The 556,726-nt window shown below is 41.1% G+C and overlaps 10 protein-coding genes and 1 long non-coding RNA gene across 12 annotated transcripts; 8 read left to right on the forward strand and 3 right to left on the reverse strand.

Moving 5' to 3' along the window:
- The first annotated feature begins 424 nt into the window (after nucleotides 1-424).
- On the forward strand, nucleotides 425-30,498 carry myom2b (myomesin 2b). Of its 2 annotated transcripts, XM_047580309.1 has the most exons (39): nucleotides 425-588; nucleotides 2,746-2,849; nucleotides 5,156-5,213; nucleotides 5,433-5,587; nucleotides 5,760-5,846; nucleotides 9,471-9,559; nucleotides 9,956-10,006; nucleotides 10,195-10,359; nucleotides 10,734-10,895; nucleotides 10,993-11,134; nucleotides 11,457-11,656; nucleotides 11,771-11,824; nucleotides 11,915-12,042; nucleotides 12,197-12,380; nucleotides 12,526-12,700; nucleotides 12,808-12,929; nucleotides 13,040-13,227; nucleotides 13,482-13,608; nucleotides 13,742-13,920; nucleotides 14,648-14,762; nucleotides 15,008-15,170; nucleotides 15,308-15,414; nucleotides 16,363-16,407; nucleotides 16,723-16,859; nucleotides 17,083-17,227; nucleotides 17,519-17,581; nucleotides 17,909-17,976; nucleotides 19,826-19,939; nucleotides 20,158-20,245; nucleotides 20,694-20,732; nucleotides 21,674-21,779; nucleotides 22,450-22,516; nucleotides 22,933-23,029; nucleotides 23,636-23,672; nucleotides 25,228-25,250; nucleotides 25,348-25,403; nucleotides 25,482-25,571; nucleotides 28,486-28,611; nucleotides 28,878-30,498. In XM_047580309.1, exons 2-39 carry the CDS (start codon nucleotides 2,767-2,769, stop codon nucleotides 29,085-29,087), a joined length of 4,245 nt encoding a protein of 1,414 aa, XP_047436265.1. In that variant the 5' UTR covers nucleotides 425-588; nucleotides 2,746-2,766; the 3' UTR covers nucleotides 29,088-30,498. The 2 variants fall into 2 exon arrangements, with proteins under 2 accessions (XP_047436265.1, XP_047436266.1); XM_047580310.1 differs by lacking the exon at nucleotides 2,746-2,849 and having other exon boundaries at nucleotides 481-588.
- Nucleotides 30,499-53,638: 23,140 nt separating this feature from the next.
- LOC125005839 (CUB and sushi domain-containing protein 1-like) lies at nucleotides 53,639-426,119 on the reverse strand. Its single transcript, XM_047581471.1, has 75 exons — nucleotides 425,608-426,119; nucleotides 334,317-334,533; nucleotides 295,871-295,983; nucleotides 239,859-240,053; nucleotides 238,646-238,853; nucleotides 226,110-226,222; nucleotides 225,274-225,351; nucleotides 216,178-216,259; nucleotides 210,300-210,424; nucleotides 202,791-202,912; nucleotides 191,247-191,350; nucleotides 190,918-191,030; nucleotides 185,946-186,128; nucleotides 185,556-185,741; nucleotides 180,042-180,182; nucleotides 176,836-176,957; nucleotides 176,615-176,687; nucleotides 175,149-175,287; nucleotides 173,934-174,121; nucleotides 173,448-173,636; nucleotides 168,060-168,176; nucleotides 167,265-167,480; nucleotides 165,842-166,030; nucleotides 164,002-164,171; nucleotides 157,659-157,815; nucleotides 155,291-155,482; nucleotides 151,763-151,889; nucleotides 150,426-150,637; nucleotides 147,863-148,054; nucleotides 145,291-145,429; nucleotides 142,258-142,445; nucleotides 140,542-140,736; nucleotides 130,045-130,161; nucleotides 129,819-129,932; nucleotides 126,503-126,598; nucleotides 126,189-126,392; nucleotides 123,309-123,433; nucleotides 123,087-123,183; nucleotides 121,930-122,034; nucleotides 118,471-118,589; nucleotides 118,313-118,382; nucleotides 117,346-117,462; nucleotides 116,729-116,938; nucleotides 114,664-114,852; nucleotides 114,177-114,354; nucleotides 108,711-108,856; nucleotides 106,608-106,688; nucleotides 103,361-103,474; nucleotides 101,065-101,181; nucleotides 100,098-100,169; nucleotides 98,885-99,031; nucleotides 96,272-96,460; nucleotides 95,979-96,164; nucleotides 94,704-94,901; nucleotides 93,659-93,832; nucleotides 91,643-91,816; nucleotides 90,825-90,998; nucleotides 89,199-89,387; nucleotides 87,516-87,692; nucleotides 85,503-85,688; nucleotides 82,643-82,819; nucleotides 81,896-82,075; nucleotides 74,619-74,792; nucleotides 74,449-74,515; nucleotides 73,794-73,900; nucleotides 72,449-72,522; nucleotides 71,422-71,533; nucleotides 71,058-71,237; nucleotides 70,497-70,559; nucleotides 69,591-69,752; nucleotides 68,501-68,613; nucleotides 65,006-65,093; nucleotides 64,665-64,791; nucleotides 63,377-63,439; nucleotides 53,639-61,041 (listed from the first exon to the last, which is right to left on the reverse strand). Exons 1-75 carry the CDS (start codon nucleotides 425,741-425,743, stop codon nucleotides 60,882-60,884), a joined length of 10,833 nt encoding a protein of 3,610 aa, XP_047437427.1. The 5' UTR covers nucleotides 425,744-426,119; the 3' UTR covers nucleotides 53,639-60,881.
- Nucleotides 426,120-446,927: 20,808 nt separating this feature from the next.
- On the reverse strand, nucleotides 446,928-485,045 carry LOC125005842. The gene is made up of 3 exons (XR_007112494.1): nucleotides 484,542-485,045; nucleotides 447,676-447,747; nucleotides 446,928-447,190 (listed from the first exon to the last, which is right to left on the reverse strand). It is a non-coding gene; the product is annotated as an uncharacterized LOC125005842 (long non-coding RNA).
- Nucleotides 464,696-487,699, forward strand: chs1 (chitin synthase 1). The gene is made up of 35 exons (XM_047581473.1): nucleotides 464,696-464,931; nucleotides 465,047-465,118; nucleotides 467,100-467,235; nucleotides 468,213-468,398; nucleotides 469,116-469,317; nucleotides 470,773-470,933; nucleotides 471,077-471,152; nucleotides 471,539-471,657; nucleotides 471,935-472,112; nucleotides 472,485-472,581; nucleotides 472,679-472,775; nucleotides 473,210-473,331; nucleotides 473,681-473,776; nucleotides 473,993-474,157; nucleotides 474,250-474,397; nucleotides 474,552-474,617; nucleotides 474,718-474,893; nucleotides 475,072-475,130; nucleotides 476,053-476,253; nucleotides 476,337-476,505; nucleotides 476,667-476,782; nucleotides 477,410-477,589; nucleotides 477,712-477,816; nucleotides 477,902-478,019; nucleotides 478,613-478,694; nucleotides 478,775-478,932; nucleotides 479,015-479,121; nucleotides 479,239-479,320; nucleotides 479,556-479,709; nucleotides 479,971-480,075; nucleotides 480,483-480,593; nucleotides 481,808-481,945; nucleotides 482,068-482,147; nucleotides 482,491-482,557; nucleotides 485,806-487,699. The coding sequence occupies exons 2-35, from the start codon at nucleotides 465,072-465,074 to the stop codon at nucleotides 485,875-485,877; spliced, it is 4,176 nt and encodes a 1,391-aa protein (XP_047437429.1). The 5' UTR covers nucleotides 464,696-464,931; nucleotides 465,047-465,071; the 3' UTR covers nucleotides 485,878-487,699.
- Nucleotides 487,527-496,476, reverse strand: ddx21 (DEAD (Asp-Glu-Ala-Asp) box helicase 21). Its single transcript, XM_047581472.1, has 16 exons — nucleotides 496,261-496,476; nucleotides 494,980-495,207; nucleotides 494,579-494,719; nucleotides 494,174-494,249; nucleotides 493,735-493,913; nucleotides 493,523-493,640; nucleotides 492,741-492,926; nucleotides 492,432-492,577; nucleotides 491,062-491,211; nucleotides 490,787-490,948; nucleotides 490,497-490,616; nucleotides 490,114-490,187; nucleotides 489,741-489,900; nucleotides 489,379-489,513; nucleotides 488,797-488,841; nucleotides 487,527-488,648 (listed from the first exon to the last, which is right to left on the reverse strand). The coding sequence occupies exons 1-16, from the start codon at nucleotides 496,465-496,467 to the stop codon at nucleotides 488,397-488,399; spliced, it is 2,379 nt and encodes a 792-aa protein (XP_047437428.1). The 5' UTR covers nucleotides 496,468-496,476; the 3' UTR covers nucleotides 487,527-488,396.
- Nucleotides 496,477-498,185: 1,709 nt separating this feature from the next.
- On the forward strand, nucleotides 498,186-501,229 carry mpc1 (mitochondrial pyruvate carrier 1). The gene is made up of 5 exons (XM_047581402.1): nucleotides 498,186-498,377; nucleotides 499,286-499,289; nucleotides 499,456-499,552; nucleotides 499,768-499,900; nucleotides 500,303-501,229. The coding sequence occupies exons 1-5, from the start codon at nucleotides 498,307-498,309 to the stop codon at nucleotides 500,319-500,321; spliced, it is 324 nt and encodes a 107-aa protein (XP_047437358.1). The 5' UTR covers nucleotides 498,186-498,306; the 3' UTR covers nucleotides 500,322-501,229.
- Nucleotides 501,230-502,319: 1,090 nt separating this feature from the next.
- LOC125005848 (kinesin family binding protein) lies at nucleotides 502,320-507,718 on the forward strand. The gene is made up of 13 exons (XM_047581482.1): nucleotides 502,320-502,814; nucleotides 503,160-503,258; nucleotides 503,469-503,548; nucleotides 503,692-503,750; nucleotides 503,860-503,984; nucleotides 504,226-504,319; nucleotides 505,050-505,162; nucleotides 505,436-505,585; nucleotides 505,727-505,801; nucleotides 505,932-506,094; nucleotides 506,253-506,427; nucleotides 506,507-506,692; nucleotides 506,890-507,718. Exons 1-13 carry the CDS (start codon nucleotides 502,359-502,361, stop codon nucleotides 507,026-507,028), a joined length of 1,914 nt encoding a protein of 637 aa, XP_047437438.1. The 5' UTR covers nucleotides 502,320-502,358; the 3' UTR covers nucleotides 507,029-507,718.
- A 6,037-nt stretch (nucleotides 507,719-513,755) lies between these two features.
- srgn (serglycin) lies at nucleotides 513,756-519,554 on the forward strand. Its single transcript, XM_047580074.1, has 4 exons — nucleotides 513,756-513,922; nucleotides 515,559-515,700; nucleotides 518,519-518,676; nucleotides 518,789-519,554. The coding sequence occupies exons 1-4, from the start codon at nucleotides 513,868-513,870 to the stop codon at nucleotides 518,860-518,862; spliced, it is 429 nt and encodes a 142-aa protein (XP_047436030.1). The 5' UTR covers nucleotides 513,756-513,867; the 3' UTR covers nucleotides 518,863-519,554.
- An 826-nt stretch (nucleotides 519,555-520,380) lies between these two features.
- On the forward strand, nucleotides 520,381-529,131 carry vps26a (VPS26, retromer complex component A). The gene is made up of 9 exons (XM_047580073.1): nucleotides 520,381-520,533; nucleotides 522,062-522,211; nucleotides 522,862-522,937; nucleotides 523,358-523,514; nucleotides 524,392-524,556; nucleotides 524,655-524,761; nucleotides 524,942-525,043; nucleotides 525,216-525,325; nucleotides 526,601-529,131. Exons 1-9 carry the CDS (start codon nucleotides 520,531-520,533, stop codon nucleotides 526,715-526,717), a joined length of 987 nt encoding a protein of 328 aa, XP_047436029.1. The 5' UTR covers nucleotides 520,381-520,530; the 3' UTR covers nucleotides 526,718-529,131.
- Nucleotides 529,132-535,403: 6,272 nt separating this feature from the next.
- supv3l1 (SUV3-like helicase) lies at nucleotides 535,404-543,207 on the forward strand. Its single transcript, XM_047581589.1, has 16 exons — nucleotides 535,404-535,818; nucleotides 536,032-536,109; nucleotides 536,320-536,427; nucleotides 536,514-536,628; nucleotides 536,737-536,905; nucleotides 537,811-537,922; nucleotides 538,216-538,293; nucleotides 538,413-538,504; nucleotides 538,601-538,781; nucleotides 538,956-539,049; nucleotides 540,071-540,190; nucleotides 540,338-540,437; nucleotides 540,525-540,605; nucleotides 540,835-541,011; nucleotides 541,524-541,672; nucleotides 542,064-543,207. Exons 1-16 carry the CDS (start codon nucleotides 535,557-535,559, stop codon nucleotides 542,473-542,475), a joined length of 2,328 nt encoding a protein of 775 aa, XP_047437545.1. The 5' UTR covers nucleotides 535,404-535,556; the 3' UTR covers nucleotides 542,476-543,207.
- An 837-nt stretch (nucleotides 543,208-544,044) lies between these two features.
- On the forward strand, nucleotides 544,045-553,907 carry LOC125006001 (hexokinase HKDC1-like). The gene is made up of 21 exons (XM_047581735.1): nucleotides 544,045-544,300; nucleotides 545,214-545,376; nucleotides 545,479-545,636; nucleotides 545,753-545,875; nucleotides 546,013-546,108; nucleotides 546,267-546,366; nucleotides 547,061-547,244; nucleotides 547,351-547,506; nucleotides 547,600-547,833; nucleotides 548,259-548,400; nucleotides 548,508-548,664; nucleotides 548,747-548,895; nucleotides 549,032-549,151; nucleotides 549,350-549,445; nucleotides 549,583-549,682; nucleotides 549,874-549,962; nucleotides 550,063-550,211; nucleotides 550,380-550,535; nucleotides 550,698-550,785; nucleotides 552,401-552,546; nucleotides 552,651-553,907. Exons 1-21 carry the CDS (start codon nucleotides 544,238-544,240, stop codon nucleotides 552,784-552,786), a joined length of 2,805 nt encoding a protein of 934 aa, XP_047437691.1. The 5' UTR covers nucleotides 544,045-544,237; the 3' UTR covers nucleotides 552,787-553,907.
- The last annotated feature ends 2,819 nt before the right edge of the window (nucleotides 553,908-556,726 follow it).

Raw genomic sequence — 556,726 nt, forward strand, 5'->3', positions numbered from 1 at the left:
TATCTCAAGATGTGTCAGATAAAGAACGCTCTTCAGAGTGTGAAGGCGTATGCTGTTTAAGTTCTGGGATACTGCCACAGCTACTATGTATACATGTGATTTCTATTCAGTGACAATGCCATTGTGTGGGCTAAATTAAATTGACTGGCTCACCGTGCAACTCGAGAAAGCTCATCATGCGAGCTAAAAACGTTCCTTGTAAAGGTGCGGCACTGCCCCTCCATCACATGTCCACGGTCAGATTCTTAGCATTGTCTGGACCAGCTGTTACACTTGAATCACCAGTTGTTTAGCATATGTTAATAGGATAAGACACCAGAAACCAGCAGAAAGGCTGAGGGGGCCTTCAATAAAAACAAGACTAAGTACATTTTGTTCATCAAATAGTTCACTGGTTGTAATGGCCACAAGTCTTGAAGGATACTGGTTATATATAGGCAGCTCTCTCTCCTTATAAGGCCTCAGGGAGAGGCAGGTGGGGGACGGTTGGAGACGGGTGGTGGTTTTGTTGGCCTGGTACTTGGTTTAGGCTGACTCCCTGCGGATTCAGGCTGACAACCGAAGTCGTTGCAAAGGGAATCTCAAGGGGTAAGAAAAATAATTTAAAATCCTTTTTGTTTTGTTTTAATTCTGCTCACATCTCTTCTGTAGCATCACATTAAAATTCTACCTTTGCTTCAAATGTGGTAGATGGGAACAGTGGAGTGGAGTTATAGGCACAGCCAAGTGTTTTTCTGTCCTTAGCCACAGCTAGTGATACTTGAAGTGATGAACGACAGATTATACCAATAACGAGGGATTGTGATCAATCTTGAATAAAGAAGTAATCAACAGGGGGCTTATTTCAACCCTTTGTTGGTCACTCATGTATTCGTCACTTGTTTTGTCTTGGACTAAATACACAGTGTCTTCGTGTGTTTATCACAGTAAAGCTCAAAGTAGTCAAAACAGATTCTGTATTGATGGTCCAAATTGGCAAGAGAGTTGTTATTGATTGTGCTGTTCAAGGAATTTGTATATGTTGACTTAATGTAAACTTCCCCTCATTTAAATGTTGGATAACAAAGATTTTGGTATTATTTTGGTCATCAATTCTATTATCACTAGTTATTGCATAGGGAGTATTTGGGTAGAAAATGTTTTTGGTCAAGCTGCAGAATTTCAGAGGCTTGTACGGTTATGGCTCAGGATTTCTGAGGGTTACTGTTACAGATGCAGGGGCTCGGGTGTCATTTGGCTGACGTTAGTGTGGTTACAGTATGGGTCCGATTGGACAGAGGCACTGAGATGTAGGGCTGATGGCACTGGAATATGACCTGCCTGCAATAACCACTTTTCCTGAAGGGAGGTATGTTAGGATAAAGTGAGACCTCAGTGAGTTTATTAATGCAGCTCTACAACGTGTTTGAAAGGAGTGAGAAGCAAAGTGAAGCATGTGAACATTTCTCTTTGTTCCATTAATTAATTAAAACATAAAGTAATCGAGCCTAAACTTGAATGTATGTCAAGTTCAGTTATTCCACTACATACCCAGATGGGTCAAATGAGATCTAAACTGTTAGTATTGACCTCAGAGGTCAGAGGTTAGAGGCCGGGGGTTAAGGCATTATAGTTTCACTGCTCTGGTAGGTTGTCTCCTTGACTGACAGATTTGGGGCATTAGAAGTGAGTTAAACACTCCAATGATAATGGTTATGACACTGGAGCTACGGAGAGAGTTTCATATTTGTGGAAATAGGAATATCTTCGCCAGTGCAGCAGGTCTAAGTAGCTTCAGGTTGAGGCCGGCCAGGGGAAATTGCTTCATGTTTCATCTGACCTTATTTCTATGGGGTGATGTAAGGCATTTATATGCCACCATGTGTGCATGATGTAAGACAAAGTTATGCATTTCCTTTGGCTTCTGTGCTGTAAGACACTTTTTTTTTAAACACCCAGCTAACGACGAAGGGAATACCAGAAATAGAATGCTGTCATTGCCTAAAAGCAAAATACTTTAAACTGATTTCAGTGTCCCCAAAATGATCTATCACTTATGATGATGATTAAAATTGAGATTTTCATAAAACGTACAAAAGTATCAGAGTGTGCCTGGCAGTGTTTCCCTTTATTTTTTTTATCAATACATATAGAATAAAATAAGTAATGGATTGACAATTTTGATGGAAGAAGTTCACTCCTTCCTGTTATGCTGTTTTGTTTACTGGGAAGCAGCAACACTCAATATAGCGCACAAGGCGCTCGCATTGTCAAGACAATCTTTGGCATAACTGTACAGCCAGTTGCTATATTTATACAGTACTTATCCAGCAATAGTCTTTGTCTATGCCTTTTGTTTATATGTACATTCATGTGTGTGTTGCTGATGTCTGTAAATCAGTATGGTGTCACCCTGTCTGTGCTGGGTGGAAATAAGCTGTGTTTGTCTGTGTGTGCCCTTGGATGTGTGTTGGAGTGTTGCCTCTCCCATGTGTCCAAATTCCTGAAGGGCTTATCATTTTGTAGGGGGCGAGTAAACACAAACTATTGCTCATTATTTTTGTCGCACACTGGTTGTCACACACTACTCCTCAGCATTAACTACTTGATTCTTCAGACTGCGTCTACTTTCAGAAGCTCCTTCAAATATATTTCAGGGTTGGTGGTCCTAGTGTCTGCGTCTTTTCCTGTTGTGATTTGTAAGTGACTATATACTGTGTACGGTACCATGTCAGTCTGTGTGTTTGTCTGTTACTGGTCCAACAGGTCAGTATCTACAGTGTCACCATGTCAGTGTGGCTCAAACGTGGAAGTTACAACCATGAATACCACCACAAACAGAGCAAATATGTGGTTAAAGAATACAGCAGGTACAGGAGACGCTCTGATGCTCATGTTAACTAAAGCTAACGAATCCCTTAGATAGACCTAATATTAATAACCTCATCTCATCTCATCCCATCTCATCCCATATCATCTTTTACTAGCGCTTATCCTCACTATATTAATAACCTATTAATGTTATTACTAATGGTAGTGTTTAATAGCAGTAAGCTTGCTTCCAAAGTAGCCTACTACAACAGAGGTGAGGCTTATCTGCTTACCACAGAGCTAACTTCAACACTAAACTAACCTTAAGCTCAACCCCATGTAAGGTTTCTACAATATACATAGATGTAGTTTTTTTTTTTAAAGCTTTAGATGCTGTCTAAACATTCTTGCAGCAACAGTTCTGTACTGGACTGGCATTGGGCATTTTCAATTATTTGAGGCATAGAACCAATAATTTAAATTCACTAGCTTGAGGGCTCGAACAACTTCCCTGAAGGTTGGTCTAGGAGGGCTCCATTTGGAACTTATGATTATCCAGCACAGATCTATTTTCAAATTGTTAGGGTAGTCATTATGCGGTAATGGAGAGTAACAACGTTATAGCGCTTCTTTGTATCAGCTGAAACCTACCCCCTAATGCAATCTAAATGCTGTGCAGCCATACTCATATTTTGAAGAAATAAGTCTGGCTTCATCAGGCTTTTTTTTTTTGTTGTGTTATAATTTAGCGTTGTTGCTTTTCACTACTTACCACATTAAAAAGTCTTATTCTTGCTGTTGCGCACTCATTCTTGCTTGTTTCATATTTTTGCAAGTATGCATTTAAATGGCTTTCCATGAAAGCCTTTTTTCCATGATTCATCTTCAAGTCAAGTAAGTGTGTGTACAATGTGGCTATGAATAATAAATGACTGACTGATTTCCTGATCAGTTGTAAGGCACCGGTTGTCACATCATATGTCTGCATACAAGAAAAAAAAAAGGCACAGAGTCAAGTAGAGTATCCAAACACATGATGTCTGGTATTCTCAGTGGAGGGTGGTTTATACCTGCTCTCCTCTATAGGGCTGTGTTACTTGAGTAAACCCACAAAGCAGAGACAGTATTCTGCCTGTCATACCTCAACCTCGCAACCACTTGTAATTTAAATTCAAAGATGTTTGGACCTTTGGATGACCTCTTCTTCTTCTCTTAATAATTGCTTTGCATTGCTCGTCTTGCTTAAGTGTCATCTTGATGGCAGATCACAACAACAACTGCTTTGTCTGCTGCAGCAGTCTGCTTCAACATCCCTGTGACTTTCTGGACTACAGTGAAGCACTGAGGTTACTCCTGGCCTGAAGGCTTTGTGGACAACCCCAATGCACAGCACAGGCTACTTGTTATTGTTGACTGCAACCCTGATGAACATCTCTAGATCTCTGACAATGGCAGATTACAGCTTCTAGCCCTGGGGAGCCTCTTATGTGCTGTGCCTTCAGTGTGCTAAATATATATATAAAAAAATGCCTAAAAAGAAAATGAGGAGGGTGTTATTAATCAAGGTCCTCACATGTCTTATGTTTTTCTTTAAAACTGATATGTCATCCTTAAAGGTCCTTAAATGTTATAAAATTAACTGGTATGCACACAACAATTCACTCAATTGGACAAACCTTCCGGAAGGCTCAAGCTAAGACTATAATCTCAAACACAGCAAATAGACATCTTCTAATTTACTTTCTTAAAAGGCTTCTTGCATGTTATCAGTGAACACACTTGTAGTATTGTCTTGTTGGCATCATGGAAGAGGTCAAAAGCATGGGGCTTCAATATTTCACTTTTAAAGTCTGTTGGAGGGATAAACACCTTTATGGAAACTGAGTGAATACACACACATACAGCAAACCACTACACTTGTCACAATTCCACTACTTAAGTTTTCATTAATGCTCTGTTGGGGTATAATAGCTCATGAAAGTAGCAGGTGGGTTTGGTCAGTTAGAGCCGATTAATGAGGACTGACTTCACAGTGCTGCCTGACAGAGAACTGTGCGCAGGCCAACACAGCAAGACCTCAGAAAAGAACAAAGCAGACGCCAAGCCAACACTGGATTCAGCCTGCTGCACATATCTGAGAGACAAAACTCACACAGTGAATCCACAATTGCATGAGCCATCTTCTACAAACTTACTGCGAAGGGTGCTGGGGCAGGAATTCACCCATAGAACACATCTTTAGCATTTTAACAAATGCTTCATAGTCCATCGATATTAAATGAGAATTTAGTCAGTTCACAGCCTATTGGGGTAAACACGATTTTAATCATTTTACAAGCATAACTGACTCATTGTTTGTCTTTAGCTCTGAGGCGATGGAGGAAAGATATGAGCACAAAACAAAAGCTCGCATCCAGGAGGTGGTAAGTATCTACTAATACTCATTATCCAAACTTAAGACTGTACCTTACTTCATATGACGGTTATGGCATTTTGTGCGCAATGTTTTATTTTCACATGTGGATTTTATTAATGCCAGTGCAATGTAATTTGGTATAGGCTAGTGTGATGTAGAAACGTGTGTGAGAAAGAAGAAGGCATTATTAATATGTTTACTGCTATCCCTGTTTTTTCTTGTTTAGGTAAGCACCAAGATGGCTCAAAAATATGTACGTGAGGAGCCCATGATCAGGGGACCGCAGTTCCTGGTCAGACTCAGATCACACACTGTGTATGAAAACACTCCCATCAAGCTCTTCTGTACTGTCGAAGGATTCCCCATGCCTGTTGTCAAATGGTGGGTATGAACTAAAAAGTTTACGATGATAATGTTACCCAACCATACACTATGTTCTTAAAGCAGTGAGATGTTAGTAGATCTTAGTTGTTAAGTTGTGTTAAATAATATTGTTTATTATAGTTCCATATGTCTGGGTGCATGTGAGCTATGATTTTCCTTTTCCTTAAAGGTATAAAGAGGGTGTGATCCTGGACATGTCCTCTGGAAGGTACTTGGTTGAATCCAAAGGTGGAACTCATTCCCTGGAGATCATGAGGTACAGTCCAAGAAGAGTTTTCCATTAGTAGAAGCATTTGATAACGAGGATTTTCATATTAAAGGGACACTCCACCAGTTGTAGGCAAAAAGGTCAGTTTACTAGTCAGAATGAACCACTTGTGACATCACCAAAAGGATTGCTAATCACTATTTTGAAGCACAAAGTGGGTAGGTGCAGCCGCCATCGTAACTTGGCAGTGCCTATCTCCACCTAACTCCTGATGTCAGTGTGTTTGTTGATTAGAGAGAGTAAAACAACTTATTTCTCTCTTCTTGCACTATTTATTGTAATATAATTATGCATGCATGGACCTCGTCTGTTCAGCTAACCTTGGCTAACCTCCCAGAATGGGATGATTTTCTAAAGTTCCACAGCATTATTTGATTCATATGCCTCTCACTCTTCCTCTCCTTATCACCTGGTGTCCACGCCAGTCTTCTCCCTGTCTCCTTACAACTGTGTGACTCCCTCCTTTGCTACTATTTTATCTCTTCAGAACAGCTCCTCATTATTTTCTATTATGCCACACAACTCCATTGTATCTTTTCACTCTGCCCTGTCCTTGTCAGCTGATCAGCTATCAGCCCTTTCCAAGTAACACTTATACAAGGTCGGTGCTTCTCATCCTTGTCATTATCTAGGACTCCATTCTCTATTCTGATTGCATAAATGCTAGCAATGCTGATATAAGCACTTTGAAACACAATCTAAAATGTATCTTCACTCAAGAAAAGAATTCTAACACTAATTCAATAATGGCCATGAGTGGAGCTGAGGCATGTAGCAAAAACTGGCTACACACTAAATTATGCAGAGCTTTAAGGCTTAATATCATTTCAAGGAGAGAATTGTATACAAATGTGACCCTTGTGCAGCTATCATGAATTCGGGGAAAATTGCACACTTCACCATGGAGCCTCTAGTTGTCGTTTGAGGAACTGCAGTTCTTGGCCCTACCTTGCAAAGTTATCATATGTGGAGGTTACGGCTATGTCAAGACAGGTTAAGTAAAAGATGATATTGGGTTGCATTATGTCACTTGCAAGCTCTAATGCTTTGTTAGGAAATACTCGTGTTTCTGTACAGTATTTAAACAGCTACAATGCTAAATCACTGGATTGACCTTGAACTACAGAACAACCTGATGAACACAGCACAGGCACAGGAAAAGGGCTGATTGTTATTGTAACATAGTGACTGTTTGGTTATCACACACTGGTATAGAAAATGACCAAAATTGACTTTGCGAATTGACATGACATGACAATATTACTACTGCAGTGTTCTGTTTTCTTTATAATGCAGCACCAGGCCACTGTACTGACAGACCAGCTCTGGCTGAAGGAAACATCATGAAACATCACAGAATTTCTCAGATTTTTTTGTCAGCTGACCGTGTGGGTAAAGGCTGTGCGGTTACAGTCGCGGGACCAGAGTATATCCCACTCTCCTTCCAGTCTTTGGAAGCTCAGCTGTTCAAGTGCTGACCTCAGTGCTATGTGATACTCCAGGATTCTTTCAGTCATCACTCTTTCCCTGGATCCAATCCCTTCCTTCTGCCAGTTACTTACACACAGTTCAGCCAACAGATATTACTCCATGTAGAAGATCACTCCTCATCAGTCTCTCAAGTGTTCTTGAACTCAGATAGATACAGTAAACTACCCTCCACACTTCCAAAGCTGTGTGTGATGCTCTGTGTTCTTTCTAAATAGCAGAATGGTCAAAATGGCAGCCAACATGAAAGGGTTTAAAAATAGATCGGGAGAATTCAAAGGATGAGGACGAATCTATTTTGAATTACAAATTACCAGAAGCTTGACATAATTTTAAGCCACACTCGTGACAGACAGAGAAAATGTAGAATCCCCATTCCCCCAGCCTCTCTGCTTGAGATCCTTACACTGCAAAACCACACATTCCACAATTTATGACTACGATCCTCTAATAATAATACATTTGCTGCCCTCCCTCGGTTTTTTCCAGAAACTGACCCCAACTAATTATGTCAATGTCATCTTCTCATGACTTCATCAGTCAATGCATTCTGCACATGGTGAAAGTCCCATGTCAGCTGATACTGGGGTAACATGAGGTTGTGAAAAAGGTGGTACAAGGTGAGACAGAAAAAACTCCGAAGAAATTAGAGGACAGAGAGAAAATAAAACGGAGGCAATGATACTGTCCACTGGCAGGCAACAAATGTGTGGCATGTAGACGTTCTGTCTGCGTTTCTCAAACCATAAAAGCAGTTTTACATATTGTCACTCTCTGTGAACTGCAGTAGTCAGGAAGGGTTTAATGTCGTTATCTTGTTTTCTCCAACATAACCTGATAATGAGTGTCTGGTTGATTTGATCATACCTGATCTCAGCCAAGATCGCTGTGACTGTTTCGGAGGATCCATAACTGAAAGACTGAAGTACGCTTGCCTCTGATTTAATGATGAACACTGATCTAAATATTACAGTTTCCCTTCAGGACTTCCTGGCCTTGTAATACATGGTGAAATATATTTTAACTCAAAACGCATTCTTGTCTATGTAGTACAACATAGACCAAGCAAAACTAAGACTAAAAACTAAAAAAAAACAGGAAATGCATGCCCTTCATACTTCATTGCCTGATTGTGGAAACCAGCTTTAGTTGTTTCTTTACAAATATCTGGAGATAACACAGCCTATTGTCTAAATAATTCTCTTGAGATCTTGAGGTAATGACGCTAAAATCAGTTGCACTGTTTTTGACATCTGTACACAACAGGATTAATTGCTCTTCTGCAATTTGTGTGGAGTCTTTAGACTGCGTAAGTGGCCAAACATCTGAGACCATATGGCTGTAGGTGGAACAAGTATGACAGCTTCCTACATGAATATTATCTGGTGGAAGCTCGTCAGTCACTGTGTAGGTACAGTGACTGTGTACTGGATTACATTCTGCCACTTGATGATGGTAGAAGAGATCGTAATAGATGTATTTTTGTGAAACATACTCAGAAAAAAGACAACATCAACCTGTACCTTGTGTCTCTGAATAGTATAATATACTTTATGTATTAACAAGACTGCAAGCATAATCCAATCTATCCATAATATATCTGATGAAACTGGACTGAACACTAGATTTCTCCTCACACCAGAGATATGGGTCAAAACCAATACCCTCCCTGGATAGCTGATCCAAACATTATTGGTTTGATTGTATATGTGGATGGGGCTTTTGTTAATCTCTGCTCTGCTTTCTCTGCTGCTGATTATCCTTGGCAACATCATGCATTCATGAGGGGAACAGATACTCATTTGGCGCATTGGTACACCTTGTAAGAGCAAATCCATGCTGGCACCACTTCAGTGGTTTACTTTTAGTCCCGTCGGAGCAGATCCTTGTGGATAAGCAGTCCAACTGGTGTTTAGGCATCTTCCATGTTGTCACAGATGTCTGTAAACATTCCTTCAGACACCCAGAGCCTGGTGCAATATGAAGAAGAATTTAGTTCTACAATCCTTATCCGTGGCTCTGTTTACTCTTGAATATGCTGGCTGTTGAAAAATCATTTGATCAAAAATACTGTGAGTTTCCCGAAAGACATACTGACTTGTTTTTCTCGTGTGTATACTATAGATGCGCAACTGATGACACAGCCCAGTACACTGCAGTGGCCGGTAACAGCCATGGACAGGCCTCTACTCAAGCTTCCATTATTGTCAAGAGTAAGTCTGATTACCTAGTATCGGAGAGTGTGGTGCTGATTGCCAGGTCAAATACATTCAAACTGGATTTGTCAAGTTCAAGGTTGCACCACAAATTGCAAGAATATACCTGTAGGTTCTTGTAGTATGTATCTAAACTGGAAGTGAACAATTCACTTCCAGTTATTTAAAGTGAAATGGAAAACTAAAACCAACAACTTAATATTAGTAACTTGCATTTATTATGACTGGTGATTGTTTAACTGGAATGTGTGAACAATTGCCATCAAACTCTATTTACCATCTGCATTTTACCATCTGTCATCTTCCCGCATTGATTTTTATTATTGCAACCAGCTGCTGCTAATAATAGAAACCTCTTGCTGCTTCTTCTTCTCCTTTTTTTTTATCATGCAGGGTTCAAGCAGGAGGATGAGTCTTGTCCATATGGGTGGTTGCCTTACACAGGTAGGCATCATAATTACACCACCATACACCACCAGCTCCTGTCAGATATGTCTGAATATGTGGTTGACTGCAACGCTAAATACAAATGAAATCTCTCTGTTTCAAAGAGGTGCATTCCCTGTTTTTGTTTTATTTTGTTTTTTCACCATCCCCACATATCTCTCTCAAGTCTTGCTCTTCCTTTCCAGCTGCCATGCTGCCTAAGATCCAATACACTAAAATCAACATTACTTTTGTGGAGAAGTTTGGCCCTGTGTTTGCCACCGAGGGAGACTCTGCCACTCTGACTGCCACCATGACCCTGGAACCCAACCTGGCCAACCTGCAGCCTGAGGCTCAGTGGTATAGAGATGGTAATTGATATAAAGTAGCACATTTTGGCAAAGTAATTACCCTGTAATTGCTCGTAATATACACTGACTACCAGACCAAATCTAGTTGACATGCAGCCAGAGGCATAGCAGTGGAAAATGGGAAAATGTTACGGACACTATTTTTATTGCATGTTAATTACGCTATAAGTAGTTAAACAGACTCCAGTAATATACTTTACCTCCAGTTCATGGGCAGTTTAATTTGCCATGTGTGTCTGTAGTTTAATTGCAATAGGTAAATCATACAGAACTATATTTAGTGAAGCATCATCTATAATTCATTCATAAAGCATAGATTATTTTAGCGTTTTTAAGAAGTATGCAGTGACGCTGAATTCACGATCCATTTGTAGACACTCGTCTGTTTGACTCTAAATGGGTGAAGATTGAAACTGGCAGAGGCGTCTCCACTTTGAGTCTTCCAAACCTCTACAAAGACGACGAAGGCGTCTACACGCTACGCATGGTCACCAGAGGAGGCACCGCAGAACACAGTGCATTTGTCTCGGTTGCTGGTGAGATGGCTCATCACAAATCAATAAAGTTTCTGTTCCATACTCCATACTGTTAGTAATACAACAGCTATTAAAAGATTGTTTACTTCCTGTGTAGATGGGCCTCCCCCAGTCCCAAGTGCACCCGGAGCTCCCATGGACATCAAGATTCATGATGCCAATAGAGATTATGTCATTGTGTCATGGAAGCCTCCTAATACCACTACAGAGGGTCCAATCCTGGGATACTTTGTGGACAAGTAGGAGTTACTCATACAAACATCAATAACTGATAAACTGACCAACATACATACAAAAAACAACCTGGGCACGACTTATTATTGATGAAGCCCATACTCTTCTTGCTAGCTAGTAATTTCATATCATGTCGATGGGCAAAGATGATCTCATTGCAGCAAATTTTGATTACAAGTTGCTGCATTTGTTTGTACTCATTGATACCGATCTTTAGGGTTGATGTCCCCAAGAAATGAAACATCACTTTCTCAAGATCTTCACGTTATCCTTTTAAATCACAAATTACCTCTTACAATGTATTTTCTCAACACCTTTCCTGTTTAGATGCGAGGTTGGAACTGAAAACTGGACTCAATGCAATGACCACCCCATAAAGATCTGTAAATACCCAGTGTGTGGGCTGTTTGAAGGACACTCCTATTACTTCAGAGTCAGAGCCGTCAACTCCCGTGGAATCAGCAAACCATCTCGCATGTCTGATCCTATCGCTGCACTGGACCCCACTGAGTTTGAGAGGCTCCATGGTGGGTTTAACCGGATTAGGAGCCAACTGAGAAATGTCTCGTCCAGATTTAAAGTATATTAGAAGTCTCTTCAGAATCAGACTGATGAAGATTGTGTCTTTTATCCTTCTGTAGCCAAAAAGCTCGGAGGAAGACTGGATGTTGTGTCTTACCACGATGAAGTTGAAGGTGGGATTCAGATAAAAATTATTACACATATCGATATGTATTACTATGTATAATATTAATACAAATTTGTGTGTATGCTTTACTGTGTAGCTGAAGGAAAGCCTCCAGGTCCTCCATCAGGAATTTATGCCTCAGAAATAGACAGGACATATGTTGTTTTGATCTGGAAAGCCCCGCAATACTCCAGCAAGGCTCCCATGTGGTACTACATAGAAAAGGTAACAGTAATATCAGTACAGTACTTCCTCTCAGTGGTAGTTAATGGTTTTGAATAAGCTAATGTTCAAAGCATTTCTCAGAGATGAATAGAAAAAGTGAGAGATTGTTTACAAAATTAATATCTGTTTCTATCTTCTGTCTGTGTCCCCACAGTGCATGGTGGACAGCGGTGGGTGGCAGCGCGTTAACACGCAGGTCCCTATTCGTTCACCCCGTTACGCCGTCTTTGACCTGGCAGAGGGCAAACACTATAAGTTCAGAGTTTTGTCAGCCAATATTTATGGAACCAGTGAGCCATCAGAGGAGACTGGACCCATCGAGACCCTGCAACTCAAAGGTCTGTTTCAGCCACTTTCGCTTTAGTGCTACACGCTTCAGCAGATTTTCTACCACAGTGGACTAAACCCAAATCAGAGCTGCTGTTATGTTTATGATTATACACTGTCAACTTTATGATTGATGATGTTGTTTGTTGTCATCAGGTGTACCATCTGCTCCCGGTCAGGTGATTGCGACAAGGGAAACAGACACCTCAGTCCTCATTCAGTGGGCTTCCCCGAAAGAGCCCAACAATCTGATTGGTTACTACATTGATCAGTGTGTGAAGGGGTCCAATGCCTGGACCTCAGCCAATCACAAGCCTCACAAGGACACCAAGTATGTGTTCAAAACAACACAAACACACTGTATTTCTCAAGCTGATAGAAATATATCATGAAAGCATATATCATCTATTGTTGCATTTCTTTCTTTTTTTTTTTTAGGTTTGTTGTTAGTGGACTGACGAAAGGAGAAACCTATGTGTTCCGTGTCCAGGCTATCAATGAACTGGGTCTTAGTGATGAATCCCAGGAATCTGCACCTCTCACTGTCAAGGCTGCCCTCAGTCAGTATTGCTGCATTTATGTTCACTACTACAGATGATAAGATGAGAATTACAGTATTTTCCAAACACTAGAATGTAGTTTCAGTGCAGTTTTGTTTGTGTTTCTTTAGCTACCCCCTCTGCTCCTTATGACGTTGCACTGCTGAGCTGTGACGGCCACTCGATGGTGCTGAACTGGAAGAAGCCTCTTCACTCTGGAGGTGCAAAAATCAAGGATTATTATGTGGATAAAAGACGCAGCGGCACAACCATGTGGAGGGAGGTTCATATTCCACCACTTTCAGAAAGGCTTTACAAGGTACAGTAATGTCTGTTTGTTTGTTTTTTTAGCCTTAAATGTATGTATTTGGTTAGGGTATCCTTATGTTAAAGATGTGTATGTTATGTGTTGGTTAAAAAAAAAGGTCAGATTTCAATATGAATCTTTTTCTCAAATGCCACCATTTATTACAGCTAAGTATGCAAAAGCAGATTATATGAAATTAGGATGTGTTTTCTTCCCATTGTGTTGAAGATGATGATGATGATGAGTAACCATAATAACCCTGACAGGTGGAGGGCTTGACAGAGGGAGCGGTCTATCAGTTCCAGGTTTATGCAGCCAGCCTGGCTGGACTTGGACCAGCCTCCAAACATTCAGCTGACTTCACGTGTGAGGCTTGGAATATGCCAGAGCCTGGTTAGTAAATGGAACTAACATAAAGCCTCTACACATTAAATGACAATCATGCAAACAGGGTGTATTTCGTCTACGCAAATACAAATGTAAATGCGGGTCTGTCCCTCTTCTCCTCTCCTTCTGTGTTATGTAGGCCCTGCCTATGACCTGAGTTTCTGTGAAGTGAGAGATAATTCGTTGGTGGTTGAGTGGAAAAAGCCTGTCTATACTGGTTCTGGACCAATCACAGGCTATCATGTAGAGTATGCTAAGACGGGCACTTCTGATTGGACCACAGCCAATGAAAAAGCTGTCAGTCACCGCTTCCTAAAGGTGAGAGTATCCTTATTTAAGATGTGTGGATGATATATGTATAACATATAGTATCTGCTTCTTTTATTTTGGGCCGCCAAAATGGGTATTTATCTTCCATATGATAATAATATTATTATTTGCAATAAAGATTTCAGATTTCAAACTTTTATTCCATTATCCACCCCAGTGCGGTTACATGCAAACATACATACAACTGTGTGACACTGACATCTGGTGGATAGAATAAACAATTACTTCATTTATATTCATTCATTCATTCATTTTCCGTAACTGCTTGTCCTCTGGAGGGTGGCTGGAGTCTGTCCCAGCTGTGTTTATAATAGATAGATATTTTTAAGTTCACAGATTGTTAAAGATAATGAATGACATATGCCATATGGGACATCGGCTAGATGAAATTTATTATGGTTGCCTTTACTGAATAATACAGTATTTAGTATTTAGTTTCATAATATATTGTTAAACAAATCCTTGCAGAACAGTTAAGATTAGTGATGTGTGAACAAAAAGTACGTGAGGAACCTAAAGCAAAGAAATATTCCCTGCACAATAGAGTATTAGAAACATGAGAATCTGTTTACCTGCAATGGTTTCTGTTGTCAACAACTGCACTTGTAAAATGTTAATGTCACAGCCTGCCAAATTGGCCCAGAGGATTAGGAACACCTGCGTAGCAAAGTTCGCCACTCTCCTCCTCATTCTAGGTTGGTTCCTTGTTTCCCAGGTAACGGGTCTGGAGGCGGGCACTAGCTACGTGTTCAGGGTGCGTGCGGTCAATGAGGCAGGAGTGGGTATGGCCTCCATGGCCTCTGACTCTGTGATTGCCAAGTCTGTGGAAGGTAAAAATTTAATAAGAGACAGTGTGAAACAAAAAAAATGCATTTCCAAGTTTCTCTTTGTATTATTAAAATGTGGCTATGCCTATGCTTTGTTCGAATGGCTCCTTTATTGGTTACTAAAGCCGGAGCAAAGATGTCAGGAAGTGACATGTGTAATATATGATTAAGAAAAACTGTCATAGCTTTTTTGGGCCATTTTTGGAGAAATAAATGGCTACATTTTAAAAATCATCTGTCTGTGGAAGGTTCCCAGGAGGTGTCCTGTGTTGTGGATGAGAAATCAGGTGACATTGTTCTGTCATTTGAGTCCTGCCAAATGAACGAGGGCTCTCAGTTCATCTGGAAGAAAGATTATAAAGAAATCACAGAATTTTCCAAGGGAGTCGTGATTAAGACGGAAGGCAGCGTGTAAGAGCACAGACACACAAGTGCACACACTCAGTACTGTACATCCACGGGCACATTTGCATTCTGTTCAATCTTTTATGTGGAACATCTCTCTGTCTATCTGTGCGTATCTTTCTCTTTGCTGCCCTGCATCACAGCTCTAAGCTGATCTTCCAGAACCCAGATAAAGAGGACTTTGGGACATTCTCTGTTTCTGTCACCAACACAGATGGGGTGTCTTCCAGCTATGCAATCACTGCTGAAGGTACGATTTATTCATCACAGCTGGGTAATCCCAAAAATTAACAGAAAATAAAAAAAGAGAACTGCCCCATGCAAATACACAGACAGCTTATTTATCCCCGTTGACTTGCCATCATTTAAAAACCGCTGCCGTAATTGTCTTCATCGATTGCATTACTTTAAATTATATGAAATATTTGTTTCCTTCCTCTTTTAAAGTAGCGCAAACATCTCTCATGAACATATGAGCAGCTGTACAGCGACACGCAGACAAGTACATCAAATGTACAGATTTGAGCAAAAACCAGAAGGAAACAGAATTGAAGAACTAAGGCGTTGTGTAGGATGCAATAAAGATGAAAGCATTGAGACAGTGTTTAAAATGATCATGACAGCATGTAGGCAACGGACATTTTACATTACATATTCCTTGAATAACACATGGGGCATAATGTGTGTTTAAGCATTGCATCTTCACGGCAAAAGACTTGCTGTCAGAAAGCTTGACAGTGTTTTTTTATTTCTATTGCACCACTATGCTACCAGGCTCTAATATCTTATTCAGTGCGCCTTCCACTGATTGCTTCCCATTTGGCCTATAGTTGTTTCGGCGTAGCTCACGATAATTTCCAAACTCCTGGCATACAAGGTCTCATTTATTTCACTTATATCGCAGGTACTTGGCAATTCTCCAGTAATGTAACACCCTAACTCATAGTTAACTCAGAGTTTCAGAGTGAGCCTCCAGGTCCGGTACGAGGCAATAAGGAGCACTGAGCCACAGAGCGGTATCCGTGTTCAAGAACTTATCTGCCTCTTCTTATTAACGCTGTTGAAGTAGTGACTTCTCCAACTTCAAACTCAAATCAAAGTTCATGATTAAATTACGTCTATGCAGAAAGTATAACATGTATTTAATAAATCTGTGTCCTTGAATACATTGAATGAATAAGCTGTCTCCACATTTCAGAGCTGGCTAAGATGATGGCGCTAAGCTACGACATCAGACATCCAAGTAGGTGGCTGGCCGAGTCTTTCTATCTCTTCTAATCTCTCTCTGTCTGTTTTAATCTCTATTCTTTTAGACTTTTTCTCAGTTGCGTATTAATCAGTTGCACCTGCTGTCTCTGTTTCTCCTTTTCATGGTTTCTTTTTGCTTTCTTCTGACTGCTTTGAACATTTCTGATTACTTTATTCTTTTAGGTGCCCCTTTCTCTTTTTATTTGATCAAAAAAAAAATGTATTTCCTGCTTTTGCATCACCTGCCTAACCACCATGCACCCTTCTTTTGACTCCCATCCAATCCCTCCCCTTCTCTCCTATCCCATAGTCATCCCGCTGAAGTCTGAGTTGGCCTATAAGATTCTGGAGAGAGGCAGAATGAGGTTCTGGCTGCAGGCTGAAGAGATTTCCTCCAAAGTCACCTACAAATTCTTTGCAAACAACAAGGAACTGTCGGGAGCTGATGTAAGACACACTGTAGTTTTAACAATGGGAAACATAGACAGGAGAGGTGGAAATTATACTTTCTTGCTTCAAGGTGAACAAACTGATGGTCTACCTGAATGACAACGGCTCAGTCAGCTTTTTGTTGCAACAAAATGAAAGCTGTAATCACCGTGAATCCATATTCACAAAGTCTGTCATCAAGTGTGCATGTTTTTCACAATACAACTCTATTTTTCTGCAGCCCAACAAGATGGGTCATGACGTCTCTACGGGTATCATTGAGTTTATCATGGACCATTTCACTGAGGAGAATGAGGGGACATTTACCTGCCAGATCACAGACGGCGGAGGCAAAGCGCAGAGCTCGCTGGTTCTGATTGGAGACGGTAAGAGGGGCCCTCAATCAGAATAGTTAATGCGTGGACACACAGAGCACCCATAACCTGGTTGGAACCCGCTACAATGTAGAGGCTACATTATACAGTGGTAAAGTTGAAAAATGTAAATGTGGCTTGTATCTTTATGTATGAGTGGCACTGAGATTCAGATAAATTATGATTCCACCCTCATACCAGACCATTAGCAGGGTGATCCACAGAAAGAATCTATAGCAACTACTGACAAAACTTTGATCTTCTAATTATTCTCTGTTTATGTGTATCTGTATGTGCACACAGCTTTCAAGGCAGCGTTGGCTGAGGCTGACTACCAGAGAAGAGAGTACATCAGAGTCAAAGAGGGTAAGCAATACAAAACATCATCCGCTCTTAAGCTTGTATGAGCTTTATTCTTCTTAGCCTGAGACCAGAACACCACTATGTTGCCAGGGAGACATCTAATCAGCGAGTATACAGAATAAAAGTAGAGCCTCTCCTCTTCTACAGGCGGCTGGAACCTGAAAACTCCAAAATGACTGATTTTACATGACGGAATACGTCCCGAATGTAGAAATTCATAGGACAGAACTCCACAGTGGTGTTTTGCATTAACAATTGGCTTATGCATGATTCAGCAAACAGGGGTTGCAATCAAGTTCCACATGTACTTCCTGTCTCCATCCACCACAGGTCCCCACTTCAGTGAGTTCCTGTCACTTCAGGTTGGAGACGACTGCTCTGTCACTTTGGTCTGCAAGGTAAACACAGCCAAACTCCATAATTATGCAATATTTACACTCTAAACAAATGGAAGGCTGACTAGGCGGAGAGCCGATTAGTCATTCTATGGAGCGTAAGATGCCATAATGCCATGTAATGATACGGTCCAGAGTGAAATTAACCAGCATTTTGCTGTCAGGGTCTCGTCCTGGATTTGTTAAGGTGAAGCATATTATTAACATCATTTAAAGTAAGTGTTGTTCAAACGCCTCGGGTCAATCTCAAGCTGACATCTGTTTAAGGTGTTTGTGAGATTAGCCCAGATATGCACAGTCTGAATAATGCAGCAACAGAATAAACACATGCAGTAAACTGAGTGCGTGAATGATGCGAGTGCCAATGCACAGGAGGCACAAACATCAGTCATTCTGCAGAGCTACGCTCCATTTGGATTTGGTGTTAGCGACTATTTAGGCTATTTTATATTCTTAAAAATGGCCTCCTGTTCTCTTGGTAGAAAGATATTTTTTTTATTTTGTTTTTCTCTAAAAGATCTATGAAATGGATGAGAGCCACAGCCTAATGGGCACCCCTGGGCAAATTTCATATTTTCCTGATTTAAGAAGTCAAAAGAAGTAAATACAAACCTTGTATCAAACGAGCTTTAAAAAAAATAAATAAATAAACAAACCTCTCTTCAACTGTTACTTGTATGGTAGGCCTTAAATGATTTGTTTGGAGATGGGAGGCAGTTGAAGAACAGTAATAAGACAAAGTCAGCCGATTACATTTTCAGACACACAAATTCTCTGACTCTTCAAACCTTGTGAATCAATCAACTACCATGGGCTCCTCTAAGGAATTAACTGGATCTACAATGAAGCCAACTAATGCTTACAAAGCAGAGGAACGCCATAAAAATATATCAAAGTGCCTCCAATTTGCAGTTTCAACTGACTGGTGGCCAAGAACTGTGGAAGTCAAGATAATGGATGACCAAGAAAACTTGTGTGCAGAAAGGCAAAGCAAAATTCACTTATGTCTGCAGTGAAGCTGCAGGAAGGAGGTGGACAGAAGAGTGGTGGCGTAGTGTTCGCTGTGCATCACAATACACATTATATTTCAGCACTCTTAAGTTAAAATGCAGCTGTTTTATCACAATCACCAAATATATGTTTGGGGGCAAAAAGGAGCAGAATTTGATGAAAAGAACACTTTCCCACTTCTCAGCATGTTGGTGCAAATGTCTGTCAGTGGTATGGGAAACATGAATGAGTAGAGGGAAAATGCATACTTCTAAATACGTGCAGTCAGTCAAGAATCTAAAAAGCTAAAAGCTTCTAGATGTGCTCCCGGAGTAGTTCTACCTAAAGGTGACTGAAAAGCTATTGCTAGAAATTTGATGGGAAGATCTGCAGTGAAGAGTGAGGAACAGTACAAAGATTGAGAATGTAAAGTGTGGCTGGCTGAAAGGAGTGGACTATTTTTGTATGATTAAAGCTGGACTCTTTATCACTTCCCAGATCTTATTTCTTGGTCTACAAAATTGACTTGTTACGTGTGCATCTAAGTTCTATATAATCTGAGGTATGTGGCATTAAGGAAGTTGCAAACAGTAAAAGTAAAGTGTATTTATTGCTGTTTATACCTACAGAGCATCTCAAGTGGTAAACAGCCCTATAGGTATGGTCACGGAAAATAAAAGGCACCGCCTCTAAAGTCAGAGCTAAAGAATGACTTTTAGGGGCCATTTAATGGCAGAACAGGAAACATTTTTTTAGATCAGTTCCCCTTGCCACTATTAGGGTATGATGTTACAGCAGTTGAGTAAGCTAAGACCATGTTAGTATTTGAAATGATATTGAAGATTTTAATGTTGCATTGTAGGTTGCTAACTTGAAGAAGGAATCAGAGTTCCACTGGTATAAAGAAGACACCGAGATCATCCCTGATGTGAAGCCTGACCTTGGAGCAGGAGTCTGCAAACTGCCAATTAAACTGGTAATTACACTTTGCTACTGTTAGTCTTCTAAAGAAAAAGTATACAGTGCTGTCATATGAGCACACAATCCAGGATGTAGTACAGTGGAGTCAAGCCAAGGTAAGACTGTGTTTAGTGACCCAATGTTATCCTTCAGACTTAAAAATAAAGTCAACAAACACTAACCAATGTTACAATTAGCTCAAACTGTTCTCATGTCAACCCATGTCTTCTCCAGTTTTCACTGAAGACAACAGGAATCTATAAGGCTACCATTAGTGATGACAGAGGAAAAGATATGAGCCAAATTGACGTCTCCGGAAAAGGTTTGTTCCTCACTTAATGTATCTCACTGTTTTACTGGGGGGAGTAAAGATACTGTATGCTCAAGACTTCACAAAGTCCAGCCTTGATTTTCTACTGTATATCATCTTTTTCTAGAGAAGAAACATTTTAGTTTCCTCTAAAAGTTTGTTTAACGTTTTGTCTGTAAACTTCTTTCTGTAGACATTAATTATTGCCATTTTCAGATTATCCACTCTGTATTAAAGGTCAGTAAGTATTTAATCAGATCTCAGAGAAGAGATTATATGACAAATGCTGCAAAAACAGAGTATTAAGTTTGTTAATTTATTAATGGCAACAGGGATAAGCCACAACTGTGTTTAACCTTAAGGCTTAAAAGTGTTGAATGCAGCCACTAGAGGGAAGCATTGTGCCTTTCAATCCTCCTGACTCTTTCCCTGACCCCATGTTACTGTGTCTCTCTTCTAGTCTTTGAGGATGCCATAAATAAACTCAGTCAACTGGCTGGTAGGTATCTGCCTGCTACACAAACATAAACCTATACACACATGCACAGTGGTGAATACCAAAACATCAATTAATAAAATAACTGATGTTTTGGTATTCACCAGACATCCATATCAAAAACAGCACTAACCATCGCCGACATTATCCTATATCCTCAACCCAATGTGGGGATCCAGATCAAATGATTCAAATTTAACTTGACACAATCACAAAACAGTGATCAGACATTCAAAAGACCCCTCGCCCGGCTGATATGTTTCTGTTTTAAAATCCCACCGCTACATGCACACACACTTATCAGCGTGCGGCAGAAGTTGTCACGCTGGAAGCATTTGGCCATCATGCCATCATGTGGCGAAATCACTTTAAAATTCCACTGCGCTGTCACGGTGACAGTGTGGAGGAGCATCTTACTCCTATTTTAAGAGACAGTCACTTGACAGCTCTGCAGCAACTGTTACAGCAGTGGTTGCAGAGGAGAAGAGGGTTCATTACTGTGATAATGGGAAACCATGGTGATGTGACCAGGTGGATGACACACTTGTCCACTTGTAAAGTGCAGCGAGCAAAGTCCCACACAGAGATGATGTAGTATAAAATGCCCTTTTAGGTATAATGGCTTAAAAAAAAAAAAAAAAAGGTTAATAAAGGCCCCGCTGGTTGAAGTGCACTGAATACAGCACACAAACAGTCTGTATTCCAGAGTCAGTACTCTGCTTCATTAATGCAATTTTGCTCTCCAAAGTGGACAAAGGTAACATAAAAAGGGAAATCTTACTACAGATGGAAGCTCGAATCTGTTTGATTAATTCTGTTCTGCATGCTGTAGCTGTCACAGTGGAGCGAGGCCAAGTTGCCCAGCAGCAGGTGGGAAACATGTATTCAATTTTGATTTCAAATGTGCTCTCCACAACCTCTATCCCCTCCATCACCTCCTCTAGGAGCCAGTGCAGCAGAGCTGGTGATTAACTGCACAGCAACGGGCATTCAGCTCCAGTGTCACATGAAGTATTTCACATCAGAGATGAACATTGCCTGGTATCATGGGTAAGAAATTATATTTATATTTCTACTACCGCAACTGTAGACACGACAGAAGCAGCACAAAGGTGAAGAGGAAAGGGAGAGAATGAGAACAAGAGGAGAGTCCAGTATTTGTAGTCACGGAGGAACAGGAGGAATCTGAGCCTTCTTTTAAGTCTTCCTATAAACATGCTGACCACAAACCCATTATTTTCCCCTTTTCTCATCTTAAACTGCCAGGAGTGGCAAAAAACAATAAGCCACATAATAAAACTTGTGATGGCTGGTGGCAAGTGTTTTCATTATCCTGCTTAATGCAGCAAAATTGCCCTGTTTTGTGACAGAAATCACACCCCTATCATTTTCTATAAAGAAGCAAGGGTTTCCTGCACTTAACTGCACTCCGTCTTACCCTGGAGATTAAAAAATGTGGGGGGAGGGAGGGGGGTGTAGAGTGAAAGAGAGTGGACAAAACAAAAAGGAGGACGAAAAGAAAAAGAGGGAAGATGAATTGAGAGGACACAAATGATGGGAGATTAGGTTTTTAACATCTCCGTGTCCTTTCTGGGAGCGTGTGAGAGTGACAGATAGGCGTAACATTAGGGAGGCATGTAAACATGATTCCCATTACCTCACCCACTCGCACAACAACACTGCGCACATACTAACCTCTCCTCTCCTCTCTTCTCCTCAGTGAGACTAAACTCTCCCACGGTGACAAGATTGTGATTGGAGGAACCCCTGCTATGGCAACAATGGAGGTATTATTGTCTCCTGTACAAAGTCGAACAGTAACATTCTTCTTAGCTGGATCGCACACTGATAATTTTTCTGACAGTGAAATGCCTCAGCGACACGATTCCCTGTTATATGTCCCTTAGAACGTCCTCTAAGTGCCTTTAGAGTGATGACACTGGGAGAAACAGAATTAAATTGATAATCACACAGGGTGTCAATGAATAAAAACTATTTAAATTCATTAAACTTGATTAATTAAGCAGCTTCTCTTCCTCTCGCTTTTTGTCACAAAGCTTTATAATCATAATTACCTAGCAAATGAATAGAGCGTTTTTTAAACTATGACTCAGAAACTCAGGAGAAGAAATAAACAGCCAAGAGACTGATGGGCTGTGGGCTGCACCGCTGATCACCGGTTCACTGGTTGATTGATTCACAGGTGATCGAGCCAGTGGAGAAGGATAAAGGAACGTACTCCATCGTCATCACCGACCCTGAAAACTCACATAAACGCACACTGAACCTCAGCGGCGATGGTCAGTACCTTCCCCTCGTTATTTGCCGCCTCTGTGACGTTTACTCTTTTTTCTTTCGCTCACTTTATTTTTATGACTCTCCTGGCTTCAAATTGTCGTCCAAGGCTTTCAAGTGATGCTCCAACCTGAAATATGTTTCAGCACTAGATGAGTATCAAACACTCATCCCCTTAGGCCGAAAAACACTCGGTAAAAAGTTTGCTCCTTCAAAAAGCAATGGAGTCAGCTTGAATTCACGCTGGAGAAAACACATTCCAATTAAGTGCAGGTTTACATGCAGATAAAGTATTGATGGCCATTAAAACTAATAAGAATCAACTTCTCTGTCCTTTTAACCAATACTCAATATATGCACTGCTGCCTAACTTCAGTATTCCTCACACCATTCCAGAAATTTGTTTTTCATATAAAATGTGACATGTAGTCAGCACGGCTGTGGTTGATCATGACGGAGCAAACAACCGTCTCTGTTCTAAAGCTGGAATTGAGTGTTTGTTAAAATATTAAAATGAATTTCTAGTGGCACATCGCTGCAAAATAAAATAAGGAGACAGGCATTAGTGTTGAGAAGGGAAGCTCTGACTTTCTGTGTTTGTCTTTTTACAGTGTATGAGAAGGCATATGCCGAGTTCCAGAAGCTCAAGTAAGACGACACTCTCAAATCTGTCTTTACTTGTGCTTTTGTGTGGATATTTCCTGTCAGACTACCTCTGCTAAACATGATTTGTTCCATAACAAATAGGATTGTCATCCAATAGCACAAATAATAATTTCCCGGAATACGTTCTCTTTATATTCAGAAAATCTTTGTTTCGAGTATTTCCGTCGAAAAAAAACTGTTGACTATAAATACACTGACATGCACCGATTCATATTTTGATTCCAAGACATTTTGTTTATGTCATTTAAAAACAGACACATCGGTATAACAGAGCTTTATGACATATTCAAGTCAGCATGCAGGTCCATCCACACAGCCGTCCATCAAACCTGTCAGTTAAAATATCTGTGCACAGCTAACTCCTGATCTCTCAACTATCCCACCGCACTGTTTTGGAAACACTGCTACTGTTGCTTCTCTGAAATATTTAATAGCAATTCAGCGTGTCTGCCTTCACTCACCATCAACTTGTAGGTTCTAAAGTTCCCTGGGTTCACATTTCTGCTACGGATTTAGTCTGCCTCTGTGTCTTCATGCAATGGATGATGATATTTTTTTTATGAATCTGGCTGTATGCTCGGGTCATTGTCATGCTGCAGAATGAACTGGGGACCAACAGAGATGAGGGATAGGAATCAACCTGTTTGCACAGTGCAATAGACAGAGAGATGCTTCATATGAAACAGTGTCACTCCGATTACTTGTATGTACTTTTGTGGATAGGCCAGTCCTGCATGGTTGCATTTGAAATGAAGTAAATGCTATAAGCTTTGCACAAATACAGCTGTTACATAGTTACATCTACAAGTTGAACAAAGCTGTTATGCCAGGAAAAAAGTCCATTTTATTACAATTTTTGATAAAAATCAAGGATTAAAATAGAAGCAAAAACAATAGAAGCAATCTTATAAGGTCCTTTCACTAATTGGGCCAAAGCAAACTCCACGTTCTGCAAATCCATTAAGAAAAAAAAAACAACAACAACAACAAAAAAACATTTGATACTCCAAACACTAAGCACTACATGCAGAGTGAAACCCCTGCAAATCCCTTTTCTAATTAACATTCAAAGAGAAACATTTAAGCACAAGATTTTACAAACGCATTCAAATACACGACACCCTGTTGCCCTTTTGATTGAGCATCCGCGTGCCAAGAGGAGAGCAGAGTTCCCCCAGCCATCTGGTCCTGCGGCTGACCTCTGGCCGTGCCATGCTGCTCCAACAGCCCTCACCAAACAATATACTTTTTTTTTCTTCAGAAAAACAATTGGAGAACTCGTGGAGTAAACAACACTATAATGTGGGTTGACTCGAACACCGTTTGACCACTGTTACTTAAACAGGAATAAAATGGATTTTTTATGGTCGGTGCACAGCAATGGATTATGAAGCGGAACCAACCAAAGCAGCCACTGACAAATTCGTGGAATTTCTGCGTTAAAACATAAATAGATTTTTTTTTTGGCTGATCTTTATTCTGCATACGATAAGCTGCCCAGCTGTGATAAAAATGTCAAACCTTCTGTTTTTTTCAGGGCTGAGGCCTATGCTGAGAAGAGTGAGTTTACCCTCCCATTCTCATTGAATATCATCTCATCTCAGTGAATAGTTCAATGTTTTAAGCAGGAATTGATTATATTAATGGTCTGTTTCAGACCGTGGTAAGGTGGTGGGAGGACTGCCTGATGTGGTCACCATTATGGAAAAGAAGGTCGGTGTGTGGAATTGTAGAGTCTGTGTCTCTCTGCGTTCATGTTTGTCTAATAAGACATCTTTTTGCTTCTCGCAGACACTGAGTTTGACATGTACAGTGTGTGGAGACCCCAAACCTTTGGTGTCATGGTTGAAGAATGGAGTAGAGGTTGAACCTGATGATCAGGTAATTGCCTGCTGTTGTAGGTATGACCAAGACCTGAATGTGTTTCACAACTTGTCACTGATGCACATTATTTCATCGTGCATGCATGTATGCCATGTCCACCACATTCAACTGGAGTATGTTGCTTTTTTGATATTTTTTCATTAATGTTGATAATATTACAAAGAGCAGTTTACATGAATAAACAATCAAGTAAAGGTACCCAGGTTAACTATTCATCTGAAATCCCTTTACCGGATGATGTTAGGGGTTCAAAAATAAAAATAATAGGCGAAAGAAAAGTACAAAATAGTGAGTTAATTAGTTTTTCATTACCTCAAGAAAACAAGGAACAGATCTGATGTTAATTAAAGAAATTATCTCATTTAGTACATCTTTACTCAACAAATGGCAGCCACATGGCAGCAGAGGGATTTTCTTGAGAAAATTAGACGAGTGTTGGTCTTCTCCTAAAATGACAGAAAGGCTTAATTGCTTTGTAAAATGGTTATGGTCAACTTAGTTCTATTAAAGGTCTATTAACACTTGTAGTTTTGGTGCCGAAACCAAAGAGATAATAATTCAACACTGTTTTCTTGTGCGACCTGGCAAAGCACTGCACTGGTTAGCACTTTAGTGGACTAGTGACCTGTCCAGGGTGTACCTTACCTCTCACTGGATGCCAGCCGGAATGGTCTCCAGGCTCCCACGGCACTCTACTTACAGATTATGGATGGATGAAACCATCCGTGACTGCCTTCCTGTGGAGTCTTTGCTGGTCTTTATTACCTTCTTTATGTTGACTTTTGCATGTCACAAGAAAGAGGAAATAGTGTCTTGTTGACTCGTAATAACAAGAAAGACAACCATGTTATCTTAAGAGGATTCCCTAGAATCTCCCAAATTATTGTAGTTCTCTGTTGGAAACTGGCTCTTTGTCCCGCTGAAGGCCAAAACCCTCCAAACGTTACCACTGAGGCAACCAGGGTTAAAGGAAAGAAAAGACTCTAGCCCAACAGTGTGGTGTGTGGTTTCCATTAGCAGAACACTCCTGGACCAATACGTGAAGAAGTCTACCTATCATAACTCATTGACCTAGTTGCCAAACGAGCCAAGGTTCTTTCAACAGCATCAGGATCCTGCGGCTTCTAGCAGCTTTGAAGAATTAAGTTTGAAAACCCCAGTCCAGGAGGAATTTCTGTTCAAGTTTGCCCAGTTCTTTATTCATTCCCTCGCTTGCTAATAATCTGTCTGAAACAAGAACGGAGGTCCTTGGTGGTGTGTTTTCCAAACCTCAGGAGTGTCTCTTCCGTACCTAGCTACAGCAGAGGCTACTGAGAATTTGAAGATAACAGAAAGACAAACAGGAATATACACAGATGCAGAGAATATAGCTCTGAGCAAAGCAGGTATGACTGTAGAACTGCACAAGCCTGAACAGAAGCATACTGGAGCAGATTGCATAAAACAGAAGTTAACCCTTCTGTACATTTTGTCACTAAGCATGGGCTTTTTATGCTCTGCTTACCACTGATGTCAGCAAACAACTATAATTAGCAGATAATGTTTTTCATACAGCAGCTTTCTTTTATCAGTCCAACAAAAGAGAAACTTGCAGATTAACCTACGCCGGTCTAATAAATGAACGCAATTAACCACGACTGCATAACGTGTTAATTAGAAAATGGCAGTCATTTTTAGGATTTTATGCCACTTGATCTTTTAATTTCTCACAATTAAAAGCAAGTGTTTCTCCTAATGGAGATGTAATTAGCCTGCTACATGTGCCACTCCATGAAAATGTTTTAATGTCCAGGCCGTGCGAATGAGTGGGCAGGTACGAGAGAGAGGAATTAAACTACTATACTCTTGTTTGCACCACTTCACGTTAGAACACCCTATCTGATGTCAGTTGACTGAAACACAAAAAGGTGTATTACAAATGCTTCAAACATAGATAATTTTGGTTTGGTCATTTTAAAGAGTACAAATGCAACATATTTCTTACTCATATTTTGATTTGGCTGAGCTATGACTACAAAATGTAGGTAAAAATAAAAAATAATATGCAGGTTATTGGAAATGGACACAGTTTCTGATATTTTGTCAGTTTATCATAAGTTACACTCGTGTGTATATAGTGACAATAGTTTTAAAGTGCAGACTCGTAGTTAATTTGAAGGTATTCACGTCCAAATCGGACAGATACACTGCTTGTCCAGATGCAGCCAAATGTAGAAAAGTTGTTTTGATGAGGCTTCCCAGTGGACAATGACCTAAAACGCATTAAAAGCAACCCGGAAATCACCAGATCTCAACCCAATCAGGCATGAATTTTAATTGGTCTCAACAATGAAAAAACACCAACTGAAGACAGCTGCAGTAGAAATTAGGGAAAAAAAAAAAATCTTTTGTGCTGCCAATGGATTCCAGTTTTTAGCAGGTCATTGGGTGCACAAGATTCTTGGCAGTATATAAAATTATTATTTGTGAATACATTCATTCGTCCCATTATTTGAGCCCCTGCTCTAATAGGAAATGGTGAATAAAAATTACCACAGTTCGTCAATGTCTCAGATGTTGTTATTTGTTCTAATTCGCTTGAAGTAAAGCTGCGAGTTTGCACATTTGACATCTCAACTGACTGTTTCATTTTAATTCTTCTGTGGTGTTACAGAGAGTTGAAATTGTAAAAATTGGCACACTGTCCAAATATTTTCCTGGATTTAACTGTACATAATGATTCACTGCGCTTGTCACGTTTAAGAAGCAGCGCTCAGCTTTTGATAAGGAAAGGTAATAATCAAAGCTGATGCTGCTACTCTAAGCTACAGATAAATCCAAATTTGAGTTAAACTTTAAGTGACAGGCATTTTAAATGATAAATGACACTAAGTTCCCATTGCTGCCTTTAACCTTTGATTCCATTTTTCAGTATGTGGTCTCTCTGGACCAGGGCAGGTTTGCCAGTCTGACGATCAAAGGCGTTTCCATGGAGGATTCTGGCAGATATACCATGATTGTCCAGAACAAATATGGAGGGGAGTCTGTGGATATAGTGGTGAGTGTCACAGCTGTGAATCCCAAATGACCGGATTTACTTGTTTACTTAACGTTTGTCTGACCTTCTGTAGAAATCTTCTCTCTTCAGTGGCGACTAAAACTCCTGATCAAAGAGCTGACCTTTTGACTTTTGTCCAATCCAGATTTGAGAGTCTTAATGTCAACAAAAATAAATAAAATCCTGACTGAAAATATTACGTGTTTCAGTGTAGCATGACTGCAAAAGTGTTATATCTTTACCTCTCTCTGTTTCTCTCTCTCCAGGTCAGCGTGTATCGCCATGGGGAGAAAATCCCCGAGGCAAAACCAACTCTGACACCTAAAACAATCATCCCTCCAAAAATGCCCATCGAGATCCCTCAGCCTAAAACCCAGCCTGCTTCAAGCCCCGCCCCCTCTGCTCCAAGTCCCGCACCTCCAAAGGCAGCACCTGGAAGAGGAGTGAAGAGTCCCACTCCCACCAGGAGGAAGTAAACAGCACGGGGCCGAAGCATATTCAGGCACCGGTGGATATGTAGACCACACATAGCGTAGTAGCTTTAATTGATATAGAAAGGAGCAAAGGCATCTGCCATTAAATTAGAGTCAAGAAAACTAAAAATATTGCTTGTATTGTATGGAAACAACAAAAATTTGTGAAATCAATAAAACAGAAAACTAGCTCATATCTGAGAACAAAAAAAGTGCAAATTGGTTCTATCAATGTGAAAGTTCATCAAGTCTGAAATTTGAATAAAAATTGCAGAAAAAAGGAATGAGACGTGTTTTAAATTATTACAGGGAAAGTACGGCCCTGTTTTCAAATCAACATATATATTATAAAATATACATCACATAGAGTACATTGTTGGTCGCCAACATGGATGCATCTGCTCAGACTGCTCTGCACCCACAGCTTCGAAAGATGTTCCCCCATGTCACATAAAAGGTTGATATGTTAGGAACACTAGCTTTGATGTGCCCTCATCAGTATCCTGCTCAACAGACATGTCACATTTTTCATTATTTCCTGCGTTTTTCATGTTGTGCAACATATCGTGCTTTATGGGATCCTTGGCAGAATTTCCTAATTCTCTCATATGCTCTCACATCCACACCACCCTTTGAAGATCGGGCCAAGCCAAGTCATGGCTCAGTTGAGAGAGGTGGGCTCGCTCTGCCTATACATTTCAGCATATGATCAGTGGATTGGCACGGGCTCGCAGTCCTTCACACATTTAGACATGTTTTGGAAAATCCGTCTTGTGTAATGGGGACACGCACGTCAACAAAAGGGTTAGGATCACAGCTCTCAGCCACGGCTACATCTAATATAATCGAAGTTCGCTTAAAGAAACTTCCTTCACGTGTACGTTAACGCAGGGAAATAGGTCTGGCTGTACAAAGTAGTCATTATGCTGCCACCTTGTCAACACTAGCAAGTGATGGTTGCAGATATATAACATCACCATGGTGAGATGCTGAACACGCCGAAGATCAGCCGGCAGTGAATCACCACTAAGTAAGCTGGAGCTGTGAAGCAGGGCTGTCATACTAACACCGCTGCTCCTGAGAACTGTCAGATTCTACTTACCGGTAACTCCGACTGTTAGTGCGAAATATTTTTGGGACATCTATATGAATTCTACCCTACAGCCAAATATGATTCTTGTTAAGTCCTCGTGGTCATCAGCTGCCAACAGCAGAGACAGACGTGCGGGGAGCATTCAGGTCGGAGGACTCGTGCAGGAAGTAGTGGTGGCAGAGCTGATGAAAAGATGGCTGATGAGATTTGTGGTTCATTAAAGCTGATGAGAGGAGTAGAGAGAGAGAGATGGAGAGGCGAGGGGTAAAGTCATTGTTTCTGTGTTTGCTGTTGCTAATAAAAGAAAGAGATTACACTTTGCTCAGGCTGTTTATTCATTCTGTCAGAGGGTAAGAGACTGCGAATAAGAGATGGGTTATGAGAGCGAGAGAGCTGGAGTGATGGAGAGACTGGAAGAGAGTATTTTGTGCTACTTTCGCTGCTGATGATCCGGCGGCATGAGGCGAGCCTTGTCGTGTTTGTCAGCAATCTGGGAATGAGTTGATCGACTGAATGAAAAAAGAGGGATGTAGTGAGGGGTGCACTTTTTAGGACATGAAATCTCATCACAGATGGTGCATGTGTGCATAAGGAGCAGGGTGAGACGAAGATTGTGTGAGAGATGAATGTAGATAATCCAGTGCTGCGAGGTAATAAAGGAATTCTGAAGTGCAGCAGAGAAAGACAGGAAGAGGACGAGACTTGTGTGTAATGTGGGAGGGAAGCGGGGAGGGAAAGAGAGACAGAGATCTGAATCATTTTGATGTTTTGCTGATCATCTGCTGTGAGATCATTTTCCTGACTTTTTAATTAATTTGCACATTTTTAATCAACATAATTACCCAGAATCGGAACGTTGCCATGACAACCAACTTTTCATTTCAAATAACTTCAAAAATGACCGTACACTCACAGACCAACCAACAGATGCATACGTGCGGACGCGCAACCGCACACGAGAGCACAAACACGCGTACATGCGCACACATATAGACGGCTGCTATCTAAATGGAATAGCTAGCCAGTGCTGATAGCATGAAATTGTGTTTCCAAATATAACACCGTGTCATTGGAGTGTGTGAGTGTGAGTGCATGTTGAGAGACCAGACTATAGAACATGTTCCACTGAAGTCCACCACATGGGGGCAGTATGGGTATACGCACACGCACTTTTAGGCACACACACGCACACACAAAGATAGACAGGCCTGTCCTAATTAAAGCAGCACTGTTCAAACAATGAGATGAACTAGGAGCAGAGACATTTTGTGGGTGTGCACCGACACACAGGCGCATTTTAAAATACCACTAGTGCGCACACATGCACGCGCATGCACACATTTTTAATTTGCAATTTGCATTGGGTAAATGCTTATTATTCTGATGATGATATTGATTACGGCAGATTTTTGCCTAAAAGGGTGAGGAGGAGAGAGGTGAACCCAGGGATATGAGGGAAGGGGGACGCGAGGAACACGAGTGGAGGAGGGAGAACAAGAGAGGACCTAACACAGGACAGAAGTGAGAATAGAAACAAAGAGGCATGTTTTGCAAGTTGCTTGCAACTTTTTCTGCACACACAATCTGTGATTTGAATGGACAACGAGTAATGTTGAGATGAAGAAAAGTTGAGAAGAGGGAGGGAAAAAACTGAATGAAGACTTAAAACTTATCAATAATAGGTACATTAAAATGAGACCAGATTTTATGTTGCATCAAATAATTCATTGTCAAATATCTTTTTGTACTGAGCATCCTCATACCACAATCCACCATCCACGAACCACGCCCAGTCTCACAGGTCGGCTCACACAATGCTCAGCGCTGTATATAAAATTGTCAAGACAGCTGAAACGTGTCTGCTCACTGATCAGTGGTAACGAATGAATTTGCAACCCCCTCACACTACCACATAATCCTAGCTGACCATCACTTCTGTCTAACCTCTGGCTGGGATTTCCCCTCAGATTGGTACCAGATCCAGGGTATATCAGCCCAGTAATCCTCCCCTGTGCCCCAAGTCTTGCTGCTGCAACATTTTCCCTGTGCAATACAAATCAAGTAATATAGGTGATGTAGCCTACACCAGGGACAGGGGAGGGGATGGTGACACAGGACAGAGGAATGAGGGCAGAATGAAAGACAATGCGAACAGAAGTTTTCTTGCGCTCACTGCACCTGCACCGCCATACTACTCTGGGATATTGGGGAATCCAATGACGCGTGCGGACGCGGTTCATTCACGCTGTGCATATTGATCCAGTAAATAAAATTTGCATCTAAAAAGGCAACTGGACTTGTAGAGTTTTAAGAAGATGTTTCTCCACTCATCCGTGTAGCTTCTTCATTTCTAAGGGACTGGTGGGGAGTTTGAGTTTTAAATAGGAAACTCTTTAACCCATCAGAAACTTGCTTGACTTGTTTCCATAAACTACCAGAAACTGGTCTTCTCAGAACTCACTCACTCGCTCTTTTGGATCTCCCATGACCCGGATAACTGAGAACCTTCACAGACATCCAGTCAATAGTGTTTTGTTTAGGCAAGTTTATCCCCAGAAACTTGGGTTCTATTTCTGTAACATCTTCAAAACACACTACGCAAACTTAAAGGGGATTTGCATCAAGGGGGAAATGAGTCATCTTATGAGGGAGGAAAGTGTAATGTTCACATCTGTTATATTTCCTGTGATATTAAGCGATGCTTTGAAAGGCAAATGTGCTTCTTTCTCTACGGGGAAGTCAGGTAGCTCAGCTACACAGCAGCTCCCCTGGTGCCTGCAGTGGCTCGGTGTCTGGCTGTTGGAGGCTTCAGCAGGGCGGATGTCTGACAACACAGGGACTTAAACCCCCGATCTCTGGTCCAAGGACAGACTGCCTACTTGCCATTCCACGCTGCTGCCATAATACCACTCTGCTGCTACTGTGGGTCCTTACACACATTAAATCCAGAGGCATTGTTTCTGTCAACACTGTGCAATAAATCATCATGTAGCATGAAAGAACAACAAGGATGTGCTTTGCTCTCAAGGGCCATCTTGGAAGGGATAGTTCAGTAGAGTGTCTTATTGTTTTATGGAAACCCACTGCGAGCTCGAGGATTCACATTCACGTTTCCCACAAACGCTTTGGTAGTGACGCCTTTTTGTGACTAACGAGGTTGTTTATGCTGAAACTTCCATCTCGATGCTCAAGCATGTACGGTAAACATGTCATAAATAACAAGACAGAACTCTGCAGCTTGAAGGTTGCATTTCTTGTTTTTTTTTTTTTTATAAAAGTTTGATTATTTTCCCTATGAAGTGCACCTGACTGGTACCTGGAGTGTAGCTGCTCACAGATTAAAGTTAGTTTGACTGAGGTCTCTAAATTGCTCACAGGAGTCACGATCCGTTGGAATCTGTGTCATGATGCCCTCAGTGGAAATAGGATAGAACCAGCTGTTGTTTGTGAAACTTTCAGGGAAGTCTCAATGCAGAGACAATGGTATGATGCTCGGTTTTAAATTCAGCTTATTCCTGGAAAGCTTACTTAAAAAAAAAAAGGAAAAAAAAAAGATGTAAGAATCTCACCTGACAGCACTGTTCTTCTCCCCCCACAGCTGGATTACTAACAAAAATGAACTCAGTGTTACCGTATTCTCCTCAGTCTGCCTGTCTCCCTGCCTCTACCGTCCTCCAACTCCTTGTTTCTTCTTCTGTGTCTTCTTTCTTCCAGTCTCTCCTCCCTCACTCTTTTCACTCCTTCTCCAATCACTGTGAAATTGCAAGGCGGCTGGTTGGGGACTTCTCTGACACAGAAATTTGGCTCAGATCAGAATCACAAGTGAGCATTCCTTTCGCAATTTAAATAATTTTGCAGCTTCACAGGCACACCCACCCAGACAACCAGACAGACTCCCGCCGACACTTCTCAAGTCTCCCACTCTCTCTTCCTCTTTTGCTCGCGTAGACTCTTTCTTTCTTTCCCCGCCACAAACAGACACACACACACAAAGCACCTAAAAGTGGAATTAACGGAAAGGTGCCAACAAGCCCGCGCAGATGATTCGCTGAAATTGTTACTGAGAATAGAGATTGAAGAGGATAAAATGCAGCTGGTGAGACGGAGACGGAGATGAGAAGGCAGAAAATAGGGTGACAGTTTAGTAAAGTCTGTCATTAAAACATGACAAATGTACAGTATTCATAGTACATATCTGGGGTGCAGGATGCGGACAGTTGAACAATAATGTACCTCATTTCCGCGCTAAATGCAGGAAGATGAATTTTGAGCTCCCTGGAAACAGCACAGCCTGTGATGCATGTCAACATGTCGGAGTCACACAGACAAAGGAGGCTGTCGAGTGCGCTGGCAATTTTCATTTTTTCTTGATGTGTGGGGGCCAGCTGTCTCCCTGAGATTATTATGTGACGGCAGCACCACAGGTTTGCTCACCTGTCTTTCCATGCATCAGATGTTCTTCTTGACTTTTTGCACTGAGCTGCAGAGCACAGTGAACAGGTGTTGGCACCTCCTCAGGCTAAAGGGCAGATTCAAGCTACATCATAATAACCTACTTCAAATTTAACTTCTCACACTGGCTCGGAAACCATCAAGCCACCAGGTGCACTCGACACAGCTTAGAGCCACGAGCAGTTATTTGCTTCATGTTTCATGAAACAATCTATCACTTTTAGATACTTTTCTACAGCCTCATCCCAACCAGTTATGAACACATTTCCTTTTCTAACTGATTCTGACTCACCCTATCAGTCTTCCATCACATTCGTTCAGCTCTTTTTTTGAAAAGAAAGACAATTATTTCACTATGCTAATGTTTTACAGTGATTCTGGGCTTTTCCAATGGGCCTTAAAAATAAACAATCTGCCATTGATATTCCCACAGATTTTCAAGCCTGACAACATCTGAATATTTAAAGACATATCTATGAGTCTTAACAGTTCTAATGAGCAACAGTCCCGCAGACAAATATTTACTTGGTGTCTTTCTAAAAGATATACGCAATCATATGCCTCCTGGAAATCTTTATCACATTTAGTAATACTTGGTTAACCTTTAGGAAAATTGCATTTGTGGGTCCAGTCAAAGTGAGACGACATACACTCCACCACGTCCTCTCTGAAAGGTTTTGGCCTTCACTGCTGGACTTTGCAGACATACTAAGATGTCATGTTTGCAATGTTCTTGTTCTTTGTCTTTTCCTAGTATGTTTGAATACTCTGCAAATTTACAATCTGATTGCTGTTACTGGAGGTGCTGTGCAATAGTTTAGATTCTGATCCATCAACAATATCATCAGAGTATTTGCTTCAGCCATGAGATGAACAAGGAGCCCTGCAACAGATTGTGCGGCCCCTACAGAGCATTGATCTTAACACCATGGATTCAGTCTGGGATGAGGTGGCTTTATGAGAGCCATAAGACACTGAGCCTACGGAGGGCCCAAAGTGTCAACAGTCAACAACAAATAAAGAAAGAAATTACTTGGTAAATAATGTATTTGTCAATAAATGCACCAAAAGTAATATTACAATGTATACGTAGGGGTAATGGAACATAAATTGATATTTTTGTCTTAATTTGCTTTTGTGCCCTATTTTTTCACAATTGTATTTGTCTGTTTTTCTTTTTTTTTTGTTAATTACTTACTGTATTATTTTCCCTTCGTTAATCAACCCCAGTTCATTTGTTGTAATGTACTGTATTTATTTCTACTTTGTTTTTTTTTTCTTATTTACATCACTTCCTGTATTCTGCTTCATTACACTAATGAAGACATTGTCATTTGAAGTGTGAAGTTTGCTAACGAGCCTAAACACACAAAACAACATGGACAAGCAAACATGGAACAACCTACCTAGTGCTGTGTTAAAGGTAAAGGCTGATCACACACCAAATATTGCTTCTAACAGTTCATATATTTACTGTGTTTTTTAAGAAGCTGTTTGATGTAGAAAAACTATTTGTGACATTATTTTTAAAAGGGTTAGGATCTGAAGCTTGCTTTAAGAGTCTAAAACTTTTGATCTGTACTCCACTGTAAATGGTCAGACACACACATTTGCTAATAGAGGGTTTTCACAGTGTGTCATCAATCTGGAAGCTGCAATGTTGGAGGCACTCAGCAAGGTAAACAAAGCCGGGCAGACCTTGAAAAACATTTGGAATTTTTATTATCATTACACTACAAAATTAATTAGGAGTCGCTGCTATCAACATTTCAATTACCTGATAAGAAATGGGCAAAAATTCGGATGTTGTCCAGACTTTTGTCTTGGAGATCCCGGTTTAGCTTTGCTAACGACAAGCTCTGATTTGTTGTAACTTTTGGCAGTGTATAAAAGTCGAGTTTTTCGTGGTCTGCCCGGTGGGTACAGCTGAAAACACGGCAATAAATAACCATATCCCATACTTCAATCCATGCGCTGTTTACCTTGCTGAGTGCCTCCAACATGGTGACTTCCGGATTGACGTGCCGTGAAAACCCTCTATGTTTTACCGTCTTTCACTTAAAGGTGACCCATTGGGCACATTTTAAGAGTTTTTAATATGGTGTTGGATCCCAGTGGGGCACTATTGAAGGATTCGATCAATAAAAAACTGACTGTGTACTCCTCCATTCTGCCTCTCTCCTCTGAAACGCTCGGATTCAGCCCCTACCTCCGTTTTGCTCCGCCCCCTACCACACCCACTCTGCTGACATTAGTCAACGTATCGTGGAGCCTCCTCCCTCCGTTGCATAGTGGCCCATGATAGTGATACGCCTCCTCTCACATGCAAGGAAGTTGTCTCACCCGGTAACCGACTTGTTTACAATTTTGGCATATAAAAATGTTGACTTTATCGATACAACCATACGTCTTGGGCCCATAATTTGAACCAGAAAACGACAATACACAACCTGAACCTTCAAGACTTAATGACTCTGAATGATAAATACTAAATTCCACTACATCTCACATTATCATCATAGGGTTGGATATAACGTCAACCCCCTACTAAAAGTCTGAAAATTGGGGGTTGCTGGAGCCTATCTCAGCTGTCATCAGTACACCCTGGACAGGTCAAGTATCCAACATTTTCAACATATTAATAAATCTGAAAAGCAGGAAAAGCATATTACGTAATTTTAAAACAAGGTTACATTAACAATATTTATGAATGTGAGATTTATAAATGACACAATGGCAATCAACCCTATGATAAACGTATGAAACAGGCTTATGTTCATTTATATAACAGTCAACTTTTATCTATTTTGTTGCCGTTAAAACTCTACCTGGCAAACAAACATGAAATAAGCTAAATTAATTGTACAGGGGCCCCATTTGTAAAGATCATATGGATGCAAGGGCAAAAGTCACTCCGGCCTTTGACAATGTAAAGCGTGTGTGCTTTAATTTGCATGCACGGACATGAGTACGGTGGTTATGACCTTACAATCAGAGGAGATCACTTCTACCCATCAGGTCATGAGGATCAAGTTCACCAGCAGTAGATTAATGAGAAACATTCAAATCTGTGAGACAGTGGCTGTGGCTGTGACCGTGCTACAATTACACAGTGTTCCTACCAAAGTGTGTGACACTGTACACTGTTTTCATGGTGAAGGTTCTGGTTGAAGAACACTTCACGCATTAACAAAGCTATTGTTTTGTGGCTGGTTCATGGTCAATGTCAGTCTGCCTCTTTCTTATCTCCTCTCTTTAATCTTGCACCTCTGTGACTCATCCAATGAAAACAAGAAATTACTTAAAAGTTACAACATGCGAGATAAAAGCCTTGAGGTTTTCTCCACTTGCTCTGATCTGCCGTTTGAATAAAATTATTTACTTTGAACTCTTTCCACCTGTTGCAGCACAAATCTTTGTCATAATTTTTGTGTTTAAATCTTATTTCTAAGTTTGTGCTTTCGCTTTAATCAAGTTCTCCTTTGCAGAACCAAGCCAGAAGGTAGCAGTAAATGTTTTTACCTTTGCTCTGGCTTGCTGTGGATTTAAATTAGTTAAAACTTTAATAATCTCCTAGAAAACTTCAAAGAGCAAAAAAAAAGTACCACCTCTTTAACGGGTTGTGCAGCAAAAAATATGCCAGCCCTCACCCCGACGACCAGTCTGGACTGTCCTTGATATCTCAGACATTCAAAAAACAAACTGGTGGCAACTGTGGAATTGCAATTTCTTTTTTGAATGAGAGCATCGTAAAATCAGGGAAGATGTTTATGAAAAAATAAAGAATGTAATATCTACACTTGTCTCGTCCAATGACAAGCAAATTCTTAAGAAATCAAGGTCACCTCACTGTGACCGTTCTACGATTCAATATTGTCAAAAAACTTGATGTCAGTACTGTTTACAATAGCACAACACACACAGAAATATTAAGGGTTGATGTTACTGAATAAATAGTACGGCACTGCAAAATCTGTTAAGGACTGTTAATGACATCAAAGCAACATCATGCAAATATTTCACCTTAAAAAACAAGCTTCAGAATCACTTTTGATGCTACAATGATGAAAGCGCCTCTTTCATTCCCAACTCTAAGCCAGTTACATACAGTTGTTCTTGCAATGTAACTTTGGTTTATCAGAAAAATGATTTTCTGTTTTTATAGGCATGTTCCAAATAGCAGATTATATTTTAATGATGCAACCTTACAATGTGACTCATTCGCTCACATACCAGTCCAGTTGCACCAGGAGGAATGTTGGATCCAGTTTTTTCCCCAAGAATACTTTGGCATGGAGGGGCAAGGGATCAAACTGCCAAAGCTGAAAGTAGTGGGCAACACACTCTACCACCTGAGTCACAGTCACTCAGCTCCAGTACCCCTCACCACTCCTTAGAGCCCAGCAGAATTTAATGCGCCAGAATTTGGTTATAACCAAATGTGGCCCCAGAAACAGCCATGGCCACGGCTCAGGAGAATTGACAAAATGTTGATTTAATTACAAATCATTAAGTCCAACATGCAGCCCACACACACTTATATGCTACAGAGGAAACCAACCTGTCTGAGACAATGACCTTTGCTAACGTCATAAAAAATGTATACACTTTTTGAAATGCTTTCAGTGTCATGCACGCAATAAATGAATCATGGGCTCACTACCTTATCCTCGGGGAATCCCCAGAGATGCCTGACAAAGAGAAACCAGCGAAGGACCTTGGCCACCTTGATACTGAATCCTCATGTTTTGATGACACAGATCACCGTCCGACATGGTCAACCATGATCTCTACTGTTAAATTTTTGTTGAGGTCAGATGGGTGTTGAGTGTGCTGCATTTATATGGACAACATTTCTTCAACCCAACTGAAATCATTCTGACTGGAGATTCCAACGTAACTTAAACAACAATACTTAATGCTAAATAAAATGATACAATTACATTTATGTGTGATTGTATCATTTCTTGAACGTTTCAGAGGATCAATTTAACACAGAACTAATTAATGTCAACACAGAACTTACATAATATAACATGGCCAAGACAAACTCGTGTTTTCTGATCTTTTCTGCACATGGGCCAAACATGTACAGAAAGAATTTATTTATTCCACCCAGAGAGAAAAAATGGGATCAAACCCTTACAGTGCTGGTTTGTTGTTTTGATCCAACATGTTCTTCATACTACTGTGCTACTGAAGGCCATAGCCACTGATTCTCATCATCGTTTATAATCATCAAACCAAAGTGACCCCTTGTGCCCTTTATTGAATAATTTGCATATTTTATGTTTCTCCACTCATTTATTCAGCCTTCCTCCTGACATCCTGTCATTCGTCTCCATACTTGGCATGCTTTAGATTAAGGAATCTGGCAACTAATTATTTGATACATGAATGCATGTAGTAACATTTAAATTAATTGTGTGGGCAACAGGAACAGGGCACTAAACATACTGTAAGGAAAATTGTGGATGAAAGGCCACTATATATATTTCATTTGTTTAGTGAGCATGCATCGGAATTGTGTGTTTGTATGCGTGTGTGTGGTTGCAGGATGCCAATGCTTCTGGCAGCAGGTCCGTACACTTCCCCTGTCATGACCAATCATTGTCAAAAAGACCACAGCTCCCCCACACACCACCTTCTTTGCTCTCTCTCGTAATATGAGGGTCAGTGCTGCAGTCACCCATACCTGTTATTCTCTTTGCTTTCATACACACACTGAGTGGAAGACATCAACAAGCTGCAGAAAAATTGTACACAGCAAGTCCTTCACCGTGTTCGGACAGTTCAACCTCAGGAAAAAGCCACATACTCAGTGGTCTTGAACATAATCCAGACATGTGAGTGTTCATTGAATGTGTATTTGCTTCATGTGTGCCCTCCAAATATACTTGCTGAGCTACACTGGGGTGAGGGATCAAGATGTTGCACTGCACACATTAGAAAACCACAATTTAATTAAATGCTCTTTTGTCAAAACCATATATATTTTAATGTATGACGTTAGTCCTTTTTTCCCCCCAGTAGCTACAAAGTAAAAATATAAAAGTAAAATTAAACAATAGAAGAATGCACTCCATGGCTGTGCTTTTTTTTTTTAACTGTTAAACATGACCATATTTTTATTGGGTTTTACCAGGGTTTTGCCACATTTTGCCCTTCCACTAGACTTTCCATTGATATGCTTGGACACAGCACTCTGTGAACAGCCAGCCTCTTTAGCTATGTACTTTTGTGGCTTACCCATCCTATGGAGGGTATCAATGATGGTCTTCTGGCCAGTTGTCATGTCTACAGTCTTCCCCAAATTGAACCGAACTGAAGCAATTTAATGACACCTGGGGAAACCTGTGCAGGCGCTTTGAGTTTAGTAGACGATTAGTGGGTGACACTCAGTTTAAAACATTAATGCCTTGCAACATTTGGGCTATTCTAATATTTTGAATTCCTGTTTTCGTGGGTTTTATGAACTGGAAGCCCAGATTATGTAAAAATAAACAAATAACTACTTGAAATAGTTTAAATTGTCGGCCTTGAATCTATAATCTATGAAAGTTTAACTTTTTGAATGGAATTATGGAAATTAAACAACTTTTCCATGATATTCAAATTTTTTGGAAAGGGTCTGTACAGTCTCACATTTAGTTCAGTGACTTTCGAGGTGATGAACAAGGCGATGGTTATTTTTCTTTCAATGCTAAACTTCTCCACACACGCCACAATTTTCACCTAAATTTACCCCAAGCACGTCTCAACAAGCAGGTCCAATTGTAAGTTGATTTTACACAATTAACTCTGCTGTAGCTAATTCACGTTATGTACACATACTGCTTTGAATGTCATGATTGACTTTGAACAATACCAGTAATATAATAAAATCTTGGCACATTTGTGCTAGACTAGACAATACATAACTATTGAATCTACAAAGAAAAACATACAGGACTATTTTATGCATAGCAGCAGGATATATTTCACACATTAGGCATGACTGTCATAGCTCAGTCTCATCTGTCAGCATAGAGTGGATGGGAGGACTGGCCGAGGATTGCTCTTGATTTTATCCCTCATTCTGCCTCCCTCACCAGCCTGTTAGGTCTGCTCCCTAGCCCTGACGTCGCCACAAGTAGCACAAACATAAATAGTGTGGCAGCTACCATACGCTGGTAGGAGATCCACAGTCGTGTCTGCACATGGATACGCTCAGTGTTATCTGTCTAGGACCGGCTGACTCCCAGGACCCTGTTAATGTTCAGTGTTTGTGTTTAATCCTACTGGATTGTAATGAGAGTTACGGGTTAGGGGGTTAGGGCTAAGGTGTTGACAGGGTTGAGCTGTAGGGTTCTTCTAACTTAAATCAGGTGAAGCTCTCTATCGCCTCTCCGTATTCATCCCCACTGACGCAGCCCACGACAAACTCCTGGAGGAGGTGTGTTCTTGTGGTTAGTTTTGCTTCAAGGACATTTTAAGAATGTGAAATCCTATCAGTTGTAGCTAAATCTTAAATATATCCGACCATCCAATATTGTAAAGAAGAGTAAAAATATGTTAGTTATGTGAACATACACTGATGCTGCGTGTTTGTATTACATTTTGTCTGAGAGATGTCAGGGTGTGTGTGTGTTGATCATGTCAGCTACTATAGGTACCAGGGCACCAGAGCTAAACAGGCCTCATCCCACTACTGATCCATCGCTCTGTTCTAATCTCACCCTTTTTAATCTTTTATCCCCCCCACCTCCCGACTGTCAGCATATTTTCCTCACTGTATTGGCATAGTGTATGATAATATTTGTTGAGCTTAAGTGGAATTTTAGTAGCTGCTCAAGCCGACATGCAGCGTGCTCTACTACAATGCATATTGTGCTGGAGCAGGTAAGGATGTCACAGTCTGTTGCAGGTAAAAAAAATATATATTGTACACACGTTTTATTCGTCTACTGGAAAAGGTACCAGCTCTATTTGGGAATTCTTTTTATTTTAACAGAAACATGCTGTTATCAAACATTTGATTTCCGTTCATTCAGTTTCTGTGATGAAGATCAGTGATCAGTATGCGTAGAAGGTTAGCTGTATTGTAAGGTGGTCTGGAGAGCTCAATTCACTGCAAGTAGACAAAACACAAGCAAATTAAGAAAACACTTTGACTACTTTAACAATACAGATAGATTAGAAAATAGGAGATGTTCACAAATATGCTTAAAAGTGAGCTGTGACACTTTTTATAATTTTTTTTTTTCCAGACTATTAACAAGCTAAAGCTGCACATCCACCCAAGCACCTAGATCATTTTTAAGCACAGCTATCCAGCGACATGTCCTGACAGGTGTTATTATTTGTCCAACACTACAAAAAGAGTAAGTATCAAAGGGATTCCCCTGCTGATCGTGACCAACTGCTTTGCAGAAGTAGCAGTAGCTGTAGATTCAAAACGCACAAAATGCTTGACACAAAATATGCGAAACTAAATTTAAACTGTAAATCTGAAAAAGAGACTTTTTGAGTGGTAAAATACTTTCATGGGAACATAGCTTAGGCCCTGCTTTCTGCTGTACAGAATACCTTCAAAGGTGTCAGGAGAATATTTCAGTGGTGAAATTGGTACTAAAGCGATAACACAAGGTGAATACAAGATATTTACTGTGATGATAAATGAATTGTACAATTGCAGTGACGAAGAACCTTTTTTTCTTCCTAACACCACTGAAGAGTTGTCGGCTTGAGTAACAGCCTGTTTTCCGATGATGTTTTCTAATTTAGCAATGAGCTTTTAGGGCTAATTCTGTGTCACCCAACAGGAAAGACCTTTCTTCAGCTTCGTCAGTGTTCTCTTCACTACCAACAACCTCCACCTACATCACAAATGTATACCAGTCTCAATTCTTGTGATGCGTGGTATCTCTGTGTACTTACAAAGGAATTAAAATGCACACCATTTACACCATACATAGTTATGGTGGCATTTCGTAGACTCTGTAGCTGCATTTAATGTACAGCCAAAAACTGAGCTCAAGACGCAATATGAGAAACAAAACAAACAAAAAAACAAAAAACACAGTGCCACATAGATTGAGGTTGGCTACATTGAGAGTCATGTCCAAAGCAGCAGGTACTGTACACTACTTCTGCTGGCAGTTGAACTCAGTGTCATATTTTCCCATTAACAATGTAAATCAGGTTGTAAGAGAAACATCAACCACCATACCGTCACTAAATTTTCTGTCTGTTATTATGAAGTTTAGCAGTTACAGTCCCAATGAGAAGAAAAGCTGAAACTGAAAATCTCTTGAAGCTGTTAGGTCCCACCATCCCTGAGATAACATTTAAAAAAAAAAGGCATTGCCTGGTATCCCAGATATATTTGTTCTGCAATTGAGAAATCTGGTAGTGACAATGGTTGCTTCATGGTGCAGATATTCTGACTTAGCTGAATTTTTTGATAACAGCCGTCCAATCCTATATTTGCATGTTGTATTCCAGCAGCTGCTTTTATAAAGTCTTACTTAAGTAAAAGCATTATTAGGAAAAATGGTTTCTGGGTTGAAATGCCAAATCGATTTGGCATTTCTGCCACTTCTAGGGTCTAATCTGGCTGCCATCTTACCTATTTTCTCTCCCTTGATTAGACGTTGGGGCTTTCCATTACCATTTGAAATTCACCTCCAGCTTCTTGAACAATATTTAACTTTAATGGCAAGCGCTGATTGGAATTGGCAAATGTATCTGTCCCACTTAAGGTTAATGGAAATGTAAGTTTTTTGGTTATGTAGGTTGACTTACAGTATATGTCTACCTCTGTGGTGTAAATGAAAGGGATTTTGAAAATGTCAGTGGCACACTCTATAATATGGAAAACATAGTTTTTCTATTTCTATGATCCTTGAATGGGATTCTTATATGTTCTTATTCTTAACACATTATGACCACTGCAGCTTCATATGGTTAATTTTCTAATCATTGTTTTTACTTGCAAAGTCATAGCTCATTTATAGCATCATAGGGCACTAAGAGATCAGGACTGTGCCCCCCTAAAACCGGAATGAGTACCTCTAGCGTAGAAAATCATTTTTACTGTTCACTGTTTTCAGCGTTCCTCCAGAACGCCTCTCACAAAGCTGAATTCAACCCAGTGAACTATAGCAGATGATAATCCCTTCATTTCTAGTTACCTGCTGCTGTAAGGCTCAAAAGTCTCAAGTGTAAGTGGCAAAAACGTATTGACTGCTGTCAAATGGTGCAGAAAGGACTAAAATATGAATCACTTGAAAATATGCCCTCACATCTCGTCACTATCAGGCAGATAGAGGAAAGATTAAAGTGGCCGTGGCCTCTGTAAATCCATTTATTCCATTTTCACACAGCTGCACATCAGCGAGGTCAGAGATGTACTGCAGTCCACACTGGACAAAGTGCATGCAATGGCTACTAATTTATGACCCAATATTAATAGAAACGCAAGGGCTGCCTTTTGTATCCATCTTATTTGCTTATGAATACGTAACTGTGTGCAGCTCTAAGGCTAGGACATTAGGGAGACCAAATGTCGAAAAGTTATTTGACAACATTGTTGTGGTTTTGTCAGCTGTCAAACTGTGTTCTTGCGTGTTCCAAACAAACATTCGTCCAAAGGAGTTTTCTCAGCCAGCCTCTACTGAAATCTGAACAGAGAATGACTGAAACCGAGGAAAGACTCTCAATCCAGAGTAGAGATGATAGGTGAGGCGTTGAGGACGACGTCGACAGGAAAAGCAACAGAGTTGGTGTGGAGTGAACTTCACCAGGTGAGCTACTCTGCTCTAAAACTTGAAATGGATAATAGCTCATTTCTCATCTACAGTTCAGACGGCATCGTTCTGATTAAAAACAGAGCTGCCATTTCATGCGTGTATTTAAAAAAAAAAAAAAAAAAAAAAGTTTGTATCTGATGTCACCTTTTCTGTACCGATGCTGAGTGAAACTCAACTTGATACATGTTGGGTAAATCAGCCCCAAATCATTTGTAATGGCCTCAACAACAGTCACATGTCCCTACAATTCTGTGGACAGATCCTTTGTGAAGAATCAAGGCTCACACAGAAAGATTGTAAGTGTAGAACTGTAGAACTGGCACCAGTATTTTCTTGACACCAGCAACAAAATAAGCAAATAGGCCAGAGTATTGTACTAATGGGTGTTAGACACCGGACAGAAAGACTTTATCATTTGTGGAAAGGAGCTTAAATCAAAGAATGCGAAGAAAGAAGAACAGGCTGTAGAGGAGATAAAATTTTTTTTTTTTTTTTTACAAAGGCCAGCCTTTGGTTAAAATGTAATTCCAGGGATAAAGGTGTTTGATACTGTAAAGCACCAGAGAACGAAGCTGCTCAGGAAGCAGGAGGAAAGGACATACACGTAGAGATCTCTGTTTGTCTCTGTCTCTTCAGATTCTATTACGGTGGACTTCCACACTATCACAAAACCCATGATCTGACACCTGTGTGTGTGTGTGTGTGTGTGTGTGAGTGTGTGCGTGTAGGTCATAATAACCTCTATGGCTTCCTAGGTACAACACCTGACACCCACATAGCATTCACTCACACGCGCCCCCACACACACGTCTCTGAAAGGTGGTGAAATTGATTTTACACAGAAAGCTCCAATCCAAAGTTACTTATTAGAGCTGCCAACCACTAATGCCCTGCCCACCTGGCTGGAGACATTTGTGAATGTATTTGTTTCTGGACGAACCTAGACATCGCTTTTCCTCCTTCACGTTTTGTACAGATCCTTTTTCTCTTTCTCTTCTGCTTATTAGCCTTCTGCTTATTATGTCTTAGTTTCTCTTTAGTCATACTAACAGCACAGCTCGGTGGATAGCAACATCACACCATGGAGGTATTTCATTCATTCATTTCATTTCATTGTCCCCAGAAGATGAATCCCAATGATTTTGGTCATACTGCCATTTTCTGTCTACAACACCATGCATGGTTGTATGTGAAATATCTGGTTATCAACTGGTCTGACACAAGACGAGTAAATTCCAGACCCTCCAAGAGTTTGATTTGTACTGTACTAAACAAAACTGGATAGTTCTACAACCAATCAGAGCCACTTTGTCGACAACAAAGTCAACTCTACAAGACCCAGCAGATGTGTTTGACTTCTTCGGCATTACTCTCCTGTCCATCACCATCCAATACAAACATCAACGATCTGCCCGCCAGATCTTTTCCAGGCAAAATGAATTCCTAACAGACCCTGAGTGATTTTTACAAACATTACGCGCAAGCTTCTAAATTGAGAACATCAGCCAGCCTTCCAAACCAAGCCAGTGTAGCAATGTTGTTTTCCAGCGCATTTGTAAGCTTTAAGCAGTTCATAAAGACCTGTGTTTTTTACACTGAAAAGAATAAGCTCTCCAATCTTGTTGTACACTGTATGATGACAATAAAGGGCATTCTATTCTGTTCTGTTCTATTGTATAAAACTAAACGAGATTCCCATTAACATTACAGTGAAAGCAACCTTTTACAAATAAATAATATGGATGCATTTCAAGCTGAATAAAGCTTAGCTTTTGCGATGAATATTATCAACAGGTAAAAGCCAAAGTTCGAAATGGTTTCAGCATTCACAAATTTCATAATAAAATATTCCCTGAAAAAAAATATATAATAAAAAATATCAGCACGTTTTTCCTACATAGTTAAAGACTCTTTTGTGTTCCACTTTTTTTTCTGTCTATCCTCAAGCTCCTTCACTCAAAAAACGCAGACAGGATACACAATATTTTTGCTTTTGTATGTTCCATCTGGTTAGGCAGTTTGTTCCTCGAACAGGCCTGTGTGTGTCAACCTTACTATGGCTTACTGCTACGACACTCATATCACGTGTAGTGTCCACCGACCTCATTCAGACAAACCAGAGAGTGAAAACAAGAGATGCAAAGGCTGAAAAAGACACAGCAGCAAGACAGAGAGCAGGAGAGCAGAGGATGAGAGGAGACTCAGGAGACACTTGCCCAACAGGAAACCTGAATTTCCATTCCTTGTTGCAGATACACAAACACACATATAAACAAAAAAGAGAGGGGGAGCAAAGAGGGAAAATGATTCACTCATGCTGCCAATCCTGGATGACGCCAAAATGATAATCATGCCCGAATCCCTGCAATGATGCCAAAATCCATTGCCATCTCTCATTTTCGGCGATAGGCCAATACAATAAGTACATAATAGCATTTCAGTGTTTCCCCAAGATATGTTTTTTGGCAGAGTGAGAAGCCCCCTGAAATAGTGTTTAGATGTGATACTAAAACTCTCTATTGAAACAATAATAATGAAATTCTGTGACAGCAAACCACGTGGTGACAAAGTTCTCCTGTTAAATCAACAACTGTCTGCCAAAGATTAAACCCAGAGCAACAAGGGCTCTAATTTGTGATGTTATCAAGGGACAGATGCTGGAGCTCCTTCCCAGATAATGGGTTACAGACTGGCTCACTCTTGTTTACAGTTTTTCACAGTCGCTTAAAACCTCCCAAGACTATATGATATTAGCCTGATAGGGGCCCCAACTGAAGGACGTAAAGGAAAAATAAATTCATGGATGACAACTTCTCATTTTTTATCCCTGTTGTGAAACAGCCACAAAACAAAATAAACTGTCCATGTGAAGATTAGCTATGTATTGCTCTTTACTGGTTTTTGGAGAGAACTGTGGCTCAGCTGGCAGGAGCCGTCCTTCATGTCAAAAGGGGACTGTTGAGGTAGTTCAGGCATCTGGTGAGGACGCCTCCTGGGCACCTCCCTTTGGAGGCTTACCAGACATGGCCAGCTGGTGGGAGGACCAAGAATGCACTGGAGGGATTATATATTTTGATTAGCCTGGAAAGGCCTTGGGATCCTTCAAAAGGAGCTGGAATGCGTTGCTGGAGAGCAGACGTCTGGAATTCCTGGCTTGGCCTTTTGCCATCGCAACCGGACCTCGGATAACCAGATGAAACAGATGGATAGCTACAAGTGTGATAGTTGCACTTCATGAAATCAACAATATTGATTAGATTACAGTCAGCTTTAAAAAAAAATGAAAAAAAAAAGATCAACTAATCCTTTAATTCTTCTTCTTCCAACTCCTGCCATCGTTTCTTCTGACTTTAATCGTTTCAAGCACTTTGTTCAGATGCTGGGTTGGATATTTTCAAATGTGGCATGTTCAGCTTACTACAAACAGCCTTCAGTGTATTTTATAGATAGAAAATTAACTTATTTTCCCTCCTTTTTCCTACTGATGCATCCTCTAAAATATGAGCAAGGATGTTGTGTCGAAGCAGTAATGATGGGCATTATAATAATTGCCGACACACACTGGCCCCGCTCTGAGAAAAATGAACAGTGAAATTTCTCCCTGTTCATCTCTCTCTTTCCTGCCACATAAAGCCAAACACTTGCTGGTTACCAAGACTGTAAAACATGTATTATAACGATAACTGAGCAAAATCTAGCGCAATGAAAGGAGAGTTGCATTTTGAAAAACTAGCAGCACTCAAACAGCATTATACACAACCGAATTTTAAATGTCCATGGCTATATGACTCATCAAAGACATGGTTAGGCCAGAAATATGAATAGTATGACATTGTGAAGCTGGCTACATACACACTTGCTATATCACTGATAACAGTGTTTGTCTGGTTGAAGAGTGAAGCAGCACTGTGGAAAAAATAAATGCACACATGGGGCCCCGCTACAGCTCACCTGGTTGAGCGGGTGGACCATAAACTAAAGCTATAGCCCTCATTACAGCGGCTACAGCGATGCATGTCCTCCCTTCTCTCTAAGCCCGTTGCTTCCCATCTTTATTGCAAAAAAAACACATAACAAGCCAAAAAAAATAAATTAAAAACTCATTATAACACACAATCTTAAATTTCTATTGAATATTGCCTACATTAAACAATCAGTATCAGTAAGTTTCCTTAACACAAAAATTTATTTTTTGTTGTCCACAGGTCAAGTCTTCTCTCAACACTTCCCATGTGCAAATGTAGATACCAGATCCCTTTTTAGAGGCAATATACACATCTCATCCCCCTCTTTTTCAGAGTTTTACTGAGGTTATTTGTATAGAAAGAATTTACTACAGCAGATGAAAATTTGCATTGTAACACATGAGCAAGACATAAATGGACATAATGGAACATGGTAGTACTGATAGAAATGGGGACTGACGGAGAAATGTAATGATTACTAATGAAGAAATCAACTAGGAGAGGAAGTTACAAATAGCACTTATCTGAAGATTAAGAAGAGAGTGTAATCAATAAATGAGTGTAAACAAGAGGAGACATGGACAAAAGACAAAAAAGGTAAAGTAGCCTGCCATCTGCTTCTACCAGTTCATTGAGACAGTGTAAGAACTCATGTTGATCATGGTGAAATTCAAAACAATTTGTCTGAAGCATTTATATCTGAAAAATCATGCTGTTAGTGATGGTGAAAGGCAGACAGACAGATGATATTAGGAAGGTGGTCATAATGTTATGCCAGGTATGTGTGTGTATGAGGGATGTGTGCAGTCATGTATGTGTGAATGAGCATAAACCAGAGGATGTTATACACCGTAACTTTCCCCTGACAGACAGAAAACTGTCTTTTAGTTTAAACATCAGATCGGTTTAAGTGTCAATAAAAACCATCGGGCTCCCAAAGTCCTCACACATACTTTCATTGTCTCTGCAATGATATAGGAAAAACAGTCAAACTTTTTGTGATACTGAAAAGTACCATAAACACAGTGATGGTGCCAGCAAATGTGCCACATTTCAAAAGATACGGGTGGCAGCTTCTTGTTAATTAAATGCCTCAATTGGGAGAATAGTATCTCATATTTTCAATTTTATATCATCAACAATATTTCTTTCAAGTCTATAGGAGACAATCACGAGAGAAGGAATTTAAATGTCCCACAGTATTTCTTAGCTTGAGGTGGTGGCATCAGAAAGTAATTGTCGTAATGTCACAGATTTGCGTTTTGGCTGGTGGATAAAAGCTCGACTTCCTGGTAATAATTAGCTCCCCTGTGATAGGTTGATTAAAAATGACCTTGCAGGTAACTTTCTGAAAACAGTTGACTAATGTAAAACTGCTGAGGCTCTGTGCTCAGGTTGGTGGGTGTCAATAATCGCTTTTCTTTAAAGCTGAGACAGTGGCATGGATGGTATTTCAGAGTGTTTAGTGTTCTTACCAGTCCTCTGCACGCTGAGCTCACTGCTGCAAACGAGACAAGCATCTGAGGCAGTTAAAGGAAATGCTTTAAGGGAAATGACCTCATCTTCCACATCATTCATGAGTGCGAGTCCCAATCAAGTCTCAGGCCTCCATCAAGACTGAGACTTATTTGTATGAACCCCCCCCCCCCCCCCTCCCCAGTTGAATTATAAAGGCTAGCAAGTTCATAATAAGTATGGATGAGGATCGCAATTACGATAAATTCAAAGCACAACAGAGCTCATTAACATGAAGTGAAGCACAAACTCATTCCTTCAACCTTCGGCACAATAAGCTGATGAAGTCAAGTTCTTAAAAACTTATTGAGCCATCTCTCAAAATGTTATAATTCAATTGTGCACGTTCAGATGATTGCGAATACCTTTAAAAGTAATTGAAAAATTCTCATTCACATTATACCAGTTATGTATGGATAATAAGGACCAGAATATGTTGAATTCTGGGTTTAAAACTAAAGTAGACAGCATTGTTGGCATTTCTCAGCGTCAGAGCAAAGCTCAGATTTCAAAAAAATTAAAAATTGAACGTCAACATCAAGGTTCAAAGAGATATGTGGAAATATTACCAGAGGTTATAGAACAGTGATGAGCATGAATAGGCTACAGAAAGCAAACGATGAATACCCCAACTCAGAAATAACCCAAAGTGTGGCAGTTCAGCACCATGGACAGTGACATTGCATTTACAGAGCACATGGGAGCGCTAACTATTCGCCAAGTGGGTAAAAGGGACATACATGCATAAACAAACGAATGCTGTACTCACTTAACACCGAAAGGTTGCAGCTATTGATCAGTCTCAGGCTTCCACTCCTTTCTGGAACATGTTGAGCCGATATCCATGAAAAATACTGCAGGAAACCAGTTTCTAGTGCTGACATGGAGTCTTGGAAATGCCAAGCAGCGTATACTTTTACCATATTACAAACTGTTATCTGTCCGTTAGTCGATAAAGTGACATTTGAAAACGACCCAAACTAGAAGTTGTTCAAACTGACCAGTAGTTTGTTTAAATCCTGTCCCAAATAGGAGCAGGGATACATGCACTCTTAATTCCACATTTGTTTGTAATAGCTACACTTTCTCTGTCTTCTTATTCAAACGCATTGTTGAGCCTACAAGCATCTAAAATGTTCAAAATTAAGTTTTGTAGCATCTTAAATTTGGGATCAGCACAGTAATTTAAATCACACTCCAAAGACAATTTGTCCACACACAAACAAGTGAGATACACACACCCGACAGTGATCAGCTGGTCTAATCATTTAAAGCCTTTTATTTTATTGCAATGGCTGGTCCTCTCTGCTTTACTGCAACTTTAATACCTTGTAATTTTATTTATTTGCTTGTTTATTTTTTCACATCTTGCTCTGCGCGTCTTATATGTTTGAATCTTCTGTTAAAGTCTCGATTTTTTTTTTTTTTTAATCAATCCCAAGGTCTCCCGTAAAAACAGCCCGTAACTCTGTTTTGTAAGGTGGTGTTTCAGCTGTTTCAGCTCCTGCCTTGTGATTTCAGCCACGCACCCCAAACACCAAGGATGGCAAATATTTGAATGGTGAACTACTGCAAAATATTCTTAACCTTCTTAACCTTGTTCCTTTGAGATAAATCTGATAATCTACTCCAGTCCTTAAAGTTAATAAACTGTGATGAGCATCCCCAGTCTATACCTTAAACACACTTTACCACTGCAGAGACAAACAAAGGGTTCACTTAGCCAAAGGATTATCGCTTATTAAAGTCAGGATTAAGGTGCTCCTGACAGAAAGCGCCAACCTGCACGGGCTTTTGAGTGTGCAGTTTAATCGGCATCGTCCTTCTTTGCAAGTGGATGCATCAAGATCGTTCATCAGCCTACCCTCAACAACCCCTATCACTACGAAACACATTTTATTTTTTACTGCAAATGTATTAAAAATCAGTTTTCCAAAGGGGTAGAAAAAAAAAAAACAAGTACAAGCTTTGCACACCTGGATGCTCATCCCTTTGGAAGGTTCTTTCACCTCTGAAGAGGACTTTTGAAGCTCTGTTAGAGTCACTGTTGTGATCAAGGCCCTTCTTGCTGAGTGTGTCAGTTTCACCATTATTGAGGCCACTGGCCCTTACTCGAGGGAACACTCAAAGCTTTAGAAACTTTTTATACCCTTGCCCTGTTCTCGCTCATTTTTATTGGAGAGAGAGCCCCTTACACTCCATAGCTCGGCTTTTATCCTCACCAGAATATACACACACACACACACTGGAAAGAGCCTTTCGAAATGATGTGCGATCAATTTTCTGCAGTTGAACCGCAATCGAGATCTAGACAAAGCAAACAACATGTACATGACACAACTGGCATTTTTAGTTTTTACTTGGAATATGAAAACATCTGCATGATTCTGCTGTATATTCCAAATGATGCAATCATCAGTAGCATTTAACCCGCATTACTATCGTTTTGTCCGTCTGTCCGTTCATGTGTAGTTACCTACCCTGGACTTCTTCAGGACAGGAACCCCTGGAAGAAACCCAAGAAAACATGCAAACTCAGCTGGGAAAGTCAGATGGACGGTCTTGGCGCGTCCTTTAAATCTGACATGCCCAGTCCAAGCAGCACAGCATCAAGGCGGCATGCTGACCCTTAGCCTGTAATCGAACATATTGAACTTAGCTTCCGACTCAAGTAAAGTTCATAAACAGCACACGTTGCAACAGCAGTTTACAAAGACACTGGAGTACATCAGGGGCTATTGTATCAAAAACTTTATTCTCAAATAATATCTTCAAAATAGCTGATAGATAAACTGTGAGTCTCTTTAACAGCAGGTTGTGAGGCTGCATTCACATACTGTTATTAAATCCTTTATAACCATTACATTTCTCCCTCCTGATTTCCCAGGAGGACAGAAAAACACCATTTTTCCATCTCATAGTTCAAAACATAAAGTACCAGTGTCGTTTTTCCAGTCCAGACAGGAGCCTCCAGAACTCTTACCGATAAATGTCCAAGCAAGGAGAACCAGATGTCTCCTTGTTTAGACACACATGAGGTCAAATTTTGGGCCATGAAGGGGTCAAGTCATCCAAAATCTTTTGTGCCTGTGAAAGTCGTCCCTCTCCCAGATATAGACATAAGGATCAGCCACACAGGGCTGCTGTTACACAAGAATACAATCATTTTCAACCAATCAACAAATGCAGTTAAATGCAATTGACACCTGTTTTGCTTGTGTCTATTGTTTTTTTAATTTTTTTTTTTTTTTATATGAGTAAAGAATATTTTAACATGAAGAATTACCAGTTCTCCCGCCATATTAGTAGCCATCCAAAATCGTTTTACGCAACACCACATCATGTACCATATTTTCAAAAGAAGCAGCCGTTACACAAAAAATGAAACTGTTTTGGACTGTGAATAATAAATGTGCAGGTGTGACTCATTGAGAAAATGAACTTCCTGTGTAAAAGCAGCCATAAAGGACAAAAGAGATCATATGACGTACTGATTTTTGATACTCAGATTTTTACATGGTGTGTAACAGTAAAAACATTGACTTTAATGAACAAGATCTTTTTTTGTTGTACCTACATCATTAGTCATAAAAAGTACAGCATGTTTAATAATTGTTTCTTTGTATCTTTTTTTTTTACAAATTCTCCATAAAAAATAGATTTCTGTACAAAAATGTTTTTTTTTTTCTTTTGCAACTACTTCAAGTTCAGCAGCACATGATGATAGTGAAAGATGAGAGTCATGACAATGAATGGATGATGATGCCTAAAACAATAAGACGTATGACAACCTCTTGGTGAGAACCTGCCATTTCTTGATGCATCAATGCCGTTAGGGACAACAGAAAGGAAACTATGTGTAGATTTCAGTACGCATTTATGAGCAATAGCAATTTACTGCATGTCAGTTTATGCCGAGAATGGATCTCGTCACTGTGACACGTGAATGTAACTCTAATATGTATGAGTCCCAATTTACAAGCAGCCACGTGGGCCGATGAGAAGCCGCAGCGAACTCAAGTCTTTCTTCAAGTCTCTAACGCTGAATGTTACGGCATGAGAGAAGTTTGTCCAACCCAAACTGCTGAGAAGAAGATGGAACCGAGTCGTGTCAACAGACCTGCACTGCAGAATATTTGGAATTTGATTACTTCAAAAACTGACACCAAACCAACCCAGGTACAGTAAAGTGCATGAAAAGGAGACAAGTATTGCCTGAGCATACTACAGACATATTGTACACACAAACACACAGAGGAAGAATTTGCAGATTAATAGACTGGTAAATCACAGATAAACGCAGAGAGGACGCAGTTTCTAACTGAGCATGAATGCAAGTAGCTTCCTCTGCACTATCCTTAGAGGAAATGTCTCTGTGAACATCTCTCTGCTTATTTGTTTCAGTGTTAAAATAACATCAGTATCTCAGTATGCTCTCTTGACATAATTCGAGTCTTTTTTTGTGCATATCTGCATTGAATCCATTCCATATTTAATTTAATACTTGGCGGGGAAATGGTCTATTCCATATGCCACTGTGTGAAAAGGCAATGTGACATTTACAATTTTAGTCTTTATTTTCTTTAAAGCTCACAGCCAGCTGTGCCCCTTTCTTTCACTGAGGACTGCTGACAATACCACTTCAGAGAGACCGAGGGACGAACGTGGAAACTTCCCCAACAGTAAAAAGCCTTAGCTGAAGAAGCAGGAGCAACCTTGACATTTTTAAAATGTAACTTTAGTTGGTAGCCAGCTGTCGCTCTGTAAAACTGTCAGGAACAAACTGATGACAGAACCAAATGAAGGACAACGAAGGAAACACCGACATTAATTGCACCAGAAATATCCGCAGTTACGAGAACTTTATCCAAGTTTTCCAGTCGTCTTGGAGAATTGACGTGCAACGTTCAGCTGAATGTAACTTGCCCATTTTAGAACAGCTGAATGAGAGAGCATATACTAGTAATTTAAGGCACTGTAAGCCGCCCTATTAACTGTCTCAGTGCCTTCCCAAGTGGAAGAAGCAATTCCAAACGAGGTTTTCACATCACATCACATCACATCACATCACAATGGTTCCTTTCTTAGAATTAGATTTTGCTGATTTAAAATAGACCGCTGCACACTCACGGCTTCAGTAAAAGGGTTCATCATTGTTCACTCAGCATTTCCGTGTGTTCTTAATCAGGGCCACAAAATGGGATCTGCTTTTTTTCTGCTCTTCATAAAGGAGAGAAACCATAGATAGACAGAGACATATGATCAGCTTCATTCATCTGAGTTAATTAAAAAGGTTGGGTAATGGTATATCTCCACTTGTCTCATTTTGATTTTAAATTGGACATAATTGAGGCCTGCTTTGTGAAATTGCAACTTTAATATGTTAAATGAAATGGTGAAGTTCCAAGAAGGCGGCAACCTTGAAAGTACAGTAGTTACTTGAATGGCCTCTTGAGACTGGCTCCAAAAGCAGGTCATTGCCCCTGGATGTTAAAATGCCCAACAAGCTAATTTCCCTATTCATGACAATAGGGGCTGTGAATATTTCTGGCTCGGTCTATATATCTTACATCGAGGTCAGAGCAGCGCACACTGAGTCTTCACAACATCACGGGATGTGTTGATCTTTACATACAGTCGTGGCTGTAATCCAGGGCTGCATATCTTTAGTCTTAGGAGACCTTATTACAAGATGCAAGGTTAGTTTTAGGTTGCTACAACAGAGACCACACCCAGGAAAACCTCTGCATGAAAAGAGTTACTGAGAGAAGCATGCATCAAAATGACAGAATAAGTCTGTTCATACACAGCTGGGAAACGCCTAAAAGGTTAGTGGGACGGGAAAGTCTGAGCCGGCACTCATCTAGCATCCGTGTGAATTTTGTTACGACTTCCAGTTCTGCTGCAAGCCTGATATTTATTTGACTGAAAGTCGCTTGGCACTGTGCTCAGTTTCTGTGGGTACACAAGATGTGAAATCCACCCTCTGTTGTACTGTTCTGATTGTTACACGCCACAATAAGCAAAGACAACATGGAGTCTGAGAGTTCTCTTTCAGACACACTAGGAAGTCAGATCGCTGTCATTAATTGTTAAAAACGAGACCTTTTATTACAACTGTGGAAACCTTGCAGTCTCTCATTTCCAGGCCCTATTATGCACTCTTGACTCCATAGGAAATCTGAACTGAATTAATTAAATCAATTAAAATAGAGGCATGGGGTGCACTCCAGCAACAGAAAGAGAGGAGGCTCATCTCACGAACAGACGCTCCACTGTTGTTTACAGATGTCTCGTTTATTCCCTCGAAGACATCTCTGAATGCACGTCTCTGCACTTGGTGAACTACTGGAAGCTATTTTAGCTGCAGCACATGTCTGATTGTTTTTATTGTGCATCGCGCTTGTGCTACTTTTGTCTGCGTGACTATGACCGTGACACCGAGGTCGCAAATGTCGGGCTCACAATGGATATCATGAAGCCAACGGCTTCCATACATAATCACCGTTGTTTCAGGGCATTTCAATTGCAGAATTCAGGTTTGTACTCATTTTCAAATAAATGAGCCGAAAATATAAAGAGAAAAAAACATTTGTTTGTTCGTTCATTCTTACTCATCTCTTAGCAGGTGGACGTGACAAACCTACTCATGTCGAATGCTTCTCTGATTTCATTGAAATGATTCTTTGCCTGGAATATCACACTGCAACGTAACACAACCACCAGTTTGTCTGTGGTAAGTTTTCACCATCTGATGATGTATTTGACAATGAGCATGTTTGTGATTTATTGTTCATAGATATATGACAGTTTGTGTGTTGATATATGACAGGGTAGGGGTTATGGCTGAAAGGCTGAAATCATGAACAGAATGTCATTTTGGACATCATGCAGATTAAAGCAAATGACGTATGCATAAAACCTAATGCACATGAAGTGTGGAACAAGACACAGGGTTTAAAGACACCGAAAGACACATTAAAAGCAGTTACATCTGTGATCAAAACCAAGTGCAGCATCTTCTGAAAAATAAAAGTATTTTGAGAGGACACTGCGAGAAATAACAAGCTTGGTGAGTGACTTGATTTTCCTTGTAGCCTGCAGACTCAGAGTGCGTTAGGATGGCAATTTGACTTCAAATACCAGGAAATAAGCGGGCCGGGTCTCACTCGCTAAGCTTGTATATTTGTTGCAGTGAGGTTCCAGCATTGATAAGTAGGACGTAACTTGCTCTCTGCACACGAGGTATTTCTTAAACCATGGAGGGGCTCAGGGGATGATAACTGTCGACAACAATAATTGTGCATGTTGTCTTCATACTCTACATCGTTTTTATTTTTTTTCTTCCCCCCTCTGCCTAAAATGACCGATCCTCAAACAGACCACGCTGTGCTCTTTAAAAAGGTGTGTTCAAATAAAGTTTTGTGCAATGTGTTGAAAGGATGCACGATAATGTGAGTGGAAGGGAGCACTGACAACACATCTTTTTAAAGAGAAAAAGCCACGTGCTGTTTCTGAAAGCCTGCACCGTGCACCGCTACGAGTGATCAGCTGTCAGCCCATACTGACCCAACACTTTACCTTACTACTTTACTTTTATAGTATCCTAAACTGCTTAATATTTGTCTGTATATCAAACTAGCAGTGTGGCACCAATGTTTCCCTGGAGCCATACTGCGTATTATGAATGAGAGGCTTTCTGTGTGTTTCTTGCTCATGTCAGTAGCAGGATTCAGCATCAGCTTTCAGAAACAACAAAGAAAAGGCAAGAACTATGTGACACCATTACCTTCCCTGTTTGGAGGTCCGCGGGTGGACCGCTCCCAACTTCCTGGTTGGCTAGCATGTTGTCATGGCAACGAAATAAACAACAGTATAGCATGTGTGGTCACACCTTCTGCTAACAGGGAGTGTGAAATATAAATGTGTATATACAAACACTCTGTAACCCTGTATTTAGTCATTTTGCCTTCTTCGTAAAGATAGAAGTTTCTGAATAAAATTCTCTTTTTTTGAATGACTTGTTTTTCAAACCCATTTCAGACCCAAAAATTATTCTTTTTTTTTCTTTTTTTTTCATAACCCAGTCAGAAAAACACACTAGTGCAAAATTTGTGCGGTTTATATAAAGTTTATATTTTGGGGTCCCCAGCAGCAGTGGTTTGGGAAGTCCCATGGGGCCACTGGGCTTATGAACATATGCGCCTGTTCATCAATATCTTCACTGAAGAAAAATGCCAGAAGAGACAATCAGAGACAGCTATTTGCCTCTGTTTCCATAATAACATGTCCTTGTCTCTGCGCGACTGACAGAGTTGTCTATCTGTCCGTTTGTCTGTGTCCGTCTGTCTGATTTCTGTCAGTCAACCAGTCTGCCTGTTAATCAGTTCATCTACTTCTGATTTTTGTGGCTGGAGAGAATACTGTAGAAAAAAATATATCAGTCATCACTTAGTCCCAACCAGAATTAGGAGAAGACAAATCATTTCCTGGATTTGGCCACAGCGGATTGCAGCAGTCGGCGATCCTGACAGCTTATTGCCTCCAGGCTTCCACTTGTTCAGTCACCAAGGACAGAATCCTGGCCAGTCCAAGAGCAAGAATCACTTCTCAGACTCTTTGATTGTGTTAGACAGGCCTCCGGAAACCAGTCTTTTTGTGTAGACCAACCTGGCAACTCAAATGTCTGGTTTTCTGGTTCAGCAGAGTCTGTCGAGTGCTACAGTGGAATATTGTAGGCCGTCGGGCTGACTTTAAGTGTGTAGTAGCTCTTTGTAATATTGTCCAAAACAAGTTCTTGAACAGGTTCTAATATCACCCTTGGGGAGACACTGTTTGTAAGAACTTGGCTTGGTATGTTTTAGCCTAATTAGTTGCCATAAACTCTGGGTAGACATTGTCATAAAAGGCAATATAGTGACAGAAGGTAGAGACAATTACAGGAACCCATCTGAATATCCATTAACTGTTAACGCTGTGATTGTCCTGCTATATTAAACCTAACTCAGTCAGCTCTCCAAGTAGGCTAAAACATTTCAAACTTACATGAAACTGCTCTTTGACCATAACTTGTTTAGCACTAATCATCTACCAGTCTTACCACTAATTTGTTGCTAGTGTCCAGTATTTAATGAGAGTGTCATCTTCTTGGAAGGTCTGTTTTATCTTAACAATGCCCGGACTGCATTTTGTAGTCAGTCTCACAGCTAATGGTATTCCACCAAAGTGTCATTATGTCAGGGCCGTCAAGTCTGCATTATGGTAGGGCTTTGGTCCAGTACCAGTGATGTTTTACGTTCACATATAGGAACCACCCAGTGTTTGGAGTGGAAGAGTCTATGTGCTTCCCCTGAGGGTAGAACCTTTCATTGGTCAAACCCAAGTCTGGCCTGCAGCAGGGGAGTTTGTAGGTCTTTAATTCTGTGCAAATTTTGCATTGGAATATGGGGACAGATTAGGGTAAACCGCTGTAGGGAAGTTATCAGAGGGCCATATGACACTTGGTCATTCAAAGCCCTTCTATAGAAGTTAAAGAGAAGGGACAAGATACATTTTGTACGTCAGCTGGCACTGGACTAGGAAACTAATTATCTATCTTTGTTTATCCCTGTGTGAACTGCAACAGTGCTCAAGGAGAAGACCAGTCCACAGCACTGATCTCCTGAACAACCGACTTAATGCTATTTCATGACAGAGTTTTCTATGCCCTTGTTCATTGGGTTCAATTGGTTTTCCCTTTAGGATTAAAGGTGGCTAATACCCTTGTTCAGCTAGGAAAGTGGAATAGAGCTGTGTCACTGCGCAGATTCTGCTGAGAAGGGACCAGCATGCTACACAAAGACTGCTCATATTGACGAGTCCAAAAAATACGTCTGATTTCCTTTGTTTTTTTTTCATATTTGTTTGGTTAAACCACACCACGGGCTGCAACGTGGCGGCTGGACTGAACCACTTCATCTGTAGTGGCAGGTTCGCTGGACTATACCACAGTGCAGACTGTATTGAGCGTGGTATCAAATCGAACTGCCTTAGCCTCAGTGGGCTTCATGTTGGTGTCATACATTGGATTTTCAAATGATGCCTGACCATTGGAGCTCTCATGGCCGACATAGCCATTGAACTGGACCTTCGGACGTGTCCTGGAAAAACAACAACAACAAATAGAAAGTATTAAAGACACAATCTTTGTTTCACAGAATTGCCTTGTAAAACTAAATTGAATGTTCAGGAAAAGAAAGCACATTATAATCGAAGCTGCGAAGGCCGCGGAAACATAAAATGACAACTACACGATTACAAACATTCTCTGAAAGTGGTCCTGAAATATGTATCAACCATCACCAACTACACAATGAAAACACATCCAAGTCTTCAATATATAATCAGACATTTACAATAGCGAAGCTCCGTCCTGCTGGGTATACTCTTTGCCGACTGCTCTGTCACTGAGCCCCTGCGAATCAGTGACTGATGAACTATGATGATCTAGCAGCTAAAATCCAGATAGTTTGAGGAGTAAAGAGTTGGGGAATAAACCCAGAGCCAAAAGGCCAGGGAATACTGCATTACATCTGTCAGGCAGCTCTGCTTCTGCAGGATTTCCTATGAGTCTGTGAGCTTTTTTTGTCTCTTCTTTTTCAGGATCCTTTGTACCATGAAAAAAAAAAACAAAAAAGCTGTGGAACTTTAGGTAAAAAGTGTTTCACTTCACTGCAAGACAACAGTTCTTATCTAAAAGGAATGTGAACAGTTTAACTTTTTCATTTTCATTAGTGTGAAAAGCTGAAGCATTTCAAAATCAGATTTTTATGTCCTTTTCAGCATCTACAACTCAAAAAGCTCTGTGGTTCAGATACATGAAGAATGTGTTAAGGAATTACAGATTGTCCGTGTGCATAAAACGCAAAACTGGGCATAGGCAAAAGGATGCAAATACTGACCAACCTGTATAGCGTTGTCTAATTTGGCTCTACAACTAAATCCAGAGCTAATGTTTAACCAAACAGCTGTCTGACATATTGGTCTGCACCTTTAGCCTTTAGACCTTAAAGGAGTAATCTATATTAGAAAGAAATCTGAAAATTGAAGGGTAAATTATGCCAGGATGAGAACATGGACCGTGACTGCCTGCTTCAGTGGTTCAGCTGCACAGAGCCCATTTGCCCATATGCTTGTTTCTGTGTGTAACCAGCCGTCATCCAGTGGCTGCAATTCAGAACGTGTATTTGCTATTACTCAGTCAACCTGAATGAGGATCTTATTGCAAACGTACTGCAGGGGTTCCAGCGGGTACATGATGAAATACGACAACCCCCTCCTAATTTCTCTGTTTGTCGCAGATTACATTTTTGGATAATCAGGTCCTATAATCCGGTTAGATATAATCACTTATTCCCAAACCCTGTGGAACTATTAGCAGGGAGGAGTGCTGCAGCTGAAACGCTGCTTGACTCTGACCTCATTAAGAGTGTATGTACGTGTGTGTGTGCGTGAGTGCAAGCTGGTAGAAATCCAACCCTTGGGAGCCACTAAGCCTACCCTACATGCTCAACCCATTACTTTACAAAACTGCACACACCAACACACACAGCAGAGCTCCCTGTGTGGCAGTAGCTTAAATCGCAGTGCCGGTCGTGGCTGTAGGTGCAATAGTTTAATTTTATTGGTTGAATGAAAAACGGCCCACATAATTGTTTTGACAGTATTACAGATACTGTTCGGACATATGGGCCAAAGCAGGAAAACCTCCAGCGTATACACTGACACCTTGTTTTTATTGTCTCATTTACTACTGCAGAAGGTGAAGAAATACTATCTGTGTCTGTTGGCTTGCTATGGGCTTGCCATTATGTTGGGCTTCATGCTATGCTCTCTTAGCAAAACTAACATTGCCTTTCACCGTTTGTTAAGTCAGGGTGCCAATTACAGGTAACAGCAGAAAGAGGATTTTAAAAGTAACAGCTGGTAAATAAACGTATGACTTGCTTCAATCAGTGGGTTTATAATAGGTCAAGTACTGTATTTGCGCTTGATGGCATCATGCTGACAGAGAGATGACAATGAGATCAAAGACACAAAAATAAAGCCTTTTCTACAGATTTGAATGATCGCTGTTTCGGCACAGTAGGGCTGCACAGCTTTCCAAAACTTAAAATATTCATTCACGTTTTGAGTATAAATGTCACCCCAATTACCTTTAGCTGGCGTTCAGAGTCCCCTTGTTCCCATTTACCTGATGTGATGTTCCTTTTTGGTTTACACTTTGCCATTTTAATTTACAATCATGAAATATTCAGATGAGTTCGGAAAATTAGACTGACATTTTTCAGTTAATTGTGCAGCCTTACTAAACAGCTCAAAGAAAAGTCTACGAGAAAACTAAAAACAGGAGATGAGAAGTTTGACGGAGGATGTGGCGGCGGGCGGAGGTCTGGTTGCCGTTTGAACCAGATGGATGACAAGTGCTAGTCTTACCTGCCGCCAGGCCCCCAGGTGTCTTTTGGTCTCTCATTGTCATCTGTGTCAGCAGACAATGCCCTGCATACAACCATCAGCTTTAATAGACATCCACTAGCATTGCACACTGCCAACTGGCAATCAGGTTATAACACAATGTAATGTGATGAACGTAATGTCGTGGTTTACAATGTTAAATGTACTGTCTGCATGGCCCTGCACTAACAGTCTTACCATTCATAAGATTTTCCTGTGTTAACTAATTAGTACAAGCATTGTTAACTCTAAAAAAGAGGATATGTCTCCCTATAGAAAGCTGTTGCAAAGATCAAGCCAGCAGATTAATTCACACTGACGTCTATTGTCAGATGACTTTGAAAAACTTTGAGTGCAGGAGTCTGACTATCTCTCAGATGTAGAATCCCACATAAGCCTCAAACATTAAACATAATGATGGCATTTTCCTCTCAGTATGGATCGGAATGAACTCTCATCTTTAAGCCCTGTAAGTCATCTGTGAACCTTCTGGAAACAATTATTAATATTTGAATCAGGTCGATCAGACGTAACCTTCATGGTGCACTGGGAGATTTATATATAAAATTATATTTGAAAATATCTGTGAACTTGCTTGTCATTCTAAAAATGGATCAAAGCCTCACTTTGTTCCTGTCTACTCAAGAACGAAGAACTAATAAACTTAAGTGTTAAAAAAATACATTATTAATCTCTAATTACTACTACTCTTACTTTAGCAAAATATAGACTGAGGTTAAGTGTCATCCTGACAGCATGGAGCCTTCTTTCCAGTCCCTTCATCTCGCAAACATGCATTAATAGGACCTTTACGAACAGGAGATGAACTGGAGCCTTGATAGACCACAGCATATGTTTGCAGTGCAAAGCCCTGTAAATAAGTAATGTATAGCATCTGTAGAATAAATTACTGGGTAGGATGGAATCAAATTAAAGTGTAGAGGCTCAGTGAGAAAAAATAAACCCTTCGAATGCACTGAAAATCATTGAGTTATTGTATGGACAGATTGAGACCTTCCTATATGTATATATCAGGTGAAGATCATCCAGTCACTATGCTTCTCAAGTGTTATAATTACTAAAATAAAACAATTTTGCTTTCCAATAGTTAACAATCTGCTTTCACGCTGATTTTGATTCGAGCAGGCAACTTTTGTTTGTTTGTTCGTTTTACCGACATGCAAAGACAGAAGGCAGACAGCTGCTTTGTATTCTACTCTGGTGGTTGTCTGCTCCTCTCTGATGGATTGATGTTGAGGATATAGCTTACCTGTGCTTGTAGAGGTAGAAGGCAAATCCAGAGAGGATGAGGGCAAAGAAGGGGACTAAGATGGCTGCTGCCACGGAGCTGCTGTTCGTGTAAGGGTTTGACGGGTCCATTGCCATGGTTACAGGTCCTAAGGATGCAGACACAGATAAATCTGTGCATAAACTCACACACGTAGGTTCCCTTTTGTGTAGGTGTAATAGATGCGTCCTGCATTGTTAGTCTGCATTCTCTGTTTCTCAGGTTAACTCATCTTTATTTATTTTACACATTTCCCGGAATACTGAATATTTCTGTGTTTCTATAATGTCATTTGTCGATGCTGATGCTACAAACAGACCTACCTTGTCTCGTCAAAAGGAACTTGCCAAAATCTTTGCTGTGAATGTGACCCTGGTAGACAAAAGTCTTCTGGTCGGATTCTGCAGTAACCTGAAAATCAACAGAGAGTTAAGAGTGACCTTTCACCAACAAAAATTTGACATTCTGAAAGATGAACATAACTCACACTGGTTATACTATGTGTAACAAAAGTGGGTGATGATGATATATACGTTTTTACAGCATTCACAGATTATGTGGTCAAAGTGTCAGGGGACGTATGCGACGTGTGGCTGTAGCCTGAAAATATTTTTGCGGCACAGAGGTTTTGGACATGAGGAACCTCTAGTTCCTATAACTGATGGAGAAAATCCTTTTACTTTTTTGGTGTAGCCCATAGATCTTCAACAGGGGGACGATCTTTTTTTTTTTTTTTTTTTTAATTTTCCCCCACAAATTTAAATTTCTTTAGATAAACATTAACATGAATCCAACATGTTTTAGTGAAGGAATAAATGGAGGCAGAAGACGTTATCTTTCAGTCGGCCCTTCACGTATTCAGAGATACAGGAGCTGTCTCAAAAGTGCACTGTTTCACACAGAGCTAAACACTTGCCGAGACCAATCTAAGCCTCCTGTACGCAGTATGCTGCCCCGGTCGTTGCTGAGCCAATCGCAAGGCTGCATATTACATGCCGACTGTCAGGTTCCCCACAATTGGCTGAAGGTCTTTTCAGTTCCCAGGTGAAATCCCAGGCACACACTGCAATATTAGCGGAAGAGAAGCTAACAGTGCAGCTCACTCCTATCAGCCAACTACTGAGGCCAAAACGGATCGTTTTATCACTTGAACGAGTTTAATATAGAACACATATAGTTGGTAGGGGGTCTTTACTTAGCTCTCCACCAGTTTGGGGGTCCTTGGCCTGGAAAACGTTGAAGCACATATCAAAAATAACATTTACTGGCTAAAGCAGGGGTGCTTTAGCCAGTAAATGTTATTTTGGTTTGATACGTACCATCCTCTCATCATGAACTGCATTTTATCCTATGCTATGTCCTGTCCCCACATCCTCTCCTCTCCTGTTCAGAAATAGGAGTAGCAATGTTTCCTCGCAAATCGACAATCGAAATTTCATCTTCTAACAGTAAGATTGTTTTTTCCGCAATCAGGAAATACTTCAGTCCTCCCTCCCTTCTTACATCACTTTCCCTCCCTGGCTGCCTGCTACTATTCTTTACAATCATCTGAGTCAGTTCCTCCATCTTTCCCCCGCTCTCTTCTGCCAACAAGTCAAACAGGATCGTATTTTTGATCCATTCCCCAGCTGCAGACCTGATCTTCAAGAAGTCCCGGCTTCAAATATTACACTGAACTAAGTTAAAAGTGTATATGGTATATGGTATGAAAGAATACACAAAGCGGACGCTCCTTCTTTCTTTTGTTTACAGACCCACTTATTGACAGCCAACATAGTATAAACAAAAAAAAAACTGATTTAACATAAGCCTAAGGTAAGAGAATGCATTTGATGCATATGAAAGACAAAATGTAAACACACAAAGCAAATGTGTAATAATTACACAATAACCGTGATTTGTGGACCTGCAGAAAGTTACATCCTGGAACAATGTCTCATCGAGAACATTAACTTCCTGGAGTCTAGGCTGCATGTCTGGGCAATTCACGGTGATTATTTCCAAAATCACTCTCTTGTTCAAGTCATTCACGACAATACCATAGTGACTCTATGACAGACGCAGATTTGTTCACACTCAGTGGTAAAGTGAGATTTCTGAACTGTGAGAATCACTTTAATTTGGCGTCATCACTGGCAGGTGTTACTGTGCACAAGAGTAATTTTCACATCTATAAATGCACTGCATTTTATTATCGGGTCGCTAGTTAATACAGAGTGTCATGAATAATGCCTTGAGGCAACCTCCTGGGATGGAAAATGAAGCCAAAAACAGTTCCTTAAATTTAGGCTGGTGAGTCCCATCTCAGATGACCTCCATATTAAAACGGCCAACTTCACAGCAGAAATGTGGGCTGAATTCTCATACTCAACCATTTAAATTGTATTTATCTTATAGCTAAGTATGAATATAGATGTGGCTGCTTTGAGTGACAAGTGGCTGCTCTCAGAGGTCGCTAGCTGTCTAGGCATCACTTAGTGCTGTCTTAACTATTCAGCAAAGATAGCGCCAACAAGAGACACAACGCCGAGCTTCAGGGAACCTACGGGTGACATCACGGCGTGCCCATCTTTATATAGTGTCCACAGACAGCAGAACAAACAGAAAGGGATATACAGAGGGCATGCGATAGTAAAGAGGGTGTGATTTTTGTCTATTCCTCTGAGAAATCGCAGCACCTATACAAGTAATCCTTTTTATGGATTCTAAATGAACGTGGTGTTAGTTTATTTAACCAGTCTTTATATTGCTTTTGGATTGATAATCTCGTCATCAGCTCACGCTGGATGAGAAATAATAAATATTTGCCAAAAAAATTGCTAACGATTGATTAAATATGTCCCTTAAGGGAAGTCAAGGGTGCTACACTCCTGCTTACAAACTCAGTGTCTGAGTCATAAAGAACTATCTCAGAGTCCGAGGGGTCCTGCAGTGCCCTGATCTCAACACCCCGGAGTGCGACAGGGATGACATGAAAAGACATATGAAGTGTGGCAGCCCGAATCCACAGAAAAACTGCAGAAAGATCTTCAGAATGCCTGGAACAACGTACCTGCCAAATACCTTGAAACATTGTGCACAGGTATACCTAGGAGAACTGGGTCTGTTTTAAAGGCAAAGGGTGCTCACATCAAATATTGATTTGATGGTTGTTGTTTTTTTTTCTGTCTGTTTACTGCACATTTTATGAAGATGTCTTTCAGAAAGTGTCTTCACTTTATTTTTAGACTTTTTAACAGCACTGTTGCCGGCATATCTGTCCTACGGTGTCTATAGATCACTGAGAAGACAGGTGGTTATTAGATATGGCATGTGCTAGATAACACCTGCTTTCTTTATGGTGACAAACTCTACGTACTATTTGTCTTCATTACTAAATAAATAAAAGAGGAGAAAAATGTTGAAAGTACAGAAAAACACAAAAGCCTTCTTTTCTCACAAACCTGACAGCAATTTACATTGAGCGTGCGGTAATGCAAGTGTTTTGGCATTATGACGACTTCTGACGACTTCCCGTGATGGTGACGATTTTATTTTAGAAGTTCTTACACCACTGATAAAAAAACAAAATCTTCGTAAACACAATTATTTTAAATGGATTCACTTCACATGATGCCACTCAGGATATGCCTGCAGTTTCAGTTCATCTCTTTCACAAGTCCCTGCACAGGCCTGTGGGTGTGAGATGAGTAATGTGGTCTGGATGGTGCTACTTTCTACTGTAGGACAGGCTAGTAATTCAGTATCATTTAATCCCCTCAGTGACATCTGGTATTATTAAAACGATATTGACCCAGAAAATAGGAGATGTTACTTACATATCCATCCATTGCCCAGTTGTCATTTTTAAACTTGCTGTAGTAGTGCTCTGTGGGCCCCTTCACTTGGTAAACCTTCAACAGCAGCTGGTTCTCTTCTGACTTGTAGGTACCTTAAATAGAGACAGAGACATGATGCTGAACATACGTAGGTTTCCTGATACAGACTTACAGCAAATGGAATTCTAATTTGTGGTGAAACGGCCCAAGGCAAAGAGAAAGACAAAAAGACACAAAGGTGAATGGAGGTTGACAAAAGGTAAGACAGACAGACACTGTGGTGGGTGACAAACAGTGGAAAGGAGACGCCTTGACATTTTGAATTATCATACGCCATTTCCTTTACCAAGCGTGTGACACATTACTGAGGAGAAAGTGACATTTACCCTTCAGCTACACGTCCCTCCTTTTTTTAACTAGAGTGTCAGCACAAAATCTGCTGCAGTTCAATATATGGCATGCCCATGTGAGAGAAATATCAGAAATTTCGATTCAATTATGGCTGAAAGGTGAATTTGAATGCATTCCCTGTTTAGTTGACCTGCCAGTCATTTTCAGAAAAATATATTTTCCGAGCATCTACAGTACGTACAAATAAAGAATGTATACCTGCGATGGAAGGTTGTATCTCAATGTGGCTCGTTTGCACTGGTGGTGAGGGGCCCAGATATACTGTACAACACGTTCATACCTACTCCTGATTGTCTGTTGCAATATTTGAGGTATGAATCACTGCCTCCTCTCCCTTGTATTGCTACAGCTCTTTTTGTACCCTGCAGACTTTCAGTATTAATAGAACTTGTGTGCAATATAGGCAATTGCACCATTTTTAAACAGATGAGAAGAAATAAATGTGAATGAAAACTGGATCTTAAGATATCTGGAACTTTAAGATCTTCTTTAAGAATGTTGATGACTATTAACTTGCATCCAGTGGAATCACGGTCCTGTTTAGCTTTGAATTTACAGGAAATAAGTAGATATTTGGAAACAAGTGTCGCTCTGTTAACAGTTGAATGAGGACATAACAATAGATCTCTTTGAAACTACTCAGGGTTAACACATTGTTACAGGTCTCCTTGTTTTTCACCTGATAATCTTATCGACACTCCGCTGGTCTCCAGTAATGTGACGTTGACTCTTCCACTGGTAGCATTGAACCCGGTAACTGTAAATGTGGTGGCCTGTCTCTTCCCCAGATACTCGTAGAAACCGCTCCACTCAGAGTTTGGAGAGAAGACGTCCACCGGAACTGCAATGAAGACGCAAAAACAGCAACAAATACATAAAACTAATATACAACTTGTTTAACAGGGTTTTAATTCAAAATATTCAAATGCTGCTACTGTTGATATTACAAATACCTTTTTAGTTTGGAGCTCTGTTAAAAGCCAACACTGAGAATTTTACAAACTAAAGGTCTTGAGCAAACATGATGGATTAGGATTACCGTCAAGCGTTTGCCGAGACACAACATGTGGTTTTGACTTGGCAAGGTCTTGAGGGTAAATTGACTGTACTCATGGAGCAGTCAGACTGGAACCCACACTTAGAAGTATGACTTAACTAAAACTCAGCAGCTGCAGTTATCAAGACAACTTTGCTCTTTATACAAAAGGGGGTATTTGTCTCCCTTTGTCCTCTAACTGCATACAAGGATTACAAAATTTACTTCAAACTTACTATGGTAATGCTTATACTGATTTATTTTTTCATTGGAGCCTAGCTACACTGGGTTAGCAGCACAATTATACACTGACATCCTGCAATTTTGAACGTAGACTGCTTATCCATGCAGACAGCAACCCTTGCATTCAACACCTCCACGTCCATTCTCTCTCTAGAAAACAGTATGTAACATATCCTATTAATAAAAGGATAGCAACTACAACAACAAAACACAACTGCACACTGTGAAATCACAAGAAACGGGAGGAGAACAGGCTAATCAGCATGTACATGACTTGTGTATGTACTTCAGTGTAAATCTGCATACCACGTATCTTGTTCTTCTGGACATCTGACTCTCCTCTGCCTTTGGGATTGACTTTCACTCCGACTGCAACATGGAATAATGAATTCGGTTAGGCTTTCTTGACATGTAACGCTGCACAAAACAGTGGCTATCAAAGGACCGGTGACGTATGATATTTAACATATAAAAGGACAGAGTACACAAGAAAAAAGAATCTAATTGCCTTTTACACTGACATTTTCCATTTATGGTCTTCCACAGCCAAAGACAAACCAAGTAGAAGACAGAAAGACGCTGGCAGCCTGTTTCTTGCCTTATAACCTTATTGTTTTGTTGTCATACATCACAGCATTCCCAGCCACCAGTGTCTCCTCTTTGAGACTAGACAGAGTCATGGATATGTGATAAAACCCCAGCGTTTATAAACCCGAGGCTGATTTACAAGAGCACAGAAGTAATATCAGGGTGATAATCTGCATCCATCTTAAACCATATGGGATTATGACATCCAGTTCAGATTCCAGGCGTGCGATCAGTCTCACTTCACAGAAGCTGCGCATTTTCCAGGAAGGACCTAAATACCTTTACAGAGAGGTGGTTTCCCCGACCATCTCCCGTCACTCTTGCAGGTTCTGTGCTCTGATCCTCCAGCCAGATAGAAGCCTTCTTGACAGGTGTATATCAGGGTGTATCCCAAGGTAGGCAGGTCCATGGATCTAACATCTACATTACTGGGGGTCTCTGGCTGTCGGCATGAATGAGCTGAGCACATGGGATGAGAAGTATTAGGTTAACACTGACCTTCACGCCTTAGATTAAAATAACAGAATGCTTCTCTCCACAAAAGCTAAATCAAAGCGGAAATATTAACAATAGCTTAAATTCATCAGAATTAAAGATCGTTCTTGTTTTGCTGCAGCTACGAGGACAACGAGCTGTTACCTACCTATGCACTCTGGTTGAGTTCCACTCCAGGTTAGGTTTTCTAGGCACGTTCTTGTTGTTGAACCAAGTATGTGATAGTTTTTACGGCACTTGAAGGAAATCTTACTGCCAACCTAGGCATAATGAACAGCACAATAAAAGTCTCTTAATTCACTGTTAAACCCATGGCCTCTTAAACGCTGTCACACTCAGCAGCACAAGGTAATTGTCATTAAACCAGAGGAAAATCTAATTGTCAAAACTAATAACTTTGAATTAACCCCTTAATTTTTGACTAACCCTTTAAATCCCAGATGTGGTTTCATAAAATTTGGTAATTTTTATTAAGTTTATTAAACATTTAAACTAAAATCGTTACCCTGCATTACGTGCAGTGCCTGTTTTCTCTGGAGGTGCTAGTAATCTTTCCTCTCTTTGTGGAGATGTCAGGGGAAATATGATATGAGGATGATATCCAATTATGCCTTCACAAATTGAAGGATTTGCATGTTTGCTTATTTCCATTAAGGATTGGACAGCCAGTATATTCTATCAGCACACTCTTATCTCTTCCCCACACAGCTTGGGGCCTAAGATGAAAGAAAATATTACCTAAATCCAACTTTGGAAATAGGGGAGTCACTTTTGACAAGACATCTACCTTTTCCCTGGGACTCAACTGTTTTGGACCCAGTCTGACTTATATTCACTTATTGCATGTAGGCATCCTTTCACTCATTCTGTCACTTCTTTGTATCACCCCGAATAGATTTTTAACCAGGCCTCATATACGACTCATCATAACGTCCTTTAAACGTTTTAAATTTGATCAGTACAATCAGAACTTGCTCACAGAATTTCAAGCTAAATTTCACTCTAATTACCTACTAGTTAAATTAATTTAACTAATTTTCAGTTCAATTGCATACACACAGTTGTGGATGAGGGAACCTGTTAATAAATCTAATCTGAGAGCTCCCATATTTCTGACGATTTTATTATTATTATTATCCAGAGATTTCCGCGGATACATTTCTCACATTTCTCACCTGAAAGCCTTGGGCCACTACCGGGATACCATAGGCTGGTGTTCCTGGATCACGACAGCTGTTGAAGGCTGGGTCTACACACACACACACACACACACACACACACACACACAGTTATTGACGTACATACTGAGTGTTGTAGGTTTTCACATTTTTAAATACACCTGCATATCAAGAAAACTTGTCACTGTTTCCTGCAGATACTCCTACTACAGTTAACTATACAGTATATCACACCCATGCAAGTGCTGTGGTATGTAAAAACGTAGTAAGGGCGGTTCAGTACAAAATGAAACTATCCTAATGGTTTTTGTACGTTGGTGGTTGCATCACAAAACATTACATGCAGTACCAAAATATCAGTCAAGACCTGCAGGTAACATCACTCGTATGTTCTGTATGACAGATACAGTTATTTGCGGCATAGGAACATGACAGAGATTCTGCGATGGCTGTGGTGTTGCTACCAGGCTGCTTCACACTTTAGCTGTAATGCGCTATTTCAGCTTTTTTTCCCCCCTTGCGATTTCACATCTTTTTCCAAAATAAGCTCCATGCTTTCAGAACAATTGCCACAAAAACCTCAATTTCACTACAAGAAATGAAAGGCTGCTTTACAAGATACATTTTTTATGGGAACCAAATGCCGGCATCAAACCCACCTACTTCATCCACTGATTAGATCAAATCTTCAGCTCCAGCTATGCTGGAATACTAATACCACAAAGTGTATATGAGCAGTCTTGTTTATATCTGATGGCAGAATCTATAATCTGATTCCAGAAAATGTTATTCATAACTTGTTGATGATAGGATTTCTTTTGCAGTAAACAAAATGTCTGGTTCTTTAAAATTATGAAAGTCTGCAGTAGGTATGTTTGAAAGCTTTTATGCAATATATACATTCTGTTAAGGCTAGAAATGGTTTTTGAAATACATGGACATTTTTCTCTGTGTGATGTAAAGATGTATAAGATACACCGAGGGTTATTACATATCTCAGTTTCATTCGAAGTGAGCAAAAACGAACCTTGTTAAAGAAAAAAGAGGTTAAGAAGAAGAAGAACCTTGTCTCAGACACAAGTCATTGCTATAAAAGTGGCAGTGTGCAAAATCTGTAATAAATACTTTTGGTATGATCACTATATTATTTAAATAATAAAATCTTTATCAAGTAAATACATATCTCTGATGATAAAGTCAGTGTGCTGCGTTCCTGTTTACATTTTTGGGGCACACCATATAGTAGTACAATAATAATAGTAGTCAATTTTGAAAACTGCAGTGTTTTTTTTTATTTTTTTTTATCAGGTAAATGTTATGATGTGTTCTGTCTGTTAGTTACCTATACACGCTGGTTGTTGGCCACTCCAAATTCCGTCAGCTTGACAGACTCTGGATGCAGAGCCCACCAGCAGATAGGGAGAATGGCAGTAGAACCTGACCTCTGACCTGTGTAGGAAAAACAAGTATTTATTAAAAAATATGATAGACACAAAGTGATATGTAATTAAAGAAACATTCTGTTTCCACTTGATTATGAAGTGTGGTTTTCTTTATTATACCAGCTTAGAGAAAGAGCTCCAACATTTCAAGCATCTTTTTACACAGTATCTCAATCAGTTTTAATGAGGAGTAATGAACATGTGTACCTTTGCTACAAGTGCCACGAGTAAATCTGTTCAGTATGAGAAACACTGTAACTGTCACACAATAATACCCACTAGAAAATGTATTCCATTTTAAGAAAGCACAGTTTGAACATAATTTATTCTTGATAGATAAAGTGTATATCTTCTCACTTTATTATCAGTCTCCTCCAAACATATAACTGATGTGTATAAATAGGAATAAAAAGAGGAATGTGTTTGAACTCCAACTTTACGGGCAACACTGTACACAAATTGGTTGAAATATATGTAAATCTGTTTCTTAACCAACACACAATATATATGCTATACACGGCAGTCATCACTTATTTATTTAGTGTTATCACTTACCGATATGAAAAGATGTTCCCCTCTCTAAAACCTCCTCCAGGAGAGCCAGGATCCCCACATAGAACCGCTTGAGAGAAATCAGAATTACAGTCAGCTCACCTGCCGGTAGCGGGTAACAGTGTTGTGCATTAGTTACTTTGAACTTTTTAGCTGAAGCTAAGAGTACTCACGCAGACACTGTGGTACGTCTCCGGTCCAAGTCCCGTTCCCCTCACAGGTTAGCACAGCCGGCGTGGACAACTGATATCCATGGAAACAACTGTAGCTAACACTCGACCCCCAGGAGTGGTCGGTCCCTTCCACCTTCCCATTGGTCACTGGAGGTGGAGGTCCACACTGGATCACTGAAACACACATACGCATGGATATGTAAAAGATCATGATATAAAATAAATTAACATAGTTCAAGGGGTGATGTAGCGGTTAAATGATTTACACTGCCACCTCTCAACCTGTCTATGTGTGTTTGTGGAATTTACAAGCCCTCATTGCCAAGTATGTGTTATATATGACTATAGCATATAAAATATTCAATATGCTAATATAAGCTCCAGCGAGTGCATAAATGAACACTGCTTAGACATTTTTACGGTGGTTTTACACTTTAACTGGTCAAACAAAACTTGTAAACACACAGAAGGCAAGTAGCAGCCATTGTTGTAACAATCAGGTCTTAATATGTTATTTGATCTTTGCCAACAAAAACATTTTTCCCTTAGAAGTGAAGGAGCACAAAATAACATGATGAGCACTTAGAGTGTCATAGTCAAAAAGACTAGACTGTTGAGACATTTCTTTGGTGTAGTGCTAAGATGTGAAGACACTGAACAATGATTATACCAAAAGGCAAAATAAATAAACTGCAACATTTGCCAAAGTAAGACACTTTTAGCAGACAAAATGAAAGGAAACACCATACGGGGTGAAAATTAAAAGAGTTCAGCTAAATCTGTCCAGAGCGCAACAAATGTAACATGAATAAATACAAAAACCTGTCATATGACATTGGTCACAATATTTGAGCTATTTAACCAAACCACAAACCATAGTCAGCATCTGACCAACTTACAGGATTTTGCTTTGTCTTTAAAGTTATTCCTGATTCAACTCTGATGACTGGGATTACTGCGATGTTCCTAAAATCTGCTACATTAAATGCTGGTTAGTAATAAAACATTTTACAACCTCTAATCCCTACACTGGGATTTCACATTAAAATTATGTATTTACTGTGATAAAAAAAAGTATGTTTATCATTTGGAATTAAGTCCTTTTGTGCATTAATTGGTCATAAACTGTGATATGATTATTATTTCATAGGTAGCCTATACACCAAACACCAAAACACACTTCAATAAACACAATTTGTGGAGTTGAAGAGTTGGTGGGAATAATATTTGAAAACTTGAATTTAATTACTGGGTGATCTTCCATTGGCGACAATAATCTTAAACTGCAGAGGGGTAGCACCCTATAATGTAATAATTTCCTGAAAATATAATAAAATTTGCACTTAACTCAATCGAAAATGTAATAAAACACAATAATGTAATAACTTCACCAATTATGTAATAAAATATCCTGACTGATATTGTAATAACATGTTTACAGATAATGGAATACCTTACTATATTATTGGGAATTTCTTACATTTTCAGCATTTTTTTTATTTTATTTCAAGACTGATAATGTAATATTTGACAGATAATGTGATATATTTGTTCATTTTCAGTCCAGAGTTCTACATTTTGTGTTTTGAGAATCTAAGAATGTTATATACACTGGATCTGAAACAGCAGAATGACTATTGGGTTATATTACAGACCTTGAGCACCATGCAGTCATATGCATATGTACAAATACTCAGGGACATGCAACTACGTCCTGGGCCTAACGAGTGGGTGATGGACTAGACCAGAATTCCAGATCAGATAAGCCTCTAAACTAACCGCTTCACTCCACAGTTTTCCAAAAAAAATATCACTACCTCATGAAAACAACCACAAACCAACAAAACAACTTTCAGTGACACTTCATTTGAAGAGAGTAATTCATAACACCTGCATACACATCGAATGACACCTGACGTAAACATAGGCCCACACATCCACTCACAAATGGTTATTATATCACTATCCAGGTCAAACTGACATCTTACTCTATGTCAAGTGACAGAGTGGTCAGCTGACATGCTGTCCTACTGACAGTCAGCATCAATACCTTCAGATTTCTGTAGGATACCAGAAACGGTTTGATAATGGAAGGATAGCGGTAGGCTTTAGACTAGGGCTGCGCGATAAATCGTTAAAAGATCGCGATCTCGATTCACACATACACGTGATCTCATTTCGAAACACAACTATTCTTAAGCATTTTATTTCATTTTCAATATCAATCAGGATATTTTATTACATTATTGGTGAAGTTATTGCATTATTGGGTTTTATTACATTTTCGATCGAAGTTAAGTGCAAATTTTATTACATTTTCAGGAAATTATTACATTATAGGGTGCTACAACTTCTGTTACTCACTGCTTGATCACAGTCACATTCATAGGATGACTTTGAGGTCTGGGCTCTGACAGAGTCACTTTAGATTTGGTTTGGATTTTATCCCTTAAGATAAACTTTCAGTCATATTAGCTAAGGTGAGAATTCTGATTACCAGTTCATCTCTGTTTATAGACAACTTAAAAGTGGACTGATAAGTATTGAAACCTTTTGTGATTACTTCCTAACCCTCTCCCTTGAAGTTTAAATCAGTGTCTTTGGTTCGAGGCAAATGCTTCTTGTGAATAGAAAACTCAAATTGTTATTTATAAATCAACACATCCAATCTTGTTTCATTGATTGGACCCCAGATTTGCCAAGTCCTGCCTCCAATTAACTTCTCCTCATGTCATTAGCCTTGGGGTTCACATAGTCTCTCAGTCTATTAAACAAGGGAGCAAACAATTCAATGATTTGTTTGTCATTAGTTAAAATAAATTGTGTTTTGTTCATGACAGCGACTTAGATTAAGTTCGGAAATGAAAAACGCTAATTGACACATGTGTGGGGATGAGTTCAAAGGCTTCTCTTATTTTTTATTTTCACTGTATACTTGAAGCTCACTATTGCACTTTGCGCGAAGCCTTCAGTAGTTTAAAGTTTCAAGATTTATTGTCAAACTAAACACTGAGGTCTGGTAATAATGCAGCAATAGGAAGGAGTGATACATCTAAGAGAGAACAATAAAATCCTAACAGTCAAAAAGCAAGCAAGGATAAAAACAACTCTATAAAAGCATAAATACTGAAGTAAAATGGTTATTGCAGGTGCAAAGAGTTGGGTGATGCACATGAAGAAGTCTCATCTGTGCGACAGTTTGTGGGTCTAAGAGCTTGTGGAAAAAAAGTGCTCCGGACTTGATGTTAATATGCCGTCTTCGTCTTGAGGAACGGGGCGGGGAGGGAAGAGTCTTCACTGATACTCTGTGATCATTTGATAACACAGAATTCATCCACTGCAAGCACCTTTTAAAGATCTGCAGAAACGCGCCGCGTGTGCTCATACATGCAAGGGTATTTTACTGGCGCGGATGTCTGCGCATATAACTTCATTACACACTGATAAACATCTCTGTGTGTGCGTGTGCCAAACTCCCAAAGATAATGATAACCATCTGCATGGTTTCAAACATCTAATAAAGTCAGCGTAATTCTCATCTAACCAGGAGACAGATGGTTTCATGCTCCATTCACTTTGCTATGATGATATACTATGCACACACGCATACAGAGAGAGAGAGAGGGAAAGGGAGAGCGGCGGGCAGACACACAAGCAGACGTACATGCATAAACAGCACGTACATCCTGTATGGACAGAAGGCGCTGCAACAAGCACAGCTCATGAAATGAACAGTAAAAACATACAGACACATTTACGTACAGACAGCAGTTATATGCACCAAGCATTACATCAACAGTAACACTAACTACACACAATATGGACATCTCCATTCTCTCTCTCTGCTTCAATATTTGATTTTTCTGTGATCTATTTATCGCCTCTCTGGCCCTCTTGATTTCTCTTATTTTCCCTGTATTTGTCTCTTTTCTGTTTCTCCGTTAAACTGTGGTCACTCTTTTGGATGCGGAATCAAAGAGGAATTAACAAAAAAATTAAAAATAAAAAAGTGTTCTGAACTACAGAAGAATACATATCCTTCGTTTGTAACATCGGGCGTTTCCAGGCAACCGCAGCTGCTTGCAGCAAGCTAATCAGCTGACTAATTCTGTCTTTGTATGTCAGCAGTGTCCCGAAGAAAGCTTTGCATCTCTCAGAAGTCATCCTCGCAGACTTCTAAGAAAGTGTTTCATTTCCCCAATATTAGTCCCCTCCGCTCTGCAATGTGTTCCTCTTGTTGCTGGACCTGTTAAAAAAAAAACCACGCACATCTGCGCACAAGTCACTGCCAGTTTCTTAAAGCATGTAGTTCATCATTTCATTGCTGCCTGACTCCAGGAACAATAGCTGGTGGTCAGCCAGCAGCTAAAATTAATCACTGAATGAGTTTTTTTTTCCCCCCCTGAAACAACGTTGTTGTTAGGGAACAAACCTGAGCTGTCTAAAAATAGTGGAACACACTCTTATTGACTCCAGCAGTTAATATTCTGCACCAATATTTCTGCTGGTCTCTGATGCCCAAAGAACACTTGTGCCTGTAATTGAAGGTTTCTGAACTCTTTTATTTGTGGCTTTCCCTTGTTGTGAATAGACTGGGGTGGCCTCACAGTCCAGGGGAAGAACTCTCATCCCTACTTTCTGACGCCGCCTGCTTGTCCCTCAGTCTCTGACTCCATTCCCTGTCCCCCTCCTATCATGTTTCCTCTCACGTCTCCACGCTCCGTCCTTACACTTTGGTCTCCTGCCCCCTTTCACTCTGCTTACTTTTTCCTCCCTCTCCCTGCGCCTTCTCTTCCTCGTCCTTCTGTCTCAGCTCCAGTCCTCTTTTATCTTCTTCCCCTGCTTTCCTGCTCTCCTCCCCCCCCCCCCCCCCCCCCCCCCGCTCCCCCTCTTCCCCTTTTGTCTTTTAGGCGTATCTCTCTTGGCGCAATTCACCCAGCCAACACATTTTATGGGCTTAATCCCTTTTCTCACTGTGTGTTTACAGGTTTGGGGGCAGGTATTGATTTGCCTCTCTTTGTTTTTTTTCCATCACTCGCTTCCTCTCTCTTAGCGCCGCTGATGGCTCATCACATTTCCTCTTTTTCATTCACTCGCTTCACTCTCTCCTTTTTCACCTCCCATTTTCTTCCTTTCCTAATCTCCGCATTACTCATTGTGTGTTTTGTGTCTCGCTCTGTGCTGATCTAATGTTTTCTTTCACTACACCTCTTCATCCCTTCCATTCTTCCTCCTCCGTTCCTCTCCTTCCCTCCCTCCTGATCACTCCTCATCATTGCTTTGCTCGCTCAGTCCCTCCTTCATTGTAAAGGTCCAGACACACAAAACAGGCATCGGAGAACTGGCGGCGACAAAGGCTGAATGTGCTGTCGCCTCACGTCGCCTGTGTCTGGGGCTTGAAAGTTGCACTTGAACACAGAGCAAGGACTACAACCGTGGTCTGCTCGTGCTCGAGAGGAAATGGCAGAACAGCAGGTGGAGGTCACTGGGAAACTAGAAGAGCTATGGCTGTGGATATGCAAAGCATTACGCAAGAGCTTGTCCGTTGTAAAAAATATTTGTGAATTGCGGCGTTCAGATGACATCAAGATAAAAAAAAAAAAGAGAGAGAGAAGAGGCTTCTGTGTGTTGCCTCATGACTTTGTCGTTTGCTTTGTTTTGTGAATTCTCTTGTGTTGGTTCGCTAAGCTGATCAGCCAGTCAGAGCGAGCTCTCTCACTGAATGGCCCCCGCAACTGATTTAACATGCTCAACCGGTCGAGTAGTCGTTGACAGAGGTCCAACTAGTGGCAACGGTGCACGACACGCCGCAAGAACTGGGGCCACAGCTGGTAACCCACAGCCAGACACCGGCCAGTGCACAGAGATGGACAACTGCAAGTCTGACTTCATTAATCTTTCCCCAACAAGCCATAGTTGCATAAGTTACAACTCCCTCATTCAATATGTTTCTGTGTTTCTGTGTGTGAAAAATGTGGTTTACCAAAAAAAAAAGGATCAAATAAATACCAAGGTAGAAGTAGAACCTAAAGAGGAAAAGTGAGCTGTGAAGGAGACCAAAGAGAAAAAGATAGAACTAGGGGACTTGCTCTTATCCTCTCTTTCAGCTATAATTTTCAGTCTTAAATTTGTTGCCCCACTCTCACTCCCTGTCACCTACAGTATCAAAACTTCTCTGTTTTCCCTCTCTGCATCTCTCTCTGTTTCCCTCTCAGTAGCCCCTCTGCCGGCTTTCTCAGTTTTTTCATCTCAGTTCAAAGCTTCCGCAGCTTCTGCAGCTGCAGAAGCCAGCAGGAGATTTTCTGTTTGTGGGAAGCAGCGGCAGGGAGGATCTCAGGAAACATTCCCTTTTACTGCTGTTGAGTATCATAGTCTAAACACTAAATATGGGCTGTGTAAAGGTCTGACTCATTTTATTTTAATGCATTCTTATTTGATTCCTTCCTTTGTGTTTGCGGGAACACACTATGCTTTTGTAAGGAGCAATGTTAATCTTTTCTTTGCCTAATCTTCCCATTTGAATGTATTGTTGAGGTCACAGTCTGTTATTTTAGCATGGCAGCTTACAAATGTTTTCTTTTTCTTTTTTTTCTCGGTGTGATTGAACAGCTGTATACAAATAACTACCTTCACCCTTGTCTGCCTTGTTATTAGAAGATTTATATTACACTGTAACATAACAAATTTCCATTTCCTGCAAGGTGCCTTATTATAGGTGCATTATTATAGTGTGCAACATAACAGAGCTTCTGTATATATTCTCATTAGTCTGATTTATTCTCTTGAAATACTTTAATAAGTTCCTGACTAACATATCACTAAATCTATTCATTAGGAAGCATTGTGCAATGGTGTCAGTATCAGCTCTCAAACTTTCAGAGCTCATAATCAAGGCTTGGACACATTATGCGCTCTTTTTAAATTAACAGCACATTTACATTTGTTGTATCATTTTACCTTTTTATATTTTAATTGTCAAGAAATGTTCCTATTTTTATTTTAATCAAAATGCTTTCATGAGCAGATGTAAGGGACGCTTGTGTGGTTATGGTCTGTTGAAACAGATCCTAACATCTCTTTTTTAGAACACAAACCCTATTATCCGGGGTCAAGTGGAATTGATCAAACCTATTTTCAAGAGCCAGTATGTCACAAAAGGACCCGTCAATCCAACATTGCAGACTCTATTTTTAACTAACCTCTGCCTTCAAAATGGAGTGTTCTTTTGCAGAAATGCTATTGAGGGAATAATTTTAGAGTGTGTTGACTCCTCGTACCTCTACAGCTAGGTTTGGTCTGGTTCCAGGTTCCGTCTTTAGTGCAGCGCAGAACGCTCCGTCCTGGTGGTTCCGTCAGGTGACCAGGGTTACAGCGGTAGGTCACTGTGTGGTTGAAGTTAAACTCACTTCCTATATAGATCCCATTGCCAATAGGCCCAGGGTCCCCGCAACTGATCACTGAAGGAAGTAAAAGTTAAAGTCAGGAACACAGTATTTACAGCTTCCATCTGTCAGATGGTGTTGTCCCTGTAAGCTTACAGTGCATTAGCACATAAAGAGTGCAAATAGATTGTTAGAAACACTAATCGTTTTACTATAACTGCAGTACAGTCTGAAAGGCTGTTTCTCAACCTTCAGCTCAGCTTTCTCAGAGGCTGCTTTCCTCGACTTCCCTGGAACACATCCCTGTTTCATTTCATCTACCTCCCACCCCTTTCTTCTCCTCTTCCCCAACTGTCTGTCTGCCTGTTTAAAACCTCAGACACAGTCAACTTAACCTTGCACAGTCCTGAAACTGCACAGCAGCATGGCTATCCAGCCTATGCACAATTTATACCACTCTTGAATCCTTTAATACACAGACACTGCTATGCATTCAACATCACAGACAGTGCTTTCAGCAGTATTTCTAGTGATATAATGAAGCTAGCTCAGGCTGTGGTGGTTTATCATAATAATAGCTACAGCGGTGCTTTCAGAAGTTAGGGATAAAGACAGATGGTAATGCTGTAAAACCCATCCTACCAGTGCAGTCTGGGGGTTGTCCCGTCCACGTCCCATTTGTCGTGCAGTGCCTGGTGGTCAGGCCTGATGTTTTGAAGCCTTCCCAGCACGCATAAGCCACTGAGCTGCCGAAGGTGATGCCGTCGCTGAAGACAATTCTGCTGTGGGCCGGGGTGCCAGGGTTACCACAGGATACAGCTGAGAAGTGGGGAAATGCCAATCAGCGCTAATACCAATGTGAGCGGTACTGTCTTCCTGTCACTCAGTGCTGATCAGCTGTGGGCTGCAATATTTGAGATTATCACAACAGTCAGCCAGAAATTACATAAAATATGTCCTTGAAGTAGACAGGCTGATTAATGTTTAAAGGTAGTTGGACTGATTCCCAGCACTGAATGGCAGAAGCAGTATTCCACAGCATTGCGTGCTGGAGGCTAAAAGGAAGCCGGTCATACATCTAAACAGCCAAAGTGCCACCGAGCAAAGACTTGGTCTACGGCCATGCATTTTTCTATTACTGGAAAATAGGGCATACTATCTTTGAAAATGTTTGCAAGGTGTTTGCAGAAGAAACAACAATGCACAAGTAAGAAAAAGCTTTAGCTGTGCAGCAGGGCTGTGAAGCTAATTATCAGACAGTAGTGGTGGACAATGTCCTTCCTGAGTTATCTCGGAGAGAACAAAGTCTCAGCGACGAGTGCATAGAGAATACATATTTATAATTTGATACTGGCTTTACTGGCAAAAAAAACTCATGTAGAATAGTTTATTAGACCAGTCTTTGCTTTGTGAGCTGCTCTGGTAGATTGTGATACAAGTGCAAAGGGATTTCACATGAATGCAGACAGCAAAGGCCCTAAACTAGCGATCCATCGATCTTAAGTTTGCTGGCACAGCACATTGACAGAACTGATAGGAATTAGCAACCGACCGCAGCACATTTCACTAATAAGATCATGACAGCCGACAGCCTTTAACAGTCAAACACCCATTGATGGGATTCATTAGTTAGAACCCTTAAAAGCTCTGACCGAGAGTGTGTCCCCCAGTGTGTAAGGTTGAGCACGTACAAAGCTGTGTGTATCTACACCAGTCTCTGAGTGTTAGTGTTGTTAGGAGACGTTTGTACAGTATGCGTGTGTGTGTGTGTGTGTTTGTCTGGAAGTGTGTATGGATTTCTTTGTGTTCGTATCCCAGTGATAGATGTCTCACCCTTTCTGAATCAGCTTTTAACCACTATTAGCCTAATGAAAAACAACTGTAGGCAGACATAAATAATTAGCGGTACACAAACATAGACGCTGGCACACAGACACACCCACACACCTCTTTGTTTCTGTTTGTGTGTGTAAGGCCAGAGGGCTAGATGTCAATGTTAGTTTTTCTAAACATGCAGACAGAGTAAAATTTGGAGTTTGTCTGTAATACAGTCTCAGCCTAATTACTGCTCTAAATCCTGTACTTTGAAGCTCTTGTTTTGAGATTTCATCCAACTTTATCTGGAGATATTGATTCCTGGCATATAGAAAAAACAAAAAAAACAAAAACAACAGCAACAAAAAAACGCTTTACGGGTTTGTGTTCATTCTGATTTTCTAAGGAGCAATGTTCTTATTATTAGTAGGCAATACTTCTTTTGAACTTAATAAATCAGCAGATGAAAAATATTTAACAAAATAAATGGCATTTAGATATGAAATGTACCAAGTAAAATGGAAATTAGAAGCAAAGAGCATAAATCAGTGTAAACAAACAAGTACTGCACTGTATTACCGTGGGTACAGTCTTTATAGGTTTCAGTGTTCTATATTCAAGTAATGGTTGTGTGTTGTGTCAAAGCTAGATGACATTAGAAAAATGGTCACCTATGTTGTTGTGTCTCACTCTTTCTACAGCCATAAACTCAGATTGTTGCAAGAACTGCCTCGTGTGGCAGACCTGGAAACTGTAAATTTTTTGCGTTGTCTGAATTTCTAATATTAATAAAGCTTAATTTAAACCTACTTTATACATCTCATCTCATCTCATCTTCCGTACCGCTTAATCCTGCACTAAAGTCGCGGGGGTTGCTGGAGCCTATCCCAGCTGGCATCGGGGGAGAGGCGGGGTACACCCTGGATAAGTCGCCAGCCTATCGCAGGGCTAACACTGAGACATACAACCATTCACACTCTCACACACACCTAGGGTCAATTTAGAGTTACCAATTAGCCTAACGAGCATGTCTTTGGAGGTGGGAGGAAGCCGGAGTACCCGGAGAAAACCCACAGGGACGCAGGGAGAACATGCAAACTCCCATACTGTATACAGTATATTTAATTATATAATACAGTATACTACACAGCTACCTCTGTCGACGCATGTGAAAGCAATGCACCATGCTATATTTATTTGAATTTATATTGTCTGTATGCCAACACTGCACTGTGAGTTTATACAAAATCTGAACTGACTGATTTTATAGCAATGTTTATTTTTATAGCTGTATTTTATGGAATACGGGTTGGGACCCAAAGGTAACCTCAAATGAGATAGGGATGACTTGCTATCAGAATGATGGTTTCAAGACAGACAGTTAAGCATCTGTTAGGCTGTCACATCCAAATTCCTTGCATAAAGCAAGTGGCTGTATTTTACTACAAAACAGGACCAACAGAGGGTCCTTGTGAATAGAATACAGTGTACGACAGCACATGAAATCTATCATGACTTGGGGTGAGATCATTACTCTCAGTTGTACAAATCAAAACTTAAAAATAAGCTGTATGTTTATTTTTATGCTTTGGTTTCTAATGACTTTGTAATGGATCTAAATCCACCAAGAGGCATATTTTCTCAGAAATACATGAGTCATGCAGATGTCTGCTGCCACATTTCCCACCTTGACAGACAGGCTGTGTGCTGCTCCAGGTGCCGTTGTGAAGGCAGGTCCTTTCAGCAGAGCCAATCAGGTTGTATCCTGCCTCGCAGCTGAAACGCAGAAGGCTCTTAGTTTTAAATTCTTCCCCTCCAAGACGGGTACCATGGGGAGGGATCCCTGGATCTCCACAGATTCCAGCACTCACACCTGTAGTGAGAAGAAAACATGAAGTTAATGTACTGAAAGCACCGACAGCAAACACATGGACACCACTGAACCAGTCAAGGACGCATACAGTCCCAGACTGATGAGACACACAGAAGCACAAACTATATCAGTTTGCACAGTAAATCCAAATATACTCGATCCTACTAATGTAAGTCAATAGCTGCATAAGCTCGGGCCCATTAGTCTGCTAATAGATTTGAATGATTTTGTGCAACTAATGGTATAAAATCAGGGTTAGGATGTTATCTGGGTTATGTGGCTAGAAATATAAGCATTAATTCATGGTAAAGGTCAGGAACATCAACTAAAAATCATTTGCACTGCAGAAGTTACAACACTTTTCCTACTCAGTCGTTCATATAAAGCGACACACGCAGGCAAGACACACACGACTTTGTCGAACTACACTTGGAATTTAGGCTACACCAGATTGTTCTAGCATTAAAAGCACTACGTGTGTCACAATTTTAGCAGCTTAAATTCCATCGGTAAGGATTTGTGAGTCTAACAGGGTACAGCTCCAAATGCAGCATCTTGAATCTCAATAAGGTCTTCAGCTGCAGGATGGTCCTGCCCTGCTGAGTATTCTGTTTTGAGGCCAACAGAGTAAGCTTATTGCATTTGAGCTGTGGAGACAGTTGATGCTGAGTTTGGAAATGATCAGTTGTAGTGTTGGGGGATCTGCGTAAGCCTGGTGTAGAGCGGCATTTACAACCTGAGCAGTAAGCCAGAACTCCGCCTTTATACTCCTTTATATAGCCTGGTTACACGCAGTTCAGTTTATTAAAGCACAGTATAGTAATTAACTGACAAGAATACTATTATTTTGAGATTACTTGCAAGATCATGAAACGGTGGATCCTTTCATAGGGTTAGAAAGGCAAACATAGTCCTGGTGTTGTTGGCTTTTACTAAGTTAGACAACACATATTAAACTACTTACATTTATTTATTATATAAGTAAGGATACAGCAACATCTGATCCTAGAACAGGTTGTGTGTCTCATATTTTAACCTTTGCCTTTGTCATGTAATGTTATAGTGTTACAAATAGTAACAAAATGGCTGACAGTCAGCTGCTGCCATTACCTGAACACATTACCATCAAAGTCACTGATAGAAAATCAAAAGCAAATCCTGCAGAAGAACGTGGTATTTCTGTAACACACAAGGACCCTGCCTGTCAATCACAAGTACCTGTCAGTTCTACTTAGCAGCACAGTATAGGCCAGAGGTGACATTACACAGTATGTAATGCCAGACATGCCTGTGTGATATGGCTCACACTTATTTTATCAGATGGAATCATACTATTTCCTGACAGTTCAAGCAGATTCATCTTTTGCTCACTTAAAAATCTGGTTTCATTTCACTTTAGTTCACTAAAGTCACATAGTTTTTGTAGTTTAGTCATTTTGTGTGTCTGTACCTTGTGACGTGTATCGAATGGACCGATCAAGCTCAACATTATGACTGCCTTCCTAATATTGCGTTGGTCTCCTTTTTGCTGCCAAGCAGCCCTGACCCATTGAGGCATAGAGTCTGTGGTATGCTAACAATGGTGTGACAACAAGATGTTTGCAGAAAATGTCATGCCTGGTCAGCTTATATATGGCGTCTATGCAGGTAAGCTAACCCTGGCAACTGACCATTTGTTGACTGCTTCTATGCAACTATTGCTAGGTCGAACAAACAATGGCAATACGGGTGTCCATTCCCATAGGAGACCTGTAGACTGACTTAGCATTGACACTTGTATATCAAGCCTCAATCACGCATGCCACTCTATCTAGTGGTTGCCTTTACCAGTACAGTACGGTGGTGCTCCACTCCATGTTCCGTCCTCCTGACAGTGTCGTGTGACGTTACCCACCAGCACCCCACCAGGCAGACAGGAGTACTGCAGTACTGAACCATACGTCCAACTGTGGGTCCCAGATACTACTGCATTAGGGGGTACACCAGGGTCACCACAGGAAATAGCTACAGACACAGTGAGAGATTAAAAGAGAAAAGAGGGGGTTAGTGTGTGTGTGTATGTGTGTGTCTGCATCCAGCTATAGATTTCAGATACTGCTGCATTAGGTGGTGCAGCTGGGTCATTGCAGGAGACAGCTTGAGGTAGGAGGTGACGGCAAGGGATGGGGGTGTGATTAGGTAGATTGTTGTTGTGGATTGTTGTTTATGTGTCACAGGTCTCAAACAGAATAAAGACAGGAATAAAGACGGAAAGACAGGTAGCTGTCACACGTGGGAAGAGACAAAAAAGTATGCGATGTGCAAAAGGCAGCTAGAAACAAGCAAACCAAAGACAGGGTTGTATGCACCTCAATAGTAATTAGGTACCTGCTTATCATCCTTTTCACAACTATACATTATAAGTTGTAGGTAGGTGGACAATTAGACTTGCTTTGCTTTCACTGTATAGTCTTGCCTGTGACGCTTACATCTATTGAGTTTAATTGAATTGCCTGAGAAAGAGAGCAAGAGAGAAAACCAATAACTCATCTCAAATTAAACTCACTTTGGCTAAAAAAACATAGAGAGAGTCTCTATCTTTTGCCTCTCTGTAGAAAACTATCAGAAATTGTTCCACAGTGTCAAAGCAACGGACATCTGTGAAAAAAAGTCATTTTTTTTCCCCTTCAATTTTGGAGAAATCTATGTTTTACGGAGCACAGGTTTCTGGAGAACACAGATATGAAACTGCTCTCGATTTTCCATTTCTGCCAAATGACTTGTCCTCCGATATCTCCCCTTACCCTCAAATTGTATTACTCCATCCTCTCCTTGCCCCTCTGTCATCACCCATCTCCCCCCAATTCTCAGATAAGACCTTGTTTCTGGAATGTAATGCCCGTTGCACAGACACAAGAGTCTCAACAGTGTGTGCGTGTGCGCGCCCCTTCCCGCCTCTCTGTCTGATTCCTCATCTCTGCCTCTCTGTTCCTGTGTCCTTGTTCTGCGGTTGTGTTCGCCTCTTTGTGTTTTTCTCTTCATCTCCTTCTCTCTATCGTGCTCCAGTTTAATCTCTATATTTCTATCAGCCTTGGTAGCTCCCTAACAAGAACACATATTGCCTTAAGAGACACATGCTCACTTTTTTTGGCTACACACACTCGCGTACACACAAACATGCGCAAACCTTTAAGCCTCCTTCTTTCATGTTCTCGCCCTTTTTATGATTAATTCCCTCCCATTTTCTCTCTTGAACCTCCTATTCTCCTATTCTCACAGTTTCTCATTCCCTCCTCATCCTCCTTCCACTGGATCCTCATGGCGTTTCATTCTTCAAATGGATTTTCCTGACAAATACGAGGGGAAATAAAAACAAATCCACATGCCTGCGACAGTTTTTCTGAGGAGATTTTTTCTGCAGGAATCTGCAAACTTCTTAATAAGACACAGATATCATTATGATTGAATGTCTTCTAAGCCTGTGCTGCCACTGTTTCCCTCGGTGCTAATTGTACATCCGTCCATCCATACCTAGGCATCGAGGGGTTGGTCGGTCCCACACTCCATCGTGCAGGCATGTAAGGAGTGCCGAGCCCAGAAGGTAGAAGCCTCGTTTGCAGTGGATTGCCACGGTTACACCGTAGCTGAAGATTTCTGGGTAATGTAGGCCTGACTGGCGCACGCCATTTTCCACGTGACCGGGGTCTGAACAATTCACCACTGCGCAAGAGAGCAGAAGAAAATCGTTGGAACCCTTTGTGTTAAGTTTGAAGGGAAGAAAAGACCAATTTGGATAAATATAACGTGACAGCCACAGCAGCTTGAATAACAGCTGTGTCCAGAATCTCTCTGTCATTCATTAAGGCACAATTACCTTTATAATAGACACCAGTTTACTTTAATGTTGAAAGCAAATTAAGATTTTAATGCTGCAAATGTAATTTAACACGAGCCAAAAACAGTATGGCACAAACGATGTCACAGAGCTGAAACTTTAAAAAGGCAAACAGACAACAAGATAAAGTCTCAGCCTAAAGCCTGAATCGCAGTGTTAGAAATTCAGATTGTCTTTGGTGCTGTGCTTCCGTCTCTAGGTTTATCTTTAATTGCACCTCACTCTATTTGCTGGAATGCTTCACTCTCTCCCCTGGACCCTTCTACTCTTTCTCCTCTCTGGGTGAATGCCAGTCCAGTAGGAGTGGAGTTTGATTTTCCACATGTCACAGGGGAGACTGACATTCACTCAAATTCAGGTCCATGGGGGAGATGGCTATAAGTGTGTGTATGTGACACCCTGTGGGAACAAAGAAAGTTTCAGTCTCATAATTGACAGCTGCTGCTGCGAGGGAGACAGAGGGAGACAGGGATGGGAAAGCGAGGGAGATGGAGGACGCAAGCAAGCAAGCTAAGATGAATCCCTTTAATGGGAAACCCATGTGAGCAACTACGTTTTATCGATCCGTTCTCATGACTGTGCAAAATGCCTGTGTGTATGTGTGACTTTTAGGATATCATAACCGTTACGCTACCAGAGGTCCAGAGAGGACTGCGGCGTTAACGACCACGCTTGGTTAGCAGAGGATAAGAACACGTCTCTGGACATGTATCCAGCTGCGTGTGAGCATGTATGAATCTGTCAGTTTATTTGGAGACACACATGCACATCACACTGATTGTGGCTGAATTCAGCTCGGTGTTCAAAAAGAAAGTGTTTTTAACGCTGCAGTTGTTCAGGTCTCAGTTTTACAGTCTGCTGGCAGCAGGTTTCACCAAAAACTACTCAGTTCACATAATGTTACGAGGAGCAAATCCAGCCGGTGAATGCTGAATCCATTCCGAAATGTTCACTTTCCTTTTATTTTTTATATCTTTGAGAATTGTTTTTTTGCTATTGTGACATTTATTACATTTGGCTATGTTTCTGCTTGCCAACAGTAATGATAATAGCGACGACATCAGTATGCTATCTCAATCTAATTATTTTAAAGTGAACACCACAGTGGAGACACTGTGCATCTCCATCAGAGTCGTCTACCACCATGATATAGTATGCTTCTGCAGCCGTAGTAGCACTAGAGTTGTAACAGAAGACAAAAACTGCATCACCTAAAAAATCTAGCAATTGAACAGATACAAGATGTAATAAATGAGTTTGACCTTTGCAGACTGGTAGGGGGCTGCTCCACTGTCCATTGAGTCGGCACTGGGCACGAGCGTTTCCGCTGAGGACGTAACCTCTGTTGCAGGTGAAGTTGACTACATCATTGAGGTTGAACTCGCTGCCGTTGGTCCGCCCATTGGCTGGGTTGCCTGGGTGACCACAAGTGATGGCTGAAAGAGTATGGTAGAGAGGTTTGAGAGAAGTCTGATGAGAAAGTTGTAGGAGGCGTGGAAAATGTATTATGTGTAGTCATGTTTCTTCCCCCCTACAAAATGTGGCCCATCAGAGGTTCTAATCTGGCCCACGGGATGGATTTGAAAAGTACAAAAATTGAAGAGATTAACTGCAATTTTTCCAACAAAAGTAACTGCTATATTCCTAGGTTTCACACAATTTTAGTACGAGTTGTGGACATTACACAACACTGAGACTTAGAACTACACAGAAATTGCATTTCTTTTTATTCTCAAAAATGTCTAGTTCATTACATGTTTTGTAATAGAGCAGTTTATTCAATGTGATCATTTTCATAATGTACTTCTTTCCATTAAAACAAAGGGAAACATTTGGAGTTGCCGTTATTTATAGGCTAATAAGCTATTGTGTTACTGGTCTGGCAACCTTGAGGTCAAATTGAACTGTATGTGGTCCCTGAACTAAAATGAGTTTGACACCACGTTTTACAGGGTATATGAGGGTTACATTTGCTTCAAAGATAGGAATATCTTTTAGCTTGTCACACTTAATAAAATAGCAGCAAATTATCATACACCATGGGTACAGTCCAGTGCTACTGATATCATGAAGTACTTACGGACACAGACAGGGGTTGTTCCAGACCATCGATGGTCTTGCTGGCAAATTCTGACCGATGTGCCGATTAGGCGATATCCTAACATGCACTGGTACACAACTGTGTCTCGATAACTCGAGCCGTCTCCGCTAATGTGGCCATTGACTATAGGGTCTGGAGAATCACAGTGACCAGCTAGAAGAGGGAAAATGGCATAAATTAATACTTTAAAAGGTTAAAACTACTTAACCAATTTAAATTGTGCTTTGGAGACTGGTTCAGGGCATCCAGCGATCTGACTTCTTCTTGCTACTGTTGCGTGTCCCAACAGATGCCCAGTGGTAAACAGGAGCTTTTCCAATACTACAGCTCCAACATGTCTGGCAGTGTGAAGTCATCAGTGCATCTGCAAATAAAGGCTCAAAGCCTTCAATCCTAACCATGCAGCGATTACAGAAGGGTCTGTTAAAATCAGCACATTTAAATGGTTTCTCTGCGTTCTCTAAGTGGCCTTGAAGTGCCACATCCTTTCATGATTTCCTAAAACCTAAGCACATAAATTGCAGGACACATCTTGAGAGCTGAGGTGTGGAGAATCATCGGATTGTATTCAATACCATTTCCACTGTTAAGAGACCAATCACCCACATTTCACAGTTAATCTCCTCCCTTCATGTCTCTGTTCTTCATAAAGCAAAAGACTGAGGCCCAGTGATTTTTTTTAAAGGATCTAGCATTTACTACGGTATTTCTCGCAAATGATAATTAATGCTAGAAAAACAGACATCAGGACTATTGATTATAATGGAAAACTCAGTGGAGAAAACTGTTAAGAGTGCAGATATTTCTACATCTCTGTTTATTCTATCATCATATGTCTAAATTTATTCAGCTACTAGGCTACAGAAAATAAATAATTTTTTTTTTGAATACTACAAGTAGACATGTCTGAAGTTTTTCCTGAAGCCAATTGTGATTTATTATGCATCAATAACAAATTAATTATTTCAAATTATGGCCAGTCCGAAATTGAGAGGGATGTTGCTTATTTTAAAGAGACACATTTGTCAATAGATCAATAAATTATATTCCATAAAGTATGATTATAGTTGTTAAAGAGACATAGACATTTCTTGTACCTCTACGCAAAGTTTGATAGCAGTCATGCCATTGAGGCTGGTCATATTTGTATTGTGTACAATAAAAAACTAGCACTATTCAATCCTAACCCAGTCCTTGTCAACAAATGCAGTACCGATACATGAGCCTCTACTACATAAAATGCACATTTCAAAGTATAAGTCATGGGGCTGCTGTGGCTCAGCAAGGAGAGTGGATTGTAGACAAACTGGAGACTTGGCAGCCCAATCCGACACTGAACCCTCAGTTGCTCCCAGTGACTGGTGTGAATGAAAGATGGGTCACTGTAAAGCACATTGTGTACCAATAGGTAGAATAGTGCAATGTGAAAACAATAACTTTTACCATTTAATGTACCTTGCTGTGTTTTCAAATGGACACACCTTGAGTTCTACCTTCACCTTCAGTGTGAATGTGTGCATTCCACACAAGACTGCTTTTCATGCATGTAACTCCAAGGCTGACTTACTATCGTGATGAAAAAGAAATGCCATGTATAAATAAAAAGGATAAATAACATGTGTTCATTCACACAGTTCCATTGGAAATCAAGCCTTCATAAAAAAAGTCCTTGGTTGTGTAGGGCACTGTATTCAAAGGTGTTTCATCATTTTATATTATATTTACATACTGGCATCCACATTTTTATTATCTTGTGACATGTTTAGATTCTTGGTTGCTGTGTTACATGAACCTGAAAGTACAGCTGATTGATGGTTGGTACAGACTGGATTTTAAACTCACCTGGCAGCTCACTAGCATAGCAGCGTCCTCTTATCTATTTTTAATTATTTCAGTGGATTGGATATACTTGTATTATTGATCAAAGCATTCAATTATATGCCAAAGTGATCCAGGACAGACAATACACAGTGTATCACATCTACTGAACCTTACCTAGACATCTGGTCTCTGCACCACTCCACAGCCCATTAGCCCCGCACTCTCTGACATGTGACCCCACCAATGTGTAACCATGGTTGCACATAAAGATTGCAGTTGCTCCGAATGTGGTCAATGTTCCCAGTTTGGTGCCGAAGGGAGGAGATGGAAGTTCCCCACAGGAGATGACTAAATAAAAAAATAAAAAAATAAAAACATTAAGTCACATCACAAGGCTGGCAAACTGAGTCTAAACACGGTACGTTTTAGTTCCCGCTACAATACCAGTTGGACTGGATTTATGTCAGGAGACGCAGGGTCATTTTTCCCTAATCTCCTCTGAGACACTGTTTTCAAATCACTAGACAACTTGAAGAACAGATACCTCTGTAGCATTGCCAGATTTCTCAGTGTTGCTGCAGTGTTAGATAGGTCAGCCCAAATTCTGCCTCAAGTTTTAAAACTACTGGCCCAGTAGAAAATAGATTTCAATTTTTAATCATTTTTTTTTAAACTTCTCAAGTGTACACATTACACTTTTTTCATTGGCATGTCATATATTATGCAACACTAAGACATTCTGTAGCCTATTTGAAAGTTTTCAAAGTCACAATGTTCTCTCTTAACTTCTCTTTATGAAATAAGCAGCAAAGGCACATTGCAGAATAAGACTCTATTTGAAAAGACTTTCACTCTTAAGTCTTTCACTACTGCCAACCGTATAAACCCCATTTAGGAAGCACAGGCTGCATTCTGTTTAAAAAGAGCTATCATGGTCCCAAGACAATGTGCAATGGTTAATATCCTAAGGCATTTGGAAACACATACAAGCCTGGCAAGTCAAATAAAAAAAAAAAAAAAAAGCAGTAAGGGAAATGCACACACACACCAGCACCCTCTTAAGCTATCCCCTTCCTACTATCCAAAATACTAGACCTGTGGCAGAAAGTATTAGGTATACCCATGTTTCCACTTAAAACCAAGTGAAAAGCTCTGGCTTTTATGACAGTTTCAGCTTTGTTTACCCAGGAGAGTCACAATGGTGTCCATCAGTACTTACTCTTGCAAATAGCTAGGTCGTTTGACCCTTCCCAGGTCCCATTGGCAAGGCAGCGGAGAGTCCGGTGCCCCAGACCCAAATAATATCCTGTTGAGCATTCCAGCATCACCATAGAACCAAACTCTCCTAGCCGACCAGAGAGCAGGCGGTAGGTCATGTGATCTGACAAGCTGCCCTCAATGCTTGGGCAGTGGACCGCTGGAAAGTAACATATAATCAAATATGAAACACAAGTGAATAACATGAGTCTCTAAAACATTATCAACTGGAAGCACGTTTTATATTGTTAACATGATGAGAAAGCTAATCTTTTAAAATACCTTTTCAGTTTTCACTTCATAAAGATATGTTGAGTCACATACAGTATGGCTGGATGGTATAGTGGTTCATACCAGTATTTTTATTTGTTTTTGAATATGCTAGCATATTGGTGTATTTGAGTACACAGCATTAGGAACGCTGCGCCACAAGGCACTGTTTCAGACCAGACCATTTTCAATATAGCGTGGTGCGACTGCATCACTGGGAGGTGTGGTGAAGATAGAAAGGTCTGAGGAAAGAACTGGCAGAGCTCAGAATGTCCCCATTGTCTGGGGGGAGTCCCTGTTTTGGATGACATGTCCCCCGGCTAAAGCTGTCCCCAAAAATATCCCCAATTTTCGCTTTTTGTGAATGAGGGAAAAAAAAATGCACGCAGACTATAGTTATTACAGTAGCTGGTTGCGCTGCTATTGACATCACAGCCATAGCAGTATAAATATGTTTAAATATGAATAAATAGTCTAATAATTACTCATCACACAGTAAAAGAGCCCATCCTTAATCAATCTACTGCATCAATTCTTATCTAATGGAAAAAAGAAATACCGTAAGAATCTTCAAAAATACTGTGATATAGATTATTGGTCATACCGCCCAGCCCTACCACACATTATATTGTGCAGAGTGATACACCTAAAATGTTGTGTTTATTCTTATTTTTGTTTTACAAAGTTTCTCAATTTCTCTAAACCAATAACTTCCAGGGCCAAAGAGACATAGCAAATTACAATGAAAAAATTGACATTGTCTGCATCATTGAAGGTGTTCCACACAATGTTTTATTTTATTATTCATTACTAAACTATCTCATTAACAATGTGCAAGCTGCAACTAGTTCAATATCTAAGAACAAACAAGATTTATATTTATATTTAACAGAGTTAAATCTAAATCTAAATTTAAAAGTTGTCTAGTACTCTCGGCTTCCCTTGACTCATAGCTAGAAGCACTCACGCAGGCATCTGGGAACTGAGGCAGCATTACTCCAGGTGCCTTCCTCCAAACACACCGCTGTCATCGGAACACCTGGGTCAAGGTGGTAACCATGGTTACATTGGTAGGTGACCTGGCTACCAACAGTATACTGGTAAGCATGGACGCTGCCATTGCCCGGTAACTGAGGTATTCCACATGACACAGCTGCCGCAATACAAAGAGAGATGCATTACAGAGGGAATCCTAAATAAACCCCTCAATCAATATCAGCTATTTCCATTGTCCTTTAGATGAGCAGGAATGTGCTTTACCTTGACAAAAAGGTGGCGGCGTATCCCACTGGTAAAGCCCGTTTGAGTCGAGCCGACAGGTGGCATTGCTTGAACCCACCAGGCGGTAACCACGGTTGCAAAAGAACTGAAGTCTGCTACCTGGACGAAGTTTGGTTCGGTTGACCACACCGCCATTCGCTGGAGAATCATTAATACTGCAATAGGCAGCTGGAGACACACAGAAACCAAGACAGAGACAGAGGAAGGAAAGAAAGAAAGAAATAATTACCACACATTTTCAATAAAGGGCATAACAAATACCATGGCACTATAGTGTGAGCATTGGAGTCTGTGGACATATAATAATTCCTAAATCTATGAAAAGGTCCAAATGCACAAAGGATACCAGAGCGTTATAGCGTTTTTGCTACCAGAGAAGTAGCAAAAACTAAAGCATTAACATGAGGCAATTTTTTGTTTTTCTAGGAGAGAGTATAAAAATTGAACTGCTGGAGCATGGAGAGCAATCTAAACATGGAGCAGGACACACCACTATGAGCCACTTGGCTCTCCCTTTCCTGTCCGATGCTTCACCTGATCTTGGCTCTTTTCCCTTCGGCTTCACATTGGTGGAATGACATTCTCGCTTCGCCCAGGACAACGCAGTCCCTCGGTAATTTCCATTACCATCTATCCAAGAAGTATATTTTCCTGTGGGCTGTATGTCTCTCTTTTGGTTTTGCAAATCAAACTCAAATTATCCAAATATACTGGGCACTTCATACACTGAGAATATTTAAATGTTACAGAGTGAAGAGATGGACAGACACAGTGTTTTATTTTTCCCAGTGGGAAAATTGAGGAAGAGAAAAGATCCTGTCAAACAATTGACTGAGAAAGTCTGAATTATGCATAAGTAGACAGGATAATTAGTGAAGAAGAGAAAGGACTAAGCTTTTGTCCAATAACTGGAGGACAATCGTGCTGTGACACCTGGAAGCATATTATAGCGCTCATACCGTGGCCAGTATTTTCAATCAGTAGTCAGGGATTATAGAAATCTACAGAATCTACTGAGCCCTCTGATGCGTGACACCATTCTGTAGCCTTAACCTGACGTTTAGGGGCCTTTTAATCCTATTGTCATCTAAGCAAAGAGCAGATATTCTGTGGCTCCATCAAACCTGTATCTGCCTCTGCTTTCACTCGTCTATTCAACACATGATCGTCAGTTTCTGAATGTGGATGCCACGTCTGGATACAGCAAGGAGCTGACATTCCCACTAGCTATATCCAGCTGCCCATGTTTTAGCAATGGCTCCTGTTTTTGTCAGAAATCTTTCGGCTCCTTGAAGTCTGCCCTCGATCGAGCACACATCAGGGTGCATAGCTTGACCTGGACATACACTTGAAATGCATCTGGTCAAGTTAAACTAGAGTGGCTCGCCTCACTGCCTCATTATGCAGTTTCATCTGAACTCCATGGCTCTCTCTGGCTCTTATCCAGCCACCATTTTATGTTCTATATTTCTATCTATGCACTATATTTCCTTTAGTCTTACAAACCATATTGTTTTATGATGCAATCAATTATAAAATGCACACCGCCGCAAACAACATTTCTGTAACACATTAACAGCATTATCATACATTAGTACTTTGGCTCCAATCGTACTAGTTTCAGCTGACTAATTCAACACCTTGTTTATGTGAAAAGGGAAATAGTGTTCTCCCATGTGCTGTAAAGAGCCCCCTTTATACACTAAAGTAAGAAAAATAAAAAAGCGGAGAGATCCGAGAAAAGTGAATCTCCGTGAACAATTGACAAGGCTACAAAAACATTCAGAAAAGGTCCGTAGATAGATAAATGTCATACAATGAAGAGTAATTGCAGCAAGGTTAGTTTACAGCTAACCCAAACACTTAGAATGCAAGAATCATAAAAAATGTAGCACTGATCATTACATTTCAAGCTGCATGTCTAACAAAATAAATATAAGTAGTTACTAAATCTCCTCAGGACTTAGGCAGCCTGATGCATTCCAAACAACGTTTTCTAAATGACGTTACTCACCCACTTAGCCCCTTTATGCATTATTTTCTAGTTTCATGTGATGACTGTGTGTGTGTGCCTTGTCTATGTTATGTACACTACTAATGTTTTTATGTGTTTCTATTTATTTTGATTTGATGCACTGATTGGAGAGCAATTTCAACCTCACTGTACTTGTGACGATGACAATAGAGACATATTCTATTCTAAAAGAACAGCATTGGTGAAAATTATTCATACAGGGAGACGCAGTCAAAGATTTCCTTCGAAATGAGAAGATGCATACATTGACATGTACCGCGAGTGAGAGCAGTAATAGAGCAGAGGAGACAGTTGTCATGATGCGGAAGGATGCTTTGCCTTTAAAACTCACACCGTGTGCTTCCCCCCTGACATGCATCAAATCATGAAATCTATTATCCAAATCTCACAAAGAATGTAACTGACAGCAAAAAACATGTGCTTCACATGCTGTATCCAATCTCTTAAATATTCAAGGTGCATACAGCCCAGAGGTGAAATAGCTGACATTTTATTCTACTTGTGCTATAAGAAGGCAAAAAGGATGAAAGAAAATGAGAGGCATGCACTTGATGTACCTGAGTATCGTATCTTGAATCCTCTCTTGTTGGTTGCGTGGTCAGTAGACCATCGCAGGTAGAGCTGGTTTGTTTTAGAAGTGAAGTTCAGCTGAGATGAGTGGTTCCCGCTGAGAGCAACAAGCAAAGGGCTTTGTCCTGAGGATCCTGGTGAAACAAACAAATGAGTGTTCAGTGCGGCTGTGCATATGCATTCATATAAAACATGATTTTGTTTTTCATTGTTGTGTCTGCTGAGAAGATACTTGGCCATCACAATAATGCCTTCTTACATACATGCGTTCTTGCAGCCTTCCAGATGAACATAAGCTTGATGTGAGTCAGAGACGACTGCAATCTGAATGGGTTTTTCTGCCTCTAATGTATGAGGCACACGAGTGTGACAGCATCATTAAGCTGCTAAGTGCCCCCAGATTACTTATCTACATTATACATGTATTCTCAATGCTCAATGTAGCATATTGTTGGAATGGAGCACCTGTGCTAATGTTGTCGGTTCAAAAAGTGAATCCAACCAATTTTTAAAATAGCAAAAATAGCTTCAAATTCCTAAAACACACACACATTTTTCTTCCCGATTTCCAACTATTTTCCAATCAGAAATAACTCTGGTTACAGGATTACATCTGCTCGGCAATGATGACAGCGCTGTCTGCAACATCCACGGCAGGTAGAGGGTTTAGATCCAGGTAAAATAAATGTGGGGAGACAAAACTGAGTGGGATAGAAATATTAGTGGCCTACGGCGTATGCTTACACTGCTTGTGAATTCCAATTCAGATTTCATGTTTCGAAAAGTCGTCGTTTGTGTGTAATTTATTGTTTTTACAGACTACGTTTTGGCCTCTGAGAATACAAGAAACTGATCTTCTGTTTCAGGCAAAAGAAAAATAATCAAACATTGGTATTTTACCCAATACAGATGTACAAGTTACATCTAAAATTAATTAATTTATATAGAAGCTACACATACATGCATGCACAGTTAAATAGTGCACTCTACCGTCCTGAGGGGTAAATTCCCAACACAACAAATGAAAGGTGTTGTGCGCCTTATTAAATTATATTACTTAACACAAACAAACATGAGCTCAAGTTGTGTGTGTGTGTGTGTGTGTGTGTGTGTGTGTGTGTGTGTGTGTGTGTGTGTGTGTGTGTGTGCAGGTGAATCAGCGTGCACATGTGTATGAAAAGGGAAGAAAGCATTGTGTACCATCAAAAATCTCCAGTTCATCAAACTGCTTCTCGCTGTGGAACATCTCGACATAGATATTGATGGTGTAACCTGGGAAATAGGACGCAGTTATTTACAGTCGCATGCTACCATGTTGGAATATGCAATATTCTATGTACAAATGCAGGACAAATAAGAGAGTAAAAAAAGAGGAAACGCACACACTCTGTCTTTGCACACTTTAATGCATTTGCATACAATATCACTTCGTGACATTGCACACACAGCATATAGAACGAGGCACACTAAGCAGATAAAAACAAAAAAAAAACAAAACAACTAACGGTTGTGTTGCTTCATGCTGCCTGCCTCCTGACCAAAAAGTTACACTTGAGCACACCACAGAGACTACTGTCAATAGCAAGCTAGAATTTACATTCTGTGCCCAAAGAAATAACTTTCTATACCGGCGCATGTCAATAGTCTGTCTTATTCATTCAACAGGGTCAAATGGAAGAGCTGGGAATAGCTCGGAAGCTAAAGCTGGCAGCTCCCAAGAATCATATTCATCAGTTGGTTTACAATTTGTTCCTAGATGGTCATGGAGTCACGGAAATGTTCGGAAGAGATGAAGGTGAAAAATGAGACTTTTCTGCTCACTTATTTTCATCACTTCCATTTCTCTTCTTGTGCATTTGTTCTCTAAGCTGAGGAGCCAATCAGAGGGAAATCTCTCTCTCTCTCTCTCTCTCTCACTAGTCGCTCCACCACTTAAACATGCTAAATGGACCAAAAAGGTGGCAAAATGGGCTCCACTAGTGCCAGCCGTGTGAGAAAAAAAAACCTCATCAAAAGTAGGGTCACAGACGCTCACCCACAGCCCTTAACTGGCCTACAGCTGACCATCTGCTTAGTGTGTCACAGTCTATCACACTGTATAATCATGCACGTGATAAATATACATTACATATAAAATGCCCTCTATCCTTTAACATATTCACTGTACCTGGAATCATACGTAGCAGCCAGGAGCATGTCTGGCTGTTTGGATAGTTGCTAGGAAACCCGGGGCTCAATATCACTCCTGATGATGAAAAGCGTTCCTCATTGGCTGGGCACTGGGCTGGAGTGGTAACAGACAAAAGCAAAGTCAGTTTGACCAAGAGAAGTGAAATTTTTTTGTATTATACAATTCTAGGCTCGGTTCCAGCTTCTTTTTTTCTGCCCACTTCCTTTATCCTGGGAATTTATGTTTTTTACAAATGATTTGAATTGGCAATAGTTTCAGATATGCTTTACGTGTGCAGGGGTCATGTTTGAATTCAGACAGAAGTGTTGCTACTGAAGGCCACACGCCTATCGTCTCCCCATTCTAATGCGCCCATTTATTAGCCTTGAGCACAGGCGAGACAATGGAGGGCTCCTCTGGTCTTTCTGTGTGGTAAGTGTCTAGGGAATAGGATTTAACACAAAAGGAGCTAAACTCTAAGTAGTTTGGGTGAGCACTTTAGTTACATTGCTCCTTATATAAGAGTGTTGGCTTCTTTTTTTCTCCTTTTATAATGGAAAGGAAACACTGTTCATTCCATGTGATGGCAAAGACTGAGCTTCTCTTCAACTATAAAAACTGCAGAAAGGAAGAAATAGGAGCAATTCAAATCAATATTCATCTGACTCATAGAAATATACAGCGGTGGGGAAAAGTGTTGGCCCTCTTCCTGACTTCTTATTTTTTTTGCATGTTTGTTACACTTAAATGTTTCAGATCATCAAACAGATTTAAAAATTAGCCAAAGATAACACAAGTAAACACATAATGCAGGGAAGGGAAAACAAAATCCAAACCTATGTGGCTCTGCGTGAAAAAGTGATTGCCCCCTAAACCTCATGGGCAGCACCAAGCGTTTCAATCAAGTATCTGCGATAACTTGCAGTGAGTGTTTTACAGATCTGTGGAGGAATCCAAAGTCTATTCAGAAGTGGACTTGCTGGTGTGTTTTGGATCATTGTCCTGCTGCAGAACCCAAGTTTGCTAGATGGTGGGACATTCTCCTTCAGGATTTTTTGGCAGACAGCAGAATTCATGGTTCTGTTTACAGCAAGTCTTCCAGGTTCTGAAGCAGCAAAACAGCCCCAGTTCTTCTGTGTTACTTCTACTCCAGATGTAATGGGACACACACCTTCCAAAAAGTTTTGTCTCATCAGTCCACAGAGATTTTCCTTAAAGTCTTGGGGATCATCAAGATGTTTACTGGCAAACGAGTCTTTATGTTCTTTTTGCTCAGCAGTGGTCTCGGTCTTGAACTCTGTCATGCAGCCATTTTAGCTGAGTCTCTTTCTGATGGTGGAGTCATGAACACTGACCTTAACTGAGACAAGTGTTCCCCGCAGTTCTTTGGATCTTGATGTGGGGTCTTTTGTGACAGCTTGGATGAGTTGTCACTGCACTCTTGGGGTATTGTTAGTCAACAATCCTGGGAAGGTTCACCACTGCTCTATATTTTCACCATTTGTGGATAATGGCTCTCACTGTGGTTCACTGGAGTCCCCAAGCTTTAGAACCTTTTCCAGACTGATAGATCTCAGTTACTTTCTTACTCATTTGTTCTTGAATTTCTTTGGATCTCCACATTATGTCTAGCTTTTGAGGATTATCAGGTACTTCCTATTTAACCACAGTTAAGTCATGTTTTAACAGGGGAGCAACCACGTTTTCAGACTGGGCCATGTAGGTTTGGATTTTTTCCCCTTAAAAATAAAAACCTTAATTTAACAACTGCATTTAGTGTTTACTTGTTACTTGTATTTGTGTTATCTTTGACTAATATTTAAATTAGTTTGATGATCTGAAACATTTAGGTGTGACAAACATGCAAAAAACTAAGAAATCAGGAAGGGAGAAAATACTTTTTCACACCATCATAGAACGTCACTGGCATCATTGACAGCGAGTTGGTCTGAGGTCTACTTATGTGTCTTCGTATGTGTGTGTGTGTGTGTGTGGCACAATAAACTGAGTAATAAACTAATGAGTGGACTGGAGCGTATATTACATGAGGAGATTAAATCAAAGGGTTGAACATATTCAGTATTCTTTCATTTCCTATGACCACTTGTCCTCTGGAGTGTCATGGAGGGGCTTGAGCCTTAGTTGTCCATCTTAGTTGCTATGTACATCTTAGTTGTTCCAATTTCTAATATGGTGGCATGTAGAGTCCAAATCATGAAGATTGTGTCTCTGTCCAAATACATTTGGGCCTAACTATGTTTGGTGCATGTTAAGTAGTGGAACTAAGCCTTACCTTGACATGATGGGGCCGGGGCTTCAAAGAGCAAATGGGAATTTAGCTTACACATAAGCTCTGCCTTTCCAACCAGTGTGTATCCAGGTAAACAGCGATACTTCACAATATCACCTAACATTTGGGAAAAATAGAAAAACCTCGATTAAATCATATCATGCGTTATCTACGCGTAAAACAAATAAAATAAGCGCAATCACATATCCATGAAGCCACATAAACAGACATAAAGCAACAACAGTTGGACTGTTCATTCAGAGAAGGCTCTTATATCATGACAATACAAAGCATGCAAAAAAGGGTAAGTCAATAACTTAGAAATTGTGCCAGGTGGCAACAAATCTCTTCTTAGACCCCTTCATAAAAGAACGAAAATGTTCACATTCTATTTAGTTTATTGCTAAATAGTACTGATGTTGGAGAGCAGCCAAAGTGGTCATTGCCTGACTACACTTTTTGCATCAACTGAAAAATGTAATTATGACTGAAGACTCACAGGGGATTTCTCCTAGGGGAGGATTTCTTTGCAGGTAGTAAGGGCAGGAAAAACATTATTATTATTGTTATTATTATTATTATTATTATTATTATTATTATCATTATTATTCTCAAAATGTAGTATAGTGTTTAGAGATAGTCTTGAACAATCACGACTTGACAAAGCTGTCTCTTTGAGAGTTTGACAGGCTCACAGTCTTAAAAGGGATTGAAATCGTGCAACTGTCAGGAAGCTGTAATACACGCTTAACACTTTGACATGCATGGCCTAACAGCACGGGCCAATAACTTTAAATACTGTTCAAGGGAACAAACAGCTTTTCCTTGAGATGTTTCACACTGTCAGGTATGGTGAATGTAAACTTTACCTTTAATCAAACGTTTTGGGAGGTTTAAGATCTGTGCATGTTATGCCAAACTAGCTCGCACTGGTTTCACTGATATCACCCATACAAAGTCAACTGGAGAGTGACTATCACTCTCTGGATCACAGCTGCTTTTGTCGGTGTCGTGTCATAATTTTCACACCGTATCTCATTACAGTTTTTCAATCTGAGGCAGACAATGTCTTTCATGGTCCCGAAGTGAAAATAATACCCTGTCGATGTATTTTAAAAGGTCAGAGACAAAGTCCCAAAATGAACAAATTCTTCAAAAGTCAACTAACTTTCCTGAATTTAAATTTTCGACATAGAAATGAGTATATACTTTGCCGTAAGTGACTTAGCTCTGCATTGATCTTGCAGGGTTTTGTGAAATGTCTATGTAAATGTAAAAGGTTTGGAGGGCACACATACACTTGAGGATGTTAGTTCAAAAGAATATTACAACACGTCAAATGAAAATCTGAAATCCTGGATCATTTCTAGATCAGCAATATTAACATCATTGTCCAAGCAGTCAGATTTCTTTGAGTTGTATTCAAAGCGCATTAAAGAAGACCAAAGGCGACGCCACCACTAGATCTATATATCAAATTTAGTACAGTCAGAGATGGAAAAGCAACTTCATCATAGGTACAGAATTGGCAGATATAGAAAACATGAGTCCAGCCAGCAATAATACTGTCTAAAGAAGGTTCTCTAGTAGAGGAGAAGCTTTTCTAAACCACTTCTCAGAAGTGGAAACAAGGCCTTGAGGTTGGTTAGGACATACCAGCATTTCATAAAAGATCACTCATTTACTGAAGAATCAAAGTCTGAGATTTCTACCTGTAACATAATGTGAATGTAAGGAGCCACAGGTCCACCGATATATTCAAGTCTGGAGCTGTTTTGCAGCTGTGGAGATGAACACATGCTCCGTCCTCTGGTTTGCAACCTTTGTGGAAGTTTCGTTAGTACAGCGGGATAGTAAGCCCAAGCACACCTCTCTTGAAGACCAAGGAGTGCTGACTGTCTTAGATTTTCCTCCACGGTCACTTGCCCTCAACCCCATTAAACATTCATGGGGGCACTTGGACACTGAGTCAGGCATTTCTGACATCACAAGACAATCTTTGGAACATTTTTGGAGCAATTTTTGGAGTCCAGGGGGCTGGCCAAATACCTAACTTTCTGAAATGTACAGTATATACATTTTCAGCTTTTCCTACAAAGTGTTAAGCTAATATCATTTAAAACATTGTCATTATATTTGAAACAAATGCTAAATACAAAGTATTTTCATTAGTGTTCAAGGATCTAAATCTAAACACAGCACATTAAGCTGAAGAAGGATAACCCTATTCTGTTTGACACAATGCAAACAGAAGATCCTTTGCAAGCGTAGTTAGTAGTAAGTGTTAACAAGTGTTGAAATGAATGAAATCTGGCTTTTTGTTTGACTACACACCACTGGGAACAGTGAACGTCACAGTTGCTTCACACATAAAAGACATCCAAATGAATCAAAGACTAGCTTGCTAGCTCACATGGTCTAGCATAAACTGATCAACACAATTTTTGAGATGTTTTCTCCAAAATATTATAGATATTTTCTGACATCGATGTTCTGACAAAAGAATAAAAAGTAGATCAAAATCCAGCCTTCAGGGTTCAGTTTAAGGAATTTAAGATGAATGTCGATTTTACAAGAAACAATGTATGTTACATATAAATAATCAAAACATCTGCCCATGTGATGTAATCCACTACTGTAAAAAAAGGTTACCAGCCATCACATTTTGTTGGAAGAATGGATGTGATTAATATCACTAACAATCATTAACTGTCGACCTGAGCGATGCTTGAACCATTACACAGAGAAACAATACCACCAATGCTTTGGCACTGAATCATTTTCTCCAGTTTTTACTCTTTCATTTTTGTGCATCACAGCCACAGATACAAATGAGACACATGCACCGATTGTATTTTATTAACAAGTGTCTCAGTGTCACTAATAGAGCACAAGAGAAGTAACAGTGATAAACTGATGTTAGCCTGCTACATTTAAGTAATGCATCCCTTTAATGACGTAATTGATCAACAGAACAGTGACCTGCTAAGAGCCTGATCAGGTTGTAGATCTTATGACATACCATGTGAGATAAAGTTGATAAATTTTAATGAACTTTTAAAAATCTGACTAAATTAGCCAAAATTTCATTGCAAGTGTGAAGGATCAGCTCTCTTAGTTATCTACAAAACTGTCTTGCAGGTTAATCTCTAATAATAATAATGGATTATTTCGTGTTTTGGGGAACCCCTTTCTGTTTTGCTGCTGTCAACATGTTTGACTTTTTTATTAATTAGATCAAGCCTGTTACCTATCTGAAAGTCTTCATCCTCATAGATCACCTCCGCGTTCTCCACGACAGGAGCAGGAGGGCACTTCTTCAGACGGTATGCTGGAAAGAGGAGTAAAACATGTCACTAACAAAGAAGATTTTAGCTCAAGTTACAAAGTTGTATTCATATTTATAACAGTTGGACAGAATATTATTGATCTACCTAAATAAATACATATTGGGTTTATGTCAAGACAAAAGATCATTGTCCTACTCATATTCTTAAAATCAACCATAGCAGTTGGGAAATGTGAGAAAGGAATGCAAATTTTAATCGGGACAATATCCAGTCAATATTACAATGTTACAGGGGATGTGACGTGACATGATACGAGGTTACTGTATTCCTCAGTGTGTCCCATCTGCCACTGTAAAGCCTGGTCCCCATTTACTCAACTGGAACTAGGACTTTAAATCTTGTGTCCATGTTCATGTCGTTCATATAGTGAATCCATTTTGAATCTAGTCTCTGGGTAATAATTCACTCTGACAGTCTGACAGCTGAATGTGTAAAATGCAGGGACGAATGTGTTTCCTTGGAAGAAGGAGATACATTTCCTGGCCAAAAAACCGTCAGCATCAAAAAAATAAAAAAATAAATAAAAAAAAAAGGGGTCACAGCTTCTGCATTATCATAAGATTTATTTCCAGTGTTGCATTAATTTTTCACCAAGATCTTGTATTGACGATGGGAGAGTCTGACCGCTGCTCAAAGCCAAAGATTCTTAGTGGGGTCTAGGTCTGGACTCTGAGGTGGCCAATCCATGTGTGAAAATGACGCGAACCACTCTTTCACAATTTGAGCCCAATGAATCCAGCATTGTCATGTTGGAATATGCCCATGTCATCAGAGAATAAAAAATCCATTGATGGAACAACCTGGTCATTCAGTATATTCAGGTAGTCAGCTGACCTCATTCTTTGGGCACTATGTTGTTGAACCTAGACCTGAGCAACTGCAGCAACCCCAGATCATAGCACTGCCCCAACAGGCTGGTACAGTAGACACTAGGCATGATGGGGGCATCACTTCATCTGCCTCTCTTCTTACCCCGATGCCCCATCACTCTAGAACAGGGTCAATCTGGACTCACCAGACCACATGACCTTATTCCACTGTGTCAGCTGAGTCCAATCTTTATGCTACCTAGCAAATTGAATCTTTTTTTCCTGGTTAGCCTCACTGGTTCGTGATTTTCTTAAGGCTACACAGTCGTTCAGTACCCATTTGCTTAATGAATTTATTTTTATTTTTTGCCAGACAGTGTATATAAAAAAGTATATATAATAAGAATAGGAATTTAATAATATAATAATATGAGTTCCCATAAAAACTGAACTGACATCGAGGACAAAATCTGTGCTCCATCTCTCTGGATGGCCTTGTGGGTTCAGTAAAATGCTGCTTGATTTAGTTCACAAGTAAACAATGTTGTCAATCTCTGCAAGAACCTTTGAAGAACTAGAAGTGAACTCGCACAAACGCAAGGAAACTATGAGGGGGCATCATGAATGATTTAATTTCAGTGTTTATTTTCTGCTTCTCTGCCTGCATATTGTGGGTGAAATGTGTTTCCCTACAGTAGCTGAATTCCAAATAGTGATTCACTAGTGCCATAATCAAAACCAAAACACACCTTAGCAAACACATAGAGTTAGGTAGCATTTACATAATATCCCAAACCTTTAATTAAACACAAAGATTCAGGGAGCTTGTAGTATTACCCAAAAATCTGTGAGTGCACAGCAAACGGCTTAAATCAGGTGTAGAGCACCACTCCATGATTTTAACAAAAGCTACACTAGAGCACAACACTGCCAGTGATTCCTCAGAAAAATGTTTCCTGTTGAAATAAAAACATCACACGAAGCACAGAACCTATTCAGAGATATGAATTTGTTTACTCTTCAGAATAGTGCGGTAATGGAGAAAGTGGTGCAAAACAGGCAAAGAAGAAAAGCCTGACACTCCCGCATCTAGTTTAGTACTTTTCTATTGTTAAAAGGCCTCTGATCTCACCTCCTACTCGATGGTCCGTAACAATCCCTAAATGAAAAGCAACATAATAAATACAAAGTTACCATGGAAGTTGAGAATGAAGAAGCCTCCAGTGGAAAAATCTGAATGAAAGCGGATCAGGACCTTGGAGCTGGTACTGTAGGCTGATTCTAATGCTGTGTTGCCGCTGAAGACTCCCAGCTGAGGGCTGGAGGTATCTGGGCCGTCCCTGAATAGAGAGAACGAGAGACAGTAGTAAACAGCTTAAACTGGCGAGACTCACAGAATATACTGAAGAGGGTGCAAATAACATTTTGCAAAAGGTTTGAGGCTACCGCCAGTGTGAAGGATTTAGTTGCATCTACTTGGGAGATTGCATGCAAACTAATTATCAGTGGTCTCACCCTCCCTTTCCAAGTGCATATAGTAGAACTTATGGTGAGAGTGCAAAATGGAAAAAACTGTAGAAACACAGTGAACTCTGTGGAATTAAGTTTTAAATGTTTTTCATTTCATGCTGTTGTAAATTGAATACATGTCACAAACCCACACATAATCCAATCCACATATCCCCAATAAATTGTAAATTCCATTGTAACGCTCAGTCACATTTCTCATGGCAATATGCAGATGCTGAGATACTGACTTAGATAAATAAATAAGTAAAGGTATCTAAGGGTAAATACGGAACCATCCTGCACTATATCAACAATTTATTTCTAGAACTGAAGTTCAACCTCCATTAAATCTGTTTTTATTTTTATTCATGTTCTGTTCAATAAATTGTGTGCAGATTTTTTTTATTTTTATTTTTTTTCTTCACTGACCTACAGGCAAAAATCAATCCTCACTTCAAAATATATTGTATTATAAATCTTCAGTCACCTGCAAAACCGACTCTGCAGATTCCCCATAATGGAAATCTATACAAGTGATGAAAAGGTTAAAAAGCTGCATTCAGGGGTGATTTTATCACCGAATATATACTTAAAAAAGGAGCTGGTGACTGGGGTCAAACACTAACACTGTGTTGGTACAAGTCTTTACCGCTGCTCAGAAGAAACACCATGGGGTCAGGACCAGTATGAACTAGAAGCAGATTTATTTTTAACAAATGGGTTTAATTAGAGTGAATCAAAAGCAGCCATTGTTAAAAAAAACCCAAAACAAACAAAAACAGATATCTGACATGTCCACATGCTTGTTCTGAAGGGATAGCAAGAATATTTTAGCTTCTTCTATCTTTTTTTTTCTTTACCCATTTCAAACAAGTTCATTGAACAAAGCCCACAGATTAAAGGCTTAACTTTACTCATTAAATATTGAATGTTGTTGAAAGGTTACATTTTCTAACGCTCCTAAATGCCCAGTTTTAGGTTTTAATGAACATGCCATTGGATTAAACAAGGGTTTTTAAATTTTAATTCATGAAGAGTGCCTGGGATCTCTTGGCTCCTCAATAATTCAAGGTCTTCAGAAGGTGTTGGAGCTCATTTGGAGGATCAAAATGTGCTATTTGGGTCATTTAAAACCCATTTTTACTCACAGAAAAATACACAAACCCAACAGCAACTTTTCCTATTCCCACCCAAACAACATATCCACTTTAATTTATTTATTTATTTAAAAAAAAAAAAAAACATAAAACACACATTTAGGGGGAGTATTTATTATTTAAAGTTAAGTGAAGAAATTCTACAGCGCCACAGAAAAACTTGGACTTCATTATTGGCCTTTCGCTTGGGGAAGAAAGGAGGTTCTCCTGTGAAAGCCACTTAATGAAGTCAGTGCCGTCAAGTCACAACATGCTAACCAGTGAGCAAGAAAGCTACTGGTGAGAATAACACACCAGCAACACTTTCTGAGACGACACGGATAGAAATAGTGAATGAGATGCTCTCCCACGTAAGTGAGCTTTGCCTCTGGAAATGCAGATTAAAAATGAGTTTGATTTATTAAGCTACACCATTTTCTATTTATCTCCTCTGTATGTCTACTACAGGTGATTGACACATGCACAGTGCAGCCGAGAATCAGGAGGGATCGGGAGGAATACATTAACAGAGTGATAGGGTCTGATATGATTCACCACCCAGCAAATTGCTTATTTTATTCTTTTTTTTTCCATCCCGTTACAGTGAAAGCTCTGCGCTGCACAACAAGAGTGGATCCATCAAACAAAACAAAACAAAAAAACCTCTTTGAAAGTCAACTGATGTCTTTATGCTGCAGATGCAGAATTACTACATGAAAGACTTGGCACACAGAAACAATACAACAATATTTTAATGAAGGAAATGATATATATGTTTAGTAAAATATTGTGACTGTCTTAAGCATTATCGCTTCCTGTTTTGAAAGGTCCTGTTACAGTTTTGGCTTAATTATTCAGATTGTATGACTATATCGATTTCACATCTTACATGTTATTGCTCACTATACTACCCAAAACAGTTTTTTGTTTTATTATACTGCCATTAACTAATGTGTGCTGCTGTGCTGCCTTGGTGTTAGATCACTGTCAGTGGAGGAAGAGGTATTCAGATAAAGCAATTGAAAAATAGAAGTAAAACATGGTTAAAGTATTAAAGTGAAGATAATGTTTTGGTCCCTCTCACTTATCAGAAGTAAAACATAGACTGTATATAAACATGGACAACGCAACCCCACTTTTTTACATTGGCCACACTGATGCTGTTTTCCTGGAGATACAGATTGTGTCACCTTAGATATTTTAAGACATTTTTATTAGACACACTGATCTTTGACCTTTAGTGAGATAGTAAATTGTTTCAAAATCATTTATTGAAATTAAACCATGTGAGAAATCTAGAGGGGAAAATTGCTATTTGATATTCATGTGAAATGTGGCCCTGGCGGCTAGGCACAGCTTTTCAAACTCCAAAAACGTCTGCAACCACTGGTTTAATGGTTAACACTGTATTATATTTTAAAAGTGTGTAATATTATCGACTGTGTAAAATCCTCACCTAGAAAGTAACCAAAGATTTCAGTTGAGTAGTCGAGTAGAAAGTACAATATTTCCCTCTGAAGTTCCATGTAGTAAAAGTCAAAAGTAGCATACAATACTATGAATGCACTTAGCTACTTCACTGCACTGCACACTATTAGCAATGGTTCAGTGGCATAAGGCAGAGCCAAAAACAACTGGTGGAAGACCACAGAGGCAGTCTGGCTCAGACCCTGACATCTGGATGCAGCTGCTGTGACATAAACCCAGGGGTACACGGGGCACAAACCAGCAGACACAGATCACTGAGATGCGGTGCATACCGGACAAGGTAAGACCGCCCTCAAAAGCTTGCTTGTTGAAAAAGTAGTATGAGACTGAGCCAGAAGCTGGAAATCAGCAGAAGCACAAAGATCAGCGAGCGAAAATGGATGATCAGAAAAGTCAGAAAAGTGCAGGCTGTCCAACTGGCAAAAGTTACCTGATTGATTTGTGTAAATGTGACTGCTGACTGTAAGAGTCAGCTATTACTGATCGTTTTTGCAGAAATTTATGTTTTGAAAAATAAAACAGAACATCTTTCCACTCCACATGTTTTTTTAATCAATAATTCGCTGGCTTATTCAGATCCACCGTGACTCATTTTGGGGCTGAACTCTTAACTGTTAAAGGTTTCATTGAAAATCTCAATTGAACTATTTATTAACCCAGCAGCTCATTCACTTTCCGTCCAAGCTGAACTCAAAAACCCAAACAGTCAAATGCCCAAATTATGAAAAGCGCGTGATTGATGTACCCAACCTTATACTCTTATGAGTTCAGCCAGATAATGTTAGTTATTCTGTTTCAGTTCACCACTGATGCATATAATTAAAAGTATTCCAGATACAAATTCCAAAAAGTTTCAGTAAAACTACTTTAATAAAATGGATTTCAAATAAGACGCAGACAGTCACAGAATGGCATGAAATAATATTTAAACTGCTGCTCATGAAATATTTGACACACCGTGAAAGAGGAAAAATTGGTACAGTTTATAAAGTAGGGACCCCATCCTCGACTACGTGAGACCCAGAATATCAAATATGCAGAGGGGAGAGCCTGTTGTCTGCATCATTATTATCGTTTATTTTGAATGCCCGCTATACTAATGTTTGTGTGAACTAAGACTGTACTATAATATTGTAGTAATGTTTAAGTACATTTCTTTCTGGGCAGGTCAAAAATAAATGCTTATATAGAAATATTTCACAGCAGACTCTTTCGAGTTCTAACTGAATCTGTTTTAGGTGGATATAATTCAGTTGCAGTAGACCTTTGGATCAGCCACTCTAAATCTGTCTCAGACCCTGGAAGGTAGATGGTATCCCACTGGGTCTGAGGAAAAAAAAAAAAAAAAAAAAAAAAAACACTTCTCTCTTCGTTGTCAGCCCCCAGTCAGTCCCAAATATATTCATATTTCTGAGATGCTACTCGATTCATATACGTACTAATCTCACATTACTGAGTACTTGGTGCCCTAAAATCTATGAATCTGATGTTATAATTTTGTTTTCCATGAAATATGCCTAAGACGCATGAATCACAGAAATCAATTTGCCACTGCAAAACAACTCAGTGCTGTGCCTCTCCGTGGCTGAGTCCATGGTTCTGCTTGCTGGCGAGATTGAAAACGAGTAGTCACTGACTGTGAATGTATTACTTTCCCACTTGCAGCATTTCAGCTGCTCGCTCCCCAGAGTTTGACTCTTCAGCCTGAAAATTAAAGCCTGACCTCACCCAAGAGCCAGTCCTAAACCAAACCTTAACCAAATGATGACATGGCTCAAATTCTACTTCATTTTCTTCCTAACAAATTCCATATTCTGTATTATTTCTGACGGGAAACATGATGCACAATAAAACTATAAGTGAGAAAAATTCTCCTGGACTGACCCAAACTTGTCAGATTCAGTCCCAGTGGATTTGTGAACCCAGCTCTGCCACTCCTTTCATTACATTTCCCACTCCCCACTGAATCTCATCATTACTTCTAGAGTTCCTGAGCCCTCTCTGCGTCTGCGTATGGCCATGGCACTGAGTTAGATTGAATTGGTCAGTGGTCCCATTGTAAATGCATTACTCTCACACTCCCTGTATAACACTCTTACCTCCACACTGAATCCTATTATTACTGCTGGAGAGCCTGCGTATGCATAGCACAGAGTATATATACTGTATGTTTGTATGTATTATCCATCTATGGGCCCTCGCTATCAACCGTGCTGTACAGATATGGGTCTGTGCATGTCTCCCTGGACACTAAAGGCATAAGCATGTGACACATTAATGCATGTCTAGACCGAACTATGTGTGCATAAAGTCACATTGGAAATTAATATAAATAAAAATGTATGTATGTGCCCTGTGAGACAGAAAGAAATAATACATAATGTAAGTTGATAAATCTTCAGCATCTTCTTATTTGTGTGCACGGAGGAGAAGTAAGTACATCGTTAGTGCTTTCAAGACTGTTTTAATCAGATACTTGTGCATTTCTGTGTATACGTGTGTGCGTCATAAATGCACCCAGACTTACCAGATGGCGATGTAATCAGTGACAGGCTCTGTCTGCAATAAGGTAAAGTTGATATAAACTCCATGTCCGTGGGGAACAGTGATGAGCCAGCTGCAATCTTGGGAGTTTGGGTATTCATTGGGGTACTGAGGTGAATAGATGGTCCCATTTTCAGCTGTGACATTATAGCCGCAAGGAGCTGTAAAAAGCAGAGGCATAAGATTATCTATTTGCAAATTTTTCTCTTACTTTTAATATGCTAAATCTGGAGAAATGAGGAAACTAGAATTACTCTTTAAGTGTAGACTGCAAAGGATATGATTTTAGTCGAGGCAGTGGAAGTAAGTACAGTAGAAAAAATATATATCTGTTGCAAATGTTGTATCCAATGAAATATACATTTCTATTGCATTATACAGTATTTTGATTGTGGTGTTTACGGTACAGGAAGCCAAATTAACATCTTGCGTAACATCTTTATAAAAAAGAATTGTCAAGTAGTCCTTACCCTCGCAACGTGGAAACGGGTGGTTCCACTTCCGGTTGGTCCCGTGCAGACATGTTAGCACCGTGTGTCCAATCAAAACATAACCAGGGTAGCACTGAAAAGTTACAGACTGGCCAGCGCTGTAGTCACTGTTGATGATGTCTCCGTTGGGGAAAGGAAGAGGATCCTGGCAGTTCTGAAGTTGATAGGCTAAGGACAGAGATGAAAGAACAATTAAGGTACAAAGTCCCTAAATGTGACTTCCAACTGGGATTCAGAGTATTCAAACTATTTTTTTCAATAGACAGCAAATGGACTTGAAATGGCATTAAAACAACCTATGCCAGGTGTGCCAGGAGCTGTGGGAAATTTCAGTCCCACAAGTCTAGTGCACATCTCACTCTGTGTAAGTGTCATGGCAAGTTAAGCCCCTCTATTAAACGTGCCATTGAGGGAGAGCAGAGGTGGCTGACACTGAGCCTCAGTTGCTACAAAAGGCCAGAGAGAAAGGTAGCATGTAACAGCACAAGAACAAGCACTCAGCACCAGGTCAATACAAACAGTGTCTGCAGGACCTGACAGCATCCACTTTGAGGACTGGGAAAAGGGATCCTCAAGACAGCAAAGGCTGATAGTATTGTGTTCTAAAAAAGTAGAAATGAACTGAATCTAACACATTCTAGGGTCAGGATATGACCCTAACCCTAACCCTAACCCTAGTCGAGGTGGAAGATGCTACAAAGAACACTAAGATCCTGTGGAACTAAAACAATATTTACAACATCAACGTTGTAGAAAGGGAAACAAATCTCCAGAGACACAAGTGGTGACAGACACAGTGGTCCCACATAAAAGTAATATCAATAGGAAGAAATATTATTATATGACAATACAGAAATATAAGGACTTTGGAGAATGATGAAAATGGAAGTTGTGCTAAAGGTAGTGAGAGTACTTGAAGCTGTGAAATGACTGCCAAGACTGCAGGTCCAACAGACCCACATACAAAACCACTTACAGGCACTGCAGTGTCAGAGTGTGCAAACCCAAAACTGGAATCAACACTCTCTTAAGCTTTTGTGCGCAACATTTGGGTTGAACTGTAAGACTTCCACGACATTCATACTGACTTTTTTTTTTTTTTTTTTTTTTAGCATCAACCACTTATCCAAGTTAGGATAGGGGGATTTAAAAATGTGTACACAACTGGTCAGCTTGTTGAACTGTAAATCTCTTGGGCCTTGAACGCAGTGTGTACATGTGTGTATGTGATGCCGAGTGGTATAAGGGGTGCAACATGCACATGCAGAACCTTTGTGTGCATTGCACCCTCCCACTGTTTAACTTTGCTGTCAGGTGCAAAAAGGCTCTTCTGCAACGCCACATGAGGAAGAATGTGCACATCCCGCAAACAATGGGAGAAGAGTGACAAGGACTGCAGCGTTAGGGGACTTACTATTGCAAATTGTGCAATAAAATAGTGTGAAAAAAGGCAAAAGTGACTATGTGCACATAACTGTGACTTAGCCTATGTGTAAGTAAGCCTTGTTCTAGTTATGCGGGTGTATCTGCCCGCAGTGAATCCCTTGTGTCTTTGAAGTGTATCACTTAGGGCTACAAGTAAAGCCTGGTGGACAAGATGCCAGTCCCTCACAGGGGCTTACTAACAATTCATCTCTTTTAATGATGAGAGAAAAGCCATAAGGTTTTTTAAGTCTTTAGCATGACTCATCCATGGATCAAAGCTCAATACCTCATAGCAATACATTTTTTTTTTCATCCTAGCTCTCATTTCTTGTAGTCGGGAAGGCTTTGTAGTTTGTCCACCAGTAATTTATTTTGAACATTTGAGGAGAGAGTTTAACAAAAAAAAAAAAAAAAAAAAAATCATAATGTTGTGTTCCCTATTCGAAATCTGGAGGAACAATATGCTTTATCTGAGTACAGGTCTGTTGTCTCAGTGTGTCTCGAGGGGCCTGGAAGCGCCTGCAGGGTTGGTGGTCTTTCATGGCTCTATTTTGAAAAAAAAAAAAAAAAAAAAAAAACCCACAAATCTTAATTAGGCACAAGCCACACAGGAACTCACCCTGATAAGTCAGTTTGAAACCGGGCCTGTTCTCTGAGTGGTCGCTGTAGAAGTGGATGATCGTCAGGTGGGTAGTGCTCAGCAAAGGCGGTGGGATCTGTGAGCCAGTAAACTGTCCAATAAGTGCAGAGCTGTGTTGTGGTCCAGCCCTAACCTCTAGGAAGTCATGGTTGTCTTCTGAAGAGAAGTTTTGGAATTGAATATGGGCTCCTAGAATACAAATGAAGACACTTGATATAAAAAAAAGAAAAACAGTATAACAGGCAATAAGAGTTTATAAGAATTATAGTATAGGATTTAACAACCAAACAAGGTCCAGCAGATGGCATACACTTTACTGACTTCACTTTCACAGTATGCATACTACACGTATGGGTAAGGACCAAGTACAAGAACACCTCTACATTGTAATATACATTACATTACATAAACTGTGCCCTAATTAAACCAGTAGTTACTACACTCATATATCCATGCCTCAGTCTCGAATTGAACATGTGATGAATCGGCTGCAGATCTGTGCTAAAAACAAGGAGACCCATTTTTCCTAAGTACACCCACAGATGTGCACAAAGTGACACCTTTTTAGGAATTCTCTTGCAACCCATAATACTTACCATATCCAGTTGGCAGGGTGATTTGCCAGGTGCAGTCCAGGTTGCCAGGGTAGTTGCCTGGGAAACCTGGGCTAAGGATGACACCGCTCATCTCAGACAGCACCCCGCCACAACGAGCTGACAACACAGGCACAGCAAGCGCATTGTTAACACTTGAACTTACTCTAGAGATCATCGCTTTAACCTCTTTGCTTCAACAGAAAGAACGTTACATCACATAAGAGCACGTGTGCCGAATCACTGCAAACCCTGCAGCCCAATAGATGTCAAGTATCCTTATAATATTGTGGCGTCCCTCTTCTAACGGCACATAGACACAAATTGATCGATGCAAGCTTCTCCAACTGAAATAGGTAATGCTGAATCTGACAAACACTGAATAGGCGATGGAGCATCACTGACTTAAATTCAACCCTGACTTGTCAGGGTTGAATTTAAGTGCAGCTGGCCTCAGAGATTTTATTCACCAAAGACCAAATTATTCAGCCCTAAACACAAACATCAATTGAATCAAGGTTCTTTAACATTATTGCAGACGCTGGGAAACCTCGGCTCTCTACAAGGTAAAAAGTTCAGTTCGCAACCAGCAGACATATTGATCTCGTACATTAATGACCCTCCATCAGTCAGGATGTTTCTTGCTTCCACAAATCTGTTTTAAAGCTTATACCACTGACATTAAGCAATAGCATTACACTTATAAATTCTCATAAATTCTATTCATTTATTTGAAGAACAATGAATATTCAATAATTTGAATGTTATGGTGTGTGGTAGCAGGCATATTAAAGGATTCAGCTGTCGGGGAAAATTTGCAAATTAAGTAACAAAAACTGAATAACACCTGATAATAAATGTTTGATTTGTAACTCACAGAGGCATGCTAATCTATTTTAGCACTTCTGTCACTTTGATGTAAAACGTGTGTGTGTGTGTGTGTGTGTGTGTGTGTGTGTGTGTGTTATACCTATGCAAAGAGGTGGTGGGTAGTTCCATCGGCGAACAGTTCCAGGCATGCAGGAAATGTGAGAGTGACCCTGAAAGTGATAATGCAGTTGGTTAGCTATTAAAATAAATAAATAAATAAATAAAGAAGTAAGTTGTAAGAGTAAAGAGTAAAGTTACCTGTAATGTGTAACCAGGTTCACAAGTGAAGGCAACCACCTCGTTGACCATGTATCTGTCTCCTATTTTAATGCCATTGGCTGGAATCATTGGCTCTGGGCACGTAGTAAGACCAACCGCTAGAACAACAGAAACACACAATATATTACTATTACTGTTATCTTATTGGTTTATTTAGCATTACCTCTCTTTATAAACTTCTGCTAAGCTGCTTGATGTGTTCACGTGCTCAACATAAAGTTCTACACAATGAAGTCAAGTTTGAGGTCCTCCACCTTTAGCATCACCTTATCATCTAACTGAAGTTATTTTATTCTATAGTACACTGACATCGACAACATCGCCTTCTCCTGTTCTCTGCCTTCCTTCTACTAAGGTAATCTTCAAAAACCAATTAATGCCTTTTTATCTTCCTCTTTAACCTGTATGTGACCCATCCCTCTACCTAACCTTTACCTTTCTGTATTTGCCAACTTGTTTGTTTTCAATGCGATAACAGAGTCCCTAAGGAAATTTCAGTTTAACACATAAAATTACAATGTTTGGATTAATTCCATGGAAAACGATACCACTAGCAAGATAAACTCACAAGTACCCCGATATCTTTTCTATCCACACCAGGCTTAGTTTTGAACTGAATGCAAGTATAATGAAAAACATGTGACGGCAGATTCTGAAACGGACTTACAAATAAGTGACGGCATCACAGTGGCTTTGGTTATATACAGTATATTCCCACAACACAATAAAGGTTAAACACATCCTTAATAAGTTTGACAGTAGCAGGCCCTTCATCAAACAGCACCCGGAGGAGTGTATCTGTGTGTTCAGTTGTGTGTGTGTGTGCAGAAACTTCCGCAGGAGACTGCCCCAGAGCCGTTACCATGGCAACACATGGGTGGAAATGGGATTGAGAGTGAAGGAAGGGGAGACAGAGGAGTGAATGTTTGTGTGGGTGTGGGTGTGTGTGTATGTTTGGTTGTGTGCCTGGTCTTGTTGGTTTATGATCTACCTACCTACCAGCAAAACGTTCCCACTGAGCTCCCACACACACGTACGCACACATGCACATGCGTGCACACACAAACACATTAACATGAAATGAGGACATTCATTGTCATGATGCATTTGCTAGCCCTTAGCCCTAACCATCTAAGCTAGGCGGCTAACCCTAACCCTAATCCAAACCTAATTGTAACCTTTAATCTAAAGCGGATCAGCCTTGTAAAGAAGTGAGAACCAGCCAAAATGTCCTCAATTTGCACAAATGTCCGTACTCCATTGGTGTAAAACTCCGACTGGTTCTCAGAGAAACAGCTCTACACAGAACCAGGTGGCCCAGCCGCACTGAATGACATTTGTGACTGCGTGCACATGAGTGACTTTTACATGAGAGAGCTCTTGCAGAGGGGGGTGATGGGGACTTTTTTTTTTTTTACTTAGATGGAGCGTAAGTGAAAAAAGCTGCATGAGACTGTACACAGGCACACAGTGTATTATTAGGCAGAGCATCAGCAGGCTGTCATGACAACTGATCAATGAAACTATTCCATTTGGCTGACCATCTCCCTCTCTCTCTCTCACTCCTGCTCTTTGTGCTTGCACACTCTTTGCCCCAACTATGCGAGGCCAGTGACACTCTTTAAACTGCTGACAGCACCACAAACCACCCCACTAGGGCCACTAGGCTACAACTAAACAGTGTCACCGTTTAGGACTAACTGTCTGGATTTACTACGCCACCGTTTCAGTGTGCGAGAGGACGGAGAAGGGAGGCAGACGTGTCACTCTGCTCTTTAGTCGGCTTAAAAATCATCACAGAACATCTTCTGCAGAATCTTCATCGTGTCCACCCACACACACAAGCACATCAGCTGGGAAAAAAAATGTAATAAAAAACAGTGATGTTGTGAGTTATAACGATTTGTTTTCCTCTGTTTCTATAGGAAACATAATGGGAAACTGAAGAAGTTGCAGTGAAAGACTGATGCACAAAATATCAAAAGAAGAAATTGAATAAACATCTGTGAAGATTCATCCAGGTCATGTTATATCTAATACAGTGACAAAGGCAACTGGAATTTTTTGAAGATTTTTCACCATTCATCCAAGCAGTATCTCAGCTCTGCTTTAGAAGCGGTTCCATAACTGAATTTGTCTTTAATTAACAACATAATCAAATTAAAACATTTTTTGGTAATACTTGCTGTTTGCAAAGAGATATCAAAATTAATTTGAGTGATCTCTGGAAAAAGTTATTATTCAACGAAATTACTTTGTGATGAGAGTCCTGGTACTGGATCTCTCAAGCAAAGCCTGCTACACATAAACTTATGGTGGAGTTCTGTATGAAGGATTTTTTTGAAGGTGATTCTGACAAAAACTAAAAAAACAAACAAAAAAAAACCTTTGGTTTCCATGATAACAGCATATAGTTTTCTTTCTGGCTAACAATATGAAATAGGATGCACTCTGTTGATTTTGCCATAAAATAAAGATTTCAGATAAAAGCAGAACTATCCCAAGGGAACCCAGTCCTAACAATACGCACAATATCGAAGATGCTGTTTTTCTCTTTTCATAACTCTCCTTAAATTACTTGTCTGTCTGTTCCCCCCCCCCCCCCCCCCCCCCCCCCCACGGTGCCTTAAAACTTTCAACTCTCTGTTTGTGCAGCCACTAATAAAAGCCACGTCAAAAATCTCAGAACAACTATCATCAAAAACACACTGAAGCAAAAGCATAGGCACAGACGCAATATACAGCCCTCAAAAGTGACCATCCTCCCTGGTTTTTATTCCTTGTGATGGCACGTCGACACACATACACCGCTAACAGAAAATACGACCATCGAGCCGCAAACGTGTGCACTCACCTTCACACACACAAAAATGCGAGCAGACACGCACTAAAACTCTCACAGATCCTCAAAAAAAAAGGGGACAGGTTCATTGATCTAGAAGTGATTCTAAGCTAAAACAACTACAAAGGACTGAAGAGCACAACCATGCCCTGACAGGTGTGTAAATGTATGATGGTAATATCTGCGCCTATACCTTTATATGTCTCACTATTTTCGTGTGCATGTGGCTCTTTTCTATGACTCGGGTGCAAGCATGACACAAGCACTTTGTGGGAGTCTACGTGATTCTGCTTACGTCCCTCTAGGTGTGTGTCCTGTGTGTGCGCTCCAGCGTGGCTCACAGTATGTGTGTGTGCTCTCAGGCGGTACCAGTTCAGGTCACTGATTCTTGTTATTTGATGTTAAAGTTTTGGCTGCAATGCTGTGTAGGCTATGTGTGTTTGTGTGTAACTGGAATTTCTGGTTAGAAAGGGGGCCAACATGAAGCTCGGCAAGGATTTTTCTTTGTAAATCAGTCGGTATAAAATAAAATGAAAGAAAATAAAACGAAATAAAATACGTTTTTTTTTTTTTTTTTTTTAATAACTTCGACTCACTCTTGTATTCTAGGTGAAAACCTGCGGCCACCACGCTGATGTCACTCTGGAAGTGCAGAAGGAGCTGATTGGATGTTGAGTTGAGGAGAGCAGGAGCTGTTGTTCCTGCAAAAGACAAGAGGTAAAGATGTGACGGAACCAGTCAATAGGTTTTTCTTGTGCAGTTTGCAAACTGGTGTCTATAGTGTCTATAAACCCACTTATATTAGTAGCCTGAAGGTTTGTACAATATAATAATGTACAGTTCATATGGGGAGAAAAAAACCCCTATAAATAAATGATGGTGAATTTTCAGTTAACAAGATTTGGAGCATAAGTCCTGTTTAAATCAGACACCTGCTGGGAAATTAAGTGTGGAGAAGGTGAACAACCCCTTACCCTCCACGGACAGCTAGCATTTTAGTGTCCTCATGTGAAGTAGCCCTTATCTGCGTGAACCTGCTCAGTGGTCAACACCAGATCACTGTGGTTATAGTGGGCAGCTCCCTGGTGTGTCTTCTTCAGAAGGGCACTGTCATTTGTGTAAGTGTGCGTATGTGTGTGTGTGCGCGCGTGCGAGCAGTTGGGTGGGGTGGATGTGTGTGTTGCCCTATGGGCGGCATGTTTTATGTGTGATAGCTGTGTGACAGGTATGTGCTTGGGGCAGGTCACAGGGGAAACTCCGCAGGGAAATTGTAAAAGGTTAGATCATTCTTTATCCCTGCCTGTCTTCTTTCTCTCCTTCCTTTTTTTCCGCCCCCTTTCTCTCCATCCTCAATTCAGCGGCGAAACTCTTCTCGCTGACTGCTCGGATTTGGACAATTTCTATGTTTTTAAAACCATTCATTCTGTATTTGGGATATATATCATATCCTTTGGTATTAGAACTCATCCATCACAGCTCTCCAGTGAATGCCATGTGTGTGTTTGTGTGTGTTTGCGCACGAGAGAGAGCATGTGTCTATAGTTTGAGACCTGTCATATCTAATTCATCATAGATCTTGTGTGGGTGTGTGTTTGTGAGTGCATGTGTCTGTCAATCTATAACGTGTGTGTGTATCTATAGTTTAGTAGATGTCACAACTCATCCATCATAGTTTGTCAAAGTGTTTATGTGCATGTGCATGTCTGTGCACAAATGTATGTATTTATGTGCATGTGCGAGCATATTGTCATACCAGAAAATGACCCTAATTTAGGAGCTGTCATGTCCCCTCCATCGTAGATCTCCAGAGAGTCCCAGTTGTGCTCAGTGGCAAACGTCATTACTTGGATCTAAATGGCAAACAATGACAACAAAATGAACACAAAAGCCTACGAGTTCACACGTCCATATCCTGAATAAGTGGTATGTATACCGAACATTAAACAATTACATGTAAGTGTACGCATATCTGTACCTGTATCCCGGCCCCTTCACTGACGTGGATCCTCCACAGACAGTTGAGACTGTTTGGGTAGGGTTCAGGATAGCCAGGAGACAGTATTGTACCACGTCGTTCAGTCAAGTTGCCACTGCAGGGAACTAGAATACAAAATGGATTATTTTATTTTTATTTATTAACTTGGTAACAGGCAAGATGATGCTCTGCACACCCAGGGACAAGCAATATGGCGTTCAAATTACCACTACAGGGGGCCAGAGAGAGACACTATGATAACAAACTTTATTTCCGGTATAAACTGAGGTGACAGTTGCAGCTGTTTGCAAAATGGTAGCTCTCAGCAGAGAGAGAGAGATTTCACACAGGCATTCATTTAATTTGTTAGAATTAATGTCAAAATCCCAACTCTCAAGTAGTAACTGTGTTATTAGTATATAGTGATTCACAGAAAAGTCTAAAACGCTGTAAGGTCCAGTGTGTAGGTTGTGAGGGGATATCTTAACAGAAAGGGTACATAAATAAATAAAGTATGTTTCCACTATTGTGTAATCCCCTGAAATAAAAAGTAGCATTTTCATTATTTATGAATGAAGATTTTTTGCAAGTGATCCCAGAAAGCATTTCAGGCCAACTCATTTTGTCACCAGAAATCCAGTAGTAATTATATATTAAAGAAATTAAATATAAAAATATGCAACATTTGGATAGCTTTGAGAACTACCTGCTGGGTGACTGTCAATCATCATGTCTGACTCTTGAAAGGACTAGCTGGGTAATGTCTATCATCTCAGGTAGATCTGCAAACTTTCTGTCGATGACTCTTTTGCACAGCATGTAACATATATGTTAAATAATTTTATATCATTTGCCATGTGGAAGATAAAATTTTGTCTTTTTTTGCGTGTGAGGTAAACTGAGATCACATTAGAAGAGTTTTAAAATCAGGAATCAGGTTGCATCATGCACTTTACAGATATTTGAAAAAATAACAGCAAAACACACACTAAAAAAACATTATCGTGCCAGGACCAGGGTCCATGAACGCTCCACGTCACAAGAGCTCACAGGAAAGCAGAGGTAAATGAAAAAGAGACAGTGGTGAAGCAACTTGTAAATATATTAAATCTACCAGTTAGCGGCTGTGCCAAGCACTGGTCAAAAACAAAACAAGAAGAAAAAGCAGAAAAAGTTACTTATATACTACTACTTATACATAGACTACATAGCCAAAAGGATTGGCTCATCTGCTTTTACACACATATGAACTTCCTGTGACATCCCATTCTTAATCCATAGGGTTCAATATATATTTTGCAGCTAGAATAGTTTCAACTCTTCTGGTAAAGCTTTCCACAAGGTTTAGGAGTGTGTTTATGGGATTTTTTTCCCCTCCAGAATCATATTTGTGAGGTCAGACACTGATGTTGGACGAGAAGGCCTGGCTCACAGTCTTCATCTAATTCATCCCAAAGGTGTTCTGTCAGGTTGAGGTCAGGACTCTGTGAAAGCCAGTCAAGTTCTTCTACACCAAACTCACTCATGCACTGGTGACTGGTGTGCAGCTATGTTGGAACAGGAAGGGGCAAACCCCAAGCTAGTCCCAGAGCTGGGAGCATGGAATTGTCTAAAATCTCTTGGTATGCTGAAGCGCTCAGAGTTCCTTTCAGTAGAACGAAGGGGCAAAGCCCAGCTCCTGAAAAACAACCTCCCTCCACAAAACTTTACTATTGGCACGATGCAGTCAGATTGGTCCATCAGACTGCCAGATCGAGAGGTGTGTTTGGTCACTCCAGAGAAGGTGTCTCCACTGCCGTCAAGTTCAGTGGTGGCATGCTTTACACTTGGTGATGTTTAGCTTGGATGCAGTTGCTCGTCCATGGAAACCCATTCCATGAAGCTCTCTACACACTGCTCTTGAGTTAATCTGAAGGCCACATGAAGTTTGGAGGTCTGTAGTAATAATAATACCACTGACAGTTGACAGTAGGTAGTGAGTAAATTTCATGCCTGGACTTCTTGCACAGGTGGCATCCTATCATTCGATCACCACGGTGGAATTCACTGAGCTCCTGAGGGCGACCCATTCTTACACAAATGTTTGCAGATGCAGTCTGCACGCCTAGGTGCTTGATTTAACACACCTATGGCCATAGAAGTGATTGAAGCACCTGAATCCAGTCATTTGGATGAGTGAGCGAATACTTTTGGATACATAGTGTACTTTGTAATGAGAAAACAAGCTGAAGATTAAACAAGTGTGAATGAGAGTTTGAAGTCAGAAGAGGTAGAATGAGGGCTGTTGCTTGAATAAATAAATAAATACATAGTTTCCGTGTAGACTCACTTCTGATGTATCATTTCGTATCATCGAGATATTAAATCCTAAATATCCAACATGTTCAATAATAACTGAAAGCGAACGGTTCTGCGAGGCGCTTAGGAGGTTTGGATGCACACAACCTCATGTTACCAGATAATCTGAGTAGAAGCTCAGCACAGAGTGAGGTCTGGACCGAACGCATCCTCCCTTATTCAGGTGAAAGAGAGCAAAAATAAGAGTCTTTGTACTCTAAGCACAGCTTAAGATGTACTCTGTTATCTTTATATATTAATATTATATGTGCACATATCACCCTATAAAATAAAAATTAAGGTAAATCAAGGGTTAGGGCTAAGAGTTATTACATTACATATTACATTAAGTTAATTTGTTTAATATACATTACGGATGCACTTTTGACTAAATATTACTATTAACTGTGATTTATTTTGCTTTTAATGGACTTTCGAGTTCAGATTATTTTGAGATAGTAAAGTAGTACAAACCTGACCACTTTTGGTTGGAGCAGCATCAGTTAGCTGGTTGCCCATGCATTTCAAGGTTGATAGCCTTACCTATGCAGGTTGGTGTTGTTGCGTTCCACTGTGCGAGGGCACCCGGCACGGCCTGGCAGTGGATTGCACTGGATCCTTTGAGTAGATAACCTGGACTGCACTCGAACCGAACCACCGAGCCAGCTGAAAACTCTGAACCGATCCGCCTGCCGTACCGAGGCTCTGGCACTGAGCTGCACTGACTATCACTGGTGCGAGGCACAGCTACAACAGTGACAAAATCAGAAACATATCAGCAGAGCGACTATGATCTCCAACTTGAATTGAGTATATGACAGTAAGATAGATAGAAAGTCAAACAAAGTGAGACTTACCTTGGTAGACAAAGTGAAAGCCTCTGGCTGACTGGCCACTCTTGGCATTAAATCGGAGCATGATCTGATTGGAAGTTGCCAGTGGCAATGTCTCTCCTGGGACAATTACACACGTATAAGCAAACGCACATACATACAGCACACACAGACAAACACAGCAGTTTCAAGAATTTAATACAGCTTTCTCTATTAAAACAGTAATAGGCATTTTTTCACAGCATGCATTGTGTCTTGTCACCGTATGGGCAGCACAGTTGGAAATGATGGGTCAATTCCAGTCAGTGTCCCAGTGAGCTGGCAGTTAAAGACCATGTCCCAGAGTATTCCAATTAGTGTCCTAATTGGAATTTGGCCATCACTCTTACATATGGGTTTCCTCCTACTCTAACAACAACAGCAGCATAGAGCTCCATAAACTGTCAGTGCCTCATCCAGTCACTGTACATTTTACCCGTATAGTGAGTGCTCATACATTTAACTTTACTATTTGCATTAATAACTTAGCACTTGGCATTGTTTCGCCTTCATTTTCACTCTGCAGTAAAATGTTGGCCTTACCAGAATGAAAAATGCAATAACAAACATACACACACAAACAGATATTTATATGCACACACATACGCAGGCAAACAAAGTAACAGTGATAAATGGGGGAAGCATGGCCTGGTGTGGGTGACATTTAGAACCGTCATTAGCTCTGTGTGTATGTCTAAGTTTGGTACGCGCGTATGTGTGCTAATAAGTTTGTGTGGCGGGATAATCAGTCAGTTCGGCGGAACAATGCGCTGCAAAGCTGTTTGGCCCTGTGTGTGTGTCCGTGTGCATGTGCGATAGCAGTGATGCAGATAACATTATTTTGGAAAGCCTGGCATGTTTCATTCTTTTTTCAACCCAAAAGGAAAAATTCAAAATAGACCCAAATGTAGTGAACCACCCACCCCTTACAAACTGGAAAGAAAAAAGCAGCTTATTGTAGGGCGACATTTAGTCAGCAAAAGCTGTCACAGGCTATACATCAGGCTGGCATATTCAGAAACTGGCAACACATGCCTGCCCTTTTTTGGGAGGAGGAGAAACAAATGACCCTTACAAATACGTATACTAATGTAAAATAGAGGCAGAAAACAAAACCCCAGTATGTCCACTCCGTCTGTGTGAAATGTGGAAAAAAGTTTCATTTGATTCATCTTCAGCCGTGTCCCTTCAGTCTCCCAATGTCTGGTGCTAACAACAGTCAGTGGCTACAGGTGTCCAACCTGAACATCAGTTATTCCCTTAGTGCAGACTGCAGTAAGGGAGCATCTGCAGACTGTGCAGACTCTACCCATCTCACAGATAATTCAAAGATGTCAAAGAGGTGACGCGTGAGAAGAGCTGAGGCAGACAGGTGACACCTAGACAGACAGCTAGAAACCTGAGACAGCACCCACCGGTCACCCCCTAAATTATGTATAACTTTAACTCTTGATATGCTTTAAACATGGGGATGTTGTCATGAATGGTACGTTCAGCTACAGAGACCAAAACAGCTTTTGTTCCATGCAGTAAACATGTTTATTTCTGCTGTAAAGTTGAGCATTTTAACATAGCCGTCAATGGAGACTGGTTTAATTTGGAACACCTACGTTATATATACGTATGCATAAACCCAGATAGTCTAGAGCCACAACTATTAACTGTTATAAGCCTACAAAGAACAAGGGAGTGGCCACAAACTATTCCTTATATAACGTAGGAGAAGGGGACAGTGATTTTTGGTAGAACCTCTAGCTATCCTGACTAACCACAGAGACTTGCTGCCATTGTCCTGCCCTTGCAATATGTGCTGTGGCTGTCAAGCATCTTTGCCACTGTGAATGTGCTACAGCTGTTAATATTAAATTCAAGGAAGCAGGAATGGTTTGTCCTTGTGCCCTATAAACTAAGTTAAGCTTACAGGATAAAATAACACGAGGGGGTTCACTTTACACACTGGCAAATGGGCGGCAGATCTGACAAAACGCCTTAGCCGTGTGTAAAAGAACTCTTTCCTCATTTGTTTAAAACATGTTCAGCATTTTTGGATTTACTGTTGATGGAATCGAGCAACTCTTTGTCACAGCAATACAGTTAAAGATTCTTGTTTAACCCTTTAAAGGGAAGTCATTGAAATACTTGGACATTCTGAATTTTAAACAGCGTTACTGTACAGCCTAGGAAGACTTTTCACATTAGAGACCATTGGGCCACTTCTTCATGGTAATCAACCAGTTACGCACAGACCACATTTGACTGGAGAATGTTGCCATGATCTTCTCTGACAGGCTCGGTGAAAACCACATGCTTCTCAACCTCACTGAGAGGCACAAAGATGCAATTTAAAATGTTTGCGGAAGTTAACAAATATGGTTCCTCGCCCCATAAAGGGTTAAAGTGTAGCCACAGTGCACAGGATTGCTTTTCAATAAAAATGGGAAAAAAGATTGTTGATTTAAGCTCACAAAGGTAAAACACAAACACACACACACAAAAAAAAAATCATGTAAAAACAAAAGATAATATGTTATTTTATTTATTCCTTTATTAAACGGTTCCTTTTCTCTCCCTCATAATTCTACAAGCAAAAAAAAGAGAGAAGACAAACAAAACAGAGAAAATACAGAACTACAGGAACGAACAAAATGCCAATTCCAGCGGGATTTCCCTGCAGCATGCCCCCTGGCCATGCCACGAAACTCGCACACAAAAGTGAAACTCCGTGGCAGTGGCAGCACATTTTGCCAGCAACTTATTTTAATCAATATTTCCCCTCGTTTCATTCTTCAAACTGTGCCATCTAAATTGATTTTTCCTCATCTTTCACCTCCATGCCGAGTGTGTTGCTGTGTAGTGACTCAAAATGCTGCCAAGTTGGGTTGACTCAAAGTTGGAGGATGGGGAAAGCCATAAAGGATTGCGTGAAAGACTATCAGCACTACTGTGTATTGTATGGCCCCAGTGAGTCGCTTTTCACTGCTGATTTCATCTTGTAAAGATAACCCACAATGGATTTTCACCAAATACGTCACTGTCAAATAAAGTGTGATAACGACCACTGGTGCTGTGTTCTACAGCCCCCCAGAGCTGCTTTCTCACAGATAATTTCATTATTTTCTTCTTTACAAAAAAAAGAAAATGGGTGTGTTTGAGAGAGACCTTACAAGTGAACGACAATTATTAAAAAAAACTACTGTTGTTTAGTAAATGAAAAAAAAAAAAATACAACAGAAAAACAACCGAATAGCGGAATAGCACTCCTTGAACTATGTTTGACACTAGTATTAGTCAGTGAACTCACCTGAATGTGACCCAGCCAGGGAGCTGAGCAGTCGGGCATTGTCATTGGCTCCATCAAACAGCTCCACTGAGTCATTCATTGCTGTCTGGAAGACAGCAAACTGACCAAACACCACTTAAAACAAAAAGAAAAGAAAAAAGAAAGACACATAAATAAGCCTTTGTGCTGGAGTTGTAATTACAACACCCACTGTAAGTGCATGTTGTTCCACTGCTTGTGTACTTACCAAACTGTGGGGACACAGTGATGTGATAGGAGCAAGTCTGTCTGGTAGTGTAGTTTAGAGGATAGTTTGGGGACAAAACAACACCTTCAGATCCGCCATACTGCCCTCCACATGGAGCTGTGGACAGAAAGATGATGATGATTGTTAAGTTTAGCATTTAAAAGTGTTATATATTTTCTACTTTTAGTACAAAGCCATGTTTCAGTTGTTTTGTCCTTCGTGTATTTTCCCCAATGAGAGTCAGATAAAGACCTCACCTCAACATGCTATTTATCAAACAGGCTCACTAGACTGGAAGGACACTGTGTCTGTTTACTGAAGTGAATCACCCATGGAGACACTCTTCTGTGTGCATATGCATTTGGTGGAGAACTGTACGAATGCCAGGATGACATAAGCGTAGGTCTCATGAATTTAATAATGTTCACACAACTTGCCCATGTGTGGGAAATGATTCACTTTTAAAGAGCAGGCGTGAATTCCTGCAGATTTATTTAAAGCAGGTTGCGACGCGGAGATGCAGAATTTAATTAGGCTCGATTATATTCAACAGAAGTCTAAGCAGGCAGTGAGTGAGCACATTACTGACATGGAAACAACACAACTGATTCCAAAATAAAAGTAGACATTTTTTTTTTTTATAAACATACATGGCTGCAGCAACCTCAGAATCTAATAAGTCTAATAAGCCTAATAAGCCTTTAGCTGTATCATTCAGAGGAGAGCTGGTTATCTGTCAAAACCACTCCACTATTAATTGATTTTTCTTTAATATATATTAAGATGCTAATAAGCTACTAACATGCTGCCACTTGGCATTGACTTGTAATTGTAATACGGCTTGTAATTAGTCATTTTCATGATAATGATTCAATCTTACAGCATTTTATCTGTCTTGCAGCACAGCTTCATAGACATAGCCTTTTTTGCCAATATAAAAAGACAAGACAAATCAGTATACGATAATAGATATTAGATCAATTTTTTTTTTTTCAAATACCTGAGCAAATCCTTTTGTATTGGACTGATACTGATATTGCTGCGCATGCTCCACTGGCTTTTCTTTCCCCTTTGAGCTTGATCAAATCACAGAGGTTATAAAGAATTTTATGAGTAATGCTCAACAAATTAAAACATTTATCACCTCTGATCTTGATAGATATGTTTGAATCCCTTGTAAGCTTCTGACCTCAATGATCTCAGACAAGTCTCTGATCTGCACCTTTGAAGGACAGAATCTAAAAGGCACATGTAATACGTTACTGCCCTAGCAACAAACCACAAGCAAATTTCACACAGACTGCAAACAGCAACTGACTGAGAGGAACAGTACAAATTCTCACCATGCATGGAGGGTTTCACCCCAAGTCCAACAACCTGAGACGCAGAAAGAGGGAGGCAGAGGACTATCGAGTATCAAGGCCACGGCCCAGGATGAGACATCGAAAATCCAACAGTACACAGAGAAAAAGGTCCCAAAGGATGAGCCGCTAAGAGAATGTCTCAGACAGCAGAAACTCAATGAGAGTGCAGAGGAAGAGGAGCAGATAACCTGGAGGGACAAGCCCCTACACGGCATGTACCACGGTCAAATTGAAGTGGCTGATATCAAGAAAACCTACCAATGGTTGGAAAACGCTGGACTGACGGACAGCACAGAGGCACTAATCATGGCAGCACAAGAACAGACCCAAAGAACAGGAGCCGTAGAGGCCAAGATCTACCAGAGCAGATCAGACCCAAGGTGTCGACTGTGCAAAGATGCCGCTGAGACGGTCAAGCACATAGTAGCAGGGTGTATGACGCTAGATGGTTCAGCATAGATGGAGAGGCACAACCGAGTGGCCGGGTTAGTGTACAGGAACATCTGTACCCGGTATTGGGACTTGGGTACTTCTATTCCATACCAAGGTACCAAGGTGGTTGAGAACCCCCGAACTGGGAGAGTGGCTCCAACAGATGAAGCCTCAGTCCAAAAGAGCACAGTCCTAAGAACAGCTAAGATAGAGCGCAGAACCCTCAAACTCCCAGGACTCTGCTAGCGGATCAGTGAGTGAGTTTGATCAGTGACATGTGACTGTACTCCAGTAAATTGGATTTAAAATGACACGTTGTACTTGAGATTTATGTGCTGACATTCATACTACAACAGTGTCTCTATCTAGTTCTACAATTTTTTATCGCATGTACTTTTCCCTGAGTCTCCAGGCTGGCAGAATAAATCTGGCCCCTCCCTCATTACTATGACTGAGCAAAGCCTTTAACCCCCATCTGCTCCATTGGAACAGCACATTGGCCAACAGATCAAAAATTGGTTGTCCTGGGCAGCTTCCAGGTTTGAATGTGTGCAACGGTGTGTGTGTGTGTGATCACTGCGTGACTGAAAAAAAGTGAGCTTGGCTTTCAGTATCAGTCAACTGAAAAGGTAAAGGTTAAAATAAATAAATAAGTGACTGCCTTGTGACTAAAGCCCACGGATATCACCATATACCCAACATCTTCCCTGGTGATGCTCTGCCAGGTCTGTACAGTTGCCAGCTTCATTTAATGTTTGTTTCCTGAAAAGTCTGATCAGCTGAATCGAGGTCAGGTTACAAACATTTCGCTGTATTTGGCCATGAAATGCAGTCTGACCAACTAGTTTTATCTGCTCCGCTGATTCAGTTATTTAAAAGCATGATGTTGCAATGAAGCATTCAGATTTTAATCAGATATGGCTTTCATGTGTCTTTTTCCTGCTGCCTGGAGCATTGCCCATTGCACTCAAAGCTGGCAAGCATATAAGTGTTCTAATCTGTTTTTCTTAAAAGAAAAAAAAATCCTACTCCCTACATTTAGCTCCAAATATAATGCTTTTAGCTTGGCCTCTCATGCCAACAAAGGCATAAAGAGCAAGCGGAGTGACACAGGAAGGTTATGGGGTGAAAGAGAGGACTACATTGTTAGTTCACGGGGCGTGAACTAGGTGAGCTACTTATTTTTTTTTTAAAAACAAGCTACGTCTCATATTGATCAATGGAAGACGCATCCAATGGGATCATGAAGCAGGAGGTATGATGCAACAGTCGCATTTGGTACAAAAAACATGCAGGAAAGCGTCACAGCATGGAGGCCCGTTCATACACTTGAGAGGTGTTTTTGCCACACCATTTTCGAAATAGTTAGTTCTTCTTGCCAGCAACCCAGCGGGATAAAAACTTTAGTGACTGAATTTATGTGGTGATGACCTAGAGCACAGTGTGGGATATCTCCTGTATCAGCGTGCTGGGATGTCATAAAGCCTATTAATCCATTCTACCCATGCATGACCTGCACGAGAAACAGACCTAACCGTAGCTTGATCTATCGTCAGCACCCCCAAGAGTGTTGCAACCTTGTGTGTTGAAGAGTACGTAGGTGTGTGCTCATTTATGCCGCAGCTTAGGCTTGCAGAGGTCAACCACATTTGTGTTAAGTGTCTCTGGGTGTGTGTATGTGTGTGTGTGTGTGTGTGTGTGTGTGTGTGTGTGCAGACAACAGCGGCAACAAGCACATCTGTCACTGTCATCCTCCCCAACACACACCGCATACCCTTATCCCTTCTCACCTTATCTGGCCTCTACTCGTCTTGTCTTGTTTTGGTTGCTATAGTGTCTACGACTGTGGCTCGGTCCCAGTGTCCACCCACAGTATCAGCTGTGATCCCTAGCAGACTTTAATTATCATCACCTCTGAGCTTGTTGAAAATGTGAGAGCACATGGGTGGAAAGGTTGAAAGTGCTGCATGAGAAATGGGACATCACTTTGTGAATTAATAGGCTGCCCGGGCCAGAGGTCTGTCTGTTATGTGAGGATGTGATTTTTGCGCACGGTTTCATAAAACTGACTACCGCTCATGTTGAAAACACACTATAATATTAGCCTACATGTTATTAGCTCCTTCAGCTGTACTTTTTTTTTTCTCTTGCTGGATGATTTTGAACAGCCCCTTGAACATCCCCTTGAGGGCAATTCCCTCAAGCAAAGACTCCAGCATTTCAATCTCGTGGAAACTGTGCAAAAAGGACTCAAAAAGTCCACCGGAGCCCTCGAGCACTTTCCGATTTCACAGTGGGACAGCCCTGAGCCCTTGAGGACTTATCTGTAACACATGTCAAAGTCTATGAGACCATGTGTGCGGACATTAAGACTGGGCACATATTCCCGGCTAAGGCTCGCTCAGTAAAACCGATTTATATGCCAAGAATCAAAAATACAGCAAACACGGGTTCTTTGCAAGACAGTTGTTGTATCCCCTCCCACTCAACCTCCTCCTCCCAACTACTAACCCTCTCTACTTTCTTCTGAGCACCCTTTTTTCTTTCCTCTCCCCCTCCTGCACACTGATATTGATTGATATTTTTTGGATTGATTTTTGTTGTGCTGTTGCACTCAAACCCTCAGGTCTACAGGTCTTGTCTTGATCTACCCACAATCCCCCAGTGGTGCTGCTCTAGGCTCCGGTGTCAGCCTTATCAAAAGCCTTCACACACACGTACTTTGATCACTCACACCCTCTCTTTCTCTCTCTCTCTCTCGCGCACACACACACACCACACACACACACACACACACACACAAATAAATGCAAAAAAATGCTATGCAAGTCACTCTCTTTCTCTCACACATGCAGACGCTTTGATCATCCACACACACACAACACTTTTGTAGTCCTACCTCTCACTGTAATTTTCCTTCTCCTCTCACACAGCTACACACACACTGACAGACACACACACACACTGCGGGGCTGAAAGGTGGCAGAAGCGCACAGGAAAAGAGTTCTGAAATGCCCTCAACTTTTTAAGTTGTGCTGCACTTCTCCCAGGAGTTTTATTTTATTATTTTTTTTTTCTTTCTTGGAAATCATAAACAGAGCAGTTATAGTGACTTCAGCTTTTCTGAGAGAAGATTCATATCTCAGCGATGTCAATAAACACAAACTCTTGACGGAGCACTACTCATACACCACAGAACCTATTTTTTTCATCATGAGCACAAAGAAAACATAACTTATTGAGGAAGAATGCGACTTTCGATATCTGTCCTCGCGGAAGTGAAGGCAAAATAAACAAACCTTATAGGCGGAACAGCAAAATTATTGGTGCGATGTCTTTTTCATAGAAATTGCACGATGAAAAAACATCTGACTCTGACCATCTCTGGATTCAGTTTGTGTCTCTGTATCTCAGTTGTCAGCATAATGAAGGTGGTCTTGGTCTTTAAAGGTAAAATTAAACTGCTTTCATACTCATAGCCTGTGAATTAACATTCAATAAAAAAAACATGTCCACTTCACAGCACTGCCGTCAGTAATCCTAATTCCCATTTCACTATTTGTTTGATTTTTAATTAGTATTTTTTTTTTTTTGTGAGGGTTAGCAAAACTATCGGTGGAACTCAACACTTCCTACAGATGCTTCAAATTAAAAACCTACCAGGAACTACGGGGAACTAGGGGAGATTATGTCCTCTGAGCCACTGGAAGGCTTTTAATGTTAAATGACTGTGAAGGAAGTGTTGAGTGTCATTAAACAGGGCCCTATGGAGTTTACTCTGGAACACATTAATATTAAGTTCACACTCTGTGTTACTCACCGAAGAGAATTCTGTGTATGCTTGAGGTCTAACAGATGTGTTGGCGTTCCCTCGCAAAGCATTTGCAAGGCAGATTTTTTTTTTTAAGAGTTTAAAAATCTGCATTGTTTACATCCATGTTTACTAGCCAGCAGTGTTTTCTTCCCTGCCTTCATTGACATACTGCACACACCATGGTGCGCCACCACCGCCGTTTTTTGTCAGAGGGGAGATGTTACGCCGTCACCATCACGACCTGGGTGTGAGCATTACCTTTCATTCGGTTAAAAAATGAGATGCAATCGCAAAATAATACTGCAGACACAAAAACAGCCAAATAAATCAAATCTGTACATGTATTAATGCTGAATCATGGAGAAATTGGAGAGCATCACGGAGATTTTACACCTGTCTTGGCAAACAATGTGTGAACAAATGATGTATAAACGGTGAGTCAGTGAGATAGACAGATAGTGATAGACAGAACACAAAGACTGTTCTTTTGTTCTGTTTCTATGCGGACGTAATGATGTGCAGGGAAGGAGTCTGTTAGGCGGGAGACTTAACTCTACCCTCCTCCTTATGTGCGGTTGTGTTAGAAGCGTGAGCCGCGTATGTGATCCTTAAGGTGGCCGGTTAGAAGAGTTTGAGAAACATTTCGTGCCTGTGTGAAACTTAACTCACACATCAACTAAGTGGCCTGACAAGGGCATTAACCTAAAGTGTAACTACACCACATACAACACTAATAAGTAGCTCAGGAGGTAGGTAGAGCGGTCGTCCAGTGACCGAAAGGTTGGTATGAGTGATGTTTGGTGGGAGTCAGAGAGGCTGTAGGTGCCCCAGGGCAGCTGTGACTACTGATTATTATATTATTATCCAGTTGTCAAGTACAGACATGGCCGATGCTTCAGCTAATAACACAATTTAATATCTGATCAAACCTCATTTGGCAGCAATGACAAGCATCTCATCTACATCACAGCACTGCTTCAACTAATAATCTTAAGATATCTGGCGTGGTATGTCTGAGTTGTGACTGGATCAATCCAGAAGGCAGATTTTCTCATCATTTTATAGTCAAATTACTTCAGTCATCAGTGTAGTAAGTGACATAGTGCCAAATCATGACGCTCCCCCCACCATCCTTTTCCTGTCAGGTGTCTTGGTATGCAGTGATACTCTCTAACCGATGTAAGAGTAAAGGTCCACCATGTGTTCTGAGTGGACCACCTTCTAAAAACACATAAATCACATATCTATTACACCAGCACATGGCAAACTTGGTATATATGTACACAATGAATAAACCGAGGACTTTACTTGACACTGTCGACATCCTCAGTGTAACCTCAGAATGTGGGCTATCGTAAACACCCATAAAGAGTATACGAGAGTTTGCAAATGTCATAAAACAGAGCTGGAAAGATCACACCGAGTTGCTTCCCAGTGCTGCTGCATCTTCCTTTTCTAAACAATTTAACTTTTCACCATTCACAAAAGAAAATTATCCCTCACCATAAAAGCTGACAGCTGACAGCTCCTCCCTGCGTGGCAGCGTTCACGTCAACAAGTGCTTTCTGTGTAGCTGAGGTTCTCTAACCCCTGAGCCACAACTATTTTTTGTTGAATTTATTAGCCCAAGAGATTTTTCCATTTTTGTCCCCCCAAACTTACACTGTTACTGACTGAAATATTTAGAGTGGACAAAACAGGACACTGAGTTTAGTTCATATGTGAGACAGACTGTGTTTGTCTCGCTATATATTCGTGACAAATTCATAGACAATTTAAAGGGATTCTTTTACTTTAATCTTGCCTCTGTATGACGCATGAGTGGCATAGTGTATTTGGTGTGTGTGTGTGCATGTGTGTATGTGAATACTGCCTCTAGGCGGCACTCTATTATAGCTACGTCTCTCTCTCTTTCACACACACACACACACACACACACACACACACACAACCCCATCAACAGTCACTGAGAATTCCTTCTTTCTCGCACCAGCTCTTAGTTACCATGGAAACCAATAAAAGAGCGGTTTGAGTCGGGAGATGTTTGTGTGTGTCAGAGGGAAAGTGAGAGAGAGAAAGAAGGGGAGAGAGCGCCGGAGAGAAATGGTGAACGAAAAATACAGAGTAAAATCAGACACAGACAGCGAAAGTGGGAGGAAGGTAAAATAAAAGAGGGAGGGAGAGAGAATGAAAGAGACAGAAATAAATGGAGGGAAAGACAGAGGGAGAGGGAACTTTGAGAAGTCGTTACAGGGAAAAAGAAAGGGAGGAAGGAGAGAGAGAGAGGGGAACGTGTGAAGGGGTGATAAAAGGGAGGAAGAGAGGAGACGGAGGGAGTGTAAGTGGAGATGTATTATTTAAAGAGGTCTCACCCTGTCTAATGAGTTTGGTCTAAAAGCCCCAGGAGCTGCCCAAAGATAGAGAGGCAGACAGAGACACAGAGAAACTTCCCTAACTATGTGGTGAGAAAATTCAATGTGCAATAGGAGTCAAGGGAGCAAAAGAGCACGATTACTGGGCAGCCCAGGAGTTAGTTAAATTGTTCTGCTTTGACTGTGTGAATTGTCAGATAGTGTATGTGACAGCAATCTCCAAAGATCTATGCACGGGCCTCGATCACCGAAAGGGCAGGAAGTCAACTGGAGACGGTCTCACTGGTCAGTGGTCAATTAGAAAGTTAAAATAAAAGTAGAAATACTACTTAAATTTCATGATATGCAGTACGTATCTTCAAACCATAGGTCTTCAACGCGCAACCCCTAGGGAAAAATCGCAAAATCTTTGATTGATTAGACATTTTTCATATATGTATATATATATATATATATATATAATTTCCCCCCACAAATTTTCTTTTTTTCATATTTTAGTAAAGGGATAAGCGATAGCTTAATATTGAATGCAAAAATAATGATAATCTCTATTTACAAATAGCACTAGGTTGAGTTTAATACAGAACACATACAGTAGGTAGGGGGTCCCTACTTAATCTCTCCATGGATTTGAGGTCCTTGGCCTGAAAAACGTTGAAGAGCCCTGGCCTGAACGTTTCCTCGCGTTGACAGTCTGATACATAAACTCTGAATATATTCAATGGTACCTCTGGAATTTCGATACACTCAATTTATTTAATTTTTTTGACAACATCGACATAAAAAAACATTGCAGGATCAGAATCAATTACAGTGAAAGACTCGGGGTAATTGCCTGATGAAGCGTGAGGCATTCAGAGTTTCTGATTTTTTATTAGGTAGAAGGCCATTATGTGGTCTCCCATTACTGGCCTTGGAATTTGACTAAAATATCAATACTTGGCTGCTGAGCATAAATATGTTATTGTGAGGAGCGGCATCTAAATAATACACTAAATGTATTACAGTTGTCCCTATTTGCTAATGAATATTAGTTTATAAAGAAAGTTTTAAACCTGAGAGCTGATCTCTTACCTGAAAGCTCAACTTTACTGACTGGAAACGCTCTAAACTTTCCTCAAGTGCTGTTAAATTTAAGACATAACGTGACACAACTTCAGAGGAGGAATCACAGATCCACCTCTCAAAATGTCTAAGTGCACAGCATGTTCAGAGCAACTGCTGGACAAAGAAGTGCAGCTTTGAACTTTCCAGATGTGAGGTTGGATAAGTAACTGTAACATATCTAAATGAGATTAGTGGCTGTATTATCGTGATATTGGCAGATGAATGAGAACATGAGATGAAATGACTTGATGAGCTCTTATTCTCCCCCCCTCCTTGCTGTCTGTTATTCATTGCTCTTCTAAAATAGCTACTCTTGGTTCAATTATCCCATCTTTATTCAATCCCACACCTCCTCCACCCCCTACCCACCCCCCTCTCCACTGTCTCTCAGACATTAATAAACAGAGCTTTCACAGAAGCCTTTTCAAAGTGTTCGAGGTATGGGCAAGTGTGTGCAGTCCACGAGTGAGTTTTTAAATTCCTTCCTGGCCCTGCTCCTCTGCTCTCTCTTTGGCTTATCTGTATTTTATTTATTTATTTTATTTTTACCCATATAGTATAAGGTAAAGTCTGTGCAACTTTTGAGATCTCACACACACACACACACACACACACACACACACACACGAGCACACACAAAAGCACATTTACACTTTGAGTGGCACTTTGGCAGGTGTCACTTCATTGCCTCTGTGAACTGTCAGTCAAACAGACAGCTCAGCCTCCAATCCCTGACCAACTCTGAAAGTGCGCGCACACACGTACACGTGCACAAACACACTCAGGCACACCTACAGTTGTCGTTTTCACGCCAGTAAGTCTCGCACTTAAGCAGGGCTTCAACAAATCACTCATGGTGAATTTGCATGGAGTCCCACGCTAACTCCACAAGAACTTTTGAAGAGCTCTCTGTCTCGTACAGAGTTTTGGCTACCAGGAAAACACAAACCACCCTGTATAACCTCCCTGTATCGGCTTCTGCCGCCTGGTAACCGGTACATGGTACCAAAGCTTAGGACACACAGACTTAAAAATTCTTTCGTGCCAGCAACCATTGGCCTCACAAAGAATCTCCTGTGATGACCTGTCCCCGAAACAGTGGTGCCTGAAGTCTATTGTCGGACTGTGTGTTTAAATGTGTGCTGTTTCTCTCTGTCTGTATTTTTGTGTTGTTTCTCTGCTGGCTGCAAAACAAATTGCCCCCCCAGGGGATAATAAAGTTTACAAAGTCTAGGTACGATTTCTAATTTATGATTACTGAGGAATTGATCCCAAGGAGGAAGAAAGGGAATGAGGAAAGAGGAAGAGGGAATAGCAAGATCCCCATTTGCAACCAAACAGAGAACTTTGCATTTAAATGATATGAGCTACAAATTTAATATGGAACATCTCAATGTGTAGCTCCTACCTTTACACGATGGCAGCGCCCGGTCCCACACTGGCTTCCCGTCATTCCCCATGACACAAGTGATGGTGTCCCCGCCCACTGTTGTGTAGCCATGGTGACAGCTGTAGGACACCTGAGATCCCAGTTTATAGTCGTAACCTGTCCGACTGGCGTTCATAATGTTGCCTGGGTCAAAACAGGCCTCCCTCGGTTTTTCTGTGGAGAGCAGAGAGTGTTTCTGTCACTGGAGAAAGTTAAATGAAAAATAAATGGTTCTTATTTCCCATTATTTATCCCTTAGATGTCACATTAAGACCAGGAACTGCACCAAAGGCTCCCCTGTGGTGAAGAAAATGAAGATTTACCTGGTGGTACTGATGGTGAAATAATCTTTTTTTCTTTCTTTCTTTCTTTTTTTTTCTCAAGTAACTAAAAGCCATAGCTGTACATTCCTAAAACATGCCTAAAATATTTTATGTAGCCCAGTAAAAGTTTTACTGCCTTGTTAATTGACATGCTTCGATTTACAGTCCCCCGGGCTGGGCTATAATGCATCTTTATACGTACATTGCCCCTGTGGAAGAAAACAAACAAACAAATAAGAGTGAAAGAGGATTCTAGAAAAAGAATGAGCGAGGAATGAAGCAGTAAAAGATGAGGAGTCAGCCGTGGTCAAAAAACATCTTGGATCCTTATGACTTGGATCCGGGCCAGCTTGTTTGCTTTTCTGTGATTGCTCAATAAGAATGAAATATTGGGCTTGACAGAGGGAAACAGACAGACAGAGAGAGATGCGGAGGTCAAGATATAAGTGAAACAGGGAGATGATTAAGGCTGTATTTTAATTAAAGGGATGGCAGATGAAAGCTAGTGAATAATGACTAAAGTACAGAGGTGTGAGGTAGCGTGAGGAGACAGACAACAGAAAAGGAGATAATCTTTTTTTAATTAGAGATAAATGGGGTGAGAGAAAGGAGATAAAATAACGGTTTCATAAAATCTGATCGAGCGGATCTAGTCGCGAGTCAAAATACTAGGCAGTGCGTCGCCAATAGCTGTTAAATCACCCCCGCTAAAGCAACATGTGCAAAACCTGGAGGAGTCCACAATCAAGTTGGGGTTGGGATCAGCATGCCCTCCCAGCTGAAAAAGACTTCCAGTGTGAGGGGGGTGGATTAATAAGAGAAGGCAGATTAAAATATTATCCAATCTGCAACCCAGACACATTAACAAACACACAATTTAATGACAATTATTGTTTGGTGTTTTGGCGTGCGGAAACCTGCAAGGAGACATGAAGTATTTTATGTTTGATTCATCCTGACAACTAATCCCAATCCTAATTGTATTTCTCAATTTAACTGGGAGTAAAGTACACAGTGATTGAAATTATTACCTTTTAACTAGTTCTCCTTCTTTATAGCCGTCTGTAACACCACCATCTACTACTACCAGTACACAGCTACCCTTGATACTACTACTACCATATCACTTATAATGCAGCTCTTATGTGACAGTACTCCTACAACTGCAATACCATCTTTACTAGCGCTACTCCTCCACAAAAGCTACTACAAGTGCCACTACTTGCTGTTCCTTGTATTATCACAGCAAATCAAAAGTCTTCAATTTAGACAGACAAAAAAATGATAAAGACAAAATTATTGTCAGTGTCACCTTAAATGTGGGCTTGTGGCCAAAACTAGACAAACATGCAAAAACAAGGTTTTCACATACCTCTGTATTCAATGGCGAACCCAGACATGCCCAGCGAGGCGTCAGATCTGAATGCCAAGAAGAGACTGTTACCACTGCTCTCTATCCTCTCCGGGGCCTGGTTGCCTTGGAGACTTGCAAGTAGCGGCCCATTAGAGTCTTCGCCCTCGTAGATGTGCAGGAAGTCATAACTCGGCTCCATGTTGAAACTGGGGCGAAAAAAAGAAACAAGCAAAACGGGGAAACTCAGATGGAGTAATCTCGTTGTTTGTCTGCAGATGTGCGTGTCCTTGTGTTCAAATTCTCCAAACAACGAATCCAGCGGTGGGTGTTAAATTCTAATGCCCGCTTCATTTATTGAATGTGAATTAGTTTTTCTTTATCTCTCCTCTAATCGTCTGCTAATCTTCTTATTGCGTTTTGACACCTTTGACATGTTTTCTGGATGTGTTGAGTGCTGTGTTGTTTGTCTGTTACACAACCGAAGGCGCATTATTTTACGGTGACTCCTTAATATTAAGTTTGAAATCTTTTTGTCTTACTATTTACCAAACATTTAAAGCAACCCAAGCATGTATCTGTAATTTTTAGTTGGTTCAGGGTCAGAGCAAAGGGTAAGAGGGGAAGAAGGGAAAGTAATTATATGTATAATAGTAGAAATAAATCTTGATAAACAAGCAGAAAAGTACTATTTGGAATTTCGATTCCACTAAACAACGAGCATAAGGGAAGAACTGAAGAACCTTTAGGGTACACATATATATATATAAATATATTTTTTTGCGAGATATGTAAAGAGAGATTTTGACATAAAAACAGCCAAAGTAACACTGAAATCCCAGCTTTTAAACTTTTTGCTTTAAACTCTACAAAGTCCATCATTAATTTATGATTTGGGCAAAATGTGTGTGCAATAACTATCAAAGCAAAGGATGTTCACGTTTTGAGATTAACTGAAGATTAACTGCACCCAAGCGACCTTTGCATTGGCAAAGCATCACATGATCTACATAAACACCTCATGCATTGGTAATACATTTTGTGTTTTAATGTTAAATCTTCTAAATGCCGTGAAAAGAAGAAGAAACTGGACAACACCACAACCTCTGGTGTCAGAAGAGTAAAACAAGAGCATATTATGGCTTGAGACCTGAATGCAAGAGAAGAGCCAACGAATTAGAAAAGGTACAATTCAGTTTGTTAAGTCACAAGTTACAAAAACTGTGAAACTCATTATATAAGTTTAAAAGTGTTATTTTCCACTGACACAAACTAATCAGTATGTCATCTAGAAAGCATCAGTTATTATTGTCGTTATTATTATCAGTAATTCCAGCTGATATATATCAGCACAACTATACCTCCAACAATCACTCAACTGTGGATGCTTAAATGATAAAATGTCAGACAGAATTTTGCCTTCGCTGCATAAACAAGAATTGTAATGTCATTGAACACAAAGACTTGTCAAGAGGTTTTAGGAAGTGGGTCAAAACGGAGTCGTTCTCTGACTTATAAAGTGCAGTTAAAATAAAAAAAATAAAATAAACAAAGTTAAAATTAAATAAATAATGACAAAGAAATGTTACAAAACATTCACAAAACAAGCAATATCAATACGACTTAATTAAATGTAAAATAAAAGTGTCTCACTGTTACAACAGAAGGGAATTATCTCTCCAGCTGAAAAACATGAAGTCAAAAATAGGTCATTTTTTCTCCTTTGGCAATCTGGAGAAAGTCCGCTCTGCTTTTATCTGCGCTGCGACATTTGAGGTTCCAGTCTTCACTTTTGCTTAAGTCACAAGCCCCTAACCACTGTGACTTGTAAAATATTCACCAACGAGGCTCAGTCGGGTCTTCAAATGTAAATAAACACTGCCCCATTACCAAAAAACAAAATGTGGAAATGGTTAGAGGTCTCATTCATTAACACGTGACTTTCAGCGGAGGAATGGTATTTCTTGTTGTTCGAGTTTTGTGTGTTTGTGTAAAAGCATTGCGTGAAAAACAGATGATACATCTTCAATCTCCAACTTAAATAAATTCGAAGTGTTAAAGTAAAATAAAAGCTAAAATTCTGGTGGTGGAAGACATCGAAAGACGATGAATCGTCTTTCAGACAAGGTTAGCTTTTAAGGGTTTTCCCCACAATTAACTCGTGTGTTATGCAACCTTTTTTTTTTATTTTAGTAGTTCGTCAGAGGATGTCATGAAGTTCACACTGTGAGATGAACTTCAACAAAGTCATGAACAAAATATGATACATATTTCAATTTATGCCAGAGGAGAAAGTGGTGGATGTCCCCATCCATCCCCTAAAACTTAAAGTTTGCAATTTTAATGTTTTAGTTTTTTTTCCCCCAGGTTGTTCGATAAAGTCATTAAAATGTATATCTTTGGTGAAATCAATATTCTGAGTTCACGTGTCTGTCACAGTTGCATGATGTCGAAATGATGGAAAACACATCTTTCCGTTGCTGTCTTTCTGGTTGTGTTATTTACATAAAATATATTTATTTTATATTTAATAATACTTGTTTTGAGCATGAATACTTGACTGTAGCATTAACTGACATATAAGAGGGTAACAACTGTATTTTGTCAGTCATATACACATCTTCAGGCAGCAGGATATAATATCTGACATGATAGCATTTGTCACACTCGTGCACATCAAAGCACTTCACTACAGCCCCATTATGGCAGTAATATATTATATTGTGTAGCCTGAGAGCATACGTTTTTAATCAACTCCTAATTATTCTGAATCAACCCGTTTGCTTTGATTTCTCCAGAGACGTAGGCACCTTTCTGAAATAACACTGGTGACCTTTAGTGCAGAGAATGATGCGGAAAAGCCCTGCATCCCACAGGAAACAACATAATCACTGACTTATTTTGAATCTTACAGTGACAATGTCAAATCCTTCAAAGTGACAACAGTGTTTCTGCCACTTATAGCTTAAAGCTCATATAAACGTATAGCGTATGTTGGGAAGACAGTGTAGCATTGACGGATGCAACTCCATGCTTTAAATTTAGGCAGTTTACCTTTTGAAGATGAGGGCAATGACGAAGTCAGGGTTGACTCTGACCCTCCAGTCACACTCTTTCCCGGCCGGGTAAGGCTGAGGGTAGTTGGGAGACAGAATCACTCCAGAAGGGCCGCTGACGTTTCCACCACAGGTCGCTGGAGAAGGACAAACAAAGAGAAAGGAAGAGAGAGAAAAAGGAAAGATGATTAAACAGCACAGGGCTTGAGGTTATTTGGACAGAGAACCCCTGATTGAGCACTCTTATAACTCCCCCAAGCACGCGGAAAGGCAGTGAGTTAGTTAGTTATGGGAAGTATGGCAGAGGGTCGGTAGGAGACAGAGCATTAGCCCTAGCGGACCAATGATATGACCGCCACAAGTGGCTGCAGAGGGTGAAAGAGCAAGAGAAAGATAGAGAGACAGTGAGATTTAGTCACAGAGTGTTGGGCTGGGGATAGTTAGCAGAGAGAATCACCCCTCACGGTCCTGTTATCCCACAACAAGCCAGAGAGCAGGAAAGAGACACTGGCAGGAGAGACAGAAAGATGCATTCAAGCAGCAATTTGGTGATGTGAAGGCAGGAGTTTGAAACATTGAGCGGCGTCTCAGGGGTGGCAGATGGGTGTGAACAGATTATCAACAGTGAAACAGAGGAAAACAAAGGCATTAACGGTTGCAAATCATTCACAGACTCATGCACTTGAATATTGTGCATAGAATTGTGTGTAGTGTAGTGTATTGTGTTTAACTTTGGGAGCATTTGAACACCAGGGATTCACCACTTGAGGTGAAAGAGCAGGAGAGGTAAGCACGCGCTAAGCTAAGCGAAAATTGAGGGAGATTAAAGTCTTACATTTTATGCGCACTTCACTGGCAAAGAGTCAAGGCAATATCGGGAACAAAGCAAAATGTGTTTCAGAGGCGTAGTTACAAGGCAAACTCCACTCTCTGTACTGGAACACTTCCACATAGTTCTGGCTGATGAAGATAAGGCAGCAGAAAAAGAGTCCTTGTGGCACAGCAACATGCTAGCAACATACTGAGACCTGAGACTACCTTGGCATGACATGTGCCAGACAAAAATAAACTTGATGCAGCAGTTAATCAGGAAAAAGTACACATGCGTACATTTTGCACCCCAATAAAAGACCGGGTTCAGTTGAACTATGTGGAAAGGAATCTTGGAACACGCTGCAGAGTTTTTGGGGGGATTTGTAGGCTGCATGAGGAGGAAACGGAAGGACCCCTGCTTCATTACAGATTATATCTTTTGTTGCACCGACTCTGAAATTTCTGCAATTTCTGATAAAAAAAAAACAAGGTTTCAATTCACTTTAGCAAGGAGCTGAAGTGTGTCAGAAGGTGTTGAGAAGGAAAATAAAGAAGGGAAAAGCACACACCTGAAAGCAGAAGAGTGAAAAGTCAAACTGCGGCAGAATGGTGGAAGTGAAATATGGAGTGGGAAAGAAGCTCGCTGGGTTACGTGGCGTGGTGGTGGCGATATTAGAGTAAAGGAAACAAGCTATGCATTTTCCATTGTTATCATACAATAACACTACCACAGCTACCTCCATTATCTGTGACGCAGCAGCTTTATCCTCTTTTTCAACCCTTCTTCTCCTGACACCCATGCTTCTGCAGCCCTGCTCTGCCTCCTAGATTAGTTGCCAAAACAGCCACACAGGTGAGAGTGGAGTTTAATATTTTTTTTTTTTTTTTGGCTGCTCTGCCTTGGATTTTCTTCTACGTCACTGTTACTGACCTTGTTTCGTATTTTTTTTTTCTTTTTGTGCCGATGTTATTTTTTCCCCCTAGTGTTCATCCCACCCACACTTTCTTAAGTGCTTTCTGTCTCCAGTCTGAGAAGAAAATCATAACATATATACACAGATCAGGAATAACATTATGACCACCTTCCTCATACTGTGTGGGTCTCCCTTGTGTCCCTTTTTTAGTTGTTCCTAAACTGTTTTAGTGTGTATGTCTGCATCAGGCTGCATCATTACTATGGGGTGGGGGTGCCTGGTCTGGTCCAGGTGGGTGGTAAATGTCCAAGTAACATCCACATAAATAGCATGTCCAATGTGTAAACCTATCATTACAAGATCAGTGTTTTGGGCTGATCCTTCATTCTCTCCTTCATTTCCGGATTCCCACGCTGTCAAGATCACTTCATTCTCAATTTCAGTACCAAAACTAACCAATCTTGTCGAACCAATATGTCCCAAGCATCTGGTTCTTTACAGTCATTGAAATTCTGTTCCATCTCCGTGCAGCCGTCCTCCTCCCCATCTCCACCACACCCCTCTTGTCCCGGGGGGGGGGGCTCGACAGACGTTTCCACCAGACTGTCTTCTCGACCACCACCAACACCTAGCCCGTGGGGTGCTCTGTCCTCATCTCCTCCCATCAGCTGGCGTTCAGATCTATGGTGTCACCTCTCAGTGGCTAGAACCTTACATGTGTAAATGCTGCTGCTTGCACAAATAACATAAATCTGTCACTCATGGTGTCAGGTGTGTGTCTGACCGCAACTGTTTCAGCCTCTGGGCTAGCAGTCTGCAATCCACGGTACACTGCACACGTACCGATGCATGTTGGAGGGTCAGGCTGCCAGTAGAATCTGTTGTCCATCCGCACGCACGTGATGGTGTCTTGGCCTTGCAGCTGGTAGCCGGGGTCACATTGGAACGTCATGCTGTCACCGGGCTCCTTACTGTCGCCGTACCGTGAACCATTGACAGGGATGCCCGGGTCGTTGCAGGTCGTTGCTGTTGTGGCTGGAGATCGTGAAAAAAAAAAAGAAAGAGTCTTCAGCAGGAGAACCAGGAAACACATACACATGTGTGCTATTGTACACATAGTGAGTCCTAAAGGTGCTTCATCAAAATTAGTAGCACCTAATATATAGTTTGCTCAAGACCCACAGTGTAGAGATGCAATATTTTAAAAGATGTGGATGAATAAATGTATCTATCTGAACGGAGGGCTTTGACTTTAATTTATGCACAATAATAGCTTTATCTTAATAGTATATATATATATATCTATATATATATATAGATATATATATATAGATATATATATATATATATCCTGACAGCTCTGAGGGAGCTCAGGATTCTTTAAGGAAAGTATTATTACAAACAGTTCCAACACATAAACCTGAAATCTGACCTGTTGAAAGCATAGGAGGACTCAGACCATTATTTACCATCAGCTCCTCACTATCTTGCCTAACCGGTACCGCTGTGCCCCCTGCACAAATGTGCACATCACTCCCAATTTAAAGCAGCACTTATCGTTTCTGCTGCGGCGTGATGCTACAGAAATTTATTCAATTCAAAGGGAATCTGTCACACAGCCAGCTGTGGGCAGCAAACAGGACATCAGTAGGACTACTAATATGTCTGAAAAATGACACGGAGCGACACCTGAAAAACATTACTGTTGAATTCACTCGTTCATTAATCTACAGTAACACGTTTTGGGGACTGACTGACTCACATTAATATCTGTACTTTGACAGACATTTCAATATGTTAGGTAGCATATGCAATATATGAGAGAGGTGGAATAAGCAAAATATATGAAAGTTGATTTAGGAGAGCTATGTCACTGTCAGGACGGACCCGAAGCTTTGGCACCGCACTCACGGCCGTTATGTTCACTGATGTAGAAATAATCGCAAATGAGACACAGGACGATTCACCCAGTGCCTTTCAGAACAGGAGGGGAACAAACCGGTTTTCTTCTGGCTGTTCGGAGGGAACCTGCTGCACTGTCAGTCTCAAGCACACTCCTGTGGGTCACAACCTCCAGGCTCGCCCCCCGCGGCAACGCCCTGCACGATCCCTCCAGTCAGTCAAATTTAACCCGATGCCGTCATTTTGTTTTTTAATTGTTGGCTTCGGGCTAAGCAGGTTTGCTTTCGTGTTTAAATCTAATTCAGTGCTTTTATCAGATCAATCAGCGATCAAGGCTCAAAAGCAGCTAAACTGATGCAATGATGGAAAATGTGTCTGAGCATAATGATACCTGACAAAACTGTAAGGAGATTTTGTCAAGATAGTGATAACAAATGCGTGTAACCTATGTACAGATTTTGTTCAGAAAGAGTCTGGCTATTTTTCCTTCATGAGTTACATCCACACGGAGCATAAATATCATCCGTATTATCATATGTAGTAACACCCCCTCCCATAAATGATCACTTACCCCATAAATCTACAAACCTCGCTTTACGTAAATGAGCGTGTAGGTAATTTCCTTTACTTTAGTAAATCAACACGGAGGTAAATATGAGGAGCCATTACCATAGTAATCGAATGACAGTGATTTGAAGAGCACATTAGTCAGTGCAAATATTTATTGTTTTAAATGTGAGGAGATTAAAAAAAAAACAAAATGAGTAAGAGATGGAAAGAGAGTGAGAGTGAGAGTCACAGAGCAGAGGATATAAATATTTATGATTGGAAATACGCTTAAAATTGACAGTTAAGAGTCTTGGAATTTTTGTGTGAGCATACTCATGCATGCAGATGTACCTGAAGCACACAGCCGGTGGAGGCTCGAGAGTAAAGAGTTGTGTGTAATAATTGCCTAAATTGAGCAAGTGCAAGAATGTGCGTGGAAGCATTTGTAAAGATGAGACATTCTTGACTATCTGTTATAGTGGTTTGTACCTTTTCCTGGTCAGTGTGCCTCTGTCGGATCACAATGACTGAAAGCACGATGCAAATGCAAATCATTCATAGAAAAACGTTTTGTCGGTCTCCTTCAGCGCTTAGTGATTTTTGGTCCCAAGGTGAGATATTAAATGACTCATTTGGCTGAGTAATTTTTATTTATTTTTTTTATTTTTTTTTTTAGAAATTCAGTTAAATTCAGGATTACTGTCAAATTAATTATGTTGTAGCCAATATAAATGAAGTTTGAATAATAACGAAGAAACGTCATGTGTGATGAGAGCTTAGTTTGTTAATTCACCAAATTAATTGCTAATTCAGTGATGGGCTTTTTCATAAATGGGTCACGGAGAAAGAAAGTAGGTCAGACCACCCACAGTCTTGTTTCAGTAGCATCGTGGTACATTTTTGAGTTTCTTCAGTATGCTTTTCTTGATTTGGAGTTGGAGATAAATCTACTCACTAGAGAACTGTATAGAAAATCCTTGCTTGCTGATGAAGTAATCAGAATCAAACTGCAGCGTCAGTATGTTGAAAGTGGAGTGGATATCTTCAGGTAGGGCCGGGCCGGACCATTCTTTCAACAGGATGCCACCGTCCGATGGCCCAGATGGACCGTCCCAAACTCTCAGAATATCGTGGCCGACCTCGGTGTCAAAGACAATGAAGTGGAGGCTGAGAACACACAAAAATGCAGTAGCTTTAAGTCATGCAGTATTGGTACAGACACAGCACTGTATACGACTAGTGAATACAACGCATTAAAGGAACACTTTTTAATCAGAGCGTAGCATCAAGTCAGCTGAGATATTGATCTGATCAGTCAAGTAGCAGAGGGGGCTGTTAATCTGTTTCAGCTGCTTTGGCGTTAATGAAATTAACAACGGGTGCACTTGAGTAGACAAAAATAGACCACCCCCAGAACAAGAATGGTGTTACAAGTGGAAGTCACTGACATTTCTTCCCTCCCCACCTTTTCTGACTCTTTTCACTATTTTTGGACTTGCTAGCATGAGGCTATACCCAGACCCTATAGAGGCACAAGCAGTCCAGTTCCTCCTGAATGGCGCACCAATACCCGCCATTGTCAAAGGTTTGTCGTGTCTCCCAGCACAGTCTCAAGAGCACGGAGGACATTCCGGGACATAGGCAGTTACTCAACCCGTAAGCACGATCGGCAGGAACAGGGTGAGCGCTGCCGGAGCCCTACAACATGACCTCCAGCAGACCACTGGTGTGAATGTCTCTGACCAAACAATCAGAAACAGTCTTCATGAGGCTGCCTGAGGGCCCGACATCCTCCAGTGGGCCCTGTGGTCACTGAGTTCAATTGGCCTTTGCCAACGAACACCAGGATTAGCAACTCCACCACTGGCACCCTGCGCTTTTCACAGATGAGAAAAGGTTCAGCCTGAGCACATGTGACAGACGTGAAAGGGTCTGGAGAAGCCGTGGAGGACGTTGTGCTGCCTGTAACATTTTTCAGCATGACAGGTTTAGCAGTGAGTCAGTGATGGTCTGTGGGGGAATATCCACGGAGGGACACACAGACATAACTCAAATCGAATCAGATTAATTTGCCATGCACATATATATATATAAACACATATAAGGAATTTGATTTTTGCATTTAAACCATCCAAGAGTGATCACTTGGAACAGTGCAAGTATTATTTTTTATTTTTTTAGACGCTTGCTCGAGGCCCCTCAGCCTTGGACGTGCAGGGCTTCAAACCAGCGATGGCCCCAGACCTGCTTCTCTAATCACTCTCCTGCAGCAGCTCAGTTAGTCATCATTACCTGATTGTCTTGCCTGTATCAGCCTCTACGGTCCAGGTACAGTGCAGATTGTTGTCGTACGGAGCGGGGTATCCTGGAGACAGAATCCGTCCAGAGACTGCTCCAGTTATATGACCTCCACACTCCGCTACAAGGACAGAAGGACAGGAGGACAGGAGGTCAGCTTTGGGAGGCAAAGTGAGAAATACATTTTTTATTTCACTGTAATATTGTCATAGTACCTAAAAATTAAAATACATACGGAAAATGGAGATGTCTAACAGCACTACGCATACAACTAGTCATGCTTAGCTAAGGAAATAAAACATCAAGGGATTCAACAAGCTGTTACTGCAGGAAAAGATATTCAGGGATATTGTATGGTCCCTTCAGGGTTACTATGCCTTACAAACTCTGCAGTAGATATTGTGTCAACTCGCCATAAAATCTACACTTCTTAATAAAAGAAAAAATTAAATGCATTGGAGAATATAAGGACAGCACCATTTAGCACACAGACTTAAAGGAAATAAATGCAGCATAACATACAACATTTTAGATGTGTGAATACCCATCTCTTCACAGAACCAGTTTGATTTAGATCACATTTTCAGGTCCTCTACCGTTTCAGTTAATCCCACTAAAATATGGCTTCTCTGAATGGCTGTAAATTACACCGAGGTGTGAAGGCTGAGTAAAATAAGAATCAGCTAAGAAATACTTGAATCATTAAATCAACCTTGAATTATCCAAGCTCTTCCTATAGAGTCCCAAGGTTGATGAATATCTTTTTCTCATAAGGGCCTTCCTTAGGGTGTAGGCAGTTCAACCAAAAAGAAAAAAAAAAAAGCGGTTTAATTCACAAGAGGCAGTTTTCTGTTATTTTTAGTGTTTTCAATGGGGAGGGACAAGTGAGAGAGGGTGAAGCGAGGGAAAAGGCTCGGAACATATTTGAAGTCGTCGTGATAGTACACAGCACACGCGGCAGCCCACTGAGCCAAAAGATCACTGCTGATTGGGAAACAGTTCACAGAGAAGGCTTTAAATCTGTGTGTGTATTTGGTGTTTGTGTGAGTTCAGCGGGTGCCGTTGACACAGCTCTGCAATCCTCTACAATGCCATGACAACCTACCGCTGTCACATTACCCTGCGCTAAGTGCACACATTCACGTATAAACAAAGACACAGATAAGCACACAATCACAAACAAGGCCGAAAAACATACGCGAAAACACGTAGTTATTCAAACACTTACGCACATGCTGCTTGAATGGACGCGTACAATATAACTAGTTGTTTCAGGCAACTTTCCCATGTTTATCATAAAAAGCAGGTAGAGATGGAAAGAGGCATAGACTTATGAATAGGAAAAAAAAAAACACAATTTAGTCGGCCTGGGCAGCTGACAACTGCAATTTCCCAAGTCAGAGACTGAAAGAGAGAATAACAGGCATTCGGGTGTAAGGAAGAAGACAGACGGGTTTACTGTATCAACAGGAAAAGAACGAGGATGGCGAAAAGAGCCCCACCGAGGTAGAACACCACTCTGTTTGACTCGACGTGGGAGAGACAGAAAGAAAGGCGGTATAGAAACAGCCTGAGGCAAAGCCATCTCCTGATCTCCATGCTAATGCACACAGATAGGGGAGCGAGCCAGACAGACGGAAAAGGAGAAAGTCAAAAAGACCAACACCCCAACAGACTGACAAAGGAGAGCAATACAAAGGTAGCTGCAGAGGTAGTTAGCCGTGGGCTCTGCCAGCAAGTATTCTCCTGGTTGCTGGTTCACCAGGAATCACGCGGCAACGAGAGCAGCAACGAATTAATGAGTGACTGCAGGAGAACACGGGGGCACGCACGGTCTCACCCGCACCCAGGCAAAGACACGCACCCATTCACACCCACTTATATGTCGTCGGCTGCGCACATCTGTGCATGTGCGTTCTTTTTTGTTGCCGTTAGCAACGGCGTTGCGCGAGGTCCCAACTCACAGAGCTCAGGTGTTCTGTGCTCAGGTTACAAAAACACAGCGCCTGGCTCTGCAGTTGGGAATTCCAAATGAACATGTGTTGCGTCGAACCCAGCGATGTAGAGATACTTGCAGGGGAAATTGTTTTAATTTGAAAAAAAAAAAATATGCAAAGACATAAAATATTTGTGGGCAAGCAAGAATTACTGGGCCTTACCAATAGTGAACTGGCTTTAAATATTTCAAAGCTGCACTGGTGGCTGCTGGATGAAAATCGAGAGTCAGAATGGCCAGATAAACCACTGTCCATATGCAAACGAGGGAGAGGGAGAAAACCTGAATCGTTTGGCATACTTCTCTGGAACCTAATTAAGAGCTGCCAACAGCCGACTGAAGCTAAATCTACCCTCTGGCAGTTTATCTACCTCAAAACCTGGAAAATATTCTAATGCATTCGGAAAATGCCGAATGAAAACCCCTTGTTTTATATTTGTCATTTTCCCTGTTTGAACGAGTGCACAGCAGTAGTCACATGATAGCCGGTTATTACATTATGCTTTCGAGCGGTTCTCGCTGATTATGCTTTAACAATTTCCTCAATGCTCTGTTCTTTCAACTAAAATTTGATATGATTTTGTTATAACTTAATTGTTTTCATGTCCCTCCCTCCGCTGCGTCTGCATGGTACTCACATTAGAAGTGAGTGCATTAAGCTGTCGTCCTCATTAAGTCAATAGGATTCAGAGAATTTTCAGGGTTTAAAAAGCAGTGAGCGTAATTGGAGTTTAACATTTTCATCTTTAAAATAAATGCACTTGTCTTGTCTCTCTCTGCGGCTCTCGATTGAAGAGTGCGCCAGAATTATCTCAAATCTGACTCTTAATCCCAGAACAATCGACCCATTGCAACTGATGTGGGTGCGTAGTAAACGAGTTTAATAATGAAAAAAGTTTACTTATCTGCGGGGGGGAGTGATTGCCACTACTTTGAATAAACTGATGTAAAGGCGTGCAGGCAAAGGACACTTGTTATTACAACTTCCGAAATGGATACAGGAAGCAGTCAGCAACTTTGGGTTTTACCTGCTCCCTTGATAGAATATTCTATCTATGTCCTGTGTGCACCTTCAGGGTACAAGGAAGTTGTCCCGCTTACATTATACATTTGATCAAAGTCAATTTGAGATAGTCATTCCTCTATTTTTGCACTTTAATCATGTAATTCTTAAAATACATTGGAAACACTTGTTGCTCTAGTGACAACCTGCTGTCCATGTGCAGACAGTCCTGTCTGCAAATCCTGTTTTTTTTTTTACACACATGTGTATTTCCCACAGGGTGTTTATTCAGTCCTCACGCACTCTCGTCAAAGTACTCACCTGTGTTGACTCAATCACTTGTTTACTCTCTTTTGAATCATCATCTCATAGCTTAGAAACAGATTGCAGTCGATTTGACAGCTGCTTGTCTCTGCTCTTTTGATTTGTATGAAAAATAATCCTTGGAAGGCAAATAATTCAAATCATGTAGTTGTAAATTATGGATGCACAGGGGGGCTCACGTGTGTGTTGGAATACTAACCGATACAGGAAGGAAGTGGCTTGTCCCAGACACGTCGGTCCCCACTGAGACAGGTCAGTGTGCTGCTGCCATGGAGACTGTATCCAGGGTTGCAGGAGTACAGGACAAAAGTGTTGGCATAATGGCCATCGTCCTGGATCTTATAGCCATAATTCGGGACACCCGGTTCCTCGCAGCGTACAAGGTCAAAACCTAAACACACACAGACACACACAGAGACAGGTATGCACACACATACAGATCAGGTCCTCCTGTTCTTTCCTCCTTCAGACAACATTACATAAATGAACAGGGTGATTCAGTTCTGGACAAGAGGACATAAGGTCAGTCTATTCTTCTGAATCCCATTACTTCCTGCAGAGGATGGTGCACACTACCAATGCCGAAAAACTGTGTGATAGAGGCAGTGAAAGCTACTGGACATTTCCACAGATTCTGCTCACATCCCATGAAACATTTCAGAAATGTATGGACCTCTCCCTCGTCTGAAAGATATAACGGCGATGGCTGTGGAATGGAAGCATTCCTATACGAGAACCGTGGAAAAACATCCAAAGATAATTTCAACTACCGATCAAAAAATACAAACACGCTGCGCCACACTCACAATCTGTCTGAATGGCAAAACAGATGGCCAAGAACAGACACTACAATACTCTCTTTTCCCTTGAGGTCAGTCTCTTATGAATGGAAAATGCAATGAAAACTATCAAAAATAGTTCATTTCCAATCAAATTTAGCTATGTATGTAACATTTTAGCCAACTTACTTAAATCAGTGCAGCCTAAAGTTACTTCAAATCCACACAGACACTAATAACACCTCAATTGTGATTGTATTTGTGGACAGAATCGAGACATACCGTGAAAATGCTCTCACTGCTCAATCAAAGTTAACTTTTTTAACCTTAGGATAACTTCTAAAATGTGTCTACAGTTGGACGCCCCTTCCTGCATCGATTCTGCTACAACAGATGCTTCCCGACTTCTGTCAATCTTTCCTGTCGACGTCTTGAACAGATGTTTCAAGAATTGCTCCATTAAAATGGCCTTCTACATGTGCATTATTAAAGCTGCTTTGCTGAATCCCTGATCGTACTCAGGAAACAATCGCCGCATCTCTAGATGCTCAGATGCTTCTATTAATCTCTCTAATCCTTCCATGAGCTCATTTATTGTAGCAGAACCATGCAGAAAGGTGTCACCTTCTAAGGTTTAATGGCATCCAGACTGATGGCTGCCTAATGGTTTAACCCGACGTCCCGAGCATCCATCTCACACCCGTACACCAGCCAGCTTTATTCGTTTGTCCCTTCGTCCAACAGCTCCGCCACTCCAGATGTGTCACTTTCTCGCCTTATTGTAATGACTTGCTGATAAATGCTCGTCTAATAGCCTCTTTGACTTACACAGCAGCTGGTCTTGCCTTCTTAACACACTCTTTTTAAAGCTATTAAGGTGTGTGTGCGTGTGCCAGACAGAAAACGAGACTGTCTTAAGCATCCGCATGCTCAATTCCTTTCTCTATAAGCTTAGTAAACTCGCGCTGCACTCTGACCTTCAGTAGAAACTGCTTGGGAAACTGATTACTGGCCTCTGTCCAGCTATCGCACATGAATTAAATTGCATTATAATTTGCTGACTGGGGGTGAGGGGTATCTAAAGTACGGCACATGTGCTCTGTTTTGGTGTGTTGCAGCAATCAAGAATCACTTGAGTGAGACACGAGACAGACACAGGATATATCTGAGAGGGCAACACAACACAATTACCACCACTTTAAATTTCAATTAAAAACATCTCCTCACAAGGACCTTCATGATGAGCCACACACAATTTTGGAAATTATGGTGTGTGTGTCTTTGTGCGCGTTAACTAATGTGTTTACTTCAACAATGTAAAACTTTAGAGCATCACAAACTAGTAAAAGTAATTATAAAAGATAAAACAGTGGGGCTGCTCAGATTTAAACAAGTTCTTACGGTCTACATCATAGGTCTTCAATGGGGGGTCCGCAAGCCCCTAGAGGGGTCCTCGGAGGTACTGAAGAATCTTTGGTTGATTAGACAATTTATATATATATATATATATATACATATATATATATATATATATAGTTTTTAATGTCCCCCTACAAATTTAACTTTCTTTAAATACACATTAACATGAACCCAACATATTTTCGTAAAGGGATAGCTTAAAATTAATGCTTAATGAAACTGATAACAATGTTTATTTATAAACAGCGAGTTTACAGAGTTTCATATAAAACACATATAGTAGGTAGCGGGTCTCTACTTAATCTCTCCATCAGTTTGGGGTCCTTGACCTGAAAAACGTTGAAGACCCCTGGTCTAGATGGAACTTACTTGTGTATGTGAGGCGGAAGCCCTGATCGGTCCCGGAGGCATTGCTATTGAACTCCAGCCACAGGTGATTGGACGTACTATTGATGACATAGCCCATCATGCTCTCACGTGTGAAGTTCCCGAGGAGACGGGATGAAGTGTTTTCTCCATCATACACCTTTTGATCAAAACAGAAAGAGAAGTTTAGAGAAGTGGAATAAAAAGATGAGCAAAGACGGTGACAAACGGGACAGCACATAATGTGGGAGGACAAAAAGTCCCTTTTGCTTTGGACCAGACTGTACCTTGAAAAGCGCATCAAATCTAACATGACAGCAGCACAAGGGGAGACATTTAGAAATAATTAGAGAATAAAAACATAAAATGATGGAGGGTTTAATAGTGAGTTAAAATGTTTTCTTGCTTTATTTTGTTTTTTTGGAATTAAAAGTAGGAGAGTGAGTGTGTCTCACTTTGTAACTAATTTTAATTTTAATTCTTGTCAGGCACCTGAGGGAAAGCAGCAGATTTCAGTATCAGTTTTATTTGTGTGTTGGCATGAGGCAGCTCTCAAAGAAAAAGTCATTTATTCACAGTAGATGATGTCTCCAGCTGTGATAAGTGTTGCGCATCTATGTTTATATTTTCAAAAATTAGGCTGCAAACAGATTCATTTCACAAAGGAAACAATTAAACGCCGCACATTTACCAGAATATCGATAACGAAAAACAGAAATTTTAATTTTCTTCAGTGTTAACTAAACATATTGTGAAAAACTGTTTTGTGTGTGTTTGTGTGCCCCTGTGTGCGTCAGAGAGAGACTAGTCAGATAGTCCTATAACCAGCCATTTCGCCATTTTGCTGCAAACAAATTCAACTCAGCTCGGATGACATGGAAGACTACGTTGTTGTTACTCTTCTGTTCATCGTCGCATAAGGCCCGCCCAAATGATTTGATTGGCCTGGCATATTCCCTTAATAACCAGGCTAATCTAATAACCAAATCACAGTACATCTCTAATCTAATATCAAAATAACACCGGTAATTCAGGGTATGACATATACATGTTTCTGTCTTTGATCATCACATTATCAAATCAATAAAGCACTTCAGCCTTCTTAGTAAACCTCAATTTTTAGTCTCCTAACAATTCAAATGTTCAATGTTTGGATAACATCCTTCAACCTGCAAATATATGCTCACACAGGTAGCACAAACAAGACAACACAGCTGGAATCCATTTATTTTGAATGAGCACTGAGAGACATGGAGATGCAAAAGGTGGAGAGATCGCTGACAGAAAGCAACTTGGAAACACAAGATGGCTGGCGAAGGAGTCCAGTTGAAGAGTATGGTCCGAAAGCTGAACACACCACTTTGTAACTAGCACTGTTAGCAGATTAGATTTGTTGCTGTGGTACCAAAGCAACCTAACGTACACGCAACAAAGCGAACTGAGCTTGTGACAAATGGAAGCAGCGTACTAAGCCGTGTTGCGGTTTATTTCAGTGAAAATATTGTTTGCAACATACTGAGCATGCAGATGGAGAGTGGAGAAGGGGATTAGAGAAATTCACAATGATTATATTTATACATCTGAAGGCAACTTTTCAAGCTTACAGGTGGTAAGCGTTTGAAACACAGCTGGGGTATAAATGTGAAATGTTTGTGCCTGAACTGCTCGTGTTTACATTCGGCAGGGTGTGACATTTCCACAGACTGCCGATGACAGGTCTGCAGGTGGTAGGAACGCCAACGAAAACGAGCTAAGGCGATACAGTGCAGCGTCTCCGCTGGAAGAGCTAGTCGAGGGCGACAGCTCTACCAGCTACAAACATGTAGCTACAGTACATTGGAATATGTGGATGTGATGGGAAGCACAAGTAGGAGGAAGGACAGTGTGAAATGGTGTCACAGTATCATTACTCTGCAAAACTTCATCTTCCATGTACCTCCCCCTCAGTCTCTCTCTCTCACAGTCCCCCAATTTTGCATCCCACTGTCTATCACTCTTGCTTTCTTTTTCTGTCCCGCTCTCTCTCTCTCTATCCCTCGCTCTGTTTCAGTAAAACTGAGAACGGTTAATGAAAAGCCCTACAGCTCATAAATCAACATGTCACCATCTGCCCCCTCCTCCTCTCTGCATCATTCTGACTCTCTCTTTCTCACATGAACCACCCCTATTTTCATAATCATTTGTGCACCACTCCTACTTTGTTTCCATCTCACCCTTCCTTGTGTGTGTTTTTGTTTTTTTCCTCCAGCACGGAGGTCTTCAACCTTAGTCAATTTGGTCAAGCGCTGTATTAGTTGGCATTTTTGAGGCAGCCTGAGCTTGGTAATGTCTTTCTTTGACGGTGCCAGGGTGAAACCCCAGCCAATAGCAAGAGGGATTGTAATGAGCTGGTTATAGGAGCTTCTGGCCTCAAGCTGGCTGGAACTGTCAAACAAATGGTTTGTGTTCAGTCATAGCAACAGGAATTAGCTCCATTACTGTTAGCCTGAGGAGTGCCATGCTAATTGCTAGCCTAAGTAGCACTTTGGGGCTTTCCTTGTACTTCATTTTAGCTTGGAAGCTTTCTGCAAATTCTTTGGGGGACATATAATTATCAGACATGTTCTACATTACAAGACACTGTCCTTAAAAAAAAAAAAGAAAAAAAAAAGAAATCTAAATGAAGACCACTAAACTGTGCTCATAATTTCATCAGATCAGGCATTTGCAATCTTTTTCATCACTATTTTGTGCATGCCCGAATGTTTTTTCTTTTTTTTTTTTTTTTTTTTTTAATGTACCCTATATTTTTCAAATGATGTACGCCCAGATTTATAGTGTGTCTGGTAAACAGCTTGATTTTAACGGATGTTCCCCCTCTGCGGCGAGACTGGAGTTCAACAGCTGCCTCAGTTGACTCGTATGCAAATTACACAGAAGAATGGAGAATCGTTGAGTTTGTGAAAGCAGAGAGCGAACTTTGTTGCTCTCAAGTGTTTACCACTGTTGCAGCAGAAATACTCAAGTAAGCTGGAAAATAAATAGGTCTGTGAGCAGAACAACAGAAAACAAACAGTCACATTATTTAACTTCCAGGAAAGTATACTCGGATGAAAAGGGGTGCTCAGTGTATGGGTGTGTGTGTGTGTGTGTGTGTGTGTGTGTGTGTGTGTGTGAGTGATGGTGCGTGAAGGTCATAAGACACATACTGATAGAAATATTCTTAAGTGTTTAGACTGACATATTAATTCAGCGCCTGGCTTACTATGTTTCTGACTGTAAAATTAAAATAAAACTCAACAAAGGATTTTAACTGCATAAGGGATCATGAAATGATCTTGCTTTAATGTTTTATTTTTTTTTCCACCTGTTTGTGCAGAAAAGAAATCAATCAATTCCAATTCCTGGAACTGCTTTAATTTAAAAACAGAGCTCGTCAAACTGAAATGGTGTAAAAAGAAAAGCGTATTGAATTACAGTTTGTGTAAACACACTTGATAGTTAAAGAACGGTGAGAGTTATGGCTCTTTGAGGGGAACCAGGTGAAGATGATTTGCTGATCCTGCTTTGAATTATATTTTCGATTTGCAAATACATGCACTTCGCGGCTCTGGCGCTTTTACGGGAGAAGTGCCCCAATTGCTGCTGTGTTTCGACTGTGGCTCACGTCGCCCGCTTGGCTAATCTGCCTGCCTACTTATAAGCTATGTGTGATGTGTTTAGGCAACATCTCCAAGCAACCTGGCTTACACTCCCCCTGACTAAACAGTATGCTTCATCGTGCACCTGTTACAAGCTGCTGCGCCATTACAAGCAAATTCTCAACACATGGGAAATTTGGACACAACCATTGTAGAAGAGGCAGCTGACTCCAACTACTCTCCATTTTAACGAAACGTGTTGATCTTATATAGTTGTTGCATTTTCTATAAGCGCTGCTGGACTCTCAACCTTTCAACAATTTCTTTTCGTCCCTCTTACAACTAGCAGGTGAAATCCTTTCTTTCTTTCTTTTTTTTCAACCATTTTCCATCCATCATGGCGATCACATTCTTTCTTGGAGGTGCACAGACACTTACATAACAATGTGTGTGCAGGCATGCTGAAATCTAGGGATGCAGAATTCAGGAAGCCCTATCTCCTGCATGTCTTCGTGCCTTCAGATCGGGGTGTGATGGAATAAACAGGCAACATTCCACAACGTTTATGACTGTTAACCATCTTGACGTCACTTTCTGCTACTTTAACGGATTTTTTTTTCTTCTTTTAATACCTATCCCACTGGGAACATTTCCAGCTTTCACGATGACGTTAAGCCCCTCTAAAAGTCAGGGAGAACCCTGGTAATACAATCTAACCACAGACAGGCTGAGCCAATGCTCTAGGCCTAAGACTGATAATACACTCTAACCACATACTGGCTTTACCATGCCCTCAGGCCTAATACCACTAAGAGACACTGTGAACGGAACAGTTTTAGACAATGTGTGCAGGACAGCGTTGAGACTGTAAAACAGCTCACACAACTGCTCCTAACTGACATTTAAGTGGGCACATGTATCAGAGCCAAGCGTTATGAGGATATATGAGCCTCGGAAACATCTGTTATTCTCTCTGTAATAGTACGCAAATATGTGGACACTTGTGAATTCCCTATGCGGGTTATATGTTGTGACATCTCCCGATGCGTCTGAGAAAAAAAACACAGGAGCATACCGCGGATCAAGCCAGCCCAGTTACAGCCAACACTGCGTATGTGATTCATCAATAAAGTTGCTTCTCGTATCAATTCTTGCTACTATAAATATATGAAATGCTGGAAAAAAATCACACGCCATATTGCTCACTGTTACCATCTAGTGCAACCGATTGATGCAGCTTCAGAAACAACAATACTACACTATTGTGGGTTCAACAGAGGGTTAATAAGAGTCAGAATTGATCCCTTCATGCCTCTGCTTCCTGCAAATTCATTCAGTCTGGATGCCCACAACAGCGGGAGCACCATCAGCACTAATAGAGAACATGGTTAATAACCCCCTGTAGGGATGTTATTGGTTCTTACAACAATGTTTAACACATCTAACAGGTAGGGCAAACCTTGATAATACAATTTAACTACATACTGGGTGAGCCGAGAATTCAAAGCCCCTGCTGTTGTTCACATTTTCTGACCTCCCTTGTTCACATAATTAAGGAATACACATTCCCCGACTTCTTAATAAGACCAGGTGTGCACGGCTGGAACAAAGCTTGCCAAACACGCGGCTTTAAAGGAACTATTTTAAGTTTTACAATCCATACTCTTTGATATCGGTGAGTAAACAAGTCAGAAATTGTTCAGTATTTATAACAGCATCACCTTTATGAGAACTGACGAACTGTAAGTAATTACTTAAAAGTGAAATCTGTACATTAAGAGATTTATTCTGGATGTTTCCACTTACTGTTAATACATAATAATTATGTGAATATATTGACTTGTCATTGTTATATGAAGCCAAGGCGGACAATTATTTTAATCAGGGTTTTGCACATTAAACATACTGTTTCTCAAGAAGCAGCGAGAGAAACATATTGTCCATATTAAAGTGACAAATGTGAGAAATATTCTTTTTGTTTGTGATGAAATGTAAGCGCCAAAAAAATGAAAATGAAACATCTGAATTCGTCAAACGACGTAACACAGTGATATCGGAGCCCATGACCCACTGATTAAAGTACAGGCATATTTATACATTTGCATTTTAATGAGCTAGGTGTCAGGGGCGACAGTCCCAGAAAAAGAAGCTGTATTACTGCTAATGTAACGTCTGCAAATGAATGCAAAACGCTAAATGACAATAGCTGATGGATTCTGAGATTGCTGCTTAGGCAATAGCTGTATACAGAGGCGTTTAATTATGCGGCCATTTTTTTCCCATTCTGACTTTATTTAACATGGGCAAATCTAATTTTGACTTCCTCGCAGCAGACTAAGCCTCACTCAAACCCCTGATCTTTGCCCCCCTTCCCACCCAAGAGGCACGGAATTACGTTTCGTGTTACCACTAATGTCGGCAAATCAACCGCTTTGTTTTGACACACCGTCAGAGCGTGTTCACGGTTATTCCAAAATCTACAACTCAATGACTGTTTCTTTTTAAACTCATTTTTGAAATAAGCCAAACATTTAATGATCCGTATATTCCATGTGTCAGGGTATATACAGCTTTGCATATAGACAGCTTTTGATGGCATAATTCTGTATGTGCATACGATGTGCGAGAACGTGTGTGTGTGTGTGTGTGAATCTGTAAATAAATTATGCATTCATAGATATGACACGTGACTTGTCATATTTGCAAGCGTGTGCACGCGTGCATACCTTGAGATAGTCTCCGTCTTGCAATGAGAAGCTCTCGGCTTTCAGCCTGATTCCTTTGCCCTTTTCAGTCGTGATCCGGTAGATGCACTCATGGTTGTTATCATAGTTGGAGGGGAAGTTGGGAGACAGGAGAATGCCTTCTGGTCCTAGTGAGGAGGCTCCACACTCGGCTACAGCGAAAGGGAAGAGAAGAAGCAAGGATCAAAATCACAGCTATTCCATCTAATTACGTCCGAGCAGTCAGAATATCCGGGGTTGCCTTGTTGGGTAAAAAAGATATATAACAGAGAAGAGGACTCAATTCAACATAAAAAAGGAATATAATAGCAGAGTGCACATCCAGCATAACCACAAACCTTCTCCCGCACAGCAAGACATGATAACAATAATGATGATTATAATAATAAAGAATAAAACACAGCTTAAAAGCACACAAAAATAAAAGCAGGGATGAGGAACACCAGAGCACATTCAAAAGCAAACCCTCATAAATGACAAGAGATTAAATAAAAAAATAAAATGAAATAAAGGCAAAATGAAAACTAATGCATAAAAGCAGGACCGGGTTAGTTCGTTAGAAATTATACAGCATTATCTAGCAGGTGCAGCGCCCATCAAAGTTTGGGAATTCAAATAAGTTAGACTTTGTGCAAACACAATTTTGTCATATGCAAATGAGGAGAGGGGAGAAAAGAAGAGAGCCGAGCAGGCTTTTAACTCCCACTGAGGAGGACCACCACTACTTGGAAGGGAGGAAGAGGAAATGGAAGTAATGAGACAGACAAGAGGGAAGGCAAAGCGGAGCAAAATGAAACGCTGTGTTTATCAAATCTGAAATTCAAAACAACATTTTTGTAAATGCCCTGTGGTTTCTAAATTAGATTAGGGTAGGGGATGAAGAGTATAAATCCAAGGAGAGTACGAACAATTCTTCAGAAATTCGTTTTAAAGTGACAACAGTAAAATGGAGAGGGAATGAGAGAATAGATGACGGTTAAGAGTGAGAAGAAAGGAATAAAGCACGAGCTGGAAGAAGAAGAAGAAGAAGAAAAGAATAAAAGGAAGTAGACGAGCCAAGATGGAGTCTTGCAAAAAAAAGTGCAAAGAGAAATTAGAAAAGGGAAAAGGGGACTAACAAAAGACTCAGTATTATTAACACTCTGCACATAGCAGCTAATGCCATAATTATCTACCCAAGGAGGAGAAACTGTTGGAAAGTTAAAAAGAGACGACGAGCTAAAGAGAGGGACATTTACAGCAAAAAAAAAAAAAAGACAGAGAGATATGAATCTAGTGCACGCTGCCAGCTGCTTTCCTCTCAGTCAGGCCTGATCTCTTGACAGATAATGCTATTATAGCATTTTCTGTCTGCTCTTTTTGGGCCTTGAAAATTACCAGCCGCCACGAGGCAGACTCTCATAAATTACCAGCGGCATCCCATGAAACACTGATAGGCTTCAAATACCACAAAATGCAACCTGCTTAAACCTGCCCTGTCAATCAAACAGTCAATCAAACACTAAACTCCCATTGTGTTAAGTGGAAAGTACAGATGGATTAAAATGAAAAAAAACTGAAGATTTTTTTAAACATTTTTCTGTCTACCAGTAATCTTCACAAAAACTCCAACAATATACATACTGACAACAGAAACAGCTGTTAAAATAGGCCTGCCATTGTTTTAAATAATGTTGTGAAAACAGGGTAATTTTATGAATAAAGATGTGTGAACACACAGTTTAATACGTGTGAAAAAGCTTAAACTCAAGATGTGTGCTGCCAATCACATGACATTAAGGTACAGTACTAATCAGCCCGTCGGTCAGCTTGACTGTCTCACCTATACATCGTGGTAGCGTGTTGCTCCAGACTCGCCTGCCTCCTCCCAGACAAGTGATCTTGCTGTCTCCCTCAAGTCGGTAGCCATGGAAACAAGAGAAGGCCAGCGAGTCGCCAACTTCAAATCTAAATCCCATCCTCCGGCTATATGCTGGTACGCCAGGATCCTCACATGGCTCTAAGTCGTACTCTAAATATCGAGGAGAGATAAATAGCATTGTGCAGGACTCAGTACGATAAGAAAAAGTGGTACAGAGTTACAAAAAAACAAACAAACACACAAACAACAACAAAAACAAAAAAACTACCATGTGAAAGTTATGAACTTAGACAGCACTTGCGACAAATTTTTGAAAGTTTTAAAGTTGAACTCATTTGATGTTCTAAAGCTTATGCTACCTTTAAATTCCACTGATATGTGTAATCCATTAAATATTCATTTAAACCTAATATCTTTAATACAAATTACAAATGTGCAGTGACACCCACCCACTAAGATGGATATCACTGCAAACTGGCTCCAAATGGCCTTTACAAACAGTAAGTATGGGATCATTGTCAACAATCGTTAAGGACTATTTAGCCAACAGTATGCAACACTAACCAAGTGGTAAAAATCAAGCAGATGGTTGCACAGTTTTATATGCGTATCATGAAAATGACCATGTTAGTAGCTAGCACTCCTGCTAATGAGTTCCTATATATAAAAGTATCTATCTACGCAGATGGCTGCCATCTTTTTTTTTTATTTTTAAATCAATTCAGCCAAATTAACTTTTATCATTCAGAGAACAGAATGCTTCTTCATCCAAATGATTAAAAGAGTCTTTCTAGAGAGGCGCCCTCAGAACAGTAATTGCTTTTAAGTTACTTTGAGGGCTTTTAAACATTGGTCAATTCACTTGAAGAAAAACAAATCAGAGCTAGTGCCAAGGTGCTGCTTCTAGCGTGCTACAATTGGAGCTAGCCAACCGGTTAGAAGATGCCCTGTCCACCTGGAGCGACCCGTAGAGGCATAATTTACCACAACCATGAAGTGGATAAATTAACCAGATGTAGGTTCGTCACACCAGCAGTTAGCCCTGACAAACCATGGTACGTCCTTAGACTACCAAACATTTTGTATTTTACGGATTTAGAAATGAATACACTGACTGGTTGTCCAGGTACATGTACATCTGTTGTGCGCCATTAAAAAGAAGCAAGCACATTGCTGTTTCCTTGAGCTTTGTTTGGATACTTCTCTACTGCACAATGAATGGAATTTATTCATCAAGTTCATGTGTTGTATTGAGTTTGTCAGTCTAGAGCCTAGAGATTTAGACTTATGTGTAGCTAAAGTGTTTAGCGAGCAAACTCTTGTATAGAACTATATTAATGGTAACAAAAAAAATGCCGGTAACGTTAATGGTAACGTTACTTACCTGAGAAAGTAATGTTAAATCCTTCGTAACTCATGGAGAAATCTGATATGAATCTCAGCTGAGCGCTGAAGTTCCCAAAGAGTCCAGCTTTAACACTTGGGGGCAGCACTGAGCCGGTGAGTCGAGCTACCGGAACCAGGAAGTTGCTGTCTTCGGTGATGGACAGGTAGTCGTGGTTCTCCTCCAAATGGAACGTGTGGAAAACCAGATGGACTCCTGGATGAATGGATGAACGGGTGATTGGATGGATGGATGGATGGGTGAATGGATGGATGGATGGACATGTAGAATAGAGCAGAGAGTTAGTCACACATGGTAGCAGATGAACACAAAAACCAAGCCAGCAAAACATATTTCCAGGACCGCAACAGTTTCAGGAACCGCAGAAGCTAAGATTATTTTTCCATCGATGAGGAATCTGTATCTGCAATCATCCTGCATCTTGACAATGACCTCATATATACAGCCTGAGTCATAAAGAACTATCTGCAGTGACAAGAAAACCAAGGAGTCCCCACAGAGCCAGGATGTCAACATTACTGATTCGGCTTGGGATTACATGAATAGACAGTAGACAATGAGCAGGCTGTGTGACTCCCAGACGGCTGGGACAAGCTATCTGCCAAGTAGCTTTAAAAATTCTGCAAGTGTACACAGGGGAATTTGTGCCGTTTCAAATGCAGAGCGGTCACATTTGAGTTCCTAAAACTCCTGCACAGTAAGCAAATTTACATTTTTAACACATTGATTATAATATGAAGAAAAACAACAGTGCCTATGTATGAGCGTTGTTACCTTTCCCGTGAGACACCTCTATAGTCCAGGTGCAGTTCAGAGAATTGGGGTAGAAGTCAGGAAAGCCGGGAGACAGAATTGTCCCAGTCTTACCATAAACATAGCCTCCACAAAGAGCTGGAGAAAAAAAGTGACAGACAGAGAAGATTGGAACAGTGTGGGAGAAGAGATTTCTATTTCACCATGGAACAGAATGGACACAATCCACCTTTTGCACAGAGCTAAAAAAATAAATAAATAAAATAAAAAAAAATACAGAAAAATGACTATGGAACTCTAACACATAAATGATGTGTCTCTGCACAGTTAAGAGGTCACCATATAATGAGAGATTTCTTTGCTATAAATGTCCAATCTTTACATACTGTAATTGCTAGAAATGAAACATATTTCTTTTATTTAAAAAAAAAATAATCTGAAGATATGTAAATTCCTTGTACACTGTGAACTGAGACGTTTACATGCTCCTTCTTTGACAAAAATAGTTTATCACCCATCAGTCATGGCATACTAAAGAGCTACATTAAGAGAAAGATTAATTTAAAGTAATGAATAGCATAGGTGTTGACGGGGACGGTGATGAGAGCACGGGTATCTCCCATTTGCTGTCTGTATTTGTTAAGATTGTTTGGTTTCTGGACATATGTTTCCCATTAAACAAAAATGTAAAACTAACATAAGCAATTTTCTTTTCCTGCACTGAACAAATGTGTTTCATTTCAAGCTATTATCAGATAATCGAATTTACGGCGCAGGAACAGAATGTCAGCAATATTGAAATGAACAAAACATCGCGGAGTATGGCGTGCACTTAACATTTAATCTTGATTTCGCCGAAATATTCTTGCTTTAGAAAGAAAGAGGCAACACTTTTGCAAGAAGATGCAAATGCTGTTTTCACATACACCCTCAGTGCATCTGTACCATCAGAATCTTATTGATACTGATGCCGTTAACAATCTGATTTTTTATCGATTCCCTTATCAGTTCCTCCTTGTGAATATTTGGTCTAGAGAAAGTAGCCGTTCATAGTATCAAGTAAACAACAGCAGTTTTATTGAGATTCTAAACAAGATATAACAGCTTGTTTAAGAAAACAAATAGGAATTGGTCACTGGAGTCTCACTAGCACTGCTCTGTTGAGACTTGACACTCACACTGGGTATTTAATACATGCGTTGTCAAAAAAGGCTTCATCATGTTGGTGGTGTTCCAGCCCTTCCTTGAAATTATGGTGCTGCATAGGTTGCACTTTGTGCTGTTACAGTGCCCTCTAGAAAAGTGAAGCCACACTTTGGACCGGTTTCAGGGACCTTAGACCTGAGCTAGTCTCTCCACCATCACGTCTTTCTTGTCGTCACATGATGTGAATGACATGCTTCGAGCTTTCACTGTATAAACTATGGGCAAACCCATCATGAGATCACCCATTGGATTCTGAACCTTGAAAATAAAGCTTTACTCCACCCACATGCAGATATTCCAAATATGGATGTGGGGGAGTCGCGTCGGACACTTTTTAACATGGGGGTCTAGGGGGATTTGCTCCCTTTTGGAGCTAGCCTCAAGTGGCCACTTGATGAACTGCAGTTCTTTGAACTTGGGCATGGGCTTCATCGTTCACACCAGACTGCTTGGCTTCGAGTCAGGATTCTACTTCTTCTTTTGTTTTATAGCTGTTGGCAAACAACTTTTAGGTGCATTACCGCCACCATCTGGACTGGGATGTAAAGATTTGTAAGTGGAATCGATAAGCATGAAGGCTAATGATATTGATGAATTGAACCAGTTGGAGCCGGTTATCGATGACCATCTCTAGGTGTGGCCCTTTTGGTTAGACCCCACAACTTCTGTAAAAGGTTAAAACTTGTTAAGACTCTAGTTGAGGAGTAGGTTACAATCAGGTTTTGCAAGAGTTAGAGTTAGATTAAGGTGCTAGGGAAAGCATCATCTCATGGGCTTCACAGAGAGTGTGTGCATGTGTGTGTGTTTGCGCGCATGCCTGTGTGTATTACGACACACCTAGCCCCCACCCCGGGCCAAACCACTGATATAGAACAAGACAAATTCATTTGGAATACAGCAGAACTGAAAGCACTACAGTAACGTAATGGAGGGTAAAAGTGTTCTTGCAGTGCATTAGAGACTGCTGAACTGAGATAATATATTGACTCTTTGTTTCTCTCTGACTGTGCCTCTGTCCCTTTCACTTCTATTCAGCTCAGCTCAGTTAAATTTAATACAATTATAGCGCTTCAAGGTGTTTGACTGGCACCAAAATAAGAAAAAAAAAATTGTTTCACTGTTAACATCGATCCTGAAAATAAACAATGTAACAATTAATCCAGTGCAAGGTTGATAAAATTCCCTTTTGTTATTTCGAAGATAGACGCGCATCTTCTCTTATTTCCTCATACAGCAGCTACTCCAGTGTGCAGACAGAATCGTCACCTTTCCCTCCATATCTCTGTGCCTATTGATGTCTTTCACCCTCCATATCTCATTCTACATCACATTTCAGCAGAGGTGCACTTGAGTAGCTGTAATGAGAACTACTCTCACCCTCTTTCTGACTAGCTGTGTCTTGTGGTAACCGCTGCCAGTGTTTTCTCTCTCCCGCCAGGATTCAGCTAAAACTAGGACACTGTCTGACTAAATGACCCTTGTTGAGGGAAGCACATGTGCATGTCAGCGCCAGCATACTGTATGTACTGTGTGTAGCGGTGCGTACTTCAGTGGGATGAATGATCTGTGAGTGAGAAGACAGACACGGATTATTAATGAGTGCGTGCAACAAAATGCGAGCTGTACAACAAGAAAAAAAAAAGAGACAATGATAGAGACACTTGAGAAGCGGCGGAGAGAGGAGTAAATACAAAAAGACAACACGTCAGGCTTCAATTTCATTCTTCCTCCTTCCTGCCTTTAACATTTTCTCCGCCTTTAATTATCTCCTTTCCTTTTAGATGAAGCTGTGGTATTTTTTTCCTGAAAGGGGTACTGTGACTTTGGTCACTTCTAACAAGTTGTTGTCTTGGCACCAGCTGCAAGCTTTAAAATGTCAAGCCGCCCCTTCAATATTCTCCCTGACACATAAAAGAGCAGCCAGTGTTCTGTATTATCTGTTTGGCGATTTAGCTGACCTACAGGAATACGACGAGCAGCTCGGGGGGAACGATTTCTGCACTCCTGTGGAAAGGCTGCGTGTCGCTTAGTCACACAAATGAACCTCGGTAGCCGTGAACCGCAAATAACACTATTGCCGTTAATGTGTGCATGTGTGTCTAGGTGAGCTGCTCCCTGAAAAATCCAAGTGATTCCGCCGTTTCTTTCCACAGCTGCAAAGCATGAACAATATTAACCTATCGGTAGGCAGAAAAAGAGCAGGCCAAAAGACCAGGTAAGGATGGCATTTGACTACTTGATCAGAATAGTCAGGTTACAGTATAATTGACATATAATCCTAGCATAACTCTTATAATCTTGCCCAAAAGCAAACTGTGACACACCGCACTTTAGTTAAGACTTACACACCGTTTCTGCAAAGTGGCATTCTGAAATAATGTTTCTTGTAATGTGACAGCTGTCTGGTGAGATGGCATGCTTGGCTGAAAATTGAAAATGTCACGGTGGTCGTTTAAAACTGCTTATGGTATATGGCTGATAGTGTGAGACAGATTGCCTCGGTATGAACCCTCTCCGCTAGTTGAGACATCCTGACTTTGGTTTTTAAATTGGATTCTTTTCAATCGGCAGATCAAATCGGACGCTGTGTATTCATTTCCCACGACGGCACGAGCTGTGGGCAGAATCCTGAGCGGGATGGCCTGCCAGTGACCAGTGACCATCTGCTTCAGCAGTTGATGCTGACCAGCATAAATTCAATAAGGCTGAAGCTACAACTTGAGTCACTGTGGTAGTATATACTGGAGAGAGGACGCATTTTGCAATAACCCCTGCAGCTGCCATTTACAAATGTGAAAAAAGCAGATGAGTGGGGCCAGATATATATATATATATTTTTAAAATATCCTAGTATTCAGGAAAGAAGTTACTGATGGGAACACTCACCAACTCCCCATTCTCCTCATGTCTTCTACCTCTGGCTGAACCTCTTTCGTGCCCCTTTGGTCTATCTGCTCCACTTTAATTTTTACATTTATAAGGAAAATGTTCAGGTCCTGAACCAGTTAGGGGAGAAAAGTAAGTTGGCTACAAAACCCTCAAGGAGCAAGTGCGGACTGATGAAGATGTGTACTGGAAAATTTGGAATAAGGCCAGGATGAGATGTTAGACAGTATGATGTTAGGCCAAGTTGTATTTTATACTTCACCCTCCCCAAACGCATCTCACGTAAGAAACACGGAGCAGGTGAGTGCAGGAAGTACTGTGGTGAAAAACACTTCCAAAGGTCAAGGAGACTGACATGAAGCTGAGGCGGAGCTGCTGCAGCACTCGATGCCCTTTGCCACATATTCAACAGGGTTAAAACAAGCCGGGGGGCAAATCAACTCTTATTTAATTCAGTTTATTTGGTTAAAAACTGAAACTCCTACGTGTCCAATCTTTAATTCCCCACCAACGAGCCAAACGGCTGTTGGATTTGCATGTTCTCTGCATGCCTGCAGTGACTTTTTTTTCTGGTGCCACTTTGCTGTAGACTTTAACTTGCACGTGGATGTGAGGATCAGTGGCCATCTGTCAATACGTAGTCACCTGGTGATAGACTGGAGGACTGAGTCAGTATCAGCCCCCTGGCACAGCCCCCGCCCTTTTTCTGTCACTGCAGAAGCAAATGCTGAAGAGATAGACTGAAGGAGGAAGGATGGATCTGCAGAAAAAAATGACTAACTGACTGTAGCTATGGCGCAACAAACCATAGCATTTATGTTCCACCAATTTTTAGTGGATAATGCAATTTTATGTACCATTAGATTAACATATGTATGTATCTCAGAGGCTCCAAATTACCATAACAACACATTCTGGCTGCGCTTTTGTAGCTGCAGTGTTTAGTGGAAGAAATTAAAAACATCAGCTCTAAGGCTTACATAATCAATCAGACCAGAATTTGTGCGAGATTAAATTCATATCAAGATTACTTTGCCAAGCACAGACTTTGGTGTTGCTTCTGAAAAATGCATTTACAAACCACTTTTCAGTTTTTCATTTGAAGCAATTCTGGGGTAGGAGAAAAAAAAGGGGTTTTATCCTCAGAGGAGCAAGGTGACCACACCGACCTGCTGTACTAGTATGTGTCTGACATATTTAATTTATTTTGGCTTTCCTGTGTTAGGAGAATGTGGAAATCCAGGTGAATGCATCCCCATCCCCACATTAACACATAACTGTGACCAGGGCTAAAATAAAAGGAAGAAAGAGTCTAACCATCACAACTGGGAAGAGCGTGACTCCACTGATGATTCTGATCGCAAATGATCGGCTCCTGATCGCTGAGTGTGTACCCCGGGTCACACGCAAATGAGACGCGGGAGCCAATGGAAAAGCTGCTGCCATGGCGACGACCATTGACTGGGATTCCGGGATCGAGACAAGAGTCTGACTCCATCTTCACACCTGAAAATCACATCGGCCAAGCACAAATATGATAGCGTCAAGAGGCTGAGTGTGTGTGTTTAAATATATATCAGGCATAACAGTATGACCACCTTCCTATTATTGTGTAGGTCTCCAAAACAGTTCTGCCCAAATGTTCTCCATCAGACCATCATATTGTCACGAGATGGTCAATGTTATTCACTTCACCTGTCAGTGGTTTTAATGTTATGCCTGATTGGTGCATGTTTCATGTCTTCCAAACATCGTCCAACATCAGTCATTCAATCATTCAGTCAGTCAGTCAGTCAGGCTTACTTTCATATCTGATGCTGAAGCCTGCTGCGGAGCGGCTGTTGTCCGTTGTGAATAACAGGAACAGGAAGTTGGTGGTGGAAATCAGGAAATGAGGCGCTTGGGTGCCGTGGTATTCACCGATCAGCGGAGAGGAGACAGAGGGGCCATCCCTGATCTCCAGCGTGTCATAGTTGACCTCCGTCTGAAACCTACACACACATGAAAAAAGGAAAACACGCGTAATTTCATGACACATACAGTAAAAGTAATCGCATGATGCGCATGGAAACGTGACTGACTGTAAGTATTTGTTCACACCAGAGAGCACATGATATCGGCACGATAAACAGCCTTCACACTGAAGTGGGACTATGCAGCATTTGTCAAGGCACTGAACAAAGAGAAATAAGACTGAACTGAGCTCACTGAAATAACGGAAATGATTGACTCACATTTAAATAACAGGACACTAACACAACCAAATAACTACCATGTCTAACTAACTAGCAGAACAAATGACTGACATGTTGCCTCACTCCCTCTCTCTATCTCTGCCCATACTCCAATCTCAGTAATTGACTTGAACGGCTGCACAATTACCTACAGTTGTGGCTGCAGGGCCCTGAGAATCAAAGATGTTTTTGGGGGACCCTGATTGCTGCTGCTTATCAATCCAGCCATCAAATAGCGGTTCGAGAAAATTTGCACATAAATGCAATTAACTAAACGGCTGAATAGAAAAAACCAAGAGCAGAGAATCACTGACACACTGTATGACACACTCGCTGAATAATAATAGCAGGCAGGCCAAATGGAGGAAGAAAAAAAAAATGTGCACCAGGCATGTGTATGTGGCGCTAATACTTAATCCTCCAAAAATGAAATGCCTCGTCTAGGGTGAACATAACTTGGCTTTTAAATCACTTTCCAAAGAGACAAATTTCAGCGATACTGTAGCAGTTTCAGGCTACACTGCATCCGTCTGTGCCTTGTTTCCAGAAAAAAAAAAATGTGCAAAAAGCCAGCATTAATCATTTACAGCAGCAGTAACTCACCAACTTCATTTATATCTCACTAACTTCTGCTTCTGAAAGGGTGACCAACTAAAATATTAACTAACTAAATGATGCACCACTTAACCAGAACTAAGAACTATATTATCCAGCTCATGACAACCAGTCGTTTTCTCTCAGAGAAACAAATGTCTCTCTGCGAGCACAAAACTAAATAACTTACTTGTCAAAGTGTATCTTTACAGCGTGGTCTGTCTGCGCCTCAATCACCCACTGGCAGTTCAGAGAGTCTTTATAAAAGGAAGGCCAACCAGGAGACAGCAGGACGCCAGTCGGAGCTGTAAGGTGGCCTCCGCAGGGAGCTGGAGGGAAACGAAGACACGCACACAGCGGCGGGGAACGAAATTAATCATTTTCCCTTGCAACTCTGTTATGGCATGAGCGCGACGCAGATAATTCATTAAGTTAGCAGATCTGTCACCTGCTCAATTTATTTTAGCGCTCTAATCTTTTCTGAATTTCCAGACTTCACACGTAAACATTTACCTTCAGAAAATTATATCGCACCAGCCTCGATGGACAATAAACAATTTCGAGCTATTTGTGTTTGAAACAGCCTAAAATAATGATAGACCAACAGTTTATAGAGGAAATCAAGTATATTTATGTGTCAGATGGTGCCAAAAAATATGTAATTAATCAGCAGCTCTCAAGGCTGCAGAAAAACTGAAATGTACTGACGCTAGTGGCAAAATTGCAAAGGAAAATCTAACTTATTACATGTGCAAAAACAAGCTATAACAGTAATTTTTTTAATTATATCCCAATTATTAAAACAAACATTTCTAACTTTGTATTATCTTCGGCTTTGACTCTTTGACTTTTGGAACATATAGAGTAACAGCCTTGAAAACAAACTGTAGTCCTAAAGTCTGCGCACAATGCAGTGCATAGTATCCTTTTTCTTTCTACAATATATAATTTGCAACGGCTTATCTTTTGTCCCATTCATACTTTTGTCCTCTAGTAACTAACACCTTTGCCCTTTGCTGTGGGTACTCTGATCGACTTTCGGCAGGGCAGAAAAAAAAAATGTGCCACCGTCCAACGGGAGGGGTAATATGTTCCCATACTCCATGCTTAATAAGAGGACCGTCCTGTTAAATTCGATTGTCTCCTCCATCCGATTTATTAGCAACAGGCGGCATTTGATCAAGTCATTTAGACAATATAATCAAGATGCAAAATGGGGCCGATATAAAAATAGCTCACAGGCCAGTGGAAGCCTTCAAAAGAAGCGTTGAAATAACAGTACATTCACTGTCCTTTTATTATGACTTCCTCATAACAGTTTATCTGCACACTATGGATAGATCTCTGCATTTTAGAGTCTGAATGTGATGAATGTGTCTCTCTGAATGGGTTTCAGCACAACTTGTGCCAATCTCATTTAAGATGATTTTTGAGAGAGAAGGATGCGTGCTAACCGGCTGAATAAGTGTGGGGAGGCTGGAGGCTAAAAGCAATTAGAAGAGAAGTTCATACAATTGCTTTGGCGCATAAACACATTTCAGCGGCACAGTGAAAGCCAAGCGGTTGAACGGTGTCATCTTATACCCCTTTGAGTTGTTACGCATAACTGATGCATGCAGCAGTTCAGCTTGTGTGTGTGTGTTTGTTCATGTTTACCTTCACAACGAGGTACAGCCGCAGACCAAACGACATTTCCATCCTGAATGATGCAAGTGACCTGATCAGACCCCTGGAAATACACAATAACAACAATATTAGGTCATGTCGAGGTTTGTTGCTCACACGGGCATCTTGACACAGCACTATGAATAGCAATCACAACAACTAATCCTGAAAAATAAAACCTTTTGTAAATTTGAAAATCTCTTATTTTTTACCTGTGTTCTTATGAATCCTTGATCACAGCGGAAAGCCACCGAGCTGCCAAGCTGGAACTGGTCACCGTACCTTTGACCGTTGACAGGGACTCCCGGGTCATGACATTCATTTTGACCAAACGCTACAGAGAGAAACAAACAGAGGCAAGATTAAACCGGAGCCAACAGAACTCACGACCAAATGAACTGTAACCAACAGAGGCAAATTAAAAATAATATAAGCGGAGGAAAAAAAAAATGATACCAGTAGAAAACTGACACCCACAGTCCGTAGTAAAGTGGTTTAAAATGCATGTGCATATTTACTGATTTGAACAATGTTCCTTGGCTTTTAAATTTATTTCAATACCTGAAAATTGGTTCCACCAGAGAAAAAATGTGAAACCACTGCTGTATCACTTTCAGGGAATGTGACATCTCCCCTGAGAAAATATGTGAATGGAATTATCTTTATGTGGATTCAACCCTGTCATGTTTAGCTTATATTATCCCCATTCCAGAGATTAACCTGATCCCACCTGGAGCACACACCCAATGATTGGACATGTCTCAGGTTGATTAACTACTGATGGAGAGGGAATGAGAGCAGAGGGACAGACACAGAGGAATAGAAGAAAATTGAGTACATTACATATGATGGCAGACGGATAGAAAACCAAATTGCATTTTTCCATATGTGTTCAAATATACATGCAGAGGACACACTGCAAAGGCCAGGGACACAGACAGGGATGACTAATATGAAAAGATTGGGAGGGATAAAAAGAGAAAAAACTAAAAATATTCAAAGTATAAACCCAGAAGAAGAAGAATGGAGACAAAAGCCAAGGTGAAAAGGGGGGAAAAAACACTGATCTGATCTGTGTCTGTCTCGAGTAGCTGGAAATGTACTGTGAGTGTTTCAGAGGAAGAAAGCGTGAGACAAGATTGTGTGTGAATGAAAGAGAGAAAAAAACTGAGAGAGGAAGGCTGGGTTAGAATGAAAGATGGAGATCTACATGATGGGCTGGAGAGAAGAGAAAAAAACAATGAATAAAAAGGATCGAGGGGAAAAAAAGACAGAACTTTGACGACAGTGTGTTGAACATTTTGTCTCAGCGTGATCTATCTTAAAGGAAGAGAATTTGCGCTGGCCATGAATAATTTTTATGGACGAGTACAGTGATCTCGCCCTTGCGTTCACTTTTTCTCATTAAATGCTGAGAATCCATCACAGACAAGATGACATCAACAGAATCACAATTTGTTTCGGAGAGAAAACAATAAGTCACCTGCAAATGCTACGTAATGGGGAAATCAGCTTTAGCAATTAATTAAGGACTAATGGGGAGAGTGGCTTTGTTCTCTTTTTGGAAGCAGCTCCAGCACAGTGTGAAGAAATCCTAAGATAAATCTAACCACAAAAGTAAGTAATTAGACATAGCGTCCGCATTCTGTATATGATCACTGTACTTAAGCTCTAAAGTCAACATTTATGATAATCTGTGACCGGTCTTTGGCTCCAAATGCCCTGCTCTTAGCATATAATCACACAGTCGTGTGTGTCAATTCTCATGTCTGCGTTTCTAACATCATTCATATAAATAGATCGAAATACTCCCACATCACTTATTGATATTCATATATGCATTAAAATGTTAATGGGCCAAATTACCGAAACAGCATCAAGATGGCTGATCATTTTTAAGTCCCACAGTAGAATTTATGAGATCAGACAAAAAAACAAAACAAAAAAAAACTATATGATTGTGGTTAAACATTTTTGTGTGTTTATACAATCACTCACAGTAAAAACATTGCATAAGGAAGGAACAGGAAATAGGAAAAAGGGAGCATGATGAGAGCGTCTGTATTTCCACATTCCTCTGGAACTTTTGGCACATTTTGAACGGTAGCGCAAGCCTTTCATTTCTGTGAGTATTATTGTGGGGGGAATGTGTCAGGATTGGATATATGACTTTTATTAAACATAGTGTGGTGATGAAGAGCCAACCAAACAAACAAACAAACTTAGTAGTTTCATTTGTCAAATGAAACTAAAAGAAGAACCAGAGACAAGGTCATTTGGGCATCAGTGTGTGAAATGGTGCAAAACTGCAGGGTAATCATCAGAGAATGAATCAGAATCAGTCATGCAGAACTGCTTCGGCTTAGAGCAGATAAATATACAGGCTGCGGCAGTCGGGCTCAAACCCTGACAATGGGACAGGCTTTACTGATTGAGTAACGCATGCAAACGGATGATAGCCAAAACTGGAGACAGGTTAGGGGAACGTTAGCGGTTATCGTGCGTGTTGTGTCACTCATCTATTATTCTGCCTTGCTTAACGTCATGATGGAGAGGCATTTTCGCCCGAGGCAGTTATGTGTATTTGACTTTTAATGGACTCGATATCTGGAGATAGTAAATAAAAAGACTTTGAGTTGGTGCTTAACATCCAAAGAAAAGCCTGATATCTGTCTATCTATCTTGGTTTAAAAGGGGTTTGTCTACTTACACCCAGATGTATCTTGTGGTTTACAAGAAAACATTTATAGTGAGACAGTGAGAACAGGGTTGGCAGTGTTGGTCTGGTCAAGAAAAGTCACCATTTAACAGTCACTCAGTAAATACTGTATGTTGCAGCTGTATTGAATTATAGACAACTGACGTTTGTTTTTGTCTCCGATTGTACAACGGTACAAACTTCTGTATCGAGTAAGAGGCCCAGTATCTTCCCTTCTGAGGATGTTTACTGCTGTCATTTTTGGATTGTTCAACAATTTTCTGCAATCAAAACCCCATTGTGGCTGCTTTGGGAGTATCTCAATCGCAATGTCACGCTGACATTTGGCTGGATAACTGCGGGGAAAATGAAGATACAAAAAAAAAAAAAATGGCACACAAATTAATGCCACAGCACAAATAACAGATTTCAGGCTCTTTTTTTTCTGCTTGGAATTTAGGGGTATTCAGACTTCCCTGGATATGGACAAAACCGCAATAAGATCAAATGCAAATTGTTTGGACAGTAAACCGGCTTTTGGTAGAAACTTTGGCGGTGTTAGAGTGAAGTGATTAAGATAAATATAATATGCAGCATGAAAAGCTGCCATCTTGCGTTACTTTTCATTGTGGCGAACATGATTAAATCACTGCGGGTGATCTATTTTACTATAAGTGAAGAACTCCTACAGACACAGATAAGTAAGTAGACTGTACATACTAGTATAGCTGATATTGAAGCCTTTCCCCGTATTAGAATGATCAGACTGAAATTCCAGTCTCATGATGTGTCCATTCGAGGCGATCTGTGAAGGAACGTCTTTCCCTGAGAAGGTCCCAAATGTTGTTGGCTCAGACAGACCTGAAATGAAACACAGTTCAAACATTCTTTTAGAGACGAATTTTAATGGCTCTCATCTAATTCCTCTTGTATAACATTAGGCCAAGGACAAACTTGGAAAGCGAAGGGCTCCTGCAAGAGAAAAAAAAAACAAAGCACCTGAAGAGATCTCAAGGGATGTATTAGATGTTATTAGAGCTAAAGAGAGAGATAACTGGGATGATCTAATAGCTGTTCACAATCCTTTTTAAACAAATCCTAATGTGCTATTTTGAAATTATTTCGCTGACCCCGCTTCTCCCGTGCACATTCAACCCTTCCTGTGCATTTGTCAAACGTGGAGAATGGCTTGCACCATTAGCCTATAAACTGCCTATTAGTTGGTCATTTCAGATGAATTAATTTGACAAACAAAGAGTATGAAATGTGTTCATAATGAAGAATGGTTCTGTCAGAGTGGAAAATGACTGACACCAATAGTTTATATTTAAAGACAGATCCGTTAGAAAGAAGTGGTTGTCCACTGCGCTGTGGAAGGACTGCTGTGTGTAAATGTACCTCAGGATCAAAGCTACTGTGCATCCGCTTTCTGGTCATGACAGCAATTACACACAAACAGCCACACTAAAAGTAATTTGTGTTTGTTCTCAGCATTGATCCCTTCCAGCAATGCTTCCTACAAATGCAGAGTCTAGAGCATCAGAAGCCTTTCTTGGACATTGTTACTGACCACCAGAGACGCTGAATTCAGGGGACACTAGTTACATTCCTAATTTTTGTTTTTCCACCATTCTCCTAGCTGTTGTAGCCGGCCCTGCTGTCTCCACTGCTGAGGCTGCTTTCCCTTTCAGCTCGAGCAAATCAATAACTGTTGTTGCAGGCAACACATGTAAAACTCTGCTGCACTATCCAAGGGACAGAGCTCGATCACCATTGCGTGGTACGGCTAGTGATTGAATATAACGCACATATCATTACATTTAAAAAGCCCTGGACTCCAGCTTTGTTTCACGGACCATCTCATTAATGTTGGATTAAACTCATACTAAATCGTTTAGAAGATTTCTCATTGATTCATATCTCTCGGTTTCTGGATATAAGAGACAGTGACAACTGCCCAGTGCTGAACCATCTTTAGCTCTAATAACATATAGTGTCTCTACAGTGACTCAGCAAAGAACCCGCATTTTGGTATTAAACTCACCCATCAATGCCTCATGGCTGCAAAATGTTGTTGCATAGACACACTTGGGCCGAATTTCTGCTGCATTTGAGCATAACCCCTAGAGACTGATGTCAGCTGATTGCGGCGTCCAGATCATTAATGCTGTTTTATCTGAATGTGACTTGTGCACCATGTAGGGAGCATTATCCGTCTCGAAGTACCCATCATCCCCTCAGGGGTACATGATTGCAATGAATGGCTGAAACAGGCAGCTATGTTAAGGTACGCTCAGACATTAAGGCATCACTCTACGGCCATTAAAGGACCCACTGTATACCAGTTGAATGGTCCTGAAACTTCCCCACTGGCCTGTGCGGCTGTAACCATGCATCACCTCAGTATCGTCTGAGTCATTTGTGTCACAGCTTCAGACCATTTGCCACAACAAATGGTTATACACTTTTGTTTGGCAGAATACACTCTGCACTTGAGGGTGCACCCCAGTGATACAGCCAGCAGCAACGGATACAGTGGGGAGTGCAATAAAACCCTGACGGGCTACAAAGAACAAAACCCAGCAGGCCCATATCTGTGAGATATGGAGTATACATAATGCAAAAAGAAACAGATGTCATCTCCAAATATGGTAATACGACACTGGAAAAGATGGAAGCTGAGGAGGTGGATGAGGAAATCAAATGCCGGAGTCAGTAACAGCAGTTTGTAGCAGGTAGAAATCAACAGATTAACCACCGGCAGCAGCCAGGGCGATCAAGAACACACGACAGACATTGTGGGGTTGTAAAGACTGCCTTATTGTGTTGATTGAATGTGATTGGAAATTCGTTTGAGTGGGATTGCTGATTATGAATGTCAACTCATGGTCATAAGCTATCGGCATGCACTACTTCAGTTCACTGTCACAAGCATCACAATGCCTCATGTTGCTGATGGCTCACCAGGAGTCTACCTGATTGGTGTTGCAGCATGAATTGTGATTAATCAGAAAACACCTGCAGTCTTGCATGAGCACAAGAAGCAGGCAGTGGTGATTATTCATTATGGCCTCTGCCATCCAGTATTTCACATCCACTAAGGGCCATCTCACACATAGCGAGCGGTTTTATGTCTCATGTTCTGGGGCCTCATTTATCACCACTGCATGCATACAAAACAGGGATTTGAAGATGGAAAATGTTTGTAAAGGCAAATTTGGACAGACAATACTCCTGCACCTGTACGATAACTCCGATCCATGTGTAAGACTGGGAAAACAGATGGTGAGGTAGTGAACTGCTATTTTATAAAGAACACTTCACTTTATATCAAACTATACACACCTTGAGGTGTGTCCAAACTTTTGACTGGTAGAGTATATCTACAGCGTGATCCATAGAGGTATTTACAGGCATTAAGTTAGGTCAGCAAATTCTATTACGCTTTGAGAATCTATCTATCTGAAACGATACTGAATATCTGAAGAGTCTGGCTCAGCCTTAGCAGATACCAAACCTGACAATTTGCTGTTGGTCTTTGTTCTCAACCACAGTGATGAAATAATCTTAAAATGCTTTGAGTGTATTCGCAGAATTGGAGAACAGAACACTATTGTAGTTCATTCCGATAATGTTAGGCAGTTAAAGACAGTATTTGGGCATTTTCATTGCAGCGGTCAGATTACTGCGACTGGAAAACTACGGCCTTTATCAACTCACCCTGCGTCTCCCAGTCCATGCACTCATCACTATGCTAGGGTTAGGACAGAAAAACCTCTACGGTGGATTTTGGAGTTGAATACTGAGTTCCCCCAGCTGCTACTAGCAAGCTGACACTCTGGTGAGGATCCAAAGCTCATCTGTGTCTCTTACCACTTGGTTAAATTTCAGGACTTGTCCTGTTTGCTGCATTAGCATCCGCAGCAGCCAGCCTGTGAGTCTGTTTTGTGTATCAGTGCCTCCGTTCTGTGCAGGAACGACGTGTACATTAGTCTTCATGAGGGAGTCGCATTGACCATTTATGGTTAATTGTGGGAGTGCAGTGGGTGGACGTATTCACGTTTTCGAGTCAATCTTGATTCATGCAGGAGAATTATGTGCAGGCATGCTGATACACAGTTTCATACATTAGGATGTTTTTTTTTACTGTAAGCCATTTTTTTTGTCTTTTTTTTGGGATCCTACATATACTTTAGGGTACAATAAGGGTCCAGACACACTGACTAGTTTGGAGATTGCCTCTTTAAATTAAAGCAACTGCGTGTTTTCAGTGATAGAACTCAGCCTTTGACATATACAACTGCGCTTTCCCCCAAAAATCTAACACTTAAACTTTAATCCGAGTCTTAATAATCCATTTACATACAGAGCCGCGTATAATTTTGCTGTAACGTGCTTCTCTTCTGCAGTGAAAATGTGCGATGTTTTATGCAGTTTTCCATTTCATTTTTTTTGTGTGATAACCAAGCTGTTTCTCATCATTCCTGAGCTTAAAAAAATCCATGTGATCATAAACGCATAACAAAAATATTCGGCAAAATAGTCCCACTGGAACTTTCCTCTTAAGTTCCTCCTTGACTTAGAGTTTCGTAACTCATGCACTTAGACTCAATTAAGCTCCACAGTGACTGAGTTAAAAGGCGTCAGTCTCTTTGTTCTCCAGCGATACAAAAGCCCTTTAACTTGTTCATTATTGCATTGATAGACAAGAGAAACAGAATCTGTGTGACAATAAAAGAAAGAGTGACAAGATCCTGTGCTGACTTATCTTAAGAGGAGCGATTTAGAGAAAAGTCTTTTGTCCCACTCTGTCACTATGATCTTTTATATCAGATGGAAACGGTGGCTTTCTGATTGCGTTAACCATTTCTATATTGTTCAAATGTAGAACTAAAAGCTTATTACATTTTTTCAGGCTTTTTCAGATTTCATGCTACCGACTGTTGCTCAGCTCCAGGGAGGTTTAGGTTATTACTGTGGTTGCTAGGTTCACTTTTGTTTGCCATTTATATTTCAGTGTTCCTTTATTCATGAATACCTAAGAAGGCAAAGCCATAAGTGTCAAGGTCATATAAAACCAGTGCTGAATGGTTATGACATTTTTTTGATGACTTAAGTGCAGAATGTAAATGGCCGCATGAATGTAAAACTGAGGTCTCACAGTGGAATCTATGTGCGAGCGTTAGGAAATACCAATCAGGTCACAAATGGACATTATCAATGACAAAACAGTCTAAGTGGTTATCACAGTTTTTTGTTTTGTTTTGGTTTGTTTTTTTTTTTTTTAAATGACAGTGCTAAAGTGTTAAATATATTCTTTAAAACTGTGGTGCAGCCTAAAATTCGAATTGATTAGTAAACATTTTCTGTGTACTTCTAAAAAACCAGAGTTTTAAGTTGGGCATGCTAATACCAGTATTTAACATTCTAAACATTGAAGCGTCAGAATAGTGAGTAGTGATCCTTTAAATGCTTGATCTGGTAGCCGGCCAAGGAAATAAAAACACTTTCATCAAACTAACGTCCAATGGGGTGTTAATTAAAAGCATTTGTCGTTTCACTTGATTTGTTTTTATCTGACTTGTTTTCAAGCGATTTGTAAGTTAACTTACTTTTTGAAGCGGTATGCATTACGTCAAAAGAACAGCACTTGAAGCTTGAACCTCGAGTGAACCTTTTTGCATAGTGAGGTAAAACGTAAAAAGATTTCTGAATGTTGATAGCGCAGCACCCTGATTCATCGCTAATCAGAACAAACTGTGTCTTCCAAGTAATTTCAGTTTGCAGGTTGCGACAGCAGTGACTGCCTGCAACTTACAAAATGCGCGGAAAAAAGACATCCCTGAAGACGGACAGGTTTACAATGAATTAAGCACAACGTCTTTAATAATCATTAAGTCAAATCAAGGCTTTGCTTGATCCATTTTACATTAATACCCTTGATTACAATGCAGACCAGCATTCTAAATGCACTGCCATTAATATGAAGTCCAAACTTATTTAGGTGATCAAACGATAAATATCACAAGTATCTATTTATCCATCCACTTTACCAGCCACTCATCTTTTTAACCTTATCCAATCTGCAACAGTATCCACAGATCTAGACGCGCTGTACATATTTCAGCAGTGAAGCACATTCAAAACTTTAGGTGTTACTTTACTTCTCAAACTAAAACCACGTTTACAAAATATGATGAAATATTAAGATGAAAATATTGAAGATATAATTACCTTCATCTTTGACCACCAACCAGTCGAATTGTGGCTCCAGGTCGAAGTCAGAGAAGAGGAGATGAATCCGGCTTCCCGGTTCAGAGATAATCAACCACACACAATTCAGGTTATTACCATACTCCTCGGGGTAGTTCGGGGACAATACAGTCCCTGATGGAGCCGTGAAGTTGAAGAAACAGGAGACTATAAAGGAGAAGGAACAAATGAAGGAAAGTAGGAAGGAAATGTGTTTATACTTAATAGGTAACTGAGCGTGAATGTAAGTGGCAAGGCACACGTAGATAATAAACCGCAAAGTAAAACGGGATCATGTGAAAACTAAATATGAAAGGAAAGGTTTAAAAAACAAATGGAACAGAGATAAAAAATACAAGTATGCGCACTTACAGACACAACTTGGTTTATTGCCAGACCACTGGTTGTTGTGCTGGCATGTGATGGTTCTTTCTCCAACGAGCTCAAAGGCTGACTGACAAAAGAAGGTCAGGACGTCACCGTGCTGAAAGCGATCACCGCTACGACGGCCGAATGCCGGCACCCCAGGATCGCCGCAGCCTCCTCGTTCGATCTCTGCGACACACAGAAGCTCATGTTTTCATACTGATAATTAATGTCAGCGTGTGACACGGTGACATTCAGATAAGGGACTGTCAGCTTTTGTTTGTGAAGAGGGGTTAAACGACACGCATGTGCTGATGTTGTGATAGCCAACGAGTCAATTCCATGGGTGCATTAAGGGGAACTAGATAAGGGATTACAAGATGACGGCTCATTTATCTGAATGCCCAGCGGGTGAATGTGTTTTCCAGGCTTCGTCCACGTGGTGCCCAAACGTTCCACACACTTCTGCAATTTTAGGCTCATAGAGTCTGTGCATTAACGTCCTTCTTTGTCGAGCGCAGGGGCATGACTGATGGCATGGCTGACTTCCAGTTGGCTCCTCTGACTTTGCAAATGTTTTTGTACTGAATGAATCAAATTCTTTAAACAAGTCATTCTGTTAGGTTTGCCAGGATGGATAAAAAAAAAAAAAAAGATGATATAAAATCCTTTTATAGCGGCACCTTTTCCAGTGATTGTTTCAGAACTCATTTCAGACTTTCTTACGGTCCAAGAAAAAAAAAAAAAGTGAAAAAAAAACCTCATCTGGGATTTGATTGTTGGACAGCTGATAGTGACATGTGTGTTGCATATTTGCGCAACAATTCCAAAGAAGTTCATCACAGCAAGGCCGTTTAAAAGCAAATCTCCTCAAAAACAGAGACAGAGGGGTGAAGGATATTGTGGACAGTTCTTTGAGTGTTTTGTTTTTTTGTGAGCAATTGTTTTACTGAAATCACAATTTTGCAGCACAGTCGACCAGTACAAATATTTTGAACGCATCGTTAAACCAGCCAACCAAACCTTGCGTTGTCTCTCATTCAGCCCCAATTGTGAATCGTCATTGAGCAAAAGGAGAGTCGGCTCCAGAGGTAAAGGCTTATCAGTCATATTAGATAAAGTCACTGTTACCTTCCTCCAAAAGCCATAAACCTCTGGGCAGGCCCGTACCTTATGCACATGTCACAGTTCGGGCTGGTCGACAGCTTCATACGAAATCTCTTTGAGTGTGTTTTTGACTGTTTTCAAACTGACCCTACTTAAGCCATCAGAATACAGAGAAGGAGAAAAGTTCATATCGCTCTGTGGACCACGAAAGACACTGAATACACCTGGAGTCTGCCGTGTTAAGAGGCAGATATACAGCTTGTGAGAAATTCATTTTTATTGTTTCCCCTCCTCACAGCTAATTGCCATCAAGGTAATTGTGGCGCCATTCAGCTTTAATTGTGAAAGGCAAAACAATACATGGAGGTGCACAGGTAGATGGAGACGCACACACGAAGATCCATGCATACTCTTGTTAAGTAACCAGCGGGAGGTGAACACTGAAGAGAGGAACGCTGATGTGAGTGACGATGTATAAAATATGACTTCCTGTGGCTCCTGTGTACACATTTACAGACTCACACTGATTGTTGTGTCTGTCCTTTGTCTGCTTGTTTACCATCCTGCTCTTTCTTTCTGGGAGTCCTCCTGCGTCGCACTGTCCCATTCTCCTTATCGCTCCTGCTCTAATTCAGAACCCTGCGAGAGGTACGGCCAACCTGGCCCGCGATGCCACTCGGTTGATTTGTGACTCATGTTTAATCCCTTATTCTCCACGAGGGAGTGTGCTTTTATCCATTACATTCCCCTCGCTTCCCTACTTTAAAATTTGACATTCCACCAGACGTCTGTCGTCTTGTAACACATGCTCCCCCATGCCTCTGGATTCGCTTTGGGCAAACACATCTCAAGGTGAGGTGTGTGTTCGTGGTGTGCGCGTGCATGCGTGCGTGTGTTCAACAATTTGACTTTATCTGTTGGGATGTAAGCACGTCCACGAGAATAGAATACTCAAAGAAGCAGCAGGCGTGTGTGTGTGTGTGTGTGTGTGCGTGTGTGTGAGTGTGTGGCCGGCTGTCGCAGCGTTGATGAGTGTCAGGATGGATATCAGCGATCTTGAGCCGCAGGTAAGTCTGTCATTATATTGGTAAGTGTCTCTCTCATATTTTCTTCGTCTGTTTTTAGTTACTTCTTTCCCTTTCTTCTATTCTGTCACTTTTTGTCTTTCAAGGTTGAGAGTTTAACCAGTGTGCAGAGCATATGCACACTCACAAGTCAATGACGTTCGCACTAACATATCATCCGCACAATTGACATGAATGAGAATAGAAAAAACAAATAATAATGATGATAAAGAACAAGGATGAAAAATGTATTCAAATCTCATGCGGTAAAAGCAAGAAAAAACCTTTCTGCATTGCATAAAAGTTTCAGTGTATTTCTCTACACTGCAGCCAAATTTAGTTTCACGCTGGTACATTATGGAAATGCACTTGCAAAGATAACTGCTTGATGTAGTTAATCCCTCACAGCGAACAATTTGTAGGAGCAGATTTACCAAGCAGGACAAATTACTGGAGGCCACAATAAAGAAAAAGTAGCCAGCTCTGAGGGTGATCTACTAACAATGCACACTTCTCTAAACATGGAGACACAGCGGGATATTTAAATAACGATCTATGCAACCTAGCAAATGCAGAGCGAGTTATCTTATGGTCCTAAACAAAAAGACCTGGGGAAAGTGCAGGTGACCTTGAGTGCTCTTAACACTCAGCTTGTTATGTGGAATCTGATGCAACATAATAAAAAGTATATGTTCTATATGATTGTACCTGACCGCATGGCAACATAGGGCTGTGGAGAATGATACGTCTGCATCAATTTGACGCTGTAGCTATGGCGACAATCCAGACCTAAGCAGACCCTACCACCATAGCTGACGTGCCACACTCCCCAGGAATGTACCCTCGTGGCTCAGCGATGCAGGCCACAAAAGCTGTGATTGGTCCGCTTGGTAGAAGCGTGTTTTCACTTCAGTATTTCCAGCTGCTTCTCCATCTCTGCAATTATGCGATTGATTGTTTCGGATCAATAAAGACGGATCACATTGAAGAAAGGTTGACTGAGGGGGTTCAGAGATACAAATATTTGTGTGACTCCTTGGCTAAATTCCAGTGAAAGTTTCAGTTGCCATCGTAGAAACAAAAATGTGTCTGACTGGCGAAAAAGACACGGCAGCGACTAGCTTTTGGGTGGTGTTGTCACAGTGCGAGCCAGACTTTACGAGCACAAAAGCATAAATGGCTCGTACTGGCGTTGGGTACATGCGTAGGTTACGGCATCTAGGTCCCGCAGGATCATAAGCGAGCCGTGATGGGTGGGTCCAACATGGGTGTTCTGTGATCATCAGCCATCACTGACTTATGTGGAACCCCCAGACGATTATCAAGGTCACAAAATGTCACAACATTTTGCTTGAAGTTCTTATTTTAATTTTTACCATTAGTCAAATCTCTGATAAAATTATCCTAGTTCAAGATATTTCATCAACAACATGTTTCAGAGCACAGCAATCTGCAGAACAGAGAAACGTGTAAAGCTGCAATTTGTAAAAGTAACTAATTTTGAGGTTGATGTTTGTAGCAGGTCTGGAAAAATAAAGATTTCAAATCTGCGGCAACAAGCAACAAAAATCCATACGCACATTTTTGTGTTAAACATTTTTACACTGATGCATCTGATGCTACAGGTTAATCCTAAATGCAGATTGTAAGTTCTTTGATGAGAGGTATTAAGTATTAAATATGAACTTTTTTTTCTGTTTTTGTCATTCATGCACATAGGCACTGGCATTGGACCTGTCAATCACACAGAGCTACAGTGATTAACAAGTCCAACGCGATCCCATTCAAAAGCAGGACCGGCGCACACATGCAGGGTTTCCTCGCAGGGCTGGAAATCTAAGAGCACTCAAGGCGCAGCACTGATCAAAGTGCCTACCGTGGTGACATTATACCAAGTGACAGCATCACATATATCCATGCAAGGACACACTCACAAGTTTTATCCCGGGGAAACATGGAAAATACAACCTCTACCAGAGGTCACAAAGGACTGTTTGTTTGGTTGTTAGTGTGTTCCTTCTTTTCTTTTAAATAATCATTGTGTTGCTCATGTCGTTGCCTTGTAATAATATCGGATGAGTCACTTGCGTGCGTTGTACTACCTGAGCCATGCCGTGAAAAGGAAAAAAAAAAAAAGCCCAGCTATTTGAAGACTTTCAGCGTCAAACTCAGCTTTTGATTCAAAATCATTGTCTGCTTAGCTTCACGTTAAGCCAAAGACGCTTGTAACACAACACTAAATGTCTCACATTCCAGTTACCTGCTCACATACTCACACACGCAAGTTTCTATATCTACCGTAAAATGATTTTATTCCTTTGAACAGTAACTGACCCTGGGCAACACTGTCAGGAACATCATTGAATCAAACAGAGCTAAGCAGAACCAAGAGCACAACCTCCATCCTTCCTCCCCCTCCTCCCTTTCTCTGTCTCAGACGCCGTTTATTCCATCTCGATCCATTTGTCATTTTGACCCATCTTGTCAAATTTTTGGTGTCCCTCTTAGTCTGTCACCATATTTATCAAATTACGTTTCTCCCCTTACCTGTCTCACTCTGTGGCTTGAGTGGATTCAATTTGCTTCAGTTTCATTTAGTTCAGGTTCATATAAAGAACTGCACCGACTTGATAAGATTCAACATGTAACCAGTTTTTTTTTTTTTTTTTGATGTGTTTGCATACAGCACATCAAAAAATGACTTGCAATAAAAGCTACCTATTTAGAGGGAGCATACCTCAGTGTAACCGAGTGTGTGTATGTGTTACCATTTGCAGTGTCTGTAATGACCGTGAGCGAGGCCATACCTTCATACACTGCCTTGAAGCCAGCGGAGCCGATCGTATCGTCCGACTGCAGGTGTAACCACATCTGATTGGACAAGCTAACGATGAGGTCAGGGACACTGGAGCCGGTGAGTCTACACACACAAGCAGAAAAACAAATTCACTAACTGTTAAGCCATTATACTTTAACTATATAAAGTGTGTATACAGGATACATATAGTAAACACAATATGTACCTGCACATTAGTGCCATGCTTCTTTAACCCGTCCCTGTGCCACCATTTGCTTGTTCTTTACAGCAGGATGTCAATAACACTATATTATAGGCCAGAATGTAAGTGGTACTTACACATAGAGTACCCTCCGAGTATCTCCTATCTTGCCTCCATCTCCCACAGTGAGTGTGTCATATCCTCTTTCCAGATCAAACTCTTCAAATGACAGCTTTATTACCTAGAAAAACAAAACAAGAAAAGACACACACACACACACACACACACAAAAAAACTGCTTTAAACACCTGCACATGTATAGGTGAGAATACAGACAAAAGCAGAAGGAAAGACACAGAGCCACGGAGAGATTTATTATGAGCTCCTGCAGGGATGATCTCATGCTTTTCCACCCTTACAATTTCAAGCAATAGAAACTAATGATTATATCACTGGGGAAATCTGAAAGCCTGGAATTGAAATGGGAGTTCTGTTTCACAAACAGCTACCTCTCGAGCAATCAAATCGCTATACGATGTTAGGGATTGCATGTTAATAACGCTGAATTAATGGCACCCATTATGAGGTAGCATTTTCTAAACTAAAAAAAAAAAGAAAGAAAAAAAAGAAAAGAGACGCCTTTTGAAAAGACTGGCAACCTCTGCCAGCTTCATGACCTCATAACTCCATGACTCAGAGGAAAATCATTTTAGAGCAGAAAATAGGAAGCAGGCTTCTATTATCCCGGTCAAAACCAGCCTAAAGTCCCAGAGTTTTATCACAGCACAGGGCATATACTGAGGAGTGGAACTGCGCTGCTGTGTTACAAAAACAGAGGTACCTTTGGTCTCCTTCAAAAATCAGTTATTAAATGTACATTTTCATTCGGTCATAGAGCCGACCGGCACAAAATGTTGGAAGCTAATTAAACAGGAAATACCCAAGGATTCTTGAGGAGACCTAGGATATGCCACGATATGAAATGAATCATCCGGCAACTGGGAAATCATGCAACCCTGTTTATTGCAGGTAAAACAGCCGCTGAAATACAAATAAAGGGAGATGAACCAGGCCGTGGCCGTGTCTTCTTTTTTAGCGCGGGGAAACAAATGGGAGAGTCCTAACATTCCCAGAGTGAGAGGCTGACCACTGGCATCCCTGGTTGTGACCATCATCTATCATTTAATTAAAGCTGCTACGCCAAAGGTCTAATAATTAATTTGACGGTGATATATATATGGGTATTCCAAAATAATCCATCTTTAATGAAAGAGAGAGGACAAGGAACAAAACTCTCAAGCTTAAGCACCCTTGCTTTTATTTGGCAGTATTCTCCTTTTCATTCAAGTCACTTGTGGGACCTGCACATAGTGAACTCTACTGGAATTGAGTGTTAAATGCCTTACTTGAAGGCACCTTAGCGGCTGCAGCTGCATACAAACAGCACTGGATCGTCAATCTCCTGAGCGCTCCGAGAGGCACTGGTATTTACTGGTATTCTATTATTTGCTGCTTATCCATTATGTATTTGCTGTAGATCATATCCCTGACAGCAGGATGATTGCAGCTGTTGTGCTATGTTCAGGAATCCTCCAAGAACAAAAAGAGACGCTCCCAATCAGCCAGCCTCCAGTGCATTATTGAACTAACACAAGCTGCGAACATATGATATTCTGGATGAGAATCTATCACATGGCATATCACACCACAGTGAAGTAAAACCTTCCCGCAGGTGATAAGGAGACTAAAAAGCATTTCAGCATGCCAGAGTCAGCCATGCACCGCTAAGCCTTTGGCTGCACTTTGTCAAAATATAAATGGCGAACAAATGTTCAGATAATGTTTAAGGATAGGGAACCGTCTGAGGGATTATCTGCCATCATGACGAGAATGGCAATGAAGCCACGTGTATGTGTATTCGTACATGGCTCAACGGGTCCTCTCATACACAAACCTCATCTCACACCGTTACACAAACAAGATCGCATTTAAAAGACTTAAAAAAAAAGAGGAAAAAAGATTATTTTTGACAGTTGTAACTTAAATTCAAGGTACAGACCAATAAATGTGAGACTGATGCTTGTGAAAAGCTTTATACTCTCAGTGTACGATGGCTGTTGCAGCCTCTGGCAATGTTTAGTCTCCTCAAAATGGTTACAAATAATGAGAAAAAGATGCAAAACAACATTGCGAGGTACTAACTCATGGCTAACCACAAATGAGCAGGAGCATTAATAAACCATTATGCTTTAGTTGTTGGCATGTTTTTTCGCTGTAACCGGAGAGACACATGAACACTTGAGTTTGTGTGGATTTGTTAAAGATACAAAGGCTACAATCTTCAAACAACTAATTTCAAAGACATATCATTAAGAGCTGAAACGTGACAAAACAAATACTGTTGATTTGTCGAGAGCTGCTAAAACTGAAATGAATGTCATTTTCATGTAAGCTACAGGACGGAAATTATGGAGGCATGTTTTCAACAACAACTTCAAGATATATTTTAACACTGCAGTAAATACTTCTCTGTCATCGGTTTATAGTGACTAACGCTTAAGTAACAGCTGCGCAAAACACAAAATGACGACAAACTTCTGGATCTTCTGGCATCCTCTGCAAGCATGGGCGTGTGGTCTTGTCTTGCACCAAAAAAGGAAAGTTAGGACTCTAGTAATTTAAGATTCAGAACATTGAGGCCATGAAACCACTGCTCCCCACAGATCACAGGATTTAAGACATTAAAGTTAGAATCAGTCATTCTAATCCATTGCATTACTCTCTGTGTTTTTTCTGTTTTTAACAGCAACTGTAGCAATAGTTTGTTAACCAGAGTTTGATATACATTTCATCATGGTTGTTTCAACCAATACACAGAAAACAAAACCTCCTCACACAATTGTAAAATCCTACAACAAATCAGAGCCGTTTTGTTGTAAATAAAATCAATTCAACTACACTCACATTACGTGTATGACTACATTCTCCGTCCATCACCACCACCAAGCCCGGCCAAACGATCTGACAGGCCTGTCAGAGTCAAGGCAGAATCAGTTCCCAACGGAGTGACTCACCATCAACATTCCCGCACAAAACTTTTGTGGGGGTGGAGGCTGGTGTTGGTTTCCAGGCTATGCATTTCAGGGAGTGCGAACCTGAAGAAGCACTTTGTGTTTGTTTGGCTGTTGAGTTCAAATATCAAGTCTCTCGCAGGAACGGCTGATTGTTGTTAAAACCGTACAGCAACAGCAGCTTGAAGCCATGACGAAAAAGACCAAAGCGAAGCCGCATCAGAAACAGACAATGGTTTCCTGTGCATCCAAGCGTATTTATTCGTGTGGTGGTTTTCTAAGGTTTCTGTCTTGACAGCTGAAGCAGAATGATGTTAGGGCACAGCTGTTTCACCAAATGTGTGTGAGCGCCGTTTGGCTGCATTTCTCTGCCTACATGTATGTGTTTATACTTACGCGTATGTGTGTGTCTACTGTCTAGAGAGTCAAGGCAGACCTGAAAGAAGGAACTGAAGCGTTATCACACATTAGCAAGTAGCTCGGTGCTGTTCAATAAATCCAAATAGGCCCATTTGGGGAGACATTAAGACCAGCCTGCGATCCGAAACTACACTAGGTTAACTTCTTTATTTTCCACAGCAAAGAAAGCAACCGAGAAGACGGGAAAGAAGGACTCACCTCAGAAAGAAAGGAAGTGTTATTTTAGGTTTTACAAATCCTCACATCAGAGAAACGGTGGTAACGGTACATCAGGTTTTGGTTATTCAGACGCTCACGTTGAAAATTGAACTTTATAGGTGGAAGATCAGTTAAGGAAAAAAAGTCTCTATGTAAGATGCTCTGCAGAGCCATAAGTGAAGCATCATCACTCTGAGGTCATTAGCAGCAGCTGAGAGCAGCTCAATAGGCCATTTAAACATTGTCCAGAGCTCTGAGAAGTCCAAACGCACAATGAAATACCGTCGCCCAATCAGCCTGTAAAGTTGTGTACTGCTGTGAATTTTAAGGCCACGGCGAGAAACGGATAATCTTTCTGATCCTAAATTCACCATGGGTCTGTGTTTGGCAGTCAGGTCAGACAGTCTGCTGGTCAGCCTTAGTCATGGGAGGGACATGTGAACATTATCAGCTCTGTACGTTGAAGCAAAAGGGCAAAAGTTCCAGGCTGCGTCCATAAACAGCAGTTATACAGTGAATATACCAAGTATCTTTCTACCTTCAAACCACCTACCTTTGTGTGTTTCTTTGTCTATTGTCAAATCAATCAATAGTCGTATTTATTACTTCGCTGCACTGTCCGCTGCACACAGGCAGGTCGAGCTTGATCGTCCTGCTTAAGGGCACTCCAGTAGGTTCGATGTTTCTCAGCGTTCACTCTTAGCTCGACTAGTCAGAGGTTAGCCTCCCTGCCACACTTAATATGCTGTTGCAGGTTTCCCTTAAAATACGATTTGATTTGGGTCCTGTTAAAATGTCAACACTGCACCCGTCTAATGAATTAAGCTCAGTGAGCCATTTCGACTACCAAATAAGCTTAAGTGACCCCTGCGAAGGGTAGCACACACAAGTGTAGGTTTCCTCTCGGTGGCAGTAACACCAGCCTAACTACTGCTATCATGACCATCAGCCACAACAAGGCTGTTTTCCAAACAGCAGAGTGATATTTAACAGGACAGAAATAGGCAAAAATCGTTATTCTAAATGTGATCGACCCTTAACTGACCCACTGCAAACGTGCATTTACTACAAAACGAAACGTCTTTCTCCGAGCAAAGCTGGTGGAGACATAACAGAACGTCTTGTTTGTACATTTTTCAAAAGAATAGCATATTTACGAAATTGATTCACTTGACTCAGAAGCTGGCAGTGGCGGTGTATAGTAAGTATGAGTGTGTGTGTGTGAGTTAGCAGGAGGAGCACAGTTCATTTGGCAGACAAGCACAAATGATGGAGCACGACGGATCAAAATGGAAAGTCCAGCACTTGGAAGCTAGACTGCAGATTTTTATAAGTTGGCATCCCACAAATGAAATGAAAAGTTATTTAATTTAAGCACTTAAGTAGCCAGAAATGAAATGAGATATATGTAAACTGCACATCACTTGGTCTAAGATTGAGGGTGCTAGACTAATAACAGAGACACAATAATGTTAAAAGAACACTTGATTTATTCGTTCTGTCACTGATAGGGCCATGCTAATATTCACAGCTAATGACAATTTTCAAGATTTCTGGATATAAAGGGTCAAAACAAGGGTAGTGAGTTTAACCAGCTCTATCCTGCTGCAGACTCAGTGGGACACAGACACAATGAAGGTATATTTTTACATATTTTATAAAGTTAAGCCCACTGGAACTTTAATGTATTTCTGCTGCCCTGAGTCAAAAATAAACTGTCGAGAAAAAGTTTAAACCGTGCACTGAGGTGACCCCTTGTCAGAAGTAGTACAGAGAGGGAACAGCTGTCCTGAAAGCAGAGTGTACGAGAATTCCCTTGTTGAGATTGTGCAGCTATGTTAAGTCATTGGTGAGCTGCCACGGTGCCCGTTCGGGACCCTTTTTCCAATAGATTACTTTTAGCCTTTCAGCCAAATAAACAAGTGCATAATAACCTGAACTCTGTGTGAGGGTAAATCCCACAGGGCGTTCTCCAGGCCTGGCAAGCAGTAATCAAAAATCAACCGTAATGTGTCATTTATTCGTATTAACCCATTTATTTTCCTTTCTTTTTTATTCTAGACGTGTTTCTGATTCATTTCCCTGACGGTCTAATTTGAATTGTAGAAGCCCTTTTGCTAGTCAGTGCAGCTCACAGCATTATAAATCATCTTTATACTGCGCTGCATCTTGTAGCTACAGAGAATTTTATGACAGATACACAGGGTGCAGATGGGCAGTGAGGTACAAACTCAGGTACAGGTGAGATACATAAGGAACCAGTGCATGTCCTCATCCTGAAAATTCATTTACTTTAGCAGTGGAGATCAATCGAACTGTGAGTGTGTGCAGAAGTCACAGCCCCAATGCAATCCACCAAGTAGGGGTATTAGCTATTGCTCGACACGCAGTTATTTCTTAAGTAGGGAAATAATTCTGCCGGTTGTACTAATTGCCAGATTGTCTTTAAAATTAGCCAAGGAGAGAATTTTTGCATTCTTTTCTACACATGTTTATTGTTTTTCAGCATCTCGAGAGCCACAGTCTGTTCCAGTATGCGCTAACGAGAAAACAGAGGGCCACTCTAGACGGATGGCCAGCCAATTACAGGGCTAACATAGAAATACAATCGCTCATTAATCGACTACCTGACTTGTGTCTTTGAACCATGTGAGGAAACAGATTCACCAAGTGGAACCTGAGAGGCGAGTCATAAGAACAGACGAAGAAGAAGAAGAAGAAGAAGAGGCTGGAGTTGCTAACTGAACCACCATTTATCTTCCTCCTCACCTCTTCTCAGCTTTCAATATAACGGAAGAATCTAGTCAACATGTTCTACTTCAGTGGATGGAGAAAAGAGAAGAGGTCGATAAATTAAAGTCAAGGATGTGATGTATGGTAATGATTGACCCCCATGACCAGTACAACCAATTAGCAAACCCACTCAGCTTCTGGCAAAAAAAAAAAGAACATGGCCACAAGTGACTAATTTGCTCGCAGGTGTTGTGTGTAACAAGGTCATTACATCTGCACTGTAAAGGAATAGTTTCATTGCTCTATAAAGGATGCGGCATGTGTAGTGATTTCAAATGCATCTTTGGTTTATGTGCAAAAGCTTCTTGGTTTCGTTGTCGCGTCTCTGCTGTTATATGCTCAGAGGAGTGGAGTGGCTTTCCATGTGGGACAAACAACCCGTCAAATTAAAAATAGAATTGGGAGGATGCTAGCCTGCTGGTTGTGCCCTGAAAGTACACAGATGTGGCACATGTTTATGTGCTGGAGTCCTGCCCCAAGGTGACCTTTGCTGTAAGTGGTAAGAAAGCAAACAGCTGCTGTCTGGTAAAATAACTCTCTCGTCGAGGCGTTACTGCACCTTTGAGTGCTGTTGACCTGTCGGCTGGACAGTTTAAGAAAACAAACTACATACTACGATTGAGCAACAGCTGTGTGACGGCTACGTGAAAATTGCATTATAAAGCAGTTATGTTAAAGCAGGAAACTAAGTGACAGCTGTATGGTTTGGGCGATTTCTTCAGACTGTTTTGGACTATAGCACTTTCCTTACAGGAGGTTTAACATTACGCATCGATAGTAAAACTGAATTCATAACCTATTAGAAGAGCCAATTGCACAAAACTAAAAAGTGTAACCTTGGGACATCTTTGCATCACAAGAAGCCTGCTTTACCAGGAAGGTGTTGGGTTCAGCAATGAGAACCAGAGAGTCAGACTGTCAAATTACCGCAAAAAGCCAGAATAGGAAAATAGCAAAAAGATGAATTGAGATAATGTGCATAATTAGAAAGCTCATTTCCATCACTATGGACACTGATGGTTATTTACTCTGCACTTTACTGACGCATTGTGTTCGGTCTACGTAATCATCACCCTCACTGAACTACGGCCTGTCCATTTTATTACTTGTAATGACTGAGAGTCTGGTCGCCACCACATGTAAAGCAGTAGATTAGCTGTTTACTTGAAACTGGTCCTTTGGGTTTGGTTTAACTCATAAAAGGGGGGCAAAGGTAGCATTGAAAGTCAACTACGGCTCTATTGTTCGTCTTAATTTATACATGTGTAATGCTAAGTGTGTGCAGTGGAATCTCTGAAAACTGAAAGAATACATGACGATTACCCATTTATTTGGTGCATTCATAAAGGATGAGTCTTACCTGGGAAAATCATGAGGTTTAGAAATTACCCCCATATCTGTTTTCCTAAAAAAATAAACATCAAAATCATAAAAGATAAGAAAAATAAGGCACTCCCTCATCTAAAGCAGTCCGCTTGTCGTGAATTTGGGAGTATGAACCAAAGTCGTGGAACGTCTAACAAATGTGTCAGCTCGCCGACATTCCACGGCTTCTTGTCACCACATCACTGCAGGTGTCCTCTGGGTACGTTTCTGCACACTGTGATGAAGCACTGAAGGTTGGTTATTATATATTCCTCGTTCAACAGCCTGAGCAATAATGTAATCCAGCAAAACAATGTAGTGCCGCGGAATTAGACTGGACTTGAGCATATTCTGGTTACAGCCTTCATCGGTCTTTATTGGCCTCAATTTCTGCGTCAAGTAAAATATAACAGAATCTGATGGAGTGTCACAGAATGTGTCCTGCCAGCGCCAAAACGATGATGATGATTCTTGCATGAAAATGACCTAACATCTAATACCACAATACCACAATACCACAAACACGCGCACGTACGCACGTGTGCGTGCGCTAATATGTATTCATCAAGAAAAAGACAGCAGAGATTAGGAGCTTAATGGGCGAGTGTGGTGGTGCGTTTCAGGGAGTACGTGTGTGTGTGTGTGTGTGTGTGTGTGAGCACTCAGGCGTACTTCAGATCTGAACCAAATAATTATCTGCTTGATACTGATGAATCATACGACTGACACACAATACACACACACACACACCACAAAGTCCTATCGCTCACGTCCACAAGTCTTTCCTCCCTAAACGTGAACACTGAAACTTTGCCCTATGGCATATTTTTTACAATCATTGTCAGTTAGTTCCTGAGTCATACACAACCAGATGTGTGTGCACCCGTGATTATAACAGACAGACACATTAAAGAAGCACATGGACACCACACTGGCTGTCAGACCACAACAAAATGCATTGATTGCGCAGAATGACACACACCAGCCAGTGCTACTTATTGGCGAACGTGTTCGCACAAACCTTCATAAAGGAGACACAAACCATATGCACACTTCAATAAAGACATTTGTGCCCTAATATGTTATTGACAAATGAATTCATGTGGAATAACAGTCAGGTAAAGTGAGGGATGGAAAGGGACGGAGAAATATACAGAGAGAAAAACAAGGGCTGGAGAAAAATGACTGTTATTCATCTTAATGCAGGCTCAATTGCTCTCGTTCAGCGCGTTGTTCTCTTCTTAAATCTCTGCACTTTCTATCTTACCGGCCACAAACTGCACATAAAAACATCTATATTTCTGGGCGGCTCACACTCAGGATCACCTGTCTCATTCTCTGCATACACAAATTAAATCATGATTAAAGATCATATGTACTTATTGTACTTCATACAAAATGTAAACTAAACCGAATTTGAGCAAATAACTGCACGAGTCATAAAACCAACCAGGTACTGACATGTTGAGAACGTTAAGAATGTGTTACAATGAGACACAAAACGCACATTATGAAATGTTCACTAAGCTGTGTATGTATGAGTGTTGTCTATTCTATTCTATTCTATTCTATTCTATTCTATTCTATTCTATTCTATTCTATTCTATTCTATAGCAGTGTATGGCTGTCTTGATCTTGTAGTTTGTCCTTGTCTTTCTCTTTCTGTATGTTGACAGTGACATTTTGCAAATGCCAACAGCTGTAGTAGCTGATCATCTGTCATTATAGCACAGTCCTGAAGAACTCTCAAACCTCAAGCCCTTCACACCCGCACGCAAGCACACTCAGACACTCACACATACGTACACATACGCATGGAGACAGTACACGGAGTAGAACAAATCCTTCCATATGCCGTGATTTAAGGGAATGAATGGAGGAATGAATTATGAATGAATCTTTATGAAGCAGAGCACTGAATTCTTTTTTAAACAATATGTAGCACACCTCAGACACTTGATATGAAGTACGATCACGACACCTGAGAGCTTGTCTCGATACTACTGTGAAGCCATACCTCTTAATGGTAATGTGTAGCTGTGACAGTTACAATGATATTGTTTTTACATAAAAGGTGTAAAGTATCAAGTTGCAGACTCCCAGGGCTGCAGTGCAGGTATGAAAATAAATTCATTTGAGACTTAAGGTTTTCATAATTATGTAAGGCCCCGTACATCGATACGTTGAAATTCCGTCATGGTTTCACAGCAGCCGTGGCCACCTTATGATATGCCCTTTCTGTCAAAGTCAGAAAGGCACTGAGGGGAGAACAAAAAGTCAATTTCTCCATCCTTTTTACATTTTTGTTCGCCCTCCTCAATTATATCTCAGTATTTTCTCCATCCTCCTCCTTCAGAAACTCAGGGCCGAGTAGACTCAATTTTCATCTATCCATAGAGAAAACTTCAATGTCACATGTCAAGTATCTGTTTTGACATTCGGTTATTTTTCCTTTTTATTCTTCCTGGTCCTCGCTCTTTAGATGTGAAGTAGCTAGCTGGATATTCAGATCCATCAATCTCCTCTTCCCTCGCTCCTTTTCTCCTTAGTTTTCAATGAGCTCACTGCCATCTTCTAGCTTAACATTTTAGACAAATCAAAGTGAGAGGAGGAAAGCAGATGGCAAAAAGATAAAGTGGATGGGAAGAGAGCGGTGCGGAGCAGGGAGGATGTGGAAGAAAGGCGAGGGGAGCGGAGCGGAGAATAAAGACCTCTCGGATGTTGGGACAAAATGAGAGACAAGCAGAGGCTACGGGGGGAGGCGAGGGCTGAGAGTACAGTCGAAGGGACATGGAAGAAGAAGTGAAGACATGATATATGAAGAGACACGAGGAGAATCCCATAGAAAAGATAGCGGAGAAAAGGACTTGAGATGTTGTACAGTGGGTATATAAATTATTCATGTCAATACAAACTATGGCTATGACAACAAAAGGTGCCATCACAATTTGGGGAGATGTGGTGACCATGAGCTCTGCCACAGAACCAGAACTCGCTCAGCAACCACAATAACAAAAGTCCTGCTGCTTTCTCTTCATTCCACATATGACATGATATGTGTCATGTTTTTCTAGTTTGGGTTACAGCTTTTTTTTTGCTGCAAGTCATGTTTGATTGTTTTCCCTTCCTGTCTCTCTCAGCCAGATTGTTGAATCTCCATTTACTACAGGAAGACGTTCCCGTAGTTTTTCAGCAATGTCCGGCCCCAAAGTAAAACCACCGCAAACCGTGCTGTTCGATGAAAACAAATAAATTTCAAGGCAGGGCAAGGATTTAGAACACAAACCCTGGATCACCCTAAAGGTAATCTACCGCCATGTACATTTTAGAACCCTAAGCGGCCGTGCATTCATACGTATTATTTCATCCATTTTCCCCACGATAATGAGTTCATTTCCTCTGCGTTATCTCGAGTTATTTATCTCATCATCTCAGGAAAATAAAGTTTTCTTTCATCAAGATCTCTGGAAACTAATTTTACCTGGCAAACGACACAAAACAAATGGCTCACCTTACAGTAGGCCTACTGCCTTAGGCTATTATTGTTGTTATTACTACGGCATGGCAGGACAACGTATGACGGAACTCTCTTGAACTAATTATATAGAGAGAAAACTTTGTTTCCTCAAGATCATGAGATAAATAACTTGAGATCTGGAGAAAATGGAGGAAATTAACTCATTATCACAGCAAAACACAGGACATAATATGTATAAATGCATGGCCACATAGGGCTTAGATAGATTACAGACTTGTAGAGGGAGATCTATTTTCCTTTTGTGGGATTGTAGTGATGTAGTCTGTAGCGGAACAAAAGAATGAAAATGAGCTCACCTTCCCAGTGTCCATTGCAGTGATGACCCACACACAGTGTGCATTGTTCTCATATTGAACAGGGTAGTTAGGAGAAGTTATGACCCCTCTGGGCCCCCTCAGGTTACTGCCACAGGTACGAGCTACAGCACGAGAGGGAGGGAGGGAGAGAGAGAGAGAGAGAGAATTGTAAAAGCGATTTATAGGACAGTGGAAATCATCCTTGCAAATTCTCAATGGCGTATTACCTTAAAACGAGAAAAGAAGAAAACAAGTTAAGGGTGTGTGAGAGAAAAGGTGATGACAAATTTTTTAGAAACAGGCTTCAGTGAAACCATTACTAACACGGGGGTTTATAGATACAGAATTTGATGACACTACCTACTTGTCTCAATCACAGGTCTTTGGGGAACAGTGCAGCTCTTGATATATTAATAGCTCCTCTCTAATCACATATTCTGGTTTTCTTTACACAACAGCAGCTGCTGGCAGGATTCAAATATTAATAATAATTCTACTAAGGCTCTTTGCATTACACAACAAATCCATAGCCACAGTTCCTACAGGGATTCTTTATATAGATTCAAACTCGACTGATAATAAGATGTTTATCATATAGCATCTATGGAATTTTAATTTCAAAAGAAAATGATGTGTTCAATCTTTAGCATCAGGTTTCAGTAACACTCAGGATACAAATGAACATATAAAATATACATATATACACCTGCAGAGTGACTGTATTCACATATCAAAGGGATAGAGTAAAAGTCATAATGACTGTCTAATGAACATCAGTACCTCAAAAAAAAGATGATCAACATAGGGCATCTTCATGGTCACATTTCCACTGGAAGATTTTTTTTTTTACATAACTTTGAGTGCTTTCAGACACGCCACTGCTCTCTGAAAACCATTATTTCTTGCAGCCCGCGCTGTGCAATGACGCACAACATGAGTGAGATATATAAGAAGGCTACAGTAGATACTATTCTAGCATACAAAATAGGCTCATTTTCATTTGGATTCAGAGAAAAACTCCAGGTGAAATAAATGTCCGTTCCTGCGATTTGATGCCTTTTTCATACGAAAAGAAAACAAGCGATAATTTTATGTCTGAAAAGTGTACAGCAACAAACCATCGTAGCAATCCAACGCATTATAAAAAACATCATGTCCTATGACTTGTGCACTGCCTTGACGCTCAACAAGGCTGTGAGTCTATGAGTCTACGCAAACATGGATAGAAACTGTAACTTTTGCACATAACTACTAGGCGGTAATGCTAGTTATTACAGTAAATGTCGCTCTCTATTTTTTGCAATGATGTAGTCCTGCTTCATATTTTCAAAACTTTTGTCCTCTCGTGCGGAGTTCACCCAAAACAGTGCGCAGCGCCCCGTCTCTACAGCTTGTAAGTGTGTGTCAGAGAAAGATTTTTAGTGTAAGAAAAGTGAGATAAGCGGCATAAGCAACTATCTTGGGAGGTGTTTTTTTTAGAACACCTGCACAGCAAATTAAAATTTACTTAAAATGCTCAATTACAGGTCAAAATTACTGAATGAATCAATTAATCACACTGCGGACACACTGTTTAACAAACTAGCATGTTGTGCAAGTCTGGTTTTGTTTAGGTGCTAGATGGAAGGTCAAGGAATCATCAGAATTACCTGGATTCATATTTCGGGGTCCATGTCAGTATATCTGTACTACATTTCAAAGTAGCTTTTCGTTTAAAAACCAATACTATCAAGAGTGCGCTGCTCTGCTGCTAAAATGTTCAGTACCTTTGCTCCTCAAGAGCCTGGAGATCCCTTTTATCTGGTCCTCTGTAATACTAAGTGTAACATTTCTCCAATTGAGTGCCTCATAAAACAAAAGTGGCATTTCCTTAAAGGTATATCAGGCAAAAAAAAAAAAAAAGAAAAGAAAAAAGTATTGTGTTAAAAGTCCACTTTGAAATGTAGTACAGACATTCTCTGACGACAGTCTCACTTTGGTTTACTGAACAGGTGCCGTCACACTGTTTTACCTGAGAATATATTTATCCTTTAAGTCGTCAGGGCGTGTCACAGGGGCAACAGCGTTGGAGACAGGATAGGAGTCAAGAATAGAAGAAGTTTGAAGAAATGTCGAGGCAGAAAGCAGAAAGAAACGAAGGACAGAGGTTAGGAAGAGATGGGAAGGGAGAGCAGAAAGGGTTAAAGATAATAATGTGAGAAACGGCGAGAAAAGGAAAGTGAAGCAGGAAGGGCAAAAGGCAAGAAGGAGACACAGAAAACACCGGAAGAGAACGGGAGAGAGAGGGGGACCTCAGATGACTGATCTGCCTGTTAATTAGAAAAGAGAGCTGAAACACACTGTGATACACACAGCTACAGGAACACACAGAAACACATTCATGGCGATTCATCTCAGAGACCAGCTTCTAATTAACAGTAAAGTCTCAGCAGAGAATGAGCGAGGCTCGTGGGTTCGAATCCCAGGAGAGTGATCACACCAGATAATACAATACACCAGAGCTACAGGATAGACGTTTTTAACCTCTGCCTGGCTACTTGTTTGCAGCAGCCTTGTTCGTTCCCTTTCTTCCTCTTCCTTGCTCTCTTCTTCATACAGGTGCTGGCCAGTAAATTAGAATATCATCAAAAAGTTGAATTATTTCAGTAATTCCATTCAAAAGGTGAAACTTGTATACTGTATACTTTCCTTCCACACATAGTGATATATTTCAAGTGTTTATTCATTTTCATTTTTATTATTACAACTGACAGCTAATGAAAACACCAAATTCAGTATCTCAGAAAATTAGAATATTCTGAAAAGGCTCAATATAGAAGACACCTGGTGCCACACTAATCAGCTGATTAACTCAAAACGCCTGCAAAGGCCTTTAAAAGGTTCCTCAGTCTTGTTCTGAAGGCTCCACAATCATGGGGAAGACTTCTGACTTAACAGTTGTCCAAAAGACGACCATTGACACCTTGTACAAGGAGGGCAAGACACAAAAGTTGATTGCTAAAGAAGCTGGCTGTTCGCAGAGCTCTGTGTCCAAGCACATTAACAGACAGGCGAAGGGACGGAAAAAATGTGGTAGAAAAAAGTGTACAAGCTCTAGGGATAACCGCACCCTGCAGAGAATTGTGACGACAAACCCATTCAAAAATGTGGGGGAGATCCACAAAGAGTGGACTGCAGCTGGAGTCAGCGCTTCAAGAACCACCACGAAGAGACGCATGAAAGACATGGGATTCAGCTGTCGCATTCCGTGTGTCAAGCCACTCTTGGACCAGAAACAGCGTAAGAAGCGTCTCGCCTGGGCCAAGGACTGGACTGCTGCTGAGTGGTCCAAAGTTATGTTTTCTGATGAAAGCAAATTTTGCATTTCCTTTGGAAATCAAGGACCCAGAGTCTGGAGGAAGAGCGGAGAAGCACAGAATCCACGTTGCATGAGGTCCAGTGTAAAGTTTCCACCGTCAGTGATGGTGTGGGGTGCCATGTCATCTGCCGGTGTTGGCCCACTCTGTTTCCTGAGGTCCAAGGTCAATGCAGCTGTCTACCAGGAAGTTTTAGAGCACTTCATGCTTCCTGCTGCTGACCAACTTTATGGAGATGCAGATTTCACTTTTCAACAGGACTTGGCACCTGCACACAGTGCCAAAACCACCAGTACCTGGTTCAAGGACCATGGTATCCCTGTCCTTGATTGGCCAGCAAACTCGCCTGACCTTAACCCCATAGAAAATCTATGGGGTATTGTGAAGCGGAAGATGCAATGCGCTAGACCCAACAATGCAGAGGAGCTGAAGACGACTATCAGAGCAACCTGGGCTCTCATAACACCTGAGCAGTGCCACAGACTGATCGAGTCCATGCCACGCCGCATTAATGCAGTGATTGAGGCAAAAGGAGCCCCGACTAAGTATTGAGTGCTATACATGCGCATGCTTTTCATGTTCATTCTTTTCAGTTGGCCAACATTTCTAAAAAAAACATTTTTTTCATTGGCCTTTTCAGAATATTCTAATTTTCTGAGATACTGAATTTGGTGTTTTCATTAGCTGTCAGTTGTAATAATAAAAATGAAAATGAATAAACACTTGAAATATATCACTATGTGTGGAAGGAAAGTATACAGTATACAAGTTTCACCTTTTGAATGGAATTACTGAAATAATTCAACTTTTTGATGATATTCTAATTTACTGGCCAGCACCTGTATTTGGCCGTGTCTCTAATTAGTTATTTTTTGTGTAATATACAAAAAGATGCACATTGTTGTCAAACACTGGATGCACAGTTTCCAGCTCTGCCTATATCATATAATGTTGCAACGTGCTGAAAGTTCCTCTCTTGAATTCAGATTTCTGTTCGTTTAAAATGAACCTCCCATGGTTTGAATGTAAGAAAACACATTTCTCTGTATTTTAAAGAATACATACAGAATACATGAAGCTGCATCAGTGAAGGAGTATGAAATGTAATGCATACCGAGTAAAACGTTCATATCCAACAAATCCAAACAAACTCTCTTCCTGTTTTGCTACACAGTTCAAATAGAAACGTTAGAATGTAGATGTCCTGTGCGTCATTGTGTCTTGTACCTACTTTTGCAGGTAACTGATTCGATTCAGTGCCTACAAACAGAAACAGAAACTGTATACAGTGTACACTGAGAAGCCATTAATCCTGCAGTGTTCTATTCAAACGCGGGGGGAAATAATCACAGAGCTGACTCTTTGCATGTTTGCACCAAGAGATGTAGAGGGGAGCAGCTCCTTCCACGCAGGGAGAATGGATCAAACTCAGGACCTGAGAGGCCAGGGTTGTGCCACTTCTAAAGTTTCTCTTCTAAAGTTTATTTTCAGGTCCTTTTTTTTTAAAGTTTACAGATTTCACTTGCAGCTGGGTTTGGTTAAGGCAATCTAAAACTGCTTGGACAGGAAAAGATAATGGCTTGAGGTAAAAACAACCTTTCTGCACGATATAACCAGCATTACTGGCTACAGACACCTGCCCCCTCACTCTATACACATGGGTATAAATAGTCACCTTGGCTATTCTAATAATGGACTGCATATAAATAGATGAACGAGCAGAGCAGCTCTGAAGCTCGGTGTGGTGGCTGTGGATGCAGCTATGGTCACCTTAGCTTATCCAGACACTTCCTAACTCCTGGACATCTGCCTGTCACTCAGTGTGACTTAATTATGTAGGATTTTAAGCTTTGTGAAAGCGGGCGAGTTATAGAAAACAGTTCCAGACTGTAAAGTTGTTTATTTGTGCTGTAACGATGGGCATCTTAACATGGAGGTTTATGGGGACTGACCCACTTTGAGGGCCATCATCGAGCGAGGAGGACGATCAGTTAACGGCGCTTTTGTGCTGGTCTCGTTACTCAGCCTCGGAGGTAGACGCTTCATTTCACTGTGGCTGCTAATCCCATTTGCCTGTTGTTGTTGATGGTGTTTTTCTTTGTGAGTTCTGCTTTATTATTTGGAGGATCGGAGTTAAATAGTAACGTTTAAATGCAGTGCGAGATGGAGTCAAAATTGCCAGCTGCCATAATTCCATGAAAAATGCACAGCAACAAACCAAAAAAACAGATCATAGGTTCAAGGTCACCTGAAGGAGGTGCACAGGCATTTCACCGAAATATAAGAAGTAACATCTGAGATTTCAGATGAGATTTGTGAGCTAATTCTGAAAATGATATTATTATAACACTTGACTCTCCCTCCATCTAGTGTCTCTAAATGACAGGAGTATCCAGTATCATGAAGTCTGGCAGGTCCCTGCAGACACACACGCACGCACACACACACACACAGACTATAACACGATGTGACAGGGACCCTACAGTATGTGTCTGAGCACAGGGACTGCATGTCCGTCAAACACACCCATAGCTCAAGGCGAATGCTGCTACAGCTGAGGTGTGTGACATTGTCCTTTGGACACATGCTGTCAATGTGTGTGCGCGCGTGTGTTTGCGAGTGTGCGTGCCCACACACACACACACACACACACGGGGGTCTGCGTGTGTGCATGCTGTCTGCCTTTTCATTGTGGAGCAATAAACCCAACAGGGTATTGTCAGTAACCATGTGGGCTGTTAGAGCCCCTGCATCATTGCTCTGCCACTCACACAGTTATTTATTTAGTCTCTCGGCCGGTCAGTCAGGAAGTGGATCAGGATTTTTAAATATCCACAAACCATGAAATGCAAATCACAGCGACATTATTCATGATATTTCCATCGTCCTGTCATTTTAGAGAACCTGGAAAAAAATAAATAAAATCCAGCAACTATCTTACTGATAGGGTTTGCATTGTACTGAATTACAAATGTGGATTCTGGTGGAGAAGATTTGAAGTCTGATTGTTTAAACACACTTATCAAACAAATCATCAGAATAAAAAATTATTATTTAAGAGTTGATATTTCTGTAACATTCTAAGTTCAGTTCATGCTCTGGCAAAAGAAGATGCTAGTCCCATTTTTAATCCAACCTATAAAGTTCATACTGGCTGAGGTTGTAAGGTTGTTTTTAACCTGGGAACCAGCCATCTGTGAGCACCACACTAGACCAATTTAATTGCTGATAAATTCAGAGATTTGAGAAGAGATTCAGAGGTCTGGAACCAGGCTTAAGTACTACAGGATGGCTTTGCAACCAAAGCCTGGGAATCTCTGGCAACAGTATTACAAAGGATAAAGTCGGCATTATTGTATCTGTTTATTACCATCCACAATCTAACATTTCCCGAAGAAACAAAATCGATATCTTTATTTTCATTGCCATGTAATTCCACTGTTATCCAAGAACTATTAAAAACACATTAAGGATTCATTATGTTACAGTTAGACTACAGACCCCAGCTTTATGATGAACATGCAAGTTTAGTTTTCATTGCTACATTGCCTGCGGCAGTGAGGGCTCTGACTAAAGATAGGGCTTTTAATTTATTTATTTATGTATTTTGAACATCCGGACCTGTAGGACAATAATAGTTTGTACAGCAGGTTCTAAAGCCTAAAGCCTAAAGCCGGTCATCGGGGCTGGTCGCACATGACATAATGATACATAAAGGATGTTGTTTAACGCAATATGCTTAGTACTGAAAAAAAACATTGTCCAGAGGGCATAAAACCTGGTGTCTGAAGCAGTGGATACCAAAAACATGCTTTACTTTCATAGTCCACTATACTTGAGAGGGAATTATTGTACTTTTTTACTATTACCATTATCTGACAGCCATACTACAGCAGATTATGACTTTAAAAACCTGTCACCGTGTAATGACTGATGGGAAATACAACAAGTTGTTATGCGGTAAATTAAGCCACCTGACAGTTCATAAAATCATCCCTAGCTCAGGCAGCTACAATATGTAAATGCTGTTGGCATCTTAACGCGTCAGCAATAATAATCCAGTATATTTCGGTGTGTGATAATAAAAGTTTTGATGCACGCTGACACCAAGCAGTAGGTCTAAGACAATTTAGAAAACATTCTTGACACTTACTTCTGCAGATGGGTCTGTGGTCACTCCAGGCAGCCAGTGTGTCAGTGACTCGTTGACAGGTGATACTTTTAGATCCCTGTAGTACATAGCTGTCATCACAACTGAACTGGACACTGGAGCCAATTCTAGTTAAGGAGACACAACAGAAACAACATTTGTCAGATATGGTAATAGTACTAACCTTGATTTCACCTTTGACTTTTACCAGCGTGAGTCAGATGACACTGAAACACCTGTGGAGAGAACTTCTTAAATCATCGAGAAACAAGAAGGCAGGAGATCATGTACAGTGTGTATGGTCAGGAAACAATGACTTAACGGTTTACAGTTTACAGATACAGTAGATTGCCGATGAATGTCCGTCCAGATGCTTTGGCACTAAAATCGGATCGTGCAAAGTGCCAATACTCACAATACACAATGACAACATCAAATCCAGATTGATGGGAGTACTAAGCATGCTGCTCTTAGCACAGGAGGACAACAGGGAGAACAGCAGCACGTGGACAGTTGCCAAAATAAATGATAGGCTGGCAGAATGGGAGGAGGCTCTGTTGCAGGCAACGCTGGAAGCCCCCAGCATACCCATGTATATACTGAAGCCTACGTAATTACAACAGCAACTGGTGCTGATCGGTGCATGGAGTCTGGATACACAAACCTAATCTGATGCAGTCTGCACAAAACCACAAACCTGTGGCACATCGCACAATGAGAATCCATAACACCTCTCCATCATGCGCTTTTCTTTGCCCTTGTCGTGCCATTTTTTTTTTTTTTTTGGTAGCCTTTGTTCTGATTATGCTTGTTTTCACATTCATAGCACCCCGCTGTCTAACACGCAAGGGGGACATTCAGCTATCTAAGTGGAAGTCTGCATGGTGTCTTGTCTGCAAAGCTTAATGTCTCCTCCCTGCCGACATACGCCACAGACTACCACCTGGACAAACATTTGCAACACAGAGTATGGGCTGTTCACTGGCATCCCCCCCTGTTGTTAAACACCGTAGAGTCGCACAGCCTGGCTAAATCTTCCTGTTAGTGTCTTTGTCACGGAAAGTTGGGTCAATCGCTTCTGCCACTTTCATGATTCTGATGACACTGGAAATAACTTTCATTCTTCCACTCACTGTGAAATGTACAATTACGAAAAAGGAAAACTTTCCAGCTGCGTATGTGGCTGCCTCAGCATCAAAATAGCCATGGCACACCGAGTTACAGCCACCGTGCACCATGCCCAGCAATAAAACCACTGTTTTCTGTTTCTCTGCAGCGACTTCCATTTCTCCTGTTACACTTCATCACCCCGCAATTCTGTTCCAGCTCATGCAGCTCGATGCCTAATGATGATTAGAAAGAAACCTGTAACACACACCCGACAAATCCATGCCAACATGCATGCACAATTACACACTACTGCTAACAGGCATACATACAAACACATGCACACATGGAGGTAATAACCTTTCTAACACAGTCAACTCCAATAATAGTGAGGGACATTCTTCTGCAGTCATAATTGCTAATAGTAAAAAAAAAATAAAAAAGAGCAGCAGGAGCTGGAGATTATAGGATGATTATCGTTTAAAAGTGTTTGGCCTGAAAACAGTCTCAGAAAAAATGCAATGCCTGCATTGACTCTTTCAGAAGCATAAGAGAAACATTACAAAACTCCAGCTGCCTCAATGATGCCGAGTGGATGAGTCGTAGGGAGAGATGATTATTTTATAATTGCTCACTCCTGATTAAATGAAATTATGTCTCCCTATCTGCTGATTATGTGACAGACACCATGGAGCGAATATTTTGAAAATCCATGTCCGCCAAGTCCTTGTTAACCGAGCTCTGACTTATGAAACACTCCCTTCCATCTCCAGAACTGAACTCAGACTTGGACGGAGGCGGCCCGAGGGCTGCAGCACAACACAGTCCACATGGGAGCACTGTGAGGTGGGCTCGTCTCAACACCCTCATTGTAACAGTACTCTACAAGCTCTATATCATTGTAGCATCACTGTTAGGAAGGCTGTTAGTTTGAAGCCGGGCCTCCGATGGGATTGTTTCTATCTTTCTAGTTGATCAGTAATACCCTGCTGCACAGGAACAGTGTTTTTCAGGAAATACTGAAAACATTCTTACAATATTTGTATATATAAGTGGTCAGAAAGTGTATGTTCTCTACTAATCTAACATCCTGATTTTAGCCAAAAAAAAGATAATGTATTAAAAATTAAATTTAGAGCAATGGAGAGTGAAACAAGCACTCTCCATAATTCACTTTATGACCTGAAACCAAAAAGTCTTTTGAAACTAATTATGTTTCCAGCAAGCCAAACCATAACACACGTGTTACTTCAAAGCAATGCTGCATATAATGCCTCATGCTTTTATATCATATGGCGCATTATGACACACTTCACCTACTTACCACTTGCTCTCTACCAATCAGGAGAACATCTTCAGATCTCTGTTGCTCTCATACCACCCGGCAGCAACGTTTACCTCACTTAAAGGCGTCACTCTTCTGGGCTTTCAAGTTCTCTCCCATCTACCATTTCTTTACATTTTCCATTGGTGGTGTAAACCCTGACAGTAACAGCAATAACTAAAAATAGAACCAACTTAATAACACCATTTTTATGTATGCGTCGTACTAATACACTTTGACGTGTGAGTTTAATTATATATGCTACACCTGTTTGCAATTATGAGGGATGGATTTAATAAAATGCTAATGATAGAAATTTGGGTTACACTTGTGTGATCACAAGAATCCTTGTCCTATTAAGAATGATTAAAGACGCAAAGCACAGATATATATCGTCCAAGGTCAGGTAGATAATATGATGTGAGAGGAAGGTCAAACACATCTGCACGTACAACAGATGAGTAGAGGAGTCACTACCTGGGCTACTCCACTCTTGGCCCTGGTCCTGGCCCACGACATTATGACTAAAGCACTGTTTGCTTTGTAAAAACATTATTCAGGAAAAAGTATCCATTAAAATGATAGACTGAGTTACTTACTTTTGTAAGATGGAAATCTAGTCAATCATAACATTAAAACCACCTGCCTGATAGTTTGCAGGTGTCTGTTCTGCCTCCAAAAACAGTTCTTGTTGAAGTATGGACATAGGCCTTTTGAGGGTGTCCTGTGACATCTGACATTGGTAGTTGGGTTGTTGTTAGTGATAACTTCTCTTGCAACACATAGGCCCAGATACTTTGGGATCAGTTTGGGAACTGGGGTGTTTGGAGGCCAGGTCAACACCCAAGGCATCTCGGATTGTCTTACTTTGGACGGCTGCTGCTGTTGGTTGGAGTGTTGTTGCCGTGGGGTGGGGGTGTTTGGTCTTCAACAGCAATTTGATGGGTGGTATGTGTCTAAGTAACATCCACGTGAATGACAGGACAAAAGATTTCCCAGCAGAAGAACGCCTTGAAACAAGATGACTAATGTTGTGTTTTGTTTTGCTTTTTAAATGTCATGGCTGAGCGGTGTGTCGCTCGAACAAATCGGAAAATCTGATAAGGCCAGTAATTCCAGCATATGCAATGAGATTACATAAACTGAAATTATTTAGACCCACATTATTCAATCAAAGAAGGACAACGCATCTTAGATCAGTGTGTTACACATTCATTGCATGGGGTGAGGCTACTATAGGCAGTACGTCTGTAACATTTCTTAACCTAGTAAGATGATGATATTGAAGATAATGCAACCAGACCAGATGACTCATTTAGGTCCATTTGGTTATTTATCTACAGACGACCGCATATGAGTAATGTGCATGAAAAATAAGGCACAGGCCTGGTATTAACAGGCATCTAGTGATCAGAAACCAATGGGACACCTTTGCATTTGGGATTCACTTGTGATTACAGAATTATTATTTTGTGTGAACACATATGCAAAAGAGATTACTGAGTATGAGTAGTGAGGGTGGAGAGACAGCTCATTAAAGTACACAGTTTCTATCATAATAGCACATTCATGCACAATAAACAGCGCTGTTTGTTACTGTGAAACTGCAGCACTGTGAGAGCAGCTGTTTGCACAACAGTTTACTGCACCGCACATAATGTAAGCCTACTGTATGTGTTTATTTATTTACGTACAGGATTGTGATCAAATTACAAGTGGTCACTTTAACCACATGTGGGGGTTTTAATCTAGATGTACACACATGCTAAGAACTGCTCACTTGTGGTCAGATCACCCAGGATGCACATCAATACCAGTTCTGAACAAGACAGTCAGTTTTATTTTCTGACGGAAACACTTTTTGTGTTCATTACATTGCAAAGAATACATTGCAGCTAAAGCAGAATAAGTAGTGTTGAATATAGTTACTGCGTGTATACTGTTAGGATTATTAGATTTAACTGTAGAATGAATAAATATGGAAAATGTGTTGCCACTTACTTGCATTGGCCAAACCAACACTATTTTCCCGGCAATATGGGCAGCATTATGTAACATCCTGTTTCTATAGCTACTTAGCTATTCTATATGTTAACATTACTGAAACCGTCCTTGAAAAATGTATTCAATGTGTATTTTAGTGTTTTAGTTTGGTCCAAGTTCCATCCACTAACATGGAGGGGGTGGAGCTTATGACCTATACTGGAGCCAGTCACCAGGGGGTGCTCTACTTAATTTGACTTCACTTTTGAGGAGCTGTTCTGCCGTCCATCTTTATGCGGTCTATGGTTTTAACATCAGAACTTCAACTTTCTGTCATTTCAGCATCAGTGTAGATATACTGACTTCACTGCTGCACTCTGCACTGTGGTTGGTTTATTCAGTATTAGCCGTTACAGTGCAGTTTGCAAAGGGGAAACAGTGAGTCTAAGCTTAATTTTCCATTATAGCCTCAGCTTTATGCTGTCATGAATAGCCTTGTGAAGGACGTCCCTGAGGTATGCCAATAGAGCGCGAGCAGACCTAGGATCGGCAGACTAGCCTCTTGACATCAAAAAAGTCACTGAAGTACATATAACAGAGTAAATGTGATGCATTACTTGCCACCTCTGACACCCTCACAGTCCTCAAGCATCCCCAGTCATCTTGACTAAGCACTTAACAGCTCTGCTTTCAGAAGATCTAAAAGACTGCGAATGTGACTTTGAGAGTTTTTGAAGTTTCAGTCCCGTTATGCAAGGCTCTTCATGCCTAAAAAGCCAGTGCTGTAACAACAGGTCCCCAACACACATATATTATTTAAGATGATAAATAAACCTCAAAACACTTCAGTCTCCCTGAAAATGCATGAGTACTTAAGGACGTTCCCCTCTCATTGGACAACTTCTGGGACCGGAACTGGAACAGACTGACACTGACTCTCAGATCAGAAGTTAAAGGGATTTTCATGAGTGAAGGAAAGAAAAACTACAGCACACTGTGGCTTCTGAAGAAATAACCCTGAAGTCCTGTGCGTCTCTGAGGATTTTTTTGAACAAACAGGAACGGTCCTGAGCAGTCATCTGATCTAGGCCAAGCTCATCAGGTATCACCCCCCACCCCTCAATCTGGTATCCAGCAGTGTCAAGTTAAGCCAACAAGGGGCAAGAGGGGAGATAAACTAACCCTGTAAACTTGGTTGTACTGTTCGAAAACAAATGCTTTTTTACAATATAACTGAGAGACTTTCCCTCCTCACAGCCTCCGATGACTTGTGGCAGGTTGGCAAAAGTAATCTTTAAGCTGAAGAACTGGGACCTGAGTGAGATCATTTTTGCAGACTTCTGCACATACATCAACTATAACCCAACCACAGTGGACGATCTAGACATATTTGGTTTTGACTAGTGGTATCTGGAGGCAGCTGAGAGAAATTATATTCTTCTTGAGTCTGAAAAACTGTCAACTTACTGGAAGGCAGAGCCCATCCTCTTGCCGTTTTCAGGAACTCCGGGATCTGGACAAACATCACCGGCAAGACCACTCTGACTCACTGAAAAATAAAAGAAAACACACACACATATAAATATATAAAAGTCTGTCTTCTTTGGGGTAATGCATTTACATCTTACTCACAAAGTCTTTTCATATTTAGAGTCACGGTACAGTATGTTGACAGGTAATCATTAAACTTGCCCTCCTACCTCTTTCTACCGTAAGACAAATGTGACAGGTGAAAAAATAGTTCTTGTTATTGTGAAAGCATCTGAGAGTTTTGACATAAGATGACATTCAAGTGGTTAAGCATGAATTGGATAACTGTGAGGAATAAACCCAATTGTTATGAGTTCAAAGCAAATCAGTCATCTTTTATATTTTAAAATGGATCTTTATATCTAGCTTAATCTGATGCACAACCCTAAGTATAAAAACTGTTTGTTTCCCTACCTGATAGATAAAATAATAAAAACTTAAACAGGAAAAAAAAGTTGTTTTCTTTTACACATTACCACTATTAACATTTCCATTAGTTGGATTTTGTGATTTGCACAGCTGTGTAGAGTAACACAAAACAAAAAAGACAAGTCTCAACTGTTCTCTAATGAAGTGAAGTGTTTCTTTCACTGGAGAAGTAACAGTGTGACTGAATTCTGGAAATCAGCAGGTAATGATCAGAGTAGGCAATTAGCTATCACACAAGATCATGGAACATAAAGTACATAACTGGATCTTCGCCATGTCTTGGGCTGGTCTTTGTAAAAAGGCAGCTCACATATAACTCAACTTTGACCAGTCAAGTGGCCAGTTACCTGTTGGGTTGGTGGTGCTATAAAGGATTCCACTAAGCCTGTGAGTCAGCATGGATAACACCGAGATCAAGATATACACAGAGCCACAACCTATGCTGTGGTGTCACCTCCTGAAAGCCCAATTCATTCATTCTTAACAACAGTGAATTTGAAGACGTTTTAAGTTTCACAGGCCAAAACCTTTTAGTTTGATTTTGCCCTTTTCGTTTCGTCATCGAGAGGGCCTTGTTTTTCTCCTCTAAAAGATGCAATAGCAGAAAATGTCCTCTGACCATGCCTTCTGACCTAATTGACGACTTTGTTTCATTAAGTCTTGATTACTGCAACATTTTGTCCTCAGATCTGCCACAGAGCTGCTAGTGCCATCATTCAGAATACTACAGCTAAACTACGCTTCGATAAGTGGAACGGAGATAATTTATTTTACATTGTAGATAAATGCAAGCGTAGCATAGAATAACCTAGCATTATCACCTCTTATTGTTAACTTTGCAGACATTTAAGTGTCTCCTTTACATGAACAGTGTCCTTTAGATCTTCACCATGTTGCCGAACAGAGTGTTAATGTAGTACACCAGAGATCAATGACACACTTGACACAATTCTCAGTGTTAATAAAAACTGTGGAAACTTGAGGTGGTAAAGTAGCTAAGCTAAGCTTTTTTTTTTTTTTTTAATTAAAGGTCTGTACTGAAATACCATTTGGAAACTTTTCATTGTCAATGCAGTATTTTCATTTCACGCATCTTTACCGCCACTGTTACCTTTACTGTTTCACTTAACTTTTCGATAGCAGTTACTAATTAGTTTCAGATACGTACGTACGGGTCTTTGTTGGTTGTTGCTTCGCAGATGTAATACTACCAAAGCAAATCAGAGCAGGTTTGGGTGTGAAGTTGGGTTTTCGTCATATTACAGCTGTTACAGTCGTTTTGTGTTACGCTGTCACAACAGCATGTCGCTTTCTTCATCGGGGGTGTTTGCATGTACCGTATTTGATGAAATAAATCTGCGTGTTGTAAACAGGCACAGTCTGAACAGGAAACACACTGTTTTGTTTGAGCAAACGCACTGCATCGTCACTTGCACCCATGTTGCTCACAGACTGCACTCATTTGATACAGCGGGTTCTCGAAAAAACCCTCAAAAGCTGCAAACCGCAACGGACCTGACAAAACACGTTCAGCTTTCCAGCCCATGGAGAAAAATGAAAAACTGCAAATTCATCTGTAACCATAAATGCCATACATTTTCTTTTTTTTTCAAAATTCGAACATGTAGAGTGGAAATGACATGAAGAGTTAACAGAGGACATTAAATTACAGGCAGGTTTTGCATGAAAATTAAAATGGGAACAAATGTTCCAACCAGCACATGTATAGACTTAACCTAGAGGGGTGTTCTCAGTTATCACTTTTCAGCATCTCATTCCACCCTGCTTGTCTCATCTATCTCTGTAATCAGTTTTTTTTTTTTTTTTTTTTTTTTTAAAGGCACAAAACACATAACAAATTTTGTCCAGCCTATATTCGGGATATTGCATTGGCTTTAGACTCTTCTCTGGCTGGGAGCATCTGTGGCATGCCGAGTTTCGTAATGTAAATGTAAATGAGACCAGACAACATGACAGGAACCAGTTTAGACCAGCTCTGTCTTAATGGAACACTGTGGATGAGTAATGATGGTTAGCGAGACACAAAAAAATACAGGCAGAGGAAGGAGGGAATAAATAAAATGCAAGGAAATGAGGAGAATGTTGCAAAGGGGCGAGAGCAGCGCAAATGAAATAGATTATCTCGGAGGGTTATAAAATATGACCGGCAGAAAGAGCCATTTCTGACCTCTTAACGCTCCTATTTTTCTTTCTGCCTATCTTTTCCTCCATCTTTCTCTCTTGCTTCTTCCTGTTTTTCTAATCTGCATCTGTTCCCACTCACTCCTCCTTTCTACTTTTGTATGCACAGCATGCTCAGGCTGCCTTTTTTCTCTCGCACACATTAGCTGCAATTTACAAAAGGATGCCAAAGTTTTGTGCATCTTAGCATAAAAGATGGATGACTGATTTTCTGCCTTTGTGAGGTTGTGTTCTGTGTGAGCTGAAGCCTTTTGAGTGTATAGACGTGGTATATGCATGCTTGCGTGAGATATGATGCAAACAGAACAAGCTGTCTTGTTGCTCTACTGTGTTTTTGATGTTCTGTCCCAAAATCACAGCACAAACACAATTCTGCTTTCACAATCTCTCATCACTTCCACTCATGTTTAGATGGCTTTACTGGCATCAAATACAAAGATCCACGCTGCAGATACAAATCCAGCTCTAGCAAACAACATGAGATTGTTATAAAAAAAAAAAAAAAAAAAAAAAAAAAAGGAGGCTGACAAATATTACTGCTGGGCTTGTGTCAAAATTCCTCAAGCTGACTTAATCCTGCATTTGCACTTGAAAGGCCGTTCAACAAGCTCCTGATGCGTAATGTCATTTCCATATCGTTAAAGTGTCTTCTGCAAACCTTTCATCTACAAAATTAAACTTTTTAGAAAATTTGGGGAGAAAATAGATACATTTTCTTGTCGATGTTGATGAGTCTTTGGCTTCACTGAGGTGCGTTGTAGATGCCACTTTACCTTGTGCCCAAATATTACCTCTATAGTACAGTCCTGCAAAGGTCAATCTACATTTATTGTACAGTTAAAACACAAAACAATTTGTTTGTTTTAAGGGTTACTGTTCTAGTAAAGCCAGATTACTCCGTGGGATCCCACAAGGGTCCATTCTTGGGCCATTATTATTTCTTATTTATATTAATGATTTGTTTAATGTTCTAATATCCTTTCTCCAATAATGTTTACAGATGACACAACCTTGGTTCTGTCTCATTCAGTGTTAAAAAATCATATTTATCTAAAATTATAATAGAGTCTGTTTAGCCCCTAAATAACATTGACTATCTTGTGACAATTCAGTGTCCTGCTGGAAAATCTTTTTTATGTGGACGTTATGTAGACATAGACACCCACCTAGACCAGACCAGGAAGCCCCACATAGGGCAGCAGCCATAAGATCCAGAGCCCCCCCCCCCCCCCCCCCCCCCCCCCCACTAACAACATCCTGTTACCAGGCACCACAGGACGCCCTCAGAAGGCCCATAACCTTTCTCTGATGAGTCACAACTGTTTCGGAGGCACAAAGGAGACCTACACAATATTGGTCATAATGTTATGCCTGATCAGTGTTGTGATTACAAAGGTAGGTGACACTGTTAAGTCACTTGCTGCGTCCACACACATTTCTTGGATGAAGAAGTATCAGTAATGTTGTTAACGTGTTGTTTAAAGCATAAAAGTCACGGACCTTTTGTGCTTTAAACATGGAAGCCAAGAGCTCCAGTCTTTCGGTACGTAACAAGCATAAAGAGCTTATGCGGCTGCTGCCAACACCACTATTCCTCTACAGTGCCAGACCGGAGGTGACACCTGTGTTCTTCTTAAGACACGAGTGTATCATGAACTATTAGTTCTGGCCGTCACAAATACTCAAGTGAGTCTAACACTAGAACGTAACTTACAATTAAGGAAACTATCCATTACATTTAAATCAACATAATGTACTCTTACTCTTAAATTATTACTTTACTAGAGCTCCCACACAGCACTCTGAACATCTTTTTCATTTAAAAATGAAAACGGTAAACAAACACATATCTAAAATGTTTGAAGGCGTGAGGAATTGAGACCGGCACCATTGTTCTGGCACCTGCATCGAGGAGCATGTGTTTATAATAAGCAGTGTTACTAGCAACACTTTTACAGACAGTCATTTAAATCAAGTTATAATAACTTCAGGAACATGGCCACTATCTCATCATTCTGTTTCCAACATTTACCTATAAAAGTGTCCGTCTCTTTTCAACCCTTATCCTCCAAATCCCTCCAGTTTCTCTGCTTTCTCTTCCTTTTTTCATTATGGGAACCAGCATTAGATGGAACCAAATTTTCCTCAGACATGGCTCCCGGGTCCACATCCAAAGACCATAATCTGTCTAAATATCCAGCTCTTCTTATACTTTTCCTTCAACCACTCTTACCCTTTCACCCCTTTAATCCATCCCCTTTTATTTGTCCATCTATTTTCTATTTTCCGTCTAACAATCAACTTCCTTACATCAATTAAACGTGTGGTCTTCAGTTCATGAATGAATTCATTGCTAGAAAAGAATTAAAAACAAAGCCAGTCATGTGTCATACTGAACATGTGTTGCGAGGGTGTACATGAAACTTGATACCTATTCCACATTTACAGAAGTCTTGTCGCTGAGTTACAAACCAAAGGCCCAGGGAATGGGAGACAGAAAATAATTACACATATATGCATGTGGGATGTAGTACAACTGCCATTGGCAGATGAAATGTTAAAAAAGAAAACACACACTAAGACAGTGAGATAGGATGCAAGGAGAGGCAAGGAGAACGTAGGAGTGGATGTTTGTGTGTTTGTGTGTGTGTGTTTGTGTGTGTGTGTGTGTGTGTGTGTGTGTGTGTGTGTGATCAGTTGACATGTGTTTCAGGTAAGGGCTTTTGAGGTGCTCTTCAGATGCCTGCTGTACAAGGAGAGAAATGTGTGAAGTGCAATTTGTTGATATGCTCTCTTCCACTGGCCTCTTCTCGTTGCCTCTTATCCAATCTGTCCTCTCTTTCTCCTCCACCTTCTCATGCTCACAGGTCAATCAACCTGAGAGCTGAAGCCTCAAGTTATTTATCTCAGCATCACTGTGTTGGGCTCACAAGATCCCCCGCAAAGAAAAAACAAAAAACAAAAAAACACATACACACACACACAAAGAAACAAATTGTAATGTAATGAAAGAGAAATGACAAAGACGGCATGACTGTGAGCTTTAATCAAAACGCATTAACAGAGGTGAGGTTCCCTCTTTTGATTTTAGGTCTTGCGATGTTAAGTTTTACTTTTTCGCATCACTTTCATTTGAGTAGACTGAAGCCACCTTTCCTGACAATCCTGTGAAAACACTGATTATAAATCACACTCTCACAATGATGATTCATTACAGTTCTAGGTCATTGTCTGGGGAGTAAAACTCCTTAATCACAATCTTTCAGCCCCTCTATAATTATGACACATCCTCAGCAGTGAGCTAATGTTACTGCTGTGAGAGGGTAACTACAAGATGGGTTGCTTCCATTTGAGCTGCTTTAAATAGTTCTAGTTGCCACTGATGCTATCCAGTTTTAGCATGTTCTCATCTTATCTCATCCATAGACTTTATGATATAATATTAACTTATTTAGCCTTAAGGATCACATTGGTTTCTAGTCCTTAAAATAACCTTCATTCATAAACATTCCAGACCATTTGCAAACTCATTTAAACATATTCTCGCGTGTATGTCTATTAGACTGCGCTTTAATATAGGCTAGAGGCTGTTACAGACCGTCTTTTAGATTATGATTCATAAGCGCTCCATTCTCTAGACAGGTAAAACTCATTACCATCAGTCTCTGGCTCTTTCTAATGATTATATATTGCATAAAGACTGTAAACTCTCTACCATAGAGTCATAATATTACAACTGGGAGTCATACACTGTAAAGAAGCGTTATTCAAAGACTGGTTCAGGACCAAAAGTAGACCTTGGTTTTACTCTTTCAACGCTTTAATGACCCTGGTTGCCAATCTGTCGGCCCGTGTTGGGTTAACCTCACTGAGCCAATGTGAAAATCCACATTTGCTCTGGTTTGGTCATGTTTTCAATGAGCATGGGTCCCATGCTGAGAAATTTCTCATTGGTGCCTAGAGCAGCAGAAGCTTAAGGAATCCCTGGACAGCACAGTTCACAGTCATTATCATTATTCTTTGGCACCACATAATGATTACAAATAACAGAGCTCATTCGCTTAAGCGCGGCAATCATTTCACAAGTGGGATAGGTGCTTTTGAGAGTTTTCAAGCATACATCCAAGTACCACTGGTGATTACTGTGATTTTACATCACGAGGGGAAACAAATGCACAGTAAGATGTGGGCCTTTAGGGGCCTGGGTTTTTACTGCTCTAAGGTTCAGAGGTTGTTTTGAATGTCAATATATTTTTAGATAAATACAGACTCTGTTTCAGACTGCTGCAGTGTAATTTATTTTAAAATGTGTGCAGAAAGACTCGTACTCCACAGTAAGATGACTTGTTAATGGATGTTCTTGTAAGAAGAAAAGAAAAACAATAGCTGTGTATTTTAATGTATACACATGAAATTGGAATAAAAGCACCACTTCTTTGATGAACCTAATAAAGTGATTTAGCCAAGGAACTCCTCATATGAAAGCACCCAAACACACGCACACACCAGGTTAAAGTTTAATTCCAGCAACACACGAAGAGGAACGCAAGCACATGTAATTTGTCTATCACATACACACACACACAAAATAAACCTTCGTAGTAATGTTAATTGCAGTAAGGCATGCTTGGCTGAGCGTGTAAATCTGCAGAATTATTGATGAGGATTTTATTATGAAGTTAAATGTTACGCAATGGAAAAGGTACAAGTTTGAGCTTCCATGATAATTAAGAGCTTCCATCACATGATGTGGCTGCTGTTTTAGGGGCATCGCCAAGATGCCAAGAAATATATCCACCACCAGAGAAGGTTAAGGTATGTATGTTGTCTTTTGAACAGTATGTTGTCGACATAGAAGTGCCCTTGCCTCCATCTCCTCTGGGGATCATCTAATCACACACTACACAAACAGAAGACCTTCACCTAATCTGGCACTGCTTTCCTCCTCGTCTTCTTAAATGACAACTGACTTATTCTAATCCCTGTACAAACAATAGCTTGTGAAGTTGGTTCCTCATGTTTGAAGACACCACAAAGCTGAAACTGGGTAAATATTTGAATGCTTAAACACTTGCTTTCTTTTAAATTCCAAAGTGAAAAAAAACGTGACACCTACTGAGCACATTAGTTCCCAGAATTCAAACAAACGATTGATGGAGTGGTGATAAATCATCTCGAAACTGTCACTGACAAAGCTTTGTCTTTCGCTTTTTCTTTGTGCTGCCTGGGCTTTTCTCTTCCCAATATTCTTTTTTTTTTAGATAAACAGGTTGAGCAGCTTTTATCAAAGTTTTATTACAGAATCATCATCTACACTAGGCAGCACACAAAGGTTATTTAAGCCTGCACCTGAAAAAGTGCCAATGCTGGTGAGAGATTTTAACATCTCTATTTGTTAAACTGTTATTCTGCATTGTATTTTCTTTACATTTTACAAAAAAAAAAGAGGTAGGGATTGACCAAAATAAATCAGACTGTAGAGTGTACAGTATGAGCTCTGCATGAAATAGAAGTGAGAATAAAATGCTGTAGTGAGACAGACATTAAAGAAATATTTCATTGATTTTTTTTTCATTTTTTTTTTTTTTTTTTTAACTTGGCCCTCATTATTGTTCCCTAAACAACAGTACAGTTTCTTCCCTGGCTTTACAGTCTCAGATGGAGGCTGTTGCTGGCTTTCCAATTAATGACTTCATTGTCTCTTTCAGGATTCTCTGCGGCCCCTCCAGGGGGTGGGATGAATATGATACAGTGGAAAGGCTTCCAGTTTTGAGCCACATCGCCAATCCTCTAGACTCCACTTAGCTTTTGGAAATTCATATTGTATTATCCATCTCAGTGACAACCAGCAGAAAGGTGGGATGAATTCAGCTTCATATGGTCTGCTGTTGGGTCCTCTTTCTGACGTGAGCACAGAGAGGTGCACAGCGTGCGACAGTGGAAGTCTTAAAAATGTCCTTTAAAGGAAGTTAAAGAAACCAGTGAAAGAGAAACCTTTAATAAACTCAAATATATGAGGAGTTTTCATGGGACACGTGTGTCGGTGGGTCGGCCTGCAAATAACTAAATTGTAGGAACAATGTGAACTTAAATAATTATATTTCCGAAGCTGTCACAGACAGAAACTTAAAGAGGAGAGTGCGATGCTAATCCTTGTCTCAGAGAAGGTCAGCCTCACTGAAAAATAGATGAAATCTCTGCTCCTGCCGCATCAAAGATGGATGGAACCTGTGCGTCCTTGTGTACATACAGTACGTGCCTTTGTGCGAGCGTGTGTTGTGTGCGCACGTGGGTGTGTGTGACAGAGTGCGTTTCATCTGTGCTTTAAAGGTTGTCTAAATGACGTTTGGAAACACCATCAACAACGACGAGACAAAAAGCAGAAGGCGGTCGTGTACTCACAGACTGCATTTTTGTGACTGGACTCTTTGCTGGGCATCATCTTCACCCCTCTGGACTTTAACTCTATTGCTTTCTTCACTGCAGAAAGGAAAAGACACAGAGGTTATTGCCTGAAATATGGAACAGTGGCAGGAATTAAAAATTAGAACTGGAGAAAGAATTAAAGAACGCAGACGTGTGGGGACAAGAGAGGAGAATAAATGGGTAGATGAGCAAAGGAGGGGAGCAGCATTAAAATTTATTCCATCTATTTTATCCTAAGTGGCAGCACTACAGAGGATAACAGAAAATCTGTGCTACAACTATACTAAATTCCACTGAGAAGCAGACTTGGCATGAAAAGCGTATCTGTATCTCACGCACAAGCGCACAAACAGACCCACACGCACGGTTGAAATGAGAGAAGCACCAATGGCAAGAAGACAGGAAGTGAGGCAAGCGAGAAAACAGGCAGGCCTTGGATCACGGTGTCTTGTTTTGGGAATAGCCAATTAAATTTAAACTAGCACATGAAAACTAACATCCTTCTTAAAAGACACTAATTAAGCCTGATAAGCAGCCTGTTAGATGACAGGAAGGGTCCTGCAAGTCCATTCAGGTGATTTCAGACTTCTTATGTGTCCAACAAATGCCCTTCTTCGTTTCATCTAACACAGTTGTGATGCAAAACCATGAGCCACTTTAAGTGAAAAGGAGTTGTGTTTCACAAAAGTGGATTAGTTTGTAAATGTATCCCAAACAGTCAACACATTCATACAATTAAACGTCATGTAGGGGACAGGGTTGACACCAAGAACAGATAGTAGTAGTGGTGAGTTTAAAAGAGCATGGCATACCTTGGTACTGAGCACTGAATCCTTTTCTTCTGTGGTTGCTGTCTGACGTGAAATGTATCCGAAGCCAGTTCTTATTTGAGATAACCGGCGATGGCAGAGTGGTACCAGTCAGCCTGGGAATAAGAAAATTAAAAATAATCTTTATTAAAATCAAAGGAAAAATCCAACAGCCGTTAATGTGGGCAGAGGCAAACGTTAAGGCCTGCTGAGATGTATTTTTATAACTGGAGTGGAGCAGCCTGTCAATGCAGTAACTTTTCGCTACTTACCGTACTTATACCGTATTATTACAGAATCCAGCACAACAAGACGAGGCAGACGGGAGAGACAAGGCATGATGTAACATAACTACAGATGTTGCTGCTGCGGTTCCACAGTATTCAGCTTTGCCCACAGAGACCTGCTACAGTCAAAGTTGCAGTTTGGTGAAGTTGTGTGATATATTTTTATATATGATGGCGGTTATCATGCTGAAGGCTTAGACAGAGATAGATTTGTCATAACTTCCTGTTACAGTACAGACTTAAGGACTTCGAAGAAATTAAGCTTTTGGAGGAACGTACCACCGAGTGATTACAGACTGAAGCGTGACTGACCACTGTCATGAAATTACTCTTTACAAATATCGTACATAGAGTATTTCACACAATTTGTGATCTAAATTACTTTCTCTGAGGGTTTCTACATAATAAGAATACCTATAGTGAAACAGGTGTCACTTTAATTTGTCCCAAGAGATACAAAGCCTAGGTGTAATTTAAGGAGGTTTTTGCTGAATTGGTTTAGAAAATGCAAATGTGGGAATTGAATAAGTGATATTTTCCACTGAAAATATGATTACACCTGAACAATAGGGGGAGGATGTGTGCAGTTGTTTTGGGAATTTCCACACAATGCATTTCACCATGGGGACTATTCAACAAATCTTTACCAAAGAAGATATCTTTGCTGAAATGCTTGAACCTAATAATAAAAATAGCTTTGAAAATCAAGAGAAAGACATTCGGTAAAGCTGTCTAAATTATGATACAATATATATTGATTATGATGAGAAGGTGTACATTATATTTCTGCCTGAAACATCTATAATAAACCCAAATCATTACAGAAGAAGAATAAAATAGTGTGCAAAGAAAGTGAAGCAACAGATTCACATATTAAAAAAAAAAAAAAAAAAGTTTTAAAGCATCACCACTATGATGATGAGTTAGTTGCCTATAGTAAGTCTTACATCAGCTTTATCTCCCCTCACATATTGTTACTGGTGGCAATCCAAACATTTGTTAGAAAACAAATAAATAAATAAAAAGTTGGGGAAATAGTGCACCGAAACAAGAAGGGAAATGATGTAAACTGCCAGGAAGCCAATGTTCTACCAGCCTCCAGAGAGCAACAAGAGCCACTGTAACCGGCCTTTAATAATGCTGCAGGTATACTGAGCTGATAGAGAGAGACAGTGGGCAAGGAAGACACACAGATAAGGAAAAGGGCAGACAAAAAATATGAGCAGTGGTAAAAATCTTAAGTGAACTTGTTAGAGGACCTTACTGGGGGCTTATTAAATGAGACAGTAAGTTCCATCTCTGTGAAGATAATAAACACATCTGTAAACACAGCTGGGTCATCAAATCAAAAAAAAGACAATTGGAGAGAAAGAATAAGAGAAATGTGAGAGAAGAGACAAAAGAAGAGATGTGATCCCCTAAAGGTCATTTAACTCTGTAATATACACAGTGAACGGCTAGTACTGTAGAACTATGTATTATTTCATCATGGTCAATCAGAGAGGGTGGTTAAATAGGACTCTGTGCTAGCATGGCATAACAACACCAGATATGTGAGATAAAGTATGAAGACCGGAGCAAACTCTAAGGACACTTTTGACACTGTGTAGTGAAGACGGTATAGCAGATAGCCTGTGTGGTAGGATATATATTGAAGCAAATACTAAAAACGTTGACTGTTACAATTAGTATTTTTCACCTGGTGCTGACTTATGACCCGCATGTGTGGATCCGCTATCAAAACTCACATACTTTCAGACAGGCACCAACACAGCATCCTAAAACTGGATTTTTAGTTCAGTACAACTTTTAAATTCCAAACTTGCGCTGAGACCTTCTCCCAACCTAGCAAACCAGAGGGGAATGTACTTAGACAGCCTGCCTGGTATATAAAAAAAATATTTTTATGATGAAACAGATTAATGTTATATAAGTATTAGATTGTGCTGTTTGTCCAAGACTAAAGTCAGTCTGAATTTGAAAAAAGCAGGGAATAGGAAGTGACATTATCCCAAGTAAACAATAATATGCCAAAAAAAAAAAATAGTCCATTACAAATGAGTAGAGTAACATGTTAAGCAGAAGTAAAAAAAATACATTTACAGCTAAATATATAATACTTAGGGCTGTGGTAATAATGTATTAATGTAGATTCCTTTTAACTTTTTGATTTTTGACTAACTTGTTTGTGGCAAACATGTACAAACCTTAAATCAAGCCTACTAGTCCACTACCCTGTTTCTAAGTGTATTAACAAATAGAACAGATAAAAAAGTGTGATTAATTTCCAATCAGTCTAGTGCTTACTATGGAAATTATGTGCTTCAGCGTTGGAATATTTAATAATGTAGGAGAGTACACCTTATTTGGCTCTGAAACACAATGAAATAGAAGTATAGTGGGGGTGAAAAAATCCTCAATTAAACTGCAGAAAGATCAAAACTCTACTTCATGAAATATAGCTCATTACTGTCCATCACTAGAAATGTTCCTCTAAAAACCAATTACTCCTAAACTATGGCATTTTATACCAAGTTATTATCATAACTGCATGGAACTGAAATAAAATCAGACATTCTATATTCCAGAGCAAAACGATTACCTGCTCAATATTACATTATGAAATCACTGGTGGTATTGCTTTGAGCCTATAGACATGCAAAATTGAGGTTGCGCAATGGAAATGGCCAATGGTAATATAGCTTTTTTTTTTTTTAAAACTTTTTAATTACTCATTTAATATCTGGTCTGATACTACTGTATAAATATACAGTAAAACAAAACATGTGTTCACCAATTTTAAAGATTTATTTGTGTTCTTACTGACTTACCAAAACTAATGTGTCATCTAGTCACTACATCCATCTCAAACTGATTCTAAACAACTTAGATTAACTGAAAAGCTCAGCTACACTCTGAGCTGACTAATCAAATTCAGACTTTCTAGAGGGTGCTTCATGTACGGCAGAGGTCACAGTGCAGTATACTACAGTGTAGTTTTGGGGGATTTCTTTGCGGTTTCTACTATGCAGAACTAGTGTTAGATCTGAAGTGCACTCTCTCTGATTTTAGGTAATGCTGGGACCCAAATGATTATCCACTTTTCCCTTTTGGATTCTGTGTTATGCTGTCAGTTTATTTCATCCAGCTTGAAGAGAGTCTCAGAGAGTGTGCCTGAGGTGACAAGCTGAAGTGGTGAGTGGCACATGAAAGTTCATCCTGGTCTCTCCTACTTCCTGAAGCAGAACAGGCTTCAGAACAGCCTTTTCATGGCACCATGTATATTCATACTTGGCTGCCATTGTTAGGTGCTGGCGGTAGCTTCAACAGCATCCTGTAGTTCTTTTTGGGTGCTCAGTCCCTTGTTATTAGTCCATGATGCAATGTAACACACATATGCATTCAAGGATAGCTAAGGCTCATTGAAATCTTGCTTTGCACCCTCTGCACCAAAGAACAACTGGCAGCTATATCTAAAACAAAGGCAATTAGACTTGGAGCTTTTTTAAAAGGCATTTCACCATATATCTAAGTGACCTCTTTAAAATGTCTCCCTTTTAAGTCTGCAACACAATCCTATGATGTGCAAAGATTTATTTATTTTTGAGCCTGTATTTATTTATGTTTGTGAAAGAATTCATGCAGTAATACTTATTTGCAGTCATAAGCAGTGGCGTCTTCGAATTAGGGGCAGATGGCGCTGCTGTGCAGATGAGGATTATCAGGTTTTATAAGTTTCCCTGAGTCGAAAATGTTGTTGCCCATAGGTTAATAAGTAATAAACTTTGTCCACAATGAAATGTCCACATTTGATGAAGGCAGTATCCTCTGTATACAGTGCACTTTTTGTAATGTAGTTTGTTTGTGAATAGTTCATTGTGTCTGATGCTGCGTCTCTGTTTCTGCTCGGTGGGGCACAGCTGACATGGCCATGGCCTGCAGTGTTGTGGATTGGTGAACTGATGCGCGTGTACAGCACACACTTCAGTTTGGGAAATGGGGCCTGAAGTTCAGGGCCCCAGAGTGCTTCTCATTGGCTGATGTGAAGCAAGGTGCAGGGATTGCAAGGGGCAACCTGACTACATGGCTAGTAGTGTAATTTAGGATTTTACCACTTGAGCAGAAGTTAAAGATAAAAGGTTTGGGACCACATCGACCGCAGGATTTGAAAATCTTTCAAGAGGGAAAAGACAAAACTAGGTCATTCAACCAGGAGTGGTTTAAGTGGAAAACTTGGTTAACCGGGAGCTCGTCAAAATTGCACTTGGTAAGTCTAATTTATTTTTTAATCTAAATGGAAATGATGATATAGTTTAGATATTGTTTGAATTATAGTGGAATTTGTGTAATGCATAATTGGTGATACATGTGTGGGTGTGTCTGGGGGGACACAACCTGACAGCTGTTTATCTGTCTGGAGGTGAAATGTTTGACTGTGGTATGTTGTGACATTGTATATTGATTGCTGTGTATTGGTTGTGTGCCGTTCATGCCATGAGTGGTGCATTGTGTTTATATTGTTGTCACGTTGTTGTTTCGATCTTGAGTATTTGATAAAGTAAGTTATCGAATGGGTGGCACTATTGATATGATAATATCAGAGTGGCTGATAATATATGTCATCGGATTGGCATTGTTTGTGTGATGACATTATTCAGCTGCAATTTTGTCGTCACTTGTTTGTTGTCAGGTGCTGTGGTCCCCTCTCTCACTTACTACTGTGTTTGTTTTATTTTGAGAGAATACTGATTATGATATTTATGGACTGCATTATAAGATTTTCCTGCATGGTCTCACCAGAATCTCAAGTCAAAATCGCTACTTGTCATAAGCACAAATGTCAGATGGAAGCCCCCTTTCCTGACTCTGGATATGAGACACTTTTGAATTTATATACTAATGATACTGGAAAGGACTACACAGACAGAATCACAAAAATAAATGTTAAAATGAAACTAAGTTCAAGTAAATGACACAAATAAAGTAACTGTCAAAAAAATAAAAATAAATAAGTGCAGGGCAATATGAAAAGTCGAGCGAGAAACGGAGTAAAAGTGCAAGATGCTGCATCTCTTCCATTATTCATGGTGATCGGCCAGCTGCCTGACACTAGAGTGAGAGAGAGGGACAGGAGGTCAGAGAGGAGGAAGAACGAGAGATCAGACAGAAGTGAAAAGAAGAGCACCAAAGAGGCAGGAGGAAGAGAGAAGGAGGGAGAGAACGATGGAAGTTTAAAAGGAGATGGTGAAAAAGAAAACAAAGGCTGCATCACAGTACTTAGGTGGCAATAGAGACGAAGAAGAGAAAAGAAACATGAAGGACAGGTTGGACGGAAAAAAGCGAGTACCTACTCGCTAAGGGAGGACAGAAGCAGAGAAAACCCACATAAATGAAGCTTGCAGGGAAAAGCAGGGGATGATGGATGAAGAAAATGGGAAAGGAGGTGAAAGTGGGAAATTCACTTACATGAACCCGGGGAGAGAGGTTAGACTAGCTGTGGAAGAGGTCAAAAATGATGAAAGGAGAGACAAGGAGGCAGCCCTAAATGAGGTTGGACATTACAAATAGCAGATTCCATTGCTGGAAGAAGAAGAGTGATGGGGGGTGAATGAGAAAAAGAAATGGAGGGGGACGGGGGGGAGAAATAAAACACGTAAAGAAAGAACTCACAAGGACAAAACCAAGAGTAAATCGTAGAAGAGGCAGAAAAGAGAACTAAAGCTGCTGTGATGAGTTCACAGCAGAGAAGAAAAGAGGAGACGTTTGACAGACGTGTGGGAAGTAAACCGGAAAAAGGGAAAAGAGACCAGGAGGAGGTATCCGTTTTTCTACTGGCACTTCTCTATGATTAGACCACCAGCTTTGTGGTGATATATGATCACACAGACACAGATATACGTCCACTCCCACTAGCCCACTGATGTTTTGGCCCTTACCCTCCCTACTGATTGCATCGCTGGCAACACATTATCCTAACTTAATTCCACTTTGGCACTTACTGCTAGTCCTGTGGATGTGAACGTCTACAAAATAGCAAAATGTAAAAATGTAATACCAACCATGTAAGAATTAATATTAGGTAGAAAGTCTGAAAACTTAAAGCACATTATCTACAACAGATTGTTGTTTGCTCTGAGTACAAAGTACAAAGTACAAGTGCAAAATTGTGGTACACTGCTACATTCACTAGAAAGCACAAACAGAGAATCATGCAGCCAGCAAACATCATTGAAAATGTAAATGCGAGGCAGGGCAAGAAAGGTATTTCAAAGTGGTGCAAAGAGTTCAAGAGGGGACTAGAAAAAGTTGAGCAATACAGAATAATGAGGAAGAGTAAAAGAGGAAAAAGCAGGGGAGGATCAGAAAACAGCGGATTTACAGGGGAGGCTGGAAAGAGACGTAACAGAGGGAGAAGCAAAACAGATGAAAAATTAGACCATGGGAGGAAAAATGGTGAAAAAGCCTGAGTTTATTTCTTAGTCAGATGTCGCTGGAAAGGCTCTGAGGATGGACGAGGCTTATCCAAACATGCTGTGGGCTTGCTCTTTGAGTTTTCATTAAATATGTGAGCGAGAGGGTGTGTTCAAAAGATCAAGGAATCACACACCTAAAGCTCACTGTGATAACTGACAAAGGTCCTAGAAAGGAATTCAGGTTGTCAGATTGTTCAATGTTAACATTTATAAATTCCAATGTCAGTTCTGACTTGGACACAGAAATAATGTTAATAATAATGATGATGTTATTAATATTAATAGTTTCATCCACTTTAAGTCACTCTGGCTGGTTATATTTGCCTATATTGTTTAGGGAGGTATGGTTATACGGTTACAGGGGTTTAAGGAATATGACATTTTGTTGTTTGCAGATGATATCGTCCTTCTGCCTCTATGATTTTCCTCAAGACATGTGATTTGTTTAGGATAACAATCATGATGGAGACCCTTACTGATTGCCTGCACAATGAAAAAGAACTGATTTATTTTGGAGTTCCAACCACAGACATCATCAGCATCATCATCAATAAAATGAGAGTCCCCATCAAGGAAAACGAGGGTGGCTGGAAAGTCTGATGAACAGGAAGACAGTAATGATTGAACGAGGTCAGATGGCACAGGTTTGGCAAATGATAACGATGACTTTCCAGCCGACTGAAAGCGTCTGGGTGCAAGAGACACAGCGAGGTACAGGTGCTGCCTGTCCTATCTGAGATGGGGTTCTCATAACACTCTTGGGACATCGAATGAATAGAGCTTGTCCTTTTTAAAGGACTAAAAAATGACATGGATAAGCAACCAGAAAACGGATGACTTAACAGAAATTACATTACTTCTGCTGTTTAGTTTTGTAACGACCAATAAAGTAATTAGTAATAGTGTGTGTGTGTTTGTGTGTGTGCGTGAAGAGGAAAGTCAGTGTAAATATATATATTAAAGAAGAATAAATCATAGTCATAGAAATCATCACCAAATACATTACATTTCTTGGTTATACTATATAGTTACTTTAAAATCTTGTATGCTACAAGGCTGGTAGGAACAAATCATTAATTGTTTGCGTAGACTGACTGAAACAGGGACATGACCTCTTGCAGGTGTGCTGGATTAACAGCTCCAACAAGCCCTGGTTTGTTTGTGACATTTTCATTGTGTGTGGCCACTGATTTAACGGAATAACTAACACTTATCGGCTTTTTTCATTTTGTTAAAGGAAAGTCCGATTTGTTAAATGCTGAAATATGGGAGATTCACCCACTATTTTGAAATCAACATCAAGAAAACGCTGCTTATTAAAAAAAAGTCTTCAGTCCCGGTGATGATGTATCATAGTCAGTTCTTGAGAGTTCAGCTGAGGCAACTGGATTCAAATCAATGTGAATAATGTAGGAACTAAATATGATGCCAAAGGGGTCATGTCACTTGGATATACAGCAAGGGCATCTGCTAGAGTAAGGAGTCATTCAGTTGTAGAAAAGGACAGTTCTAACCCTGTTTTTTTTTAGACTAAGATTGAGAAGGAGAGAGGGGGTAGACAGTGGGCAGGGTAAGGGAGAGAAGAAGGGATTGCCAGAGGGAGAGTTGAGCGTGCAGAGAATATAATAATAATAAAAGAAAATGTGTGAGAGGGAAATAAAGGAAGCAGAAGTGGTGATGGGCAGAGGTTAGGGTGCAGAAAGGGTTGAAAATCTGCTGTAAACATTGCATAAAAATGACAAACACGTTTCATTTTAAGGTAATATGAGAGACATTTGAATCTAAACACAGCAGCTGTGACGATGTGACAGACAAAAGCCAATATTCCATGAAGAATTGAAAAGAATTTCTTGAGGAGAAGCTGGTTATGGGCTCCTTTATGTACCATCGGTGTTCTTTCCTCTTGACAGAATATACACATGTGCAGTTTGACATCAAACAGATCTGATTTAAGTTCGCAATATCCACACAATGACAACCGCTGCCGCTTTAAGAAACCGGTTCCTCTACGTTAGACTCTTGAAAAAGACCTCTTTCCAACTTACTGAGCAGGTCACAGTTTCCACAGATTAATCTGGATCATCTAATTCTTTTGTGGAAAACAGGAGCGAATGAATGCACTGACAGGGACTGATGACCTTCTCAAATGCAAACAGAAATAGCTGCGTGACCTGTTGACATTTCACTTGCTAAATAGAGAAATAAAAATGAAATAAAAACGTACTCACTCTACGTCATACAGCGTGATAAAACCACTACAGCAGGCACAGGGAACGAAAACACTTTGAGGTCCTATATAGTCTCTCTGTCTCTTCCTGACCCTGTCAGCCATTTCATCTCTCAGTTGACTGCTCTCATTCATTCACCCACCCTCTGTGGAGCCATTTTCTGATTTCACCAATAATTCTGTAAACACAAAGTTCACATGAAGTTCACTCTTTTCTGGGAAGGTTTTTTTTTTTTTTTCTTTCAGCTTGGCAAGTTCCTTGCATGAAACCTGGATAATGTTTGGACAATGTGGGAAAATTAGACTAAGGTTGTAGAAATGTAATGACCCGTGGCACATGTCAGTGGAGGGGATACTTTTGGCAGCAAGTGAACATTTTGTGCTCAGACGTGATGCGTTAGCAGCAGGAAGCAGGAAAAATGCACCAGGGGAAGGATTTGATTGCGTTTGAGAAGGGCCAAATTGCGATGGCTAGGCAACGGGGTCCGTGCACCTCAAAAACTGTGGTGGGGTGTTACAGGTCAGTGCTTATCGAACGTTGTCAAAGGAAGGAAAAGTGGTGAACCAGGGACAGGAGCAGCCAAGGCTTGTTGAAGCATGTGGGGAGCAAGGGCCCGTCTGTGTGTTCAGACCTAAAAGACGAATGACTGTAGCTCAAATTGCTGGAAAAAGTTAATGCTGGTAATGGTTGGACTAGAAAGATGTCAGAACACACCGTGTATTACGGTTTGTTGCTTAAGGGGCTGTGAAGTCACAGACCAGTCAGGGCACCTATGCTGGGCTGTGTCCACTGCTTAAAGTACCTAACAAGGGCAACCATCATAATGATGGTTGGGTGCACATGAGTTGCTTACCCCGGGAACATGTGGCACCCGGACGCAAGGAACATTCCCTTGCGGTCCGTGTGAACATGAATGCAGGCGATATTGTATAAAATATTTATGTAGAATATATAAGAACACACACACACACACCACTTATATCTGCATGTGTGCGCGTGCACTTTGTCCCGTTTGTCAGCATGTGTGTATACGTGACAGCTAGTCAATCTGACGTTCAACCTGCCAGCAAGCAGACAGGAACATGAAACAGGAAATTGCTTTTGGGACAGCCAATCAGAAAAAGCTCTCCGTAAACAGGAAGAACCCGTCACAGTGGTCCTGTCAGTTGTCAGTCATTGTCACAATGACCTGCCCTCGCGCTTCAGTAAAAGTGTCAGTCATTACTTAATCCCACCTCTTGAGAAAAGTACTTAGAAAAAAAAAAAAAAACAACATCAGATTGAGCGTGGCAGAAGAACATTCATTTAGCTTCCTAAATATATTATATCACTATAAAGGTTTGGGCCCAGATCAATGGATTTTCATTAAATACACAATATCAGGGTGATGAAACATTTCTGGTTTGAGGCTGATTTGGGAGCTTTGTTGTATAACCTGATATCTCTTCCTTTTGAATCACTGGCAATGGTACCACTATTGTAATGGGAAAAAAATACAATAAAATAAAAAAAACAGCATCTTGTATGTCTTTGTAGTCGACACCATCTTGGCTGTGGTGCCTAATTTCACAGGATATTATGGAGGCTCATCAAGCAAACTGCCAAATTACCTCCTTCTCTTGTGCAGTACTGGGTTTCTTTTTTTAGCAGACCAAATGATGTTAAGCTCTTAGAGATATTTAGACCAATAACAGGAAATATGAATGACGCAGTCACAAGGCTTCAGCTGCTGCAGACACCATTTCATATGTGACAAAAATGCTGGGTGTACATCCTAGTACACTCCCTATCTTTCCCTGCATTGCAGAGGGTGGGCTGACAGTGGTCCTTGAATGTTATACTGTTAGAGCCAACCTTTGTGCGTGTGTGTGTGCGTGCATATGTGTGCACTTGCGTGTGCAATCTGTCAGAGCCTAGAGAAACGATCAACGATCACCCTGTCAGGAGGCCACTTAAGACCTGACACAGAGACACACTCACACACACACACACACTCACACACACCCGGTATCATGAGAATGCCATGGCTGATGTGTACGGCTCGGCCGGTGACAGCGCTAAACGTGCAATTATTCTCCATTCCTTTTGTTTCCATCTAGTGCTATTCTCTCTGCCTCTTTCACTTCACTTATTTATCTGTCGAACTATTCATTCTGTGTCTTTGACAAGTGATGCGCAATCAGGATTTTCGGCACATGTACGACTCCAATTGCGTCCACGAGATCATGAAAACATGGGGAGGTTTAGGAATGCATTGTTTGGACAGAGAATATGAATCTTTATTAATGAACGGTTTTGCTTTTGAATAAATTTTTATTTTTTTTTTTTTAAAAAAACACGTTACCAGCGTTACTTTGTTACAGCTCGGGAGATCCTCTGGGACAAGTCATAAAACTGGAGACTGAAGAGGTGTTTAATTGAATTTTTAAACAAAGAATTAAAGAAAGAATGAGGGGAGATGATTCTCTCCATTACAATAGAAAAGCTTTAGCCAAACCTATCATATGTTTAGACACTGACTTAATTGGTTGGAGATGAACAATGTCAAATCTGTCTTTAAAATGTGGTCTTCCTTGAAAAAATGTGGCATACAATAAAAAATACCATAATCTTATTCCTTATATGCACTGTATTTGTCACTAACTGAAACCCTGAATCCACCCAAAAGTCCACAGTCAGCTAAAGTCGATTTCTGACCTGTTCAACCGGCCTCTCTGTGGTTATTACTGTGGGAGGCCAAACTGCTTTTCCACATTCCCCTCACCAGATTTTCCCAGCAGTTACGTCAACTTGAAATGGCGACAAACCCCTGCACGCTCGGCCATTAGTCTGCACCACTACTGCAAAAGCTAACATCTGAGCCTTCGGTGAGTGGATATGTGCGACACGCTCTGAACAAACGGACTTGAACTCCGACGGCGCTCTAAATTTAAAAAGCAGAGTGTGTTCTGGCACAGCCGAGTGCCAGCGGTCCAACGCAACTACATGAACTGAGAGTGAAAAAACACAACAATTTATCACCTTCCCAATGGGATTTGAATAAATCAGGAAAATCAACAGGACTCCTGTGCAGCTAATCAATCAGCGGCTGTACCTGTCCTTCCCAACAACATCATTAGTCCTCTTTTAATATTAAATGCCCCTCTTGAAAGAATGCATGTTAGGGAAAATTGCAGTGAAAAACAACAAGTGTTCTTTTAATATTTACAAGCTAGTCAACTGAACAATTAAGCCTTTCGGCTCCTAGTTCTTTGAAAGTGGCATCCTGTGTCCAAACTGAAATTAGAGGCCGATGAAACTTTGTTTTGATGGGCTTCTCTGTGTTATATTCTTTCTCATTCCTTAGATTTAAAAAACACAGGACATATTTACCCACCTTTCAAATGTCATTTGTGATTGTACGTGCGTATGTTTGTGTCTGTACGCCTCCACTATGTATTTGTATACCACTCAGCACATGTTGCCTCAGTCTCACAGACATTTTTTTCGTCTTTTTTTCTTCTTTTTTTTTTTTACTGAGCCTTGTATTCTCTGGATGAGAAGCGTCTCACCATATGCTTGGCGCTTCCGTCCCGCTGATTTCCAGGAAGTCGTATTTGTCCTCTAATAAGAAGTCATTGAAGACGAGGGCTATTGTGTCCCCGGGTTCAGCGAGGATTGACCAGGTGCAGTCCAGGTTGTTTTCATACTCTGCAGGGTATCCGGGGCTGATTATCGAACCCGCGGTGCCTCGCAGCGTACCACCACACGCTCCCTCCGCTGGGCAGGGAGAGAGACAGAAGAACAAAGAATGAGAGTGAATAGGAAACCTCCAGTATACAGTACATGACTTTATCCTGTGACACTGACTCATTTTTCAGGGCTTGCTTGCTTGTGTTGGCTCGGATTTTCAGTTTTATTTCTTCTTTTATTTATGGCTCATCATTTTCCTTCTCTTTCTTTCCATGTGCATCATGATAACGTCTTGATAAATAACCCAGCTTTAATAAAACCGTTTTAGTACATTTTTTGTTTTCGTACTGGAGAACTTCAATAGCTTTCTTACTGCGAGGATCAATACATAATTATTTAATGATTTATTAACAGGCACATCAACCATGCACACAACTGCTAGAAATATTACAACTACGCTTACAACATTTTTCAAATCTATTTTCTATCACCTCATCTGACCATCTGCCACATGCTGAACTGAGCTGTTCAGTGAAATACTGGCTCTGATGATGGAACCGTGGACGGATCCAGTCTCATCTGTTGACCAGTGATCCATTAGGAAGGCTTTACTTGAGAATTTTGAAGTACATCTGGTTCATATGATGGATTGTTACATAATTAGACTCAGACCTTTCAGTGCTTTAGAAGTAATCAATACACCAGGGCTTCCCATCTTTCAGCTCCTGACCTCCTGTTAAGGTCTTTTAGTTCCCATGGCCATTGCAATATTACCAAATGATTTTTACCCCCAGTGATGTTTTATTTGTGGGCACTGAGCATCTGTACAAGTGCACTTCAGTTCAACTGAACCAACTGTACTCCATCACGCGTTCATATAATGTACGCTGATCAGTTATAACATTATGACCACCGACAAGAGAAGTGAATAACAATGAATATCTCGTGATAATTCACCGTTCTGATAGGAAACGTTTGGACCTGGCATTCGTGTGAATGTTACTTATACCCCCCCACCATGTCACTTATGGTGCATTTAAATGATCATTTGTTAAATAAAATTAAGGACAAACGAAAGAAAGGAGACCTTACCTCTACAGAATGGAGATGGGAAGTCCCACTGTGCTCCAGTGCCAGGTGATACAATGCATGTGAGGATACTGTGTCCCTCCAGCACATAACCTGACTCACAGCTGTAGCGGATCTTGTCCCCCATGTTGTACCGGGAGCCATGAATGACTCCATTTGGAATGAGGCCTGGGGTGCCACATGTGTGACTGGGCAGGACTGAAACACAGAGAAACAGAAACAGAAACGTTTTTTAACTGTATTGTAGCAAATTATATCTCAAATAACCAGGTGCTTTTCAAGTAGTAAAAAAAAAGTTAATCAATGAACCACCTTAAGAAGAGTCGAGCTTTCTAAACAGCACAAGACCTTTGCAGACATGACTTTCTTTGCAGCAACATTCAGTTCAGTTCAATAACAATTAGTGACAACAGACACTCTACAGAACCAAGCAAACACTATGGTGGCAGTCACAAGGGAAAGCTTCCTCATATGGTGCAGGACAGTGACCAAGGAACACTTTTGTTTTGTGACCTCGTAAAACTAACTAATACTCACACACTAATTCATCGTAATTATTTTTAAGCAGTCAACTATCCTGTCAAATCTCACACGCAGCGCGAAAAACCAATCGCACAGTGTTCCCTGGAGCCTAAAAATATGTTAACATGGCTGTGTGCTATTTAGATGTCTGGCTAACATTTTCCCTCCAATGTGCATCTGTTGGTGCCCGTTCTTAGATGACACAGCTCTAGAGTGGGAGCAGCTACAGGCAGCTCACGGTGTAACTAGGCCAAAATCAACTATGACTGTAGCCAACGCGCTTTAGCTTCGCAGAAGGGGGAGCAACACTGTGGCTGTAGTACAACCTGGACGAACTCCACGCTATCTAACCCCACCGCATGTTGTGTGTTATGTGTATTTGTATAACTGGAGCATGTTAACTTGCTGGGTGTTTAATGTGTGTGTGTGTGTGTGTGTATCTGCCTGTCTATGGGCATGCACAGCTCAGCGTGTCCACATGCAAGGGGTATTCAGTAAGTCAATCTGTGTGTTTGTGTACGCTGTTCCAATTAAACGCTAGCATGGTAATTAGACAAAGCTTCACCATGAGACCCTGAGAACTAGGACAGAGGAGAGAGGGAGAGGTGGGGGTGAGAGGGATGACAAAAGGAGAGAGGGAGATGAGAGAAAAATGAGAGGATGGTGAAGTGACAGACACACGAGCAGAAGAAATGGAATAAGGGACGGGGGGGGGACGAGGGGACAAGGAGGACGAGGCAGGAACGAGGAGATCCAGAGACTCCAGCCAGACAGGAAAAACAGAGAGGTGAACTAATTGCAGTGGGCCCTAAACATGTATAATTTAGCCTAATTGACTCATTATTTGGACGGCATGAAGTCATGCATCAGAGGCAAGTTACTCACACGCAGCTGACCATGATGTCCTCTGAGCAAACACGCTGCCTGCTTCGTTTTAATAAGGTGAGGCACACAACCAAGTCCAAAACCTTAAGCTAAGCCACTGACCCAAGGATGGGAGGAAGGAGGGAAAGACGCGATGAAAAGGGGAAAGAATGAAAGGAATCGCGCGTCCGAGCCAAGTCATTAGTCACACTTACGTGACCGCGCGGCCCAGTGTCTGCCAAGCTGGCATGTTTAAAGAAAGTACCTGCCTGGTTTCCCTCATTTAGACTGATGTCTGAGGAAGTCATCCGACACTTTGACGGGGTAATGCAGACGGATTAAGTGTTTGCACGCGTCGTTATGATTCAGCTAATCTCTTACTTAACTACAGATACATCTTTGTTCCAGCTCCAGACATTTAAATGTTGTTCTTTTGTTAGACAGCACACAGTGCTACTATGTGGATGTGTGTATGAAGTGCGTAGACCGCTCCAGGGTTATTTTCTCAAGCTCTGACAGTTGACGTCTCCTGTTTGTAGAGGACTTTATACTGATATCTAGCAAGTTGACTCGTATGTTTGAGGTTATGGCGTTCGCACAAAATTCCTGCTTTGGTGTTAAAGGAACAGTGTGACATTCTGAGAAATGTGCTTGGTTTTTTTTACCTTATCAAGATTTTTCTTTAAGTATGTCCCTGGCCTTACGGGGGTTGTGTGAACTGTACAGCATGTGCCACCTTCTATTCTTAGACACTATCAACCCTCACATCTACCGCTCTGCTAATTAGAGAATTATTATGCTGTTTAAGAACGTCAAACTGCTCCTTTACACGCTCATGTTTTATGCAAATAATGCCTCCGTTTTTGAGATATACCGACTTCTAGCCACGCATCGAAAATCTACCACTGCTGTACAGGGAAGTGGCGCCAGGAAGTTACTAAAAAACTGCACATATTCAGCATCATAATAGCATCTTGTTCAGCACCACGTACAAGGCTTTTTAATAGGTCATAATATAGACAGCTCCGGGGTGCTGAGATGGGTCCATTAAAGTTACTAAGAGTATCAAAGGAAATTTAAAAATGGTTCACTCAAATTAAACAATAGTGTGTCTTTTTATTCCATCCACAAATTGAATCCATCAGTTTTATTCAACAGGAGAGATTCGACGGCTTTGTCATACAGAAGATACTCTAGGTGGAATAATACTTGTGTCTCCATTCTGTGCACAGGGTATTAGCGATGTTTAGTTTTATGTATAGTACAGGAGCTATAGGTCCAAGGAGTTTTACTACACTCTAAACTGCTGTCTACTCGCTGACCTCGTGTCTGCAAAGTGCAAGACTGTAGAGGGGTTATTTTCATTACAAATTCAGATCATAGGGCCTATTTTGGGTTATCATCAAAAATGCAGTGTATTCACAATATAAAGCAAGACAAAAATACAAGATGTGTGCAGAATGCTTTGCTTTGTTTGCCTTGTTTGGAATCAGCAGTATGGATCCTTGTTTGGCTATATAGCCATTGCCGGGAAAGTTCAAACTAGCCAGTTTTATTCAGTTGCGTAATCCTGTTGATTAATTAATATTTAAATATTCTAACTATTTTATACTATTTTACAAAAGGGAAAAAAAAATCTACTTAGGGACCAATCAGAATGCAGAAAGCCATCGGATGTGTTCAAGGAACCGTTGTGTCGGCTGCGAGCTAATGGAGAGCACTGAGGACAATGCAGGCTTCTCATTATCTCATCAAAAAAGAACATTACGTGGGGATAAATAGTCCAGAAGTACAACATATAAAACAGTCACATTATTTAAAATGTGCACCCTCTTACATGCAAAACTGTATCCTTTGAAATAAAAAGCATGTCGCTGAGGAAGTTTCCAGTAATGGTTCTGCTTGTCTTGCAAATTAGTTGACAGCATCCAAGTTGTCAAGACATATTTATCCAGTACTCATTTATCCAGTTTGATATGCAACGCCAAGCCCACTGTTGCCGTGCAGATGCACATTCTTGCAATGAAAGCTCAACTGTAAATGGTGCTGGAGCTGCCACATGACCTCTCTCTGACTGGCCATGAACTATGTTGTGTGGTTGGAGCTTCTTTTATGTTGTCTGTGTAGTAGTCGGGACAGAGTTTATTGCTTTGCATCAGGCATTATCAATTGTGAAACTTGCTGCCTGTGCAACTGTTTGAGTCCTGGCATCTGTGTGTGTGTGTGTGTGTGTGTGTGTGTGCGTGCGTGCGTGTCTACTCAGTTTGAGTGATGATGGAGCCGTGTTGGGTTTGTCCCTTCCAGCTCTTCATAGCCTCAGGGCAGGTCAGTGTGTTGCTATAGCAACACTAGGCCAAGGCAATATTGAAGTAGGGATGCAGAGATGATGAGAGACAGGTGATGAGAGCGAGGCCAAGAAATGAGACTAGCGTTCAAGAAGGGAGAAGGGAAAAAGATCAATGCAAAGAGGAAGGGAAGGAAAAAGTTAAGAGGGGGAGAACAAGTTGTGATGGAAAGTAAAGAACAAATGAAGGGTGGCGGAAGTAAACAACGGGAGCCAGGAGGAGTGAGGAAGCGAGGGAGACAGGAAGAGGTGGATGAGAGAGGTGTTGATAAAGGCTTTTGTTAAATTATTAATGAATGATTATGAGAGCCTTGCAGAATCATTGTACATGGACAAAAGTATCCTGTTTTCAGTTTGATCCTTTCTAATTTCTTCTTCCATGCTCTAAGTAAATGAATATATTTCCAGAGTTCTCCAGCATTAGTATCTCTTTCTGTTCTGTTAATGCCACACATCCACAACAAGCCCCTTCTACAGCAGGACACTAATTAAGCGATAACCCTTCGCTCCACTTAGTACAAAGCCAACCTTTGGAGAATGTTTGTCCAAACAGACAAAGACAGATTCTTGTTGCTAACAATGCAACCACTAACCTGCTGACTTTAGACATGCCCTGTGCACCTAAATCATGTTCAGAGTTTAGTCCTCAAAAACTCCCACAGTACAAATGCATCAGAAAATATTAACTTTCCAGGATAATGGCAAGAATTAAGGAATAGGATGTTTCCCACTAAAACTACAGTCATTTAAAACAGACAACACCCAGTGTACAGCACGGTAAAGATTAAAAAAAAGGCGACTCCATTAAACAAATCATCTGTTTGACACAGTTTGCGAGCTGTGACCTCCTTAAACTGTAAGGTCATTCCAGCTAATTTTCTGCCAGTGACAACTGAAGTGTAATACATTTGTATCAAAATCATCAACAACTTACTGCAAGCCAAAGCTGGAACAGATGTTTTGTCGAATCTAGTTTCTCATACCTGGCAAAAATCACTAATTTCTTGTTTGGTTTCCAGGGGGCTGTAAAGTTAAAACCAAGCGGAACCAGAACAAATGTCAGCCTGTGTGCACATATTGCCAAACAGGGATTTGGACAGATGTTAACATTTGAAATCAGTCTGGGAGGATTCAGCTTTCAGAGAGATTAAAACTTTGGCGAACTACATAACTTTTTTTTTTTTAAATGAAAAGACTATTTTGAATCAAGTTCCGCTTGGGCCTTTGTGGGTGGAGTTTGCATGTTCTCCCTGTGTCTGTGTGGGTTTTCTCCTCCCACCCTCCAAAGACATGCTTGTTAGGTTAATTGGTGATACTAAATTGACCCTAGGTTGTTTGTCTCTGCGATAGCCTGACGACCTGTCCTGTGTGTACCCTGCTTCTCGGCCGATGACAGCTGGGATAGACTCCAGCAACCACCCAGACTCTAGTGAGAATAAACAGTAGTAGAAGATGAGATGAGATTATTTGGAATTAATTCATCTTAACTCAAAAATTCAGGTTGTAGTGCTGAATCCAAAATATATTCAAGATGGTGGTCACAATACTTGCAAACAAAAAACAAAAAACCAACAACTGATGACTTAGTTCAATTATTAGAAAGTGGTGCAGACAACATTATTTACCTTCCAACCAGCCACTATTTAGTCTTAACAAAATGCACCCCTTTCCACATCTGTGCTGGGACCCTGAGATCGCACTGAAAGCATCTCTCAATAGGCGCAATCCATAATCCATTAACACCTCCACTCAGTTCCCAGGGTGTACATGTATTAACAAATAGCAATCGCCATACTCCTTTAATCTGTGATTCTTGATGTGGAGCTGTTGCTGTTGGAAAGTTTCCAAAGCCCCTGAGCTAAATGGACTCCCAGCACTGTTAGTGCTCCCATGGTGTAAATGTATTAACAACTCCACTGACATATAATACATAATAACTCTGACCAAACAAACTGTAATGGGGCTCCTGGCCAGTTGTGGCCAAGGGCCATAGATGATCTGAGGCCCCTCACCACATGCTGAGCTATCATAGTTTTAATATGTCAACAGCTTATGTGATATTTCAGGTGGCACTGGCTCATTAATCAATAACAGGAAAGGAGTAGTTCACCTCCAGAGCACACAGATGCTCCAACTGAGACCTCAATACGGATCTGTACCACACTGATTTGGGATATGCGTAACGTATTTCCAGGGGAAGGAATACGTTTTTGCGTTCTGTAAGATAACTGGCAATTGATGATACAGTCAGCTAGTTTTGCATGTATTCGTTAGTTTGTCATTTCTTAGAATTTCAACATCTAATCTTTGAATGGATATTCTTACACTGATACTGCTACTGATCTGTAGAATTTAATGTTATACCATTAAGTACACGTACAGATATGCACCGTGTCCACAGCTCCTGTCCTATTCTATCCTAATGTTGGTCAGTAAAATCAATACTACTTTGGCTCCAGCAATAATCAAGCTTTCTGGCATAAACAACAGCACTTCACACCAAGGGATATCTACCACAAGGAAGTCAAATAAACATTGCATGTGTGGCTCGCCTCATTTGGTTCTCATTCAAAGCAGCGTGCTGCACTGTACATCCCAATGATATTACAGATCAGAGCTTTCATTCCTGTATTTATTGCTCTGGGACACATGGAGCTGTTTATTATCTCAAATAGTGACTGCACTGTCCAAGAAAATGAGAACAACATTTCTGAATTCCGCTCAACTATTCTGGATGTAGGATTTTCCTTTTGAGTGTGCCAACCAGCGACGTTTCCAGCATTAATTCCCAACGATCACCAGTGAAGGAGGGCAATCAGAGTACAGACTTCACTTTGTTCTACAACACAGCGGATCCCATCAAATAAACTACAGCCTAATGAATGAGGGTTTGCACAAACACCAATGGATTAGAACTTGGGTTTGTAATGGTAATACCAATCACTGCAGCAGCAAAACATGTTGTATCCACATACAACTCTGCCATCTGCAGCCACAAGCTGAGAGCCGAACTACACTTCGGTAGGAAAAACCGACTTCTTATAAGTTACATTTCTTCTTTGCTCCCTTGGAGTAAACATATTAAAATGTATTAACGCTGCCTTTCCTGTGTTCCCTTAGTGGAAATATATTAGCAGGGCAAGTGACATTTCCAGCAGTGCTTCTCATCAATCACCTGCTAAACAGAGTAATCACTGTAGCAGCTACACTCTGTTAAACACCAGCTCTCCTCAGCCTTCCCCGCTTGACTATGGGAGCAAGAAATATGGGATGGTAATGTACAATATCCCCATCCTGTGAAGACCAGCATCCACATAATCACCAGGTATAGTATTTACCACCAGACTCTGACCTGAATCACCGGCATGCTGTAACACAGCAGCTGCTTAAAAACAAATGTTTAAACATACACTGTTAGCCATTTTCCTGTGCTCTGCAACTGAATGATTAAAAAAAACAAAACAAAACAAAAAAAAACAATCTTTTCTTGAATATATGCTTATATTGAACACAAAACTCATTCCGTTACATTGGCTTGATGGACTTTAAAGCAGCATAGCAGATCTTACAATCCTCAATGTATACAGTGTTGTAACATCCAACAGACCCTAAGTAGATCTACATGCACTCTAATACTACACATTTTTTCCAAATATGACAATATTCAGAATGTGATACAGATCACATAAACACCATATTCCACTGATATTACAAGTTAGTATATAGCAGCATGTATACAGCAAGCCTTTTACTTCCTTTCCAGCTGCTATTAGGTTTAAGCACTGAAACCTTCACTAAAAAACTAAAAAACAACTGAAACTCTTTCACATCATTAAACATTTTACAAGGCAGACTTCTCCCAGCAAGCTCTCTTGCCATTTTCACGGCTTCCACGGTGACAAGTTTCGCCACAGTTGAAAAATTCTCAGTGCACCTATTTTTGCACCACCACTGCAGAAGGGTATATTGCTATTCAAACACCAGTTGGGCCTTAAAAATTCAGCCGCTTTTGTAGTTTCTGGCGAGGCCCAGCGAAGTCAGATGAAACACATACCTGCTTGGAAACATTAGTAAAGATGATCAAAGGCACAAATATCACAGCGGTGACCCTTACAAACGGTGGCTAAAGTTAAGAATGTGAGGGGCTCTATTTGCCACGTCTGCCACCAGTATATATGCTTGTGTTGTTTTCATTAGCCATGTAAATTGTTAGTCACTGGAATAAGGGCCAAACCGGGAATATCCTGTGAAGGTAAACATAGTCAATGAGAATATTTGGCATTTATTTGGATTGATTTTAGTTGTTTTACTGATGGCCTGATTCTGTGTTTACATCCAATATTTTTCTCAGTTTGATGTTTTGCCTTATTTTGCATTATTTTTTGTTTAATTTTCAATGAGATTCAATAGATAATTCATTGTGGTTTCATTAATAAATGCAAGCTCTTTTCCATTTAGGTCCGCATGTATTTGGACACTGACTGATATTAGCTGTTTATCAAAACATGTTCAAGATACAGTTATATACTCAATACGGTCTTAAAGTGCAGACTCTCAGCTGTAATTTGAGGGCATTTACATCCAAACTGGCGGGAAGGGTTTAGGAATTAAGGCTCTTTAATATGTAGCTGCCTCTTTTTCAAGGGAACAAAAGTAATTGGACAGTTGACTCAAAAGCTATTACATGGACTGTGTGGGCTATTCCCTCATTAATTCTTCATCATTTAAGCCGGTAAAAGGTCTGGAGTTGATTCCAGGTGTAGCATTTGAATTTGGAAGCTGTTGCTGTGCGGACAAAGGAGATCTCAATGGAAGTATAACAGACCATCCTTAGGCTTAAAAAAAAAAAAAGACAAAATCCATCAGAGAGCTGAAATGTTAGGTGTGGCCATATCATTAGTTTAGTAAATTCTGGGGGGAAAAAAAGAAGAAAAAGCAAAAGATTGGTGAGTCTGGGAACTAAAAAAGGCTATAGAAGGATCCTTTCCACTGTGAAGAAAAACACTTCACAACATCCAACTCACTAGGAAGTTGGTGTATCGGTACCTACGTCTACAATAAACAGAATACTTTGTGAGAGCAAATGCAGAGGGTTCTCCGCAAGGTGCAAACCATTAATCAGCCTCAAAACTAGAAAGGCCAGATTAGACTTTATCAAACATCAAACATCAAAAGGCACCAGCCCAGTTTCTAGGGCAGCATTCTTTGGACAGCTGAAACTAAAATCAACCTGTAACAGAATGATTGCAAGAAGAAAGTATACGAAGATCAGTGCCATGTATGGGCATGCAGAGCTTTCAACAGCACTGGGCCACTAGTGTTTCATTGATGACATGACGGAAGACGGATGAATTCTGACGTGTATAGGGATATAAGTTTATTGGACAGTGCTTGACTGTGCCAGTGAGCAATGACCCAAAACATACTGCAAAAGCAACCAAGAAGTTTTTTAAGGCTAACAAGTAGAATATTCTGCTATGTCTAAGTCAAACCCCAGATCTCAACAACTGAAGACAGTTGCAGTAAAGGCCTGGCAAAGCATCACAAAGGAGGAAGCCCAGTGTTTGGAGACGTCCAAGGGTTCCAGACTTCAGGCAGTCATTGCCTCCAGTGTTTTGGCATGTAGACCCCAAATAATGAAGATTGTGTCTCTGTCCAAATATTTCTGGGGCTAACTGGATATGTACCATGGCCACTAATTGAGGCATTGTTTATCGAGGACGCTTATATATGTTTTGACGCAGGGGCTTCTGCAATTCCAACCAGGTTACTGTATTTAAAGCAAGTAGGCAAAGAACTTCAATAGCTGAAAAGCTACTTTTATCTGAACCTTTCACTGTGGCATGTCAGAGCATGTCATTACTGTATTATATAATTTTGCTACAGTAGAGACTCATCAACCCATAACTCTGTGTGCCATTCTGCTGGGATACTCAGAGCAGTTAGTTATCAAATAATGATTCACAACCTTTTTAGACCTGAAGCAGACAGGTTTATCTGCCGGCAATAGCAATATTGTAGCAAAGAGAACCATTACTTCAAGACTAAATTGAAGCTTGAGGGATTCATGCTTAAGGCCTTTTTGCTTTCTCACTTCAGTCCTGTGCTCTGTTAAGATGGGCTTTGCCACCTCAGTTCTGTTCTCTCTTGCTCCCTGCCTCTTCTCTGGTCGTGAGCCAAGGCGCATTTCCCTTCTGTAACAAAGAGAGTTTTTGCGTATTGTGTGACAGGACTGAAACAGCTTTGAGTCCCCCATTTTAATTTCCATGCACTCCCTCCGTTAAGGTGAATCGAGAATTGGGAGTTGGGTTAATGAATGCAGTTCACCTGCACTGCGATGCCCTCAAGGTTTATCACTGTATCAGTGTTCCTTCTGGAGCAACAAAGGCTTTTGTCAGAAAAATTTGATACTGTAAAATGAAGGGGAGCCCATAGTCCCAAGCCCAATTGAGGTAACTCTGCGTTCAGTCGTGGAAACTTTTTCAGAGTCAATAGATTTACAACAAAAAAAATAAATAAATAAATAAAATAAAACATATTACAATATTTTCTGATATGGATTTTTTTTCTCTGTTGTTCACTTGGAGACTTTGCAGTGGTTTTCTACAGGTTATTAATCCAGTCTGTGCTCTTCAGAGCAGACTGGCTACAGAACAGAGCATTAGAATAGGATGGATGAGATGAGTAGGTCCCACTTGATACAGGGATTGAGCTAATTCCTGAGACACTCCTATGGTAAATACATCATAAGTGTACCAACCTATTAAATATGCGGTTAGGGATAAAGATTAAGATAAACATTAGCTTGAGGATCTCAGCAGTAGGGTAGCAGTAGGGAGCCATGAGCTGGCAGGAGTTAGTCATGACCTAGACCGACTGTATAATTACTACTTTCGACTTAAGGCAATTAGGCTAAAACTGACATTAAATCAGCAACTGCTATGACAGTGTACAACTGTGCAGACAACATTACATGTATTTTGACCATTTGTACCACCGTACTGCTGTTTCAGGCTTCAGCCAAGCCACATTTATTTGTAGTTATTTAATTTAACGAAGCCATACACACTCTTCTGTTTAAAGCAGACTGGCTACAGTCAAAGCCACCAAAAATCAAAGAAGAGAAAGAAAGGCCTACTAATACTACTCCTTCAGTTTTAGTGAAGCTTGGCTCGCGTCAAAGCTCCAAGAAGTAGAATTAAAACAAACTCACACGTCGGAACACATCTGCTGTGTTGATCTCAAGAAAACAAAGTTTTGTTCTAACGAGATAATGGGATAATCGAGAACTCGAAAAAACAGAGGAAATTTATTTGTTATCACAGGAAAACGTAATGCATGGCCGCTTTTGGGTTTGTTTTACGATAAAATACTTTAACATTAAACCACATTTTTATGATCATTAGTACTCATCATTATTATCATTGTTGTTACCTCAGGATTTTTCTTCTGAATAATTTCTTAATCACACGAGCTACAAAGACTACAACTGCAGAAAATACTACACTTTTCTCATTAAATTCTCAGAGCAGATGCCAAAAGTTTGGCGGTATGTGCAACAATAACAACACTATGACACTTTTGGGAACTGGCCAGCGGTTGCTATGGAAACAGTGGCCGAGCCTGAGGCTAGAGAGTGCTGCGGGGGACAAACAGGGGAAACATCAGTCAACCTCTGTATAACACAACACAGAACACATCCGCAGTTATTTGCTCTTAAAAGGAACATCTGCACTAAAGCAGTACTCGCATATGAAAATGTTTTGATCTGGCACACTTCAGCCTAGATTTGTAAATACGGGCAAATAGCTTCCAAAATGATAATCTGGAGTCCCGAGACTTTAATCTGTGATACATCAGAGACACAGTGTTTTTTTTTTTTTTTTTTAGAGCTCAGAAGCATCATTTTGATATAGCACTGTATTTTTAGAACACTGCAGCTTTAGTGATGGCTAATGGCTTTATTATTGCTCTTTTTTCTAATGGGTTTACTGTATTTTTTGTTTTTTTGTTTACTTTTGAATTGCATTCATGATAAAATTTCAGTTTCAAACTAAACAATGGAGATGTTCATATAAAGGTTGTGACCCTAGTGTCAGTCTTAATATTGGAAGTTATTATGGGATAACATATAATCTTTAAAAATTGTAAAAAAATAAAATAAAATAAATAAATAAATAAAATAACTTAAAATAAAATCATGCAGCCAAAAAAATAAATAACTTTATGGTTGATCTCATGACTAATTCATACCGTACTTGAGAACTGTCTAGTTAATATGAAAGCAACCAGTGAAGGCGCAGTTTAATTGTGCCACTCACTGAGAGATGCATTACTGAAATGAAATAGTAATAAGCGCGTCACAGAAATGACTTGAAGAGAAAGAAAGAAAGTCCGTCGTCAGCAGACAAAATGTCAGTCCATCCGTCTGCCTTTCTAAACTTTGCTCAGGGCTCCATCAACCTTTCACAATAGCCCCCGAAGGCCTCCACACTTCACTATTGCGCGGAAAAGGGGGGGCTGTAGATAAAATCGCGACCCGTTCAGCCAGAAAACCTCAAAATCTCTAAAAACCACATCCATCCCCAGCCTCTCATCACTCCCCCTCCACTGCTCCTCCCTTCCTCCGCTTCAAAGAGCGCTGCCAACACATCCTGTTCCATCATTTTCCTTCCTGTCATCATTGCTATGACAACCCTGACCTGACCGGAGTTTGCATAGTAAGAGTGTCCTGCACCGAGGCTCCGGTGGAGGAAACGCAAGGATCAACATGGCGCGCCTCATTAATACTCACATGTACGTACACTTACACTTGGGCAGAGATCAGGGGTGTGAAACGCATCGAGTGCGCTTAATATATTTGTAATTACTGTACGATTGTGCGGAGAAAGAGAAACAAATCGGCATGGTGGATTATTCATGTGTTACATATATGTGATGTATGTTACTTTTTATTTTTACCTCGCATGTCAGTCAATAATCCTGTTACAACAGGTCCATATTAGAGGCGGAGGCATGAGGGAACTATGCAAAATGAAACCTTACAGATTTAAACAGAAAGCTGTACATTGATGTCTGGCACACAGCTAATATTAAACACTTTGAATGCTAGATAGAGAGGAGTAGAAGAGAAGAGTGTTGAATAGAATATAACACAATAAGTGTTAATTGCTCAAACATTTGAATGGACATTAATCATTGCTGTCCCTGTTGCTTGTTGCACCTCTCTCTCTCTCTCTCTCTCATACTTACACACCCACACAGACACACACAGGCATACACACACACACACACTGATCTAATGCATCTTCATTTAGTCTTGCTGTCCTCTGGGCACATTTACATCTGTCAACTCACTGTACAAAATGGATGGATGGCCTCGTGGTTTGTGTGTCTTTCTTCATGCCGCAGGTTTGCGTGAATCCATCTGTCTTCCTGTGTGTCGGCGCGTACATGGGTTGTGTATTTGTCTTCCGCATACGCGTAAGGACGATCTGCCTCCGTGTCCGCGTGCATGTGCAGAGGCAGCTATTTGCCTCCGTCTTAGTTTACTCGCTAATTCATGCGTGTGCATGGGCCGGTGTTTTGTGGGCGCCTACATGTGCGCTAAAAGAATCAATTTCCACGGTAAGGGATAGTTCATGGTCCCCTGGGCACCGCAGAACTGTGGGTAAACTCGGTGTCGCAGCTCTTCCCATACATCACCAGTGTGACACAAAGAAGGATCTGCTCGTACACAAGCGCGCAATATGACGCTTTAATTTCATTGTGAGACGTGCGTAACACAATCATAGCTCATGGGGAAAACCGAGAGGCAGTATAGATGTAGAAAATAGACGTTATGAGTCACTGAATTGCAGAATCGTTCAGTTACTGTACCACTGAAAGTAATGTGCTGCTAGCTAAAAGGCACAAAGGAGGCCATGTTTTATATTTCCGTCAAGCAAATATTAAATAGGCTGCGGTCGTGAAAAAGAAGCTTGCACTGCGTACACAGTATTGTGCATCGCATCATCAACACCACTTAATGTATGGTAGACTTCAAGGCAAAGAAGAAAAGGTCTGTTGTCTCTCCTGTTTGACGGATGATGGGAAGAAACGTTATTTTGCGGGCAGAAGTGGATTTTAACAACTTAATTGGAATAATGGTTAAAAAAATACCTCATCATTATTCCTTGCACTTAATTTGCGTTATTATCGCAGCAATTTCACCACTAAAACGACAAGTAAAAGCTGAGACTTTGTCCACGTAATTTGGATCCTCTACGCGTGAACCATCTGCATCATTGATTCTGGAGAAATTGACCCAATAAAAAATGAAGAATGATTACACTAATCATGGCTTTAACTATACTGATCATCATTATAGTCTCTTATACTGCACAACTTTATGAGGTATTATTCGGTATTTTTATGTGACAATGTGAAATCTTCCTGCTTGACGTGTCACATGCTTCCCCGTTCAGCTGGGAGTGAGCATTGCGGAAGAGTGAAATCACCCGTGATCCTCCACAACTGAAGCACAGACTTGCACTCACATACAAAAATACGTTGTTTTTATTGTACACCTGTTGCGTAGGCCTCACTCTGACCCCTAAGACCATAGACTCAAGACTCAAGGAGATTTATGCTATTATTTATTACAACAGCGTTCTCAGTCATTGCAATCATTATTATTTTTCTATAAAGCATCAATAACAATCGAAACTGTCTCAAGATGCTCTACAGAACCCAGAGCAACAACTGAGATGACAATTGTAAACAAAAAAGTATTTTTTAACATGATGAACCCTTGAGGAGAGGAGAAAGAAGAGATCAGGAGGAGGCTGATGTGTGCCTCATGAGAGACCAATAAAGGGGAAAAAAATCCAATGGATAGAGCTAGCATTCAAAATGTTAATTGTAAAAAAAAAAAAAAAAAAAAAACTTTATTGTATATACAGGGTGCTCATAAACTTACAGTTATAGTGATAAAAAAGAGGAAAGGAGCAAAGCATAAGCTGTTGAATTATACAGTCAGCTAGCAATGGATTACTACAGTATGAGACCATAAAGACTGGACAGGTTGATGAGGCCAGGTCCCTGGATGCATAGTATACAACTCCACACATCAGAAACTCGTAGCTCCAGGCTGGACACAATCACAATAAAATAGGGGAGGGAAGGGAACGCGGGAAGAGGGATACACAGCTAGCAACGTAACAACACTGCAGCACCACAGAGAAAAAATCATCATCCAATGGATGTTCAATCAGATGAGGGTCCGAGGAGGTGTGGTCCGCTGCTGCATTTGTACTTAGTATCCCACAAATAAAACAATTAACAACCCAGTTAGAATAAAAAGGTCTGTCAGTAATATGTGTTTTTCTCTCCGGTTTCAACAAATACGTTCTTTCTACAAATTAAAATTATCTAGGCCTTTTTTGTCTGTCAGCACGAAATCTACTTAGTCAGTACAGGATGAATTATGAACATAACTGAGATGGCATTATACCAATAAATCACTGTAGTCCACGCCTCCAAAAAACTCCCATCAGTCACAGTGTGACATCAATCCAACCAACAATGGATGCGGACAACCAGAATTTGCTGACTCGACCTCACGACTACAAAATGCTGCTGATACTGGACCTGTGCGGCTGAGTGAGAATCCTGCACCAAAGAACTTTTTTTTTTTTTCAGGAGCTGTTTTTTTTTTCTTTTTTTTTCTGTTTTATTCATTCACATACTGTCCCTGAAGTTTGAGACGTGCTGCAATCCCCCGTGTTTAATACTGCCTTATTTATCACTACTTTCTAGCAGCCATTCTGTCACTCACGCAACGCTGTCACAGCGGGAGCCCCGGTACTTTCTGTTCTGCTCCATTGAAAGCCACTGCAGATGCTAACTCAACATTTCCCGCATGCGCTTCGCTATAAATGTGAAAGCAGCGGTAGGCCCTGTGAACCCCATTGGAAAGTGTCGACAATGCCATTAAGGTCATATTGAAACACAGCAGACAAAGTAGGGTTTATTACATCTCTGCGAAGAAAAGGAGGATCTGAAAAAATGAAGGACTGACATAGCACAATAACCAGTATAATATGCTGTAAGACCTATGCAAACAAAGACTAGAGGAGATGGTGTCATAGCTCAAGTGGTCAGATGTAGCTTTCTGTACGCAAAGAACACATGAAGGAATATGTAATAACTGACACTGACAGCTAACAGTAGCTAAACACTGCTTGCAAAGTTTGTACCTTCACAATTATTATTATTATTATTAATTTCCATATCACTTCGAAGGTAGAAGTCATCAAATATGTTAGTATGAGCACAGCTGTGAGATAAAAGCTGAATCTGAACCTGTGAATTTCCACCACCAGGTAATGTAGACTGATGACAACATTATCAGGTGTGTATGCCTGACACATACGCGCCTGATTGAAATTTCTGCTTAGATGAGAATATATGATGTAAATACTGGTGTAAGGCTCAATAATTGTGTTAAGGGGTGTCAAGCTCTGTTTGTCAAGGGCAGATGTCCTGCAGGTTTTTGTTCCCTAAAACTTAATGAGGCGCACTCCGTATCTGAGACTAAATGTGGCTCATTAACTATCGAGGAGAGACAAAAACACGGAGGACACGGGGACTGCAGCATCACTCATTCAGTAGGCAGAACATGAAACAGCGGTTAGAAGAAAACAAAACAATCTAAAGCAGGAAACAGTCTGGAGCACAGTTCACTAAATGCCTCTGTCGTCGTCATTACTTCCATTATTGTTGAACACAGATTCCTGCTCATTTGAAGTCATTCAATCAGGAACAGATATCTCGTCCTTAGGTTTGCACAGTTATCATACCCCGTTTACCTGAGATACATGAAATACACACTAAATGCTTTAGGGTCATATGGCGACAAATAATATGTAGAGGAGTTTGTTGTGTCATATTGTGTGTGTTTTGACTGAGAAATTTTGCAGAAATGTCCTCAACAATGAATGCACCTTTTAATGTGAGAATATTCAGGATATGCTTTAAAAAACTGGTCTTCAACAGGGGTCTGTGGGGGTACTGCAGGGTAGTCACATAATCTTTGCTTGATCAGACATTATATATACATAAATTTATATTTATTTCTTTATTTTTTTAAATGTTCCCTCACAAATTTAAATTTATTTTACCCTCAGGCATCCGGTTAATTTACTACCCTCTTGTAACCTTAGTGGACAGAAACGCCCATGTCCAAAAACTGCTATAAAAACTTAACTGATTAATATTTTTTCTTAATAAATCTCTAGAACCACTTCAGCACTTTACAAATCTACCAAAAAATTCAATCATGTTGAGGATTTTAACCCTTTAAATGCCAGTTAACCCTTTAAAGCCTGAACGTATCCACGGTGATGCGTTAAAGCACGCAGTATTTTACTCTTTTGACAAAATTCAAAGTGTGTGCTTTTGCCTGGAAGACCTTTGTGTCATCTCAAGGGTTTAACTAACTTTGTTTGTACAAACAAATTCCTCCAAACAACTCTCTCTTCCTGGGTCTCCCCGGTCTTGTGTCGCTCCCCAACCTGCAGCCGACAGCAGCGGTACGTCATCATTACCGTAATGGCAGGTTCTTTTTTTCCCAGAAAGTGCAACTTCCCAGTGTTCAGCGACACTTTACGGTAATTTAAGTACCGCAAGCTTCATATATACACACACACAGTCAGGTATGTTTGTATTTAGGGCAGCTGCACCGTCACCCAACTATTGTATGTTGGAAATTAAAAAAAAAAAATAAAAAAATGAATATTTGAACCTGTGTATTATTTGAGTAGTACTGAATGCAAAATGAAGATAATATTGTATATTTATAAATAGCACTATGTCAAGTATGGGGTCCCTACTTAATCTCTCCATCAGTTTGGAGGTCTTTGCCTGAAAAAAAGACCTCTGTAATAAAGACATGGGATGTTTGGTGTAGAAAGAAATGTAAGTTTCGCATTGAGTTGGTTTATTAGTTAATGAGTTGTAATGTTGATGAAATGAAAGTATTGCTAAGAAGCCCCTGAAAATTCTTCGAGGACGTGCGTTTCAGTATTTTAATGAATGAAATAGATGTAATGTTTTGCTTTGAAATGAAATGACTTGGCAGGAAACACACGCTCAAAGTAGCAAAACAGATTTCAGCCATGCTTTCAGTCTGATCGTTCTTGGAGAGGTAATGCAGCACTTTTCCTACGACGCTTTGGGCCAACATTACAACTTACAAAAGAAAAGGATGAACTATTATATCATTTTTTGTGTGTTTGGCAAAAAGGCCAAATGTGACCTTTGCATCTGGTTCTATTCTGCTCCAGAGATACTAAGAGGTTACTTTGATGTCAGTGGCAGACCAGCTGCTTCACTGTTACCATGCGTGTGTGTGCGTGTGTGTTCTCACAGCTTATCCCCGGCTTTCCTGTCCTGTCTGCCCACCTGTCTGTGTGTGTCTATTTGTGCTCCTCTGTGGGTGTTAACCGTAAAAACAATGTAAGCCCTGTTAAACCGCCCCATATTTCAACTTTAACACTCTCATCTCAGCTCAATTTGTGTGTTGCAGCTGTTTGTGTGTGGGTGAAAGATAAAGCAAGAGATAGGCATCACACGCAGGGCCGCGCTCACCGTCGCTTGTGTGCGCGAACTGGAATCATCGTGGGTTTGTGGGCGTTGCATGTATTCTAGATCAATACGCGTTGTGTTTGGGGAAATGAACAACCCCTTTAGGGCTTTCTGCGCTATAGCTGAACACACACACACACAAGCACGCACACAAAATACTCATGCTCTCGGTCCTCTGCGCTTACGGACATTATTCACGAGAAAAATGGGTAACTGTGTTGAGGGGCGCGCGTGTGTGTGTCTGTGATAAGCTCGCAGTCTTACAGCGTGTGCGTTTAGGTGTAAATGACTACCTACAGTACGGAACGCACTGATGTGTCACGGTCAGTAAAAACATCCCTGATCTTCAAATTAACTCAGCGGTTGGATGATGTGTAGTGCGACACAAAAGCAACAGAATTATGGCCAACAAGTATTACTGTATATCCAGTACTAAACAGTTGCCTTATCACCGCTCTTCAAACACTGGCCGTGAGGTGTGAAGGTACATTTGCATCACAAAACTCGCGTGCACACTTGATGGACTTCTGTTTCCATTGTGTTGTCCAGGGAGCAGCATGAGCAACACGTTGGCAAAGCGGCAGCAGCAGATCCAGGGCGTCCTGCCCTGTGTCAGCTCATTCAGGTGCAGTGCTGTGCTTTAAATCAGCTGGGTTTTGGAGCCGCTCCCAATATCCCAACGGGATAAATAAATTGTAAGTGTAAAAAACCGGGCTTGAAAAATGCTAACGGTTTAGCTGTCTGTGTAGTTAACTTTTGCACGTTCCACAGGCTCATGTCCCAAACAGTCAAGCATCAGGAAAGCAGGTTTAAAATGATTTTAAAACATGATTTTTGGAATGCTGCAGACATCTTGTGCTTTTTACATCAATAGATGTAAGAGACTTTCCATTTCCCAGAATCTCAAAAAAAAAAAAAAAAAAAGGTGTAAAAGTCAATGACCAACACCAGTGAGAAATATGCTAGCTTGAAATAAACTTTTTATTATCCTTTAACAGATACACTGATCAGCCACAACATTATGACCAACAGGACAGGACTGACAGGATAAGTAACACTGACAATGTAATGTTCTGCTGAGAAACGTTTGGACCTGCATTCATGCACATATTGCTTAGACATGTACCACCCCAGACCAGGCACCCACACCCTACATGTACCAAACACACTCCTTGATGGCAGCAGCAATCTCTAGCAGGATGTATCCTGACACACACACACAAACACACACAAAACAGCTTAGGAACAACTAAAATAACATGAAAAACAGCACAAGGTGCTGACCTGGCCTCCAAATTCACTAGATCCCAAATTGATCAGGTATCTGTGGGACGATCTACAGAGCCCCCTCCCCTCAACCCACGGGACCCAAAGAGCCCAAGTAGCAATGTTACAATGTTTCCAGACACCACAGGGCACCCTCAGAAGGCCCATGTCCACTGCCTGATGATTAAGTACTGTGTTGGAGGCACAATACAATATTACACAATATTAGGAAGGTAGCCATAATGTTACGCCTGTTTGTTGTAAGATACCTAATAGTTCTACAATAATGCAATTACAATAATGGTTTGTGTGCTTAACTACAGTCTGTTATATATGAAATCACTGGCAGCACTGTGTATGCATGCAATAAGAATAGAGCAATATAGTGAATGTGTGGGTAGATATGTAAAATGCAAATGATTGCTTTGATGACTCAAATGGTTGCATCATCAATATAAAAAGAAAAAAAGAAAAAAAAAACGCAGTCTCTTGCAATTACCCCAGATTCTCAGAAATTACTGTTATGTTCTGTAAAGGATGAAATCTACAAAATTTTCGCAATTCTAGCTGAGATCCAGCGGTGGATTAGATGTGGGATCACAACTAATTTGAAACAAGTTCCAGGCGTCAAACTCAAAAATGAGAACGCAGAAAGAAACACAGTTTTTCTTTCCTCATGTTTGATTGGCAATCTTTTTGAAAATGGGGTTGCAGTTTTTGGTTTCTGAAGGTGTCACGACCTCACAGCGCACACTAAAAAATTAATTATTCTAAGCACAAGGACGCATACTCTGTGTGCTATACAACCACGTGTGTTCAGGACTTAGGTTTGACGAAAAAAATCATTTGCGCATGTCTCTACGTTGTTGTCCATATCGTGGGTTGTAGTGCTCTGATTGATTTGGTACCAAAACATTTGTTAAAATCAGGTAAAATCCCACAACAAAGGCATCTGAACATGCCAGAGGACATTTCACCAGGCCCCATGTCCATGTCCCTTTTTCACTCCTAAATGACTGGTGTAGAGTTCAGGTTGTTAGGAGCATTCGTGGTTTGTGTGCAGTTGAAACTCACCTGACTAAGGTCTGTTAGCAAGTAGTTTCAACTCAGTTGTAAGTGTACCATGTTGCAAGTGGGGTCTCAGGCCTCCGCTCAGACTTTGCATTAACATCCATCCAGCCGCACGTAGTTGACTTACGTGTTCATTCATTCACCGGTGTCTTTGTTTGAAGTCGCCTTGTAAAGAATTTCTAGGTGGATCATACGAGATCACACTCACCGGGTTCCAAAAAGAAAAATGTGCGTTTCCAACAAGACATCAACAATTCACTCAATTTCATTTACTAGGCCCAAAAAAAAAAAAAAAAAAAAACTTCTGCAGTGTACACACACACACACACACACACACAGATATAAATCATAGTTACATGATAATATATATTATAGTTCATTATCCAACGGGGCAGGGACTATTAATCATCTCTACACAGGCGTGGGAGTGTGTGCGCATTTCACATCATAAAACAAAAGATCAGTGTGTGTAACCGTAGAGAAGCAGTGTGAGCAGTGCCTGCGTTTATGCGTGAGCTTGTGTGCGCTCACACATTAACAATGTGGAATTAAAGGTCAGTGTGTGTGTACGTGTTAATACCTTAAAACAATGAGTCTGCATTTTAGTGTATATGCGCTTGTCTATAAAAATACCTCTGAACTTATGTCTGTGTGTGTGTGTGCGCGTGTGCTACTAGACGCGTGTATCCTGCAGCAAGCAAGATCATCTCAGAAGATTGATGGTGTGAGCCTGAACCGTGCAACTATTCCACGTTGAATGCACCTTGGTTTTACAGTACTTTGCGGCTTTTTATAACATTTTACGGTGTTCCCATTTAAATAGTGTTCAGTCCAGAGAAAACCATTTCTACGCTTGGGGGAACTCGAATCCTGTTTCGCACGTGCGTATCTACGCACGTACGCACACAATTTGTTAAATAAAATAGGTTTGGCAGTGTGACAAGCCATAGTGCGCTAAATGACAGACACAATCATTCACTTCTCCGTCACATGTACCCATGGCACCCAGACACGCATCCAAAGAGACAGCCACACACGTACAGGATACCCGCACACACATGCACACAATCATTCATTGATTCATTAACCACTGTGTTTCATCCATCCATCTTTCAGCGGAGGGTGAAGGACAGGCTGGAGCGAGGGAGGGATGGGAGAAGGCAGAGTGGAAAAGGGCAAATATAAAAACTGAGGGAACATGAAGCAGAAAATGACAGCGGGAGAGTGATGCCGTTATAATACACACCAACAAAACAGAGCATAAAAATTTATTCTTGAAAAATGAAAGCGAGGAGCTGATACCGAGAACAAGGGGAGAGGAATGGAGAAATGGAAGGGATCGTCGGAGAAGCCTTTAAGGGGGAGAGGGAGCGTACGCCGAGGGGATGTGAGAGGCGAGCGCAGCAGAGAGACATTTTTGATGTTCCCGTGCGAAACATGTCACGTGAAAAAAAAAACAAAAAAAAAACAAATAAATAAATAAATAAAAACAACAACGGGGGGAGAATAATTACAAGCATCTCAGAAAACCACCGGCTTTCACGCTCATCCAAACAATACACGCGCACCCACGTGTGAATGAGAAGCAACCAAACTGAATACATTAAAAAATCAACTGCGCCTCTAGCCCACACAAGAACAGCCTGTCCCTTATCTCCTTCTGCAGATTACATTTCTGATTTTTGAAAATCATGACAGAGGTGGAAAACGAGAAGGGACTGATGAGAAATGCACTCATTTTAATAAGAAGAATGAGGAGACAAAAAACGGAGATGCTCCTGCTGTGTGCCAACCGGCTCCATTGTTTCCCCAACAGTTGCAGCGACTCTGCAGAATATACAGTGCAATAGTTGTTTCGCAATAAACCTTCCGCCAGCTCTATAAAACTGTAATAAAAATAATAAAACAGAAAGAGTGTGAAGTAAAGGAACTGCTAGACTGTATTAAATATTGACCATTTGTTTTTATTATTGGCTCCAGCCAGATCAAATATCATATGAATAACCTTACAAAGAAAGTCACCATATTTAATGCCATTACAATGTTAATAAACTAAAGTATATCTTCTGTTTAACTGAAATACTAAAGTGTGTTTACTTTCCTACGTTCCTACGTGAGCAGCTCGACTTTAACTATACTTTTTTTTTTTTACACCCCGTAGTGTCATTAAACGCCACTAGAATGCATGTGTCACAGTGGAGCCTAATTAAGGCAATTACTCACTGCTGTAAATGAGTTGCTTTTTTCATTCAGCCATAACTTCTGATTAGTACTGTGCTTCTTATTATTGTGCATTCTTCCTCACTCAAAAAAAAAAAAAAAAAAGTCTGCTGGTGATTATCCCCTGTGCATCTTCTGGAAAATGTTAAATGAGTGCAAGACATAATTTTTTCATACCTGCATGCGTTTAAGCGACAACAAACTACTTCATCATATCACTTTTGTGCTGAAAAGGCTCAGTGGGTTTGAGCTGCAGCATTGGAAAATAACTACTCAAGTCGTTTCTCAAGTACTGCGTTTAAGTACAAATGTGAGGCATAGTACTAATCTTACACGTTACTGTAATGAAGTAGATTTACAGGAGGATCCACTGTACTTCAGATTGCAGATGTATTGCATGGGTAACGTTACTTAGGAAGCCTAAGATGATTAGTATTTTTTTTTCTTTTTACAGGCTAATATCATCATTATTAGATGTTTAGAGCCAGTGTAGAGTATTATCAGTGAAGGAAGATGGGGACGTAGAATCTTGGAACCCCACAACCTAGTGTGGACTGCATTAGGAAGCTGTTTCCTTTGTGAGGGTTTAAAACATATCAGAAGCTTCCAGCAGATTTTTCTGGACAGTGTTACTGTGCTGTGCATGCAACCCAACCCTTTTCAACCACATAGCCAATGTTTGCTATAAACTATGTTCATGTCTGTGGTGAATACGGTCATGTCCATAAATATGAATCCATTAACACCGGCACAGTTCTCATGTTTTTGCCTCTATACACCACCACAATGGAATTGAAATGAAAGGAACAAGATGTGCTTTAACTGCAGACTTTCAGCTTTAATCTGAGGGTATTTACATCCAAACCAGGCGAACAGTGTAGGAATTACAACAGTCTGCTTATGTGCCATCCACTTTTTAAGGGACCAAAAGTAATAGGACAGTTGCTCAGTTGTCCCAGGGCCAGGTGCATGTTATTCCCTCATTATCCCATTTACGAGAAGAAGATAAAAGGTCTAGAGTTCATTTCGAGTGGGCTATTTGCATTTGGAATCTGCCGCTGTCAACTCTCAACGTGAGATCCCAAGTGTTGTCACTGTCAGCGAAGCAAGCCATCATTAGGCTGAAAAATAAAAACAAACCCATCAGAGAGTGCGGCCAAATCAACTGTTTGGAACATTCTTAAAAGGAAAGGACGCACCGGTGAGCTAGGCAACACCAAAAGACCCGGAAGACCACGGAAAACAACTGTGGCGGATGACCGAAGAATTCTTTCCCTGGTGAAGAAAAACCCCTTCACAACAGTTGGCCAGATCAAGCACACTCTCCAGGTGTATAGGTGTATGTGTGTCACAGTCAACACTGAAGAGTAGACTTCACCACAGGGAATACAGAGGGTTCACCACAAGATGTAAACCATTGGTGAGCCTCAAAAAGAGGAAGGACAGATTAGAGCATCTAAAAAAAACAGTTCTGGAACAACATCCTATGGACAGATGAGACAAAGATCAACTTGTGCCAAAGTGATGGGAAGAAAAGCGTATGGAGGAAAATGAAAGAAGGAAAGGACCTGCTCATGATCCAGTACATACCGTGGTGTCACGGCGTCAGCATGTATGTGACTGCTGACAAAAGCAGCAGGATGAATTCTGAACTGCTTCGGGCAACATTATCTGCTCATATTCAGCCAAATGCTCATTGGACGGCACTCTGCAGGGCAGATGGACGACGACACCGAGCGTACTGCTGAAGCAATCAAAGAGTTTTTAAGGCACAGAAGTGGAATGTTATGCAACGGCCAAGTCAACGTGACCTGACCTGAATCCGATTGAGCATGAATTTCACTTGCTGAAGACAAAACTGAAGGGAAAAGAACAAGCAGCAACCGAAGACAGTTGCAGTAGAGGCCCAGCAAAGCATCAGCAGGGATGAAATGTCTATGCGTTCCAGACTTCAGGCTGTAATTGACTGCAAAGGATTTTCAACCAAGTATTAAAAAGTGAAAGTTTGATTTGTCACTGTTAATTTGTCCCATTACTTTTGCTCCCTTGAAAAGCAGGAGGCACATACACACAAGCTGTTGTAATTCCTACACCGTTCACCTGATCCGGAGGTAAATACCATCAAATTAAAGCTGGAAGTATGCGGTTAAACCACGTCTTGTTCATTTCATTTCAGATCCATTTTGGCGGTGTATAGGGCCAAAAGGATGAGTAGCTCCAATCTGAAGGCCTGCAGTTTGTGTTTCTGCCCTACTGAGTGTGTCTGGTTCTACTGTAATTGACCGTAAGTTGGATTATTTTATTTCTCTTAGAGACGTTGAGCTTTCAGTGTCTGCAGCTTTTATGACTCCTGTAATTGTTCTGTTCTTTCTTGTGTTGATCTTGCTTGTGCTGTGCCTGTGTGCTGATTGTGTGCTTCTCTGATTACAAATGTTTGCCTGATTACAAATGTTTTATGTTCATGTTCAGGTCTCTCTCAGAAAAGACATCTCAACCTCAATCAGACTACGTGATTGAATAACGTTTACAATACGTGCCATTACACTGAGTGAGTCTGTGTGCCTGAGAACCATTAAGGCCAGCAAGCCTCTCATTTTGGAATAGAAAAAGACAACTGAAAAGAAAAAAACAAACAAACAAAAAAAAACAAAACGGTTTTAATGCACACCGACAAATTTTTCTAGCTTTTTTGGAGTTACTCCAGTCTGGCACTTCCTGGCCCAGGGAGTCCATGTTTCATGTGATTTGCAGGTTTTCTGCTGATATTTCAGCCAAATACCCAACAGCCTGGGCGCAGCGCAGGCATTCTGGATAGCAAATCGCATGTAATTCATTGTGCACTGAAGGTAAATAGTTGAGGCGTATCCAAAGCCTGGTGGCAGCGCCAGCGCTGCTTTCCATCACATGTGTCTGGTGTTGAGTCAGTCCAGCAGGACCCCTGTGACACAGCCACCAAACACAGCGCACGGGTCAAAAAATACTCATCCCATTTTTCTGTTGATTAAATTTCATAGCCAAGGGTCAGTGGCTTAGTGAGCACCGTCGACGGTGACCGGATCTTGTTAGAGTGACTGAAACGTGTCTCATTTCAGTCAAGGGAATGTAACTAATTCGTTCATCACCAGGGCAGAAGATTTCACCGGTCAGTTCTATTCATAGGAGCGAATGCGTCACAGTTAACCAATTATATATATATACATGTGTGTATATATATATGTGTGTGTGTGTGTGTGTGTGTGTATATATATATATATATACACACATATGCACGCATCGCGCACACAAAATCAAAATAGTCAAAACCACAAAAACAGCGTTAACGATAACATGTCCGATATGGAGTAGGAAGAGAAGAAGCATATGCTTATTTAAATTTACCCCTTCTCTTTTCTCAGTAATTAACACTCACCATTTGATTTCAATTCACAAATTAAAACGCATGTACCAACACCTCATGAATACACATGTTTACATATGTACAAATTTACAGACAAAAGAAAATAAATAAGTGAACAAATGATCTGAGAAAACACCTGGCGATGGTCAAAGCCCTTCATCCTCCCTGTACCCTGTGAAAGCCTTTTGAACTGGGTCATGCTTAGACGCTGCTTGGGCTCCGCACCCAACCCGTTCCACAGCTTCACAACACACAAAAAGACATACAAAACTTTTTCTTAATGTTGTGAAGATACAAAGATGTTTTAGATTGTACTCCCCGCTCAGATTATAATTCCCATGTCTGTTAAACTGATTTGTGGTCCAGAATGTATTTTGCATTACTAAGTACTGAGAAGCTTCTTGACAGTTTATTTTGTACAGTGTTTTGAGTAAGTTTTCCAGTTTAATTTGTCATCCATTATTACACCAAGAAACTTATTTTTACAAACCCTTTCAGTGTTGACACCTTCTACTTCTACGTATGCCTTTCATCATTTCCAACATGAATTCAGTTTAACTTAAATTTAGTAATATTTTGTTTCTGTAAAACCACCCTCTTTAATTTGCGCATTTCTGCAATGATCATCATTTACAACAAAAAATACTTGTGTCATCGGCAAACAGTGCTAATTTTAACGTTTTTGATACCTTGCAAACATCATTTATATAAAGGATGAACAGTTTCAGACCCAGTACTGAGCCCTGGGGGACGCCACAAGCAATGTCCAAGGACGACAATGTATATACTCTTCCCATCTTCACAAATTGTTTCCTGTCTCCAGTGCCTTCCACACACAAATCATTCAGTGGGTTTGACAAATCCTTGAATGTGAAGATGCGCTGCTTTGAAGACATGCAGGGCATCAGTGTGTGTCTTCCACTGCCATATTTAGGGTTCCACGGCCAAAAGTTCAACACACACGAATATTACCTTATGGTGTCTGCAGATAAAACATTGTAAGCGTGTCAGGCCTGCATGCACCTCTGAATCTAATGAGCGCTCGTAGATGGCCGACAGTCAGGGCGTGCTTGTTTGGCTGAGGCGCCACCTACGCTGCACTTATAAGAAGTACACAACACTGTGAAGGGATGTTTAAACTTTCAAGCCTCTTCTTCAGGAGCGGCGTACGTGTGCGTCGAGTGCGTGTGTGTGTGTGTGTCTCAAAGTGAGTGCGAGAGTGTGTGTCAACGCAAAGTCTTTGATGTATGATCAAGGATTCTTATTGTTCACGGCGTGACTCTGGCTAGCGTAAACATGCCACAATGCTTTCATCTAGCGCGCACACAGATAGCCGCACATCTACACATGGAGATAAGACACGCGCGCGGGCATGCGCCGACACTCGAGCACAGGCAAATGCACATCACTCTCTGATTGCTGAAAAATGAAACGGAAGAAATGCAAAAGGAAGACTGGGGGGGGTAGGGGGTGGCGACACTCGCCCACACTCCTCTCGTTCTTCCCTTTGTCTCTCCTCTCTTCCTCCGCTTCACTCTTTTCAATATTCTCACCTTCCCTTTCATGACGCCCCTCAATGCCCCACTCTCCCCATGTCACTGCATCCCATCCTCCTTTTCTATTTGAGTCCACATTAACCTTTGAAAGCTTTATTTTATCCTGCCATTCTTTGGTGTTTCCTATCTTGCCTTTATAAACTGTCTCCGTGTATTAGCCGGCACTTAGCGTTCCGCATTCACGTCACTTCACCTCCAGTCGCTACCTTTAAAGCGTTTCTAAATAGCCAGACTTCATTCACTGTCATCTCGGCAGACCACATGCATCAGACTCCATTCTCTCAAGTACCACTTCATCTCCGCTTTTATATTTTCATCATTTAAGGTTTCCACATTTGTCCTTTGGAATCGTATCCCAATACAATATCCAAAGCATCGTCGTGGCCTCCGTGCATCACTTTTTCCCCCCCGCCAACAATGCTTTGTGACTGCTTCCCCTCTCCTTTCTTTGGCTTTTTCTCTTTATTCCTCTGCAGCTCACCTTTCAAATAGACTCTGGGTCTTTTCTGCTTTCAATTCTCCTTTTAAAGGCTTTTTTGATGGTCTCTTAGTAACTGAAGTCCTGAGGTAATATCTATACAGCCCACACACATGCATCTGACTCCTTTTTTTTTTCCACTCAGCACAATATTTATTTATTTCTCTGCCCTTAATTATTATTATTTTTTTGCTTGCCAGCACTCTGTCTTGCAGTGTCCTTAGATTTAAATATGCTAAACAGAGAGGATACTATACATATGACTATATCGGTCAGTATACTATACTATTGTGTATATTGTGTAAACGTGTGCGTATGTTTGTGTAAGGGGGATGTTTTGTCTTCCGAGGCGGCACGCAAACTGCATAATGCTTCTTTTTGAAACAGTGCTCCCGTGGAAATAAATGCGGTTGCACGGAAGCCACATTTAATTTCACATTTAATTGTCACTGCGAATGCGTTAGGAATTTAAATCCATTAAAGAAAACCAATTTGTAATGTGACGTGGGGAAATTCAAAGATGCAGGATAAATGTGGATTTATAAAAAGATGTGTTTTCCCTGAGGCTGTGCAGGGGCTGCGGGCTGCGTGTTGTTCAGTCTTGGGGAAGTTGGATGATTAGTTATCACTAGTTAACATGCACATGCACATACATGCAGTATAATGTTGAACGTGTGAAATTTCATTGTAGAAATGCTACATGTCTGAACCTGATCAGAAATGTATATGAACTCAAATGTGTGGTTATAGGCTACTGCTTCTATTTTAATGTTACTACTACTCATCTGTGTACGTATTTATATAATATACTAGATTTTACGAAGACTGTGAAAGAAATTAGTTTGTTTATCTAATTAACAGGGCTTTTGTAGAACATTTTTATGTCACATTGAAGTTCACCTTTGACTTTTTGGATACAAAATGAGATCACTTTACGATTTCTATCATTTACATTTTTATAATTTTGTTTAGTTTCTATAATTTACACAAATTACAGTAAACTTGACCTGTGACCTAGGGACTGAATGACCTTAGGTTTTTAAAAGTCAAGTCTAGTAGCAGTAGACTAGTCGGCGATGACGTCGCTAATAAAAACAGTTAAATCGTCTGTACAACCCCTGCTGTGTCCTCATTAATCACTTGATCCTTGAGCTGCAGAGATTTCAGCCAAATCTGAAGGAATTCTATCAAGGCGCTTCTGAAATATTGCGCTTACAAAAAAAAAAAAAAAACAATGGTGTGGAGAGAGGAAAATTAACTTTGCTGAATTTGCCCTAAAAGCTACACGGCGACGTACACGAAGCCTTTCAACACTCTGAAGAAAAGAATGTCACGGTAACTCAGAAGGTAAAATCGGCATTCCTAAAACTGAACCTCAGAAAATCTGAGGCAAAACCGAATTCTTGAGGTGGCATAACAAAACAGTTGAGCGCATATGAAGCTCTATGTCAGTGGATTCAGCTGGACTGATTTTAATAATTTACCAATGATGCATGACGGAGCCAGAATGTCCCAGTGGGCCCATGTGAAATGTGTTAGTGTTGCATGGTTACTATTAGTACATCCTATCCCTGCCATTTCTACCATAGGATTTTAGCAGTAGGAGCTGAGGAGCAAGGAATGGAAACACATGAAAGACGCCTGTGTGTGCATGTTTTATTTTCTGATTCTATAGTAAAAAATTGGTTGAGGTTTTGAAAGAACTACGAGGGCTGCAAGTGTCAGTGCCTTTGTCTTTGATCTGTTCTCTCCACAATATTGCCATCTCTTCTGTCTATAGTCCGTCAAAAATGACAACATGACATAAGTATAATTTCTCTGGGCAGTCTCCTTGCACTGTCTTCATATTAGTTTTTTTTTTTTTTTTCTTTCCCGTCTCTAAACCGGGATTTATCTAATGAAGCAGAACTTTCCCCCTCATTACTTAAAGCCTTCATTTTAACAGGACAGGCTAAACTGAGACTTTGGTCATGATGAATGTTCTCTAGCGGTCCTTTAAATGATGTTGCATTGTTATTTGTCTTCCTACCATAGCCTGCTACATGTGTGTTGTTTCAATTACATTGTGTGTGTGTGTGTGTGTGTGTGTGCGAGTGTGTGTGTGTGCATAGCGATCGCGCAGCTTCTCGCCGCTATTCACAAGCATGTTGCATTGATTAATACACGTTATTCCCCTTGAGGGAAATGTTTATGTTACAGTGGAAGAGTAGGATGTACGCAGACAAACAGCCTTGAAATATAAGATTACATGGACACACATTATTACAAAAAAAAAAGAATAAAGCCAGACAATGATCACTACACATCTTTAAAGTGGGAGTTGTTTTACATAACCTTTTTTAATATTGAAAAAATGCACTTCTTTCAGTGAGTGAGATAAAAACCAGTTTTGTGACATCCACCAAATGACATGAAGCAATGAGGTTAATTAAAATGATGCAGATAAAAAAAAAATATGCGTAGCCTGAAGCAGCAATGAAAGATAATGGAAGGATACACCTCTCTGGTAGTTTGACAAAAAACAAAAGAGCAACGTTCACTTTCTGACTTTCTCTGGAGTTGCTGTAAGACCTGAGAACACATTAGCATTTTAGGACTTCTTGTCTGTGTTCATCCCATCCCTGTGCTGAAAAAGTCTACCACTTTAAAGCCTCATATGACCACTGCCATCAGTAGTGTCATCTTTTAAGCATATTAGATCAATAGTCAGAGTCAACCATCTCCTCATCTGTATTAATATTACATTACAGTATTTGTCCCTGCTCACAGGTATTCACTGACTTGACTTTGAGGACAAAAGCCAGTGAAATCATTTCATCTGATCCCATTGACAGTACATGATCAGTCACTCCCTGGTTTCTAGCGCTCTCCTGTATATTCCGGTTTGTCTTTCCCTCTTTCTTTTCTCTCCCTCTAGATAGTCGGATGACTTCTCAACAGATTGAACAGAATATTAATTGCCTTCCTAATTTATGCTAATTTATGCTAATCTACACACTCACTGACTCTCAACGGGCTCGTTATCTAGATCGTTTAAAACGGCCAAGAAGAGATTCAGTCTGTGTGACCCTGAAGGTTGGCAGTTCAATTCCCAGTGAGTTGAGCCGTGGGGCCTCAGCAAGTGGATATAACCCCAAATGAACCAGCATGAAGCTCAACTCTTAAACACGGGCAAAAAATATCCAACATGTCAGCGTGATCATACATATTTGTTGCATAATCTGCACGGCGACACACATGCAGGAAGACACACTCAAGTTCTCACACAACCACTATCTGTAAACATAATGTAACAGATGTCTCTGCTGTAACATTCATTTCATGGTTTCCTAAAACAAAACAAAGAAAAACAGTAATAGCGCCTGCCATTTTTTTATTTTTTTTTAAGATTATTTTTCTCAGTAAATACTTTAAGCGAAAGGCTTAGGGCCACTGACACCAGAAATATGAGGGATAAAAAACAGGATCGTGAATTGAACCTGGATAAAGACTACCCGATGGGTAAACGCTGCTTGTGGTACTTGATGAAATTTTCAACATTCAGAAATGGCCAATTTAATCCCTCGCACAGATGCCACTGAATGAAAGGGGAAATTGGGAGATTTGGCGATTAGGGACAATATGTTCTGCATTCTGCTTTATTTGCTGCTATTCCACATCCTGCACTTACGTGTACATGTATGTGGCGAACCTTAGAAAAGATGTCAACTGCATTTGACATAAACTGGTGCCCGACTGATTTTACATATGAGTTGCACTGTTACTCACTACTGCTGTTTTTATGGTATGTACCCAGAGATAGTAATTTACTATCACTGGGAAATTGGCACCTGTCAAAGTATTGAATACAGGGTCAAGTGAGAAAGTCTTCTAACTACTGATGATGTTGTCATCTGCATTAAATCAGTTTCAATTTGAAGGATTTGGAGAGTTTGAAATGTGTGTACTTCCACTCATCATCTCCACCTGAAGTACACAACTGAGTACTTACAATAAATGCATCATTTCTACTTATTAATGGTCTAATAATGGTAATTTCTTAGCCTATCAGAGTTCAGAAATGTGCAAAATTGTTTGACAACACCAACACAAGCCAGGTTATAAGCCTCTATGAGTGTTACTTGTTAAAATTAAAACCCAGCTCAACACAGCCACCTAAAATTGTCACACAGTCTACTTTCAATCAATGCCACCACACCTATTTTCACAAGTTATTTTTTTGGTATTATTTTTCCCCACGTTGTTATTGCTAGTGTGCGTGCAATCACATGTGTCTGTCTCCTTGCTTTGGTGACCTAATTTCTCCACACACTTTATTAGAGTTTCATCTTATCATGTCCTGCCTGTCCCTCCTGTGAGGGGTACAACACAATAAAGATGTTTAATTTTAATATTACAGCTAGTGTGACTGGCAGACTCATGTATGACACATACACACTGTCTAGAAAGCTGCCAGCAAAAAAATCGCTCACAGATGTTTTTTTTTTTTTGTTTTTTTTCCAATTTCTGATCTGATTCAGCCCAGAGGGAGAGACACATAAATGGACCCTATTAATACTATCTTTGTGGGGACAGTCCACTGACATACTGCTCTTCTTAGGGCTACTACACTACCAATAAAATTGTCACTGGAGAATAGGCTGTGGCTCAGGTGCTGGAGTGGCTTGCCTCCTAATTAGGTTGTTGATTCAATACGTGGTCCTCTCCACATGAAGTGTCCTATGGCTAGGTACCGACCCTGAAATGGCTGTAGAGTCCATATTAGAAAAGCCACGTATACATCATAAATGTAAGTGCAGACATTTGCCTAAACCTAAAACAAAGTCTTTTTGGTCTCCACATATATAGTGTTTTGTTCTGGTTTTGAGATACCATTAACATATAGACCCTTTTACAGCCTACGTCATGGCAGTCGTCTGAAGGCAAAAACCACAGCAGCTACCATTATCAAAATGTTATCTTGCTGTGTTGTAGGGTGCCAGAATCGGAGAAGCGCGATTAATAGCTCGAAACTGAAATTTTATCGCATACCAGCTGTCACTCTGGTTAATCTGTGGTTAAACGTGATAAAGTGAAAGGATTGGACTGAGGCGATCATCCAAAACTGTGCCCTCACAAAGAAAGTTGGTTAACGTTAGAATAATGAGCTACGCTGATACTTTGATAGCAAGCTTCATTTACTTCATATTTTGCTAATCATGACCCAGCTAATAACATTTGGCTTTTTAGCCTCTTGGCCATTAGCCAGTGTAATAGCCTCCATTGGCATACGTATTAACCTATATAACTCTTGCATATATAACATGCATGTACTTTATGGTTGACAGATATCAGATGTGGGTTACTTACCCAATAATGTTAGTGTAGTTAGCTGTCAAGACATAGCCGTTGGTCTTGTTCACGATAATCCAAACCTGATCCAGCCTTTCCGCTAGCTAGGCAGAACTCCAGCTAAACAAAGCTAACACAATACTCACCTGTTGAATATTTGTAAGTTAAGTCTAAGTGTGAGTGCCCTTATTCAGATAAAAAAAAAAAGTACTTTCTTCCACCATTGTAAAAAATAAGATAAGAAATTTGCTACTCTATGTTAATTAACATATTCCTGTGGATTGTTTTGCCTCCAGATAAGCCACGCCCACTAAAATCGTCACACACGGTCGGGATTCCATCACTTCTGGGGACGACCTTAACCGTACCAAACCCTGACCTTAATCCACATGCGACATCACAAGGAAAGGTTTTTTTTGTTCCCAAAGGGGAGATGTGGCGCTACAATGTGACAGATTAACTAGATGTATGTCCTCACAAACAACTTTTGTATTCATGGAAAGTTAATAGACCACTTTCACATGCCTGAATGTTTATGTGTGTGTGTAAAGGTGTTTGTGTACACAAGTGATCTCGATCAGATCAAGCTAAGTTGAATCATGGGGAGGCACTGAAGCATGACAGTATTTGTGTTGGTTTTGCATGATAGAGGATTTAGGAAGATCCTACGGCTCTGTGCTTAATAGGAGCCACAGATTCTCTCTGTCGAAACAGAAGCCGCTCCAGTACCAGAAATGATGGATTTTTAGATTCAAGGTCTGAAAGGTAATACTGATGGCTGACAGTTCCTGTAGTGTTTGTTTGGCTTTACCCTGTGTGATTGCTGTCCTGATGCTGACTAGAGCTGACATGTACTGTTCATTTGACCGCTCATACCATAAGACCGTCAAAGACAGCATTGAACATATTTGATAACAATCGGGACATCCCGCTTGAGGTCAGGAGCATTGGAGGGCAATTAAACGGAGGCCTGCTGACTCTCTCGCAGCAGGAGTGCGATGAGGCTCCGTAATTACTCTGCTGACGTGCTGATCTCAAAAACTCACCCCTCGTTACAGGTGTAAAGATAGAATTCACTTCCAAGAACACGGTCACATAGTTTTGATTCTTAGCCTCCTTCGACTGATTCGTTTTGGCTGATTGTATCCCATTCATCATGTTCCTCTGAAGGCTTTCAATTTTCAGTAAAATCTCAGGAGGTCAGTCTTCACATGTGAAGCCAAGCACTGTCTGGTTTGGACATAATTTCAACAGAAAAGCACGACATTAAAATGACCATTGTGGTTTAAACCGTTTTATAAAAAAAGGCATCTTTAGGTTCAGGGATAGTATTAAACATAGTACATACATAAGCATGCTGCAATTAGGTAAGGATCGAATTTTCTGAGACTTCCTGCACTTGCATCCATATTTATATCATATGATATTGGATTGCTGTTAATTTGTTGTTAATTGCAATCGGAGATAATAAAGATTTGTGGCTAGTAGGTTTTTCCTCAATCCATATGTGATCACGTGACCTCAGGAAGTGCTATTTAACGTAGGTCACTGTACGCTGGAAGAAAAAATCATTTTTTGTTCACTTTAATTGAGGAAGATGTGGTTCTTTAAGGAGAGATAAATCGGGGCTCTGAAGAAATTTCAGTTTCTCATGTTTTGACTGTAGCAATCTGGGTGCAGATCACATTTTAATTTTCCTGAACAAATGCTGAATCGAAAATTGCAGGATATTTTCAAATTCTGTAGATAAAATACCTTTGGAATTTGAATTTGATCTGATTCCTTGTAATTACTGGAAGAGATAGATTTAAAATTAACAAATGGACTATTCTTGGGGTTTTTTTGTTTGTTTTTTTATTATTCCTGAAAGAAAATCACACCTGCACCGCAACACACACACAGTAACACACACAGACTTGATCCTACAGCAGCACAGTTTAAACCCTCAAACAAAAACTCCCAATACAAATTCAAAGACTTACTGTCTCCCCCCTCCTTGTAACTATCGCTCTCTCACTTCCTTGCTTTCTGCTTTTCACTCTCCGTTACACTGTCGGTCTGTCTGTCTCTTTTACACACACACACACACACACACACACACACATTCGGGTTTGCCCTGTCTTTCAGCTTAAGCAGAGATTGTCATTGGAGTCATGCAAAGTTTCAACTAAAGAACGTCAACCAAGCACGTCAGATTAACACAAGGCTGGCTCCACTAGATAGAGCACACACACAAAAACACACATACAGGAGTGAAAGCACATGGGCACATGGACACACACACACACACACACACACGCACACACACACACACACACACACACACTGATTTGCTAAGACCCTGACTGACTGACACATCAGCCATGAGTGGATGACAGAGACGAAAAGAAAGAGGATAGCTGAGAGTTCAGAGAGGGAAAATTCAAAGTAAAACACAAAATTAACTAACTGAGACCACAATTACTCTAATTAACAAACCTCTTCTCCGTCAGTAATACATAAAGGGGATTAAACGCATGCAAAAGGCAGCGAGTCAGGGACGACTTTTGAGTGGTTGGCCACATTAGCAAAAGATAATACTTAAGAACTCCACACACAGAGGTTTGCTGAGCTCTGCAGGGTTTCACCAGAAGAACCTTGTCATTCTTTCTCACGCTGTTAATTAATTGAAATCTTGAGAGTACAAAGATCAAGGTTGGAAGCGAAATACTGCAAGAGACGCTGTTTGCACTACACAAAAATTAGGCAAGGGATGCAAGAAAGTGAGTGTCTAGATTCCTGCGCCTGACCTCAGTGGACGCCGAAAGACTAGTAGACTAAAACGATATTTAAGCTATGGCTGTTCGCAGTTGATTTCATGGTTTTGTGGAAGGTACTAATTCTATTTTTTTTTTGTTTGGAACCATGTATTTGTAAACATGTGTCTTTTAATTTCCACTTCACTACATACATTTCTCTGTTGCTAGGTTTCCCAAGGCCACGTGCCACAGGGATGATGACATATGAACCTAAATGCCATTTAGCAACAATTTAGTTGTTTAGTTACTGTTTACTTTTCTTGTTAATCTAAATGCAAACACGAACCGACGGATGAATTGCGCACATGACCTTCACTTCCAACAACCTAGATCGTCTTCGCTGGGTTTTATTTTTTCAGCGGAACACCTTTCTCAATTGCTCTTTTAATTAAACAGCTGTGTAATCTGAATGGCTAACACGTGCGATTTACGCAATTCAGCAGGCGGTCGCAAAGAAATGTGCACAAATGTCCCAGAATTAGAGCTGTGGTGATTAATTGGTGGGAGATACTACACACAACGCATTTGGCATGAAGCGTTATGTAGAGTGAGGCTTCACTTTGCACTGATCTTTTTTATACACTCTACTTGACCTCCCTCAACCTCCACTCACTGTCCTCCTCTCTCTGACTATTAAAAAGCTGACAGTAACGCAGCCATTAATATTAACACTTTCTCTGCATATATAATAACATTTAGTCATCATGCATTCAGCGCTTCCACTGACGGGAAATAAAATTCTATAGGTTCCTGCGGTGTTGCGAAGAAAAGGTTGCCACACTTAAATGAGCATCAGCATCATGAGCATCATCGATGTGATGATGGGCCTCATTAACAGCAAGCTAATTTTTTTTTTTTGCCTTTATCTCTCTCTTTCCCTCGGTCCTTTGGTCTCTAACGTTCCACCTGCACTGTTTTTCACAGAGATGCGTAGTTAAATAATTGAGGTGGCAGGTGAGCTGAGTCTTGGCTAAAATAGAGCAGAGGAGCACTTGATAGCTGACCTCTTCAACCTCCCAGCTTCAAGTCTGGATAAATCATGTGCACTGCTCTGCCACGCTGAAGCTGCCACAGAGCGGTTATTATTCCTACCAGCCATGTACTGTATGTCATAGCAGGTTGCCAGGTATTCATCTGTGTGGGAGACAGCGACACGTTGAATTTGTTGCTATTCCTCACTGTGCAGTTGCCACATGGGATATTATGTTTCAACATTTTTTTTTTTTTTTTTTTTGCAAAACTAATTTCCCGGGTCCATCCTGGACGGCACGCCGTCATTTCTCATACCACCACCACCGCTGCCTCCACCAGCCCCCGTCTATCCCAACGAGTCTCACAGTAAAGAGGAACGCAGTTGAAGTAGTAAAGTGCTGCTACAAGTAAGTCGAGAGACAAGAGTCAACAACTGCAGTGGTAGAAAGTGAAGAGGAAAGCAAAGCTTGACTAAATCTCTGTTGGCATATGGGTTTGGACACTTGCTCACCCGACGCACACTCACATACGCGTTTACTGACGTCAGCTACATTCAGGACGTTGGTTTTGATGGATTCAGTCAACGTAAAAAACCTGCAGACACCTCTACTAGGCGAGCACTTTTTTGAAGACGGATAATCTAATATCAGATTTTTGACAGAATGTTTTTTCAACCTTCCAAAGAGTCACAAAACACAAACAAAATGTTTTACTTTGTTCTCCCACACTTTTATGTTCTGAGGCCTGAGGTGGCACCAAACCAAAATCAAACAACTTCCAGTAACAAAGACTGCGACTACACCTGTCTCTGGAGCAAAATGTTGCGCCTCAACAGATCTCAAAGGCCAACTGCTAACAAGCCCACACAGTCTGAGAGGAAAAAAATCTTACCAATCTTACCATACCAGCAGGAGGCAGTAGCCTGTATTTGTAAATCAACGGTGGATAATAGAGCTAGGGTTGCCTGGGAAGCTAGGAAACCAGGACCAGCTACAAACCACCACAGAGACCTGGGCTCTCCTGAAACATCGTTTGATTTCATGGTTTCACTCCAGATGACATTGCTGTTTTGAACATCCCTGTTTATTGGAATCTAAAGACGGGATGAAGAGAGCACTGCTGTTTTTTTTTTTTTGGTCTTTTCATACACAGGTTTGCTAAGAGTGACAGCCAATCAGGGTGATCTCAGGACCTGTTAAGACTCTGCATTAGGATCCGACCTGGGTCCTAGGACCTGGATCTGTTCAGTCGCCGGATTAACATGCGCCTCCAAATGCATCCCCAGATCCAAGCTAAGTTTCACTCTCCATATGCAAATTAACTCCGACATCAGCAGTACAATATTTTAACAGCTGTTAATGAATCTCTGTCATAGCTCCAGAACTGAGAACAGCGCTGTTTTATGTGTGCGCCATTATTATTGAAGTTATTTATTGATCTCCTTGACGTTAGTTAGGCCGGCATAAAACTCATAATATAACTCCAACCCTGGAAGTTTCTATACACATAAGATGAACGCAATGTACTCATATTAAATACATTTGTTAATGTATTCATGTTTTAGTTGGTTAACAGCTACAAGGATAGAATATTTTATAAGGCTCTCATCACTAATGACCAGACATCACATACGGTGCGTTTTAAGTGATCCACAATAGCGGTTGCATGTTTTATTCTGAATGAATGAATGAATCAAAACTAAGCTGATGCAGGAGCAAGCCCATCTCGATGAGTCCTAGGGGGTGTTCACATCTGTCTTTTATGTGATCAGATTGCCCAGATATGATCTTAATGGGAGGTCTGAACAGGCCCTCAGCCTCAACGAGCTCAAACATCCTGATGTGTCACGGCCGTTTTGGGCATTGGGGACCCAAAGTCTTCTGCCCCTGATTTTGCCTTCTGAAGCAGTCACACTAGAAGGGTCGGAGGCACTTTCATCTCACAGTCTTCAATATATATATATATATATATATATATATATTCCTTTAGGTTATTTCTAAAGCTTTCCTCATTTGTAAAAAAATAAAAAAATAAATAAAGTATTTTGGCTTCGGTGGTTCCAGTGGCAGAACTCTTTCAGATAGAGATCTCAGTTTTGCTGACTGTCTGGAAATGGATTTGTTGCATGAGCAGGCAGAAAACAACCAAGTGACTCTTGGCAATCTGTTGGCTTGGTTACCACGTGAACAGACGCAAACACGCACGCACGCATGCACACAAGCAGACTAAGCAGAATGATCCTTGGTTGAATTCAGTTGTGAAAAGGGAATATGTCAACACAGGCCACAACTCTCCAACCTGAACAGCAGGACAGCGCTGGTGAATTGTGCATGTGTGTGTTTGTGAGCCTGCTGTGGTCAGTGATTCTGTTGCACTTCAGTTGCAGAGGGAATCCGACTGCTGATAAGCTCATTGCAGCCCAGGGCAAGACAAGTATGTGGGTTTGTTTGTATGTGTGAGACATTGGTGGTAAGAGAAAGTGACATTGGGGTAGGCAGGAAGTGGCCTGCATCTCAGACGGGGAGCGACATAACTGGTGGCCGCACACAGAAAGACCCCATCCTTGGTTCTTGTCTCACAATTTGTTTCATAGTGAGGACATCCATGGATGGATCATAACACAATGTCAACAGAAACATGGCAGAAACACTATGCTAACACTGTCAGCCATTATCTGTTTTTTTTTTTTTTTTTGTTTCTTTTTTATTGTTGTGTTTTTGGAGGCCCAAGGGAGCCCTACACAATATTGGGAAGGTGGTCATAATGCTATGCCTGATCGGTGCATATCAAGATCCGCCAAAACAAAAGATTATGTCACTGATTGCTGTGATCCATCCCTCTGATGATCTCATACAAACTCAACGAGACCAGGGAGCGAATGGCAGCGCAAAGCTGTTTGCCATCGACCGCATTTCAAACCATGAGAGGCACTGATACGCAAGCTGTGTAGATGACTGTGTCGTCTGAAATAAAAGCCCATCCTTTCTGTCAGAGCCGTGCGAGATGTACGACTGAAACGCCTCCTGCGTAGACACGGCGCTAAAGTGAACAAGAACAAGTAGGTCAAAAGAAATCATCCATGTCCTCCTTGAGCCATCTGTCACCTTTAGGTGGTTTTGATGGATCCTCTATTGGTGCTGTCAGTACTGTCTTCTGGACTGTCTGCTTAATGAAACGTCTTTGGATTGAAACGAAGGCAACAGAGTGAGAGGGATACCAGTCAAGGGAGTGAAGGAGAAATACCTAGGCGTGCTTTTGCCTAATGCTACCTTGTGCGTGTGTTTTGATCAGCGAGCGAAGGCGTCCACGCAGTCAGCTTCGTTAATGTGTCTGAATAGGAATGACCCTTAAGGAAAGAGGAAGGACAGATGCATTAGGGAGACTGAGAAAATGACAGAAAAAGAGGAGAAACAGGGAAGGAGGGAAGGAAGAAGAGAAAGACTCGTTCTTTTCATTCATTAAACTAATACTGTTGTTCTGAACGGCCTCTGCATGACCCCAAACTGCGATTTTCATGTCGTTTTAAGACACCAACTCACCAAATGTTCTGAAAGTCAGACTGCTGCTCGACTCCATACGTGACTGTACAGTGACACACACAAGCAGTTTAAATCGAACAGACACACTTAGCTTTCTATGAAACAGCGACTCACAGAGAGGTCTGCAACTATTTTCGGTGTGCGGCGTCGAAAATTTTAACTACTAAGATGTGTTTTCAAACACCGAGCACACTCCAGCAGAGTGCTATATGAGATCCTGTTCATTTATTCACAGCGTCACGCCCCCGGTGCCTTCTGAGTGTATTCTGAGGAAGAAGAAGATGCAGCAAAGAGTTCAAATTTCACCGTGGTGAATTCTATTAAGGTAATCAGATAAACTTGCTGGCAGGAGAGCTGCCACTCCACTACGGTGGAAATACTCCACATCTCCACGGCGTAAAGTGAAAAAGAGTGTCAGCCCCGAACGTGCAACTGACAGGAAGTTATTAACACTTTTAATCTTGTTTTGTGACACGCTGAACTTTTACTCAGTGCCTCTGGTTAAACCCTCAGACGTAGAAGTGGAGGGATAAATCACAAGTGACAAAGAGCAGTGTGCACAAAATATTTAAAGGAATATTTGTACCCGTAATGACTACGGGACAGACAACACGGTATAAAAGTAACTGTGCTCGTTGCCCAAGTGTGGGAGAAAGTCAAACCTTAAACCATTCAGGAGACTTTTAAGCAGTGGCCCAGTTTCAAAAGGTTAAATTATAATGTTTATGGCTTTGTAACTACGTGCACAGAGATTTGGCACCGGAGACGCTAATACTGCTTATAGAGGTTGTTGAGCCAAAAAAAAAACTCAAATTGCTCAATGTCCGACTCCGCTTCGAGCTGGCTGCTTTTGCCAAATCCATCTGTGTTATGGCTCCAGCTCTGATTGGTGAATGACAGGACACAGTGAGAGCTGGATGTGACTCCTGGCTGACAGGCCGGCTGGGTGTCCAAAGCTGCTCTAAATGGGATTGTCCAAATGTAACAAGGGGATGATGGCAGGGGAAGCATTGTTCTGCTACTTATTTATTTATTTTTAGCGTCACTGAGAGGAGAAGCATACTGTCTATAATCTGTGTTAATGCCATGATCCAGGATTTATTCTGTAAATTAAAAAGCTTATGAAAATATTAGACTTTTTCTTTTAATTCGGTGAAAAAAGGCATGAATAATGCTTAATAATGACTATTTGTTGTTTATTTTAGTTGTTCACTGTAAGGGGTCTTTCAGACCTTTATGAAACAGGAAAAGACGGGCAAAATAAAATGGCCTAGAAGGTTCTCAAATTAAATCATAAATCATAAAATGATGTATTAATGAATTGAAATGGTGGAAATCATCACCACTTTATCCATTTAAACTGCACAAAGTCGCATGTTTTCAATGTGTGTGTGTGTGTGTGTGTGTGTGTGTGTGTGTGTGTGTGTGTGTACTTATCCCTCTGTCTTTGGTCCATACCTCTTGAAAAGCAGAAGATGTGTGTATGTTTCCCTGAGATGAACTCGCTGAGGTGCCAAAAAAGCCATAAGAAGAGCAACTTTTAAATGGCAGATCCTCATTTCATTAAATGCCACTGTGAGAACAACAGTCGCGATGTGTCATATTGTCATAATGCGCCATAGGAGGAGTCTCCGGTTTTCACATTGACAAGGTTAAGGCAACTTTTCGAGGAGGGAAGGAATAATAAAATCAGAGCCGATCCAGTTTTTAAAAAAAGAGAGCACCTATCATATCTGTCCTTACCTCCGTATTCACCAACTTACCTTTTCTCCTCCCTTTGTGCTGCGCATGCAGTCCATGAGTCACACTTTGTGTAAGTAACCTGTGGACTGGCAGCGTGAAGGCAGACTGGTAATGAAGTAAGCCATTCACATTTACCTCAAGAGCCCCGACATGTAAGAGTGGGATCGACAAAAAGGTGTAGCTGCTGTTCAGAAGAAGGATCGGCGCGTGCTTCTGAATGACGTGGCAAATGCGAGGCCCACAAAAGGGGACTTTTAGCTCCACAATCTTCTCACTGTCATTTCCTCGCCCACATGTTCATATGACAATCAGCTGATGAGCGCAATTAAGCCATTTTCACGAATTTCTGGAGCAAAACCTTCTTTTGCAGCGCAGCTTAGATGTGACATCCTCCCTGCAGCAGGAATGACACATGAATGAACTACACAGACAAAGTAGTCAGCGCACGATTTGATCACAGTTATGATTATCTTAACTGTTATTACGGAACATAAACGTCCTGATTGGTGCCTATTTGTCCGTGATCAGATGTGACATTTGTTCTCTTTTGTATTTGTAGTAACAGACACAGCAGGAGCACGGGGGGGGGGGGTTTGCCTTGTAGGCACAGCGGTATAGGCCAGCTAACCTGAAACAACAAAGTGGATAATGTTGTTGACAGGGGAAAAAAAGAGGTAAAGAGCAAAGAGGATTTTGTTGGGTTTTTGTAGTTTTGGTGCACCCCCACCTCCCCCACAGCTCCAGATCTAACGCTGTATGAGGCTAAAGTGAGACGTGTACGACCAACAAAAAAAACAACAACAACAGAAAAAAAACTGCGCTGTCAAAAAGTAGATTGTTTCAAGGAGACGCGCAAAGTCTGTGATCAGGCTACTGACATCAACTGAGAATGTGGGACGGCGCTTAAAAGTGTCTTGATTAAAAATTCCCATGCACAAAACCCTGTGATAGCGCTGATTATGTTTGCCGTGCAGGGATTATGCCGTGCAATTTATGCTCTTTTAGAGAGTAAACATAATCACGTTGAGATATCATTCCTGTCGGTGAAACTCGCATTCTGCGAAATCTCTCTGCATTATTTTAAGGCTGTTAGTGAGTTTTAGTGAGTTTTACAAGACTGAGGTCCTGAAAATCTGAAAGTTGCACATGAGCAGACAGCTAATCTGGAAGCATAAAGATAACAACAATTGAAGTTACAAGGTTTTCATCAATAACCCTGTAAGCATTTACGTTACTTGTATTCATGGCTGCAGCTGTGACACAATCAAGTGAGCACATCTCATTATTTTGTGTGAGTATGATGTCCGGCAGTTTCTTGTTTACCACTTTTGCTCCCAGTGATTTTCTTCCTATCTGTCATTAAGTACACTGATCAGTCATAACATTATGACCACTCAGAGAATGGACTTGGGCCTTCTGAGGGTCAGGTGTTGAGGGGGACCTGTGTGCGGCTGCATCCTGCCATCATGGAGTGTCATTGCTATTGGGTGGGTGTGTCTGCTTTGGTCTAGGAGGGTGGTACATGTCTAAATAACATGCACACAAAGGCCAGGTTCAGATGTTTCCCAGCAGAACACTGTAGTGTTATAAGATGATCAATGTTATTCACGTCTCCCGTCATAATGTTGTGGCTGATCGGTGCACGTCCTCCTCCTCCACCTTCTCTCCACCCATAGGAATGTTAACAACTTGTGGCAGTTAGTTAAAGTGATACAACATGATGTCTTCAGTCTGTGTCTGCAGCTTGTCTGCAGTGTATATGACTGTGCGTCCATGACAGTGATTCCTCCCCATGGAGTGGTTTGTGTCTTTGAATGTGTGCTCATGTATGCATGTGTGTGTGTGTGTGTTCTATTTTTAGATACATCTCAAACAGAATGCATCTTGGGAAAAGGTATGAGTTCAGCCAAGCGAGCTTGATTCTTAGAGTCAGTTCTCTCTTTTCTCTTCTTTATTCCCTCTTTTATTATCACTTTTCTTTTCACTACTTTCTTGCAGATCCTGAAGCTCTTTTGCCCGTCTTCTTCTTCTTCTACTCTCCTTTTTCTTCTTCTTCTTCTTCTTCTTCTTCTTGTGCTGTTCCATTCCTATAGAGCTGCTTGCTATGTCCATCAAATGACACGCTGCTCTTGACTCTAGTAAAATATATTACCACATCGTTATAAAAACAACTAAGCAAAGAAGAGCATTTAGTAAAACTCGATCCACTAACATTATTCAAGTAGAAATGTCTATTTTTAACTACCAGCTAAGACTTTGGAATTAATGTGAAAATGGCTTGAAAAGCCTTGTAGCATTTATTCTCTCTTTGGTATTCTGTGGATGCCCTCCATCTTTCACTGCAACCCCTCCTCTCCTCTCTGCTTTCTCTCTCAGCCAGAGAAACGCTTGGTATTCCAGGGACTGTCTGCTCTTCTTTCCTCTCCAGTCTACTCTCCTGCTCTCCTCTTTTCCTCCCTCGCTCCCCTCTTCTCTCACCACTCTCAACTATCATCTCATGCTTATTGATGCACCTGCTTTGTTTGTAACTTATAAACCCCTCTTCTGCATTTTTTTTTTTTTTTTTTTTTTGCAAGCTCCATGCTCCGGTTCTCTATTTAAAAGGCTGACTAAGCATGAATGCTTCATGGCTGTTTTCACTGATGCTGCATGCATGTGATGTTCTGCATCTGCTGCATCCGATGTTTTGCCCCGTCTGTTGGAAGCACCATGAAACCAAGCAGGCACTCAGTTTAGGCGTGTCCAAACACAGTCAGTGTAAGCGAGTCCCTGTGAGCCTCAAGTGACTGATCTTATCGTCAGGTGCATTGTTAACAACGGCACACTTTTTTTTTTTCCCCTTTGTTTTGGGAGTTGCGGTGATGGTGACTGTCCTCTGACTGATCCATACCCGATAACACTGCACATTTGTGTTAATAAAAGTGTGAACAGCGGTATTAACAACATGAGCAAGCACCAGAACTACAAAGGAAAAAGGTTCGTACACTATGAATGTTCTTACTTATTTGATGGTCTCACAGTTTGAAGTCCGTTAGCGCGCTTTCAGGCACCATGAGCGAATCCTAAAAGATATATTGCTAAACTTTTTCTTGGGTAGATTTTGCGCATTTCGGCGTTTACCAGGCATTTGCTGTTAGACAGCTAAGAATGAACGGGTTTGTCTGGAATCTCCAGTTCTTTGATATTTTCCTCCAATTTCTCTCCTATGCACTCTTGCCTCTGTATGTCTTATAAAGCAGGTTGATCTAGGATGTCTGCAAAGTTGATTAAATTCAAACCATTAACATGTTTGTGTCATTTAGAGCTAATATGAGTTTATGTCCAATCACTGCTTTGTGCAGTTGTGATCAGTCTGAACATATGGCAACAGATTTGACTATGAAGTCAAAACTCTAACTCAGCTGTGTTTTTTAATCTTAAATTGTTAGATTTTTTTGATTTACAGTGTTTTTGAATGGACATTACACATGGGATACGAGTTGAAACTGAGGAGATGAAACAAAACCCTAGCCCTCTGAGGTCTGAATGAAACTGAGCCTTAACTACACGCTGATAGACAGTCACAAGGCTGGAAATGTAACGTCGGGTTCCGACAAGAAGAACAAAAAAATTTGGACAGGTGTCCAGATGACTTCCAAGCGAGAGCAGGATTTAGATTTAATAAAACACGCTTTGAAATGTCGGATCCAGAGACCTCTCTGAACTCCACTCAGGATTTTGTTCAGCGTTCAGAAGGACATGCTGATTACACTGTTCAGACTTGCAGTTTTCTGTAAGGCTGGGACCGGAGTTTTATCATTATCATCAGCACATTGCTCTTTCATCGCCATTCTTACAATAGCTGGTATTGATTTAAACCGGGGAACAGCACACAAATCAAATGTTGAAGACAAAAACACAGCACTTTTTCTATGTGTTCCCCTCTCACCTCTATAAGGAACTGGAAGCAAACAGCAAGACATTTCTTGAAGAATGGAACAATGGTAATCTATAGAAATATAAATGTGTCCATTTATACCAGTGAGGGAAAGCAAATAACAGATACACCTCTGTGTATCATACAATACAATACAACAGCACCACCAATGCCATTCATCAAAATGCCCATAGAGATGAGTCACAGATTTGAAAGAATGATGAAGGTGGAACGTATCACAGGTTGAATCATTTATCTCTAGCTCTAAATGTGCCTAATAAACTGGCGACCGGAGTATGAATCATTGTGTCTGGAAAAGAAAAGAAAAGAAAAAGAAAACAATGCAGTGCAGTTACAAACTGTGATTTATGCCATTCAAACACTGGTCTTTATGAAAAGTTTCAGCCGCCCTGATGACAACAAGAGCATCTAAAAACATAATACTGGGGGAAAAAAGAAAAAAAAGAACACTGTTCGAAAAGTCATGAAGTCGGAGTGGTTTAGCTTGTAATTGTACTTTCTTTCTTTAGTTGTGTGATTGACAGGCAACATATCCAGCGTGTGCCCCGCCTCTCACCTGGTGTCAGCTGGGAGAAGCTCCAGTCCCAGTCACGAGCAAGCCATCATCTAAAGGTGGGTTTAGTTAATGGATGGATGTCTTTATTTGATTTTTAGTTTAACCATAATTACACTAAATGAAAGAGAAAAAAAAACACATCTCCATCTCCCGAGACTATCACTGTGTGACCCCCTATTAGCTCTTGACAGAGACTTTGAAAAAGATAAAAAAAAAAAAAAGGGTCCACCGGTACGAGGAGCGTCAAAGTGCTCAAAATTTTATATGGATATTCACTGGGACAATTTTACAAGCCACAACTGGAATTTGGTAATGATAATAATAATAATCTGTCCCTTGGATGGCAGGGATGTGTTAAAGATTTAAGGTGTGTGACTGAAGCACAGTCAGAAACTCAGGAAGCGAAACTCAGAGAAACTGAAGGCATGGCTGAGAGTTACAGACAGCGCAGCTAAAGTGACAGTAAGAGAGCACTTTCCCTCTCCCAGATTTTCACACAGATTTTATAAGCTCTGCTTATCGTGAGAGGCAGAAACACAGAGGGTAAAAAAAAGGGGGCACATAGATAGGGAAATGCTAAAGAAACCTTTTATCTCTGCACCCCCCAAATTCACATTAGGCTATTACAGTGCATTTGAACTGCATTGAGTTGTAGCTGGTGCAACATAAGAGATAAGGATTGAGGAAATCTAAACACAGGGGGGCCTGTGTCACATTACCCGATGGACCTCATACATAATAAATCTCCAAATATTTCTCTGCATGTAGCCTCTGAGGTCAGCAATGGAATAAACGTGAACAGACCAATGATTTGCATTTTCTCAATATCAGACAGAAGTTTAACATGTGCAGAATGAGTCAAAGTGACTTTGAAAACATCATTACTGGTTAAATACTGAGCAAGAAAATCACCATCACAACAGCATCCGCAGCTTCACATAATCTCCTCCATGAATCAGTTACTGTTAACTGGCAGACATCCCCCGAGGATTATTTCTCAGTTTAGAGCAGCACTGTGGCCACACTGGGCCGGCGGCTGGAGAAGACTGCCCCGCTGAATCACTGAACCTGTCTGAAACCCGAACAGCAGGCCGTGAAGGAAATACGCCAAGTGTGTCCTGAGTTAAAGACTGGATCTGTTCACAGATGCAGGTAATTCCGATGAGTCCTTTAGAGGACCCGAGAGCCAGAATCAATCAGTGTCACTCTCACACAGCCAAGAACCTGTCCCGGGGCACTGTCCACTGGGCCGGGTCCTTATCAGGTTGTAAATATTTCACGTTTTAAAAACGAGTCTCACGTAAAGTATAAACCACACACGAGACAAATCTAATAAACTCAGATGAGGAGACTAGGTGATAATGGGATATGTGTTGAGACAGATTTTTAACTTTTTGCAGTCCTGATCCTTTTCTCAGAGACCAAAATGAATCAAATATCTTATCTTATTTTAGCAGGTTTCATTTTGTGAATTTTATTTCCTTTTGCACAATAAGTGATCTTTTAAAAATAAATTACAAGGCAATTGCGTGTGCTCCCAAAGGGGAATTTCCTGTGAGAAAAAAAAAAAAAATACAAAAAAGTAGAGATCAAGGTCTTCTAGTCAAATCTGAATAAAACAATATTTGCAAAGAATCCAGTTTAGGTGTAAAACTAATTTCCCTGACACAGGGTGGATGAAAAGGGATCAACTGTTGGCTTCATTTGCAACAAACACAATACAGGTGCAAGTTACAGGTCTATCTGAGAAGCAGGAAGTGCCATTTCATTCTTCATTGTTACTAGTCAGATATTAAGTTCACAAAAAAACGTAGTAGTGCTGTGGTAGTTTTTACCGAGCTTTCAACAGTAATGCGCTACATTACTGTGCTACCCCACCCTAACACCCCAACACTGGTGATAGGTCAGTTTCAAAACTATTTACCTTAGTTACAAAAGAGACTTTTACAAAACTAATGTTGTCACTGGTTTCAGACGTGTGGTATTTTCAAAACAGCACCTCTTCTTGGGCATCTTGCATCCGGCTTTGCATCTCCGCGGCTCTTCTCTCTCCTCGTACTTTTTAAATCCAAAACGCTGCCGCACATTAGCTTTCAGGCTGGGCGAGTTGTAGCTTTTGTCATGTTTCGCATCTCCCTCACACGTGGATTAATCTCGGCCGCGGTGAGGGCAGTCATGCGAGACGGCGGTGAGACTTCTAATGAAAGAATGCGGGAAATGGCATTCGAAGATATTGGATATTTTAAAATGATCTGAATTGAAACCCTCTCTCAAAGCTTTTAAAAGAAGGTGGTATTAGCGTAGTGCACATTACGCTCCGAGGACAGGTGACAGATGTTGCGTCTGGATATGGTCGGGAATTTTTAGCAACTCGGCAAGAGTTGTGGAGTAGACACAAATTTTTATTTAAAAAGAAAAAACACAAGTGTGACACAGAACATATATCCCAGCCACTGCTCTATGTTGGAGACAACGCGAGCACACTGAGGGGATCGCATACAGGGTTTTAAGTTCGAGGAACTAAGACGTCATATTGACTGTACTACACGGTGGGAAGTTGATTACACACTCACAACACTCACTACGAGTATGTGTGTGCCCCAGCGAGGGGCTAAGGTTCTTGGCTCCAAAAGCGCCATTTGAAGACAGCAGTATCACCCTTGAACACTCCTCCGCTACCCCACCATGGGCGCACACACAGACACACACACACACACACACACAGCAGGAGAGTTGACATTGCCGCTTGGATCGATGTAGCTGACTACTGCTGGCGTCAGTACCAACAGCGTTATATGACACACTCCCACAGTGAAGAGCTTCCTATGGCGTTCCAGTCAATATGGGTTAATGGTGTAACGGCCCTGCCTCTCCCTCTCCCCTCTCCCCTCTCGCCGTCTCTCACTCTTTTGCTCCCGTTTCCTCTCCGCTACACAAAAACACAAATGCAGCGGCACCTGGCTATCAAAGTTGACACAGTCACCGGTCGTCCTCTCCCCCCCGTTCACGATGTGCTGTTTGCTCTACGGCGCTTCCATGCTGCATGAACGCATGGGTTTTAGCTAAACCTGCCAGCCTATCTCTTCTCATCGAAGGGCACAAAGACACTGATGGAAGGAAGGGACAACAGGTCGATGGGGAGCAAAAATAGGCCGTGCACGGGTAGAAACAAAATGCGGTTAGTGATAATCACTAACATTGTGCTACACGCACCACATGAGAATAGATGGAAATGGCGTTGTCGGCGTTTTATGACTTGTGTGTCTCCGTTGGTTGCTGCATCAGGCCTTTTGAGACATATGAAGATATAATATATTTATTTGCATGTACGCGTTAAAGCGTGTCCTGCTTTCTGAAATCCTATTACGTACAACAAATCAGTTTTAGTTGAACATTATGCAATGTTTACACTAAGACTATTGATTTCATTTCCACTTAAAGCATCTAATGTTTCATATAGCGCCGATTTCACAAGTCAACTCTTTTCCTCCACCAGCTCAGGAAATTCAAATTAATTTATTTTCCTGAGGGGTGACTGAAACCTGCAGCGCTTGGCATATCTATAAGCTCAATAGTTGCCTGACCTGATGAAAGCAGTTATTATTGTGAATCCATAAGCGCTAAATATAGCACCCAGACGCTTTCCGTCGCCTCAGCAGCTTCAGGGTGTTCGGAAGAAATATAGCCCGTCATTAGCGCAGATTAAATTATCCAGACAAATTCAGGAGTGTAATGACAAGTCTGAAAATGACTTAGTGAACCAGTGAGCGGGAAAAAACAACAACAAGAACAAATCTAAGGGAAGTCGGTGGCGCCGTTAGCCGCCGGTGTTTGTGGTGATCTCTGAGGGTCTGAATGGTTCGGAAGCTAAAGGGCCGGTGGAGGGCAGCGTGTGGTGAAACGGATTTAGAAATTCGCGACAAGGAAAGCGGCGTGCAGTTTGAAATTAATTCCAATTGTGATTTGAGGCGCTGTCATTTAAATATTAAAGAACAATCCGCAGAGGAAGCATTTTGATGTTTGTCGCTCATCCATCTTGTTGAACTGATACTCTTCCACGTTACAGAATGTGACAACCCGCAGAGATTCCTAACTAACGAGCAACAGGGGACACTGGGAGTTTTTATTTTATTTATTTATTTTTTTAATGTTCCAAGTCTTTTCTTATCTATTGTTGCTGGCACACTCCAGCAGCCTTTTCTCCACTGGAAGTCATTTCAGTCACAAAATTGTATGTTTCAACTTTATTAAAGGCGTCTGTAATGATTGATGCAGCCCCCCCACCCCCTTTTCTCTTTGAGTGTTCTCGTCTTTTTATAGACTTCCCCTGACCATCTGGGAGGATCTCTGTAAAAATAAATCAATCAGTTAATTCCCGGAAAAGCCTTCGTGAAATACTTTAAATTGCACCTACAATAACCATTTCCATTCTTAATGATGTCTTCATTACAAAGATCTACAAATAAGCTTGTATTTTGAAATCAATCTTCGAAATAATCCCCTTGTTTGCCAACACACAACAATTGTTGTGTTCATATTATGTCACAACTCCTTCTACAGTAGTGCATTCTTCGCACCGGCTATTTGCAGCTCTCTTGTGTTTGGGAAGGCGAAACTGTGAAATAAAGACACCACTAAGAAAACTATCTGGCTTGAGGCATTGGGAAAAAAAAGAAAAAAAAACTCTAGATGAATAAATCTTTCTTATGTGTAGCATCATCAGCAAGGACCCAAAATCCCTGAGCAGGAGGCTGCGATCTTTTTGCGTCTCGTCCAACGGCTGGTAGCTACAGGGCCCTTGCCACAGTCTGTGCAGAGCCTTGCATCAAGTCAGCAAGATTTGGATGCTCCTAGAAGTGTTCCTAATGGATTCGACACCACGGAGAGAGAGAAAGACAGAGAGAGATGCTGGAAATGCCAACGCCGAGGGCTATGAACTTCCTGCAATTTTACAGATAGACATACGCGTCTAATGTGCAGACATGTAATGTGGTGTAAAAGTGGTGCCCCGTAACAACACATCACATGATGACATGGATCGCCACGACAACACGGAATGACAATAAGCAAAAGCACCAGCGACATGAAACGCATGTGCTTGCCACATACAGGCGTTCCTCTTTTTCCCTCTTGTGTTATACTTGTCAGCAGGTGGAAGCGCTTGTGCTTAATGTGTCTCAGTTCCTTCAAGGAAAAAATGTTTTTTTTTCCCACACTCCTTTAACTGAGCTAATGTAGAGACTGAAAGACGGCCTCTCCATATCTCTCTCTGCTTGTTTGCGTGTTAGCGGAGAGCGTGTCCAGGGATTTAAGACTTTGAAGCCTCGAGTGGTCATTCAAGGGATTGCAACCTGTTGCATAGATAGATAGATAGATAGATAGATAGATAGATAGATAGATAGATAGATAGATAGATAGATAGATAGATAGATAGATAGATAGATAGATAGATTCTTCTTAAGGTAACAGCACTTAACACGTGTTTACAGTAAGTGCTGGTAGAGCTTCTTGTTGCTAAGCGACAATTACAAATTGATTTGAGGGGAGTCAGTCTTTTACTAAAGTTGAAATATTTATCACTTTTAGCATTTGCCATCGGGGGTTGAGCTCCAGCACCACTATGCACTGCGAAGTTTTACATTCAGTGAGATCATCACATCACAGAAGATGATGATGATGATGTACGCCACACCTACAAAAAAAAATAAAATGAATAAAAGCTGATCCTGGATCCGTTTTCACATGGAACCAAACAGGTGGAGATGACGGTGAAGGAGGTGAAGTAGTGAGGTTAAAAAATAAAAAATAAAAAAAAGAATGCCATAAATAGCATCATAGCATCATCAACACACTTGGAATTGGACTCTTTTTAGTCTGGCAGTGGTCGTGATTATATGGAGGGTGTCCACTTCAATAATGTTACGTATTACCCACTGACAGACTCTGTTGCGTCACCCTGAGGATTTCTGAAGAACAGTTTTGAGGTGGAGTGGAACTGAGCTGGGTGAGGCCTAGGTAGATAGTTAGAGCCATGGCCTATGGGTTTACATATTTATTTAGTTTAAACTGGTGACTTAAGAGGTAAAAAATGTTATTGTACCAGGCTGCAAATGTTTATTTCTCATTTAAACTTGACCATTTTAAACTGAAGGTTCATTGGGAGTAACTTGCTTTTGGTGCCAGCCTCGTGTGGCTATTTTTGGGACTACAGTTGCAACTTGATTTTACATCAAATGTCGTGACAGATTCGAAGTCCGTGCCTCCTCTGTCTCTCTTTCTCTTTCTGCTCCAGGGGAAATTCATTGATGATTATCTTGTCTTGCAGAGTTGCTTTTTCATCTTTCTGTGACCCGCTCTCTCTCTCTCATTCGTCCATTCCATCCATCCCTCTCACGGACATTTGAGGCCTTATCAGCAAACTATGTGTTCAGACTTATAGTTCCATTTGGTTTCCATACACAGAGAAAAGATTTGTTAAAAGACACAGGTTATGTTAGCAGAGACAGGCACACAGAGAAGGTGAGACTGGTTGTTACGGACAACAAAAAGCCTGGGCTAGATTGAGAAAAAAAAAGGGTAAGGATGATAAGATGAAAAAAAAAGAAGAAGAGGGGGAGTTGACAGAGATATAATAGGTCAAGGTTTAAAAATAAAAGTCTAATTATTGATAAACTTATTATATTTTCATTAATGTAGAATGCATTAATCGGCTAATCACATATCATTTAAGTTTAGTGTTTTCTTTGGGCTGTCTTGTTTTGGTGTCAGACTTGGACTCCAGAGTGAAATCTGCTTGCAGCATTGAGCCATGTCAATGAAGGGAATAGTCAACACACAAAGAGGGAACTGTTAATGGGCACACAAAAGTGCTACTAACAGACCTTTACATTTATAGATACGCTTCAAAACATCAAGGGGAAACTAGGAAGAGGTTTTGGAATATGTGAATACAGTTTAATGTAAAAACCTTTAACGTACAGGTCCGAGTGTCTGGCCATAAAAACTATGCAGGATAAGACGTGTTAGAACGGTGACTTAGATTTAGCCAAACTGACAACAGTAGCAGGGACGCCTCTCACAGCGCTTATAATTGATATTTCTCCGTGCCAAGCTGTGAACTAAACTACTTGATCAGACAGAAGTGTTTTTATTCCAAAAGTCATGACTATACTGGTGTTACTGGGCTTGATTTGAGCTCCAGGTAGAAATTGAATCTTTCAAAATGTGGTTAAAGTTGCAATGCGGAAGTAATTTTCTCTGAAATTATCTGGCAATTTGAGATGTGCAACTGATTAATATCTGATCTTTCGGCGTGCTATATTACACATGCAATTACCTTTCGATACGCATTGACTTTGTCTTGGTAAATTATGCATTACAAGTGCCTAAGGATGTGGTTGGTAATAATTGTCTGTTTTTCATTTGAAAGATGCAACCCTTTGATGTAACTAGACCTGGCAACCAAATGTTTCCATTTTATACACTGGATATAATGGAAAATCATTTTGCACATATAACAGGTGTCACGGTTAATCTCCTCCCTGATACCTGCTGTGAGACTGATCTTTTTATGTACATATGGATCAAAACAAAGTAAGGGAGAAATAAAGACATTAGCAGAAAGACCTGCACGCACGTGTGAGGGCATACACATACCACAAAAAAAAAAAAAAACTTCCAATCAATCCTGAGGCAACAAACACATATAGGGTCCCAGCAGATGTGAAACGGAACAAAGGCAAGCAAAATAAATAAATAAATAAAGACAAAGTACTTCCTGGACTAAGGTCTAATGGCTGTCAGGTTTACCGCTTTCAACACACACACGCTCACACACACACACACACAGACACCAAGACGATGTACAGTGCACACAGAGAGATTAAGATAAAAGTGAAAGACACACGGACTCGCACGCTCAGGGGAGTTGGTGTGTATATCCTGTCCCTCGAGTTTGTCTTTGATATTTAGAGTTCATGATTCATAGATGAACTGTTATACAAGCGTAATGGAACACTCCGTCTTCGTGCGTGTGCGTGTGTATGGGCATCCTCAAAAGGTCAGGCTAAGCATTCGTGTCGCTTTTCAACAGGCACACAGACACCGGAAGAGTCTCGGATACTGTGCTGAACGCCCAGCGTGGTGCCTATACATGGTATAAGACACCCAGCGACAGAGCCTGACACGAACGCGCAGCTCTCATTATGGAAATTACAAGACATTACGAGAGAGATAAATACACATGAATACACGACTATAGGACACACGTATACTGTGCATTATACTCTAGCCCCAAGTGACGGAGGACGACCTAGACAGCGGCTCTGGGCTGTGAGCCAAAGCTCGCCCACACAGAGCTATTAACATGAACAGTTATTCTCATAAATCAGACGCAGACCTCACCCATAGACGGAAATTTGTTGGATGTACAGTATATCAACGTTTGATCAACAGGACAGTTCGCCAGCTCTATTTCATAGGGATACTGCGTGACTGACGCTTCCCTCAGACCACGAAAAAGCAACCTCTTCCTGATCTCACATGACTACAGGACATTGGAAATGATCAACTAGAACCGTCACCACAGTGTGATCATCCTTCTGCTCCATCTATGTCATTAGTCACCACCATCAACTGGAGCCGGATATTTTTCAAATAAATGAAGCGGAATTTCTAAACAATAAATGATAAAGGAAATCAGAAATATCCATCCTCATTTCATACAACATACCGTGGCTCTGGTTTCTTACACAGGAACAGTTCAGTCACAGGCACACTCACACGTTTTCTTACCTTCGTATACAGCTTTGAAGCCCTGTGCACTCACTGCGAAGTCCGTGGTAAACCACAAGGCCAATATGGATCCGCTGCTGACTATAGGGGAAGGCAGCATGAATCCCGACAACCTGCGAACCAGGAAGAAATGCTCAAAAATACATTTTTGAAAAAAACACAGCGAGACAGCAAGCGTCTGAAAGCAAATAATGAGGCAACACGGTCCTGAAAGCTTTAAACACATACATCATCAGCACACGGCGCTGGAACACAGTCGTGCTCAGCGGCGACTGCATGTACAGTATGTTATGGTTAAACTGAACCCATTAAAACCCATGCTGTTCTTCGCCTCTACTTTTTGTCCAACTGTGTAACTGTGTAGGTTTTCTCCTTCATTCAGAAACAGATTGAATGGAATGACTTTTTCCCACTAAATCTCTGATGCGCCGCTGAGCCACAATGCACAAGATCAGCTATTCATGACAACCATGAAACGATGGATCGGCCCCTCTGGACTGAGAACAAATTGGCGACACAAATCAAGGATTGGATGTATTTTGGATGGTGAATAAAGGTGAATTTCTCATGTTGTGTCTTCTACAGTACTTCCTAGTACTCACCATTAAAAACAGAGAAAATGGACAGCTGCTTTTTCATATTGAGAAGAGCCAGTGGAAGTAATTGGGGATGGTTATCTTATCTAAACGTCTCTCCGTGGAGATGTTGTGGATACAGTGCATCTGACTGGAAGGAGACCTCAAGGCAGATCAATAACTCACTATAGGGACTAATCTGGCTCTAGGAGCTCTTGGGCTTTTCTCGGCAGAAGCAGAGGACCATGGATGATGGTAAGGACAGATGATACATTTATCAAATTTGTAACTAATACATTTAACGTCTCATTAAACATCACATTTAACATTTGTTTGTTTTCCTGTAGTTATTCTGTTCAGATATTTCTGTTTAAGCAGAACAGAAAATCACACAAGTGTCAAGTGTTGATATGTCCAAGTGAGGATGACAAATTGGGACACAATCAGCACACCTTGATCGCAATGCAATGGGAAAATAAAGACAGACGCTAAAACAGGATTCAAGTGTTAATGTAATCAAAGCAGAGACAATAATCCTGAGCTCTGTATTCATTTTATACAGTTCATATTTCATCATCTGAAAGGTCAGCCAGTTACACAGGGAGGTGGGCGCACGAGACAGAAGAAAATAAAAGTGAACCAGTGGAAAAGAAAGCAGCAAACACCAGAACAGAGGCTTAAAGAAGAGGGAGTAAAGGTGGATGGACAAAAAAACAACAACAACAACAAAAAAAAAAAACAAAACAATGAAAGCCATTTAAACGACTGAGCAAATGGAGGACAGTGAAAAAAATCATAATTTTAATTCTCTGGCCTCAGAGCAAGGGCACAAAGGACAGACGGGAACGGATGAAGGGAGCATACTAAAAGCAACAAACAGAAAGAGAGATGAGGGTCAGAAACTACACAAGAGGAAATGGAGGAAAGATGGAAGCAAGGGGAAAGGGGGGTGTGATGAGACCGGGGAAGTGTGAAGCCAGGAATAAGAGTATGGTTTTCTTCCTGTAGGTGTAAATAAGATTTTTACTTCGCTTTACCACAGCAGAGTCTGGCACCTCCATTGTGGTGTACAATCTATGCACAGACGCCTGTGATTTTGTGACTGAACATCCAGGTCCGTGTGGCTGGTCTAATTAAATGTAATACACCATTTATACCAGTACCAGGCTACTGTAATAGTTTATTGCTATTCTCTGTGAGTAAGAAAAATACAATTAATATACTGTACAAAATTTAAAGGACCAGCTTGTATGATAAAGTGACAACTAGTGGTGAAAGCTGCAGAGTGTAACCATCCGATTACCCACCATCACAGCTTCCCTTCCACTACAACGTTAAAACACGACTTTCCTTTCTGTCCGTATTTAGCATTTTCTCCCTATGCCTGCTTGGGTTTCCTCCTGATGCTCCAGCCTCCATCCCAAATTCCATGCTTGTGAGATTGATTGGTAATTCTCAATTGGCCTTAGGTTGGCATATCAGCTTGAATGGTTGTTTGTCTTCTGCGTTAGCGCTGTGATACAACAGTGACCTGTACAAAGTGAACCCCGCCTCTCGCCCAATGACAGCTGGGACCTGTGACCCTCCAGGATAAGCTGATAGATAACGAATAAATGAGGGAATGAAAAATGGCGAGTGAGTTTATGTTGTGGACCATTGATGTCACAGCACCAGACAAATACATTTTTATCCCTAAATCCCCAGTGGTTTCTACAGACTGACGACCATAAGAGACTAACATAATGTTTACTAGTTACTGTGATAAATGTTCTGGTGCCATTTGATGTTGATTTTCTTTTCTCGTACTAAACATAAGTTAAATTCCTCTCATTTAACCCATCTGTTCCTTCACTTTCAGCTTTTTGGTATGACCTATACATGTATCTTTTAGAATTGTGCGTATTGCGTGTGATTGGCGTTTCCTTCGCGGGCAGCATGAAATCATTGACTTCTTCAGGCCGTGCGCTGCGTTTTTCTGCGCTCTCTCTATTTTTCTCCTCCAGAAAGAGAATTCCCTGGTCACAGGCTCCAATAAATCACCTCAGTGGCCCGCGGGGGACGGCAGTTGCATTCTCACATGAATATTTCGCTACTCAACAAATAAGATGTGAACAAAGTGAAATGGGTATAGCTACAGTAATTATCGCATGCCCGCTTTACTCCTCCATTTTTAATTTCACGGCCACGTGAACTTTCAAGGGCACGTTGCTCTGGGCCAAGGTTAATGTTTGCCACTGGTCAAAGATTCAGAGAGGAGCTGGATACACACGTGACTATTATTGATCAAGGAGGTACAGGCTCTGATACCAAACCACCATGACTGAAAACGGCTGACAAAGATACATATTTAGCTCAAACAGGTTAATTAATAAAACTGTGTATTGATTGGAAATATACTGTATGTCGCATTCCAATGTGAAACCCTATAAATCATTAGACACAGCTCATAATATATAGTTTTGCCACAGAACATTGCATAAATCCAGACACGTGCATTATCGTTCCCTTTCTCCGTCCATCTGTCACTTGGAATAAAATGGTGTTGTGATTTGTGTCTTAAATGGAGGATTGACCAGGCAAATGAGAATTCAGGTGTGTCTGCGCGCATACGAACACACACCCGCACGCACTCGCACACACACTATTGTTAGTTCGTCTGTCAGTCAGTCAGGTAATGAGCAGTAATCGTCTGGCTGTCACTGCACTGATGGACCAGCATGATTCCATATCCCCATCTAGATTCGGTTTCTACCTTCGTGTGTGTGTGTGTGTGTGTGTGTGTGTGTGTGTGTGTGTGTGTGTGTGTGTGCGCCCCTCACTCTGTCTCTCCCCACCCTTTCCACTCCCTCTTTCCGTCTCGCTCTCCGTTCCAATCAAGCAAACACACTGATCCTACGGCTGTTTGACATTTATATAAAAATAAGCGAGCTGGGTTTAGAATATTTGACTGTTTATCCAGCCGGTCAACTCCCCACCCAGTCAACCAGCTTATGTAATCAGACAGCCACTCAGTGATTTCAGCCAGCCGGTCTTTACAGTCAACCAACCAACCAGCCGGCCAGCCTCTGTGCCTTTTCTGTTGCCTCGTCCATCTGTCCGACTACCCATCTGTATCGGCCTGTTTCAGTCTATCTCTCGACCCGCCTGCCAGTCTATCAGGCTGTCAGCACAACATACTCTTCTTATTCTAAGACTAGGTTTCAGACTGGATAGTGTGTTAATAAGGCATACTATAGTGTTGGGAAAATAGCATCAGTACATTCATTACCGCCATACAGCTTGATCACTCCTCCGCAGAATACAGAGAGAAAATAACCTTGGGAAAAGAAAAAAAAAAATTCAATTTCAATTGAGACGCAGCAAATCTTTTCAAAGGAGTGTGAGAAGTTCCCTTGAATAAAGTGACAGATAAGATGTACAGCTCATATTATCTTATTCCCATCTTGGAATTTGAGACAATCTTTTCTGAATATATTTGCCATCAAGTCATCAAGCTCCTGCCTTGCTGGATGAAATTGAAGTATTGAAATTAACCAGTGACGCTACAGTATACCTGTTCAAGCTGGAACATCTGAAGGAATAAAGATTTAATGGCACAAAGGTGAAAAGAAAGAGGCACAGACAGATTTTGAGCTTTTATTCAAATGAGCGAGGCCAATAACGTTGTCGGTATTTTGAAGAAAAAAAAACGAGAAAATCCACTAAGAACCGATGTCTAAGAACAAGGTTAGTTTCCTTTTCAAAACTGCTCCTCTATCGCAGAAGCGACAGCGTCAGAACATTTATCATCAAAAATAGCAGGTGTCTTTAGAAACGCGTTTATAGCACATGTGCACAGAATGCATCCCTGTGTGCCGTTAAAATAGAGCCGGATCACCCGGTTACATTTTAGAAATGGTCTTCACAGATGGGATTATGAAGTTGTCTTTTGACGGTTCATTGTCACACACAGTGATAATTTACTTTACTGGAGGGGTCATCTGAGAGTTTATAGTAAAACGTCTTCAAATTAATCTGATTAAATGTTTCATTTATTTATTTTTTAATCCGTACATACACATCTATGTCCAATACTATGACCTTTAGGATGTCCTTGCAGTCTTCTGGTAAATTTGGCTTACAACTGGTCCACCAAGCAGAAAATTTCAGTAACTCTTAGGCTTTTAGAGTTGCTTCAGACTGCGTTCTGAAGCGCTCTGTACTTCAGTCGGCCAGCTCAGGTGGAATAGATTATATGCGAATGCGGAAAATATACAGCACTGATGTTTGGCATCTAAGCTCTGACCTAGTCACTCCCCACAAGGAAGCACCGAGCTTTCAGTGCGGCTTCTAAATGCTACGTGAGTCACACGAGTGAAGCGGACGAAGGCAAGCAGCAAATGAGTGACAAACGCAGTGAATTCTTTGGTACAGTCCATGATTAAAGGTGTTCAATGGGTATACGTTGCGGTTGCTGGGAGTAGGTCGGGTGAAATGAGTGGTTGACCTCTTTCAACCGCGCTGACTTTCATTTCGATTCAAGGAAATAAAGAGTAAGGAAGAAGTAAATGAACCAACATCAAAACACCGATGCATTACATTGTAAGTAAAGCCCTTTACTTACTCTCTATACCACACAGCTATAACTGTTATTGCCATAAGGTTTGTACTAAAAATATATCTTTTTATTTGCCATACAGCGTTTCAGGTTGCCTGCGGAATCAATCCTGCAAAGAATATGTGAAAAATGAAACATTAAATGGCCTGAAGAGGCAGCTGACCTTCATGCTGCTGGTGTCATTCGTTTATACTATTTACTACTGCGCCCTTATATAACGCCTTATGAAACTATCAATAACTGAATGCTGTCCCCTCTTCCCCTTGTGGATTGGTGTTATATATAAATCCACTGGTGCTGGCTGGGACTGACTTTTCCTAGGGGTCTCTTGCACTGTTTTCTAGCGATGGCAGCGACAACAAAATGTCAGTCGCACCTTAACAAAACCAAGTCAGTGCTGTTAGCCGCCTGCAACAAAAGAATGTCGTCGCTAAAATTGCAGAAGGTTAAATCCCGACAAGTGAAATGAAGAAGAATTCTGTGCATCTATTTACACACTTGCATGTTTTGGCGGTGCACCAGTTGTTGGGTATTACCAATAGCAGGATTGCCCATTTTTTCCCCCAATTTTCTAAGAGATAAATGGTGTGTTAACTTGTTAACCTGCACTATACATTTTAATTAGACCGCGTGTTAACACTACGGGCCAATCGATTGGCCACCAAGGAACTTAGAACGAGGATAAACACCAAGCCCTGGGTTGTTTTTGTCTAGCAATATTTGATGGTTAGTGATTCATTTAATTATGGATACGCTGCATTCAAAATGTCTTATTTCTATGTATTACTATTTTATTATTTAGTAATTGTTTTATACAGACACATCTCTGGCTTCTCTGGTTGGGTGTGTGCAGCATTTGAGTGTTTGACCTGTTACAGTAATAATTATGGCAATTTTTGTTAAAATAAACAAAAGCAAAATTTGAGGTTTACACAATATAGACTCAGTTACATCCATGGCGGCTGGAGCTACATGAGCGATACGAGGTCCTTTCATATGATGTAGAAAAACATCACAGTCCGTGGCAAAATATGAACCATTCCCTACCAAGAAGATCTGTCTTTTTTGAGAGATAGCAGCAATTTATATCTTTGGTTCCTCGTATATCTACCAGCTGTGACATCTAGAAAAACAGTCTATCACTTAAAAACCAGAGACAAGACCAATGTAAACTCATAAAACAAATGTTACTATTTTCTACCACCGTCCTCCAGAGCGCTTGGCTTCAACTTGCCAACACTAGATACAGCCCACACTTGTACAGTAGATGTATGTCCCCGGCTGAAACTATTTGTTTCAACCCGTCATTCTGGGCCGTAATCCATTTTTTAAGATTGTCTAGTGGAACACTAGTCCATCAGTGACACAACACAGCTCGGGGTAAATGGGTAGACAAGAAGCACTTGTTGTGGAAAAGACAGAGACTAAGCACCTCGGAGAGAGAATGAAAGGCAGCGAGCAGATGATTGAAGAAATCTTGAAAAGAAGTGATTCCATTAAAAACTACAAATAGCCTAATTTTTCAGCAGAGAAAGATTTTTTTTTTTAAGAACACGACTGCAAAATAGAAATGACAGACAGCAGGGAGTGAGAATGTGTTGTTAGGAGACCTATTTTTAAAATATATTCTTGGCTGTGATTCCTGCATAAACAGTAGTTTTGGGAAGAACATTAAAAAAAACACAGTTTGGCATAAATCTGGATACATCAAAACTTTCTGTCTCCATGTGTTGCCAGATTAAAAATAAAGCGGGAGATTGGCCCTAGGCAAGATTTATTTTTTTTGTTTGTTTTTTTTGTTATCAACACACATTACTTGTTACTGAAATGCTTGTTTAAGAACTGATCTGATTATACACACAGTTTAGGAACTCCTGTTGTACTTGCACACTTCCCGTTTTGTTCTCAGGTAAGGTCAACATTTAAGAAAGTCCTAGACCACAAGTAGTGACACAATTCAGAATGAAAAAGATTTACCAAAAATTCCAATTTGACCTTTTACTGCACAGAGTGAGAAAAAAATGTAAGAGAAACATAAGAAAGTATTTGTGCATACCTTCTGCAAATACTTCTTAAACGGTTCTTTTGAAGAATGGGTTTTAAAAGCATTAACGAGGTGTTAAAAGCTCCTTGTTTTAGAAGAGAAGAGAAGAGAAGAGAAGAGAAGAGAAGAGAAGAGAAGAGAAGAGAAGAGAAGAGAAGAGAAGAGAAGAGAAGAGAAGAGAAGAGAAGAGAAGAGAAGAGAAGCTTTAAATAGAGATTTGTTTTCACAGGTTGTGAGCCGTCATGTGGAGAGATAGTCAGATGAACAGATCTTATTTTGAAGAGCAATTACAGTTCTTTTGCCTCTGGGAATGTAGGTTACCCACTGAGATATCTAAATGCACTGACACACACACACACGCACAAACACAGCAAGCGAGAGGTGCACGCAACATCACACGGATCTACGTGGCAGCACTGCGGCGGTGTTCTGGGGAGTCGAGTGCCTTGCTCAAGGGTACTTTGACGGTGGGTGGGACTGCATGTAGTGATGAGAGAGTGAGAACCCCGCTGGGTCTCTGGTGTCCTCAAGCAACTCCTCGCTGCGTAATCCCCTCACATTCAAACCAGGGACCCCACCCAACCCCACTGTGTCTGTCAAGCCGTCTGTCTGTGACAGCTGGTGTGTGCGCGCGCATGTGTGCGCATGTTTTGTACATGTTAGTACGTGCGCGCAGGCGTGTAACTAACCCAGTCAATACACATCACTTTCAACAATTGCATCACTCATCAGTGTCTATGTTGGAACAAACGGGGCGATTAACAAGACAGTACGATTTAAGGGAAAGTGATTCATTGTTAATATTTATATTAACTATCTCTGTCTGTCTGTCTGAATTTAAAAACAAAGTCAAAACTACATAGATAAAAAAAGATAACTCACTTTGAACTGAATCCATATGCCAATATTAAGTTTGAAAATTAGCCACAGATTTGGTGTTTGCTGAGCTGATAAAGTGTTGGGGAACTTAAGAGCAGATGTAATGATGTAATGCAGACGTCAAACACTAGAGTATTTCCAGCAGCTTTCTGTGATTTGCAGTATGGTAATTAGCTGAGGAAATTATTCTATACGAGTCTTTCTCAGTGACACACAGTTACAGTGTGGGTACAAATTACCTTCCCCTTGAATTCAATAAATTCTTAGGGAAGCTATTGCTGCCTCAGTACCTTTTGTTCCTTGACTAACAATTCACACGGATTATTTCATTTATATTGCAGAAATAGCCCGTATTAAAAAATGTGAATTGCTTTGCAATTTTTGTGAAAAGTCACCATATTTTATGTCACAATAGGTACAAAAAGCTCCACAAAATCCCAGTGGGGCCAATTTGTCTGAGCCATGGTAAGGAACCGGAGCTTTGAGTAGGCAGCTGGCATGCAGCCACATCTCACTGGGTTGTAGACCTGTGTTTTTCTAACTGTGAATCTGGTCCCAACATGGGCCACTGTTTGCTTCAAGTGAGCCTTTGGAAGATGACGTTGTACGGGACGTGAATATCAGGATTAGAGTTGTGAAAGGAGGCCCTGTGATGAAAGCGCAGATTTGGTTCCAGACGACGAGGGACGAGGGAGCGCATCAATTCAAAAGCCCATAAAGAGAGAAGCTATTTTTGCTTGAAAAATTTGCGTTGTCGTAAAAAGCGAGTGCATTGTCCAGTAATCACAACAAAACACATTTCACAGGTATTGAAAGTTGGCTCAGTTCTGCTTTTGCCAAACAAACATCCCAGTGCCAGTCCGTGGAAAACGCTCCAAACCCTTTTAAAATTTCAAATCATCAGCAGCGGCGTAAACTGCCTTTTAGAAAAGTCCATTCTGCCTAGCAGCAGCAGCAGCAGTAGCATCAGCAAGGGTTTGTGGGTATCCAGACTGCTGGCTTCTGGCCAAGTCTCCGAGTCCTTCAGACTAAAGTACTTTCTCTTTTTGTCTCACACACAACCATGCGCGGCCTTGTTTTTGTTTTTCGTCTAATGCCCATCACACACCTACCACCTCCTGGTCCTCATAAAATGTTGCGCTGTCACAAACAACTTATCTACGTAATGTGCATCTGCCAGACCGGATTTTGACATGACAACACGCAGCAGTTAATATATAATGGCTGAAAGCTCTATGAATCGTTACCCAGGAAGTGAAATGCTCATATGTAGGTGTCTACATATGTGTATCCTGTGATGACCCTTAAGCACCAGAGAAAACTGAGAGCTAAAGCACAAAACCTACGCTGAATACAAAAATGGATTTGCTATTCATGTTCATGTTCAATTCATGTTTATTCATTTGCGCTTTTGCATCTGTTTGGTCTTTTTAGGCCAGATTAACTTCATGATCAAGAAAACATGGCCATTCCACAGGGCACGTACAGCATTTATGCTAATGTACTGTATTGTGCTCGTTTGAGAAACACTGGAGGAATCAGGTCCGCGAACGCGTTTGCGTAAACATTTTTATAGGAGACACATAAAAGTACTCGCATCTCTCAAGGCCTTTCCAGTCAGCTCCATGCCATGCTTTTTTTTCTTTCTTTTGTAAATTAGCCATATGACTGATCTATGAGCGTCTCAAATAAAAACCCACATAGTGCATGGAAGTGGTTCACATGAAAAAAACTCAACTGGCTCAAAGCCTGACATTGGCTCTTTTCCATTAATAATGTGGGACACTTGGAACAAAAACAAAAAAATCTAAAAGTTGTGAATGTGAGTTATGGGTATGTGCCAAACACAAGGGCTCCTGGCAAATCTGCTTATCCATTTGAGAATAACAATGCAAATAAATAATGAAATGATCACGACTGTGGAGCTGCATCTCCCGTTGTGTCTCAGAGAAGGAAATGCCCCAAAAACATGTGTGGTGTTGTTTAGTGCACCACTACTTTATTGAAGCAGCAAACAGCTGGTGGTGGTGATTATATGTGGTATCAACAAAAATAATAAGAAACCAATCTGTCAAAAGTTTAAAATGCATTGCAGTGACTAGACCGACATCAATAATTCAGAGTTTATATTTACAGCAGGTTGTGGTGGACAGCTGATGAAATTATTTAACGCTCGTTTTCTGTTTTCTTTCCCAGACAGCGCTCTGCAAAAACAAAAATGACCACCTCACCCTAAGTATAATGACGTGTGACGTGGACATTAATCAGATGGAAGGAGACATCTCCCTCCACCTGGTGCTACCATATAACTGACACTTGAATTTACAACAGGAGTTGGAGAGGACCACTTAAGGACCGTCATTTCCAGTTAATGTGCAGGACCCACAGGACAAGGACAAGATAAGACCAGCAGGCTGAGCTTTTATGGCCAGAACTGAAAAGAACATGGGGAACAGAGCAGCTCTTTCAGAGACTGCGGTATGATATATAGAAAAAACACTGCCATGACATTAGTTCTGCTTTTTAACAGGAAGCCAATATCTGCAGTCAGTCTGTCTCCTTGTCTCTTACGCACATGCACACGCACACACACGCACACACGCACACACCAGACACCCATTATAAATTAGGTACACATAGTGTCCTTTGACTTATACTTGAAATGGTTGGCAACTCACATACGAGTTTTAATCAGTATTTATTTATGACATTTTTGAAATTCCGCCATGTATCATCTCTATGTTTAAATCACAGTAACTAAAATTATAACTAACACACATATTATTATTACTTTAGTAATGACTCCTCCGTTAGACTTAATCATCTGTGCAGTGGTAGTTCATTAATTTCCTATTCAGCCTTCTTCATCTTTACCCTTCTCAATATTACATGTTACTTGTCACATTTTGATTTAAATTTTGGACTTGGCAGTGGTGAAGAGGGAAGTACATTCTTTTTCTAAAGTGTCACTTCCCCAGACGAAGCGATAGGGAGGGTGTTCAGGGCCAATAACCCAGGCAACACTTGAGTTCAAACCCACTTTCTTCTCAAGTGATAAAATCTGGCTCTGCAGCGTGCAGTCACCCCTTCTTAATTCCCCTCTCTCTTTTTATTCCTTCTCCTGAGTTAACTTTTTTTTTTTTGGCTTTTTTCCGGGAAGGTGTAGTTTATTCTTAGTCTTACTTGCATTTTTATGACAAATATTTTTACATATTTTTATTTACAACTGATCAAATACGCACAGATACGTCTGCCAAGGAAATAGTTCTGGAAATATTTTTTTAGTGGACATCAAACGAAAACGCACACAAAGTATTAGATCCACATTTTGGTTGGTAGTTAGATCATGCAGATTGCTACTGTCAACAAACAAAAAAAACAAAAAAAACAAAACAACAACAACAACAAAAAAACATGCAGCATACAACCACCTCAGCTACTCACAACTATCAACCACGAAGCCATTTGATGACGTTACGTTATTCACTGATAGACTCTCCTCTTTAGAAAGCAGCACAGTCAATGCACGTTCATTGGGCACAATGTCTTAAGTTGAGTAACTGGTAATGTTTCAAACCACCATGAAAGAGTATCTGGAAAAACTTCCACAATGATCTTAAACCAGCATAAATCTTGTTTACCCACCCAACTCTAATTTTAGCCACACAATAAAATCAAAAACCGCCCCATCTGGCAACACTGACATCAGACACAACGGCTCAGGAACCAACGTCAACTGTTTGCCTGCCTACGAGTCACGTCTTACGAGGCTGCGCCCTGACTGAACCCGCTTCATTAAGGCCGGAGCTGAATGCCAGAACCACTGAGAGCTGCTGTTGATTCACCTGGCCTGACAACCACTGTCTCTTGGCAAGAAATCCCCAGGAGAGCTGTGCAACCTCAGTCCAATACAACGGCTACGGTTCTGGAGGAATCCAGGCGGTAAAAACAATCAATTAGACAAAGCCATTTAGGTTTTGCGAGTAGACTGACGTCGGCTTCATTCGGAGGACAGTTTTGATTAGTTCTCCACTCATTATGCGTGACTGATCCACCTTTACTATCAACAAATTATTCATTTGTGACTTCTTCTTTAAGTGCGCTGCCGCCCTGTGTTTAGTCTACAAAGGACTTTGTAAATGAAATCCCATCTGTTTCTACGTGTTCCTTTGATGAAGAGTGTAGTGGACAAAGAACTCCACACACAATAGATGTGTAGTCATTTCCACTACAAGGTCTTCCAGTGTAATGTCTTTTACTTATCGGTCAATGAGGGGGAGTGTAGCCCTGACACCTCGAGTCGGCTGAACGTGGTGTGAAAAACACAAAAGAAAAAATTAAGGTCACTTAATAAAGAAAAAGTTGATCCTGGCATATCATCTTTTGCAAAGTAATCAGGACATTATCTAGTCACTGGTCATACTTCGATTTGAGGTTTTGACTGTTAAATTCCATTTGCTGAGGCCAACGGCGGTGTGACTGCTGCAGCGTTATTTTCCAATATTAAAAAATGGACGAGTGTTTTCTGAGATCTTCATCAAACTTTCTCCCCCTCCCCACGGGACAATGTTTGGTCTAAACAACCGTTAAATCTTGAATTACTGTTAATAATAATGGATTCACACAAGAGGTTTTAGTAAATTTATCCCTTGATTCTCCCACCCTCCCAACGACTGGAGGAGGTGCCCGATCCGGACCTTGCTTTGTGCTGAGGTTCAGATTTAAAGGTTTGCAAGTTTGCTCTCATTCTTTACAGAGTCAACCACTCTGCTCTGATTCAAGCATGCTTCATATTTAGGATTTAAATATAAATCTGTATGATTAGGTTAGCACTGGGAAAAAAATGAAAAAAAAAAAAAGCAAATGAGAGAAACAATGGTGTTGTCAGACGATAAAGTCATGATAAGTTATGGTTGATGTTGTTCTCCTTAGTTCAGTTCGATTTGGTGTGTCACGGTCACCTACCACACAGGTGTATGGGCAGAAGTTGTCTTGTTTAGATCCACATGATGCGGTGCATTCAGTGGCCAAGTGGCGCGATTATCATCCTAATACTGGCGCGCTATTATTTTCAAATCAAGTGTGTGCAAGTTTAAGACAGAGAGAAGAATATCTGCGAGGTTTCTCCCAAAGTAAGTGATAAAACTGCTGGAGTCTGAGCTCAGCTTGGGGCAGGCTGCATGGAATAGTGTAAATGTACAGGAGGACACTCTTTGTCACTGTCAACAAGCAGAGTCAACTGAAATAAAGCTCCGTATACAGGACAACAAAATAATAAAGAAAGTGAACTTTTAGCTTTTGGTTAGGGTCGGGGTCAGGATCATTGCTCAGGATTTCGTCCTTTCCATCGCGCCATTTCTGCGTTCGTCTCTCTTCCTTCTATCCTTCTGTTTCTCTGCCTCCACAATTCATATCCTTCCTGTCGTTCTGCAGCGTACAGTGCAATCGGTGTATGAGGAACCATCTATCAAAATGCTCAAAGGTGAACAACCATTACTTTTACACACGCACACAAACACACACGCGGCCGCTGTACTTTGTACTTGAGATATATTGCTATATCCATCACACTCTTACAAACACACACACACACGCACACACACTCTGAGGTGATTCAACCTTGACTCCACACACACTATTACATCAATTTCACACTCTTAGTCTCACACAGATATTGGTCATAACAAGCCTTGAGAGCCAAAAAGACAAAACACACACACATTTCGGCGCCTACACAAATATACGGAATCATATGCGCACACACACACACATACGAAACCAGCCGAGCCAAACAGAATGACCCACAAGAACATGGCTCACTGAGTGTGTAAACACAGGTATTGACACAAGAAATTGGTAACCTGGACAAACTATGTCACACACAAACACACACACACTTAGACTGTGGAGGCTAAAGCGCTGGATGTGTGTTTGTGTTACTCCTTTGGGCAAGAATTGAAATGGTGCTGGTACGAAACATTAGCATGTATGTAATGAGTACCATGACTAACTGTATGGATATGCCGTGTGTGTGTGTGTGTGCGCACGCACAGGTTCTATACAAAATATATGCAAAGGTTGTGTACATCCGTCTGAGTGTCGGTGTTTGCTCTGTTTTTAAGCGTGGGTTTTGTGTGCGCGTGTATTGTTTTGTGAGCGTGAATGTGTGTGTTTGACCACATTGAAAAGCGTATAATCCGGCGCTATGGGCAATATCAACACAGAAAACCACTGGGCTAAAGTAGGCCAAGCTTCCCTTTAAAACACACGCACGCGCGCACTCACATAGACACAGGCGGACGCGCGCACAGCGAACACAAACACCACATCACCAATCCACTGTGGGGGAGAAAGGCATTATTTGACAAACCATTAAAACTGATTCTCTATGCTTCTACGAGACAGCGGAAGAGAGAGAAGGGGAGAAAAAGCGAGAGGGGGCGGATTTGAAAGAGGATGTGAGAATTAGGAGAGCCCCCGTCCCACCCCCACCGTACTCCACTTCCACGACGTCCCTCTCACCATCTCATTCTCCCGCCTCTTATCTCTGTCAGGTTTGTTCAGAAGCCCCTGACATGTGTCCTCTACATGCCTGAGTGCGAGTGCGCGTTTTTTTTTTTTTTTTGCGTCTGGTAACTGAAACATTTCTGACAAGGTGTGAACATTAAAAGCTTCTACAGTCACTTTCACCCACGGGCCTGAGGGAAGGACACCTTCACACACGGCTCAACGCACATGTGCATATACGCATACGTGCGCTCTGTAAATGCTCACACACATACACATACACACACACTGACACACAGATGTAAAGAAAAGGAAAAAAAGGTCAAGTTATAATCACCATCAGCCACTTGTGTCACATATGTGGAAATATTAAGACAGATAAGGAGAAATTACACCTTTTAAAGCTGGGTTCACCTCTTTTTTAGTCTGCATGATGTGTTCACTGACACCTTTTCCATTATAGGACTACCTTGTTTCTTCTTGGAGTTTTTTTTTTTTTATTATTCAAAAGAGTCGTCACTCAATCTCATGTCCAATCCTACTGAGACAGGTTAAGATTACACAGGCCTTTCTATGAAAACCATAGAATACTGTTAACAGTCCCATGTAACTGGAACTGAAATGTCCAAAAAGCATTTGAAAAATAACAAAAAACAGAGTTTCCTTTTGCCTTAGAACTGAAGAACAACTTTCCAAGTCCAGTTGCCTTTTTTTTTGGGATATAGCCTGACCTGGATGGCCGAGAGCCTCCACAGACATATTGTAACTGAATATCACAAATAAAGAAAGGAATTTGAACAACTGTTGTCTTCTGGTGACTTTTTTTTTTTTTTTTTACCCCAAAACAATTAATCCAATCTACTTCTCATTTCTCCACTTCTTGTCTGAAAGAGCAGTCGTCATGTTTTTTTTGTTTGTTTTCTTGCCAAAAGTTGTTTTCTGTCTCTCAGCGGTATGTCTTTGTCCACACTGGGCCACCGTCACCATCATCCTCACTGGGGGTTGACAGCACGTTCACAGCAGATTTCAATTACCGTGGTTCCTTAAATAGAGCTGCGATCGGCACATTCCGACCAGATGCAGCTTCAGTGGAAATGAAACATCGTCAGCGCGACGCAGATCACTGGGTGCATATCATTCAGTGTTTCACTTGTTTTCGATGAGCGGTTCTCGAGAAAGCTCTAAGCCGCAATCGGCCCGTTACATATAGTATTTACTGCACCTGTTAAATGAGAAGAATCACAATCTTAGACGAGAACGGTTTAGTTATTTTCCCTTTGGTCTTTCACACAGCAAAATGATAGCGATTTCCTCCCTCCCTGCCTGGCCACACTGTATCAACACCTGCTACAGTCTCTCTCTCTCCACACCTGACCTTGTTTCCTCGTCTCATCTGCAGTTTCAGGAAATTAAACTGAAATGACTTTCTTAGCAATTAGCGACGATGAGAAATACGGCGGAAATCTACACAACTGATAAGAAAGGCTCTGAATTTTTGACTCCAGTGACAGCTCAGCGTCCAGAACAGCCGCCTTAATCCTTAATTAAAGCACAGTTTACACCGTTACGTAATTGTTGCATTTGCATGCTTCCGTCTGCAGCGACTGCAGGAGAAAGCTCAGCCGATGTTTCTACATGCAAACTTGCAGACTGCCGGTATCGATCGAATCGACACATCCCCGCATAACCCCCCTCGCGCGTACAGTCGGCTGTGTTTTGGTAATTTATCGTGGCGCCGATCACAATTTAAAGGGCGAATGTAAATAAAGACAGTGGCAATAAAACAGCAAAAGAGGGAAAATTAACAGTGGAATAAAACATGCCGATTCCCGGTGAAATCATTCTCCGGGGTATAAAACATGACTGACATGAGAGAGATTCCCTCCTCCACACCCTTACTCATCCTCGTTTGATTGATTGCCACCCTTCTGTTGCAGCTGTAATCCTTCACTGTACCTTCCAGCCAAGAGAGAGATGCTGGACAGGGAAGGCTCCTCTATCCTGAGAGGCTTAAATTCCCCATCACTCAAGACTAGAGTATACATTCAGTTGTTTGAATATAAAGTCAACTTTCTGTCATTTCTGCGGTGCTCGTTGACGTGCTGTTGGACAGTAAAAGTAGTATGTTGGATCACCGTTTGAGCAAAGTCTTTCTAAAGAAAAAAAAACTTCATGGTCTGAATTTCGGATTTTTGAGGCCACGTTCACACGAATGTGATCTTTGTGTGACTTCTCATAACAACAGCATCAGGGGTGGACTACAGGCATGTGACGGTGCTGCATCAGATACTGACCTTTGTTGGGTGGCTAGGACAAGATATTCTGATGCTTCGCCACTACGATGAGCTAAAAAGGATGCTTAAAAGGATTTAATTTGTTTTATATTGTATAATTAGTACATGGCTTGACTTAAATATTTGTCCTGTGTTTACAACTAATGATCGTGACATTTCAAGTCAAATGTATCGCCAAGGAGAAGTGGAGGGAAATAAAGTGTTTTGGTACGTGTGGACGTGGCGTAGACGGTAAAATGACATTCCGCTATTATAAATATTATTCACACCAATTATTAATCCAAGCGGACTATTTCATATGTCGTAAAACATGTCTCGAGAGGGTCGTTAACTTTAAAAGCACAAGCTGATGTGAGTAATGTGTGGAGGTGGCTGGTGGCACAGACGGTGGTTTGAAAGGCTGCCACCAGCTGTTTTGTGCTAAAACAAAAGAAGGAGCAAACCTGCAAAACATTTTGAAAGGCAGCAATCTCAGCGCCTCACAAAGCAGATAATAGGTCTATTCTAATTTTTTTGAGGGGAGGGGGCTTGTTATCAGGCTGGGAATGGCTTACTTAATCTGTTTTAAAGTATTCAAAGTAACCCATAACTGAAATGGCAAAAGAATGAAAACACTGGAAAAGACTCCGGCGAAATGGATGTTTCTCCGGCTGCAGTGACAAATTAGCTCTGCTTGGAGCACAACAACCATTCAACATTAGTCAGTGTTAGCGTGATTCAGCCGCTCAGACCTTACAGATGACTCAGCCAGATCCTACGCACAGAGTGTCTTACATGTAAAACTGGTAGATATGAGAACTAATCTGTCCGTCCATCTACCGTGTGTGTGCGATTCTGTGCTTTAAACAACAGCGCCGATGACATCATTTCCAGATTTAATCACAATTTAATCAAAAAAGCAGTTTTCTCGGTTCTTCTCGCGTCTCATCACATCACCTGCCCTTGCTTCTCCTGTATTTATCCAGCCTATATTTATTTCCAGTAGTTTGTCTTCCCTCTTTGTGTTGTCTCTCCTGCAATCTCCACCTCATCTCTTGCTCGGTCTTTTCTTGCTGGGTTCCTATCATCAGCACCAACTCTTCTCTAACATTCAGCTGCATATTTTTATTTATTTCTTTTTTTCTGAAAACATGAGCACAGGGATAGGTTGAAGAAGATAGGCAGAACAAAAGTCGACAAATGAATTGGCTAACGCCTCACAACGAGGGACGGGAAATAGAATATTCAAACGCGCGCACAAATTTACTGGGTTGAGTGAGAGTCTGTCGGTGGACTGAACAATTCTTACCCAGCAGATGAGACCTGGCCCTAGCACACTCGGATACCTTTGCACTGACAGCTCTGAAATCCTCTGTCCCAAACTTGGACCTCAAGTTCAGGAAATATAGCACATATTATCATGGTCCTGAACATAACCTTCCTCCTAAACCCAAGTGGGTTTTATATTGCTGTGCAAAGGGGTTGTGTTGTCTCAATGGCAGGGAAGTGTGTAAGCTCCAAGGTTACACTACAGGCTGACGGATGCCTCGGCCACAGCGAGAGAAAGGCAACGCGAAGAAAAGGTTTCCTCAAAGCCCCCGCTTCAACAACATACATCTAACATCTATCGTGACCCCATTTTCTATAAACACGGGGACTGCGCTCAAGCCCCATATTTGGTAATGAAACACGGCCGACCTTCCCACCGCTGCTCGCATCACGAAATGAATGCAGCAATATAAACACGAGCCACTTTCACGCGTCCTGCTCAACGTGGGACAGTTGCGCCTTCATTCTACCTCGTCATTCAGCATGAGAGGATGGAAAGGGGGGGCTTTGCTGTTCCGCTTGAAGCCAGCAGGTGAGGTAGCCACAAAGCCGAATCAATGAGTGAGTTGAAAGGAGAAACAGCGAGGCGGGACATGCCACACTAGACACCGGGGCTGTTGTGTTAAACACCACGCCTCTCATTCCAAACTGTCGGAGAGCACACGCTGAGCCGCCATCTTTGTGGCTTTGTTTGGTTTGGTGTGAACCTGAACATGTGTCTAGAGGCGTCAGTAAAGGACGTATTGTTCTTCATTGTGTGTGAAAGTCTTATACATTTATACACAGTTATACATGACGTGTAGTGAATATTTTGATAAATGAATAAAACTGATTTTTTTTTTTCCTTTAAAATGTCATTCAGTTATGTGTGATTTATGTAACATATTGTGTTGTGGCTGTGTTGTTAGGTCACAGAGACGTTTGACCACCGAAATCTAATTAGTCCACCCTTGAGCCTAAAGTCAACATTTGTGCCAATTTTGGAAACATTTCCTCAAGGTGGTCCTGATATATTGCGTTCACAAGGATGGAACGAACAAACCCCAAAACAGATCTCCAGTCATGGCTGTCGCAGCGGCACAGGAATAAAAATGTTACAGTGGCACATTTCTGTGAGAAGTGGCTATTGTTTGTGGTGATTTTACAACAGAAACACTGAGCTTTTTCGTCTTCATCTTCTGAAATATGCCCAGGCAACTCTAGAACACAGGCCTTCAACAGGGAGGCTGCGCCCCCTAGGGGGGAGGTACTGCAGGGTGGTCGTAAAACCTTTGGTTGATTAGATTTTTTTTATACAAATTTTTTATGCTGTAATATTAGAAGAAGAGAAGCTAACGGTGTAGCTTGCTCCAATTAGCCAACTATGAAGGACAAAATGAAAAAAAAAAAAATATATATATATATATATTATATTTGAACCTGTGTATCATTTGAATAGCTTAATATTGGATGCAGAATGATAATAATTATGCATATTTATAATTTGCGCTCGAGTTTAAATCAAAGACATATAGTAGGTAGGGGGGTCCCTACTTAATCTCTCACCAGTTTGGAGTCCTTGGCCTGAAAAACGTTGAAGACCCCTGCTCTAGAGTTTCTACATTACATTCCCAGGTACTGATTCACCAAAGCAGTTCATGCTGTGTTATATGCTTCCCCACTCATTAACTTTACAGTGCAAGCATAAACGCTGACAAGCCTTCTGACACACAGCAACCTGCTCGCCTTCAGCTGTCTCTGTCCATTACATGACCCCCACCTGGCAGGTTTTAGTGCATTGTTGACAGTCTCATGGTTCATCTGCCATCCAGAGAAACAAAATATTCCTCTTGTTTATCTCTAGCTGCCATTCTTTCAAGCCACTCCAGTGAATTAATAAGCTAGGTAATCACACATGAAAGACAAACCCAACACAGGGGAAGCCATCCATAATTGGAAACTTTCCTCACCTGCTGGCGCATGAGCTGACTTTCTGATGACATTTGCACAAGCGGACTTCAGTTTTACCAACAGAAGCTACGGGTGCTCGTATTCAAATTCAATTGTTTTGGTTTCATAAAATGCTAGTATTTAAGTTTTAAAGCAAGCTACTCTAAAAGTCTCCACTTGTTTGAAAAAAGATCATTCATTTTTTTTTCACTAAAACATTTTTCCAGACTTGGAAAGCTTGGAAGCTTTCTCGTCTCTTTGGTCCTTTCTTTCCCTTCACTACCACTGCCCTCATCCTTTTAAGTCTGTACACGCACCATCACTACTGTCATGCAGGTACCACTTATAAAAGACATTACAAACATTTCTTTTTCTCCAATTTTCCCTCCTAGTCTTTTATGACGTCCGCATTCTTTTAAACCCTCAGCGTTAGGGTTAGAGTTTGTTACACTCAGGCTCTTCACCCCTTCATCTCTTTTCTTTCACTGCATCTTCTGAATTGTCCACTCCTCTTATTTCTATCCTCCTGCTCTTTTCTCCATTTCCCTTCTCCCGCTCATTCCCAAGGAGACGGGCCCAAATCTCTTTGAAATTTAAATCGGATTGAAACATAAACGCTCTTCTATAAACTCCAAAGTCAAGTTACATGATACAAACTGTGCGCTAACAGAGAGACGGATGAGAGAGAGAAAATCTTTCTATTAGAAAAAGATGAAAAGCGTGAGGGGAAAACTGCGATTTTAAGTGGGTCTTCGCGTGACAGATAATTCTGATGTTGATCTGTCAGCTGTCAATCACCCGTCAGAGCTCATCTACAGTAGCCATAGCAACCACTGTAGGGCAACAAAAAAAAAAACAATAACAAAAAAAAAAAACAACAACATTATAAATTCAAACTCACGTCAGGTGCAGTGGTGCTGCAATAGGCCACGGGGCTAAAAATATGCAAAGTGTGCTGAGTCATTGGCTGATAAGAGACTTAGTTCAGTTTTGAGGAAACTGTACTATTTTTTCAGACTAACTCAAAGATGCTTCTTTATGTTTCTGTGAGCAGTTTGGAAGCTATGACCACTAGTGAGATTAGTCTGCTCAGTGCAAGGAAATGAAGATAAAATATACTTAAAGGTAAATACACTTTATCCCGTTTGGCGGTTTGTCACAACTACAGGCAAATCCAGTTACCCTGGCGTATGCACTGTATCTGTTTTTATGGCAGTGGATAAGACGCCATGTCTGGCATGCATGAGTAGTTTTCTCTGTGGGTGTGTTCTATATGGGTGCACCTGGTTAAACTTTGCACAGTAATTACTAAAAAAGCAAATTTGAGCTGATTATAGCAGACTGTAATTAACACAGTGCCTTTTTTTTTTAAAGACAATCTCACAAATTAGGAGACGAATAAAAACGCACCAACTTTACCACCTTCTCACAAATGCGGATACAATCACGCACACCAGTGGCAGCCGCAGAATTCAACGCGCCAATTATCCACAAAAGGCTGCCCACATGAGCAAATCTGACACGTGTAAACTCCCACCGCACCGTCTTACACTTTCTACAGACGATGTTGGAATGCGGTGATGCCGACAAAGAAAACTTTTATTGAAAAGTAGAAGGTTTTCTGGTTAGTGTGCTTGAAGAAAATTTGTTAGTCTCATATCAGATGCGTGTGATAAAAAGATAAATAAATAAAAGGTAATAAGATGCTAGCACCAGACTAGGAATTAGTTTTTAAGGCATTAGCCAAGGAGTAGTTGAACGTAAAACCAAATAATGAAGCTTTAAACTATTATTAAAGTGCTGTGCTCTTGTTATCATTTAGTGCGTGTATGACGTTATAGCAGCTAATGCTAGGCTACTTGCATGATTCAAATGACAGCACAGTTGAGGTCGTGCTGTACCCTCTCAAAATGATCCCACACTTTCTACCAGACAGAATTACTATTTATTCATTTATGGAAACTAAAAACAAACGGAAGCCCTATTCGCACGGGATTAGCTTTACTTGGTGATGCCATGTGATTCAGGAATCCCTCCCCGTCCCTGAATCCATCGAGAGTAGCTTGCATCCGATGTCAAATCCACCACACGCTCATGTCGTATACATACACTGAAAACATTGTAAACTGCACTGGAAATACCCTCTGACTATGAAGAGCCTCCTCAGTGTTTACAAAAGGAGGTTCCTTGAAGGTGTGGGTGGCTAGTTAGCCAACACGGCCGACAGAGTTGCAGCCTTTTATTTTTAGTAAAGATCATCCGCTTTCGAAAAAGCAGCACAAGCGCAACGCTGCAGTTCCATTCATTGGCCTCGACGTTTGGTGTCAGAAGAACACGTCTGCTCGTTTCCCTTCAGCTATTCCATACTTCAGACAACTATGCACTAGATATTATGCATTTGGAGGAGTGGTGCGGTACGAGTTAAAGCTTGTGTGTCAGTACTTGATTAAAAAGTCCATATCCATGAATTCACTGTCAAACAGAACTGTGAGTAACATGCTGAGAGGAAAAAAAAAAAAAAACAGGACAAAGTAGGCTGAAGCTGGATGATAGCTGCAAAGATCTTGGTCTTAATGCTGTTCAGTCATGGTGCCTCCTACTCAACGCCCCACTGATGTTTGGAGACTTGGTATGCAGCAATGACAGATGCTGGAACGTGCAACTCCTCTCAATTCAAATCATAAACATTGTGTATTCCCCTGTTGTAACGCACGGCGTGACATTCATTTTTGATCATCACAAGCCTCTTTTCAAATCTCTCTTTCCAGACTGAAATTTGATTCCCACGCACCACCTAATGATCCATTACCCAGGCTCTATAAGGAAAATTGGGCCACTCACACACATGTGGCGCCTGAAGTTTGAAGGAAAGTTGAACTTTTTAATAAAAAAGAAAGAAAGAAAAATCTGTTAAGAGCTTTAAAGATGTCACAAAAACACTGGCAAAGGAATGTGTTGGCTTTTCTGTTTGAAAAATGTCACAATTTGGCTCCATTACTGAAGTCTTGGCAAGCATTTTAGAAGGTAGTGAGGCGCTGAATGAAAGCTATGATGTCCTGTACTGTTTCTGCGGCTTCCTGAGTCAAAAGCTATGGCGCGGAGTATCAGGTTGGGGTGTGGGTGTGTGTGTGTGTGTGTGTGTGTGTGTGTGTGTGTGTGTGTGTGTGTGTACTGGTGTGGAAAATGAGATGTTTTTGTTCAACAGTTTAATTCAACAGTTTAACTTGTGAAGTCTCAGAAAAGTGTCTTGATGTTTTAGATGTGTTTCGTATTGTGTTGATCTGTGTGTGCAGATGACCTGGGGCACTACAGACCCTTTGATAGGCCCTGCACATGTATATCATGACATGCTGTCATTTTTTTTTTTTTTAAACAGTGGTCAAGAGTGCTGGATTTAGATTTTTTTTTTCATAGGAATGTGTGGTTGGGCACTGGGGCTGGAGGGAGCAATAGTTGCCATCAGTATTTTATCTTCTCAGAGTTAATTGTGTTATACCTGATACTTGATAGTGTTACTGTATTGGAGTTGACTGTAGTCTGTTAGCGTTGATTTTCTAACATTCACACTACTTGGTATCAGCCTGTGTTCATTTTTTAACTCTGTACAGTGTTGAACTAACTCTACACGAGTGTTACAAAGTTAACACTTTCAAAAGACACAAGTACACACATCCCCATGTTATTTTGCTGTGTATTAATCTTAGATATCTGAAGCTTCAGGGAACTGACTCTTTTCTGCAGATAAAGTTTCCAATGTTTTTAATCCTCTAACAATCTCAAAGGTCTTTTATTATTATTTTTTTCCAATTATTTTCACCAAAATGCCGGGCTTTGAGGTAGAAAATGTAGCTGAAGCATACGTAAGGAAGTTTTAAAACTCGACAGAAATGACAAATCCATTCCACCAGGCCTCCAAGAGACATTATACTCATTCATTATCTTCAGCTGCCGAATTTTCCCAGTTGTTTCCGTGATTTTCCGAGCTCTTGCTCTCAGCGTGAAGAAAACACTTTCTTCTCTCCCAGTAGCACTGCCGAACTGTACTGTATGTAAGCAGCTGTTTGTCTGGGTGTTTTTGTGTATCTGTGTGCTCATACTGCCATATCAAATAAAAAGGGAAAAAAAGTTTCCAATCAGGGAAAAAGCTGGCAGAAAGGAATCGCAGTGGGAGGCTGGAAATGATGGCGGAAGCAAGAGTAAAACTGAGCAAATTGCCAGTGAAATTGTAAGTAAAGTACAAAGCCACAGTGGAATGACAGAGGTACAGAAAATCAGAGGAGAGATTAACAAGAATGTCTTGACAAGCGAGGGAAGGGCGAGATGGATGGAAGGAAACAAGCACCGCTCTGTCTGTTCAAAGTCTCTAGGTCTTTGTCAGCATGAAATGAATAACACCAACATCTTTATTTTTGTCCATCCAGAACAAGGGAGGAAACACACACACGCAGCCTCTGAGGTTTTTAATAAATAAAAGACAAAAGACCTTATCCAATTTTAAAGTATGCTTAAAAAAATCACCCTACTAAAAAAAGATGTTTTCTCGGCCTAAATTTTTGATATCTAAAAAGTGTGAAAAATAATAATAACAATAATCTATTAATTCTTGTGTGAAGTAGGACATTTGGTCAGCTTTTTAGGAAAGAAATCTTTTAAAGAATGAAGCATGAAGAGAACGGTTATTTACTAATTATATCTAAAACGGAAAGCTAAAAACGTAGAGAGCATCATTTTGGTTTTTGCCTCTCATATCAAAGTGCTTTCGTCTCTGTGCTTTGATGTATCTATAGGAGATTTTTTTTTCTTTTTTTTTGGAGGCATTTCTAACTCGGCCTTTTTACGAGGCAGCCTTTTCAACCTTGACAAACAAACACGTTTTCCTTTTTTTTTTTGTTTTATATCTGTACTTTCAGGAAGTGTCGATTCCGTATTACAGCTCTGTAAATACCCAGCGGGGGCAAAAACAACAGGAGATTTTCTGGACAAATGCCAGCTGAGAAGTTCTGAAAATGACAGCCAGCCATTCAGCCAGCCGGTTAGTCCGCCAGTCAACCAGTTTGGAGGAGAGAGCCAGGGGCTTCTTGTCTGAATGCATTCGCACTTCGCATCTTATGATGTACGATGTTTTGAAATGTAAAATAAAAATCAAGCGCTACGCCTAAGGGATGCTGCTAAATAAGACATAGTTGGAAATCTCTGTTACTATAGATCTGACTACAGCATTGTAAACTCTGAATATCATAATTTACACGGATGAGGTGAGATTTCAGCACCTGTCTCCTTGTGGAAATACTCATGCGGAATGTGATAATGTATTCATCCCTGCAGGAAAGTCATTGTTTTGGTTTAGTTCACTACACTCCAGGTAAAATCACTGACTGCAGGCCCGTTACGTAACAACAGCCATATGAATATTACTGAATAATGAGCATGACGACCTTGGCAGCAGCAGAACAAATAATTTAGATTCACATTAGGGTTAGGGTTGGCATGTCTACTATTTACATTTTTTTTTATTCTTCAAATACCTCAAAATGAATTATAGAAAACTGGTCGTTTTTGCACTTTCTACACATTTCTAAATCTAAAAAGTTTAGAGGAGAGCTTTGCACATTTTAAACCGTTGCAACAGCCGTGACATTAAAAGTGAATGCACTCACAACGTATTAAAAGCAACGGTGTCAAAAAATATCACACAAAAGAAAAGCAGCGTTGAAACATTTACGTGTTGTTCATATTGAGATAAAATTACCAAAATGTCTCATGATGAATTCAGATTTAGTGCTCCCATTTGGTGTCAAGAAGATCAGCAAAAAATAAATATCTGGATTAAAATATGTGCATTTGATCCATCTGCAATAAGACACAGGAAAAATATTTGTGAGATCAAATAATAATACTCAGAAAAGAAAAACAGAAAAGCAGCAAAAAAAATCCCCCTCCTAAAATTATGTAGCGTACTTCAGTGTGTCTGTACCTTGTGAATTTGAGCTAATTTTGACAAAAAGAAAGAGTGGTGAAAATCTGCTTATCTACGTAGAATTACTCTTTATCTGAAATGCGCATCCTGAAAGGAATATGTGTGAATTTCTGTGGTAATTAGCGAAAACCACAAACTACGAGTCAGCAGAACGGACTGCCCGATTTGCTCCAGAGTTTTGCCAAACTTCCTGTAGACATCACCATCTTGATCAAAGGCTGCACGAGTTTCCAACTGAGAGGTTTGTAAAAGACAGATGTGCTCGTTTGCTGGATGTGCTTGCACCAGCTTTTGATTTTCAAATATATATATATATTTTTTTTATTCTTTTTCTTTTATTCTTCTTTTTCCACAAAAGAAAGAGGTTCTAACTAATTTTCAATAGCAGGGAACATCAATGTTGCATGTTTACTGGTGTATTATTAAACTTTTGTTTAATTTTAATACCTGCCAGTCTGAGACTACGCTTTGTTGTTCTTGCTCAGTCTTCTTTAGTGAGAGACTGTTAATTCCTGTGAGATCATTTTCTACCAGTATCGATAAATAACGGCAGAATATCAAATCGGTTGAAGACACTACATGGATCTCCAGACTGTATTTTTCAAAAAGAAAAGGAACGACATCAGTATGTGTGACCATGGTGAACGATTCGTGAGTGCATATGTCATTCAGATTGCTTTATCCAGCAGAGCTGTGTCTTGAGTTGTCGTGTTGATCTTTGTGCATGCTCTTGTTGTTGTGTTTCTTTTGTCTGGGGTGAGATCCATTTTAGGAACCCCTACTGTTTTGTTCTTTCATACTCTTCGCTTTCTTTTCTTCTTGCCGCATTTTGTAACTCAGCTTTTTGCTTCAGTGTTCTATTGCCGTGTCAATAACCTAAACTAGATAGTGCTGTGTTTCACCGAAGTGAAACATGTGCAACAAGGCTCAAACTGGATTCACAGCAAATGCAACCTTGACTGCGAGCGTCTGAATAAATGCGACTAGAATAGAGGTTAGCAGGAATGTTACAGACAGGGCTATAGTACTTACTCTTCCTCATGCGGCACCCCTCTGCTGTGCTCCGTCCCTTTTTCCGTCTACCGGTACCTTTTTCTTTTTGTTGCTTCATCTTTCCTCCTGTACCCCCTCTTCCCCCGCTGGGTCTCAGCAGTAACAGGTGTTTGCTGAGGCAGGAGGCCCGCGGATCTAAATGTTCTCATCAGTCCTACAGTCCAGCGCAACAGCTGAACTCAGCATCAGTCCACGGCCCGCTCCAGCGACCACAGCTTCTACCGGTCACTTCTTGAAAATAATACACTTTCAGTTTTCTACTGACAAAATACTCAAGACTATGTTGGAATCGGACAAACAGACTAAGGAAAGTGTGTCCCACAATGAAGTTTCACCTGCCAATAATACCCACTGATTATAATTCAGTTATGAACTGCTGGACTCATAAAAATGTGAGAAAACGTACTATTACCACTACAAGTTCCAATAATCAGTCTATATGGGAATGTCTTATGGGGATCAATGAAATACATCCTTCCTTATTCTAAAACAAATTGTGTCACATTGCATCGTATCGTGTCGTGTCGTGTCGTGTCGTGTCGTGTCGTGTCGTGTCGTAACGTATCGAATCATAACGCATCGTATCATAACACATCGTATCATATCATATCGTATCGTATCGTATCATGTCGTATCGTATCGTATCATGACGCATTGTATCGTATCGTAACGCATCGAAACATGTAATCATTTACTTTGTCTATTCGACATAACAGCTCTTATAATCAGCCACACCAATAGTAGGTCACTTACCTAAAACATAACATTGGTTACCACAACATAATTGTACAATAACAATGACCCGATAATCCCAAAAAAAAAAAAAAAAGAAAATGAGTAAATCATTTGACATAAACAGCTTAGAACCCTAGTGAGAAAAGAAAGCTGCATGTATGGCCATACTAAGTATTTTTTGACAAAAAGTGAATGTCTGGATCATACCAAGCATCCATGCAAGCAGCAGAGAAGTGGATTATGCTACAGGAGTGAATGTATTACAATTTATTGTGACTGCTGGGGCACCATGCTGATTGCAGCTGCCAGTTTCCAAAAAAGCAGCAAACTGCAGCCATTTTATTGTCACTGTTCAAACCTGCGGGAGTTGAAGTGTTTCAATTTATTTTAAAGGCTACGTGGTCAAGCACAACCATAACTTTGTCAGGGAAACAGTGGCAAATAAATAACGTGATGAATGATAAAAATAAAAATGCTTATATGGTAGAAACTGTACACATTCTTTGAGTTTCCATACCAGTTCAACTCTTATCACTCTGCGAAAACTGTACTCAACTTTCTGATGTGCCAGTGACAAGTCGAAGCAGCTTAGAGAATTATCAAGAATACAATAAGACACAGACAGACGGACAGGACTACCAACCGCAGAGGGACTTAGTTCTACTAGCTTTAGCATCCTCCGTCTGCGTGTTGTGGTGTGTGTGTGTTTGAGGCCCTCTCTGGTCCTGTATCTCTCCCTCTGTATGTCTGTGTCTCTCTCCTCTCCCCAGCCATCCTACCTTCATCCATCCCCCACTCCTTCTCTCTTCTCTTCCCTCCTTCCTTCCCTAGCGGTACTCTTGGATTAGTTCCATTGCCTGGTTATCTAGTGTTGGCCTATTTTTCCTCAGAAAAGTGTGTTTTATTTTTTTTATTTATTTATTTATTTTTTTTTTTTACACTGCAGTTTCAGGGGATAGCCTAAGTTTGTGTATGTGTGTGTGTGTGTTCACAGGATGAGGCCTGTATGTGCATTTTGTGACGAGATGTAATCCATTAGATGTTTCTCCTTACTGTCAGCTGAAGTCGACACCCAAACTCCATTGGGTTTCTTCGTTGCTTGGAGGCAGTTTTACTATTTGGGTTCTTACTGTGTTATTGTAAAATATATATCAACTACTGTAGCGACTGTATCTCTAGGAATGTTTAGCCGTCTCTGCTAGGTCTTTTTTGCAAAAAAAAAAAGCAGAAGTAAGCACTCATGATTACAGAAATGATGTCATAAACATGACTATAACTTCAATTAATTATTAGGAAATTCGTTAGATAGGAATTTTTGGTTTTGTCCCTTTCTCACACTAAAAGCCTAGTCTGGTGTAGCAAGACTCAGTTCTTTAAATAATATGAATATGATGAATTTCATTTTGGTGTGTGTTTCAACCACTACAGAGGGGAAAAAATACCTCTGCACACAATTGGGTAGTCCTACAACCAATCACAGTCATTTTGTTGTTAATAAATTCAACCCAACAGCCTTTAGATGGCATGTTTGACTACGCCCGCTGTTCATCACTACATGACGCCCGTCCAAATGATTTGATTGCATAATCAGTTTACAACGAACGTGCTACAGTCCAACTTTCTGCCACAAAAAAAAAAAAAAAAAAAACTGTGGGTGGTGTGCTTCCAGGCTACTAGCTGCCTATAAAAGAAGTGATTTAGATACTGCTCTTCTCTGGACTTGGCATTAAAAGAGCAGTAATGTAAAATTTCTTATTGTGAGTGGGTTCAAACATATTATGCTTTATATTATGCTTACAGGATGCTTCTTTGTTTTTATATATGCAAATCTATTTCAATTTCACACAGTACACAGATACAGTATACAGTCAACATAATCCTTATCATCTTCACAAATGTAAAACATAACTTAAGAGACACTGTCCTAAAGAGAGAGCACAACAGCGGAGAGGAAATGTGTAGAGCAGAGGCAGAGAGATGGAAAAGTGGATAAAAGTACAAAATTAGAAAGGGTAAAAATAAAAAAAAAAGGAAGTCAGAACAGATGGAAATAGGAGGAGAGCGAGAGAAGGTGTTTGACAGGAGAATAAATGAACCAGCAAGGTAAAACCAGAGACCAATGAAGCAAACATTACTCAACAATGGTGGCTATGTTGTACGTGTGTGTGCACATACTGTATTTATTTGTGTACGTGCATTGTAAAAAGATGCTGAATGAATAAGGTACCACCTTAGTTTACACACACATACACACACACACACATTACAGTATGAACCTAACACTTTTCCTCTTCATTCTCTCTTTGTCTCTCTTTTGTGTGTTACTGTCTTCATTCTGTTCGTCTCCATCGCTCTACGACAAAGACCCCTATGCCTCGCTGATAACCTTTCACCGCTCCCTTCTCTTTGATGAAAACACATAACAGAGAGCCGTAATTTCTGGAGGCTGCGCTACCCAAATGCTACAACCACTTCCTGACTTTTAATGCCATGTTCTATTGCTGTGTAATCACAAGCACCATAGACCAAAAAACACTGTGCCTTGTAAAAGCACCTGCTAGTTGATTTTATTTGCCTTTATGCAACACACCTGTCAGTCAGTCACAGATCCTAGGCCCTTTCTGGAGACAATAATATTCAGTTTGCATCTTTACTACAAATAGACCTGCGCTTTATTTTCTTGTCTTTCACTGACATTCATAACTCTTTTCCAGGAGAGTATTAAAATGATTTAAAAGACGTCAAGGCCACAGACGAGGACGGACATGTCCTGTAGCTGCTAAAACCTCCAAAAATAGTTTCATTAGCATGCATTTCAGCATGAGTTGTGGTCTCATCTTGCTGTTTAAATGTCCTTTGAATTAATTTTGTCCAATAAGATCAGTGTGGAAGGGTGCAATAAAAACAAAAGAGAAACAATGCATACGCCCGGGAGTCGAAAGTCCTGAGACCACATTGAAAATCTGTCAGAGCTGACATACATTATAGATTGTTAAAAGTCAGCACTAGTTGTAGGTCAGCAATTGTATTTTTTTCAAGTAGATCAAACAAGCAGTCATTGATCACCCGCTTGCAAAAGTACAACAGCAGCATTGTTATAATGGGAAACATAGCAACAGAACTAAGAGAAAGTGTCAGATGTCAATTAATATTGTAAGTAAAAACTGGCTTTCTCAACATCAAATCATGCCATTGCAGATGTTTCCTAATGGGGCAGCGGATGGCACTTTGTGGAAATTGGATCAGTTGTATCCAAAGCGCAAGAACCACCGAAAGTGACCGCACCATCAGAAGATCAATATCTCACGCTTTATTCACTAAGGGATAGAACAAACACTTCCCCACCGAGGCAGAATATTCTAAATAAAGAATACATAACACCAATCAGCAAAAGCACTGTCAAAAAGAAGGCTCACCAGTTGTGTCTCAGAGGACGAGCGGCGTCTAGTCTAAACCACTTCTCAGGAAGGGAAACAAGGCTAAGACACACCTACAGTACATTTCACGGTAGATGAATAATTTAAAGATGAATCCCAGATCAAGATTTGTGGCAGTAACAGAAGGCTTTGTGCAAAAAAAAAGGACAGAAGAAGAGAAAGAAGCCACAGCGCATCAAAGCTGTTGTGAAACAGCACCGAATTGACTCCAAGCAGCAGTAGTTCATTCTTACATTAACAACTTGACCAAATAAGACCAAGGAGTGCTGACTGTCATAGATTTTTATTGACAGTTCGCCTGACCTTAACCCCAGTTGAACATTGGCACTGAGATAGCAAGCACACAGTCTGAGTAGGAACAGAGACAAGCAGGTGGGCCTACTCTGTCCTTAATCAATCAGTCTACCTAGGCTCTGAAAAGGAGGCGTTAAGCAAAATAGACTGTACTTCACTGAATGTACCACAGTTTCATTACGCACATCTAATGCGTAATAGCAGTCAAACTACCTGCAAAGTACCTTGAAGAATAATATGAAAGTGCATTCTAAGGTGATTCAGCACAGTTTGAAAGAATTGTGACACCAGATATTTACACCATTGAGGGTTTTTCCTGTTCACTGCACTGTATATCTACAAATCCTGTAAATGTAGATGTAGGACAGTTCAAAGTAGCACCAAAAACAAACACAGTACACAAAACCCTAAATTCATGTCCTCAGGATATAATGAATACCACTTCAGTCCTGGCAGCATTTAGAGGGAACCAAGAGAAGTAGCTTTTCCTCGATTAGGTCTATACACAGCGCTAAAACACCTATAGCAAGTCTGTTAACATGTGAAAACTAATTCTGTCACACAATGATTGTCATGGACACTGGCTCGCCAGCAAGAAGTGACAATTAATCTCCTATTTTTATATTCAACAAAGACTAGACATATGCATGAGACAATGCTTACACTAATTGAAGAGATGAAAACAAGCATAATGTCATTTCTTTTCAGAAGTGTGTGCTTGTAGATCTGATTTCTAAGCTGGACTGGATACCATTCAATCACCTTAGATATAAATACTCTTGCAAATAGATGTGCCCTTGGCATCAATAGAAAAACATTTTGCTGATGGGAATTGTAATAACCCATGCAAGACAGGAAAAACAAGGAATTTCTTATGATGAGGGCAGACCCTAAATGGACATGTGTTGTATACTCTTACATAGAGAAGGTAAAATGCATAGGAGTGACTTTATGTGGAAAACTTTCACTGAGGATGGAAGAAATGCTTGCTATGACTAAATATGATGGTAAGAACTTTGTGAACTTCCGTGGTACTCCATAAGTTCCTGGAGTGAAGGTTACTTACAGGATCAAAAAGGCACCACTTAACTTTGGAAATTGCAGGTCCAAGAGCAGCCTGACAAACCACTTCTGCAAATACCTCATGTGCAGCAGTAACAGTGGAAACACGGTGAGCTACTAACACAAGACCCGTAGGTTACACGACAATAAGAATGCCAATGGTTTGCCCTGCTTTGACCTGACTCCATAGTGACTTTTCTGAGAAACAAACTGAGTATGACAACATCCAGGATGTGCAGGTCTATTTTTTTTTTCTTTCTCTCTTTTGCTTGCTTTAGAAATCCTGAGATGTATGGTTGGATGTAAACTCCAAAAACATGTCCAACCATGATCTTTAATATCATGCTAAGCACAACATCGAGTTAATACAGGTAATAAATGGCTTCCTCACTACATTACCATTCTGCTTGCCAGTTGCAGTCTGATATAGAATCCTACTCAATAGCTTTATACCTTGGTCTTACCCTTTCCATGTTTCAGTCTTATCTTGCTGAGACAAAACCCTATCAACCAAGGGGTACTCCAAGGCTCAGTACTTGGGCCACTGCATAGTTTCATAATTATGGTGTCCATTACTGTACTTCAAAGGTTTGGCAACTTAACTCCGTTGATGGCTCCAAAATTCAAACCTCTCCACAAGTCTGCAGTCTGTGCTTCCATCCCTTTATTTGAACCATCTGATTTCTTGTGCTTCAGGTCTCCACACTTCAGAAATCAATTCCTTTGTTGCAGATTCTCATACAAAAATCCCATCTAGATTACTTTAATAGAATCTGATAGAATCTTTCCAATATAGCTCTGGGCACACTGCAATATGTCCTCTGTTGCCAATAAAGCTCTGGGCACACTGCAATATGTCCTCTGTGGCTGGGGGTTCTCAAAGGCCAAATTCACAGAAGCACACTGGCACCCAGCAGTGGAGATGATGGCTCCCTATTAAGTTTCGCGTCACAAATAATGTCCTCCAAACCTAGACACTGCTTCAGAAAATAGACAGACAGACAGACAGACAGACAGACAGACGGACAGACGGACAGACAGATCTTTGTCCTCCTCAATTTGCAACACTAAGGTTTGCGACTGAGTTTTGAAAGAAAAAAAATAAAGAGATAACAGCAGTGGCATTTAAGTCATTTTTTGTCAACAGATCCTTTTGCCTAGACCTCTTCCCTTTTGTGACTTTGTTGCTGACATACTCCTAAAGATATTGATGCTAGGAATACCAGAAACTAATCTTTCGTACTAACATTGTGCCACAGAGGACAGATCACAATATAATTCAAGGACATAAGCAAGCTAATATGCCAGTTCCTTTGCAATAAACTTTATCTTTCAATGAGAGTTTAAAGTGATACTGCACTGCATGTCAGTCACTCACCCTGCAGGTTTGATAGGTGGCTCTAAAAAAGTTTCACTTTCCTCACCGTCTGATGGTGTCAATGGTCAGCTGAAATTCAGACAGCCGAAATGAATTCCAATGGGGACAGGTTTCACGGTGTAAAAACTACAAAAAGAAGTACAAAGACACGACTCCTGCATTTGCTTCTTCCATCTATTCTGTACGTGCAGTAGGTTCCAAACAGGCATCCCTTCATTAACAATTTCTATACCTCAGTGCCGTGCTTCAGATGTTTGCAAATGTTATAAAACATAATGGGCTTGAGAACACTTGATGCAGGGCCACTTATATGCTTTTCCTATATTCAGCGTTCTCTGTGTGAGAGAAGCTTTACATTGTTTACAGTGTGTGTAACATTTTCACACACTTGACATCAGTCATCAGTGACGGGGGGGGCAGTGGAGTTACTGCTGCTGACGCACAGCTGGTGCTGGTAAGAAGAGGCCACAGATGCCAGGTCAGCCCTTCTCCTATATATGAGATTGCAGCATTACCCACACACAAGGTCCAAGGGCAGATGGAGGGGTCCCTGCCAGAGGAAGATATATTCTGTGTCTTCTGTGCTCCTCTTTGTGAACAAAGAGAAGGCAGTCAGCTTCTCTTGGCTTCACCTCACTGTCCATGTGGGCAGCCTGATGGGTTCATATCAGTAAGTCTTGCACCATTCAGCCCGAAGCTGAGAGGAGGAGGAGGTTTTAGGTCAACCAGCTAACGATTGCCCTTGTGAAACTCAGACACAGAACAGACAGATGCAGGATAATTGAAATCAGCTCGGATGTGGACAGTGTCAAGCCGTCCTATGTAAAAACATAACTCCTACACGTGAAAAGAGGATGGTGGGTGTGATTCAATAGCTACTAACGCTCAGATGTGGATGGAGGGAGTCTTACAAGCGGGGACAAAACTTTTCCCGCAGTGACACACACCAGGAGAGACCAAGGGCACAAAAGACAACTGTCCAATGGTCTCCAGTCAGCAGTATGCTTCTTAATTCAGCAATGTCTGCAGCCTTCATAGAAGTGCTAACATCAATAGAAGGGCTGAGTTGAGAAGAGAGTGAGCCTGCACCCCCCAAGCTTAGTCACTTGATCTAAATGGTAGTGGGAATGGGTTCACTGCAATAGCTCACTGCACTTAAGGCCAGAAGCGGTAGAAACACCCAATATACCAGTCTTCAGTCAACCTTTTACAATGAGGGCTAGCAAAGGATGGAAGGGCTGAAATGTTTGGGTCACTGTCCAATAATGTGGCTGCCAAATAACTCCATTGCTATCATAGATGAAACAGCCACCGGGCTGGCAAAAGGTTGTTCACTTGTTATCTACAGCATCATTTGTTAAATCACTCTTTAACCTCAGTATTGTAGCCACACTGTTTGGATGCTGCCTCCTGCAGAGGCTCGAAGATGATGTGTACGTCTTGATGATCTTTTTTGAAGAAAACTGAGAAATCTTGATCACAAACTACAACTGCTGACTGATAATGTGCATGTATTTAACACGTAAACTGGCCACAGCAGAGGCAGCAAGTTAAAAAAAAAAGATAAATAAGAAAGTGACGTAATAAAAAAGTGAAATTCTTTAAAATAGTTCCATCTTCTGCATTCATACTTTATATATTTAACAATTTCCTTTAATATTCGTATTAAATAACGATTTCATAGTTCAGCCTAATTCCAACGACAGTTTTTTATCTTTTAACATAAATTAACAGACTTGCAGTCCAACAAAGCTGTGTTGTGAAGTAGCCTCTTATTAGATAATCACAGCACAGATCAGTGAGACCCAGCACGACAAAAGTCCAAGACAAATCCGCCTTAGTCATGTCTGTTTGTTGCGGATCTGGATCAGATTAGCAGGTAGAACAATTCAGAAGAGATCACAAACATCAGTGCTGCTAAAATACTCCCAAAGACCAGCTAAAATAATGCATGCAAAAACATGTGCATCATTAACAGCACCGGCACCGTACATCAAATATCATGCAGAAAATAGTTTTAAAGTTGAGTCCTGGCATTTAACTTACACAGAATCTCAAGCACTTTATCGATATGATAAGTCATAAAAAAAACACATATATTTTGCTGCTGGAACTTGGTGCAATACAAGTACTGGCCCTGCCTACCCTTCCAGAGGGTCAATATTTTACATAAATGCATTTACAGCACGTCTCTGCACAAAGCAACCAAATGAATTCTCCTCAATCCAATAAAACTTCCCAACACATAATATCGCAATGTAATGTTTTTATATATAAATATATATATATATATAAAACTCAATGTTATCCATAACCAGCCAAACACTTGGTGCATTCCCAGCTCATCCCTCCTACACATAAGCAGAGCACTATGAATAAGCTTCCTACAGTTTGCCAGCCCCGTAGATGCTGTTCTCTCTGCCCTTTCTGCAAAAATATTACAGTCCTAGCACTCGCCAAATAGAGATGCTGCCAAATTCTCAATGGCTTATATTTCTCTGCACATTTTTGTTGATCAACAGAGAAAGAAATAATTACCCACTAGATAGTGCTGTTAAACCTAGTGAGAATGTATTATCTGTATGCGGGCGGCGTTGTCAAGTCCAACTTGCAATGCAAAATTAAACAGGAACATTACACATCGCAGGCTGTTCACATCTAAAGAAAGTCACCGCTGTTCTATTTACCGTTCACTGGTGCTTACTGGTGTCGTAAAGTTACAATTAAGTTTGGGATCTTCGAACAAATTAGCTGGTCAAAAAAAAAAATGGTACAGTCATTTAGTGAAGAAAAACAATCCCCAACTTTCAGGCTGGAGCTCCTCAAATGGAAATAACAAAAAAACATTTCAGTTAGTCAAAATGCTGTTCACTGTTTCTGACACTATATAGACCGTGACCATGATTCATCAGAAAACAATCACGACATTGATCAGTACTGAAAACGCTGATTAGTTGCAGCCTCACATCTGTAATGCACTGCTGCAGATTTGATTAGATCATCTGAATCATACTTGGAAATACCCTCATAAAACATATTCTAATATTTGAAAATTTACATTATGCAAATCTCTCGTGTATTAATGTGCAGTGTGCTGTTGAATGAATATAAAACAGTGTTAGCTCCTGAACACCCACAAGCTCAAACACAGAATGACTCTCTGCTGCTATATTCTAAAGTGTATGGGCCGAGTCCAATTTGACACACTAGGCAAAATTTGAAAGCACAAAGCTTTATGATTCATACAGTTTAAACCTTTATAGGATATCAGAACCCAGCAACAACACTCCATTACTTTGTTATGAGAGTGCACACACAGCAAGGTTTGTTTCTTGCCTATTCTGTTTTCTGTGGGGGCACTTACGTGTTTGATCACTACGCGCTGCACACCACTTCCACCGTTTCTTTCAAAGGAAATTCTATGCTTCAGTGCTTTTGGTTGTTTTTCTTATTAAGAAAAAAAATATATATATTGTCTTTCTGTCCTTCCGAGTTTATGAAATTAATGAAAAGGGGATCCGAATAATTTATTTTTTCTGCTCCACATAGCCAACAACCAGCACACCAGAAGTTTTTAATTACGGCGGCAATATGTTTTGTTTGTTTGTTTTTTGGAATGTATGAACCAACCACAAAAGAGTAAATAACAAGAATAGATTTTTTTTTTCAACCTAACCACACAACTTATCTTGACTGATTTTGTGCGTTTGCCTCCTTCTTCCTCAGTGATATCATCCTATCCTTTCTTGTCATCACCCTTATCAACACCTGGGGATGAGATCTCATTTTGCACAGCTTGTTTTGGTGTTTTCACGCCAATATTTCCTTAAAATTCAGGGAGTAATTGATACCGTTTGATAGAATGGTGCATCTAACCTTCATTTGTGTTCACAGTGCGATTGAGAGAAAGCAATCGGAACGTGCCCTTGACACTACAAGCTTGCAAACAGTTTTGAGATTGGTCATAATTTTGTGGGGACTTTAGCAAGAACAGAAATCAGATCAGGGGGATATCAGGGATGAGGAGATCTCCAAATGTTAATATTGATTTAAAACAGATCCACGCAGAGGAGTTGATATCATTTAGCAGCACTCTCACCTAAGACAAGCCGTACTGTGAAAGACTCCAGGCTGTGTAGTAGTTTCAAGTCTTATTTTGTATATGTTTCACTTTCTTCAAATGTAATTTTTAACTGAACTTTAAGTCTAAAACTGGCTATTTGTAGCCTGAAAGCTGTTGGATGAGACAAGCCGGAGAGTAAGGGAAGCTGCATTCAAACTGTGAGAGTCACATAGGTTAGGAGGGAATGATGGAAGAGAGAGCCAGAGAGGAGCAGGACACAAGACCGGACTGCAAATGAAAGAATAATTTCTAACCTCATTTTTAAGTTGCCAGGCGACGGCTGTCCATCGTAAACTGATACAATATCAAAGTCTTCCTCCAGTGCCAGCGTGACGAAGGTTAGCTGGATGCGGTTCCTCTCCCCTGTGATTATCAGCCACGTGCAGTTGGCGTAGTTGGGATAGCCGTGGGGGAATCCGGGTGACTCTATGGTGCCGTTCAGGCCTTGGACCACGCCGCCACAAGATTCAGCTGGAAGAGAGGGACGACACAAAACCATTTGAGAATATTAGCATCAAAAAACTTGATTGCAACTCGAACTAAATCGCGTAATCAAGACGGACGAGATAACGTGTTAAATTAATGCCTTGCCTACTCCAGATTTAGCCTGGGGTTCTGTATTTCTTGTCAAGTTCGCAACAAGAAGATGAAGCATGACTGTGGATTCATTCCACTGCGAAGAAAGTTAATAATGCATTTTTAAATTCTTCCAAGCCTTTAGAAATAATGTAACTGACTCATTATTTGAAGCAACACACTGCTGTGTGCTATGTGCCAAGTGTCACTAGAGGAACAAGCCCCTGCCCTCACACACACTCAGCTGTTTCGTGGCCATATAGAGCTTTCATGCAGAGTGTCTCAGTACACATGGCATGTAGTATTTAGATTTCACAGCTCTGTCCCTTTAGTCCTGACAACGTTAACGTTGCAATCCACTGATCTTGGACCAGAAATAACATCCCTTGACACATACATTCACGTGCACATCGCCATGCGCAGACTACTGTCCACTCGTGACTGAATTCAGAGATTCAGGATGCAGAATTCATAAGTTTTACTTTAACTATTCGCACAGAAATACACTTAACCGAAAACAGCTACCTCTTACTAAATCAGCTCATATAAAAACACATTGTACAAATATAATGCGTTGTTACGTCAAAATGGTGCACCTATGAGATCATTCAGAATATCAACCACTAAGTATTCTTCCAAAATGTGCATGTGCTAAAGTGCAGTGGCAGTATGACTTTTATTACGCAGCCAAAGCCGCATATTTAAACTCAATTTGATTTTAGAGAAACCTCATGCTGATATAATATAAAGGTCTCAGCTGACAACTGGTTTGAAGTAGGACGAGACGCAGCACTGACGGCAAACGCTGGTACACAACTACTTTTGCTGTTTGAGCAGGAACGTGAGAGTCACTCGCTGCCTTTACTCTCAATTACATGTATGAATGATATAGACGTAGACAAAGTTGCAGAAAGACATGAAAAGAGAACAGGATTTATATGGTTTGCCGCGTTTTGAAAAAATCATGAACAGCTTTTAACTGTGAAGTTCAGTCAGATAAAGAAGGCAGAAATTATTGATAATATAACAGCTTTTAAAGCTCAGCTACAAATCTGGCGAAAGCCTCAACTGAACTCCCTTGCAGATGCAGCAAACAGCTGCAGACACCAAGGATACACATGTCTGTGTCTGCTTTTAGTCGTTCGTGTCAGGCTATATGCAAAACAGCTCAAACGAAAGGAAACTTGAGGGTTTCTTAAAGATGTTTCGCCATCACCTATGTACATTCTTCAGTTCATTAAATGGCTGGTGGGGAGTTGGAGTTGGTAGTTTTGCTTTTTTTTCTTTTTTACCTATTGAAAGTTGAATGTTAACAGAAAACCAGCCTGACTTCCTCAACCTACAACATTTTTTCAGCACAAAGCTGGTCTGGATTCATTCCGTTGGGAACACATTTTGTCATGCCAAAAACCCGGTGGGCCAATCAAATAGTTTAGACAAGCTTTACGAGGCAATGGTTAGCAAAGGATTATCCAATCACGTGCAAATGTTTTTGTTTTTTCTCTTCTGTTTCAGCAAAATCCAAACTGTATGTTACCAAGCTTATATTCTGATGAGAATCAGGTTTAGCTACACAAGGCAAAGAAGCACATTGGCATCCTTACAGTGTAGTTGCCAAGGACACATGGAAGTTTGCACGGACCCTCAAAAAAAGACAAAAATGTGCGCACATATTTGGAAAGCAAAAGCAAACCGAAGCGGACTCAATTTTAAGAAGACCTATCAAAGCTAACCAAGGTAGCTTAGCTTAGCTCTGTCAAAAATAAAAGCCAAAACATTAGGTGAAAAGGGTAAAAGTAAAACTTAATCACTTCTGAGTTCTGTGTTTTGAGTTTTCACTGCTCTCCCTTTCCCTCATTAGCAAACTCTACCTGCACTTCTTCCTCTCCTCAGTCTTTCTCATTCTGCTGGTATCTCTTCCATATCCCTTCATATGCTCTAGTCCTCTAACACAGGGCCCTGTGTACGTGTGTTTGTTTGAGTGTGTGTAGCCAACATGAAAGCCAGCAGTAATTGTTTTTCAGATGGTGATGGCTATTGATTTATTAACCCTGCGTCACCCCTGTCCACATGTGCGCAGACACACACACACACACACACAGAATTGTGTCGTACTCCAGAGATAACTATCTACTGGAGCGTGATCCAGTCGCCTAAATGTTAACAAAATGTCTGATTTGGGGTGTTTCTCATCAGAATGAGTACAGAACTTGTTCGTCACACATACCAGATGTTCCTGTAGGTCTGGAGTAACACACAGAAGCACGTGAATACCTATACACTACCGCAAACGGACAAGCTGGGACTAACAGGAAATGCACTGTACATGCGCTCACTAAACAAACTTCTAACCATCTGGAGCGTCCACATTCATTTCAGATTGTTCTCCACTGTCTTTCCAACCCAATTCACCTCTCCCCCTCAGCCGTATTTGTGTCCGTCCCTCATTCTGTCTCCAGTTGTCTCTCTATTTCTGTCTGCCGTCTCTTCCGCTGCCAGATTACCTCCCTGCCCCATCTTGAGCAGATGGGATATGTAGAGATACTTGAATCGAGCCTTATGCCATATTGTAGCACCGCACTTGGTGCATTTCAGTTCAAGATACTTTGCTTGGCATCTTAGGTGATGTATGATTGACATGTTCCTCTGCATTTTTATAGCGAAGGTTCTTTTCAGCGAGACTGTCAAGTAACCGAAAAACATATGGTCTGTCCTTCCAGCAGCTGTCCATGACCAAAACACATGTTCATTTCGCGAGTTAGCATGCTATCATATAACAATGCCAATTATAAATGAGCGTGGCATTAGCTGTACGTGGAAATACAGAATACTTCCTGTCTATCCATCCAAAAATGGATGAACTTTGACACAAACTTTTTGTTGATAGAATGTGTAAAATGATCCCAAATCAGTGAGTTTCATTGTGTGGGGACCACGAACATCATGAGATCCATCCAGATTCATCCAGGCAGCATGCATGTTGCGGGCATGGTAACACAACTGGCACCAGGAGTCTGCTGCTGCTGATGAGAGGTGACCTCCATCCTAACACATGCGCCGCCGTCAAAGTCCAAGTACTATTTTCACCTGTCTGGTAGAAAATAGGTCCGCTGTTTTGACTCGCAGAACTTGCCAACTCAATTTATGAGGAAAGGTTAGACAGACACATTGAAATCACTCTAATTATGGTTTGCTGCTCTGTTTTGTTGCCGTGGTAACAGGTTATAAATAGTATACAATATATTTTCAGAAAAACAGAGAAGGAGGAATAGTCGTCCTTCCTTCTTATTTATTTAACCCCCTTCAACACTTAATTACGTTAGCTGTGACTAGCTACGACTGGTTGCCTCCCTGTGTGACCTATCGATACCTTGGCTGCACGTGAGAACGTGGCAAAAAGGAAGAAATGCGACTCGGTGACAGTGTGCAAGGCACGCTGCAAATGAATCCCTGTGTCTATAAATGCAAGTAGCGTGCGAAAAAAAGCTGAGACACAGGCAGATAAAAACATGCTGTCATTTGCACATGTACGCCGTGCGCTCAAATGCCAACAAACACACTCTCAGGTCCTCATTAAAAAACAGGACTCCATCTTACGGGTTTCGTTTGTTTAATATCCCACAGGGCGAGCGCCATATCGTGTTGCTTCGAAAAAATTAGGCGTGCCAGTTTGCAGAAAGATCGGGCACAGACTGGTAAAAGTAAGAACACTCCCATATTTCAGGAATCAAAGCGACTTTATTCTTTCTCTCTTTTGTGCAATAGATATGTTGTTATCATTAATGCGGAAAAAACACTCTGTTCTTCATCTTTTTTTCAAAAAACGACCCAAACGGAGTCTGCATTGTTTGGTAATTGACTGAGTTAGTCCAGCGATTTACATATCAATAAGACAGACTCTTAAATTTTAGGTGGTGAGAAGCAGCAGAGAGGTGGAGCACTCTAGTAGAACCTGACCACAAGGTCCCTGGCTCATAAATCAAATGCTTGTCTTCCTTCCACAGTGTGCCGGGCCACAAATCAAATGCATCTTTCTAAGTTACGCTGTGTAGAACTATTGACTGCACTGATTCAATACAGGCTATGGGAGAGGAGAAGAGAGGAGAGGAGAGGAGAGGAGAGGAGAGGAGAGGAGAGGAGAGGAGAGGAGAGGAGAGGAGAGGAGAGGATCTGTTTTTCTATAGTATCCTTGTTGTCTTTGCCTTGTTTCCTCCTCCTGCCCACTCTTCTAGTGCATCATCCCCTCCCTCTTTTTCATTATCTCTGTGTCAGAGTCATTGTGTCTCTCCCACATTATGTTTATCCCTCTGCAATCCTCCATCTCTCTCCATCTCCTCACTCTATCTCTATCTCCCTCCAACCTTCTGTCCATCCTTGCAGTCTTCATTGCGCCAGTGCTATCGCGTCCCCGTGCCGCTTCCTCCGTCCTCCCTGCAGCTCAATTCCTCTATCTCCTTCACCAGCTCTGCCATCATCTCCTCCCTCCCTCCCTCTCCCCCTTCTACTTCTGTCCCGCTCTCCCATCTCTTCACCCCCCCTCCCCTCCCCCCGCTCTCCCTGCATCCCTCTTTCACCACAATTATCTCCGTATTAGCATCACTGCGTCTCTCCCCTAGTGTCATTGCATCTCTTCCTCGCTATTATTATCGCCATGTCATATTGTGTCTCTCCCCGTGTCATTATATCCATCTCCTGTGTTTCCTCTCTTATCCTGCTCGAGTGTTAGGTTGTTTTTATTCCACCCACTCACCTGCTATATTTATCACACAAAGAACAAATACCACAACCCCTCGCTGTCTGTCTTTCTCTCCATCGCCATTTCCCGTGCTCTCTGCCAGCCCACTGTCAAACTGTTTAAATAAGTGGGACTGCAGTTAGATTCAAGCGTTTAGGCCATTTAGCCGGTGCTCAGCGGGGATAAAAGCTGGTCTCCGGAAAATAATACGTGAAAATCCATCTATGCAGTCAACTATGCTGAAAATAATTTTGAAAAACACTCCGTGTGGGGCCCTGTGCTGGGGACACTTTTTCACCAGTTCAAACTTTTTACAGCCACCACAAAGTTCATTCAGGTAGAAGTAACAGTTCACTCGCATAAAGAGTTTCCAGGACACTGGAAATGGGAAACCCGACGGTAAAGAGAGACACTGGCCAAAGCTTAACCTCTGCGCGCCGTCTTCTTGTTTGACATTATGTTGTGCAAAGATTGCTTGAGGGAACTTAAGAGCACCACGCCTCTCGTTACACTCCGATAAGTTGATCAAAGAGCCTGTTTGTTAAATTCAAGATTAGTACACTAGTCATATGTAAATTGTGCGTGTGAATGAGTCAAAGCAGTAAATTGCCACCCGGGGCCACGCCCCCTCAGTGGCAAAAACATGGTAAAATGTAGCAGTAAATACAGCGAGATTGAGGAAAATTAGTTTCACCTCAGTCTCAGTTAATTTAAGGTTATTTCAGTTATGATGAATGTAGCTAAATAAAAGATGCTAACGCTAAGAGCTTGACTGAAAAGTAACGTTAGCCAACTGAAATAGTTATTACGCCAAAACAAAAACATCCACAAACTTATCTGGAAGCCCCCCAGAACGTAGCTTAAGAAGTAAAGATATGACTTCATCAAAAAATACAACATAGATGTGAACCACAACACCAGGTTTTGGTGCCTTGATTCCAGTTGTTTCTTTTAATGCAGAGATTCATTTACTTCTGTTTTCTTTGGCGGTTGGAGATATCTGTAAAAATATATCTCTGACCTCTTTTCAAATCTGTCGGTTTCAGCCAATCGCACAACAGCTCTTCACCTTTTTTTTTAAAATTAATTTTTATCATTTAGACGCTATTAAAGCCTGTGATTCAAACTAGTGCTGCTAATCTCCACGTTCAACTGTCGCTCAGTGGCCGTAACCACGGAGACGTCCGCTCGCTGTGACGTCACGTGCATGTCCTCTATACCCCATGTGACACACACACACATAAACACAAATGGACTGAAACACACATGCGCACAGGACGAATCAAGGCTACGACCAGAGTAAATCCCCAACACTGTCAGCGTGGGATAGGGGTTGCTGTCCGTAGATAGCAGAGATTGGTAGGATTGATGGTGTGTGTGTGTATGTGTGTGTGTGTGTGTGCGCGTGTGCAAGTGAGATGAGACACACGATCAGAGATGTGTGATTGTATTTGAGCAGTATGTGCACGACTCTGTGTGTGTATCATCAGCTTCATGTTTCATCACTCACCCTTTGGAAAAACACACCTGACTTTCTTGGGGAAGCCACCACTCTGTTGTCACCCTTTAACCTACAGATCAATGAGTGGATGCTCTGAATAGAATGAATGCATCTGATTCTAGAGATTCAAATCAAATCCGAGCACTGACACCAAACACAAACAGAGTAACTATGATTTGAGACCACATCTTTGGTCTACAAATACTTCACACACGATACGATGGAGAGATGGCCGCTCATAGGCTGAAGTTCTGTCATGTCATTATTTGTATTTGCTTCAACAGTCTCAGCAGAGAAGCCCGCGCGTGTTTGTTTGGGGGTTTGCGAGCTGCTGTCAGTCCGGTGATGCCAAAGCACCGGGGGCAGTTTTATGAACCGACGGTAAACGCGGTTGAGAAAACCACCGCAATGACAGCTCATTACTAAACACGCCGCCGCAGACGAGAAATGGACGATTTCTTAAAAGTGAAAAAATCCAGAATCGTGCGGCATGAACTTTTTGGGATCGGATGACATGACTGGCTGCCATGTCAAAGACCGGAAGATGAGTGAGATGTGGTGCAATGCTCAGTGACCTGCAGTTAAAAGGCAGCTCCAGAGAGTAAACAGGAAGTACCACCGGAGGGTTTAGCCCTTAACATTTGTTTATTGTTTGTTTGTGTTTTAGAACTCACAATAGAGGCCTGAGCTCGGTTCATGTTCAATCATTTTTAATCAGCAATTTCTGGACAAACCTGCCCAATTTCTTATAAGATATCTGAACCTGTAAGATCTGTGCATGTGCCTCAACAGCTATTGATCCATGTGACCATGTCACTGTTGGTGCTTCCATGTGACACTGCTGCTAACGCTGAGAGCATCATCATCATTTAAGTTTAAATACATTTTATTTTTAAAGTACAGTTCGCTTAAAAAGAAAAAATATATTTTATGTTGGAATAAACTGTATATTTAGATTAATATGGACTTAAAAATAAATATTGAATGTAAACTTCCAAGTGTAAATTGACTGTGCATTTTATTTAGAGTGAACTTAAAAGTCCACATTTTATTTTTCCTTTAAGTTTATATGAAATTTAATTGTAAAGTCAACTTAATTACAAAAAGAAAATGTGAACATCTAAGTTTGAATAAACTGCAAATTTCACTTTATAAACTGAACTAAATTCCAGTGTGGAGTCGTGCTCCCGGCCACCGAGACCAACACTTTTTTTTTTTTTTTTTTTCATTTTATCAAGCTCCATTACGCTGGACAGCAGGTTGCAAACTTTGACTACGCGCTCTTGAGATATTGCTCCTTTGATCTGGCATTAACATGTGACCTTGGTGATCTGCTCGTAAGTGCGAACGTTCACACCTCGCATTAAAATGCGGGCCCACATCAGCGCCTCAAGTGACCAGTCACGGTGCTATCTCAGCTCTGCACTCTGTCAAGTAGCTGCATGATTTAGATGCAGCATAACATCGCGGAAGCAGCTGTCCAATGGGTTGCAACTGCCCCGGCGAATGGCGCTGTTTGTTATGTGTGCGCGCCGAAATGGCGAGATGATGCGATTTATGGGATGTAATGAGCTGTGAAGGCTCTCTCACTCACTTTAAGCACGTGGGTTCAGTTATCACTTATTAATCTACGCCCTGACGTCAGCTGTTTTTCCTCAGGATTTAGCTCGAACCTTATCAGCATTGTTTTACTGCTGGTTATAAACATTTTAAATGCACACACTATATCCCCAGGGCTACCTCATATAATCTTAGCAGCGAAAGCTTTTCTCAAAGTTCTGCGCATTCATTGTGGAGTTATCCGGGGTTTTGCTGCAGTTTAAACTGTCATGCACTAAAAAAAACCTCTTGACGCCAGGTGGGGACATGTTGTATCTGAGTCGATGAAGAGCAAATACGCAGATATACGGAGAGCCATCTAAACAGAATAGATGTGACAGTGAAAATCACTGATGCCCCCACTAGCTCACCGTGCCTAAAAAAAAAAAAAAAAAGAGGCACTCAATATTTAACTAACCCTGGGGAAATGCTGGGAAAAAAAACTATGAATTCCTTTGCCTACTTGAAAAGTCGACCTGTGAATGTGATACGCTCAGCCCGGCGTCAGCACACACCACGTGTGCTCCGGCAGAAACACACATCTGAATTTTCGTTGGTCAAGGCTCGGTGGAGATACCACGAACTCGGCGATCCGCTCGACGCGCGTTAGGAGCGCAGCAGCAAAGCGGGCGCTGGGAGCAAGCGGCGGCGAGCAGTCCTTTCTGTGTGTGTCTGTGACTGCGTGGCCTGCGTGGGTGGCGTGTATCTGCGTTATGCTGAGACGTTCTAATACAAACCGGAGCCAGCGGTCGAGATTGGGTCACTCTGTCACTGGTGGCAACCCCTGGACGTCCAGCATTTTTCTTCTTTATAATTTCCTTCCATCTATTTTCTCTCTCTCTCTCTCTCTCGCCTTCTGTAATTTATTCCCTCCTCGATAAAGATACTTCTCCTTGACAGTGAAAATCAATTGCTTGTTTCATCTGACAATAATGTTGTTTTTACTGCAAACAAAAAAAGAACAAAAGGACGCGGCTCTGTAGCCCATTCCTCAGTGAGCGGTTCCTTATTTTTCTAAATAAAAATGTTGCTGTTTTTATTTGTCTATAATCAATCATTATAATTAAAAGCTTTATTCTTTTAAAAAGGCTTTAGGTTTTTTTTTTTGTGATATGGTATCAAAAAGCATTTTGTGCTGTGTTAGGATTTCTCCCCATTTGTGCCAGAATATTGACACGTTATTTTACACACCTCAATGTCGTAGTCTTGTTTTCATATGAAAAAACATGTCATGTTTATTTTGAGAAATCATTAAATGGGTTTTAGTTTCTATCTATCTATCTATCTATCTATCTATCTATCTATCTATCTATCTATCTATCTATCTATCTATCTATCTATCTATCTATCTATCTATCTACATGTAATAACTTACATTCCCCCTTTTTTTCTATGGCTCTGAAATAAACTTTAAATATAAGTATGGATGATTAGGATTTAGATTCCATTGCAATTTATTTACATGCATCGCTGTTACTTTAAAACATACTCATGACAAGTATCAATACAGTGAAGTTAGTATGACCATAAGTTCTATCTGACCGTCAAGTCTATGGGTTTGGGAGATATTTTAAGCTTCATTTAAGATGTAAAGTTGATGTGAAATGGCACATTTCGCGTCAACCCTGCAACTTTTCTCCCAAGTGTGTTCATGTGCAGTGCAAAAAAAATTGTCATTCTCTGCTGGCAAGCAAGCTAACACATCACATTTCAAGGACATGTCTCGCCGAGCTTTAGTGGTATTAAACTGTTGGAACTAAGAGCAAATTCTCAGGAAGAAGTTGCGCTCAAGTCGATTCTCACATCCCCAGTTTCTAGTGGAGTGTGGAACAGGCTCACGGAGCGGGACGTCGTGTCCTGGATATCTGTTGTCTCGATATCTGCTCGCTCCACCAGAAACCTGGAAAACGTGTCTGTTGCCCCGAGAGGCTACATCACGGAGATCCCGCCAAATTAAAAGACGATAGCTGGTTATTCAATTTGCTTTGAGCTCGGCACACCGTTCATACGCGCCGTGTGTGTGCGCGTGTGCGCGTCAGTGGGCAACTGCAAAGCTCTTTTTCCTTACAAGTACAAAAGCATTAAGTCCATTTAGCTCTCATAGCTGAGCTGACTGGAAATCAGGCTCTGAAATTATTTAGCCTCCTTTCAGACACGGCCTGCATCTGAAATCACTCTTTATTTACCATGTAGTGCACTGCATTTACTGCCAACCCTTTTATTACAGCGCCCCAATTCTAATTATGTAAAAATAAATACTGTCATGAGAAATTCCACACTAAGGCAAAAAAAAAAAAGTACACTCTACAGCGAGTACACTACCTTCTGCTAACAATTCCAATGCAACGCACAGCATTGTGAAGATGCAAAAACGGCCGCTGAGAAACTCAACAACTGCTGACGTCGATAAGCAAGTGTCAAATTCTGAACTTTTTCTTAAAAAAATAACTTTTTTTTTTAACCTCCTGGGAAAAAGACGCTTGGTTTTGGTTAGTTGATGATGTCTGTGGCTGTGAGAAAGCAGCGTGTGTTCTGTCCCAACAGGGTGTCTAATGCTGGCCAGCTGTCTGCAGACATCTGACAGCAGATATCTTGTCAACACTGCAGATGAAGTAGTAAGAAAACTTACTGGTGTCTGTCCTGTCTGAACTCAAAGCGATCGTTAAAGCAACATGGGATAGTGTTGAAATTTGAAAATAGAACAAAGACATTGGATGGCAGACCATTTTAAATCCCTGCTCTTGTCGGCCCATTTAGCCAGTTTGCCTTGGGTGAGGATGGCAGTTATATATGTTTTAATAATTTAGCCTACGAATTCAAAATGATAATAATAAGCACTAGGTTGAGTTTAATGTAGCACATATAGTAGGTAGGGGGTTCCTGCTTAATCTCTACATCAGTTTGGGGTCCTTGGGCTGAAAAACTTTGAAGACCACTGCTTTATTAAATATTAATTACAGGGATTACTGATATCGATCCTAAACTGTATCTTCTGTTCACTGTGAACTACTATACATTTATTATATATAACTATAACTTTAGGGAAGGAGACTTATTTGAACATTTACAATGAACTGTTTATTTTACTTTCTTGTTATTTTCTTTTTTATCTGCAAGCTAAAGTTAAATACTGACAGGGATCCTGTCAGAGTTAAACAAGCAGCTCTTTTGCCAGTGCAAATATGAAACACACATCCTTGAACTGGAGGCTGGAGACGTAAATAAATAAAAAATAAAAATAAAAAAAATATGACGTACAGAAATAGAAAGAATGACCCTTTTTTGCACCGTTACCAGCATTAAATGTTAAATGTCTATAACTGAGCTTCCTCTCCTGTATGTGCAACGGTCCATCAGCTTCTGATGACAGGACACTCAACGTACATATGACCCACGGTTTGAGTGCATAGACGAACGATAGTGTAATTACCCTGTAAGTGTAACATGCCGGTGCGTTAAATGCACTATGAATTTTTAAATGGTTGGGGCTGTTTATTTAACTTTCTTTAAAGCGTCTAATCAGCTCATTAAAAGGGAAGAAACGTCTGAAACCTATGGCACTATTAAATTTGCACAATTGTTGATCAAGGCCTTTCAACTGACAAGTTGTATATTTTGGGAAAGAAATCATTCGGTAGCAGCTCGGGATGTTGCCACCTTAAAACGCAGCGTGTTGTTTTTGAAGCCGATGGTCGGGTTTAAGCAATTCACTCGTAAATAATTCAGCTTTCCTTCTCCAGTGAAATTAATTGTGGTCCGTTAATTCTAGTATTTACCTAATTAGTAACACCTGCAGGGGCTCAGTGCTCTGCAGTCCTAACCAGGCCTTTTTCTTTTACTGGAGGTACGGAGGAGTTAGCAGCGACGGGAAGTATATCCCTGTAAATTGATTTTGTCAGTGCTCCTCTGTGTAGGTCTTCCTTCCATTGTTTTTTTTTCTCTCTCTCTCTTTCTGTGTGTGTGTACCTGTCTCTTGAGTTTATTGGTCCCTGTGGACTTTTGTGTCTCCAGAGCGTACGACAAAGACGAGAGGTGAGGGAGATGAAAAGAGACGGAAAGAGATGCTGTGGAGGGTGATTTGTGTAATAACTGTGTATGCGTGTCACAGTGCACAGCCACGATACATCCAGGAATCGCACACACACACACACACGGGTCAGGAGCAGCTGCTGTTCAATAGTTATGATCCCAGCAAGGTGTGTTAGCTGGCAAATAGCCCAACACAGTATTGGCACGCAGCTAACAGGGTCCCCGAGAGACGCAAAAAAAAAAAAAAAAAAAAAATGAAACACAGTGAAGGATGAACGTACACAATGGGAGCGGGGCGGGTTGAGGAAAAGCAAGAGAGGGAGAGATGCTGCTCTTTGCATCTACTGTATGTATTTGCCCTTGGGGCCCTAATACTCAATATGCTGCAGTACGCTTTGTTATTCATCTGTAGGGACATTGATGCTTCACGTGAGCTGGCAGGTCATACGTGTGTACGTGTGTGTGTGTGTAGACAGAGAGACAGAGAATAACACACACATACGCACAGAGAAAAAATGAAACTGAAGGCACCAGCCTTCTTGTCACTGTAAACACAAGAGACACACACACACACAAAGAGAGGCACAAGAAGTTATGAAAAGGCAAAGCAGCAGAATGAAGGACAAAGGATGAAATATGGATAATAATTAAGTTTTATTTTATGCTGTTGGTGGATCTCACAGTTTAATCTTTATGGCCCTCGGAGATGAAAAACATAATAGTCCTATACTACAGTCGACTGCGTGATGTTCAAAAAAAAAACTTATAAAAGCTAAAATACATTTATGAAGAAGAAAATTCTACTTTCTCAATTGGCTTAATCCTTCCAACATGAACAACGCACTTAAAGACCAATTTCAAAAGGTTCTTTCCCATTAAAAGCGATTCCTCTGCATTTTCAATATAACCTTATCAGCTTTGACTGTAGCCTAATCACGAACAAACATTTCATGTTTTTATATGCAGTTGAATGTTGCTCTTTTGAAACCTTTTTTTCTTTGTTTTTTTTCCAGGGGGTTTTATATAATTCACTCGCTCGCAGTAATGAATGTACGCTACGTTAAAGTTTCAAAGCCGTGGCAAATTCCACATCGGAGCCAAACGTGAGGTAACGTGCCGGCGGAATGTGTCCCCTATAAGATGTTTGCAGACATAATGTCACGCCGGAGCAGTTTACTCACAGCAATCTTGCACTGGTGCAGTGCTACGTTTGTTTGCTGCAAGTGGATAATTTCTTGCCTGCATGAGTTCAATAACGCTGGAGCTCGCGACGACATTGCTACACCGACATTAGGGAAAGTGCAGAGGATGTCAACACAAATTAGTTGGCTGTGTGATTTTAAAAACACACACACACATATATATATATATGTATATAGTATATACATAAATTGTGCCTCAGGATGCATCTTATTTTAGCAAACATATTGTTTTGCATATTTGAGCTCAGCATACGGATTTCTCCGAAAACAACTACAAGCTCATTAGATGTGTGGCTGTGGCACTCACACATCCAAAGACAATAATTTGAAGGGTACGGCCTATTTTTAAGTAGCTCACATGCCCCATTCTTGCTTAATTCGCGCTGCCAAACTGATATCCACATGTTGCACATTTGGAATAGAAGGTATTTGGTCTTTGCAATCAGCCTGGGCTATTTTCCCCATTACACAAATGTCAGTGTGTGGCGGGGCTACACTGCTGTTATAATGGGATGAGAGAAGCTGATCTGATCACTCATGATTGATACCGATAATTTATTCCTCCTAATCCAGCCTCTTCAGCATTAGCGCTGCAGGTGCCCTACAGCCTCTGGTCATGAAATTACCAAAAATCTGTCAGTCACGACTAAGTGCCCCACTGCTATGAATTTGACTCACAGAAATAAGGCCTTCTGAGGAAGGGGGAGGGTGAAGGGGAGGTGGGGAGGGGGAGAGAGAAGTGGAGTGAAAGTGGAACATGGAGACAGAAGGGGGAGAAACCGCTGCTTCCTATCAAAGGGGGAGAGGAGAAGAGAGAGAGAAAGAAAGAAAGAAAGAAAGAAAGAAAGAAAGAAAGAAAGAAAGAAAGAAAGAAAGAAAGAGTGAAACTCCCTTTCCCATCTCACAGGAAGAAATGAAAACTTGTGTCGTTACCAGGGAGGGTGCTTTTATTCTGGTGTTTCTATAGCAACAGTTTCTATGTGCCCATTTTACCGACCTGAACAGTTATTGCTATGCAACGTGTGGGAAAACACACACACACACACACACACACACACAAATGCCAGAAACAATATGATTATTAGTAATCACGCAGAGACAGACATCCATTTTTAACTCACCATACATACATACACACGTACATACATACATACACACAAACATACAAAAGACACATACAAAAGAGGCAAGTTCAAGACCACAGGACATCAGGCCATTAAAAAAACACCACAGTGAATAATGATTTAACAGGTAGTACAAAGAAATGAAAAATTCAGAAAACTGCACTGGGATTTTTCTCGTTTTGGGTTTTGCGTGCGTGTTCCTTCCACTTTTGTTTTTAGCGTGCCCTGACGTGCAGCCGTACACTTTAGCGCGTCCGTCTGCGTGTCCTGGGTCGTAGCCGCGCATCCCGTGGTTGACGGTTGCACGTTTTCATTCCCCGGAAAGACAGATTGAGACAATGAGACATCACAGAGGACCCAAGACATCCATCTTCCGCCGCCCGTGAGTGTGAGCACGTGCCTGTGGATCATGCTCACGCGTGATTTGCCTTTTGCCATCAGCACTTCCCATGACAACAGAGTCCCATCAACACTCTCACCTAACCTTTTGTTGCTGCTGTAATCACCAATTAACAATCTGCTAAGAAAGACAGGGAAAAGGCGAGTGGGAGAGTGATGGGGTGAAGCAGTGATGGAGGGAGGAGAGGAAAAGAAATAATTAAATAAATAACTAAAGTATATGGAGAGGAGGGAAGCGGGGAAGACACACACACACAGGTCAAACGCATCGCGCCTACTCAGCATAAATCTCTCGACATGACAGGCTATTGTAATTAGCTTATTACAGTGACAGTAATCACGCTATCACGACTGTGATTGAGATTAAACAGCGTACATTTAAGAGCTGCTACGGGGTTCAAGGGACCGAGGCGCTTTGATGATATATTTAAATATATAAGCGGCATAAAATCCAGAACCAAGAAACGTCACACTGTCTTAAACAGACTCGCAACCGCCACATCAAACAATGACAACATCAGAAAACTAAGAATCGAGTCGACTGGAGGCAGCTCGCCTCAGCCTCGCTGAGATCTTGGTCTCAGAGGGGTCTGACTCCTGAGGAGCATGACATCCTGTCACCATCGCCACACTCGGCATTATGCATGAGCCCCCCCCTCCCCCCCCCTCCTTTCATTTACATCTCTGCACACTCACAGAGAAACTCTCTGCTGGCATGGCCTGACGCTGTGTCCCAGAGAGTTCTCAGCAGAATGACGGTAACTACATCTGACCGCAGCGGCGCCTCAAGCCGAGGAAACTCGATGCACACACTGCACGCATGAACTTTTTTTTTTGTTGTTGTTGTTGTTGTGACATCTCAGTTCACACGTCGTATGTGTGCTGTGTGTTCGGTTCATGGCGACGCAGTTGTTGATGCCTCTTGATGTGCTTCTACTATTACAGAAAAACGTAATCGTATCAATGTTCAAATCTTACTTTGAATCTAATTTTTAAGTAACTTCGTATAATTATCAGACCTGTTTAACCCACCTTAGCTAAAACACTGCAAACAGGAACATCTGTAGGTGGTTCCCACTTGAGACTTACATGACTAAGGCCTGATAACAACAACAATTACCAAACAAGGCAGAAACAAATTACAGTTGAGTATGTGTTTTTTTTTTTTTTTTTAATGGATCCGGGTCTTGTTGATTTCAAGTGGGCACCACTGACTGATGTTTCAAAGTCATTTAGGACCGAAGAAGCGACTTGTGTAATCGCCCAAGTGGCTGTTTGGCGAAAACGCGTCCAGCTGCCTTTGTTTTAGCTTTGTTTTTTTTGGATATGCCATAAGCTGGATGTCTGAGTCAAACTCTACCTCCAGAGACCCGCTGCGCTTGTTCGTCAACAAAAGGCAGCGCCTACTGCAGTGTGTTATCTGACGAGATACAACATGCAGGGATTTGGGGTTTGTTGTGAGACAATTCTAACTATTTAACACAGCTTCCAGCGTTAGAAGGTTAAACGTGCCCCCGGCCTGGCTGTACAGCCGAACCACTGTCGAAATTGATATTGATTTTCTCATCTGCCACTAGATTTGGCCGGAAAAACCAGCATCTTCCTGAGTTTCCCTTCAGAGCTTTGCTCACGGGCGACCTGATGATCGGCGTATAATTTGCGGCATCTGCCAATCTGCACTTGTGTCTGTCAGGACTCTGTTAATCAGACATTATTTACTGTTCGTGAATGAAACAAACCTGACATTACAGGGTACGGAAATCAGAGCGAGGTCAGCTGAATTACTCAGGGGACTATACAGCCATATAACTGATTATAGTTACAGGTCTATAAAGTCATTGTATTATTAACGATTATTGATAGTGAGAGACGGGGGGAGACGCGAGAAAAGGCAAGCGGGGGTAAGAGGAGAGAGGTGGAATGGATCCACAGAAGAGAGATTAGTACTTAACGAAATGAGAAACTGAACTTAGATGAGTAATGAACTGATTGAATTCTCATCAGTGAGTGAAATGGCCAAGAGGGATTGCAGCTGAGAGGGAAAGTGAACGGAGAGAGCCTTCTCATCCAAAACTGTCTCCGTGATGTTACTGTCCCAAAGAAACGGAACATAAAGTTAACTGCGAGAGGGAAATAAAACGAGAAAAAAAAAGGCTTCCAGTAAAGAAGTAAATGAACTTGTTAACGTAAAAAAAAAAAAAAAAAAGATGGCTCTGCGGTTACTAAAGAGGCACCAGCAAAGAAATAAATATCTCACAAGTCAGAGTGAGAAGTTGAAAAGTAGGGCAAATAATGTCAGGAAGTCATACCTTAATGGGCGCTAATTATAAGCAACATTTCAGAAGTTATTTCATGGTGCAGCATTTGATCTGGCTTAATGAAAAAATCCTACATCTTGACATTTAAATTTGTTCTCGGCTGCCGCCTCCATGAAAATGGAAAGTAATGGTCCTTTTAGAAGTTTTAGAAGCCTTGAATTTTATCCGGTAATTGATTCAGGGGATTTCGCCTCTATGTATAATTAATACATACACAATATTTCATTTTCCTGCGGGAAATTGATTCTTTTTTTTTTTGCTCTCAATTATAGTAATAATAGTAATAAGGCTGTGCTGAGGAACATGTGTGGTAATAATATCACTATGGTGATTCCCAGAGTAAAATCCTGTACAGGAATATTCTCAGTGTTAGCGTTTCCCATTTGTTTGCAGTTTATTCGGATAAACATTACTTATGATTTTTACAACAACCTATCTACTAATGAGACTCCAGTCTGACTTTCTTTCAGGTTCAAAGTAAAAAGAAATCAGCATTTCTAAAGTTGAATGCAGAATTTTTTTGCATGCCTGCTCAAATCAAACATTTAGATCTTTATATTAATAGTATAGTATTGAGTATAGCTATTGAGCAAATGCACGTCAACATTTGAAGAAAAGCTCACCTATAGTTTTTGTTAGTATTTATTACCAAGTACCGGTAGCTAAAGTAAACTTTTCTACAGCGCAGTATTTTTATTTATTTATTTTTTATTTTTTTTTGTGGTTTGTTTATTGTCAAGGTCATTCAGAACAAATTAAGAGCTTCATTCCAAAAAATAATGTACAATCCTCAAACACAAACAGTGGAAAAGTGCTTCTTCTTTTTTTTCTCCTTGCACAATAAACGCCACATTAAAGAGGAATCTGTTTTCAAAGCACACTGGATGTTCCTCACGGGTTCAAATGAGTACATCTTAAGATATGTCTGGGCCCAGTAAATAGGAAGCGAAAAGTAGCCTCGAGCTGTGTTTTCCTTGTTTTTGTCTGCGCAGTACAGCCTGCAACTGTTTCCCCAGCTCAGGTGATTTATGAGGGTGTACATATTGTTGTGGGCGCCGAAGTGGACACAAGGCCAAAGACCCGAGAGTAAAGTTCAGCTGGGAAAGCATTTAAGTTTTTAGCCGAAGGCAGTGGTGTTTTCCACCTCATTGCAACGATCCAAGAAATAATCCATTCAGCAGCAGCCCTCACTATACCGTAGCGTCGTCATCGTCATTTTTAATTTATTAAGCGTAAGTATTTGCATGTCATTTTCTCAATATTCAAGAAACATATTAATCCAGCCTGATCCCACATTTTGCTGCCAACACAGACGTCTTAATCCACTGCACTGCGGGGTGTAAAACAGCAGAGCCAAATATCAGCACATTTGTCAGGACAAATTAGAACTAAAGGCAACTTCTTGAAAAACATCCAGAGTTGTTTCATATCTTCCTCTCAACTCGCTGGCACTGGCCTAGCTTTAAAGACTCACGCGAGGAGTACTGTATCCGCGCGTATCGATCACCTCGCCAAAGCGCGCCGCTGCCGTTGCCGCTCTATGGGCTCGGAGTTGCGAACCTGCATTACGCTCAGACACAGCCAGTCAGCCAGCCAGTCACCCAGCAAGTAATTTCAACAACCAGCCGACCAATCAGCCAACCAGCACTAAGTCTGTCAGGCAGTTATCCGGTCAGTTAGTCAACCGACCTGGGAGCCAATCAGTCAGTGAACCAGCCAGTCAGCTTGACAGCGGGGCAGCCAATTAGTAAAAAACGCCAGCTGGTCACTGGTGATAGAGGACGTTTCATAAGAATGGTAAAAGCAACCCCGCACCAACTGAAACGAAACTGAGCGAATCCATATTATCCTGCTTTTATAGCAGCAAATCCGTCTTAAGCCTGCCGCTGTGCTAGTTTGTCTTTCTGTCCAAAATTCTGTCTCGAAGAGAAAAGTAAAGTAAAACTCGAATGTACGTGCCTCTGATCACAGTCATCATTTACATGTGTGTGCGTGTGTGTGTGTGTGTGCGCGTTTCCCACTCGGATACAGCCAGCAGTGCAGCGCAGTCACTAGCAATAACGGCATGAAGGAAAAAGAGAGCGCGCGGGAGAGGGAAGGAGTGTCTGCATCAGTGTTTGTTTTATTTAGTTTGACAGCTTGTTGACAGCGCTGGCTTGTTTTTGATGCTGTCAGGCGATTATTCATTTAGAGCTGAATGCAGCTTGGACCACAAGACCTATTAAATTATACACATTGAACAGAATTGTTGCAGCGCCACAAAGACTGCCGGAGCTGCATGGGTATGTGACATAGGAGTTTGTTTCACTTTACGCTCACAGCCGCGGAAGGTGCGAGGCCGTACGCTACATCTGCCTGTGAGGGGGAGCTCTGAGGACAAGGTAAATCATACATGCGGTGATCTCACTAGCCTCAAAGAGCAAATCTACTATGCAGGCTGTCGAAAGTGTGACACATTAAAATCCCAAATTAACTCTTGGAAGTTTTGTCGCTAGTGTGATGTGACAGGGGGCAAGAGGAGGGAGTACCGGGAGTCCTTCTTTGTATTATTTGCAAAGCTGGAGGAAACGTAAAACCCCCAAATCCATTAGATTCATTCCCAGGTTCCCCACTGGTCTGTTTGTTGTTAGCAAGAACTGACATGAGGTTTCTTCTGCGATGAGACTTCAGTAAAACTAAACGCATGTGAAGTGAGTACAGTGACATGAGCTGACAGAGGAGGAGGAAATCTTGTTGGCAGTGCGACTAACTCCATGTGCTAAAGGAGCTGTTGCATTCGTGTAATTAATTATTACACGTGTATCTAAATATTCCACTGGCTCAAAGTCAGCTTTTACTGATATATAACACACATGCCTTTATTTTTATAACTATTTAATTATTTAAAATGTTTTAGTCCGATTGAGAAGTGGTCCCCAACCAGAAGTTCAGGATACGGAAAGAGTAGGCTCACTACTTTGGGGGGAAAAAATAAATAAATTAAAAATTAAATTACATTTTTATCTAAAGTCTGCAAAATCTTTATAGCACTATTAATGTGAAATGGAGGATTAAATGGTTAAATAATGAAGCTAAAAGGCCCATCTGAATGCAAGGAATTCAACTAAAAGGAATAAATAGCCGAACATTAAACGTGAATAGTTAAACAGCTGACAATATGGACAGCCAGATTTATTGTACTGTATTGTATTGCTAAAATGGAAATGGAAAATAGTTAATAATGTGACAGTTGGAAAGGTCAGTGTGAAAATAGGATACAATTAGAGAGGTATGCATAGTTAATTGAAAATGGAATGAATGGTTGTCTGAAACATTACGGTTCTGCCTCCAAATGGTAGCGCAGATATAAAGTTCACCACAACAAAAATGATTTATAATAGTGTTGACTGTAGGGGTGAGAAAAAATATTGATGTGGCAATATATCGCAATAGTTTTTCTTCCGATACAATAACGATTTTGAATGTCTTATTATCGAGGAAAAAGAAAGTCCAACTTCCACACCTCCACAACCACTTTTTCTGTACAAGTGCAGTAAATTGGAAATGGATCATTTGCATTAATATTGTTTTTTGACCCAATTTGTCCTATGAATTATCACTGTCAATGATTTACACATGTATTTTAAATTGCATTTAAAATTTCTCAGTGAACTAGGTAGAATATTGCAATATATTGCAGTATCATAATATCGCAATAATCTACCGTATCATGACTCAAGTATCGTGATACGTATCGTATCGTGAAGTCCTTGACAATACCCACCCCTAACTGACTGCAGTTTAAATCAAATGAATCCATTTGGGACCTGAAGAGGAACACTGAGTGTGGGTATTAGGGGTTGTGCAGGCTATTCGACTTTACTGCTGTGCCGTGACATTGGAGTTAGTCGACTAATCACCAATTACACATATAACAACAGTGGCACCTCTGAGAAGAGAGATGAGGAGCCCAGTCAGTCACTGCAGCAAACTAGCAGCGGTTCATCAACTGTATGGAAATACTTAAGCCTATCCTACCGTGACATGCAGAGTATGTAAGTCAGTCCTGAAATACCACAAATGTACTACTGCAATACACACTCATCTGAAATGACATCTGCTAATGCTAGCAGAGGAACGGCCCAAATCCTCTACAGAGCAGACAGTTAACAACTTCACCAAACATGACATGGAAGCTGCACATCAACAATTTGCTGGTGAATAGACTTTTAGCTGCTATTTAGAGAAAAGGCTTTTCAGATATGCCACATCGTTTTTATCCATGCTACATTATCCTATCTTACCAGACGCTGCGTGGTACTATTAAACGCTATCGACAGTGCCGATTTATATAGTCTATACATACCTGTAGAAGACATTACTGATGAGCTCATGTTTATGTTCAGTTCCGTTGTGTTCCATTACCTGACACTGTTGCTGCGGTTGGAAGGAGTGGTTTTTGTGCCTGATATCATTTAATGCACCACGCGAGAGTGAGCGTTTCCGAGCCAGAGCCGCATGTTAGAAGTGTCACGTGGGCTACAGTCGACAGTAGCCCGTGTTCAAGCTTCAATCACCATGCAGTGGGGTCTGTGGTGTCCTTTGTGTGAGTATGTGTGAGTACAGTATGTATTCAGGTGAAGAATATAGATTTCATTGTTGTAAAGAATTACTTTCTACTGTGATTGATGGTAACTTTAGTCGACTAAAAGAAAGTCGTTCAACCCCTAGTGGGTGTTAAAAAGAAACACTGCTATAAACAGTACAAAGCACAACTCTTGGATTTTGTTCCAAACTGAAAACTGAACCCAAAACCACATCAACATTCGTTTATCTATTCTAAGGAACAGAGCCTTTCTAATAAATAGATTGGGTTCAAATGTGTGATTTGTTTTTAGGGGCCTTTATTGAGCGCCATTGTTTACAAACCCTATTCCAGTGCAGCTTAAACATGGCCACGGTTGAGTCCACTGATGAGTCAAGGGAAAACCAGAGGACCAAACAGTGTTGGAGTTTAGACAGCCGAGAGTCCAGCCTAGGTTTAGTGAGTGGAAGTCATTTCAGAAGACAACAGTGACGCCTCATATATTTTTACGGGAACTGTAGTTTTTCTGTTTGCTAGCAAATTAATTGTTCGGGTTTGCTTAAATTGACAATGTGGAAAATGAAACTAGACACAAGTTCAATACAGAGGATCTGTTCATGCGTTCTGTCTCTATACTTCCACCGTCAATTTGGGCTCTTTCTGCTGCTCCGTTCTCTCCATCACTTCCGCTTTCCCTCGCAGTCTCTTCACTCTCAATTTGCGCATCAACGCTTTCAGTGACACTACTCTCCAATGATCTGTTTGCCCACATTCTTCAAACCAATCAGTCCCAGGTCCCAGTTCTTTAAATTCATTGCAATTCTGTCACTCTTCCTTTCACACCATCTGTCGTGCAGCCCTGCTCCACCTCATTGTGGTTGTCCAGGGGGTCCCAGCCATCAGGGGGAGAGTCTATATCAGCTCCACCACCAGCAGCGTCTAGACTCCAGGGGATCCGGCCCCTATTTACCTCCAACTGGGACTTCGCCTATCACTAAATGATGTTTCATATTGGGCTCTAACCAAAATAACTTTCCTTCATATTCTTGTTACGTGAATAAATTCTCTCCTTATTGAACTTCTGATAGCATTTCCTACATAGGTGGATGTCAAATTGTTACTGGATTCAAAAGGAAACGTGACGTAAACGGCGTAATGCAGAGACGCAGAGTGAGATTGTACTTAGTCATAATGCAGAGATGTTGTCAGGACGCTCTTTAAACAACTACAGTGTTTTCTGTGGGCTCCAGATGACTCAGCAGTGCGATACGATTGCTCGAGGATAATTATAATTGACAGCCCGGTAGTTTATTATCGTTATCCCGTAGCCAAATAACAGGGGCCTCTGTTTCCTCGTGGCCGACCGGACTGAGTGATTGATAGTGCTCTGAAAAAGGTTAAAACGCAATGACAATAAAAGCAAAGTGCACGATTTCTGCTGCGAGTTTACAACAATATCAGAAAAGTAAACAGTCAGAAACCTTTCGGTAAACAAGCAGCCGAATGCATTTAGTTCAATCCAATTTTCTAATCCCCCACAGAAGTGACTGATTTTAGGGCAAAACATGCTCAGACATCAAACCTGGCAAGACATATGAGAAGGGGAGAGCGAGGGAACGCGCAGGAGAGAAAGAACAGGGCATCGGTCCAAAGGGCAATTCAGCACAGCAGCCTAACACTGTGTTGTCCAGATGGTCTGGCCTTATTATTGGGTCTATATGTTTCTGTAATGAGCGTCACAGCCATAAGTCCTGCTTATGACCCACAAATAAGCAATTTTTTTTATTTATTTTTTTTATTGAACTCCTGGAGCAATAGCATTTCAAGATGCTTCCTCATCGATAAAGCATGGAGTGCGTATTAAAGTTATTCATATATTTACCTGTACTTGATGTATGTGTGTGTGATGCGCCTGGTGCATGTGCACTCTGAGTTTTGTAGAAGCACAAAGCGGTAGAAACGACCTGCATGGCGTGTAAGAAGCTAACTTTACCTTTCTCTAACCCTGCTCCTGTCGAGTGTTTTCCCTCTTGCTGTCTAGATGCTGACAGGCTACATTCACTGCTACTATGCTGCTACTCCCTTCTTCTGTGAGCTGCACATGTAAGCTGCCCTCTGGCTATAATAAAGCCTTTAAACACTTGGGTGAAGAAAAAAAAAAGTATTTTGAGTAGAGATGGCTGCAGAAATTATAACATTTATTTATAGCCTGACAATAAACACACAACCACGGCAGCAGCTCCCCCTCACACTCTACGTCAATAGCAGTAAACCAGAGTTACCTACTCAGCTAGCTGTGTTTCCATTACAGTTTTACGCAAAATAAAAGCAGTATTTCAGAAATTCTGATAAAGTACAATTGCGTTTTGTACGTGTTTGCATTGAAAGGTGTTTTGCAAACGAGCTTTAACTCTTGCAAAGTCTCGTCTAGCGAAATCCCATAATTATTTCAAATTATCGTCACGTGAAACTTCACTTTGAGGAATATGCACCTCAATGAACTGCTCACATGACCCCGTGTGTCATCTCTGGTGACGCCAGTGAAAAAAATGCACAGTTTTTTTGTGATATTTAGGTTTTAAACATAGGGGTAATGGGAACACAGCAATTGTGTTATCAAGTACCACAAAGTGAGTGTGAGTGACTGAGTTTAAGCGGTTTGCTGCAGATGATGGATGCTTCAAATTGATGTTTTAATTTGCCAGGGCACGCAGCTTCCCAAGAGTTTAGAGGTGGTCAGAATGTAAAATCTGCCCCGAGGACATGTAGTCAAACTCTAAAAAATGTCATTGTCAAGTGTTTAATAATTGTCCTTAAAACACTCTGACACAAAGGAGACATTGATCCCGGCTATATAACTGTGCTTACCTTTGGGATTATTGCTTCCTTGTAGATATTTTGCCTGCTTGCACTTATTGATATTGAGCAGTAGGGAGAAAGCAGGAGTGCCGGTTGTGACAGCGCATCCCTGAGGCAGCTTCTGTAATATTAGAAGTTTAATGCCCTTGAACTCCTAGCATGAGAGAAAGCAAACACTTTCTTTGCTTAGCATCTCAAGTGTATAGAATTCATCTTGTTGCCGTAATGTCTACGGAGGTGTAGATGCTGCAGAGTCGAAATGTTAAACTGAAGAGGAACGGCTTATTGGTACACCGATCAGGCATTCCATTATGACCACCTTCCTAATATTGCGTGGGCCTCCCCCGAGCCTTCAAAATAGGACATGGGCCTCCTAAGGGGTGAGCGTGTGTCAGGCTGCGTCCTGCTGGGGGGTGGCTGCTGCCATCAAGGAGTGTCATTGGTAGGGGGTGGGGGTGTCCGATCTGGTCTAGGTGGGTGGCACATTTCTAAGTGGCATCCGCATGAAAGTCACGTCCAAAAGTTTCCCAAGCAGAACACTGGATTGTCACAAGATGGTCAATGTTTTTAAATCTCCTGTCATAATGTTGTGGCTGATCGGTGCAGATTCAGTCTGAAGTCTGAAGTCACTGGGGAAATCTGTGTGGTTAACGGAAGTTAATGTACTGGAGATGTAGAGTGTCTAATGTCTCTTGCACACATACACCCTCCTAAACGACACACACGGAGGACACGCGGACCCACTAGCTGGTGGGAGATGTGGAAGGAATGAGGAGCGCGTGTGTGTGTGTGTGTGTGTGTGTGTGTGTGTGTGTGGTGGGGAGGGGGGGGGGACAATCCAGCGTTATCCACCTAATTCTGTCTCCAGCAACACTCCCCACACACTGGATTAGCAAGCAGGCTTTGTCAATACACTGTAGAGAGGCAGCGAGACTGTGTGTGTGTGTGTGTGTGTGTGGATGAGAGAGAAACAGCGAGCAGGACAGATGAAGAGGGAGAGCTTGTGCCTGTGAGAGATTGGGAGGAGGGGAGGGGAGGGGAGGGGGGGTCGTCTTGAGTAGGACGAGTCGTATTTAGATAGAGGGAGATTGAGTGTAGTGTCCACGAGTGTCCGTATTTGTGAACAGTGTGTTGGTGTGCGCGTCGAGTTTCACGGAGCCACAGAAGATAAGAAAACACGCGCACACACACGCACACACACACACACACACACAAAAAGGAGGCCGAGAAATGTCTGAAGACGCGCCAGTTTGTGTACGTACGTGTGCGTGGGTCTGCGCATGTGTATCGACTCTCCAGACATTGTTTCCAAAAGCATAGGAGAGCGCTGGGTGTAGGAGGGGTTGGAGAATAATATCTTATGTATCAATATGCTCAGCATTGACTAGACTAAATAAATTACAGAGCCAGCGCTCCCCGTAAAACAACATACACGCTTTCCAAACGACTGCATCATTTGCTGTGGTGTAACTTTCATAAAGGAAGGGGGGGGGGGGATAAACACATTGTGGGGGAGGAGGAAGAGACTCAGGAAGCAACATAAGAAAGGGGAATGAAACCTAGCTCTACGTATTTACAGCGCTTTATTCCAACAATTGTGTTTGTGTTCCTGGCTGGTAAATACCAGGTCAAATCGCATAAAATGCCACACAGCCCTTTCTCAAGGTTTGCACAAACACTCTGTATGCGGGCGGATTTGCAACAGGAATGCATTCCGCTTGTTAACATGTAAATCGTTACCTCTTCAAAAACATGTCTCGTTTCCGATGTTGAAACGTTACATAAACCGCACGCCGCTCTGCCGACGTCTAAAAGAGAGATTCAGACGGTGAAAATGAGAAGTGGAGAAAAAATAATTAAAGAGCACAACGAGTGTTCAATTGAGGGGTACGGGAGTTTGTTTGTGTGGATATTCGATACAGCTTCCTCTCATGACATGAAATAAATTAAAATGTGTGGGCTTCAAGATGGAAAACAGAACAAAGGGAGAAAAGAAAACCCCTTTCCCACAAAACTGGGGCAGTCTCCAAGTTAAAGCACCACGCGCACTTTCCAAATCCTTTTTTAAAACACTCCGAATTTGTCTAAGCCCGAGATACACACAGCTGAGATAACAATGACTTTTGAAGAAGGATGTTGCTTCATTGTAAACCGCTTACCTGCATCACCGACACGAGAACACGTTGGCCATGAGACGCATTTTGAGCGTGTGTGATAGCTGAACATCAAACAAGGGCCGTACTTTCTGTTACTGAACAAAATGTGCTCACAGGTGGGACAAGTGGGTGGATTATGAAAACTATTGTTTATTACCAAAAAGTATTACTTTGACTTCTAAGACAACGCAAGCGCCACGTCAGCACAGGTACCAAAATAATAACACGTCAACTAGAGGCTGACAGATAAATTTGTTAGCATTTTATCTCCTTGTATTTGACTGGCACAGATACTGTCACATACTGTGTATGTGTGGTCCAGGGCTACAACGACTTGTCATATTTCAGGATGAATGTAAACATCTTCCACGCAAATCAATGTATTTAAGCAGCCACACAATGACACACTGACATTGACAAGTACCACGGCCAGCAATCCTGAAAATAATTGTAAAAAAAAAACAAAACACAAATCTAACATGTGGGGATTCATTAAGAAGCATGTGATGCAGCTGCTAAGAGCGGGAACCTAGAACAGAGAAGATGTTGACGTCTCTATCACCAGTGTTTGGACTGTTCCAGTGAGTTTTGTGTGGTCGTTTGTTGATGATCACTGCCTGCGAGTTGTTGTTACATTCTCATCTATCAGGCTAGATCTCAACCAGATTAACATTAACGTTACACTTTAAGTCGGTAAAAGAAAAAGATAAATAATAAGATAAGATAAAATAGAATAAAAAAAAAAAAATATTGGCATATGGACAAAAAGTATTGAATTGCGCAGACGATGGCTGTCGGATATTGCAGTGCAGGGCCGTGCATACTAAGTAGTGAACGTGTTGAACCTTGAGGTGAAATAATATTGTAGATATTGCAAATGTTCATTGAGGAGAGTAAGAGCAGCAAGAGGGAAAGATCTCCCGACTCTTTCCTTCACACAGCGAGGATGAAGCAGTCTGCTCCTCAGTGCTGTCAGGTCACCCTGCAGGGGGTGGCGTAATCATAATGATGCTAATAATAATAATGATAATAATAATAATACATCTGCAGGTGGCACAGTGGTGAAGTGGGTAGCGGCGTTTACGGCGGGCTCTGGAAGTTTGAGTGTTCCCCGTGTGCCTGTTTTAGCTGGTGTTTCTAATTTGGTCGCATGCGTGCGCGCACGTCTGAATGATGACCTTCTACAGCAGAATACAGCTGCACTTCTTATTATAACAACAACCAGTCGTATTTAACACCATCTCTGCTAATTAACGACAAAATATGGGGAAAAAAAGCGTTTTCTATTTAGGCTGCCAATGAATAAATCTTCACTTTAGCTGAATAGCATCATGAGGTAAAAGTTTGAACTGGGCACTTCATTCATAGATGTTAAAATATATTACGGTGATAACAGTTTAATAGGGGAAGTTGTGTTGATTATTTAGTGGTGATGTTTAGTAGATGACTGCTATGTTTGTAGGAGTCCTGATGTTGTCTGAAATGTGACATTATGCAAACTTTTTTCTTTCTTTCTTTTTATATATATTTTTTTTATCCCCCGCTTAGGGTCACTTAAAAATGGTGTCATCACAGAGTTTGTCCGGTACAGAGTGCTCCTACTAAATTTTTTACATACTCTCAGCACTGTTTGTAGCACAGCAGAACTGAGCAGATGGCGGTGGTGCGAGCGGTGCCTTTGTAGAATGTTCCTGAGTAGTTACCGAAATACACTGCTGGAAAGTCGTTTCCCTTTTCAACGTAACTAAGACATAACGCTGTCACTCACGGCATCAGTCATGCTCATCACATCTGCTTCTATTATATATAGGGTACAAACCGATTCCGTCACAACATTATGACCCCTTGTCAACTTTAATGGCCTTTAATATGTGCCGATCAGGCACAACATTATGACCACCTGTCTAAAATTGTGGAAGTCTTACTAAGCATGGGAAATGAATAGTATAAGGTATTGTGCAATGCTGCCACAGGACATTTGGAACGTGCAAATATTGTTTAGGTTGTACGAACTCGCACAAAGATGCATGGGCAAATGTCACATAGTCGGGGATTTGTACAGATGAGGCAATGGAATACATTGTTGGGACGTCTGCCACAGGGAGGGCGCCATGCGGGTGGTATGTGTCTAAGTAACCTCCACACGAAAGTTTCCCAGCATAACACTGAATTGAAGTGTCAAGATGGTCAGTGATATTTCCTTCACCTGTCAGTGGTTTTAATGTTGTGGCTGATCAGTGTATATACTGTATATGTGCTTGTTAGCATATATCTAAAGAATACCGGTATATATATTGACAGCAGAATGCTTTTAATCCTTAAAATCTATGCGTTGTCTATACAGTATATTATTTCAAATCGAAGGAATCTCCCTTGGTGCTCGCTTGCCCCTGGAAACCACAAACACAATCTGGAGGGTAGACATTGAGGAACGGCAGGGAGTCAGAGACATCACCAACACAGAAATATGTGGACTGTGATTCGTTTAGGCCCCCCCACCTACACTGATGTTTGTCAGTAAAATGAATAAGCAAACAGCCCTCAGTAATTTCCAGCACTCCATCTTGAAACACGTCTAGCTGCTTTAAGGAAATGATCGCCCACTGTCAGTGCCTTACAGCGCACAGTAAACCAGCAAGCGTCTAATAAAGTTCTACCGCCGGAACACAACTTTTACAACATACTGAACGCGTGAAACAGAGCGGCGGCTGATCACACAGATGTCACGCACACAAAAAGCGCACGCGCGCCCGCGCGCACACACTCAACCAAACATCTGTCCCCCAGTGCTGGAGCGGTGAAGGATGCTCGTTGACAAGGTGATTGATGCTGCCGTTGTCATCTTCTGACTTTTTCTCTCCCTTTCTCTCTCCCCCCTCCCGCCTCACTTTTCTCGGTGTGTTGCAGCTTCCTAGAACACGACTATCAGCAATAATGAACACCGGTCCAGATGCCCAGTAAATTTCACAACAGTTGGTCTGTCAGTCCGCAAGCGCGCGCACCCGAGCGCGTGCACTTGCACACACAAACGTGCACTGCACAGGAAGAGGAAAATAATGAAAACATCACCTGGAAGACAACGAGAACACTTCAAGAATATTTCATGTTAAGCTGATGTTGAGAATACCAAAAGAGAGACTGGGCTATTTCTAAGGAGGAGTTACAGAATGTATCTCTATGTTTTCACGGCGTATTTGTTTGTGTGTTTTCTGCAGTGAGAATGTGCAGTTACCATAATAAAGAAAGTGACTGTGGTCACTACAAATTAAAAGAAAACAACACGTCTCAGTCGGAAAAGGGCAACGCTTAAATCTCATTACCGTCTTAAACTCAGATTTTTGTGTTCTTTCTTGATTAAAAAATCACATCATCGCAATCAAAATAAAGACCAATCCATTCCGTTAGCTCAGAAAACAACTGTTTATCCAAATCAAGTGTGCCTGAAAGAACTTAGGCTGTCAAGTTACAATTACAAAAGGCATCTGCGCAGCACACCGAATGCTAATTAGCGGCATTCATCTTTTTTAAGAGGTGTGACAATCATCGAATTTTTTTCAAAGCGTGGCGTTGCTTTGAAAAACATAATGAAGTCCCAAACAGGATAAATGGTCAGTGCTTGAAAAGATGCATAAATCTTTCAGTCCTCTGTGGACAACATTATTACCACAGGAGGTCTGAAGATTAGTAATTACTAACTCACGGCCTCAGCAGTTTTAACATCAGAAATGACTGATCTCCTCCGGCTCCTCCGGCTGTGGCTCGAAGAGTCTACTGCGCGGCGAGCTAAACCTGAGGATCATTTTAACTGTATCCAGGTAGACGCCCTCATTCATCATGCATTCATCAACTTGCGACATCACGGGTGGACAATAAGAGCCGCGTAACCAGTGTTGAGGATGCACAAAAGACACAGGGCCACTTGAAACGGGGGGTTCCGGCTAATTTCATACACCCCGGGTGACGCTCGGCCACAGTAAATCATTTCAGCCTCTCGAGGAGTGACACGTTACAGAGGCGCGGGGACACAATCAAACGACTGACCTGTTGTCGCCGGCCTGATGCCCCCCTGGAAAAGTAAAATTATTTAATGAAGCGAAGAGAGCAGCCGTAGAAATCACGGAGACGTATTCCAAACACGGACTGACTACGGCGGAGGCAAGAAACACGAAGGCAGAATTGACAGGGAAAGAAGGAGCGGGAGGAAGAGAGAACACGGAAGGGAAAAGAGCAGCCATGTGGGAACAGCTGTGATTATAATTGGAATGATAATTAGAGAATAATGATAATAACGATACCATTTTATATGAGGCCAAAGCTATCAGCAATGGCCAGGATTAACGAAAAAAAAAAAGAAAAAAAAAACTTTTCTTTTTCACTTTGCATTCCAGTGATTTAATTTCAATATTTTTTAAGCTCGGGCCAACTGACAATTATTGTAGTGATTGAGCTATCTGTAACACACGCAGATCATTTCCATGAAAGCCAAAACTTTGCACCGCGGGAGGTTCTAATCATGAAGCCACGGCTGATTTCTGGAGGTCTTACTCACGCAGGACACTCTCGACGAGTCATTTGTTTGACAAACGTGCAACGTAACTTTTTTTTTTTATCAAATCCTCTGGTAATTGTGATCTTGACTCGGCGGGAGGTGCTGGAGCGTGCGGCACTTTAAAGACCAAAGGAGGAATTTAATCAGACTTTCCGCTTCTTTGTGACTCGCAACATTCACGGGGACATTTTCCGTTCATGTGAGCTCCCGTTGGCGCGCATCCTCATGCATAAAGGCAGGGACGGGGAGAGGACTGGAAGACAAAGACGAGACGAGAGAGGGTCAAGGGAGGAGAACGGTCCATTTTTCACAAAATGCCAGAGCAACGCTGTGCATGTCTTATCTGCAGCAGTCACGCAAACCCTGGTGTGGAACGGGGGGCTAATAGGTTGACTAGCTGAATGACCGGCTGAAGGGACGGACGGCTGATTATCTGACTGACTAGCATAGTGGCTTTTCCATCTAACCACCCGCCCCCTCTCCCTGTCCCCTACTCTGTGTGTGTCTGTCTGGTTGTCAGGCCCATTAGCTCATTAGGCAGACTGTGTGATTGGAATAAGAACTAAGCTAGCGCTAATCTCTGGGCTGTCACACACACACACACACTCACCAATCTTTTCTTTGTCTTTCTTTGTCTCTGCTTGCCCTTTCTCAGTCTTTCTGCTGCCTATTCTTATTTTGGTTCCCCCTCGCTGTCCTCCTTTCACTCTCACTCCCATCACTTGTTTGTCTGTGTTCTGTGCTCTCTCCCTCGCTTCCTGCGTGCCTTTGTCTCTTGCCCCCCCGTCTCCAAATGTTACACTTTCTGAGCTGCTAAACCACCATTTAAATACTACAATCGGCCACAACGTTAAAACCATTGTCAGGGGACGCAAACAACATTGACCAAATTGTGACAGTTCAGTGTTCTGCTGGGTAACTTTTGGACCTGGTATTTTGCGTGGATGTTACTTAGACATGTACCACCCGCCTAGACCAGAGCACCAGCACCTCCACCTCCTAGCAATCAGTGCATTTACGTGAAAAAAAAAAAATGAATTATTGCCTTAATAGGACTATAACAGGAGAACTTAAGTGCATGTAAACACGTTACTACGTTAAAATCGGAATTCTCATTATCTGATTGAGACACCCAGATAATGCGACTGGAATCGGAGTTTTCATCGGATGATGGGTGTGCGCATGCTCCACAACCACTGTGCTGGCGTGTGACCCCGGAACAAAAACGTCCAAGAAAGCCGATCGCAGAAGAAGAAGAAGAGAAAAGGAGCCACTAGAAGAGCCGTCTGAGGGATAGCACGGATCTTACCTGCACCAGAAGTAGCGCGAACATTACGTATGAGGTTAAAAATGTACTATTATCCGTCTGGTTGTTGTTTGAAATGCCGCATGAACGACTCTTGTTTATTATATCGCGTAATAGGTCAACCGGAAATCTATCACGTATTGATGTGGTATAATCTTGCTGAAAAGACACATATCGCCACCTAGTGTGGAAGAGGAGAACAGTTATTCGATTTTCTTGTGCTGCATGTAAACTGGGACAAGGACTGTAGTGAGAAAGTAGAATTCTGAACGCACTGATTAATGATTAAAAAACCTTGATGAAAAAATTTTTTTTTTAAAAAAATGAAGAACAGCGCAAGGTGTTGACTTGGCCTTCCAATTGACTACATCTCAAACTACTGATCAAGTATGTGTGGGATGATCCACAGAGCCCCCTGTCCTCAACCAATAGGAGCCAAAGACCCCCACTAACAACAATCTGTAGCCAAACACCACAGGACACCTTCAGAAGCCCCATGTCTCATCTCTAATGAGACACAACTGTTTCGGAGGCACAAGGGAGACCTACAAAATATTAGGAAGGTGGTCATAATGTTGTGCTCGATCGGTATATAATAAAGGTCATTAAAGTTGACAAAACTGAGATATTCAAACACAGCAGACTGCATTGTCATTGTTGGAGAAAACTTCTAAGAAGAAAGAAGTTGCTATTATTTCCTCCCTCAGCTCAGACAAAAACACTCACGCAAATTAGGATGATGTTCCTACAAGTAGATGCAGCTGGCAAAACTTAAAGGCTTAATGCTAAGTAGGCTTAAGTATCCAAACATACATTATGAACATCAGGCAACAGGCTAATATACACTATGAATTTTTAAAAAGGCTCCAAATTACTATGAACAGCTGCCAGTAAACATGATACCAAAAAGCGGCACAGAAGTTCAGCTCCTTTCTATTTCTATTTCATGCATGGAAGTTATTTTATTGTTGGAGTTATGGCCATAAATACCGTCCCGTAAGTGGCCGGCTAAGCCAGATGCAGCCCGCAGTAGGTCACTTTAATGCTGAAATGAAAACTCAAGAGTTGATCTCTCTACCCAACCCAAACAGGAACAGATGGAGTCCTTAAATAATTTCCCGCTGTAGCTTTACTCAAGCAGCTAACCTCCGCGTTGTAATTCAAAGGTTGCTGTTTGGAAAACACTGACCAAGCAGGAATGTTCGGTGAGTAATGCTACCATTGTGCTGCCCTTGAGAGAGAGAAAACAGGTTTTGCATAATCTCACAGGAGAACACGACCACAACAGCTCCCGCACGGGGACTGAAGTTTATCAGCTTCAGCCTGGCGTGTTAATCATTTTGCTGACGTATGAGCTGCACATGACACATACTTCATGTGTCCACAGCATATGTTACCAACATGTTGAGCTGCACATGCTGTATGGGGGTACACAGGATACAGTCAGAGCTGTTTGAGCTGTCTCATCTCCCTCTCCCTCCTCCTCCTCCTCCTCCTCCTCCTCCTCCGTCTTCGTGACTTTGATTATGTGCCTCTTTTTCTCTCTGCTCACTTTTTTTCCTGTTTCCATCATTATATCGTACCGTAATCTGTGTTTTCTGTTTACATCTCTCTTTCTGCCTCTGTCTCTGTCTTTCCGTCTCCCTCGCCCTCTCTGGCTATTGGTTCCTATGGTGACAGGTCTCCGGTGCGTTCCGTACTGTTGCTATGGTAACTGACCTACAGTTGGAATCCTGCTCTCTGATCTTTGTGTCCCGTCAGTGATGTATGTATGTTTGTGTTCAGGTTTATTGCCGGAGGATGAGGCTGGAGGGATGTACAGTAAACCGACAGTGAAGTGCATTACTCATAACTGACTCTATGTGAGGCTGAAACTGACAAAATATGGAAAGAGGGACGGACAAATGGACGGAGAAACAGATAAAATGAGCTTCAATAAGTCTGCCCGACAGAAGTGATGATGGAGATTGGAAATTTGGGGCGCGGTTAAATGACTTTTTGTTCACTTCAGGGCTGCAGAACACGACACTGTGAATGGAATTAGCTCTAACCTAGATCTTATATTTGTGAGTCAAGTCGTTTCACGTAAAATATGTAATTTGTGCGCGAGGAACTCACACAGCACCATCATCCTATTAGGTTTATAATGCGTAAGCAAACAGGTGTCCGTTTATACGTCCAGCAGACATGGATTTCTATCAGCATCTGTTTAGAATTGTGTCTCTAGCAACCTGAGGAATGTAGGTGCAATATTTACACAACTTTCCACCAATTCCTAAGGGAGGTATCTGGCTCTTTAGCTGCCTAATGCTCCACTGCTAGTTTCTACTTTTGTCTGTCAGCTGCTACGGCTGAGCCACAGGTTCTATTAGGCTCTATTTGCCATCTACAGCAGATACAGTGGTAGGAAAAGTGCTGCCCCTCTTCCTGATTTCTTACTTTTTTCACATATTTGTCACACCTAAATGTTTCAGATCATCAAAAAAATATACATAAATATATATATAAGACAAAGATACACAAAATGTTTTTATTCTTAAGGGGAAAAAATCCATACCAACATGGCCCTGTGTGAAAAGGTGTTTGTTGTTGTTTGTTAAAATATAACTTAACTGTGGTTTATCACACCTGAGTTCAATTTCTCCAGCCACACCTGGGCCTGATTACTGCCACACCTGTTCTCAATCAAGCAACCACCTAAACAGGAACTACCTGACAAAGTGAAGTAAACCAAAATATCCTCAGAAGCTAGACATCATGCTGAGATCCAAAGAAATTCAGGAACAAATGAGTAAGTAATTCAGTCTGGAAAAGGTTCTAAAGTAATTTCTAAAGTTTTGGGAGTCTGTGAACCACAGTGAGAGCCATGAGAAAACAGGCATCACTTGGCTCAGTTAAGGTCAGTGTTCATGACTCCACCATCAGAAATAGACTGGGCTAAAATGGCTGCATGACAGAGTTCAAGACCAAAACCACTGATGAGCAAAAAGAACATAAAGACTTGTCTCAGTTTAGCCAGAAAACATCTTGATGATCCCCAAGACTTTTGGGAAAATACTTTGTGGATTGATGACACAAAAGCTGAACTTTTTGGAAGGTGTGTGTCCCATTACATCTGGTGTAAAAGTAACACCACACTTCAGAAAAAGAATCATACCAGCAGTAAAATCTGGTGGTGGTAGTGTGATGGTCTGGGGCTGTTTTGCTGCTTCAGGACCTGGAAGATAAATTGCATGAATTGACGATGTATACCGCTGTCTACCAAAAAATCCTGAAGGAGAATGTCCGGTCATCTCTTTGTGACCTCAAGCTGAAGAGAACTTGGGTTCTGCAGCAGGACAATGATCCAAATCACACCAGCTAGTCCACTTCTGAATGAATGAAGAAATACTAAATGAAGACTCTGTAGTGGCCTGGCCAACGTCCTGACCTGAATCCTGTTGAGATGCTGTGGCATGAGCATAAAAAGGAGGTTCATGCTCGACAACCCTCCATTGTGGCTGAATTACAACAATTCTGCAAAGATGAGTGGACCAAAATTCCTCCACAGTGCTGGAAAAGACTCACTGCAAGTTATCACAAACATTTTATTTATTTTTGCAGTTGGTAGGTTTAAAGAGCAATCATTTTTCACACAGGGCCACGTAGGTTTGGATTTAGTTTTCCCTTAACAATACAAACCGGTCATTGTGTTATGTTTGACTAATATTTAAAATTGTTTGATGACCTGAAACATTTAAGTGTGACGAACTCAGGAAAGATCGCGTAGGGGGGCAACACTTTTTCACACCACTGTACGTGGAAACATACAAGGAGTTTGCAGCTAACTCATCTGAATTAGCACACAGGGAGAAGTTTAAAACAAAAGTAACATGCTGAGGGAGGGATTTCTTTTAGTTTGTCACTGCGTGTGATTGCTCTGACATCTCTAAATTAACATAGACTCGCTTGTTTACAACCGTGAAAAAAAAGCGGGTCACTTTCACATGAGTCCTCTCCGCAGTGTCTGCAGAAAACCTCTGAATCAGGGCTCTCTCCTTCATAGATGGGGGCTGCACCTAGAATGCCTTACTCTGCATATACACCTCCTTTATATATGCACACACGCGTATCTTCACAGAGCACGGGGTTGCCAGCGATGCATCTCCCCTGGAGGAATTTGGAATTCTGTGCCTTGTTCAAGGGCACTTTAGAAATGTTTTGTGAGAGGCCACCTCTCGTTGCAGAAACCCTCGCCCTTTCACAAACTTTTCTTCAGAAGGGATGAGGAAGGGCTGGCAGGGAGCGCCGTGTCACCAGACTCGTTGACTGATTCACTGCCTTGTTCAAGGGCACGTTAACAGGCAGTCGGCGGCGGGTTCTATCCCACACCACCGAGAGAGCGAGGGACTTGTTAGGGCTGGACATTGAACTAGCACCCTTCCAGTTCTCATGCTAATAAAGCCACTCTTTGTGTCGCTCAAGTGTGTAACAAGTGTGTAATCCTATATTATAGCACTAGGTTGCGGTAGAGTAGCTACTGAGGTCATATCTAACATCACGAGAAAGCTGGAGTGTTACAATATGGAGGGATTCAAGGAAAAATGGTTATTGCAGTTTTACAGATGGGTCAGGCTCGATAAGTGCTAAGGTGTGTGACTCATACATTCCGCGTTATAAATAGGAGACATCCCCACAAATAGTAAAGGTTTTTGAGTCATTTTATTGTTATCCTACATCTTGTGGCGTGCTCTGAAGCTTTTAAACAGCTTGTAAATCCACTTTGCGCTAAAAGCATTACTTGTGTTTTCTGGGATTATGATGAACTTCAGATTTTAAACCAACACGGACAAGGAGCGTTCAGCTGACAGCCAACATTTGGACTTATACATAATCCATTTGCTTGTGAAGATAATGTGACGTGATCAAATTCTCCAGACCAGCTACTAAGTGGACCACATAGTGAGAGACTTCACAATGAGAGACTAGATCATCAATGATTGATGCTAAAAGTATCCATATGTCATTTGGGGGGGAAAAAAGCAGAAACTTTAATTATATTTAATTTAGTAAAGGACAAAAGTATCTGTTTGGAACTGGAGTGTTGGAGCCACTTTTGTTACGGCTAACGAGGGCCTTCTTTTGCCTTCTATATCCATTTTTGTTTTATGTGTTAATCCCCACTGACTCAGAAGTTAATTGGTTAACAAGGCACTGAGCGCTGTGGAGGCGGGGTTAATGTCTGATATGCTAATTATCCCCATGGAAACACAGTCACAGCAGGAAGCAAGGAGGCAGTGACTAATGGCCCACTCATCTGATATCCCATTCAATTTCTCCCTCTCAATCTCTTCTCTCTCTCCCTCATCTTAAATCCCACTCATCCCTACGTTTCTGTTCTTCCTGCAGTCACTCATTTCCGTCTTGTGTCTCTGCCTCGGACACCTTTTGCCCCCTACCTGTTTACTCTTGCTTTTTTTTCTTTCTTTCTTGGTATTTTCGGAGGTTTGCGCGTTTGAAACCGGCTTTGCGATGCTAGGCGTGAAATGATGACAAAATCCGGAGTCACACTGAGCCGTGCTGGCAAAATGTCTGGACAACACGTAACAATGACAACAATAAATTATGTATAAACGACATCTCGTCTCAACCACTACTCTCTCTCTCCATGTTTTTCTCTCCTTCTCTGCGCTTCCATTACTTAACCGTGTGACTCATGTGTTCAGACACAGCTTCATGTCTCTGTCAACATGAAGTGACAAGGGACTCCCGTTAAAGTATTAATAAAACCACACAGTTTGCTCTCACATCTGCACGGAAGTATTTTCAAACTTTCCCTCACTGTCTAAGTGACTCATTTTTTTCCTTTCTTTTTTTGACAACTCTGTCAACACAAGGAGATAAGAGACCAGTAGTTAATTAGTAGTCTGTTAAACACAGAGACAGCAGACACACCCTCTCCCATATCCAGAAGATGGAGGGGGAGGTGGAGGGGTGGGTGGTGTGGCGAGACGGCCCGCGTTTGATGTCGATGGCACACAATGCTCAAAAAATCATAATGAGCGGTGTAGATAACTTGGTTATGAACCAGAGATCTGCCAAGAAAATGAGACTAATTGGGAAAATTCTTGCAGCAGGGAACGCACACTCTGTCTCTCTGTGCGTTTCTGTTGGTCTGCTGCAGTCTGTAAACTTAACCGGGCGAAAAGCTATCCCCGTTTTTTTCTAAACCTGGTGAAGCATTCATTAAGTGCAATTACATGGTCGTTGCTAATGAAGATTATATAGAAAGCTGAACTCGCAGACAAGGCTATAAATCCGGTGGCAACAAGGTAGCTACACCGGCATTAGTTCGGGAAGGCTTACGTGTGTTGATTGGTGTTAGTTGCTTCATTCACACTCCACAATCACTGGCCCATTCACCAGCTCTGTCTTGCAGGTACTTTTTTTTTTTTTACCATTCCTCTGGTTGGTGAAGTGCTCATTCACAAGCTCCCTCCACCTTCACTGGCTTCGGCTGATGTGCAATATTTTAAGTTATATTCATTTGTGCAAGTTTATCACGAGAGGTTAGTGCTTAGTGCAGCGCCTCCTCGATGGCGTCGATTTTATTTAAGAGCTGCTTCCTTTCAAACCACCAAAATCTCCCTGTATTACTATGTGCTGCGTAAATACCATAAATTATTATCTGCCTCTCACGGAACTTCTGAGACATGAAGCAAACCTTGAAAGCTCTGCTAATTATTCCGTGTTGTTTTCCATTTTCGGCTACACACAGATGGCCCCCTTCAGCTCTGTTACAGAGCAGATGTCAAGAGCAGCGGAAGTCACACACACAATGTGACCTGCCTTTTGATCCACAGATGCCCCGCGCTGCACATGCCACTGCACTGACCCGTCAGAAGTGTCGTGGTTTGTATGAGGCCTGCGTTAAATTAACCCCAAACCAAGTTCTGAAGAAGACATATAAACGATACAAGGCAGATAACTCAAAGTCCCAAAAAGACACCTCCACTGGCCGAATAAGTTTCTTCATCAACAAAAAGAATGAACACATTTGTACGGTGCAAATCTGCCTCCTGGGCCACAAGAATCAGGACAAAGCAATTCAGGTTGTGAAAGGTGCAGGGGTGTGTTGTGGAGAGGAGGGGAAAAAAAGCCTTGCTAGTGCATTCTTGATTGCAGTACTTGGAGGTTAAGTGTCCTCTGAGGAGCTCCACATCACTTTACTGACCTTCAGAGTCACCGTTAAGTGCCAACAGGTTTAAGAAATATGGGCGAGTGAACAAGTAGTGAAAAATATATAGTTTGGGCACTGAAAATGAGTTTTTGTTACATTTACGACGTTGACACAAAGTGCTTGTAAGAGAAAACAGACTTTTCAGATTCATAAGGCCAGACTATGAAGGTCAGACTTTCGGATCCATGTGGCCATAGGTCTTGAGTAGGTGTGATGTAGTCACAGCTCACAAGATGGTCAGTGTTATTTACTTCTCCTGTCAGTGGTTTTAATGATTGGTGCGGATATGAATGAAGAAAGCTAAACAATAACATGGCAGAGCTGATGGATCGCTGTGAAAGAAGAGTGAACATTTCCTACTGTGGGAACTTCGTATCCCTTCATATACCTCATCTAGTAAAACACAAGTAAACTTTCGCAACAAAGAAATCACAGGAAAATGTCAGAAATTATAATGACAGATCATTGATAATCTACATGTACAAAATTAGACATTTTGGGGGGCATTTCTCTTGAGTGGATCAGTTTGTCACTCGTGTTGTTAAGAGAAGAAGAGGGAACAGCCGCAGTGATCTGCTGGGTGAAGAGCTGCTCACACCTCTAACATCTCAGCCAGGTCACCAACTCATTTCACTGCTGCTGCCCAAAGACTTGTGTTGTGTGCAGTCTAAAATCAGATAACAGAAATCTACTGCATTTGCCACCAAATTAACTAGGACAGAAACGAACTTTCCAACTTTCCACAAACTCACCCTGAGCAAGGGAAACTACAAACTCAGTCAACTGTGGCCACTAGAGCCTGAGCACTGATTAAATTAGCCATGACAAAGTCTTATTTACTTCTAGCAGGCTGATTGCAATTTGATAAACAACAAGCATTCACAACGAGAGAGGCGAAAACTTCACAAAGATGAATTCATCCAGAGCCTGTCTGGATCAGAAAATCTGTTGCAGGCCTTGACATTTTGGTGGATGACGTGGTCACCATCGTGTCACATGCAGTATTGACTGTCCTCAGTCTGTGTTTGGGCATCGGAGCACGGCTTTGATGCAGGGAACCATCGGCATCTCCATTGCTCCACCATCTGTCACTATTCAAGGAAGGCCGAAAACTTGAGTCGAACGTCTGCGGGAACAATACTCTCTCCCTGCTTTCCTGAAGCGGTCGTATTCATGAAGCGAACGCGGTGTATCGCTAGACCGTTTTGCACCTGTTGTCCACAAGAATGAAAGTAATCGATGCGCAGAAAGCTGACTCATTTGAACAGGCTTACAAATGTATTAAGCTGTGTAAGTGTGCACAGACATGCATGGGTATCGGCCAAATAGCAGCACTTTTTAAGATCAGATGAGAACAACAAGGTTACTGCCTCTTTCTCTTCTTTTTACTGCGTTGTTCACTGGTTATCTGTCTCTACTTTCCATCTATCATTGAGTCTCCTTCTCTCTCTCCCTCACTCTCTCTGCCCTTGGCAATATCATGATAATAAAAGCTAAAGAATACCGCCGAGTTTGGACTCTCTCTATTTCTCTCTGCCCCCTTTGGCCTGCCATTAGATCTCACGCACGCACACACACACATAAACCACATACTCGCACACATTAATACGTACTGTACACACACAAAATCACACACACACTAGTATATCAAGTTGTGACTGAATTACATTTTGACTGATAGTGCTCTTGAGGGCAAAGCAATGATAACTCACCTGTGTGTGTGTGCGTGTTGGTGGATGGGAGCGGACCTTTAGTTAGGTACGTACAAGGTTGCAGGATTTACTTGTGTATGTGTGTGTGTGCGTGTGTGCTATTGCTCAGGGCTACAATAATAAAGGGGATAGCTAGCTACAAAGAGTTGGCCTTTACTGCAACGCTAAGGTTGCCAAGCTCTGCTAACACTGCCAATACAGACTAAAATCTGACAGCGCAAGATCATTTCTTTGTTTTACTGCATATTCTTCCCTTCTCTTGTATTTTTTTCTTCTTCTTTCTCTGCCTCTCTGACAGAAACCCACCTACCAGAAAGACACGCACGGATGCTCCTGTATGTGGAACGTATTTAAGTGATGTCAATGAAGTCTTTAGCCTTATTCGCACGAGACTAGTTTTACCGGGGGACGTCATGATTCAGATACGTGATTCAGTAATAATTACTCTAAATCATGTTCCGTTGTTGTGGCTCTGCTACTTTCCGCCTCACTCCACTGTCTGTCAAAGATAGTTTTACTCACTTTGCAAATTATAATGGATAATAAAAATATAGATTTTTGACCTGGCAGTATTTAAATCTGCTCCAACTTTGCCGATGAACACCTTAACGGTTGATTTATGATTTCATCTGTCTAAAAGGGTGAATAGTTCAGCGACATCTCGACTATGCTCCTTAACATCTGTCCAAACTATGAATTATAGCACACCCTTCACACTTCTTAAGTGATAAGAGGTGATAAGAGAGTGATAGCAGAAGCAAATCAAACAAAAGTCTTAAGTAAAAGCCACTGTTCTAGGGTTGAAGCATTGTACATAAGAAGAGGTCAGCTCTACTTTAGGACAATGACAACATGTTTGTCTTAGTAGTTGCAGAAGGAGAAGGGACGGCATTAATGTGGATAAGTGTTTCTTTAGAAAAAGAGACACAAAGTTGTTAAGTTGTTTCAAGTTGTTTTGTTGAAACTGTTGAAGGTGTTTAATGAACACTTTACATACATATATACTCCCTTCTTTCATGAGCATGTTCGCTCACGGAAAGTGAAACGCAATTAAAATAGATTAAAAATGAATGATATTTAATCGTGATTAATCTGATTAAAACTGTAATCGTTTGAAAGCACAAGTAATTATGAGCATTTGTTTTCGAGTGGCTTATAATGGTAATAGACTTCTTATTTAGTTTGAAATAAAACTATTGATGCAATTAAATAAAATGTGATACTATTAGAATAATTCTGACAACATAGACTTGTAACTTGTTAGTACTATTATACATCATGTTACAAGGAAAACAACTTCTGTGGATTTGAAAATCTGAACAGAAATACTGTGCAGTCCAACATGTAGAATTTAAGACATATCTGCTTGTTCATGTTGAGGAGACTGTTTTACTTTTGTGATTGTTTTCAATTTTTTTCAATTTTCATTGAGAAAATCAAGGTCACCGAATTCAACATACATGGTTCTTTGTCCTTAAGTGGCAAACGAATGTAAACATGTATTCAGATGAGGCACTTGTCCACATGCACATTAGAAAACATCAGGCCACTTCTTCATGGTACCTAATAAATCAGTTATGCTCAGTGTTCATCCAGAGGTGGACCTTGAAGACCACATTTGACAAAGATTTGATCTGAGAACGTCCCCTTGATCTTCTCTGATTTACTGAATGAAAACCACATACTTGCAAACCTCACTGAGAGGACGAGAGACACAATTTAAAATGTGCTTAAGTTACCATATATGGTCCCTTGCCCCATAACCATCTAGTTGTTATAATACTAGCCAATACCCCAGTTAGCAGCACCACGACATGTATATGTCGTGGTGCTGAGGAGCTTAAACCATTTAGAATTAACACTGAAGTTTAATTATATATATTTTTTTCCACTCAGAGCAGAATTAATTGTAGAGAATTTACTTTTGGCTTTAAATGTTTTTTTGTTTTGTGTTGTTTTTTGTTCCAGAAAAGCATTGTTAAAAAAAATAAATACGATTGTGACAGAGGCAGAGATGTTAAGCTCATTAAAACAGAGGCAATCTATAAATGTTATCCTTCCCGGTGCCTGAACTTTGAGTTTGTATCAACCGATACCCAGTGCCAATCCTGGGCATTAAAATAAAGGTTTTAGTATGGATTTATTCATTTTGGGATCAAGGTTTTTAAGTATGCACTGGCAACCTGACAAACTATCCCCTGGTTCCAAATAATCCCCCGAGCCTTTAACCTTTTCACAACCGAGAGGGCTGGTTATCCAGAACAATCATTCAACATATTTGACATAATGTTGTTGCTTTTGGACTGTGTTTATGAAGTTTTTTTTATTCTTTTCAATGCCAGTTCTAAAGCTAGATTTTTTTTCATTCTTTCTTGGTGAATATTTTTTCGTGGATGTGTCTTTGAATGCTTAGCTCTGGCTAAAGGTACCTGGTTGCTCTAATGCAGTAGCCTACACAGCAGGTTGAGTCACGCTCTGACTGGAAACTATTCTCAGAGTGGCAAACGGGAACTCACTTCCCACTAATAAGTGTGTGTGTGAAATACTTCGTGGGGTGACACACCTTTCCATTTCCACTCACTGGATATGGATCATCCCCCCGGATTCATATGAGACAGTCTCTGATGCTATAAATGATGAATTAATTGTTCATCGCTTATTCCAAAAGGTCAACGTTTGAAAGCATCCGGCCACTGGCTTTGACCACAGATACACTCGTTCTGCCAGGCTTGTGGCTATGAAAGCGTCAGCACTTGTGGTCAGATCTATGAGCCACTGCCACTGTCGCTGTGGTTACAAGAGTCAAAATCCTACCTACAGCCTATCTTATTCAGACTCGTCAGTGGTGGGTCAGAGAACAGGATGATGCTTCTAATTGCGACAGCGCAGATTTTCGATGATGTAGGTACACCATGGTCTCAACCTGGAGCTTTCTATTACTTACATTATACATAATAACTGCACAGCTCAGACGTTATCTGTGGCTCAGAAGGAAAGCAAGCCCTATTGTCACAGAATGCAAAAGCAGTACAGAGGAAAAATATGATAACTGTGACCCTCGGGGGCTCTTTACTGTAACTGTATTCGTGTTCATAGGATACTTTTCCAATTTAATACAAGCCCCTTCTTGGCTCTACAAATACAGTTCTATTGAGGTGATTTTAAAGCCTTTTTTTTTCTTAATAAAACGCGGTAAAGTTTTAACCTGGAAGAGTAGTAAATACAAGAGCAGCCTCCAAAAAAAAACTAGGTGTCAAAACCATAACAGGCCATGAAGTTATGTCACAAAGATTTATAGGGTACGCTTCAGACTATTTTCCACTTCATCCCTGAATGAAGGGTGCTCGTCCATGAACACCGCTTGGAGTGAGCGGGCCGCCCGACGCCCCCTCCGACTGGCCCTGTCGGCTGTGTGCATATCATGGCAGGCCATTTATCGACAGAGGATTTTGGAGGTGAGAGCAAATGTCTGTGCTCTTATCCAGCAGCTGCTCGACAGAAGAGGACCGCAGGCTGGACCTCCGACAGCAGGAGGCCAGCAGCCTTTTACCACCTGTCAGGTTTGTTGGGCTCCAATATGGAGAATTTTCACTTTACATGGAATACTAAGTGAATTCAGTCCGTAGGCACGCGCTTTAAAATGACTGTCAAAAAAATTGCATCCAGTCGGCGTGAGCGAGTGGAGCCAGATTCAAGCGTCGCTGACAGGAAGACAAAGTGGAAATGGGAATGGGAGGAAAATGCAGTTGATTAGAGTTGCTTTAGTAAGTAATAAAGAAGAGGGGAAAGTAAGTAAACGGAAAACTGCATTGTGTTTGGGCTCCTGATTATATTTTTTAATAATCCTGCTTTTAAAAGAAAAAAAAATGATATAAACCCAGGTGATTTCTTAAAATTAAAAAGCAAAAATAGAACTCAGTGGGTGATAAATTACCATACAGTATGAAGTTAGCAACCAGCTTTTTCCTAACATCACTGTGATTGTGCCCCCACTAACTTGCGCGCATTAGTACAGTGTGTGTGAGTGTCATTATGTCACAGTAATTCACTCTGTCACTAAGCCTCATACCGCCGTACCTACAGATATACTGAGACAGAGATTTAATTACCACGCACACTCCCAGCCACAGGTAGAAATGTGGAGCTCGATTTAATTATCTCTCTGGCAAAACCTGCACACACAGCGAGGTAGTGCTAGGTCCCTAATTGCAGCAACATGAAGCTGAACTGAGCATGAAGCGGCGTCCCGCACCTTCGGAGGGTACACAGCGTCTCACACGCACAGGCCCTCAAACGCAAACAAAATGTCTTTGGATTGTCTTCAGTGTTGCATTAAGGAAGAATCACTCCTCGTAATGTAAAGTGGCCAAAACAACCACCTGAAACTCACTAATTCCATTTAATAGACAACGGCAGAAACATGGTGGCCCCCGGAGAAGAGGATCAATGTAGATATGAAGGGCTCATTCTAAGCTGATGAGAGTTACAGGTCATTATACACCAATGAAGACATAAGTATGCATAAGACATCCCATTCACCCAGCAGAACCCCTTAATCCCACACTATGGGCCTTCAGTTTAATTTTCTTCCCATCCTTTCCCCTCAACACATGAACTGAGGCGGTCTCTTCTTCATTAAACCAATCCGACTTTGTCACAGCCACCTCCTGCAACCAATCATTTTGCTCATCTTTGAAGCGGCCCTTTTCTCTGCGGCTGTTAGATGGCATTTCAGCGTCAGATCAATGCAACACATTCACCTCCAGTATTCATCAGGGGGCAGCCTCCGCGGGTCCCTCCGCCGAGCTCATCAGCGGGTCCTGCTTCACATCACATCGATCCAGATATTCAGAGTCATCCCTCAACCCCTGCGCCAACGCCGCCGAGTCTCTACGGTCCACCGGGGGAATGTTCCTGTACAGCTCGCAGCGTAACTAACCCCTTAAAAAAGGAAAATGTCACAACGGGGTCTGATCGTTTAAGTCTCCTCACATATTCTGTTCCTTGGCTGCAGCCGGGGCAGCAGAAGTGACCTTTTTCGAACGTTCCAACAGTTTAGGGAGTGAATCATCTTGTCGCACTATAACAACACATGAACGAGGCAAAGGGTCTGGGCCTGGAGTTGTCTTCGGCTGACGTCCGTGGATTTAAACTTGTGCTGTAGCACCTTGTGACTCTACAGAGTTAAAGCAATGTTGTGTCACACTCTATTCCTGTCGATAGTCGGTCCGATATCTGGTAAATGTAGTCCGCACAGGCATAGCGCCTTTATAACCATTCGATTTCTGTTCCATTTTTCATGGATATAAGATGCCTGATTCACTACTGACGTAGACTTGTAACCACAGCAGGCGATGTAATGTTGAAGGGAAATAAGAGAATGAAGCTGAGCAAGGCTTTGTGTACGAATAAAGTACTGTAAAATCGCTGAGATAATATAAAGGCCTTACTTTCCACATATAAAGATATATTTTGTAACATAAATATATGAAGGTTTATATTCCAATTTCAATTTATTGATTCCTGCATTAATACTTGATGCATCTTTCCTCCATCCACAAGAAAATATAGATGAACATGTTTGCAAACAATCGCGAGATACAAAAGGCATATGCAGACCCACACTGACACATACCCACGCTTCTGCCCTTTGCCTTCTCCCTTTAACATTATAAAAGCCACCGCATAGCATACCATAAACAGTAAACAGAAAAATGCACACACAGCTGGAGGACACGGTTTCCCACAGTCCTTCAAATTAAATAATCTGTCTTGATGCTCAGTGTATATTTTTAAAGCAGCAGGAAACAAACACAGACACATGTAAGAACTGATACAGAGGGAGAGTGCCGAAAATCCCAAAGGAGCGTGATTGATTAGTAAAATGATGAGATGAAACTGATCTTTGAGGTGATAAAGTGCTCTTCTCTCTGATGATAATTAGAGACACTGACCTTTTGTTCCGGTTTTAAGCACAGTCTTAAAACTAAACCACACACGCGCTGATTCTCAAAATTTCAACATGAACTTGTTTGATGCGGGGCAACAAACAACAAGAAAGGTAAGTGTGAGTTTGTACGACAGCAAGTGCGTCAGTCACCATTTGCGGTGCTGTCACTGGTGCAATGCCTGTGATGGCTGCAGAACATGAGCGCTTTTAAAACCTGGGTCCAAAAAAAAAGAAAAAAAAAAAAAGAATGAATTCATAACATTGTCAAATGCAGTTTAAGGTAAAATAAATATTACCAAATCTTCAACAAAGTCAATTTAGGATAAGTTTAGAAGACGCATGCATCTGCTAAGACACCGTAAGTGTGCATCTGCATTTTGTTGAGAGAAATAATGACACATTAGACAAATTCAAACGACAATCCGAAGCAAGGCACCTTGTAAAGCCTGAAATGTACTTAAACACAGGCGATGCAGAGCATCAGTGCAGGTGGGGCTCTGCTGTGCACAGAAAATTACACGGTCAGATGTGTCATCATTCACACGGCGCTCAACGAGCGGAGCAGCGTCTGCCACAGCGGCTCTCCCACGCGGGATGTGTTTTCCTCAAAAGTCGCTACAGTGGACATCTTTGACGGTACATTAAATGCTGTCGAGAGAATGAATATATTCAATCTTACAGGAAGATAATAGCTGCATCTATAGGGAACAAAAAAAGAAATTGGTTTGATAAGCCTTAAAACGATGTAAACCGAATCCCAAAGCAGTCCCAGGGACTAAATCTCGATATAACTAAACGCAGTGGGACGTTCATCCGTGCCCAAGACGGGATTTCTCCGCGGTCAAAGCACTGGAAATTGAACTTCTTGTAAAGGAGCTGCGTTGTGTCCATGGACCCCAATAAACTCCAGATATTTATGCTAAGGCTTGCTGGAGGTGCTCAGGTGGCACTAAATCCTATAAAATGCTGGCATGCCCTTAATTTCAGTACTTATGTAAGACACAATTTTTCCCCCGCTCTACTTGCATTGTTTCCACGACAAATCAGCAAAATCACAGCAAATGATAAACTGTAACAGTTTGTTGCGACACCCTTTATCCACTCCCCGAAAACTAAACTTAAACGAGGGGGGTAAGAGTTGACGGTGGCAAGCACGGAGACGGATGCCTCTCCTCTCGAGTTCAGGCCTAACAGACAAGGAGGCAGAGGAGAGAAAAATACGACGGGTAAGTGAGGAGGTGGGCAGGTAACAAACTGAATTTTCTTTAGGAAGCCATCTGCTAGAGGAGGCAGGGTGTGTGGGGATCCGTGTTAACAAGGGGAAAAGAGGGCAGGTGAGCTGATCGACGAGCTGCACGGAGAGGCGCGCTGTCAGCGATGGCGTCCTCCCCTCTCATAAGCCCTCAAAGTCTCCCTCAGAAACCGAACCAGAGGGAGAGACAAAGGCACAGATGGAGAAACTCGGAGAGGAAGAGAGAGAGAGAGAGAGACGCAGAGAGGGAGAGACAGAGAGAACCCTGTGTTCCAGTAATTAGTCTGTAGAAAGTGAGCCGGACTATAATTCGGTCAGTCAGATGGATGTCTGCCCTCCAGACATTAGGTTTAGCCATTATCTACACTCATTCCTCCACTGTCCATCTATCCATCTCTCCCTCTCACTCTCCCCTCTCCACCACATCCATCCTCGTACCCCGTCCCACCATCCATCCACCCCCCCACCCCCCACCCCCCTTTCTCCCCCATGTCCTCTCGCCACTCCTCCACACATTAGACCCATCTCATCATTTATGCTCGGCTCTTCCATTTCGCTATCCACCCCTGTCTCTCTCCTCCTTTCTGTCTCCAGACATCACATCTAACCATATTTTAAACTCGTCCCTCCAGTCCTCTCTATCAACACATCCATCTCTTACTGTCTCCATCCTCTCTCCTCTCTGCTCTTCGTTTCTCCGCAGCTCTCCGACAGACACTGGATCAAGCCCAATTATCTATACTGCATACAGTATCCGGAATCACTTCATCTGTCATGGACAGGAGGACATATGCAGGAATCGTCTCAGGGACACTGATGGGGGGATGCTTGCTGTTTGACCTAGAGAGTGAAAAATATACTCATCAGCCACAACATTAAAACCACCCGTCTGATATCGTTGAGTTCTCCCTTTTACGATAAAAGGTTGAGGCGCATCCGGATATGGAGACAGGTTTTCTGAGGGGACATCTTGGGACAACATCCTGGACTACTTTTCATGTTTTCTGAGTTGTTCCTAAACCGGTATCGTCCCGCTGTTTGGGAGTGACTATGGGGTGGGGGTGCCTGTTCAGCAACATGTTTATGTGAGCAGTGCGTGTCTACATAACATCGATAACATTACGCTGCAACATTATTATTGAGGTTATTGGCTTCACCTGTCAGTGGTTTTAATGTTGTGGCTGATCGGTGCACACATTCAGACCATCTCCCGTCAACTAACATGCGTCCCCTATCAACGTGTTTCCGCACCACATTCCCTCTACTCCTTTCCATTCATCTCTCCATCCCTCTGTCTTACCTCTGTAACCTCTCCTCCCTCCAGACATTAGATGGAGCCCGTTATCCTCCCCGTTTCTGTCCCCCCTTCCACACATTAGATCTCAGGCCATTATCTGCACTCATCCCTCTGCACGTTCTCTCCATCCTCTCCATCCCTCAACCCCTCCTCGCACGCCTTGCTTCACTTTACCAGTTGTCTCTCACTTCTTCCCTCCTCCCCACCGGCCCTCTTACCTTCTCCCTGCGCCGGATATTATGTCTAGCCATTATCTACACTCATCCTGCTGCTCCAGTCCATCCATCCATCCTCTTTCACTTCCCTCTGCACCTCCACGTCTCTCACCTCCAGATAGAGCCGCCTATTATCTGCAAACCCCCCCCCATCCATCCTTTCTCTCTCTCTCTCTCTCTCTCTCTCTCACACTTGGCACACGCACTCACTCGGCAAGATCCGACACACATTCTCACACCCGAGCCATCCCCTATCTGGACAAACTATCTTAACAGCAAGAGGGATGTAGCACTGTTTAAAAGGGAGGGCAATCTGTGACCTCTAAAACAAGTTAACACCAGTTAAAACCTCAAATAAAAGGAATTTAGCTTGTTCCAAGAGACTGACTGCTGCTTTTCATTCAGCGAGGCACCGTCTTTGTCGTTTTAGGAGCGGCAATGTTTTACTCGCAATTATAAAAGTTTCAAACTTAAGTCGGCGGACAAATATGCAATTCGAAAGCGAAGGTAAAGTTCCTGCATACCAAATGTTGCGTTTTATTGGTCGTCTGCGCGCCTCCTTCTACTTGACTGTTTTCCATACACTATTTTAAGATTTAAAAGTATTATTCAGACAGTTATTTGCATGATTTTCAGACAGCTATGAAAATCAACTTACAGGGACCTCCAGCGTCCTTGAGATGGACAACACAGTAGCTGTGTTTTATCTGTCAGAGCAATGACACAGTGGCGTAGTGATGCACCCGGAGCCGGGGCTGGATTTCGACTCTTCCCGGTCGGTGCATTGTGGGGTAATGGTCGTGCACACGGAGGAGAACAATGGAGGAGCACAAAAGGCCAAGATCATTTAAAAACAAAAAAAAAAAAAAAAAAAGGGACAACAATGCACATTTTCAGACCATCTCTCCAGAATGATATTACAGTGTTTCCCATACAATGTTAATACTATGGCGGCCCGCCAAGGTCTAATTCGCTCCGCCATGGTCTCGTAATGAATCGTAAATAATTTTGCACGTCTCCAACAGCATTGTGTTTGAGTTGTGTTTTTCCATATTGCTCATCATTTATACAGTCCGTGCTCCCTCTCCCCTCTCCCCACAGACCCGACGCCACACGGGGCACTCACCTGCTCGGTGTTGGATTTAACCTGACAGAAAAAGGGCACGGACAACATACGGGACTCACGCAACGTGAAGCTATAGCTGAAGACAGTAGGTCAAAACCTGGAGGAAACTACTTCAGACACAACGTGAGCTCGGTTAACTTCATAAGAGCTAGTGAGCAAAGTTAAATTGGTTTACTATGAATTAGTTTTATTTAGTGATAAACTTACATAGATTTGTCCATAGAACGTCACGTGTCAACAGCTTTATGTTTAACATTCCTGTATATGAACTGCACAGGCTGCTGCTGTTTGTCGCTAAACGCAATATCCATGTTGTAGTTTAAAGATGGAGTGATACTAGACACACTTGACACACACAGAATCCTGTGGGAGACCCCACTGGGAGTGGGAAGGAGACATACAGTGCCATAGTTGCTCTGGAGGTTTCTTCTTTTTCATTCCAGTGAAAGGGTTCTCTGAGAGCTCTTGAGATCTGTGGTATCAGGCTATCGAAATAAAATCGACTTGGCTTGATTTGACGCTCCCCATCGGCAGGATTTCCGAACCTATCGGACCATCCGACACGCCGTTCAGACGAGCTTCGGTCAGCTGCTGAGCAATCAGCAATTTCAAAGCAAGAAATGACCAATTTCACATGACCCCTTCTCTATCATCGATGTTTGTTTACTGCCGTCTCCTGGACAGTGCGGGGCCATGTGGCAGATGACTATTGGTTTATTGGAACACTGTTGTACGCACCGTGGAGGAGAGTTTTAAACCAGTTAAACTCGTGCTGCAGCTGTCATTGTTAGATAGTTATTATAGGAACTATTAACCTTTGTTGATTATTATTGGTCCTGAGATTAAATGAAAACAGAGGCTGCATGACAGTCCAGAAACTAATTAAAAAAAGTTATGGCATGTTTGCAGAATGGAGGAGAGTTATGTAACGTATACACAGTTTGAAGTGGAAAGGGTAAACTAGGTGTCAGTGTATTAGTTAGATCAGTTACTCTACTAGGACACTATGTAACCTTTGGATCTTCAAAATATTTACAATGTCTCATTGTCATCCAGTCTGGATTCTGCCCTCTCACCTCTCTTTTCCCACTCTCTTTTCTTTTGACCCCGCTGTGTACATCCATCTCTTTTTTTCCATTCTGTACGTACATCCATCTTGTTGGCTGCCTTCTTTTTCTCCTGCTGTCTCACAGCTTTCATCCTCCTCACCTCTGCCCTACATTCATCTGCTACATTCTCCGAGCATTCACTCTGCCCTCATCCTTGAAGTCTTTTTCTCTTCTCACTTCCAGAATCTCCCCGTTTCCCCCCCCCCCCACTTCTTCTCCAGGTCTCCTCCGAGTTTGACAAGCCACTTCTGTGCTCGCCCTGCCTCTTCCCTCCTTATCTCTTGTTCACCCTCTTCTTCCACCAATTCATCTTTCCTCCACACATCCGCTTTCATTCTTCCCCCGCAATCACCCCGCTCAGGTTACAGTCAACGGCTTTGCCGCTGAAGAAATCAGGTTTTTTGGCTATATCTGATCTGCTCGCTCTCATTCTCAAGATGTCAAGTCATATGTTTTATTAACAATGTGGACAGGAATACTTCAAACTTTAAAGTGCAGTGCTTCACTTTTCCTTCAACTTAAGTAGGCTTAACATTGGAGGGAAATCATATGTAAAACTATGCAATGTCAGTCTTTATTCTGTTAAATTCTTCCCCCTAACCCTAAACGGATATGGTCATGTGATGATATGAGCTCCGCTCAGGTGAAACCTGGTTAAATTTTGCTCAAACAAAGACACTTGGTATGGTCGTCCATCAGCCCCGGCCTCCTCCAGAGGATATTCTGCAAAATCTCGTTGCTTTTTAGAGAAATGGGAGACTTAAATCTTTAAAAGGACCAATTTGTCAAGAGGGTGCAGTACTTTTTCCAGAAGGGGTCTTAGTTGGTTTGGTGAAACAGAGAAAATGCAGTCACTATGCAATCTTGTTTTGGGAGGACCAAACTTCCAGACCATGGGGTTGCAAGACGGTGGTCGGAGAGTCGGGGGACGCAAGGGACCACAAGAATCCAGGGAGAGTTGTGCTAGGCAACAAACAATGAATACAACCGTGCACAAAAATAGATACTCTCAATCTTGTTAATGCATAAAAACCTGCTCCCTCAAAATAAGCGAATAATCTGATAAATCCTAATATCGGAGCCACCAAGTGTTACCGCTACATTGGAATCTGTTAATTGACGGAAATGAAAATGAGCAGGAGGCTAACATTTAAATTAAGGAGCTCCTACAGAAACAAATAATGGCTTACCTGGAACAGCGAGCTGCCGACTGCACAGACAACATGCTTTATTAGCATCCGAGCGCTCCGATGTGATTTACATGGATGCAGCGGCTCCATACGCTCAGGCCCCTTGACGGTGTTTATCACGACGCACGTAGATTCATTACAGGTGACAGTTTTAGAGCGCGTCATTGTATCCCCTTTGAGAGGAGAAAACACCGCCTCTTGTTTACCGTCAAAGCCCTATCTCACAACCTACATTTATACATTCCATCGCTTTAAAAATTCTGAATGATGAGACAGTGTATTTAATCGAACGAGATACTCAGCGCGGGGGACGCTGAAGCAGGACAGCGACCTTTCATCTGCGTCCAGCTGTGTCGTAAATTGGACACACGTGTGTCAAGGATTGTACCCGTTTCCTGTTTCCCCGCAATCTTTTACCTGGCCACAAACGCCAAGTGGTCCACACTGCCATGAATTACCATATCATTTAACATAAGCAAACACGAACATCACAGTCTGCTCTGTACATTATAAATAAAAAGACCACTCACTGGGCAGAACTGTGTGTGTGTGTTTGTGTTTATGTGTGTACTTGTATAGGCGTCTTTCTGACAACCAAACGTTGGAGTGAGGGCTAATTTTTAGGTTAGGTTTAAAGTAGTGTTTAGGCATTCAGTGGTGGTGGTTGAGGTTACTACAGACTTGCAAATGCATGTGGAATATTTATTTTTTAAATAGATTCCTGATAATCTGGTTAATTTCTGTTCAGTTGCCATTTTTTTGGTCCTCAATCTACATTTCACACATGTGGAAATGGACATCACTCCCAAACTGAACAGCAAGAATCCGGTACAGAAAGCTGATGGATGACTCTTTTATCACTTTCAATTTTTGCTCTCCGGAGAGACTAAAATATTGAGAGCTGAGCTTCCCACGGACAGACAGAGGAACAGACAAGAGAAGTACGCCGCTAACACTGAGCAGCGCGCTGTGCCTTTCACATGACAGGAGAGGCCTTGTGGATCCATTGATTTCATTTTTGCTTTATATTTGAACGCTCGCAGCATTTTAATTTATTAACTTTTGAACTTGGAGGGCATTGACCACGCCGCAAAGAGAACACTCTGTATCCTCTTCTTGAATTTCACCCGACTTTAATCTCGTCCTTTAACCGTCCCTCGCTGCCGCCTCATCTGTTCACCCATATCTGCCATTTCATTTTTTATCTTCTCGCCTCTCCAGTGCTCCAGGATACAATGAACGCTAACTTTAAGTGTTAAGTGGTTTTCACTCAGAGACAGATCTAAGTACTTGGAAGATGCGATGTGAGTGATTAGGTGATTAGTGTGTGCACGGGCCTGTGTGTGCATGCGGGTGTGTTTATTGTGTGTCCCATCAAACTGATTCCTGGTGGCAGATAGCAGCTGGCAGGACTGACTGTGATGAACACTTGTGCTTGCACACACACACACACACACACACACACACACACACACACACACACACGCACACAATGGGCTGTGTCACAACGAGCAAATTTTGGTTGCAATAAGCAAATATGACTACAAATCCATTTGAAGCTGATGTTATTAAAAAAAAAAAAAATGCTGTAAATAACAGATGCCGCAGAAGCTACTGGTTATTACCATAAGGCTGTGGCCTCAGTAATGTCCATGTTTAAAATTCATCCGCAATACACATGGAAATAGACGGGGACACATGAATGTATGCAGGGGAAATATAAGATCCAGTCGCTTAGCTCCCATATGGAGACGCATGACAAATTAAAGTACATCAACCTCACACACTTTTATTTTATTTTTTTACCTCCTCATTTGTTTTATTATAATATATTGTTGTGTATCTTCGTTCTGAGGCAAAAATATTCTTTAAATTGATTTCTCATTTTTGACTGATTTGTGGAAAACCTGTTGCATGGAGCACTGAGATGGTCTTACAACATCATATGGTGACTTTAAAGAGCCACAAACAAAGTCAAAGTCAGATATTTCCTAAACAAAAAGTTTCTATGCAACAACCCACGAAAACGATGACAAGTATTCACAAATCACAAAGGCATACCGCATTTAAATAATACAACAAAAACAATGACAACCTTGTGATGCCTCCACCAAATGTTTCACTGTGGCAGATACATAAAAGGTTTTTGTCCTCTGTGCATTTCTGAACGCTCCAGCATGGTCATTACAACTGTCATATACGGACCGTTTGCCTTGAACCCCGGTTCCAGGCGGATAATAATACTGTGGATGAACAGATAAATGCAGTGTTAAAATGTTGCTGTTCATTTAACCGTACGACGTGAAAAGCTGAATCCGTCTCGTGCACGTATGGAAGTGGCAAACAGCCGAGATGTGCACCAGTGTACCAAAAGAGGAAGACATCCCATATTTATTTAAAACGTCCTTAATATCACTTGTTTTTATGGTGAGCACAGCAGCCCTGTTCATAAATTTGGACAGCAAAAAAAAAGTAATTTAATTTCTTTTAACAGCTTATTAAGTGGAACTGAACATGATATTATTTAGTGTCTGGGGGGAAAAAAAATTATTAATGCCATTATTGTTCCATTAAGTAAAACACAAAATGATAAACTACAACAGAGAGAGGGAGTGAGAGGGAGAGGACGGCAGAAAATCTGTTGGTAGATTTGTTTCAGATTTGTTCACACGACACAGCCAAACACTGGTGGCGCTGCTTAATCGAACAGCGATCAGCTGTAACATTATGACCACATTCCTGATATTGCTTATGTCTCCCTTGTGCCTCTGAAATAGTGAATGGATGAGGATAGATGAGGATGAGGGCGTCCTGTGGTGTCTGGTAACACAATGTTGTTAGTGGGGGCTTTAGGAGACCAGGTTAATGCTTTGTGCTGTTGTTCATGTTTTTTGAGTTGATCCTAACCCTTTTGTGTGTGTGTGTGTGTGTGTGTGTGTGTGTGTCTAAGGCTGCATCCTGCTGGGGATGGCTGGTACATGTCTAAGTAACATCCACATGAATGTCAGGTCCCACAGTTTCCCAGCAGAACACTATGTTGTCAGTGTTATTTACTTCTCCTGTCTCCCGGTTTTAATGTTGTGGCCGATCGGTGCATTTGCACACACACAAGCATTTCAAATGCTGCACCAGGTCTGTTTTTGAATGACAACCTGCAGCGATTATTCAAATAACTGGAGCTGAAAATGGGAAGAGGACGAGGAGGAAGGTGAAACGAAAACAAAGAGGAAGCATCTACAGAGCATGTCCCCTCAACCTGTTAATGTCAGTAATCTTCCAAGTACTTACGTGCTCTTCCTCCTCCACCTCCTCAACAACAGCCCTTTGAAATATGCGTTTGATTTATCGTTAAGCTGTTTCTTTCGCTTGTTTTTACCCCCAGAGCATTTTTGTTCTTCGAATCCGCCAGAATCTCTTTACCTTGAACAGTCTCTTGCCACGATGCTCGCCGTTCTCTTTGTGTTAGTGGGCGACCACAGAACTGTGGAGATGTTGGAAGATAGCAAAGAAATGTGGTTTATGTTATTTAAAATGTATAAATACTGAAAACCAGAATATAATGATGATTGTGTATCTCTAACAGAGCTATATGGGACTACTGGCACCACTTTCAACTTTGATTATTAAACCCACAGAAAAAGCCAAATGACTTTAGCGACTTTAGCTTAGCATTTTGAAGAAATGTCACTGTACCTGGACAAGACATCCAGCATATAATTTTAAACTGTTGATTTGTACAAATGTAACAAACAACCTTCAATGTGTTATGGAAGGATTTTGTAATAGTACATGTTACGTTTCATGAAGCAAATTTCTTAATGATTTTTCTCTATCGTCAGGTGTGTTCTACAGCCCAGTTATGGTTTCTCAGGTTGTCCAGTAAATACTCTCAGCTCTCAGAAAACCTTGGTCAACCACTCAGAACGTGAAAAAAACATTATTGCCCTTAACTGGACAACTTAAGTGCATGTAAACACGTTACTCCGACTAAAATCGGACTTCTCCTTATCCGATTAAGACATCCAGATAATGCGATTGGAAATCGATTTTCTCCGGCATGTATACGCTCAATCGGACTTTTAACCGCTGTGCTGGTGTTTGACCCCGGAACAAAAACGTCCAAGAAAACCGGTCACAGAAGAAGAAGGTAAACAGAGCCGGTAGAAGAACCACCCGAGGATTACGTATAAGATTTTAAAAAAGTCGTACTATTATCCGTCCTTTTTTATTATTTGATGTATTTGGTCAACTGTTAAGTGGGCCGTATTAACATGGTATTAACCCGCTGACAAGACACATATTGCCACCTAGTGCGGAGGATCTACTTTGCAACATACACAAAAGACTGGACTCTTGTAGTTCTCTTTTCACAGGTGTCATTCTTTTCAACACGGGTACTTTCAGTTACTTGCAGGTAGAGTTTGCTGTATGCGTGGGGCATTTCTCTGTATGTCGAGGTTACATGTTCTCCAGGTGATTCTTAATTTGCTGTAGGTGTGAGTATGGTTGTCTGCCTCTCTGTGTTAGCCCTGCCCTGTACCCCACCTCCCGCCCAATGACAGCAGGGATAGACTCAAGTCCCCAAAAATGAATGAATCACTGGCTACCAGATTTTATGCTAAGCTGACCAACTCAAAGTGGCACTGATCATCTTACCATAGACATCAGAGTGGCACTGATCATCTATCCCTCAGCTAGAGAGCAAAAAAGTGAATTTCTGAAAATGTATTTACTATTCCTTTGACCATCAATGGTCACTCAGCACTAAGCTACAAAGTGCAAATGGTTTGATTACGTAAGTTTGTTGGATGGTTTCGTACCAGGGGAGGAGGCCAAAGTAGTTTTTATCTGAAGTTGTGGCCCAGCCCAAACAGTCAGTCGCTCTATTCAGAAGCTTACGGCACAGTCAAAACCCCTGCAAGTGACGAGAAAGAAAACTGTTTCCAGCAATGAAAATGTGGCAAAATCAGTCAGTGTTTACTGTACCCTCCACATGCAAGTCTTTCCTGTTCTGTGCATTCACAGATTCCACTCAGCATGTGTTGAAACTGTCAGCTGCATACTGTTTGGAAAGTCCCAGTTGGGTTTTACTCTATTTTTAGTGTTTTGTTCCGTTGTTCTTTGCTGTTTTCTACTTTTGCTCCTGCCACAGCCAAACTAATTTCCCTTTACGGTTTTATTCAGGCCTCACTTATTTTTTTGCGTGTGGCAATTAAGGACACGGTCTGTATTTTTAAATTATCAATGTGAAATACCGTGCATGTGTGCTGGATGGGGAGGAGATAAAGCGACATAAGAATAGACGGAAGAATGAAATAGATGGAGGGGTAAAATATGCGGCAATAAAATGAGGAGCGTTACTTTTTTTTTTTTTTTTTTCTTAGAATGACATGGAGATGAACTGCTGGCACGAAGCCCGACAATCTCTGCCCGCTCTGTATCTCCGCGGCTTTTCAGAGCGCCACGGTCAAGGTCAGAGGAAATGGGTGAACTCCCCCTTTAATACCAGGTACATTAGGGGGAATTAGAGCTAATACAAGGACGAGAACATCGGTTATCTCTCCCTTTCTCTATGCTCCTCTTGTTCCCTGTGCTTTATTCTCGTGTCATTTGCTTTATTCAAATTCTCTGTTCTCTCCCTCTGTAGCATTCCACTTTAGTAGCCCCGTATCACACACACACACACACACAGACACATTACACCATCTTTTGCAGGTCTATATGGATGACGAATGCGCAGAATGTTCTTCCCTCGGTGTGTGCATGCCTCTGTGTGTGTGTGTGTGTGTGTGTGTGTGTGTGTGAATGTGTGAGGATGCCAAGGCAGTTAACAGCAGCAGGCTAAGAATAGTTTCAACTTGTCTGCTCATCTCTCCCTCTTTCTCCGCTCTCCTCTGCTGCTCAATGTTGTCCCTGCAGTGTGTGTGTGTGTGTGTGTGTGTACCTCTGTAGATGTTATCAAGGTTTCACACTAAATGAGCGTAGAAAAAAAAATAAAAAATCTGGAGCACAACAAGAAAAGTCTCTCTTTAACCACCACTTACAGATTCCCATTTCTAATTTACTCCTTCTCCCTATTCTTCTTCCTTCCCCCATCTGCCTCTGGCTTCCAGTCCGTCCATCTCTCCCTCTTCCTTCCTCTGTGTCTCCTCCATCTTTCCGTCTCTCTTTATAAAACCGACATGACACTGTGCCAGATTTTGCTCCTTGATCTCGGAGGCACTAGCGCTTTTTTCTCCCCCCCTCCCCTCTCACGCTTTTCTCTTTTTTATTCCAGTTTGAGAAACACATCTAATAAACACGAGCGCTCACACAGAGCAGGCACTACACACACACACACACAAACTAACAGCACGGTGTTGGTGTGTGTAGATATAAGTGCATGCTTATAGTTCTTTTAATATTCTCTTTTATTCTCTCCCTTCTTTCATGTCGGGGGGCTGTCAGTTTGTAGATCCATAAGTCTCTGTTTTTATCTGCCTTCCCTGACTTCGCCATCCCCACTCCTTTTCTTTTACTGTACGCCATTCTCTTATCCAACACCTTTTTGTTTTTGACTTTATCTTTCTATCCTTCTCTACTGTCACAAGGGTATTTCTTCCCTCCATCAACGCTTCCAGTGTTTGGAGGGTAAAATCCCACCTGTAGAGGTAATGGACTGCAGTAGAAGCAAACATAAACATTTACTGTAGGTAAGAGCCTAGTCTGCTGCACTGCTGTCAGTTTCCATACAGTTCTCGAGAAACTTGGGGGGAGATTTTCATATGTCACAAAAAGGGGAAAAAGATATGTTGATGGGACTGAGGAGCTGTGTCCATCAACTGGTTTACAGTGGATGAACTTGGCTCTGTGCCGTGGCCAGAAGGTGGCAGTAAATATGGTTAACTGCACATAGTTATAATAAACAGAGTAGAAGAAGCAGAGGTGACGAACAACAAAAAAAATAATTTAAAAGAGGACAAACCAAAGCTAGTGATGTTTGATACCCTTTCCAAACCGATACTGAGTCAAATTCAGGCTGGTATCGGCCATACTGATCCGATACAGATACTTTGTGCAAATACACCTAATATGTCTGTAAAAAATTGTGAATTTCCAGTCATAGCTTCATAAAGAATGCAAGACATCGGAGTTATTTATTTATTTATTTTAAACTTTGATCTACATTGAGGTAGTGGCCTCGTTTACTATAGAGCCGAGCTAATACCCAGATCGTACAAAATACGTGAAAATGGTGTTTCACCAAGAAACAAGTAAAATAATGAGACCATTAAAATAAATTTCATCTCATCATAAATGACTCATCAACAAGGTTTGTTGTGTTGCCACAACTCAATAGTTGAGTTACTTTCCACTGTGTTCCTACATTATCGGATATATGACTGAAGTATCAATATTTTAATTAATAAAGATCTGGCATCAATATTTCAGTGTTGATCCACATCCGCATCACTAACAACAGATAGTTGCCATTGACCAACTACAAGAGAAAAACACTGAAGGTTTAATGTTTTTCCAATTAAGAAAGTTGTAATTATTTCTTTACAGACAGACAGAGATAAAGACAAACCAACACAATAACTCTGATGGAGCAAGGATTTTACCACGAGGACCGGTGTGGTCACATGGCAGAGACAGCTTCTTCTGCTGAACTTCTCCTGAACCTGAAACAGCTGATCTGTCACGTGGGCTAAATATTCACTACATCGGAACGTATTCAGAAAGGCGATTCCATCGCCCATTGTTGACTCTTCAAGTAGAAATCTCTCTTTGCACAGTTGAGAAAGTTTAACATCTACAGGTGAAGGAATGAATGAAGGCATTAAAATAAAACTGACCCCCGCACAAGAACCAAGAAAAACCTGCCCCGTCTGTCACAGCTTTAAACAGTTACTTGAAGTATATGCTCCGTGCACTCCAACACAACAGAGAGTAAAGGGGATTGTGCTGATCGTGCACACAGCACGGACAAATGACAAACTCAGCAACAGTGTGCCTGTGTGAAACACCTCGCTGCCAACTGTTTCCCTCAGAACTGTCTAAAAGTGAAGAAGAATCCTTCTGAAAGGTGTCGACAGTCTATTCAAGACAAGTGTGTTCACTGTATGTTGCCCTGGAAAAAAAAAAAAAAAAAAAAAATGTGGCAGAAAGAAAGGTTTTGTGGCCCGCACAGGATTTGTGCATTTGAGGTAGAGAGGTGGAGGAGGTTTCTTTACAAGTGTGCAGAATAAAGCTCCATGAATTGAACTGATTGTTTCCTGCTGTGAGCTCAAGGCAAAACAAAACACAACTAAAAGGCTAGACACGCTCCCTATCACACACTAATGCCTTCACAAAACTGTACGCCAGAGGGATGAAATCTGTACATGAAAGTGTGAACTTCGTTTCATTTGGTCAGTCATCCTTTTAATGGCCTTTTTTTTTTTTTGCATCAAATTTAGAACGGCGTCCTCCTGAAAACAACTGAGGACTCCCCACCTTTCAGACCAGAGTTGCCGCTCTGTTCCTTCGAGCGCTGTTTAGCAAGCTTGAGTGAGGCTTTAGTCACGAGAAATCACTCGTCAGCCCGTGATTGTTATTTTCACCAGCTGCTTTGCATGCTTAGCTCCCCAAATTAGTTATTTAACACCCACTCTGCATATTCAAAAGGCTTGCATTAAAGTAAAACAAGCCTGGTACCAACAGCGGATGAGTAACGCGTAAGTCACTTTTGCGTGCCACCGGGAAGCTCGCTGAGGTTTCTGAGCGTAGAACATGTTGCCGCAACACGAGCATCCCTGCAAGTCAAAATGATATGAAACGATTACATGGAGTAAAACTGACAGCTGATTATAGAGGTTGCTGGTCAGTTAATAGCGGAGCTCTGACAGATGCTGAAGGTCAGTGTATAGACAGAGCTCTGACTGGCCCGCGTTGCCCCGATAATCAGCCACAATCTTTAAAAATAAATAAATAAATAAATAAATAAATAAAGGCGGTTTGAATTTCAGACACACTGACGAACGCGTGCGCCTCCTGATTCGAAGATGGCCGGTAATGGAGCCTGGGAGAAATAATTAGCTTTTGGTGAGAATCTGACATGTGGAACAAACACCTTGATAACTGCATGCTGGCAGTGGGTAGACACAGTAAACAGCTACAGCTATAATGTGACAGGAATGAAGCAGCCCTGAATTTTGGGTCAGCTTTTACAAAACCGCATTCGAGTTGTTGTTCGCAGCACGGGCGAGTCGAGTAGTCTTCTGAACGAGTTTTGAACACACATTTCTTTTGGGCTGAATTATTTCAGTTAGAAACGTGCGACGCTTCAGGTTTAGCTTTTGCAGCCACTCGCTGATTTGATTCATCTCCACCGGTTTACAGAATTCAGACGAGGGGTATTTAAATGCAATCACAATCATTTCATATTCAAATGGAGCGCCGAGATTTTCCTAAAGCGTCCTTTTCAGTTTACATCTGGCATGCAGATTTAGTTTGATGTGATTTAATTGCACTTCGCAGCTCTAATATTAGAAAAGGAGCTGTGACAGCTGATAAATAAAATTCCTCTTCATTAATTAGTGGCGAGTTGAGCTGGGATTTTTCTAGCGGAGATCGATTGCAGAGCCAGGCACAAATGAGTAACTAATGTGAAACGCACAAACATCCAGTGTAAACGGACGCGGGTGTACACACACACACACACACACACACACACACACACACACACACACACACACACACACACACACACACACACACACACACAGCAGCGCTCGGTGACACTGGAACAGCAGGACGCGAACCACAAAATTAATCACTTCACGTACACATGCGAGCAGACACACCCACACCTCCGAGTGATCCGACAGCATCTCCAGCAGTTTGATTGTTACACTTCTATGCCTGCATATTCCACCGAGAGTCAAATAGACGGTCTCACATACAGACTCGGTGAGACACACTGAGCTGAGAGATTTGAAGAGTTTAAGTAGAAAGCATTATGCTGTAAGTGCTGGGAGTATTACAATGTTTAGCACATGGCTCTTGAACATCAGCCCTCACTTGGAGTCCTTGGAGAGTTGGAGTTATAAACTGAGTCATCCCCTTTCAAGGCTACAGTACATCACTTCTTCTATAGCAGCAGATATCAAAGAGGAAGGCGGTAAAGGTCACGAGGCACATGTCTAAAGCGTCAATGACGGAGCCTATAAAAGTCTAAAAAGTCTTTGTGAACTGATTGGGAACATCTTTACACAGATTTTAATTTATTTACTGGCGGCTTGCAAAATCTGAAGGGTTAAACATATTTCTAAACTCCTGCTTCGTTAAACACTGTCCACACCTTTGAAGTAACGACCAACAGATAAGCTTCCTGTCCCCAGACTCAAAAGTAATCATGGAGAAACACAGAGCAGTTTTTCTAAGTCTCCAAATGTCTGAAGCAAAACTCATGGTCAGCTCTTTCAGCTCTGTAATTGATTCTCCTGTTTTGTCTTATTCCTAATTTGAGCTAATGTTTGTAACCTTCTATTTAATCTTGCGATCACACCTCGAATTCCCCCGTTGCTGAGAGGTGCTATTCAAATGAACTTGCCTCACCCTCTCTCCCCCACAGCTCCTCCCTTCACGCCGGATGTCTGCTGATCGTAGCGGCTGGTCAAGTGCCCGGACCGTGACTGGATATATAGCCGACCATTTACCACCAGGCTAGTGTGTCTTTAATATTTCAGGAGTTCAGGGCTTTGCGAGCAATGCTGACACCGTCAGATTTAAAGAATCGCTACTCACGTGGCCTTGTTAGCGGCTGCCATTGTTTCTACTGCGCTGACGGCACGGGAACCCTTCGGTGTTCGTGTCCCGAGGCCTCGCTCTGTGCAAACGTGCACTTTGAAATTCAGCCGAAGCTAACACGAGCCTTCAGCAGCCTGAGTTAGGCTCATAAAGCAGTGGAGGCAGTGACATGAGAAGGAGTTTCTACCACTTGAACTGTCTGACTCAGACAAGTTAAGCATCACAGCGGCTTTGTTTGATTTTTTTTAATGCGCTTTTAGACCGAAAAAAAAAGAGAGTCTGGATTTTGTCACTTCGGTTAGATTATAGGAGGTAGGACAGGGCTTATTACTCAGACCGTTTTGCTAAAGTTTCTGCCAAGACACAGAAGTAAAATCCATATGCACCAAACTTTGTTGAGCATTTAAATCTGCTCTTACAGCTGCTGTCTCAAATCATCAGTCTAATGTGATCATGAATGGGACGAGTGTGGCTGATTATCATTAAGATGGGCAATGACCCCTGAACACTAAAGAAGGCCAAGCGTCCAAGGATTGAAGAGTAAAAAGATTAAAGAGAACAGCCTGAACATGTCAGTACGACAGGGAAAATCAAAAAACTGGAGGAGCACAGGACGGGGTAGTGATCTCACAGCTGCACCGGCCTTATCATCCAACAGAATCGGTGGACTAACGGCTCTTATCCATCTCACACATTTAATAATCAAAATGTTAGAATTGGTCTAAAGAACGATAAGAATTCAAATTTGATCAGGGCATTTGATATACTTGATTTTTTTTTGTGTGCACTCTTGAGCACTTACCTGAGAGAAGAGCAGAAATAAGAAAATGCTGGTGAATCCCGCAAATCAATGAACTAAATGAGAGCAAATCCTGGATCCCACAAAATGAACTGAATCTTTACAGTGGATCACCGTGTCTCAGTAACAGTGGATGAACGTGTAATAGTGTGATTAATGGGTCACACCAACACTAATGGTCATTTAAAAAGAATGAAGTGTTTTGCTGCGAGCTCATTTCAACATTTTTCTAATGTAACGTGTTCAGACCAATGTAACGTTTTTACACGTTTAAAATAAGCCATGAGCGCTAATAAACGACCAGGCGTACACACACACACATACATCGAGGCATCCTTGCTTCTATATCAGACCCCCTCCACTGAGCTGCTTTCAAGCCACAACATCTCTTTCACTCTAACACACACACAGAAATAAAGAATGCACTCTTTACATTTAAGCTTCAGCAGTCTGTCAAGTCACATAAAACAATTTTCTGTCTGTGACATAATGGCAGAAAATAACCAACACGAGCAGAAAATCTATCGACAGAAAAGAAAGTTCGCCCTCTTCTGCCTCCCTCCGTCTCTGTAATTGTATCTCTATTGTCTGCTCTCCTCTCCCTCCCTCCGCCGCGCTATCTGTCCTTCCCTCATTGCTTGTCATTCTTTTCATCCATCTGTCTCTGCCGCCCTCTTCCTTGTCACCCTGTCCCAGAGTGTTGAGTCACTCCTTAGGGGTGAGGCAGCGAGTGCAGAACAATCCCTCTGTCTCTGGCCTATCAGCCGTCCTTTGATAGAGCTGCGGTTATTGATTAAAATGTCTGAGAGCTCGGCCTTCTGGGGCCCGGAAGCTTTATTCAGCCCTCTCCGTTTGCTCTTCACGCTCACTCTTCCTCTCCACCGCCCTCTCCGAGTCCTCCTCTTTGCATACACCCCCCCCCCCACCCCATCATTGCCTTTGACTTCCTCCACCCCTATTTTTTCCCCCCTTTTTCCTTCGATTTGCTCGAGGCGAGTCAGGCCGCTGATTTGCGAGGAGCAAATGCTGCCATTTCCTCTCTCCGTCTGTCACCGAACACGTGCGTGTCACGACGCATACGTGTCACTGGCTGAACTGACAAACCACAGAATCACATAACTTTTTATTTTATACAGTATTGTGTGTTTGTAAATGCTTATTATTATTATTTTTATTATTATTATTATTATTATTATGTACTGTTGCTGGTGGTTAAGATGCTGAACTTTTTTGATCTGTCAGTATTCATACTGCTCAGGTCAATCTAGATTAAGATTGAGAACCATTAAAATATTGACATGTACCACATAGATACTGATCTTTAAAACAAGCTTATTCAATCATTTTGGCAAGACACTAATTAACTCTAATAAAGGCGTCTTCAACGTTTTTCAGGCCAAAAATAATTATAAATTTAAATTTGTGGGGGAAATTAAAACAAATATATACATATATATATATGTCTAATCAACCAAGATTTTGTGACCCCCCCCTGCAGCACCTCCGCGGCCCCCATGTTGGGGGTCCTCCTAAGCTCCTCCTAAGGTTCGCGGACCCCCTGTTGAAGACCTATGCTCTGATATAAATACCTAAATCATTGCTTTTGTTGAAAAGATTTTACCATCATATATTGTCATTATTTTGTTGCTGAGGTGTTTTTAAACTGAGGGAGGTCTCACACTTAGGTCATTGATCTGAAACTGAAGCGTTTCCCCTTAGGTCGGTTCATTTGTGTGAACGTGAACACAGTGATTTCACTCTGTTGTGGATCAAATCAAGCGAGCTGAGACCGAGGGGCAGGCCGGTACTGTCTGAGAGGGTGGTCTCAACCCGCTAGTAATCACTACTGTGTCTTCCCCGTCTGCAGGATCTGGCATCAGTGCATCTTTTTGGCATAAACATTAAAATATTGTTGAGGGTGGCCTATAGACGATGGATCAAATTCAACATGTTGTTCATACACAGAACGGTGGAACATGAACCACGGGAACGGGAACATTCAAAAATGTGTGACCAATCAAATATGTAGCGTCTTGTCTTGTCGTGAACTTAAAACACAATCAAGGTTCAACATACAGTACACAACATGCATGAAATACTTCCTGCATCAGAACTAAATAAAGGTGTGAAAACACCTTAGAGCTTATTTCAGTATGCGACAAAACTACAGCATCTACTATAACTACAAATAAAGAATAAATAATGTAATAATGACTCCTCCATCAAACAAGAACATCACCATACTCCTATATGACAGACAGGATTTGTGAGACGACTGTCCCTATGTGTCAGGTTTAAACCTCATTTTAAACAGCAAACTAACAATGAAGTTAAACACACTAAGCTAAAGACAGAATGATTGCTCTCTCTCTAGCAGTTTAGACTATCGCTTTCCTTATTAGCTGAATACTACCTCTTGAAGCAACAAGACAGGTGGATACCAAATGATCTTCTGTATAGGAAGGGACTGGTTAATGAATTCAGACACACACGACTGAGCTAAGCCGCTGAATGTGAATGATGTTATGTTGCCAGGCGATGGGCTGCGGCACCTAGTAATTGAGGTGTGCTGTTTTTTAAATCTAAGCTGCTAGTTAATGGGTTCAGACACACAGTAAAGTGCTAGAGAAGAGTGACAAACATTCATTAGAGAAAACAACAGCCACTCGGCTAAAACAAGATGCAACGCAGCGAGGGCCGACTGAACGGGCGCATGAGCGCCGCTCTCCTGCTCCTGACTCATCTGCACGAACGCGCCGATGTATTTCAGCTCACAGAAAACACTGCGACGTTCTTGAAGAGCCGAGTGGTTTCATCCGGCTCTGCTGCTTTCCCATTTTGTCACAAACTATAGGGGAAACGCAATTTCTATTTTGATAGTCTTGTTTAAGAATTGTTCTTATATGTAAGTACACAGTATTTTGAGTGAGATTTATTCAGCCGCAGTCTGTTGTGTTGTCGGGCTGGAATAGCAAATGTCTCCACTGACTGAAAACAGGGTTTAAGCTTGTTTTATTTCACTTGCCAAAACATTGGGTACAATAGTGAAAATGGATGCATTGTAATAGTATAATATATATAGTCCTACACTAAGTCCCCCTTCATGACTCATTCATTTTATGCTGGAACTGCGTTAGAAAGGCGCTGATTCAACTGTGCGGTTATTTTAGAGGATGAAGTTTGTTGCGCTGTTAAACTGGCGATATCAGAGTAATAGAAACATGTGTCAGGACAGCTGAATACGATTCAATAGTGCTACAAACCACAGCCTCCAAAACCTAAACACAGTTGAATGAACAGCTCTCAGTTATTTTCACGGAGCTGAGACTTGCATTTGTTTCTCTCCGGGGTACCTAATGAAATGGCAACTAACCCCATTTGTTTTTGCCCACGATGTCGTTTCAATTGATCCGGAGTAGTTATCATTCCGACATAGTCGCCACAACCCTTTTTAAATGTGGCTCTCCTTCTCTTTCTCCGTTTTACACCTCCCACTCTGCACACAAACAAAAGTCTCAAAACGGGCATGCACTCATCTTTAATTGTCTCTTTGCTTCTCGGCTCTGCTCCGCGTTTGTTGTCGAGTAGCTAACAACTGTACGCCCGTTTATCACAGCTTAATATACTAGCAAACCCCATGTACTAAAAACATGTCAGATTTTATTATTTATTTTTTTGTGTAATGTCAACACATTACACGAGTAAAAGTCGTCAGAAGAACAGACAAGATGCGGCATTTGCTGAATCAGCAAACACTGCCGCCAAGTGTACAGTGTCTATATGTCCATAAAAGCTTTTGCATCCAAAGAGCAAAGAGCCAGCCCCACATGAGCATTACTTCCTGGCATTTAAAATCCTATTGGGTACCGGAACAAATTAGTTTTTATATCTGTTCATTCCTCTCAGGTCCCTCAATCTTCTACTGGGAAGGGAAGGGAAAGAGCTGGTAGTCAAAGAGGAGACGGGATGCGTCGTCTCGGAGGCCTCGCTAAATGTCCTGCTCGTAAAAGCCCCGGATGGATGGGTTTAACTTGACATTCATGACCCCCTGAGCTGTTGGCAAAATGCTAATGATTTGTGATTGGAGCCTGGGACCTGTGTTGCATCTTGTTCCCATCTTTCTCCCTTTGTTTCCAGCCTGCCTCTTCCCCCGCTGACGGCCCAAAAAAAAAATAAATAAATAAAAAATTGTCAAAGCTGAACTGGTTAGTGAACAAACACAACAATTTCAGTCAATCAATAACTCGTTTAAATAAGCCTCCAAGCAAGCAGGCCTCAAAGTGAGTTCTGGAAAATTGGAACGGGCATTTTATTTTTGCTATTCTGTGATATTATACAGACCAACCAATTAATAGATGCTTTCAGAAAAGAATAATGACAGGGATATTTACGATAATTGCTAGCTGCAGCCCTTAAACTTTGTTGCTTAGTTGCTTTCGGGCATACAATGTGATAGTCAATAGGGTGGATGGACAACCGAATCGAAGGCCAAAGTGAGAAACCGCTGCGCCGGGTTGTTTTCAGGACTGCAAAAAGAAATGCTGTAATGCTGTATAATGGCATCAGACGGCGACGAGATGTTTCTATGTGTTCTCTTAAAAACAGCAGCAAACTGCACCGACGTCCGTCAGTCATGCGTCGTGAAGCTAGAATTCTTTCCACATAGTTTTAAGTGACACATGAAAATATGAGTTAAAAATAACAGCCTAACTAATGTCTCACCTTGGGCGAACACCATCACTTCACCCATTTTTCCATTCAGAATGAGGCTCACCAATGCATGCATGTCCATATTATTACTGCTCAACGGCGCATCAGACCAAAACAGCTGCGTCATCACGCACCGTCTCCAATTGCTCAAACGACACACCACGGCGAAGAAGTTAAACCAGCGCAGAAATCTGACAGTAACACAACATTAGAACATCCCCTCACTAGCTGGTTTGTTCAGATTTGGCGAACTGATGATATTTTAATTATCCTGCTCCAAAGCTAAACATGACAGCTAAATGTGGCCATTATTTAAGATGTAAAAGGTTTGTTTAATCATAATGTTTGCCCAAAGTGACTGGTTTTCATTTTGAGTTGTGACGCACTGAGACAATGCCTGCAAAAAAAAAAAAAAGTAGCCGAATTGTGACGAGCTGAATTTTTGAGGGGCACATTAAAGCTGTGGTGACAGCAGTCCCCGACACAGTCATGAGGTGAGACACTCTCCGCAAACTGTACGTGTCAAATGGTATGCGGAATGACTGAGCGTCCCGTTTTAAAAATGACTATATCACATAAGTCGCCATAACGCGCACACATCGAACTGGACGTATTCCTGCAAATGCCACCGTGTCAAGCAGTGAATTTAAATCCGACCGTTTTAGTCCTGCAGTCTGCCCGAACCCGTAGCTGACAAGCAATATCACAATACATAATTTAGCATTGACTAGACAGGAGAGGAGAGGAGAGGGGAGGATTAAATCAGATACACAAATCACACATCTCATAATGTCAGGATTTACCAAATGTAGACTAGCTCCTGATAACTGAATACGGCAACCTGAGGTAAGATTTGTGTCAAGATCAGATGCTAACCCTCGTCTAAAACTCAAGGAAAGCTGAAATGTAATCAATTTTCCTGTTTAAATTTGCAGTATGTAAAGAAATCCGCTCAATTAAGCATAATAATGTAATACACGCCCGCAATCCAGGATTATATTGTCCCCATAAACACGTCCCTCCACTATTTTTAAAGGAAAAAAATCCAAAAACCTAAATCTGAATTAAGCTCGCGGCGCTCAAAGTGGCGCCGCTCTCCGTCACCGTCGGTCTTAAATAACCTTCTCGGTTTCATTTACAAACGAAAAGAAAAGAGACAAAGCTGATGTCTTGCTGTTCAGTTCTGCCAAAGAGTTCCTTTGAGGCCATCATATGTTAATGCACATATTAAGTCAGCTCACACTCGGTGAGATTTCCTTAGAAACACCAGAAAAGTAGTTTGATTTGTTGCCTGTCATATTTCAGAATTAATGTCAGCGAGGCAACGCTGTGAAGTCAGTAAATCACTGACAAGGATGAAAGGGGAGAGGAGAGGAGAGGAGAGGAGAGGAGAGGAGAGGAGAGGAGAGGAGAGAGGATAGCATTGAATGTCCACCGTTAAACACTCGATTTATCTGATATTAAACAATAATCAGTTACAAACCAGGAGGTGAACCCGTATCCTTGACACGGAAAAAGCACTACAACTTTAAAACTGTGACTGATTCTGCCATACGTGGTCCCAGCAGGTGTAGGCCGGCAAGATAACATGACACAACAAGTCATAAGCATAACTATCGCAGCATGCTCGCATATAGCATCCTGGACAGAAACTATAATGGGGATGCTTTTCCATAACAGCGAGGCTGACACATCCATCACTTCAAAGGGAACTGTTGCAACTCAATTTAGGTGAGTTCCTGGTCATGCAGTGCCAAGAAAGAAAGGAATGTCCTCAGCACTACGGATACAACGGGCTCCCATCCTCATCTTCATCTCTCATCCCGTCAGAAGAGGAGAAGCTCGGGGTGGAGCTGCAGGAGAATATTTGTGGCCGTTTGGTCCAAACGCACGAGAACGCTTTCCATTCAGCGTGTTGTATTTTCGTCCCGTGTGGAGCTATAACCGAAGAAAAGCGACACATTAATAAGGCGCGGCCGGCCGGTAGCCACTAGATATAATATTTCCCAGACTGACAGCTGGATGGTGAGTCATTCAGAAAGCCACTCCTTGAAATCTTTTTCTTTTTTATTATTATTTATTTATTTAATCGTGTAGCCATGTTCTTCTTGCTCCGTATTGTGAATCGTTACAAAAGAAACGCGGCCAATTCTCTGCCCGACCCGCAGGAGTTTCAGTCAGATTGAGGTGGGTCTTTTTTCCTCTGAATGAATTCTGCCTGTACATGTCTGCCGCACGCTGGGAAAATACCAGGTGAAGGGAACCTGGTGGCAGCAGAATGTTCAAGTCTTTCAAAAATTGATGCGAGCGGTGGCCCTTCTCAGGTTGCCTTGGTCACCTCTGTCCATGAATAAAAAACAAGCTCCTTCTTGTTCTTCTTCTTTTATGCTTCATCTTGTCCATATAAAAAAAAAAAGTTAAATTTTGAAACTCTGATTGAATTATTAATTAGAGGTCATTGTCCATACGAACATGTCACACACGGCCACAGCACCTTATTTGTCCTGTAACTATGTACATTCAGGCAGAAGCTACTGAACATGAGTCTGCAAGTGTAATCAGTCTTCTCTAAACAAACACAGCAGCGTGGTTATTATCACAACCGGCCGTATATGCTGACGCCGCAGAAGAAAAGGGAAACCATGATATGCTGAAACGTTCGCCGGCTCTAAAAGCACAAAAAAAATGTCCGGCAGAAGAGATCGGGACCAGATGCCGCCTGAACCTGGTGAGTGTGTAATTGTTTTGATTCATGCACCAGTGGCCTCGATCGTGTCGACGGTGTCATGGATGCGGTGACTTCAGAGCTGTGCTCCCGGTAATATCATATCTATTGGCGCGTGCGTCACCGCTGATATATAGCGGACACTGTGGAGAAGACACGTCCTGTTTTGGCAGTGGCAAAGGTCGCGCACAATTATATCACCACCCTTCAGAAGGACCTAATAGAAAGCAATGAGGGGAAAATGCTGGATATGAACAGTGACGGTTGTTTGAAGCAATGATGCGGTTGGCTACAGGTTCTGGACCCCTGTCATGCTGTGATATCTTAGTGGAGTAGCAGAAAGACGAGGAAATGAGGGTGACAAGACCAGAGTCAACAGTCTCATCCCGCGAGTGTCGCAGTAAGGAGGCCATCAGACTTCTGCCGCCGCCGCTGTGTCTTACTCTGCATACTTTATAAAGCGCGCTCATGAAGAATTAACCACGTAACATGTGTGCCACTTTGCGGCGTGACACATCGTCTTGTGCCGAGTCTCCGCCTTGACCCTGGTGTGACGAGTTTCATATCACGACCGAACCGATGTGTGGCATCATAAATGATGAATGGCAGAAAACGGAATTACTAATTTCTTTTAAATCCAAACATGTAACGTGAGACTGTCCCTCGCTGTCGGCACCTGACTGGAGAATTATAACAGCAACAAGGCCCGCCCTGATTTTCTTCTTCCTTTGCCTGTCGTCATTAGCCGTCTCTGACAGCTAATGTGGGATGATCTAGATATATAGAAACTAAAAAGAAAAGAAAAAAAAACGAGGGTCCCTTTAGTTGTGGTTCACTTTAGTTCAAGTTTGTGGGTATAATAGTGTATAAGAATAGCAAGAAAGGGCGCAAATATGAAGAGGACCGCGGAGATGCTCTCTTCAGATGTGACATTTAAGAAGGAGAGCTGTGTTAATAACTGTATTCATCTTCTATTTTATGGCAAAAATTATCACCACATCTTTAAAATGCCAAATTCAGTGTAATAATTGAACTCAGAAAAGGCCATACTGTCTCTCGTAATACTTTTATATCCATTCATATTGTGAGGGGAAGGCAGTGACACTGTGTGGTGAGCGGGATAAAGCCGGATGCATCATGTTTTAAGAAAAAATAAGTGAAGTGTCTTGGTGTGGTGACATTTCCTTGGGCGTTTTCTTCATATGTTCCATTTTTGGGGATAATAACATTAGGGTTAAAAGTTTCCTGGTCATCCCCCAAGCTGTTTATTTTATTTATTTATTTATTTGTTTTGGAACAAGGTAACCAGAAAACCTCCCCTCCAGAGGGAATTCTTATCTCGTCTAATGTCACCCTTGAAGCAAATTACAGGGTTGTACGATAGCTTTACTACGCCATGTAATCCACAGCCAATTAAACATGTATAATTTTTAATTGGCAAGCGGGATGACTCAACAACCCTCATCAAGAACACAGATTACTGCCGGTATCCAGTAAGTTTTTATGCAGCGTTCCATTAAAACAACAGATTTCGCATCTTCGATATGATGTACCGATTAATGATTTCCACATTCAACCATAAATAATGCTCCGATTAACATATCAGTAATGTTGACGGAGCCGACTGCGGGAACAGAAAATAGCTTGCTGAGCCGGGGGTTTACTGACTGATTCCCTGATGAGGCAACGTGTGACTGTATGTAAGTGATGCACAAATCAACCTGTAAGATGCACGGCATCTCCACGGGCTCTGAATCATTACTCATCATCGCGTCTTTTTCTTCTTCTAGACACGGAAAAGGAGATCAGAGCTGGCACTGAACTAGAAACTGGTTTTTACCTTTACTACCCTGTGAGTGATGACTTGATATTTAGGGAGAATAAAAAATTAAAAAAGTTAGAAGAGCTTGTAAACAGCTTGAATAACTATTAGGGATCATCTTGATTATATTATATCATATTATATTATATTATATTATGTAGGGTTCTATGGACTAAAGGCATATTAATAAATCATATTTCACTAAATTATCACGGGCCATTGCAATACATGAAACTTTAGAATATAAATCACAAACATATAAATATGGTAATTGGATTCAATTGATGAAATACAATTTACAGCCTCAACATAACATTATATTATGACATAATTATATAGTAACATAATATACATGTTAATCTAATGAGCGGTATATTTTATACATATAAATGAGGTAATTAGGTGATGCTGCAGAGAGGTTAGCTGTTAGTGCACGAGCAGAGAACCACAAAGGCTCGTTGGTTGGCAGGCTGAGCCACAATTGACTGCTGATCTACAAGCAATTATCCTTTTCCAATTTTCTGACCATAATTCTCAGGTAAAAGATCTATCATCTAATTAGTCACTGTTTCCAGCCAAAGGCGCATTACCGCCGACAGCAGATAGAAACAGGGACAAAGTGGATCAATCAGAAAGAAACACACACACGCAGACTGGCAACTGCCAGCTCACTTATCTAATACAGTAAAAGAAAACTCGTCCAAAAGCTTCCTTATTAAGACTTCAGAGAATAGTCGAACCATGTTATGCGAGGGAAACGTACACACAACAAGCCGATTAGTAGGGAGCGAGAGTCGCGGGGAGTGGCTGGAGCAGGAGACGGAATGAGATGAAAAAAGTAAATTGTCAGGAGGAGGAGGGAGGGAGGGAGGGAGTAGCTGGGAGGGAGATTGAGAAATAGAAATCACGCTTCAGGACGGAGGGCGAGCGAGAGGAAGGAGGAGAAAAGGATAACAGCCTAAAAAGGATGAGGCAATGAGGGCAGAGGATCCAGAAAGAGGAGAGGAGCAGGGGAGAACATTATATCAGATTTGAGTGGAGGAAGTCATTTAGTTAAATTTAGCCATCATTTAGAAAGCTTTTCATGTCCCCCTAAACAACTCTACACCAGCGGGCCGCTGGATGCCACAAAATGCCTCCTGCAATCAAAATTAGGGAAGGAGGGAGAGGAGAGGAGAGGAGAGGAGAGGAGAGGAGAGGAGAGGAGAGGAGAGGAGAGGAGAGGAGAGGAGAGGAGCAGGCTGGCTATGTGACACCTCTCTCTGTTCTCTGTCTTAGTCAGTGCAGTGACGTCAGCTTTTTAACAGCGCTGGTGTCAAATCTGGCCTCCCTCCTGTTTCCAGTGCTGGGAAGACAGCCTGAAAGAGATTATCAGAGAGTAAAAGTGGATTTTATATATGTGTGTGTGTGTGTGAGCGTGTACATTTATATATATACACACACACACACACACACACACACACACAAGAGTGGATGTATCAAGGACATCTGTACAACATTATGATACCATGTTTGTGAAGCTTTGACTGTATTCTGTTGTCTGCACTTGTCATTCTCTGCACTCCCACTTACTGAGGCATTTGCTATCAGAACAACGAACTGGGAATAATGGCACCGCTTTGTAAAGAGCAGTTTACAACGTGTTTGGCAATGGCATTTGTACTACGGCCTTTCGTCTGAGCCCCTCATTCATCTGTGCAGCGACCAGGACACAAAGGTGAGATCATGAGTAAAATGGAAAGAACCTAATGCCGAAGTCTTGTGAGGTCAGCGCAGTCACTACTCAAAATGTCCCTGCTTGGAACAGGCCAATCTCGGTCTGAGCAGCTTCCACGAGGACCACTCTGTGCATTCTTGAGTCCTGATGAATACACCTGCCATGACATAGCCGTGTCCCCGAGCAATGCTAAACCTTTGCCTCGCTAAAAGTCCCTCCTTAGCATAATTGCACCACTTTATTTGCAATAAAATTCAGACAGCAGCTTGTTTGACCATGGTTTTTCGCTTGCGTTGCCGCAATAGCCCGAGGAGCCGAGCTAATGGGAACCGAGCTAGCCACCAATAAATAATCAAATAGAGACTCGACTTTTATTAGTCAGCCATGAGACAATAAACAACGAGAAATCTGATAGTCGCTAAAGATAGCGTCCATTTCACAAGGCGTGGTAATAAGCGAGCCTTTTCAGATAACAATGAGCCGCAGTCACCAAATGAGTGGCTGAACACACGCTCACACAGACAGCAGCTATAAGATAAGGGGACCCCTCTAGCAAGCTTCCCTACTGGGATGTCACTGCGAATTTTCCACTGGGAGTTAAATGGGGAGGGGACTGCGGTCACAGCAATTGGCAAACTTTGATAAACGTCCGCGGCGTAACGTCTGTCAGCTCTTGAGGGACGTCTAATGATGCGTTCTGACTGCAGGTGAAAAGGCACCGGGCCACAGTTAACGTGAAGCTACAGACTGAGACTGGACCCGTGTCCCTGCAGGACGCTCAAGGAATCAAGGCTGAGCTGGCCTCAGCTTATTTTAAGGCTTCAGAGATGTAGTGAAGAGTTCACCATCACTTGTCCCTTTTGCTCTGCACGAAATGCGGAGGAAAAACACACTCTCGGCATCAGCCATTTCCCAGTCCTACTCGAAGCTTTTTACTGCGATTTTCACTAAAAGGAAGCAGCCCGGTAAAGGGCGGCAGCCGCTAAGATAAGATAATTCTTGACTTATTCCACAGTGGGGCGTGTAGTCTACATTTTGAATGCTTCTGCAGCATGAATGCAACATGAAGCTGCCACCACTTGGGCACTTTGTAGCTTTGTTGTTGGTACTGGGAATGAAGCAAGGCGGCCTGGGACCCCGTTCGGTTGTTCCTTCCTGTTCTGCACATCCAGTCTGACTGTCATGAAAAAATAACGGACGACAACTAACAGCCAAACAAGTAATAGGGCCGCTAAGTGGGAAGTAGATCGGACGATCGGTTGTCGAGAAAAGAAAAGAACAGATGCACACGCACACATCCTCCCTTACTGTCTTGGGGGGACCCTCCGTTTTCATTACAGCTCCTCACCCTGATCTTGTTCTTATTCTAATTCTAACCCTAAAATCAAGTCTCATTTAAAGGGCAATGCATTTTGATCCCCACACTCCCCCAAGTCAGTACCCCACAAATATAGTAGGCTCCCAGTTTTTTTTTTTTTTAACTCTGCCAATGTAGAAAAACGAGGAGAATGCACACGCACACACTGGGCCACAGACAGTTTCCTTGTTTTTATGGAGCGATATTACAAATAAAACATCTGAAAGGGCTCTGCAGACATCTAAAGAGCAATGCATCTGTCTCCACACAGCGCCCAACACAAACACAATAACCACAGGAAGTACATTAAGTCTGTAATCATTCAGCTTAAACTGCACGTGGAGGTGAATCCTGTCCATGATTAAATATTAATTATAATACAGGGGAGACATGAAGGAGCTCTTGATGCACAACATTAAAGTCTTATGTGGAAGACTAAGGGAGAACGATGTTCATCATCGACGGGAAGTTTATTTTTTTATTTTACTCCTTTGGCTGACAAGTGCCACAGGAACCGCTGCATAAAGAATGTGCTGGCAGAGTGAGCTCGTCAGATTGAGCGTGCGTCTCAACCCTTGCACTTCTGCCAACCTGTACAAAAGCTAAATCATTTAAAGCAACATCACAGTAACAGAGTCTTAGTTTTTTAGCTTTGTTGTCTCAAAGTTACTGTAAGTCTTACGTCGTCATTATCACCCACTGATACTATAATATATGCTGTTGTATGTACTTGTAGCTTTAACAGATCCATTACTCTTCCTTTGTAACTTACACTTTCATCACCATTATAGTGGACGATGACGGATGATACAGTATATACAGACTTCACTTTTCTCCTCCCACACTTTGGAGTTTTGTATCACGTTTTATGAAGCCACGTCTATTATTACCATCTTCTTGATGTAAACTGTCTTGATTTGCTCTCGTGTTCCTGCACAGGTGCATCCTGGAAACACCACTGTACTGTGAGCTGCTTTGGCTCCAGCAGCATGCAGAGCCGTACCGCTGCAGCTAAAGACAGATAATGGCTTATTGTCTGCTTCTCCTCAACCATCAACAGATTAGAGGCATGTAGACACGCAGCCTCTCCCTCTCCCTTTATTCCTCCTCTCGCTTCTCCCCCGTCCTCTCCCTCTTCCCTCCACTCCTCCTCTATGAGCCGACTCACCCCCTCCCTCCCTCCCTCCCTCCCCTCACACCCCGTATCATTTTTAAACGTGTTCCCTCTATTTTCAGACGTCTTCTTTCTCTTCACTGCCAGAAACACAAGAAAACTGCAGCGTCAGCCGAGCCCGGCCCAGCCCCCACCCAACCACCACCACCACCACCACCACCACCACCACCACCCGCAGCACACGCTCACCCCACTTCACCGTCCGACTCCCCGTGCCTCCCTTTCTATGGCGCCGACCAGAAAGCTGTTTTTAATACCAACAGCGGCTGATGTGGCCATCTGACATTCAGACAAATGATCTACGGAAGCGGCAAAGGAAATAGAGGGAGGGGGGGGGCGCATAGAGAAGGAAAGAGCGAGCGAAAACGAGTAAGATGCAAGGGAGGGGAGAGAAGAAATATTGCAGAGACGCGAGAGAGCAAGCAGAAAAGGAAGAGGGTAAAATGGAGTGAGAAAATAAAAAGCTGGGGAAAAGAGAAGGAAGAGGAGGAGGAGGGGGAAATGCTGCGGAGTAGAAGTGGAGAATGAAGAGACAGAAGTAGATAGAGGGCAGATGAGACTGTGACAGGAGAGTTATTTCAGTGGTCATATAGACATCTCAATGAAAATGCCAACAACCTAATCAAAGGACTCGAAAGGGCAGAGAGAGAGGGAGGGAGGGAGAGAGAGGGAGAGAGAGGGAGACAGAGAGAGAGAGAGGGAGGGAGCAGTAGAAAGAGACGCCACAAGAAAGTGAAAAGTAAAAGGAGAAGGAGTGAGGTGCAGGAAGCTGATGAGGGCTGAAGGACAGAAGGGGACGAGGGGAGAGATGGGGAGGAAGGGAGGGAGGCTAGATACTGAGGGAGGAGATGGAAAAAAGGAGGAATGCAATAAAAGCGAGGAGAGAGAGGAGACCGGAGGAGAGACAGAGAGAGAGAGAGAGAGAGAGAGGAGGAAAATTAAGAAGAATGAGTGGCGGCTTGAAAAAGAAAAAAGCACGGGAACGATACACAGAGAGACGAATCAGAGTCACGGATGAAAAGAGGGGAAAAGACATGAGGCAGGAGAAAGGGGGCAGAGGGATGAAAGAAGAGATGAGATAAGGGATGAGTGGGGGAAAGAAAGTGGGGCGAGGGAGAGAGAGAGGGGGAGAGAGAGAGAATGGCTCTCGTCTTGACATTCGAGCAGCATTATACTTGAAACTCCTCACAGAAGCAGCTTATTGTCTAATGTGCTGGAGTTGAGCTGAGTGGACCTGATATCGTCCTCGCTGGATAAAGGAAGCGGAGGAACGGGGACACATGTGAGAGGAGAGCGCTGATCACAAGACCCACAACTAGTCTGAAAACAAAAACACACAGTGATAAAAACAGGGGCACCTGGACTCATTTTCTACTTCTTCCTTTGTGACCGTCCAGAAATCATGGCTCAAGACTGCGTGGACTATAGGAGGGTTTTATTTATTTATTGTTGCATGATTTAAGCTAGACAAAGAAAATCTGTGTGATTTAGCCATCATTTGTCAGACAGAAGTTAGCATTGCTGTTGTTCAGATTTAATGGCCTGTAAAGGACACTGCAATATCAGTTTTCATACAGTGTGCGTGTGTGTGTGTGTGTGTGTGTGTGTGTGTGTGTGTGTGTGTGTGTGTGTGTAGCTGATACTGCTCCAGCTGGAGCCTTTTACAACCTTTTCTTTATCGTTTCCTTATCACGCTGCTTAAGGCCTTCCTTCCCTCCTTCCCTCCCTCCTCCTCCTTTCCTTCTGCCGTCTCCTCCCTCCATAACCCCCTCCATGCTTCCCTCGCTCACTCATCCTTTCCTCCGTGTCTCTCCACCCCTCTCTCTCTCTCTCTCTCTCTGTCTCCCTGCCCCTCCTCTCTAGCTGACAGAGCGACGTCGCTCAGTTCACAATTTTAGATGTCAGCGTCGGGCAAAAGCAGATGAATCTCGTTTTTAAGTCATTTAACTTCAACTGTTTTTTCAATGTTTTCATTGCTCAACATTATTTGACAAATTATTTAACAACTGAGTTTGATGTGATTTAGTCTGATTTGATTCCACTGGATTTCAGTGGATAAAATCCTGCTATTTCCCTCAAGGATAGCTTCAGGAGGCATCAGTAATCAAGCACGTCGCAATCTTTAATGGAAACAAGTAAAGCTCAAATTCAACGGGGGAACAATTTAACAGCCATTACGTGCTAAGAACCTTTCTCGGCCTCTGGACCCTGGGAAGTCGTTCCAAACCTTTCTGAACAGCCTCGCCGTTCCTCCATCTCTCCGTCGGCTCCTTCTCCCTCTTCTCCGGCTCTGCCATTACAAAGGTACCTTGTAAAAAGCTTTCAACAAATCAGCAATTGCCTCAGTCAGTCACGTAGCCAGCCTGTAACACAACCAATCAGCCTGCAAGTCAGTCAATCAGTTTAACAACCAGTCCATCATTTAGTCAGTAAATCAAAGCGACAGTCAGTCAGTCAGCTTGCTGGCCAGCCCTGGCCTCTTCCCTTCTTCTTCCTCACCCGCTGTCCTCCCCGTAGGGCTGCGCTGCAGCGCCACACTGTACCACGGGAGCAGTTCCCCCATTATGTCGGCTTCCGCAAGCTAACATCTATTAACACCCTCCCACTTTCTCCTCGGTCCCTCTGAATCTCTCCAGCCTCCCTCTGCCGTCTCCTCCGCGCCGCTCGCTTTGTGCACCGTGGGACCATTTCTCGAGGCGTCCTCACGATGCAGGTTCAACACTTCTAGCGACCATTACCGATCATTAAAAATGGATAGAATAAGAACGATGCCAGTGATGCAACGGTAGCCCCGTGGCTCACACACTTACGCCGAAACCGAGACACACACGCTCAGCTGATAACGCGCGAATCGGCGCACGAAAATGCAGGTTAGTAATGCAAGCACACTTACGAACGTCCCAAATGGCTCATGCCTTGTAGCGCGCACAGAGGGCATCAGCAATAAACACCTCCTGACTCGAGGCCAAAGATTTTCCGCTTGCGCGCTGCGCTGGGCCTGTGCTCATTTGCACACACGAGCTTCCAGACTTTATGGAGAAGGACCGATTAAATTCCTTCACATGGAGACTCTTACAGGAGCAAATATACCCACTCATGCAACCCGTGTACACAAGCAAACATACATAAACAAATTCGAAACTAACACATTCACTTTCAACTTGCAGCACTGCACTAATGTGACACACAGCTTGTACAGCTCTCGCTCGGCTGCTCTCGGAAAATCTGTGTACACACACATGATGCCGAGACTGCGCCTCACACTTTTAGCTTACACATGGACATTTACACACAAAAGGGCACTCGAGCACAGAGTAATCCCCTCACTGCTCCCCCCTAACGCACACAGCTCCAACCTAAACCTAAGCATTTTTCCTCTTGAAGGCTGAGACAAACAGTCACAGATGCAGACTCTTCGTCCTATGAAACAATTCGTCTTCTGCGCACTTTTCATAGATAGAGCGGTACAACAACACCGATACACTTTGCAGAGCAGTGAACCTGTTAATGTGAGTGACAGCTTGCATTAAAACACCGGACTGTGCAGCAGATAAGTGGAGTACCGATAATTTGACTAAAACCGCGAGGACAGGCAGGGAGAGGGGAGGTGGTTGTCAGTGAGAGAGGAACACAGAGACAGAGACTCCAGTAAACAATCTGAACCCTCTCCCAACCTGGAGACTAATTATTACTGTGGCTCTGCGCGTTTCCTTCTGTGTGTCTCACTGTCTCGCTCCCTCACTAAAATCACATTAATGGATGAAAGTAGCTTCTGCTGCTGCTGACTCGTCGCTTTGAAATGGAAATGTAACTCATTGGCTCCATATGTAGAACGCGCATACGCACACACTTGCAGAGTACGAGATACACGGACACGGACACACACACACACACACACACAGAGCGTAGGTGTGCTCTAACAGTGTCGCACACACACACACACACTCCCTCTATGCCCTTAAACCATGGAACTAAGTGAGAGAAAAACTGAAATAACACTAATGTAACATTAACAGAGATATTAGCTTGCTTAATGTTAGCCCGCTAGCCAGCTATCAGCCTACAGCTTATAGAAAATGTCATGCTAACAAAGAGGCAAAGCGGAAATAATAAAATAGCACAAGTGCTACATTAACGGAGACATTAGTCTCTATATTTAGTGGGTGGCAGCCCCGGACCAACAGATACTTTAACACCACTGCAGGGTGGTATAGCAGATGGACCCCGTGGGCCTGTTCAGACCTTGCATCAAGATCTGATCCGGACCAGCATAAAAAGGAGGTGTGAACAGGATGCATTTAAGAGATTCGATCTCTGATCATATTGGGAGGTGGTCTGGGTCTCATAATGAACACAGTGGACACACAATGGGTCTCATTAGTCCCATTAAAAACCGCCTATACTAAACATGGGTGCTCCTGCATCAGCTTAGTTTTGATTCATTCATTTAGAATAAAATATACAACCGCTATTATAAGTGATTGCCTAAAAAGGAAGGAGCTCACTGGTTCACTGGTAATGAGAGGGTTGAAGTTAGAACTTTTAGACTAGTTTGGTGCCGGTTTAACTAATGTCAGGGTGGAGGTTAATAAACAATAACTTAACGTGAGAGGCCAACATCATGACGCGCGCACATAAAAGGGCTCTGTTCTCGGTTCTGGAGCAGCGGTGGAGATCCATTAGAGACAATGTCGTACCGCGTCCCAGATGATGTCAGGGTTTATTTGCATACAGAGCGTGAAACAGAGATCAAATCTAGAGGCGCATATTAATGCGAGATCGCCCAGATCGGATCTTAATGAAAGTCCCTACGACTCAGTATCTTTATTCAAGCTAAAAACATCTCCAGTCTGCTCAAGTGTCCTTGAGCAAAACGCCGACTCCCTACCAGTTCCTACTAGCTGACCCCACACTCTCATCAAAAAGTGATTTTCCCTACCTGGATCAGTAATTACCATTTTACTTTTATCTGGGTTATTTAAGCTTGCAAGCCCTGGGATATGCCAGAGTAAGGTATGGTTTTAAATTCATCTCAACAAAAGTGCTACATTAATACGAAAAAAAAAAAAAAAAAAAGTCGGGTTCTCCAGCATAGAAGATGATCTTTTGGGTCAAATTCTGCTGGAGTCAGTTCTGGTGTTTTTCATATGGCAGCACATCCAGTACAGTATAATTCATAGGGGTAGTCACTGCATGTATGGATGGATCTTTAAATGCGCAAAAGATGAATAGCACCCTGTCCCATGTCACAGCAACAATTACAGAAGTCCAGCCATAACATTATGACCACACTTATAGCCCTTGAGCCTCCAAAACATTTGTGACTCATCAGAGAATGGACATGAGCCGTCTGGAAACAGGATGTTGTCAGTTTGAGTCTTTGGGTCCTGTGGGTTGAGGGAAGGGGCCTCTGTGGATCAGGCTTGTTCTGTGCATCCTACAGATACTTGATCAGTTTAGGATCTAAGGAATCTGGAGGCCACGTCTGAGATCTGAGAGGCAGCACCCGCCATTTCTATTTTATGCAAACTCGAAGGAGTCAACATGAGCACCTCCGCTACCAGAATGCACTGCACGGTGATTAACATAGCAAACGACCGTAAAAGCGGTGGAAATTATGCACTTTGCTGGAATTGGTAGAAATGTACCATAACTGTTGACGTTGAGAATAATCTGTCAAATTAAATTTGGATATTGGTTTTCATGGATGTCTTGTAGTCACACCGAACGATCTTTCATTATGAACTCCAGTTGAGAGGTTCATTTCATGCTTATTTTTAGAGCTGGCTGCCTGAGTAATCCTGTGTTATGAAATAACCCTCTGCTCCCACCACAGCGAGGCGTCTGCACCACAAGGTACAAGAAAAAAACAGCAACAAACTGCCGTCTCAAAAGCAAAGTTTTCACCCATGATATAGATTAGAAGTCTTTATAGCTTGTTAGAGCGCACAGCTCGCCAAACGTGGATTCGGAGATCGGTGGAAGGCATACAGTAGAAGTTTATTTAGATGCTGGAAGGATGCAGGCGAGGAAAAAAAAAAAAAAGTCGAAAAACAAAACTACACATAGCTCTAACCCGTGCATACTAATAGGTGGTAAAACACAACTGGGTCAGCTATGCAACACAACTTTTATGGCGTTCATAATTTCAAGCTCTGTCATGCTGTTTCATAAGATATACCCTTGCTCCTTTATTTCCCTTCTTTCCTGCTGTCCTCTCGGATTTTAAATGACAGATAGATGAGGGATTCTGCTGTGTATGATGCGGTATTTACTGCCAGCATGAAATATCTGAGTCCAGGCATTAATATCAGATTTTAGAGCCCTGTTTGTTCGTGCCTTTAGGTCAGTTTGGCGGATTTCCCTCCATACAGCACGCATAAATTCGGGACGGACAGGGTTATGATGTCATTACTTAATGCCAGACATTACTAGCCGAGCAGCACAAGATGGAAAAGTCATTCCTGATTAATCGCGTCTACCGGGGAATACATTTTCATTTTCTCTTCCACTTTGTCTCCCCCTGCACAGCGGCGCCTCTCCTTCCTCTCTGTACCTTTAAGACACTTGTTCAGATCTCTACCTCTCGCTCTCGGTCTTCACGCATATTCTCTTTTCCTCTCTCCATCTCTCACTTACTGCCCTCTCCCCCTGCATTAGTGTACTGTATGTAGGCCATGGCTCTTTTAAAAGTTCTGTCATTCGAACACTATAAAGATAGATTACTCGCTCATTTCGCCCAGGCCAGCACGGAGGGCTAAAAAAGACTTATCCTTTCCAGTACCACGAGCATAATGACCCGTGTATACTTAATATACGTGTGTGTTCTTTCATACCAATGGTAGAACCGCTCCACTTCGCAAGTCCTACACTTATATTAACATATATATTTAAATTTCAGAACTTGTGAGGATGAAAAACAAATGGTTCAGTGACTCCAGTGTTCATTAGATCTCTCTGTCGTCGTCTCCATCTCTTTCTCCCTCACACACATTCACATTCTACCTCCTCGCTCTCCACTGAACTGTGTACTCTGCGGTAGTTAACTGTATTGAAGTGTATGTGTATTCTGTGGTCCCACTGGACATCTAGAAGGACCCTCAAGTACCTGAAAACCATCAGTGCTCAATGAGATAGCGCGCTCTTTCTGCTGCAGGTGCACACACACACACACACACACGCTAAAGAGTCTCCCCTGCTCTTTCTCCACCTCAGGTTGTTTGAAATTAGTCCAGCCTTTTGGTGAGACTGAGAGGAATCATTTATAATACAAGCACCTGAAAACACTAAACGAAATGTCTCTGTTTCTGCAACTTCGGCGTGTGTCCGTCTCTCTGCCCGTCTGCGTGCCTTTTAGTCTGCCTCTCCCACGTAGAGGTTAAAGTTGTAAGTGCTCCCATGCTTCTCATACACGGAAGGCAGCAAAATTGTTAAACACATACACACAAAAGGGAATCCCACACAAATGCGCACAGACACACTCCGTCACACACAACTGAGTTTAAATGGGACATCGGATGCAATTCTCACTTTTGGAGCTTTTTCTACATTTAGCAGGGTGTGCAGCATGTCTGCCAATTCAGAAAAGGCTGATAAAAAGAGCATGCAGCCGGAGAGTGAAAATGTGTCCTTCAACGAGTTGTTCCATATTCGACTCATTTGTGACGTGCGTCGTTTGCTCTGAACATGAGACCCGCCCCTGAGCCAATGCTAGCGAAGCCACATTTCGTTTCAGCATGCATCAGATAAACATCAACAGTGAAGCGGTAAACGTCCTGTAGTTCACAAGTATCTATACACCAACTCCCAGCCTCAGGAGAAACGAGAGCAAAGTGGCATTACTTAGTGTACATTTACCAGAAAATCTGCTTATTGTGACCATAGACTGTGGAATATACACGGCCTGTCCCCACTTCTTTGCATTGGCTAAACTGATGCTATTTTCCAGAGGATACAGGCAGCACTGTCATGTGGGTTTGGAGCCAGAGTTTGCACAGTACGGTCCGAGATCGTAGAGGACCTGGCTATGCTTCTACCAGACTCACTCGCATTTTCATTTAATTAATACTGCGCTCTGCCTTACCTCCACCACTTACAAGGAAATACTGGATTGTATACTTATTCTTAAAAATAGTTTTTACAAATCCCATGGCCCTATGGGACCGCTTTACAGAGTGGCAGGCATTGTTTGATTTGTATTTTAATGTTTTAGTATCCACACAGGGGAGGTGGAGCTTAATACATATACTACAGCCTGCCACAAGGGGGAGCTCTATTTGTTTGGCTTCACTTCAGAGCAGCAGCTCTGTATGCTTATTTTTATAGTGTATGGTCGTGACCATTAACTGTACAACAGACATGTAGCGTAGATCTCAATAAACTGTACTAGAGTAAATATCACATTTATCTAATTTTTTAGTTATCCACCTGGCTAACAGCGTCTCACAGTAGCATTAACTTCACCAAACATTCACAATTGTCTTGTTCAGAAAATATTTATTATTTGTTTGTTATTTCTCAATTTTATTTCTGAACTGCAGCCAAGCCAACTGCAGCACTACTAAAGGGGTGGGGGTAACAGCTCATTCTCAGGGAGGGGAGGGGTTTGTGTTTTTGACCTGGTGAATGGGGGCCTGTTTAACACAATCATTGAGAATTTTTAACCAAAGAATGTAACAGCGCCTCCATCATGTCATGCAACATATCAGCTTGTGGGAATGGGCAGCCAATGTTTCCTATAAAATAACCCATGGAAACGTTTTCCATTATTTAAATAGTTTAAGATTAGGTGCTAAATGATTCACGCCTGTACAATCTGTTTCATCTCTGTGACTGGAGTTCTGTACACTACTGACTTCTGCCAAGATCAAAAGTGCCCTCTAAGTCTTTTAGACAGAGAAAGATTGTGGATTAAATAATTTTTACATTCTGACTATCCAGTGGTGTGCAAAAACATTATTTTCTCTGTAAGGACCGAAACATGCCACCATAATGAACTCCAAATGGTGTGTTAACAAACTCCTGATGATCCTACCAAGCTGGTGAAGTTCTAATGACAGGAAATCAGAGAATCCCCAACAAATTCAGCCCCAAGTGATTGCACAAATATGACCGGCTAAGGAGATGGGTCTAGAAAAAACCTCTAATGTTAAAAAGAACAATGAAATAAAACAACACTTTGTCAGTGAACATGTGCAAAGACCAGTACTTCAGAAACAATGTGATCTGGATGGAAGAGACGATTCTAAAAAAATATATAACGCAAAATGCTATGAACCTATGGCTCGCTTACTTAGCTATTCACATAGCTTTTTGTGTTCCCCAAGGCCTCAGTCAAGTGAGAACAGGTGGTTGCATATGGAGCGGTAATTACGTATTGATGACATCTCGGTAGAAGGTGGTGTGGAACATGAATGAACGCTTTGGGTTCAGAAAACTTTGCTTGTAGAATATTTACCACATGATAAATGTGTTCCCAAGGTCAAGGTCCACACTTGTTCTTCTCAAATACATGTGTGTGGCACACACACATGCACACACGCACACATGCTCTGGATTGTCACACATTTCACTGGCACAGACTGCTTCTTTCTCTATGCCTAATTCCTTCCTTTTGGTGAGCCTACAGTGACTTTGGTGCTGGGCAAATAGCTATCCGTTCCCAGTGTGTGTGTGTGTGTGTGTGTGTGTGTCCCATGTGTGATATTAGTATGCCAAGTGGGGACAAACCGCTAGTTCCAATATCTTGTTGTTTGGCATTGATTCAATGTCAGCTAATTGTCACAGTGTGCATGTACTTTTGTTTGTATGTGTGTGTGTGTGTGTGTGCGTGCATGTGTGTGTGTTTGTGTGTGTGTGTGTGCGTCTCTGTGTGAATCTTGCATTCAAGTCTACATGTTCTAGAAGCGATAAAAACCTTAAAAAGCTTGGGAAAAACAAAGTCATTTAATCAGTCCCAACTTTGAAAGAGAATAGAAAATAATTCACTGGAATGTCCTGTGTGTTGCAGTGTGTGTTTTTCAGAGTGTGTTTATTTCGGTAAGTGAGTGCGTGCGCGAGTGATTAAACAAGTGCTTCATAGTCCCGGTGGGAGTCTAAAATGAAGTTCTCAGACACGTTATTCTCAGCTGTGTGTGTGCGCGCGTGTGTGTGTGTGTGTGTGTGTGTCCGTGCGCGTTTGTGCTTTTGCCAAAAATGTCTTTTGTACAGTCCCCTGTAGAGTGTAGTTAACAATGTATCAATTATATAAGCACTAGCTGGGTTCATGGGAATTATCATCACAGTTGGACATTAGGACGTTTCTGGGCTGTAACAACCTGTTGATTAATAAGATGACTGCTCCCTGTTCCCTCTGAATAAGCTTCAAAAAGACACTGGGAGCTGTATGTAAAAGCCTTGAACAGGCCATTTTTTAAAATCATTATTGTTATAACACACACTTCCAATAAATAAAGTTTAAAAATGTCAATTTTGTACATTATTGACAATTAAATAATTGCCAGTGAAGAAAGCTGTTATTAAATAGATGACACTGATAGACTAAACCTTTTTGGTTTTAGAGTCCTAAAACTTTTAGGAGGAGGAGGAGGAAGAAGAAGAAGAAGAAGAAGAAGAAGAAGAAGAAGAAGAAGAAGAAGAAGAAGAAGAAGAAGAAGAAGAAGAAGAAGAAGAAGAATCACCATCATCATCACTGGATGACTTTAGCAGAGTTTTACCTATTTTAAACAATAAAAACTAAAAATAAATCAAAACTAATAAATGTCTTCTTTGTCTGGATGTTTTATTTGCTCTTCAGCCTTCAGGCTATCTCTAAGAAAATATTTGACTTTTTATGACATTTTTAAGTGACATTTCAGGACAATCAATAATTAGTCGTGTGCTGGAATTTAAAGTGCAACATAACATTTAAAGGGGTGGTTACCATCTGGAGCTCGGGGTCTGACAAAATGAATTACTGCCAACTTCCATCGTTCTCTCTCTCCAGCGGTCTGTCTGCCCTTTCAGTCTCATTCACTTTGTCTTTGTGTGTCATTACCTCCTCAGAAACAGTAAAGCTTTATTTGTAATCATCGGCACTCCCTTGGGGGAAAGACTGAACAAGTAAATTACATTACCGTTGAACTCTTTTTGCTAAAATTGAGGAGGTTAATTGAGTATACAGTTGTTGCTTTTATACCATGAGGTGGTAAAACCTGAATAAAAATCTGATTTCAGAGGCCGATGCAGGAAACACAGATCGGAGTGAAAGATAAATCGCAGGTGATAAACCACAGTTGCTTCAATCATAAACAGCTTAAAAGCACTGCTATCATATTCATCTACATGCACAATTCTACCTACAATCACACTTCCAGTCAAATCCTTTTATTTCCAGGTTGACAGCCCGCATGCATGCAAGGCGAATACAAATAGAGATGCCTTTTCCCAACACACACACAAAAGAAATGCACAATATGTAATGCCACAGTAGATTAGTGTAAAGGGGAAATTGTTAGATACACACACTATCAAGAATTTTAACATGGCAAGAAACCATTTTCTTTATCACAGAGTGGAGGGAAAATCTGACGGGTGCATATGTGAGCGAGAGAGAGCGAAGGGGGGGATTGTGAGAGAGAGAAGTACAGAGGGATAGGCATTGAGAAGAGGGAGAAGTGCACACAGAGAAGCTATTGATAAACAGAGTAACAGTAACTCTCCCACCAGACGAGGAGAATGTTAACACTTTCTTTCCTGTCCATCCATCTTCAACACGGGGATCCTCCTCGCTCACAACTTATGGAATCTCTGACACATGGCGTCAGAGCCCCATCCTTCCATCATACTCTCCACAGTCAGCAGAGCACAACGCCATAAAATCAGGTTCGGCCATGAGCCGCGGGACTCCACGTGAAAACCCCTGCTCACATGTAGACAGAAGCACAGGCTGAGGTCGCTGCCAAGATGGGCCTCACACCAAACGAGAACTTGAAGTTTCACATGTGAAATTCGTTTTCTATGCAGTCTATGATTTATTTCGATTTTTTTTTTTTTTTTTTATGAGAATACCCGCACAGCATGGAGACACCAAAATAAACAAGCAGCGTGCCCATACTCTTCCCCCAGATGAAGCCTAACGTTGAGTCCAACTTGGCCACCGCACTCTTTACTTCCCCTCACGCGCACATACACGCGCGAACCCCCTTACCAGCGTGAGCGCGAGAGCCCTATCTGAGCGTCTCGCATACGCACAGAACGACACGCGCCCGCTACACCAGGAGCTCGGGGCGCACGCGCACATCCACACTTAACTCTCTGTCACACACGAGCGTGCGCGCGCGCACTCCAGCCCCGTCTGCAGCGACCGAGCCGCACGCATTCTTTCGTCTCGCTCCCGCGCGCGCACACGCAAACGGTCCAACCTGCGAAGACCGCGACCACCTCCGGGACACGCGCGCTCACGCATACACGCGCACAGAATTGAAAATCTCCAAAAACTCACCCTTGGACGAGGAGAAATCCCCGATGAGAAGCCCCAGCAGGAGGAGAAGCGGGAGGTCGCGTCTTAGCCTCCCCGTTTTCTTCCCATTCATCCTCCTCCTCCTCAGCAGTAGCTCCGGTGCCAACAAATCCGTCATTTCGCTATTAAATAAATCCAAGCCGGCTTAATTTTAAAGCCTTCTCCCCACCTTGCCGCTCTGCTTGGCTGAAGGAAGCGGAGGGGGGTAAAATAGGACGGCCGCCCCCCCTCCTCCTTTTTCTTTCGTTTTTATTACAAAAAAAAAGATACAAAACAAAAATTAAAAAAAAAAAAAAAAAAAAAAAATACCCGAGGATCAATCACGAATATCCCCCACACACATGTCCATGTTAAGGTTTGGACAGGACAACCGGTGACGGGTTGACGGTCTGAGATCGGGCAACACGCCGCTGGTGTGAGCTGTCATAGCAGAGACCGGAGGACCGGAGGAGAGACACAGAGAGATGAAGAGATTCAATGAAGGAGAGAAGAGGAGAGAGGTGGTCGGTAGGTCCGCACAGCACGGAGAGCGAGCGACGACTGAGACACGGGGAGAGAGAGGGAGAGAGAGAGGGAAAGGGAGAGGGAGGGAGAGGCTGGTAGAGAGAGAGAGATGTGGAGGAACAGAAAGACAGAGGGATGTAAAAGAGAGAGGGGAGACGAATGGGAGAGAGTTGAAGAGAAGGGAAGGGAAGGATAAAAGAGGGAGGATGAAAGAAAGAGTGAACGGGAGGGTTTGAAAGCTGGAGGGGCGAAGGGACGAGTGGAAAGGAGGATGCGAAGGGGCATTTCCGTGGAGGGCAAGTAAGGAAAGGGGGCAAAGACATAAAAAGAGAAGGAATCGGTTGAAGTAGAAATAAGGGAGGGGAGAGACAGGTCGCAGGAAGGAGAGGGTGAAGAGGGGGAGCACGGAAATAGGGGAGAAAGGTACAGAGCTAGAGAAAAAGTGATGGACGAAATGAAAGATGCAGGAAGAAAAAGAGGGAGAGGGATGCTGGGAGAAAGGAGGAACGGGAGCACGAAAAGGAGAATGGAGGAGGTATGGCAAGGAGGAAGGAGACAAGAGTGACATGAAGGAAGTGACAACAAAAATCTGGTGACAGAAAGAGTAGATGAAAAGGAAGGGGGGTGAGATGAGGCCAAAAAATGAGAGAGACGAAAGAAAGAAAAAGTAGAGAAAGGCGACGGTGTGAAAAGATGAGGGGAAGAGAAAGGGGAGATGTGGAGGGATAAAAAAGAAAGGGGGAAGAAGGGATTAGTTTCAGGAAACACAAAACTGAGGAAAGAATGAGAAGAGGAGGCATTGTGCCATGACAGGACAGAGACGAGAGACAAAAGGGATCAGAGGAAAGAAAAGACAAAAAAAGGAAAGAGGGGATGAGGGAGTCTAGTGGGGGGTGAATGAAGGTGTAAAGCGGAGGAGAGGAAGATGTGGGTATAAAGGGGTGAGAGGAAAAAGAAATCAGGGTGAAACGCAGATGGGAAAAAACAAGAAGGAAATAAAGAGAGGGGCAGAGAGATGGATGGAGTGATGGTTAGAGAGAGAAAGATGTAAGGGTAGGGATGCAAAAATAGGAGGTTATTGTAGCTAAAAAAAGACTGCAGGGAATAAAAGGGAGGATGCTGTGGGCTGAAGGAACACACAACCACACACTCTGTGTAAAGATACATATATATAGAGAGAGAGAGACATATACACACCTTTAATCCTATTTCCAGTCTGTGTGATTTAAAAAGGTCACATAATGTAATCAATCTCAGAGCCACATGAACACCTCTGACTCCTGTATCGTATCTACAGTGTGTGTGTGTGTGTGTGTGTGTGTGAATGTACAGTATATGCACCCCAAATGGAGCCATGAGCCAGTTATTGATCTCCGGTCCCTCGTGGCATGCGGGGAGGATCACACTAACAAGATTACAACGCTACAAACACGACGTGGAGATTTAGCCTGCTGAGCTGCAGAGACGACCAGCGGAAGGCATTTGGAGGGGAAGGCAAATTACACGTGTCACTCCAAATTTGTCCTAATGCAGCGTTTCACAGCAGGTGGTCACCCAGACACTTTCACACGGCGAAAAGAAAAGCTAGACGTGTATATTCTGTCATCGCCCATGGTTTCAGCAGAGACCGAGTTAATATGACGATGTACCACTCGCCGCCGCCTCGGCTACAAGCCGACCTCACATGTATCTGTAGCATCAACATATCACTACGAAAAAAGAAGAGACGTCCGGTCAAGACATTCTTTTATAATTGGAGATTTTATTTATTTATTTATTTTTTAGTTGATTATAATGTGGAAATGGGTCAAATTACATATTTAGACACTGTAAAGTTAATACAAGTCAACGGATGAATACATGAATCAAGGCAGATATCTCTGAGCAGATCTAGTGAATTTCTAAATTAGAATTATTATCAAGCATGTGTGCAACTAGCTGCTAAAAAAAAAAAAAAAAAAAAAAAAAATACAAGCCAAGAGAAGTTGAACTAATCCTCATTTGCGTTAGATCCCCAAATAACCCCTTTGGGTCCTATGACCATGTGTTACAGGATTTGTAGGCTACAGCAGCATGTTAATTTTTCTCTTTAAATATTTTGAAATATTTTTGTTGCTAATCTCCCATCATGCTAATCCAAACAGGCAACCCCTTCCTTCTTGTACAGATAGTTAACCGACCATCTTTTATATCACATCGTGTTTGTGTACATGTGTGCGCTGCATGAGTTTATACACTATGTGCGTGCTCTGCTGTTGTGCTACATGCATGAGCGTGTGTGTGTGTGTGTGTGTGTGAGCGTGTGTGTGTGTGTGGGTTGAGCCATTTCACAGCATTACTGTGAGTCATCCATCAAGCTGGTAGCTCTCTGTGCATTGGGCTAGTTTAGTCATTTTTATATATATTTATAAAACATTTTTTACATCTACTGGTGGGAGGCCCCATAAGAGCACACGCTCCGAAAAAGGCTGGAGTTTTCAACCCCGTCAAGAGGGTCGTTTGACACGGCACACATCTGCTGCTGCGCTCCGACAGACGGGCTGATATAGGGAGGTTAGGAGACAGATCTGAAAGACAGACAGAGAGACAGATAGATACTAAGGAGAGCGTCAGCGACCATGCGCCATTCAGCACCACGGAGAGCTCCTGTCCCATAGCACAGTGTAGTAAGGCTGCCATCTACTGGTCGAAAACAGACTGCAGGAGAAAGACGACTAAAAGAGAGTCGGGGGACAAATCTCACAGTATAGGGAGAACTTATGTTTAAGTGTCCACATGCTGCTGATCATGGATCTATTATCTGAGGATGCATTAGGTCTGTGCATCCTGTTTTTGTCCATTACAGCCCAAGTTAGTGTGCATAAACCATCCTTCAGATTATCGCAGAGAAATTATCCCACTTTACACCCATTACTGAAATGACAAGCCGAGATAACGCTGATCACACAGCCAGTTGAAAGCAGCTTAGGTATTACAGTGCAGGTTGGAGCCGGGCTCTGACGTGGATTCCACGCCGAACAACGCCTCTCAATCTGTGTAAATGAGCCACTTTGTTGAATAAAAGCAGGAACGCCTCTGAGGGTGGTCTGGGATGTAATTATATGATTACAGCAGTAATATGTTTAGGCATGAGGTGCAGACGAGAATAGCTGTGCTATAGCATTCACTTACTTTACACGTGTGTATAAGTAATGTCTGGGCGTAGGGGGGAAATACAGTGAACAGTTTCTCTACATTCACTGTGGCACTCGGAGTAAATTCAATTTTTCAATAAAGGTATTTGGTTTTTAACTCGATTGTGAAAATGGACGTGGTGATATCATTTGTCTTCATTTCAAAGACGTTCTAACCTGTGAGTGAGTGCAGAGAGAAAATGCATTTCAATCTGATGTCTGCAGAAAGCAAAAAAAAAAAAATGAAAAAAAGCAATGCCTACCACTGTAGATATATTCATTACTGCTTTGTTTTGGCCTCATTATGCAAAACCTGAAAGAACATGAAGATCTATTCATCTTTGATGATTACTGAGGAAAAAGGTTTGTTGGTTTGATAGAGGTGTTGGCAACTTTTTCTCAAGATATGTGCCAGGTTTTCACAGGGTATTTATTTAAAACATCCTTGTTTTTCTCTGAATAACACAAAGAAAGTCATATAGTAGATGTTACAAGTAAAACCTTGACTCCAGCTCAGACAGATGAATAGATGAACCAGATTCATTAATATGGACAGGACGCCTGCTCATTCTGGTCGTGGTCAAATTTGTCGTTAATTACAGCTGTAATTTAGATGGCTGATAATCATCAGTCAAAGGCATGAGCATTTTTTTTTTTTTTTTCATTTCCTTTAAAGCTCCCACTGGCTCAAAGGCTGCAGTTCCACTGGAGACCTCTGTTTTCTCATCTCTTCTTCAACAGGAAAGAAGCACTGTTGTGTCTCCCAATTCTTTGGAGTTTAGCATGTTTTCTTGAGCTCACACCACAGAGGGACAGAAGCTGAAATTTCTCAACTTTTGGTAAAACTGTGCGCTGCTTCAAATGGGTCTTCAATAGTCTCTGAGCAACAGCAGGAGCCACAATCAGCGCTCCCTCTGAAATCTGTTCAGAGCCGCTGGACGATTCAGGGAAGATTCGCAGGGTAATTGAGGATGCGTCAGTCTTAGTTGGTCATGCGTCTTTTGCTTTGGTGTGGAAAATTTCATTTGCATTTAACCATGAGAACAGTCAGACTCAGGAAAAAGCGCAATGTTTTAACTCTTGAGACATATTCCGAGCTGAAAAGCCTCCCAGTGATTTGCATGTAAAAATCAAGGACTGCAATTAGACATCTTCACCGTGCATCACATCACGTTATCCTCATCCCTGAAGTTAATTTATTGCAGACTTACAAAGCAATCACCTTATTCAGCTAAAACTGACTTATGAAAAACGCTGCATGGAATGTTGACTTAGTGAGCTGAAGCACACCACGCACCCAGTTTCATCAAGCAAAATAATGGAGGGAACATAAAAAGCACTCTGAACTCCCCCTGATCAAACACTCAGGCAGGGAACGTCCCCCTCCCCCACACCCCCTCCCCAGTTATTCTAAAATCACCCGACAACAGCTCGACGACAGCTGAGACTGTATCTATTATTTATAGTTTCATGTTCCGTTTTCTTTTAACACCCTATAAGCCTCCAGATTACACCTACACCCTAATGGCAATAACAATAATCACAAATACAGCGGTAGGGTAACAAATTAATCAAGCAAATTGATTAATCGTAATTATGACTCTCTAACTCAATATGTTTGACAGATTCAGACTATTCTTAATACACTGGAACCGCCTGAATTTGCATAGAACGTAAACAATCCTACTAATAATCGGCTGAGGTCCATAAGTGTCGTGTGTTTGCATTTTTTGCATTTGGGCGCACAGAAGCACGCTGGCACTTTCACTAATGTAACTCGGTTATGAGAGACAATGGTGACAGCACAAACAAGCCTGAATAGGGCTGATGTCGCTGCTGATTTCCTCAATCAATTCAATTCCAATTCGCCTGGCTTCAATAACAGTTCATAGTGAGATATCAAACTAATCCCGTTACTGAAAGGGAGTCTTCAATACTAACAAATTCCACCAGCATCAGAGGCACGGAGGAAAACACAAGCAGTCAATGACTGTCTGCGGTTTACTGTTAGTATAAATCATTTGTGCGTGGTTTGAAATGTTTCTTTTTAACACGGAGCACAGTTCACCACAACAAACATGAAGCAGTGGTGCACGCGCCTGCTCCTATGTGCTGCTTTGAAAAACACATAGAAAAAACGGCCTTAGGAGGAAGCTCTGATACAAACACTTTTACTTCTAAAATCAATTGTCATATGCAAAAAGGGTCTCACTTCTGTCATGTACCGGATCGCCCTCACACATGGACTGATCTCGTTGTGCCGTCTCATGAGATTTTTTTGTGCAAAACCGGTCTCGTGGGACCACCGTGAAATTTCCAACCGCAGGACGCAGGAATCTATCCGAGGCTTTAATGAATCGATATCGAATCTTTTGAACCAAACCTTCCAACCTACTGTGTTTATGAATAAATAATGAATACGATTTTTGTCTTTCGTTCTTCATTTTGGCCTGAATCCCTAATACCTTGGAGTCTGACTGTGTTTTCAGTCTACCGGGGAAAAAGTAAATGGCTGCAAGTCTTTTCCAACAGAAGCCGGAGATGCTACGACAATACGAACTCAACCTGAACCCTGTCCCTGTGTGACGGGCATGACGTGCAACACATAAAAGCTGAGCTGGCCACAACCCCGTAACGTGTCTGCTTAACACGTTACACTTCCTCTCTGTTTCCCCAAAAGGTGGTTTTTCCGTCCTGTTACCGGGTACGTAACATACATCTTTAACCGGGTGATGACGTAACAACGTCAAGGCGCAGGGAACAAAGCTTAACCTAGCAACACTTTGGCAGGCCACGCTTAGAGTCGCTGCATTTTTTAAATCAGAACGTGTGAAAGTTACATTCCCCGTTACCTTATGCAAGCTGTGCTGAAGGACGGTTACAGTATGTTGCATGTGTACCAGGTTCAGATCCTTATCTGGTTGTATTTATATGGCCTTGAGAAGGAGGAGGCACGCATCAGTGTGTCTAACCGAGTCAGGCTCAACGGCAGAGAACCTTAATTGACTCAGCTCCAGTCCCCACAGGTTAAGAAAACCAGCACATTTTAATGCAGGTCCAAGGTGAGTCACCACATTTATTCGACTTGACAGAAAAAGTTTCAGGTTGCCTCATTCGTATGTGAATGCCGAGCTAAGCAGCGCTGGAACCTACCCAAGTTGTCTTCCCAATCAAATACAAGGCCCTCTGTCTGGAAGTGATTTGTGCGGTCTGTGGTGTGTATTCAGGTGTGTGTGTGTACGTGCATTGTGTCTATCTGCGAGCCAACAGAGAACACACCTGTTCTCCTAAGAGAGCTCAAAGTCAAACATGAAGCCTTTCAGAGAAAATGACGGAAGAGGGGAGGGAATATAAACGACATGAAGTAAAAAAAAAAAAAAAAAGACAGAATTTGAGACAAAGATGGACTGGGATGTTACACTGTGATGTGAGAAGAGCTCGAGGAGAGCTGCGATAGCGAAAGAGGAATGAATGAGGCGAGGGAAGGTTAGAGTTGGGGAAGATGAAAAGGTGGCAGAGGAATAGGGGAAGAAATTAAAAAGGAAAGGCGGAGAGGACGAAAGGGAGGGGTAAAAGAGTGGAGAAGATATGTGGAGAGGATGAGGAGAATAGAATAGATGTCCCCGGTGAGCCCAGCAAGTTCTCAATAAAAACATCTGGCTTCCTGATTAAAACTTCAGCCCTCTGCCGATGTTCTCTCTCAGCAATAAAACAAGTCCTCAGTGACTTATCAACCTCCTTGACACCTGCTGATTTTAAACGCGACATAAAACTCTTAATTAGTTGAAGGTAAGAATTACTACAACACCAGGTTCCGTCCCGGCACTCCCCGTCAAATTACTGTTGCCCTACAGGTTTAGTTTCCATCAGGGTTATTATTAATTATTAGTCTGGAGGCTGTAATAATAACCATCTTAGCTTTAACTGCCTGAAAGTGATGGCTAGGCATGAGGTTTAAATGCACCATGTGCTGCCAAATGAATCAAATTTGTGATGCCAAACAGCGTGAAAAATCACTGAAATGAATTTGTACGAGTGAGCAAAGTAACGGGAGTTGAATTCCTTGTATGTGCACACATACTTGGCCAATGTAGGTGAGAATTTAAAAGATTCAGCAGAATGGGAATTGCATGTTGCAACATATGAGTGTTCATTACCTGCAAATGGCCTAAATTAGCTACTCGTGCCGTTTAATTAGGTCACAACCAGGAAATAAGTGAAAATAAATGAAACTAACTAAAAATAATGATGAAGGGAGTATTGACAGAAAAGGGGCTGCAAGGGAACCATATATGGTATCGCATGAGCTGCACTTTTTACATACATTGCATAAGAAAAGCAGAGCAGGAAGTACATAGAGCGCAGAACAGTAAAGAAAAATGTTCTAAAAAAAAATCCTCTCATAATCCACAAACCAAACTGCATCTTGATAATGTCACGGAGAGAAAACGAACTGCACCAGCTCCATTTATAATGAATGGAAGATTGACTTTATAGACGCCCTAGCAGCATCCAGAGAGTTGTTCAAGGGGACAATGGCACATTTTCTGGTTCTGAGCCATTTGCACCAACACCGGGGAGAAAATGGAAAAGAGGTGTAAAAAAGCAGGAGAGAGGAACCTGCGAATTAGGATGCCACTGAGTTTCTGGGGTGGGGAGTAATGTGGAAAGGGAGTGAGGGGAGAAAAGGTAAACAGATTGGGAGGAGGTGGGGATGATAATGATGAAAGCCGTGTGGTGAGAGTGATAGCTGGTGGGAGGGAGGGAGGGAGGGAGGCACTGTAAGGAGGAAAAGAGGAAAGAGATGCAGGGGAGTCGGGAGGTGGTAATGATGATGGTAGGGGACGACGAGATGTGGTTAAATAAGAAATGAATTGCAAGGCGAGGAGGGGAAAAGAGGGGGAGCACAGACCTCTTTCCATGATGATCTAGGTTTAAATGTGGAGGAGGAGAGTAGAGAAGGTACTCAACTAAAGAGAAGAGGACGCTGGAGGAACGGAGGGAAGGAGATGGTGGATGGGGAGACGGGAGAGGGGAGACGAGGTGTATGAGTACACACAACGCGCTGTTGACTGAAGGCTTTCCTTGTTAATTGCATATTCCCCGAGATTGCAGTGTGGAAGGCTGCGCTGAATAAGAATAACTTTCGCTAGCTCTCCTCTTTCAGATACAGGAAGATTGCAACAGGCTTAAGTGAATCATATAAAAAGAAAAAGAGAAGAGCATGAGTGTCGGCGGTTTTTATTGCAATCAGTCCAATTACAGTTGTGACATTTCACTTGAGACCACATATGCGATAACATTACGGGAAATGTCAGGGAGACCGCCAACATTAACACACTGTACATGAAGTGGGCGGGAAGAAATGTCTGCGCAATCCGTTGTTAAATGTGGAGAACATTCAGATCAGTGGAGGAAAAGTACCCCGATCCTTTACTCTGTGTGACACTTTTACATGTAAATGAATGTCCAATGCATTCAAGGCCTCACCAAACAGTTTGCTCAATGCACTGACATCAGTTAAACGTGGTCGTATGTCAGAGTAATTTAAAGTTTTTGATCTGTCTGTGGTCCACCGTTAGGTTTTATGTCAAACGGCAATGATTGTCAGAGAGGAAGAAGTAAGTGTAGCTAAAGAAGTGGAGCGAGTAACAGATAATGTAATTACAGCAAAAGCTGAAATAAAGTGGTCCAAGGACAGTTTTAAAAATAAAGAAATAAAACGTTCACAGTAAGGGAGGGGAGGCAAAGACATGGGTTCCATACTGTAGCTTTTAAGTAACACTGGTAACACCACAATTTAAAAATGCCCAGTAGAAGTCTTTCCAAACCTAATCTCAGTAAAATTATGTGGGAATTATCTGCAAGAGTAAAAGAACTCAGCCAAATGGTGTGCAATGAACGGCTACACTCATGGACTATTATTATTATTAACACGTCCCCTGATGCATGTCCACTGTGAGGTTAATTTACTTGATTGTCTTTTATATCCTTCATTAATATCATAATTGTTTTGCTTTAAAGGGGACATGAAACACTAAACATAGTTATGATAATTTAAAGGTCTCTCATACTAAAAAGATTAGATACGTTTTAACGCTGACGGCCAAAGGATTTTCAAAATCTTGCCACTTAAGTTTCACCGTTAAAACACAGGGCGCCGCCGCTGCTGTTGTGTCACCGGACGTCAAGTCATTGGATTGGTCGGCTCAATTTGCGGTCGCACTGAGAAGCTACATACACAGTACGTTGATACTGACAGGGAAAGTGGAGAAGAATCCAAAATGAATTAAAGAGGGCATGTTCTGCATTGCTCCTGAACTCCAGGAGTTTTATAAAACTGGGAGAAACCTGCTCATTTCCATCATTTACCACTGACTCCACCACCCAGCTGCACTCTACTGGAAGAATCTTCAATTTGAATTTGCATCTTCACTGTTGGATCTTAAGCAGGTTCTAAGTAGAGCTTCAAAATGCAAAAAGAAGACATGGGAACAGACCAAAACTTTGAGCAGACGGAACAATTTATTGAAAACAACAAACTGAAATAGGCTGTTCATTCACCAGCTGATCAAAAGTTTTAAGTCATATTCTCACGGGACTAGTATTACCAGGGTCCTCTGGTAATTTGTAATAATCACAGAGGTCGTCTATGATCTGAAACGCCCATGTCTGTGATTTGTAAAGTAAAAATTACACTGCAAAATTACCTACCTCGAAACACAGAGGTCCTCTGATAATAACCCAGTGAATCAACATTTCTGTGATGTTTTTTCAAGACTTTTGTTTGATTTGCCACTTTTTTCTGCCTCTTGTCATTATAGCACAAAAATGTGCTATAATTCAAAGTTCTCTAACATATGTTAGAGCACAAAGTAGAGATGTTGCTAAACTATTAACTTTAGACAGATGAAATTATTAAATCTGTCTATAAAGGTGGTGGGGAGTTAAATTCCGCCAGGTCATTGGTAATTTCTTCTCCGGGATGAATAGTATCAAAAATATATTTTTATCATCCATTATAATAACAAAGTAATTAGGACCGTGTTTGACCCAGTGGAGTGAGACAGAAAGTAGCGCGATATAGCCATAACAACAGAGTTTGCGTACGAACGCACCACATGAAACACAGACGATAATATCTGAATCACAAAATGATCACAAAAATAGCTTTTTTTTGAGCTATGGTCTTAAACTTTTGACCATCTGACCAGCCACCATGAAGTGTTGCTAACACACTCCTCGCTGCCGTCTCCGTCCGGAGCCACTGAATCTCCTTCATCCTCCACAAAAATGGCTCTCTCAACCCTCCTTCTTGTCAGTGTCTCAAACGCGTAGGCCACTGGGTTGGTTAAGAGAAAAGTCTCCCTTCCTGCCTTTTCTCCCTAAACTGCTCCTTCTTCTGTTGCGGCCAAAGCAACTAACCAGTCCAATCACATAGAGAGTGACGTAGAATAAAGATGGCGGATATTACGATCCAAAATGGTTCAGAAATGCATTTTAAAAGCTGTTTTTCTTTAAAACAGATCCATTTTTTCCCAGTGTTTTATTTCGGCATTATGTTTAAATATGTACACTTTTACTATGCTGGTGTATGTCTTCTGTTTCACGTCCCCTATAAAATAACTACCACTGAAGTCTACAGCAGAAAGCCAACAAATAAAATACTCAAGTACAAATACTTTACTCAAATACATTTCAGTAAATTTGCTGTATTACTTTAAATCACTGATTTCAGGACTCATATAGGCACCGTGAAACACTGAACAAATGTTCCAGCAGTTAACACATTGTAGTCTTGCCCTGAGCGGTGGACCAACGTAAGTTAACGTAGCAGCAACCATCCCAAGGGTGAGGCTGCTATCACAGCTAAACATAATACGTGATCCTTAAGACGCAGCTCTGAATCTGTATCCTCCACATTCTCACTGCACGGGTCTCATTTAATTATTCATTGTCTTTAATAATAACTAAAGTTATTGTTTACATGCCCTACAAAGATCCCTGACAGACTTAAAACATCTGCAAATATTAAAAATTCATGGCAGAGACAGAAACTTGCCACAGTTTTGCGAATTCTAGCTTTTCAAGGTTTGCTGAATTTAAATAAAGTCAAGGATATCATGACTCTGAAAGGACGTGGCACAAATTATGAATTGCGTTACACAAGTTCAGGTAATTTGAGAAACCAGTTGTATCTTACATGTGTGTATAATATAGTATTTAGGTAAACACACTATGACGTAAGAAAAAAATTAGGTCACAGTCTCAAGCTTTAAACATGAAGATTGACAGTTCATTGTAAGGCAGACAATTCAAAACTCTACTTTTTAAATAATGTGTCATGTTGGTCATTAAGGTGCGATATATAACGTTAACATTAGACTATTTATTCGTGTTTTAAATGAACAGACACACCGACTTTTCCCATGGTATCATTTAGTTAGCAGTGAACTCGGAGTTCACCACCTAGTGGTCTCCATTAAGTTGATCACTTCTCAGCCTTAGCATGCAGGCACAGCACATTTGTGACATTATTTGTGATCACCACCTCCTAGTTTGAAAGGAGCCTGCCACTGGTACAATAAAGATAATTCGTCAGGAGCAAAATACTGATAGGAGAGATAAATACTGATAAACATATTCATGAAGGTCAAGTAGACATAAGATCAATGAATGGTCTGTGACTTTGAACACAGGGAGTGGATATACACGTTCCATTCATACTGAGCATGGTATGTGTCATCAGCGAAGGTTTCAACAAGAAGGTTTCTGAAAGGCAGGCTTTAACTTTTCCCCTTTTAGCTCTAACACTGTGCCACCAACTCTGGCCTACAACTGCAGGTAGTCGTCTTCCCATCCAAAACACAGTGCACAGACATAGCTCAGCATTTTTGGACAATCGGGAGCGATTTGTTTTGTGTGTTTAAGACCAGGTTATTGATAATGATCACTGCTATGCCAGTTATCTGAGTGGATTGTCTGGGTTTGAGCAGATGATAACAAATACAGATGCTTCCTTACAGACAAACAGGGATGGAAGGCAGCATGGACTCACCTTTACGGGCTTGTGAGCTGAGTAGACAGATTGGTGGGCACATTGAGCTGTTCTATGGACTTTAGTCTAATCCCAGTTCAATAGCTCCAGTTCAATGCTAAATAAATTAGGGCACAATTTGAAATATCATAGGAAATCATTTGGGATGGAGAAAGCAGGTAACCTGGACTGTGAAAGGTGAGATCCGACTGAGAACAAATAGCAGCACAAACACAATTTAATTCCCCAGAAAACGTTTCGCTGAACCTGGTTTGTGGGTTATTGACAGGTGACACAAAATACATCTCACTGCATGTTTTATTAAAAATAATAACTATGGTAAATCCATAGTGCAATTCCACAAACACCTGCCTCTAAATATATCCTTATCCACAAAGACCTGGTGCTCCACTTTATGGAGTAATTTACCGCAGTACGTTTTCAGTACCTACTAATTTCTTTTGTCGTCAACGCATCTTTACTGTTATTGATTTAGAATACTTGAAAATGCAGCATGGACTTGATTGATTCATGGTTATGATTAGGATCTTTTATGAAACGCAGACACTCACACACAGATGCGCAATCGATAGGAACGTCTTTAACAAACCGTCTCTCTAATAGCCCAAAGAAAAGGGTTTAACATAAAGGCAACAACAGAGACCAACTCCTCTTTCTCCCTTTAGAAGACACTTTAAAGGGTGTTAAGTTTAGCCAAGTTTGACCTTGCAGTTTAAATATATGAAACCCAATCAAGGAATATGTGACCCAGCAGTAATCGCCAATTGAAAATATTTGACGCTTATTAAGAAATATCTGACCAAAGTCCAGACGAGTGTGCCTCTCCCTCTTCGCCCGTTTCAGTCGATAAAGCCTGATGACCTGTCTCTTCCGCTCTCTAACATGCCCGCATGAGCACAGACTCACAACACACGGGGTTCACACAGGTCGACACAACCACGGGACTATATGCTTGTATACTTCCCTGCGTGACAGACACACACACACTTGTCTCCGAGATCAATTTCAATTCCCCAGTTAGGGAACAAATCAGCAGACAGCCTTTCATCTCTTCAGCCTCTCACTCTTCCTCTACACTGCCCACTTCTCACTATTGATCTCTGTCACTCTCATGTTGTCTTGGTTTCATCTCCTTCTCCATCTATTCCCGTCTTCCTCTTTTTCAATCGTCTGTTTTCTGTCCATCTCTCGTTCTGGATCTTCACCCCTCGTACCCCCGGTCTCTCTCCAGCTGCCTTCAGCTCGTCTTCCTGTCCATCTCCATCTCCCCGCGTGCCTCCCCTGTTGCCCCTATGAGCTTCCCTGGTCCCTCAGACCCGTCCACCCCCAACCCAAACACACTCACATCTCATTAAATGAAGTTAATTTCCAATCCATGAAAAGCCACTGACCCTCTGCAGAGGTTGTGCACATTGTCAATTTGTATTGAGCGGGTCTTATCTGCATGCCTGTCTGCCTGTCTGTTTGATCTGTCTACCTGTCCTGCAGCGTGTCTGTCTGTCATGTGCATGCATTACATGTGAAGTTATCCCCGTTGATAGGAGCGGGATTTATTTTCCCCAAGTGCAGCAATCCTTGAGCGTTTTACTCTTTTGGAATAGCTTCAGGTGATAAGCTGTCACTGCTGTGATGTTTACGCCTCAGATCCCCCATTAGTCAGCACTGCCGGGTTACAGCGACGTCTTTCTATGTGCGCTTTCTGTTGATCGTGTTTATATTTCCGCGGCTCCGCACGCCAACCTCAGTCCTTCTTCCCTGACAAAATCTTCAATTGAGAATCCAGTGTTTCGGAGGAAGAGCTTATCGGCGCATTGGAGCAACGGGGACAGGCCTCCTTCAACGAACACAAACTTTGTTAAGAAACTTCATACGAAAGCGACGCAACATTTGAACGTGGAATGAAATGTTAACAGTAAAGACACGTCAATTGCTTGAAGTCGTTCTGAAAAATTAATAACAACTCCGCATGTCCTGGCGTTGTCTTCGGGAGATAAGGAAAATGCAGCCAATGTGTGTTTGTGTGAGAGTGTGAGTGACTGACAGAGTGAGACACAGAAGGAGAGAGATGGTAATTATACTAATGTGCCGCTGACCCTTTGAAAGACTTGTTGATGAAACTAAAACGCAAAAACAAAATTCTGGTGCGTCTGTGATGACACTTTCAACTCTGATAATATCACAATCATGGACTCCTGGGGTAATTAAGAGGATGCATATGCCCTCATGGTGCCAAGGCTGCAATCTGCATTGTCCTTCAGTTAAATATCCAGTATAAAGAGGATAAAGAGTTTACCAAACGTGGCTGTATTTGCATCATTAAAAGCACAAGTCTCTTCCATCATCTTAGATACACTGTCATTAAACAAAATAACGTCTCAATGGGCGGCCGTGACTCAGACGGTTATTTCTTCATCTCCTAATGCTAAAATGTCTGTGACATTGAGCATGCTACTCCCAAAGGTGGGCATACACTGCCATTAGAGTGTGAGTCTGTAGCTAAATACACATTTTATAAGGGAAAAAGAAGGTGCAGTTTATTTATTTATTTATTTGGTAAAGGTAATTACCTACATAACTGTCAGCGGCTACATGGACACTAGCACTGTGGTAAAATTCATATTAACAACCCAACCAAAAAAGAACCCTCATTTAACCAACTCAATCAGAACAGACTGATTGGAAGGAATTTTCCGTGCGATTGAGGGGGGTGGTGTAAATCCTTGAAAATGAATTCAACAGAAAATATTAGCAACTAATAACTATGTAAACGCTTGAGCCAGTCATTTCAGTCCGGGTGGAATGAATGCATTCCTGGCAAACATCAGGTGACGTGAAACAGAAAACAATGAGCTGTTCAAAAACTTGTGTGAAAAGATGAAAGAAGCAGGAACCGATGTGAGCAGAGCTGTTGATGGGCCCACCTTGGTTTCTCTTATTCAACTAATTAAACTGAACTAAAGTTCAGAGACAAAACTTCTGTTATGATGACTGGAGGTATGACGCTGCACAGAAGATTGAACCACATGCCTCATAACAAAACATGTGTATATATTCTGATAAACCTGATAAAACATTTGCAGAATATCTTCACAGATTTTTTTTTATGCATAAAAGTAAATATTTTCCGTGCAGATGTAACCATTGATCCACACTATAAATGTGCCCAGGAGTCATATCATATGGTGCTGCTTCACAACATCAAAAACACTGAATATGACATAATTATTAGATTTTATTAGATTTTATTGCGCGGTTTATTCGTATAGCTTTGCGGTTGGTTTGTTAAGTATTTCTTCTATGGGGCTTTTAGTAATAGATAAAAGCAAATGCCTGAATTCTATCTGTCTCCCTGTACGATCAAAAGCTGGTAACTAATTTAGCAGTTCTTATCTTTGCGCTTGTATCTTTGCTTATTCTTTATTTTTCTCATTTATTACACGTTTATTGATAGCCAAAGGCAATTTCAGTAATACAGGCGGCGCTGTAACGCATTATAAAGGCCTCATTTGCTCCAAGCAAGTGTTGCACTGGCTTCCACCGATAAGACACGGTGAAGGCAGGAGAGAAGCCGTAGACAAAGTGTCAGAACAAACAACGTTATGCTTGTCTGAGGCAGACTAAATGTGAACGATCTAATTTGGAAAAAAAATGTCACTAAATCAACTCAATTCAACCAAAATATGTTTCCAAATAAAGGATTAAGTTTGCTTTGCAGGGATATTGTTGAAGCAGTGTCAAACGGATTCTTGAACACTAGATATTACACATAATTGTTTTATAGAGGCACCTCGTCGTTTCCTCCCACCCATAGCTAACAGTGGAATAGCGAGGCGAGATGAGGAGACCTGGGATACAACAGAGCTGAAAACAGTCTTTAAATAAATTAAAAAGTATAATCTGGCACTGGTCAATACACCATCATAGTGATCAATATGAGACAGGACTATCTAACCTCTTTAACCTCCTCGGGAGCCCACCACAATCATGTTCCTATCTGATCTTTTTCTATTTATTAGAAAGCAATTTACACTCTCGTATGAAATGGATAATCAATGCGCAGGACGTTGGTGGTGTAATGACGCAGGAGTTGACGCGCAGGAGGATAAGAGGTAGAAAAGGGTTAGCATTTCTAAATGCCGAATGCTGCTGAATTTACGGAAATGATCAGAAGGTGTCACAGAGAGTTTAATGGCGGTGGAGCCACGGCGCAGGTGTAGCTTGAAATTTGATTTAAAAGCATAATAAGGCGTCCGCAAGCAACACAACCGTGGAAAAACAAAAGGTGGACTAGCACATAATCTTCTATGCATGGACTTCTTGATGATATCAACAAAAATCCTTATTTCCCTAAAAGTATTTCAAAGCATTGCTTCTTTCGCATCTCCTCGGCTTATTATCAAACTTTTCCTCATTCCCTGCTGGATTTGGACTCATGGAAATATGACAGCCTTTTAAATAAAAACATTTGTTCAAAGCAGCCTCAGAGGTATTCGTGTCCTGAAAACACATTGCAGAATCTCTATCTTTATGGCCTGAAAAGCTTTAAACTTAAAGAGGTACGGCAACACAAATGCTCTTTGCCACATTAGTTTCCTGCTTGTCATCATGCGCTGCAGGCTAGATTAGACCTGCAGCGATGCCTTGAGATAATCGGGGATGAGGAGTACGCGAAGGAGTCAATTTACGTTGAAACAGTGCAATGTTGTTGGTGTTCATCCGCAGCTGTGATGGTTCCTGCAGAAGTGAAAACCTGAGCCCAGTTGTCAAAAGTGTGGAAATTCTTTCAACGGACCCCCAACACAATGAATGGTTGAAAGTGAAGTGGACTAACACGGCAGCTCAAACCTGAGCGGGAATATTTCAACAGACGAGATTTGCTGAAACAATGATAGAGAAGTGTCAGTATCTGCAGCGATACTGACACGTTACTAACACAGTGGGTTTTGGTAATTTGATTCTTGGTTGACGGTCAGTGTCTGGGAGCCTTGTATCATCATCACCTCTTACGTTTCAGACAAGAATTCAACAAAGACTAGAGCGGAAGGTAAAGGTTGGTGTAAAAACAACTACCTGTGGCTTGTTTGTGTGTTTTTGCCCAAAATGAGAAGATTGATTTCCAGCAGTGTTCCGCTACAAGTGGGTGCAAGCCATCTTTACAGATAAACTCCACACCTACATTTCCAGTTACAATCAGCATTAGCCACAACATTATGGCTTGAATGAACCCTCAACTTTAGCCCCAACTGTTAAAAAACATCTCTTTCCACCCTCCCTGTCACTCCCTACTTTTAATATCTGGTGAAACAAAGACCTGCTGCATGTCAAGGGCCTTTACACAGAAAATATTTTTACAGCTTTTACAGCTTGCAGCCTGACTCTAATTACCTCACTCTCACTTTTTTCTGTTTTCTTCAAGCCAGGCACTTTGTTCAAACCACCTACCCTCACTTGCCCAACCACCCGCCCGGGTCTCTGATTGACTCTTTGCTCTCCGTCGACCCTGCCTAAAGACGCTCCATCTCTGTGACTTACAGCTCCATTGATTGGATTAACCCTGACCAGGTGACTCACCTGAAGCGAACCCGGGAGGAGGAGATAGAGGTGCCAACAACAGACGGCCAGTGGGACCAAATTCTCAAGCTTGTCGGCACATCCCTCCCTCAGCGACAAGGACAAGGAAACACCGTGCGACACGATCCGTGCCGCCGTTGCTATGCAACTGGCCAAACAACCGCATCGCCGTGGACACTGTTTTGCCGACTACTTTTGTACATTTATTCATACTGCTAATTATTTCATTTTACATTTCTTGTGGTTTTTAAGAGTGTTTACTTTTATGTGCAACAAAGCTACGGTGACAAAGTGATTTCCCTCGTGGATCATTAAAGTCTGTCTCAGTCTAAGTGTGTTAGGCACAGCTCGCTACAATGTAAGGCTCTTTTCAGACTGCACAACACACATGCTCATCTGGCAAAGGTTAACCAAGGCACCAGTGACAAAATTTTTGACAGACTTGCAAAAGTCTTTGATGCGGATCTTGTGTCGCCTTGCATGGCCCTGTTTGGTTCCTCCCTGTGACAAAGCGGCTTCACAACTAGGCCTAGACGCCTTATTCCTTCTAAGTGAAAACATGTTCTTTCTCCTTCACACAATAGCTGGCTCAGGTTAAATTGTCACTTGTGGGTTCTGGTAATGTTTTCAACAAAACTTGGCAGCCCTTCATAGAATTTTTAGACAGAACCACTATTCACCCAGAAAGTGACTATTACTTCGGAGAAAAAGTTGAAAAGTTTGTCGGCAGAAAAGAGCGGATGTCAAGCTCAGATGTGTGAAGAGAAAGGGGACGGTTGAGACTTCATAGCATCCCTGGACACTTTGTTAATGGAAACTGACAAAAAAAATGCATTAGTTGTGATGTATTTTTACTGCAAGTCAACATCAATTTTGCTACTAAAGACTGTTACATGATTAAATTCACAGTGCCTTGTCATGACTCCAGACTCCAGGGGTTTTCGTCCCATTAGAGACTTGTTGAGGATCGAGGAAGATAATGTATTTCACACATTAGTGTCACCTTTAAATATAACCACTATTTTATATTTTGAAATATACAATATACAAAGTCAAGTTGGTGGAAGTATTAATGAAAAGTAACGTAGCAGATGTTTATAATATCTCCAAAGTCTCTTGATGCTCAGTGGAATCCACAATGAGCCGTTCTCATATTGGTGGAGTTTCTTTCAGCATGCGGGCCGTGCTGCCTCCCTCTTTATTCCACTTCTCCTCCTCCTTCCTTCCTTCGGCACATTTGCCTTTCATCCACTCGTCTTCCTTATACCCCGGTCTCACATGTGTACATAATATATGAAAATGTATGAGTAAAATAACACATGTAATCTAAGATAATAAGAAGGCACCCTTTGAATGTTGACCGAGTCTTGATTGAATGCAGCGGCTCCATGACTCAGAGGAAGCGCAAACAACAAAATCAAATGTTGTAAATTAAACTTTGCAAAGAGTCTCCCTTTCACCCTCCTTCTTTTTCTCCCCCTCTCCCCCCGCCTCTCTCATGTGGTTAAAGCATATGTTCTGAGACACTGTAAGATGCTGTGTGCTTTTGACATATTTTTTTCTTGTGTTTCCTGTTACATGTTGACGTCGTGTCGTTCCTGCGTTTTCCTCCTGTCGTTGTTGGATGATTGGTTTCTCCTTGTGTTTCTTGTGTTCTTGTCTTGGTTTTGGTCCTTGTCTGTGTTTGTGGTTGTGTTTCTAGATACCCTGCAGCACCTTTAGTTCTGGATTTTGCCTCCCTCTTTGTCCCTCCGTTGCTACTATTTGTGACAGTGTTAAGATGAGTAGGATTTCACATTCCACTGAAAATTATGTTGTACTGCAAAATACTGTAAAATACCACAGACTGTACGTGCACTGACCAAACTGGCACTATTTTCCCAGGGATATCTTTATTATTATTATTTTATTTTATTTATTTTTTTAAATGTAAGACCTCATCTTTAAACGCCTTCTTTAAATGCCAAAGCGAGTCCTTAATTTAGTTTAATTTCAGACAGATTAACTCCCTTTACTCGCCTCATTTGATTCTGAATTCCAGTCTGGTTCGGTTCTTGTTGCTCTCTGATACGTTTTTCTTTAAATCTTTTTTCTTTTCTCGGGCACTTCTATTCTAATATTTCATTGATTTAAAAGCACTCCACTGTGCTGCCAAGGTCTGTTCTGTTACATTTCTCCAGTTTAACTTCACTGTGTTCAACGTTTCTCCGTTTGACTGCTGCACGCCGTTTCACCGTGAGTAAACCGTATAAAGCCTGCTATTAATAATTACGTCCAGTATCGGCTTCCTTACTATTTGCTTGGCTGATCAACAGAAGGAAAAACGCCTCATCTGACACAACAAAACATCTTCTTTTCATCTGTTTTGTATTTTACTGCACTCATATTCCTTTGCATGCAACAGTCCAACGTATTATGTGACATATGCTCATTGTCAAGGGCCCTAATCACTGTTTATCCTTTAAGTTATGTTACATTTTACAACAGACAACAGCGTAATTTAAGCATTCAGACTCAACTCACTGGCACTCAGATTATGTATACGTTTCTACTTTTTTGTCTCTTACCACATAAAGCCTGCAAAATCATCTGACTGGGCCGGTGGATCGTCACAAAGCGCCAAGAGGTCAGGAAATCTTTGAGCTGGCCTCTGAATCGATAAGTCTTAAGTAGATGCTGCATTTTTTCTTAGTATCATTTTATTTGATCAACTTTGCAAAACTCTTCCCAGAGATGAACATTACTTCAAGATCTGTTCAGTGAGTTTCTGTACAAGCACTAATGAAGCTGTGACTTATTCAGACGTGTGCAAGGACAGATTTTAAACAGTATTCTCGGCCTTCGAAAACAGCAGCAGACAAAATAGTCTCATCTGAACATCCATACGTTTTGATCACGTCACATGATCTTCCTCAGCATGCACGCAGCCGTTTGGTGGTCACTGTGTTGTCATTAATAAAATCCTACAGGCCCACGGGGGGGGGGGGGGGGGTAGGTAGTGGAGGACACAGAAGAGATTGAGCTCTGCATCTTGGGCCCCAGGAGAAGAGCAGCCCCCCACTGACTGAGACAGAGGGCAGTGGAAGTTGCAGGGGAGTCAAGAGACAGGAAATAAAAGGGCAGACGGAGAAGAATGGGGGTATGCTGAGCACAGGGAAGGAGAGAGAAAGTAGAGAAGTGAAAAGAAAGAAAGAAGGAGAGAGTAGGGAGCTAAATTGACTTTGAGGAGGTTAAACTCTGAGTCTATGCCCAGAAGAGACTGATTATGATAAGGAGACGAAAGGAGAGAGAGGAGACACATATTTCATTAAGGAATGGATAGAGGGAGGGAGGGGTGTATGAGGCCTCTCTTTCTTCTTTTCTTTTCTTTTTTTTTCCCCTTTACCTGTGTTGTTAGACAAACTAATTAGGTTAGTAGCTAATTAGCTTGTTTTGATTCACTAAGTCACCTTGACCCAAGGTTTGAGCTATCGGCTGCTAACTGAATAAATACGCACTGCCGGGAATACAAACAAAAACACAAACATACTGGGGTACACAAACACACACAAACTAAGACGGGGAAAGGAAAAAGCTAATGGGCGCGCCCTCACACACAAATGCGCGTCCAGAAATGAACACACACACACTTGGGATAACTGTATAAGTAGCTAGCAGACAGTTATATTGGATTTGTTTTGGGAGGACAGGTCCAATGAAATTAATCAAGTTCTCTTCCACAAGTACAAAAACTGTCTCAATTACCTGTCTCACTGTCTGCAAGCCCGTCGTCCTCTGCCTTCCAAGCCGTCTCCCTCCGTCTCTCGCCACCTCATTCTATCAGAGACACACAGGAGAGTTTCCAGGTGTTGCATTACTGTAATAATAGCTTTATAACTCCAAAATGTAATCAGATCTCGTCTTATTGTTTCTAAAATCAGATTGCATATTAGTGTAATTGGCCAGCACACAGATTGAATTACACTGTGTAACACATTTAGCTCAATACGGCTCAATTATTTTAGCCCCATCCCAGAGAAACGCGTTTAGAGTCAGAGAGAGGGATGTAAAATGTGAAAAAATGCAATAAAAATAAGCGGCGGCTCCCATCGGCAGGACGATCTGAAGAGGCCCGAACCCGTCGTTTCAAAGAGCTAATGAAATGGAAGTACTGTAAATATTAAACTGCCAACCACAGAAGCACAACTGCAACGGACCTCGGCAGAGAATATCCAGCAGCTTTCCGACCACAAAACAACGAGACCATTCAGTTTTTGGACCATTACAGGGAGTTTTGTCAGTTAAATTCCAGAGCATTTGCAAGTAGTAAACCTTCTGTTTCAAGATTTCTATTAACTTTACACTCTAATATAGTCAAGAACACCTTTCGTAATGTTGTCTACCCTGAACAAATCTGATGTTTTACAGTGAATTTTAAAAGTGGATCCAATCTAAAGTTTGAAATGTTTCCTTAATTAGTAGATTTCATGTTTAAAATTAGGAAAGTGGAGTTTAGTAGTTAGTTTTGAGCAAAAAGGCAAAACAAACAGCAATGCATGCAACCAGCCATGGAAGTTCATTTCTACAGTGACGGCTGTGCTGGGAGGCAGCGACAGTTTAAAATACATAACCTTCAGTCAATTAAGCTTTTTTACACCAGACATTTTGTATTGTTACACTAGAGGAAAGTCCAAAGTGTATTAATGATGTCTCAGTTCCATTAAGTGTCCCAGGGCGCCATGACAGTGAACCAGAATGTGCAGGACCTCCCCAAAGTGAAACACAGCTATCATTAATAAACCTGCACTTTGCAAACAGTGACAAATCAAAATATCTATATCTATACTGTTCTAAAGTCACTATGCAGAGAAAATTTTAAAAGGGACGATTCAATCCAACCTTAAGTTATACGCATAAACGTTTGGTTTATGCATCTTAAAAAACAACTGACACACAATGGATTTGGGGGCTTTTTGAATCCGGTTGTAAGAAGTTCTCAACATCATTGCAAACGAAGGAAAAATCTATGATTTTCGAGACATAAATAAAGAATGATATATAAGTTCTGCCATACTATTGATGTTACACTGGGGTATCTGTGTTTTTAACTTGTCTGGATAAATTCAGCCATACTGAGCTGCCACACTTATAAGAAAAGAGAAAATATATATATATGTGTGTGTGTGTGTGTCTGTGTGACTGTGTTTGTAACTCTACAAGTACAGAAGAAGGACAGAGAGACAACATTTCACCAGAACGTGCCAAAAACATATTTGACGATAACAAAGGCGCAATTCCAAAGCAAAATGACTGGCACCTGTTTTTTATTTTGCTTGATAGAGGAAAACAATGTTGTGACAGGAAGTGAAGGTCAGCAGACGTTTAACAAAAGGTTCCCAGCTCAAACTGAAAACATTTATTTACATGGTCACAGTTTCAATCTGCTAAAGGCCAGATTATACAAGAAAATAATGAATACATATTGTTAGCCTAACAGCATAATTGACAAAGCCATTTTTTGACTTACTTGTACAACGTTAATAAAAATACCAGTGTGGTTGCTAAAAATGTTTTTTCTTGTTTTGCGACAACATACGACTAATACGACCTAGGCAGTTGTGCTTTAAGGGCTAACGATGTGTGTGTTGACCAAACCTCAAGTGGTTAAGGTCTGGACTTTAAGTCTCTCCTGGGAGGAGCGAAGTTTTAACTAATTTTCTCTAGCAAGAAGGAGAAGGAAAGGAGATAGAGGGGTCTGTGCTATTTTTATGACCGTAGTTGTGACAAAAGCACCGCCCAAAAGATAAACGTCATCTATGTATGATTTATGTTTATTCATAAATTCTTCAGGTAAAGTGAATCCTACCAAAAAAGAAACTCTTCCTCTTACCCAGTCATTACCTCATGGAGGGGAGTGCGCTGCTTTTAAAGAGGTGACAGGAGATGGATCATTCCCAGTCTCCACGGCAACGCACCTTCTAATGAAGTTGTTCCTCAAACTCTTACTCAGCGTCTCACTGCATCACGGGCGAACCGCATGCCTCTGGACTCGGGCACCGCGGACGCAGACGCCGTGCCCCGTCCGATCCTGACAGCTGACTGCACTTTGCACCTGTACCGTTGCCTTCCCGAAAATAAAACGGCGTGAAAGACCTTGAGCGAACTCTCCCCTCAAGCCATGTTTCATCCTTCTGTCATCTTGATCACCATGTAGTCTCCTTCATCGTCCATCACGTCCTCATCATCATTCATCTTCGCACTGACTAGAGAGAGCAAGACCGGACGAAACGATGAGGATGAAATCTGTTGCCCACCTACATTACGTACCAAATTTGCTATGGTTCTTGTCAAATAACATCCTATACTATCCGGTTAATTTTTTTTTTTTTTATTTTTTTACTTTGCTGGCACACACGCCACTCACTACATTTTCAGATGAACAGGATGTTCTATTTTTTGCAGCGTTTTCGACACAGGATTTGAGTGCTTGGACTTTGCCCCTGCTTCCTCCCTCATTTGTACCAAAAAAAATAAATTAATCAAAAAATCAGCAACCATCTGTGGAGGACAGAGAGGCTGTTGCAGAGAACGATGATACATTCTGTTTTCTCCAAATAAGCTGCAGGTCAATTTAATGGTCAAAACTGTAAAATGGAGTCTGTGAAAAGCTTGCTGCTTGTAATTCAGCTGAGTTAATGAACTGGAGCAACATTACAGAGAAACTTATCTAAATCTTCATCACGGCATATATATCACCATACGGATATTATTGTGCCGTGTTCAAGAACCGGTTGTTTGAGTGGACATCTGGGCCTTGCTGGGGTGTGTGACGTCTCCGCATCAACTAAAAACCCCTATTGTGCGGTTGCTGCGTCTGGCAGGAACGCCAGCCTTTGTATAGGGGACCTGTGCCCTGTCCTATACATCATCCCCTGACACCTCGTTGTGCTTTTCAGTGGAAATCACGATGACAGATGAGAGCGTTTGGAAATGCAAACGCAATATCAGGTGAGTGCAAGTGGTCAAGAAATGAATTATGCAGTTAAGAAAAACAAATGGCCTCAAATAATTACAGCAGCACGAGGTTTTCCCTACGCTGAGAAACGTCCAGCAGCAGTAAGACCCGCGTGTTCTACAAGTGCTACTCAGGTTTTACCTTCACACACTAGCGATGTTGTTTAACAATTTCAACATGCGCCTCAAAACTTGAGCCAAGGAATGTGTGGATTGACGTACGAGGCGGAACAACATGAACATATGGCACGGTGCCTCCGCTCCTGCTACGCTGCCTAATGAAAAGCACACAAACATGGCTGTCAGAAGCCAAAAACTTGTAAACTGTGATTCAACTTTCAGCCTGGGTGAACAAAACAGGCTCTTCCATCTGATTTCACTCTTTCATTCTGTCACTCTCTCAGCCGCCCATTCCTTTTTGCCCTCCTCTCTTAATTTGTTTTGCTTCCCTATCTCCCTCTCGCACGCTCTCCCTTTGTCTCTCAAACACCTTTTCCCACAAACTCAAGTCCAGACTTTTCTCCCTCGCTTGCTTTCAATTAGGCCTCTTGTCCGTTCCTTATCACCTGGCCTTAATTCCTCATTCTCTCCCTTCATCCTTTCAGTTCTAGGTTCCTTTTTAATTTTCCCCATTTGATTTTGCCGTGTTTGCTGGCACCACTCCTTTCTCTCATCTCTTCGCCTCATTATCTCCTTCTTCTCCTCATCTGTCAGTCTATCTCCCACCCCCCTCTTTGTTTTTATTCCTCCGTGCTTCTGTCCACCCTCCTGTCTTGATTTACTATGTGCACATCATTGTTCTCTCATCCAACTTTGGTTAATTCTCTGCTGAGTAAGTTTGGTTTTCTAAATCAAAAGCAAGCAACACCCCCAAAAAAAGAAACCTAACCTAAACCCTAACCTCATGTGTGACACTCTAGTGACATTTCATCTCTCACTTCGCCAATATTTGACACCAAAAACTCAAAAGTAAAGTGGGTAAGGACGAATGGATGGATGGATGGACGAATGGATGGATGGATGGATGGATGGATGGATGGATGGATGGATGGACGGCTAACCAAACTCGAATGTTACATTCACACTCAGTACATTTTCAGTGGAAGTTGACGAGATGTGCAACAAATCAACTGATATAAACACGACATGGTTCAAGCATTTTTTTGTTGCTCCACTATTTAGATTCAGAAAACTTTATGTGACCCCTGATGGACAATTTAAGGCGTGTGAGCAGCATGACATGCAAGACAAGACACTTTTAAAGAACATAAAATAGAACAATACACCATACGGACAAAACCTGAGCTGTAAAGGTGAAACTTTCCAAAGTGTCTGCTTAACCTGTTTGAAACAACTCCATCGGTAACATCATCAAATGCAACTTGGTGAAAATGACTCGATGTGAACGCACTGGGCTCTAAAAATGCATTCGTTGATTTATATCAGTAAAATGCATTTAATGTGGAGTCTGTTAAATGTAGAGCCAACAATATTACATATTTTGTTGCTGTGTATGTGCTACCTGCTAAAACTCTAACAATTCACGTAGACACCAAAAGGAAATATGACAGAACACATATTTCAAGAGGGTTATAAAATCTAAACATTGTATATTTCGCACTGAGGCTGGAATGGATTCATCCCTAAAAAATAAGCTCTGCAGGATTTTTTTGCAGCATTTACCAGTTTTCAGATGTGAGAAAAAAAAAAACCCTTGAGTGACACAATCTGCAGGATGTCTATCAGGTCTGAATGCTGCAGGTGGGGACGGACATGGTAAATCCCATCTGCACTATTTTTACACCTGCTCTCCTCCCTGAATCAGTACATGCCCGTACAAGCAGCCGTGTCAGAACGCATCATTTCCACACCTGAGAAACTGATACACTCTGCCCCACTGGGACTTCTCTGGAGTCTTCATTGAATATTGCAATTATTTGCTCCTGCCGTGGATTTCTCCAAGTGGAATAATCTTGTAATCAGTGCACCTTCATGTCGACATAAAAACAGGCCGGGAGAAATGAGGTCCTGTGGTTTGAGCAGCGCAGCAGTTTTGAAGTGTCGGCAGTGTTGCAGTGTGCATTTATAGCAGCTCAAAGAATGCTAGCAGGCTTTCCAGTCTACGCTCGCAGCTTTGATCTGTCCATGTGATTTCTGCATTTTAGCACAGTGACATTCAGCTCAAATAAGAAATTAAAAAGAAATAACAACAAAAAACAAACAAAAAAAAGGAACTCTATCAGAGCTCCGTTGTTGGGGGAAAAAAAGAGTGTGACACAAAAGGTAGGATGTAAAAAGATGTAAAAATGAGCTTTACTTCCAAGGATACAGGAACCAGTAGATAATCTCAAGTACAGGAAGTGAAAGACAAGGACTATGATGTATAATAGTGCTGGGGACATGTTATGTTACCCTCTAATGGTATGAAAGAGCTTTGAGTACAGAAAATAAAGGAAGTGACAGAGTGTGAGTGAGCGGACAGTGATCAGACTGAGAGAGACTCAATGTCAGGGCTGAACATCTTTAATAAAACACGTTAAATTAATTAATACTTTTAATAACAAAATGGGATGAGAAACATTTCTTTCCAAAGGGCTATGATATTGTAAAATTTTAACTCAAATCAAGGTCTACTGACCTCCACAATAAGAAGAGCTGACCTTCTGCAGTTTTACAACATTAACACCTGCCAACCCAATTAATGCAGGTAAATTTCAGCAGTGGGGGGTAACACAGCGCCTCCCACTGGCCATTTTGGCAGGGTGGATTTTATAGACCTTTTTTTTTTTTTTTTTTTTTTTTTTTAAATTGTAATTTAAAAAACGGCATCTGAAACAATAAAAGAAATGCGAAGCGTGCAACACCACACCTCCCATGAACGACGTCACCGTCGCCGGGCGTCCTCTGGGGAGAACACGGCTGTGAAGCGGTGGAGCGATAATCTGGGGGCATGTTGAAGGTGTCAGAAAACCCGGGGAGGAGACAAAGAAAAGAAAAGATGAAGATGAAATGCAGGATGCGGACACAAACAGAAAAAAAAGGCTGTTTGACGAAAATTAGAAGACGGCTCTCTTGGACACTCGATCGTGATTCAGTCAATCGCCAATATTCAGAGGTGATTGTTCCTCAGTGGCCACTGCTGCCCCTGGCAACCAGCAACACCCAACGCTAACTGACTTAATAACTAGGAAATTGGAGTATTTTCTTAATATAACTTTTCATTTATTTGAAGAGGACAAAACAATGGATACATGACTGAAGAATAACATGTCCCCGGTAAAGAAGAAGAAAAGAAAAATAAAACAGCGCAGAACGGGAAGAGAAGCGAAAATAACTGGGAATTTAATTGTACACAAATAAAATCTCTTTGAACCATTATTTTATGTCACATTATTGAATGATTTATTTGTAAGCCATGTTCTAAACTGGCTTTTAATATGTGATAAAAACCACACTTTTTATTACTATATTCTGCAAATTTTGTATAAAAAGAACTTTTTACTTGATAATCACCTGCATTTCTTGATATGTACAAGGGTCACTTACATTTAAAAAGTTTGTAAATCTTTTTATTTTTGCAGATATTTTTGGGGCCTGGTTCACCTGTATTGGGTAGGGACAGCTGAAGACAGACAGGAATGAGGTGAGAGAGAGGGGAGCAACATGCAGCAAAGGGCCGTGAGCAGGAATCAAAGCCCATACAGCCTCAGCACATGTCGTCCAGTTCAAGTAAACTTCAGCGCGCTGTAGTCAGCTTTAATCACATTAAGCATAATTTCCCAACAGCAAAATTACAGCTAGTGAAAATGTGGTGAGATATAATTCCATCTGAACACTAGACTTTCACAGTCGTCATGTTGTGTTAACATCAAAGGAAAATTACTTCCATTAACCTTCTACACATACAATGTGTTGGGAATCATTAATTATGAATAATAAATAATTATTTAATCTGCTGGAGCTGTTTCGAGCTGAATCTCTGATTGTGAAACATTTGCGTCAGAAAGTCCGAAAACGTTAATTAAAATTACTGCATGAATATCCTATTCGAGTCCATCACAAGAGCTGGAATATAACGATCCAAATGTTTCAGAAACTCACTTCAGCGCACGATGGGAACAAAAACCTCAATTGAAACTCAAAGACGGAAAGAAAACCGGAAAGACAAACAGAAAATAAAGGTGAGCGCGCAGGAGAACAAAGCACAACAGAGCAGTTGATGCCATCTGTCTTGCTGTCCTTCATTACAGCTGTTGCACCGTTGCATACAAACACTCACGCTCTGTGAGCACCACCAGCGTCTCTCTGTGCAGGACACCAACAATATTTGAAAGTGATTCTGTCCTGAGGCTGTGGACTGTGTCACTCGGAGGCAGGATGGAATTGCAAATGACAGCGAGGCAGACTGGGGCCGCACTCTGATTTTGATTATGACAAGATCAGTAAAGTTCACAGACACTGCGCACACAGTCATATGACATTTAGAGGACCCTTTGATAGAAAGACGCCCAGGTGACACACACTGTGCGTAACGGCCAACACACTGTTGTACTTTTAATGTACCTTGGTGGAAAAATGTAAATCTGCTTTTAATCATCTGGAACATAAAGGTCGCACTCGTCGCCTATTAGTTGATCACTATTGACAACCCTGAATACGTTCTCATGTAATAACACTGCCTTAAATGCTCCTTGGTGCAACACAACATAATTCAGAAGTACAACAAACCACAGCCTCAGTAATTGTACACATACGCTGAATATCACAGCCCTCGTGAAGGTAAGATTTAGGGCCGGGCTTTTATATCAGAATGCATTCGTTTTTACTAGTGTACATAATGAACTGGACAGTACATCAGCAGAGCATCTTTAATCAGTTACAGCTGAATCAGAGCACAACTCAGGACTAAAAGCGAGAATGCGTTTTTCTTCTGACTTTAGGGCCCCTGTGTTGATTTTAAAATGTATTGTTACTCGTCTTTAAAGTGCTCTGAGGTCTCGTTCCAGCCTTTTATCTGACATGACTACAATGTACACTATATTGCCAAAAGGATTCACCCTCCTGCTTTTACACGCATATGAACGTAAGTGATGTCTCATTCGTAATCCATAAGGTTAAATATGATGTCAGCCCATCCTTTGCAGCTACAATAGCTTCAACGGTTCTGGGAAGGCTTTTATGGGAATTCGTGACCGTTCTTCCAGAAGCATATGTGTGAGGTCAGACACTGATGTTGGACGAGAAGGCCTGGCTCACAGTCTTCGCTCTAATTCATCCCGGGGGTGTTGCGTTGGGTTGAGGTCTGTGCAGGCCAGTCGAGTTCTTCCACGCCAACTCACTCATCCATGTCTTTGTGGACCTTGCTTTGTGCTCTGGTGCACAGTCATGTTGGAACAGGAAAGGTTCATCCCCAAACTGTTCCCACAATGTTGTCTCTTTGTATGGTGATGCATTCAGGGTTCCTTTCACTGGAACTTTGAACCCCACACCATAATCCTCCCTCCACCAAACTTCACCCTTGGCATGATGCAGTCAGACAAGTACAGTTCACCTGGAAAACGCTAAACCCAGCTTGGTCCATCAGATTTCCAGATGTTGGTCACTCCAGAGAAGGCGTCTCCACCACCCTAAAATCCAGTGACGGTGCTTTACACCACTGCATCCAACGCTTTGCATTGCACTTGGTGATGTTTGGCTTGGATGCAGCTGCTTTGCCATGGAAACCCATTCCATGAAGCTCTCTATGCACCGAGTTAATCTGCAGCCACATGAAGTTTGGACGTCTGTAGCGATTTACTCTGCAGAAAGTTGGCTTCACGGCTGAGTTGCTGTTGTTCCCAATCGCTTCCCTTTGTTATAAACCACTGACAGCTGACTGTGGAGCATTTGGTAGCGAGGAAATTTCACGACTGGACTTGTTGCACAGGTGGCATCCTATCATCCTATCACAGAACCACGCTGGAATTGACTGAGCGCCTGAGAGCGACCCATTCTTTCACAAATGTTCGTAGATGCAGTCTGCACATCTAAGTGCTTGGTTCTATACAACTGTGGCCATGGAAGTGATTGGGACGCCTGAATAGAGTTATTTGAATGGGTGAGCGTATACTTTTGGAAATATAGTGTATGAGTCATGGAAGTAATTTAGTTGCCCTGAAGTGCCTGACAGAAACTGTGCTTTGAGCTGTTGAAACAGTTAGTAAAACTAAACCCACCCTTTTTATTTTATTGGATTTCATATTTTTTGTATATTTCATTTTCTCTATTCTATTGTTCACATCAGCCATTGTTGTATTATTACCTACAAATCCCTCAGAATTGCACCACATACCAACATGCAAATAAAATGTGATACACACTAGTGGCATGTTAATAAGTCATATAGCATATATTGCATTGCCCTCTTTCAGCGGGAACATCAAAGTCAGTCCAGCTTGCAATCTCCTGTCCACTGAGGGCGTCCAACAGAGCAGATTGAGTTCACATCTCCCCATGTCCATGGCCTGTAGCAAGTGCCTGTAGTGCCTGTAGCAAGTGCCTTACCCTCAAATTGCATCCCAGGCACTACGCAAGTGGCAGCCGGCTGCTCCGAGTGAACACACTATGGATGAGTCAACTGCAGAGAAAGAATTTCCCCGAGCAGGATCAATAGACGGATCATTTTCTGCTTATTTTATTAATAATGCACGTTAAAGGACCGAAACAGTAATTTATGAGTTGCTTCTGTTGAATCTTACCTAGAGCAGAAATGAAGTTTGATTTGTTGCCTGTCACTTCACAGAATTGATGTCAAAATGTTGTAGAGTCAGCAAAGTATTGACAAGAATGACAGGTTAGTTTGATGACAAGAGAAGTGCTGGCTGTGCAATAAAGAAGCCATGAGGTGTAATCCTTAAGTAAATGTACCAAGTGAATCTCATTGTTATGCTGCACTATACTGCCAAGTGTTCTTTAAGGACACGCGTAGCTTCCATCTCTTTCTTTTCATTATTTCATCACCTAGGAGGAAGTCATTTATTTAATTTTAAACATTTGTTTTGTGTTTCCCTCCTGAATTAAATGTCCTCTGTTAAATGAAACTGAAACAAATAAAAGCTCTCCGTCTCTATGACTGTCTCTCTCTCCAAGCACTCTTGAAATTCCCTTTTGCTTCATCAGAGAAGAAAAATATCAGCTGTCCAGCCCAGCATTCTTTTCATTTGATGGCAGAATATTTTGTCCGGAGAAAGTCAGCCCGTAATGCTATTAACTTTTGTATTTTTTGCAGAAAAAAAAAAAAACAACCTAATCAAATACACTTGTAAAAGAAAACACCAACCTACCTCAAATAATCCATTTCTTTAACTTGTAACAAAAAGTCGGTACAACAGCATAGTAGTGTTGGTTTAATCAAAGGTATTGATTTTCAGAAAAAAATTGGTGTGTTTCAGAAACACAACATACACAACTCAGAACTTGCCCTATTAAGGTTTCACAAATACTTTCCGGTACAGAATAAAATTAGGTTTAACATCCAAACTTACAATACACAAACTTACAATGCACAATACACTGATACACGGTTTAAACGTGGGTGTTTAGTTCATGGTGACTAATCCATGACACGATAAATGTATTTGATCCATCAATCTGTTTCAATCATAGACTGTATACATTTCTTAATTTCTTAATATTTTACAACTCTTATAGTCCCACAGGTCTGCTTTACAGAGCAGTTGCCGTGGCAACTGGTGTTTGCCATTATGTCACATCCTGTTTCTATAGCGTGAAGGAACTGACTTAAACTAAACTTATCCAGAAAATTGACACTTGAACATGCACCAACGTTATATTAACGGACTAAAATGAAAAATACATTTTTTTACGTGCATTTTAGTGTTTTAATTTGGCCCAAGTCCCATCCGCTACCATGGAGCAGGTTATGACCTATACTGCAGTCAGTCAGCAGGGGGAGCTCTACTCACTTTGGCTTCACTTAGAGGAGCAGTTCCACCATCCCCATTTATACTGTCTGCGGTTTCAACTGATACAGAGCTAAAATACAGAGCGTTGTTGGCAACAAATTCAACTGCACCGTACTCAGATGATGTGTATGACTAATTTAGCCGAAATCCAATGAATTTAAAGGAGGCTAAATGTGGTTCTGCTACATAACCTGCCTATGCTGGATGAGAATTTTGAACACCACTGTACATAATATCTGTATATTTCACAGTCATATTTATATTTATATTCATATTCCATTCCCCTCTCATTTTTTTTCCCTACTGTTTTTACTGTTTATATTGGGCGTCTCACAGAGCTGAAACAAAATCTTGTTCCACTGTACACCCTGTGTTCTGCAATAAAAATAAATACTCTATTCTACACAGTACATCCTCCACACAGCTCTGCTACACCACTGTAATATACACGTGGCCTGTGTCGCTGAAGGTGATCTCATGGATAATTTACTCGCAGGTCTGAATAATGGCCTAGACGGGTCTGGAGTCAATAATGACGGGTCACAGGTGACCGTCTTAAAGTGCATCTCTCTCTCCCTAACAAAATGGTTCTATCACTGACCTGCTAATCCTGAGCAGATTGGCTCACAGTGTCATGCTCAAGGACACTACCACACCTTGCAGTAGAACCATCAAACCTGCTATTATCGAAGGGCCGACTGTACCACCAGCCTGACTGGAACTTTGTGGCAATGTCCTTGTCAGCCTCACAAATCTAGTTCATCTTGTTCATGAAGTACGTCTCACAACAGTTACATATTCATTCACACAATACAGTACAGGATTCAGATAACTATTGGACGTCTCTGTCTATACCAAATTAACAGGAAGATGCTAATCCTGCTAAAACACTGTCTGACTGGTAGAAAAATACTCGTGTCATTTGGAGCCACTGCAGATGTGGAATAACAGGGTCAGTTTCCTGCTCTGGTTAAGAGCCTATCTTGTGATTAAAAGATGATTTATAGTCTCTCGGGGAATTAGGCTTCTCTCTTAACTGTGAAATCATATCACAGATGGGGAAAATGCTCTCCAGCGTGCCACCGAGCCACCGAGGAATTCAACTGTGTATTTTGGGCTTTGGTCAAGAAGGGGAGTTACAAAACAGTACATCTGGATATTTCAGGGCAACAGAAGGTGTGGAGTTTCTCGACGGCACGTTATTTTATTTTCAGCATATTCTCTGGCAGTTTGCCAGCAAATTAAAAAGATCCCAGAAAAACAGGATCGTTGTACGGTCTATTATAAAGCAGAGCTGCAATTAATTCAATATTCGGAAATGTAATCAGATTTTGTTATTGACATGCGCTGGCTGACTCCTATTATAAGTTTAAATTAATCGTTCAAACACAGACCAAACTAATGTTAGAATAAAAATTAGTTTTGGAATAAGATGCAACACACACACAATGCCTGTTGAATCAACAACATGCAACTGGGCTCGATTCAAATTTGTTAACTTCAAAAAGTCTCATCATTTGTACGACATAAGATGTTAAATTAGTAGCCAGTTTTTCTCTTTATTCCATCAGTAATTGGATTTGGAGGGTGATAAAATGATACTTTCAGCACATACATGCAACGTAGCGCTCTTGAGATTTCTCCCACCAGTCTCCTCTCTGTGGGACCACGTCGTGCCAATCCGTGTATAAAAATCGTTCTTTCTGTAATCTTGTGGCATGTAATTTTACTCCCCAGCCCGCAACCTAAAATTAAATAAATTGCACAGAAAATAGCTTTCCATAATGAAGATGTCACAGAACCTTTTGATTGCTATTCAATCACCAGGATTGTGCCAATTGCATTCTGTCAATCCGCCAACCTTTTTAAACTCCTCATGCGGGATTTTTATGCATCTCCAGTCTAACAAGTGTCATTGTAAGTCCTGAAAAGCCACGCCACATAAAAAGGTGTTTCTTTTCTAAAAGCAGCCTTCCCTGATCCTCATTTTGTGTCAGACAACGTAACGGTCACATTGGCAGAAAGTAGTTATCGACGTTTCGGAGCATTTACCCTGGCACCGTTCTGGCTTTTTGCAGTTTCCGCTGACAAAACCTTATTTGTTCCTATAGCAATAAGTCTCTATATAGTTGCTCTGAAATTGTTTGGTAGACTTCAGACATTAAACCTCACAAGGCTTCCAGTGTTGTCGCCGAGGTTTACAGCTTTAAGGGTGTGGTGTAAATAAGATAAACAACATAAGCCTGTTTAGTTTGTTTAATAAAAGAACAAGGTATAGACCTGTTCTTTACAGAAGGTAACCTTAAATCACTTCTGTTGTGTTCTGGAGCTACACAGAAAATAAAGGCGGCGGGCAACCACGTGGTGGGTTACACAAACACTGGGCAATTATCAGCATAAAACACACAGTTTGTAGTCCAGTTTTAAACGAGTTCGTGTGTTGGGCCTTTACCTCAACTGATTCTGACCTAAATATATTCTTTCAGCACAATCAGAGCAAATCGCTGCCCTCAGGCCTTCACAAAGCTCTTGCTGTGCATAATTTTCAAAAACTGTTTCTGTTTGGATTTATTTTTCTTTAATGTGCCGATCAGCAATACCCCCTTACACGTTCGCCCTGCTCAGCGGCAGCACAATCTTCTCTGCCTTTTGAACATATCTGCTGAAACGGTTGGAAGCAAAATGTTTTACACAAGAACGCATTAATGGTTGTTTCAAAGCTGTAATTTTTGACTACTAGAGGGAAGAAAATACAACAAGGCCTGTTTTCTTTCTCTTATCTACTCTGTACCAAATTATTGCTTGATATCATTTACTAGTTACGTCAAGCAGAAACGGAGCGTTTTAGCCTCGGTTTGGTCTACTGACTGCAGGGCGAACTATCTTGGTCCCCTGGGCTTGGAGGATGCGTAACTTTTTTCCCCATTTACTGCAGCTTTCCTCCGCTCCATTCTGGACGGCTAGTGTACAATCAGCTAGTGCGTGCGAACAGCTGCTCACACTCTCACTGTACATAAGGGCCACTTAACCATACACAGCAGAAACAATCCACTTAAAGTGGCTTTTAGCTACTGCGGGATGGGCGCTGGCATTAGCCGTTCAAAAAAACATTCATTTTAAAAGAGACGGTTTGGATGTTCAAATTTAGGTGAAATTAAATAAACAGGCATTACTGAACCATTGAATATTCCCCAGTCAATCTAGAGAGTTTAGAACCAAACAAATTCCATTCATTCATCCCTTGTCATTACACATCCACTTAGGAGCCAATAAACAGAAGAGTCAACATGGCCCCTCCACGTGCGTCTACAGCAGGTAACTATCCTCGACACACAGTCCTTATGGCTGCTCATTATTGTTTGGCACCGGAGATGTCAGTGTGTCCAAATCCGAAACGAGTGCCTTGTTACTGACCTTTCTGTAGATCTGAGAGGCATCAGCTGTGAATAGCAGTAACAATGCCCTCTGTGACATCACTACATTTCACAGATCATGAAGCAGCACTGTTGAGCCGAGATCACAGCTACGGACAAACGACAGCGCGCGCCAAGCTCACCTCAGACACAACTTCTTGTCGTCTGTTAGCGACGCCGGCCTCCTTCATGTGAACAGTTGAGAGTGTTTTTATGTTACTCCACCGCATTCGACCAATAAAATCTGGGTCTCGGGAGTTGTGTTGTGTTATTATTGTGGGGCCGCTCTCACACTCAGCTACCTGCAGGTGGGGGGAGATGCCACCACCATGTTGACCATATGGTCAGCTTATTATGCACTGCCAAAGCATCTTAATGAGAGCCCACAAAGTGACAGAGGCATTCCTCTGAGCCCGCACCGCGCACACACACACACTGCCACGCAGACACACCGCGCACACACACACACACACTGCCACGCAGACACACCGCGCACGCGCACACACACACACACACACACACACACACTGCCACGCAGACACGCGGCTTCATGCGTGCACACACACACAAAACGCACGCACGAAGGTGAAACTGATGTGGACAAATTGTTTGTGTAGACAAACAAAAGCTCTTGCGCACAGTCCATCGCTTTCCACACACACACACACTCACACGCACACACAACTGAAAACTGGGAAAAATCATTCAGGCATAGGTGGCTAAAATCAAAGCACTGCACTGACACCCAGTGGTAACAGCCAAACACCAACTAACTAACTAACAACAACACATGAAATGATGAAAGCTTTGAGTTGCTTTTGTGTTGTACTATTTTCAATGATTTTAGCAAACAGATACAAATATAGATACAAATATAGACAGTTGTGTAATGCCCTGAAGAATAGCATACGGCCTTTAAAACATACGGCCTTTTCTCCCTTTCACGTTGAAATACAGGAAGATTTTCGATGGTGGACGCTACTGCTCTTGTCGCTTATAGCTCGAGTACATACTGTTAAGATGAAGATCCTCCCCAAGCTATCACATCTTTTTCAATGTATTCCTGTTTTTCTTCCTCATTCCTTTTTTAGTAAACTGGATAGTTTAATCTCAATCTCCCAGCAGCTTCACCCCTTGACCCCTTGTCATCTCCTCTCCCGCCTGCTAAAAGTACGGTATCACGTTTATATAACCTTATTCTCTCGCTGCATCCAGTTTCTCTAACCCAGCTAAGAACTCAATGGGAAGATTAGGAGTTCATTCCTCATCTATCTGTGAAGACATGGTCTGACCCAGCATAAAATTCTGCACCGAGAGCATTCGACCAAAGTCAGGCTGTCCAACATTCATGATGATGTTGATCACATATGTGACAGATGTCGTCACCTGCTTCCTATATATTCATATGCTGTGGTCTTGCCCCTCATTTCACAGCTATTGGCTGAGTGTCTTTAACTCCACATCAATATGTATTGCAACTCCATTTGAACCTGCACTGTTTAGGGTTTCGGCCCAACGTCTAATACTAATGAGATGGAAGTCACCCCCCACCCACTCTTCCTGGATCAAAGATATACTCAATTTTATGAAAGTGGAGAAAATAAGATGTGCAATAAACGGTTCGGATGCTAAATTTGATAAAACTTGGGGTTCTTTCTTTGCACATGTGAACGGTTTGGTGTTCCCTATTATACCATGTCTCTATATCATTTTTGGTTATTTGTTTGCACTTGGACACCCTGAGCATATAAACATAAATCAGTACACAAAACTACACCGGGCATCTTGGAGAAATATGTAATGATGGCATTAAACCAACTGACCTCGGACACCAACAAAAGCAGACCTTCCATGCAGCCTATATCTTCAACAAACAACACGTAGATAATTGTTGGCCTCAGTTAATTTAAACATGTTGAAACTGAGCAAGAGATAGAGTGTGTTTGACCTATAAGCTGTTATGTGAAGAAGTAAAAACGAGCTTGAACCCACATTCACGTGTGTGTGTGTGTGTGTGTGTGTGTGTGTGTGTGACTGCATGTCAGCATATACAACCCTTGCACCTTTTTATTGCCCCTCATAAAATGTGCATAGATAACTTGAAATTTTTCCCCACTGAAAGACTGGCGATACTTCCTTAAACATATTTCCTTATACACTCAATAAAATAAATAAGTCGCTCACTGATTTTCACTAATATCCAAAAACCCTTCCTGGTCCACACGGCTGATGTAAAACAATCATCAACAGAGCGCACCAGACAGGAGGGAGCTGCACCTAACCGTATTCATGGTCGTCCCCTTTATGACATAACACAGAAGAACTGGTGAAAAAAGGACAGATGTCTTTCAGACACACTGGAAGACACCAACGGGGTCGGGTTCCAATCAACTATTGATTCTAGATTCTAGTCAAATCTTTTAAAAATTCATTCTTGTCATACAAGTGATTTGTATTGTTTGCACTGGTGATGTGGTATTTCACATCATTTCATCCTAAACTGGATAAGTGAGTGATATTTGAGTACAAATTTTTGTGAGTTGGAACTGAACTGGACAAAGAGACACGGGAGATTACTGGAGACTTCAGAAGAAACATCTCATCATCTGGAGAATTATCCAAATATCAAGGTATTGCTTCTCAGTTTTCTTCTTGAAGAAATTATTTTCCCTGTCCTATATGTGTCAAATTAATAAATTATTATAATTTAGCCAATTCAACTGAACAAAACATGACTATTTTCAGGTCTGAGCTGGACTAGAGAAAGACGATGGAGGACATAAAACACAGAAGGGACAAAAGAGAAGGACGACACAGGTAAACACTCATCTACAATAAGTGCGTCCTCTTGAAGGTCATCTTGTTTCTTTTCCTTGATTTAATGTGCTAACAAATGTTACTGATATGCGAGAATGAGAGTGATGCATGGGATGAATTTAAATTATATTTATGTGAATGGCCACCCACTGAGCCTTCTACCACATTCTGATCTTACTGAGCCTGTCAATACACACAATAAGGACCAAAAAAAAAAAAAGAAGCCGTCTTGTCGACACTTTCTTTTTAGGCAAAAAGAAAATCCATGTTTTTCTCAGGGGGCTTGTATTATTTGTGCCTCATGCTGTCAAAATAGTCTGAGCCGTGGAAGTATGATAGCTTCATGTGGAAATAACCTGAGGAAACGTTCATTTAAAAAGCCACTGTTATAGAGTACTGTGCAAAAGTTTCAGTAAGAAAAGGGAAAAATGCTATAAACTAAGAATGCTTTAAAATTATAAGTAAAGATTGTTTCTTTTTTTTTATCAATTCACGATTCAGGAAGCCTACATCCACAGAAGATCTGTGGTTAGTTCTCCAAGATGTTTGGAACAACCTGCCGGCCGAGTTCCTTCAAAAACTGTGTTCAAGTGTAGAGTTGATGCCGCCTTGAAGGCAAAGCGTGGTCGCACCAAATATTGATTTGATTTAGATTTCTCTTCCACAACTAATTTGATAAGTATTATTGATTCAAAAAACAAACGCCTTGCTAATTATTCTGTACCTGGCATTAATCAGGTAGCGGTGGAGGATGATCATTAGTGTTGTTTACAGAGCCAGAAAACACAGGTGTGGAGGGGCAGGTGAGTCAGAGGTACAGGTGAGAGAGGTACCCTCAGCGGCACATAGAGACCTCCCTGTCTCTCAGTGAGTGGATGTGACCAGAATATTCACCCTCCTTCAGCTGAATGGTGACACACACCATGAAGTGTCAGTCATTCACTAAGAAAATAACTTCAATCTTTTCCCACTGGAAGACTTTGACGATACTTCCTTAAACAAATTAACCACAATAAAATAATTAAGTTATATTGGGTGTCATATCTGCTCACCGTTTATCACCAACATCCAAACTTGCTTCCTGGAACGGAGGGAGCTGAGCCTAAAGGTATTCGTGAGTGTCTGGTTTATAAACTGGTGATAAGAGAGAAAGACACCTTTACCTTTCATACATCATTCTCTAAAAAAGATACAAAAATATAGAAAAATAGAAACAAACGCAAAGAAAACTATTTCGGGAAAGATACTGGAAAATTCTACCCAATTAATCTGTAGTCTGATCAGTCGTTTAAATGTGCACTATAATCTTTTAACATCTTCGTATGGTTGTTGATCTTGTGTCATATTCATGCACGTGCAACCTGATTTAGGTCGTTTCAGTTTGTCATCTTCCCTGACGCATGATTCCATCTAATATCTATTCGTGTCACTCTTTTCATTACACAAGCTCAAACACGCAAATAGTTTATGTAAAGCCCTGTTTGATTAGTAAAGAACTGTAAGCCAAACTGTTAATAATAATTATTTGGGACATTGAGTCAACAAACTTTGTAGTGAGAATACACCATCATGTAACTGTGTCTAAATTAACAGTTGTGGCAAAGAAATATTTAACATGTCAGACACACAACTGGAACACGTGTGGATTTGTATGACAACAACATAAAAAGCTCAACTAATGAAGGAAAAAGTGCCTCTAGTCTAAAGGCAGTAAACGCTCATCAAGTGTCACAAGTCTTTTTTTCTGTGTAATATTATATTTTAAGCATATTTTAGCAGCAGCGTTCGATTAAAAAAAAAAAAAAAAGCCACATGCTGACCAATGAGTTAATGTTCTTGAAAGAAAGAAAAACACACTGTGACTGACTCATCTTATTATTTGGCCAGTTGGGCTGTATTGACGATCCATTTTCGCAGCTTCATTATTAGTCTGTCCTTCTACTCTGTCTGTATTTATAATCAATCAATGTTTATGTCTCAGGGATACATGGGATCCATTCCAGCTGAATCCCGCAGGAGCTGAGAAGGAAACTAAGAGAAGATGTTTCATACTGGCCCAGTACCTGGTAGCTGTTATTGTGGGGATGGCGGTCCTGGCCAGTGCCGTTGTCGCTAAGGTAAGATTCTCTTTGTTTTGTTTTGTTTTAAGCTTAATCTTTTCATAATCAGTGTTGCGGTAGAAAGGAAATATAAAGTTCCATAGTTGGAAGCTTTAGCCATAGGGATTTTTGGTTTGATTAAAATAGGTTTTATTTATTTAGAATAAGCTTTTCATCCTTTTATTACTCAGGTACAGTAGGAAAACCAACATGTATGCCTTCGTCATTATAACTGTCATGTCAAGACTGCAGTTTATGGTACAGGTGTGTAAGTCTTAAATGACGAGCAGCTGTGGTGGAGGCAGTGTTTGTGTTTAATATTTTGCATATCGATAAAAATGTTTCTGAATAGTTGCCATTTTACAGTTTTACCAATTTTGGTTCATTCACAACTCAAGAGTATTTCCACAAAGAACTGAGTCTAGTTTAACCGACACATTAATACGTGTGAAAACAGCCTGATGTGTCTCTGACCCACGTCATCACTAAATAACATGAACATCCTTGCTCTTTATGAAAGACTTACAGTGCTTTAACCCTTTGCACCCAACTCTCCACATTTATCTCTCGCTGTATTTCCTGCAGATGCCATTTTCCCCCATCAATCTTTAACTCTGTCGTATGTGTCTCTGCTCCTACGTCCACTCATCCTTCGGCCTTATCTTTCTCCTTGTTTCTTTATGATACACCACAGTCCTACGGTCCCTCATAAACATGAGTGCCTGTATTTAATAAGGAAAATATTATTGCTGTTGTACGTGATAATTCTTCTTTACTGGTTTGTAGCTGAATGAAGTTGTGACGGCTTCTGTAGTTTATAAGCTGCAGTTTCTATTGACAGTATCTGCACACAGGAATAAACGAGGAATTCCAGAGTACCTGTAAAATGTTAAAAGGGGAGAGCAGCGTGTTAACTGTATCAAAAAGAGCAACGCAACTTTACTTTCAGTCTCATTTTTCCTCTAAATATACTCTGGTCATTTCTGTCCATCCAGGGTTCCCTCTTGGTGTTGACAACAATGTCCAGTCCAACGTCTAAGCGCAGCCCAAAGGAACAGCAGTTCTACATGCTGATGCTGGTCTTCTGCCTGGTCTGCCCCAACTTCCTGGTCTTCATTAAATCTCTGTGGCGATGTGCCTTCAAGAGCTTTGTACATCCCAACATGAAGACCATGGCATTCGTATGTTTTTCTAAACTTCCAATTTGTAACGTAGTCTCCTTTACACGATAAACGAGAGTAGAAACACAACAATTTTGAATTTGTGTTTAAATTATTTTATTGTAGCAATATTTGCTTGATGTTTAAGCGCTCTTTTCTTCCAGTCACATTAATATTCTTCACAAACACTATTTCAAAATAAAATAGCTGCTTCTATATGATGAATTCACATCGATTATTCAGATCGTGACAACAATACGTCAATGGTTCAGCTTTAATCTTTCTATATTTTTGCCCTAAATCTACTGAGCCACCATTTATTTGTATCCTCAACTTCTAAACTTATGTCCTCAGGAAACGCCACAATTGGACAAAGAAAAGTATTTTATGAAGTAGTCCAAAACAGCAGTATACTACTCACCACTGAGTGAACCATTATGTGTGATTAAAGGAGTAAATTCTAATAAAGCAGTCCTGCTGCCAATAGAGGACATTCAGCAGATCCAGATGACGGAAAGTCATTCTACTTATTAAGCGACAGAGATTAACGTTCAGAAAAGAACAACACTGTCAGTTCGGTTTAATAAAATGCAATGCTGCGTAATTGGTGTCCATCGTTTAAAACTGTTTTGACTGCACTTAGAAGACAAACCTTAGACGACCTATGTTGGCTAACCTGTAGCTGATGTGAGTACTTGAATGCGTGTGGACGTAATGATGTCTTTGTGCCTTTTCCAGATTGTTACCATTGAGTGTCTGGTGTCTCTTGGCACTTCAGTCCTGGTGCTTGTCGTCATGCCTCACTTTGACATTTTGACCAACCTCTTTATCAGCGGAGGAGTCTGTTTTATGTCTGCTGTTCTGCAGATAGTGTTCACACTACAGAAAGAAACTTGGAAAATCATCTTCCCATTATGCTCCTGCTTTCTTACCATTACTGGTAAATATTTAATTTACTGTCCACCTGGTAGATATTCATTTCTTTTTGTTTTTCTGGTAAACAAGGATTCATAATCTAGGTATCAATGATCCATTCTACTCAGATTCAGTGTGGTGGTGTTGAGCCTTGCTTTTCACTCACATTTATTGTTATACAATATAAAAACAGAAAAGAAAATCAAATTCTGTAAAGACAGTTTACAGTTTTAGTTACTTCATTTACTGGACAAAACACTGTTTCACAGCTCCATAAAAATCCACATTACACGTACATTTAAAGTCTTGATTAGCAAATAGGCGGCTACTAGAAGGCTGAACAGCATGTTGACACATTTTGTCAAGACCTAAATTAGGTGTAGGAAGGGAGTGAATCAAAAAAGAGCATTTTCTTCCTCCTATAGTCCATGTGTAATGAGAGATATGACAATGTTTGTCGTTTTCTCCTATTTATGTTGAACACTTTTCAGTCTGAGCTCTCCAGACTGATGTATCTCGCTCATTACAAGTCAGCTCTTTCACCGTTTTTCCACTGTTGAGATGTGTTTTTCTATTCCTGGTTCAGTAAAACAGCCACTCTCAATATGGCAATACCTCTCAGATGAAAGATTTTTGAACTGTCAAGACAACAGTGACGAGTTCAGATTTGAGCATTGAAATACAAACTGTGTGTAGGTTCCAAGCTCCAAGTTCCACAGATGATGGAAACACTTCAACTCAGTTAAAGGACCAGTACGTTTAAGATTTAGCAGTAAAGTTACAACCCCGTCCATTTCCAAGAAACTATGTGGGAAGTCATATTAACACAGAAGCTCAAAAAAAATACCTCTTTATGTCTAAATCCATTCTGCACTACTGTAGAAATTGTGGGCCCAGGATCAACTCCTCGTATAGATATGAATGGCTCATTCTGAGCTAACAAAAACGATTTGTAGTTTGCTCAGTAGGTACAGCTGGTTGCCCATGAACTGGAGGGTTAGTGGTCTGATGTCCAGAACCAGCCACATGCCGACGTGTCTTTGAGCAAGACCCCTGTTGCTCCCAATTCTTGGCACTGGTGTGTGAATATGTGTGTGCTTGTGTGACTGTAAATAGCTATAAGTACCTATTAGTAGGAAAGTGCTATAAAAACTACAAGACCATTTTCATTTAGGTCATTATACACTAATGTCTATTAATAGACAAATACTATACTTCTTCCTATCGGTGACCCCTAAATCAAATACACTGGTTCTTTGGTCCACTAGTAAACAGATTATGCTTCAAGTGTCAAGTCACAATAAGGAGATATTAGTGTTTTTATAGAAAACAAAAGAAATGTCAGCTTTAAATAACATTTCCTCATTATATTAACAGAAAATGTAATCCATGTGGTACAACATTTCACTCAAAATGAACATGACAAAGACACAGTGATAGAGGATAAGGCTAACTGAGTAAATGACTGTCTGACTAACAGGTTACGGGCTGCTGGGAGCTGACTACTATGTTCGCGTATCATCATTTGTGGACAACCAGACGCACAGCTCTTATGTGTTTATTGTAATTGGTGTGTTCTCTTCACTACTCGTCTCCCTCTGCTGGTGGGAAAATCCAATTCAAGCTACGAACCGCTGGCAGGTATAGTGTTTTTTTCCTATAGTGGAGCTTCAGCAGGAAATTGAAAGTATGTTTGCCTGTACATTTATAGTGTGTAAATATACTGAGTTGAAATAATCAGTGAGACTTGTTTTCCTTTTTTTTTTTTTTTTTTTACCCCGCAGAATAAGTTGTCAGAACTGGACGGTTTCAGGGACTTTGTGTTTGTCATCAGCAGTATTCTGAGGATACTGGTGATAGGTAATTATCTGCAGTCAGTGTCTGTATAAAAGTATAAAGGAGAAAAAATAAAATATCACTCTACAGAACCAACAGATATCCAATGATAGTGGAGGACACGGATTGAATGTTCTGCTTTCTGTTACGCAAAACAATTTATTTGTCTGTACAGAACTGCCTGATTTCCTTTTATTTCTCTGCCAATTCATTGTGTTTCTTAATATTTCAAATCAGCACACTTTTATGTTTTTGTTTTCTTTTTTGTTAAAGAATTCTAACATATCCTACTTTTTATAAGCTTTCATTATATATTTCTTTGACATTTCCTGTTATTTTTGTGGCACCTTCATACAGTTTGCTTTATTTACTTTTTTCCTACATCAGAAAATAATTTTATTCTGTTTTAGGGGCTGTATACCTGATTTACCACAAACTTATTATGAAGTCAATCAATTGGTCAGATTTCAATCTGAAAGATCGTGACGAGGGACTCCTGCAAATGGGTCTGCTGCTGTTATTCCTACAGGTAGGTAGAAGCAAGACAGAGACCTGATACTGAGCATAGTGCACACCTGTATCTATAACCTACAAGCCATGGGTCTTTATTCCTTTGCTTTCCTTTGCGAATATTTTTTATGAACTAACCAATGTAGGCCTCTTTATCCGGTGCTGTATGGCATTTAAAAATGCATAGATGTCCCGTTGATTTCCCAGGCACGTGAACATTTCACATACAATTACGGCTTGAGTCTGATTAACTACCTATACGGTTGTATAAACATTTCCCTCGTGTTCCATCCCAGGCCTTCTGCTCAGCGGCCTGCCACTGGTTTGGAGTGGTGGCCTGTAAGATTCATGCTGTCAGGATGAGTTTTGCGTTTCCAGTATGCTTCACAGGCCCTGCAGTGCTATTGCTGGGAGTGATACTGTTCCTAACGCAGGTGGAAAAACTTGACAGAGGATCACATAGCAACATCCTAGGTGACAATTTGTTTCTTTTTTTTTTACCTTACTTTTATGTTGAGAACTGTTTGTGCTTCACGCCATTTTATACAGCTTTCAAAAGGTCAGAAACAGTTATTTTGCAATACATTTTGCAGTATCTTGCATTACTAGCCCATTAATGGGTTTACATAATATATTGATATATGTTGCCGAGCAGCTATGGCTGACTGTGTACACAGTGGTGCTTTACTCTCAACCAGTGACTGCATGTATAAATTAGGGATGTCAGTAGATTAAAATAATTAGTCATGATTAATCACATGAATTCTATCGTTAATGTGTGATTAATGGAAGAAGTATTCCTCACATACCCAAATACAAAAATGTTTTTTCACATTTTCACTGCAGAGTTTTGTGAAAGCTTGGACCTCCTGAGCAAAAAGGACACCGCTCCTGTGGTCTTACTCGAGATTACCAGGAGTATCTGTCGGACGTCACTTAACAGGTATTTTTGTGTGATGTCGTGCGCCAAGCGTAAAACATTCATCAATCTGTGCATACTTCAAAATGTTCCAAATATTTATGGACTGCTTCATTAACAGCCACTACTTGCAATGGCCTGTTTTCATGCTGGCACTGGAGGGAGTGTGCATGTGGTTGGGCTTTGTTGCATGTACCTACTACGTATGGAAGATCAAGGTATCAACATAAACACACACACAAACTTGCATTTATTTACAATAAGCCATCACCTATATTACTTAAAACATTAATTTAAAGGATCCGTGTGTAGAATTAAGAGACATCTAGTGGTTAGTTTGTAAACTGCATCCAATCGAATACACCACCGTTATCCTTCCCTTCCATCTCACAGTGTTTGTTTTGTCTGTTCTGTACAAAGATGGAAATGAAGAGCTCATTCCTAAATAAAAAAAAATACAACAATTCTTATCCTCAGGTGATTAATACTAACACCAATAAATTTCCATAAAATCATCCACACACATTGGATTTTTAATCTACATCCTACTGCCCGAGTCAGACTTCACACCATATTACAGCATTTCACTCTTAACATCAAACAAAAAGTCATCCACCGACAGTTAATGTTCCTATGGTCCCTCACGTATTAGGTCCAGCGCATAGAGAGAACCTCTCAGCTCTTTGTTCGACGACTCTATGAATCTGCTTTCATTGACCTGTCTCTACTACTCAACACCAAGATGAAGGTAGCACGTGCCAGAAACCAAGAGAGGTATGAATGATCTGATTGCATTGTGATATTTGGACAATATACATTTAGGGTAAAAACTTAGTACATTAAGTAAAATCAAAACATACAAATGTTGGCTAATACTTTGTCCTTTCTGTGTAATGATGCTGTAATGAACAAATGTAATGATGGTTTGCAATCAGAACAAAAGCGCAACCTTTTTTGTATTTTTTCTATTACTTTATTCATGTTAGTTGCACATGTGTTTATTTTATAAAATCACTGGCAATATCTGTAACGAGCTTTCATAACAGATGTTTCCTACATGTGCATGTTCACAGCATGAAATGTTTAAAAATTCTTCTCCCCCACTCTCTCATCTTCTTCACAGCAGTGATGAAATACAGAACTGTATGATCTATCTATGTGCCACCATGTGGCATGAGACCTATGATGAGATGCTGAAGATTCTCACCTCCATGTTCAGGTTAGACACCAGTATGAGTTTATCATTTTGTTTTTTGGATTTTTTTTTTTGTTCTCAACAGTGTCATTTAAATAAGGATGAAACAGAGCTCACTATTAGTCACGTTAGAGAGCTTTTCAATCTACTACTATAATGTGGCTCCTAAAGACTATTATAATGAATTACATCCAAGTCCCATTCTATAATTAAGGTATTAAGGGACTTTTGCTGTTTCAGGTTGGACCGATATCGAGGCGATCCAAAAGAAGAACATAAGGACTGTTTTGACTTTGAGTGTCACATTTATGTAGACGATGCCTTCATGACTGAAAAGAATACAGAAAAGAGACTGGTTAATTCTTACGTGAACGACTTGATCCATGTTGTCTTGGAGGTTTTTCGGTGAGATTATCCATCTGTCTACTTCTATCTATTTATTCACGGAGTATTTCTCGCTCTTTCAAACTAACCATTGCATTCTTCCTTCCATTCAGGGTGTTCACAAACAAAGAGCCAGATGATGTGTCAATCATCGAATCTCCTTACGGTGGCAGGTTGACGTTTGTTTTGCCAGAGGGGAACATGCTCTTTATTCATCTAAAAGACAAAAGTCTCATCAGGAACAAAAAAAGATGGTCACAGGTAACAAATAGGAGTTTATGGAATGTCAAAAAGATCCACTGTTTCACTGCAAATCTTTCCTTCCAAAGATTAAATTGGAGTATCTTACTGAATGTACTTGAGTATTTAAAGGTCTTGTTTTTTCACACAATAAATGACTGTTTATGACTTCCAGATAATGTACTTGTATTATCTGCTGGGCTGGAAGGGATACATTTCCAAGAACCCTACGAAGACCCTAGTAAGACTTTTCTGACATTTGCTTCAAATAGATATAAGTATTTTGACAGTGTGTATAAAATATTACGATATGTTATTTATCCATCCTGTATTTTTCTCAGCGCCAGAATACCATATGCAGGTCCAGTTTGGTTTCTCTGGATGGTGAGATTTACGTCATGCCTCAGGATGACGATGACAACAAGAGAAAATTCATCTCAGATGACAACACGTATGTTCTGGCTCTGGATGGAGACACTGACTTTCACCCAAAAGCTGTGATTCTACTTGTAGACAGGTAAGTGAGAGACAAATCCACCAATGTAGTTTAAAATTAAGTTCTACTGCACATAGTTTAGTAAAAATCAAAAGGCAAATACTACTTTGGCAGTTTGTCATATAGCCAGGTAAAAAAATAAATAAATAAAAAGTTTCAGCTTCCTTTTAAATACAACAAAAACTATTTTGATCAACAGGTTGAGGATGTATGAAAATGTAGGTGCAGCATGTGGTAGAATCCATCCTACTGGTATGGGTGAGTGGATGTTATTTTGCATTAATAACCTCTTCTACTTGGTGTGTTTACTCTTACACAGACACTGATGTTGATCATTGAAACCAGGCTCAAATAAATCAATAAAGAAATTTTTGGCCTGAAATATCGCCTCACAGGTGTATGCCTCTGCCAACCAGCCAAGTTACAGTTTACATCTATCAAGTTAACAATTAGACAAACGTCCATGCAGGAGTCCATGTGCTCCCTAGTTCAAAAACGGGCCGACCTAAAAGTAAACACGTGCCTTGTTCCCTCAGCAGCAAGCTATGGTGCAGAGGCTGCGTTAGACTTTAGACTTGTTTTGTAAAAATCATGTAATCTTTCCTCCTCAACTACGTGAACTGGTACTGCCTCTTCCTGTAACGGCTGAAGGTAGGCCGTGTATTCGAGATCAAAGACAGGACCAGACAACAGTTAATCGATATGCACACTTGCAGACAACAGGACGAGAGGGAGGTCTACAGGTGGTTTACCTGTGGTCAGAGATCAGAGTCATCTGAAAGAGCTGGCGGTGATGCAAAATATGTGGTGTCCTATTTTTTTCTTTTTTAACCAAAATTCAGAATTAAAGGACTACTGCAAAGGCAAAGAGTAGAGAATATTTCTATGTGTATAATACATAATAAATATCAAAAGAAAGCCTTCCATTTTGTGTGTTTACTCTTACACAGACACTGAGACTGATGATTATTGAACCCAGATTCAAATAAATCAGTAAAGATATTCATGACCTGAAATATCACTTCACATGTTTATGCCTCTGCAAACCACAAATCCTGCACATGCATGCAGGACTTCATGTGCTCTATACTATATACATTTTTTTTTAATCCACTGACCACCTTATCACTCCATTTAATCATATATTTCTTCTACTATGATTCTCTTTCTTCCATCACAGGTCCCATGGTATGGTACCAGAAGTTTGAGTATGCAGTAGGCCACTGGCTCCAGAAGACAGCAGAGCATGTCCTCGGCTCCGTGCTGTGCAGTCCTGGTTGCTTTAGTCTGTTTAGAGGCTCCGCTTTAATGGATGACAATGTTTTAAAGAGATACACAACGACTGCAACAAGAGCTGCGGAATATGTGCAATATGACCAAGGTTGGCACAGATTGCCACTAGTTCACATTTATTCCTCACGTCGTTTGAGTCTCTTAACATTTCCTCTTTAACCACTTTTCTAGGTGAAGATCGTTGGCTGTGTACTTTGTTATTGCAGCAAGGGTGGCGTGTGGAATACAACGCTGCATCTGATGCATACACCAACTCACCACAGGAATTTAAAGAGTTTTACAACCAGAGAAGACGATGGGGGCCTTCTACGCTGGCTAACACCTTGGACGTTCTGCATAGGTTAGTGTTATTTATTAATAGTAATAGTGACGTTTCTTATTGTTCCTGTTTCTTTCAAGACAAATCTACAACCTATAAATTCCTAATCATTTAATTATAAGGATACTACAACTATAATGTTACTTATACTAACCCGTGCATGGTTGTGACTTACATCACAGTGGTGCAGAGACAGTGAAGAGAAACACGTCCGTCTCCAGGCCTTACATTTTCTACCAGATGTTCACTGTTGCATCTTCTATCCTGGGTCCAGCCTCTGTGACTCTCATGGTAGCAAGTAGGTTTAAGTCTTTTTTTATTTAAGTTCCTTGTTTGTGTTTGCCAATGACGAAGGCAGAAGTAACATTTTCTTCGTTTATCTCTCACATCCTCTTAACTGGCTCTTAGTATCATATTTGTAAATCTGTTATCGGTTGAATACAATTATTTGATATTTTATCTTTGAGTGCACAATTGACTACAAGATCCTGCACAGCTTTACTTAGGGGAATTCCTAACAGTTTCAGAAACGCGTGGGTGTTGCTACCAGTCATGATGTTTTATTGGGTCACCTGAGCAACAAAGCAATTCATGATGCTCACAATAGATTGACTACAGTATCTAAGCAAATCACATCAGGGAAAAAATAAACCCAGCAGTAAATGCCTTGTTCCCTCAGCAGCAAGTAATGGTGCAGAGACTGTGTTAGACTTTAGACTTGTTATGTAAATATTCTATCCTCTTTCCTCCTCAACTAGTTTTCATAACTCACCCATGGACTTGACCTCATCCAAAACAGACATTCTAATAACTTGTAGATCTGCATTAATAATCTTTCTATATTAATAACTTTTTTTTTCATCCATCTACCTACATTTCTTATTTAACTTCCTATCTCCCCTTACTGTCCAACCTTTCTCACCAGGTGCTTTCCAGTTTGTCTTCCAACTCAAAGGTGACCTCTCCATCATTGTTTCGTGCATTCCTCCAGTCTTCTACATGATCATCTGCTTTGTAACCAAGAGCGATACCCAAATAACGATTGCTGGCATCATGAGTGTTCTGTATGCATTCCTCATGACTGCATCTCTCTTTGCCATTGTTGGTGGGTCAAATCTCATTTTCCCTGTTTGTTTTATTTACTCTATGTAATGTACTGCACATTTTTTGAGACTTAAAATTAATGTAAGTGTTAATGTTCATACCAACACTACATTCCACTCTCAGGCGACATGGTGGTCGAGGGCACCTTCATGACACCCACTGGCTTGTTTTTGATTTCAATGACAGTCATGTACTTGGTGACAGCATTACTACACCCAGAGGAGTTTGGTATGCTACATCTATCATCTTTATGTTATGTTATGTGTTGTTTTGCTGTGTTATGTTATTCTTTCTTTCTTTCTTTCTCCTCTAGGGATGATTGTCTATGGTCTGATATATTTCATCTGTATCCCCAGTGGATACCTCCTACTGGCCATCTACTCGATGGTCAACATGCACGTTGTATCCTGGGGCACAAGGGAATCTAACAAGTAAAGCAATGAGCATTGTTAGGAAGAGTAGTGGTACTTAAGGCAGCAAAAATTTATCTTCATCACTGATTCATCTTTTAATTAATGCATGTTTAATTCATTATGTAGCTTCAAATTGCACAATTTAAGATCACCAATTAATCTTAAGACAGCCTATTAGCTGATTAACTGACTCAAATGTCATTAGTGGTAGCACATGGACAGCATAATATCTAGACAAAGATATTACACAGATTAAACATAGAGCAATATTTTCTACCACGTCTACCACAATATGCAGGGCAATAAATAAAATATACAGAAACAGCTGAAAAGGTCCAAAATATACAGTATATAGAAAGTATTATGTACAGTTATGTCAAATATTAGCTGACCAAGTCCATTAATTCATCCATTTTCCACTGCTTACCTGAGGCTAATCCACAAGGTAGTGGCGATTCAATAATTCACTAATCCACTACGCACAGACAGCAGGAAATTCGTTTATTTTCTATTCATGGCAATCTGCAACCCCAATAACCACTCACCTTTATCTGTCTGCATTTTAATTTATGTTTTTAATATGACACTTTCCCTTGCCTTCTGTCTGTCAGGGGAGAAGAAGTAGTGAAGAAAAACGAAAATATACTGTGCAACAAAAACTGTAAACTGTGCTGCTGGGACATGAAGATACAGGTACTGTTGGCAGACAGCTACTGACAAGCCCTTCACAAGGTGGGTGGATGGATTGATTATTTTATTCTGCTGCTTTACAGGTAACCCAGGAAACAGAGAACCTGATGCTTCAACAGATCACAGGGCATGTTGCACAGCACGCCCCTCTAATTACAACCAAGTTGGAGCCTCAAATCAACGATGATATTACACCAGGCCAGAGTACAGAAAAAGGCAGCGACATAACCTACAGTAGCAGGTATTTACTTGTCTTTCCTTGATTCTTAATCAAAGAAACATTGGATTTACAAAAGTCCAAAAACGTGTGTGTCTGTGTGCAGCCACAGCAGTACTGGGAGAAGCACAACAACGAGTATATCTGATGATGATGATGATGACGACTTCATGAGTGGTGACTTAGAAGAAACAGAGGAGTGTCCAGTAAAGGGTGAGAAGAACTACTGCATGTTGTATACAATATGCTAACATGTATATTAAACAGTATCTTATGTACGATGCATAAAATACAGCAATAACAATGTCATTTGTGCATGTGTGAGTGCAGACTGGGTGACGCCAGTGAAAGCAGAGTTTTTGAAGAAGCTGACTTATGGCAACTTGAAGAGAAATCTGCAAGAACAAATAAGGTAAATAATTCACATAGGAGAAATTTCTGCTTTTATACATTCTTAATCTTCAATTAAGTTACAGTTTTCTGGTGTGTGTTGTCTACTTGCAGGTGTGTGTACAAGAACCCCAAATATACATGTTCCTGTGCCATTTATTGTGCTTTCGCTGTGACCTAAATCGGTGTCAAACACGAAAGCTCTGCATGAAAGCATAGTTACATTTATTTGTTCTTGTGATTTTTCTTCTCCTCAGATACGCATTCCGTAACAAAAATAATGATGATTTGTGTGAGGAATTGATCGTGCTGTTAACGGACACACTCAATGTAGAATTCAAAGAAATGGGGCCTGAAGATGTTCTGACAGATGTTCAGATGGACGAGTTACAGTATGCACTGACGAAGCAGGTGATGGCAGTTCACTTCATTAAAATACAGAGGTGTGACAATTCTGGCTAGAATGGATAACATATTTTTTGACGTTTTAATTTCTTTAACACTGTTGCATTATAAATATATTACAACCTATGCACTGTATCAAAATTGTTTTGATACACTGCACACAGCTTCTTCATCTCCAAAGGCTTCATTCATTTTATGAATCCCAAGCTACTACTGTAGAAAAGGAAAGACTGAATCAGTGAATAACTGACTTTCTGTATCTCTCAGGCGCGGCAAACTCTAAAGTCCAATCGAATGGAGAAATTAGAGAAGAGCTTGAAGAGAGCCATCGACCAAACACTCACTGCCCCACGAGTGCAAAAACTAGATGAGGTAAAATGCTTATTCAGCCCCAGGTTCTGTGAGAAACATTAATGTCCATCAGCTAGCAGGGTCAAGCCAAGGTGCAAAAGGCACAAAAATATAGAAAGCTGTACCAAACTAAATTTAGGCAAAACTAAATAAAGGGCCAAAGTGATGACAGTTGAATATATAATCACAACTTACATGAACACAGACTGCAATAGCTAAGAGTATTGCACCTGATTTTCACAGAATGAGATATACCCAATTAAAATGAATCTTTAATGATATTCCATGAGAATCCTGCTGATGGTTTTAAGGGAATAAACATTAACATTTGTGGTTGATGTTGAATAAGTGCCTTGTTCAGTTCCACTTTTGCATTTGTTTAAATAAATCCTGAGCAAATGTGTGCATGTATCTATGCATGTCCTTAGGGTGAGAATGACTTCTGGAACAAGTTAATCGAGCGCTACTTAGCACCTATTGTTGAAACCCCAGCAAATAAGGATGAGGTCACCAGAGAACTGAAGTCACTGCGCAATAAGGTCGGTAATCTGTGTTTAATGTTTCTCTAAGTTAAAACTATTTATTGTGTTTGGGACATAAATTGAGTTCTCCGTGAAGACTTTGTGTTTGTTTGGATGTTCAAATCTTGACAAAGAGCGAGTTCATTAAAAAAAGATTAATGTCTATTAGTAGTACTGACCAGTCTAATACAGAAAGCAAGCTGCCAAAGACAAGCTGAACTGAACATCCGTTTGTTTACTGATCTACTGATTATTGTGTGGTTAACTGTGATAACTGTCAACGCACCCAGTCCCTCCAAAAACATGAGCTAAAAAGTCACATACAGCTAGCCATCTGTTGACACCGCAGCTTTTAATGTACTTAAATTGGAACAAATGAGGGACATGAGCAAAGTTAGCTGAGGCAGTTCTCCATGGAACCATTTCTTCTCAGAGCCAGGAGATCTGTCCAAGCCGATATCTACAAACGTTTGTGTTGACTCGCTAATTTCTCCACTTTCTTTCCTGTTTTCTGTCTGGCTTTCACCTAGCCAGAAAGAAACCACTGCGTTTACATGCACAGCTTAATCAAGCTATGCTTGAAAATCGACTTTCTGAGTGCGTTGCTTGTCCCAGTTTTGATGCAGCGGAGAAAATTAAAGGGAACATGTTTTCCTCCTCCACACCACGTTGCGATATGCGTCTTTTCAGTGGGTTAATAAGGCCCCCTTTCTGACTGGCTTTCTTGGATGTTTTTGTTCGAGGGTCATACGCCAGTACAGTGGCTGCGGAGCATGCGCACACGTGTTGTCTTAATTAAGGTGTACACATGCCGGCGAAAATCGATTTGCAATCGCAGTATCTGGGCTTCTTAATCGAACACAGAGAACTCTGATATTAGTCGGAGTGCTGTGTTTATGTGTTAATAAGTTTAAAGTCGGGTTAAGGCATGTGCATGTAAACGTACTGACTGTAATACAACATTAAGAAGCTCTACAATGTAATTGCAGTAGTACAGTATGTGCAATAATATAGTCACTGATAACTCAGTATTGCCCCAACTAGAATTTAAATATTATTCTGAAATTGTCCCTTAACTGGTTTGTTTTCTACGTCCTTGTTGGACATCCATCTCATTAAAATGTCCATTTGTGTGCATAGACTTATTTTGTATACTGCAATGAAAGCATGTCTTATTAGTATTTTGTATTAAGGCTCAAGAGGTGTTATTAACTTCTCTTCCCTCCCCACAGTCAGTCTTCCTGTACTTCATGATCAACGTGCTGTGGGTGGTAGCTACCTTCTTCCTGCAGACCATTGGAAATGATATCATCAGCATCAAGATCCCAAAATACTTTGCAAACGGAACTAAATCTGAAGAACCCCTTAAGGTTGGGACATACGGACAGTCCTAGATACTTGTGCTGAAGAGACACAGAGACACATTTAAAGGACTGTGACGTCACAACTGCCGTAAACTTTAATTGCTATTGTTGTCATTCTGCTGTGACAGGTGGAGCCTCTCAGTCTGATGTTTCTGGCTTCATTCGCTTTTCTTCTCATTGTCCAGTTTCTGGCCATGTTATATCACAGGTAAACACACCCACACAGACAAACAAGCTGAATTTGTATCACATGGAGACGAACTTTCACTTTTTAGCAGCTGTAAAACTGGACTGTATTTGACAAAGTCTCTGACCTTGAAAACTAAAAGGGACAATTTGAAGGTTTGATTCTGTGGCAGTGAAAATTCAATCAAAGTTTTGAACTGCTTTCTGAATATTTCACCCCACCAAGAGCAGGAAACTTTTGATTAATAAATCCTTGTCTTTGTGAGGGTTATAATGGCTGGCCCTTTGTATTTATAACTATTGTCCATCTACTTTTTTAGTTTTTTTTTTCTAGTTGTGTTTCAACTTTGTGCCTCTGTTTGCAGGATCTACACCCTGATCCACATAGTTTCCTACCGCAGCACAGAGAAAAACTACCAAAAGATGGATCGTGTAAGTTACACTACCAAATACACATACACACGGATAAACAAAAGGTTTTATTATGGTCTGATTCAGGCTAATGCTAATTGGGCCTCTTAACCCTTAAAGGACGAAAAGCCAATTGCCAAATGACTTCACGTCATGAGAGTGAAGCACAACTCCACAAACATCCACTAATTACAGTACAACCCTACTTAATGACAGCTAAATGGACAAATGGACATTAGGACACTATACACTTAATTGACTTCCACATCAATGCGTGTTCTCCAATAACTCACAAAAGCATCCACAGAAAGTTTCACAAATTGCAGCCAAACACAGCTGGCATTCAAGCATATGAGTAATAACCATCTTAACCTTTTGCATAATTATGAGACAGTTTCTCATAATTACCATTTTGTCACAGTAAAGACAACACAGGTGCTTGCATGATGATGACTGAGTCTAACTAAGTGTAAGCTAAGATACTGAAACCGAATGCTTCCCCCGTGTGGAACACAGCTATAAGTTAGACACACGGTTTCCCCATTGTGACAAGTGAAAATGTCTTCAGTGAAAAAGGTTGAACATAAGGCCCGTAATTCTTCAAAGACTTACACAATGCACCTCAGTCATGGGTGCAGAATTCAAAACCAGTGACCTACAGTCCCAAACATGCATCTCTGACTACTTGGTCCACAACTCCACTACTCTGTACATATTTTGGGTTCTTTTACTAGATAATACTTCTATTTTATTTTAATCTTATTTTATCTTTTTACTTGTGGTTTTCTAAGTGCAAGTAAGCTACTGTGACCAAGCAATGTCCCTTGTGGATCATTAACATCTGTATAAGTCTGATAACAGACAGCGATTAGGACAAATGCAGGTAAAAGACAAAATAGGCATTGAATTAAATCTTTAGGCCTCTGGGCCAAGTCCATTTATACACTGATCAGCCACTACATTAAAACCAATGATATGTAAAGGGAATAATATTAATTATCTTGTTGCAATGCAATGTCCTGCTAGGAAATCTGGTCCTGGTATTAATATAGATGATGTTATTTAGACATGTACCGCGAACCCTATAGCAATGGCACTCCTCGGTGGCTGCAGTCACCCGCAGTGGGACAATGCGGTCCTCCACACTACAAAAACTGCTAAAGAACAACTCACAAAACAGGAAAAATAACCCAAGTTGTTCACTCCAAACTTGGATCCCAGACTCCCAATACCCCAAACTAATCAAGTATCTGTGGGATGCTCTGGAACAAGCCTGACCCACAGAGGCCCTTCTGCTCAATAAATAGGTGCCAGACTCTCCTACCAGAGTCCTGGTACCAGACACGATAAGACATCCTCAGAAGGCCTGTGTCCACATCCTGATGAACCCAAACTTTGTGAGAGGTAAAGGGAAGTACTGAAGCATATTAGACGGGTGACAGGTTCTAACACTTTGTGAAAGAAGTACAAAACCAATAGTGTGAGTGCATGCTATTTCCAAGGAGAGGCCATGGTGTGCGAGCACTGGAAAAGACGATGCAAAGCAGTGGAGATTAAAGCAGTTTTGATCCAACTGGCAAGGAGGCTTTCAGGGTGTGACATGATACCTCAGTGCATCAGAATAGATGCATACTATTGCTTATACACACGTACAAGTCTAGAAATATAATGTAGGCCTACATATTACATGGTATGATGCAGCTAGACCCTGACCTCTGATTGGCTGCTTCAGATGTCGTCATTATAGCTGTTCACTCATTACACACCACCGATGAAAAGGCAACGATGAAATACTGCAACAGGCGCCTACCAGACCTCCACATAAATCACACACGGCTTCACGGGAAGTTTTACGACGAAAAATGAGAAAAAAAGTAATTAATTTCTTCACCCCCACGGGTCAAAACAGAAAAAATAAAAATGAAGTAGTAATAGAGGCAGCCACAGGTTGTCATTTTTATAAGGAAAGAGCGAGAGGTGAAAGGGAGTAGTAAGTTACACCTACCGTGTTTGAAGACCTGTCCTCCACGTGTCCAGATAATATTTCGTCTCTGCACTTCTTGTCCGGTGAAAGTTAATGTCCAGGTCTTTCCTGTCATGTGCTCCAACTTGGTCCTCGTTTCTTCGTCGCCGGTGGTGCACAGCTAGGCCCGGTTCCTGTGGTTGGATTTTTACCAGCTAACGTCGGCTAGCAAAGAGGTCTCTCAAAAGTAGCCGACACCATTATTGCTACTGGAAAACGTTTTAATCACCCACTTTACGTAATTTCAAGTACTTAGTAAAATATATATGTGATTTGAGTAAAATGCGTCACATAAAGCCCAGTGTTTTGGTCCATTTACAGTAGAGAGAAGTTAATAAGATGCCAGCTTCACCTGTGGTTCTGACGCGAGCTCCTCAGGTGCTCTGCGCTGCAATACCACCTGTCACCGCACGGGCTTAAATGGCATACAGGATGCTATCATTTACTTAGTACTGCAATCCAGGGGGCGCTGTTTCATTCATTGAAAATCTGGGAAAGTTCCCGGTCATCCAGGTCATCGTACATCCTAAATCAAACCTAACAGAAAGGCATCTTGGCGTTTTCTTGAATGTGTTTCACCACTCAACGAAGCGTCTTCTTCAGCTCTAAAAGAACCATGGCAATCTATAGGTCATAATATATCCAAAATCAAAGTCAGCCCATCAGTTATTTAGAACTGAAGAAGCCATTTGGAAGAGTGTTCAAAGGCCTTCACGAACACCAAGTCCAGTTGCCTTCGTATTAGCCTTGTTTTTTTTAAAACACACATTGTGAGTAAATCAGTGGAAATATGGAGATGGACTGAACAACAACTGATGAAAACCGATACATGATTTAACTAACATTGAGCCAAGTCACCTAAATCACAACATAAACGTCAAACTCACGACTGAAATTCCATTTATCCGCAGACATTCCAGTCAAGGCTCTCCAAATATCTTTAAATATAACTCTAAATACAAACAATGACTTTAAGAATGTATAATGTGGAAAACTATATACTATGAAGATGTATGTATTAGCTCACACAACCAACAGACACAAACAATTATCACGTGGTTGGACTATTTAAAATGAAATGAAATTAAAATATGTGCAATATTTATTTATTATATTTATTTATTTATTTATTTATTTAAATATTGCACATATTTTGCTACATATAAACCAATAAATGTTTTTGGATCTAGTTGGTATTGAAGCCTGTGAGATCATTTTTCTATGTTTGCATCTTTCTGTAATCTAGGAGGATGACGAAGGCTTCATTCTGGAGAACCGCACTGCCAATGGGCTTGTCATTACCAGTGATGACTTGTAGGCAGCTACAATCACAACCAGCTGTACCACGCAACAATATCCCACACTGGCATCATCAGGAGCAACAAATCAGCAAGTCTCTTCCCACCTGAGAGCGGTTTCCTCTACTGAGAGTTAATTTTTATGTGCAGCATTCAAAATGCTGCACATTTTGTTCAGGATAATACTACATAGATGCTAAACTGAGGAGCAGTCTTTGTAGACGGCGCATTTCAACTTTCTTTGATAGGACATTTATTTTTCATCTATTCTGCAGCAGCTGTTTTGCCTCCCAGCTAGATTTTGAGTGTTATCCAGCTGGGGATGCACAACGGCTCAGGGGAAATCAGTTCTAACAGATTCAATAAGCCTTGTTTGACAGTGTAAAATGAGGAATTATTAAGATGTGGGGTTTAACACAACATTATCACAGGAAAGAGCAGCTTTATTGCTGAGGTGTTTTATTTATCCCTCTCTAGATTTGTACTTATTCTGTGTGAAGTATGGTTGAATGCATCAGGTCCATGTGCTAATTAGATGTTATTATCTGAATTCAAGGTCTAAAGATAGAGGATGTTGTACAGGTTCTTCATTCCACTTTGTAATAATCCCACTGCATGAGTGGAAAATAAAACAAATGAAATAAACTCTTTTACAGAAAACAGACAGAACACACTGTTGGTATCAGCGTCTGCGTCAGCTTCAGTGAAGTGAATCACAGTAATGTGCTGGATTTCCAATAACAGGTGGCAAAACATTTGGTCAGACTTTTAATCTAAATATGAGCACTTAGCAAGGATGATATATGTCTACATGAGCCATTGCAGAAAAAAAATACTTTTTTACCATTGAATCTTTTTTTACTCTTTTTTTAGCTGTTGACTGTTTTGCTTTTTTAATACTTTAATACTTGACATATCAGTGTAACTATGTATGCTAATCATGACAATGCAGTTTAAAAGAAAAATGCCTGTATAATTTTGCTGTGGAAAACTATTATAATTATTATAATAACTTGTAAAAGTCTGTAAAAGAAAATCTTAACTGCATAATGAAATAAAGTTTTTTGTTTCCTATATGAAAAGGGTTCATTCATAATCATGGGCATACTCCTCTTCAGGCATGACTAACGCACACTACACATGAACATGAATAGTTTATGTCCTTTGGTAAGATTAAAAACAAAACATAGCTTTTTAATGTTCTAATGATTTTAGACAGAGGTGCTTATTCAACTTGCCATGGAGGCAGAAAACATTGTTTCTAGCTTTTTAAAGTCATTATTAATGATTAAACTTCTATAATGCATACCACTTCAAACAGAATTTACTTTTGCTTATTTTCTATGCGTGGATACTATTGCCCTGCTGCTTTGTAGATGAGCAACTGTTTAGCATCACAATGAATCCTTGGACTGGATGTGGAAGGGGGTTTTAGTTTGTTCAATGTGACTTATCGTTCCAAAAACTTTCTGTTCTGTGACAATGTTTCTTCTCCCTTTGGTATTCAACTTAACATTAATACTGTGGATAAACAACACTCATAAGACCGTTTGGTATTAAAGGATATTATTACAATGCTGAAAGCAGTAAGACTGGAAGAGGTTCCTTAAAATGCTCCTACTTCCACATATGCTCATTTTTAAGGCATTTTTCAAAGAACACACACACGTTTGTTGACCTTTTTTAATGAATAGTCATTTCATTCAAATGAATGGTAGCAGTAGACACAGTTATTAAATAGAGGCAATTGCAAAGCAATCATCCAATTTAGTTTTGGGGAGATAAGTTTCAGCTGAGGGTAATGCAGCAATCAGACCCAGAGCTCTGCTGTAAAGGTTAACACCCATTTCATCACCGTGCCCTGTGGGTGCAGAACAGAAACTCATGACACAGCGTCTGCAGTGTAACAGCACCTTCGTGGTACCGCAAACTACCCAGGCCATGTAGAGTAATCATGTCCTGCAACAACTGTCAAGTTTACAAATTGTTAGGTCAGAATTGTGAGTCTTTTCTCTTTTGTGCAGAGTCTTAAGTGCGATTGCTGCCACAGTTCCCCAAATAACTTAAGTATAAAAAAAAAAACAAAGTAACACGTCACCTAAAACCTACATGGATGGCATGTTCCAACTTTCATGTTGTAATTGTATACTTAACTTCTATTATGGGTTGTTTAGCCAATGCTTCTGATTTTATGCCATTCAATACATGGCATCTGACTCGTTTACATCGTGCAGTGGAACTCAAGCTTTTAGGAACATGTCATTCCAAGAGTTTCAGTTAACGCACCACTTTAAAGTAGCACACATCAGGCGTTACAAAACGGCTGCCAGCGGTATGGTGTTACAGACTCTTCACAGATAATTTGATCTTAATCGTGTTTTAGGTGGTAACTTGAATTTTTTTCAGATGTATCTGTATCAGCGTGTATTGTGATAGATTTTCACCAGCCACACACCGGCCCCTCTCACTGACAGCCAATAAAAACCGCTGCCAGCACAGGAGAGCGGCAGCCAGTCTCATCAGTCGACAGGTTGGCACTTCAGTAATCAAAAGCTTGACTGAAGCTGCGTTTGTGTCCCCCTCTGTTGTTTCCACCGCCACCATTGCCCCGGAACCCGTTGCTACGGCCACCGTTTCCCCCAAAGTTCCGTCCTCTGCCGCCCCTGAACCCTCCTCTGTCACCACGGTAACCGCTGCCTCTGTCGCCGCGGTTACTGTGTGGCTTCTCCTCCAGCTCTGGGAGCTCTGTGGCTACAGTCAGTTGCCAACGGCGGCCATCGGTCCAGTTATCCTGGTGAGGGAGGAAGCAGAGTGAGAAACATTCTAGCAGCCCGATCCCAGTATTTCGACTTTCATTTATTTTCACCAATTTGATACAGGATAATGAAACAGTCCTTCACACGAGGTGAACAGATGTGGGGTTTTGCTGTTGTTCTCACCTGCATCTGCTTGACTTTATCAACTGGGACATCAAAACAAACGCCCTGTTACAAACAAAACAAAGGTGAGATGATGAGTGTTTATGTCTCTCTGTCATAAAAGGAACCATCACACATACAAAAAGGTTTCATAGATGCACAGATGTTTTTTTCTGTTTACCTGCTGTGATTAGCTCTGTGCTTATTGTGTGACTGGAATGGCTCAGTTCACATTTTAAAAATACTGTTTTGTAAAAAGACTTTTACTGTTTGTTTTATTTGCATTTTGATTTAGCAGTGGGTTTCTTTTGTTTCCGTTTCCATTTGCCAACTCAATTGTTATGATTGATGTGGTACTCTGGGGTGTTTTCCGTGTTTTGCACGACATTATAATTTGAAGTCAAATCTAATAAGAACATTCACCGGTTATGATTGAGGCCCAAGTCTTTGAAACCTGTATCCTAAACTTCCTACAAAAGTACACATCATCAAACAAAACCCTTATTTGTCCTAAAAATAATGGAAATATATTGCATATTATATTAACTTGTATAAACACATCAACAACGCCACACATAGGAGTATGTCTGTGTGTGTACATACTGTTCTGCCTTTGAGGAAGATCATTCTGTGAACGTGTGTCTCAAACTCTTCCCCGAGCTGTTCTTTGATGGTTCTCCAGGCGTAACCCAGGTTGTGCATCTCCTGGGAACACACCAACTGCATAGTGGTGTAACCCTGCAAAGAAAAAACACAAACACATACGGTGAATCTACAGGTATTGCACATAACATAAACACACAACTATTAGTGTTACACTTTCAAGTTTGTGGCAGGCGCAACATGAGGCAAGACACAATGACAAGATACAAAGTAAATAGGCTTTATAAGTGAGGGTGACCGGTGCCAGCTGTTACAAAGTAGTTAGCGCATTGCTGCACAATATGTGTGCATCTGTAACTTACAGCATCAGAGTTGAGCAGCGACCTCTGCTCTAAAGCTGTGGCTCCAGAAATGTGGGCCAGTGCAGCAGCTAGTGCCTCCACAGCTCCTCTCTCCTCTATCAACTTCTCTGCTGATGCTCTAAAGTATCCGACTGCTGTCACTGGAACAGAGTCCAGAAATCTGGACACAATAAAGGGAAGAAAATTCATAACAATCCAACGCTGGTTTTGAGGCTTTGTGCAGGCACTGTTTAAAGCCACACCGGTTCATTAAGTTCTACATTGACTGTGGCTGACAGAGTCCAAGGTTTCAACAATAATAAATTAAAGATTTATACATGCAGAACAAAAGATATTTCATTCTCCTTGGCTCTCATTCTCCACAAATACCCACCTGACAGCGTCTTTGCTTGATGACTTGATGATTTCGTTTGCAGTGGGAACGCCAACTCGCCTGAATGTGATACCCTGGAACAATACCAAAAAAAAAAAAAAAAATCTAGTCAATGCAATTTATAGAAAACACAGCATTTCTTTTAGTCTGGTTATTGACCCGCTGTAGCACAGCAGCACCTTCTTCTGGCCTCTTTAATCAAACCATCTATCTGTGTTCACTACTTTTGATTATCTCATTTTCTACATTCTTGTCCATTTCTATCTATGTCTATCTGATGTGAGTGAGAGCATTGTTTATTTACGCCGAAGCTCAAACAACTAAACCTGTCACTCCTCTATCTCAATGTATTCTACTTCCACCTGAAACAAAAAGACACTTACAGCTTTGTTTTCTACATAGCGCAGCTGGTCCTCTTCTTTTCTCTGGTAGAAGCAGATGCAGACTCCAGTCCTGCCTGCTCGGCCCGTACGTCCCGAACGATGAATGTACGACTCCACATCCTGACAACAGCAGGGACAGACACATTTTTAGAGAACGTGCAAGGTAACACAACTATTAGGCTTTATATTTCATGCAACAATGCTACTAAAACTCTATATGCATTGTCTAATGTGTACAAAATCTGTACTTTAAGATCAGTTTATGCAACTATAATATCAATGAGTCAAACCTTGGGTGGAGAACACTGAACCACCAGGTCAACTTCAGGAATGTCTAATCCACGAGCAGCAACATTGGTGGCAACCAGAACCTCAAAGACTCCATTCCTGAAGCCCTTCAGTGTCATCTCCCTCTGCTTCTGTGGAATATCACCATGGAGGGACTGGGTACTCTGAAAACATGCAAATAAAATAAAGAAGCAATGAGCACTTCAGAATATAGAGCAGAAAATACAATGTTTAAGAAGCAAGGCAACACGTGTATTTTCCAAGTATGTGCCTCCACCTGCTTGATGGATGTATTCATTGAAAGTTCATTGGCCTCTTTCTTTGTCTCACAGAAGACGATGGTTCTGCCATGGCTGCCACTGTACACCTGAATCACGTCTCCTATCACAGCAGCGCGCTGTGACCAGTGACACGCGATGGCCAAATGCTACAGAAACCAAAGAGAGGCAAAGAAAGGACAGAGCAAAAGAATAAGCAAAGTGGGAAGGAAAACAAGAGAGTGACAGATTCATTAGTTCAGCTGACACGCTTTAACTTCATTACAAAGCCGCTGGTGTGGATAAAGATTAATACGGCAATTTTTACTGCAAATGAACTGACTGTGCTTTCCTGATGGAGATAAATGTGAGTTTATTTTACAGCCTCTTCTGCTTTAACTGACCCTGCATACAGACAACAGTAAGAGCGTACCAAAGACCTGCAGCCCTGTTCAGGCCTGGTATTAACATCCTTTCTGATTAATCGGATGTCAACAGGCCAGCAATAAGTAAAGGTGTGAACACCACATTTGGAGGTGGTTTTGAGACACCTGTGACCACATTCTTCTCAGACCTTACAGGCCTTAGATGCGAGATTACGTGTGAAGGAGGATTATGTGTCCGCACTGCTTTGGTGAATTTCTCATAGAGAGGAATAAAGTATCTATCTATCTATCCATCTAGTGTGAACTAGACAAAACAGGATAACCTACGTGCCTACAGGGTGCTCCTGCAGCTGAGTTTTGCCTCATTCATTCAGAAAAGAACACAGTTAACATAAACGATTGCCTAAAAAGTAAAAAAGATCATAAGTGATGGCTGTTCATTAGTACTGAGAGCCTTTTAAAGTATTATGTCCTTGTAGCTGTAAACAAACTAATAAATAATTCTAAACAATAATGAACAAATAAAATTGTCAAGTAAAAACACAACCCTGTGTGTAACCGTATGGAAACTTCAAGGGTTCAAGCTGTAATCTGAGCTCTGGGCAGGTCTCTGTATATTAACAAACATAATCACGGAGCGTGTGAGACTTTGCTGAGAGAGAATTAAAAGCTTGTTCCAAAATTTGAAAATCATGTCCCCAAACAACAAACATGGCCCTGAGACAGCGGCAGGTAGAGATCTAGAGACAGCAGCTGTTACAATATGGATACAAATAAATATTGGGTGGTTATTTGCATACAGTTGCAAAAATGTGGGTTGGATATGAAGACGCATTTAAAGTGAACAAAGTATTTTCAGCTGTTGACTTGATCTGATCACTAATGAATTCTAATAAGCACATATGAACAGGGCCTCAGGACAGCTTTAACTCCTGTTAAATTACATCCATGATGCCCCCCCCCCCCCCCCCCCCCCCCCCTCTCTCTCTCTCTCACACACTTACCTCCACAGTTGTTGCAGCTTTCTGTGTTTTCTTGCCAATCAGGTCAACGTGTTTGCACCCTGGTCTCATGTATTTCTTTGCCACATCGTACACCCAAGGGGGACAAGTGGCAGAAAAGAGGAGAGTCTGTGGGTTGGCGTCGTCATCTAGAAACGAGCACATACACACACATTTACATTTAAGACTACACAAAAGCAGTAATTTAATTGACATCAGCATATAGGACAGACAAACTAATATGAATAAACATATATGTACTAAATGAAAAGCAGTAGTTACTTTCAAAACCTACAGACAAGTTTATTTTACCTTTCTTATATGACGACCCCAAAATCTCCTCCACCTGCTCGGCAAAGCCCATGTCCAACATCTGGTCTACCTCGTCCAGGATCACGTGTTTCAGTTTGGACAGGTTGAGTTTATTGTTCTGAAGATGGTCCTTGATGCGACCAGGGGTTCCAACCAAGATGTCAATGCCGTTACGGATCGCATCAACTAGACAGGGAGAGAGGAGTAAAGGAAGACAGTATTAATGTTAATGTAAAAGACACGTAGGAAAAACAGCAGAACACATTAGTTTCACATTTTAGCTCCATTACACTATTTCTATTTTAATTGTTTACCCTGAAATAGACATAGATATATAGACAAAAGGTTTAGTTTGAATAAATACAACGATTAGGAGGTTTATACACTTCCAGTCATAATCACATACTACTATAATGTCAGACATCTTATTTTATATATAGTTATGCTTTCCGAACTTAGCCATATGAAAATTCATGCATGTCATGTCACAGCCTGAGGGTGTTCAGTGACTAACATGGACTGTCTATAAAGATACGGATATATTTGGAAAGCTTTGAATTCAGGAAGAAGAAGAAGAAAACTATATATTGTTTTCGCAGATTTTGGTGGTGGGTATCGAGGGGCCCAGTGGATGAGGGTGAGAAAAAGAGGCCATTTCAGTTAAAGGCCGAACCGAGGACCTGGATAAAGAGTCCACATAACACGACTAAGAGTATTTGAACCCATAAAACTAGAACGAATGTGATACACTCTGAAACTACTGGTTGAAGATCACTACTTACTCTGTGGATTGTAAGAGCTGCCCCCATAGAAACAGGTGATTGACAGTTTCTTGGTGATGTCTTTGAAGTCCTTAGCAACCTGGATGGCCAACTCTCTGGTTGGAGTCAACACCAGAACCTGAAGACAGACAGAAAAGATAAGAAACTCAGCCACACACAAAAACACAGATGCTAGCTTTCAGTAATTGGTGTGAGCGTGTATCTGTGCCCACCTTGGGAGGTCGTCCTCTGGTTGGCTCGACTGCATCGTTCTGGAGCTTCTCCACCAGAGGAATAGCAAAGGAGAACGTCTTTCCTGTTCCTGTACGGGCTTGGGCGATTACGTCTTCACCATCATAGATGGGATTAAATGTCTTAACCTGAATGTCAAAGAGGTAAGAGACTCCCCGAGCTGAGCGCGTAGTGATAGCAAGGTGACAGAGGAAGAGAAAGTAGGATGATGGGACAAAGAGGAAGAGAAGGGATCAATAATTTGTTTATTAGATTTATTGTTTCAGTCTGTAACAGTAGGAAAAAAAATTTTGTAAAGTTTAAATTCAACACTAAAATTGTAAAGTGAACATATCAGGATCTGAAGCTGTACCAGTAACACTTTTGCTCTAGATCTATGTCAAAACAATTAAGGTATGAAAATGTGAATATGACGTTTACCTTTAAGCTTATCAATAGTGACCTTGGAGATTCTGAAGTTGGAGAATGCCCCTTCTTTCTGCTCCTGTGTCTCCTCCTAAATAAAGAAAAAGACGTACTGTTAATGTGTTTTCTAACCCAACAGTTGGAGAAAGAGAGATTTGGCATCAGCTTCCAAAAACAGTGTCTTAAACATCAAACAGAATATGAGTTTCAAAGACGCCGCTGCAAGTGTCCAACAGACTGATATCTCCCAATAAAAACAGAGAAACATCAGAATCATTTATTTAAATCACCACAGGGAGCAAACATAGTAAATATTCACACAAACCTTTCATCTGAACTGCTTCTGAGTGGAAATGTAAACTTTCAGTGCTGAAGTTGGGATGAGCTAAGAAATGTTTACAGCCCCGTTCCAAATCTTACCGTTTCCTTTTCGCTGTCACTAGCTGAGTCTTCACTTGACTGGGACGGTGTCTGGATGGGAGTCTGAACAGGGGTGTTTGGGGTGGAATGTCCATTGGTTGCTTCCTCTGCAATTGGTTTCTTTTGCTTCTTCTTCTTTTTCTAATACACAAGACAAGACGAAGTGTTTTGCAATGAATGACCTTGTCCACTGGGGCATTGACAGAACATGCATTTATCTTTTAAGTACACTTTGAATAATCTGCTAAACAAGACATATTCTATTACTCTGAGTGTGGTGAACATATAGATAGATAGATAGATAGATAGATAGATAGATTTCACTGTTTACATCTAAACTTAGGATTTTGGTGAGGGAACTTTGACAACTGGTAGCTAGATATAAGCAATTAAGTACTGACCTCTGTGTCTCCCTCTGTGGTTTTCTTAGTCTTCTGCTTTGGTGTTTCAGCCTGGTCACTGTTGCCATTCATGTCTGTGGCCTCGTCCATGTGGCCGTTCTCTTGGTCCGCTGCCAGCTTGTCTTTTTTCTTTTTCTTCTTAGGTGCTGGGGGATCGCAGTCTGGTTCCTCCTGCACCTCCAACTCCTGCTGCTTCTTCTTCAGCTTCTTGCCCTCCTTGTTCTTTTTCTTTATTATTTTTCAGAAAATGGAGAAAAAAAAATATGTTCCATCAACTACAGCTGCTGAAATTGCACCATGCTAATTTTATCGATTTTAAGTACCTGCAGACACCCTTATTTACTTGTATAAATATTGCTTTACACATTTAAAAAGTGTTTTTTCATCTTAAATTGAGGTTTATTATTTTTAAACCATTTAAAGTTTTGCTCTTGATCAACTACAGTTACGGTTTTGATCTGGGGCCATTTGATATGATCTCTGTGTTGGTCAACTTAATTTGATTTAAGGAAAAACCCTTCAAAATCCACTTTATTTTTTTTTTTTCACTTAAGATGAGATGAAATTAGAAAAGCCTTAACTGTCATTGTCCATATAATACAATAAAACTGCCAAATACCCATCACAGCAGTGCCTTTAAAAAGAACTAAAACCGAAAACACCTCAAATAAACAAACGATACCATACAAAGATCGACTGACACCACAACAAATATTAAATATATTGGACAAGACTTTAAACTCTTAAGGTGGATTAAAATAAAAACAATGGCACAATTAGCGGCGCCTGCAACGAAGTTCGTTGTTTTAAGGAGGTTGTTTTTGACTAACAGCTGACCAGTCCAGCTGAATAACACGTCATCAGTTCGCGTCCACTGTGCGGACTGTACACACGTGTACGCAGGTTCTGATGGTTCCCATGTTGTCAACCCATAAATCCATGTGGTCTATAGATCGGCTCAGTAACACATGGGCATGCCACGTGATCTCCTACGTGAGCTAGGCCAAATAACTGCGTTACCATTCTGTGTAATAATCTTAGTAAATGAATATCGACATGGTCCCTGATTACAACATAACACTGATATTCAGATTTAACATGTGTACTCGTTTCCCGTTGCGTTTTTTCCCTGACAGTTCAGCGGCGTTAGCTACCCGGCTAGCTGAGGTTAGCATGCTGAGCCACATGTTGCCAAACAAGGACCAGCCGGAGGAAGGACGTCGTGTGAGCAAAACTGTGTTTTCTCAGCCTGTCCACGTCGACATGACCCACTCTCCTCACCTTTAGGATCTTGGCCTCCGCAATAGTGTCCACTTCGGTTTCCATTTCTTGTTCCTCGGTTTCAACGATGATTTTTGACGGCATTTCTTCCCTGGTGGAGTCCCTCAACGCAGACACACTAGCGAGGCTACGGGCACGCGGATGGAAAGGAACGCGCAAGGCGGCGTCAGGAAGCGTGTTCACAAACCAGACACAGATCTGGACCATGTAGATAGGCACGACAAGACTATTGCACTAAAATAATAATAATAATAAAAACACACAGTAGCACACAAATGAATATAGCGGGAACTGTGAGGAATTTTTAAAGGAGGCATTTTTAAAACAGTAAACATTAAACAATAATGCAAATAGTTTTCATGTTAGTGCAAATATGTTTACTGAGTGTAGGTGAATTGGAGAATAAATATCGGGGTTACTGCACAGAAGTCTGCAAAGGAGAGATTACTGTGCAATACAGTGAAATATACTTAAAAGAATACAAGGTGTTTAAAATACAATAAAATATATGGATTAATTAAACTAGTGAATACATTAGATTCTGCCATTGTCTGTATAATATAAAGTGCAAAATACAATAAATAAATAATACGAAAGTACCTAAAATGCAATATGCAGTCAAACTAACACATCCAAACGCAGACTGAGACCACGATAAATATTAAAATAACAGATCAGTGAATACATGTAACATAAGATACCAGCAGATGGCGCACTGTGTCCTGTTTTGTGGCGCTGCGCCTGTCATATATAGAGCATCAGCAACTAGAGAGAAGCCAGAGAGGAGTGATCATTTTTTATTTTTCGACATCGCTATTACATGTGAGTGATTCTATGTTACTACAGACAGAAACGTGGCCATGACGAGTGAATAAGTAGCGTCAGAAATAAACTCGAGTGTGACCCCGAGTCGCACTTCTCAGCTTTAAATAATGGACCAGCACCCCCTAGCGTTGAACTGAAGCTGAAGCCTGAAAACTTTACATCAGTTTCATGCTAATTTTGAGCACTGATAATCAAACATGTCCATTTTTGAGCGACCTGTTTGACCTATTTGCATGCTAAGATGAAAAGTCAGAACGATCTCATTTATCCTGCTGAAATTGCAACATATTATTTATATTTAATGCACAAAGATTCGGACCCTAGCTGAACTAAAAACTGAACAATGAAGTGGACAATCAGATCTATACCATGGACTCGAGAGTTGCTGTGGTGTTTTTTGCTGTTGGAAAGTAGGTAGATAGGATGTTCTAACAGGATATTATAAGAGGGAGTTTTCATCTGACCCACTGCTTCAAGCTCAAATCTGTCGGTGAAACTCTCGCTGAAAAAGGCTGAATTGCTCCTCACCACTACTCCATATATTTGGCCCAGGGTTGTCTTTCTTGTTTCATTCTAAATGAGTTTTCTGATATATATATATTTTCCAGTTGAACACAAATACCCATTTCTTAAAAGATTTCCCGGATTTGGTTGAAACTCTTGGGTGAAGAGTGAGCTGTCTTTATTATGTCTTTATTAACGTACCAGCTTGGTGCGTTGTACTGTTAGACATCTGAGGAGAGAATAACCTCTCACACACTGCTGATGGTGTTACTGTGTACACAACAACAGTCTTTAAACTTTTAAATTAGTCTTCTCTATTTTTTGTATATTTTATATTTTTTTATTTATTTTACAGGTTCTACATAATAAAACATATTCTTTGTCGATGTTTTTGTATAGGCCATAAGACTATTATTATTATTATTATTATGTAATGAAACTACTAGACATAGAATTTCTCTCGGGATAAATAAAGTATCTATCTAAACTAGTCTAACATACCATTGATTGTAGCCTAAATACTAATGGGATGCTCCGTTCACGGCCTGAAACCATTCCTCAAACGCCGTGGCTGCAAATTTACGACATTGTCGTAAAGCGCCAGTGTTGTGGTTGACCACCAGTCGTCCTCTGAGTGAGCTGAGCTTGCAGTCGCCCTTCAACCACTGCACAGAGAGTGTTGTACTCGGTCAACGGAGGTTGGACTAAAGTTAAACCATGGCGGGGACAATTGCACGCAAAGCAATTGACCACCTGAAGAGCAAGGAGTTCAGGGAATATTTGATGAGGTACGTATTAAAGCGGCAAGATCCCTCTATTAGCACGGATGCTAATATAGCTAGCTGGTTTGTCAAGTTACAGCTGGTTGAGTTGGCTCATTTTCAGTGACTGCACAGAGTTGTTGGTCCTGGCCGGTTTTACTACGGTTTTAACAACATTTCATAATTAAATTAAATTAAATTAGTTTGAGCCCCGGGATTTCTCGATAGCTTCATTCGGGTAGTTTTCAAGGACGACTGTTCTATCTGTAGTGGGGCTTATGGACAAGTTTATGGAGGGAGAACCCGCATAAACTCGTTGGTTTAGTTTTTTTATGGTGTCAGCTTCTTCAGAAACGCCCACTAAAATTACTTTAGAGACAAAAGTAACAAAGAGAGACGCATTATACTCTATCACCTTTTGTCAAGACGTTGGTTAATGTGTACATGGTGCTCTTGTGATGTGCTTACCTGACACAGATTAGCCACTTCAGAGAAATAGGTTAAAGGCGAAATTATGACATGGTGATGCAAGAGGCCATCTTTGTTTGTTTTTCTCAAAGATACACAGCACAGTTATCTCTCTTCTCAGTTATTCCCTGAGGAGCACCTTGAAAGAACAGTAGAAAGGTAAACAGGTGCACTGCAGGTGTGGGGGAGGCTCTTTATAATACCAGTGTAACCATGGGCACCATCCTCTCACAAATAAATTTGTCATTTTTCTTTATGAATAGTATAGCAGCCAGCTCACTATACATGGAGACAAAGCATGATTACACAGATGAGTACTGCAGGATCTGTGTTCTTTATATTAATATTATCTTTCATTAAAAACAGTTCCATTGTCTTTTTTTGGTGCATATATTTCTCTCTTATGCCCACATGATTTAACTCTTTTTATTTTCTACCCCCCCCATGTGCCATCAAACATCCAACAGCACGGTAAGTCCTCAACATCCTAAGCATCTGTTTCTGGCTGTTAGCTTGAGTCCGTCATGTCCCGATCTTTACTGTCATATTTGTGTTCTGTTTGGGTATTTTTGACACCATTATTCTTTGTTATATGAATTCTGTTCTGTTTATAAACTTTATTTTCTCCCCTTTGCAGCATTTTTGGGGTCCTGTGGCAAACTGGGGTCTTCCTATAGCTGCCATCACAGATATGAAGAAGAGCCCTGAAATTATCAGTGGCAGGATGACCTTTGGTAAGACATACGGATGCATGTACAAATAAATCCAGAATATGCATGCAGTGCACACGCAATACTCTTACAGGCCTGTACTGTTGTACTGGGTGTGTGCAGATTTAGAGAGGTGGGTCAGGATTTGACCTGTATCCCCAGAGCTGTAGCAAACAGTCTCCAGAGTGAAACTGTGTACAACAATACACTCATGTTGTGTGTTTTCTTCCTCCTCTCAGCTCTGTGCTGCTACTCACTGCTCTTCATGAGGTTCGCCTACAAAGTGCAGCCACGCAACTGGCTACTGTTTGCTTGCCATTTGACTAATGAGTCAGCACAACTTATCCAGGGAAGTCGTCTCATCAAATACAAGTGAGAAATATTTTGTATTCTTATGATTACAAATAGATTTGCTGACGGGGTCTAGTTTTGAACTGCCTGCCTGACCAGATTCAAATCCCAATGTGGGCACAGTGCTTGAATAAATAGAGCCAGTACTGATTTATTTGCTTTATTCTTTCATCTTTTCCACCTGGTATCTGTGATGACCACAATGACGACCTTTTTTATCTTTCCAGTTATTAGTTTATATTTATATATATATGTGTGTGTTTGTGTGTGTGTGTGTGTGTATATGTATGTATTTAACTGTAAAGTTATTAGGAAAAGAAATATTAGCAAAGTTAAGTGAAATAAAATCTATTCATGAGTACCAAAGGTTGTGGAATAAAGAAAAAACTAATTGTGTGCACTCAATCCTTCCTGTTATTTCAGCATGGAGAAGAAGAAGTGATCTTAATGGTTGAGTAAAACAGGTGCAGGATGCTGACTGCAGGGTGGAACCATGCTGCTTCATCAGCTGTCTACGCTGGAACCCTTGCATCTACTCATCTTATCCAACCAGTGAAACCACTGCACATAGGCCAATTTTTTTTTTAACCTGACGTTAACATGATTGATCACCTTCACAATGTCTTAGTCACTTTACTACAGAGACAGAAAAACTGGTGGTTTCCTGTGATTTAATTTTAACATTCAACACCCAAATGTAATGTTGGAGAATATACACCCGTTGAACCAGCCTGACAGTTGGCTGCCTTGCACACAAGGTCATAAATTATTTCATATCATGTCATTGGTGTAATATCTTTGATTACACTGAAACCTGCGTAGAAATCTAAATTAAGAATATTTTATTGAAAACTTAGGTTGATGTCACTTTCTGATGGCACGTCCACACTGTAGCAGACTCTTATGGCTGAGCACACAGACTTCATTCATTAATGTCAACATAAACACAGAAGAACACACATGGCTGAGCGGTCTGCTGTGTCCTGGAGCAAAATAGAAAGTGTGTGTGTGTGTGTGTGAGGATCCAGTAGGACTTGTTTTTAAGTGTATGAGAACTAATAATAGTTCAAACAAATGTATAACTTGAACAAAACAAATGTGGACATAGTTTCATGTGGTGAAACCTCACATTATAAATCAGTATAAATACTTTGCAAGCTGTGACTGTTAAGGTTAAAATCCCATGTTACTGGGCGAGACTAGCTGCTTCTGTCAATGCTGACCAAACATGTTCTGTGTGTTGTCATGTGTTCTCCACATTAATTTATTGTATCATATTCAAATTATTTTCCCTGATTACAGTTTGAATTCCACAGGTTTGTTAAAATAAACTGGCTCTAACAAACTTAATTTTGAAAATGTTTTTCATGAAGTTCAACCTTGCAACTAGCGTGCCCCATCCACTAAATGTTGCAGCAGGAAGTTGGTCTGGAGTATCTTGGCGTCGTTAAACTTTGCCAACTCAGGAACCGCTCCGCTGGGAACTGTTTATGCCCCAGCAAATATCTCCCAGGCCAGACGAATTGTTGGGTAATGGCCATGTAATCATCTACATAAACAGAGAGTGGTTGTGTTGAATGTTCTTAAAACAAAATGGGTCTGATTGCTCGCAGAGGTACTTTTGTTCAGGTGAAATATACAATGTCAAATCGTATATGTCACCTGATAACTAAAGTAGTATTTACACTCAACAACCCCTTGCTCTGTAACCTAATACCGGTGTTTTTATTAACACTAAACACATCAACAGAAATAGAAAGCACAACTGAACTCAGCTGCAAGTTAATACTATTCATTCATAAGTTATTAAGGCAGACTTGTGTGTAGGTCTGTGTGACTCAGAGAATAGACATGGTCCTTCTGAGGGTGTCCTGAGATGTCTGACAACAGTGTTGTGACTGGGGTTATTTGGGTCCTATGGGTTGAGGGGAGGGGGCTCTGTGGATCAAGCTTGTTCCAGTGCATCCCACAGATACTTGATCAGTTTGGGATCTAGTAAATTTGGAGACCAGGTCAACACCTTGTGCTGTTCTTCATGTTTTTTGTTTTGTTTTTTTCTGGGTTGTTCAGGCCGCATCCTGCCATCTACACCAACATGAATGCCAGGTCCAAAGGTTTTCCAGCAGAACATTGTATTGTTGCAAGATGGTTAATGTAATTTCTCCTATCATTGCGTAAAAGTTGCGAGCTGGATAAATGTATTAATCATAGATTAAAGAGTAGCAGGTCAGCTCTGTCAAAACTTAATTGTATATATCATATAAGTATTTTATTTACTGTAACTTTTTACATTGAATAAGCATCATTGTCGCGTTCTTGGGGAGATACTTACCTTCATCGATCATAACCGATCCGTTTCTTCCTCGATGTACGAGAAAGAAAAAAAACTCGGGCAGTTATGACTGTTAACCCCCAGCAGGTGGCAGTAACGTAACAGTGAGGACCCAGCGGCAGCGAGACGACAAAGAAGAAGACCAACATGGCGTCCCTCAACAGTGATGAGTGGAAGGCAATCTGCGACAAATTCACCAACGCCCAAAATCTGACAGATGTAGAATCACGTAACGACCCAGAAAACGACCCGTTCCGCTCCAAATATAAGGCCAGGGAGCTGCTCAGAGAGATATACTGCTCGCTGAAGAGCTTTGATGGAGGAGAAGTGGAGGAGGACAGCGGCGGTGAGAGCGCAGAACAGCGGCCGACGGAGCAGCCGGTGGACGGGCAGGAGGAGGACTTGTTCGGACAGGGGTTCTGCGGTGACTCGCCAGCCGGGCTTCGGGCCGCTAAACTCGGGGCCGTGGAGTATTACCTGGGCGTCAACCACGTCGATACAGAGGAGCTGTCAGCCGGGCAGGAGCATCTGATGAACTGCATGAAACTGCTGGGGAAATGCAGAGTGTCGTCCGAGAATGTGTCGCTGTTCATCCATGTCAGGGTACTGTCGACACTAACTTAAATATAATAATATATAATAATGATCAGCTGGCTGCCAGCTCCCTTATTCAGTCCGGGGGTTGTTTACAAACAGGTCGTAGAGCTGTCCTACCGAAAATACTTCGTGTAGTTGTAATATTCAAACATTTGATTGAATTGAACTGATTTAATTAAGCACCAATTAATTATGTCATGTTACCATATGTATATTTGGTATATTTACCAAAAAAATCTCTGTACGTCCATGAGATGCAACGTTATTTCTAATATAAATCATCCTACTGTAGTAGGAGGTCAGGTGATGCTGATCACTTGATGTTCATGTGTTTGCTCTTTGTGTTATCAGAACCAGCTGGGCATCCTTTGGGCGGGCCGGGATGAGACGGAGACGGCTCAGGGTTTCCTTGAAACTGCAGAATCCATCTACCAACGTTACATGAAGGAGGTGAGACTTCCTGAATGACTCGCGTCACATCAATGTGACTGTGATTCTTCCTCTGTTTTATTTCTGCCGGATCTGATGCACCACAGTGGGTGGAAATACTTTGTACTTTTTGGGCCATGTAAAGGTAGCGAGGGTCTTGCAGGAAACGTGTGTTACAAGTTACAGTAGGAAAAGCGTCAACATTGTGTTTTTTAATTCTGTTTCTTTCAGGATGGGAGTCCTCCCACTGACATGACAGAGTACTTTACTACTGAGGAGAAACTGCTGACTCACCAAGAAAGAACCAAGAAGTACCTTAAAACATCCTCATAAATCACAAAAACAGATGTCCAGATCTACTCATATTAATATATCTCTCATGTTGCTTTGACATATATATATTTTTGTCCGTTTTCTTTCTGTATCCTCACAATTTTTCTTGTTATACCTCCAGGTTTGAGTTGGCCTACACCCATACCATGTATTACCTTGCTCAGGTTTATAAAAACCTTGGTGAGTTCGATTTAGTCAGATTTGTTAATTGCTCTTGTAAGTTATGTCTTCTTGCTCAGAGATTCTCTGTTAATGCGTTTCTTTCTTTGACCACGTTTTTATCTCTCAGGTCAAACTGAGCGTGCTGCCACCTACTGCCACAGCACCCTGCAGAGACAGCTACAGCTAAATCAGTTCAGTCCGATGGAGTGGGCTCTAAACGCTGCCACGCTGTCGCAGTATTACATCACCAAGGTGCGACGTGTATTCATTCAAACTGACTAGAAAGAATCTGTAACTTAAAAACTAAAATGATCGTGCGTAATTTAATGAGAAACCAAATCTGTTTTCATGCTTTTTACAGGTATTTAAATGGAATCAAATCATTTTGACTATAAACAAGAATGTTTTCTAATCCAAACATATTTTCAGGTGTCACAGTAGTTTGTTTCAAGTGATTAAAGGGTGTTTTTACGTGTGTTTGTGTGATTTCTAGGGCCGATACATGGAAGGCAGACATTGCCTCTCTGCTGCTACTGTCATATCAGGTTTGGCAGGGGAGGCTCCCTCTGAAGCTGCAGCTCAGGAAAGTAAGTGTCTTAATATTTTTGGTTGAAATAACTTGAGTGGCATTCTTATTTGTTACTTACTTGTTCCCGTTACCAGCCGCTACAGCTGCTTCCTTTACGTGGACACTGGTATTCCCTTAAAAATAGCTGAGACAAAGAGACGTGACGAAAAACGCTTCATGTAAATGCCTCAGTCGAGGGATGGTGTTAACCTTTCATAATCTTTTAAATAGGAACGTTCTAGTGCCTAGTAACCATGTACACTCTTGATCCTACTTCTCTCTGTCTGGGACAAATACACTCTTTCAGCTCATGTTTTCCCCATACTGTAAAATCAGGTGATGTCCCAAGTTTCTTGGAGGGACGGAAACATGGCGGTAGAAAAAGAACAGCTTGTGAAAATATGAACAAAGCCAGAATTGATGTGTCCATCTTAATCATATTGTTCTATTAGGTAGATTCAGGGGCTGTTTAGATGCTTCTGTTTAAGTTGTGTGGGAAATAAACACATGTATTGTATTTAATCGGAATCATTTCTGCCGGAAAAAAGAAATCTTGTCCAAGGAGTCAGTGGGTGAAACAAAACAGAACACAACCGGTGCAACGCAACTCAACCAAAGCAATGCTTTTCCTGCTTCTAGTTTATGACCTGACCTCCCTTAGTTTCTCCTCCTGCTCCTCTGCCGTCATCCAGATATATTTGTCATTTCTTCCATATCTTCACATCTCATTCTCTTCCTGTCTGACCCAGGTGAGACAGAGAGCGAGCGCAGGGAACAGCTCAGACAGAAGAGAGCAGAGATCGCACGATGCTGGATCAAATATTGCGTCAACCTCCTGCAGGACTCCAAGAAGCTGCTGGAGGTACTGGACCGTTTGTATTCACAAGTATATGGCTGCAGCTGTTCATAAAATCTATAGGCTAGTAATTTCTGATGATACCAACCACGAAATCTTTATCTGCCGAAAACAATGTTCTAAAGAACTCCTGCGGACTTTGAAGCGTCGTCACTATAGGTCTAGTCTTTGTTATGACCAAATCACTAATTGCATGTTTGTTCATGTGTAGTATCTGTTTATCTGTTTGTGTCTGCACGCCTGTGTGTTATCGTGATCTCTGTGTTTGTCTGTGTTCAGGACAACATTGGTGAGCTGGATACTGATCGTCAGGATGAGATGAAGAGAGCGAGAAGACGTGAGGAGGAGGAGGAAGAAAAGGGCAGGAAGAGTGCCATGCTGTTTGGCTCTGAAGACACTTTTGACTCCATTGCTAGCTTGGAAGAGAAGGTCTGTGTGTTTTATTGGGATACTATTACTAAATCACAATCAATAAAGAGTTTATAATACTTGATGTCTCCTTTAGAGGGCACCATTGTGCAAGTAAATGCTTTGTGCGTTTAACCCAGTTTTCTCTCTGTTTTGTTGTAGGTGCTGTGTTTGCTCCCGTTGGACTTCACTGAGGCCAGAGCTGTATTTTTGGTGGGACAGAATTATGTCACACAGGTATGCACGACACACACACACACATTTATACAAGTGAACACACAGACACAGCAGAGCAACACGGTTTGATGATCCCAGGTGAACAGGTGACATTTGACCTTCTACATCCTTTTTTTTTTCCCGCTCCAAGGCCAAGGAGTTCTTTCAGATGGACGGATACGTGACAGATCACATAGAGATTCTGCAGGATCACAGTGCTCTGTTCAGGGCCCTGGCTTTCTTTGAAGAGGACCTGGAGCGCCGCTGCAAAATGCACAAACGAAGAGTCGACATGCTGGAGCCAATCTGCAACGGTGCTGTCTCTTTATATTTACTTTTTGAAATTTACTTGAAGACGGTGTTGGCTCCTAAAGTATTTTCATAAGACTTGTCTAAGTGGAAGGCATTGGAAAAAAGAAATTACGTAATGGTCGATTAAAGTGTTCTTTCTCTGACTCTCTATCATCTGCAGACTTGAACGCCCAGTACTACCTGTTGATCCGCAGGCAGTTGATGTTTGAGTTGGCTGAGACCTACAGTGAGATGATGGACTTGAAACTGACTCTGGCCAACAGACAAGCAGACACACAGTCTTTAGACAATCACAGCATTAAGAAATTCAACAGTCTCTGCTCCGCCTCTGCCAAGTAAGTCCACATTTATATCTGTGTCTTTGTGCGTTTGTTTTCATCTCTTTTAAGTCGTTTGTTACCTTCTCCTCTCTAGGTACTTCCAGATGTTCCTAGACTCTCTGTGTTCTCCAGAAGGGAAGTTTCCAGAGCACCTGGAGGAGGAGGTTCTCAGACCAGCTCTGGTTGCCCGCTTTAGAGTGGCCCGACTTCACAGCCGACTGATCGGCTCCTCACCTACTGCTCAGCTAGAAAACCTCAACAGATCTCTGGAAAACTACAAGTACGAACACTTTATGTGCTTTGTCTTAAAGGCCACTGCCAGAGCATGATAATTGGTTGACTTAAATGTAGAAGTAGCAGGGAAAATAGTTTTAAAAGAGATGTAATTGGTGGAAGAGAAAGGAGCAAGTGAAGAACAAGTGTGGCTACACTCTGCATGGTGTTTATGTTTCAATCCTCCACCTGTCTGTTGTCTAGGTACGTGGTGCAGTATTGTGAGGCCCATCCCGAGGCGTCACCCACTGTGGAGACGGAGTTGGAGCTGAGCAAGGAGATGGTCGGCCTCCTCCCTCTCAAAATCAACCGCCTCAAAGCAAGGATGGCCGTAAACAACTGAAAGACACCTAGTTACTCACTGACTAGTTGGTTCACTAATCCTGTTGAATCCATCCCAATGTATAACCAGTCTACTCTCCTAACTATTCAAGAACCTGGGTAACAGATTGATTGATTTTTGTATTTTGTCTGTACAGTGGGCATGCTGTTTTCTGAGTATACAAGCTGTATATACTGTATGTGCTTTTCTCTGTAGTGAACTTTGAGGTCAGTTGACCTTAAATCAGATGGCAAAGGAAATGCACCGAACGAATAAAAAAAAAATGCATCACATTATGACGAAATAACTGAGACTGCCTGGGTTTGCTGTTGGTGTAATACGGTGTTTAAAGAGTCCCTGTACAAATTAGTTTAATTTTATTTTGGTTCATTTTTATTTATTTGGTTTCATTTTGATTTTATTTCACCATTGTGTCTTCTCTGAGTCTTCTCTGATTTGTGTTTTCTGTCGTTTAATCATATTGGTTTTCACTTAATGTGGCTTTATTATTTTAATAAAGCACTGCAGCACACTAAAAGTATGTTTTTTCAGCTATTTGCATCTCTGATTGTAATGGTTTAACAGATGTCAAAATCTACTTGATACTAGGTCTAGTTCAACCTATGTATTTTCTTCCTTGTCTCTGAGGAATCAAATTGTTGCCCTGTTTTATGTACAGTATATACTATAATAAAGATATTAAACCCACAATACAATTCTACAATATTTGTTTTTTTTTTCTTTTTGTTTTTCTTTGTGGTGTGGCTCCACACTGCGGAAGTACAGTACTTTCTTAATGATGTGGAAACCCTGAGCGAAGAACTAAAATTTTCAAAATTTTCCCACAAAAAATAAAATAGCTTTATGCTGAGAAATGTTTTAATACAGCAGTGTGAAAATGTGTTTTTTTGTGTGTTTTCTGGCATAAAAGTAACGCTACATTTCAGAAAGAATCATCCCAGCAGTAAAATCTGGTTGTGGTAGTGTGATGGTCTGGGGCTGTTTTGCTGCTTCAGGACCTGGAAGACTTGCTGTGATAAATGGAACTGTTGTACCCCTTTATGTAACGTCCTGGCTCGAGAGGTGCAACATAAAGTGAAGACACATGACGGAGTTACAAAAATAAGGGTTTATTTCACTGAAAAGAAAACAAAAAGACAGCAGGTGAGACGTGGTGAACACATGCAGCTGAAAAGTCCCCTTCCTAGGCCAAGGTCCTTTATTCAGTTTTCTCAGGTGTGGCCGGTTAAAGTGATAGAGCACAAGCCAAAGAGACTTGCACAGCCAGTGGAAGCGCAGAGGGGCAAAACAGGAACCACGGTTTCTGTTATCTACCAAAAAATGTTCGGCCACATGTTTGTGACCTAAAGATGGAGCAAACTTGGGTTTTCAGCAGGACAATGAACCAAAACACACGAACAAGTTCACCTCTGAATAGCTAAAAATAAATAAATAAATACTAGTGTACTAGTCAAAGTCCTGACCTGAATCCACACAGTGCCATTAAGGTTTGGATTTTGTTTTCCATTAATAATGAAAACCATTTAAAAACTGCATTTTGTGGTTGCGTTATCTTTGACTAGTATTGAAATTTGTTTGATGAACTGAAACATAGCCCTGCACAACAGAGAAGAGAAGAGAAGAGAAGAGAAGAGAAGAGAAGAGAAGAGAAGAGAAGAGAAGAGAAGAGAAGAGAAGAGAAGAGAAGAGAAGAGAAGAGAAGAGAAGAGAAGAGAAGAGAAGAGAGGAGAAACATTTAGGTGTGATAAACATGCAAAAAATAAAAAATCAGGAAGCTGGCCAACACTTTTTCACACCACTGTATATATCTATTAAATCAGTAATATGTCTCAAACTATGTGCTTATGTCCTGTAAGAGTTGCAGTTTATGCCACATCCATTTCTTCTTCTTGTTCAGCGTTTTACCGACAGCCAATTCAGTTTTATTTATACCCAGTGAGTCCACATATGTGCTATATCCTATAGTACTATATATTATATAGTATAATTTGACTCTAGAGACTATATAATCTGTTGTATACATTAATAATACTGTGCAGCTGAATTGAAGGTGCGTACTTGTGGTACAGCTAGGAGAAATAATAGGACATGGTATGTCTCTAATGTGTAGTCTGTCAATTAGATCGTAGTCAGCTAAGACTAACTGACATCTCAGATTCGTTGTGTTGACACATGACCAGTTTCTAGTTAACCACGAGGTCACACAACTTTCCCCTACTGTGCTACTTCCTCTGCACTGAGGCATTTTCTGGAAAATGTGTCTGATCGGACTGCAACACCAGACGCGTATGACGCCACCCTTCGACACCAGCGCTGGGGTCTACATCCTCAAATCCCAGTTTAGCTTATGACAAAAACGAGACTTACAATAATCAGACATAACATTATGACCACCTTCCTAATATTGTGTAGGTCTCTATTGTGCCTCAAACAGTTGTAAATAGAAAATAGACATGGGCCTTCTGAGGGCATCCTGTGGCTTCTGGAAACAGGATGTTTTTGGGTCCTTTGGGCTGAGGGGAGGGGTCTCTGTGGATCGTCCCACAGTTACTTGATCAGTCTGGGATCTATTGAATTTGGAGGCCAGGTTTTTTTTTTAGTTGTTATTAAACTGTTTATGTGTGTGTGTCTGTGTCTGGCTGGGACAGCTCCTGCCATCGAGGAGTGTCACTGCTATGGGGTGGGGGTGCCTAGTCTCGTCAGGTCTAGGCGGGTGCTACATGTCTAAGTAACATCCACATGCCGGGTCCAAAAGTTTCCCAGCCGAACATTGTATTGTCACAAGATTGTGAATGTTATTTCGTTCTCCCTTCAGTGGTTTTAATGTTGTGGCTGATTGGCCTGTGTATGTACTTGACGAGAGATTATAACTTGATAGCCAGCACTTGGTTAGTGGCATGTGACACTGCAGATTTTAAGCACGCTAGTCTGGCAAGTACACGAAAGCACAGACAAAAAAGATGCATTTTGCTACATCACAGATTCATCCTCTCATAGAAACAACCTCAGTGCATTTGTGCTTCCTGTAACCTTTGTGATGCTTGTCAAAACTTGCATCGACATACCTGCTCAGTATCACCACACACAGAATTAATGAAGTCGTCCACGTCAACTTCCTGGAAAAGCCACACTTACATGAAATATACATGTGACATAGAAGGCATAGTGACAGATGTGCCTGTTGAAGAATACAGTAATCTATCATTTCTATTTCTGATTATTCAAATAATATACTTTTATTTTTGGAGCAGTCAGAAGCAGTCGTAGAGTTTTAAGTGCCTCTGGCTGCTTTTGTTGTGTCGTACGTCTGCATTAATCCCTTCTCCTGTTCGCAGGCTTCACTAATTCCAATCAGACAAAGCCATTAGATAAAAGTTATTTCACAATTGTGTAAAGGTAAACGTGACTGGGAATACGGGACGGCAGTATGTGCAAGTTAAGTTTGCTTAATACACAAATGCATATTCTTAAAGAAAAATAGGTGACGTAAGCTCATTGTGATAACAGTCATTGTCAGCTCTCTCCTCACAACAGTCATTGTGGAGTAACTCTTGGTGTCACTCCGTCTTTCTGTTTTTTTTTTTTTCTTCTGGTGAAACTATCCTGGTGTGTTGAATATATGTTAACGACTGTGTGCGTTACTGTGTTGTATGCGACAGTGTGGGAATAGCGCTGTCTGTGCTGCCATAAACTCTGGTTACTCAGACAATAGGTTTGAATCCCACATAGTGCGACTCGGGTGAGAATGGAAACCGAGCTGACAATAAAAGCTCACTTTTTATAGATACAGTAAGATACACGCCATTGCACCCAGTGACATGTTAAACACAACATGGCAGGTATTTGTGACAGTCGATGTGTTGCGAAGAAGTGACTGGATATTGCGCTGATTGGAAACTTGTTATACGTGTAGGTTTAAATGGTTATATGCGCCTCATAAATATGTCAAAGTCTGCGTGAGTGCATGTGTGTATATGTGTGTGTGTGTGTGTATGTGTGTGTGTGTGTGGTTGTGCACAGAGGCGAGGTTGGGCAGGCTACTGTGTCATTTCCTGAAGGAAAATGATAGCAACTGATGTTACCACTTCCTACAGCATCGTACTGATGTGTCAGCAGAAATAAACCATTCTCTCTTCTTTTCTCCGTGTCCATGAGCAACAAAATGCACGAAGAAGAGGACACACAGAAGACGGTGGAGGCGAAGAGCAAGGAGAAGAGTCAAATCGCAGAATGCCACAGTACCCCAATACCACCGTACCACACACTTCACACAGGCACACATGCTCACAATAGTGGTCTGTGGTTTATGGTTGTTTGGACTGCCTTTTTCTGAACGGGCTGACCTTCTGATCTCTTTTTCTCTTTTCTCTCACTTTGCCTGTGTGAATGTGTAGTACTCCTCGCAATCCGCACAAAGAGATAAAACCATCTTTATCTCAGTGCTCCATCTCTCATTTCTGTATGGTTGCGAGTGACAAATAAAAACCCTTGAGCCCTTGAATCGTTGAAGAAACACTGAAGGTTTATTGAGGACGAGGATCTGGAGCACCTGGATTTCATTCACCGGGTGTTAATATACCAAGAAAGGAAGGTCCTGCTGTGTACACCGTCTCTACTGAACGCTAGTTATGTGATCTGCTGCTGATCAGACAGTCACAACATCGCAGATACATTATCAGCTGAGTTCCTCTCATCAGAAGCATTTGAAGCGAAAATACGGCGTAACTGATGAAACCGACACTTATCCACAGCCACTCAAAATTCAAGTGCTCACAGACGTAAACGCTGCAGACGCTGCAAATGCATCGATGTGAATATGCACTGTGTAGGCAGAGTGAAACTACAGACTTTACATTCAGCGTCATCCAGAGTCATTACATGTTGAATACATGTAGAGCAGTACGACGCGGTGTCAAAAAACCTGCCTGAGTGTTGGTGCATCTTTAAGGAATAAGCATGTAATTAAAAATGAGGAAGATTTCAGAGCTGACAAACATCCCGTGTGAGTGCTGTCAGCAGGGTTTTGCTGCTGAGGTGACTTGGTTTAAGGCGGAGTAGGGCTCATTTTGAGCTACCGTGCAAACAACAGCAACTAATGATTATTTTTTATCATTACGCTGTCACGAGTGCCCTAGAAACATTCTACTCTGATGGTCTGGATGCAGAAATCTTAGTTTGAAAAGAAACTAGTAGGTTAAATAAATCTGTCAGACAAATGTGCCAAAGCAAAGAAGTTAGGGTGAAGGGGCAATTTAATACTGAAGTACAAAAAAAAATGTCCCTCCTGAGATGTGGTGAAGACTCTTAAAAAATAAATACAACTTAGTAAAAATACATTCTTCATACTTCATGATTAAAGTGCTCAGAGTCCTAATCTTGTCAGTGTGGTTAAACCTGCATCTGATGTTTGTTTTTGTCCCCAATCTGCTATGGAGATCTGATTCAAAATAAATTCCCTGACATCAGCCGTGCATCTGCCACCAGCCGCCGTGATTGCTGTGATGACATCGACGTCTAACATGACGCTTCCTTAAAATCACATTATTGCAACATGAGCTTCGGGGCGTCTTCCCGAGCATCCTGAGTAAGTTGTGAGTCACAGCCGGTGAGGCTATTCCGATGAATACGCATCATCTCCACGAGACACCACAACCGTCAAGTGTCAACAAACACACAGATGTAAACACACACAGGTAAAAGCAAATACAAGAGAGGGAGGAGGCGTTCCCTGTCTTTGCAATAAATGTCTCCAACATAATTTATAATACATAATAATCTAAAGTTTACATCATTTTATGCAATGTTTGGACACTTAATCTCCAAAATATATCTTAATCTCTAGGCGTTGCATAAGTGCAACCTGGGCATGTTGTGGAGCACACTATAAGCAGAATCCGCAAATAATGAAGTATTAGTAGTTGATTATAATCAACCACTGACACGCATCTACAGGACATGTGGAGACACATAACGGGCATGGGTGCAATGAAAAACACGGTCAAAAGAATTCCTAGTCAACACAGACACACCGCACAGAAAAGACAGATGGGTGGTGATGATTGTTACTGAAGGAGTATCCAGAGGCTGTTTAGGCCTGCTTCCAGCACCACTTTGCCACAGCATGATGTGTTTTCCTTGTGTTAATGAGACTTAAGAGTTAAAATAGTGATCTTGCTGTAATGGACTCTAACAGCTGCTGAATGATTGTATTCTTCAGTCTCCACCTCCTTTTTCTGGTAGAAGAGAGTTACAAAAAACAACTAATAAACTGAATAGGTAATGTGCAATATTTCTCTCTCTCTCATACACATACACATGCACACGACGAGGGAGCAACGTTGTTTTTTGTTTTGTTTTGTTTTGTTTTGTTTTTTGCGTGGAACTGAAGACCGTTAAAAACAATCAATTCAAGTGAAGTGAAATGAACTGAAAGCTGACGCGCTCATACCATCGCCTCCTTATCACGGAACAAAATGCGCCCGGAGCCAATTAAGACAAATTGTCCTCTCGGTCGTTGTTATATAGAAAGAGAAATACACAGATCGAATCTCGGTTGCTATCTTCTGGTATTTCCTCAGCTCCAGTCGCGCGCAGTTACGCAAACCTGATATCTGATATTTGATGCAGCTAAAGCAAAAGTTTCCACTGAGGATGTTCAGCCACTTTCTGCACCAGAAGACTTCAGGAAACCATGACGCACACTCAAGAGGGCTGAGCTCCGTTAGTGGGACTGTCTGAGGCAGTTCACACTTATTCTTCACTACGCAAAGAAGCTTCGTCTCGGAGAGGAGTGCCTTTACAGTTTGCCTTGTTTTGCTGAAGAGAGAACCAATTCGGGAATGAAGCTGATCCTGCTCCTCGCTGTCTCCTGCCTCGCCTTACACAACGGGACGGGTAAGTCCACGGTTGAATGCACGCTGTTGTTGGAGGGAGATGTCGCAGTGTGTGGACAGGTTGTAGTGGGAACAGGCACTAAGAGACATTTTACATCTTGACAGCGTTAAATGGGCTCTGGGAACAAGCTCGTCCGATCAGGACTAGAACTTTGATCCGAGGGCCGTCAGAGTGACAAACTAAACCCAGGGTCTGTTCCACTTTACTGGTACCTGCTTCTCCATGTCAGTGCTATGTGCTTAACCATAAGGAGCTATATGACTCATTTATAAAGGTCACAGTTCTCTCTTCTCATAATTGTGCTGTTCATCCTCATCTGAACAGCCTGATTTATAAAATTACAAATAACACAACTTAGAGGTTCCGCTGCTGTGCCGTGATGTTATGGTAAAAATATGTTGATTCCCTGCGTGGTCTCATCGGAAAGAGCAAAGGCGTTTCAGTTTCCGAGTTAAGTTTCGATTGGCCTGGTTAAACACCGTGTACATGTGGGGCTTTTCTTGAGACTTACCATGACACAGGTGTCTTATTGATTTGGAGGAAGGGAATTGTTTGGGGAAACCCTAATGGATTTCGAAGTGGCAGTCCGGACATGTGCTTTGATTAGTTGTTGTTTAATAGTGACGTAATAGGCCTTTATTTCAAAGTGGCCATTAACCCCAATACAGCAGTCCTGTTTGTATTTGTTATTCTATGATGTGTCTGTATCTGTATAACAGAAACAAGGCTTCAGTACTTACTGATACAGTTTCATTTGTGCGCAAAAGTCTGTGTGATTGTCTGTTGTTTTTTTTTTAGTAACTTGACTTAATAAGTGACTAAACCAGAATGTTATTCAGAACCATGAGGATTAAAAGAAATGACACCTAATGTGTGCGTAGGTGGCAAAACCTAATCAGGCACTTGACATCATCTGTTACACCTAACTGATAATCATCGTGGTCATCGGTGTGTGTTGGGCCTGCTGACATTTCACAGAAATATTTACTCATTTTCTTATCGATACGCTTGATTCGAGCTAAACTCAGGCAGTTGCACTGCGTGACGCCGGAAAACCGCGCAACCACTAACTTCAACATTTCAGAAGGACGTGACATTTTCAAAATGATCAAAATTGTCTTTTCAAGAGTGAAGATGTTCTAAAGCAATTCACGAACACCGACAAGGAGACAGAGTAGGACGACAAAGTGCCCAACATAAATCACAGTCAAGATGCGACAATGAAATCACTTTGTATGGCATTTCTCAGTTTTGCCAGTTTTGGCGATTAAGAGCTTATTAACGGTCCTGTTAATAAGAAAAAAACTGTTTGTTTGAGAAACTCCACGATTAGCCAGTTGCGATGTATTGAGAAAAAGTTGCAATGCCAGTACTTCCCTTTGTAACACATCACTGAGTATAAGTAGCTCTGAAGTATTGGTTAGACCAACTGTTATTTTACTCTGTTACAGAATAATGTTGTAATGTCCTGAAATACTCTGAACAGGGAACTAGTAAACACCAGTTGTAACCTTGAACTGATCCAGATGAGCGACGAGCTGTTGCCCAAGAATTCTGTGACTGCAGTAAATTGTTAAGGGTGGAAACATACATAGTAAATTCAACACCAGTGACAATTTTCTCTCTCTCTCTCTAGGAGCGCCACGGACGGCTGTCTATAAGTTTGTGAGATGTAATCCCGAGGGCGACCAGTCCAACTGTGTGACTCAACAAAGTCAAGAGATGCCATGGAGCCCCGACCTACCGAGCAAACTGCCGGCATCTGCTGCAGATAGCCTGTACGTATAAATGTGGCATATATCCCTGTGACAGTGTTTGGGATGTGAAGATTTCTTTGATATTCAGGATGCTCAGAGGATGGTGAAAAGTTCTGGTAGCAGAGAGCTCACTTCAGCTTCAAAAAAAAAAAAAAAAAAGGGCCTGGAAAAACAATACCTCATCATACAGTTTGGTCGTCAAACCAAAAAACAGCCTTTGAATGTAGAAATGCTGATGTTGCATTGGATCTGTTATCTTGGTTAACTCAACTCCAGCTACGCTCTGCCTATGCCTGCGCGCATTCCCGTGTTGTGTTTTTGAGAGAGTGTATAAGTGTGAGGTAGGTGGCCAAGAAAAGCCAAAATAGAAGACAACAATGTGGAGGGAAAAAATTAGACAAGAGGGACGGTTAGAGCTGCAGTACGAAAGACCTGAGGAGTGAATGAGAAGATAGTCATTTCACTGCACTGGAGGACAAGTTCATGCAGAGCATTTTTACTTTATTCAAAGTGCTATGCAAGTGTACAGTAAAGCTTTTTGTGTTGTATGTGTCTGTCATGAAAATGGGATCCTGGTGCCAGCGTAGTGGCTCACGTAAGTTTTATGTCAGCCAAGGTATGTGTGTGTTTGTGGTGAAGGGATTGCATTGCTCAGACGTTGCTTTCTTGAAACAGACTGCAGTACCTAGGAAGCACAGTCAGCCACTGTTGAAATTGTTGACCTTGGATTTATGCAACGTACATATATGACGAGGGAGAAGACTCATCATTTACTTTTAAGCTTCGAGCAGCAGATGCAATACTGTGTTGTTGTGTGCCGTGTTTTAAGACACAATCGTCCATGTAGGCTAAACCCTTTTGCACCCTTGAATAGAAGCAGATTTTCTTTGAATCCCAAGGGTAAGGTTGCTGAATAGTTGCTTTCAGTCACATTTAATATAGTGTTTGTTATAGCAAGTTCAGTAAAAAAAAAAAAAAAATTACTCAGTTGGCTTCATATCCCAACATCAAATTCGTAGTCATTAATAATCTGGCTTTAACTAGTTTGTTTCAGTTAATTTTATATGATGCTAAATGGTTTGGTATAAATTATAATTCTCTCATAGTTCCCACGTAAACTTTACACTCACAGTACAGGTACGCTTGTGTGAAAATATCATAGGTTTTAAAAGAAAAAGTGAAGGAATATTTTTTTTATAGTTTGAAAAAAAATAGTCATCCATCTTATCTGTTCAGAACTTTTAGGTTTAACTTGGTAAAACGTACTTCTTGTGTTAATGAGTGTGTGTGTAGCACTTAGTGTACGTGTGAAAGAGTTTGTGCATTAATATGTGTGACCGTTGACTCCGAGAGTACTATCACAACCTCGGTTTAGGCCTCAGTTTCCTCTTTCAGAGTTAACTGCTGATCCTATCAGATAAAGTTCATATATTTGAAAAAAAAAAGGAAAGTTAAAATCTTTTCTAATTGCTGAAGTCACGCAGTGAATGGATTCAACTGGTTGATCTCTCTTTATAAACACACACTCGTAGATAACTGGATGACACTTTACACACACATACATATATATATATTAGCTATATAATTAGCTATAAAGGGTCCTTAATGTCATCTATGTAAGGAAAGTAAGACTCAAAAAAAAAAAAAAGATGATCAATGAAAAGAAAATGATTCTTCTGGGATGTGTGTGGTTAAGAGCATTTTCTGGCCCTTCTGACTCACTGCTGCGTTCTCCACATACCCAGCCTTCGGTAGCAGACCCTCTTTTTTCGGCTTGCTTTGAAGAGGAAGTTAAAAGGAAGTGTTAGAGAGGAAGTGGGCTGTGACGACTTGGTAGGCTGCTGCTTCTGGTGTATTGTTTTGTATCTGCGTATGTGCAGCGCTATGGTCAGATACAGATATGCGAGAGGTTCCAGATCCAATGTAAATATTGCACAGTAACCCATTTATTGAACTTAAAATGTCGTTTGATTTATTTCAAAAGACGTTGAAATAAGTAACAAGAAGTTTAAGTTGGACTAAATCAAGCATGATTGTACGTGTCTTCATCGTCTTAAATAACAAAAATGCCAAACTATTTGCTATAAAGTAGAAGACGTGTGCTATTTAAAGCTTTCAATTACACTTTGAAACCATCACAACTAATGTTCAGAGTCCTCAGGATGTTTTATTCCGAACGCACTCGAGCACACAAGTGAATTCACTTACTGTGGTGTATTAAACTTCCTAAGAACTTCCTAAGAGCAAAATGTACTTGTGCTGTGTGTGTAAATATAGGGGAGGACAGGAAACAGCCGGGCAAAATGCTGAAGCTAGCACGGTTAGAGAGCAGACATCAGAACTGTAAATTAAACAAGATTTTATCTGATCCTGCGCTTTCATTGACCCCTGTCATGGTTTTCACATTCTCTGCGACTGAGCAGCATCCTTTCTCCTCGGCTGCTAGTGTTACACAAGTGCGCATGAAGATGGAGTGAAATGTTTTCTACCTCTTTTCATGAGACGACTGGGACAATGTGATTTATTCTTGATAGATAAAGTGTATATCCTCTGAAAACATCATTGATCGATCTATTACAAATGTATAACGTGTGTATATTCAGGAATAAAAAGAGGAATGTTGAACTGTTGAAAGCAAAATTATTCTGACCTTATGGGCAACAATGTATTTTGCTGTGCACTCAAAACTATTTATTTGCCAGTCGTATAATAAGGAAAGAACCGCTGAACTTGTGTGCTTGAGGAATTCTGAAAATCGAAAGGTTTTAGGCTAATCCCCGCAACTCAAAAGGCAAACTTCATTAACAATCAGACTCTATTTTTTTTTTTTTTTTCTCAGAGGGGCAGAGCCTGTCGAGGAGGAGGAGGAAACATCTATGCCCTTTGAAAAGCTGGAGCTCCCTGGGTTCCTGCCTGAGGAAGGCTCCGGTGTTTATGAAGGTTCTGGCTGGGACTTTGTGGCAGACAAGGCAGTTGAGACGGGCTCTGGTGAGCAAGGTACGTTTTGAGAAAAAATTGATTCAGTAATTTTCAAAGTTTTGTTTTTCTTCTGCTGCATGTAATTTGACCTGTTCCTGTTATCTTTTGTTTTTTTTTAAAAAAAAAAAAGATATAAGCTTCTTTAGGAGCGGTGAAAAGCCCGGAGAGACGGAGCTCAAAGAAGACGACCTTCTGCAGCTGTAGACTGCACACACCCACTCACAGACACATAATCAAGGCCAGCATCTATTTTAATTCTATCCTGTTAACCTTAGCATCACCACCTGCTGATCTTGGTCACCCAGAGACTGATAATGACCAAATATATATTTTGTAAACTGATGGAAACTATTTTTTTTCAGGGGCAAAAGAACAACTGTAAACAATGTAAAAATTGATACTAAAGTCAAAGATCGGTCTGCATAAAAGAGCCAATGGACCAACAAGTTCCTTTTTATTCAGTCTAAGTTGGCAGTGACCTTTATGGGCTTTCTTTTGGAAAAACTGTTGTAATATGCTTTTTTTTTAAATGTAAATTAAAATATGCTTTAAAATAATTGTAATACCGGTGCAATAAGATGGTGCCTTTGTCCATTCATTGCTAACACTTTTTTTGTTTGTTTTTTTTGGAGCTATAAGGGATGTTCTTTTCAGGAACACAAAAACAAAGACTTGTTTCATCCATTTGTCTCAAATGTTGTGACACTCAACACCTACCCAAGTGACTTACGCAATGTATAATTATTACAGAGCTGAATAAAAGAATTTTACCAGAACCCCTCAGAAATATGTTCACACACAACATACTCATGTACAATGAACTTGCATTTCAACACGCCCTGCGTTGTCTAATTTGCATTTGTAATACTTCAGTCAATAAAGGATTTGTAACAAGAGTTTTCAGCTGTGCTTTCAGTCTGTTTTATTTTGATGTCTGCTCTGGTAACTATTTCTCTGTTACATCTCTTTAGTCAGCTGGCCAACTATGTGTTTTTTGATGAGTTGATTCTCCAAAGCTAAAACACAGGCAAATGGACTTTTTGAGTTTTCTTAAAGACATGTTGACAGTCATCTGTGCAGTTGTTTCAGTTTTGATTTTTACAAGGAACATCCATGGGTGGGACTTACTTGAAACTTACATGAGTAAGGTCTGGAACACAACCAGCTACTCGCCCGTAATTACAGTAATTCGTCTGATCCTTTAGTAGCCAACGGCATAATAAACATCCTTAGATGCCTGACTGATAAATCAGTGGACCAGTATTAGTGTGATGAGCAAATATTTTATTAATTTATTACCTGAAAAGATAAATGAAGAAAATCTATCTATGAGGTGGACACCCGTGCTGTAAAGGATCTCATCAGAATCAGACTCGGGATCACAAAAGAAATGTATTTATCCCCGATCTATAGAGCCCGATCTGAGCCTAACATTATGGATTTGCGTTATTTTACTTTGCAATCAGCCCCAAAATCAACCAAAATGTTTGTATCAGATTGATTATGGATTATCCATATGAGGATTATGTGGCTCTCACTGGAAATAAGAGTTTTTACGATTATGACATAGCTGAATTAATAAAGCGGGGCACCTAGATAATTAGTCATCTTCACCCAAAGCTAATCTAGACTAGCTGGATGTAACGACATTTTTTTATTTTTTTTTTACACGAACTCACTCAGAAACTCATTTTTCTGGATGTCCTGAGGAAAATTGCAGCCTGGGTCTTTAGCCGTAGACTGTCGCCGCCCACCGGCGCACATGACCCGGGTCACATGACGGTAAACTACCCCCCTGCTTCAGACAGACACGGACAGACTGGCTACACGGAGCGAGGCTAGCTGTTAGCTTCACCTGTCCAGACGGCCAAGATGGTGAGTGGAAAATCAGACAGCAGCCACTCAGACTGCATTAAAACGAACCGCGGTGTTCGTTCATAAACCCCAGCATTAATAGCCCCCTCCTGTTTGTCCTGGTAGCAGGCGTTTACTGTCCAACCCTGTCAGGACCGATAGCTGCTTCGGTCGAGTTAGCATCAGGACAAGGCCGTCTCTAATGTTTTGGCTCTAGCGGCCCTGCTGCGTTCCTAAGTGACAGTCACAGCTAATAGTGTTGAGTCGTAGCGGTAGTAAAAGCATATTCTAATGTATTTACTGGCAGGAAGTGCTCGGTAGCTGGGGTTAATGTAAGTGGTTTCTAAACCTGCTGGTTAGCTTCGTGGTAATGTGAAGTTTTCCCGTCATGTGTTTGTCAAGTTACAGCTGCAGCTCTGAAATGACTGGAGTATGTTTCTGTTCGGTTGTTATGTTGCATGTGAAGGCACAGTGTGTTATAAATTGCGAGTGGTTCCCCAGTGACAGTGAGGTACAGTTTCAGTGTGTCCACCACGTTGCTGGCTCCTGTGAATGTGATTGATTTGATCCCACCTGACTTATTGATGACTGGACTGATCCCTGCAGATTTGCAGTGTGCTGCACGTCCAAGTATGTGTTTGTGCCAGCTCATAGGGAAATAATGTGACTGTGCAACTTGTGATGAGTGGCTGGGTTGTTGTGGGTCAAACAGATGACGCTTTTGGACCTGAGTTTGGTTAGGAAGTGGGACTGTGGGCGTTGACGTGGTTGAAACCTGAGACTGGGATCATGCACACACCCATCAGCCCAATCCCTGAGCTCGTGAGGTGTTTATCATTATTGCCACATCCCATTGTTTGTCAAGGGAATCCATGGATTTGCGTGTAGATGCAGCCGCTTGTCATTAGTGCTGATTGATGTGGCTGGAATCTAGAGAACTATTTTAACGTCTTCTCGTTTAAAATCTGGCATAATGTTTTAGCGTCTTGGATCGAAATTGTTGCATAGTACGTCGTTCTTCTTTGCCTGATAGATTGCTATGACAGTTTTGCCTTTTGTCTGCGGTTGCCCTAGATCTCTCACTTCTTCTACAGCTATTTCTGAAGTGCAGAACTTACTTTTGCCCCTTTGCCAAACAAAATTACGCAGTGCTCATTAAGTTTATCAGCACCAGGTAATTCTCTTTGTATTTTGCAGTGCTCATGAGTTATAAATGTTGTGTCTGTTGTGACATTCCCGTGCTCATATTTGTATTGTTAACGATGTGAGGTCAACGTGGGAGTAGCCTGCGACCATCACGACACATATGAAGCATCCGAGATTAATTATGCTCCAGAATAAAAAGAAACTCAGTGTTGGGAGAAGCTATTACAGCCTAAACAGTAGATTGGTGAGAGCGAAAATAAACATGTTGCCAAATGGCACACGCTTGCATGAATATTGCTTGTGTAATTACTCTCGCTGCCAGAACCGGGAGACGTAACTTATGCATGTGCCCCTTTAACTGAAAGGTTTAAGCTAAATGCTGTTTTATGCTTTGTTTTCTCAGAGTTTCCTGGGAGGTTTGTTTGGGCCGGTATGTGAGATAGATGTTCTGCTGAACGACGCCGAGAGCAGAAAGACGGCCGAGCTGAAGACAGAAGATGGAAAAGTGGAAAAACACTACCTGTTCTATGACGGGGAGTCTGTGTCTGGCAAGGTAAACTGAGCCTGCGCTGTGCAGAACGCACACTGCAGAGCTCCACGAGGTTCAGTATCCGAGCCACACGCTCATGACGCATGGTTCAAATTTGCTATAATTTTATTTAGCAGTTAGCGGTGCTTGGCCAGCGCATAATGGACGTCTGTGCCATGCTGCAGTCTATTTTAGGATCCTCTCTATAACTGAGTCCAGCGGGAAATTAAGATTCTTTTGATGATTGTGCAAGACTTGCTCTGGGTCTGGGAGGAACAGGGTCCCTGTTAATCCACAACTTTGCTTTATTGAGATTATTTGCTTCCTCAGTCATTGAACACAGACTCAAATTACGGTGACGTTAACTATCTTCAAATCAGTGTGTTGGCAGCAGATTTGAGTGGAAAGATAAGGATATTGATATTTGCCTCACCTTTCATCAGTGGACCGTAATGTTTGGTATTTACCTCAGATTACTTTACAGCCGTGCTAAAGCCCCAAGACTGATATGAAATTTAAATATTTGTAAATGTGTACTGCATAAAAAGAACTGTGCACATTAATAGGACAATGTAGACTTCTCAGAGTCCGGAAAAACTCCAATAAACCTGATAAACTAGGTTAGTGTCAATGTTTTTCTTGCGTGTATTATGTCTAAAAGATTTTCTTTCCAGGTCAATCTAAATGTGAAGCAGGGAGGAAAGCGCCTGGAGCATCAGGGGATCCGCATCGAGTTTGTTGGACAGATAGGTGAGCGCGAAAAAAGTGTTGCATTTATCATTCTTTGTTCTCTCCCGTTAAGTGCCTTTTGATGGTTATGTGCTGCTCAGTGCCGCAAACCCCTAAACCTCTAAATTGCCTCATGCATCTATCTTCTTGAAATGCGAGTTGAGTGGATTGGCTGCTCGCGTACTCACATGGCTGAAAGGTTTAACGGAGCATGTGGTGGTCATGTGCAGCCTGCAGTACAGGACCTAAACCCTCCTCCAACTTTATTTACAATAGGTGCAGGGGGAGTGAGTGCAGCTGTTGAATAAATTAATAATAAAATAATATAAATAATAAAACTTATGTATAACTTATGTATGCCTTTGTAGGGTTTGTAAACTGTCTTGAGTTCCACATCATACAGACCACAAACCTCTGTAAATCCCCTCTGCGTCATTTCAGAGCTGTTCTCTGATAAGAGCAACACCCATGAGTTTGTGGACTTGGTCAAAGAGTTGGCTTTACCCGGAGAACTGACTCAGAACAGAAGCTACGACTTTGAGTTCATGCAGGTGGAGAAGCCCTACGAGTCCTACACTGGAGCCAACGTCAGGCTAAGGTACGCTAATGCCACAGAGCAAACTGCAGGTTCCATAATAGTTGCTTGTGTTTTTGTTTTTTTTTGTTTTTTTTTTTGAGTGTGTATCCATGTCCCACATGATGATTCAGCATCTAATGTCCACTTTGAGACCCACTACAGTGAACAGCCTGCAGTGTATGGACCTATTCTTGTATTCTTGAGCTACCGCACTGGAGGGTGGCAGTAAGAGACATTCCTCTAGGATTCAATAAATACACTGATCAGGCATCACATCATGACCACCTTCCTGTTATTGTGTAGGTCTGCCTTGTGACTCTAAAACAGTTGTGACTCATCAGAGAATGGACATGTGTCTTCTGAGGGTGTCCTGTGGTGTCTGTCGGTGGTTTTAATGTTGTGGCTGGTCATGTGTATATCGATGTGGCGGGTACACAGACGTCATGTTTTTGATGAGTTTGTCTACACCTTTTTTTTTTAGGTGTTTAAATGATCATTTTTGTTATTTGTCAAGTAAAACATGCCAAACCTTTTGCTCACAGTTCACACATAGTTGGTTTTATGTTAATTCTTCTCCAAAGACACATCAGGGTGATCATTTGACTGTCCCGTCCTTGTGAATGTAATTTCTTAGGAACTCATAGGAGGTTTCTTCTTATTTGACACAAATGCCTCAAATAAGGAGTGGCTGGGCAAACGTCTGGGGGCAAACGTCAATGTCTCTGTAGCCTCTGTTGATTATGACAAAATTCACATATGTGTCTCAGGGGTTAACACGGATGAAGTGATGATGTTTAGTCAAAACGTATGTTTGGCTGAATGGTCCTACATGTCAGACCGCATGTGTTTCAGTGCTTTTTTTAAGTTAACTTTTGGTTTCTGTGGGTTCTTCTTGCAGATATTTTCTCAGGGTGACAATAGTCCGCCGTCTGTCTGACTTAGTGAAGGAGTACGAGTTGATCGTCCACCAGTTAGCTACCTACCCAGACGTCAACAACTCAATCAAGATGGAGGTCGGCATAGAGGACTGTCTTCACATTGAGTTTGAATACAACAAATCCAAGTAAGACCGACCTTGTTTTAACTCCACTAATGAATCCTGCCACCATAGTAGAAAACAAATCAGACCTAAACCTGTCCTTTTACGTGTGTCTTTTTTAGATACCACCTCAAGGATGTGATCGTAGGGAAGATTTACTTCCTGTTGGTCAGAATCAAGATCCAACACATGGAGCTACAGCTCATTAAGAAGGAGATAACAGGCATCGGTAAATATCCAGAACGTCTCTTTATAAATATGAAATGACCTAGATCAGAAACATCATGGTAACTCTGGGGTTTTTCTTGCTTTTTATATTTTATTTGAACCACTTTGTTCCCAATACCAATATAGAGATTTCTGTCAGCATTTTCTATTCACTTGAGTAAGTAATTGTCCTCCTTTTTAGGTCCAAGTACTACCACAGAGACAGAGACTGTTGCTAAGTATGAGATCATGGATGGAGCTCCAGTTAAAGGGGAGTCAATTCCCATCAGACTCTTCCTGGCGGGTAATAGCTCTTTGGCTGTCAATTTATTAAATGCCGATCTACTTCTTTGACAGATCAAAACAAATATGGCCTTCCCTGTTAACTCCCTCATGTGAAAACATTTAGATAGGCTTGTATTTGTTTCAAATGTGAGTGATGACTTATCCTGTTTTTTTCTGCTTGTTCCTTACAGGATATGACTTGACACCCACCATGAGGGATGTCAACAAAAAGTTCTCTGTGCGCTTCTTCCTTAATCTGGTGCTGGTGGATGAGGAGGACAGGAGATACTTTAAACAGCAGGTAAAAATGTATTTTACATCAGTGAGTGTCTGCTGGGTCATAAACAAGGAACATTTTCAAGTACCTGCAGAGAGAATTACTTAAATGTGTCCTCAGATCACAGGAGGGGACTTAGGCCTGGTTCATGGTCAATGGGAATGAAGCATATGATGCACCGCAGCGTCGAAAAATGTGCAGTCAGATTCTTCAATATGTGATGCAGCGACACCTGTAATACAATCTGTCACCATGAGAGGCGGTAATCTACGTAATGAACTTATTAACCAGTTTCTTATACAACAGAAAAAGACTGTTGGAAACATAACGGGGGAGGTGGAGACACTATGTGAGAATGTACGGGCCATGCAGAAACCTCCAGGGCTCAGAGATGAAGCCCATGCGCAAGGGCAAAAAATTGCAGTTCATTGAGTGGCCACTTGAGGCTGACTCAAATCCCCATAGACCCGCATGTTAAAAAGCCCAACTTTACAGCATTATTAAACATATTTACAGCCTGGTACAGTAAATTACTTTGGTCTCAATAGTTTATTTCACTATTCGGTAGCTAACAGGTAGTTGGTAGCTAACAGGTAGTGGAGCGTTGGGTGAGCGGGTCTCAACGTCCGACACGACCCTCATGTCCATATTTGGAGTATACAAGTGTGGATGGAGTAAAGCTCGTCCAACATGGCGACCATGGGCTCCGCCCATTTTGGGCTTAATTTTCGAGGTTCAGAATCCAATGGGTGACGTCACAATGGGTTTGTCCATAGTATGTACAGTCAGTGGTACGAGTGCACCCACTTCACATCCCCACTCTACAAGATTAACACAGAGAATTCGTGGATAGACATTGCTGTCGCGATGGGAAAGAGCACAGAAAGTGTCAAAAAAGACTAGAGGACTAGGTGGAAGCAAAAACTTTTATATCTCTGCCTCTTGCACACTTACATATAAATAAATAAAGATGACAACTAAGTACAGCTTTAAATAAATATGTCTCATTATAAAATAATTTGTAGATTTTTTTTTATATATTTTTATGACTTGACCTCAGAGCTGTTTATAGAGATAATATCATCTCTCGTAATTGGCTCTGTTGCTGCCCCCTGGTGTGTGAGCACTGTATCGCATTTCACTTATGGCCCGTGCATTACCTGCTTACGTCACTCTTGTTGACTATGAACCAGGCCTAAGATTCCTTCAAAATAAAAAAATAAAAGTTAATTTCTGCATTTCCAACAGTGACGTTCATGTCAAGTTCATGTGTGTCCATCCTTCTGCTCCGGTGTTTAGGAGATCGTTTTGTGGAGAAAAGCTCCAGAGAAGCTGAGGAAAAGAAACTTCCACCAGCGCTACGAGTCCCCCGAGCCCCGTACGCAGCCAGTCAACGCAGAGCAGCCGGAGATGTGAGGGCGAGGACATGAACTGAGAACACACACAGACACACCACAGCTCCTCACTGCTGAACAGCCAGAGGTGTGCGGGCTGCCCCACGATCTCCCTGGACTGAGAAACGTCTGTATACATGAATACACATTACATACCTTCACCACTTCACAGCTACAGATGTGAGCTGCCCACCGTCGCCCTGTCCCCCCAGGACCGATACACACTCGCATACAGGTGCACACAAAGCATACAATCCAAGTCTGCTGAATGCTAAATGTCAAGGCAAGAGCGCAAAACAAACCAACCCAAGTCATGAACAGTGAGGCGACCTGTGCGATACTTGCGTCTCAGACTGAAAACACACTCAAGCACATACAAGCCAAGCCATATGGTCTCAGTTTGCTGAATGCGTAATAAAACTGGAGCGAAGACGGAGAGGAGGAGATGGCTACAGACCACCGCACCATTTATCTCTTTTTCTTCTGCAACAGAAGCTGCTTTTGTTTTCAGACTGGACAGCACTTATCTTCAACTTTCTCCAGCTTCCTCTCCTCCACATCTGCTACACAGTGACACTTTCTAGAGTCTGGATGGGTGATTGAAAGTATTCCTGGTATGGGGGTCTGAAGGATGTGAGATACTAAGCTATGAGTCGGCACACACACGCTCTATATTTATTCACAATACGGGAGTTTAACTTGTCATTCGTCGGTTTTGGTGGGAATTTTTTTTTGTTACTGTATATATGTTACAGCCGCCCACAGGCGTCTCGGTCCCAAAAAATGGGCGTAAAAGTGCAACTAATTGTCATTAGGTCAACAAATCCATCTAATCATCGATTTAATTCCATTTTTAATATTCAGAGCATAAAACACTTAAGTCTGCATCTCATTTCATTCAACAAAACATCTATTCAAGATGGACATTATCATTTCAGCAGAGCTTACCTTAGAAGTTCTTTTGATTTAATTTATCATGTGGAGCTGTGACTAATTGTTATTCTTTATTGATTAAGTCGAAGAGTCTCAATGAATTGTTAATAGTGTCATAAATAATGAAATGGGTAAATTCCCAGAGTCCTACATAGCATCCACGGAGCTGTTCTCTGAAACCCCAGTGTATTGATATTTACACAATAGAGAGGAACCCAAACGAGTTCGACTGGTGGAATAATGCACTTGTCACTACTTATATCAAAGCATCATTTAGTCAACATTTTAGTCTTTTGATGAGCTTAGTATTTAATGCCAGAGTTCATTGATACCATCTGTCAGGTTTCAGGAGGGACTCGTCCACGTGTATCGAAAAGCTATGATTGTTGTGTTTTATTTTAAAGACCGGTTCACCCATATTCCAAAATGAAAATATTTTCTGTGCTTTGAGCACCGCATATTAAATCTGTTGCTTCATACTGGTTTGAAGAAAGACACATTAACTGTATCTGTAATGTGGGTGAACTCTTACCGTCAGCTCGTTGTGAAATCGGTCAAAATCTGCTGAGAAATACTCTAACGTCATTCACTAAACTTCAAAGCTTAACTAAGGCCGGTAGTTGTTACATTAACCTGAGAATAGTGGTTTTCTTATTTCTGTTTACATCTCTACTGATTGAAGAGAAGCATGAACTGATATCCTGCCGTGATCAGCAGACTGTAAATGAACTGTTGTCAGTTTCTCTTTTGTTCTATGAGCCTGTTGCTTAAATATATTTAACACTAATGTTATAAATGGCTCATGTATGCTGTTGTTCGCACTGGAGGGGATGTCGTGTCAATATACTGTAAAAATCCAAACAATGTTCCACTGTGATGCTCAGACCAGTAGTTTAGGTCCCGCTTTAAAGACACTGGTAACGGTTCTGTTTGTGTAGGATGACTCTCACAGCTCTGTCTTTGGTGAGTGAAGCGGCTTGGACGCTCAGAGCACCTCAGAGATCTCCTGAGTCTGAAATTGAAATAATACTGTCATTTATATATTACCAAATATTTTAATTTAATCCGGTTTGTTGCTCTTTGTCTCTTTAGAGTGGGGGTCACGCCACCATGTTGTGTGTTTCATATATGTGTGGACACAAATTTTCAGTTCAGGTTTTCTTTGTTCCTTCGCTGCAATCCGGTTTTCTTTTGTTTGAGAACAGTGTAATTTATTTTGAGGCAAATCTTTCATTCTTTAGGCGTGTTTTTCTGTCTTTCAGAACACACGAACAGGTTGTGGTTGTGTCTGTTTCCTTTGATTCTCCTTTGAACACCTTGAAGAAACACTTGAAAGCCAAAACTCTTTTCTGTCCCTGTCTTATCTACTGCATGTTCTTCTTTACACAATGTCGAATCATGCCATTGTGTGAATGTGTGTGTGTATGATAATATGTGTATATATACACCAAACCCAAATATATAGTGAAAAAAAAATCACAAATAAATCAGATTTATACTTAACATCTTTGGAACAATATTTGTTTTCTCTATCAGTCTATTTTCCTGAAGGATTAAATATTTAGTTGTAAAGAGTGGAGGACGTTTCGATTGCTGGTCATTCAGATGAATGAATTTCAGGTAATGACTCAGGTTTTTCTGCAAGTTTGGATAATCTCTTTGGGATTCTAACGGGTCAATTGCAGAAAATTATTTCAACCAACACAGATATTAATATCAGGACGTGGCCTGTGTTTTTCCCCTTTTTTTATTAGTTTTTTGTTATTTATTTATATATATTTATATTTTTTTCTTCCCCCAGATGCCCCCATCTAATTAGACCTGCTAATCAATATTCTTTGATAAATCTCTCTCTTCTTGCAGTTTTCTATACATGCGGTCTGTTTATAATTGCAGACTCATAAAACTTTATTTCTCCTCGTGGGACATTTTAAGGCACAGGTGAGCGGCACGACCTGCTAAACACACAATATATATACAAAACAAAAGCTATGTTATGAATGTTTGAAACTTTTCAAACTGTCCATAGAGGATGTAAACAAAGATAATGTAATAAAGTATAAAACAATAACTTCCCTGGTTGACACATGAATTATCGGTACATTTTACAAGAGTTAGAGATTAAAGACTTATGTAGCACATGATTATATAAGGAGCCATAAAAATGAGGGTTGAAAAAGTTTGGTTTGTAATAACTGAAATAGATGATGTATTGGGGAGTATAGAGTGTAAACAACAATAATAATGATAATTACAAATCCAGATACAATTGTAGTTTGTGCATCTTTCCTGTAGTTTCTGAGCTTGTTGCCAGAGGTTTCAGTCCCAGTTTATTATTCAGTTTGCCAAGTTTTATGTGAAAATTACCTCAATATTTCTTTTAGTAAATGAAATTATAGGATATTTGCCATTATTAATGAGACCATTACCTTTCATATTTTCCCTTGTGACTTCCTATTCATCTTTTGGTTCTATTTCATCTTCTTTTTTTTCATGTTTCTCTTGTTTCATCCTCACATAATAATCTCTTCTTGATTTCACAGCCAAGGTCCGTGAAGCAGCCGTGATCGTATAGTGGTTCGTACTCTGCGTTGTGGCCGCAGCAACCCCGGTTCGAATCCGGGTCACGGCAAAGACCTCTGAAGGGGAAGAAATGTCCTCTCTCTTGATTTTGAAACAGGAATCATGGCCACAGAAATAATCAAATTAATTCACTGAAGTCATGTGTGAAGAATGTATTTCTGGTAGGTTATCACAGTGTTTTACCATAACGTTCATCCAGAACACATCCTCTCTGGCTCCTTCTTGTTCTTTTTCTGTCTTGTTTCTTTGTCACGTCATGGCCTCTTTTTAAAAGAAAAATGGCCGTGAACCCATTGGAATCACATAAGAAGAAATTTAGAAGAAAATTACAATGAATTCTATTCTGAAATACAGTATATGTTTACTTCACAGTGCAGGTGGCGATGGGTAGCCTATGTGTCTTCTTTGTTTTGCCTGCTCCTCACAATTACTCTTTCTAAAAGATAAAAGGCAAACATCTGCCTTGGCTCCTTCTTATTCATATTCTGTCTTGTTTCTTTAACACATCATGGTCATGATGTCATGATGGACTGAAATCATATATGACAGTGTATGTATATCCTATGAGTGATGCCGGTAACGTTACTCTAATCTGACCACTTTTTTGAGTAACAAGTTTTATTTAACTTGTTGCCATAAAGAGAAATGCAAACAGATTTTTTTATTTTTTTTTACTTTGCTCTTAGGTAGCAGTTGAAGAGAAGTTCTCAGCAGCAGCAGCACAGATGATGCAGGTAATCGGTCCCTGGCCCTCTAGATGTCAGGTGGTACTGGTGTCAATCGAGATGACGACATGAGCTCAGTCCTGACCTGTTCGTAGGCTGGTCCAGACCACTGGTCTCCGTCCAGCAGATTCCAGCAGAGTTAAACCCGCAAACAGGCAGGAACAGGAAGTGTCCCCACATTGACCCCCTCCTCCACTGCTCTCTGACTGGCAGCAATCAGTGGAGGGGAAGGGGAGGGGAAGTGGATAACCTCCTGACTGAGCTATGTGGTGGACTCGTCTAGGAAGATAACATAAGATTAAATTATTCCCATGGGGAAATTAGGGTGTTGGAGTATAAAATACAGAAAATAGAACAAGGTAAAACAATAGAAACACATTTTTGCATAAATAAAATATATAACAGTGAATATAAACAAAAACTATTTACCGACGATGGTGTAGATGTTCGGCCTTAAAACACCAGTACTGTGGGGCTGGCTGTAGGGTGTTTGAAAATTCTGCCAATTGCCGCAAAGAACCTTTTGATGGCACCAGGTTCCTGGGACTGTCTCCTCAGCTGCTTTTTGAATGAAGACACAATGACGTCTTCAACCTGTGGATCCCCTGAGACCATACGAATCCACAGGGTTGTCTTGGAGCAGCACAATGTTTTGCAGATGTCTTTGTAAATGGCCTTACAACCACATTCTTCAACCTGTCCAGGTTGATATGAAGATCTTCGGACGGTGGCCCTGAAGGTCAAAACACAAAAAAACATTGTTCAAACCTCAGTAATCAGACTAAAGTGACTTATCTAAGTTACTGTGTGTTACTATTTTTTCCCATTTTCCTCAGTAAAAAGATATATTTTATTTCCTCTTGCGTCTTGGCGACTGACGTTGCATATGTACAAGTTACACTTTCAACATGAGGACAACTTACATGTAATACCACACAGCGTTGGTATTATGTGGTTGTGTTTTGTGAAATGCCGTTGTGTTTTCTGTTATGTCGCTTGTTTTGACCTTCAGGGCCACCGTACCTTTGCTCTCGACTTCGTCCCAGATTTTAGTGTACAGCTGCTTGTGGATGGCATGCAGGGAATCTGTAGCGGAGGTCATCTTGGACCTTTTAAGCGCCCATGAAACAAGCTTCTCTGTCAGGCTGCTCACAAATGTTTTTCCATTTGCTCTCATGTCCTCGTGTCCAGATTTGTCCTCTAATGCAGAGGTGGACACCGAAGCTGTGTCCGGAGTCACAGAGACGTCCACAGGGGCGACGTCTGTCACGTCGGGCGCCTGGCTCAGGTCTCTCTTCCAAACTCTCTGAAGAAGAAGAAGAAGAAGAATATTTCGAATATGAAGACAAAAAATATCTAATATAAAATAAGACAAAACATTTAGCATAAGATATATAACACATATATATAACTTATAAACTCCTGCACCATCTTCTAGCATAAATATGTCTAGACATGATGCCTAATACTTACAGATAAACATTATAGATAAACATTGAACATTATTTGAGCTGTTTGATCAGTTTCATCATTTATGTAGTGATGTCCTTCTGTAATTTTTGTAAATTCTCCCCAGAACAGAAAATACTTGCGTCATCTGCAAACAATACAAAATGCAATACTTTTGTAATTTTACATATATCATTAATGTACAAAATGAAACATTTTGTCTTACTTATTGATGACTCCAGATCTTCTTGACTCCACATCTTCTTGGTCTTGTTCAGGGAGTCTTGGTGTGGAAGTGACCAGTTTCAGATGGAGACGTTCACATTTGCTTGTCAGTCTCTTCCTCTCTGAGCACAGCATTTTAATGGTGCGATTGACCATTTCCTTAACCATTGTTAGGAATGCAGTGCTGTGCTGCACATATGGCCTCGGGTGACTGCTGGCAAAGAGCATGCACTTGACACACTCTACTGCCGCTACTCTGTGTATGATGCTCCTCAAAGAGTCCAAGATCCGACGAAAGACCTTATCTGGAACAACCAGAGCTCGAATTAAAGTTTGGGGTAGAGTCTCCCCCAAACTGGACGACAGGTGCTCTCAAGGCTTGACTCCTGGTTGGGTGATGAGCATCAAGTCCATCAAGTTCATTAGCAGCTGTACCAGCATGGACCTAAATAGATAGATAGATAGATAGATAAATAGATAGATAGATAGATAGATAGATAGATAGATAGATAGATAGATAGATAGATAGATAGATAGATAGATAGATAGATAGATAGATAGATAGATAGATAGATAGATAGATAGAGGACAGGTAGCCAGGAGGACTTAATTCTATTACACTATATAAAGTACTAAATTATACTGTTTACTGGTCACAACTTGGAAAATATGGCAGTTCTTTCATTTCAGTCCTCCCTAGGGTCGGCTTACTTGTCGCTGGTAGTGCTGCTCTGCCTCAGACAAGAGAGCGAAGGTCTGTGAAAACTGTCTGTCATGACTGATAACACAGAAAACTAAAAAATTAACACTCATTACCTACATACTTATTATAGTTCAGTTAATATCAGTACAACCCAGCTTGAGGGCAACATAAAACAGAGACAGAGGGCGGAGTTACACAAAACTAACTAACTACAATGTTCCACTTTTTGAGGTTGAATATTGTCAGGTTGATTTTTTTTGAGATGTTCAATTTTTTAAATGTTGAATTTGTTTGTAAACTGAATTTATTTAAAAATTCTTGCTCTGATGGCACACAAAGTTGAATGTAATCTAATCTACTGAGCAATGGCACACACCAGATGGTGGAAGGATTATACGCTCTATAAATGTTTGGTGTGAGTTAATGATAAATTCAACTTTGCCCTGAAGAAAATGTCCGCAGTTTTCATTTGGCAAAAGCAATTCCCTCTGTGGACACTTTTCTCAGTGTAGTTGTGTGTGAATAGTTTGTTGAGTCTGATGCTGCGCAGGCCCTGAAGGCCAGGCCAGTGTGCTTCTCATTGGCTGATTTGAAGCGAGAGGCGGGGACTGCACAGGCCTCGCTAGCTTGGCTAACTTATTGACTGTATATACTGCGGCTAATGAGAGGTAGTACACATTCATTTATTAATTGTGTGATGAATTGTGTTGACTACCTGGCTAGTTTACAATTCAGGAGTTTACTACCTGAGCAGAAGTTGAAAATAAAAGGTTTGGGACCACATCAATCCAAGGATTTAAGCATTTCTCAAGATAAAAAAGGTAATTCAACCAAGAGTTGTTCAAGCAGAAAGCTTGGTTGACCAGACCTGTCAAAAAGTACTTGTGAGTCTAATTTATTTTTAATTTAAATGGAATTGATAACGTAGTTTACTTATTGTTTGAATTATGTGTATAATTGTTAATGTGTAATTGGTGATACATGTGTGGGTGTGTATGGGTGGACACAACCTCACGGAGTTGTTTACCTGTCTGTAGAGTTTTATCATTATTATTATTATTATTATTATTATTATTATTATTGTTGTTGTTGTTGTTGTTGTTTTCTGGGTGGACGGGCCTGTCTGGGATGTGTTTTCATGTGGCATGTGCATGGGTTATCTCCTGCTACGTTTTTTTTGTTGTATTGATTATAAGATTTTCCTGCATGGCCCCACCAGAATTTCCTCACCAAAATCACCACTGCTAAACTGAGTAAAATAGTTGAAATCACACATACAAAACCACACACAACAGCTGAAATCACATTTGAAATGAGGACAAATTGAAGACAGGGTGAATTAAACTCTTACAATGTATTGTGTCCACCATTTCTGTGTATAAACGTCAAACAGATGCTTCGTGTCGATTGTCACAGTAGAGCATAAACAGTTGATTTATCAGTAATATGAATAGACAGACAATTAACCTCTAACTGTGTCAAGTTTTAGTACTCTAGAGTTATTCCAAATAAAGCAACACACACACACACACACACCTTTTTTTTATTTATTTATTTGCATGTTTGGGATTGAAGAGATCCAAAAGTAACTAAAAGTAACCAGGTACATTATTTTTATATTGTGATGCTTAGAGTACGTTTCTGATTACAGTTTTAACAGGTAACTGGATTACATTTTTAAACTAACCTTCCCAACCCTGCATATATTTATGTATATATGTCTATGGATTCAAGTCTCCATCCTGCTTTATCGAAACCGCATTTTTTTATGAAAGTTGACGACATAGGCACCTTACAAAGACCGAAAGCGGGACGTATTATTAGAAGGAGAGGTTAGCTTCAACACTGCATATACGATCTCTGCACGGTGTTCAATAATAGAGGTGTCCTAGATGTTACCAGTATTTAATTTTTACTATGTCTTAATATGCTTAAAATAAAATCTGTTTCAGCCAGATTTGTTAACCATAATCATTTAATAAAACATCACAAAAGAGGTTACTGCAGTCTTACAATTAGTATAACTATTTCTTTGTTTGATTTTGATGCAGGCACATCTGAGGACAGCTACAACGCTGCTGGTCCTCTTCCACGTTTCGTTAGCAGGAAGAAAAACTGTTGACCGTCCTCTATGGGATTTGTTAGTGTCTACGCCACACATTTAGACTTTTTAAACAGTATGGAGAGAGAATAATAACGTATCCCACAGAATATGTTAACTCTGCGGATATAAATCAACGATAATGTCAGTAAACCGTAGTGTTTATTTGATTTGTCGGCTTCAACGCCACATAACCCGGAGCCGCATCTGTCATGTGTTTCCTGGGTCTAGCTTGTTACATGAACAACACCAGTCTGTTTCTGTGGCGTGCAGCAGAAATGTTTCCTCCAACAGCTCTTCTTCAAAGCCTCTGGACACATCACTGTTTGTCCCCGTCTCACTGAAGACTGAGCCTTCGGCTGAGTTCAGTGTAGGAGCTGAGCTCACCCAGCCGCTCGAGAAAAGTGAGTAAATCCATTAAATAGCCTGTAATTTTGAGGAATTGGTCAGCATTTAAGAAAACGAGATGATGTCTAACAAAATATTGTTATTAGATTTGTCAGATATATGCATTTCCATGTCTGCTCAGTGCATGTGCTATCTGTGAGTCTGCAGACTTGGAGGGTATTTTCTGTTCGTGTCCTGATACCAGTGTCTCTCTGCTGTTTCTGGTTCAGGTGAACTACTGAAAGTCTTGAACCGGTTTTACAAAAGGAAAGAAATGCAGAAGCTGGCAGGAGAGTATGGACTGGACAGTAAGTACATCTCCCACAAGTTGGTGCAAAGTGTCCAAAGCATCATAATAAATTACTACACACATGTAAAGCATGCACATGCAGACATCAGTGTAACAGAAGACCGTTACAATCTCCACATTCCCATCATCCACTGTGACCTCAAAGTCGGCAGAGCACCCCTTCATTGTGTGTCCCAGAAAGCAAATGTGTCTCTTTCCTTGTAAACAGGTCGTCTGTTCCACCAGGCCTTCATCAGCTTCAGGAAGTATGTCTTGGAAATGGCATCCCTCCCTGCAGACCTGCATATTATTCTCAACGACATCTGCTGCGGAGCAGGTTTGTCATCTTATGATGGGGTTTTTCTGTCTGCAGCTACTTTAAAACAATTCCTTCAAAAACCTTGACATCTGTTTTTCTCCAAGGTCACGTAGATGACATCTACCCATACTTCATTCGCCATGCCAAGCAAATCTTTCCCATGTTGGACTGTATGGATGATCTGAGAAAGATCTCAGACCTCAGAGTCCCAGCCAACTGGTGTGTAGTACAGAGCCAGTCCACCTACCATACATACAGTATCATAGTGAAGTCTCTGTAATTCAATTGTAATTCACACGTTTCACTGTGCTTGTTTGTGATCCTCAGGTATCCCGAGGCCCGTGCCATCCAGAGGAAGGTGATTTTCCATGCTGGGCCCACTAACAGTGGTAAAACCTACCACGCCATCCAGCGCTACCTGGCTGCTAAGTCTGGAGTCTACTGTGGGCCCCTGAAACTGCTGGCCCACGAGATCTTTGAGAAAAGCAACAGTGCTGTGCGTATCTGATTTAATCTGTCATCCGTTTTGTTTTAAGGAGAATTCCACTCATATTTATAAGTTGTATAAGTATAAGTTGTATAAAGACCACAGCTGCTCAAAACCTCACTGGTCTTAGATTGAACTGTAAAAGTTGTATTATTATTAATGAGACAGTATCCCTTAACCCTAAATGTTGCAACTTAACTGCAACTAAACTCAGCCCTGTCTATGTGCCAACATGTACATTGTTTTCTTGAGATTATATTACCAATTCAGGATACAATTATAACTTCAGGCTCAGTAAAACACTCTCTTACAATCTCTTACCGGTCGCAAACATGAAAACATATACGACTCATCTATTCTGCCTCATAGTATTCCAAGGCCAGATAAAACTGGTCCTGGTACATTGCTAAGTGTCCAGTAACTGTCCTCTGGTAAAATGGTTAATCCACACCAAGACTTTTATCTATAACGGCGTACTGTCTGCTGCAGCAGCTCTGAACGCTGAACGTTTGATTGACACCTCTTTTGACACAATAGACGGCCGTTTACGGTGTCTACAGTCACACAACAGTGGTGAGCTGCTGGTGCGCAAAACCTACCTGCTCTTATTCTGTCGCGTGAAGCTGAAGCCAGTAGTAGAGCACTTATCTGGTGAGTGGCGCATTGAATAGCTAATGAACTTTTTAAGACATTGATTTACAGGTTGACAGGTTAGACACATTCTGACTGTTTCTTAGCTGAACACCAAATGGCTCAAGAACGGCTTTCAATTTCTGTTGGGTATGTCCTTTTTAGGCATGTTAAGGGATTAATGTCCTATCTTTTCATTACACGTCTATGCATTTATTGTCATTACATCATCTTTTGTCTCTTTACTGATAGTGATGACTGTTGTTTTTTGTATGTGCTTCCAGGGTGTATCATGTGACTTAGTTACGGGAGAGGAGAGGACCTTCATAGACCTTGAGGGTCGAGCATCTGGTCATGTGGCCTGCACTATTGAGATGTGCAACGTCAATACACCTTGTAAGTAGACAAGACACATACTGGATGCTGATGATCCTGAAAGAAAGAAATGTTTGTGTGAAATGTCTATTTTGTCTTGGAAAAATGTGATTGTCTTTATAGACTAGACTGTTTGTTTGTTTTTCAGTAACGTTTTAAGCCTGTAGGTCTGTCTCATTTTGGAACGTTTGGAACGTTTATTATTAAAATCCAAAACTTACAAAAAAAAATTTAAAAAATCATATTTATTTAGTAAATAATTTTTGGTTTGATGAAGAGCTTATCATTTTCTCATTGTTTGTTTGTGTCTGTAGATGAGGTGGCTGTGATTGATGAAATTCAAATGATCAGAGATCCTTCCAGAGGCTGGGCCTGGACTAGAGCTTTGCTGGGTTTGTAACACACACTTAAAAACATATAAACAGATTCAGGAGATTTTCACTTTCCTGTTCCCTGTATTTAACTTTGGCCTAAAGCTAAATGAGCAGCTTTCTTATACCTGTATCTGTAGGTGTCTGTGCAGAGGAGGTCCATGTGTGCGGAGAAGCAGCAGCTGTAGAGTTTGTCAGAGAGCTCATGTACACCACTGGAGAGGAGGTGGAGGTGAGGCTGTGATTCACAGCAGAAAGATTCTTCATGGTGTCCTCCAGCATTTTTAAACGTTTCCTCTTTTTCTCTCCACTCTGCCTTTGTCTTCAGCTTCACACCTACCAGCGTTTAACTCCATTCTCAGTCATGGATCATGCTGTGGAGTCGTTAGACAACCTGAGACCAGGAGACTGTGTCGTGTGCTTCAGTAAAAGTGACATTTATTCCATAAGTCGACAGATTGAAGCGAGAGGCCAAGAATGTGCTGTAATTTATGGCAGCTTACCTCCAGGTGAGAGTACTTGTACTTGTGTAATATGATAATTAGTCCTTAGGAGGGAAAGAAAAGTTAATTGCAAAGTCAATGAAAAATAATTAATGCAATAATTATGCAATAAGTAATGTGTTCAGAATTATTTTAAAAGATTTTTGTGAGGCTTTGTGTGAAATATTCTGTGATTTACAGGCACCAAATTGACCCAGGCCAAGAAGTTCAATGACCCTGATGATCCCTGCAAGATCTTGGTTGCAACTGATGCTATCGGCATGGGCCTTAACCTGTAAGCACCATCATATATTATGAATTAATGCTCTAAAGCGATGGTTCCCAACCTTTACCAACTCAGTGCCCACTTTTAATCCATCATTCAAGGAGCTGTCCATCAACAGCACAACGATATCAGACATGGCAACCAAGGGGCTGTCTGTAACAGGCTAATTAACAAATGATTCATAACTAATGGTATCCTTAAACAATGGGGAAATGCATTCTCATATATAACAATCTGACATGCAATATCAGATCCAAACAAAAAATATCAGAAGCCCATCAAATCGATGGGTTTACAAATAAACACAAACCTGATATAAAGATGAAACTTCAATTTCAGAAAAAGCAATAACATCAACCAAACTAAATTAAAACATTGCACTCTTACTTATGGCTTTTTCCTTTTAAAATAAAAACTGGATCATATTAAGATGTCACGGTGTTGGTGTTTGACGTACAGTGTCACAGGACGTGACCAAAACCCAAACGTCAAATGAAATGATTTGGTGGCCCACTTGCAATACCTTCATGGCGCACCAGGGGGCAACAGCCCACAGGTTGGGAATCATAGCTCTAAAGCAGGGCTGGCCAACCCGCGGCTCAGGTGGCTCTTTGCCCAGTTCCATGCGGCTCTTACGTTCATATCGAAGTTTCGCTTCGCTTCGCTTGAGTTCAATACGGTATTTTTGTCAACTGCGCATGTGTGTTGGATGAAAATACCTCAAAGTTTCCCAGTAGGAGCAAGATCATTTGAGTAAACAACAACAATTTCTGTCATTATCATGTTGGTGTGTGACATTTACAATAAATCTGGCTGAGCAAAGGTGAGATGATATTCATCAAAATAAATGGACGTAAACTACAACTTGCCTGGTTGAAACAATGTCACATTTCCAATTTTCTGACATATTAGGTTTTTATTGTCATCTATCATTTCTACAGGCTCATGTTTATTTTTATTTTCATTAATAAATTGTGTGGACTTTATCATCTCAGCTCACATGTCTGCTTTTGACCGTCTTCTTTTACAGGAGTATAAAACGTATCATCTTCAACAGCCTGATAAAGCCTAATGTTAATGAGAAAGGGGAGAAGCAGATGGAGACCATCAGCACATCACAGGCTCTGCAGATCGCTGGGCGCGCTGGAAGGTTTGTTTCATTTCTTTAACAAGTTATTGTGCATATGAGATACAATAGTGCAATAGTCATTGTATTATTGTACAATCAAACAATAATGTCATTTTAGTTTCTGTCAGGTTGAGGTTTAAATCACGCCCTCTCTGTCACCTGCTGCAGGTTCTCCTCCAAATTTAAAGAGGGAGAAGTTACGACCATGCACAGAGAGGACCTGCCCATCCTGAAGGAAATACTCAGCCAGCCCGTAGATAGCGTAGAGGTGAGGATTTTACATACAGCCTCATCTAGACCATGAAAACACACTTTTGTGAGTGCATTCCTTCTCCAATCTTTATCTCTTTCTTAGGCTGCTGGTCTGCATCCGACTGCAGAACAGATAGAGATGTTTGCTTATCACCTGCCTGACGCTACACTGTCCAACCTTGTTGTAAGTACAAACACCTGTTTATTTATCTTCACAGCTTCATGAGGGATTATAGCAACAGTGTGTGGAAGTGATGAGGATGATAGTTCTTGTTGTGACATGTTTTGTAAAATCTTTTTTAAATCTTCATGGGACACAGGATATCCACCAGATTGTGGTTTTCTTGCATTTTTTTACACCAACAAACTTTCAGTGCTCTGTCTCTCTCTCTGTGTGCGTCTCTTTTTTTCAGGACATATTTGTCAGCCTCTCTCAGGTGGACGGTATGTATTTTGTCTGCAACATTGACGACTTCAAGTTCCTGGCCGACATGATTCAACACATACCACTTAACCTGAGGTCGCGCTACGTCTTCTGCACCGCTCCCATCAACAAAAAGCAGCCTTTTGTGTGCACATCCTTCCTGAAGGTAAGGATGAGTTGACTTCGTTTAAAAAAAAAAATGGAAGATGGGAGGAAGATGCTGATGAGAAGACAAAAGTTTTTCATGTGTAGCAAATGAAGTGGTTTGTTGGTTTAGGGTAGAGGTTAATAATCACTTGTTGCTGACATTTCAGTCTTTGTTGTTTATTCTAATGATCCAGTGAGTCATTTATAGTCACTCTGCTATAAACTCTCCCACTTTATGGTTCTCGTTGTATTATACTTATATAACGAGATTAGTTCCACAATAACATTATCATTACCAAGCGACCTTTGAGATTCAATGTTGGATTCTACTTGTTGATTTTGATGTGTGCTAAGACAAATATTTAGTACAATTTAAATGCAAATAAGAATATCCTTATTGCAGTTCTAATATTTGCATTGTGAAAAAGCTCAACATGCTCCAGTACCCGTCTTCCGTTAGTTTGGTTGTTCCTTGTTAGTTCTGCTTTGCACTGTATCCTGCACAGCTTTATTGAATCTTGTTTCCGTCAGTTTGCCCGTCAGTTCAGTCGAGACGAACCCCTGACGTTTGACTGGGTCTGTCGCCACATCAGCTGGCCCCTGGCTGCACCCAAAAATATCAAAGACCTGGTTCACCTGGAAGCGGTCCATGACGTGCTGGATCTGTACCTCTGGTTGAGGTAGGTGTATATTTCCTGTTGGTCTAATCGTTTCTGTCTGCGTGTTACGGTTTTCAGGGTGAAAATTTCAGGCTTTTGAAGAAGATTTAGGTTATCCATAAGACAGGTCTGCTTTGGTTTGCTTCTCCCATTATATGCTTCTAAAATATCTGTCTTACTGGAACATTCAAACCTGAAGGTTTTCTAAAAAGCTAAACTAAGGTCTGTTCACATCCAGCTTTAAAGGGAAAATTGTGCTAATTTTATAGCTGGAGCAAAAGGTATATGAATACATTGTGTCGATGTATGATCAGCATCCTTGTTTCTGTCATCTATTGTTTATTTTTTAAAAGTCTTGTCTGTGAACGTTTGTCGTTGTAATCCTTGTTACTGTTGCCGACTGTCTCCGTAGCTACCGTTTCATGGACATGTTTCCAGACACGGCCTCAATTCGAGAAATCCAGCGGGAGCTTGATGACATCATCCAGCAGGGCGTCCAGAATATCACCCGTCTCATCAGAGCCACTGGCCCAGCCCTCAGTGACCCTCTACGAGAACAGAACGGAAAAAACAGTGGTAATAATGGACCTGTGAGCGGCAGTCATTCTCTCAAAAGCAAAAGTCAGAAGGGACAAACTGAGTCAAGTGAGGTGGCAGACTCCAACTCTCTGTCTAAACGTCTACTGAGAGACGGACTGCTGACCCCCGAGTTGCTCCAGCAGCTGCAGAAGGAGTGGTCTCAGACTCAAAAGGTGAAAGTCAACGATCTTGGTACAGAACAGCTCAGTCGCAAAAAAGTAAACAAAATGAAGAAGAAGAAATGAAGAGGCTAACTGGTTCTGTTTTTGACATTTTACGTGGTTAGTTTTGTTCCAGTGGACATCAAGAACTGACACAAGTCTAGGATATAACCTGTTCTGGTTGAGATCGGTCATGATTTGAAGCAGTTATAAAGGATGTACGGACACCCAGAGTATCACAACAAGCTATGAGCCCCAGCTTTAAATATTAAAACTCCACCGTGGTGTTTGAGTCTGGTCGTTTAGAATGAGGTGTGTGGCAGATTACTGGGTCATGAAATGATTTTACATAATGCACTTGTTTTACCTGCACTTCAAGTGTCACCTTGGTACGTTTCCATGCATACACCTACAGATCAGCTAACTAGTGCTGCAAAATATTTCTAGTGCAGGATGCTGTGAACTAAAAGTGTCCTTCTGAAGGACCTGGTGTCAGGAAAGATTCAGCCATTGCAGCGGGATGTAATAAAATATGAAATACAAATGTATCACCACATGGATTTAAACGAAATAGGCCAGTTTTTATGGGACGCTGGACGAGAAATGATGTGGAAACAATAATACTTTTCTTAGCAGTATATTTGTAATCAGAAAGCACTTAATTTGTATGCGCCCAGTTTATTGAATGGACTACATATTATATGTAACTTCTCTGAGTGTTGCATCGATGATCAGAAGAGTGTCCTAGTGTCATACTATATTTTTTTTCTTGTTTGTACATGTAAGATGGAGGATGTTAATAAAATAAGAATGGCATCACTGTCTTGGCTTCATGTTTAGAGTAAATAAGGAATGCTAAATGCTAAATGCATGCCAGCCACACCAATCAGCCACAACATTATAACTACTGACAGGAGAAGTAAATAACATTGACAATGTAATGTTCTGCTGGGACACATTTGGACCTGGCATTTGTGTGGATGTTACTTAGACATGTACCACCCACTTAGACCAGACCAGACACCCCCACCCCATAGTAATGACACTCCTTGATGGCAGCAGCCACCCCCAGCAGGATGCAGCCTGACACACAAAAACGTGAACAGCAAACTGGCCTCCAAACTCATTAGATCCCCAACTGATTAAGTGTGTGTGGGGATGATCCACAGAGGACCCTCCCCTCAACCCATAGGACCCAAAGCCCCCCACCAACAACATCCTGTTTCTAGACACCCCAGGACACCCTCAGAAGACCCACGTCTGATCGGTGTGTGTTGCACCAGAATTTGCATCCTATAATGTTGTGTCAGTTTGTACAATTTGTCACAGGATTTGTGTAATGATGCAGCCTGTTTTCTGATGTTTCCAACATCATATGTAGACCTGATTTGTTTTGTCAGTAAGTGTCTAGGTAGGAAGCCCACTTAAATCACAGACAATGCATCATAAAATATAAAAATCAAAATCAAAAATACTGTATAAATTCTGCAGAACTCCATTTAAGGTCTCGTTCAATAGAGTCATTATATAACTAAATACAGGCATGGGCATTTGGACAGAGAGTGGAGGAAATTATGATGGTGTTTGATGAGCTTTGGCTTGTTAATCATTGAGCCAGTGCAGAGGTTGGTCTCTGATCAGTGGACTCTTTGAGAACACAATAACACTAGCAGAGAGCCAGGAGGGGACCAAGCAGATATCCTTCGTGTTATTATGTGCACACGGTGAACACAGTTTTGATCACGGCGTTGAAGCCCGTCCACTCGCATCGTGCGCTGACTGAAGCGCATGCTCAATCCAAACCGACTGGAAGAGTTTTTCACGGTGGTACATTCTGTGCGTCAAGATGTTTGCTCTTCATCTTGTTTCGTTCCTCTTCTCCAAACTCCAGGAGGACCCCACAAAAAAAGTGAGTTGTTATTTGAGGTACTCCACCCATTCTTTTAAAAGATTCGATAATCATTATGGAAATTAAATGTGCTGGATTTATTGCTTTTTTTTTTTCTGGTCTGGTCATTGAATTGAAATCACACTTCTCATTCAAACCATACAAGCTAATCATTAAGTCACTACTTCTGTAACAGTTCAAGATGAAGCGTGTCATCTTTATTGACGGCTCTGATGAAGTGTTTCATAACTTACTTTTGAAGCAGTTCTGAGATGATGTGAATAAAAAATTACATGCTTGTGATATGTGTGTTTTGGAATGACCCCAAACTTGTGGAAAACATGCATGTAAAGGACTGACTTGGTCGGAGATAAGGCTGTGGCCAGTGGTGTAGAGAGATGATCAAGGTGGTGTAATCAGCGGTTACTGTGTCACCATTCCTGTTTTCATGAGCAATGATTAACATCCTTCCCTGGCAGTGTCACAGCTACTCGACGCACATGCTGTATTAAACAACGCCCACAGCACAAACAAGTTATATCTCAGCCAGGTGACAGTGAGTGGGGCTTAACCTTAGCTTCATCCCTCCTACGTCATGCATTGTTTTCAAAGTCCTGGTTTCCCCCTGTCTTACAATGAAACTAGACTGAGTTACTCCTTTTAAAAAGTATTTTTTGGGACACAGATAATCTGAGCCTGACGGCAAATAATCAAATCCCATCAGAATATAGTTGGGCTCCTATTTTTTTGACTGAAAGAGAACAAAGAACAGCAGCTTCTCTGACACTTTGTCAAGTGAATCACTCAAACTGAACCACAGTCCACCTATGACTCTGTGATTATAGATCTCTGTCATTTGAATCCAGTCTATGGACATACACATATTCTCTTTGCTTTGAGTACCCTCTATTATTTTTTTTATTATTATTTTCAGGTGGACAGGTTTCTGCATGCAATGCGTCTCCATGACGACCAGTTAAGGGACATCTCAGCTCGTTTCCAGGCTGAAATGAAGAAGGGGCTCTCTGGTGAAAGCAATGCAGCCGCGGCCGTGAAGATGCTGCCAACACATGTCAGCTCCACTCCTGATGGAACAGGTTACTGACCTTAAGGCTTTTTTTTTTAAGTAATGTTGTTTGGTAGACAACAACAACAACAAACAAACAAAAAAAAAACATTTAATGTGTCCACTCCTGCAGAGAAAGGACAGTTTTTGGTGCTGGATCTCGGAGGCTCAAAGTTCAAGGTGCTCCACGTTAAAGTGAGAGAGGGCGTGGGCTTGAGAAGAGGAGAAGTAGAGATGGAGGAGAAGACCTACCCAATACCAAATGAGCTGCTCAGTGCGAGAGGAGCAGAGGTGAGACATGCTGACCAGTTATCTGTTATCGGACCAGTTTATGAGCAGACGCGGAGGCTTTGAGGAGAAAATGAAAAATGTGACATGTCACTCTCTGTCTGGTTGTTTTTCTGCAGTTATTTGACCACGTTTCAGAGTCTTTAAAGGAATTCCTCCAGGAGAAGAACATCAGTCTGGAGAAGAAACATCCTATGGCCTTCACTTTCTCTTTCCCCTGCGAACAACCTGCTTTGAATCAGGTGTGACAGAATACATCGAAACGTGTGGTTTTCATAACCTGTACCTGCAGTTTATTCCACTCTGTGTGACAACATGGCGTCAACCCTTTTAGGTTTAGATTTCTAAATCCTGCTTACCTCTTGTTTTTTCTCTGCAGGGATTATTGTTGAACTGGAGTAAGAACTACAGGGCCCGAAGCCTCCAGCAAAAAGATGTGGTCCAAACCCTCAGAGAGGCCATTGACAGAACTGGGGTAGGAGGCCACGAGGATTACCCATCTCATTTTATTTTATTTATACTGCCCCATCGCTACCAACAGACAAAGTCCATTATACAAGTCACTATATTATCACTATAGAAACACTGACCATTGCACGTACTTTACTGTGATTATTGTAATTCACTCTGCAGGGTATGAACATTGACGTGTTAGCTATAGTCAATGACACTGTAGCGACCATGATGACCTGTGGTTTTGAGGATCGGAACTGTGAAGTAGGACTCATCATTGGTTAGTACATTCATTCCCTTCATGATAATCATTGATACTAGTCCTCACTTTGACCAGTTGTCTCCAGTCTTTTAGGCTGATCACTGCTTTTAAAAAAACAATCTGCTGTTGGGGCCTCTTCTCGTGTTTCAGGAATGAGGTTCACAAAATTTAAAGTTGAATGTAAATAACCATTCTAGGGCAGATCTGGTAAAAGGATCAAATGTTTACTGATCCAAAGCAAAAAGGGGGATGATGTTTAATGACTGAGCCTTGTATGGACAAGTTAAAGTAAGTTACTTAAGTTTATGCTCAGAAAAACTACTTGTACACAGAATTTTCTTCTCGTTCTGTCTGTTCACAAAGCAGTTATTACAGGCTCAAAAAATAAAAAATAATCAGTACCCTCCCTGTAAAATGAGCTGTAATCAAGTAATTTCAAAATTAGAAAAATGTTACCGATGCACTTTTACTTAGCTTCTGGCTCCCTCTGGTGGTTATATATTTTTATTGCATTCATTAATACGATATGTGTTCAGTTAAAGTAGGGTTGCTTTAAAATATTATAATTAAAATATACTTTGAAATTAAAGTGTCTTTATGTTTAATAACTTGTAATAAAGTTAATAAAGTGTAAAGAAGAAGAAAGTAGATAGTTTCTGTTAGATTAAACGCAGTAACTGTACGTGTATCCTGTATATGTCTGTGTTTTTAGGCACAGGCACCAATGTGTGCTACATGGAGGAGTTGCGTCATGTTGACCTGGTGGAGGGAGACGAGGGCCGGATGTGTGTGAACACTGAGTGGGGAGCCTTTGGAGATGATGGGACCCTGAAGGATTTCATAACCGAGTATGACAGGGAGATTGACGCAGCATCCATCAATCCTGGAAAGCAAACGTGAGAGAACCAGGTGTTGTCATCTTCTCTTCATGTGACATGATGTGGCACCATATCAGCCTTCAACCTCTGTGTGTCTGTTTCCACACCTGTTCCCTTATTGTAGCTTTGAGAAGATGATCAGTGGGATGTATCTGGGTGAGCTAGTGAGACTGGTCGTATTAAAGATGGCTAAACTGGGACTGCTGTTTGACGGCTACGTGTCTGAGGCCCTGAGGACCAAAGGCAAAATAACTACTGAAAACGTGGCTGCCATGGAGGAGTAAGTTATCTTTGTCTCTACTGTGTCACAAAGACTGTGTCTCTGTCTGGAAACAGCAAGATATTAAATTACATATAATTATTGATTTCTCAGGAACAAAAATGGACTGAAGAACACCAGAGACATCCTAACGGAGCTTAGTTTGAACCCGACACCTGACGACTGTGTCGCTGTCCAACAAGTCAGCACCATAGTGTCCTTCAGGTCCTCAAACCTGGTGGCTGCAGGACTGGCTGGCATCTTAACCCGAATCAGGCAAAACCGAAATCTGAGGGCATTAAAGATCACTGTGGCCGTGGATGGAACGCTGTATAAGACACACCCGCAGTAAGTCACCAAACTTTCATATGCTGGCAGCGCACATGAATAGGAAAATACTGTATTTTTGATGGAAAGCTGCAAATAATACAATCTATGGATGATTTAGTAATTTTGCTGTATGGGAGCTCACTGCCACGACTGGACATCAGTTTGATCATTAACACATGTTTTATCTCCTCTGTGACACATAAAACTGGGAGATGTGAAAAAAAAATAGAGTAGAGTCAGTAAATCAATCATCAGTTGTGGATCAGGTTCAGACTTGACAGCCGACAGCAGACAACTCTAAAATAAATCCTGCAAACTTTATGCCTAAAATAATACAACCATATAAAATACTCTGACTGGTCACATGTCTGTGGCCAGTTAAACAAGATTGCCATCTTGTGTCAGACTTTTATGTATGAATGTTGTTTGCTTCTTTATTTCAGGTATTCCAAACGCCTCCATAAAGTTGTGCGCCGGTTGATTCCTGAGTGTAATGTTAGATTCGTCGTCTCAGACCACGGCAGCAGCAAAGGTGCCGCCCTGGTCACAGCAGTCGCCCAGCGTCTTGCATCACGGAAGCAACAGGTTAGGGATCTGTGTGGGTGCATGAGCGCACTGCTATTGTCCTGCACTGTTGGATCATCTTTGCCATTTCTTTTCGTACCTGATACACAATGTCTGCGGTACTCCAGGTGGACGAGACACTGGCGCCCTTCAGACTGAGCCAAGAGCAGCTGCAGCTGGTCAAGGCCAGGATGAGGGCGGGCCTGGAGGCGGGGCTGAAGACGAGAGGCTCCTCTGCCGTCAAGATGCTGCCTTCGCTTGTTCACCGTCTACCTGACGGCACAGGTCAGGAACTAAACCTGCCACAACACTCACACCTCTGTCAATTACGCACGCGGTTACACATTTTCTGTGTGTGTTTTTTCAGAGCATGGGAACTTCCTCTCCTTTGATCTGGGAGGAACCTACTTCAGAGCTTTGCAGGTAAAATTAAAAACAGGTCTTCAGCAGAGCTCCCATCTTTACCATAAAATCTACACCGTGCCACTGGAGATGATGCAAGGGTCTGGAGAAGAGGTAAACAACATAACACAGACAGGCTGACCACTGAAATAGTGTAAATAAATTAATTAAGAAATATTTTATTTGCAGAGCCAAGAAACACATATATGATGGATTATCTAAATAAGTTTTATTTGTTTTCTGTCTGTAGTTGTTTGATCACATAGCACAGTGTGTAAGTGACTTCCTGGACTACATGGGGCTGAAGAATGCTCGCCTTCCTGCCGGCTTCACCTTCTCCTTTCCCTGCGACCAGAAAGCCATTAATAAAGTAAGCACGGACATCAGAGTGGGGGTCTTTCAGCTTGAGTTCGGCTACGGAAGAAACCCTTTTCTTACTGGAATAGCAACCAATGATACAAGAATGACTTCCTTTTTATTGTAGCTATGGTTCTTAAATAACTTACAAAGAATAAACACTAATTATATTTTTCTTTGTCATCTTTTTCAACCCGTGTGTGACTTGTAGGCCACGTTGGTGACCTGGACCAAAGGCTTCAATGCCTCACACTGTGAAGGACAAAGTGTTACTGACATGTTGCAGGAGGCCATCAAGAGACGCAACGTGAGTCAAATTACAGCAAGTTTTATAACGAATATCAGGGCTTTGACTGATGAGGGGAGAGAGCACATGAAGTTCATACGAGTCCAATATGTATGAATGTGTTTGTGTGCCCACACACATTGTGTTTATGTCTACAGGACTTTGACTTGGACATAGTCGCAATTATCAATGACACAGTTGGGACAATGGTGAGCTGCGCCTATGAAGACCCTCAGTGTGAAGTTGGACTCATTGTTGGTGTGTGAAGACATTTTGGATACTAGATATATTAGTCATGGACACTGGTCCTTGAATTCAAACCGACTCGTAACTTAAACTGAAAGAGCTGGAACGTTTACACTCACAACATTGAGCTGACACAATTTAAGGCTGTTTGTGTATTTCTAAAATTCCTACAAAATCCTATTCAATATGTGTCTGCTTCACAGGATCTGGCACAAATGTGTGTTACATGGAGGAACTGAACAACGTTGAGAAGATCAAACCAAGCTGTCCGTCTGAAGGAGCGGAGGACAGGGTAGGAAAACAAATCTTACCTTGTTCGGGCTGTCTGTGAGCTTCGGTTCTGTTGTGGGACTTATATATCAATTCCTCTCATTGGTTTTTGTACTTGGCAGGACGAAGGAGAGAAAGATGAGGCCAATATATCACAGATGTGTATAAATACAGAGTGGGGAAGTCTGGGTGACGATGGCTCCATGGATGATATCATCACACGCTACGACATAGAGATGGACCAAAACTCACTCAACCCTGGAAAACAAAGGTAGAAACACTCACTGTGAAAACATATTGCTACCTGCTTGTACCGTGTGGTTTACCTTCTATCGTGTTTTATGCCGATATTTTCCACCTACGTGTCTCATGCTCAAGTTGTGTGTTGTCAGACTTGGTAGGTATGTTGGTGATCATCCTTTTTTGTGTGTCTGTTTAGGTTTGAAAAGCTGATCGGTGGGATGTATTTAGGTGAAATTGTCCGGCAGCTGTTACTGGATTTAACCAGAGGAGGTTTGCTGTTCAGAGGACGAGTCACAGATGCCTTGAAGACGCCTGGGATATTCCAAACTCCCTATTTGTCCCAAATAGAGTGGTAGGAGAAACACCTCAGTCAAATATTCAAACATGTCACACAAATCTCCTGTGGATATATGGCTGCATGCCCCAAAACCACTGACTGTATAGTTTCACTACATATCCAAGTCGCCTCTTCAGTTCTAAATGAGTGGTGCTGTCATGTGTTGTCTCCCTCTAGTGACCGCCTGGCTCTACTGCAGGTCAGATCCATTCTGCAGCAGCTTGGCCTCGACAGCACCTGCAACGACAGCATCATTGTCAAAGAGGTAGAACACAGAAAAGAAATGAGTAAAATGTCATGTTTGTAGATGAGCCGATGTTTTCTATGAGACCTGTGTGGTTTTGAAGTAAAAGGCCATTTTACAGGTTGATCTAATAAGACAGGTTACACACACATAGAGTTTAGTACAGTGCTAACCGTAGATGTTTTGACCTCCTACAGGGAAAACATGGGTGTAATTTAAAGGCTGAGTGTGTAGGCTTTCAGAATCAGATTCACTTTATCGATCCCAGCAGGAAATTACCTTTCGTTACAGCAGCTCCTACTCAAAGTGCACAAGTGTTAAGAACAAAGAGCAATGTAGCCAATAAGAATAAGTGAGGGTAAGTAAACAATTGTAGTAAGAATACATGCATCAATGTAAAAAAAATATAAGAAATATATATAAACAATATGTACAAGGATAAGTGAACCTGTGATCCGAGTTGTTGCACAGCGGGAAATTATTGCACAGAAATGATTGCACATGGTGAGTCCAGAGTCCAGTAATATATAAGGAAATATGTTCAAGTATATGAAAATAAAGTGAACATGAGTTATTGCACAATATCAGTATAAATGTGGTTATAAATGTGGGTTATTGCACATGGCGAGTCCAGAGTCCAATAGTACATAAGGAAATATGTACAAATATATGAAAATAAAGTGAACATGAGTTATTGTACATTATCAGTATGAATATGTTTATAAATATGGGTTATGCACACATAGAGCGAGGAGTTGCACAGGTTGATGGCCACAGGCAGGAATGATTTCCTGTGGCGCTCTTAGTGCATTGTGCTGTGACCAGTCTGGAGCTGAAAGAACTCCTGTGTCTGACCAGCACGACATGGAGTGGGTTCGACTCATTGTTCAAGATGGCTTTCACTTTGAGAAGCATTCTACTCAATCAGAGAGATTTAGTAGCTTTAGTCTCATTGCAGGTTGCAGCCAATAAATGTTCCTCTCATTAACGCCTTCCAAGCATGTAGGACGACGTATGGTATGGTAACTGCATAGACAAGTTAAAGGTCCTCTCTAGAGGGAGTGTTTGGTTTGTCTCTTCTGGGCTACTGTAGAAACATGGTGGTGCAATATGAGGATTGGTTGCGTAAACGAGGACCTGCTCCCTATCTAGATATATATAAAGGGCACAATGTTACCTAATAAGAACACAATATATTTATTTAGGAAATGAAATAATCAAAAAATAAAAATTGTTTTCTATTTCTGCTAATAGATTCTTCTCAGTCCTACACACTAGACATTTAGGCCACATCAGAAAGACTATATTTAAAAACAACAGAGGCTCATTAATGCTTTTCTACTGGGAGGAATGACTTAATATATGCATGCATTAATATTAAGCGTTATACTTTTAAAACGGGGACAATATTTGATGTACTTCTGGTCTCAGATTGACTAAAGAATAGAGGGAGGTTAAGAGTTTAAATTCTGAGTCGTGCAATATCTAAAAAGAAATCACTGTTGAAACCTCATTTTGAGGTTGAGTAACATTTTTCAAGTGCTTTGTGGAGTGGGGTATTGTCTGGCTCAGCGAACTGTGGCACAAGGAGACTGTTAACTGAAGCAATAATGATAAATGTTTCATTGTCCCATAGGTATGCAGGGTGGTATCACGCCGAGCTGCTCAGTTGTGCGGTGCAGGGATGGCAGCTGTGGTCGATAAGATCAGAGAGAACAGAGGACTGAACCATCTGAACATCACAGTAGGGGTCGATGGGGCGCTCTACAAACTCCATCCACAGTGAGTTATTTCAATTAGTTTTGGCAAATGGTCAAAATCTAGACCAGGTTGTGTATAATTCAGTTCAAGTAAACTGTGTGTTTTTCTTCTGCTGTTGTTTCTAGTTTCTCTCGGGTCCTCCAGGAGACTGTCAGGGTTTTGGCTCCGCAGTGTGATGTGAAGTTCGTGCTGACTGAGGAAGGCAGCGGGAGAGGGGCCGCCCTCATTGCAGCTATGACCAGACAGAAGCAAGAGATGTAGTTTCACACCGTTTTTTGTTTGTCTTTTTAGTTTTTCACTCATTTATGCCTCTGTGTGAATTGCTGTCTTGTGAGTGATGACCACCTGCCCCAATCAGGCAAAGGTGTTTCCTCTGAAACAGGACTGTGAAAGATTAAAATCCCTTTTCTTACTGAATATTTAAATAGCAAATAATAGATTTTTAAATGAATCTTAGATGGTCACTTACTGTGCTTACTTATAGGACTTAAATTCAGATCATGTCATCGTTGCCTCTTGTCTGCACCAGGTTAGGCTCAGCCTGGCTGCCCAGTGTTGGCTCTAGTGCAACATTCTGGGTCAGGTCATTTTCATATTTGTCTTTGATTGATTGCTAGCTCAATTGCAACCCAATATAAATTTAGCCTATGAAAAATATTTGGCTCTATTAGCTGTACAATGCTACACTTTTAGTGCATGCTAAATAAAGCGCATTAAAACCCTGCAGTCGACTCAAGGCCAGCACTTCGTGTGAGGCCAAACCAAATTTGATTACCTGCTGACACAGTTGTTACAGCTGCAACTGAAATGTAGGACAACAAGCTGCAGTAGCTTCAGATCCTCTGAAGATGTGAACTGAACATTAATTAATCCCTAACAACTCCTGTTCACTGTTCAACTTCCAGTTCTTCTGTTCAGCTTTTAAACTAATTTTTAACTTTAATTTGTTGTAATTTGGTTAAAAGGTGAATAGTAGATTTTCATACATTGTGTGTGTGTGTGTGTGTGTGTGTGTGTGTGTGTGTGTGTGTGTGTGTGTGTGTGTGTGTTAGTCAGCAGTATCTCAGAATTGATGAAGGGCAGGAGGGGGATTGGAATGAGGCTGACCACATTGTGCAACAATAAAGCAGCACTCTGTTCAGTCATTCTGGACTCACTCTGCCCTTGTGATTTTTAATCTGTCTCTCTCTGGTCTCTGTGCATCTGTGCCATTTTAATCATTGTGTCTCTCTGCTGTGTCTGTCTCTGCTAGCTTTGCCCACACGTCTATGTCTTTGTCTGTCTGCACGTCACATTAGCAGCACAGACAGAAACCTGGAAAAATCCACTGAAAGACCTCTGCATTGCAGGTGGTTAATGTTAAAGTTCAACTGATGCTTGCATGTTTTAGCAGTTTTTTTAGACTGAAAACACAGCTCGTGTTTGTGTTTACAAGTTGCATTATAATCTGAAAACAACGATCTGACGGTGCTGGATAGGGGATGAGCAATGCAGGGACCAGTAATCTATCTACTAATCTATTCATGACAGATAAGATGTTGTGTTGAAGATGAAGACAAGGCAGAGAGACAGCAGCCGAGGGTTAAAACTAAAATAATGTACAGCACTACTAAATCAACAAGATGGTAAAAATGTGAAGGAGGAAAATAATTAGAAAGGATTAAAGGAGGTAAATGTTGAGAAAACTGCATGCTAGCAGTTCAGCTAATCTACGAGGGATTAACATGTTAGACTGCTACCAGCTGATGGCTACATCACAGTCACACACACAGACACGCACACACAGTAATCCCACTCTGTCCTAGCTAGTACTGACCTAGTATCTTCACAGTTGAACTGCACATGACACTCTTGTGCAGCTTCAAAGCAGCACTGCACACAAACACATCTAGACTTCTGAAGCACAGAGCAGCGACTGAGACTTCCCATATTCATGTCCACTCACCATTTGACCCTTCCTGACTATCTTTTTTGAGATTCCCTTGACATCTTTTAGATTTGTAGGTGTTGAAATCTCTGCGTGGGTGTCTCTTTGTCTCCCCTGTAAACCAACAATAAGAGCTTTGACACACACTTTCTCTGAGACACAATGCACACACACACACACAGAGATATGTCCAGTTCTGAGCCGCCGGTTCCTCAGGGCCTTTAATGGGGCGACTATATTCTGGAGGGACTGTGCGCTGCACATTCCACATGGATTTGTTTGCAGAGATACAGTGAATTAAAACTCGAAGCCAGGTTTTGAGTGTCTGCGTGGACTGGAGATGCCACAGTGCACCAAAACATCACTGGGATAATGAAGACTGTTGATGGCAGCCCTGATGGATTATGGGAAACCAATATCGAGGAAGGTAACAGAATTACTCATGGGAAAGAGAAACAATTGAGTTTGTAGAAAAGGGTTGGGGAAGATACTGGAAATGAATGTCAGATGTTGTTTTGATCTGCAGAGTTAGACTATTTCTTTAGCACACTGTCATACGTCTCAGCCTGTAGCAGGAAGATGAATAACTTAGAAAATTGTCTGGACTGTGAATTTTTAAAGCAGGTGGCTGCTCAGGGGCCTTACATAACACAGGATTACTCAGTATCATTTGGGTCGACAATTAATTTGATTAATGAAAAATTAAAATTTGCACTACCAACGCACAATACCCAGTTATACATTCCCTATTATTTGGTTAATTTTACACTTTTTGCTATTTGCACTTATCATTAGATGCCGAACTGTATGTAGTTGTGTATGTACCTGTACTATAGGCAATACATTTTAGTTTATATATTGCTTTTAAAGTATTCCACATGTTGTAAAATATTATCAGATTTGGTAAGAAGTAGAAGAATGAAGGTATTAATCCATCACAGAACACACGCACACACACACTTATATTTATTGTCATCACATCTGACATTGATTTATTTTAATAAACGTTTTATCATGTCAAGTATTAAATGTCAGAAATGTATTAGTTGAGAACTAAAACCCTTAACAAAGATGATACCTGAAAATTTTATGATCAAATATCAAAACTAGTGGAATTATCTTTTCATTTACTGACTGGTTTCTTGATGCTTGGAGAAGTTCTTAAACTATTCTGGGCCTCAGCAGGGGCGTTTCGCTCCCAAGGGCCCCGTACGAGGTTAATCTTACCATGAGTGGTGTAGATTGATATGAAGTATAAACTTCAGTGGCTTCACCCTTTAAGTAGTTAAGAGGCCAGTTTCCTGTCATATGAAGACGGGGTGATTGCTGATAAAGAATCATTGCAGACCGACCAAACTTAGACATTTTGCCAGACTAAGACATTTTACACAAAGTCGACTGTACTTTAGGCTCAATGGAACCATGGTAATTTGTGCTTTATGTAAGCAACTCTCATTTCTGGCCACTGCGCACATGAATACAACAAGCCTGGTTGGGTTGGAGGGCAACAACGTTAATTGTCACCCTGAGTAAAGAGGAGCTGTAAGAAACTGTAGGAAATATTATCTAGAACACTTACAATGTACTTAAGATGCACATTAGACTTAGATTAGATTTGGTCCACACTCGATGCCATTTGGCATTAAAGATGGAACTGAGTTCACAGCCCACTTAAGCACATAAAGGAATACAGTTCCTCTTTTTGGTTGCTCTCTAGAGGATCCAGACAACAAGCGGTTGTTGTTGTGATGTCATGTCTGTCTGAAAGAACAGTGGAGCTTGAGAAAGTGGCTGTCTGATGGTCTGACTCCCGGGATGATCGAGTGACTGGCTTTCGATTTAAATAATGAACAAGCAGGTGCACTGAGCACTAGTGCCGGTAGCTTGTGCTCCTCTGTCGGGTTACTCAGCACTCAGAGTGAATGACATTTAAAACAAGGCATCGCAACACACCTCTTTTCATTGCAAACATCCAATAATTTCCATAGCTGTTAGACATGGGGTGGGTTCGGAAACCGGAATTTAATCAATTTAATCAGGAACTGTAGAAAAATGTTACATGCCTGAAACCTAAATTCAGATTGTGATTGCAATACTTGGTTGTTCAGTCTGATGTCTGCAGTGTGGCTTGCAGCTAAACCTCAGTTGAAGTTGAGTTGACTTCAGGTCAGCTCATTGCAGCCTCTTTGTCTCTTCTTAGTAGTCTTTGTCAACTTCCTCTTAACACTTTGTCATGGAGTCTGTACTGAGAATCTGCTTATTGTGGCATTTTAT

This window comes from Mugil cephalus, chromosome 3 (assembly GCF_022458985.1).
Source record: "Mugil cephalus isolate CIBA_MC_2020 chromosome 3, CIBA_Mcephalus_1.1, whole genome shotgun sequence".
NCBI classification, from domain to species: Eukaryota; Metazoa; Chordata; class Actinopteri; order Mugiliformes; family Mugilidae; genus Mugil; species Mugil cephalus.

Coding starts and splice junctions, on each gene's coding strand:
- ddx21 (XM_047581472.1), bottom strand. CDS start 496,467: ATGGTCCAGATCTGTGTCTGGTTTGTGAACACGCTTCCTGACGCCGCC. Junction 492,927..493,522: donor CAGCTCTTACAATCCACAGA/GTAAGTAGTGAT, acceptor CTCCCTGTCTAG/TTGATGCGATCCGTAACGGC. Junction 489,901..490,113: donor TCAAGCAAAGACGCTGTCAG/GTGGGTATTTGT, acceptor TATTGTGTCCAG/ATTTCTGGACTCTGTTCCAG.
- srgn (XM_047580074.1), top strand. CDS start 513,868: ATGAAGCTGATCCTGCTCCTCGCTGTCTCCTGCCTCGCCTTACACAAC. Junction 513,923..515,558: donor CGCCTTACACAACGGGACGG/GTAAGTCCACGG, acceptor CTCTCTCTCTAG/GAGCGCCACGGACGGCTGTC. Junction 518,677..518,788: donor GACGGGCTCTGGTGAGCAAG/GTACGTTTTGAG, acceptor AAAAAAAAAAAG/ATATAAGCTTCTTTAGGAGC.
- vps26a (XM_047580073.1), top strand. Junction 522,938..523,357: donor CGAGTTTGTTGGACAGATAG/GTGAGCGCGAAA, acceptor GCGTCATTTCAG/AGCTGTTCTCTGATAAGAGC. Junction 525,044..525,215: donor CATCAGACTCTTCCTGGCGG/GTAATAGCTCTT, acceptor TGTTCCTTACAG/GATATGACTTGACACCCACC.
- LOC125005848 (XM_047581482.1), top strand. CDS start 502,359: ATGGCGTCCCTCAACAGTGATGAGTGGAAGGCAATCTGCGACAAATTC. Junction 505,586..505,726: donor TTGCTAGCTTGGAAGAGAAG/GTCTGTGTGTTT, acceptor GTTTTGTTGTAG/GTGCTGTGTTTGCTCCCGTT. Junction 506,095..506,252: donor GCTGGAGCCAATCTGCAACG/GTGCTGTCTCTT, acceptor TATCATCTGCAG/ACTTGAACGCCCAGTACTAC.
- mpc1 (XM_047581402.1), top strand. CDS start 498,307: ATGGCGGGGACAATTGCACGCAAAGCAATTGACCACCTGAAGAGCAAG. Junction 499,553..499,767: donor CAGTGGCAGGATGACCTTTG/GTAAGACATACG, acceptor TCCTCCTCTCAG/CTCTGTGCTGCTACTCACTG.
- LOC125006001 (XM_047581735.1), top strand. CDS start 544,238: ATGTTTGCTCTTCATCTTGTTTCGTTCCTCTTCTCCAAACTCCAGGAG. Junction 547,245..547,350: donor ATCAATCCTGGAAAGCAAAC/GTGAGAGAACCA, acceptor CCCTTATTGTAG/CTTTGAGAAGATGATCAGTG. Junction 549,963..550,062: donor CTGAAGGAGCGGAGGACAGG/GTAGGAAAACAA, acceptor TGTACTTGGCAG/GACGAAGGAGAGAAAGATGA.
- LOC125005839 (XM_047581471.1), bottom strand. CDS start 425,743: ATGACGGATTTGTTGGCACCGGAGCTACTGCTGAGGAGGAGGAGGATG. Junction 142,446..145,290: donor ATTGCCCTCATCTTCAAAAG/GTAAACTGCCTA, acceptor TTTTCGCCCCAG/TTTCAACATGGAGCCGAGTT. Junction 126,599..129,818: donor CCTGGCTGGGTCACATTCAG/GTGAGTTCACTG, acceptor TAATTGTCCCAG/GAGAGACATTGCCACTGGCA.
- chs1 (XM_047581473.1), top strand. CDS start 465,072: ATGGAGGACATAAAACACAGAAGGGACAAAAGAGAAGGACGACACAG. Junction 469,318..470,772: donor CTGCTTTCTTACCATTACTG/GTAAATATTTAA, acceptor TCTGACTAACAG/GTTACGGGCTGCTGGGAGCT. Junction 479,321..479,555: donor AATCTGCAAGAACAAATAAG/GTAAATAATTCA, acceptor TCTTCTCCTCAG/ATACGCATTCCGTAACAAAA.
- supv3l1 (XM_047581589.1), top strand. CDS start 535,557: ATGTCAGTAAACCGTAGTGTTTATTTGATTTGTCGGCTTCAACGCCAC. Junction 538,782..538,955: donor TTATGGCAGCTTACCTCCAG/GTGAGAGTACTT, acceptor TGTGATTTACAG/GCACCAAATTGACCCAGGCC. Junction 540,191..540,337: donor ATCGCTGGGCGCGCTGGAAG/GTTTGTTTCATT, acceptor CACCTGCTGCAG/GTTCTCCTCCAAATTTAAAG.
- myom2b (XM_047580309.1), top strand. CDS start 2,767: ATGTCAGTGTGGCTCAAACGTGGAAGTTACAACCATGAATACCACCAC. Junction 13,609..13,741: donor TTGGAATATGCCAGAGCCTG/GTTAGTAAATGG, acceptor TGTGTTATGTAG/GCCCTGCCTATGACCTGAGT. Junction 15,171..15,307: donor ATTAAGACGGAAGGCAGCGT/GTAAGAGCACAG, acceptor CCTGCATCACAG/CTCTAAGCTGATCTTCCAGA.